The following is a 443,468-nucleotide window of genomic DNA, read 5'->3' on the forward strand; positions in this document are numbered from 1 at the left end:
CTTACATATAACATCATATCTAATGTTGACTTAATGGCCTTTTTAGTTTTTAATTCCAATTAGTTAACATAGTCTCTTTTTTAAAGATTTTATTTATTTATTTGACAGACAGAGATCACAAGTAGGCAGAGAGGCAGGCAGAGAGAGAGAAGGGGAAGCATGCTCCCTGCTGAGCAGAGAGCCCGATGTGGGGCTCGATCCCAGGACCCAGGGATCATGAGGAATGAGCCGGAAGTAGAGGTTTTAACCCACTGAGCCGCCCAGGTACCCCTAACATACAGTCTTATACTGGTTTCAGGTATACAATATAGAGATTCAACAATTCTGACATCACGTGATGCTCATCACAAGTGTATTCTTTAATCCCCATCACCTGTTTAATCCCCCAAGCCTCCTATAATTAAGATTCTGTTTCTTGGTTTGTCTCTCCCTCCATCTCTCTTTTTTCCCCTTTGCTCATTTGTTTCCTTTCTTTTTTCACATGGGAGTGCAATCATATGGTATTTGCCTTTCTCTTAGTTCGCATAGCATTATATTCTCTAGCTCCATCCATGTTGTTGAAAATGGCAGGATTTCATTCTTTTTTATAGCTGAGTAATTTTATATATATCTATCTATATATATATATCTTCTTTATTTATCTATCTGTGGACACCTGGGCTGCTTCCATATCTTGGCTATTGTAAATATTGCTGCTATAAACATAGGGCTGTATGTATCTCTTAGAATTAACATTTTTGTATCCTTTACAATGTAAAGGATACATTTTGTATCCTTTAGTTAAATACCTAGCAGGGTAATTGCTACTGTAGTTGTACTTTTAACATTTTGAGAAACCTCCATACCTTTTCTCAGAGTGGCTTCACCAGTTTGCATTCCCACCAACAGCACAAGAGGTTTTGCCTTTCTCCACATCCTTGCCAACACCTGTTGTTTCTTGTGTCGTTGATTTTAGCCATTCTGACAGGTGTAGGTTATAGGTTTGCTTGTAGTTTTGATTTGCATTTCCCTGATGGTAAGTGATGATGAACATCTTTTCATGTATCTGTTGGCCATCTGGATGCCTTCTGCCCATTTTGAATTGGATTATTCGGTTTTTGGATGTTGACTTACATAAGTTCTTTATAGATTTTGGATACTAACCCTTTATCAGATATGTCATTTGCAAATATCTTCTTCTTCTCCCATTCAGTAGGTTGTCTTTTAGTTTTGTTGTTTCCTTTGCTGCGCAGAAGCTTTTTATGTTGCTGCAGTCCTAATAGTTTATTTTTGCTTTTATTTCCCTTGTCTCAGGACACATGTCTAGAAAGAAGTTGTTATGGCTGATGTCAAAGAGGTTATTGCCTGTGTTCTCTTCTGAGATTTATATGGTATCAGGTCTCACATTTAGATCTTTAGTCCATTTTTAATTTGTTTTTGTGTAGGTATAAGAAAGTGGTCCAGTTTATTTCTTTTGCATGTTGCTGTACAGTTTTCCCAACACCATTTGTTGAAAATACTATCTTTTTTCCATTGGATATTTTTTTTCCTGATTTGTTGAAGATTAATTGCCCATATAGTTGTGGGTTTGCTTCTGGATTTTTAAATTCTGTTCCGTTGACCCATTTGTCTATTTTTGTGTCAGTACCATACTGTTTTGATTAATATAGCTTTGTAATATAACTCGAGGTATGGAATTGTGACACTTTTAGCTTTGCTTTTCTTTCTCAGAATTGTTTGGCCATTCAGAGTCTTTTGCGGTCCCATGTAAATTTGAGGATTGTTTATTTCAGTTCTGTGAAAAATGCTCTTGGTATTTTGATAGTGATTGCATTAAATCTATGGATTGCTTTAGGTAGTATGGACATTTTAACAATATTTGTGTTATCTTCAATTTCTTTCATCAATGTTTTATACTTTTTGGAATACAAGTCTTTCACTTCCTTGGTTAAGTTTATTTCTGGGTATTTTATTATTTCTCATGCAATTATAAATGGAATTGCTTTCTTAATTTCTCTTTCTGTTGCCTCATTATTAGTGTATAGAAATACAATGGATTCTCATACAATGATTTTGTATTCTGTAACCTTAACTGAATTCATTCATCAGTTCTAGCAGTTTTTTGGTGGAAAAAAACTGTTTAGGGTTTCCTATACAAAGTATCATGTCATCTGCATATAGTAAAAGTTTTACTTTTCCTTATCGATTTTGGTGCCTTTTTAATTTTTTGTCTTGTCTGATTATTGCAGCTAGGACTTCCAGTATTGTGTTAAATAAAAATGGCAAGAGTGGACAACCTTGTATTATTCCTGATGTTAGAGGAAAATCTGTCAGTTTTTCATCATTGAATATGATGTTAGCTGTGGGTTTCTCATATATGACATTTATTACTTTAAAGTATGTTACTTGTTACTTCTAAACCCACTTTGTTGGGAGTTTTTATCATAGATGGTTGTTGAATTTTGTCAATTTTTTTCATCTATTAGATGATCATATTTTTTAAAGATTTTATTTATTTGTCTGATTGACAGAGATCACAAGTAGGCAGAGAGGCAGGCAGAGAGAGGAGGAAGCAGGCTACCTGCTGAGCAGAGAGCCCGATGCGGGGCTTGATCCCAGGACCCTGAGATCATGACCTAAGCCGAAGGCAGAGGCTTTAACCCACTGAGCCACCCAGGCACCCCTGGATGATCATATTTTTCTATCTTTCATCTTGTTAATATGATGTATCATGCTGATTGATTGCCTTCCTCATACAAAACCGACTTGAACCTGGTCAGGTGTTTTTGAATTCAGTTTGCAAATAATTTTTGAGGCTTTTTTCACCTATGTTCATGAAGGATATTGTCCAGTAGTTTTCTTTTTTTGTTCTCTTTCTTTCTTCTTTCTTTCTTTTCTTAAAAGTGTCTTTGTTTTGTTTTGGCATTGAGGTAAAGCTGGCCTTGTGAAATGAATTTGGAAGTTTTACTTCCTACTCTCTTTTCTGGAATAACTGAGAAGAGTGAGTATTTAGCCTTATTTCAATATTTGACAGAATTTACCTGTGAAGCCATTTGGTCCTGGATTTTTGTTTATTGAGAGCTTTCTGATTATTGATTCAATTGTATTACTAGTAATTGGTATGTTCAAGTTTTCTATTTCTTCTTCATTTAGTTGGAGTTTGATTCAGTGTTCAGAGCTGAGAGGTATTAAAATATAAGAATTTTCAGGACAGTGAATCAGTGACTAGTAGGGATGGCATCTGAAGGTGCCTTTAAAAAATGAAAATACGGGAAGATGAAAAAGAATTTAAAAATGACATGGGTTTCATTTCTGGGTAATAGAAGTGAATAGTCACCAATCTATAATACTTGGACAAAATGCTTGAGCAGCTGTTCAAGAGTTCCAAAAAGACAACATCAACAGGTTGTTTAGGGAAAACACAAGAATTCAAAGTATCATTAAAATTTCAGGGAGTTTCTCTATTATTTTCTCCTCTATGGTGTACCTGGATTGGTTTGTATGCAACTCAGAGGGAAATACAGATATGGTACAGACAGAAGAAACCAGGAGAACTTTTTTTTTTCTGGCTAGAAGAGTGGGAAACAGAGAACTCCTAAAGCTCTTAAAGAGGGAGAGGAAATCTTGGAATTTTTTTTACTCTCCTTTTCTTTGCTCTCTTGATCCTCATGCCCCAGGGCAATCCTACAGCAAAAGAGGTGCCAAGCTACAACTCCAAAAGTGCAGGGAGAAATTCCTCTTTTATTTTTTAAAAAGATCTGTTTATTTATTTGACAGAGAGAGAGAAAAGAGAGTGAAAGAGTAAGCACACACACACATGAGCAGTGGGGAGGGGCTGATGGAGAGGCAGAGACAGAATCTTCAGCCAATTCACTGCCACTCAGTGCTGAGCATGACACTGAGATCATGACCTGAGCCAAAATCAAGAGTTGTACGCTCAATGGATTGAGCTACCCAGGCACCCCCCTTTTTAAACTCTCTCTCTGTTCTATGTTACTTCTGGTGTGAAGTGACACAGTCACAGAAGTAGGTAATTTCTATCAGGAGGACAGAAAAGGAGAGCCTCAAGAAGCCAGAAAATACTAGGAAGATTGCAAAGAAATTAGTTCTTGAAAAGGTTCATAAAGCTGTTTATGAACTTTTCAGATCACCTCCAACTTTCAAATGCTTAGATTTGATCATAATTAGCCTACCAAAGACTTTGAGAATTTTGCTCCCTGTTAGACCTCTGTCCAAGTCCCAGACTAACCACTAGGTAGTACATGTGTGAAACAAATCCAAATAGCACTGCAAAAGTTTAGAAAACTGAACTGACAGTGGAACTATAGCCCGCAGAGGGCAGGTTGAAACTTGCTCCATGGATTTGATTGAGCAATTATAAACACATGCTCTCTGTGTTGTTTTCTAAATATCTTTTTCACTGAATCCTATGACATATTTGTTAAAACGGTATTTTCAAATTGCTCTTCTAATTCCATAATTTGGGCCATCTCTTGTCTAGGTATACTGACTGTTTACTTTTTTGATTATAAGCCAAATTCGTTTGATTCTTCATATACCCAGTATCTTAAAGTAGTATGTTAGATATTTACATAAAATATAAGTAGAGATAGAAATAAAAATATTTTCACAAAAAGGCATGGCTCTTCTCCTGTCAAGACATAGTATGAGGGGCTGAATCAATCCAATCTGAATTTAGCTGAAACTGTTACTTTTGAGAGCAAGATAAGGATACAGAATATTTAAGAAACTTTATCAAGGAAGTTGACCTAACTAACATTTATAGAGTACACCACTACACAATGCAGATTATACTTATTTTCAAGTGTATATTGACCATTCACCAATATTGACAACATGCTAGGTGTAGAATATACTTAATATATATTTAAAAGGATTTAAGGAATATAGTGTTCATTTTCAGATAATAATGGAATTAAATTAGAAGTCCATAATAGGGGCGCCTGGGTGGCTCAGTGGGTTAAGCCGCTGCCTTCGGCTCAGGTCATGATCTCAGGGTCCTGGGATCGAGTCCCGCATCAGGCTCTCTGCTCAGCAGGGAGCCTGCTTCCTCCTCTCTCTCTCTCTGCCTGCCTCTCTGCCTACTTGTGATCTCTCTCTGTCAAATAAATAAATACAATCTTTAAAAAAAAAAAAAAAGAAGTCCATAATAGACTTTTTGGGGGGAAGAGCAAGATGGCAGAGGAGTAGGAGACCTAACTATCATCAGGTCCCAGGAGTTCAGCTAGATAGTTATCAAACCATTCTGAACACCTACAAACTCAATAGGAGATAGAGGAGAAGAAAAGCAGCGATTCTAGGAAGAGAAAAGCGGCCCCTTTCCAGATGGTAGGACACACAGAGAAGTGAATCCAAGGCAACATACAGGAAGATAGATTGTGGGGGAGGGGCTGGCTCCCAGCAAGTGGTAGAGCAATGGAGCACAAAATAAGAACTTTTAGAAGTAAGCTGTACTGAGGGATGGCCACTCCAGAGGCCAAGTGGGGGGTGGAGCCCTCTCAGTGACAAAATACTAAAAGGGTAGCAACAACACAAGAAAAATATACAATAAGTAAATCAGAAGAGACCCAAAACCAAGGGGAGAACATAGAGGGGGAGAAAAAAAGAAAAGGAAAAATATATATATATATACACATATATTTGGTTGGTGAATAGAACAGAGAACAGAGAATACCAACATACTTGATTTTGGTGTATTTTGTTCTATTAGAAGAAACTACCTCCCAGAATTTTAAAAAAAGAAAAACTTATATATAAACAAAAATAATGATAAATACAATGAAGAGATAGAATATGACTGTAATGATGAAAATTAAAATAGATAAGAAGTTGGTTGAAGAAAAGGGAAAAACAGAGGTAGTATTTTGTTCTCTCATTCATCTATTCTTATCTGGATAAATGACAATCAGAAAAACTTACCACAAAAACAAAGAAACAAACAAAAAACAAGAGGCAGTACTGAAGGCCAGGGACCTAATCAATATGGACATTAATAATATGTCAGAACTAGAGTTTAGAAAGATGATTATCTAGGTGCTAGCTGGGCTTGAAAAGAGCATGGAAGATACTAGAGAAATAAAATCCCTTTCTGGGGAAATAAAAGAACTGAAATCTAAATAGGTTGAAATAAAAAAAGCTATTAATGATGTACAATAAAAAAATAGAGGCTCTTACTGCTAGGATAAATAAGGCAGAAGAGAGAATGAGTGATATAGAAGACCAAATGATGGAGAATAAAGAAGCTGAGCAAAAGAGAAACAAACAACTACTGGACCATAAAGGGAGAATTCCAGAGATAAGTGATACCATAAGACAAAACAATAATAGAATAATTGGGATCCCAGAAGAAGAAGAAACGGAGAGAGGGGCAGAAGTTATATTGGAGAAAGTATAGCAGAGAATTTCCCTAATTTGGCAAAGGGAATAAACATAAAAATCCACGAGGTAAAGAGACCTCGTAAATCAATAAAAAGAGGTCCACACCGTGTCATCTAATAGTAAAACGTACAAGTCTCAGTGACAAAAAGAAAGTCCTGAAAGCAGCTTTGAACAAGAGGTCTGTAAAATACAATGGTGGAAATATTAGATAGGCAGCAGACCTATCCACAGAGACCCAGCAGGCCAGAAAGGGCTGGCATGATAGACTCAGAGCACTAAATGAGTAAAATATGCAGCCAAGAATACTATATCTAGCTAGGCTTTCATTGAAAATAGAAGGAGAGATAAAAAGCTTCCAGGATAAAGATAAACTCACAGAACTTGCAAACACCAAACCAGCCCTACAGGAAATATTGAAAGGGGTCCTCTAAGCAAAGAGGGATCCTGAAAGGAACTGACCAGAAAGGAAGAGAGACAATATTCAGTAACAGTCACCTTACAGGCAATAATACAATGGCACTAAATTCATATCTTCCAATAGTTACCCTGAATGTAAATGGGCTAAATGCCTGAATCAAGAGACATAGTGTACCATAATAGATAAAAAAAAACAAGACCCATTGATATGCTATCTACAAGAAACCGATTTTAGACCTAAAGACACCTCCAGATTTAAAGTGAGGGCAGAGGAAAACAATTTACCATGCTAATGGACATCAGAAGAAAGCTGGGGTGGCAATCCTTATATCAGATAAATTAGATTTTGAGCCAAAGACTATAATAAGATATGTGGAAGGACACTATATTATACTTAAAGGGTGTGTCCAACAAGAAGATCTAACAATTTTAAATATCTATGCCCCTAATATGGGAGCAACCAATTATATAAACCAATCAATTATATAAACCAATCAATAACAACATCAAAGAAATACATCAACAATATTACAATAATAATAGGGGACTTACACCCCCCTGACTGAAAAGGACAGATCATCTAAGCAAAAGATCAACAAGGAAATAAAGGCTTTAAATGACACACTGGATCAGATGGACATCACAGATATATTCAGAACATTCCATCCTAAAGTAACAGAATATACATTCTTCTCTAGTGCACATGGAACATTCTCCAGAATAGATCACATCCTGGGTCACAAATCAGGTCTCAACTGGTATGAAAAGATTGGGATAATTTCCTGCATATTTTCAGACCACTATGCTTAGAAGCTAGACCTCAATCACAAGAGGAAAGTTGGAAAGAACTCAAATACATGGAGGCTAAGAGCATTCTACTAAAGAATGAATAGGTCAACCAAGAAATTAAAGAAGAATTGAAAAAAAATCATGGAAGCAAATGAAAATGAAAACACAATTGTTTAAAATCTTTGGGACACAGGAAAGGCAGTCCTGAGAAGAAAGTATATAGCAATACAAGCCTTTCTCAAGAAACAAGGGAAATCTCAAGTACAGAACCTAACCCTACACCTAAAGGAGCTGGATAAAGAACAACAAAGAAAGCCTAAACCCAACAGAAAAGATAAATAATAAAAATCAGATCAGAAATCAATGAAATAGAAACCAAAAGAAGACTAGAACTGATCAATGAAACTAGGAGCTGGTTCTTTGAAAGAATTAATAAGATGGATAAACCCCTGGACAGACTTCTCAAAAAAAAAACGAGAAAGGATCCAAATAAATAAAATCATGAATGAAAGAGGAGAGATTACAACCAACACCAAAGAAATACAAACAATTACAAGAACATATTATGAGCAAGTATACACCAGCAAATTCGACAATCTGGAAGAAAGAGATGCATTCTTAGAGACATATAAACTACCAAAACTGAACCAGGAAGAAATAGAAAACCTGATCAGACCCATAACCAGCGAGGAGATTGAAGCACTCATCAAAGATCTAAAAAAAAAAAAAAAGCAAGAGCCCAGGGCCAGACGGCTTCCCAGGGGAATTCTACCAAACACTTAAAGAATTAATACCTATTCTCCTCAAACTGTTCCAAAAAATACAAGTGGAAGGAAAACTTTCCAAACTCATTTTATGAGGCCAGCATTACCTTGATCCCAACATCAAAGACAGACCCCATAAAAAAGGAGAATTACAGACCAATATCCTTGATGAACACAAATACAAAAAAATCTTACCAAAATACTAGCCTATAGGATCCAACAGTACATTAAATGGATTATTCAGCATGAGCAAGTGGGATTTATTCCTGAGCTGCAAGTTTGGCTCAACATCCACAAATCAATCAATGTGATACAATGCATTAATAAAAGAAATAACAAGAACCATATGGTACTCTCAATAGACACTGAAAAAGCATTTGAAAAAGCATCCTTTTTGGATCAAAACTCTTCAAAGTGTAGGGATAGGGGGTATATAATTCAATATCATAATGCCATCTATGTAAACCCACAGTGAATATCATTCTCAATGGGGAAAAACTGAGAGCTTATCCCTTAAGGTCAGGAACATGACAGGTCTGTCCACTATCACCACTGTTATTCAACAAAGTACTAGAAGTCCTAGCCTCAGCAATCAGACAACAGAAAGAAATAAAAGGCATCTGAATTGGCAAAGAAGTTAATCTCTCACTCTTTGCAGATGATATGATACTTTATGTGGAAAACTCAAAAGATTACACTCCAAAACTGCTAGAACTCATACAGGAATTCAGTAAAGTGTCAGGATATAAAATTAATGCAGACATCAGCTGCATTTCTATTCACCAACAGCAAAACAGAAGAATGATAAATAAAGGAGTCAATTCCATTTACAGTTGCATCCCAAACCATAAGATACCAAGGAATAAACCTAACCAAAGACGGAAAGAATCTGTATTCAGAAAAGTATGACGTACTCATGAAAGAAATTGAGGAAGACACAAAGAAATGGAAAAACGTCCCATGCTCCTGGATTGGAAGAACAAATATTGTGAAAATGTCTATGCTACCTAGAGCAATCTATACATTTAATGCAATCCCTTTCCAAATACCATCAATTGCTTTTCAAAGAAATGGAACAAATAATTCTAAAATTTATATGCACCAGAAAAAAACCCAAATAGCCAGAAGAATGTTGAAAAAGAAAACCACAGTTGGTGGCATCACAATTCCAGACTTCAAGCTCTATTACAAAGATGTAATCATCAAAATAGTATGGTACTGGCACAAAAACAGACACATAGGCATTGGAACAGAATAGAGAGCTCAGAAATGGACTCTTCAACTCAATCAACTCTATGGTGAACTGCTCTTTGACAAAGCAGGAAAGGATGTCCAATGGAAAACAGACAGTCTCTTCAACAAATGGTGTTGGGAAAATTGGACAACCACATGCAGAAGAATGAAACTGGACCATTTCTTTATACCACACAGAAAAATTGACTCCAAATGGATGAAAGACCTCAGTGTGAGACAAGAATCCATCAAAATCCTTGAGGAGCACACAGGTAGCAACCTCTTTGACCTCAGCCACAGCAACTTCTTCCTAGAAACTTCACCAAAGGCAAGGGAAGTAAGGGTAAAAATGAACTCTTGGAACTTCATCAAGATGAAAAGCTTTTTCACAGCAAAGGAAACGGCCAAAAAAACCAAAAGACAACCTACAGAATGGGAGAAGATATTCACAAATGACATATCAGACAAAGGGCTAGTATCCAAAATCTATAAAGAGCTTATCAAATCCAACACCCAAAGAACAAATAATCCAACCAAGAAATGGGCAGAAGACATGAACAGTCAGAATGGCTAAAAATAACCAGTTGGAGAATGATAGATGTTGGTGAGGATGTGGAGAAAGTGGAATCCGCCTTCACTGTTGATGGGGATGCAAGCTGGTGCAGCCACTCTTTAAAACAATATAGAGGTTCCTCAAAAAGTTGAAAATAGAACTACCCTATGACCCAGAAATCACACTACTGGGTATTTACTGTAAAGATACAAATGTAGGGATCCGAAGGGGCATGTGCACCCGTTTATAGCAGCCATGTCCACAATAGCCAAACTATGGAAAGAACCTAGATGTCCATCAACAGATGAGTGGATAAAGGCATATGCTAAGTGAAATAGGTCAATCAGAGAAAGACAATTATCATATGATCTCTCTGATATGAGGAATTTGAGAGGAAGGGAGGGGGTCGTGGTGGTTAGGGAGGGAGAAAAAATGAAACAAAATGGCATCGGGAGGGAGACAAGATAAGAGATATTAAGATAAGAGACTCTTAATCTCAGGAAATAAACTGAGGGTTGTTGGGGGTGGAGGGGAAGGGATAAGGTAGCTGGGTGATGGACATTGGGGAGGGTATGTGCTATGGTGAGTGCTGTGAATTGTGTAAGACTGATGATTCACAGACCTGTACCCTTGGGGCAAATAATACATTATACGTTAACAAAAAATGTAAAAAAAAATCAATAATGAAAAGATATCTATATAATTTCCAAATATTAAGAAATTTAGTAACATACATTGAAATAACAAAGGGTCAAGGAAGAAATCCCAAGGGAAATAAAATATTTCACACTAAATGATAATGAAAAAAAAAAGTCAGAATCTGATGTCACTGTACTAGCTCCTAGAGGAAAAAGTATAGCTATCATGCATATACTGGAAAGGGAAAAATGTTTAAATCAAAGAACTAGGCTACCACCATAAGAAGGTGAAAAAAAGAACAAATAAGTAGAATGAAAATTTGAGGTAGAAATACTTAAAATGTAAAGAAACATTCCAAAAAATCAAAAAACTCATAGAAGTAGAGAAAGTTGTCCTCATCAAACTATTTCTTACATATCACAGCAGCCACCATGATGGTCTGATATTTGATCATTTTTAGTTATTTCATCCCAGGAGATTCCATATTGCGCCATGGGCCTACCAGTCAGGTCCTGAAACTTAAGTATTTTCAGAGGATAGCCTAGCCATACAGAATTGTCTAATAAGAACAACTCAAAAAATTTTCCAGAATTGGGCTCTACCTGCAGTAGAGAAGGAAGTAATTCCTGCAAAAAAACATTAGAGTAACATGCATGGAATTTTTCTCCATGTTTTCTTTTTCTGAACTCTTCCTATTGATGGCTCTAGCAGTCACCCATTCACCTCCTTTCGTGGGAGATTAAACCCCACCTCCTCAAAACCCAAACATCAGGCTAGTTTTATAAAACTCCTATGAAACTAGTAACCCTCTAATTGGCTGACCAGTGTCTGATTTTACTGATTTAATCAGATCATCCCCTTGTCACTTCCTGAAGAAGAATGTCCTTGTGCTTTCTGCATAAAATCCCAAACTCTCAAAAAAATAATTCCAAGCTTTCAGGCCACTAACAGCTTCCTGCCAAATGCTGATCTATCCAAACTACTATCATTCAGGGTGCTTATTTTTCAGTGTTCTCTGAAGAACAGGTGATTGTCACTCCAAATTAAACATTCTCACCTCCACTTGCTTGTATTTCTTCAACCTTTAGATCCAGTTTATATTTATTATCCTCCAAAAAGCCTTCTTTGAACACGTAAATCCATCAGATAAGTTGCCCTCTTCATGTGCTCCCACTACACCTTGTTCCACTAAAACAATATCTGAGTTTAAGTAGGCTAGTTAACTTCTCAATGTCTCATTTTTGTAGATTCCATGGGAATTTCTATATAGATAATAATGTCATCTGTTACATGATTTATATTTACCTTTCTAATATTTATGCATTTTACCTCCTTTTATTGCTCATTATATGGGTAGGACCTAGAATACAAAAGAGAATAGAGAGGATATTTCTGCTTTATCCTAATTTTACTGGAAAGATGTTCAAGTTTTCAACATGTTAGGTTTGATATTAGTTGCAGGTTTTTCATAAATAACCTTTATTGGGTGAAGAATATTTTCTTATATTTCTAATTTGCTGAGAGTTTTTGTTATGAATGGCTATTAGATATTGTCAAATATTTAATGTGTATCAATTGAGATAATCATATGGTTTTCACTTTTAGTTTCTTAATATGGTGAATTATATTATTTATCTAATCTTAAACCAACCTTGGAATTCTGGGATAAACCACACCTAGTCATGAGTAATTTCCTTTTTATATATTTCTGGATAGGACTTACTAATATTTGTTAATGATTTTGGTATCAATATTCTTGGTGTATATTGATCAGTACTTTTTTTGGTAATGTTTTTGGTATTAGATTAGTGCTAATCTCAAAAAATCAGTTAGGGAGGATTATTCCTAGAAAAAAAATTCATGTAGAATTTTATTTCTTCCTTAATGTTTGATAGAAATCAGCAGCAAAGGCATCGGGTTTGTTTTCTTTCTGTGAAACTTACTGTTAATTACATTTTCCTTAGATATACGGCTTTTCAGATTATTTATTGAGGAATTTTTTGATGGTACATGTCTTTCAAAAAATTCTATTTCATCTAAGTTCTTTAATTCATTGATATAAAGTTGTTAATAACAATCCCTTATTATCTTTCTAATATCACTATTCTATATAGTGATGTCCAATTCTTCATTCCCATTATTGGTAATTTGTGTCTTCCTCTTTTTCGTTATCAGTCTGTTTAGATGTTTATCAATTTTAGTGACAATTAGAATAACCTCTGCTTAGCATTAAAGGATTTCTCTCAATGTCTCAGTTTTTAAACTGTGAAATGGGAATGAAAACAATATGACATCATAGTTTTGTAAGGAGTATAAAATGAGAAAATCCATTTAAAGCATTTAGCTCCTGACACCTATGTAGCATTTAATAAATATTATTTAATATTATTAGAATGTATAGGTTACTGTTTTTTAAATTTTTACTTATTTTTAAAATTTATTTTAAGCATTCCAGAATTCATTGTTTATGCACCACACTAGAGCTCCATGCAACACCTGCCCTCCATAATACCCAAAACCAAGCTCACCCAACCTCTCTCCCCTGCCCCTCCAAAACCCTCAGATTGTTTTTCAGAGTCCACAGTCTCTCATGGTTTGTCTTCCCCTCCAATTTCCGCCAACTCCCTTCTCCTCTCCAGCTCCCCATGTTCTCCGCGTTATTTTTGTTTTTTAATATGTTATTTATTTATTTGAGAGAAAGAGACAGTGAGAGAGAGCATGAGAGGCGAGAAGGTCAGAGGGAGAAGCAGAGTCCCTGTGGAGATGGGAGCCCCATGTGGGACTTCATCCTGGGACTCCAGGATTGTGACCTGAGCTGAAGGCAGTTGCTTAACCAACTGAGCCACCCAGGCACCCCTCTGTGTTATTTCTTGAGCTCGACAAATAAGTGAAACCATATGATAATTGACTCTCTCTGCTTGACTTATTTAACTCAGCATAATCTCTTCCAGTCCTGTCCATATTGATCAAAAAGTTGGGTATTCATCCTTTCTGATGGAGGCATGATACTCCATAGTATATATGGACTATATCTTCCTTATCCATTCGACCATTGAATGGCATCTTGGTTCTTTCCACAGTTTGGTGACCGTGGCCACTGCTGATATAAACATTGAGTTACAGATGGCCCTTCTTTTCATGACATCTGTATCTTTGGGGCAAATATCCAGTAGTGCAATTGCAGGGTCATAGGGAACCTCTATTTTTAATTTCTTAAGGAATTTCCACACCGTTTTCCACATTGGCTGCACCAACTTGCATTCCTACCAACAGTGTAAGAGGGTTCCCCTTTCTATACATCCTCTCCAGCACACATTGTTTCCTGTCTTGCTAATTTTGGCCATTCTAACTGGTGTAAAGTGGTATCTCAATGTGGTTTTAATTTAAATCTCCCTGATGGCTAGTGATGATGAACATTTTTTCATGTCTGATAGCCATTTGTATGTCTTCATTGGAGAAGTGTCTATTCATGGCTTCTGCCCATTTTTTGACATGATTATCTGTTTTTTGAGTGTTGAGTTTGAGAAGTTCTTTATACATCCTGGATATCAGCCCTTTGTCTGTATTGTCATTTGCAAATATCTTCTCCCATTCCGTGGCTTGCCTCTTTGTTTTCTTGACTGTGTCCTTTGCTGTGCAGAAGCTTTTGATCTTGAAGAAGTCCCAAAAATGCATTTTCGCTTTGGTTTCCTTTGCTTTGGAGACATATCTTGAAAGAAGCTGATGTGGCCGATGTTGAAGAGGTTCCTGCCTATGTTCTCCTCTAGGACTCTAATGGATTCCTGCCTCATGTTGAGGTCTTTTATCCATTGTGAGTTTATCTTTGTGTATGGTGTAAGAGAATGGTCAAGTTCCATTCTTCCACACATAGCAGTCCAATTTTCCCAGCACCATTTATTGAAGAGACTGTCTTTTTTCTACTGTATTTTTTCCTGCTTTGTTGAAGATTATTTGACCATAGATTTGAGGGCCCATATCTGGGGTCTGTACTCTGTATCACTGGTCTATGTGTCTGTTTTTATGCCAGTACCATGCTGTCTTGGTGATCACAGCTTTGAAGTAAAGCTTGAAATCAGGCAATGTGATGCCCCCAGTTTTATTTTTGTTTTTCAACATTTCCTTAGCAATTCAGGGTCTCTTCTGATTCCATACAAATTTAGGATTGTTTGCTCCAGCTCTTTGAAAAATGCTGGTGGAATTTCGACCAGCATGGCACTGAAAGTATAGCTTGCTCTAGGCAGTATAAACATTTTAACAATATTTATTCTTCTGATTCATGAGCATGGAATGGTCTTCCTTCTTTTTGTGTCTTTTTCAATTTCTTTCATGAGTGTTCTGTAGTTCTTGAGTACAGATCCTTTACCTCTTTGGTTAGGTTTATTCCCAGGTATCTTATGGTTCTGGGTGCTATAGTAAATGGAATCAATTCTCTAATTTCCCTTTCTGTATTTTCATTGTTAGTGTATAAGAAAGCAACTGATTTCTGTACATTAATTTTGTATTCTGCCAAATTACTAAATTGCTGAATGAGTTCTAGTAGTTGGGGGTGGAGTCTTTTGGGTTGTCCATATAAAGTATTATGTCATCTGAGAAGAGAGTGAGAGTTTGACTTCTTCTGGGCCTATTTGGATATCTTTTATTTCTCTTTGTTGTCTGATTGCTGTTGCTAGGACTTCTAATACTATGTTGAACAAGAGTGGTGAGAGTGGGCATCCTTGTCGTGTTCCCGATCTCAAAGGGAAGGCTGTCAGCTTTTTCCTATTGAGGATGATATTCACTGTGGGTGTTCAATAGATAGATTTTATGAAGTTGAGGAATGTTCCCTCTATCCCTGTACTTTGAAGTGTTTTAATCAGGAACAGATGCTGGATTTTGTCAAATGCTTTTTCTGCATCCATTGAGAGGACCATGTGGTTCTTCTCTCTTCTCTTATTGATTTGTTCTATCATATTGATTAATTTGTGAATGTTGAACCACCCTTGCAACCCAGGGATAAATCCCACCTGGTCATGGTGGATAATCTTTTTAATGTACTGTTGCACTGTTGGATCATATTAGCTAGGATACTGTTGAGAATCTTAGCATCCATATTCATGAGGGATATTGTTCTGAAATTCTCCTTTTCGTGGGGTCTTTGCCTGGTTTGGGGATCAGGGTAATGCTGGCTTCATAAATAGAGTCTGGAAATTTTCCTTCTGCTTCAGTTTCTTGAAACAGCTTCAGGAGGATAGGCATTATTTCATCTTTGAATGTTTGGTAGAATTCCCCAGGGAATCCGTCAGGTCCTGGGCTCTTGTTTTGGGGGAGGTTTTTGATCACCACTTCAATCTCGTTACTAGACATCGGTGTATTCAGATGGCCAATTTCTTCATGATTCAGTTTTGGAAGTTTATAGTTTTCCAGGAATACATCCATTTCATCTAGGTTGCTTAGCTTAATGGCATATAACTGTTGATAATAATTTCTGATGATTGTTTCTATTTCCTTAGTGCTAGTTGTGATCTCTCCCTTTTCATTTATAATTTTATTAATTTGGGTCTTCTTTCTTTTACTTTGGATTAGTTTGGTCAATGATTTATTGATCTTATTGATTCTTTCAAAAAACCAGCTTCCAGTTTCATTGATGTGTTCTACTGTGTCTCTAGTTTCTATCTCATTGATCTCTCCTCTAATCTTGATTATTTCCCTTCTTGTGTGTGGAGTTGGTTTGATTTGTTGTTGATTCTACAGTTCTTTAGGTGTAGCGACAGATGGTGTATTCTGGATTTTCAACTTTTTTGAGGGAGGCTTAGATGGCTATGTATTTCCCTCATAGGACCATCTTTGCTGTATGCCATAGGTTTTGGACGGAAGTGTCTTCCTTCTCATTGGCTTCCATGAATTAAGTTCTTCTTTGATTTCATGGTTGATCCAAGCATTCTTAAGCAAGGTGGTCTTTAGCTTCCAGGTGTTTGAATTTCTTCCAAACGTTTCCTTGTGGTTGAGCTCCAGTTTCAAAGCATTGTGATCTGAGAATATGCAGGGAATAATCTCAATCTTTTGGTATCAGTTGATCCCTGATTTGTGACCCAGTATGTGGTCTATTCTGGAGAAGGTTCCATGTGCACTCGAGAAGAATGAGTATTCTGTTGTTTTAGGGTGGAATGTTCTGTATATATCTATGAGGTCCATCTGGTCCAATGTGTCATTCAAAGCTCTTGTTTCTTTATTGATTTTCTGCTTCGATGATCTATTTCTGAGAGAGGCGTGTTAAGATCTCCTACTATTAATGTATTCATATCAATATGACTCTTTATCTTGATTAACAGTTCTCTTATGTAATTGGCTGCTCCCATATTGGGGGCATGCATATTTACAACTGTTAGATCTTCTTGGTGGACAGACCATTTAAGAATGATGTAGTGTCCTTCTGTATCTCTGACTACAGTCTTTAGTTTAAAAGCTAATTTATCTGATATTAGAATCACTATGCCAGCCTTCTTTTGAGGCCCACTGCCATGAAAGATGCTTCTTCATCCCTTCACTTTCAGGCTGGATATATTCTTAGGTTCAACATGGGTCTCTTGTAGACAACATATGAATGGGTCCTGTTGTTTTATCCAATCTGCAACCCAGTGTCATTTTATGGGTGCATTTAGGCCATTAACATTGGGAGTGTTTATTGAGAGATACGTTTTTATTGACATTGTGTTACCTGTGAAGTCTTTGTTTCTATAGATTGCCTCCATAAATTTCAGTTCAAGGATATTCTTAGGATTTTTCCTCTTTTATAGAACTCCCCATTAATATTTCTTGTAGTGCCGTCTTGGTGGTCACATAATGTTTTAAAACTTGTCAGCCTTGGAAGCTCTTTATCTCTCCATCCATTTTGAATGTCAGTCTTGCTGGGTAAAGTATTCTTGGCTTCATGTTCTTCTCATTAAGTGCCCTGAATATATCTTGCCAGCCCTTTCTTGCTTGCCAGCTTTCTATAGACAGGTCTGACATTATGATGGGCTCAGTAGGTAAGGAATCTCTTCCCCCTAACTGCTCTCAAGAGCTTCTGTCTAAAATTATGATTCATCATTTTCACAATCAGGTGTCTGGAGGTCTTCCTAGATTCTATGATCTTGGGGGGATATCCTTTTGTCTCTAGGACACAAACGCTGGTTCCATTTGCCAGATTGGGAAAATTTTCATGGAGAATTTGTTCAGCTATATACTCTAGTCTTCTTTCTTTCACCTGCCCCTCAGGGATTCCAATAATTCTGATGTTGGAATGCTTCATGGCATCATTTATTTCCCTAATTCTGTTTTCATGGCTTCTAAGCTATTTGTTCCAGGCTTCCTTCTGATCCTTTTTCTCTATCAGTTTTTCCTCTAGATCACCAATTCTTTCTTCTGCCTCAGTTATCCTAGCCGTTAGAGAATTTAGATTAGATTGGAACTCATTGAGAGCATTGTTAACATCATCCCTAGTGGCTTCCACTTCTGCCCTAATGAATTCCATTTTGTCAAAAAGGCTTCCTCCAACCTAGCCATTGCCTGGATAACTGTTAGCCTAAATTCCCTTTCTGACATACTGTTTATGTTCATATCCAATAGCTCTGATGGAGAGGGCACAGTTTCTGGATTTTTCCTCTGTTGGGCATTCATCCTCCTAGTCATTTTGGTGAGAGATGGCTGAGGTGATGTGTAGCTGAATTTATCATCCGTGGTGCAGGCAAGGTGCACTCTGGAATGCTTCTGAGCAACTGGGAGTCCCCCCCCCCAAATGAAAGAAAAAAGAAAAGAAAGAGAGAGGGAGAGAGAGGGGAAAAAGAATAAAAAAAGAAAAATAAAAAAGAAGACCCATCCCAAATGGGCCCCAAAGGTAAGATTTAAAAAGTATACAAACAAAAGTGACCAAGGCCTGGCTTCTTTGCTTCACTCTCTGTGGCTCACCGTCAGTGGTGGCCATACTGCTTTTGTGGTCTTAAGCCCCTGTCCCTAACCGCCTGATTCCACCAATTTCCCCTTAAGATCTTTTGCTCTTTTGGGGTACTTTCAACCAGACTTCAGGTTAATGCTGGTCCCCAATCATAGGGCACTCTTGTATTGGGGTATTACTTTCCAATGTGTCACTTCTGGTGGCTCCCTCCCCCTTTTGTTTATCTTCCCATATCATTCCGATGTTCCCACTCTACTTTACCTGTCCACTCGTATCTTCTGCCCCCATAGAAATCCAGATATGTATAATTCTAATCTCAGGCTGATTTCATGGGTGATCACAGTTCTTTGGTAGATAATCAGCTCACTTTAGGGGACTGGTTGAAACAGTGCCTCCTACTCTGCCACCTTGTCTCCCCCTAGGTTACTGTGTGTTAAAAATACTTTTGACTCTCCCTCTCCACAAGTTAATGTCCGTAAAATGATAAATTGTCTTATATTTAATGATAGTATCTAACATAAAACTTTGTAGAATTAATGAATAAAACATATAAATAAGTAATTAATATAGCCCTCTTTTGTAGACCACCCTATATTCTCACACTCTGTGCATCAGTCTTCCCAAACCACTGAATATGCAACAATAGTCCCTGCTCTTAGTGTCTACTCCAGCTTTCCTCCTCATAGTATCTGCAACATATGAGATGATTTTCCCCAGCTTTCCCTAGAGTTTATTGTCTGGGCACAACATGTTCATAATAGGACCCAGAGCGCAAACAATCTAGGGGTCTGGAGTCTTGAGAGGAATGGGTGATGGGTGCAGGTGGTGATCCAATAAATAACTAAACCCACTGAGTCTAGAATGAAGGAGCAAGCCTCAAGAAGAAAAAAATTACCTAATTTATACTCCTTAGGAACCTTGCCTCAGAAGTTCTAGCCTACATAAAAGGAATTGTGCTGTGGACACATACTAGGAAGTTTATAGACAGTGGGGAAATTTGAAAAGGGTGAGAGAAGTGATCAGAAAAAAAACAGAGAACATTGAACTCCTTTAAAATCCTTTAATTCCCTTATAAACACTTAAAGTTAGAGGAGCTACGATGGCAGTATAGGAGGAGAACCCTAAGCCCCTAAGCTCTTCTTGTTCCTCAAGCACAACTAAATAAATATTAAGTCACCCTGAACACCCCAGAAATCAACTGGAAAACTGACAGAACAAACTCCACTACTAAAGGGAGAGAAGGAGCCACATCGAAGAAGAAGGAAGGACAGAGAGTGTTTGGGGTAGAAACAGATCACAGGTCCTGTGGAGGGAAGGGAGTCATGGTGGCAGAGAAATGCACTAGAGAGAGAAGCACATAAGGGAATGTACAAGGAGAAACAAAGCCATTGGCTGGTAAAATGAGAGGGGCTGATTTTCCTGAGTTCTTGCAACCAGTAGGGCTTAATAATAGAGTTTTAAAGGTTAGTAGGCTTGGCTGGGATAGAGCCTTGAGTGCACTGCCCTGCTCCTGGAAAGAAGGCAAGCAAATAAGCCAGGGGCAGAAAGCATGGAAACAGCTTTCTGAAAAACCCCTGGGGCACAGAGGGACAAGATTGGTCACTTTTCTGGGAGTGCATCCCTGAGAGGTAGCTTTCACAGAGACACAGCTCCAGGGACAAAGGACCTGGCTGGCAACATTACCCTCCCCCAACCCTCAGCATAAATGCAGAGTCACTTGCAGAAAGCTGCTCAGCCACCCCCAAATGGCTGCCTAATTACACCAAGTCCCACATGTCTGTCCTCTGGCAGACTGCACTTCTAGGTCAAACCTGCCTAAGTCTCAGCATGGTGAGAACCTCCCCGAAGAGACCAGCACAGGCCCCTGGAATACCAACTCCCTAAAGCCTGGAGTTTTAAAAGCTACTAGTCATGGCTGGGATAGGACCTGGAGGGCACTGCACTGCTCCTGGAAAGGAAGCAGGAAAACAATGCAGACGGAGACAGTGTGGAAACACCAATCTGAAAAATGCTTGGGAAACACAGGGGGGAGATTATTCCATCTTCTCAGAGTGCCTTACTGAAAGCAGCATGCAAGGAGACCACTCTCTGGGGACAAAGGAGGTGGCTGGTGCCATTTCACTTCCCTGTCCATCTGCATAAACACAGAATAACCTGCAGTAAACAGCACACACCAACACTACCTGCCTAACCAGCTCAAAAAGGTTCAGCACCCTTGCACTCTGGTAGTACTGCCTTTCTTGGTCAAGTGTGCCTCAGGCCCAGCTTGAGGATCCCAGCCCCTAGATAAGCCCAGCAGAAATCCATGCCCACACCACATAAACTGAGGGCTACAGTTCTAGTGGAAATAGTATCGAGTCTCATTTGACAAGCAGGCAGGAGAACACCTAGTTAAAAACTCACCACATCTGGCCAACCATCAAACACTGAATGGGTTAACCAGAAAATGTAAAAGAAGAAACAAAAAATACATGGAAGCAAACTAAAATGAAAACACAATAGTCTAAAACCTTTGGAACCAGTAAATGCAGTCCTAAGAAGGAAGTATATAGCAATATAGGCCTTCCTCAAGAAGCAAGAAAAGTGTCAAACACATAACCTAACCTACACCTAAAGGAGCTGGAAAAAGAGAAGCAAATAAAGCCTAAACCAGCAGAAGAAGGGAAACAGTTACATTTAGAGCAGAAAAAAATGACATAGAAAAAAAAAACCCGTAGAACAGATCAATGAAACTAGGAGCTGGTTCTTTGAATTAATAAAATTGTTAAGCCCCTAGCCAGACTTAGCCAATAGAGAAAAGAAAGGACCAAATAAATAAAATCAACATGAACGAGGAGAGATCACAACCAACACTATAGAAAGACAAACAGGGACGCCTGGGTGGCGCAGTTGGTTGGACGACTGCCTTCGGCTCAGGGCGTGATCCTGGAGTCCCGGGATCGAGTCCCACATCAGGCTCCCAGCTCCATGGGGAGTCTGCTTCGCTCTCTGACCTTCTCCTCGCTCATGCTCTCTCTCACTGTCTCTCTCAAATAAATAAATAAAATCTTTAAAAAAAAAAAAAGAAAGACAAACAATTATAAGGTAATATTATGAGCAAATATATGCCAATAAATTAGGCAATCTGGAAGAAATGGATGCATTCCTAGAAACATATAAACTACCAAAACTGAAATGGGAAGAAATAGAAAATTTGAATAAACCCATAACCAGCAAAGAAACTGAATCAGTAATCAAAAATCTCCCAGCAGGGGCATCCGGGTGGTTCAGTCAGTTAAACACCTGATTTTGGCTCCCATGTTGGGCTCAATCTCTCTAATAAATAAAATCCTTAAAAAAAATCTCCCCAAAAACAATAATCCAGGGTCAGATGGCTTCCCAGGGGAATTTTACAAAACTTTTAGAAAAGAATTCATATCTACTTTTCTCAAGCTGTTCCAAAAAAAAAATGTAAATGCAAGGAAATCTTCCAAGCTCATTCTATGAGGCCAGCATTACCTTGATTCCAAACAAGTAAGACCCCACTAAATATCAGAATTATAGACCAATATCCCTGATGAACATGGATGTAAAAATTCTCACTAAGATACTAGCTAATTGACTCCAACAGTAAATTAAAAGGGTTATTTACCATATCAAGTGGGATTTATTCCTGGGCTGCAGGTGTGGTTCAATATGCAAAATCAATCAATGTGATACACCACATTAAGAAGAGAAGGATAAAAAAAAACATAATCCTCTCAACTGTTGCAGCAAAAGCATTTGACAAAATACAGCAACACTTCTTGTTAAAAACCCTTGAGAAAGTAGAGAGACAAGGAACATACTTCAATCATAAAGGCCATATATAAACGACCCACAGCTAATATCAACCTCAATCAGAAAAACTGAGAGCTTTTCCCCTAAGGTTAGGAACATGACAGGAATGTCCTCTCTCACCACTGTTGTTAAACAGTACTGGAAGTCCTAACTTCAGCAATCAGACAACAAAAAGAAACAAAAGGCATCCAAATTGGCAAGGAAGAAGTCAAACTCACTCTTTGCAAACAAAATTCTCCTCTGTGTAGAAAACCTGAAAGTCTCCACCAAAAAAATTGCTGGAACTGATCCATGAATTCAGCAAAATCATGGAATATAAAATCAATGTACAGAAATCTGTTGCATTTCTATACAACAATAGTGAAGCAGCAGAAAGAGACATTTACAATTGTACCAAAACGTATAAGATACCTAGGAGTAAACCTAACCAAAGAGGTAGAAGATCTGCACTCCGAAAACTATATAACACTTACAAAAGAAACTGAAGAGGACACAAAGAAATGGAAAAACATTCCATGCTCATGGGTTAGGAGAACACAACATTGTTAAAATGTCTATGCTACCCAAAGCAATCTACACATTAATAAAATTCCCATCAAAATACCATCAGGATTTTTCACGGAGCTAGAACAAACAATTCTTAAAAGTTTGTATGGACCACAGAAGACCCCTAACAGCCAAAGTAATCCTGAAAAAGGAAAGCAAAGCTGAAGGCATCACGATTCTGGACTTCAAGTTATATTACAAAGATGTAGTAATCAAGACAGTATGGTACTGGCACAAAAACAGGCACATAGACCAATGGAACAGAATAGAAAACCCAGAAATGGACCCACAGCTATGTTTTTGACAAAACAGGAAAGAATATCCAATGGAAAAGAGACAGTTTCTTCAATAAACAGTGCTCAGTAAAGTGGCCAGCAATATGCAGAAGAATGAAACTGGACCAGTTTCTTCCATCATACACAAAAATAAATTCAAAATGGATGAAAGACCAAATTGTTAGATAGGAAACCATCAAAATCCCAGAGGAGAACACAGGCAGTAACCTCTTTAACCTTGGCTGCAGCAACTACTTATTAAATACATCTTTGGAGGCAAGAGAAACACAAGCAAAAATAAACCACTGGGACCTTATCAAGATAAAAAGGTTTTGCACAGTGAAGGAAACAATCAACAAAACTAAAAGGCAACTGATGGAATAGGAAAAGGTATTTGCTAATGACATATCAGATAAAGGAATAGTATCTAGAATCTATAAAGAATTCATGAAAACCAACACCCCTAAAATAAATAATCCTGTTAAGAAATGGGTAGAAGACTGAACAGACATTTCTCCAAAGAAGATAATACAAATGGCTAACAGACACATGAAAAACTGCTCAATATCACTCAGCATCAGGAAAATATAAATCAAAATTGCAGTGAGATACCACCTCACACCAGTCAGAATGGCTAAAATTAACAAGTCAGGAAACAACAGATGTTGGCAAGGATCTGGGGAAAGGGCAACACTTTTGCACTGTTGGTAGGAATGCAAACTGGTGCAGCCACACTGGAAAACAGTATGGAGGTTCCTCAAGAAGCTAAAAATACACAATGGAATACTATGCAGCCATCAAAAGAAATGAAATCTTGCCATTTGCGACATGGATGGAACTAGAGCGTATCATGCTTAGCGAAATAAGTCAAGCGGAGAAAGACAACTATCATATGATCTCCCTGATATGAGGAAGTGGTGATGCAACATGGGGGGTTAAGGGGGTAGGAGAAGAATAAATGAAACAAGATGGGATTGGGAGGGAGTCAAGCCATAAGTGACTCTTAATCTCACAAAACAAACTGAGGGTTGCTGGGCGGAGGGGGGTTGGGAGAGGGGGGTGGAGTTATGGACATTGGGGAGGGTATGTGCTATGGTGAGTGATGTGAAGTGTGTAAACCTGGCAATTCACAGACCTATACCCCTGGGGATAAAAATATATGTTTATAAAAAAATTAAAAATTAAAAAAGAAGAAGAAGCTAAAAATAGAAGTATCCTACAACCTAGCAATTGCACTACTGGGTATTTATCTAAAGATACAAAAATGCTGATTAGAAGGGCCACATTCACCCTAATGTTTATAGCAGCACTGTTATAAAGAGCGAAATTGTGGAAAGAGGCCAAATGTCCATTGACTGAGAAATGGATAAAGATGATTCGGTATAGAGAGCTACAATGGAATATTACTCAGCCATGAAAAAAAATGAAATCTTGCCATTTGTAACAACCTGGATGGAGCTAGAGTGTATTATGCTAAATCAAAAGAAAGGCAAATATTATATGATTTTACTCATATGTGAAATTTAAGAAATGCACAAATGAACATAGGGAAAGGGGAGGAAAAATAAAGATAAAAACAGAGAGGGAGACAAACCATAAGTGACTCTTAACTATAGAGAACAAACTGAGGGTTGCCAGAGATGAGGTGGGTGGTGGATGGGTTAAATGGTGATGGGCAGCAAAAAGGGCACTTGTGATGAGTACTGGGTGTTGTTATATGTAAGTGATGAATCACTAAATTCTACTCCTGTAATCAGTACTACACTATATGTTAACTAACTTGAATTTTTAAAATAATTTGTCATTCTACTATCAAGTAACCCCCTAAAAACTTCAGTAAGCATAAAAAAACTTTAGTAAGCATAAAATCACATAGAGGGCTTATTATTTAATGTATATTTTTATGTTTAAATCATGCACCTCAAAACTCTTCTAGCCTCTATCCATTTCCCAGTTCCAAAACCACTACCACATTTTTAGGTACTTGTTACAGCAGCACCCCACTTCTCAGTACCAGTTTTTGTCTTAATCAGTTCAGGTTACAGCAATAAAAATATCATAGAATAGGTTAAACAAACCTTTCTCACAGTTCTGTAGACTGGGAAATATAAGATCAAGGCAACATTAGATCTGTTTTTTGGTGAGGGTACTCTTCTGGTGTGCTAATGGCTATCTTCTCATATTCTCCCACCTCAGAGAAAGCAGAGGGAGACAGCAAGGTCTCTAGTATCCATTCTTATAAGGGCATTAATTCATTCACGAGGGTTCTATCCTTATGACCTAATTACCTTTCAAAGGCCCTACCTCTTTTTTTAAAAAAAGATATTATTTATTTATTTGACAGAGAGAGAGAGATCACAAGTAGGCAGAGAGGCAGAGAGAGGGGGGAAGCAGGCTCCTTGTTGAGCAGAAAGCCCGATGTGGGGCTCGATTCCAGGACTCTGAGACCATGACCTGAGCTGAATGAAGGTGGAGCCTTAACCCACTGAGCCACCCAGGCACCCCAAGTCCCTACCTCTTAATGATTAGGATTTAAACCTATGAACAGTGGGGCAGAGGGAGGGGGACACAAAATTCAGTCAGTAACATTAAATTCCCAATTGCAGAATAAAATACATGATGAAGTGACCTTTGTTTAAAATATTTGTTTGTATCTTGATCATGATGCCAATAGATGCCTTAAGCAATAGCAAGCCCACTTCTGACTGCGCATGGTAGGCACTTCATTTGCTCACATGGTCACTGGCTTTCTCAGGTTCCAGACACCTTCCCTCATTGTGAAGAGCAGAGAGAGTATTGTCTAACAATATATAAGTCCTCACTAGAATTCCTGGAGAAGGTTTCTGGAATAGGTCTAAAGGTATAGTAGGGAAGAAAGTGGCCCATGGGAACAAATCTTGGAACAATGGGAAGGTGGTTTTTACCACTTTCTCCCCATTCTACTGACCCTCATTCTCTTTCTCCTTCTCCTCCACCAGTTTCTTCTTCTGTAAGACAAACTTCCTTTTCATCAGTCACTGAGGCTGGATGCCATCTATCACACTCACTCCACTCCTATCCAATATCGTTGTATAATACTGAAATAAAGTTCTCAGACACCAGTCTGAGCGGCGGTGCAGGGCTGCCTCTGTAAGGTAGAGCAGCAGTAGCTGAATCCTGCACATAGCTCTTATTTTGTTTTGTTTTTATCAGAAAAGCAAGGACAGATGTCTCCAAGCGTGGGAAAGGAGTACAAAGGAATGGGAAATATCTTGAAGCAGGCTTGCATATTCCCCTACATGTAGGCACACAGGGAGGCAGTCATGGGATAAAGGAAGGGCAGGATGTTTGGTCTGGCAGTCTCCAGATGCAGAAAGGGGAGACTGAGTGTTACATTCTTTTATAGCTCCTCACGTATGCCCTGTCCCTGGGGATCATGGGATCCTGCTCCTACAGGCCCATTGGGTTTAACAGTCTGAGAGCAGGAATGCTGGTGACGTTTTGACTGCTTCCATAGTTACTCCTTGGGGCTTATAATATTTTTTCTAAAGAATAATTCCACATCCAATTCTAGATTTTTAACCTCTGGAAGGCAACCCACGCTGTCCATCCTTTATTCACATGGCTCCTCTCCTGGTGTAATCCCTTATGTGTGTCAGTTAGATTGCCAGGTGAGACAAATGACCCACACATCACCAATTTCTCTTCTCTTAATTCATCTGCAAGATTTTATCACTCCTGGAATTATCTGTCTAGTGTACAAATATGAACTCTCTCTTATTCCACTGTTCCAAATCTCAATCGTTCATTTAAGAATTATTTATTAATGTCTATTGTGAGCCAGGCATTCTTCTGGGAAGTTGAGAAAATTGTTTTGTTTATCTTCTCCAACATAAACTTAAAGCCCTTTAATAAAACAGTTCAGAACCATCAAGGTCTGGCTTTTGCTTGCTTTCTAGGCCAAACACATCCCTACCACATATGTTCCAGGTACAGCTGATTCTTGAATCTAACCCACAAAAAGACCTTACAGATTCTTCGATTACTTACTAATTTCCTTCCATTATTTCACCATTCAAGATAATGTTCATCATTCAACACCACCTTGAAGCAAGCTTGAAATTTTTTATCTCCCTCCACCCCATCCCACCATTTTATCACTGAAGTTAATAATTTCATTATAGCACAGATCACTCACTGGCTTTCTATATATTAAGATCATCTGCACATATATGGGCTTTACTTTTTTTTTTATGTAGTATTCCAAGATTCATTGTTTATGTACAACACCCAGTGCTCCATGCAATTCATGTCCTTCTTAATACCCATCACTAGGCTCATCCATCCGCCCACTCCCCTCCCCTCTAAAACCTTCAGTTTGTTTCTCAGAGTTCACAGTCTCTCATGGTTTGTCTCCTCCTCCGATTTCCCCTAACTCATATTTCCTTTCCTTCTCCAAATGTCCTCCATGTTATTCCTTATGTTCCACAAGTAAGTGAAATCATATGATAATTGACTTTCTCTGCTTGACTTATTTCACTCAGCATAATATCCCCTGGAGGGTAGCAACAGTGGCCCCCCTTTTTTTCATTTTTTTCAAATTTCTTTTCAGCGTAACAGTATTCATTGTTTTTTCACCACACCCAGTGCTCGATGCAATACGTGCCCTCCTTAATACCCACCCCCTGGCTCCCCCAACCTCCCACCCCCCGCCCCTTCAAAACCCTAAGATTGTTTTTCAGAGTCCATAGTCTTTCATGGTTCACCTCCCCTTCCAATTTCCCTCAACTCCCTTCTCCTCTCCACCTCCCCATGTCCTCCATGTTATTTGTTGTGCTCCACAAATAAGTGAAACCATATGATAATTGGCTCTCTCTGCTTGACTTATTTCACTCAGCATAATCTCTTCCAGTCCCGTCCATGTTGCTACAAAAGTTGTACTCATCCTTTCTGATGGAGGCATAATACTCCATAGCATATATGGACCACATCTTCCTTATCCATTCGTCCTTTGAAGGGCATCTTGGTTCTTTCCACAGTTTGGTGACCATGGCCATTGCTGCTATGAACACTGGGGTACAGATGGCCCTTCTTTTCACTACATCTGTATCTTTGGGGTAAATTCCCAGTAGTGCAATTGCAGGGTCATAGGGAAGCTCTATTTTTAATTTCCTGAGGAATCTCCACACTGTTCTCCAAAGTGGCTGCACCGACTTGCATTCCCACCAACCGTGGAAGAGGGTTCCCCTTTCTCCACATCCACTCCAACACACGTTGTTTCCTGTCTTGCTAATTTTGGCCATTCTAACTGGTGTAAGGTGGTATCTCAATGTGGTTTTAATTCAAATCTCCCTGATGGCTAGTGATGATGAACATTTTTTCATGTGTCTGATAGCCATTTGTATATCTTCATTGGAGAAGTGTCTGTTCATATCTTCTGCCCATTTTTTTTAAAGATTTTATTTATTTGTCAGAGAGACAGAGGGAGAGAGAGTGAGCACAGGCAGACAGAATGGCAGGCAGAGACAGAGGAAGAAGCAGGCTCCCCGCTCAGCAAGGAGCCCAATGTGGGACTCAATCCCAGGATGCTGGGATCATGACCTGAGCTGAAGGCAGCCGCTTAACCAACTGAGCCACCCAGGCGTCCCCTGCCCATTTTTTGATATGATTATCTGTTTTGTGTGTGTTGAGTTTGAGAAGTTCTTTATAGATCCTGGATATCAACCTTTTGTCTGTACTGTCATTTGCAAATATCTTCTCCCATTCCATGGGTTGCTTCTGTCAACAAAACAAAGAGGGAACCCCCCCTTTTCTTAAAAGATTTACTGATTTATTTTAGAGAGAGAGAGAGAGAGCGAGCATGAGTGGGGGAGGGGGCAGAAGGACAGGGAGAGTGAGAGAGAAGCAGACTCCCCACTCAGTGTGGAGACCAATACAGGACTCGAAATCATGACCCTGAGATCATGAACTGGATGCTTAACCAACTGAGCCACCCAGGCAACCCACAACAGTGCCTTTTTTACCCATGCATTCCCTACAGTACAAAGGATACTGCCTTGCACAAAATAAGGACTCAAAACATGTTCAGGGACAAAATGGTTAGAAATGGGAAAACAAGATCTGAGAGTCCAGTAGTCCTTCTAAGTTGTGCATGTTATACATTATACTAGGTATTGGGGTTTAAAGTAGTGTAGTGCCAGAGGCAGGGAAAAAGGAGACAATAATCTTTCTTTCACCAGTGTCCTGAAATCCTCAGCCTTTTTTCCAGATCTGGTTATGGAGCTGAAAGTCCACAGGCTGTTTGCTTGAGCAGATTCAAACTACTCCTGGTTTATCCAGTCCCTAGTAAATAAAGGTCCCATGATGATTCTTCATCCTTTCAAATCTGAATGAAAAAGGAGAATGAACAAAAACAGAGGGGATGAGGGCATTGTGGTTGTTTTGGTTTTTTGTTTTGTTTTATTTTCTGATTACAAACACGCTCACAATGCAGTCCCCTTATTTAGCTAATTTCAAGGTTTACCTTGGGTTAAGAACAAGATTTCTTCTAGCCCTGGGAATAGAGTTAAAATGTGTACCTGGGAAATAAAGTCCTATGTTACCTATTTCATGATGGAGAACTGTGGTCATTTCCTAATTAGTGGTAGTGGTGGGATATTAAAAAGCCACTGAGGATCAGGATATCTAGCATCCTGAATGATGGGGGTTAAAAAGCCAGGGCAGAATGGTCCCTTAGCACCTTTCTTATTTCCATCCCCCTACAAAGGGCACAGCCATGTTGCCATGGGATTTCAAGAGGAACATACCAGTGCCTACTTTTCTTCATGCTCATATTATAAATTACCCAAGAGATTAACAGGGTGCATTGATTTCTGTTAGTGAAGGTTTTCCCTTTGATGGAAGGATGGCAAAGAACAAATATGATAAACTGGGAGGAGGCAAATCCAGAAGAAGGACAGATTACCTCAACAGCTTCTGACCTGGTCTATTCAAAATTTGAAGTTCAAGACAGATTCAATACATTTGTGTGGTAATAGGCCAAGTCCATGTGAATGAGTTTCTCAAGCATGAAAACAAAGAAACAAAAGCCACTTTTTCTCACTGAATCTGTTATTCACTCCAATTATTTTGTGTTAAATACAGACAATGTGGAAAGAGATAGGGTGGTTAAAAAACACCATCTTAAATAAAAGCACCCAGATTCTCTAGGCTTTTTAGTATTACCTATCAGGGAATAAAAAGTCCTAGGCAAACTTTCTGGAAATACTAAAGTAAGAAGAGAATTCACCTTGTCTCAAATAGAAATTTGTAGTTACAGAAAGGGTTTTTTCCCACTCTCTTTCCTTCACTAACTTTATTGTGCACATATCTTATTTCATCCATTATAAAATGTACATTTCCCCCCAGAGTTTAACATCTATTAAATCAGGACGAGTCTTGGGATACCTGGGTAGATCAGTCGGTTAATTGTCTGACTCTTGATTTTGGCTCAGGTCATGATCTCAGTGTCGTTAGACCAAATTCTGCATTGGGCTCCTCACTCAGCAGGGTGTCTGCTTGAGATTCTCTCTCTCCATCTCCTACCCCTCCCCCAATTCTCTTTCTCTCTCTCTCAAATAAATAAATAAGTCTTTAAATCAGGATGAGTCTTATGTTTAATGGTAAGATACAGTTCAATTGGCAAAGTTTTTAATTTCCTGTTATTCCATGAAGGAAGGGTGTAATTGATAGCATCTTAGACAGGGTGGTAAATGCTATGTTGAGTAACTCCTATAGATTCTAAAGACCATATATTAGATATTTCATCTCTAAATAATGATCCATCCTTTTGGTTCCTACCAGCATTATCTAGACCACACTTTGTCCTCTCCCATATGTAGTCTTAAAATAACTTTCTGTCTGGTTCCCAGCTCTAACTTCTATCTTCAATAATGCCTACAAGAAAATCTATCTATAGAAAGGTTATCCTAGTCTCCAAGCATGTCTCTGTACAGAAACATTACCACGATACATTGTTCTAAGAACTTTATATATGTGAACTCATGTAATCTTAATAAATTACCATTTATCCTCAATTTTAAAGATGATAAAACTGAGGCTTTGAGAAGTTAAGTAGCATTCCCAAGATGGTATAGCTGCTAAGTGGTAGAGCTTGGATTAAAACCCAGGGAGTCCTGCTCCAAAGCTTGTTTCTCTAATGATTCAAGACTCAAACTCAAAACATTTAAAACTGAAATCATTTACCCCTATATTCAAATCATGCTCAGTTATCACCTTGGCCTAGAGGCCTCCCCAGATATCATAGGTTAGAATTAACTCCTCTCTTCCCTCCTCTCTCATTGAGCCATCTCTGCTCATTAGAGACCTTATCACGAGGCCTCTGCTCATCAACCCTCCTCTCTTCCTCTTTCTTCCTTTTCCTTTATTGTAAACCCTAAAAGATATCTCTGTATCTTTTCAGAGAAATATTGGGAGCTGCAAACAAATGTGTTCATGGATTTGAAGGCATCTTAAATGATTTTGGGTAACCTAGAGTTCATCTGATTCTACCTCTTAATAAAGATGAGAAAAGTAGAGATCAGACACATTAAGTAATGGTCCCCAAGCCATTCAGATACTTAATTATAAAGCCATAGCTCCGGGTCTAGAAGAATCTTTTCACAACTCTTGTTGTAGAATCATTTCTAATCTACATGTCATTCCAGATTATACCGATGATAGTGTTACAAGATTGACAGGACTCCAGTTCAGGAAAGAAAGAGAAAAGGAAATAGCGAAAACAGAAACAAAGGAAGTGGGAAGAGCAATCTCACTTGCTACTCCCCAGTACCTTAGAATTTGTGACCTCTTTAGGAAATTTCTAGGCAGGGCCAGAAGCTAGTGGCCTTCTGAGAAACAAGACCATAAAATCTGTGCTTGAGCATGTGCAACCTACAACAAACATAATGACATTATTACAACTAGTCATTTACTCTAATTGTACTGTGCCAAAATAATTGGTGACTGAGAGTAAAAGGTCATAGCAGACTTGCCCCATTAGACCCTTTTCATTTACAGTTTCAGTTTGGTTCTGTGATGCACAGGCCATGGCTGTCTGCCATTCCTGTCTCCTTGAGGCTGGTTGCAATAGCGTCAAGTCTCCCCCAACAAGGTGTAATAGAGGACTATGTACTTAACTGATAGTTCATGGAGGGGAGTAAAATCTTATGATTGAGAATTATGGTCATCCCTTGGAGGGAAAAGAATTGTCCTAGGGACTAATTTTGTAATAGGGGTGGTGCTTTGCATAGCCAGATTTGAATACTGACTTGGCATATTTTTCTGATTTTACATCTTCATAGGGCTTCAGCAGGAAGGAAGCAACCCTCTGTAAGATGGCAAGTTGGGGGAGTGCATGAATTCAGTAGTTTCTGCCCACAACTACCCAAAACAAATGACCTTCAAAATTTCTTAAGGTGTTTTTCTTAGTCCATGGTCTCATAGATATGGTAGAACTTGAGGAAGTTTCTTAAGAATAGATAATAGTATTTTATATTTTATATTTACATGAATTGTTCTCCCAAGGGGAAAAAAAAGACACCATGTTCACATCCTTCACAGCTTCTCTCAATAAGCAGATTTTAACAATGTATTTCTACTGAGAGTACATTTGGCTACTATATCAATTTTGATTAAAAAAAAAGGAAAAACTGAATAATGTGATCTTTGTAATTAGTCCTAACATATCATTTTAATCCCTGGTCAAGTAAGCTTCACAATTCCTTCATACGAATGATAGCACAATGCAGCCATGTAAAACAATAAGGCCAATGTTGCCTAATACATACAGGCTTGGAAAACCAGACCTAAAGAAATTTTCAGTCATGGTTAACATGCGGCCCAGCGCGGGCGTCCACCTGTCTAGTCTGTCTGTCCATCCGTACCACAAAGGAACAAACAACAGAAAGTAGCAGGAAAGAGACCCAGTTAAGTGCAGCTCTGTGAGTCCACCAGTTCTTTCAGTCATGGTTAACATGCGGCCCAGCGCGCTATAGAAATTTTCTAGAAATCTGGGGCACCTGGGTGGCTCAGTAGGTTAAGCCTCTGCCTTCAGCTCAGGTCATGATCTTAGGGTCCTGGGATCGAGCCCCACATCAGGCTCTCTGCTCAGCCGGGAGCCTGCTTCCTTCTCTCTCTCTCTCTCTCTCTCTCTGCCTGCCTCTCTGCCTACTTGTGATCTCTTTGTCAAATAAATAAATAAAATCTTTTAAAAAAAAGAAATTTTCTCAAAATCTTTCTGCAGCAAGGAATATAGTGGACACTTCAGATACAAATTAAAGAAATAGGAGGGTATTTTTCTCTCTGCCTGTTTTTATATTGTCTTTCTCTCTCTGTCCTCTTTTTTGCTCAGAATAAAGACTCTTCCTCCCCAACAGACACATGCACATATAGACACACACAGACATACCCACACTTCAACTAAATTCTGGAGAACCTATCTCTATTGGCATCTCTAAAAGCTGATACCTTTTATCTATTTACACTAAGCCTTCCCTAGTTCTTTTTTATCCTGTTTTGTTAACTTCCTTTCTGGTTCCTGCATCTAGTTTCTTCCTCTAAATGTTCCCAGATGTCTTTATTTAAAAGACAGATTTAATCTTGGAGCGCCTGGGTGGCTCAGTCAGTTAAGCATCTGCCTTCATCTCAGGTCATGATCCCAGGGTCCTGGGATTGAGCCCCACATTGGGCTCCTGCTTAGCAAGGAGCCTGCTTTTCTCTCCCGCTCCCCGTGCTTGTGTTCTCTCTCTCTCTCTCTGCCAAATAAATAAATCGAATCTTTAAAAAATAAATAAAATATAGATTTAATCTTAGTATTTCCCTACACAAAAATCTCCACTCAGGATGTTCCATCCTTTATACCAGGAGTTGGCAAATGTTTTTTCTAAAGGGCCAGATAGCAGATATTTTAGGTTTTATAAGCCATATAATCTCTATTGTAATGATTCAACTCTGTTGTAATATAAAAGCAGTTATAGACAAAACATAAATGAATGGGCATGGCTAGGTTTCAATAAAATTTTACCTATGAAAGCAGATAATAGCTATATTTGACCTGCTGGCTGTGGTTTGTTTGACCCACTACTAACATGCACAGCCTCCTTTTAGCAAAATTTGTTCCCTCCTCCTGGCTCCCTGATAGCTGCCTGTGCTTAAGATAAGACTTCCCTACTCTACATGCTTGTGAACTGACTCAGAATGCAGGCCTATTCAATTTATTCCAGTAGTCCCTCAGCCCAACCTACTTTCTGCCTTAAAACACAGAGTTGCCTATCAAGGTAAACTAGGAGGAAGACTCACCAAGAGTCACCAAATACCTACAATATTTACATCAAAATATCTACAATAGAGACAAGGAAATGAACTACCAGGAAGAGTTTTTCTACCAAGTGACTGTGAGGGAACTGATTATAAGGCAGTAATATTTTATGATAGAAAAAGGGAAGAAAAATAACAATAATAGTTTTCTCAGAAAGCAGAAATGATTAGAGGGAAGCTGTCAAGGCAGAAAAAGCAACCAAAGAGGTTTTCTCTTTCTGTTCACCTGCTTTTAAGGATCTCTGGCATAGTATAACATTCAAGAACTTGGGCCTTACATCAGGCTGCCTACATTTCAAATACTGGCTCAATCACTTACTTTCTGTGTGAATTATAAGCAGGTCTGGGCCATATTTTTTACATGCTGAAACAGAGAATGATAATTGTACAATCTCTGAGTTTTCGACAGGATCGAACTGACAGTGTATACAAACCACTTAAAATAGGGCCTAGCGCCTGGTAAGTAGTCAGTTAGTGTTAACGACTACTATTATGGGAGTATGGGGACAGAGCCAGCATTCACAGATCTGTCAGATAGTAATGAGTTTGCAGACTTTGGAGTGGCTAGTTCTGCCTCAGTGACTGTGCCCCAGAACTTCTGTTTGGACACAAGATAGTTCTGTCCACCAAAAAGATCCAAAGGTCTGCTGCTCTGAAATGTTATGGAATTAAACTTTTAGCCACAACACAGGAATAAAAGGGTTTTTTCAAATAAAGAACTCAGTAACAAAACATTTTCTTCTGTCAGTCAGATTAGTGGATAATTCCTACTGATTTTATCATGTCCCAAACCAAGCTTTTTTTGTTCTTACTCTCTTTGTTCCCCATTTAGGCATTTATCTTTCAGCTAGAATATCTCCTGCTTTCTGTTTCACTGTTTCCAAACTATCCTCTACTCTTTTCAGGGTGATCTTTGTACAAATCAGATTCTAATACATTTTTCATTGCCAAAACTAAAAATTTTCATTCCTCTTTACTCCTTGATGAATAAATCCCAAATTACTCTGTTGAGCATTCATGGCCCTTTACTTTTGGCTCCATGCTACTATATTTTAAGTGAATTAGGTCCATACTTCATTAACTCTGCAAGGTTGTATTTTTATATTGAATTCAGTTTAAATTTATTTTAAAATTAAAATAAAGCAAAAATTATTTTTTGATGTACAGATCAATGAATTTTAACACAGGTGTAGATTCACATAACCATTACCATAATCATAATGAAGGATAGTCAGTCAAAAAAAACTCCCTCATGCTAATATTTCCTATTCACACATTACTGCCACTCTTTATCCCTGGGAACCACTAATCTATTTTCTTGAAACTTTACTTTTGTCTTTTCAAGAACAATGCATAAATAGAATCATACTTTAGATGAAATTTGGAGATTAGATTTTTTAAACTTAGCATAACGTCTTTGAAAATCATCCAGTTTGTATATATTAGTAATTTATTCCTGTTTGTTGCTGAGTTGTATTCTGTGGTGTGAATATACCGTAGTTTATTTAATCATTCACCTATAGAAGGGCATCTAGGTTCTTTTTAGCTCTTATGAGTAAAGCCACATGAATACTGGTGTACAGTTTTTGTGTGGGTGGACAGGAGTTTGTTTCTCTGAGATAAATGCTCAATAATGCAATTGCTGTATCATGTGGTAATTATGTGTTTGACTTTTTAAGAAACTTCCAACTTGTCAAGGAGAAGGAAACTGAAGGCAGTCAAGGGCCAGCTCTGCCGCTGCCCCCACCCCCCCGCCCCGCCAAAATGAGACAAGCTGACTCCACAGGAGAAATAGTGAGGATGCTGTATGAGGTGCTGGCAATGGTATAGATAAGAAGGTAACAAAAAAAGTTCATAGCTTTTTTTTCTCAAGTTCATCTATAGTATAAGAAACAGAATAGTGGACCTCCTTCATTGCCCTTCTCCATAAGCTGACTGCCAAGGCAAGAAATCTTGCAACCCCAGAAAGTGTGATTTCACCTTGATTATTAGTATCGGGGGGTGTGGCCTGAAAAACTGCAAAAAAAGAGATATTAAGTTCTTCACCTTGTAAAGTTAGGACTGTAGAAAAATATAGACCCTTAGAAGCAAATACCTCCCTTCTGACCCTCCTCCCCTTCCATAGGCTATCAAACTACTTTACCTGACTCCATTCCTCCAGGACTGATAGAGTTTCATGGGAACACAACTGTGAAAAATTGTTCTAGATAGTGGGTTTTCAGGGTCTATGATACATTTAAATCATTCTGCAATGATAATTTGAGCTACTTCCAATGATAAATGTTGGAAGAATGGGGTTTATGTGGATAAAGTGCCAGAGTAGGGCAGCAGTAGAGTATAATGATTAAGAGTATGAGTGATGGGGCACCTGGGTGGCTCAGTGGGTTAAGCTGCTGCCTTCGGCTCAGGTCATGGTCTCAGGGTCCTGGGATCGAGTCCCGCATCGGGCTCTCTGCTCAGCAGGGAGCCTGCTTCCCTTCCTCTCTCTCTGCCTGCCTCTCTGCCTACTTGTGATCTCTCTCTGTCAAATAAATAAATAAAATCTTTAAAAAAAAAAGAGTATGAGTGATGACAGAAAATGGCTCATATACATATGTACAAAGAACTCTTAAAAATTGGTAAAAAAAAGTAGTAATAGAAAAAGAGATATGATGTGGTTATCAGAGGTGGAGGGTGATGGGGAATCAGAGGAAGGTGGACAGAAGATACAGATTTCCAGTTATAAGATAAATAAGTACTCAGAATATACTGTACAACTTGATGACTACAGTTAATACTAAATGCTATAAGATAGATAGGAAAGTTGTTAAAATTACAGTAAATCCCAAGAGTTCTCATCACAAGGTTGAATTATATTATATCTGTATGAGATTATGGATGTTAGCTGAACCTATTGTGATAATCATTTCACAATATATGTAAATCAAACCTTAATGTTGAATAACTTAAACCTATACAGTGAATTATACCAATTATTTCTCATTAAAACTGGAAAAAAATATTGAGTGAACAAAGACCATCCTCCCCAAAAGACCAAAACCCATGAGAAACAATGGGGGAAATATGTGGATAAATAATTCACATAAGGGATATAAAATTAGTCTTTAAGCATATGAACAATGATCACTCACTCAAAATTAGAGAAATACTAAGGAAAAATATAAGGATATCATTTCTCACAAACCAGACTGACAAGAATATGATAATGCATTCTGCAGGTGAGACTCTGAGGGAATAGGCACTCTTACACATTGATGGAAGGAAGACAAACTGCTACAACTCTTCTGGTGGTAAATCTAACGATTCTAACAATTCTATTTTTAAGACTTATTTTTATTTTTATTTTTTATAAACATATAACGTATTTTTATCCCCAGGGGTACAAATCTGTGAATCCCCAGGTTTACACACTTCACAGCATTCACCATAGTGCATACCCTCCCCAATGTCCATAACCCCACCCCCTTCTCTCATCCCCCCTCCCCCCAGCAGCCCTCAGTTTGTTTTGTGAGATTAAGAGTCACTTATGGTTTGTCTCCCTCCCAATCCAATCTTGTTTCATTTATTCTTCTCCTACCCACTTAACCCCCCAATGTTGTATCTCCATTTCCTCATATCAGGGAGATCATATGATAGTTGTCTTTCTCCAATTGACTTATTTCGCTAAGCAGGATACCCTCTAGTTCCATCCATGTTGTTGCAAATGGCAAGATTTCATTTCTTTTGATGGCTGCATAGTATTCCATTGTGTATATATACCACTTCTTCTTTATCCATTCATCTGTTGATGGACATCTAGGTTCTTTCCATAGTATGGCTATTGTAGACATTGCTGCTATAAACATTGGGTGCACGTGCCCCCTCGGATCACTACGTTTGTATCTTTAGGGTAAATACCCAGTAGTGAAATTGCTGGGTCATAGGGCAGTTCTATTTTCAACATTTTGAGGAACCTCCATGCTGTTTTCCAGAGTGGTTGCACCAGCTTGCATTCTCACCAACAGTGTAGGAGGGTTCTCCTTTCTCCACATCCTCGCCAGCATCTGTCATTTCCTGACTTGTTGATTTTAGCCATTCTGACTGGTGTGAGGTGATATCTCATTGTGGGGTTTTTTTTTCATTGTGGTTTTGATTTGTATTTCCCTGATGCCGAGTGATATGGAGCACTTTTTCATGTGTCTGTTGGCCATCTGGATGTCTTCTTTGCAGAAATGTCTGTTCATGTCCTCTGCCCATTTCTTGATTGGATTATTTGTTCTTTGGGTGTTGAGTTTGTTAAGTTCTTTATAGATTTTGGACACTAGTCCTTTATCTGATATGTCGTTTGCAAATATCTTCTCCCATTCTGTCAGTTGTCTTTTGGTTTTGTTAACTGTTTCCTTTGCTGTGCAAAAGCTTTTGATTTTGATGAAATCCCAAAAGTTCATTTTTGCCCTTGCTTCCCTTGCCTTTGGCAATGTTCCTAGGAAGATGTTGCTGCGGCTGAGGTCGAAGAGGTTGCTGCCTGTGTTCTCCTCAAGGATTTTGATGGATTCCTTTCTCACATTGAGGTCCTTCATCCATTTTGAGTCCATTTTGGTATGTGGTATAAGGAAATGGTCCAATTTCATTTTTCTGCATGTGGCTGTCCAATTTTCCCAACACCATTTATTGAAGAGGCTGTCTTTTTTCCATTGGACATTCTTTCCTGCTTTGTTGAAGATTAGTTGACCATAGAGTTGAGGGTCTATTTCTGGGCTCTCTATTCTGTTCCATTGATCTATGTGTCTGTTTTTGTGCCAGTACCATGCTGTCTTGATGATGACAGTTTGTAATAGAGCTGGAAGTCCGGAATGGTGATGCCACCAACTTTGGCTTTCTTTTTCAATATCCCTTTGCCTATTCGAGGTCTATTCTGGTTCCATATAAATTTTAGGATTATTTGTTCCATTTCTTTGAAAAAGATGGATGGTACTTTGATAGGAATTGCATTAAATATGTAGATTGCTTTAGGTAGCATAGACATTTTCACAATATTCTTCCAATCCAGGAGCATGGAACATTTTTCCATTTCTTTGTTTCTTCCTCAATTTCTTTCATGAGTACTTTATAGTTTTCTGAGTATAGATTCTTTTCCTCTTTGGTTACGTTTATTTCTAGGTGCCTTATAGTTTTGGGTGCAATTGTAAATGGGATAGACTCCTTAATTTCTCTTTCTTCTGTCTTGTTGTTGGTGTAGAGAAATGCAGCTGATTTCTGAGCATTGATTTTATATCCTGACACTTTACTGAATTCCTGTACAAGTTCTAGCTGTTTGGGAGTGAAGTCTTTTGGGTTTTCAACATATAGTATCATATCGTCTGCGAAGAGTGATAGTTTGACTTCTTCTTTGCCAATTTGGATGCCTTTAATTTTTTTTTGTTGTCTGATTGCTGAGGCTAGGACGTCTAGTACTATGTTGAATAGCAGTGGTGATAATGGACATCCCTGCCGTGTTCCTGTCTTAGCGGAAAAGCTTTCAGTTTTTCTCCATTGAGAATATTTGCGGTGGGTTTTTCATAGATGGCTTTGATGATATGGAGGTATGTGCCCTCTATCCCTACACTTTGAAGAGTTTTGATCAGGAAGGGATGCTGTACTTTGTCAAATGCTTTTTTGGGATCTATTGAAAGTATCATATGGTTCTTGTTCTTTCTTTTATTAATGTGTTGTATCACATTGATTGATTTCCGGATGTTGAACCAATCTTGCAGCCCTGGAATAAATCCCACTTGGTTGTGGTGAATAATCCTCTTAATGTACTATTGAATCCTATTGGCTAGTATTTTGGTGAGAATTTTTGCATCTGTGTTCATCAAGGATATTGGTCTGTAGTTCTCTTTTTTGATGGGATCCTTTGTCTGGTTTTGGGATCAAGGTGATCCTGGCCTCATAAAATGAGTTTGGAAGTTTTCCTTCCATTTCTATTTTTGGAACAGTTTCAGGAGAATAGGAATTAGTTCTTTTTTAAATGTTTGGTAGAATTCCCCAGGAAGCCGTCTGGCCCAGGGCTTTTGTTTGTTTGGAGATTTTTGATGACTGTTTCGATCTCCTTACTGGTTGTGGGTCTGTTCAGGCTTTCTATTTATTCCTGGTTAAGTTGTGGTAGTTTATATGTCTCTAGGAATGCATCCATTTCTTCTAGATTGTCAAATTTGTTGGCGTAGAGTTGCTCATAGTATGTTCTTATAATTGTATTACTTTGGTGTTAGTTGTGATCTCTCCTCTTTCATTCATGATTTTATTTATTTGGGTCCTTTCTCTTTTCTTTTTGATAAGTCTGGCCAAGGGTTTATGAATTTTATTAATTCTTTCAAAGAACCAGCTCCTAGTTTTGTTGATTTGCTCTATTGTTTTTTTGGTTTCTATTTCATTGATTTCTGCTCTGATCTTTATGATTTCTCTTCTCCTGTTGGGTTTAGGGTTTCTTTCTTGTTCTTTCTCCAGCTCCTTTAGGTGTAGGGTTAGGTTGTGTACTTGAGACCTGTCTTGTTTCTTGAGAAAGGCTTGTACTGCTATATATTTTCCTCTCAGGACTGCTTTGCTGTGTCCCACAGATTTTGTTCAGATTTTGTTCAGATTGTGCTTTCATTATCATTTGTTTCCATGAATTTTTTAATTCTTCTTTAATTTCCTGGTTGACCCATTCATTCTTTAAAAGGATGCTGTTTAATCTCCATGTATTTGGGTACTTTCCAAATTTCCTCTTGTGATTGAGTTCTAGCTTCACAGCACTGTGGTCTGAAAATAAGCAGGGAATGATCCCAATCTTTTGATACCAGTTGAGACCTGATTTAGGACCGAGGATGTGATCTATTCTGGAGAATGTTCCATGTGCACCAGAGAAGAATGTGTATTCTGTTGCTTTAGGATGAAATGTTCTGAATATATCTGTGATGTCCATCTGGTCCAGTGAGTCATTTAAGGCCTTTATTTCCTTGTTGATCTTTTGCTTGGATGATCTGTCCATGTCAGTGAGAGGACTGCTAAAGTCCCCTATTATTATTGTATTAATGCTGATGTGTTCCTTTGGTTTTGTTATTAACTGGTCTATATAGTTGGCTGCTCCCACGTTAGGGGAATAGATATTTAAAATTGTTAGGTCTTTTTGTTGGACAGACCCTTTGAGTATGATATAGTGCCCTTCCGCATCTCTTATTATAGTCCTTGGCTTAAAATCTAATTGATCTGATATAAAGATTGCCACCCCTGCTTTCTTCTGTTGTCCATTAGCATGGTAAATTGATTTCCACCCCATCACGTTAAATGTGGAGGTGTCTTTGTGTCTAAAATGAGTTTCTTGTAAGCAACATATAGATGGGATTTTTTTTCCATTTTGATACCCTGTGTTTTTTGATTGGGACATTTAGCTAATTAACATTCAGGGTATCTATTGAGAGAGATGAATTTAGTGCCATTGTATTTCCTGTAAGGTGACTGTTACTGTATATTGCCTCTGTTCCTTATTGATCTTCTACTTGTAGGCTCTCTCTTTGTTTAGAGGACTCCTTTCAATATTTCTTGTAGAGCTGGTTTGGTGTTTGCAAATTCTTTCAGTTTTTGTGTGTCCTGGAAGCTTTTTATCTCTCCTCCTATTTTCAATGATAGACTAGCTGGATATAGTATTCTTGTCTGCATGTTTTTCCATTTAGTGCTCTGAATATATCATGCCAGCTCTTTCTGGCCTGCCAGGTCTCTGTGGATAAGTCTGCTGCCAATCTAATATTTTTACCATTGTATGTTACAGACTTCTATTCCCGGGCTGCTTTCAGGATTTTCTCTTTGTCGCTAAGATTTGTAAATTTAATATTAGGTGACAGGGTGTGGACCTCTTCTTGTTGATTTTGAGGGGGGTACTCTGAACCTCCTGGATTTTGATGCTTGTTCCCTTTGCCATATTGGGGAAATTCTCTCCAATAATTCTCTGCAATATACCTTCTGCTCCCCTCTGTCTTTCTTCTTCTTCTGGAATCCGAATTATTCTAATGTTGTTTCGTCTTATTGTGTCACTTATCTCTCGAATCTCCCCTCGTGGTCCAGTAGCTGTTTGTCCCTCTTTTGCTCAGCTTCTTTATTCTCTGTCATTTGTTCTTCTATATCACTAATTTTTTTCTTCTGCCTCATTTATCCTAGCAGTGAGAGCCTCCATTTTTGATTGCACCGCATTAATAGCTTTTTAAATTTCAACTTGGTTAAATTTTAGTCTTTTATTTCTCCAGAAAGGGCTTTTATCTCTCTGGAGAGGGTTTCTCTAATATCTTCCATGCCTTTTTTGAGCCTGGCTAGAACCTTGAGACTCGTCAAACTGAACTCCAGATCTGACATATTACTAATGTCTGTATTGATTAGGTCCCTAGCCTTCAGTACTGCTCTTGTTCTTTTTGTGGTGAATTTTTCTGCTTTGTCATTTTGTCCAGATAAGAGTATAAGAAGGAGCATGTAAAATACTAAAAGGGTGGCAAAGACCCCAGGAAAATACGCTTTATCCAAATCAGAAGAGACCCCAAATCATGGGGGAAGAAAGGGGATAAAAAGAGGTTCAAAAAAAAAAAGAAGAAACAATTAAAAAAAGAAAACGAATAAAGAAAAAAATATAAAAAAGAAATATATATATATATATATATATATATATATTAGATAAACTAGTTAAAGACCGTTAAAAAAGAAAAGGGTAAAACTTAAAAAAAATTGAGCAGCAGCAGAAAAAAATTGAAAAAAATATTAAATTAACTGTAAGACTAAAGAAGCATGGGGTGAAAGCCATGAGTTCTGTACTTTGCTTTCTTCTCCTCTGGAATTCCGCTGCTCTCCTTGGTATTGAACCAGAACTCCTTGGTAGGTGAACTTGGTCCTGGCTGGATTTCCTGTTGATCTTCTCGGGGAGGGGCCTGTTGTAGTGACTCTCAAGTGTCTTTGCCCCAGGCGGAATCGCACCTCCCTTACCAGGGGCTGGGCTGACTAATCCGCTCGGCTTTGCTTTAGGGAGCTTTTGTTCCCTGAGCGCTTTCCGTAGAGTTCCGGAGGACAGGAATACAAATGGCGGCCTCCCGGTCTCCATCCCGGAGGAGCCAAGAGCTCGGGGCCCCACTCCTCAGTGCGCCCTCAGAGAACAGCGCCCAGTAACTCCCGTCTGCCTGACCTCCGGCCGCGCTCCAAGCTCACCGAGCCCGCGACCGGTTCAAGGTAACCCCAAGCTGAGAGCTCACTCCTCGGTTCTGTCTCTGTAGTTGGCTTCCCCATTCTAATACCTGCAAGCACTGTGACACTCAGACACCCCTGATTCTTCTGTGACCCTGCAGGACCTGGGGCCACGATGACCCTGAGTGGGCTTCACCCGGGATTAGCATGTGGAGCTATGTCCCTCAGCGGAAAAGACTTTTAAACGTCCTGATTTAGGGGGTGCCTGGATGGCTCAGTGGGTTAAGGCCTCTGCCTTCGGCTCAGGTCATGATCCCAGGGTCCTGGGATCGAGCCCCACGTGGGGCTCTCTGCTCTGCGGGGAGCCTGCTAACTCCTCTCTCTCTCTCTCTCTGCCTGCCTCTCTGCCTACTTGTGATCTCTGTCTGTCAAATAAATAAATAAAAAAAATCATTAAAAAAAAAAGTCCTGATTTAGGGGGAGGAGTCAAGATGGTGGAGAAGTAGCAGGCTGAGACTACTTCAGCTAGCAGGAGTGCGGTTTCACCAACCAAGGAGTGCGGATTCAATACCAAGGAGAGCAGCACAATTCCAGAGGCGGAGAAAGCAAAGCACGGAACTCATGGCTTTCTCCCTGTGATTTTTTTAGTCTTGCAGTTAATTTAATTTTTTTCTTTTTCATTTTTTTTTCTTTTCTTCTGCTAAATTTTTTTTAACTTTCACACTTTTCTTTTTTAACGTTTTTTTTAACAAGTTTAATATATATATTTTTTCTTTTTTTAACCTTTCTTTATTCGTTTTCTTTTTAAAATTCTTTTCTTTTTTTCTTTCTTTTAGAACCTCTTTTTATCCCCTTCCCCCCCCCTCACGATTTGGGATATCTTCTGATTTGGTTAAAGCATATTTTCCTGGGGTTGTGGCCACCCTTTTAGTATTTTACTTGCTCCTTCATACACTCTTATCTGACAAAATGACAAGGCGGAAAAATTCACCACAAAAAAAAGAACAAGAGGCAGTACCGAAGGCTAGGGACCTAATCAATACAGACATTGGTAATATGTCAGATCTAGAGTTCAGAATGACAATTCTCAAGGTACTAGCTTGGCACGAAAAAGGCATGGAAGATATTAGAGAAACCCTCTCGGGATATATAAAAGCCCTTTCTGGAGAAATAAAAGAACTAAAATCTAACCAAGTTGAAATCAAAAAAGCTATTAATGAGGTGCAATAAAAAATGGAGGCTCTCACTGCTAGGATAAATGAAGCAGAATAAAGAATTAGCGATATAGAAGACCAAATGACAGAGAATAAAGAAGCTAATCAAAAGAGGAACAAACAGCTACTGGACCACGAGGGGAGATTCGAGAGATAAGTGACACCATAAGACAAAACAACATTAGAATAATTGGGATTCCAGAAGAAGAAGAAAGAGAGAGGGGAGCAGAAGGTATACTGGAGAGAATTATTGGGGAGAATTTCCCCTATATGGCAAAGGGAACGAGCATCAAAATTCAGGAGGTTCAGAGAACGCCCCTCAAAATCATAAGAATAGGCCCACACCCCGTCACCTAATAGTAAAATTTACAAGCCTTAGTGACAAAGAGAAAATCCTGAAAGCATCCCGGAAAAAGAAGTCTGTAACATACAATGGTAAAAATATTAGATTGGCAGCTGACTTATCCACAGAGACCTGGCAGGCCAGAAAGAGCTGGCATGATATATTCAGAGCACTAAATGAGAAAAACATGCAGCCAAGAATACTATATCCAGCTAGTCTATCATTGAAAATAGGAGGAGAGATAAAAAGCTTCCAGGATACAGTAACAGTCACCTTACAGGCAATACAATGGCACTAAAATCATATCTCTCAATAGTTACCCTGAATGTTAATGGGCTAAATGCCCCAATCAAAAGACACAGGGTATCAGAATGGATAAAAAAACAAAACCCATCTATATGTTGCCTCCAAGAAACTCATTTTAAACCTGAAGACACCTCCAAACTTAAAGTGAGGGGGTGGAAAAGAATTTACCATGCTAATGGACATCAGAAAAAAGCAGGAGTGGCAATCCTTATATCAGATCAATTAGATTTTAAGCCAAAGACTATAATAAGAGATGAGGAAGGACACTATATCATACTCAAAGGGTCTGTCCAACAAGAAGATCTAACAATTTTAAATATCTACGCCCCCAACGTGGGCGCAGCCAACTATATAAACCAATTAATAACAAAATCAAAGAAACACATCAACAATCATACAATAATAGTAGGGGACTTTAACACTCCCCTCACTGAAATGGACAGATCATCCAAGCAAAAGATCAACAGGGAAATAAAGGCCTTAAATGATACACTGGATGAGATGGACATCACAGATATATTCAGAACATTTCATCCCAAAGCAAAAGAATACACATTCTTCTCTAGTGCACATGGAACATTCTCCAGAATAGATCACATCCTCAGTCCTAAATCAGGACTCAACCGGTATCAAAAGATTGGGATCATTCCCTGCATATTTTCAGACCACAATGCTCTGAAGCTAGAACTCAACCACAAGAAGAAGTTTGGAAAGAACACAAATACATGGAGACTAAACAGCATCCTTCTAAAGAATGAATGGGTCAACCGGGAAATTAAAGAAGAATTGAAAAAAATCATGGAAACAAATGATAATGAAAATACAACGGTTCAAAATCTTTGGGACACAACAAAGGCAGTCCTGAGAGGAAAATATATAGCGGTACAAGCTTTTCTCAAGAAACAAGAAAGGTCTCAGGTACACAAGCTAACCCTACACCTAAAGGAGCTGGAGAAAGAACAAGAAAGAAACCCTAAGCCCAGAAGGAGAAGAGAAATCATAAAGATCAGAGCAGAAATCAATGAAATAGAAACCAAAAAAACAATAGAACAAATCAACCAAACTAGGAGCTGGTTCTTTGAAAGAATTAATAAAATTCATAAACCCTTGGGCAGACTTATCAAAAAGAAAAGAGAAAGGACCCAAATAAATAAAATCATGAATGAAAGAGGAGAGATCACAACTAACACCAAAGAAATACAAACTATTATAAGAACATACTATGAGCAACTCTACGCCAACAAATTTGACAATCTGGAAGAAATGGATGCATTCCTAGAACATATAAACTACCAAAATTCAACCAGGAAGAAATAGAAAGCCTGAACAGACCCATAACCAGTAAGGAGATTGAAACAGTCATTAAAAATCTCCAAACAAACAAAAGCCCAGGGCCAGATGGCTTCCCGGGGGAATTCTACCAAACATTTAAAGAAGAACTAATTCCTATTCTCCGGAAACTGTTCCAAAAAAAAGAAATGGAAGGAAAACTTCCAAACTCATTTTATGAGGCCAGCATCACCTTGATCCCAAAACCAGACAAGGATCCCATCCAAAAAGAGAGCTATAGACCAATATCCTTGATGAACACAGATGCAAAAATTCTCACCAAAATACTAGCCAATAGGATTCAACAGTACATTAAAAGGATTATTCACCACGACCAAGTGGGATTTATCCCAGGGCTGCAAGGTTGGTTCAACATCCGCAAATCAGTCAATGTGATACAACACATCAATAAAAGAAAGAACAAGAACCATATGATACTCTCAATAGATGCTGAAAAAGCATTTGACAAAGTACAGCATCCCTTCCTGATCAAAACCCTTCAAAGTGTAGGGATAGAGGGCACATACCTCAATATCATCAAAGCCATCTATGAAAAACCCACTGCAAATATCATTCTAAATGGAGAAAAACTGAAAGCTTTTCTACTAAGGTCAGGAACATGGCAGGGATGTCCATTATCACCACTGCTATTCAACATAGTACTAGAAGTCCTAGCCTCAGCCATCAGACAACAAAAGGAAATTAAAGGCATCCAAATCGGCAAAGAAGAAGTCAAATTATCACTCTTCGCAGATGATATGATACTCTATGTGGAAAACCCAAAAGACTCCACTCCAAAACTGCTAGAACTTGTACAGGAATTCAGTAAAGTGTCAGGATATAAAATCAATGCACAGAAATCAGTTGCATTTCTCTACACCAACAAGAAGACAGAAGAAAGAGAAATTAAGGAGTCAATCCCATTTACAATTGCACCCCAAACCATAAGATACCTAGGAATAAACCTAACCAAAGAGGCACAGAATCTATACTCAGAAAACTATAAAGTACTCATGAAAGAAAATGAGGAAGACACAAAGAAATGGAAAAATGTTCCATGCTCCTGTATTGGAAGAATAAATATTGTGAAAATGTCTATGCTACTTAAAGCAATCTACACATTTAATGCAATTCCTATCAAAGTACCATCCATCTTATTCAAAGAAATGGAACAAATAATTTTAAAATTTATATGGAACCAGAAAAGACCTCGAATAGGCAAAGGGATATTGAAAAAGAAAGCCAAAGTTGGTGGCATCACAATTCCGCACTTCAAGCTCTATTACAAAGCTGTCATCATCAAGACAGCATGGTATTGGCACAAAAACAGACACATAGATCAATGGAACAGAATAGAGAGCCCAGAAATAGACCCTCAACTCTATGGTCAACTAATCTTCGACAAAGCAGGAAAGAATGTCCAATGGAAAAAAGACAGCCTCTTCAATAAATGGTGTTGGGAAAATTGGACAGCCACGTGCAGAAAAATGAAATTGGACCACTTCCCTACACCACACACAAAAATAGATTCTAAATGGATTAAGGACCTCAATGTGAGAAAGGAATCCATCAAAATCCTTGAGGAGAACACAGGCAGCAACCTCTTCGACCTCAGCCGCAGCAACATCTTCCTAGGAACATCGCCAAAGGCAAGGGAAGCAAGGGCAAAAATGAACTTTTGGGATTTCATCAAAATCAAAAGCTTTTGCACAGCAAAGGAAACAGTTAACAAAACCAAAAGACAACTGACAGAATGGGAGAAGATATTTGCAAACGACATATCAGATAAAGGACTAGTGTCCAAAATCTATAAAGAACTTAACAAACTCAACACCCAAAGAACAAATAATCCAATCAAGAAATGGGCAGAGGACATGAACAGACATTTCTGCAAAGAAGACATCCAGATGGCCAACAGACACATGAAAAAGTGCTCCATATCACTCGGCATCAGGGAAATACAAATCAAAACCACAATGAAAAAAAAACCCCACAATGAGATATCACCTCACACCAGTCAGAATGGCTAAAATCAACAAGTCAGGAAATGACAGATGCTGGCGAGGATGTGGAGAAAGGAGAACCCTCCTACACTGTTGGTGAGAATGCAAGCTGGTGCAACCACTCTGGAAAACAGCATGGAGGTTCCTCAAAATGTTGAAAATAGAACTGCCCTATGACCCAGCAATTGCACTACTGGGAATTTACCCGAAAGATACAAACGTAGTGATCCAAAGGGGCACGTGCACCCAAATGTTTATAGCAGCAATGTCCACAATAGCCAAACTATGGAAAGAACCTAGATGTCCATCAACAGATGAATGGATAAAGAAGAAGTGGTATATATACACAATGGAATACTATGCAGCCATCAAAAAATGAAATCTTGCCATTTGCGACAACATGGATGGAACTAGAGCGTATCATGGTTAGCGAAGTAAGTCAAGCGGAGAAAGACAACTGTCAGATGATCTCCCTGATATGAGCAAGTGGTGATGCAACATGGGGGCTTAAGTGGGTAGGAGAAGAATAAATGAAACAAGATTGGATTGGGAGGGAGACAAGCCATAAGTGACTCTTAATCTCACAAAACAAACTGAGGGTTGCTGGGGGGAGGGGGGTTGGGAGAAGGGGGGTGGAGTTATTGAAATTAGGGAGGGTATGTGCTTTGGTGTTGCTGTGAAGCGTGTAAACCTGGCGATTCACAGACCTGTACCCCTGGGTGCCGATTCCAGTCGGCGACTAGAGAAGAATTAGGCACAAACAAGTCAGCTGCAAAAGACTGGGAGCACGGGACAACAGTCGAAAAGGACTGCTGCCACAAGCAACTCCAGTATCTCACTTTTATTCGATAGAAAACAATAGCCAACAGAAGGACTGATGAAGGTCAAACGTTAGTCACGTCTTGCAGGCAAGCAAGGAGGAGGGTAAGGTTTATAGTTAACCAAGCACATTCAAAGGACTCACCTAACTAACCACGAGCACTTCAGGGAAGAGAAAGGAGCGTCAACGAAAAAAGGGAAGCAGGCGGTTTTCGTTCCACGCTGAGCTGACCTGGCGTTCCCAGGTGCTCGGCTTCCCTGAAGTAGGCGGCGTTCATCCCTGGGCGGGCCAGGCTTTCCCGGCTGCCCGGCTTCGGTGAAGGGGCGGCATTCCGCCCTGAGCGAGCCGGGCATCCCCAGCTGCCCAGCTTCTGTGAAGGGGCGGCGTTCCGCCCTGAGCGAGCCGGCATCCCCAGCTGCCCAGCTTCACAGTCGTACATCATCCTTCTCCCCAAAGACCTGTTGTCAGTATCAGTATTTTTTTTAAAGATTTTATTTATTTATTTGACAGAGAGAAATCACAAGTAGATGGAGAGGCAGGCAGAGAGAGAGAGGGAAGCAGGCTCCCCGTTGAGCAGAGAGCCCGATGCGGGACTCGATCCCAGGACTCTGAGATCATGACCTGAGCCGGAGGCAGCGGCTCCACCCACTGAGCCACCCAGGAGCCCCTCAGTATCAGTATTTTTTAAGGCCATGTCTAAATGTGCTTGGCAACTAGTAAAATCCTCCAGGGGTTACAGTTTAAGTAACAAATTGTTCCGAGGGGCAGCAGCACCTGGGGATAAAAATATATGTTTATATAAAAAAAAAAAGTCCTGATTTAGTGCTCTGTTGCTCCGCCACTTGCCGGGAGCCAGCCCCTCCCCCCACAGTCTATCTTCCCGTCCCTTTGGATTCACTTCTCCACCAGTCCTACCTTTCAGAATGTGGTTGATTTTCTGTTTCTAGAATTGCTGTTCTTCTTCTCTTCGATCTCCCGTCGGATTTGTAGGTGTTTGCAATCTTTAGATAAGCTATCTAGCTGATCTCCTGCTAGCTGAAGTAGTCTCACCCTGCTACTTCTCTGCCATCTTGACTCCTCCCCCTCCAGTCTAACAATTCTATGTATGTATTTATTTTAAAAATATCACAGCTTGGGGAGCCTGGGTGGCTCAGTTGGCTGAGTGTCTGCCTTTGGTTCAGGTTGTGATTTCAGGGTCCTAGGATCGAGCCCTGCGTCAGGCTCTCTCCTCAGTAGGGAGTCTGCCTCTTTCTCTCAAATAAATCTTTAAGAATATAAAAATAAACTAAAAATTACAGCTTTATTGAGGTATAATTCATATTCCATATAATTTACCTACTTAAAATGTACGAATCAGTTTTTTTGTTGTTGTTGTTGGTTTTTAGTAAAGTCACAATGTTGAACGACCATACTACAATCAATTTTGGAAAATTTTCACCACCCCAAATAGAAATAACATACACATTAACAGTCACTCCTCATTTCCCCTCATAGCACTCCCCACCTCTAGCCCTACACCATCACTAATATCTAATTATTGTTTGTAGATAGCAAAGAGGTATATATGGGGATAGAAGATTGAACATTTACAGAAATCATGGGAAGAATACTGAACTTGCCTAGGTTGTGAAATTCAGGATTCAAGATACATTTACCTAAATTTCCAAGGAAAAGGTAATTCTGAGAGATACCTCTATTAAAAGTGAACAACACTATTGATTTACACCAAGTATAGCCCTACCACCGCTAAGTTAAACCTGCTTTCAAAGTCCTGAAGGAGCAGTTTTTGAACTACGTTGAGTCAAGGTATTCACATGATTTCAGGAAAAATTTCACAAGTTCTGTACTGAGAAACCCTCCAGATAATCAAGGAAATTTGGCAGTTCCTACAGTTTCTGGATATTATTGATAGTTTCTCCATCATCATTGCATAATGATTACTTTACTAAATGACTTATTCAGGAAAGGAAAAAGTTATACAGAACAGCCACATTTCAGGAGATAAACTATTTCTTCCATAATATTGGCTAAAGAGATCCATCCATTTACCCTGGCAAACTCCTCCTCTCCCTCTAATTCTCAAAAAAAGGCTGGTCGTGGACAAAGGCAGCTACCCAATATAAGAAAAAAGACATGGATACACTACCTTATAGGATCCCAAAATTTCATGGAAGTCTAATCTAATCATCACAATTCAGAACAGTAGATACCAGAAAAACTGTCTATGCCAATGAAGGTAGACTCTCTTTTACAAAGATTTTAACTTATCCTTTTCCTATGACCCTAGAGTCAAAACAGCCTTGAATATCAGAGAGGTGGAGGAGGACTCCTGTCCTGCAAGATTATCTGGCTTGGGATTATTCTGGTATCAATGTCAGTTGGAACACAGTAGATGGGTACTGTGCAGAAAAGAGTTAATGTAGGAGATCTGAGATTGATATTCTTAGAAAAAGTCTACTTACCAGGTTGGCCTTTGGCTGGCATCTGATAACTTGGTTTTTGAAGTATTTCCAGTCAATAATTAACTGATTAGGGTTGCTCATGGTGCCTAGACTATTTGTGCAAGCAATGTGGTTTAAGCCTAAACATCTTCTTTCCTTTTTGGAGGCTGGAGTTTTGGTATGTGCTAAAAAGAGAGTGCTTATGTGACTAGATTCCAATAAAAATCTTGGGCACTGAGTCTCTAATGGTTGTTTATAGTAGACAATATTTCACATATGTTGTTGCAGTTTTGTTGAGGAGTGAAGAGTGCAACTCTGTGTGACTCCTCATAGGCAGAAAAGAGCATAAGGAAGCCCACACAAGGATTCATCCAGATTCCACCTGTGTCTCTTTCTTTTATGGTTTGTGTATCCTTACTGCATCACTGTAATAAATCTTAACCACAAATAAAACTATATACTGAGTCCTGTGAGCTTTTCTACCAAACTGCCAAACCTGGAGATAGTTTTGAGGATCTCTGACATATAAAACTTATTCATCTAGCCACTCACAGGTAACACCGATGGTCAAAAAGAGTGGTCTAAGTCTTGGGGAAGTGGCCTCTACTTCAGGTATGTGGTTCTTCCATACTACCCTAAAGGGCCATGGTAACCCATTTAAAACTCTATGTCTAGTAAGTTAATAATTCATTTATGCAACAAATACTTATTGAGTACTTATTGTATGCCAGGTACTACAGTCTCAGACGGAGGACAGGCCTGGAAGGGCCTAATTATTACTATATCCTATGCTGACCAACAGATTCTTCATGTAATACTATTTTATTGGACTTCAACATGGATTTTTCTCCTTCCTGAAATTTTTAAAAATTATTTCTTTATTCATTTATTTATTTGAGAGAGAAAGTGAGCAAGCGAGCACAGGGTGGTAAATCAGTAAGCATGATTTATACAAGTTCTGGAAATGCATCCACACTGTTACACTTCCTCCAACAATATGACTAATTCTACTCTGCTACACTCATTTTCTTTATAATAATTCACTACATTGTTCACCCAAACACCTATCCACAACTGTGGTTTTCACCCCCACACCTTCCCAATGTCATTAAGCAAATACCACAACCCTGGCAGTCCGCTTAGTATCAGAAAAGGTAAAGGCCACTCAAGAAGATCTATGAGACAGAATGCTGAATAGCTCCAGGAGAAATATAAAAGTGTGACATGTTGTCTTCTTGTCTTTCAGACACATCAGCATCACCCCAGCCCTATAATTAATAACTGTAGCTATTGAAGACCATGCTAGCCTTTTAATTTCCAATTGCTTTCCACCCAAACAGTTTTAATATCTCTTTCCTCACTCCCTGCTAGGTCTAGCACATCAGAGCCATCCCATGCCTCTCCACCTGCTTGGGAAACTCCATATGGGAACCAAAATGCATGGTAAAACAAGAACTAGACTCCCACTGTTAGTAATAAGCCCCAGTACTTGGTACAATTGGATGGGTATCAGCTAGAAGAGCAGTTTTAGGAGCTTTCTTGTCAACATAAAACATTCCACAAGGGTGCCTGGACAGCTCAGTCAGTTAAGTGTCTGACTCTTGATTTTGGCTCATGTCATGATCTCAGGGTGGTAAGATCAAGCCCCATATTAAGCTCCACACTCAGCATGGAGTCTGCTTGAGATCTCCCTCTGCCCGCTCCCAACTGCTCATGTTCTAAATACATACGTGAACTCTAGAATATGTCATAATTTTCCCTCAGGCAAACCTGGGAACAATGTGCCCAAGCCCAGGAAAAAGTAATATCTATTCTGCCATTGTTTGTTTATTCTGACTGATACACCGAAGTATCACACCTCAACCAACTCATAAAACCAAGCTACAAACACTAACAGGTGTTCTATCAATCACCTTAGTCTTCCCTGACTACTTCTCAAAACACACTGTAATTTTGACATTCTTTTTCTCTACCCCATTCACCCATTCACCCCACTCCCTGCTGCCATTGATCCCAACTCATTTGTATTTGTTCCTGCTCTCACCGTTTAATGTCTTTGGCTCTGGGTATCTGGTTCTGTGTTTTGGCTTCAAATTCCTGCCTCTAGCACTCTTTGATTTGAAATAACCTCCAGTCAATTTGCCCTCCTTCTTAGTCCTCATCCTTTATACATTGTTTTTAGCTTGATTTGTCTTCTGGTTTGGGCATCCCAAGATGGTAGTGGGCATCCCTCCTATCACTGGGCCCCGTGAAACCCAATAAAACCCAATCTCCACTTATTTCCATATAGAGGCTGGATGTGATTTGGATCTTCTAGTTTTTATGTCTGTAGTTAGACTCTGGTATTTGAACTTTGTCTTTCTCCTAGACCAGTAGATGGCACATATCATACACAGAGTAAAAATTTCAGACCAATAAATTTTAGGTCATATAATCTCTGTCACAACTATTCAATCATGCTATTATTGTGCAAAAGTACCAGAAACTATAGGTTAAAAAATGGACATGAATGTGTTCCAATAACAATTTATTTTTAAACAGTCAATAGATTGTCTCTCTGGCTCTTGACCTCCCATGTTACTCTGGATATTATCTATCCCTATCATAAGCCTTCTGCCCCAGGCTATTTGACTGATGCCTAGGCTACCATATGAGAGGAAGATTTATACAAAATTTATCATGTCTAGAAATTAAAGTTATCTTCCCCCACCAAAGCTGTTCTCCCCAGACCCCTAGCATGGTTACTCACAAACACTGTTCATTCAGTCATTGAACTTAGAAATGTGGTAGCTTTGACCTATCCCCTTTCTCACTTGCCAATTTGTCAATAAGTTCTGTTGAGTTTTTCCTCCAAAACACTCTTATATTTGCCCACTCTACTTCCTCCACACTTCCTCTTTGACCCCTCTTGATTTAGTCCACTGTTATATATTACAGCAAGACCAGATTACTTGCAATATACTGTGATGTTTCACAAATCCAGTACCTATTCCTTTTTTCCTAGAATCCCCTCCACTTTAACTCCCACCTTTTATATTCTTGGTGAACTTTTATTCAATATTCAAAATGTAGCTCAGACTTTCCCTAATACATGTAACCACTGCCTCTTCAAGTTTACTTGTTTAAATAGCACAACTGATCTAAGAGATATATTCCAAAAGCCAAAATTCTTGAATAATGGAAAATTTAGATTAAGATGGTAGAATAAGAGGTTCTCCACACATATCCCTTTAAAGTGACAATAATTTGATAGCAATCCACACACAGGAGTGCCTTTGAGACAAATTTGACATCCAGGTAAAAGATGCAAAATCCCAGTAGAGTCCAACACTAAGAAGGGTCATTTTGAGAAGGCAGTCATATGCCCACAGGGCAGGTTTGCCAACTGTGGTCTTGGATACAGAAATAGAAACAAACCTATCCCCCTGGGGACTCAGCTACAGCCCCATTTGGCCTTGGCCCTATCTTCAGCACCATCTGCCAAGGGAACCAGGAAAAGATATGCCCACCAATGCCTTAGGTAACAGGCTTACCAACATTGGTCCAACTCTCAACATTGAAGATGCCTTGTGGTTAAGTACCATCCTCTCTCAGCAATGGTCTGAGAGCAATCCTGTCCACTGAGGGATCTGGCATGAGGCACACCCATCCATAATCCCACAAACAGGTCTAAAGGCTTTGGACCTGGCTGTGGACATAGAAGCAGCACTGTGACTTGGTTCCAGTCCTCAGGTACAGTCCAGAGCCATTCCTGCCCATCCAAGGAACTTCCCAGTAACCTGGTAGGAACCCTCTACAATTTCAGCAGGAGTTACATCTATCCATATACCTGATAACAGGCCTACCAGCTGCAAGCCCTGAAAAAGAATGTTATCCTAGCACCAGTCCTACTGAATGAGGTCCTGGAGGCAGTCCTACCAGCCCAGGTAGTAGGCAGGATTCACAGATGCCTAAGCCACTGGTAACAGAACCACCAACCAGTACCCATGATGAAGCCAGCATCAGTCACATGACTCACATCAATGCTACTCAACTGAAGTCCCGGATGCAATACTGTCAGTGCAGGGACCCAACAGGAAAAGGTCTAATCTTCCAAAATCAGTCTGTAAAGACTGTAAAAGAGGTTTGGTCCTTTAAGTGCACAGATACCAAACAAGGCTGCAAGAATAACGAAGAATCAAGCAAATATGATACCACCCGAGGGAAGTAATAAATCTCTAGAAACTGATCCCAAAGAAATGCATTTCTATAAATTGACTGATAAGGAATTCAAAATAATCATCTTAAAAAAGTCAAACGAGATGCAAGAGAAACAGATAACTAAACAAAATCAGAAATAACTGCATGAAAATGAGAATTTTAATAAATAAATAGAAACAATTAAAAATGAACCTAAAGCTAATCAATAGAAGATCAAAACTGAAAAATTCAGTATAATGCTTCAGCAGCAGACTCAATCATGCAGAAGTAAGAAACAGCAAACTTGAAGACAGGTCATTTGAAATTAGTAATTAATGGAACAACAACAACAAAAAAGAACGCAAAAGAGTGAAGAAGGCCCACAGGGCCTATATGACAATACAAGGATACAAAGGTTATATGCATTATAAAAATCAAAGAAGGAGAAAAGAAAGAGAAAGGGGCAAAAAAGCTTATTTAAAGAAATAATGGCTGAATGCTTCCCAAATTTGGGGATGGATATGGATATCCACATTCATGTAGCTCAAATATCCCCAAATAAGATCAAACCAAAGATTATCCCAAGACACATTATAAACAAATTATAAAAAGTCTAAGACACAAAACTTTGAAGTAGCAAGAGAAAAGCAACTTGTCACATAAAAGGGAACCCCCCATAAGTCTACCAGCAGAGCTCACAGCAGAAACCTTACAGGATGGGGATGCCTCACTTGGTTAAATGTCTGCCTTAGGCTCAGATCATGATCTCAAGGTCCTGGGATTCAATCCAACTTTAGGCTCTTTGCTCAGCAGGCAGCCTGCTTTGCCCTCTGCCACTCCCCCTGCTTGTGCACTCTCTCTCTCTGACAAACAAACAAATACACAAATAAATAAAATATCTTAAGGGAAAAAAAAAGAAACCTTATAGTACAGGAAGGAGTGGAATGGCATGTTCAAAGTACTCAAGGTAAAAGGTGCCAATCAGAAATACTATATCCAGAAAAGCTATTTCTCAGAAGTGGAGAGATAAAGACATTCTCAGACAATTTAGAGCTGAGGAAGAACATCACTACTAGACCAGCCTTACAACAAATGTTAAAGGGAGTGTTTCAAGTTGAAATGAAAGAAAGCTAAGAAACAACATGAAAACATATGGAATCATAAAGTAAAAGTAAATATATAGTCAAATTCAAAACACTCTAATAATGTAATAGTGGTATGTAAATCACTGAACTCTAGAAAAATGTCAAAAAACAAAAGTATTAAAAATTTACCATGGGGCACCTGGTTGGCTCAACTGGTTAGGCACCCTACTCTTGATATCAGCTCAGGTCAAGATTTCAGGGTTGTGAGATCAAGCCCCATGTGGGACTTGGTGCTTGGTGGGGAGTCTGCTGGAGATTCTCTCTCTCTTCCCCCAACTCATGTTCTCCTCTTTCTCTAAAATAAATAAATAAATCTTTAAAAAATAACTATAGCTACAATAATTGTTAATGGATGCCCAATATAAAAAGATGTGAAGGTTGATATCAATAGTATAAAATGTGGGAGAGGAATAAAAGTATTAAGTTCCTTCAAGTGGCTGAAGTTCTTATTAGTTTAAAACAGAAGTGCTATAATTATGTTTTATGTAAGCATCATGGTAACCACAAAATAACCTCTAGTACATACACAAATGATAAAGAAAATTAAAGCATATTACTAGAAAAAATAAAAAAGAAGACAGCAAGAGCAAAGGAGCACAGAAACTTAAAAGTACAGTCAGAAAACAATGAACAAATTTGCAATAGTAAGTTCTTATCTATTAATAATTACTTTAAGTACAAATGGATTAAATTCCTCAATCCAAAGACACAGAGTGGCTAAATGCATTTTTAAAAGTTCTAATAATATGCTGTCACCAAGAGATTTACATTAGCTTTAGGGGTATAAGAAAAAGCAGGGATGGGGCTCGAGATTCCTAACCCAGAAACTCACAGAAAAAAAAAAAATCACAACAATCCAGTTCTCTAGCCCAGCTTGCAGGTGTTGCTGGACGTCAGGAAGCCAGAAGCCACCGGCTCCAAGCAACCCCCATGGCTAAGGCTACAACCAATTCTGCTCCTGCAAAAACTAGACCAGAGCAGCCTGAGCAACAGTGGACCCCAGCAACTGACCTTTCATCGACTTTTTCCCTGATTATAACGTGAAAAATCATGCCCAGCAGTAGAGATTTAACATGCTAATTAGACATGCAATAGATAATAAAACATGATCTTTAAGTGTGCAGTGTTGATAAGTCCCTCCCTGCAGAGTGAGTCTTAGAAAATATATTTTAAGCCCCAAGGAGTGACTGTGGAAGCAGTCAAAGGTCACCAGAGTTCCCACTCTAGGGCTGTTGAACTCAATGGCCGGTAGGAGCAGGATTCCAAGATCCCCAGGGGCATGGCATAAGTGTGAAGCCATGAAAGAATGTGACCCTCAGTCTCCCCTTTCTGCACCTGGTGATTGCCAGCCTAAACACCCCGCCCCTCCCTTATCCCATGACTGCCTCCCTTGCGTGCCTACACAGTAGGGGAAAATGCAAGTCTGCTTCAAGATATTTGCCATCCCTTTGTACTCCTTTCCCATGCTTGGAGGCATCTGTCCTTGCTTTTCTGATAAAAACAAAACAAAATAAAAGCTATGTGCAGGATTCAGCTGCTGCTACTCCCTTGCAGAGGCAGCCCTGCATTGCCATTCAGATTGGTGTCTGAGAATTTTATTTCAGTGTGTAACGACATCTGTCTCTACATGCTTAAACATCACCTTCTTCCCTGCCTAAGCCTCTTTAAAACCTTTCCTACCAGCCAGCCTGAGAACAATTTCCTTTGTGCTTTCTCCCTTGTGCTCAAGCATAAGCCCCAATACCTTTGTCTGAAACTCTCTTTAAGCATCTTGTCAATTTGTATTGCTTGGAGAGCCCAAGGGCCCAGTTCAGTAACAGGCACATGTTGGTTGAAAGTGAAGGGATGAAAAAAGTTATTCCATGCAAACAGTAACCAAAACAGAGCAGAAGTAACTGTACTTAGCAGGCAAAATGGGCTTTCACTCAAAATATGTCACAATAACCAAAGATCACTAGACAGTGATAAAGGAGTCAGTTCATCAAAGGATATAGCAATGTAACTATAAATGCTTTCCATAGTGGAGCACTTGAATATGTAAAAGATATATTAACAGAACTGAAGGGAAAATTAGACAGCAGTTCAATGACAGTACAGGACTTTATTACTTCACCTCAGGGACCTAAAACAAACTAAGACCAAGTTAGCAAAAGGAAGGAAATAATGAAGATTAGAACAGCAAAAATTACTAGAAACTGAATAAACAATAGAAAAGCAATTTCTATTATTAGCAAAACTAATAATTGAGCTTTTGAAAAGATAAGCAAGCTTGACAAATTTTTAGTTATACTAAAAAAGGAGAGACTTAAATAAACAAACTTATAAATGAAAGAGGAGACATAGCAACTGATACCAAGAAATAAAAAGGATCATGACAGATTACTATGAGCAGTTATACACCAACACATTGGATAACCTAGAAGAAATGGATAAATTTCTAGAAATACACACCCAACTAAGACAGAATCATGAAGAAATAGAGAATCTCAACCAGTAAAGAGTAAGGATTTTTGAATCAGTAATCTAAATCTGTCAACAAAGAAAAGTCCAGGGCCAGGTGGCTTCACTGGTAGATTCTAACAAACATTTAAAAAGTACTATGCCAATTGTTTTCAAACTTTTCTCCAAAAATTGAATAGAAGGGAACACCTCCAACTCATTTTACAAGGCCAGCATTACCCTGAATCAAGGCCAAAGGAGGACACTAAAAGAAAAGAGAACTACAGGGTAATATCTCCGATGAACATGGATGCAAAAGTCCTCAGCAAAATACTAGCAAACCAAATTTAACAGCATATAAAAAGGATCATATACTATAACCAAGTAAGATTTATTCCTGGGATGCAAGGATGGTTCAATGTATACAACTAATAAATGTGATATACTGCAGTAATGGAATGGCAAATAAAAATCATATGGCCATCTCAATAGATGTAGAATATACATTTGAAAAAATTCAACATCTTTTCATGATAAAAACTTCTAACAAATAAGGTATAACAAAAATTCCTTCAACATAATAAAGACTGTTTATGATAAGCCCACACTTAACATCATAGTCAATGGTGAAAATCTAAAAGCTTCTTTAAGAAACAAGACAAAGATGCCCACTTTCACCACTTCTATGCAAAACCGTGCTTAAAGTCCTAGCCAGATCAACTATGCAAGAAACGGAAATAAAAGGCATCCAAATCATAAAGGAAAAAGTAAAATTGTTGTTGTTTGCAGATTACATGGTTTTACATAGAGAAAACTCTAGAGATTCCACCAAAAACCTGTTAGAAGAAATAAATGAATTTAGTAAAGTTGCGGGATACAAAATCAACATACAAAAATCAGTTGCATCTCTATATGCTAATAATAAACTATCTGAAAGGGAAGTTGGGACAATCGTCTCAATTATAATAGCATCAAAAAGAAAATTAGTTAGAAATAAATTTAACAGCAGAAATGAAAAATCTATACACTAAAAACTATAGGACATTGGTGAAAGAAATTGGCCAAGACACAAATAAATGGTAAGGTATTTGGTGGTCATGAATTGGGAGAATTACTATTGTTAAAATGTCCATATTACTTAGAGTGATCTATAGATTAAATGCAATCTCTATCAAAATTCAAGTGGTATTTTTCATAAAAATAGAAAATTTTTAAAAATCATATGAAACCATAAAAGACTGAATAGTCAAAGGAATCTGGGTTAAGAAAAAACTGGAAGCATCACACTGCCAGCTTTCAAAGTCTATTACAAAGTTCTTTTAATCGAAACAGAATGGTACTGGCATAAAAACAGATACATAGGTCAATGGAACAGAATAGAGTCCAGAAATAAACTCATACATATGCATCTACTAATATTTGACAAAGGTGCTAAGAATACATAATGGGGAAAGGATAGTCCCTTTAATAAATGGCACTAGGAAACCCGGATATCCACATGCAAAAGAATAAATTTGGAACCTATCTTGCAACATACACAAAAATCAACTCAAAATGGAATAAAGGCTTAAATGTATAATCTTAAACTATAAAACTTAGAGAAGAAAACATAGGGAAAATGTTCCTAGACACTGATCTTAGCAATGATTTTTCTGGATAGGACACAAAAATCAAATATAACAAAAGCAAAAATAAACATGTGGAATTTTATCAACTAAAAACTCCTCCACAGCAAAGGAAACAATCAACAAAATAAAGCAGCAACCCACAGAATGGGAGGAAAAATACTTGCAAATCAGTATCGAGGTTCCCCTTGATAAGGGACTAGGCTTCCTTGAAAAGGAACTTACCCAATTATTCAATAGCACAAAATAACCAAAAAATGTAGAAAGGATCTTAATAGTCATTTTTCCAAGGAGGACATACAAATGGCCAAGAAGTATATGAAAAGGTGCTAAGCATCAGGGAAAGCAATCATCAAGGAAATATAAATTAAAACCACAGTGACATATCACCTCACAGACATTATAATAGCTAATATCAAAAAGAAAAGATAACAAGTGTTTCATTTATCTATCCATCAAGCAACAAAGATTTTGATACTATTTATGAGATTATTACTCTTTTGTTACTCTTTGTTCTTGTTTTATTTTTTAGATTCCACGTGTATGTGAAATCATGTTATTTGTCTGAATGTCTAACATTCCAATATTGTAATAATTTTATATGGTTACAAATGGTAACTGCACTTATCATCATAAGAACTTCATATTTAAGTAATTATCAAATCAATATGTTGTATATGCAAAACTAATATAATATTATATGTCTATAATTATATTAATTGAATATATAAAAATATATTCAATTTCAAAGTATGTTTTTAATTTAAAAAAGATAAATGTTGGCAAGGGTGTGGAGAAAAGGGAACACTTGTCCACTGCTGGTGGGAATGTAAATTGGTAGAGCCATTATGGAAAACAGTACTGAGGTTCCTCAAAAAATTAATGATAGAACAACTATGTGACCCAGCAATCATACTTCTGAGTATATATCCAAAAGAAAAGAAACTTGTATCTCAAAGAGATATCTAAGCTCATATGTTCATTGCTGCCTTACTGACAGTCTTCAATATATGGAAACTACCTACTGTTTGTTAATGGATGAATGGATACAAAAATATAATGGAATATTTTTCAACCATGGAAAAAAAGAAATACTGTCACTTGCAACAACATGGATGTACTTGTAGGACATTATGCTAAGTGAAATAAGCCAGGCACAGAAAACATACTATATGATCTCACTTATATGTGGAACAAAAAAGGTAAATTCATAGTAGCAGAGAGTAGAAGGTAGTTGCTGTGGCTGGGGTCCGGGGGAAGGAATAAGGAAATGCTGGTGAAAGGGTACAAACATAGTGTCATATGATGAATAAGATATGGAGATCTAATGTACAATATGACTATAAATTAGTAATATTGTATACTTGAAATTTACTATGAGTGTAGAACTTAAGTGTTTTTACTATATACACAGATACACACAATGGTAAGTACAATGACATACCTCATACCTGGAAGAATGGCAATCATCAAGAAGATAAGAGACAAGTGTTGGAAGAATGTGAAGAAAAGGAAATATTTATGCACTGTTGGTAGGACTATAAATTGGTTCAGCCACTAAGGAGAATACTATGGAGGTTCTTAAAAAAAATTATAACCTACCATACACTCCAGAAATCCCCCTTTTGGATATATATGCAAAGGAAATCAAAGGGGTTACCAAAAAGACATACACACTTCCCAAGTTTATTGCAGCATTCATAATAGTCAAGATAGGAAAACAACCTAAGTGCCTGTCAATAGATACATGGATAAATAAGTAAATAAGACTGGATTTTATAAATATATATACATATATGCGTGGGTGTGAATATATATATGTGTGTGTGTGTGTGTGTGTGTGTGTGTATGTGTGTGAAATACTGTTCAGCCATGAGAAAAAAGAAGTTCTGCCAATTTTAACAACATGGATAGATCTTGAGGATATTATGCTAAGTGAGACAAATCACACAGAAAGACAAATACTATGTAATATCTCTCATATGTGAAATCTAAAAGAACTGAAATCATAAAAGCAGAAAGTAAAATGGTAGTTACCAGAGACTGGGAGTGGGGAATGAGAGAGATGTTTAAGGGTACATACTTGCAACTAATAGATAAATAAGTTTCTAAAAACCCAATACACAACACAGAGATTATAGAGGACAAAACTATATTGTAAATACTAAACTTACTAAAAGAATAGATCATAAATGTTCCCATCACTAAAGAATGATAATTATATGATAAGATAGAGGTATTAGCAATGGCAATCAAGCTGCAATAGGAATGTATCAAATCAATATGTTATATACCTTAGGGGTAGAGGAAGATGGTGGTGGAGCAGGAAGACATTAGGCTTGCCTCGTTCTACAAAAACAACTAGGTAACTATCAAATCATCCTAAATACTCCAGAAATCAACCTGAAGGCTGAAAGAACAAATTATACAACTAAAGAGAGAGTAGAGGTCACATCAAAGAAGGTGGTTTAGGAAGTGCAGAGACATGCTTTAGGGGAGAAATGGAAAATCAGTGCTGTGGAGGGGAGGGAGATCTGGTTGCAGAGAAGGGCAAGAGAGAGGAGCCTACAGGAGAATGCATAAGGAGAGCATCTCCCCAAAGCCCTATCTTGGAAAACAAAAAAGGCTGAATTTCATTAGTTCTTACAAGCGGCAGGGCTTAAAGTCTGGAGTTTTAAAGGTCAACAGATTTGGCTAGGGTAGAGCCCTGAGGGAACAGCCCTGCTCCCAGAGAAAAGGCAAACAAACACGTGGGGGCATACAATACAGAAACAGTAATTTGAGGAACCCGTGCTACAAACCAGGGATAGGGGGTGGAGGCAGAGGTGGGGGTAGGGGGTGGGGGTAGAGTGGGGAGGTTGGGGGTTGGGGGAAGACTATTCTCTCCTCTAGGAGTGCTTCACTGGGAGGTGGCTTTCACAGAGATTCCTCTCTGAGAAGAAAGGAACTGGCTGGTATCATTTCCCTCCTCAGCCCCTCAGCATAAACACAGATGCATAGGCAGGAAGCAACCCAGCACCATCACTGGCTGCCCAACTTGCTTACACCAAGACCTGCCCTGCTGAGCTCTGGCTGGACTGCCCTTCTCAGTCATCTTTGCCTCAGTCCCAAAGAGAGAGACATTTCCTTTGGAAGACAGCACACACCCCTGACCCCACAACATATCCCAACCAGAGAGTTCTGCAGGGCCTCAGTTCTCATGGAAATGGTGTCAGGTCTCATTTCACAAGCAGACCAGAGCACACCTAGTTAAAACTCTTCACAGTCAGTCCAGGGACCAAACACTACACACAGCAGGCAAGGACAGACTCCATGGACGACTGGCCTGAAGGATAGAGCAGACAAAACACAATAGCAGAGTGCAAACAGCACATACCAGAGACACTCCCTGAAACATGAAGCCCTGGACACTACATGACCTCTTCTTCATAAGGCCATTACTTTCAGGAGCAGGAGACATAACTGGCTTTTCTAACACAGAGAAGAAGGCAGAGACTTAGACAAAATGTCAAGACAGAGGAATTTATCTCAAATGAAAGAACAAGATAAGGCCATGACCAGAGATGTAACCAAAATAGATATAAGTAACATACCTGACGGAGAACTTAAAGCAACAGTCATAATGATACTCACTGGCCTCAGAAAAAAAATATAAGATATCAGTGAGACCCTTCCCACAGAAATAAAAGTTAAAAAAGACTCGGTCGGAGATGAAGAATGTGATAAACAAGATTGGAAATAGGCTTGATGCAATGAACAGCAGGCTAGAAGAAGCTGGGGAATGAATTAGTGACCTAGAAAACAAAAGAGTGGAAAATAATGAAGCTGAACAGAAGAGAGAAAGAAGAATTATGTAACATGAGACTAGACTTAGGGAACTCAGTGACTCCATCAGATGTAATAACAATTATAGGAGTCCCAGAAGAAGAAGAGAGAGAAGGGGGGCAGAAAATTTATTTGAAGAAAGAAGACTTGAATATTTCCCTAATCTGGGGAAGGGAACAGACATCCATATCCAGGAGGAACAGAGAACTCCCATCAAAATCAACAATAGCAGGCCAACATCAAGACATATTATAGTTACATTTTCAAAATACAGTGATAAAGAAAACATCTTAAAAGCAGCAAGACATAAGAACTCCTTAATTTATAAGAGAAGACCCATAAGGCTAGCTGGAGATTTCTCAATAGAAACTTGGCAAACCAGATGGCAGTGGGATGATAAATTCAAAGTGCCAAATGGAAAAAATCTGCAGCCAACAATACTCTATCCACCAAGGTTGTTATTCAGAATAAATGAGAGATAAGGAGTTTCCCAAACAAGAAAAAACTATAGGAGTTTGTGACCACTAAAGCAGTCCAGAAAAAGATATTAAAGGGGACTCTCTGAGGGCAAAGGAGAGACCCAACAACAACAAAGACAAGAAAGGATCAAAGAAAATCTCCAGAAACAATTACAAAACAAGTAATGAAATGAAAATAAATATATATCTATCAATAATTACTTCGAATGTAAGTGGACCATGCACTCCAATCAAAAAACATAGGGTTGGTATCTGGGTGGTGTAGTTGGCTGAGTGTCGAACTCATGGTTTCAGCTTGGGTCATAATCTTGGGGTCCTAAGATCGAGCTCTGCATTGGGCTCCATGCACAGTGCAGAGTCTCCTTGGAATTGTCTCTCCCTTATCCCTCTGCTCCTCCCCGTTGGTCTCTCTCTCTCTCTCTCAAATAAATGAATAAATCTTTAAAACAAATATATATAGGGTGTCAGAATGGATAAAAAACAAGATCCACCCACATGCTAACTACAAAAGACTCACTGTTGACCTAAAGATATCTGCAGAACGAAAGTGAGGGGGATGGAGAAACATTTATCATTCAGAAGAATTTCAAAAGAAAGCCAGAAGCAGTATTATATTGGACAAACTAGACTGTAAAACAAAGACTGCAAAAAGAGACAAAAAGGGCACTATATACTCATAAATGGAAAATCCAAGAAAATGATATAACAATTATAAATATGCACCCCATATGGGAGTGCCCAAATATATAAAATAATTAATAACAAACATAAAGGAACTCATTGAAAATAATACAATAATAGTAGGGGAATATAACACCCCATGTATGTTAATAGATAGATCAACTACACAGAAAATGAAAAAGAAAAAAAAATGGCTTTCAATGACATCCTGGACGAGATGGACTTAATAGATATATTCAGAATACTCCAAACTAAAATAGAAAAATACACATTCTTTCAAGTGCACATGGAAATTTCTGAATAATAGATCACATGTTTGTCAAATGGTTTTGATACATCCATTGAAATAATCATATGGTTATTGTCCTTTCTATTATTAGTGTGGTATATCATGTTTATTGATTTGCAAATATTGAACCACCCTTGTATCCCAGGAATAAATCTCACTTGATTGTGGTGAATGATTTTTTTAAAAAGCTATTGTTCTTTTAAAGGCCATCTGTGAAAAATCCACAGCTAATATCATACTCAATGGAGAACAACTGAGAGCTTTTCCTCTACAGTCAGGAAGAAGACAGGGATGTCCACTCTCAACACAGTTATTTAACAGTACTGAAAGTCCTAGCCACAGCAATCAGATAACAGAATGCAACAAAAGACATCCAAATCTGCAAGGAAGAAGTCAAACTTCCACTATTTGCAAATGATTGATTTGATACTCTATATTGAAAACACAAAGGACTCCACCAATAAACTGGTAGAACTGATACACAAATTCAGTAAAGTCACAGGGTACAAAATCAATGTACAGAAATATGTTGCAGTTTTCTATAGCAATAATGGAGCAGCAGTGAGAGTAAATAATGAATCAATCCCATTTACAATTACACCAAAAACAGTAAGATACCTAGGATTAAACCTAACCAAGAGGTAAGACACCTGTACTCTGAAAACTAGAAAACTCTGATGAAAGAAATTGAAGATGTCACAAAGAAATGGAAAGGTATTCCATGCTCATGGATCAGAAGAACAAGTATCTTAGAATGTCTATACTACCCAAAGCAATCTACATGTTTAATGCAATCCTTACCAAAATACCACTAGCATTTTTCACAGAAATAGAAAAAACCGTCCTAAAATTTGTATGGACCCAGAAAAGACTCAGAATAGACAAAGCAACCTTGAAAAAAAAAAGCAAAGCTGGAGGCTTCACAATTCCAAACTTGAAGTTATATTACAAAGCTGTACTAATCAAAACAGCATTGTACTGGCACAAAAGCAGACACATAAAAGAACAGAATAGAAAACCTAGAAATGAACCCACAATTATACGGTCAGCTAATTTTTGACAAAGCAGGAAAGAATATCCACTGGATAAAGCACAGTCTCTTTTCAACAAAGGGTGCTCAGAAAACCAGACAGCAACATGTAGAAGAATGAAACTGGACCACTCTTTCTTATACCATACAGAAAAATAAATTCAAAATGCATTAAAGATCTAAATGTAAGACCAGAAACCATAAAACCCTACAGGAGAACATAGGCAGTAACTTCTTTAACATTGGTTGTAGAAACTTCTTTCTAGATATGTCTCCTGAGGGAAAGGAAACAAAAGCAAAAATAAACTGTTGGGACTTTATCGAAATAAAAAGTTTCTGCACAGCAAAGGAAATAATCAACAAAACTAAAAGGCAACCTACGGGAATGGGAGAAGATATTTGTGATGGCGTATGTGATAAATGGTTAGTAACTCAAATATATAAAGAACTTACGTATAACCCCAAAAATAAATTATCCAATTAAAAATGGGCAGAAGACATAGAAATTTTTCCAAAGAAGACAGCCAGATGACCAACAGACACATGAAAAGATGTTCAACATCCCTGATTATAAGGGAAATGGAAATCAAAACTACACTGAGCTATCACCTCACACCTGTCAGAATGGCTAAAATCAACAGCACAAGAACAACAGGACAACACTGAAAGGGAAACCCTCTTGTGATGTTGGTGGGAATGCAAACTGGTGCAGCCACTCTGGAAAACAGTAGGGAGGTTCCTCAAAAAGTTGAAAATAGAACTACCCTAAGATCCAGCAGTTACACTACTAGGTGTTTACCCAAAGAATACAATACTAAGTGAAAGGGAGACATGCACCCTAACGTTTTTAGCAGCATTATCCATAATAGCTAAATTACAGAAACAGCACAAGTGTCCATCAACTGATGAATGGATAAAGAAGATTGTATATATAAATATAAATATATATATATATACCACATACACATATAATGAAGTATTATTCAGCTATTAAAAAATGAAATCTTGCCATTTGCAATGACATGTATGGAACCAGAATATCATGCAAAGGGAAATAAGTCCATCAGAAAATGTCAGACACCCTATGGTTTCACTCATATGTAGAATTTAAGAAACAAAACAAATGAGCAAAGGAAAAAAAAAGAGAGAGAAACAGAGAGACAAACTACAAAACAGACTCTTAACTACAGAAAACAAACTGATTGTTACCAAAATGGAGTTGGGTGGGTGGAATGGTTAAATAGGTGATGGGGATTAAGGAGTGTGCTTGTTATGATGAGCACCTAGGTTGTATGGAACTGTTGAATCACTACATTGTACACCTGAAACTAATATTACACTATATGTTAAGTAATTGGAATGTAAATAAAACTTCAAAAAATGGGGGCGCCTGGGTGGCTCAGTGGGTTAAGCCGCTGCCTTCAGCTCAGGTCATGATCTCGAGGTCCTGGGATCGAGTCCCGCATCGGGCTCTCTGCTCAGCAGGGAGCCTGCTTCCCTCTCTCTCTCTCTCTCTGCCTGCCTCTCTGTCTACTTGTGATCTCTCTCTGTCAAATAAATAAATTAAAAAAAAATTTAAAAAAAAAACTTCAAAAAATGTACACCTTACATTTACACAATGTTTTATGTAAAATAAATCTCAATAAAAATATTTATCAAAAAAGGGTACCTGTTACTGGCATAAAAACAGATACATAGATGAGTGGAACAGAGTAGAGAGCCCAGATATGGACCTTCAACTCTATGATCAAACAATCTTCGACAAAGCAGGAAAACACATACAGTGGAAAAAAGACAATCTCTTCAATAAATGGTGTTGGGAAAATTGGACAGCTATATGTAGAAGAAAGAAACTCGACCATTCTCTTACACCGTACACAAAGATAAACTCAAAATGGATAAAAGACCTCAACGTGAGACAGGAATCCATCAGAATCCTAGAGGAGAACATAGGCAGGAACCTCTTCAATATCAGCCACAGCAACTTCTTTCAAGATATGTCTCCAAAGGCAAAGGAAACAAAAGCGAAAATGCATTTTTTGGGACTTCTTCAAGATCAAAAGCTTCTGCACAGCAAAGCAAACAGTCAACAAAACAAAGAGGCAACCCACGGAATAGGAGAAGATATTTGCAAATGACAGTACAGAGAAAAGGCTGATATCCAGGCTCTATAAAGAACTTCTCAAACTCAACACACACAAAACAGATAATCATGTCAAAAAATGGGCAGAAGCCATGAACAGACACTTCTCCAATGAAGACATACAAATGGCTATCAGACATATGACAAAATCTTCATCATCACTAGCCATCAGGGAGATTTAAATTAAAACCACATTGAGATACCACCTTACACCAGTTATAATGGTCAAAATTAGCAAGACAGGAAACAACGTGTGTTGGAGTGGATGTGGAGAAAGGGGAACCCTCTTCCACTGTTGGTGTGAATGCAAGTTGGTGCAGCCTCTTTGGAGAACAGTGTGGAGATTCCTCAAGAAATTAAAAATAGCCTTCCCTATGACCCTGCAATTGCACTCCTGGGTATTTACCCCAAAGATACAGATGTAGTGAAAAGAAGGGCCATCTGTACCCCAATGTTTATAGCAGCAATGGCCATGGTCACCAAACTGTGGAAAGAACCAAGATGCCCTTCAACAGATGAATGGATAAGGAAGATGTGGTCCATATACACTATGGAATATTATGCCTCCATCAGAAAGGATGAATACCCAACTTTTGTAGCAACATGGATGGGACTGGAAGAGATTATGCTGAGTGAAATAAGTCAAGCAGAGAGAGTCAATTATCATATGGCTTCACTTATTTGTGGAGCATAAGAAATAACATGGAGGACATGGGGAGCTGGAGAGGAGAAGGGAGTTGAGGGAAATTGGAAGGGGAGATGAACCATGAGAGACTATGGACTCTGAAAAACAATCTGAGGGTTTTGAAGGGGGGGGCGCTGGGAGGTTGGGGGAGCCAGGTGGTGGGTATTAAGGAGGGCAGGTATTGCATGGAGCACTGGGTGTGGTGCATAAACAATGAATTCTGTTACACTGAAAAGAAATTAAATAAAAAAAATTTTTAAATGGTACCTATGAGATAACAGATGCATTGATTAGCTTGATTGTCATAATCATTTCATAGTCTATATACCTACCAAATGATCACATTATACACCATAAATATATGCAATTTTTATTTGTCAACTATACCTCAATAATGATGGAAAATAATATTTAAATATTTATGTCTGAACCTTAGGAATCAAATAATCAATTGACTTATTAAGATAAATACTGCAACCGAAATGAGTCTGTGTTTCACTACATCATTAATTTAGTAGTATCAACCATGAACTTGTCTGAAAAGAAACAAGAAAGCTCTTATTGCTTCAGGAAATTACAGCATATATAACCATAAAGAATAGAGCAAAACCCTGTTGAAATCCTTGTTCCCACTACAGAATGTGAATAAGGCATGGTCTCAGCAAAATCACAAATTTCTCCATGTCATAGACCTTTAGAAATCATTCAACAATGAGTTTCAAATCCATAAGTGTCAAAATCTTACTATACTTCCATTATTATGCTTATGTCATTGAACACCTATTCCTCTGAAGAGAAGATGAGCTTCATGGGAACAGGTCTCCTGTTTATTCATTCTTTTTATACCAGAGTTGACCTACACAAAGCAACCATCCCAAAACATTTGTTGAATTAAATTGCTTGCTAACTGGGCTTCCAGGCCGTCCTCCTCTCCCAAATCCTGCCAGTTCTTTCACAAAAATACATCTCCGCTAATGTCATTCCATTGTCCAAACCTTTAATGGCTGTTCATAGTAACCTGCTTTATAGGATTACGTTCACACACCCTGGCAGGGCGTATAAGGACCCTCACACTGTTCCCTCAGCCTATAGTCCCAGTCTCACTCCAGCCTCTCATCTTCACACACTCTCTCCAGCTATATTAGTTGTTCCTTGGACACTTGGATTTTTATGACTCTATGCTTTTGCAAACGTTGCTTCCTCTATCTGAAAGATCCTTCCCCTCTCGTCTGCCTAGCAAACATTTGCTATTAAAGCTGTTTAAATATTACTACCTTTGCATCTTTCCCTGACCCCTCACAGAATTCAAGTTCCCTTCGTTCGTTTTTCCATACCAGTAGGTTTATTTGCTCTGAAAATGGACGAAGCTAAACTCAGGGGTAAGGGAGGAGGAGAAGGAAGGAGAGAGCGTCCTGTGAACTGACTTACCTAAGCAGTGATTGCGGCACTACGCGTTAAGCACATTGTTCAAGCGGCAGTGGGAGGATGGGGTTGGTTAACCTTTCAGTCTTGAGAGGCTATGGCTGGCATCTTTAGTACAGCGGGTACGTATGCTCCCGCCTTTGTGTTGAGGGGGGAAACAGAGAGACCAAAAACAAAACAAACAAACAAACAAAAACAACAACAACAAAACCCAACAACAACAACAACAAAACCAGAAAGAGATCAGAAAGGAGATGGGGGGTGGGGGGACGCAGTGCAGTAAAAGCGGATGGGCGGACCCAAATTTCTTGCGCTTCACCGTTTTGCAGAGGTCTAGCTCTGCCTGTAGCGCGGTCCAAGGGTGTGGAAGAGGAGGAAAGGGGAGGGGCTGCATTCCCTCCTAGCGTGCCCAACCTCGACTGCCTGGCGGATCACCTTCCGCTCCAACAAGGCCAGTTCCTCCTCGCCAAGACTCACGCCCATCGTGCCAGGCAGGGCGCGCTCTGCCCCGCAGCCTTACAGGTGGTATCTGCTCCTTGAGACGGTTCCCGCCAGGCTAGGCAGTGGAGCGCCGCACAGCGTGCCTTCCTGCCTCCCAGCTCCCTGCCGGGCAGTTCAGACTCAGCGCTGGCAGGCCTGCTCGGTCGATCTTCGATCCAAAGATGAGGCGGAGCTGGAAGATGGCTCTGTCCGGGGGGCTACGGTGCTGCCGCCGAGTACTTTCATGGGTGCCAGTGCTCGTTATTGTCCTCGTTGTGCTTTGGTCCTACTACGCCTACGTCTTTGAACTCTGCCTAGGTAAGTGGAGCTGGGCACCTACGGTGGGGAAATTATGCTCCAGCATAATTGTCTGTTGTACCCTTCACACTGGCGTCTCCCTCCCCGTGTTCTTTGCCCTCACGCAGCAGGGCTTTTTTTTTTTTTTTTTTTTGAGGGGAGGGGATTGTTTGTTCTTAGCTCTCGGGAGAACTCCTCGTCTTCAGCCTTGACCTCTCACAGTATTTCTTCACAGTCTTCCCACGAGTGTCCTAGCATGTTGCCATCGCTTCCCACTGAGGGTTTTTTCCCTTATTCCCTGGTCATACCCACAAGAATCTCCTGGCACTTTCCACTAGAGCCCCCTTTTCTCATACAGGACAACCACTTGTGCCTGGTGTTCTCGTTCTGGGGGCTCCCACCCTACAGAAGTGAGAAAAAACACCCTGTATCGTTAAACTGCTTGCACTATGAATCCCACCAAAGTATCCAACTAGGAGCCCCACATTTTCGCATTCCTTCCTAGTAAGGAAGCCCAAAACATTTCCTGTACTCTCTTACTAGCACTCTTTTTTCCAACACTGGAATTCATCCTTTTTCCATGATCCTCTCACACTGGCTGAAGTGCTTCACAGCTTCTCCCACTTAAGACCCCACAGTATGCCTTGTTTTATCCCACTGGGTCTCTCCTTTTCACAAAATGAAAATGGCCCTTTTATTCTCTTTCCCTGAGGGTTTTACCATTTTGTCATCTTCTCCAGTGGAATGAGAGTCCTACAATACATCTTGTCCTGTCCTCTCACATTAAAGCCCCTGATTTTTTCAGAATAAAAGGGGTTCCTTTTAGTCTTCTGCTCTCCTGTTTTGAGGAGCATTCACTCTTTTCCATTAGGGTCCTCACATTATTTTCTCACATCTCATACTAGGCACCCTGCTTTTATCACCATATAGTCACGCCTGTCCACTCTTTTCTCATATTAGTGTCCTCTTTACTCTCCCATAAGACTTTCCACAACATCTCATACAGTCCCCCAAGGGCCACTACTTTTCTAATGATACTCCCTCCCTTGTTATCTTTCTTGAAAACTACTCCCCACCTCCTGCAGTTCTCTTTTATTGTTAGCCCCATATTTTGCCATCATCTTTCTCTAAATTATTATTATTATTTTATCTTATTTCCCTCTAGGGTTGTCTTTCCCCTGTCTTCTCAAACTAGGAAAACACCACCCTTTTCTACTGGAATTTCTAATATATCCTTCCCAGTCCATGGGAGCCTCATGTCTTGTCCTGTTTTATTAGACCATCCCTTTTATAAATCTAGAATCTCCTCTTGTACCCTGTCCTGTCACATTATAGAGCGTTCCATCCCCCTATCTAGAAAATGGTTTCCACATCATATCTTGTGCTTTCAAACTTAGAATTCCACAGTATTTCCTGACACTTAACCACAACATCCTATCCTGTATATTCCCCTGTTGTATCACCCCAGTCACCTATCCTTATCACTAAAGGTTTTATGGTGTTCTTACAAATTCACAATGGAGTTTTTTTTAAAAGATTTTATTTATTTATTTGAGAGAGAATGAGTGAGAGAGAACATGAGAGAGCAGAAGGTCAGAGGGAGAAGCAGACTCCCCAAGATGCTGGGAGCCCGATGCGGGACTCGATCCTGGAAGTCCAGGATCATGACCTGAGCCTAAGGCAGCTGCTCAACCAACTGAGCCACCCAGGTGCCCTGGAGTTTTTATATTATATCCTGTCTCCTCACAGAGGACCTTCTCTTTTGCTCAAGTGAGATCTCCCCTTGCCTCTATCCTCTCCCACTGAAGAATTTCCATCTCTTCTCAAAGGAGATTCACTAATAGTTATTGTCAATTCAGTGTAAGAAATACAACTTCTAACTTCACAACTTGTGTCCTGCAATGATCCCCATTCATTCAGTATGAAGTTCCAACATATTTCTGGTTCCCTCACACTAGGAATCTTATTTGTCCCATTTGTCATCTATGCACTGTCAAGTCCTTCCACAATATCTTTATTTCTTTATACTAGGCTCTTAACATCTTAAAAATTATGATTAGGGTGTTGTTTTATCCAACCCCAGGACCTGACCCTTCTTACAACTTCCTTCTCTTACATATTTGACAAAATAATAGTTTACTCCAGGTAGGTGGAGATTAAGTAGGGAGCCAGGAAATAACTGTGTTTCCCAGTATAAAAATTTCTTCTAGGGGCACCTGGGTGGCTCAGTGGGTTGGGCCACTGCCTTCAGCTCAGGTCATGATCTCGGGGTCCTGGGATCGAGTGCCGCATCGGGCTCTCTGCTCGGCGAAGAGCCTGCTTCCCTCTCTCTCTCTCTCTGCCTGCCTCTCCGTCTACTTGTGATTTCTCTCTGTCAAATAAATAAATAAAATCTTTAAAAAAAATTTCTTCTAACTGTGCATGGGAGTTTGAATTTTCTATCTCTCCTTCTTAGATTTATTACTGAAAATGTACTGAGGGGCACCTGGGTGGCTCAGTGGGTTAAAGCCTCTGCCTTTGGCTCAGGTCATGATCCCAGGGTCCTGGGATTGAGTCCTGGGATCGAGCCCTGCATTGGGCTCTCTGCTCGGCAGGGAGCCTGCTTCCTCTTCTCTCTCTCTGCCTACCTCTCTGCCTACTTGTGATTTCTGTCTGTCAAATAAATAAATAAAATCTTTTAAAAAAAGAAAGAAAATGTACTGAGATGTTAAAAAATAAATTCAATTAGTTGCCTTTATAGATGCAAATTTAGGCTTTTTTCTTTTTATCTCAAAGTTTATTTCAAACTTTACCTCAACAATAAACCTCAGCTTTATTGTTGAGTATTAAGTGGGCTATGCAATGATTGGGAAGTTTTACTGTTTTCAGACTTCACCACTTAGCTTGTTTGAATGATTGACTACTGGGGTAAAATTTCAGCTCCAGTATTATACTTTCTCTTTGCTTCTTAGGATCAGTGCCATCTTGTAAACACTGCTAAGCATATTTTAAAGTTTTGCAGTACTGACTTACATGAGCTTAGCCAAGCATTCATTTTAAAAATTAATAATAGTAATGGCTGACAATTACATAGTGCTTAATCTGTTCTAGACAATGTAAATACTGTAGCTATCTTAATTCTGTCTATATTAAATTACTTAGTCCTGACAATAACCATACAAAGTAGGTACCTTTATTGTCCCCATTTTATAGATGTGCAAACTCAGGCAAATATCAACCTGGAATTAGTGAAAATAGTTAAAGGAAGCTTAGAGCTTTTAAATTTTGCTTTATTTAACATATTTGCAGATCAGTTGTTATATGCCAGGTGCTGTTTTAAATGGTGCCTGTGCACGTACACCCGCCCATGCCTCCCCCTCCCCCCCACCCGCCGACACACACAAACTCAATTCTCATAACGACCTTCTAAGGTACATTCCCATTTTAAAGACAAGAAAACTAAGGTACAGACAGATGAAAAAGGTTGCCTAGGGTCATAGAGCTAGTAAATGGCCCAACTTGGGTGGCAACCCAGGCAATATGGTTCCATAGTCCATGCTTTAACCACTATAGTTTCCTAACTCTCTGCCTTCTCTTAACAAATAGAGAAGGCAGGGTGCCTGGGTGGCTCAGTGGGTTAAGCCTCTGTCTTTGGCTCAGGTAATGGTCTCAGGGTCCTCGGATTGAGCCCCAAATCGGGCTCTCTGCTCAGTGGGGAGCCTGCTTCCCCCCTCCCCCTACCTACTTGTGCTCTCCCTCTCTGTGTCAAATAAATAAATAAAATCTTAAAAAAAAAACAAATACAGAAGGCAAAACTTGCGACTAATGGGCCAAATGTCGCCTGCAGATGTATTTTATTTGGTCTGCACAGTGTTTTCTTAACATTTTGCATCAGTTACCATTATTTAAAAACCAGGAGAGTAAGGTAGCCTTCACTTCAAATTCTGGCCCCACCTTCATTTTCTGTCATCTTCATTTTACAATTTTCTGAAACCTTGGTTTCAGAGAGGTTAAATCAAATCTTCCTAAGTCACTTGTTTAAGAAATAGTGGGGAATTGGGTGTCAAGGCTGTTTTTTAAAATCAAAACAACAGAACCAAATTAACAGTTTAAATTTCAATATGACTCAAAAAGTAATATTAAGGACCTTCTTTCTAGAAATAGAACCTGATGTCTTTATCTGTAATTTCAGGTTAGAACTCAAGCCAAAAGTGGTATTTTTGTCTTTTAAAGTTTGAATTCTGCCACTTACTAACTAGGAGATCTGCAGCAATTTGCCTACTCTTTCTCAACCAAGGTTGCCTCACATGGTTCCTTCCTTATATGGTTGTTCATTTATACCACAAGTATTTCCTTAGCATCTACTATATGCCATTTAGAGCATTGTTGTGAGAGTTAAAGAATATGATGCATCTGTATATCTTCTTTGAACAATGTCTGATAATGTCTTTTGCCCATTTTTAAACATTTTTTATTTAAATTCAATTAATTAACATAACATATATTATTGGTTTCAGAGTTACAGACTCATCAGTCTTATATAATACCCAGTGCTCATTACATCACATGTCCTCCTTAATTTCCATCACCCAGTTACCCCATCTGTGCATCCCCTATCCCTTCAGCAATGCTTTTGTTTCCTATCCTTAAGAGTCTCCTATGATTTGTCTCCCTCTCTGGTTTTGTCTTCTTTTATTTTTTATTTTTTTCTATCTTCCCCTATGATCCCATTTTGTTTCTTAAAGTCCACATACCAGAGAGATCATATGATAATTGTCTTTCTCTGACTGACTTCTTTTGCTTAGCATAATACCCTCTAGTTCTATCCATGTCATTGCAAATAGCAAGATTCCATTCTTTTTGATGGCTGCCTAATATTCCATTGCATGTATGTATATATGTATATATATACACATATATAAGTGTGTGTGTGTGTGTGTATGTATACATATGTATGCATACACACACACACACACACACACACACCACATCTACTTTATCCATTCATCTGTCAGTGGACATCTGGGCTCTTTCCTATTTGGCTATTATGGACAATGATGCTATAAACATTGGGGTGCAAATGCCCCTTGGGATCAGTATATTTGTATCTTTGGACTAAATAACCAGTAGTGCAATTGCTGGGTCATAGGGTAGCTCTATTTTAAACTTCTTGAGGAACCTCTGTACTCTTTTCCAAAGTGGCTGCTCCAACTTGCATTCCTACCAACAGTGTAGGAAGCTTCCCTTTTTTCACATCCTTACCAACATCTGTCATTTCCTGACTTTTTAAAAATTTTAGCCTTTCTGACTGGTGTGAGGTGACGTCTCATTGTGGTTTTGATTTGTATTTCCCTGATGCCAAGGGATATTGAGCATTTTTTCATGTGTCTGTTAGCCATTTGTATGTCTTCTTGGGAGAAATGTCTGTTCATGTCTTCAGCCCATTTCTTGACTGGATTATTTGTTCTTTGGTTGTTGAGTTTGATGTTTGTTATAGATTTTGGGTACTAGTCCTTGATCTGATATGTCACTTGCAAATATTTTGTCCCATTCTGTTGGTTGTCTTTTGGTTTTGTTGACTGTTTCCTTTGCTGTGTGAAAGCTTTTGATTTTTGAAGTCCCGAAGTTCATTTTTGTCTTTTCGTTCCCTTGCCTTTGGAGACATGTCTAGCAAGAAGCTGCTGCTGCAGAGGTTGAAGAGGTTGCTGCCTGTGCTCTCCTCTAGGATTTTGATGGATTGCTGTCTCACATTTAGGACATTCATCCATGTTGAGTCTATTTTTATGTGTGGTGGAAGGAAATGGTCCAGTTTCATTCTTCTGCATGTGGCTGTCCAATTTTCCCCAACACTGTTTGTTGAAGAGACTGTCTTTTTTCCTCAGTTATTCTCTCCTGCTTTGTCAAAGATTAATTGAACATAGGGTTGAGGGTCCATATCTGGATTCTTTCATTCATCTATGTCTGTTTTTGTGCTAGTATTATACTGTCTTGATGATTACAGCTTTGTAAATACAACCTGAAGTCTGGAATTGTGATGCTTCAAATTTTGATTTTCTTTTTCGACATTCTTCTAGCTATTTGGGGTCTTTTCTATTTCTGTACAACTTTTAAGATTGTTTTTTTCCAGGTCTGTGAAAAATGCTGACGGTATTTTCCATCATTCCATCCATTGGAATCATTCCATTTCATCCATTGAATGGATGATTTGTTTTGGGTCGTATAGACATTTTAACATTATTCTTCCAATCCAGGAGCATGGAATGTTTTTCTATTTCTTTGTGACTTCCTCAATTTCTTTCATAATTATTCCATAGTTTTCAGAGTACAGATCATTTACCTTTTCAGTTATGTTTATTCCTAGATATCTAAGGGGTTTTGGTGCAATTGTAAATGGGATCAATTCCTTGATTTCTCTTTCTTCTGCCTTATTGTCATTATATAGAAATGCAACTGACTTCTGTGCATTGGTTTTATGCCTTACCAATTTGTGGAATTTCTGTATCAGTTCTAGAAATTTTTGGGTGGAGTCTTCTTGGTTTTCTGCATAGAGCATCATGTAGTCTGGGAAGAGAGAAGGTTTGGCTTCTTCTTTGCCAATTTAGATGCCTTTAATTTCTTTTTGTTATATGATTGCTAAGGCTAGGCCTTCCAGTACTGTGTTGAACAGCAGTGGTGAGAGTGAACATCCTTGTCATATTCCTGACCTTAAGACAAAATTTTCAGTTTTTCCCCATTGAGGATGATATTCACAGTGGGTTTTCCATATATGGTTTTTATGATATTGAGTTATGCTCCTTCAATCCGTACACTACAGAGGGTTTTTTTTTTTTTATCAAGAAAGGATTCTGTATTTTGTCAAATGTTTTTTCTGCATCTATTGAGAGGATTATAATGGTCTTGTCCTTTCTTTTGTTAATGTGGTGTATCACACTTACGGATTTGTGAATAGTGAACCACCTCTGCAGCCCAGGAGTAGATCCTATTTGGTGGTGGTGAGTAATCCTTTTAGTGTACTATTGGATCCTGTTAGCTAGTATCTTTGTAAGAATTTTTACATCCATGTTCATCAGGGATATTGCTTGTAAATCTCCTTTTTGCTGGGGTCCTTTTTTGGTTTGGGGATCAAGGTAATGCTTCTCTTATAGAAATTTTCCTTTTTTTCTTTTTTTTGAAACAGCTTCAGAAGAAAAGGTATTAATTCTTCTTTAAATGTTTTGTAGAATTCCCCTGGGAGGCCATCTGGCCCTGGACTCTTGTTTATTGGGTGATTTTTGATTACTGTTTCAATTTCTTTTTTTTAAAAGATTTTATTTATTTATTTGACAGAGAGAAAGATCACAAGTAGGCAGAGAGGCAGAGAGGCCGGGTGGGGGGGGAGCAGTCTCCCTGCTGAGCAGAGAGCCCAATGTAGGACTTGATCCCAGGACCCTGAGATCATTACCTGAGCAGAAGGCAGAGGCTTAACCCACTGAGCCACCCAGGCGCCCCCTACTGTTTTAATTTCATAGCTGATTAGGAGTCTGTTCAGGTTTTCTATATCTTTCTGTTTAAGTTTTGATAATTTATATGTTTGTAGGAATGCGTCCATTTTTTCCAGATTGCCTAATTTGTTGTCATATAATTGCTCATAATATTCTCTTACAGTTGTATTTCTTCAGTGTTGGTTGTGATTTCTCCTCTTGATTTTATTCATTTGGGTCCTTTCACTTTTCTTTTTGATAAATTTGGCTAAGGGTTTATCTATCTTATTAATTTGAAAGAACTAGCTCCTAGTTTCTTTGATCTGTTCTTTTTTTTTCTTTCTGTATCATTGATTTCTGCTCTAATCTTTGTTATTTCTCTTTTCCACCTGGATTTTGGCTTTATTTGCTGTTCTTTTTCCAGCTCCTTTTTGTATAAGTTTATGTTGTATATTTGAGACTTTTCTTGTTTTTTGAGAAGGGCCTTTATAGCTATTTATTTCCTGCTTAGGACCACCTTTGCTGTATCCCAAAGGTTCTGAACTATCTTGTTTTCATTTTCATTTGTATACATGTATTTTTTTAATTGTTCTTATATCCCTGGTTGACCCATTCATTCTTTACTAGCATGCTCCTTAACCTCCATGTGGTTTTGTTCTTTCCAATTTTTCTCATGTGATTAAGTTCAAGTTTTAAAGCACTGTGGTCTGAAAATATGCATGGTATGATCTCAGTCTTTTTGTACCAGTTGACATCTGATTTGTGATCTATTCTGTAGGATATTTCATGTGCACTGGAAAAGAATATGTATTCTGTTGTTTTAGGATGAAATGCTCTGACTATATCTGTAAAGTCTATCTGGTCCAGTGTGTCATTTAAAGCCCTTGTTTCCCTGTTGATCTTCTGCTTAGATAATTTGTCCATTGCTGTGAGTGGGGTGTTAAAATCCACTACTAGGATTGTATTATTATCAAAGTATTTTTTAAAATTTTGTTATTAATTGGTTTATACAGTTGGTTGCTCCCTAGTTAGGGACATAACTATTTAAAATTCTTAGATCTTGTTGGATAGACCCTTTTATTATGATATAGTGTCTTTCTTAATTCCCTATTTCAGTCTTTGGTTTGAAATCTAGTTTGTCTGATATAAGTATGGCTACTCTAGCTTTCTTTTGATGTCCATTTGAATAATAAATTGTTCTCTACCCCATTACTTTCAATCTGAAAGTGTCTTTGGTTATAAAAATGAGTCTCTTATACAATGCATTTCGATGGGTCTTGTTTTTCAATCCAATCTGATACCCTCTGTTTTTTGATTAGAGCTTTTTGTCCATATTCATTCATAGTAATTATTGAAAGATATGAATTTACTGTCATTTTATGACCTGTAAAGCTGTTTCTGTAGATTGTATCTGTTCCTTTCTGGTCTTTGTTACTTTTGGACTCTCTCTCTGCTCAAAGGATCTCCTCTAATATTTCTTACAGGGCTGGTTTAGTGTTCACAAATTCCTTTAGTTTTGTTTTTCCCAGAAACTATCTCTCCTATTCTGAATGACAGGCTTGCTGGATAAAGTATTCTTGGCTGCATAGTTTTCCCACTTAGCCAGTCCTTCCTGGCCTGGCAGGTCTCTTTGGACAGGTTTGCTTCCAGCTTTATCTTTTTACCCTTGTCGGTTAAGGATTTTTTTCCAGAGCTGCTTTCAGGATTTTCTCTTTACTTCTGAAATATTCAAGTTTCACTATTGTATGTCAAGGTGTTGACCTATTTTTATTGATTTTTGAGGGGGGTTCAGTATGCCTCCTGGACTTGAATGCCTGTTTCCTTCCCCAGATTAGGGAAGTTCTCAGTTATCCCTTCTGCCCCCCTTCATCTTCTGGGACCCTTATTATTTGAATATTATTTTGCTTTATGGTATCTCGATTTCTCTCATTCTCCCTTCATGTTCTAATAGCTGTGTTTCTCTCTTTTCTCAGCTTCCTTGTTTTATATATCCCTGACTTCTATATCCCTGACTCTGTCTTCTGTCTCATTTATACTAGCTGTTAGAGCCTCCATTTTTTACTGCACCTCAGGAATTGCATTTTTAATTTCAACCTGATTAGATTTTATTTCTACAGTGAGGGATTTTCTACTGTCTTCTGTGCTTTTTTCCATCCCAGCTAGTGTCTTTATAATTTTTGTTCTGATTTCTAGTTCTGATGTCTTACTTATAACCATATTGAGTAAATTTCCAGAAGTGAGTACTTCTACCTGTTCTTTCTTTTGGGTTGAGTTTCTCCATCTCATCATTATGTCCAGAAATGAATAAAAGAAAGAGAGAAAAAAAGCAAAATTAATAACAACACCAGAAAAATACAAACAAAACTAACCAGAAGAAAATGGAACCAGATCAAAATAATAAAAAAGCCAAAAAAGAAGTAAAGCAAAACAAGACAAACTAGATCCTGGGGGATTTTGGTTTGTTTGATAAAGGAAACTAGACCTCAAAGTAGAAAAGAGAGAAAAACCTATATATACAAAAACACAGTAAAATACAATGAAGGAAACCAAAAATTTTATATATATATACATATAATGTTAAGATAAACATGAAAAAAGAATTTAAAAAATAAGAAAATAGCTGGAAAAATAAAACTAAAAGACATAAGATAATAGTAATAATAGTATATATAGTAATAATAATAGTGTATATGTATATATGCTAAATATATATAAGAATAATAGTATAGTAATAAAAGTAATAAAAGTAATAAAAAATGAATGCTATATTCTGTTTCCCCCAGGTACTGAAGGATTGCCATTCTCTGTGATCAGTAAACTTCATGCCAGTGAATTGTTCCTACTGTTCTTGTAGGGGGAGGGACCTGTTACACTGATTCTTAGACGTACATGCCCAGGTAGAATTGCGTTCCCCTTGCCAGAGGGTGGGCTTGGTGTAAGGGGCTGCAGATTGTACTATGCGGTGCTGTTTTCCTCCCTGAGGGCTTTCAGCACCAAAGGGGGAGATTAAAATGGCAGCACCCAGACCTCTAGCCCTGGAGCTTAAATATTGCTACCTGACTCTTCAGTGAGCCCTCACAGATAAGCAGTCAATCTCTCTTATCTCCCTGGTTTCTGCTTGAACTCTGTGTTCACCCAGCCTGTGACTGGGCATTTTTATCTCAGGCACATGTCACAGTTTCTAGTCTTCGAACTTTATGGACTCCTGTGGTGTGAACCCACACCATTCCTCCTGGGGGAGGAAGGGGAGTCTCACTGCACTTCTGCCTTTTGCTGGGCCTCTGCCTGGAGAATAGCTTCTTGACCTTGTAGCAGTTTGCAGCTTATGGCAACACTGAGCAGAAAGATGGTGCCTAGACCCTCCATTTTCAACTGGTTTCCCCACTCTGAAGCCTGGAAACTGCCACATTCAGTCACCCCTGTTCTTGTGATCCCAGGGATCATGATACCATACTGTCCCACCTGAGATTCTGCCCTGCTTCACCAGCTGCTCACCTTTAAGCCATGGATGCTCCACACTGTAGCAGACTTCTAAAAGTTCTGATTTTGCACTCCACTGCTCAAATACTTTGTAGTGGTTTCTTTAAGCTAGCTCCTGCCCCTCTTCCCTATCTTCAGATGTATCACCCCAGATTCATAGCTCCAGACCTCCTACCTTCCAAAAAGTGGTCACTTTTCTATTTGTAGAATTACAAAAATTCTGTTCTCAGATACCTGATTTATTTTACATTTGTTCAGAATGATTTAGTAACTACCTAGCTGAATTACAGGGACCAGGTGAAATTAAGTTTCCTTATTCCTCTGCCATCTTAACTCCTGGGATCTCAATTCAGAATCTTTTTAAAAATTTCCTTTTCTGATTTTTCTTTGCTATTGCACAGAAATAAAACTATGTACTCTTGATCTTATATTCTGTAATTTCACTGAATTTGCTTATTAGCTCTAAGAGGTTTTTCAGTTGTTCCTTAGAATTATTTATACAGTAGGATCACATCATCTACAAATAGAAATAATTTCATTCCTTCTTTCCAATTTGTTTTTTTTTTCTTTTTCTTGGTCTTATTGCACTGCCTAAAACTTGAAGTACAACATGAACAGAAGTGGTAAAAACAGGTATCCTTTCCTTGTTTCTTATCTGAAGCAAAAACTTTTTAGTCTTTTTTCATTGAGTATACTGTTAGCTGTGTGTTTTTCATAAATGCCCTTTATCAAGTTAAGAAACTTCACTTCTATTCCTAATTTCATTTTTCAAAAACAAATTTATTTCTAGTATAGTTAACATGAAATGTTATATTAGTTTCAGGTATACAATATAGCAATTCAATAATTCTGTACATTACTCCATGCTCATCATCACACTTGCACTCCTTAATCCCCATCACCTATTTCACCCATTTCTCCTCCCAGCCTACCATCTGGTAACCATCAGTTTGTTATCTTTAGTTAAGAGTCAAGTTTCTTGGTTTCTCTCTCTCTCTTTTTCCAGTGCTTGCTAGCTCTGTTTCTTACATTCTACCTATGAATGAAATCATAAGGTATTTGTTGTCTATCTCTTACTTGTTTTGCTTAGCATTATATTCTCTACCTCTGTCCATTTTGTTGCAAATGGCAATATTTAATTCTTATTTATGGCTGAATAATATTCCATTGAACAAATATATACCATATCTTTAGCTATTCGACTATTGATGAACACTTAGGCTGCTTCCATAGTTTGGCTATTTTAAATAATGCTGCAATAAACATAGGAATGCATGTATCTTTTTGGATTAGTGTTTTTGCATTTTTGCTGGCAATATCCAGTAGTGTGCTTACTGGATCACAGCGTAGTTCTATTTTAAACTTTTTGAAGAACTTCCATACTAGATTAAAGGCCTAAATGTTTTTGTTTCATTGCCTTTGGAGACATGTCTTAAAAGGACTTCAACATAAAAAGCTTCATTACACCAAAGTAAACAGTCAACAAAACTAAGAGGCAGCCCATGGAATGGGAGAGGATATTTGCAAATGACATTACAAAGGGCTGATATCCAAGATCTATAAAGAACTTCTCAAACTCAATACTCAAAAAACTAATAACCCAGTAAAAAAAATGGATAGAAGACATGAACAGACATTTCTCCAAAAAAGACATACAAATAGCTAACAGACACATGAAAAAATGATCAACATACTAGCCATCAGGGAGATTCAAATCAAAACCACGAGATACCACCTTACACAGAATGGCCAAAATTAACAAAACAGGAAATAATTAATATTGGTGAAGATATGGAGAAAGGGGAACCCTCTTACACTGTTTGTGGGAATGCAAGCTGGTGTAGCCAATCTGGAAAACAGCATGGAGTTTCCTCAAGATGTTAAATAAAGCTACCCTATAACCCAGCAATTGCACTACTAGGTATTTACCCCAAAGATACAGATGTAGTGAAAAGAAGGGCCATATGCACCCCAATGTTCACAGTAGCAATGTCCACAATAGCCAAATTGCAGAAGGAGCCAAGATGCCCTTCAACAGACTAATGGGTAAAGAAGATGTGGTCCATATCTACAATGGAATATTACTCAACCTTCAGAAAGGATGAATACCCACCATTTGTATCAACATGGATGGAACTGGAGTGGATTATACTAAGTGAAATAAGTCAAGCAGAGAGAGCCAATTATCATATGTGGAACATAAGGAATAGCATGGAGGACATTAGGAGAAGGAAGGGGAAAATGAAGTGGGGGGAATCAGAGAGGGAGATGAACCATGAGAGACTATGGATGCTGGGAAACAAACTGAGTCTTTTAGAGGGGGGGTAGGGGGATGGGTTAGCCCAGTGATGGGTATTAAGGAGTGCATGTATTGCATGGAGCACTGGGTGTTATACGCAAACAATGAATCATGGAACACTATATGAAAAACTAATGATGTACTACAGTGACTAACATAACACAATGAAAGAAAATAAGAGAAAAAGAAAAGCCTAAATGTGAGGCCTGAAGCCATAAAAATCCTAGAAGAGAACACAACCAATAATTTCTCTGACATCAACCATGGCAACATTTTTTTAGATCTGTCTCCTGAGGCAATAGAAATAAAAGCAAAATTATGCTATGGGACTATGTCAAAATAAAAAGCTTCTGTACAGCAAAGAAAACAACCAACAAAACTAAAAGGCAACCTACTAAATGGGAGAAGATATTTTCAAATGACATATCTGATAAAAGATTAGTATCCAAAACATATAAAGAACTGATACAACTCAACACCCACTAAACAATCCATTTAAAAAACGGGCAGAAGACATGAGGAGACATTTCTCCAAAGAAGACATCCACATGGCCAACAGACACCTGAAAAATGGTCAACATGACTCATCATTAGGGAAATGCAAATCAAAACCACAATGAGATATTACCCCACACCTGTCAGAATAGCTAAAATCAAAAACAGAAGAAACAACAAGCATTGCCAAGGATGTGGAGAAAAAGAAAACCTCGTTCATTATTCCTAGTTTCTTGACTATTTTTTATCCATAAAAGTATGTGGTATCTTGTCAAATACTTTTCTAGCATCAATGGAGATGATTGTATTTTTTTCCTTTATTCTCTTAATGTAGGGTATTACATGATTGATTTTCATATGTTGAAGTAGACTTACATTTCTTGGATACATCTCACTTGACCATGATGTATAGTCCTCTAATAAGCCGCTGAATTTGGTTTGCTGGTAATTTTTCAGTAGTGTTACATCTGTATATTCATGAGATGTTTGTAAGTTGTTTCCTTTTCTTGTGATATCTTTATCCACCACAGGTATAAGGGTAATGCTGGCATTATAGAGTAAGCTAGGAAGTGTTCTGTCTCTGATTTTTTTTTAACAGTTTGAGAAGGATGGATGTTTATTCTTCTTTAAGTATTTGGACAATTTACCACTGAATCTATCTGGTCTTAGATTTTTTTTTTTGGTTGGGAGGTTTTTGATTATTGATTCAATCTTTTTACTTTTTGTGTCTGCTCAGATTTTCTTTCTTCTTAACTCAGTTTTGGTAGTTTCTGTGTTTTCAGGAATTTGTCCATTTCATTTAGGTTACCCAATTTGTTCATGCATAATTGATCCTATTCTATTATAACCCTTTCTATTTATGTAACTTCTCTATTACTATCTCCACTGTATTTCTGATATTAGTAACTCGAGTCCTCTCTCCCAACCTGGCTAGTTGAAGGTTTGTCAATTCTGTTGATTTTTTTCAAGGTCCCAACTTTCAGTTTCATTGATTCTATTGTTTTTGAGTTCTCTATTTTGTTTTTCTCAAGTCTTCATTATATCCTTCCTTCTGCTAGCTTTGAATTTAGTTTTCTCTTCTTTTTTAGTTCCTTAAGGTATAAAGTAAGATGATTGATTTTATATTTTTGCTCTTTAATAATGTAGGCATTTAAAGCCATAAATTTGGGGCACCTACCTGGCTCATTCGGTTGAGCATCTGCCTTTGGTACAGATCATGACCCAGGGTACTGGGACTGAGCCTTGCATCAGGCTCCTGCTCAGCGGAGGTCTGCTTCTCCCTCTCCCTCTGTGCTCTCTCTCTCTCATGTAAATAAATAAAATCTTTAGAAAAAAAATAAAGCCATAAATTTACCTCTTGAGTACAGCTTTTACTGTATATCCTGTTAGATTTGGTATGTTGTGTTAATATAGTCATTCATCTCAAAGTATTTTCTTTGTCACTTGTCATTTATTCCTTGATCCATTGCTTAATAGTATATTTTTTAGCAAAACATATGCTTGTTGAGTCACAATGTATGCCTGCAACTGATAAAACATTGTGTCAACCATACTCAAATAAAAAAAATTAAGAATACATGAAGTAAATATAGCAAAATATGAAGACCTTCATATGCTGATTAGATATAGATTTTAAAATGAGCTTATTGTTTAATTTCCCCATATTTTAAATTTTATAGTTTTTACTATTATTCATTTCCAGTTTAATTCCATTGTGTCATAAAAGAAACTGTATCATTTCAATCTTTTAAAATTTATTGAGATTTGTTTTGTATTCTATTATATGGTTTAAAATGGAAAATGTTCCATGTACATTTGAGAAGAATGTGTATTTTTCTGTTGTTGGGTTCAGTGTTTTCAGGTATCTGTTAGACTGATTGGTTTATAATGTTGTTCAAGTCCTCTATTTTCTTACTGATCCTCTCTCTAGTTTTTCTTTAGTCTCAAGGTAAAATTTTAATACAATCTGCTGTTCCCTTAAATTATGTTACATGTTACATTCCTCATCCCAATCACCTATTTATCCCATCCCCTCCCACTTCACTTCTGGTAACCTTTAGTTTCTTCTCTATAGTTAAGAGGCTGTTTCTTGGTTTGTCTCTATATTTTATTCCCCTTTGCTCTTTTGTTTTGTTTTTTAAATTCCACATATGTGTGAAATCATATGGTATTTCTCTTTCTCTGACAAATTTATTTTGCTTACTGTAATACTCTGTAGTGCCATCCATGTTGTTGCAAATGTCACAATTTCATTCCTTTTTATGGCTGAATACTATTGCATTATGTATATTTACACACCACATCTTCTTTATCCATTCATAAGTTGCTGGACAATTGGGCTTTTTCTATAATTTTCCTATTCTAGATAATGCTGCTGTAAACATCAGTGTGCCTATATCCCTTAGAATTAGTATTTTGTATTTTGGGTGTAAACACCTAATGGTGTAACTGTTGGATCTTTGTGTAGTACTATTTTAAATTTTTGAGGAACCTCCTTCTGTTTCCCAGAGTGGGTGCACCAGTTTGCATTTCTACCAGCAGTGCAAGAGGGTTCCCGTTTCTCCACATCCTTGCAATACCTGTTGTTCCTTGTGTTGTTGCTTCTAGCCATTCTGACAGGTGTGACATACACCATTGTTATTTTAATTTTAATTTTCCTGAAAATATATTAGTGATGTAAAGCATCTTTTCATGTGTTTGTTGGCCATCTGGATGTCTTCTTTGGAAAAATTTCCTGAAAAATTTCCTGAAAAAATATTAGTGATGTAAAGCATCTTTTCATGTGTTTGTTGGCCATCTGGATGTCTTCTTTGGAAAAATTTCTGTTCATATTCTTTGCCCATTTTCTAATTGGATTATTTATTTTTCAGTGTTGGATTTTTTATACATTTTTATATATGTTGGATACTTTTTATTACAAATGTCATTTGCAAATATCTTCTCCCCTTCCACAGATTGCCTTTTAGTTTTGTGGATTGTTGCCTTCACTATGCAGAAGCTTTTTATTTTGAAGTCCTAATAGTTTATTTTTACTTTTTTTTCCCCTTGCCTTGATTTTAGTCATTCTGAAATGTGTGAAATGGTATCTCATTGTAGTTTTGATTTGCATTTTCCTGATGATGAGTGATATTGAGCATCTTTTCATGGGGCTGTTGGTCATCTCTATGTCTTCTTTGGAAAAATGTCTATTCATGTTTTCTGCACATTTTTAAATCAGATTATTTGGTTTTTGGGTGCTGAATTTCCTGAGTTCTTTATATATTTTGGATATTAACCCTTTATCAGATATGTCGTTAGCAAATATTTTCTCTCATTCCATAGGTTGCCTTTTAATTTTGCTGATTATTTCCTTCATGATGTAGAAGCTTTTTATCTTAATTAAGTCCTGGTAGTTTATTTTTGCTTTTGTTTTCCTTGCCCCAGGAGACATATCTCGAAAGGAATTGCCATGGCCGATATTGAAGACATTACTGCTTGTGTCCCTTTCTAGGATTTTGACGATTTCAGTTTTTTCATTTAGATCTTTAATGAATTTTTAAAAGATTTATTTATATTAGAGAGAAAGAGAGAGCAGGGAGGGGGCAGAGAGAGAGAGAGGGAGAGAGAGAGTCTTAAGCAGACTCCACCTTGAACATGGAACCCAACATGGGGCTCAGTTTCTGACCCTGAGATCATAACAAGAGTCAGATGCTTAACCAACTGAGCCACTCAGGTGCCCTAATCTTTAATGCATTTTGAATTTCTTTTCGTAAATGGTGGGAGAAAGTTGTCCAGTTTCATTCTTTTGTATGTTGCTGTCCAGTTTTCTCAGCACTATTTGTTGAAGGGACTTTTTCCCATTGGATATCTTTTGCTGCTTGGTCATAGATTAACTGGCCATGGATATGTAGGTTCATTTCTGGTATTTTTATTCTGTTCCATTGATCTATGTGTCTGTTTTTTGTGCCAATGCCATACTGTTTTGATCACTACAGCCTTGTAATAGAACTTGAAGTCCAGAATTGTTATACCTCCAGCTTTGATTTCCTTTGTCAGGGTTGCTTTGGTTATTCAGGATCTTTTGTGGTTCTCTACAAATTTTGAGATTATTTTCTGTACATCTGTGATAAATATCTTTGGTATTTTAATAGGGATTGCATTGAATGTGTTGATTGCTCTGGGTAGTATAGCCATTTTAACAATATTTGTTCTTCTAATCCATGAGCATGGACTGTCTTTCCATTTCTTTATGTCATCTTCAATTTCTTTCATTATTGTTTTCTAGTTTTCAGAGTACAGGTATTTTACTTCCTTGGACAAGTTTATTCCTAGGTATTTTATGGTTTTTTGGTAGAATTTTAAATGGTATTGATTCTTTGATTTTTCTTTCTGCCCCTTCATTACTACTGTATAGAAATGAAACAGATTTCTGTATGTTGATTTGGTATTCAATTTTGCTGAATTTGTGTATCAGTTCTAGCAATTTTCTTGTGGAATGTTTTGGGTTTTCTATATAGAGTGTTATGTCATCTGAAAATAGTGAAAGTTTCACTGTTTCCTTGCTGATTTAGATACCTTTTATTTATTTTTGTTGTCTGATTGCTGTGGCTATGACTTCCACTACTCTGTTAAACAATAGTGGTGAGAATTGACATCCCTGTTTTCTTCCTGACTATAGAGGAAATGCTCTAAGGTGTTCCTCATCGAGCATATTAGCTGTGGGTTTTTCATATATGGCCATTCTTTCTTTTTTTTTTAAAGATTTTATTTATTTATTTGACAGACAGAGATCACAAGCAGGCAGTGAGGCAGGCAGAGAGAGAGGGGGAAGCAGGCTCCCCGCTGAGCAAAGAGCCCGATGCGGGGCTTGATCCCAGGATGCTGGGATCATGACCCGAGCCGAAGGCAGAGGCTTAACCCACTGAGCCACCCAGGTGCCCCAATATATGGCCTTTTTATGTTAAAATATCTTTCCACTAAACCTACTTTGTTGAGTATTTTTATCATGAATGGATGTTGTACTTTGTCAGATGCTTTTTCTGCATCTATTGAAATGATCTTATGGTTCTTATCCTTTCTTTTATTAATGTGGTGTATCATGTTGATTGATATGTAAATATTGAACCACCCTTGCAGCCCAGAAATAAATCCCACTTGATCATGTTGAATGACTGTTTAATGTACCTTTGGATTTGATTTGCTAGTATTTTGCTGAGAGATTTTGTATACATGTTCATAGGCAATATTGGCCTATAGTCATATATTATATATAATATTGGCCTTTAGTGGAATCCTTATCTGGTTTTGGTATCAGGGTAATGTTGGCCTCATGGAATGAGTTTGGAAGTATTCCTTCCTTTTCTATTTCTTGGAATAGTTTTTGAAGAATATATATTACATCTTCTTTAAACGTTTGTTAGAATTCCCCTTGGAAACCATCTGGCCCTGGAGTTTTGTTTGTGGGAATTTTTTTGATTTCTGTTTCTTTGCTAGTTATCAGTCATTCAAGTTTTCTGTTTCCTGCTGTTTCAGATTTAGCAGTTTATATATTTCTAGGAATTTATCCATTCCTTCCAGGTTGTCTAATTTGTTAGCATATGGTTTTTCATAATATTTACTTATAACAGTTTGTATTTCTGTGATGTGGGTTGTTCTTTCTCTTCTCTCATTTGTAATTTTATTCATTTGGGTCCTTTCTCTTTTTTTGATAAATCTGACTAGAGGCTTATTAATTGTATTAGCTTTTTTCAAAGAACCAGGTCTTGATTTCGTTGATTTTTTTTTTTAGTTTCTGTATCATTTATTTCTGCTCTAATCTTTACTATGTCCTTCCTTCTGCTAGATTTAAGCTTCATTTTTTGCTCTTTCTACCTCCTATAGGTGAGATGTTAAGTTGTTGATTTCAGGTTTTTCTTGCTTCTTGATTTAGGCCTGTATTGCCATATACTTCCCTCTTAGGACCACTTTTTTACATCCCAGATGTTTTGATTGTTGTGTACTCATTTTCATTTGTTTCCACAAACTCTTTAATTCCTTAGTTGATTTCCCGGTTGACCCATTGTTTAGTAGCATGTTGTGTTGCCTCCATGTGTTTGTGATATTTCCATAGTTTTTCTTGTGATTGACTTCTAGTTTCATAGTACTGTGGTTAGAAAAGATTCATAGTATGATTTCAATCTTTGTATTAGCTGCTGCCTTATTTGTAACCCAATACATGATTTATATGGGAGAATATCCCATAGAGTCTTTAAAAGAATGTGTGTTTTACTGTTTGAGGATAGAATATTGTGAATATATCTGTTAAGACCATTTGGTTTAAAGCCATTGTTTCCTTGTTGATCTTCTGTTTAAATGATCTTTCTATTAATATATGTGGGTTGTTAAAGTCCCCTACTCTAATTGTATTACTGTCAGTAAGTTTCTTTATGTTTGTTATTAATTGTTTTGTATATTCAGGTGCTTCCATGTTGGGTGCATAAATATTTATCATGGTTTGATATTCTTGTTGGAGCGTCCCCTTTATTATGACATCATCCCCTTTTTGTTTGCCACTAGATGAAACACAGGACCTTATCTTTTTTTATTTATATTGTTATATTTGAGCTATATTGTTCTGGATGTTTTAGATATTGTAATAAGCCAAGAAAAAGAAATAAGAGACTTGCATATTGGGAAGGATAAAAACTCATTATTTGTTATTGCTCTATCTGCCATCTTGGAAAAATCTAAGAAAATCAACTAGAAAACTATGAAACTAAATAAACTTAATAAAGTGACCTGGTTTCAAAATATCTAGATGAAATAAAAAAATATATATATATGTATTGACATACATAAATGGAAACACAGGATTTTCTTATTCCCATTACAAAGGCAGATCTTTGTAGGATAAGCAAAGATATTCTTATGGTGGGGAGGAGGCCCCTACTTGCCTGCAGTTGAGATTCTGCAGAACCATGAAGTCCAAGTCCCCAGTCAGGAACATTTTTGAGATGTAGCAGTCTGTATTTACTGGCTTTTACTGCTTCCCCTTGCCACTCTTGGGGACTTTGGTCCATAGCTCTTTGACATGCTCTGCCACCATGTTGCAGTGCCTGTCACTGGCTTTCACATGGCCCAGGAGCTTCTTACTGTTATTCCAATTCATGATCACATGAAGAGTGTTGTTCTTCACTACTGCATTAGCACAGAGAGTGGATCCATGCTTACTTCTTCCTCCTGCCACTCCTGCAGTGCCTCCATGGTCATCTCAGTTTTGGACTTTTTGAGGAGGCTCATGGTAGTAGAGGCTGTGCCCCCAGATTAGTGCTGTCCCTCCATGTTTCTTCTATTTCTCTCTTCTGTATCTCGTGTTATGGTCTTTCTTTAAAGTCTAGTTTTTCCAAAACAAATATTGCCACTTCCACTTTCTTTTGACGTCCATATGCATAATAAATATATTTCCATCCCCTCATTTTCAATCTGCAGGCGAGTAAATGAGTCTATTATAGGCAGCATATAGCTAGGTCTTGTATTTTATTCATTCTGACACCCTATATATTTTTAAAAAGATTTACTTATTTATTTGTGAGAGAGACTGGTAGGGGGGAGGAGAAAAGGGAGAGGGGAGAGAGAATCCCAAGCAGACTCTGTACTGAGCATGGAGCCCGATGCAGGGCTCAATCTCATGACCCCAAGATTATGACCCAAGCTGAAACCATGAGTTGGACACTCAACCAACTATACCACCCAGGTACCAACCCTATGTTTTTTGATTGGAGTGTTTGGTTCACTTACATTCATAGTAATTATTGATAGATACATATTTATTTCCATTTCATTACTTCTTTTTTAATTGTTTCTTGTCTTTGTTGCTGTTGGTCTCTCCTTTGCCCTGAGAGAGTCCCCTTTAATATCTTCTGCTGGACTGCTTTAGTGGTCACAAACTCCTTTAGTTTTTGCTTGTCTGGGAAACTCCTTATCTCTCATTTATTCTGAGTAACAGCCTTGGTGGATAGAGTATTGTTGGCTGCAAATTTTTTCCATTTGGCACTTTGAATTATCATCCCACTCCCATCTGGTTTGCCAAGTTTCTGTTGAGAAATCTCCAGCTAGCCTTATGGGTCTTCCCTTTAAGTTAAGGAGTTCTTATGTCTTGCTGCTTTTTTTTTAAAAAAAAGATTTTATTTATTTATTTGACAGAGCTCACAAGTAGGCAGAGAGGCAGGCAGAGAGAGAGGAGGAAGCAGGCTCCCTGTGAAGCAGAGAGCCCGATGTGGGGCTCGATCCCAGGACCCTGGGACCATGACCTGAGCTGAAGGCAGAGGCTTAACCCACTGAACCACCCAGGCGCCCCTGTCTTGCTGCTTTTAAGATGTTTTCTTTATAACTGTATTTTGAAAATGTAATTATAATATGTCTTGATGTTGGCCTGCTATTGTTGATTTTGATGGGCGTTCTCTGTGCTTCCTGGATGTGGACATCTGTTCCCTTCATCAGATTAAGGAAGTTTTCAACTCTTCTTTCTTCAAGTAAATTTTCTTTTTTGTTCATAGGATAAGACAAGCCTAGGGTCCGCTTACCCGCTGCCATCTTCCCTCTCTCCTCCATCCTTTGTATCAATTTTTAATTTAAAGTTTTTTTTGTCTGATATTAATATAGCTACCATAGATCTTTTTTAGTTTTTATTTACATGGATGTGTTTGAAAAGCTGTCTTCTAAATTGTACCATTTTGCATTCCCACCAGCAATGGGGGAGATTTCCAGTTCCCCCGCATCCTTATCTGCATATGACTTGTCAGTATTTTAGAGTTTTGTCTTTCTAATATATGTGTAGTGATGGCCTATTTTACTTCACTGTTATTTAGCTACTTTTTATTTTTATTTTTATCTTATCATTTTTTAAAATTTCTTTTCAGGATAACAGTATTCATTGTTTTTGCACCACACCCAGTGCTCCATGCAATACATGTCCTTCCCAATACCCAACACCTGGTTCCCCCAACCTCCCACCCACCGCCCCTTCAAAACCCTCAGGTTGTTTTTCAGAGTCCATAGTCTTCCATGGTTCATCTCCCCTTCCAATTTCCCTCAACTCGCTTCTCCTCTCCATCTCCCCATGTCCTCTATGTTATTTCTTATGCTCCACAAATAAGTGAAACCATATGATAATTGACTCTCTCTTCTTGACATATTTCACTCAGCATAATCTCTTCCAGTCCCGTCCATGTTGCTACAAAAGTTGGGTATTCATCCTTTCTGATGGAGGCATAATACTCCATAGTGTAAATGGACCACATCTTCCTTATCCATTCATCCGTTGAAGGGCATCTTGGTTCTTTCCACAGTTTGGCGACCATGGCCATTGCTGCTATAAACACTGGGGTACAGACGGCCCTTCTTCTCACTACATCTGTATCCTTGGGGTAAATATCCAGTAGTGCAATTGCAGGGTCATAGGGAATCTCTATTTTTAGAGATTATCCACACCGTTATCCAAATTGGCTGCACCAACTTCCATTCCCACCAACAGTGGAAGAGGGTTACCCTTTCTCCACATCCTCTCTAACACATGTTGTTTCCTGTCTTGCTAATTTTGGCCATTCTAACTGGTGTAAGGTGGTATCTCAATGTAGTTTTAATTTGAATCTCCCTAATGGCTAGTGATGATGAACATTTTTTCATGTGTCTGATAGCCATTTGTATGTCTTTATTGGAGAACTGTCTGTTCATGTCTTCTGCCCCTTTTTTTATATGATTGTCTGTTTTGTGTGTGTTGAGTTTGAGAAGTTCTTTATAGATCCTGGATATCAAACTTTTGTCTGTACTGTCATTTGCAAATATCTTCTCCCATTCCGTGGGTTGCCTCTTTGTTTTGTTGACTCTTTCCTTTGCTGTGAAGAAGGGTTTGATCTTGATAAAGTCCCAAAAGTTCATTTTCACTTTTGTTTCCTTTGCCTTTGGAGACATATCTTGAAAGAAGTTGCTGTGGCTGATACTGAAGAGGTTACTGCCTAAGTTCTCCTCTAGGATTATGATGGATTCCTGTCTCACATTGAGAAATCTTTTATCCTTTGTGAGTTTATCGTTGGGTATGGTGTAAGAGAATGATTGAGTTTTATTCTTCTACATATAGCTGTCCAATTTTCCCAGCACCATTTACTGAAGAGACTTTTTTCCACTGTATATTTTTTCCTGCTTTGTGGAAGATTATTTGCCCATAGAGTTGAGGGTCCATATCTGGACTCTCTAATCTGTTCCACTGTTCTATGTGTCTGTTTTTATGCCAGTCCCATGCTGTCTTGGTGATCACAGCTTTGTAGTAAAGCTTGAAATCAGGTAACATGTTGCCGCCAGTTTTATTTTTGTTTTTGAACATTTCCTTAGCGATTTGGGGTCCCTTCTGATTCCGTACAAATTTTAGGATTATTTGCTCCAGCTCTTTGAAAAATACCGGTGGAATTTTGATTGGAATGGCATTCAAAGTATAGATTGCTCTAGGCAGTATAGACATTTTAACAATGTTTATTCTTCCGATCCAAGAGCATGGAATGGTCTTCCATCTTTCTGTGTCTTCTTCAATTTCTTTCATGAGTGTTCTGTAGTTCCTTGAGTCCAGATCCTTTACCTCTTTGGTTAGGTTTATTCCCAGGTATCTTATGGTTCTTGGTGCTATAGTAAATGGAATCGATTCTCTAAGTTCCCTTTCTGTATTTTCATTGTTAGTGTATTAGAAAGTCACTGATTTCTGTACATTGACTTTGTATCCTGCACGTTACTGAATTGCTATGAGTTCTGGTAGTTTGGGGGTGGAGTCTTATGGGTTTTCCATATAAAGAATCATGTCATCTGCGAAGAGAGAGAGTTTGACTCCTTCCTTGCCAATTTGGATACCTTTTATTTCTCTATGTTGTCTGCTGTTGCTAGGACTTCTCATACTATGTTGAACAAGAGTGGTGAGAGTGGGCATCCTTGTTGTGTTCCTGATCTCACTGGGAAGGCTGCAAGCTTTTTCCCATTGAGGATGATATTTGCTGTGGGTCTTTCATAGATAGATTTTATGAAGTTCAGGAATGTTCCCTCTATCCCTATACTTTGAAGCATTTTAATCAGGAACGGATGCTGGATTTTGTCAAATGCTTTTTCTGGATCCATTGAGAGGACCATGTGGTTCTTCTCTCTTCTCTTACTGATTTATTCTATCACATTGATGGATTTGTGAATGCTAAAACATCCTTGTAACCTAGGGATGAATCTCACCTGCTCATAGTGGATAATCTTTTAATGTGTTGTTGGATCCTGTTGGCTAGGATCTTGTTGAGAATCTTAGCATCCATATTCATCAGGGATATTGGTCTGAAATTCTCCTTTTTGGTAGGGTCTTTGCTTGGTTTGGGGATCAGGGTAATGCTGGCTTCATAGAAAGAGTCAGGAAGTTTTCCTTCTGCTTCAATTTTTTAAAACATCTTCAGTAGAATAGGTGTTATTTCTTCTTTGAAAGTTTGGTAGAATTCCCCAGGGAATCCATCAGGTCCTGGGCTCTTGTTTGGATTTATCTTTTAAATCACATACTAAATAGAAGAACTATAAACCAAAAACACAATCCTAATAGCTTTTATATTTATATACGTAGTTTCCTTTACCAGTGTTCTTGGTTTCTTTTAATGGTTTCAGTTACAGTTAGTGCCCATTCATTTCTTCCTGCAGAACACTGTCATTTCTTAAAGGACTCTTCTACCAGTGATGAATTCAATGATTTTTTATCTGTGAATGTCTTATTTTATCCTTCACTTTTTGAAGGATTGTGTTTTATGTTATCAGAATCTTGACAGATATTTTTCTTTCTATATGTTATTTCTTTTAATTTTTAGTTTTTTAATAAACATATAATGTATTATTAGCCCCAGAGGTACAGGTCTGTGAATTGCCAGGTTTACACACTTCACAGCACTCACAATAGCACATACCCTCCCTAATGTCCATAACCCCACCCCCCTCTCTCGTGCCCCCTCCCCCTGGCAACCCTCAGTTTGTTTTGTGAGATTAAGAGTCTCTTATGGTTTGTCTCCCTCCCGATCTCATCTTGTTTCATTTATTCTTTTCTTACCCCCCAAACCCCCTACATTGCATCTCCACTTCCTCATATCAAGGAGATCATATGATAGTTGTCTTTCTCCAATCGACATATTTTGCTAAGCATAATACCCTCTAGTTCCATCCACGTCATCGCAAATGGCAGGATTTAGTTTCTTTTGATGGCTTCATAGTATTCCATTGTATATATATATATACCATATCTTCTTTATCCATTCTGTCCATCTGTTGATGGACATCTAGGTTCTTTCCATAGTTTGGCTATTTTGGACATTGCTGCTATAAATATTTGGGTGCACGTGCCCCTTCGTATCACTATGTTTTTATCTTTAGGTTAAATACCCAGTAGTGAAATTGCTGGGTCATAGGGTAGCTCTCTTTTCAACTTTTTGAGGGACCTCCATGCTGTTTTCCAGAGTGGCTGCACTAGCTTGCATTCCCACCAATGGTGTAGGAGGGTTCCCCTTTCTCTGCATTCTACCAGCATCTGTCATTTCCTGACTTGTAAATTTTAGCCATTCTGACTGGTGTGAGGTGGTATCTCATTGTGGTTTTGATTTGTATTTCCCTGATGCCGAGTGATGTGGAGCCCTTTTTCATGTGTCTGTTAGCCATCTGGATGTCTTCTTTGCAGAAATGTCTGTTCATGTCCTCTGCCCATTTCTTGATTGGATTATTTGTTCTTTGGGTATTGATTTTGATAACTTCTTTATAGATTTTGGATACTAGCCCTTTATCTGATATGTCATTTGCAAATATCTTCTCCCATTCTGTCAGTTGTCTTTTGGTTGTGTTAACTGTTTCCTTGCTGTGCAACAGTTTTCATCTTGATGAAATCCCAATAGTTCATTTTTGCCCATTCTTCCCTAGCCTTTGGCAATGTTCCTAGGAAGGAGTTCCTGCAGCTGAGGTCGAAGAGGTTGCTGCCTGTGTTCTCCTCAAGGATTTTGATGGATTCCTTTCTCACATTGAGGTCGTTCATCCATTTTGAGTCTATTTTGGTGTGTGATGTAAGGAAATGTTCCAATTTCATTTTTCTGCGTGTAACTGTCCAATTTTCCCAACACCATTTGTTGAAGATGCTGTTTTTTTTTCCACTGGACATGCATTTCTCCTTTTTGAAGATTAGTTGACCATAGAGTTGAGTGTCTATTTCTGGGCTCTCTATTCTGTTCCAGTGATCTATGTGTCTGTTTTTGTGCCAGTATCATACTGTCTTGATGATGACAGCATTGTAATAGAGCTTGAAGTCTGGAATTGTGATGTCACCAACTTTGGCTTTTTTTTTTTCAATATTCCTTTGGCTATTCGAGGTCTTTTCAGGTTCCATATAAATTTTAGGATTATTTGTCCCATTTCCTTGAAATAAATGGATGGGATTTTTATAGGGGTTGTGTTAAATGTGTAGATTGCTTTAGGTAGCATAGACATTTTCACAATATTTGTTCTTCTAATCCAGTAGCAGGGAACACTTTTTCATTTCTTTGTGTCTTCCTCAATTTCTTTCATGAGTACTTTATGGTTTTCTGAGTATAGATTCTTTGCCTCTTTGATTAGGTTTATTCCTAGGTATCTTATGATTTTCGGTGCAATTGTAAATGGGATTGACTCCTTAATTTCTCCTTCTTCTGTCTTGTTGGTGAAAAGAAATGCAACTGATTTCTGAGCATTCATTTTATATCCTGACACTTTACTGAATTCCTATACAAGTTTTAGCAGTTTTGGAGTGGAGTCTTTTGGGTTTTCCACATATAGGATCATATCATCTGCAAAGAGTGATAGTTTGACTTCTTCTTTGCCGATTTGGATGCCTTTAATTTCTTTTTGTCTGATTGCTGCGGCTAGGACTTCTAGTACTATGTTGAATAGCAGTGGTGATAATGGACATCCCTGCCATGTTCCCAACCTTAGCGGAAAAGCTTTCAGTTTTTCTCCATTGAGAATGATATTTGTGGTGGGTTTTTCATAGATGGCTTTGATGATATTGAGGTAGGTGCCCTCTATTTCTACACTTTGAAGAGTTTTGATCAGGAAGGGATGCTGCACTTTGTCAAATGCTTTTTCAGGATCTATTGAAAGTATATGGTTCTTGTTTTTTCTTTTATTAATGTATTGTATCACATTGATTGATTTCCGGATGTTGAACCAATCTTGCAGCCCTGGAATAAATCCCTCTTGGTCATGGTGAATAATCCTTTTAATGTACTGTTGGATTCTATTGGCTTGTATTTTGGTGAGAATTTTCGCATTTGTGTTCATCAAGGATATTGGTCTGTAATTCTCTTTTTTGATAGGATCCTTGTCTCATTTTGGGATCAGGGTGATTATGGCCTCATAAAATGAGTTTGGAAGTTTTCCTTCCATTTCTGTTTTTTGGAACAGTTTCAGGAAAATAGGAATTAATTCTTTAAATGTTTGGTTGAATTCCTGTGGGATGCTGTCTGCCCCTGGGCTTTTGTTTGTTTGGAGATTTTTGATGACTGTTTCCATCTCCTTACTGGTTATGGATCTGTTCAGGTTTTCTATTTCTTCCTGGTTCAGTTGTGGTAGTTTATATGTCTCTAGGAATGCATCCATTTCTTCCAGATTCTCAAATTTGTTTGTGCAGAGTTGCTCATAGTATGTTCTTATAATTGTTTGTATTTCTTTGGTGTTAGTTGTGATCTCTCCTCTTTCATTCATGATTTTATTTATTTGGGTCTTTTCTCCTTTCTTTTCAATAAATCTTGGCAGGGGTTTATCAGTCTTACTAATTCTTTCAAAGAACCAGCTTTTAGTTTTGTTGATTTGTTCTTTTGTTTGTTTGTTTCTATTTCATTGATTTCTGCTCTGATCTTTATGCTTTCTCTTCTCCTGCTGGGTTTAGACTTGATTTGCTGTTCTTTCTCCATCTCCTTTAGGTGTAGGGTTAGGTTGTGTACTTGAGACCATTCTTGTTTCTTGAGAAAAGCTGGTACTGCTATATATTTTCCTCTCAGGACTGCCTTTGTTGTGTCCCAAAGATTTTGAACCATTGTGTTTTTATTATCATTTGTTTCCATGAATTTTTTCAATTCTTCTTTAATTTCCTGGTTGACCTATTCATTCTTTTGAAGGACGATGTTTAGTCTCCATGTATTTGTCTTCTTTCCAAATTTCCCCTTGTGATTGAGTTCTAGCTTCAGAGCATTGTTGTCTGAAAATATGCAGGGAATGATCCCAATCTTTTGCTACCAGTTGAGACCTGATTTATGACCCAGGATGTGATCTATTCTGGAGAATGTTCCTTGTGCACTAGAGAAGATTGCATATTCTGTTGCTTTGGGATGGAATGTTCTGAATATATCTGCGATGTCCATCTGGTCCAGTGTGTCATTTAAGGCCTTTATTTCCTTGTTGATTTTTTGCTTGGATGATCTATTCATTTCAATCTAGGGAGTGTTAAAGTCCCCTACTATTATTGTATTATTGTCAGTGTTTCTTTGATTTTGTTATTAATTGGTTTATATTGTTGGCTGCTCCCATGTTAGGGGCATAAAGATTTAAAATTGTTAGATCCTCTTGTTGGACAGACCCTTTGATTATGATATAGTGTCCTTCCTCATCTCTTATTGTCTTTGGCTTAAAATCTAATTGATCTGATATAAGGATTGCCACCCCAGCTTTCTTCTGATGTCCATTAGCATGGTAAATTGTTTTCCACCTCCTCACTTTAAATCTGGAGGTTTCTTCGGGTCTAAAATGAGTTTCTTGTAGACAGCATATTGATGGGTTTTATTTTTTTATCCATACTAATACTTTGTGTCTTTTGATTGGGGCATTTAGCCCATTTACATTCAGGGTAACTATTGAGAGATAGGAATTTATTGCCATTGTATTGCCTGTAAGGTGACTATTCCTGTATATTGTCTGTTCTTTTCTGATCTAGTACTTTTAGGGTCCCTGTTTGCTTAGAGGACCCCTTTCAATATTTCCTGTAGAGCTGGTTTTGTGTTTGAAAATTCAGTTTTTGTTTGTCCTGGAAGCTTTTTATCTCTCCTTCTATTTTGAATGAAAGCCTAGCTGGATATAGTATTCTTGGCTGCATATTTTTCTCCTTTAGTGCTCTGAATATATCATGCCAGCCCTTTGTGGCCTGCCAGGTCTCTGTGGATAGGTCCACCTCCAATCTAATGTTTTTACCCTTGTATGTTACAGACTTCTTTTCCCAGGCTGCTTTCAGGATTTTCTCTTTGTCACTAAGACTTGTAAATTTCATTATTATGTGATGAGGTGTGGACCTCTTTTTATTGATTTTGAAGGGCGTTCTTAGCATCTCCTGAATTTTGATGTTTGTTCCCTTTGCCATATTAGGGAAATTCTCTACAATAATTTTCTCCAATATACCTTCTGCTCCCCTCTGTCTTCTTCTTCAGGAATCCCAATTATTCTAATATTGTTTTGTCTTATGGTGTCACTTATTTCTTGAATTCTCCCCTTGTGGTCCAGTAGTTGTTTGTCTCTCTTTTGCTCAGCTTCTTTATTCTCCAGCCTTTGGTCTTCTATATCACTAATTCTTTCTTCTGCCTCATTTATCCTAGCAGTAAGAGCCTCCATTTTTTATTGCACTGCATTAATAGCTTTTTTAATTTCAACTTGGTTAGATTTTAGTTCTTTTATTTCTCCAGAAAGGGCTTTTAGCTCTTTGGAGAGGGTTTCTCTCATATCTTCCATACCCTTTTTGAGCCCAGCTAGAACCTTGAGAATTGTCATTCTGAACTCTAGATCTGACATTTTACCAATGTCAATATTAAGTATGTAGCCTTTGGTACTGCCTCTTGTTCTTTTTTTTTTTTTTTTTTGAGGTGAATTTTCCTGCCTTGTCATTTTGTCTAGATAAGAATATATGAAGGAGCAAATAAAATACTAAAAGGGTGGCAAGGACCCCAGGAAAATGTGCTTTAACCAAATCAGGAGAGACCCCAAATCATTGTGGCGGGGGGAGAAAGGGGATAAAAAGAAGTTCAGAAAAAAATCAACTAAAAAAGAAAACAAGTAAAGAAAAAATATAAAAATTATTATATATATTTTATATATATTATATTTAAAAAAAACATATATCTATATGTGTGTGTGTTAGACTAGTAACTAGAAAAGGGTCATCCACTTAATTTTGGGTGTATTTTGGTCTCTTAGAAGAAACTATCTTCCAAAATTTTAAAGAATAGAAGACATATATAAGGGTAAACACAATGAAGGGATGAAATATGCCTATAAAGATGTAAAAATTTTTTTTTAATTTTTAAAAATGAGTTTATAAATTAAGTTTGTTGGGAGAATAAAGAAGAGGAAGTGGAGAGAATTTTCTCCAGCTGGAGACTAGAACAAGTCCAGAACTAGATTTAGGGTATATTTTGATCTATTAGAAGAAGTTGTACCCCAAATTTTTTAGAAGTAAAAACCCTATGGGTATACAAAATATAAAGTTAGATACAATGAAGGATAAAATATAAGAATTAAGTTTCAAAAAAGATTTTTTAATGAAAGGTATTGTTAAGATAAACTAGTTAAAAAACATTAAAGGAGGAAAGGGTAAACGTTAAAAAAATTAGCAGAAGAAAAGAAATAAAATTAAAAAAATTTTATTGCAAGACTGAAGAAAATTTACTGCAAGACTAAAGAATCATGGGGAGAGAGCCATGAATTCCATGCTTTGCTTTCTCCTCCTCTGGAATTCTGCTGTTCTCCTTGGTAAGTCAGCTTGGTCTTTGCTGGATTTCTTGTTGATCGTTTTGGGGAAGGGCTTGTTGTTTTGATTCTCAAGTGTCTTTGTCCGAAGTGGAATTACACCGCCCCTACCAGGGGCCAGGTTATGTAATCCGCTCGGGTTCGCTTTCGGGAGCTTTTGTTCCCTGAATGCTTTCCGTAGAGTTCCAGAGGACAGCAATGAATATGGAGGCCTCCCAATCTGCGGCCCCAAGGAGCTGAGAGCTCAGGGCCCCACTACTCAATGCGCCTTCAGAGAAAAGCGCTCAATCACTCCCATCTCTCTGGCCTCTGGCTGCGCTTGGAGAAAAAAGCTCAATCACTCCTATCTCACTGCCTCTGACCACACTCCGAGCTCACCCAGCCTGTTACCAAGCACCTTGTCTCTGGCATACAGCTCTGGCTGGAGACTCCAAACCCCACAGATCCCTGAGCTCTTCCAGGGAGTGTATCCCCAGGTCTTGTGGGGACCCCACTCAAAGAGCAGTGGCCTGCGCCACAGATTACGGTTCAAGGTAACCCCGAGTTTATAACTCACTCCTTGGCTCTGTCTCTGTAGCTGGCTTCCCTGCTCTAATACCTGCAAGCGCTGCGACACTCAGACACACCCGATCCTTCTGTGACTCCACGGGACCTGGGGCCACGCTGACCCCGCATGGGTTTCACCCCGGTTTAGCCTCTGGAGCGATGTCCCTCAGTGGAGCATACTTTTAAAAGTCCTGATTCTGTGCTGTGTTGTTCTGCTGCTTACCAGGAGCTGGCCCCTCCCACTGTGGTCTATCTTCCTGTCACATTGGATTCACTTCTCTGCCAGTCCTACCTTTCAGAAAGTGGTAGATTTTCTGTTTCTAGAGTTGCTGCTCTTCTTCTCTTCAAACTCTTGTATTTGTAGGTGTTCACAATGGTTTGATAAGCTCTCTGGTTGGTCTCCTGCTACCTGATGTAGTCTCAGCCTGCTACTTCTCCACCATCTTGACTCTTCCCCCTCTTTCAATACTTTAAAGATGGCATCTCACTCCCTTCTGGCCTCCGTTGTTTCCAAGGAGAAATCAGATGTTAATCTTATTCTTACATGTGGAGTTGCTTATTTTTTCTTGATTTTAAAGATTTTATTTATTTGACAGAGAGATCACAACTCTGTTGTTGTGAGGCAGAGAGGCAGGCAGAGAGAGAGGGGGAAGCAGGCTTCCTGCTGACCGGAGAGCCCGATGTGGGGCTCAATCCCAGGACCCTGAGACCATGACCTGAGACGAAGGCAGAGTCTTTAATCCACTGAGCCACCCAGGCGCCCCCATTTTTTTCCTGCTTTTAAGATGTTTCGTTTGTCTTTGGTTTGTCAGTTTGATTATAATGTGTCTTATTGTGGATATCCTTTAGTTTATGCTATGTGTAGTTTATTGAGCTTCCTGGATGTTTATATTCATGTCTTTTAACAAATTTGTGGAGTTTTCAGTCATCATTTCTTCAAAAATTCTTTGTTCTCCCTTCTTCTGCTCTCTTTCTGAACTCCTATTGTGCATGTGATATTATATTTGTTAGTGCACTACAAGTCTAATGGGCTTTGTTCATTTTTCTGTCACTTTCTCAATTTGCTCTTCAGACTGGATAATTTAAGTCAACCTGTCTTCATATTCACCAATTCCTTCTTTTGCCTGCGGAGATGTGCTGTTGGATTCCTCTAGTAAATTTTTCATTTCATGATTTTCCTTTTCATCTCCAGATTATCTATTCGGTTCCTTTCTCTGTTTTTTAATCTCTTCATTTATATATCCTATTTTCATTCTTCTGATCTTTTTAATTTTTTATATGCTGCCACCTCCTGACAGCACATGGGAGAAGAATAAGGTACAAACAAGTCAGCTGCAAGAGAATGGGAACAAGGAGTGACAGTAGAAAAGACTGTCACCCCGAACAACTCCTCAGTCTCATATTTATTAGAAAGTAAGTAACAACCAACAAACAAGCCATAGTAGATTACACACTGACCATGAGTCTTGTAGATACATTAGAAGAAAGGCAAAATATGCCTGTCACCTAGTACATGACCTATAGTGGACAAGCCCAAACTAAAGGATTGTCTGACTAACTGCTGATGCTTTCAGGGCAAGGGGAGATAATGGAAAAATGAAGCAGGCAGCATTCCAGCCTGAGCAAGCCGGGTATCCCCAGCTGGTTGACTTCAAGGATGCATATTGTTCTCTCCCCCAGAGGCCTGTTGCCAGTGCATGTTTTTCTTAAGGCTATACCTAAGCATCTTGGTAACTAGTATAATTTCTCATAGGTTATATTTTAAGCAGTACATTATTCTGAGGGACAGTTATAATACACAGTTTCTTTTAGCCCTTTGAGCATCTTTAAGACAGTGCATTTAAAGTCTTTGTCTAGTAAGTTATTGGCTGGGCTTCCTGGACAGTTTCTATTAATTTTTTCCCATTAATAAGCTATACTGTTTTGTTTCTTTGTATGCCCTGTAATTTTTTAAAAGATTTTATTTATTTACTTGACAGTGAGAGACACAGCAAGAGAGGGAGCAGAAGCAGGGGGAGTGGGAGAAGGATAAGCAGGCTTCCTGCCAAGCAGGGAGCCCAAGAAGGGCTCGATCCCAGGACCCTGGGATCATGACCTGAGCCAAAGGCAGACACTTAATGACTGAGCCACCCAGGCCCCCCTGCCCTGTAATTTTTTGTTGTTGAAAAACATACATTTAGAATATTATAAAGTAGAACTCTAGAAATTAGATTCTCTACCTCTTTATGGTTTGTTTTTGCTACCTGTTGTAAGTTGGTTTTGTTTGCTTCTTTAGTGATTTTTCTAGATTAAAGAATGTATTCTTTGTTAAATGTGGTTTCTAAAGTCTTTGTTTCTTAACCTTGTCATAAGTTAGTTGATAAAGGCTTCATGAGTGTCTGGAGTCAGAAATAGAAAAGAAGAAAAGTATACTTTCCCAGCCTTTGCAGATTAGCTCTCTTTCTACTCCTTCCATCCAGTTTACAACTCTACTTTAGTCTTTCCCTACTTTTTAAATGCCTGAGGGCCAGTTAGAAGTGAAAGCTTAAGGTCTTCTCTGGCCTTTTCTGAGCATGCATTCCACCCTGCATGTGTGTACCCTTCTTAATTTTATGGTACACAGTGTAGCTTTTAAATACTTATTCTCCTACCTGTTTTGTTGATCTCTTCATTCCCACGCTCTTTATTCTGTTAATTGCCTGTCTCAAGTGTTGTCTTTTGCCCCAGGCTGCTGCACTGAATACTTGTGCCTATAAATGCTTTCAACAAAGGCCACCCAAGAAGGTGCCTCAGACCTGGGAATACTCTGAGTCATATATACAGGGAAGCCTTTGTTTTGGTCTTTGAAGGAGCTTTAAGACCATCAAGACTCACAACCACAATTCTTTGATAATAAGGTCTGTATCGCTACTTCTGGCATGTGTAAAACCATACCAGGCTATTCTCACAGCCCCTTCTGATCTTGGATGTGGAGAATAGTAAGAGAAAATTTAAAATGCCACAGCATTCCCTTACCCAAAAGCAACAACTCCTTTCTTTACTAACTGTACCCTCTTGATTGTTGTACATTTTTTATTAAATTACAGAATTCTATAAAAATTTATTCTAACAGTCTTTGCCACTTCATTTATAACTTCTTGATGAAAGACAAAACCCTGGGATTCCCTACTCTACCATTTTTGGTGACCAACAGTGACCATTTTGAGATCTAAAAAGATCCAGAAAATAATTCTTCTCAGAATTAGAAATCCTTCAAAAAGATTCAAAAGAAATGAAAAAATAAGGCAAATAAGGCAAAAAACCGAGAAGGAATATTTCTTGGAAACCAAGTATCTGAATAAGTAAAAGTTACCCATGTAAGCCTGTGTGAATGCCTATGTCAATAATGGTATTCTCGGGCACCTGGGTGGCTCAGTGGGTTAAGCCGCTGCCTTCGGCTCAGGTCATGATCTCAGAGTCCTGGGATCGAGTCCCGCATCGGGCTCTCTGCTCTGCAGGGAGCCTGCTTCCCTCTCTCTCTCTCTGCCTGCCTCTCTGCCTACTTGTGATTTCTCTCTGTCAGATAAATAAATAAAATCTTTAAAAAAAAATAATGGTATTCTCATATCTAAAATAGTTTTTTGTAAGTCTCCCACATGCAAAACAGTTAAATGTATCACACCTGACTACTAAGATAACAAACTAAACATCTAAAAATAACTCCAGTAGTTCTTATACCTAGCTGATAATCAGAATCACCTACTGAGTTTTTAAAGTACAAACTCCTGTAATTTCACCCAGAGATTTGTTATATGAAGAGGACCCTATAATCTATATTTTTATTAGTTCCCTACGTGGATATTGAAATTATCCATATTTGAAGATAGCTGCCTAAACAAGTAAAAGAATGGCTGGTATGAGTAACTTTTAGAGAGGAGTAAATGAAATCTGGTGTGACTAGTTTGCTCTCAACAAGCAGAACATAATGAGAAATATATCTAGGTTCTACATTTAAAATTTTTTTTCTCTGTATACAGTCTAAGAAACATGAAATGGAAAAAGAAGGTATCAAATATATTCACTTTGACATTGAATACATTATTTTAAAACCATAATATGAAACTTTGGGATTGCTATAATAAACAATATTTTTAAATAAGACTTTTTTTTTATCCTGAACTATTCTAAAACCTAGCCTTACTGAAAGGGTTATCTTTCTCAGAAAAATAATAAAGAGCTGACAATAATTAAGTACTTATTATATACCAGACACCTAAGTACTTTACACATATTTTGTCATTTAATTCCTATAACAACCTTATAGTGTATATAATTTTATCCTCATTTTACAGGTGAGGAAACTGAGGCCCAGAGAGAGTAAATAATTTGTTTAGGGCCACAGAACAAGTAAGTGGCAGAGCCACATTATTAGTACATGCCAAAGTAAATGTAATACATCACTGCAATAAACTCACCTCTCAAATGAGTCATTAATTAAAAGAGAACTTCATATTGTGAGTGAACATTCATCTCAATAGACTCAATTTTCAACCTTCCCACTTTTCTTTTACAAGTCCTTTTGAGCTTTACTATCTACTTTGGAAGCTTCTAGCCACATGTGGCTATTAAACACTTGAAAATGGCCTCTGAATTGAGATATGCTGAAGCATAATTTATACAGCAGCTTTCAAAAGTTTCATACAAAAATAAGAATGTAAAATGTTAATAATTTTATGTATATAACATGTTGAAATGATGTTTTTGATATATTGGACTAAATAAAATATTGAAGTTAATTTCACTTGGTATTTTTTCAATGTTTGAAATGTTCTTGTTAGAACAATAAACTACATGGCTTGTATTGTATTTTTATTGGCCAGCACCATTGTGGAATTTCTTCCATGTCCTTCCTGCTATGTTTGCTGACCACCTACATCTAGCCTCAAGTTAGGATTACTCTAACATTCCCATTTTGGGAACCCTACAATATGCATCTGCTGAAAGGAAGTTATGAGGTATGCTTTTTTTTTTTTTAACATTAATTATCTGTGATGAAATGTCCTTACATGTACTCCACATTTCCATATCTTTTCTCCATACCTAGTTGCAAAGAACAGTAATTAGGTGAAAGGAAAAAGGAGAAACAGTACAAAAATTTATTTGACAATAATTCCAAGTACTTCCCAGTAGTGAGCTAAAATTTGAAGGAAAAAAGCAGGTATATAATTACACATATCACCACATCACTATACAGTCATGTATGGTAACTTACCCATAGAATGACTAAGTGTACACTTATCCAAGAGATTCATGACGAAAGATTAATTTTGTAAAATTTTATAATGACTTTTGTAACATTTTTATTTTATTATTTTTAAACAGCTTTATTAAAGTATAGATTACATGCCTTAAAACCCACCCATTGCAGGTATGTAGTTCAGTGATTTTCATAAATGTATAGTGTCGTACAACCATCAGCTGGTATAGTTATAAAACATTTCTATCACCCCCCCAAACTTTCTTCATGCCCATTTGCAGTACCTCACTTTTTCAGCTCTAGGCAACTACTGATCTGCTTTCTCTTTCTTTTTTTTTTTAATTTTTAAAATTTTTAATAAACATATAATGTACTATTAGCCCCAGGGGTACAGGTCTGTGAATTGCCAGGTTTACACACTTCACAGCACTCACCATAGTACATACCCTCCCCAATGTCCATAACCCCACCCCCCTCTCCCGACCCCCCTCCCCCCGGCCACCCTCAGTTTGTCTTGTGAGATTAAGAGTCTCTTATGGTTTGTCTCCCTCTCAATCCCATCTTGTTTCATTTATTCTTTTCCTACCCCCCAAACCCCCTACGTTGCATCTCCACTTCCTCATATCAGAGAGATCATATGATAATTGTCTTTCTCTGATTGACCTATTTCACTAAGCATAATACCCTCTAGTTCCATCCACATCGTCGCAAATAGCAAGATTTCATTGCTTTCTCTTTCTAAAACTTACCTTTTCTAGGCAGTTGTACAAATGGAATTATACAATATATACAGTCTTCTTTATCTGGCTTCTTCACTGTACATAATATTTTTGAGCTTCATCCATGTTATAACATTCTATTAGAGTTCTTCAAAGAAACAACACCAATAAAATATGTATAACGATATAGAAAGGGATTTATTACAAGGGTTTAGGCTTATATGATTACTAAGGTTAAGTCCCATGATCTACCTTCTGAAAGCTGGAGGCCCGGGAAAGCCAGTGGTGTAATTTCAGTACAAAGCTGAAGGCCTGAGAACCAGAGGAACCAATGGTGTAAGTTTTAGTCCAAGTCCAAAGGCCTGAGAACCAGGAATACCAATGTCTGATTACAAAAGAAGATAGAGGTTTGAGGTCATTCAGACAACAAATTTGCCTTACTTCTACATTTTTGTTCTATTCAGGTCCTCAAAAGATTGGATGATGCTCATGCCAAATTGGTGAGGGTAATCTTTACTGTCTGCTGCTTTAAATGCTAATCTATTCCAGAAATACCTTCACCGACACAACCAGAAATAATGTTTTATCAGCTATCTGGGCATCCCTTAGCCTAGTCAAGTTGACACATAAAATTAAACATCACAAGCAATAATAGTTTCATTTTAAATATGACTGACATATTATTAATCTCTTCCTTTAATAGTGAAAAAGGCAATATTACAAAGATCACTAGAGGAAAGGCAGAACTTCCAAGATAAGTGCCCAGTGTTTTATAATAACATCCCTTATTTTTTCTTCAGAAGTATGTAAGTTCCAACAGGGAATTTTGCAAGAAAATATTTTTTCCCTTAGATTTATTGAATCCTTACAGATTCCAGGAATATAAGGAACTTTAAAAGTCAAGTCCACTGTCTAACTAATGTGTAAATGTCCTCTACTACATTTCGAAGTGTGTGTAATGGGAAACTCAGTCCTTTCCAATGCTGCCAATCCATCATTGTCAGTCATCACTGTCATCATCATCATCATCATCATCATCAGAATCATGATTTTTTTTCTTATATTGAGCTAAAATGTGTTGACCTGTAGCTTTTAACCATTGATTCTATTTCTGGCCACTGTTCTTGATTGTATGAACTAGTCCCACTTGCACCATGACAGACATAAAATTACTTAAAGATAGCTGCTCTCCACCTGGAAACTTCACTGGTTTCCACTCATTTTTCTGTATACACATTGTCTCGTTCCAACATCTTCAAAGTGCTGAATGATTGCCTTCCCTCACCCACAAGTACTATAGCAAGTGGTCAAGCAAATGGTAGTTAGGGCCTTCACTTTTTGCTTACCAGTGATTGTTCAGCCATAGAGATAGAAAGCGATATACCAAATAGCAGTTTGTCAACCACTCTTTAAGATTGGTCTGCAAGCAGCTCTGCTCTCCCCCACTCCATTTTAAGGATATGTTATTTACCCAGTTCAGAGCCTACTCAGCTGATTCAGTCATGCAACATGTATGTGCGAAATCATGCATCCTAGGTTGACCCACAAAGGCTTCTTGTTTCCATTTCCATTTGCATTGTCAAAGTAGAGCATATGCTTCTTTTAATCATTCTTAACCAGGATTTTTTTAAACTGGAAAGGGAAAAAAAGTTAGTATCCATCTCTAGGCAGGTATATTATAAAAAAGAGGACATTACCTGGTCATATTTTTGCACTAAAAGAAAAGAACAGTTTTTTAAAATAACATATGATGTATTATTTGATTCAGGGGTACAGGTCTGGGATTCATCAGTCTACACAATTCACAGCACTCACCATAGCACATACCCTCTCTAATGTCCATCACCCAGACACCCCATTCCTCCCATCCCCCTTCCCTCCAGCAACCCTCGGTTTGTTTCCTAAGATTAAGAGTTTCTTATGGTTTGTATCCCTCTCTGGTTTCTTCTTGTTTCATTTTTCCCTCCCTTCCCCTATGATCCTCTGTCTTGTTTCTCAAATTCCACATATCAGTGAGATCATATGATAATTGTCTTTCTCTGATTGACTTATTTTGCTTCGCATAATAGCCTGTAGTTCCAACCACATTGCAAATGGCAAGATTTCAAATTTTTGATGGCTGCATAACATTCCATTGTGTATATATACCACATCTTCTTTATCCATTCATGTGCTGATGGATCTCTAGGCTCTTTCCATAGTGTGGCTGTTGTAGACATTGCTGCTATAAACATTAGTGTGCAGGTGCCCCTTCAGATTACTACATTTGTATTTTTAGGGTAAATACCCAGTAGTGCAAAATTGCTGGGTCGTAGGGTAGCTCTATTTTCAGTTTTTTGAGGAACGTTCATACTGTTTTCCAGAGTGGCTACACCACCTTGCATTCATACCAACAGTGTAGGAGGGTTCCCCTTTCTCCGCATCCTCACCAACACTTGTCATTTCCTGACTTGTTAATTTTAGCCATTCTGAGTGGTGTGAGGTGGTATCTCACTGTGGTTTTGATTTGCCTTTCCCTGATGCTGAGTGATGTTGAGCACTTTTTCACATGTCTGTTGGCCATTTGGTGTCTTCTTTGCAGAAATGTCTGTTTATATCTTCTGCCCATTTCTTGATTGGACGGTTTTTTCCTTGGATGTTGAGTTTGATAAGATCTTTATAGATTTTGGATACTAGCCCTTTATCTGATATGTCATTTGAAAATATCTTCTCCCATTCTGTCAGTTGTCTTTTGGTTTTGTTGACTGTTTCCTTTGCTGTGCAAAAGCTTTTGATCCTGATGAAATCCCAAGAGTTCATTTTTATCCTTGCTTCTCTTGCCTTTGGTGGTTTCTAAGAAAAAGTTGTTGCAGCTGAAGTTAAAGAGGTTTTTGCCTGTGTTCTCCTCAAGGATTTTGATGGATTCCTGTCTCACACTGAGGTCTTTCATCCCCAAATAGAATAGTTTTAACAAAGTTCATTCAAATGATTATTAAAAGGATAAATTTTTTTTCCAATTTATTTATTTTCAGAAAAACAGTATTCATTATTTTTACACCACACCCAGTGCTCCATGCAAGCTGTGCCCTTTATAATACCCACCACCTGGTACCCCAACCTCCCACCCCCCCGCCACTGCAAACCCCTCAGATTGTTTTTCAGAGTCCATAGTCTCTCATGGTTCATCTCCCCTTCCACTTTACCCAAAAGCATATACCCTCCCCAATGTCCATAACCCTACCCCCCTTCTCCCCACCACCCTCCCCCCAGCAACCCACAGTTTGTTTCGTGAGATTAAGAGGCACTTATGGTTTGTCTCCCTCCCTATCCCATCTTGTTTCATGGATTCTTCTCCTACCCACTTAAGCCCCCATGTTGCATCACCACTCCCTCATATCAGGGAGATCATATGATAGTTGTCTTTCTCCACTTGACTTATTTCACTAAGCATGATACGCTCTAGTTCCATCCATGTTGTCGCAAATGGCAAGATTTCGTTTCTTTTGATGGCTGCATAGTATTCCATTGTGTATATATACCACATATTCTTTATCCATTCATCTGTTGATGGACATCTAGGTTCTTTCCATAGTTTGGCTATTGTGGACATTGCTGCTATAAACATTTGGGTGCACGTGCCCCTTTGGATCACCTCGTTTGTATCTTTAGGGTAAATATCCAGTAGTGCAATTGCTGGGTCATAGGGCAGTTCTATTTTCAACATTTTGAGGAACCTCCATGCTGTTTCCAGAGTGGTTGCACCAGCTTCCATTCCCACCAACAGTGTAGGAGGGTTCCCCTTTCTCCGCATCCTCGCCAGCATCTGTCATTTCCTGACTTGTTGATTTTAGCCATTCTGACTGGTGTGAGGTGATATCTCATTGTGGTTTTGATTTGTATTTCCCTGATGCCGAGTGATATGGAGCACTTTTTCATGTGTCCGTTGGCCATCTGGATGTCTTCTTTGCAGAAATGTCTGTTCATGTCCTCTGCCCATTTCTTGATTGGATTATTTGTTCTTTGGGTGTTGAGTTTGTTAAGTTCTTTATAGATTTTGGACACTAGTCCTTTATCTGATATGTCGTTTGCAAATATCTTCTCCCATTCTGTCAGTTGTCTTTTGGTTTTGTTAACTGTTTCCTTTGCTGTGCAAAAGCTTTTGATTTTGATGAAATCCCAAAAGTTCATTTTTGCCCTTGCTTCCCTTGCCTTTGGCAATGTTCCTAGGAAGATGTTGCTGCGGCTGAGGTCGAAGAGGTTGCTGCCTGTGTTCTCCTCAAGGATTTTGATGGATTCCTTTCTCACATTGAGGTCCTTCATACATTTTGAATCTATTTTTGTGTGTGGTGTAAGGAAATGGTCCAATTTCATTTTTCTGCACGTGGCTGTCCAATTTTCCCAACACCATTTATTGAAGAGGCTGTCTTTTTTCCATTGGACATTCTTTCCTGCTTTGTCGAAGATTAGTTGACCATAGAGTTGAGGGTCTATTTCTGGGCTCTCTATTCTGTTCCATTGGTCTATGTGTCTGTTTTTGTGCCAGTACCATGCTGTCTTGATGATGACAGCTTTGTAATAAAGCTTGAAGTCCGGAATTGTGATGCCACCAACTTTGGCTTTGTTTTTCAATATCCCTTTGGCTATTCGAGGTCTTTTCTGGTTCCATATAAATTTTAAAATTATTTGTTCCATTTCTTTGAAAAAGATGGATGGTACTTTGATAGGAATTGCATTAAATGTGTAGATTGCTTTAGGTAGCATAGACATTTTCACAATATTTATTCTTCCAATCCAGGAGCATGGAACATTTTTCCATTTCTTTGTGTCTTCCTCAATTTCTTTCATGAGTACTTTATAGTTTTCTGAGTATAGATTCTGTGCCTCTTTGGTTAGGTTTATTCCTAGGTATCTTATGGTTTGGGGTGCAATTGTAAATGGGATTGACTCCTTAATTTCTCTTTCTTCTGTCTTGTTGTTGGTGTAGAGAAATGCAACTGATTTCTGTGCATTGATTTTATATCCTGACACTTTACTGAATTCCTATACAAGTTCTAGCAGTTTTGGAGTGGAGTCTTTTGGGTTTTCCACATAGAGTATCATATCATCTGCGAAGAGTGATAATTTGACTTCTTCTTTGCCGATTTGGATGCCTTTAATTTCCTTTTGTTGTCTGATGGCTGAGGCTAGGACTTCTAGTACTATGTTGAATAGCAGTGGTGATAATGGACATCCCTGCCATGTTCCTGACCTTAGTAGAAAAGCTTTCAGTTTTTCTCCATTTAGAATGATATTTGCAGTGGGTTTTTCATAGATGGCTTTGATGATATTGAGGTATGTGCCCTCTGTCCCTACACTTTGAAGGGTTTTGATCAGGAAGGGATGCTGTACTTTGTCAAATGCTTTTTCAGCATCTATTGAGAGTATCATATGGTTCTTGTTCTGTCTTTTATTCATGTGTTGTATCACATTGACTGATTTGCGGATGTTGAACCAACCTTGCAGCCCTGGGATAAATCCCACTTGGTCGTGGTGAATAATCCTTTTAATGTACTGTTGAATCCTATTGGCTAGTATTTTGGTGAGAATTTTTGCATCTGTGTTCATCAAGGATATTGGTCTATAGCTCTCTTTTTGGATGGGATCCTTGTCTGGTTTTGGGATCAAGGTGATGCTGGCCTCATAAAATGAGTTTGGAAGTTTTCCTTCCATTTCTTTTTTTTGGAACAGTCTCCGGAGAATAGGAATTAGTTCTTCTTTAAATGTTTGGTAGAATTCCCCCGGGAAGCCATCTGGCCCTGGGATTTTGTTTGTTTGGAGATTTTTAATGACTGTTTCAATCTCCTTACTGGTTATGGGTCTGTTCAGGCTTTCTATTTCTTCCTGGTTGAATTTTGGTAGTTTATATGTTCTAGGAATGCATCCATTTCTTCCAGATTGTCAAATTTGTTGGCGTAGAGTTGCTCATAGTATGTTCTTATAATAGTTTGTATTTCTTTGGTGTTAGTTGTGATCTCTCCTCTTTCATTCATGATTTTATTTATTTGGGTCCTTTCTCTTTTCTTTTTGATAAGTCTGCCCAAGGGTTTATGAATTTTATTAATTCTTTCAAAGAACCAGCTCCTAGTTTGGTTGATTTGTTCTATTGTTTTTTTGGTTTCTATTTCATTGATTTCTGCTCTGATCGTTATGATTTCTCTTCTCCTGCTGGGCTTAGGGTTTCTTTCTTGTTCTTTCTCCAGCTCCTTTAGGTGTAGGGTTAGCTTGTGTACCTGAGACCTTTCTTGTTTCTTGAGAAAAGCTTGTACCGCTATATATTTTCCTCTCAGGACTGCCTTTGTTGTGTCCCAAAGATTCTGAACCGTTGTATTTTCATTATCATTTGTTTCCATGATTTTTTTCAATTCTTCTTTAATATCCCCGTTGACCCATTCATTCTTTAGAAGGATGCTGTTTAGTCTCCATGTATTTGTGTTCTTTCCAAACTTCTTCTTGTGGTTGAGTTCTAGCTTCAGAGCATTGTGGTCTGAAAATATGCAGGGAATGATCCCAATCTTTTGATACCGGTTGAGTCCTGATTTAGGACCGAGGATGTGATCTATTCTGGAGAATGTTCCATGTGCACTAGAGAAGAATGTGTATTCTTTTGCTTTGGGATGAAATGTTCTGAATATATCTGTGATGTCCATCTCATCCAGTGTATCATTTAAGGCCTTTATTTCCCTGTTGATCTTTTGCTTGGATGATCTGTCCATTTCAGTGAGGGGAGTGTTAAAGTCCCCTACTATTATTGTATTATTGTTGATGTGTTTCTTTGATTTTGTTATTAATTGGTTTATATAGTTGGCTGCGCCCACATTGGTGGCGTAGATATTTAAAATTGTTAGATCTTCTTGTTGGACAGACCCTTTGAGTATGATATAGTGTCCTTCCTCATCTCTTATTATAGTCTTTGGCTTAAAATCTAATTGATCTGATATAAGGATTGCCACTCCTGCTTTTTTCTGATGTCCATTAGCATGGTAAATTCTTTTCCACCCCCTCACTTTAAGTCTGGAGGTGTCTTCGGGTTTAAAATGAGTTTCTTGGAGGCAACATATAGATGGGTTTTGTTTTTTTATCCATTCTGATACCCTGTGTCTTTTGATTGGGGCATTTAGCCCATTAACATTCAGGGTAACTATTGAGAGATATGATTTTAGTGCCATTGTATTGCCTGTAAGGTGACTGTTACTGTATATTGTCTCTGTTCCTTACTGATCTACCACTTGTAGGCTCTCTCTTTGCTTAGAGAACCCCTTTCAGTATTTCCTGTAGAGCTGGTTTGGTGTTTGCAAATTCTTTCAGTTTTTCTTTGTCCTGGAAGCTTTTAATCTCTCCTTCTATTTTCAATGATAGCCTAGCTGTATACAGTATTCTTGGTGCATGTTTTTCTCATTTAGTGCTCTGAAAATGTCATGCCAGCTCTTTCTGGCCTGCCAGGTCTCTGTGGATAAGTCAGCTGCCAATCTAATACTTTTACCATTTTATGTTACAGACTTCTTTTCCCGGGCTGCTTTCAGGATTTTCTCTTTGTCACTAAGGCTTGTAAATTTTACTATTAGGTGACGGGCTGTGGGCCTATTCTTATTGATTTTGAGGGGCGTTCTCTGAACCTCCTGAATTTTGATGCTCGTTCCCTTTGCCATATGGGGAAATTCTCCCCAATAATTCTCTCCAGTATACCTTCTGCTCCCCTCTCTCTTTCTTCTTCTTCTGGAATCCCAATTATTCTAATGTTGTTTCGTCTTATGGTGTCACTTATCTCTCGAATTCTCCCCTCGTGGTCCAGTAGCTGTTTGTGCCTCTTTTGCTCAGCTTCTTTATTCTCTGTCATTTGGTCTTCTATATCGCTAATTCTTTCTTCTGCCTCATTTATCCTAGCAGTGAGAGCCTCCATTTTTGATTGAACTTCATTAATAGCTTTTTTGATTTCAACTTGGTTAGATTTTAGTTCTTTTATTTCTCCAGAAAGGGCTTTTATATCTCTGGAGAGGGTTTCTCTAATATCTTCCATGCCTTTTTCAAGCCCGGCTATAACCTTGAGAATTGTCATTTTGAACTCTAGATCTGACATATTACCAATGTCTGTATTGATTAGGTCCCTAGCCTTCGGTACTGCCTCTTGTTCTTTTTTTTGTTGTGAATTTTTCTGCCTTGTCATTTTGTCCATCTAAGAGCATATGAAGGAGCAAGTAAAATACTAAAAGGGTGGCAACAATCCCAGGAAAATATGCTTTAACCAAATTAGAAGAGATCCCAAATCATGAGGGGGGATTTCTCCCCCCTCACGATTGGGTGAGGGATCTCCTCTGATTGGGATCTCCCAATCTCTTCTGATTGGGATCTCCCAATCTCTTCTGATTGGGATCTCCCTATCTCTTCTGATTGGGATCTCTTCTGATTTGGGGATAAAAATAGGTTCATAAAGAAAGAAAGAAAAAAAAGAAAAAAAGAATTAAAAAAAGAGATTGAATTAAAAATTCAATCAAGAATTTAAAAATGAATTAAGGAAAAAAAGATTGAAGAGATTAGGATCTCTTCTGATTTGGGGATAAAAAGAGGTTCAAAAAGAAAGATAGAAAAAAAAGAAAAAAAAAGAATTAAAAAAAAGAAAATGAATAAACAAAAGTATAAAAAAGAAAAATATATATATTAGATAATCTAGTTAAAAAACGTTAAAAAAGAAAAGGGTAAAAGTTATAAAAAATTTTAGCAGAAGAAGAGAAAAAAAATGAAAAAGAAAAAAAATTAAATTAACTGCAAGACTAAAAAATCACAGGCAGAAAGCCATGAGTTCCGTGGTTTGTTTTCTCCTCCTCCGGAAATCTGCTCCTCTCTCCTTGGTATTGAAACTGCACTCCTTGGTAGGTGAACTTGGTCTTGCCTGGATTTCTTGTTGATCTTCTGGGAGAGGGGCCTGGTGTAGTGATTCTCAAGTGTCTTTGCCCCAGGCAGAATTACACCGCCCTTACCAGGGGCCGGGCTGAGTGATCTGCTCGGCTTTGCTTTCATGAGCTTTTGTTCCCTGAGCGCTTTCCGTAGAGTTCCAGAGGACGGGAATACAAATGGCGGCCTCCTGGTCTCCGGCCCGGAGGAGCCGAGAGCCCGGGGCCCCGCTCCCGTGTGCGCCCTCAGCGAACAGCTCCTAGTAACTCCCGTCTGCCTAACCTCCGGCCGCGCTCCGAGCTCACCGAGCTTGCGACCGGTTCAAGGCAACTCCGAGCTGCGAGCTTACTGTCGGCTCTGTCTCTGCAGCCGGCTTTCCTGTTCCAATATCCGCAAGCTCTGCGACACTCAGACACCCCCGATCCTTCTGTGACCCTGCGGGACCTGAGGTCACGCCGACCCCGTGTGGGCTTCGCCCCGGTTTAGCCTCCGGAGCGATGTCCCTCAGCGGAACAGACTTTTAAAAGTCCTGATTTTGTGCTTCGTTGCTCCGCCGCTTGCCGGGAGCCGGCCCCTCCCCCCGGGGTCTATCTTCCCGTCGCTTTGGATTCACTTCTCCGCCAGTCCTACCTTTCAGAAAGTGGTTGTTTTTCTGTTTCTAGAATTGCTGTTCTTCTTCTCTTCGATCTGCCGATGGATTTGCAGGTGTTTGCAATCTTTAGATAAGCTCTCTAGCTGATCTCCTGCTAGCTGAGGTAGTCTCAGCCTGCTACTTCTCCGCCATCTTGACTCCTCCTCCCAAAAGGATAAATTTTTAAGACTCAACAAAAGTAGACCTGGAAATGAAGAGAAACAGGAAGTATAACTGATGAATGACTTGAGGAAATAGCCCCTAGAATAGAATAGAATAGCCCCTATCACTCTGTGTTTGGATTTTCCCCCCATTTTTCTGACCATAAGTATTTATCTTTGTGTATGAAAACCATTTGTTTTTTTAATTTAAATTTTTTTTTCCTCTTCTAAAGAGAGTGCACATGCAAGTGGTGGGGGAGGGGCAGAGAAAGAGAGAGAGAGAGAATCCCAAGCAGGCTCTACACCCAGTGCAGAGCTCAGTTCAGGGCAGGATTCCAGGATGCTAAGATCATGACCTGATCCAAAATCAAGAGTCAGATGCTTAACCAAGTGATCCACCCCAGCTCCCCTGAAAACCATCTTAACTGAATAATTTCTCAAGATTGGAAGCCATGCCTTATAGTTTCACTTTGCCTTAACCCTTAGTATAAATGCTCACAGATGTTGGTGATTAAAGAAAAGCCTTACTTTGCTCAAATGACATTCTGAGCAAAAATTATGTATATATCACATAAGGCAGTGAAGAATGTTTGGAGAAGGTATAGATACAGTTCATTCAAAAAGCCTTGGGGGCTGGAATTTAGTCCCATCTCTACCATTAATTTGCTCTGTGACCTTGGACAAATTATTTGATTCAACTCTAGTCCTTTTTTTCTGAGCTGAAAGATGAGACAGATAAGCCAGGTAGTTGCTTCCAGCTTCTGCTTCCAGTTTCTTCCAGTTCTGATACTCTACAAAAATCACAGTTCCAATATAATAAGAAGTGTTAATATTTATTTTATCCTTGCCTTGCACTAGGTAGTATGTTAAACAGCAGTTACATGCATTAACTCATTGGAATCTCAAGTAACCTTGTAAGGTAGGTAATATTAGGGAAGTTAAGAAACCTGCCTAAGGTCACAAAATAGTGCAACTGGGTTTTTAACCCAGGCAGTTTGACCTCAGAGCTGGCATGCAACCTCCACACTAAATTAACTCTAAATATATAAGAGAAGTTTGGTATTTAAAGATGTTCTCCAGTGACTACTTTGAGAAAATGAGTGGTCATCTCCTAATTGATTGGCTTTTAAGCTCTTACATAGGTCAAGATTTTCCCATAGGTAGAATTTTTAAAAATCTGGTTATAGCTGTACTCATTGAATGAGTACAAATTCTTAATTAACTCAAATTTAAGATGAAGAAAGATAGCAAAGGATGGAATTTAATCATGCTTGCCTTCCCTCATCTTCGCAGTCTGGTTGTTTTCCTAAAGTGTTATTCCACTGAATACATAGCTCAAAAATGATTCTATGGAAAGATGGACTAGAAAAATGATGTTTGGGGGCACCTGGGTGGTGCAGTGGTTAAGCATTTGACTCGGTTTTGGCTCAGGTCGTGATCTCAGGATTGTGAGATCAAGCCCTTCATCAGGCTCCATGCTTAGCATGGAGTCTGCTTAATACTCTCTCTTTCCCTCTGCCCTTTCCCATTCTCTCTCTCTCTCTCTCAAATAAATAAATATATCTTAAAAAAGGAAAAGAAAAATTGTTTTTAAATATCACTAATTTTGACCTTTCTCTTTTCTTTTCACAGTGACTGTATTGAGCCCAGCAGAAAAAGGTAAGATAATGTTGTAAATTATATTTGTCAGAGTTGTATCCCTCTTTCTTTCTAAAAGTGAATTACATAAAAGCCTATAAATTGAGCAACTTTCCCAGAAATATTGAACTGAGTGGAAAGTTTAGGTTAACATTTTTTCAGGAGGCATACCTTGAGCTTACCCAGAGATAAAGCAGAACATATTTTCAGTGACCCCTTTCGCTATAGGACAGGAAATTGGAAGTTACCAGTATTTATGATAGAGAAAGACATAGGCAACCATGTTGTTGGCCATAGTGACCCTAGGCTCCTGCTTCATCACTGTTGTCCTAGGTACCTTGCTTTCCTGAGCAATTCATTCCTTCTTAAAGTTGTGGGAAAAGGGTCCCACAAGGAAATCTAAAAGGATAAGTCCTTCACCATCACAGTTGCAATAAATTTACTTATTCTCCATTCTTCACCCCTATCTGTCTTAATCTGCAATTTATACTACCACTGTGAAGAGACTGAGGAATTTTCCATTAAGAAATGTGTGAACTAAGCATGAGTCTTAACAAACATAGTCTCATGTTCTTTTTTCAGGCATAACCATAAGTATTTATATAGCCACTTTTAATTCTCACTTCATGAGATTAACTTGTAATTCAGTAATTACATAATGTTTATATTATGCATTTTTGTTTTTTTATCTTAATGACGTATACTTAACATAGAGTATTATATTAATTTCAGATGTACAATATAGTGATTCACAATTCTATACATTACTCAGTGCTCATCATAAGTGTACCGATTATTCGCCATCACCTCTTTCACCATCCCCCAAACTAACTGCCCTCTGGTAACCACTAGTTTGTTCTCTATAGTTAAGAGTCTGGGGTGTTTTTTTTCTGTTTTTTTTTTTTTTTCAAAGATTTCATCCACTTATCTGACAGAGAGTCAGAGATCACAAGTAGGCAGAGAGGCAGAGACAGAGAGAGGAGGGAAACAGGTTCCACACTGAACAGAGAGCCTGATGTGGGGCTCAATCCCAGGACCCCGAGATCATGACCCGAGCTGAAGGCAGAGGCTTAACCCACTGAGCCACTCAGGCGCCCCAAGAGTCTGTTTTTTGGTTTGTCTCTCTTCATCTTTTTTTTTTCTGTGCTTGTTTTGTTTTTGTTTCTTTCTTGTTTTGTTTCTTAAATTCCATATAAATGAAATCATATGGTATTTGTCCTTTTCTGACCAACTTACTTCACTTAGCATTATACTCTCTACCTCCATCTGTTTTGTTACAAATTTCAAGATTTAATTTTCTGGAGCTGAGTAATATTTGATTGTATATATTCACCACATCTTCTTCATCCATCAAGGTACACTTGGGCTGCTTCTACTTTTTCCTATTTTGAATAATGCTGCAATAAATATATGGGTGCTTGTATCCCTTTCAACTACTGTTTTGTATTTTTGAAGTAAGAACATAGTTGTGTAATTACTGTATCATAGAGTAGTTCTATTTTAATTTTTTGAGGAATCCCCATAATATTTTCCATAATATTGACTGTACCAGTTTGCATTCTCACCAACAATGCAAGAGGGCTCCCCTTTCTCCATACCCTCACCAACACTTGTTGTTTCTTGTGATTTTGGTTTTAGCCATTCTGCAGATGTGAGGTGATACTTCATTGTGTTTTTGATTTGCATTTCCCTGATGATAAGTGGTGATGAGCATCTTTTCATGTGTCTTTGGACCATCTGGATGTCTTCGTTGGAAAAATGTCTGTGAATGACTTCTGCCCATTTCTTTTTTTTTTTTTAAGATTTTATTTATTTATTTGACAGAGAGAGATCACAAGTAGGCAGAGAGGCAGGCAGAGAGAGGAGGAAGCAGGCTCCCCGCTGAGCAGAGAGCCCGATGCGGGACTCGATCCCAGGACCCTGAGATCACGACCCGAGGCGAAGGCAGCAGCTCAACCCACTGAGCCACCCAGGCACCCATTTCTTAATTAGATCATTTGTTTTTGGGGTGTTGAGCTGTATAAGTTCTTTATGTTTTGAATTCGAGCCCTTTATCTGATATGTCATTTGCAAGTATCTTCTCCCATTCTGTCGGTTGTCTTTTGGTTTTGTCAACTGTTTTCTTTGGTATGCAAAAGGTTTTTTTCTCGATGAAGTCCCATTAGTTCATTTTCGCCTTTGTTTCCCTTGCCTTTGGAGACATGTCTAGCAAGAATTTGCAGCGGCTAAAGTGGAAGAGGTTTCTGCCTGTGTTTTCCTCTAGGATCTTGATGGATTTCTGTCTCACATTGAGGTCTTTCATCCACTTCGAATTTATCTTTGTGTATGGTGTGAGAGAATGGTCGAGTTTCATTCTTCTGCATGTGGCTGTCCAGTTTCCCCAACACCATTTGTTGAAGAGTCTTTTTTCCATTAGATATTCTTTCCTGCTTTGTTGAAGATTAGTTGACCATGAGTTGAGGGTCCATTTTTGGATTCTTTATTCTCTACCATTGATCTATGTATCTGTTTTTGTGCCAGTACCATACTCTCTTGATGATTACAGCTTTGTAATAGAGCTTGAAGTCCAGAATTGTGATGCCACCAGCTTTGGTTTTCTTTTTCAACGTTCCTTAGGCTATTCAGGGTCTTTTGTGGTTCCATACAAATTTTAGGATAGTTTGTTCTAGCACTGTTAAAAATGCTGGTGGTATTTTGGTAGGGATTGCATTGAATGTGTAGATGGTTTAGGGTACTATAGACATTTTAATAATATTTGTTCTTCCAATCCATAAGTGTGGAATGTCTTTCCATTTATTTCTGTCCTCTTAAATTTCTTTCATCAGTGTCTTCTAATTTCCAGAGTACAGTTCTTTTACCTCTTTGGTTAGGTTTATTCCTAGTTATCTTCTTATTTTGGTTGCAGTTGTAAATAGAATTGTTTTCTCAATTTCTCTTTCTGCTGCTTCATTATTGCTATACAGAGATGCAACAGGTTTCTCTATGTTGATTTTGTATCCTGGAACTTTACTGAATTCATATATCAGTTCTAGCAGTTTTTTGGTGGAATCTTCGGGTTTTCTATATAACACTTCATATCATCTGCAAAGAGTGAAAGTTTTACTTCTTCCTTGCCAGTTTGAGTACAATTCTTTTCATTGATTTCTGTGGCTAGGCCTTCCATTACTATGTTAAATAACAGTGGTGAGAGTGGACATCCTTGTCTTCTTCCTTACTGTAGAGAAAAAGTTGTCAGCTTTTCCCCACTGAGGATAATATTAGTTGTGGGTTTTTCACATATAGTCTTTATGATGTTGAGGGATGTTTTCTCTTAACTTACTTTGTTGAGTGTTTTTATCATGAATGGATGTTGTACTTTTTCAAATGCATTACCCTGTTACTAAAGCCAGATAAGGACTCCACTAAAAAAGAGAACTAGAGGGCGCCTGGGTGGCTCAGTGGGTTAAGCTGCTGCCTTCGGCTCAGGTCATGATCTCAGGGTTCTGGGATCGAGTCCCGCTTCGGGCTCTCTGCTCAGCAGGGAGCCTGCTTCCTCCTCTCTCTCTCTGTGCCTGCCTCTATGCCTACTTGTGATCTCTCTCTGTCAAATAAATAAATAAATAAAATCTTAAAAAAAAAAAGAGAGAACTAGAAGCCAATTCTCCTGATGTACACGGATGCAGAATTCCTTAGTAAGGGGTGCCTTGATGGCTCAGTCACTAAGTGTCTGCCTTCAGCTCAGGCTATGATCTCAGAGTCCTGGGATCGAGCCCAGCAACAGGCTCCCTGCTCAGTGGGAAACCTGCTTCTCCCTCTCCAACTCCCCCTGCTTGTGTTCCCCCTCTCACTGTCTCTCTCTCTGTCAAAATAAATAGATAAAATCTTTTTTAAAAAAGAATTCCTCAGTAAAATACTACCAAACCAAATCCAACAATATATTTAGAAATCATTCCTCATGGTCAAGTGGGATTTATTCCTTGGTTACAAGTGTGGTTCTTCATGTGCAAGTCAGTGTGTTATACCACATTAATAATAGAGTAAGAACCATATAATCATTTCAATAGATGCAGATAAAGCATTTGACAAATAAGCCTTCATGGTATTAATCATTTAACAGAGGAATTGGCTATAGAGGCAACAGAGTAGAGTGGTGGGAAGACAGTAGAACACGGTAGTTAAAAGTATGGGTTCTGGAGCTATCCTCACTAAATTCTGGTCCTGGTACCACTACTTCTTAGTAAATTATTCAACCTTTTTGTGTCTATTTTATCATTTCTGGAATAGAAATACTAATACAACCTATTTCATAGAGTTGCTATGAAAATTTAATGTGTTCATACATGCAAAACACTTAGAACAGTGGTAAGTAAAGCCATACTATGGCCTAACAAATATTTGCTACTATTATTGTAGCCTTAGAGCAAGTCTTAAGTTGTCTCTTTTTCTCACGTATGGTTCCTCAGGTCAGAGATCACTTTATGTATGTGCATAAACATAATATAAACATAATTTTCCACAATACACTTTGAAGACAAGTTGAGCTGGGGCTTTACTTATGCTCTATCATAATAAGAATAATGACAATTATCTTATTATTGGAAACTATCACTTATTGTGTTGGTTGGGTACCCTACTAAGTTTTATATGTACATTAAGTCCTTCAATATTTACATAAATGCAGTGATACAGGCACTCTTGTATCCATTTTATTGTGAAGGAAACTGAAGTTTAGAAAGGTTAACTAAATTATCCCAGGTCATCTACCTAGTAAGTGGGAGAATTTACACCCATACCTGTCTGACTTCAAAGTTTGTACTCTTAAGTAAACCTGCACTGGTCTTTTACTTTTCAATCTACAGCTTCCTTATTTGCTTAGCTGAGATCCTTAATGAGAAACCTGATGCTCAATTGCTGTTTAATCTAGTATCCAAAGTTCTGTATCTTCATTTTATGTATATTACCAATGAACTCAATCACACCAGTGTGGAGTGTCATTTGTAAGCTCGACTCTGTTCAGAGCCTTCCTAGTAGCATCAGTCCAGTTACCAGGATTTAAATTCTTTAGATTATGTTACCACAGTGTATGATTTCTTCTTCTCTTATCGACTATTTGACAAATCCCCATTCCTCTCTGGTAACCATCAGTTTGTTCTCTATAGTTAAGACACTGTTTCTTGGTTTTTCTCTCTTTTTTCTTTTTCAATATTCTTTCCTGCTTTGTTAAACATTAATTACCCATATAATTTTGGGTTTAATTCTGGGCTTTCTATTCTGTTCTATTGATCTATGTGTCTATTTTTGTGCCAGTATCATACTGATTACTACAGCTTTATAATATAATTGAAGTCTGGAATTGTGATACCTCCAGTTTTGTTTTTCAAGATTACTTTGTGTATTCAGGATCTTTTGTGGTCATAATGTACGATTGTTTATTTGTTTCAAGTTTTTATTTAAATTCCAGTTAGTTAATATACAGTGTAATATTAGTTTCAGATGTAGAATTTAGTGATTCATCACTTACATACAACAACCAGGGCTCATCTCAACAAGTGCTGCCCTTAATGCCCATCACCTGTTTAATCCAACCCCCCTGCCCACCTCCCTTCCAGCAACCCTCAATTTGTTCTCTATAGTTAAGTCTCTTTTATGTTTTGCCTCTCTCTTTTTCCCCTATGTTCATCAGTTTCGTTTCTTAAATTCCACATATGAGTGAAATCATATGGTATTTATCTTTCTCCGAATGACTTATTTCACTTTGCATAATGCACTCTAACTCCATCCACATCATTGCAAATAGCAAGATTTCATTCCTTTTTATGTCTGAGTAATATTCCACTGTAGATAACTACCACAGCTTCTTTATCCATTTGGACCACTTTCTTACACCACATACAAAATAAATTTAAAATGGGTAAAAGACCTAAAAGTAAAACAGGAAACCATCAAAATTCTGGAGAACACAGACAACAACTTTTTTTTTTCAATTTATTTATTTTCAGAAAAACAGTATTCATTATTTTTTCACCACACCCAGTGCTCCATGCAATCTGTGCCCTCTATAATATCCACCACCTAGTACTCCAACCTCCCACCCTCCCGCCACTTCAAACCCCTCAGATTGTTTTTCAATAGTCTCTCGTGATTCACCTCCCCTTCCAGTTTACCCAACTCCCTTCTCCTCTCTAACACCCCTGACAACAACCTTTTTGACATCATCCATAGCATCTTCTTTCTAGATACATCTTCAGAGGCAAGGGAAACAAAAGCAAAAATGAACTATTGGAACTTCATCAAGATAAAAAGCTTCTGCACAGTGAAGGAAACAATCAACAAAACTAAAAGGCAACCATTAGAATGGGAGAAGATATTTGCAAATGACATACCTGATAAAGGTATGTCAATAGCTGATAAAGGTATTGGAATGGGAGAAGATCCTTGCAAATGATATACCTGAGTATGAGTATCCAAAATCTATAACGATCTTATCAAACTCAACACCCAAAGAACAAATAATCCATTTAAGAAATGGGCAGAAGTCATGAATAGACATTTTTCCAAAAAAGACATATAGATGGCCAATGGACACATGAAAAGTTGCTCAATATCACTCATCATCAAGGAAATACAATGTATGATTTTTAAGCTCCTTCCTGACATTAGAATTCTGATTCCAAGCACTTTTTTCCTGATAGCTCTCATATTTATCAATATAATAAAGAATTAGATTTTGCTTCTTTATTCTGCAGTGGGGCATAATGGGACAAAGCACAGAATTTAGGCACAGAAGATCTGAATTGGATTTACAGCTCTATCATTTACTAGCCCTGTGATTTTTAGTAAGTAACTCAACTTCTCTGAACCTCAATTTCTATAAAAGGAGATGAGTTTAGTAACATGTTACAGATTTATTGTAAGTTAGCAAGCATGAAATTATATGGGAATTGAAGTATACAATAGTAAACTGCTTTGTAAATGTTAAGTATGAACAGTATCAGTTATAACATTTTTATGTGAGGGCTCTCAAAGACAGTGGGATAAATAAGCTGAAATTAGATTTGATTGTAACCAGAAGAGAGAAAGTTAGACTTATAAGGAACTTCTTAAGACTAGAGTTGGTTACTAGGAGATGCCATAAAATTTATTCAGAAAGTATTAGACATCCAAGTATCTGGCATGAATTGGTAAACCTTGCCTAGAACCTGACCAATAGGCCTAATTAATATCTGTGTCCCTTATAACATGAGGAATTTGTGTCTTGTTTCAATTTACACTGCACTATTAAAGTAGTGTAGGAACTGCCAGTGGGAATATTATTTGGCATCAGCAAAGAAAATATTATTGGCAAATAAATGAAGACTTCAAATCACATAACCTTTTATTCAGTCTCCACAGCTTAAGAAAGCCATAATCAAACATACTGCAAAAGTTTTTCCATTTCTTGTCTGCTTAATGGTTCTTTTACTTATTTGAAGAGCTCTCTCCAAATTTATAACCACCCAAAACCTAGATACTTTATTTAAAAATATGGTCCTTTGCAATAAAGAAGATGTGAGATACACACACACACACACACACACACACACACGCAGTGGAATCAAAAAGTGGAATCAGCCATCAAAAAGAATGAAGTTTTGCCATGTGCAATGATGTGGGTGGAACTAGAAGGTATTATGCTAAGTGAAATTGGTCAGTCAGAGAAAGACAAATACCATATGATTTCATTCATATCTGAAATTTAAGACAAAAGCAGATGAATATAGGGGAAGGGAAAGAAAAATAAAATAAGATGAATACTGAGAGGAGGCAAACCAAAAGAGATGCTAAACTCTAGGAAACACACAGGGTTGCTTCAGGGAGGTGGTTGGAGAGATGGGATAATTGGGTGATGGGCATTAAGGAGGGTACATGATATAATGAGCACTGAGTGTTATATGCAATGAGCGAATCACTAAATTCTACCTCTAAAACTAATAATTTGAGAGAGATAGCTTGAGTGGAGTGGGATGGGCAGAGCAAGAAGGAGAGGGAGAAACAGAATTCCCACTGAGCAGGGAGCCCAATGCCAGGCTCAATCCCAGGACTGGACTTGATCCCAGGAACCTGAGATCATGACCTTGCTGAAGTCAAATTTTAACTGACTGAGCCACCCCTGTGCTGCAATATAATATTCTTTTAGAAGTAGGTTAGCCTCTAAAGAGAGCTTCATTTGGTTCCCCAAATCCACATTATATAGTAATTTTACAGTAATAAGTATAAAATAGTCTATTATTAAGAACACCGAGATAAGTGCTCAAAACCTAACTGAAGATTTCCTGTGCCGTATGAATGGATTTATTTATTTATTTATTTGACAGAGAGAGATCACAAGTAGGCAGAGAGGCAGGCACAGAGAGGGGGGGGGGAAGGAAGCAGGCTCCCTGCTGAGCAGAGAGCCCAATATGGGGCTCAATCCCAGGAACCTGGGATCATGACCTGAGCCGAAGACAGAGGCTTTAACCTGCTGAAGCACCCAGGCACCCCTATGCTCTGGATTTTTAATTGGAAACATAAATCATTCTTATATTAACTTGCTAGGGCTGCAATAACAAAGTACCACAAACTGAATTCTTAAAACAAAGAAATTTACTTTCTCACAGTTTTTGAGGTGAGAGGTCCAACATTAAGATACTATCATGGTTAGTTTCTCCTGAGGCTCTTCTTTTTGGTTTGTAGATGGCCATCTTTCTGTGTCCTTACATGGTCTTCATTCTCTGTGTCCTAATATCCTTTTTATAAGGACACCAGTCATAATGATTAGGGCTCACCCTAGGGACCTCATTTTAAATTAAGTTCTTCTTTTAAAAATCCCTATCTCCAAATACAGTCACAGTCTGAGGTATTGGGGGTTAGGAGTTCAACATGTAAATCTTGGGGGAACACAATTCAGCCCACAGAAGTTCAATATTTAGGAATGACATCTTTTTCTAAAAAGGTAAATAGCTACAACTCTTTTTAACTTGAAAAGGGAAACCAGAGAATTTAGTATGAAACTAGTATGCAAATGAATTCTCAAAGGACGAGTGAAACTTTTACTTAAAATGATTAATGGCCCTTTTTGATGATAAGCAACTATGGTCAATATGTTATTCTTTTTTTGTGTGTGTGGTTTTTTTTTTCCCAATTTATTTATTTTCAGAAAAACAGTATTCATTATTTTTTCACCACACCCAGTGCTCCATGCAAGCTGTGCCCTCTATAATACCCACCACCTGGTACCCCAACCTCCCACCCCCCCCGCCACTTCAAACCCCTCAGACTGTTTTTCAGAGTCCATAGTCTCTCATGGTTCACCTCCCCTTCCAATTTACCCAAATTCCCTACTCCTCTCTAACGCCCCTTGTCCTCCATGCTATTGGTTCAATATGTTATTCTTGATTATATTTGGGTTTTTCTGACATATTGTGCGTGATGTCATTCCTAAATTCATCTCCTATCCTCACCTATCCTTGAACCCTATTAAACTGCTAACATCAGGTGCATCCCAGATCCTCATATCAAGATCTTCAAAATACAGATACTATGATGCTGAATAAGATCATCTATGTAAAACAGTCTTATGAAAGCAAAATTATTATTATGGACTTTGTTTCTAATGATCTATAGAAAAAGATATGTACTCATGTCTTAAAAAAGAATTTGTGAATCCTGTGTAGCAAGGATTATACAATATATAATATTCAGGACTGTGGTTCAGATTATCTAGGCTTTAGTTCCTTCTGTTCACTGGATTCAGCATGACTAGGTCAACATATGCTACTTCTTTTGATCTCGGTTGCTCTACTTACAAAATATGAATGCATGGCTTTTGACAATATATTTTTAAAGGTAGTAGTAGGAATTATAGTCCTAAAATATATTATACTTCTTAGAAGAAAGACCTTTAAGTCCTTTCCAATGTTAATAACAATAATAATATCTACTACTATTTATTTTGTACTTATCATAGTGCCAGGTACTATGCCAAGAGACTTACATACATCATCTTATTTAGTGCTCTACACACCGTGTAGAACAGGTACTTTTATGACAATTTTATAGATGTAGAAAGTGAAACTTAGTGACATTAAGTTCCCAAATGAAATATATATATTAAGTGGCAAAGTCAAGATTTGATCCTGGGTACATCTGACACCAAAGTCTGTGCCTATTTGCTACTGTTACAATGTTCTTAGAGCATTAGAGATTGGAATTTATTAGGAATTGTATTAATTCTCCAAGTTTGTCATGACAAGTTACCACAAACTGGGTGTCTTTAAGAACAGAAATTTATTCTCTCATAGCTCTGGAGACTAGACGTCCAAAATTAAGGTTTAGTCAAGTTCATATTCCTTCTGAAGTTTTCAGGGGAGACTCTTTCCTTGCCTCGTCCTAGCTTCTGGTGATTCTTGGCAATACTTTGTGTTTTTTGGTTTGTGGCAACATAGCTCTTTTCTTGTTCTGTCTTTGCATGACCAGCTTCTCTATGTTTGTATTTGTATCTAAATTTCCCTTTTCTTATAAGAACACCTGTCATAGGGCCTACCCTAATGCAGTATGATCTCATCTTGACTTGATTACTTTTGTAAGGACCATCCTGAGAAAGAAGAACAAAGCTTGAAGTATCACAATTCCAGATTTCAAGTACTCCAGTATTTAAGATGAACTACACAGCTATAGTAATCCAAATAGTATGGTACTGGTACAAAAGTAGACACAATGGAGCAAAAATAGATCAGTGGAACTGAAGAGACACCAGAAACAAACCCACAATTATATGATCAATTAATCTATGATGAAGAAGACAAGAACATACAATGAGGAAAAGACAGTCTGTTTATTAACTGGTTCTGGGAACACTGGACAGCTATATGCAAAAGAATGAAACTGGACTACTTTTTTATACCATAAACAAAAATAAACTCAAATTGGATTAAAGACCTAACTGTGATACCTGAAAGCATAAAATTCCTAGAAGAGAACACAGGCAGTCATTTCTCTGGCATCAATTATAACAACATGTGTCTAGGTATGTCTCCTGGGGTAAGGGAAACAACAGTAAAAGTATACTATTGGGACTACATCAAAATAAAAAAGCTTTTGCATACTGAAGGAAACCATCAACAAAACAAAAAGCAACCTACTAAATGGGAGAAGTTATTTTCAAATGATGTATATGAGAAGAGGTTAATGTCTAAAATATATAAAGTACTTAAACATCACAACACCAAAAAAATGTCTTTTTTGGAAAGGCAATCCAAATAAAAAATGGACAGAAAACCTGAATGGACATTTTTCCAAAGAAAACATACAGATGACCTACAGACATATGAAAAGATGCTCAACATCACTCATCAACAGGGAACTGCAAATCAAAACTGTAAGGCATCACCTTATATCTGTCAGGATAGCTAAAATCAAAACCACAGAAGTAACAAGTGTTGGTGAGGATATGGAGAAAAAAGAACACACAAGAACTGCTGTTGGGAGTGTAAATTTATTATAGCCACTGTGGAAAACAGTATGGAGGTTAAAAAAAAATAGAAATACCATGTGAGCCAATAATTTTACTAATAGGTATTTACGCAAAGAAAATGAAAACACTAATTTGAAGATATATGGACCCATATGTTTACTGCAGATTTACTTACAGTAAACAAGATATGGAAGCAATCTAAGTGTCTTTCAATTTACAAATGGATAACAAAAAATAGTGTGTATATATACAGCGGAAAATAATGCAGCCATGAAGGAAAGTATTGGGTCCCCCAATAATAGGTCCATGGTTAAAGGAGTGAGACTGATACAAAGCAAAGATCAAGCAAAGCTTTATTTCATGCCAAGCATCGAGAATCAAACCAACCGTCAAACAGACCAGTTGGGGATGTGCCTTTCAGAGAGGGTGATGACCCCTCCCTGCCTTACAGACTAACTTTTATAGAGCAAAGGCCATGTGGTTGGGCTTGGCCACACATAGGTGGCCAATGAGATTGTAACACACAGAGAAAGCTGCACAGTCATACTTGGTCCCACATGGGTGGCCAATTGAATTATAATTCACCCCATAGTAGCTATTTGAACTAGCCTATCACCTTGGTCAGAATTGGCGCCCAAAAGGCGTGGCCCACACTCCTTGGTAGCTAGGGAGACAGTATGTGCTCTTTACTGATTGGATGTCTCCACCTGACCTGACTCATCCCTGCATTGGGACTGTTATCTCCACCTGACCTGACCCACCCTTGTATTTGGGCTTTGTTACCTGGGACTGGTTTCCCGGACTTGCTTTTAAGTAAGTTCCCCTGCGGGGGGCCAGGGTCCATTTAAGTTTTACCGCATAAACAACAAAATGACTGTTCAACCGGGGAGGGGGGCTGCTCTGGCTGAATAGGCCTTTACAAAAGAATGAGATATTGCTATTTGTAACCACATGGATGGACCCACAGAGTATTATGCTAAGTGAAATAAGTCGGACTTTGAAAGACAAATACCATATGATTTTACTCATATGTGGAGTCTAAATAACAAATCAAATGAATAAACAAAAAAAGAATCAGACATATAAATACAGAGAACAAAATGATGGTTTCCAGAGGGAAGGGGGTTCAAGGACAGGCAAAATGGGTGAAGGAGAATGGGAGATACAGGCTTTCAGTTAAGGAATGAATAAGTCACAGGAATAAAAGGTGCAGCATAGAGAATACAGTAAACGATATTGTAATAACATTGTATGGGGACAGATGGTAGCTACACTTCTGATGAGCATAACATGATATATAGAGAAGTTGAATCACTATGTTGTATATCTGAAACTAATGTGTGTCAACTATACTCAAATGAAAAAAAAAAAACTAAAAACTAAAAATCCAGTGATGTCTATTGTAACTTGGTAAAAACTTTAAAAAGTAATTTTGCTCCTTCACATTTTGACAAGTCTCTTTTGATATAGCTACATCTAAATGTACATTTCAAAGCTATTACTCCCCTGATTTTATCCTTCCAAAGTGGCCTGAGCTAGAACTTACATGCTCCTTTGTACTTCCCAATATGACTCCTGCAACACCCTCTTGCAACAGTTTACGCCTTAGTGGGGGCATATATGGAACTGAAATGATGAGATCTATATGTGTGAGGAAATATCAGAATGCAGCCAATGCTGTTTCAGAGTCATGATTTTGTTTCCTGCCATTGCTGCATACCGCTTGGCACTGGTTTCTATCATACAGACTAGAATCCCCAACACATTTAAATATGACTATCAGAAAAATGAAAATGTTAGGCTGGGAAGGCAGAATAAATAGCTACCTATTATGCTAAATGTTAGAAAACCTAAAATGAAAAGATAGCAAAGGAAGAGGCCCATTTTTGTTTGTTTGTTTAGAGGTTGTTGGTCAATATTTTTATTTTTACCAGTTAACAGATAAAGGGACTGGGGACTAAAAGATAACTAAGGTTAGAGAATTATAATACATTCTATTTCAGAGGTGCCTGAGTAGCTCAGTCGGTTAAGCATCTGACTCTTTTTTTTTTCCAATTTATTTATTTTCAGAAAAACAGTATTCATTATTTTTTCACCACACCCAGTGCTCCATGCAAGCCGTGCCCTCTATAATACCCACCACCTGGTACCCCAACCTCCCACCCCCCCGCCACTTCAAACCCCTTAGACTGTTTTTCAGAGTCCATAGTCTCTCATGGTTCACCTCCCCTTCCAATTTACCCAAATTCCCTACTCCTCTCTAACGCCCCTTGTCCTCCATGCTATTTGTTATGCTCCACAAATAAGTGAAACCATATGATAATTGACTCTCTCTGCTTGACTTATTTCACTCAGCATAATCTCTTCCAGTCCCGTCCATGTTGCTACAAAAGTTGGGTATTCATCCTTTCTGATGGAGGCATAATACTCCATAGTGTATATGGACCACATCTTCCTTATCCATTCATCCGTTGAAGGGCATCTTGGTTCTTTCCATAGTTAAGCATCTGACTCTTGATTTCAGCTCACGTCATGATCTCAGTGTTGTGGGACTGAACCCAGTATTGGGCTTCACACTCAATGTGGAGTATCCTTGAGAGTCTTCCTTTCCCTCTGCCCTCCTCACTCCCCTCCACTTGTGCACTCTCTCTCTCTAAAATAAATAAAGTTTTTTGAAGTGGCGGGGGGGTGGGAGGTTGGGGTACCAGGTGGTGGGTATTATAGAGGGCGCCTGGGTGGCTCGGTGGGTTGGGCCGCTGCCTTCGGCTCAGGTCATGATCTCAGGGTCCTGGGATCGAGTCCCACATCGGGCTCTCTGCTCAGCAGGGAGCCTGCTTCCTCCTCTCTCTCTGCCTGCCTGCCTGTCTGCCAACTTATGATCTCTCTCTGTCAAATAAATAAATAAAATCTTTCAAAAAAAAGAAAAAAAGAGGGCACGGCTTGCATGGAGCACTGGGTGTGGTGAAAAAATAATGAATAATGTTTTTCTGAAAATAAATAAATTGTAGGAAAAAAAAAAGAAAAAAAGAAAAATAAATAAATAAAAATACCATTTCAAATCCACTTATATGCCAGCTACTGCTATAATGTACCTTAGGGGTATTGATTCATTTACTTCTCATCACAGCCCTATGAAGGATTATCATGGGCTCATTTATGGATGAAAAAACAGTATAGACTGTATTCATTTTCTAGGGCTATCATAACAAATTATGACAAACATGGTGGCATAAAACAACCAAAATTTATTCTGAAATGGTTCTAGAGGGCAGAAGTGGGAAAATATATCTATGAGCCATGCTCCTTCCAGAGGCTTAAGGGAAGATACAAAATCTTATCTCTTCCAGCTCCCAATGACTGCCTTTGTTCCTTGGCTTGTTAGCTACATAACATCACCCCAGAAAAAAGACTCATTTTTAGATCTGTTTGGGGTTTTTTTCTGGTCATGTTTATTGAGATATAATTTACATACAATAAGAATCATTCTTATAAATATACAGGCTGATGAGTTTTGACAAATATATACAGTGATGTAAACACCACCACCATTGAGATAAAGAATATTTACATTATCCTCAAAATATCCCGCTTCCCCATTTATAAGCTGTCATCACTTTTCACCTTGGCAACCAATTACCTGTTTTCTCTTTACATAGTTTTTTTTAAATAAATATGTTATTTTTTATAAACATATATTTTTATCCCCAGGGTTACAGGTCTGTGTATCGCCAGGTTTACATACTTCACAGCACTCACCAAAGCACATACCCTCCCCAATGTCCATGACCCCACCCCCCTTCTCCTACCCCCCCCTCCCCCCAGCAACCCTCAGTTTGTTTTGTGAGATTAAGAGTCACTTATGGTTTGACTCCCTCCCAATCCAATCTTGTTTCATTTATTCTTCTCCTACACACTTAAGCCCCCATGTTGCATCACCACTTCCTCACATCAGGGAGATCATATGATAGTTGTCCTTCTCTGCTTAACTTATTCCGCTAAGCATGATACGCTCTAGTTCCATCCATGTTGTCGCAAATGGCAAGATTTCATTTCTTTTGATGGCTGCATAGTATTCCATTGTGTATATATACCACATCTTCTTGATCCATTCATCTGTTGATGGACATCTAGGTTCTTTCCATAGTTTGGCTATTGTGGACATTGCTGCTATAAACATTTGGGTGCACGTGCCCCTTTGGATCACCTCGTTTGTATCTTTAGGGTAAATATCCAGTAGTGCAATTGCTGGGTCATAGGGCAGTTCTATTTTCAACATTTTGAGGAACCTCCATGCTGTTTTCCAGAGGGGTTGCACCAGCTTGCATTCCCACCAACAGTGTAGGAGGGTTCCCCTTTCTCTGCATCCTCGCCAGCATCTGTCATTTCTTGACTTGTTAATTTTAGCCATTCTGACTGGTGTGAGGTGATATCTCATTGTGGTTTTGATTTGTATTTCCCTGATGCCGAGTGATATGGAGCACTTTTTCATGTGTCCGTTGGCCATCTGGATGTCTTCTTTGCAGAAATGTCTGTTCATGTCTTCTGCCCATTTCTTGATTGGATTATTTGTTCTTTGGGTGTTGAGTTTGTTAAGTTCTTTATAGATTTTGGACCCTAGTCCCTTATCTGATATGTCATTTGCAAATATCTTCTCCCATTTTGTCAGTTGTCTTTTGATTTTGTTAACTGTTTCCTTTGCTGTGCAAAAGCTTTTGATCTTGATGAAATCCCAATAGTTCATTTTTGCCCTTGCTTCCCTTGCCTTTGGTGATGTTCCTAGGAAGATGTTGCTGCGGCTGAGGTCGAAGAGGTTGCTGCCTGTGTTCTCCTCAAGGATTTTGATGGATTCCTTTCTCACATTGAGGTCCTTCATCCATTTTGAGTCTATTTTCATGTGTGGTGTAAGGAAATGGTCTAATTTCATTTTTCTGCATGTGGTTGTCTAATTTTCCCAACACTATTTATTGAAGAGGCTGTCTTTTTTCCATTGGACATTCTTTCCTGCTTTGTCGAAGATTAGTTGACCATAGAGTTGAGGGTCTATTTCTGGGCTCTCTATTCTGTTCCAGTGATCTATGTGTCTGTTTTTGTGCCAATACCATGCTGTCTTGATGATGATGGCTTTGTAATAGAGCTTGAAGTCCGGAATGGTGATGCCACCAACTTTGGCTTTCTGTTTCAATATTCCTTTGGCTATTCGAGGTCTTTTCTGGTTCCATATAAATTTTAGAATTATTTGTTCCATTTCTTTGAAAAAGATGGATGGTACTTTGATAGGAATTGCATTAAATGTGTAGATTACTTTAGGTAGCATAGACATTTTAACAATATTTATTCTTCCAATCCAGGAGCATGGAACATTTTTCCATTTCTTTGTTTCTTCTTCAATTTCTTTCATGAGTACTTTATAGTTTTCTGAGTATAGATTCTTAGCCTCTTTAGTTAGGTTTATTCCTAGGTATCTTATGGTTTGGGGTGCAATTGTAAATGGGATTGACTCCTTAATTTCTCTTTCTTCTGTGTTGTTGTTGGTGTAGAGAAATGCAGCTGATTTCTGTGCATTGATTTTATATCCTGACACTTTACTGAATTCCTGTACAAGTTCTAGCAGTTTTGGAGTGGAGTCTTTTGGGTTTTCCACATACAGGATCATATCATCTGCGAAGAGTGAAAGTTTGACTTTTTTTGCCGATTTGGATGCCTTTAATTTCCTTTTGTTGTCTGATTGCTGAGGCTAGGACTTCTAGTACTATGTTGAATAGCAGTGGTGATAATGGACATCCCTGCCGTGTTCCTGACCTTAGCGTAAAAGCTTTCAGTTTTTCTCCATTGAGAATGATATTTGTGGTGGGTTTTTCATAGATGGCTTTGATGATATTGAGGTATGTGCCCTCTATCCCTACACTTTGAAGAGTTTTGATCAGGAAGGGATGCTGTACTTTGTCAAATGCTTTTTCAGCATCTATTGAGAGTATCATATGGTTCTTGTTCTGTCTTTTATTCATGTGTTGTATCACATTGACTGACTTGCGGATGTTGAACCAACCTTGCAGCCCTGGGATAAATCCCACTTGGTCGTGGTGAATAATCCTTTTAATGTACTGTTGAATCCTATTGGCTAGTATTTTGGTGAGAATTTTCGCATCTGTGTTCATCAAGGATATTTGTCTGTAGCTCTCTTTTTTGATGGGATCCTTGTCTGGTTTTGGGACCAAGGTTATGTTGGCCTCATAAAATGAGTTTGGAAGTTTTCCTTCCATTTCTATTTTTTGGAACAGTTTCAGGAGAATAGGAATTAGTTCTTCTTTAAATGTTTGGTAGAATTCCCCCGGGAAGCCATCTGGCCCTGGGCGTTTGTTTGTTTGGAGATTTTTAATGACTGTTTCAATCTCCTTACTGGTTATGGGTCTGTTCAGGCTTTCTATTTCTTCCTGGTTCAGTTGTGGTAGTTTATATGTTTCTAGGAATGCATCCATTTCTTCCAGATTGTCAAATTTGTTGGCGTAGAGTTGCTCATAGTATGTTCTTATAATAGTTTGTATTTCTTTGGTGTTAGTTGTGATCTCTCCTCTTTCATTCATGATTTTATTTATTTGGGTCCTTTCTCTTTTCTTTTTGATAAGTCTGGCCAGGGGTTTATCAATTTTATTAATTCTTTCAAAGAACCAGCTCCTAGTTTTGTTGATTTGCTCTATTGTTTTTTTGGTTTCTATTTCATTGGTTTCTGCTCTGATCTTTATGATTTCTCTTCTCCTGCTGGGCTTAGGGTTTCTTTCTTGTTCTTTCTCCAACTCCTTTAGGTGTAGGGTTAGGTTGTGTACCTGAGACCTTTCTTGTTTCTTGAGAAAGGCTTGTACCACTATATATTTTCCTCTCAGGACTGCTTTTGTTGTGTCCCACAGATTTTGAACCGTTGTATTTTCATTATCTTTTGTTTCCATGATTTTTTTCAGTTCTTCTTTAATTTCCCGGTTGACCTGTACATTCTTTAGAAGGATGCTGTTTAGTCTCCATGTATTTGGGTTCTTTCCAAACTTCCTCTTGTGGTTGAGTTCTAGCTTCAGAGCATTGTGGTCTGAAAATATGCAGGGAATGATCCCAATCTTTTGATACCGGTTGAGTCCTGATTTAGGACCGAGGATGTGATCTATTATGGAGAATGTTCCATGTGCACTAGAGAAGAATGTATATTCTGTTGCTTTGGGATGAAATGTTCTGAATATATCTGTGGTGTCCATCTGGTCCAGTGTGTCGTTTAAGGCCTTTATTTCCTTGTTGATCTTTTGCTTGGATGATCTGTCCATTTCAGTGAGGGGAGTGTTAAACTCCCCTACTATTACTATATTATTGTTGATGTGTTTCTTTGATTTTGTTAATAATTGTTTTATATAATTGGCTGCTCCCACGTTGGGGGCATAGATATTTAAAATTGTTAGATCTTCTTGTTGTACAGACCCTTTGAGTATGATATAGTGTCCTTCCTCATCTCTTATTATAGTCTTTGGCTTAAAATCTAATTGATCTGATATAAGGATTGCCACTCCTGCTTTTTTCTGATGTCCATTAGCATGGTAAATTGTTTTCCACCCCCTCACTTTAAATCTGGAGGTGTCTTCGGGCTTAAAATGAGTTTCTTGAACCCCAGAGGAGTCAAGATGGTGGTGAAGTAGCAGGCTGAGACTACTTCAGCTAGCAGGAGATTAGCTAGATAGCTTATCTAAAGATTGCAAACACCTGGAAATCCATCGGCAGATAGAAGAAGAACAGCAATTCTAGAAACAGAATAACAACCACTTTCTGTAAGGTAGGACTGGTGGAGAAATGAATCCAAAGCAACGGGAAGATAGACCCCAGGGGGAGGGGCCGGCTCCCGGCAAGCGGCAGAGCAATGGAGCACAAAATCGGGACTTTTAAAAGTCTGTTCCGCCGAGGGACATCGCTCCAGAGGCTAAACCGGGGCGAAGCCCACGCGGGGTCGGCGTGGCCTCAGGTCTCTCAGGGTCACAGAAGGATCGGGGGTGTCTGAGTGTTGCAGAGCTTGCGGATATTGGAATGGGAAAGCCGGCTACAGAGACAGAGCCAACAGTAAGCTCGCAGCTTGGTGTTGCCTTGAACCAGTCGCAGGCTCGGTGAGCTCGGAGCGCGTCCAGAGGTTAGGCAGACGGAAGTTACTAGGAGCTGTTTGCTGAGGGCGCACTGGGGAGCGGGGCCCCGGGCTCTCAGCTCCTCCGGGCCGGAGACCAGGAGGCCGCCATTTGTATTCCTGTCCTCCGGAACTCTACGGAAAGGGCTCAGGGAACAAAAGCTCCTGAAAGCAAAGCCGAGCGGATCACTCAGCCCAGCCCCTGGTAAGGGCGGTGCAATTCCGCCGGGGCCAAAGACTTGAGAATCACTACAACAGGCCCCTCCCCCAGAAGATCAACAAGATATCCAGGCAAGACCAAGTTCACCTACCAAGGAATGCAGTTTCAATACCAACGAAAGCAGCAGAATTCCAGAGGAGGAGAAAACAAACCATGGAACTCATGGCTTTCTCCCTGTGATTTTTTAGTCTTGCAGTTAATTTAATTTTTTTCTTTTTCATTTTTTTTCTCTTCTTCTGCTAAAATTTTTTTGAACTTTTACCCTTTCTTTTTTTAACGTTTTTAAACTAGTTTATCTAATATATATATATATTTCCTTTTTTATACTTTTCTTTATTCATTTTCTTTTTTTTTAATTCTTTTTTTTCTTTCTTTATTTTTGAACCTCTTTTTATCCCCAAATCAGAAGAGATCCCAATCTCTTCAATCTCTTTTTTAAATTCTTTTTTAAATTCTTGATTGAATTTTTAATTCAATCTCTTTTTTAAATTCTTTTTTTTTCTTTTTTTTCTTTCTTTCTTTTTGAACCTCATTTTACCCCCAACTCAGAAGAGATCCCAATCAGAAGATATTGGGAGATCCCAATCAGAGGAGATCCCAAGCAGAGGAGATCCCTCACCCAATCGTGATTTGGGATCTCTTCTGATTTGGTTAAAGCATATTTTCCTGGGATTGTTGCCACCCTTTTAGTATTTTACTTGCTCCTTCCTATACTCTTAGCTGGACAAAATGACAAGGCGGAAAAATTCACAATAAAATGAGTTTCTTGGAGGCAACATATAGATGGGTTTTGTTTTTTTATCCATTCTGATACCCTGTGTCTTTTTATTGGGACATTTAGCCCATTAACATTCACGGTAACTATTTAGAGATATGAATTTAGTGCCATTGTATTGCCTGTAAGGTGACTGTTACTGTATATTGTCTCTGTTCCTTTCTGATCTACCACTTGTAGGCTCTCTCTTTGCTTAGAGGACCCCTTTCAATATTTCCTGTAGAGCTGGTTTGGTGTTTGCAAATTCTTTCAGTTTTTGTTTGTCCTGGAAGCTTTTAATCTCTCCTTCTATTTTCAATGATAGCCTAGCTGTATACAGTATTCTTGGCTGCATGTTTTTCTCATTTAGTGCTCTTAAAATATCATGCCAGCTCTTTCTGGTCTGCCAGGTCTCTGTGGAGGTCAGCTGCCAATCTAATATTTTTACCATTGTATGTTACAGACTTCTTTTCCCGGGCTGCTTTTAGGATTTTCTCTTTGTCTCTAAGACTTGTAAATTTTACTATTAGGTGACGGGGTGTGGGCCTATTCTTATTGATTTTGAGGGTCATTCTCTGAACCTCCTGAATTTTGATGCTTGTTCCCTTTGCCATATTGGGTAAATTCTCCCCAATAATTCTCCCCAGTATACCTTCTGCTCCCCTCTCTCTTTCTTCTTCTTCTGGAATTCCAATTTTCTAATGTTGTTTCGTCTTATGGTGTCACTTATCTCTCGAATTCTCCCCTCATGGTCCAGTAGCTGTTTGTCCCTCTTTTGCTCAGTTTCTTTATTCTCTGTCATTTGGTCTTCTATATCGCTAATTCTTTCTTCTGCCTCATTTATCCTAGCAGTGAGAGCCTCCATTTTTGATTGCACCTCATTAATAGCTTTTTTGATTTCAACTTGGTTAGATTTTAGTTCTTTTATTTCTCCAGAAAGGGCTTTTATATCTCCCGAGAGGGTTTCTCTAATATCTTCCATGCCTTTTTCGAGCCCGGCTAGAACCTTGAGAATTGTCATTCTGAATTCTAGAGCTGACATATTACCAATGTATGTATTGATTAGGTCCCTAGCCTTCGGTACTGCCTCTTGTTTTTTTTTTTTTTTTTTTTTTTTTTTTTTTTTTGTGTGTTGAATTTTTCCGTCTTGTCATTTTGTCCAGATCAGAGTATATGAAGGAGAAAGTAAAATACTAAAAGGGTGGCCACAACCCCAGGAAAATATGCTTTAACCAAATCAGAAGAGATCCCAAATCGTGAGGGGGGAGAAAGGGGATAAAAAGAGGTTCAAAAAGAAAGAAAGAAAAAAAAAATTAAAAAACGAAAATGAATAAAGAAAAGTATGAAAAAGAAAAAATATATATATTAGATAAACTAGTTAAAAAACGTTAAAAAGGAAGAGGGTTAAAGTTTAAAAACATTTTAGCAAAAGAAGAGAAAAAAAATGAAAAAGAAAAAAATTACTTTAACTGCAAGACTAAAAAATCACAGGGAGAAAGCCATGAGTTCCGTGCTTTGCTTTCTCCTCCTCTGGAATTCTGCTGCTCTCCTTGGTATTGAAACTGCACTCCTTGGTAGGTGAACTTGGTCTTGGCTCGATTTCTTGTTGATCTTCTGGGGAGGGGCGTGGTGTAGTGATTCTCAAGTGTCTTTGCCCCAGGCGGAATTGCACCGCCCTTACCAGGGGCCGGGCTGAGTAATCGCTTGGGTTTGCTTTCAGGAGCTTTTGTTCCCTGAGCGCTTTCCGTAGAGTTCCAGAGGACGGGAATACAAATGGCGGCCTCCTGGTCTCCGGCCCAGAGGAGCTGAGAGCCCGGTGCCCGACTCCTCAGTGCGCCCTCAGAGAACAGCACCCAGTAACTCCCGTCTGCCTGACCTCCGGCCGAGCTCTGAGCTCACCGAGCCTGTGACCGGTTCAAGGTACCCCGGAGCTGTGAGCTTACTGTCGGCTCTGTCTCTGTAGCCGGCTTTCCCGCTCCAATACCCACAAGCTCTGCAACACTCAGACACCCCCTATCCTTCTGTGACCTTGTGGGACCTGAGGCCACGCTCATCCCGCGTGGGCTTCGCCCCGGTTTAGCCTCTGGAGCAATGTCCTTCAGCGGAACAGACTTTTAAAATCCCGATTTTGTGCTTCGTTGCTCCACCGCTTGCCGGGAGCCGGCCCCTCCCCCCCGGGGTCTATCTTCCCGTCACTTTGGATTCACTTCTCCGCCAGTCCTACCTTTCAGAAAGTGGATGTTTTTCTGTTTCTAGAATTGCTGTTCTTCTTCTCTTCGATCTGCTGATGGATTTGCAGGTGTTTGCACTCTTTATATAAGCTATCTAGCTGATCTCCTGCTAGCTGAAGTAGTCTCAGCTTGCTACTTCTCTGCCATTTTGACTCCTCCCCCTCTCTCTATATAGTTTTACCTTTCTTAGAATCTCCTGTAAATTGAATCATAACCCTTTGTATCTGGCTTCTTTCACTTAGTAATGTGCATTTAAGGTTCATCCATGTCAGTGCATATATGAGTGGTTTCTTTTTATTTTTACTGCTGAGTATTATTCTATATTATAGATGTACCTCAGTTTGCTTATTTATTCACAAGTAAATGAACATTTGCGTTTTTTTTCCAGTTTGGGGCTATTATGAATCAAGCTGATAAGAATATCAATGTACAGGCCTTCACAGAAATGTATATTTTTATTTCTCTTTAGTGAATACCTGAGAGTGGATTGCTAGGTTGTATAGTAATTGTATGTTTAACTTTCTAAGAAACTGTTAAACTGTTTTGCAAAGTAGTTCTACTATTTTGCGTCTCCATCAGTGATAAATGAGAGTTCTAGTCATTCTACATCCTCACTGTCACTTAATGCTGTCAGGGATTTTAAAACATTTTATTGTGCATAATGTGGTATCTCCTTGTGGTTTTACTTTGCAATTATGTAACGATTAAAAATAAGCACCTTTTCATGTGCTCGTTTGCCATCTTTCTATCTTTTTTTTTATAAAGTATCTCAGTCTTTTACTTATTTTTTATTGAGTATTTTGTCTTATTGAGTTTTAAGAGATCATTAAATGTATAGATACCAGTCTGGTTTTAAGCAAATATGATTTCTTTCCTGGGACCAAAGTTAGGAACAATGGGAGAGAATTACCAGGAGGCATATTTCTGCTTAGTATGAGGAAGATGTGCCTAAAATCTAACAATAGCATGGACTGCCCTAAGAGTTAAGTTTCCCATTACTTCAGGTATTCAAACAAAAGCTGGATGAACAATTGTTAGCAACAGTGCAAAGCAGATTTATACATTTATACATCATGAAGACTGTTGATCTAAATGGTGTCTAAGGACTTTTCCAAATGTAAAATTTTATATTAAAATAAACCAAGCCAACATTATGTTAATGAGGTACAGAATTTATTGGTTGCATCTAAAAAAAGGAAATACACTCTGAGGGAACCAAGCTAGGATTGTGATAACCCCAGCCACTTTCCAAGCCAGTGAAAAATTGGCTTACAAATCCCTAGCTACTATGTGGAAAGTAGAGATTTTCTGTTCTGCTTTGGTGTTGACTGTGAGTATCCCTGACAACATGGAGGCATTGGGCTATATTTAATCCAAATGATACATACAGAATGGTGGCATTCCAACTATCAATTTTAAACCGGGAAAGTAGCCAAAGGTTATTCCCTAAGTGATGTTGCCTTGTATACTTATTTATTTCCACAATCAATGAACCAATGAAGCGTTAAGTAAACATTATCAAAAAGAACACTGGAAACAAACCACTTTCCTCTTTTTGAACAAAGCCATTGTGTGTCTTCCTCTGAAGTCTGTGTACTTTTTACTACCATATCTCAGAACACAAACCACTAAGACTTAAGAGGAAGGAAAGAGAGGAAGAAAACTGATGTCAACTAAGTCCTAAGAGTATATGAGATCCTTTTACATTTAAGTCAATTAGTTCTCTAAACTTTGTCAGGCAAATTGATAAGGTTGTTTGTGTCTGTGTGTGTATCCATATATCATGAGATCAGCAAAGTTAACCAGCTTCTCAGGAACACATACTTATTAAGTGGCAGATCTAGAATTCAAACCCAAATAATCTGAATCCAAATCCATTGTAATTTTGCGTGGCATTTCAGGGCTCAAAACAGACCAAAGAGTGAGGCCTCTTCAGCATAGAAAAACAGAAGGGCTATAGTCAAAGTTTATAAATTCACATAGCCTATGTGTTTTGTTAGCTTTGTGTTGTTTACCAAATTCCAATATGCTGGGACTAGAAAGCTCTTTGAAACTGAAGAAAATATTGAGTTCAAGACAATTAAAATGAAGCCCTGCTTTACACAGGGGCTAGAAAACGTATGAAACTCATTACCTCCCAGAATTGGTATAGACTGAATATAACCAGCTTCATAAAAGGTTTATATAAATTGATAGATCGTAGAGACCAAATGGATAATTAAGGGAATACAGGATATTTGAGAGATAACCCTAACTTTTGAAATTGATATCAATAAGGAAAATCATGCTCTTTTAAAATGTGATGCCATATATTGGCACTAGAATTTGATGCTACCATCAAACAGACTCCTAAGGAGTAGCTGACTAAACCTTGAAAGCCACTCTTTGGGTGCCTGGGTGGCTCAGTAAGTTGAGTGTGCATCTGGCTCGGGTCATGATCTCAGGGTTGTTGGATCGAGCCCTGTGGCTGCACTCAGCATTAAATCTGCTTAGGATTCTATCTCTCCTCACACTGTCTTTTCCTCTCACTCTATTCTCTTTCTCTCTCAAATAAATAAAATCTTTTAAAAAACAACTTGAGAAAATCTTGTATTCTCCTGGGGCAGAGGGTAGCTAAATAATGGGAACAACTCCTGGACAATTTTTGTGTTCTCATGAATTATCCTTAGCTCTTTGGCTACAATATATGGGCCACCAACCCCATTCTCTCCAAATAATCCTTCGAATAGCTTGGAGAGAAGGTACAACTCTTTGTTCAAGTTTTTAAGGCAGTGAAAGGAAGTTAAGGCAGTGAACTCAAATATTAGAATCAAAACCTCATTGATAGGTGTCTACTACTCAGAGAGAGAGATGACTGTCTCACTGACAAATTTCCCCTGGTAATAATCTGGGAATTTCTATCTTGGGCCAAAAATGGGGATTTTAGTGAGGATTCTTTTAATTGCTAAAGCTATAGCTGCTGTTCCTATCTCTGGGGAATTCTACCAAACCTTCCAAGAAGAAATAACACCTATTCTCCTGAAGCTGTTTCAAAAAATTGAAGCAGAAGGAAAACTTCCAGACTCTTTCTACGAAGCCAGCATTACCCTGATCCCCAAACCAGGCAAGGACCATACCAAAAAGGAGAATTTCAGACCAATATCACTGATGAATATGGATGCTAAGATTCTCAACAAGATCCTAACCAACAGGATCCAAGAGCACATTAAAAAGATTATCCACCATGATCAGGTGGGATTCATCCCTGGGCTACAAGGATGGTTCAACATTCGCAAATCAATCAATGTGATACAACAAATTAATATGAGAAGAGAGAAGAACCACATGGTCCTCTCAATTGATGCAGAAAAAGCATTTGACAAAATCCAGCATCCGTTCCTGATTAAAACGCTTCAAAGTATAGGGATAGAGGGAACATTCCTGAACCTCATCAAATCTATCTATGAAAGACCCACAGCAAATATCATCCTCAATGGGAAAAAGCCTGCAGCCTTCCCATTGAGATCAGGAACATGACAAGGATGCCCACTCTCACCACTCTTGTTCAACATAGTATTAGAAGTCCTAGCAACAGCAATCAGACAACAGAGAGAAATAAAAGGTATCCAAATTGGTAATGAAGAAGTCAAACTCTCTCTCTTCGCAGATGACATGATTCTTTATATGGAAAACCCAAAAGACTCCACCCCCAAACTACTAGAACTCATACAGGAATTCAGCAGTGTGGCAGGATACAAAGTCAATGTGCAGAAATCAGTGGCTTTCTTATACACTAACAATGAAAATACAGAAAGGGAAATTAGAGAATCGATTCCATTTACTATAGCACCAAGAACCATAAGATACCTGGGAATAAACCTAACTAAAGAGGTAAAGGATCTATACTTGAGGAACTATAGAACACTCATGAAAGAAATTGAAGAAGACACAAAAAGATGGAAGACCATTCCATGCTCTTGGATTGGAAGAATAAACATTGTTAAAATGTCTATACTGCCTAGAGCAATCTATACTTTTAATGCCATTCCGATCAAAATTCCACCGGCATTCTTCAAAGAGCTGGAGCAAATAATCCTAAAATTTGTATGGAATCAGAAGAGACCCCGAATCGCTAAGGAAATGTTGAAAAACAAAAATAAAGCTGGCGGCATCACCTTACCTGATTTCAAGCTTTATTACAAAGCTGTGATCACCAAGACAGCATGGTACTGGCATAAAAACAGACACATAGACCAGTGGAACAGAGTAGAGAGCCCTGATATGGACCCTCAACTCTATGGTCAATTAATCTTCGACAAAACAGGAAAAAATATACAGTGGAAAAAAGACAGTCTCTTCAATAAATGGTGCTGGGAAAACTGGACAGCTATATGTAGAAGAATGAAACTCGACCATTCTCTTACACTGTACACAAAGATCAACTCAAAATGGATAAAAGACCTCAACGTGAGACAGGAATCCATCAGAATCCTAGAGGAGAACATAGGCAGTAATCTCTTTGATATCAGCCACAGCAACTTCTTTCAAGATACGTCTCCAAAGGCAAAGGAAACAAAAGCGAAAATAAACTTCTGGGACTTCATTCAAAATCAAAAGCTTCTGCACAGCAAAGGAAACAGTCAACAAAACAAAGAGGCAACCCACGGAATGGGAGAAGATATTTGCAAATGACAGTACAGACAAAAGGTTGATATCCAGGATCTATAATGAACTCCTCAAACTCAACCCACACGAAACAGACAAACACATCAAAAAATGGGCAGAAGATATGAACAGACACTTCTCCAATCAAGAAATACAAATGGCTATCAGACACATGAAAAAATGCTCATCATCATTAGCCCTCAGGGAGATTCAAATTAAAACCACATTGAGATATCACCTTACACCAGTTAGAATGGCCAAAATTAACAAAACAGGAAACAACATGTGTTGGAGAAGATGTGGAGAAAGGGGAACCCTCTTCCACTGTTGGTGGGAATGCAAGTTGGTGCAGCCTCTTTGGAGAACAGTGTGGAGATTCCTCAAGAAATTAAAAATAGAGCTTCCCTATGACCCTGCAATTGCACTCCTGGGTATTTACCCCAAAGATACAGATGTCGTGAAAAGAAGGGCCATCTGTACCCCAATGTTTATAGCAGCAATGGCCACAGTCGCCAAACTATGGAAAGAACCAAGATGCCCTTCAACGGATGAATGGATAAGGAAGATGTGGTCCATATACACTATGGAGTATTATGCCTCCATCAGAAAGGATGAATATCCAACTTTTGTAGCAACATGGATGGGACTGGAAGAGATTATGCTGAGTGAAATAAGTCAAGCAGAGAGAGTCAATTATCATATGGTTTCACTCATTTGTGGAGCATAACCAATAGCATGGAGGACAAGGGGCGTTAGAGAGGAGTAGGGAATTTGGGTAAATTGGAAGGGGAGGTGAACCATGAGAGACTATGGACTCTGAAAAACAGTCTGAGGGGTTTGAAGTGGCGGGGGGGGTGGGAGGTTGGGGTACCAGGTGGTGGGTATTATAGAGGGCACAGCTTGCATGGAGCACTGGGTGTGGTGAAAAAATAATGAATACTGTTTTTCTGAAAATAAATAAATTGGGGAAAAAAAAAAGGAATGATGGTATGTAGTTGAAAGGTATAGCCTCCTCCCCATTACCCAACTCTACCAACTCAAATGCTTTTCGTCATCAAATGTTATAAAAGATATTATAGAAAATGTCTTTTTAAATAAAACAGTTTTCAACAATAGCTTTTAAGAAAAGAGGTATGTTGGATAATTGCCACATTAACAACACATTTATTTAACACATAACAACACATTAATAACACATTTATAACACATAATAACACATTTTTATAACAACACATTAATAACACATTTTATTATTTGACACATTATTTGTCTAAATATATACAGTAAAATACCATTATTTTCCTCTTTTCCCCATTTTGGTGCTCATCTTGCTGCATTTACAGCAGCTTATCTGCTCTTATTCACACAAGAAAGTGTTTGCATGTGCATACACACACACAAAATCACTCATTTTTCATTAGTCCCTGGGAGCAACAAATAGAAAGGCATCCTGCTGGCAAAAGATGTTGCTAATAACAACTTTATGATACTTCCACCATGTGGTTTCAGATTCCATCATTTTTATCAAGATGTTTAGGAATTATTATTTCAAGAAAAAAGTTCAAGTAGCTTTGTCATTTCAGAAGCTGCTTCCATAATGGAATATTCACAGTGCAACACAGTGACTAAATTCAGAAAAACTGTATGCTTAAGGATTTTTCTTTGACAATTGGTCATGTTCCTTATGGCTGATTTCTTCTTCTGAAAACATTTGCACATGTGGAAGGGGGAAAAAAACACTTGAAAGGTTTTGACTTTCATGTGGTAATCACAGCTCCAGCTGCTTCCAATGCCCCATGACTATGATCACTACCAGATAAGCAAAAGACTCTACCCTGCCTGTTTGCTTTAGAAAAAGATGTTTTCCTGTTTCATTCCAATGTCAATGACTAGTGGCAATTCAGGAATACTGTTCACAGGCCCTTTGATTTTTCTAGTGATCTGGAATCTCACTAGAGCATCACACTTAAAAGTCATTGTCCCAACAGTTTATAAGAATAATTATAGTTACAAAATAATTAATTATAAAGAAATAAGTCTCTCACTTTTTAAAAAGATTTTATTTATTGATTTATTTAAGAGAAAGAGAGAGCAAGCACGAGCAGAGAGGAGAGGCAGAGGGAAAGAAAAATGGAGAAGCAGACTCTCTGCTGAGCATAGATTCCGATGTGGGACTTGATCCCAGGACACCATGATTATGACCTGAGCTGAAGGCAGACACTTAAACAACCGAGCCACCCAGGGGTCCCTAAAGCTCTAGGCTTTAAGCCCTGCTAGTTGCATGAACTCACGAAACCCAGCCCCTCTCATTTTCCAAGCCAATGGCTTTGGGGAAACCTTTTGTATCCCCCTATGTGCTTGTCTCTCATTGTCTCTCTCTCTCTCTCTCTTCTGTCCTCTCTCTCTCCCTCTCTCTCGTTCTCCATGACCACATCTCCCTTCCCTGCATAGCGTCCACAATCCATTTTCCCCTAAACTATATCTCCACACTTACTACCTCCTTTGATGTGGCCTCTTCTCTCGTTATAGTTCTCTAGTTCTACCAGTCTTCTGGTCTTTTTCTGAGCTATTTATGATGATTTGATTGTTATTTACCTGTGTTCATGAGTTGAAATGAGCTTAGGGTCCTCCTACTCCACCACCATCTCTCCTCTTCCCTATTAAGAGGAAAATTCTTCTAGTTTGTGGGCTCATACATATGGAACTTCGATATCTTCACTCTGGTGTGACCTGAAACCACAAGGGAGATGACAAAGTGTAACAGACCCTTGTAGGTACCTTAATTGAACCTGTGAAATAAGTGTTGGTGCAGGTAATGTCTGAGGTCCCTTCTAACCACAGTCTTGCTCACTCTACCACCCCAACACTGATCACAGGACTTAGGGAGCCACAACCCAGTGAGTGGCCATGTGGAACCTTCTGGTGCCTAGCCACAGAACAGGTGTGGGAAAGTGCATGGGTGGGGCAGCAGCAGGAATTATCAGTGGATAGGTGGCTGGGAGTTTGGTGGGTTCATTGTGAGCAGGATCCCTATGCTCCCCTCATGTGAGTGCTCTCCTTGAGTTCTGCCCTGCAATCCCCAGGCATGCCTGTCCTGAATATCACCTGAGTGGCCCTGTGGAACCTTATGGTTCTCCTACACCAGAAAAAAAAAAACTTTTCTTTTTTTTTAATGGTAGTTTGACCTCATCTGCCAAAAGACCTATGTTTGGTCCTAGCAATCCCACTTTAAGGAATTGACCCTATAGATTTAGTATATGTGCCACAGACATATATACAAAATTTTTTATTACAGCATTGTTTGTAGTAGCAAGAGAAGAAGAAAAAACTAAATATTCATCAGAAACACTTCAGTTAAATTATGGCACATTGATGCAATGAAAACCCATGCAACATTTTTAAAGAGTGAGAAAGCTTATTCTTTGCAGGTTATATTAAATAGAATGATCTACAACTTATAGAAGGTGAAAAAGAAATTGGTACAAAACTATATATAGAATACTATTTCTGTGGGTAAAAACCACACCGTTTCAGTGTTTTTATATGTGTAAAATCCTAAAGGGTACAGCATGAAGTCATGAAACTAACATTTGTTGTTTTCAGGAAGGAAACTTGGTGGCTGAGGGACAGAGATGGAAGGGAAACTTTTCACTGTGTACTGTTTTATGCCTTCAAATTTTGAGTGTTGTGAATGTATTACCTTTCAAAAGAAATACAATGAAAACACTTTTAAATATTACAAAAATTCCATGTTTATATTGTGTTCATATATTCATATAAATACATAAAAATCAGAAGATCTGTAATGATACGCAGCAAACAGCAAATGGGTATTAATACCCTAGGAGGGGAGGTGGGAGGCTAGATGTCTGTGTGTGGTGGATCTTACTTTTTACTTTATTGCTTGAATTTGAAAATGAGATTTCATTTACACCAGTGCAGCACATAAAAAAGGACTTGCAACATAAGACTAGGAGCACTGGGCCAAGAGAGTACAGTTTTCTCAATTCAGCCATATATGCATAAGGCACTCAGCACTATTAACTTCGTCTTGAGTCATCAATCCCTTGAGTCTTTCTGATTGATTGAGGTAATAATACCTTGCCACACGAGAACTCACAGTGAAACAGCAACATGACTATCAGTTTATAATGCCCTCTGTGGAGAATAGTGAATTTTTTTGATATCAGAAGAGCTATCCAAGAGGCAAAGAATATGAAAGACAAGCAATGGAAGCAACTTTTACAACTATTGCAGATACAACTCCCATTTCAAAAGTATATGATCTGAAGACGTTGTCATGTTCTATTGGTTTAACAAAGTTGAAAGTGACTGCTTTGTACATAATGACCTTGACAATGTTGATGCTGTAAGTTAAAGTTCACTGTCATCTTTATATTAAGTTTAATAGTGTTTCTTATGTAAAATTAGGACTCGCAGATTATTACCCTACCAACCTTTATCCTGGGATGTGACTCTAACCAGATGCAGTTATGCAGTCATATGGAACCTTGCTTTCTAGTGCTAGAAAAGATGTCTCTAATTACTGGATTCAGTAAATATGAATCCAGATTGCTTGCAAAAAAAATGAATATGTAGTCTTTGAGGATACTGAAAAGAACTTGTGATTTATAGTTAGTAATCCTGTGTTTAAGACCTGGATACATTGTATGGTAGCTGTATCACTTTGGATCATTAACTATTTCTAATAGTTAACCAACTGTCCTTACCCTTTTACCTGTCATACAAAGTTATTGAAACAATAAAATGAGATAGTATTATGAAATCATTTTGTAAACTCTGTAGTGTTGTGCAAATACTATCATTGTCATCTTTTAGCACATACAATGACAGATAATGATAAGTGGCTATAGTAGCTTCCCTCACATTGTCATAAAGAACATTTTCCATTTAGTTTTAGGATCACATGGTAACTTTTAAAACATACAACTTCCAGAAGGTCTCACTTAAAATTTGGCACTGTAACTTATTTCTGTCACTTCATGGGGAAAAGTAAAAATTAACATTTTATAATAATCATAGAAAATACCTGGTAATAAAACATAACAGAAATTTGTTGTTTAGTTTTACATCTTTTTGAACTGCTAGAAATAGACAAAAAAGATAATATAAACACTGATTTTTTTCTTTTAAATTTCAGTTATCTACCTCATATTCTACCATGCCATCTTTGTGTTCTTTACCTGGACCTACTGGAAGTCTATATTTACACTCCCACAACAGCCAAATCAGAAGGTAAGAATCCTGGTTACTTCCCAAAGGCTAAAGAGACAGGAAAGCAGAAATACAAACAAACAAACAAAAAACAAACAAACAAAAACCCCAAAGAACAGAAGATGAGAAAAGAAACAAATAGCCTTCATTTAAGGAGAAGAGATTCAAGGTAATTTTTAAAAAGTCCTCTTAATGATAAAGGCAAATTAAGGGTAGGCAAATTAAGGAATATAGTGTAATCCCAGGGGAGAGAGTTGGAAGAACCTGACAGGCAACAGATCCAGAGAAAGGCTTCCTGCAGAAAGATATAGAAGGATAATCTATCGTAAAATCACTGGCCATAGATATATTGAAAACTAAGAAACCATTATTTGAATTAGATATAATTGTTTTTTAAAATTTTTATTTCAATTCAATTAAGTTAACATATGTTATTAGCTTCAGGAGTAAAATTTAGTGGTTCATTAATAGCTTATATCAGATCGGACAAGATGGCGGGGTACTAGGAAGAGGCATCTTTTCAGCTGGTACCCCAAAGTGACTGATTACCTACCAACGAACTCCGATCACCCATGAAATCAGCCTGAGATCAGAATTATACACGTCTGGATCTCTACAGGGGCAGAAGATGCCAGTGAGCGGGTAAAGCAGAATGGGAACAGCGGACTGATATTGGAAGATAAACAAAAGGGGGAGGGAGCCACCAGAGGTGACCGGTGCAAAAGTAATACCCCGATACGAGCGAGAGTGCCCTGCGTCTGGGGACCAGCATTAACTTGGAGACTGGTTGAAAGCACTCCAAAAGAGCAAAGGATCGCGGGGGCAAATTGTGGGAATCGGGGCGGCTAGGGACAGGGGCTTAAGTCCCCGGCACGGCCTCCCCGGCGCGGAGGCAGAGAGAGTGAAGCGGTGAAACCGCTCCTGGTCCCTAAGCCGCCAGCGCGCCCCAGAGCGTGGGGGGTTCCGGCTCCTGTGAGGGGATGGGAGCCGTGCCTGTCTGCAGAACGCTCACTAGCCCTACCACAAAGCTTGAGATGCGCGCGCACGTCCCTCCAGCTCTCCTGGGTTTCTAAGGCCTGGGGGCGCTTCTTGACCCGCGCTATTGTTTCAAAGTCTAAGCCGCGCACGCGCGAAACTCTTCCCCGGACAGAGGCGCGCAAAAGCCCAGCCTGCGGCTTACGGACCAGCGCCCCGTTCTCAGTGCCCCAGACGCGCGCCCGACCCACAGCCGCCTCTGAAAAGAGGTGCGCGCAAGCCGGGCACTCCCTGCCCGGGCCGGCGGCAAAATCTCAGTGTGCGATCGCTGCTTGGAACCTCTCTGGCGGTCAGGAGCTCCCAGACAGCCGCCACTGCCTTGGCTTTGGGGACGAGCAAAAGATACTGCGCCCCCAGGGTCTGAAACTTAGAACCTGCACTGCCAGCGTCCAAGGGGGAATTTATTCAGCTTCTGCACCCAGACTGAGGCTTCTCTCTGAGACGGAGATCAGGAAGTGTTCCAGGGTGCACCTTGACTGCACCAGAGTTGATACATCCAGCTACATCTGTTCAGTCTTCTCCCACCAAAATGACTAGGAGGAGGAATGCCCAACAGAAGAAAAATACAGAGGATGGACCTTCTGCAACAGAGCTAACGGCTATCAACATAGACAATATGTCGGAAAGAAAATTCAGGCTAACAATTATCCAGGCAATAGCTAGGTTGGAGAAAGCCATGGATGACCAAACAATTGATTAGGGCCAAACTGAAAGCGACCAGACAGGATGTTCACAATGTTAGGGCGGAGCTTAAAGCTACCAGGGAGGAGGTCCACAATGCTCTCAATGAGTTCCAATCCAATCTAAACTCTCTCAAAGCTAGGGTAACTGAGACAGAAGATAGAATTAGTGATCTGGAAGACAAACAGATAGAGAGAAAGGATCAGGAGGAAGCCTGGAACAAACAGCTTAGATCCCACGAAAGCAGAATTAGGGAAATAAATGATGCCATGAAGCGTTCCAACGTCAGAATTATTGGAATTCCTGAAGGGGAGGAGAAAGAAAGAAGTCTAGAAGATATCGTGGAACAAGTCCTTCATGAAAATTTTCCGAATCTCGCGAATGAAACCAGCGTTCATGTACTAGAGGCTGAACGGTCTCCACCCAAGATTATACACTCCAAAAAAACATCACGACACCTGATAGTCAAATTGAGAAATTATAATTGTAGGTATAATCTCTTGAAAGCCGCCAGGGCAAAGAGGCTCCTTACTTACAGAGGGAAGCCCATCAGAATAACGTCAGACCTGTCCACAGAGACCTGGCAAGCCAGAAGAGGCTGGCAAGATATATTCAGGGCAATAAATGAGAAGAACATGCAGCCAAGAATACTTTATCCAGCAAGACTGACATTCAAAATGGATGGAGAGATAAAGAGTTTCCAAGACCGGCAAGGCTTAAAAGACTATGCAACCACCAAGCCGATACTGCAGGAAATATTAAGGGGGGTTCTATAAAAGAGGAAAAATCCCAAGAATAGCATTGAACAGAAATATACAGACAGTCTACAGAAAGAAAGACTTCAAAGGTAACTCGATGTCAATAAAAACACATCTATCAATAATCACTCTCAATGTGAATGGCCTAAATGCACCCATAAAACGGCACAGGGTTGCAGAATGGATAAAACGACAGGACCCATCCATATGCTGTCTACAAGAGACCCATTTTGAACCTAAAGATACACACAGACTGAAAGTGAAGGGGTGGAGAAGCATCTTTCATGCCAATGGGGCTCAAAAGAAGGCTGGGGTAGCGATTCTCATATCAGATAAATTAGACTTCAAACTAAAGACTGTAGTCAGAGATACAGAAGGACACTACATAATCCTTAAAGGGACTATCCACCAAGATGATCTAACAATTGTAAATATCTATGCTCCCAATATGGGAGCAGCCAATTACTTAAGAATACTGTTAATCAAGATAAAGAGTCATATTGATATGAATACACTAATCGTAGGAGATCTTAACACGCCTCTTTCAGAATTAGACAGATCATCGAAGCAGAAAATCAATAAAGAATCAAGAGCATTGAATGACACATTGGACCAGATGGACCTCATAGATATATACAGAACATACCACCCTAAAACAGCAGAATACTCATTCTTCTCAAGTGCACACGGAACCTTCTCCAGAATAGACCACATACTGGGTCACAAATCAGGACTCAACCGATACCAAAAGACTGAGATTATTCCCTGCATATTCTCAGATCACAATGCTTTGAAACTGGAGCTCAATCACAAGGAAAAGTTCCGAAGGAACTCAAACACCTGGAAGCTAAAGACCACCTTGCTTAAGAATGCTTCGATCAACCAGGAGATCAAAGAAGAACTGAAACAATTCATGGAAACCAATGAGAATGAAGATACTTCTGTCCAAAACCTATGGGATACAGCAAAGGCTGTCCTAAGGGGAAAATATATAGCCATCCAAGCCTTGCTCAAAAAAATTGAAAAATCCAGAACACACCAGCTGTCTCTACACCTTAAAGAACTGGAGGATCAACAACAAATCAAACCAACTCCATACATAAGAAGGGAAATCATCAAGATTAGAGCTGAGATCAATGAGGGAGAAACCAGAGATACAGTAGAACGTATCAATGAAACTAGAAGCTGGTTTTTTGAAAGAATCAATAAGATCGATAAGCCACTGGCTACACTAATCCAAAAGAAAAGAGAGAAATCCCAAATTCATAAAATTATGAATGAAAAGGGAGAGATCACAACTAACGCCAAGGAAGTAGAAACAATCATCAGAAGTTATTACGAACAGTTATATGCCAATAAGCTTAGCAACCTAGATGAAATGGATGCATTCCTGGAAAAATATAAACTACCAAAATTGAACCAGGAAGAAATCGACAACCTGAATAGACCGATATCTAATAACGAGATTGAAGCAGTGATCAAAAATCTCCCAAAAAACAAGAGCCCAGGACCTGACGGATTCCCTGGGGAATTCTACCAAACCTTCCAAGAAGAAATAACACCTATTCTCCTGAAGCTGTTTCAAAAAATTGAAGCAGAAGGAAAACTTCCAGATTCTTTCTATGAAGCCAGCATAACCTGATCCCCAAACCAGGCAAGGACCATACCAAAAAGGAGAATTTCAGACCAATATCACTGATGAATATGGATGCTAAGATTCTCAACAAGATCCTAGCCAACAGGATCCAACAACACATTAAAAAGATTATCCACCTTAATCAGGTGGGATTCATCCCTGGGCTACAAGGATGGTTCAACATTCGCAAATCAATCAATGTGATACAACAAATTAATATGAGAAGAGAGAAGAACCACATGGTCCTCTCAATTGATGCAGAAAAAGCATTTGACAAAATCCAGCATCCGTTCCTGATTAAAACGCTTCAAAGTATAGGGATAGAGGGAACATTCCTGAACCTCATCAAATCTATCTATGAAAGACCCACAGCAAATATCATCCTCAATGGGAAAAAGCCTGCAGCCTTCCCATTGAGATCAGGAACAAGACAAGGATGCCCACTTTCACCACTCTTGTTCAACATAGTATTAGAAGTCTTAGCAACAGCAATCAGACAACAGAGAGAAATAAAAGGTATCCAAATTGGTAATGAAGAAGTCAAACTCTCTCTCTTCGCAGATGACATGATTCTTTATATGGAAAACCCAAAAGACTCCACCCCCAAACTACTAGAACTCATACAGCAATTCAGCAACGTGGCAGGATACAAAGTCAATGTGCAGAAATCAGTGGCTTTCTTATACACTAACAATGAAAATACAGAAAGGGCAATTAGAGAATCGATTCCATTTACTATAGCACCAAGAACCATAAGATACCTAGGAATAAACCTAACTAAAGAGGTAAAGAATCTATACTTGAGGAACTACAGAACACTCATGAAAGAAATTGAAGAAGACACAAAAAGATGGAAGACCATTCCATGCTCTTGGATCGGAAGAATAAACATTGTTAAAATGTCTATACTGCCTAGAGCAATCTATACTTTTAATGCCATTCCGATCAAAATTCCACCGGCATTCTTCAAAGAGCTGGAGCAAATAATCCTAAAATTTGTATGGAATCAGAAGAGACCCCGAATCGCTGAGGAAATGTTGAAAAACAAAAATAAAGCTGGCGGCATCACCTTACCTGATTTCAAGCTTTATTACAAAGCTGTGATCACCAAGACAGCATGGTACTGGCATAAAAACAGACACATAGACCAGTGGAACAGAGTAGAGAGCCCTGATATGGACCCTCAACTCTATGGTCAATTAATCTTCGACAAAACAGGAAAAAATATACAGTGGAAAAAAGACAGTCTCTTCAATAAATGGTGCTGGGAAAACTGGACAGCTATATGTAGAAGAATGAAACTCGACCATTCTCTTACACTGTACACAAAGATCAACTCAAAATGGATAAAAGACCTCAACGTGAGACAGGAATCCATCAGAATCTTAGAGGAGAACATAGGCAGTAATCTCTTTGATATCAGCCACAGCAACTTCTTTCAAGATACGTCTCCAAAGGCAAAGGAAACAAAAGCGAAAATAAACTTCTGGGACTTCATCAAAATCAAAAGCTTCTGCACAGCAAAGGAAACAGTCAACAAAACAAAGAGGCAACCCACGGAATGGGAGAAGATATTTGCAAATGACAGTACAGACAAAAGGTTGATATCCAGGATCTATAATGAACTCCTCAAACTCAACCCACACGAAACAGACAAACACATCAAAAAATGGGCAGAAGATATGAACAGACACTTCTCCAATCAAGAAATACAAATGGCTATCAGATACATGAAAAAATGCTCATCATCATTAGCCCTCAGGGAGATTCAAATTAAAACCACATTGAGATATCACCTTACACCAGTTAGAATGGCCAAAATTAACAAAACAGGAAACAACATGTATTGGAGAGGATGTGGAGAAAGGGGAACCCTCTTCCACTGTTGGTGGGAATGCAAGTTGGTGCAGCCTCTTTGGAGAACAGTGTGGAGATTCCTCAAGAAATTAAAAATAGAGCTTCCCTACGACCCTGCAATTGCACTCCTGGGTATTTACCCCAAAGACACAGATGTCGTGAAAAGAAGGGCCATCTGTACCCCAATGTTTATAGCAGCAATGGCCACAGTCGCCAAACTATGGAAAGAACCAAGATGCCCTTCAACGGATGAATGGATAAGGAAGATGTGGTCCATATACACTATGGAGTATTATGCCTCCATCAGAAAGGACGAATATCCAACTTTTGTAGCAACATGGACGGGACTGGAAGAGATTATGCTGAGTGAAATCAGTCAAGCAGAGAGAGTCAATTATCATATGGTTTCACTCATTTGTGGAGCATAACCAATAGCATGGAGGACAAGGGGCGTTAGGTATAGGGAATTTGGGTAAATTGGAAGGGGAGGTGAACCATGAGAGACTATGGACTCTGAAAAACAGTTTGAGGGGTTTGAAGTGGCGGGTGGGTGGGAGGTTGGGGTACCAGGTGGTGGGTATTATAGAGGGCACAGCTTGCATGGAGCACTGGGTGTGGTGAAAAAATAATGAATACTGATTTTCTGAAAATAAATAAATTGGGAAAAAAATAACAATAAAAATTTTAAAAATAAAAAAAATTAAAAAAAAGTTTAAAAAAAATAGCTTATATCACCCAGTGCTCATTACATTAAGTGCCTTCCTTAAGGCCCATCACCCATCCACCTCCCCTCCAATAATCCTCAGTTCATTTCCTATAGTTAAGAGACTCTTATGGTATGTTTCCCTTTCTATTTTTGTCTTATTTTCCCGTCCCTTTCCCTATTTTCATCAGTTTTGTTTCTTAAATTACACATGGTGTGAAATCACTTGGTATTTGTCTTTCTCTGACTTATTTTGCTTAGCATAATACTCTCTAGTTCCATCCTCATCATTGCAAATGGTAAGATTTCATTTTTTAGGATGCCTGAGTAATATTCCTGTGTGTGTGTATGTGTGTGTGTGTACACCACATCATCTTTATCCATTCATCTATTAATGGACATCTGAGTTCTTTCCATATTTTGGCTATTGGGGTTATTGCTGCTACAAACATTGGGTTGCATGTGCCCCTTAAAATCAATATTTTTGTATCACTTGGAATAATACCTAGCAGTACAATTTCTGGGTAGTAGGGTAGTTCTATTTTTAACTTTCTGAGGAACCTCCATACTGTTTTCCAGAGTAGCTGCGCCATTGTGCATTCCTCCATTAGTATAAGAAAGTTCCCCTTTCTCTGCATCATTACCAATATATGTTGTTTCTTCTGTTGTTAATTTTAGCCATTCTGACCAGTGTGAGGTGATATCTCATTGTGGTTTTGATTAGTATTTCCCTAATGCTGAATGATGTTCAAAATTTTTTCACGATAGCCATTTGCATATATTCTTTGGAGAAATGTCTGTTCATATCTTCTCCCCATTTCTTGACAGATTATTTGTTTATGGATGTTGAGTTTGATAATTTCTTTATAGATCTCAGATACTAACCCTTTATCTGAGATGTGATTTTTGAACATCTTCTCCCATTCTGTCCATTGTCTTGGTTTTGTTGATTGTTTCCTTTACTGTGCAAAAGCTTTTTATCTTGATGAAATCCCAATAGTTCACTTTTGCTTTTGTTTTCGTTGTCTTTGGAGATCTGCCTAGCAAAAAGTTGCTGTGTCCAATGTCAAAGAAGTTGCTAACTGTGTTCTCTAGGATTTTGATGTATTCCCTGTGTCACATGTAGGTTTTTCATCCATTTTGAGTTTATTTTTGTGTATGCTATAAGAAAGTGGTCAAGTTTCATTCTTCTGAATGTGGCTCTCCAATATTCCCAGCACCATTTGTTGAAGAAACTGTCTTTTTTCCAATGGATATTCTTTCCTGCTTTACCAACATTAATTGACCATAGAGTTGAAGATCCATTTCTGGGTTCTCCATTCTGTTCCATTGATCTATATGTTTGTTTTTATGCCCATACCATACTGTCTTGATGATTACAGCTTTGTAATAGAGCTAGAAGTCTGGAATTCTGAGGTCACCAGCTTTGGTTTTCTTTTTCAACATTGCTTTAGCTAATTAGGGTCTTTTCTGGTTCCATACAAATATTAAGATTGTTTGTCCCGGCTGGGACAAAATGCTGGCAGTATTTTGGTAGGGAATGCACTGGATGTGCAGATTGCTTTGTGGAGCATACACATTTTAACAATATTTATCTTTCCAATCCATGAGCATGGAATGTTTTTCCTTTTGTGTTTTTGTGTGTTTTCCTGAACTTCTTTCCTAAGTATTCTATAAATTTCAGAGTACAGATCTTTTATCTATTTGATTAGGTTAATTCCTAGGTATGCAATGGGTTTTGGTGCAGTTGTAAATGGGATCGATTCCTTGATTTCTCCGTCTGCTGTCTCATTGTTAGTGTATAGAAATGCAACAGACTTCTGTGGGTTGATTTTATATCTTGCAACTTTACTGAATTTCTGTATCAATTTTAGTAATTTGGGGGTAGTCTTTAGGGTTCTCTAGATAGATTATCATGTCGTCTGTGAAGAGTAAAAGTTTGACTTAATTCTTTGCCAGTTTGGATGCCTTCTATTTCTTTTTATTGTCTGATTGGTGAGGCTAGGACTTCCTGTACTATGTTGGACAACAGTGGTGAGAGTGGATATCCCTGTCATATTCCTGAACCTAGGGGGAAAGCTCTGTTTTTCCCATTGAGGATAATATACACTGTGGGTCTTTCGTATATACCTTTATGATGTTGAGGTCTGTTCCCTCCATCTCTACATTTTGGAGACTTTATCAAGACAGGATGCTGTATTTTGTCAAATGATTTTTCTGCATCTATTGAAAGGATCATATGGGGTTCTTGTCCTTTCTTTTATTAATATGTTGTATCACTATGATTGATTTGTGGATGTTGAACCACCCCTGAAACCCAGGAATAAATTCCACTGGGTTGCAGTAAATAATCCTTTTAATGTATTGTTGGATCCGAATAGCTAGTATCTTAGTGAGAATTTTTGCATCCATGCTCATCAGGGATATTGCCCTGTAATTCTCCTTTTTGGTGGGGTCTTAGTCTGGTTTGGGGATCAGGGTAATGCTGGCCTCATAGAATGAGTTTGGAAGTTTTCTTTTTATTTCCCTTTTTTGGAAAAGTTTCAGATGAATAGGTATTCTTTTTTCAATTTTTGGTGGAATTCCCTTGGGAGGCCATCTGGTCCTAGACTCTTGTTTCTTGGGAGATTTTTGATGATTGATTCAATTCCTTTCCTGGTTATAGATCTGTACAGGTTTTCTATTTCTTCCTGTTTCAGTTTTGGTAGTTTATATGTTTCTAGGAGTGCATCCATACTTTCCAGGTTGTCTAATTTGTTGGCATATAATTGCTTATAATATGCTCTTATAACTGTATTTCTTCAGTATTGGTTGTGATCTTTCCTCTTTCATTCATGATTTCATTTATTTGGGTCCTTCTTCTTTTCTATTTGATAAATCTGGCTAGGGGTTTATCAATATTATTAATTCTTTGAAAGAACAAGATCCTGATTTTGTTGATGTGTTCTACTGTTTTTTAATTTCTATATCTTAGATTTCTGCTCTAATCTTTAATATTTTTCTTATGCTGGTTTTAGGCTTTATTTGTTTTTCTTTTTCCAACTCCTTTAGGTGTAAGGTTAGGTTGTATATGTGAGACTTTTCGTATTTCTTGAGAAAGGCCTGTATTGCTATATACTTCCTTCTTAGGACCACCTTGGCTGCATCCCAAAGGTTCTGAACTGTCATGTTTTCATTTTCTTTTGCTTCCATGTATTTTTAAATTGTTCTTTAATTTCCTGGTTGACTCATTCATTCTTTAGTAGGATGTTCATTAACATCCATGTATTTGTGGGGCACCTGGGTGGCTCAGTGGGTTAAAGCCCCTGCCTTCGGCTCAGGTCATGATCCCAGGGTCCTGGGATCGAGCCCCGCATCGGGCTCTCTGCTCAGCAGGGAGTCTTCTTCCTCCTCCCTCTCTCTCTGCCTGCCTCTCTGCCTACTTGTGATCTCTGTCTGTCAAATAAAATAAATAAAATCTTTAAAAAAAATCCATGTATTTGTGCTCTTTCAAAATTTCTTCTTGTGGTTGACTTCAAGTTTCATAGCATTATGGTCCGAAAATATGCAGGCTATGAGCTCAGTTTTTTTTCTACCAGTTGAGGCTTGATTTGTGGCCCAATATGTCATCTGATCTGGATAATGTTCCATGTACTCAAGAAAAATTTTTGTCCTCCTGCTTAAGGATGAAATCCTCTGAATATATCTATGAAGTCTACCTGTTTCAGTGTGTCATTCAAAGCCCTTATTTCCTTGTTGATCTGCTTAGATGATCTGTCCATTGCTGTGAGTGGAGTGTTAATGTTCCCTACTATTTTTGTATTATTATCAATGTGTTTCTTTGATTTTGTTATTAATTGGTTTATATACTTGTCAGCTCCCAAGTTGGGGACATAAATATTTACACTTTTTAGATCTTCTTGTTGGATAGACTGTTTATTATAATATAGTGTCCTTCTTCATCTCTTACTGCAGTCTTTTGTTTAAAATCAGTTTGTGTGATATAAGGATGGCTACTCCAGCTTTCTTTTGATGTCCATTAGAATGATAAAATTTTCTCCACACCCTCACTTTCAATCTGGAGGTGACTTTGGGTCTAAAGTGAGTCTCTTATTGATGGGTCTTCTTTATTTTATCCATTCTGATACCCTGTTTCTTTTGATTGGAGCTTTGGGGCCATTTACATTTAGAATAATTATTGAAAGATATGAATACAGTTCCATTGTATTAGCTATAAAGTCACTGTCCCTGTAGAATGTCTCTGTTCCTATCTGGGCTCTTTCTGTGCTCAAAGGATCCCCTTTAATATTTCTTGCAGCATTGATTTGGTGTTCACAAATTCCTTTAGTTTTGGGGAGTGCCTGGGTGACTCAGTTGGTTAAGTATCTACCTTTGCTTCTGGTCATGGTCCCATGGTCCTGCGTTTGAGCCCTGGTCAGGCTTCCTGCTCAACGGGGAGTCTGCTTTTCCTTCTCCCTATGCCCCTCCCCACACATGCTCACTCGTTCTCTCTCTCTCTCTCTCTCGCTCTCTCTTACTCTCTCTTTAGTAAATAAAATCTTTAAAAAATATAAAATCCTTTGGTTTTTGATTTTTCTGGAAACTCTTCATCTCCCCTTTTATTCTGAATGACATTCTTCCTGGATAAAGTATTTTTGGCTGCATATTTTTTCCCATTTAGCACACTGAATATGTCATGCCAGTCCTTTCTGGCCTGCCAGCTCTCTGTGGACAGGTCTGCTGCCAGCCTTTTGTGTCTACCTTTGTGTGTGAAGGACCTCTTTCCCCAAGCTGCTGTCAGAATATTCTCTTTGTAGTTTATAAGCTTCACTATAATATGTTGAAGTGTTGACCTATTTTGTTGATTTTGAGGGGGTTCTCTGTGCTCCCTGGACTTGAATGCCTGTTTCCTTTCACAGATTAGGAAAATCTCAGCTATAATTTGTTCTAATAAACCTTCTGCACCTTTCTACCACTCCTCATCTTTTAACATTCCTATAATATGGATATTATTTCACTTTGTTGATTCATTGAATTCCCTTAGTCTACCTTCATGATTTAATGGTTTTCTTTCCCTTTTCTTTGCAACTTCCTTATTTTCCATCATTTTGTCTTCTACATCACTGACTTCCTCTTCTGCTTTTTTCATTCTCATTTGTATGGTGTCCACTTTGGACTGTAATTTGGTAATAGCATTTTTAAATTTCAGCCTGACTAGATTTTAGTTTTTTTATCTCTATAGTAAGGGATTCTCTAGTATTTTCTATGCTTTTATCAAGCCAAGCTAGTATCTTTAAAATTATTTTTAATTCTATTCAGACATCTTTCTTATATCAGTATTCATCCCTGGCAGTGAGTACTGCCTCCTATTCTTTCTTTTGGTGTGAATTTCTTCATTGTGCCATTTTGTCCAGGAAAGAAAAGAAGAAAGACATAGAAAACAGCAAAAACTTAGAATTAGATCCTGAATGTGTTTTGGTCCACTTGTTGAAAGAAACTAGACCCCAAAGTCAGAAAGAAAAACATATATACATATATATATATTTTTCTTTCTTTCATATATATATATATATATATATAAATACAATGAAAGGAAACAAAAAATAATATATCTAAGCTACATATAAAATTTTTAATTATAAAAGATTTAAAAAGTATTTAAAAAATAAATAATGGAAAAAATAATACTAAAAGACTAAAGAATGAAAATGCAAAGAATGCTGTATACTGTTTACCCCAGGAGATAAAGCTTTCCAGCCCTCTATAAACAGTAATTTTGCACCACCTGGGTGGCTCAGTGGGTTGGACCTTTGCCTTCAGCTTGGGTCGTGATCTCCGGGTCCTGGGTTCCTGGGATCAAGTCCCATGTCGGGCTCTCTGCTCGGTAGGGAGCCTGCTTCCCTTTCTCTCTCTCTGCCTGCCTCTCTGCCTGCTTGTGATCTCTGTCTGTCAAATTAAACAAAAATCTTAACAGGAATTTTGGTGAGAGTTAGTTGTTTGTTCTGCTCTTCTGGAGGAGGGGCCTGTTCCACTGATTCTCAGGTTGACTTACCCTAGTGGAAAAGCACTTGCCATCCTAAGAGAAGCAGGATTTAGTGTAAGCAGCTCTAGACTCAACTAGGTGGTGCTGTTTTGCTCCCTGAAGGCTCTCAGAACTCGTGGGTGGATTGAATACTGGCTATGCCCTACCTTCTAGCCCCCAAGCTGAAAATTCTTGCCCTCCACTCTTCAGTAAGCCCTCACAGAACAGCACTCTTCTCTCCCCAGTTTCCATCAGAACTGTGTTCACCTGGCCTGTGAGTAAGCGTTTTTATCTCAGTCACATGACTGAGTTTCAAAACTCAAAATTTATGGCCTCTTGCAGCTTGGACCACTGCTTTTCCTCCTGGGGGAGGGGGAACTGTCTCACCACGCTTCAGCATTTTGCTCATCCCTTCCCAGGAAAGGGGTCACATGACCATCTAGCAGTTTGCAGTTTATGACAACACAGAGCACAAAGGTGGCACCCACACTCCCTCTTCACAAAAGGCTTCCCTGCTGCCAGTTAGGCATCACTGATTCTTCTTATAAACCCAGGGATCCTCCAACCATGCTGTCACACCTGGGATTCTGCCCAACTTCTCCACCTGAACACCTTTAAGCCAGTCATATCCCCCTCTGTAGGAGATTTCTAAAAGTTATGATTTTTCACTCTACTGATTTTTTATGTTCAATTAGCTAACATATAATACATCATTTGTTTTTGATGTAGTGTTCAATGATTCCTTAGTTGCATATAACACCCAGTGTTCATCAACATAGGTGCCCTCCTTAATACCTGTCACCCAGTTACTCCATCCCCCTACCACCCTCCCTTCTGTAACCCTCAGTTTGGTTCCCAGAGTCCAGAGTCTCGCATGGTTTGTCTCCCCTTATTTTTTCCCCATTCACTTTTCCCTCCCTTCTGCTAAGGTCCTCCATGCTATTCCTTATGTTCCACATATGAGTGAAACCATATGATAATTAACTTTCTCTGCTTGACTTATTTCACTTAGCATAATCCCCTCCAGTTCCATCCAAGTCGATGCAAATGGTGGGTATTCATCCTTTCTGATCAGTGAGAAATATAGAATATTATGTCACCTGCAAATACTCAAAGTTTTACTTTATCCTTACCAGTGTGGATGTCTTTTATTTCTTTTTGTTGTCTGATTGCTATAGTTAGGACTTTCAGTAATGTGTTGAATAAAAGTGGTGAGAGTGGATGTCCTTGTCTTTTCCCGGTCTTAGGGGAAAGCTTTTAGTTTTTCCCCACTATAATATTAACTATGGGTTTGTCATACATGGCCTTTATTATATTGTGGTATGTTCCCTGTAAACCTACTTTCTTGACTATTTTAGTCATGAAAGGATGTTGTTCTCTGTCAAATGCTTTTTCTGCATTGAAGTGATCATATGTTTTTTATCTTTTCTCATATTAATGTGATGTATCATATTGATCGATTTGCAAATATTGAACCACCTTTTTATTCTGGGAATAAATCCCACTTGATCACAGTGAATGATTTTACTAAAATATTATTGTATTTAATTTTGTTATAATTTGTTGAGAATTTTTGAATCTCTTTTCATTGGAGACAGTGACCTGTAGTTCTCCCTTTTTGTAGTGTCTTTATCTGGTTTTGGTATCAGGGTAATGCAGGCCTCATAAAATGAATTTTCAAGTTTTCTTTCCTCTCCTTTTTTTGGGATAATTTGAGAAGAATACATAGTAACCCTTTAAATGTTTGGTAAATTTCACCTGTTAAGCCATCTGGTCCTGGATTTTTATTTGTTGGGAGTATTTTGATTAGTGATTGACTTTTGTTGCTGCTAAATGGTCTGTTCAAATTTTCTCTCTACCTGATTCAATTTTTGGAGGTTTATATTTGTAGAAATTGATCTATTTCTTCGAGGTAATCCAGTTTGATGGCATATAATTTTTCATGAGATTCTTTTATAATCCACTGTATTTCTGTGGTGTCAGTAGTTATTTTTCCTTTTTCATACATGATTTTGGTTGTTTTTTTTTTTTTTACTTCTCCCTCTTTCATCAATCTGGCTAAAGTTTTATCAATTTTGTGTATCTTTTCAAAGAACCAGCACCTTTCATTGATCTGTTCTATTTTTTTTAGTACTTCCTTCATTTAATTCTCAAATCTTCATTATTTCCTTCCTTCTGTAGGTTTTGAGTTTTGTTTATTTCTCTTTTTCTAGTTCCTTTAGATGAAACATTTGGTTTGAGATTTTTCTTGCTTCTTGAGGTAGGACTGTATTGCTATGAACTTCCCTCTTAGCACCACTTTTGCTGTGTCCCAAAGGTTTTGCATGATTCTGTTTTCATTTTGATTTTTCTCCATGTATTTGTTTTTATTTTCTCTTCGATATCTTGGTTGTCCCATTCATTGTTTAGTAGCATGTTATTCAACCTCCATGTATTTCTAGACTTTCTAATTTTTTTTCTTGTTGATTTTTCATTTTATAGCATTTTGGTCAGAAAAGATGAGTGGTATTACTTTGACCTTTTTTAATTTGTTGAGACTTGTTTTGTGGCTTAATATGTGATCTGTTCTGGATGTTCCATATGCATTTGAAAAGAATGTGTATTCTGCTGTATTAGGATGGATTATTCTGAACATCTTTTGAATCTATCTAGTCCAATGTGTCATTCAAAGCCAATGTTTTCTTGTTGATTTTCTGTTTGGATGATCTGCCCATCTATGTCAGTTGGATGTTAAAGACCCCTACTATTATTATCTATTACTTCCTTTATGTTTGTTATTAGCTACTTTAAGTATTGAATGCTCCCACGTTGGGTGTATAAACAATTGTTATGTCTTCTTTTTTAATTCTCCCCTTAATGATTAATGTTCTTCTTTGTCTCTTTTTTTTAATTTTTTTTATTTATTTACTTGATAGACAGAGAGAGATCACAAGTAGGCAGAGAGGCAGGCAGAGAGAGAGGGGGAAGCAGGCTCCCTGTTGAGCAGAGAGCCCGATGTGGGCCTCGATCCCAGGATCCCGAGATCATGACCTGAGCCGAAGGCAGAGGCTTAAACCACTGAGCCACCCAGGCGCCCCTTCTTTGTCTCTTATTACAGTCTTTATTTTAAAGTCTGTTTTGTCTGATATAAGTATTGCTACCCTGACTTTCTTTTCACATCCATTTGTATGTTAAATACTTCTCCATCCCCTCAATTTCTATCTGCATGTGTCTTTAGGTCTGAGATCAGCCTTTCACAGGCAGCATATAGCTGGGTCTTCTTTTTTGTCCATTTTGTCACCCTATATCTTTAGATTATTTATTCTATTTACATTCAAAGTAATTATTGATAAGTATGTATTTGTTGCCATTTTGTTACTTGTTTTATCATTGTTTTTGTAGTTTTTCTTCATTCCTTTCTTCCCTTGCTCTCTTCTCTCAATATTAGTTGGCTTTCTTTAGTGATTATACCTGGATTCCTTTCTCTGTATTTTTTGCGTACCTATTGCTGGTTTTTGAATTTTGGTTAACATTTGGATTGTATATAAGATCTTCTGTATATGGCAATCTATACTAAGTTGATATTTGGTAGAATTTGAACCCATTCTTAACTTCTCTCCTCCATACCTTTTAAGTATATGGTGTCATACCTTACATCCTTTTATTTTGTGAGTCCCTTTACTGATTTTTACGTATACTTACTTTTACTGCTTTTGTGTTTCCTACTTTCCTTACTCTAGCTTATGGTCTTTCCTTTCCACTTAAAGATTCACCTTTAACAACTCATGTAGGACTGGTTTAGTGTTCATGAATTCTTTTTGCTTTTATTTGTCTGGGAAGCTCTCTCTTTCTATTCTGAATGACAGCCTTGCTGGATAGAGTATTCTTGGCTGAAGATTTTTCCCATTCAGCACTTTGAATATATCATGCTACTCCCATCTGGCTTGCAAGTTTCTGGTGAAAAATCAGCTGACTGCCTTATGGGGGTTTGTTTCCCTTTTATGTAACTCTCTTTTCTCTTGATGATTTTAAACTTCTATCACTACTTTTAGCCATCTTAGTTACTATGTTTCTTGGTGTGGACCCCCTTGGGTTGATTTTATTGTGGATCTCTCTCTGCCTCCTGAATCTGAATTTCTGTTTTCTTCTCCAGATTCAAGAAATTATACGCTATTATTACCTCAAATAAATTTTCTGCCTCTTTTCTCTCTCTTCTTCTGGGATCTGTATAAATCAAATGTTATTACACTTCATAGCACCACTGAGTTCCCTATATCTTCTCTTATTTTGCACATTCTTTCATCTCACCTACTCAGCTTGATTACTTTGCGTCACTTTCTCCTCCAGGTCACTGATTCATTCTTTTTTTTTTCTTTAAGATTTTTTTTTGATTTATTTTACAGCAAGAGAGAGAAAGATCACAAGTAGGCAGAGAGGCAGGCAGAGAGAGAGAGGGGAGGAAGCAGGCTCCCTGCAGATCAGAGAGCCCAATGCAGGGCTCGAACCCAAGACCCTGGGATCATGACCTGAACACTGATTCATTCTTCTTGCCTCATCTAGTCTGCTATATAGTCCACCTAATGTATTTTTAATTTCATGTTCTTCATCTCTAATTGGTTCTTTTATGTCTATTTTTTAAAATATATTTCATAAGGGTCTCACTGATGTCTTCCGCTGTTCTCAAGTCCAGTGAGTACCTTTATAATCATTTCTTTAAACTCTCTATCAGGCATATGACTTATCTGTGTTTCACTTTGGTCTCTTACTATAATTTTATTCTGTCATTTCATTTGGGACATATTCATCTGTATCTTCATTTTGTCTTACTCTCTGTGTCTGTTTCTATGTGTTAAGAAAGACAGCTATGTCTCCTGCACTTGAAAGTAATGACCGTATGCAGAAAATGTCCTGTAGTGCCCTACTGTACTGTATCCCCTGTTCAGAATCTGGCACTTCAGGGATGTCTCCAATATGTAATTTATACACCCTGTTGTAGTGTATAAATCAGCTGTTGTGGCTGAGCCATTTTATCCCTCAGCCCAGTCATCCCCAGTGGCTCTCTTTGCCTGTTATAGGCAGTGTTTTCTCCCTGTAGTGTATTTGGGCAGTCTGGGGACACCCTGGGCTTGGTTAAGTCAGATCAGGCATTTGCCAGAGATGTAGTAGCAAGTAACCACAAGGTGCTGTCCTCATGTTTTTCCCTGAGAAGCTTTCATTTGTGGGCAAAGCCTGAAGTCAGACCAGTTGTCTGCCTCCAGCCCTCTGCTGGGGTCTCAGTCTGAGTGGTTTGTGTGATTATCTTTCCCTCTCTCCAACGCCGAAGTCACTTTGGTGTGGTGCTATCCACTATAGGGGTTGGTTGCATACTCCCAGACCTGAGACACCACTGTGTATGGACTCTGGCTGACAGCATATTGGAGAGTATGCATCCACTGAAGCATAGTGTGGGGGGGTGGTTGGTAGGGTGATGGTGCTAGCAAGCTTTGTGTGCCCCCCTGGTCTTCTGTGTGAGGGGCCCTGCAGTGATGGACTGAGATGGGCTGTCTGGAGCAGTGAATTGGTAGCAGCACTGCATAGGAGCTCAAGGCGGCATTGCTAGCAATTTAGAGTCCAACTCTAGGGCTGGGGAGGGAAATGGCATCTTGGTAGATGGACTTTCCTGGATTTGTTTCCCTATTAGTTCTCTCCCTCCAGGCCTTGCTCTGAGATTAGTAAATAACTCCTTCCCATATGCCCCAGGTACCTTTCAGACTGCTGCTTCTATGCTATATCTCCACAGGCTGTTTATTGTGCTGTTCTTTTAAGAGTGGGGACTCAGTTTCTTCTTGCCCACCAGCTCTCCCAAAGCTGAGCCTGCTGATACTTTAAAATTTCAGGTTTTAAGTTCTGCAAGTTATAAGAGCTCATGAAATTCGGCCCCTCTGGTTTTTAAATGCAAATGTTATAGGAGTTTGTGTTCCCTATGCAGACTTCCTAGTGTGGGAGGTTGTTTCTCACCCCTTTTCAGGCTCACACTGTCCTGTCCTGCAAACAGTCCCAGGAGTCTCTTTAGTTCCTGACCATGTCTCCACCCTTCCTACCCTCTTTGACATGGCTTTTTCCTGCATTTAGTTGTGGAGTTTATTCCACCAGTCTTCAGGTCATTTTCCAGGTTATTTACACTGATATGACTGTTACCTAGTTGTATTTGTGGGAAGAGCTGAGCCTAGGGTCCTCCTACTCTGCCATTTTCTCTGGAAGTCCCCTTATCAACTGTTTTATGCTGTCTACAAACAACTTATTTTACAACCAAAAGTAAATGGGACAAATGTGAAAGGATGGAAAAAGTTATTCTAAGCAGATAGTAATTAAAAGAGATGAAGGGTAGGTATACTAATATCACATGAAATGAGGTTTTAAGCCAAAAAATGTTACAAGATACAAGAAAGAAAAAGACCATATTAGTGATGTCAGAAAGATGCAGAGAAGAAAAGACCAGCTTTTGTCCCCTCACAAGCCAGATGGCTTCACTTGGTGAATTCTACCAAACATTTGAAGAATTAATATCAGTCGTTCTCCAGTTCTTCCAAAATACTGGAGAAAGCAGTACACTTCAAAACTCAATTTTACAAGGATGGCATTAATCATGATACCAAAGCCAGACAAGGCCATTACAAGAAAAGAAAAATACAGGCCAATATCCTTGGTGAACAAAGATGCAAAATCCTTAACAAAATACTAGCAAACCAAATTAAACAGCATATTAAAAAAGATCATTCACCATGGCTAAGTGGGATTTATACTTAGGATACAGGGATGGTTTAACATATGCAAATCAATATATATGATATACCATATTTATAAAATGAAGAATAAAAGTCATATGATTATCTCAATAGATGGAGAAAAACCATTTGACAAATTTCAACATCATTTCATGATTAAAAAAAGAACTCTTAACAAATTAGGTGTAGAACAAATGTACTTCAACATTATAAGACCATATATGACAAACCCACAACTAATGTCATATTCAGTCATGAAAATCTGAAAGCTTTTTCTCTAAGATCAGGAACAAGGACAAGAATGCCCATTCTCACCACTTCTATTCAACATAGTACTGGAAGTGCTAGCTAGAGCATTTAGGAAAGGGAAAGAAATAAAGGCATACAAATCAGAAAGGAAGAAGTTTTCTGTTTGTAGATGACATGATTTTACATATGGAAACCCTAAAAAGCCCACCAAAAAATAACTTTTAGAACTAATAAATAAATTCAGTAATGCTACAGGGTAAAAAAATGAAAAACAAAAATCAGTTGAATTTCTATACCATAAAGACAAACTATCCAAAAAAGAAGTTAAGAAAACAATTGCATTATAGTAGCATCAAAAAGAATACATATTTAGGAATAAATTTTACCAAAGAGTTGCAGGAACTGTACAAGAAAAACTATAAAATAATGATGAAAGAAATTGAAGAAGACACAAATAAATGGAAAAATTTTCTATGTTCATGAATTGGAAGAACTAATATTGTTAAAATGTCCATACACCTACAGCTATCTACAGATTCAGTGTAATACCTCTCAAGATTCCAATGGCATTTTTTTAACAGAAATATAAAAAACAATCCTAGAATTCACTTGGAATCACAAGAGAACCTAAATAATTAAAGCAAGTTTGAACAAGGAAAAAAAAGCTGGATGCATTACCTTTCCTGATTTCAAATTATTTTATAAATTTATAGCAATCAAAACAATACTGTACTGGTATAAAATGAGACACAAAAACTAGAACAGATTCAAGAGTTCAAAATAAACCCATGCATATGCATTCAATAGATCTTTAACAAAGTTACCAAGGATACACAATGGGAAAATGATAATCTCTTTAATAAATGTGCTGGGGAAATTGGATATTCACATGCAAAGGAAAGAAGTTAGATCTTTATCTCAAAAGATTCATTTTAAATGAATTAATGACTTGAACAAAAGACCTGAAACCATAATAATCCTAAAAAAAAAAAAAAAAGTAAGAAAAGCGGGGCACCTGGGTGGTTCAGTCAGTTAAGCGACTGCCTTCAGCTCAGGTCAGGATCCCAGGGTCCTGGGATCGAGTCCCACATCAGGCTCCTCCTGCTCTGTGGGAAGCCTGCTTCTCCCTCTTTCTGCCTGCTGCAACTCCCCATCTTGTGCTCTCTCTGTGTCAAATAAATAAATAAAATATTTTTAAAAAGAAAGGAAAAACAGAGGAAAACTCTTTACCATTGGTCTTGGCATAATTTTTTTGATTTGACGCCAAAACTGGACATAACAAAGGCAAAAATAAGCAAGTGGGACTACATCAAACTAAAAAGTTTCTGCATAGTAAAGGAAACAGTCAGTACAATTATAAGACAATCTATGGAATGGGAGGAAATATTTCCAAATTACCTGATAAGCAGTTATTATATAAAGTTATTATTATATATATGTAACTCATATAACTGAATAACAATAGTAATATACAAAACAAAAAGGACATACAAATGGCACACAAATACTTGAAAACATGTTCAACCTCACTAATTGTCAGAAAAATATGACTCAAAACCACAATGAGATATTACCTCACAACTGTTAGGATGGCTGTTATCAAAAAGTCAAGGCATAGGGGTGCCTGGGTGGCTCAGTGGGTTAAAGCCTCTGCCTTCAGCTCAGGTCATGATCCCAGGGTCCTGGGATCAAGCCCCACATCAGGCTCCCTGCTCAGCAGGGAGCCTACTTCCCCCTCTCTGTCTGCCTCTCTGCCTACTTGTGACTTCTGTCTGTCAAATAAATAAAATCTTAAAAAGAAGTCAAGGCATAAACAAGTGTTGGTGAGGATATGGAAGGAAGGGAAGCCTTGTTCATAGTTGGTGGGAATGTAAATTGCTACCACCATTATGGAAAACAGTGTCGAGATTCCTCAGAAATTAGCAGTAGAACTACCATATGATCAAGCAGCCCCACTTCTGGTGTATAACCAAAGGAAATGAGAACAGATTACTGAAGAGACATATGCACTCCCACTATTTGTAGTCATAAAGATATAGAAACAACCTATGTGTTCATCAGTGCATGAGTAGATAGAGAAAATAAGGAATGTATGTATAATTGAATATTATTCAGTCTTTCAAAATAAAGAAATCCTGCCATTTGCAACAACATGGATGTACCTAGAAGACGTTATGCTAATGAGATGAGCCAGACACAGACAAGTACTGCATTATCTCTCTTATATGTTGAATCTTAAAAAAAAAAAAGGCACATTCGTAGTTATAGAACAGAATGGTGGTTATCAGGAACTGGGAAGTAGGAGTTAGGGGACGTGTTGGCAAAAATGTACAAAATTTCAGCTATAAAATGAATAAATTGTGCAGACCTAATGTATAGCATGGTGTCTATGGTTAATAAAAAATGTATTAATAATGTATTATGTAATTAAAATACTAAGAGAATAATCTCAAATGTTGTACCACAACAAAACAGTAACTATGTGAGGTGGCAGATATGTTAATTAGCTTGACGTGGTAAACATTTCATGATTTATATGTTTATCAAAGCATCACATTACATATCTTAAATATATCCAATTTTTAACTGCCAGTCATACCTCAATAAAGCTGAAAAAATGAATAAAATAAAATATTTAACCCACAAGAAAAGAGAGATGGACATTAGATATTGATAAGATTGTCAATTCATCAAGAACATTCTGTGGTTATAAACATAGAGTCCCCCAAAATGTAGGAAGTAAAAACTGGCAGCACTGAAGGAAAAAATACACAGTCCTACAATAATTGGAGATTTCAATAACCCATTTTCAGTAATGGATAGAACACCTAGACAGAAGATCAATACAGAAATGAAGGATTTCATAACACTGTAAACAAACTAGATGTAATACACATGAACAGAACACTCCACCCAAAAATAAAAGAGTATAAGTTCTTCTCATGAGCATGCAGGACATCCTGTAATATAGATCATATGTTAGTGATGAAGTTCTAGAACCTAAGTGAGGTTCGGTGGGCTGAGGTCTGGAGCCGATGACCAAGAAAGAATTCTTGAGACATCTTTGGTGTAAAATGGTGGTTTATTAAAGCACAGGGACAGGACCAATGGGCAGGAAGAGCTGCTGCCCTGGGTTGTGAGGGATGGCAGGTTATATACCTTGCGATTGGGGGAAGGTGAGAAGGGAGGTTTCAATGGAGTTTTCATATGTTAAAGAGGGCCTACAGGGTGCCAGGAGGAGGCCTTGCCCTTGTGGCTTGATCAATGTCTTCTTTAGGCCAGCCATTAACATCAAGATAGTTGGGAGATTCTTGGTGGGGTGTTATGATCCTGCTATCATTTACATTTCCTTCTACCTCAGCCTCCTCAAGTTTCGTTTATGGTGGGGAGGGAGACATTAGGGCTTGAGGAACTGAGAGTTATTTGCCTCTGGAAATTTGTGCTATTGATAAGGTAACCTCCCTGTTTGTAGATCTCCAGGACATTTGTAGAGCAAGGGAGATTCCTGTCTTGCAGGATTGTGATCTCTGCAAGTTAACTATTTCTTTATCGTCTATGGCAGTCAGGGGCTCCTGAGGAATGCTACACATATTATGGAGGGGAGCGGGTGGAGAGGGGGGTGCAAGGCGCCAGCTTTTGCTTTGTCTTCAGCCAGCCTCCTGCTCCCTCATTAGGATGCAAAACAAGTCTCAATAGATTTAAAAGACTGTAATCATAAAAAAGATTTTCTCCAACTTCAGTGGAATGAAACTAGAAGTCGATAACCAGAGGAAAACTATAAATTCACAAATTTGGGAAATTGAACAACACTCTTAAACAACTAATGAATTGGAGAAACTGGCAAGATGGCGGAGAAGTAGCAGGCTGAGACTACTTCAGCTAGCAGGAGATCACCTAGATAGTTTATCTAAAGATTGCGAAAACCTACAAATCCAACGGGAGATTGAAGAGAAGAAGAACAGCAATTCTAGAAACAGAAAATAAACCACTTTCTGAAAGGTAGGACTGGCAGAGAAGTGAATCCAAAGCGACGGGAAGATAGACCCCGGGGAGAGGGGCCAGCTCCCGGCAAGCGGTAGAGCAACAGAGCACAAAATCGGGACTTTTAGTTAAAAGTCTGTTCTGCTGAGGGACATCATTCCAGAGGCTAAACAGAGATGAAGCCCATGCCGAGTCATCGTGGCCTCAGGTCCTGCAGGGTCACAGAAGGACCGGGAGTGTCTGAGTGTCGCAGAGCTTGCAGGTATTAGAATTAGAACAGGAAAGCCGGCTACAGAGACAGAGCCAAGGAGTGAGCTCCCAGCTCGGGGTTATCTTGAACGGACGCAGTCTTGGTGAGCTCGGAGCGTGGCTGGAGGCCAGGGAGACAGGAGTGATTGGGCGCTGTTCTCTGAGGGCGCACTAAGGAGTGGGGCCCCGGGCTCTTGATTCCTCTGGGCCGGAAACCAGGAGGCCACCATTTTAATTCCCGTCCTCCGGAACTCTACGGAAAGTGCTCAGGGAACAAAGTTCCCGAAAGCAAACCCAAGCGGATTACTCAGCCCGGCCTTTGGTAAGGGCGGTGCAATTCCGCCTGAGGCAAAGACACTTGAGAATCACTACAACAGGCCCCTCCCCCAGAAGATCAACAAGAAATCCAGCCAGGACCAAGTTGACCTACCAAGGAGTGCAGTTTCAATACCAAGGAGAGCAGCGGAATTCCAGAGGAGAAAGCAAAGCACGGAACTCATGGCTTTCTCCCCATGATTCTTTAGTCTTGCAGTTAATTTAATTTTTTTTTCTTTTTCAATTTTTTTCTCTTATTCTGCTAAATTTTTTTAACTTTTGCCCTTTTCTTTTTTTAACATTTTTTAACTAGTTTATCTAATATATATAATTTTTTTCTTTTTTATACTATTTTTTATTCGTTTTCTCTTTTAAATTGTTTCTTTGTTTTTTTTTTTTATTTCTGAACGTCTTTTTATCCCCTTTCTCCCCCCTCACGATTTGGGATCTCTTCTGATTTGGTCAAAGCATATTTTCCTGGGGTTGTTGCCACCCTTTTAGTATTTTACTTTCTCCTTCATATACTCTTATCTGGACAAAATGACAAGGCGGAAAAACTCACCACAAAAAAAAAAAAAAAGAACAAGAGGCAGTCCTGAAGGCTAGGGACCTAATCAATACAGACATTGGTAATATGTCAGATCTAGAGTTCGGAATGATGATTCTCAAGGTTCTGGCCAGGCTCGAAAAAGGCATGGATGATATTAGAGAAACTCTCTCAGGAGATATAAAAGCCCTTTCCGGAGAAATAAAAGAACTAAAATCTAACCAAGTTGAAATCAAAAAACCTATTAATGAGGTGCAATCAAAAATGGAGGGTCTGACTGCTCGGATAAATGAGGCAGAAGAAAGAATTAGTAACATAGAAGACCAAATGACAGAGAATAAAGAAACTGAGCAAAAGAGGGACAAACAGCTACTGGACCATGAGAGGAGAATTGGAGAGGTAAATGACACCGTAAGACAAAAGAACATTAGAATAATTGGGATTCCAGAAGAAGAAGAAAGACAGAAGGGAGCAGAAGGTATATTGGAGAGAATTATTGGAGAGAATTTCCCCAATATGGCAAAGGGAACAAGAATCAAAATCCAAGAGGTGCAGAGAACCCCCCTCAAAATCAATAAGAATAGGCCCACACCCCGTCACCTAATAGTAAAATTTACAAGTCTTAGTGACAAAGAGAAAAATCCTGAAAGCAGCCTGGGACAAGAAGTCTGTAACATAAAATGGTAAAAATATTACATTGGCAGCAGACTTATCCACAGAGACCTGGCAGGCCAGAAAGAGCTGGCATGATATATTCAGAGCACTAAATGAGAAAAATATGCAGCCAACAATGCTATATCCACCTAGGCTATCATTGAAAATAGGAGGAGAGATAAAAAGCTTCTAGGACAAACAAAAACTGAAAGAATTTGCAAACATCAAACCAGCTCTACAGGAAATATTGAAAGGAGTCCTCTAAGCAAAGAGAGAGCCTAAAAGTAGTAGATCAGAAAGGAACAGAGACAATATATAGTAACAGTCACCTTACAGGCAATACAATGGCACTAAATTCATCTCTCTCAATAGTTACCCTGAATGTTAGTTGGCTAAATGCCCCAATCAAAAGACACAGGGTATCAGAATGGATAAAAAAAACAAAACCCATCTATATGTTGCCTCCAAGAAACTCATTTTAAGCCCGAAAACACCTCCAGATTTAAAGTGAGGGGGTGGAAAACAATTTACCATGCTAATGGACATCAAAAGAAAGCAGGAGTGGCAATCCTTATATCAGATCAATTATATTTTAAGCCAAAGACTAAAATAAGAGATGAGGAAGGACACTATATCATACTCAGAGGGTCTGTCCAACAAGAAGACCTAACAATTTTAAATATCTATTCCCCCAACGTGGGAGCAGCCAACTGCATCAACCAATTAATAAAAAAATCAAAGAAACACGTTGACAATAATACAAAAATAGTAGGGGACTTTAACACTCCCCTCACTGATATGGACAGATCATCCAAGCAAAAGATCAACAAGGAAATAAAGGCTTAAATGACACACTGGACCAGATGGACATCACATATATATTCAGAACATTTCATCCTAAAGCAACAGAATACACATTCTTCTCTAGTGCACATGGAACATTCTCCAGAATAGATCACATTCTGGGTCCTAAATCAGGTCTCACAGGTATCAAAAGATTGGGATCATTCCCTGCATATTTTCAGACCACAATGCTCTGAAGCTAGAACTCAATCACAAGAGGAAATTTGGAAAGAACACAAATACATGGAGAATAAACAGCATCCTTTTTTTTTTTAAAGATTATATTTTATTTATTTGACAGAGAGAAATCACAAGTAGACAGAGAGGCAGGCAGAGAGAGAGAGAGGGAAGCAGGCTCCCTGCTGAGCAGAGAGCCCGATGCGGGACTCGATCCCAGGACCCTGAGATCATGACCTGAGCCGAAGGCAGCGGCTTAACCCACTGAGCCACCCAGGCGCCCCAAACAGCATCCTTCTAAAGAATGAATGGGTCACCAGGAAATTAAAGAAGATTTGAAAAAATTCATGGAAAGAAATGATAATGAAAACACAACAGTTCAAAATCTGTGGCACACAGCAAAGGCTGTCCTGAGAGGAAAATATATACTGGTGCAAGACTTTCTCAAGAAACAAGACAGGTCTCAAGTACACAACCTAACCCTACACCTAAAGGAGATGGAGAACGAACAAGAAAGAAACCCTAAAAGAGCAGAAGATAAAACATAAAGATCAGAGCAGAAATGAATGAAATAGGAACCAAAAAATCAATAGAACAAATCAATGAAACTATGGTTCTTTGAGAGAATTAATAAGATTGATAAACCCCTGGCCAGACTTATCAAAAAGAAAAGAGAAAGGACCCAAATAAATAAAATCATGAATGAAAGAGGAGAGATCACAACTAACACCAAAGAAATACAGACAATTCTAAGAACATACTATGAGCAACTTTACGCCAACAAATTTGACAGTCTGGAAGAAATGGATGCATTCCTAGAGACATATAAACTACCACAACTGAACTAGGAAGAAATAGAATGCCTAAATAGTCCCGTAACCAGTAAGGAGATCGAAACAGTCATCAAAAAATCTCCAAACAAACAAAAGCCCAGGGCCAGACGGCTTCCCAGGAGAATTCTACGAAACATTTAAAGAAGAACTAATTCCTATTCTCCTGAAACTGTTTGAAAAAATAGAAATGGAAGGACAATTTCCAAACTCATTTTATGAGGCCAACATCACCTTGATCCCAAAACCAGACAAGGATCCCATCAAAAAATAGAACTACAGACCAATATCCTTGATGAATACAGATGCAAAAATTCTCACCAAAATACTAGCCAATAGGATTCAACAGTACATTAAAAGGATTATTCACCACAACCAAGTGGATTTATTCAAGGGCTGCAAGTTTGGTTCAACATCCGCAAATCAATCAATGTGATATAGCACATCAATAAAAGAAAGAACAAGAACCATATGATATTCTCAATAGATGCTGAAAAAGCATTTGACAAAGTACAGCATCCCTTCCTGATCAAAACTCTTCAAAGTGTAGGGATAGAGGGCACATATCTCAATATCATCAAAGCCATCTATGAAAAACCCACCGCAAATATCATTCTCAATGGAGAAAAACTGAAAACTTTTCCGCCAAGGTCAGGAACACGGCAGGGATGTCCATTATCACCACTGATATTCAACATAGTACTAGAAGTCCTAGCCTCAGCCATCAGACAACAAAAGGAAATTAAAGGTATTCAAATCAGCAAAGAAGTCAAACTAACACTCTTTGCAGATGATATGATACTATATGTGGAAAACCCAAAAGACTCCACTCCAAAACTGCTAGAACTTGTACAGGAATTCAGTAAAGTGTCAGGATATAAAATGAATGCTCAGAAATCAGTTGCATTTCTTTTCACCAACAAGACAGAAGAAAGAGAAATTAAGGAGTCAATCCCATTTACAATTGCACCGAAAATCACAAGATACCTAGGAACAAACCTAATCAAAGAGGCAAAGAGTCTATACTCAGAAAACCATAAAGTACTCATGAGAGAAATTGAGGAAGACACAAAGAAATGGAAAAATGTTCCATGCTCCTGGATTGGAAGAACATATATTGTGAAAATGTCTATTCTTCCTAAAGCAATCTACATATTTAATGCAACCCTTATCAAAATCCCACCCATTTTTTCAAAGAAATGGAAAAATAATCCTAAAATTTATATGGAACCAGAAAAGACCTCAAATATCCAAAGGAATATTGAAACAGAAAGCCAAAGTTGGTGGCATCACAATTCTGGACTTCAAGCTCTATTATAAAGCTGTCATCATCAAGACAGCATGGTATTGGCACAAAAACAGACACATAGATCAATGGAACAGAATAGAGAGCCCAGAAATAGACCCTCAACTCTATGGTCAACTAATCTTCGACAAAGCAGGAAAGAATGTCCAGTGGAAAAAAGACAGCCTCTTCAATAAACAGTGTTGGGAAGTTGGACAGCCACATGCAGAAAAATGAAATTGGGCCATTTCCTTACACCACACATGAAAATAGACTCAAAATGGATGAAGGACCTCAATGTGAGAAAGGAATCCATCAAAATCCTTGAGGAGAACAAAGGCAGCAACCTCTTTGACCTTAGCCACAGCAACATCTTCCTAGGAACATCACCAAAGGCAACAGAAGTAAGGGCAAAATGAACTATTGGGATTTTATCAAGATCAAAAGCTTTTGTACAGCAAAGGAAACAGTTAACAAAACCAAAAGACAACTGACAGAATGGGAGAAGGTATTTGCAAATGACAGATCAGATAAAGGGATAGTGTCCAAAATCTATAAAGAACTTAGCAAACTCAACACCCAAAGAACAAATAATCCAATCAAGAAATGGGCAGAAGACATGAACAGACATTTCTGCAAAGAAGGCATCCAGATGGCCAACAGACACATGAAAAAGTGCTCCATATCACTCGGCATCAGGGAAATACAAATCAAAACCACAATGAGATATCACCTCACACCAGTCAGAATGGCTAAAATTAACAAGTCAGGAAATGACAGATGCTGGCGAGGATGCGGAGAAAGGGGGAACCCTCCTACACTGTTGGTGAGAATGCAAGCTGGTGCAACCACTCTGGAAAACAGCATGTTGTTTCCATAAAATGTTGAAAATATAACTACCGTTATATTTTACTAACTTATATTTTACATAACTACCGTATGTATGTATATTTACATAACATATTTAAATTTACATAACATATAACTATGTATATTTACATAACATAACATTATATTTTACATAACTACCGTATGACCCAGCAATTGCACTACTGGGTATTTACCCTAAGGATACAATTGTAGTTATCCAAAGGGGCATGTGCACCTGAATGTTTATAGCAACAATGTCGACAATAGCCAAACTATGGAAAGAACCTAGATGTCCATCAACAGATGAATGGATAAAGAAGAAGTGGTATATATACACAATGGAATACTATGCAGCCATCAAAAGAAATGAAATCTTGCCATTGTGGCAACATAGATGGAACTAGAGGGTATCGTGCTTAGCGAAATAAGTCAATTGGAGAAAGACAACTATAATATGATCTCCCTGATATGAGGAAGTGGAGATGCAAAAAGGGGGATTTAAGGGGGTAGAAGAATAAATGAAACAAGATGGGATTGGGAGGGAGACAAACCCTAAGTGACTCTTAATCTCACAAAACAAACTGAGGGTTGCTGGGGGGAGGGGGTTTGGGAGAAGGGGGATGGGGTTATGGACATTGGGGAGGGTATGTGCTATGGTGAGTGCTGTGCAGTGTGTAAACCTGGTGATTCACAGACCTGTACTCCTGGGGATAAAAATATATTACATGTTTATAAAAAATTAAAAATTAAAAATAACAAATAATGAATTAAATGAAAAATCACAAGAGAAATTTGAAAAATCAAAAATAAACATAAATAAATATAAATATAAATTAAAATAAACATTAATAAAAGTAGACATAAAATGAAAAAGAACATACCAAAAATTTTAGGATGCAATAAAACAGTATTTGGAAGAGAATTTATAGTTATAAACACCTACAAAAGGAATAATATGTCTATTCAATATTCCTTACACCCTAAAGAATGAGAAAATGAAGAGCACTCTATCCCCAAAGTTAGCAGCAGTAAATAGGGATTATTATGGCAGAGATAAAACCCAATAAGGAATAGGAAACATTAGAAATAATCAATAAGACCAAAATTGTGACTTTGAAAAGATCAACAAAATAAAGAAACTTTTAGCTAGACTGAACAAAGACAGAGAGAGAGGACACAAAGTACTAATATCAGAAATGAAAGTGGAACATTACTACAGACCTTATAGAAACAGAAAGAATTATAATAGAAGCATTGTGTGCCAACAAATCAGAAACCTAAATGAAATGGAAAAATTCCTAGAAATACAGAAACTATCAAAACTGACTCAAGAAGAAATTTTAAAAATTTTGAATATACCCAAAATAAGAAAAGAGATTTACTATTCAAAAACCAGTCAAAAAAGAAAATCTCAGGACAAGATGGCTTCACAGGTAAATTCAATCAGAAGAATAATTAACATGAGTCCTTCTCAAAATCTTCTGAGAGAGATAGAGAGAAGTGAGGAACACATTCTCTAACCAGTGCAAGTAGGCAAGAAAATAAGGCATTGAAATTAGGTAGAAAAAAGTAAAATTACCTCTGTTCACACACAGTATGATCTTATATGTGGAAGACCTTAAAGATCCTCCCCCAAAATCTGTTGCATTTTATAGTATCATGAAAAAGAATAAAATACTTAGGAATAAACTTCATCAAGGAAGTGAAAATCTCAGTACACTGAAAACTAAAATCTTTTGCTAAAAACAATTAGATACAAATAAATGGAAAGACAGCTCACGTTCATGGATTGAGAAAATTAATGTTAAGAATGTTATCACTACCCAAGGTAGTCTACAGATTTGTTGCACTCTCTATCAAATTCCCAATATTTTTTGCATAAGTAGAAAATTCCATCTTAAAATTCATATGAAATCTTAAGGGACCCCAAATAGCTAAAATAATCTTGAAAAAGAACAAAGTCCTAGGTCTCATTCATTTCTAAACTTACTACAGAGTTACAGTAATCAAAACAGTGTGCTACAGACACAATGGAATGTGTCTATGGAATGGAAGTAAGAGCCTACTAATAAATCCTCACATATATGTAACCATATATAACCTCACATATATCGTCAGGTGATTTTTGAATAGGGTAATAAGACCGTTCAATGGAGAAAAGATGGTCTTTTCAACAAATGGTATTGGGAAAATTGGACATGCATATGCAAAATAATGAAGTTGGACCCTTACACCATATACAAAAATTAGCTCAAATGGAAAGCTACAGAACCTTTAGGGAAAAAAATACTGAGGCTGGTACCTGGGTTGCTCAGTTGGTTAAGCATCTGCCTTTGGTTTAGGTCATGATCTCAGGGTCCTGGAATTGAGCCCAGCACTGGGCTCCCTGCTCAGCGGGGAGTCTCCTTCTCCCTCTCCTTCTTCTCCTCCACTCCCCAATTCATGATGTCCTGCACATGTGCTCTCTCTGTCTCTCAAATAAATAAATAATCTTTAGGAAAAACCATAAGCAAAAAGTTTCATAACATTGGATTCTGGCAATGATTTCTTAGACATGACATCAAAAGCAGAGGAAACAAATCAAAAGCTTCTGCACAGCAAAGGAAACAGTCAAAAAAACAAAGAGGCAACCCACGGAATGGGAGAAGATATTTGCAAATGACAGTACAGACAAAAGGTTGATATCCAGGATCTATAATGAACTCCTCAAACTCAATCCACACGAAACAGACAAACACATCAAAAAATGGGCAGAAGATATGAACAGACACTTCTCCAATCAAGACATACAAATGGCTATCAGACACATGAAAAAATGCTCATCATCATTAGCCCTCAGGGAGATTCAAATTAAAACCACATTGAGATATCACCTTACACCAGTTAGAATGGCCAAAATTAACAAAACAGGAAACAACATGTGTTGGAGAGGATGTAGAGAAAGGGGAACCCTCTTCCACTGTTGGTGGGAATGCAAGTTGGTGCAGCCTCTTTGGAGAACAGTGTGGAGATTCCTCAAGAAATTAAAAATAGAGCTTCCCTACGACCCTGCAATTGCACTCCTGGGTATTTACCCCAAAGACACAGATGTCATGAAAAGAAGGGCCATCTGTACCCCAATATTTATAGCAGCAATGGCCACAGTCGCCAAACTATGGAAAGAACCAAGATGCCCTTCAACGGATGAATGGATAAGGAAGATGTGGTCCATATACACTATGGAGTATTATGCCTCCATCAGAAAGGATGAATACCCAACTTTTGTAACAATATGGACGGGACTGGAAGAGATTATGCTGAGTGAAATAAGTCAAGCAGAGAGAGTCAATTATCATATGGTTTCACTTATTTGTGGAGCATAACAAATAGCATGGAGGACAAGGGGTGTTAGAGAGGAGTAGGGAATTTGGGTAAATTGGAAGGGGAGGTGAACCATGAGAGACTATGGACTCTGAAAAACAATCTGAGGGGTTTGAAGTGGCGGGGGGGTGGGAGGTTGGGGTACCAGGTGGTGGGTATTGTAGAGGGCACGGCTTGCATGGAGCACTGGGTGTGGTGAAAGAATAATGAATACTGTTTTTCTGAAAATAAATAAATTGGGGAAAAAAAAGCAGAGGAAACAAAATTAAAGGTAAACTGGACTACATTAAAATTTAAACTTCTGAGCATCAAACTACAACCAACAAAGTGAAATGGCAACCTATGGAATGGGAGAAAATGTTCATAAATTAAATATTCAATAAATGTCAAGTATCAAGTATCCAGAATATATAAAGATTCTTACAACTGAACAACAAAAAGACAAATAACCCAACTACTAAATGGGAAAATGACTTAACTAGATATTTCTCTAAAGACTATATGTGAATGACCAACAAGCTCATGAAAAGATGATTGACATCATTAGTCAATAGAGAAATGTAAATCAAGACTACAGTGAGATGCCACTTCACACCCACTAAGAAGTCCAAAATATAGATACATATGTACATACATACAGAAAAGAGAGAGAGAGGAAGGAAGGAAGGAAAAGAATAAGTGTTAATATGGATGTGGGAAATGGAATCCTCATATATTGCTACTGGGAATGTAAAATGGTACAGCTGCTGTGGAATATAGTTTTTCAGTTTCTCATAAAGTTAAACATAAAATTATCTTGTGACCCAAGAATTCTATTCCTAGGTATATACTCAAATTAAAAGCAAGTGTTCAAAAGTTATACACCATTGTTCATAGAGCACTAGCCACTATAGTCAAAAGATGGAAATGGAATATCCATCAACAGATGAAATGGGTAAACCATGGGTGTTATGTCCATTAAGGAATATTATCCAGGTATAACAAGGAGTGCATTACTGATACATGCCACAGCATGGATGAAAACTTTCTGATATGAGGGAGTGGTGATGCAACATGGGGGCTTAAGTGGGTAGGAGAAGAATCCATGAAACAAGATGGGATAGGGAGGGAGACAAACCATAAGTGACTCTTAATCTCACGAAACAAACTGTGGGTTGCTGGGGGGAGGGGGGTTGGGAGAAGGGGGGAAGGTTATGGACATTGGGGAGGGTATGTGCTTTTGGGTAAATTGGAAGGGGAGATGAACCATGAGAGACTATGGACTCTGAAAAACAGTCTGAGGGGTTTGAAGTGGCGGGGGGGTGGGAGGTTGGGGGTACCAGGTGGTGGGTATTATAGAGGGCACAGCTTGCATGGAGCACTGGGTGTGGTGAAAAAATAATGAATACTGTTTTTCTGAAAATAAATAAATTGGAAGAAAAAAAATTTTTTAAGATTCCTGAATAGGAAGGAATAGACTGACCCATAGGAAAAAAATCTACACTATGAAATGTGCATTTTAAAATTAAATCTTATCTTATGTGAATTTTAGCTCAATAGAAATAATTGTCCCCTCCACCCTATTAGAAAGCTCGTAGGCCAATAGAAAGGCTGAATGGTTGGGAATTTTGTAGAATTTTGGTAAGATTTAGATAAGAATTGCAAATGTCTAACACTTAAGACCACGTTTTCAGCATTTTTAATTGGTAAAAAGAAAAGGTGAGTCTTTGGGTCCAATTTGATAGCCATGATATTCATTTCTCGAATACCAAATACATCCCAATCTATCATCAGTTGCCCACCTAAAATGTGTTTACTGTTTCATTGCATTCTAAACCTCAAAAAAGCTTAGTTAGTGCCAGAAAGAGGGCCTCCAAACATGACATCTTATTCCAATCCAGAGCTTTCTTGTTGAATAACCACAAGGTTTTCATCACATACTACCAGTAACAACTCTGCCTCTGCCTTTCAGGCAGGTGCAGTATGCCACACAAAAGTTATTTCCCAGGACAGCCCCCAAATTAAAGGACTGTCCAAAGTGCTACTTTTAATTATCAAAATTAAATAGAATTGTTTAAAACTTTATACTAAAAACTAGAAAAGCTAAAATTTAAAATGATAGTATCAAATATTTTTAAATGATTTAAGAAATTGAACTTGTAAAGGAAACTTTTAGTTACTTATTAGCCAGTACTTTTAAACTAATACCTACATAAGTAGGTATTATCTCCTCTGTTTTACAGATGAAGAATCTTGGGCTGAAAGTATCTGATTTTCCAAAGTGATTTCTTCACTATTAAATGGAAGAGATGAGGTTTAAACCCCCAAAATCTGATCACAGATCCTTCTCCTTTTCACCTTTGCTTACCTTTTGGCCCAGGGAAAAGAAAGCTTTCAAGTCTGTTAATTTTGGAAAATTGTTGACATATCTTTTGCAAGATTAGCCAAGTCTGATGCCAACATTGGCAAGAAGCTTAATATTAGACTAAAAATTTCTGAAATAGTAAGAATACCCAAACTTCTACTTATTTGCAAGATTAGAATATAGTGTCACAAGCAGTCTCATCCAGCTTCTCTAAGAGTGTAACCTAGGAAAAATACAACTTAATAACATTCATAGTTAATCATCAACAGGGTCCTGGCAGCAAGCTATCATACATCTGTACGTAACATTATAATGGTATAATGGAGTGGAAAGGGCACAAGTCTTGGAATCAGGTGAACTGGGTTTACCTTAGTTTTGCTACATACTAGTTAGTATAACCATAAGACAAAGTACTTGCTAAGTTTATTTATAAAACAATACTACCTTATCACATGGACTTATGAAGATAGAGATAAAAGCCAGATAAAATAATTAAGATAATTATGCTGAGAAAGTTATAAACCAAATCTATACCTACACTTCAACTGTAGATAACAAATATCTTCATCTAAATTGTTGTTGTTTTTAACGTTTTCTTTGAACCTTGGAAAATAAAGTCTCACCTCTCACTTCTGCTTCTAGTTCCACTTGTCCTATTCAGACAAGGAACGCTATGAAAATGAAGAGAGACCTGAGGTCCAGAAGCAGATGCTCATCGATATGGCCAAAAAGCTACCGGTTTACACAAGAACTGGGAGTGGAGGTCAGTTCATCTAAAGTCACCTACAGAAGGGTCAAGTCACATTTTGAGATTGGCAAAGACCTCAAAAAGGCTAAATCATATATATCCACAGGCTCTTCTGTATGGCCTGTAGCACTGGAGTCTATGACTAACATTTTGCTATGTTACTTTATCATATATCTGGCCACAAATCCATCCCTCATCCCTCATTCATCAAGCCATCTTATTTTTTCATACATTTCAAACTAAGTAGCAGATATCAAATACACATCTACCTAAATATTTTATCATTCTTTTTTGAGTGAAATTTGCATACAAAAACACAAATCTTAAGTTTGCCATTCAGTGTTTTGACAAGTGTACACATCTGTGTAACCGAAACCTCTATAAATAGTACCACATCCCCAGAAAGTTCTCTCATGCTCCTTCCCAGTACGTCCCACCAACCACCACCAAGGCAACCACTATTCTGATAGTTTTCCATCATAGATTACTTTTACCAGCTCTAGAATTTTATATAAATGTAATCATATAGTATGTACTGTTGTGTCTGGCTTCTTTTATTTAATATAATATTTTGAGATTCATTCACATTGCTGTGTACTTTATTCCTTTTATTGCTGAGTAGTATTTCATTGAATGAATATATTATATTTTACCCATCCACCAGTTGATGCACATTTGGTGTTTTCAGTGCTTAGCTATCATGAGTAAATCTGCTATGAATATTCTTGTGCAAGTATTTGTGCAGAGATGTGTCATCTTTCTAGGGTAAATGTCCACTATGGAGTCTTAACTCTTAGTTTTCATTTGTATGATATAAGTACTATTCTAGTACTAGTGGAACCAGTTTTACACCATTCAAAATTTGAAAATCAAACCTCTTTTGACAAGTCATACCAATGTTTCTAATAAGGAAGATTGCATTTCAAGGCTTTGGGCATTATACTGTTAGAAATTTATGTTCATCTGTTTATCATTCATTTATTCAGTAATCATTTATTAAGATCCTATTTGGTGATTTGGAAAATTTTAGTATGGTCTGGGTAATAGATATTAAGGACTTATTATTCATTGTGTTAGAGCATTGATGGTATGGTGGTCATGATTTTTTAAAATCTTCATGCATACTGAAGTATGGTGAAAAGTAGACAGGAAATTATTTGTATAATTTCTCACAGTAGTAAACAGAGTAATGTGACATAACAGAGATTGGCTACAAACTAAAGGTATATGGGACGAATTGGACCTGAGATAAATTTTGTTTGATCTCTAATGTATCTTTAAACCTTCATATTTGTTACTTATTTTTAACAATTAGAATATTTCCACATGAAAGTCCTTATTTCTGGCTTCTCCTTGAAAACTCAGACTCTCTGGCAACATTCAGTCTACATTTTCACATGGCAAAAATTAGCTAAAGCTGAGTAGTAGCCACACTCTTTAAATAAGGCATACATTCTCAGGTTCCCTCAGTCTCCAACTGGCTGCGTCACTCACTACTCACTATTCTCTGGACCCTTGAATCATTTGTTTGCAGCCCTATGATATAGAGATGGCTTCTCTTAGGAAACATCCTTTGGTTTGAGACCTGAATAATAAAAACCAGCAGGAAGTAAAGACCAGAGGGATTAGCATCCCAGGCAGAAGGTACTGTAGATACAAAAGGCCCTTAGATGGGAACAAGCTTGCAGTGTTAGAAGAGTGGGCAGGCAGCCATGTGACTGGAGTATAGCAGGTGGAGAGTGATACTAGTTAAAACTGAAGAGGCAAGCAAAGGCCAGATGATGCAGGTCATGGTAAGGAGTTCGGATTTTATTCTGATGGTGTTGGAAGTCCACTGAAGGGTTTAGGTAAAAAGTGATATAATCTGATTTACATTTTAACAGATAATCTGGCTATTCTGCAAAGAATATATTATGGGGAGCAAGAATGAAAGCAGGGTAAATACTTAGGCATCTATTACAGTCACCTAAATGAGAGATAATTATGGCTTAAACTGGGTAATGGCATTACTATATCTTTAAAAAACATGCTGAATGAATTAAACATGCATGCCCCTCTCCCTTTTTCATTGCCTCAATTATAAGCATACTTTTGTCATCCCCCATTGCTAGACATAAACATAAACTGCTGAATTAGCAGTCCATTATGCTAAATCAATTATATGTGCTTAATGTATACTTCAGTTGTAATTATTATAGCTCAAATTATTCATGATTTTAGTTGTTTCACTTAATAATAATTACATTAAACGTAGTTATACTTCATTGATGAACAGAGAGAAAATGGGATGAAAAAAATGCCTTTAATTAAGGGAAAGAAAGAAAGAAAGGAGAGAAGGAAAGACGAGGGAGGGAGAATATATATATATATATATATATATATATATATATATAATATATATATTTTACTATCAGACTTAGAGTGAAGAGAACCCTGAATGAACTAAGGGGTTAGAAAAATTATAGTAGTCACAGTCCTGCCACTCACTTGCTGTGTGATCTGGTGTAAGTCACTTGATATGTCTCAAGTCTTTACTTCCTTCATCTGTGAAATGGTCAATTGAATTAATTGTTTTTATATAGGAAAGTTTGAGTAAATAGAATCTAAATGATTTTCCCAAGATCATTCAAGCAGTTGATGCATTGTTTGTTTTATAATACCAAATCTTATTATCAGATATCCAGATACGAAAACTTTTCCCTTTACCTTCATCACCCAAAAGGGTGCCTTCAAGATTGATTTAACAGGGGAAAGAAATACGTACACAATTCTCTTCTGTGATTTGCCTTTTTCTTGGTAACTTGAGATGAGCTTGACTACCTGTAATCAATGTATAACAAGCCATCCAAATAGGCTACTGAGATATATGGTGTCATAGTAAGTCCTAACCAATGCTAACCACCTTATTTTTCGTATAGCTGTTAGATTCTGTGACCGGTGCCATTTGATCAAGCCAGATCGCTGCCACCACTGCTCTGTCTGTGCCATGTAAGTGACATCCACATTTCCTCTGGGCTGAGCTTAGACAGCAAAGTGACTGATCCTAACATGTGACCATGCCTAGATAAGAGCGTCCTTTCAATCATAATGAATACATGCCACACATCCTCTTGGAATGATGATGATTCAAACTATTCTAAAGATAGGAAGGAGATATAAAACCCCATTTTTTTTTTAATTTTAATTTTTTTAAATTTCTTTTCAGTGTTCCAGAATTCATTGTTTATGCACCATACCCAGTGCTCCATGCAATATGTGCCCTTCATAATACCCATCACCAGGCTCAACCAACCTCCCACCCCCATGCCCCTCCAGAACCCTCAGATTGATTTTCAGAGTCCACAGTCTCTCATGGCTTGTCTCGCCCTCCAGCTTCTCCCAATTCCCTTCTGCTCTAGATCTCCCCATGTCCTCCGTGTTATTCCTTATGCTCCACAAATAAGCAAAACCATATGATAATTGACTCTCTCTGCTTGACTTATTTCATTCGGCATAATCTCTTCCAGTCCCATCCATATTTATCAAAAAGTTGGTCAAAAAGCTGATGGAGGCATAATACTCCATAGTATATATGGACCACATCTTCCTTATCCATTCATCTGTTGAAGGGCATCTTGGTTCTTTCCACAGTTTGGCGACTGTGGCCATTGCCGCTATGAACATTGGGGTACAGATGGCCCTTCTTTTCACTACATCTGTATCTTTGGGGTAAATACCCAGTAGTGCAATTGCAGGGTCATAGGGAAGCTCTATTTTTAATTTCCTAAGGAATCTGCACAGTGTTCTCCAAATTGGCTGCAGCAACTTGCATTCCCACCAACAGTCTAAGAGGGTTCCCCTTTCTCTACATCCTCTCCAACACACGTTGATTACTGTCTTGTTAATTTTGGCCATTCTAACTGGTGTAAGGTGGTATCTCAATGTGGTTTTGATTTGAATCTCCCTGATGGCTAGTGAACATTTTTTCATGTTTTTGTTAGCCATTTGTATGTCCTCATTGGAGAAGTGTCTGTTCATGTCTTCGGCCCATTTTTTGACATGATTATATGTTTTTTGAGTGTAGAGTTTGAGGAGTTCTTTATAGATCATGGAAATCAGCCCTTTGTCTGTATTGTCATTTGAGAATATTTTCTCCCATTCGGTGGGTTGTCTCATTATTTAGTTGACTGTTTCCTTTGCTGTGCAGAAGCTTTTTAGATGACATGATACTTTATATGGAAAACCCAAAAGACTCCACCCCCAAACTACTAGAACTCCTTCAGCAATTCAGTAACGTGGCAGGATACAAAATCAATGTGTGGAAGTCAGTTGCTTTCTTATACACTAACAACGAAAATACAGAAAGGGAAATTGGGGAATTGATTCCATTTACTATAGCACCAAGAACCATAAGATACCTGGGAATAAACCTAACCAAAGAGGTAAAAGATCTATACTTCAGGAACTATAGAACGCTCATGAAAGAAATTGAAGAAGACACAAAAATATGGAGGACCATTCCATGCTCATGGATCAGAAGAATAAACATTGTTAAAATGTCTATACTGCCTAGAACAATCTATATTTTCAATGCCATTCCAATCAAAATTCCACCGGCATTTTTTTTTTAAAGATTTTATTTTATTTATTTGAGAGAGAGAGACAGTGAGAGAGAGAATGAGCGAGGAGAAGGTCAGAGAGCGAAGCAGACTCCCCATGGAGCTGGGAGCCTGATGTGGGACTCGATCCCGGGACTCCAGGATCACGCCCTGAGCCGGAGGCAGTCGTCCAACCAACTGCGCCACCCAGGCGTCCCTCCACCGGCATTTTTCAAAGAGCTGGAGCAAACAATCCTAAAATTTATATGGAATCAGAAGAGACCCCAAATTGCTAAAACCCCATTTAAAAAATAAATGTTCAGGGTGCCTTGATAGTTCTGTCGGTTGAGCATCTGACTTTTTATTTCGGCTCAGGTCATTATCTCAGAGTCCTGGGATGGAGCCCCATATCAGGTTCCACACTCAACGAGGTGTCTGCTTCTCTCCTTCTCTCTCTACCCATCCCCTCGCTCACATTCTCTTTGTAAAAGAAATATATCTTTTAAAAAATTTATTTTTTAAATTTCTTTTCAGTGTTCCAGAATTCATTGTTTATGTACCAACCCAGTGCTCCATGCAGTACGTGCCCTCCATAATACCCACCACCAGGCTCACCCAACCTCCCACCCTCTACCCGTCCAAAACCCTCAGATTGATTTTCAGAGACCACAGTCTCTCATGGTTCGTCTTCCCCCTCCAGTTTCCCCCAACTCCCTTCTCCTCTCCAGCTCCCCATGTCCTCCATGTTATTCCTTACACTCCACAAATAAGCAAAACTGTATGATAATTGACTCTCTGCTTGACTTATTTTTTTTAAAAAAAATTTAAAATGGGGCACCTGGGTGCCTCAGTCAGTTACTCATCTGCCTTTAGCTTAGATCATAATCCTGGGGTCCTAGGATCAAGCCCGGCATCAGACTCCCTACTCATTGGAGAGCCTGCTTCTCTCTCTACCTCTGCTGCCTGCCCTGTTTATGGTCTCTCTCTCTTAATGCTCTCTCTTAAATAAATAAGTAAAATATTTAAAAATAAATAAATAAGTAAAAATTTTAAAAATAAAAAAATAACAATAAATGGGGTGCCTGGTGGCTCAGTGGGTTAAAGCCTCTGCCTTCCACTCAGGTCATGATCCCAGGGTCCTGGGATCAAACCCCCCATCAGGCTCTGTCAGCAGGGAGCCTGCTTCTCCCTCTCTGTCTGCCTACCTCTCTGCCTACTTGTGATCTCTGTCAAATAAGTAAATAAATAAAATCTTTAAAAACAAATAAAATAATCAATAAAAATTTTTTAAAAAAATAAATAACAATAAAGTGTTCTATTTCAGAACAGTTTTAGATTTATAAAGTTATTGTGATGATAGTTCTTATGTGTCCTACATCCAGTTCCCCTGTTATCAAACTCTTACATTAATATGATACATTTGTTACAAATAATGAACCAACACCAGTACATTATTTTTTTGAAGTCTGTGCTCTGGTTAGAATTCCTGTTTTTCTCTAGTGTTCTTTTTATTTTCTAAGATCCCATTCAGGATACCACATTACATTTAGTTGCCATGTCTTCTCAGGCTCTTTTAGCACTTTCAGTTTCTCAGGCTTTACTTGTTTTTGATAACCATGACAGTTTTTAAGATTTGAGGATTAATGATGGGGTATTTTGTAGACTATCCCTCAGTTGGGATTTGTCCAATATTTTTCTCATGATTAGACTTGGATACTGCATTTTGGATAGGAAGAGCATAGAGGTAAATTGCCATTATCATTGTATTCTATCAAGGGCACATATTATGAACATGACTTATCACTGTAATATTAATCTTGATCATCTGGCTGAGGTAGTGTTTGTCAGATTTCTCTAATGTAAATTTACTCTTCCTCTGCTGCTTCCTTTACCCTTTAGAAAGAAGTCACTATGTATAGCCCAAATGAAAGGAATGGGAAATTATGCTCCCCCTCCTTGAAGTCAGAATATCTACACAAGTTTTTAAAATTCTTCTGCATGAGAAATTTGTCTCTTCTCCCTTATTTGTTAGTTTGTTTGTTTACTATTCATATAATTATATAGGCATGGATAATCACTTTATATTTTGGGTTATACCTCAGTACCACTTTATTTTTTTTTTAAGATTTTATTTATTTATTTGAGAGAGAGTCAGTGAGAGAGAGCATGAACGAGGAGAAGGTCAGAGAGAGAAGCAGGCTCCCCGTGGAGCTGGGAGCCCGATGCGGGACTCGGTCCTGGGACTCCAGGATCATGACCTGAGCCGAAGGCAGTCGTCCAACCAACTGAGCCACCCAGGAGTCCCACCACTTTATTTTGGTACTCAAATTATTTTAGCTTTGTAAAGTCACATCTTTATGTTAATATAATATTCATGTCCTTCTTGGGTATATGTTCCACTCATATTTCTCTTATTAATGATTGAAAGAAATCTGTCAAAATATCAGAAATAGCCAAAGTAAAACAATCACCAGAGTAGTAATTGGTAATTTTTAAATTTTTTAAAGATTCTATTTATTTATTTGAGAGAGAGAGAACACAAGCAGGGGAGTGGCAGAGGGAAGGAGAGAAGCAGGTTCCTGGCTGAGCAGGGAGCCTGAAGTGGGGCTTGATCCCAGGTTCCCAGGATCATGACCTGACCCAAAGGCAGACAATGAACTGAGCCACCCAGGGACTCCTAATTAGCAAAATTTTATTGTGTACACACCAGAAAGACAGTTTGCAAAACAGGAGCACTCAAACCAAAACAAAAAAATGAGGCTTGATATTGTTATAAAACAGCTTATATAGTGAGAAAATTATTATGAGAATATACAATTATTCTTTTTTTTTCTCTCATGTGTTCTTTTTTTTCCCAATTTATTTATTTTCAGAAAAACAGTATTCATTATTTTTTCACCACACCCAGTGCTCCATGCAAGCTGTGCCCTCTATAATACCCACCACCTGGTACCCCAACCTCCCACCCCCCAGCCACTTCAAACCCCTCAGACTGTTTGAGAATATACAATTATTCTTTACAATGATTAGTTAGAATAGTCAGAATTTTCTTAAATGACAGAGAATTGGTCAGTGGTTACTTTATGTCAACTTTAGAAAACAGATTAAGTTTTACTAAAAATTTCCAGAGACATAAGCAAGAAATGACCCAGGTCCAGTCAGTCTAATAAAATAAGCCAAATTAAGCTTTATTTGTATGACTAAACTGGTTTTGTCAGCTTGGGAAATTTTCAAGGGTGGTCTCCATTGGTCTTTTATTTTAACAGACTGTAGCCCTATGTTTTTTTTTCTATACTTTTCTTAATCTGCATATTGAGCAAAATGAGGGGAGATATCTTAGACTTCCCGGCATGTAACTTGCGGCCAGCATAATCCTGTAAAGTGTTGTGATTGGCTCATACTAGAAATAACTGAGAACAAAATAATTTTGTGGTAGCTTATAGTGGAAATCTAGGAATGAGTGTACCAGTACCATGTAATTATACTGGTGAGACAAGTTCAATTATGAGGCGTTACTTCATTTCCATAGCTCTACTTATCACATGTATTTTGTTTCTTTTGTAGGTGTGTATTAAAAATGGATCATCACTGCCCTTGGTATGTCCCTTTGATTCATTTCTTTACTCTGAAAGGGTCAAAGTTGCTCAAAATGCCTACTCTCCTAAGCATAGTTTTAACATGTTTGTTTCTCTAACCATAAATCACTGGGTCTTGTATGTACATGGGGGACAGGGGAGGCATAACATTTTAAAGCAAAAATAAGTAATACCACCGAAGGTATGGTAGTGAATTCCTAGGCTCACAAAACTAATGGTCTTTTGTCTGTTGGCTTTAGTAGTTGAGTATAGTAATGAAATCAAGTACAAACAGTTCTCTTCTTTGACATTATACAATTCATTCTGTTTTTAGTTATCTTGATGTTTGAAATATTCTAGATTATTAACTTCAGCAATTCTTCTCCAAATTTTGAATGTCTGACTTAGAGAACAAATCTGAAACCATCTAACTACAGAGAATATGTCATTCTATACTAAGTATAGCTGTTAAGATTGCAATATGTTTTCAACATCCAAAATTCAGGTTTTCTTGGGTGGATCAGGAACTAGTCCAGAACTATTAAGTAGGCCAGGTGTCTCTACACCTGTAAATGAAAAGAAAAACAAATGAGACATGAACTTGTTTTTCCAGTCTGTTTCTATTAAGGGACTTCTGTTTCTGTTGAGTTTCTACACAGCACATAATGACGCAGCAGGAGTAACGTACTTCCATTGCTGTGTTCACTTATGTATCCATGTGTTCTCAATCAATGGATCCTGATTTCAAATTACTTTTTCTTTTTTTTTAGGGTTAATAATTGCATTGGATTTTCCAACTACAAATTCTTTCTTCAGTTCTTAGCTTATTCTGTTCTCTACTGCCTGTACATTGCTACAACAGTCTTCAACTATTTCATCAAATATTGGAGAGTAAGTTAAATAAACCTGAAAGATCACCCCCAAAACACACACCTACTCCAATCTGTGATGTTTTCCAACTTTTCTTTTTACATTTTGAAATAGCTAAGGTAACCAGAAAGGAAGGCACAAAACAAGTTTCCCCATGTTGAATATTCTGAGATTTAGGAGTTAGTTATTTAAGTATTCTGCTAAAACAAATTTGTCATACATGAGAATCTTGTTAAGGTCTTTAGGAACCTAACCCCTTGACTCTTAGTGATTCTTTACAATGTACTTACCTAGTCAAGTTTAAAAAATTCACTTCTTCCCAATTATAGATTTTTAAAATGTTGAAACTAATTTTGAATCTCTAGTTTTCTAAGAAAAAGGATACAAAAATATTCCCTCATTGTCAGAAAAGACTTTCTTACTTCCTGTTTAAAGGAGAGTTGCAAAATTCCTACTGGACAGAAAGATTCATTGACTCATCTTCACACATGACCAAACTGAAATGGGAAGTCTTATTTGAAATTTGTATGACAAACACTGGGTTGGGAATTAGGAAAACTGAGTTCTAATACTGGCTCTGTTACCTGCTTCACTGGCTCATCGCCAAGATCAAATGAAATATGATTTTGATTTTAATTATTATAGTGAAATCTAAAAGAGAATTTCACATTTCTTCTACAAAATTTCAATCATATCCCATCTATTTCCAAAAGAATTGAAGGCAGATTTTTACTTTACGTATGTGTGTTGGGTCTGGCAGCAATATAGTGATTTTTTAAAAATTTCATGCCAATGGACTCCAGAGGTTATCCCCTCCCCACAATTCCAGTACAGTAGTTAAAATATCATAACCTTCTATGATGGAGGTTGTCCAAACTGAACCTAAATAGCAAAAGACGGATGTAGGCAGAGCTATTAGTTATTACTGTGGGAATTGTACAGGAGCCCATATATTAGGAATATCTCACATCAAGTGAAGAGATAAAGCAGCAAGGAAAGAATGTGAATCCTGTGACCAGATTAAAGATTATAATAAACTGGAGAACAATGGAAAAAGACAGGCAGTGAGAACCTAAATACCTGAGAATAGTTAAATTATTAATTAGTGCTTTGATCCTGACTAGTATAGAAAATACAGGATAAAAAATTATAGTGAGTTAGAGAGGAGAAGGGAGTTGGGGGAAATTGGAAGGGGAGGTGAACCATGAGAGACTATGGACTCTGAAAAACAATCTGAGGGGTTTGAAGCAGTGGGGGATGGGAGGTTGGGGGATCCAGGTGGTGGGTATTAGAGAGGGCACAGATTGCATGGAGCACTGGGTGTGGTGCAAAAACAATGAATACTGTTATGCTGAAAATAAATAAATAAATAAATAAATTTTCATGAATTCATCCACAGAAAAAAAATTATAGTGATATGTGCTTTCCATTTTCCCAACTTTCTTAATCAATTCAGATATTTAATGACTTTAAGAATCAGGAATTATGGGGTACGTGGGTGGCTCAGTCTGTTAAGCATTGGCTTCAGCTCAGGTCATGATCCCAGGGTCCTGGAATCAAGCCCTACATCAGGCTCCTTGCTCAGCTGGAAGCCTGCTTCCCCCTCAGCCCCTTCCCCTGCTCATGCTCACTCTTTCTCTCTCTCTGACAAATAAATAAAATCTTTTTTTTAATTCTTCAAGATATAAAAGTATAAGCAGAAATGAAATTTTCTCATAAATTTTCCCCAAATACAAAATATTTCATTATCTTGGCATATCTTCTTTGGCTCCTTTTCACATCACAGGATCTCTTATCTATTGTTCAGGTTTTCATGAGCTGTTTGACATCCCATTCACACTGAGCTACTACCCTGAATGTAAAGAAAATCTACCGTATCCAGTTCAGCAGGGAAAGTGTCAACCTTGGTCTTCACTACAGTCCTTACTTGGTCTTCACAGTAGGGTAGTGTTTAAGAACTCATAACAGAGTAAACAATGTTGCATTTTACACATTTTGCCTTGGTCCTCCAAACCAGTCAGTTGTCAAATACCACAGTGCCAGCCTTCCAGGTGATGTATGTTTTTTTTTTCACTCTTGAAATATAATATTTGGATGTGAATTAATTACCAAAAATATGCCAGTATTCACAAGCACAAGATGAACATGGGCTTGTCCTTTTCCTATTCCTTCATTTTTCTCTACAGTAGATTAGACCATGCCTGACAAATGGGACATAAGAGAAACTGTCTTGGCTTGCTCTCATAATGAAAAGGGTATTGACAATTCAGAAAAATGCTTCTTTGCAGTCTCTCCATTCAGAAAGCACTTTGAGGTGGTTTAGAGAAGGCTTTCTCAGTTTAAATTGAGTCTCACCTTAAAATAAAAAGAAAACACTTCCATGTATTCTAAAAACCATGTATCAAGGTGACTAGTGGTTCTCCTAAGAACAACAACCTCTATTTGTAGGATACTTTACCATTTTCAAAGCACTTTCATATCTATTGTCTCATCTTCTTCTTACCACAACTTTATAAAGTACATAAAACAGGAATTGTTAGTCTCATTTAAAAATGATAAAACTGAGGCTCATAGTAGTTAGTGACTTGCTCAGGATCACCCAGCTTTAAGTTTCAAATTCAGGACTGGAAGCTATCTGACCCTAAGCCCAGAGATCTTAAACACTATACCATATCTGCCTGCCCTTTATGGTCCTGCTATGGAGAAGCTATAGCTCCTTTGGAATAAAGAATTTAGAACACAATCATCGGCCATTTTTTCCTCTATATATTATCTTGAAGAGTAGCTACTTTGATAGGAAATTGATCTTTTGCCTTATGAAAAAAGTAGTAATATACACCTTCCACACGGGGCCATGAATCTCCACATAGAGACTGTGAATTATTTTAGAACCAAGATAGTAGTATTATTCTACCAGTATTCCCCTGAACTGTTTCTAGTGGTTGTTGCTTTGAGTAATTTAGCTTAGTTATCTCCTGGGAAGGTAATTTTGAACATAGGGCCATCAACCTCTTCCAACAATAAAAGGGGGGAGACTTTATCAAGAGATACCCTTTAGCAGACAAAAGACTGTAAGAGTAATTACTATAAAAGTAATTAGGGAAGGGAAAGAATTCCAGCTTAGCTACCCAAGGTCTGAACTGAGTTTCTATCAGCCCCTCTTGCCTAGACATTTCCTATTACCCATTCAACCTGAAAGACAAGAAGTAAAGTAAATGTAAGCTGTAAAAGCTTTAACAAACATACTCAAAAAGTAGAGATTATGAAAGCAAAAACCCCAGCTAGGCAAAAACCACTACAAAATTGTACATTAATTTTTTCTATAAACTCAAAAAAAACCCCAAGCCAATCAAATTCAGTTTGGGTGCTTAGGCCAAGATTTTGTGGAGGGATCATTTCAGGAAGGAGCTTCAGATGAAGTTTTCTGAAGGTTGAAGTCCTTGAGATGACTGTGTCCTGGGTGCTCTGTCCCTATGCAAATTTTACCCAGAATACTTGTCAACTGAAAACATCTGACTAACTGACTTCCCCTAATCTTCATCCTTCAAACATATATACTGTGAAATATCCCCCAAATTTCCTTACATCAAAATGATTAAAAATCTTCTCTAAGAAAAAGAAATCTGTGCTATCTGAATTTTCCAAGTGTTTCCAAGTCTTAATTTTTTCCTTCCAAACTGAAGTAGAACCAGATCCTAATGTTAACACCCACTTCAATCAAGAATCACCTTTAACTTTACTGCTCAAAGCATATGGAAATTCTTTAATGCAATTCATCATGCCAAAACAATGATCAGCACAGGAAAGAGGGGAATAAAAAACTTCTCTGAACTACTTACTCCAAAACTGAAAATGTTTTCTAAAGTTCTCTTCAGAAGATAAAATGTTGTGGTGAAAAAATAATGAATCCTGTTTTTCTGAAAATAAATAAATTGGAAAAAAAAGGAAAAAAAAGAAAAAGAAACAAAACAGAGGATCATAGGAGAAGGGAGGGAAATATAAAATAAGTTGAAATTAGAGAGGAAGACAACCCATACAAGACTCTTAACTATAGAAAACAACTGAGCATTGCTGGAAGGGGTAGGGGGGTGGTGTTGTAACTTGGTGATAGGCATTAAAGAGGGCACATGATATAATAAATACTGGGAATTACATGCAACTGATAAAGTACTGAACTCTACATCTGAAACTAATGATGTACTATATGTTAGCTAATTAAATTTAAATAAAATAAGTAAAAAATACAAAATAATAAGAAGAAATAAGAACCCAAGATTTCAAGATTTTAAGATTCTCCTATAAAGTTGAGAGCAACCTATTGTGTAAATACATTTTCAGCTCTGCAAAACAGAATGTTGTTTTATGAAAGTAATATGGCAATGACTCTAATGACCTGAAGGCAAATAAAATAATTTAGAGTTATTTGAGTTAATCCAGCAAACACTAAAAGGGTGGTTTTGTTCATTTTTATTGAAAATAACTACATGAGGATATATTCTTGCATTTATACTTCGTAAGATGACAGTTCATACAGATAAAAATTAAAATGAGATTTTTCATTAAAAAAAATGTTATACAGTATGCATGCTGGTTTATGGCTGCATGTAAAAGAAGAAAGCTGGTACTACATGGAAAATAAGATGTCCCAAATAACTATAAAAATGTTTAGCTACCTACTTTTACAATTGCCTGTCAAATCCTGCTTGATTTTACTGTTTAAAGAGCTGTCTCACCGGTTGTGATATACCAACACATTCTACTTCAGCTATAAAAAACAACCACACAAAATTTTCAGTAGCTTTAAAGTCAGATTATAGCTTATAGGTAGAGCATTTTGAAATTGTACCTATGTGTTTTAACTTCCTATTGTATTATTGTGCTGTTTTCAATATACATATATCCAAGGAAATATGACATATAAAGTATTTCAGAATAACCCATTTTGAGACAAGAGGATGAACCATATAACCTCAAAATCACCTCTGCCCAGTGACTCATAATTTGCAAACTAAATGGAGTACAAGCTTTAAGAAGTTGCATACCAGTTATGGCCTGAATATACCCTTTTTATACTACTATTTTCTAATTTTTGCAGTATATACTGTGTTTTACACTGAACTTAATCAAGGATCCAATTTCGGCTTTGTAGGCTGAAAGTATAACCATAATGAGGTATGGTCATCAACAGAAAGAACTTTTATAATAAAATCTATTTTTTAATTATAGCTAGACATTTTATACATATGAGAAAGTGCTAACATATAGAAAAACTAGCCAAGCCGTATCACTTTAATTCTTTGTTTTTATTTTTGTTTATTATTTCTGTTCTAGGGGGAATTGCCCAGTGTTCGCTCAAAGTTCCATGTTCTTTTCCTCCTCTTTGTGGCCTGCATGTTTTTTGTCAGCCTTGTGATTCTCTTTGGTTACCATTGTTGGCTTGTCAGCAGAAACAAAACCACCTTAGGTAAGACTGGTTATTAAGATGAGGGAAGAAACACACTAATGTATATAATAGTGACCTACAAATTATTCCTAAGGAAGAGAAAAAGTCCCACTGAAGCATTTTATTTATAGTAACATTCCTTTGCTTCCAAACTGAGACAGATGTAAACATGTTTAACCAAACTGGAGAGCCATAATGAATAAACAAAGCATTATTAAATGAAACCTCACACAAAACCAAAATGGATCATTGCTCTTTAGAATTCACATTGGGTAATAACTCCCCAAATTTACGGCTTGAAAAATTTCTGAAAGGTGTTCACATGAGGAAGTGGAGGAAAAATCAGTACAGAAGGGAACATCAGAAGAGAGAGGTGAAGGTTAATAAAGATAAAAGAATCTAAATTATTGAGGGCATCCAAAGATAGAGTGCTGAGAAAGAATCTAAGCCAAAAAATCACGATATCTACAGTCATCAAGGAGGTTTGGAGGACTGGGAATATGATAAATACACTGAATAAGCAAGTTTCTAGAAAATGAGTACAAGAGGTGAACATTTTTTTGGTTACTCTATACTCCAGGCTGTTATTTGGAGAATTATATTTCTGATGGATTCCAATGCAACAACTTTATTTCATGTATAGTGAAACAAATATTTATATTGTATACAAATAAATGCAGTAGGAGTGAGGAGAAAGTGTTGAATGTTTAGCTAAGATAGATTGAGCAAAGTTTAGTACAAAAGCCAGTATACATTTGAAACTCATTCACTAATAATGCTAACAGCTAAGAAAATATTTACATTCCTTTTCTAAACCAGACATTTGTAGCACTTAGTTGCTAGGTGGTAGATGAACACATTTGGCTTAGACATAACTGCAAAGTAGAGAAGTACTAAAGACTCCACGATAACAGAATCTGAAAACAAAGAACAAATGGGAGAAGGCTAGATGCAGCCTGTCCAACAGTGAAAGTGTTTTTTGCTTAATGGGATAAATATGTGTCTAGAAATAAGGGGCACTAACATGGTCTAATTCCTCAGTCTTTGAGTTGATTATAGTTCACCTGTTGACATTTTTACTGGAATAAAACTCAATTTCTTACATTGCACATTTTAGTGTGATGTTTCAAAACAAAATCAATGTTATTACCAACTCTTCATGCTTCTTTACTTTAGCCCCAGCTTTAAAAATGGAGACCATTGGGCAGCTGTTTCCACTTAGATTCAAATAAATACTGTTCAGATTGTCCTTTCACTCCTTAAATGCAGCCACACAAAATATATAGTTACCCCATGGCTCCTTATAATAATTTCTACCATTATGTATTTCCTCTGCCTTTTAAAAAAACAGAGTATCAATTCTTTGCATTTAATAACAAAATTACTTTGTATTAAGTAATTAAACTGGTTGTTACTAAGTAATTTAGCAATAACTAAGAATAAGAGGCCCATGCTACCACAACAAAAAGATATTGTAACATCAAATCACATTCATGGAGAACTGCAAAATCATGTTAGTCCTGAAATTTGTTCCTTTATTGCTTTCTTCCTCTTTTCTTCAACTCCCCTATCCTGCCCTAGAGGCCTTCTGTACTCCAGTGTTTACAAGTGGCCCAGAGAAAAATGGGTTCAACCTTGGCTTCATCAAAAATATCCAGCAGGTGTTTGGCGATAACAAGAAGTTCTGGTTAATACCTATTGGGTCCAGGTAGGTAATTATTACCACTGAAGTTGTTGCTGGACCATGCCTTGAAGTAGGAAATTCAGTTTTAATTGTAGTTTGCAACAAATGACGGTCCAGTAAAAACTCTTTCCCCCAAGTTATTATTTCTAGGTTAATAAAGAGAAATCAGGAGGTGAGGGTATGATAAATGGACATTCTTATGCTTTGTGGCAGTGTAAACTGGTAGTATTCTTTATAAATGGATTTAGTAGTATGTATCAAAAATCATAAGAATCCACATATCCATTGTCCAGTAATTCCACTTCTAAAAATCTATCCTAAAGACAAACTAGGCATAAAAATGTTCATCACAACAATATTTCCAGCCAATAATTAGGAAACATCCAACCTAAATATTAAACAATATGATATATATATATATATATATCCCCATTGACTAGAATATTATGTAGTCTTAAGTAATAGTTATTAAGACTATGTCACAATAAAGGGAAATGATCACTCTATTTTAAATGAAAAATGTAGAATTCAAATGGTATGTACTCTGTAATTAAAAATATATACAAAGATATGTACAAGTATATACAGAAGAAAACAACAGAGGGGAGATATACCCCCAAAATGCTCTAAGTAGATAAGTGGTACCAGTTGGTACTTCACAGGCTCATTTATTTAAGGTCTATGGTATATCCTACTATCCTGGCTATAAAGTACAAGACAAAACTGTGTTGGTGGGCAATGTTGATTAATAACAGTTACCAGCAATTATTTGCACCCCACTAACACATACACACACAAATATACGCACACTATCACTACATCAAAGATCTAAAATGGTGTTCTGTGAAATAAAAAAAACAAAAACAAAAAGCCCATTCACTTATAATCAGTATACTTACATCCTCTGTAGACAACTTTCAATAAAATCTGTCAACTTCCAGTTAACCACAATTATGAATAGAAGTAAAGGCATAAGAAATAGAAAATGAGTAATCCAAGCTTAAACATCATCATTTTAAATTAAGTTTTGTAGTGAATAAATTTTCTTCACATTAAGGAATAAAGAGATTTAAAATTCAAAAAAAAAAAAAAAGAAAATGAGTAATCCAAAAGTCACTCATATATAAATTTGCAGTGGATTCAGGTATATATACTCAAATGTTCAAACTGTAGCCCACTCTAGCCAGAACTAACATAGTTCCCTCCAATGCATCCCATCTGTTGGTGGACGGAGTAATTAACCAAGGAGGTAGCCCTAGATTACCACAGATATCCATGAAGTGGATCCCACTTGAGGGTAATTGTGCCCCAAATCTGCATACCTAGAGATGCTTCACTCTGGCTGTTTCCCATAGTTCCTATTAACCTTTCTGCCATAACAAGCCAAATAATGGGGCATTCAGACATTAATATCTATCACCAATTCATAGCAACTTATCTCCAATATATCAATGATTCTGAATCTGCTAATATTTGTTGAAAACTTAGAACCAAAACAATAAGATAGTTTGATATAAATTCAGGTGATCATCATTAAATTATAATTATGAAGCCTGCAGTGTGTGCATATTGCCATAACTGGACATTGTGGGAAACAAGTTAAACAGCTGTTTACAAACCAAAACAGTTAACACTGGTGCAGAAAAACAAGATATAGAAATTGAAAGCAATACAGCAACTAAATGATGCTATTGTAAAACCGTATTCCACCATGGCTTTAATGAATAAACTAAATGGTTCAAATCTTCCTAAGAACCCCCTTCTATTTGTAAGAGATTTATTACATTCATAAAAAGCCGTGTCAGCTGCAGGAGCTCATTGCCTTTCTTTCCCCAACAGCCCTGGTGATGGACACTCCTTCCCTATGAGGTCTGTGAATGAGTCACAAAACCCACTGCTAGCAAATGAAGAGCCCTGGGAAGACAACGAGGATGAAACCCGAGGTAAGGAGGCTCAGAAGGAAGTGTTTTCTCCACCTAGCAAAGCAAGCACCAATATGGACCATGTTAATGCAACCAAAGTAGTGTAATGAGAATATAGTATCCAGAAAGATTATATAAGCCTGTCAACCTTATAAGTGCCCATTAGATAGAAAAGAGCAAGTATAGCCAGATTTGTGTAGCATATACAGGTGGCTTAGGTTGGAAGATGGCAGCTTGAAGGTCTCTTAACAGTTTTGTGATACCTTGATTTATAACCAGTCAGATGTCAGGAAACATAATAAAGAGTGCTGTGTATATTTATAAACAATCCTGCCAGTTGGTTACTCATGGTGCTTTGCTTGAGTTCATTTAATCAGTGGACAGCAGCTCACCTTTCTCTGCCCTTATTTACATTGGTTAAATTTTCTACATTTTATTCAAGATTTTATTTATTTATTTGAGAGAGAGAGTGACAAGAGAACATGAGCAGAGGGAGAGGGAGAAGCAAACTCCCCTGCTGAGCAGGGAATCTGATATGGGGCTCAATCCTAGGACACTGGGATCATGACTTGAACCAAAGGCAGACACTTAACCAACTGAGCCACACAGGGCCCCCTAAATTTTCTTTAAAATCATTTGCATTCTCTCTTAGAATGGTTTAAATACACACACACAAAAAAATATATATATATACATATATATATAAATATATATATGGTATATGTAGGCAAGCCTACATAGGCATGTAGTCTACTTTTCTAAAAGGCAGAGTGGCAAAGGAAAAATGAGAAAGTAGAGCTTTGTCCTTCCACCTTTCTCCCACTAGACTTTTGGATCATAATGAGATGTGTGTGTGTGTGTGTGTGTGTGTAAAGCTAAAAGTTAAGTTCTCATGTCATATACCCATCACCTGTTCTTTGTCTCCACGTGATGTTATGCTTACAACTGTGCCTCCAGCATGTGTTTATATTGCTAATATCAGGCACCAGTGTATAATTTTTAGCAGCTGATCCCAATAATAAAACAGCTGACAAAAATTTTGAGTGAGAAATTGTAGTACTTGTCAAAAACTGTACCTGGGGTGAATGCAGCTGATGAGAAAACAGAAAAGCATTGAGGTGAGGAACAGAGATGGGAAACATGCCTTTATAAGTGTTAACCCTGTTAAATTATCTAGGTCCAGGGTTTCTGTCTTAAAGTCCAGTTTTAAAATAAGGCAGCTTATTAGAGCTGAGGAAGATAAATCATTCCAAACTTCATAGTTAAAAAGGGAAAGACTTCTTGCCCAGCCACCTGGGAACCTCCTGTATTGACTCCTGCTGACCTTTTATAGAAAAACTGACTATTTAGACCGACCTTCCTTCAACTATCATTCTTTCCATTTTTCTCTTTCAAGTTTTTATTTAAATTCCAATTAGTTAATATACAATGTAATATTAATTTCAGGTATAAAATTTAGTTATTCAACAATAAATAAGGCACAGTGTGCTACCACAACATGTGCCCTTCTTAATCCCTATCAACTATTTAACCCATCCCCCAAACACCTCCTCTCTGATAACCATATTTGTTCTCTACAGTGAAGAGTTGGCTTCTTGGTTTTTCCTCTCATTTTTCCCCCATGTTTGTTTGGTTTCTTAAATTCTGCATGAATCAAGTCATATAGTATTTGTCTTTCTCTGACTGACTTATTTCACTTAACATAGTACTATCTAGCTCTATCCATGTCCTTGGAAATGGCAAGATTTCATTACTTTATATGGCTGAATAGTATTCCATTTTATATACATGCTACATCTTCTTTATCCAGTCATCAGCCAGTGGGCACTGGGGCTCTTTCCATAATTTGGCTCTTGTGGATAATGCTGCTATAAACATCAGGATGCATTTATCCCTTCAAATTAGTATTTTTACATCCTTTGGGTAAATACCAAGTAGTATAATTACTGGACTATAGGTAGTTCTATTTTTAACTTTTTGAGGAACTGTTTTCCAGAGTGGCTGCACCAGTTCGCATTCTCATGAACAATGTAAGAGGGTTCCATTCTCTGCACCCTCACCAACACCTGTTGTTTCTGGTGTTGTTCATTTTGGCCATTCTGACAGGTTTGAAGTAATATCTCACTGTAGTTTTGATCTGTATTTCCTTGATAATGAGTGATATTAAGCATCTTTTCCTGTGTCTGTCTTCTTTGGAAAAATGTCTGTTCCTGTGTTCTGCCCATATCTTAAATGGATTATTTGTTTTTTGGGTGTTGAGTTTTATAAGTGTGTTATGTGTTTTAGATACTAACCCTTTATAAGATAGGTCATTTGCAAATATCTTCTCCATTCCATATGGTGCCTTTTAGTTTTGTGGATTGTTCCTTTCGATGTGAAGAAGTTTTTGGTTTTGGTTTTTGGGGTTTTTTATTTTCGTTTTTTTTGTTTGTTTGTTTTGTTTTGGTTTGATTTTTTTTTTCATGAAGTCCCAATAGCTTATTTTTACTTTTGTTTCCCTTCCCTCAGGAGGCATATCTAGAAAGAAGTTGCTTCACCTGATGTCAAAGAGGTTACTGCCTGTGTTCTCCTCTAGGATTGTAATGGCTTCCCATCTCACATTGAGGTCTTTCATCCATTCTGAATTTAGTTTTGTGTATGGTGTAAGAAAGTGGTCCAGTTTCAGTCTTCTGCATGTGGCTGTCCTATTTTCCCAATACTCTTTGTTGAACAGACTGTCTTTTTCCATTGGATATTCTTTCCTACTTTGTCAAACATGAGTTGACCATATAGTTGTAGGTTCATTTCTAGGTTTTCTATTCTGTTCCATGGATCTATGTGTCTATTTTTTTGTGCCAGTAATATACTATTTTGATCACTACACATTTGTAATATAACTTGAAGTCCTGAATTGTGATGCCTCTAGGTTTGCTTTTCTTTTTCAAGACTGTCTTGGCTATTCTGGGTCTTTTATAATTCTGTATAAATTGTATGATTTTTTATTGTAGCTCTGTGAAAAACACTGGTGTTATTTTCAAAGGGATTGCATTAAATGTGTAGATTGCTTTGGGTACTATAGACATTTTAAAATATTTGTTCTTCTGATCCATGATCATGGAATGTCTTTCTATTTCTTTGTGTCATCTTCAATTTCTTTCATCAGGGTTTTATAGTTTTCAGAGTACAGGTCTTTATGTCTTTGGGTAGTTTTATTCCTAGTTATCTTACGGGTTTTGGTGCAATTATAAATGGTATCGATTCCTTGATTTCCCATTCTGTTGCTTCATTATTGGTGTATGGAAATGCAACAGATTTCTGTACATTGAGTCTGTGTCTTGTGACTTTATGGAATTCATGTATCAGTCCTAGCAATTTTTTGGTGGAGTCTTTTGGGTTTTCTATACAGAGTATCATTTCATCTGCAGAGAGTGGAAGTTTTACTTCTTCCTTGCTGATATCAGTGCATTTTAATTCTTTTTGTATTCGGATTGCTGTGGACAGGACTTCCAGAAGTATCTTGAATAACAGTGGTAAGAGTGGACAACTGTGTGTTGTTTGTGAATATGAAGAAAAAATTCTCAATTTTCCCCAGTTGGGGATAATATTAGCTGTGGGTTTTTTATATATGGCATTTATTACATTGATGTATATTCCCTCTACACCTATTTTATTGAGAGCTTTATCATGAATGGATATTATGCTTTGTGAAATGATTTTTCCATGTCTATTGAAATGATCATATGGTTCTTATCCTTTTTTTAAATTACTGTGGTGTATCATGTTGATTGGTTTTCTAGTAATGAATCAGCCTTGCAGCCCAGGAATAAATCTCACTTGATTTTGGTGAATGATTCTCTTAATTACTGTTGAATCTGATTTCCTTGTATTTTATTGAGAATTTTTGCATCCACGTTCATCAGGGATATTGGCCTGTAGTTCTATTTTTTGATGGAGTCTTTTCTGATTTTGGTATCAGGATAATGTTGGGCTCCTAGAATGAATTTGAAAACTTCCTTCCAGTTTTTTTTTTTGAGTAGTTGGAGAAGAATAGGTACTAACTCTTCTTTAAATGTTTGGTGAATTCCCCTGAGAAGCCATCTGACTCTGGAGTTTTGTTTGTGGGGAATTTTTTTTTTTATCTTTTTTTTCCAATTTATTTATTTTCAGAAAAACAGTATTCATTATTTTTTCACCACAACCCAGTGCTCCATGCAAGCTGTGCCCTCTATAATACTGCCTGATATCTTTTTTTTTTCCCAATTTATTTATTTTCAGAAAAACAGTATTCATTATTTTTTCACCACACCCAGTGCTCCATGCAAGCTGTGCCCTCTATAATACCCACCACCTGGTACCCCAACCTCCCACCCCCCCGCCACTTCAAACCCCTCAGACTGTTTTTCAGAGTCCATAGTCTCTCATGGTTCACCTCCCCTTCCAATTTACCCAAATTCCCTACTACTCTCTAACGCCCCTTGTCCTCCATGCTATTGGTTATGCTCCACAAATGAGTGAAACCATATGATAATTGACTCTCTCTGCTTGACTGATTTCACTCAGCATAATCTCTTCCAGTCCCGTCCATGTTGCTACAAAAGTTGGATATTCGTCCTTTCTGATGGAGGCATAATACTCCATAGTGTATATGGACCACATCTGTGGGGAATTTTTTTAAATGCTGACTCAATTTATTTGCTGGTTATTAGTCTGTCAAGTTTTCTATTCCTTCCTGTTTCACTTTTGGTAGTTTATATGTTCCCAGGAATTTATCCATTTCTTCCAGGTTGTCCAAACTGTTAGCATATAGTTTTTTATAATTCTCTTATAATTGTATTTCTGTGGTATTTGTTGTTATTTCTCCTGTCTCATTTGTGCTTATATTTACTTGGGTCCTTTCTCTTCTTTTTGCTAAGTCTGGTTAGGGGTTAATCAATTTTATTGACTGTTTCAAAAAATCAACTCCTGGTTTCATTGATTTCTTCTTTTGTGGTCTTTTTTAGTTTCTATGTCATTTATTCTGCTCTAATCTTTATTTTCCCTTCTTCTGCCTGCTTTAGGCTTCCTTTGTTGTTTTTTTACTAGCTTCTTTATGTATAAGTTTAGTTTGTTGCTTTGAAATTTTTCTTCCTTCTTGAGGTAGCCCTATATTGCTATATACTTCCCTCTTAGGACCACTTCTGTGGCATCCCAAAGGTTTCTGACTGTCATGTTTTCATTTTCACTGGTTTCCAGGTAATTTTTTAAAAATTCAATTAGCCAATGTATAGTACCTGATTAGTTTTGACAGAATGTTCAGTGATTCATTCTTTGCATATAACACCTAGTGCTCATTACATCATGTGCCCTCCTTATTTGTAATCACCGAATTACCCCATCCTTCCACCCAGCTTCCCTTCCACAACCCTGTTTATTTCCCAGAATCAAGAGTAGACTCTTTCCCATGTAATTTTTTATTTCCTCTTAGATTTCCTGGTTTATCTATTCATTGTTTGGTAGCATACTGTTTAACCTCCATGTATTTGTGGTGTTTCCAAATTTTTTTCTTGTGGTTGACTTCAAGTTTCATAGTGTTATAGTTAGAAAAGATGCATGGTATGATGTCAATCTTTTTTAATTTGTTGAGGCCTAATTTGTGATCTTTTCTGGAGAATGTCCCATGTGCATTTTAAAGATTTGTTTATTTATTTGAGAGAGAGAGATTGAATGCAGTGGGGAGGGGCAGAAGGACAGTAGAGAATCTCAAGCAGGCTCCCTGCTATGTACAGAGCCTGATTCAGGACTTGATCTCACAACCTTGAGATAATTACTGACCCGAAACTAAGAGTTGGACACTTAACTAACTGAGCTACCCAGGTGTTCCTGTCCCAAGTGAACTTTAAAAGAATGTGTGTTCTGCTGCTTTAGAATGGAATGTTGTGAATATATCTGTTGAGTCCATCTGATCCAGTGTGTCATTCAAAACCATTGTTTCTTTATTGATTTTCTGCTTAAATGACTCATCCGTTGCTGTAAGTCCATTGCTGTAAACTTCCCATTGCTATAAGTTGCTGAGAGAACAATTAGTTCCTTCATGTTTATTATTTACATTTTTATACATCTGAGTGCTCCCATGCTGGGTGTATAAATATATAGAATTGTTATATATTCTTGTTGAACTATCCCCTTTATTATGATGTAGTGTACTTCTTCATCTCTAGTTACAGTGTGTTTTAAAGTCTAGCTTGTTTGATGTAAGTATTGTTATTCTGGCTTCTTTAACATCCATTTCAAGACAAATGTTTCTCCATCTCCTCACTTTCAATCTGCAGGTGTCTTCAAATCTAAAATGAGTCTCTGATAGGCAGTGTATAGATGGGTCTTATTTTTTTATCCATTCTGACACCCTAGCTTTTGACTGGAGCATTTAGTCCATTTACATTCACAGTAAGTATTGACAGATATGTATATAGTGTCATTTATTACTTGTTTTGACATTGTTTCTGGAGATTTTCTCTGTTCCTTTCTTGTCTTTGTCACTTTTGGTCTTTTCTTTCCACTCAAGGAGTCCCCTTTAATATTTCTCACAGGACTGGTTTAGTGATCACAAACTCCTTTAATTTTTCTTTGTTTGGCACACTCTTCCCGCTTTTATTCTGAATGATAGGCTTGCTGGATAGAGTATTCCTGGTTGCAGGTTTTTGCCATTCAGCACATATATATCATGCCACTTTCTTCTGGCTTGCTGCATTTCTATTGAGAAATCTTCAGCTAGCTAGTCTTCTTTTGTAGGTTAGGGACTTTTGTCTTGCTGCTTTTAAGATTTTTTGTTCTTCATCACTATATTTTGCAACTTTAATTACAGTATGTGTTGGTGATGGTCTGCTTTTTTTGATCTTGATGGAAGTTCTCTGTGCTTCCTGGATCTCAATATCTGTTTCCTTCCCCAAATCGGGGAAGTTTACAGCTATTATTTGCTCAAATAATTTTTTTGCCCCCTTTTCTCTCTCTTCTTCTGGAACTCCTATAATATGAATGTTATTACATTTGGTGGAGTCACTTATTTTTCATTATTGTATCTTTTATACCACTTATTCATTCCTCTGCGTCTTTATTCCTTGTGTTCATTGCATCAAATCTGTTTCTAATCTTAGTTATATCATTCTTCATTTCTGACTGTCTTTTAACTCTTTCATCTCTACCTTAAGGGCCACCCTGAAGTCTTCCATTCTTTTCTCAAGCCCAGTGTGTATCCTTATGATTATTGCTTTAAATTTTCCATCAGGCATGTTACACTGTTGGGAGCCTCATGCCTAGAAGGGGTTAACCCAATAGAGCAACAGTTCTTGGGAACCTCTTCAACCAAGGAAGTTCACAGGTGGCGAGCTAGAGTGCCACCGTTTTTCCCTGGTGATTGTTATGAGAACATTGTAAGGTTTGGCATGTTGCCATTGCAGCTGCTGTCTCAAGACTAAGTTAATAAGGCTCCCGTGTTTTGTGAATATTGAGTTATGGCCTAGGTGTCCAAACCACGAAGGTCAAGGCTGTCTGATATCTCTGCATGGCCAGCTACTCTCAGGCCAAAATAGAAACTAGCACCAGATGTACAGGAGGTGATTCCATTACTATGTGGTATAAATCAGAACTCTGCAAAATAAACTTTGGCACTATGGGACATCCTCCTTGGTGCTCCTCCTGCCCCCATCTCTTTGCTCTTAATTTCTTTTCACCATCCTTTTACCCTCATGTTCCTGGTCGGTTTGTCGCGCCGGCCGCGACATTACATGTATCTGTACTCCTTAGATCTCTGTTCATGACTTTATCTTGTTCTTTATTTTAGGATGAATTCCTCCAACTTTACATTTTGTCTAAGCCTCCACCTTCTTCTCTGTGTTAGACAAGTTATCGTTCTTGCTCCTGAGTAATAGTTTTATGAGGAAGAGGTCATGTAGTGTCCAGAGCCTGACACCTCAGGCAGTGTCTGGTGTATACTGGGTGCACTCTGCTGTTGTGTTTTGGCTGTTATATTCTTCAATCCAGTTATGTGCACAGGCTCTTGCCTGTAGTTGACAGTGTTTGGTCATTGACCAGAATGTGGTGAGTTCTAAGTAGGTGTGCTCTGGTCTGCTTGTGAAATAAGACCTGATACTATTTCCACTAGAATGGAAGCCCTACAGAACTCTCTTGTTGGAAGACATACTGTGGGCTAGGACTTCCACTGGTGTTCTGGGGAAGGGGTCCTCTGTGCTGGGACTAAGGCTAACTTTACCACGTAGGGCAGTAGTGCCAGAGCACAGGGTGTGGGACTTGGAATAAGCAGGTTAGGTAGCTAATGTTGGACTTGTGCTGTTTGCCATAGGTGGCTTTGTGTTTATGCTAAGGGAGAGGGAAGGGAAATGGCACCCATAGGCTCCTTTGTCCCTGGATAAGTATATCTGTGAATCTACCATCTCAACAATGCACTCCAAGAAGACCAAACAGTATCCCCCGTGTGCCTCAGGCATTCTTCAGATCACTATTTCCATGCCATCTGCCCCACAGGTTGTATGTCTGCCTTCTCCTCAGGAGCAGGGCAGTGCCCTCAAGGCTCTATCCATCCAAGCCTGCCAACCTTTATTTTTTTTTTATTATGTTCAATTATCCAGCATATAATGCATCATTAGTTTTTAAAAATTTTTTAATTTCTTTTCAATGTTCCAAAATTCACTGTTTATGCACCACACCCAGTGTTCCATGCAATATGTGCCCTCCCTAATACCCACCACCAGGCTCACCCAAACTCCCACTCCGTGCCCCTCCAAACCCCTCAGATTGATTTTCAGAGTCCATAGTCTCTCATGGTTCATCTTCCCCTCCAATTTCCCCCAACTCCCTTTTCCTCTCCATCTCCCCATGTCATCCATGTTATTCCTTATGCTCCACAAATAAGCAAAACCGTATGACAATTGACTCTCTGCTTGACTTATTTCACTCAGCATAAACTCTTCCAGTCCTGCCCATGTTGATACAGAAGTTGGGTATTCATCCTTTCTGATGGAGGCATAATACTCCATTGTATGTATGGACCATATCTTCTTTATCCATTTGTCCATTAAAGGTCATCTTGGTTCTTTCCACAGTTTGGCAACTATGGCCATTGCTGCTATGAACATTGGGGTCCAGATGGCCCTTCTTTTCACTGCATCTGTATCTTTGGGGTAAATACCCAGTAATGAAATTGCAGGATCATAGGGAAGCTCTATTTTTAATTTCTTAAGGAATCTCCACACTGTTCTCCAAACTGGCTGCACCAACTTGCATTCCCACCAACAGTGGAAGAGGGTTCCCCTTTCTCCACATCCTTTCCAACACATTAGTTTTTGATGTAGTGTTCAACAATACTTTAGTTGCTTATAACACCCAGTGCTCATTACCACACATGCTCTCCTTAATACCTGTCACCTGGTTACCCCTTCCTCCTACCCCCCTCCCTTCTGTAACCCTCAGTTTGGTTTCCAGAGTACAGAGTCTCTCATGGTTTATCTCCTTCTCTGATTTCTTCCCATTCTGTTTTCCCGACCTTCCCCTGTGGTCCTCAGCACTATTCCTTATGTTCCAGATATGAGTGAAACCACATGATAATTGTCCTTTTCTGCTTGACTTATTTCACTTAACATAATCCCTTCCAGTTCCATCCATGTCTATGCAAATGGTGGGTATTCATCCTTTCCTGATGGCTGAGTAATACTCCATTGTATGTACGAACCACAACTTTTTTTTAAAGGCAAAGGAAGCCAGTTCTTTTTTTTTTTTCCGTTTCAATTTATTTATTTATTTATTTGACAGAGAGAGAGAGAGAAACAGAGAGGGAACACAAGCAGGTGAAGTGGGAGAGGGAAAAGAAGGCTTCCTGCCAAGCAGGGAGCTCCATGAAGGGCTCAATCCCAGGACCCTGGGATCATGACCCGAGCTGGAGGCAGATGCTTAACAACTGAGCCACCCAGACACCTATTTTTTTTAAAGATTTTATTAAACCACAACTTCTTTATCCATTCATCTGTTGAAGGGCATCTCAGCTCCTTCCACAATTTGGCTATTGTGGACATTGCTACTATGAACATTGGGGTGCATGTGCCCCTTCTTTTCCCTACATCTGTATCTTTGGGGTAAATAAATACCTAGTAGCACAGTTTTTGGGTTATAGGATAGCTCTATTTTTAACATGTTGAGGAACCTCTATATGGTTTTCCAGAGTAGCTGTACCAGCTTACATTCCCACCAGCAGTGTAGGAGGGTTCCCCTTTGTCTACATCCCTGTTTTTCCTTGTCTTACTAATTTTTGCCATTCTAACTGGTGTAGGGTGGTATTTCATTGTGGTTTTGACTTGAATTTCCCTGATGGCTTGTGATGTTGAACATTTTTTCATGTGTCTGCTAGCCATTTGTATGTCTTCTTTGAAGAAGTATCTGTTAATGTCTTCTGCCCATTTTTTGACTAGGTTATTTGTTTTTTGGAGTGTTAAGTTTGAGTTCTTTATAGATCTTGGACCCCAGCCCTTTATCTGTAATGTCATTTGCAAATATCTTCTCCCATTCAGTGGAGTGCCTCTTAGTGTTGTTGACTGTTTCTTTTGCTGTGCAGAAGCTTTTGATCTTGATGAAGTCCCAGAAGTTCATTTTTGCTTTTGTTTCCCTTGTCTTTTATAGACATGTCTTGAAAGAAGTCACTGTGGCCAGTGTTGAAGAGGTTACTGCCTATGTTCTTCTCTAGGATTTCAATGGATTCCTGTTACACATTGGAGTCTTTTATACACTTTGAGTTTATCTTTGTATATGGTGTAAGAGAATGGTCCAGTTTCATTCTTCTGCATGTGACTGTCCAGTTTTCCCAGCACCATTTATTGAAGAGGCTGTCTTTTTTTCCACTGGATATTCTTTCCTGATTTGTCAAAGATCAATTGACTATAAGGTTGAGGGTCCATTTCTGGGGTCTCTATTCTGTTCCAATGATCTATGTGTCTGTTTTTATGCCAATACCATGCTGTCTTGATGATAACAGCTTTGTAATATGGCTTAAGTCTGGCATTAAGATGCCCCAGCTTTGGTTTTCTTTTTCAACATTTCCTTGGCGATTCGGGTTCTTTTCTTATTCCATACAAATTTTAGTATTGTTCCAGTTCTGTGAAAAATGTCAATGGTATTTTGATTGGGATTGCATTGAAATTTTAGATTGTTCTGGGCAGCATAGTCATTTTCACAATATTTTGTCTTCCAATCCAAGAGCATGGAATATTTTTCCACCTCTTAGTGTCTTCCTCAATTTATTTCATAAGTGTTCCATAGTTTCTAGAGTATAGATCCTTTACCTCTTTGATTAGGTTTATTCCTGGGTATCTTAGGGTTTTGGGTACTATTGTAAATGGAACCAATTCCTTAATTTCTCTTTCTTCAGTCACATCGTTAGTGTATAGAAATGCAGCTGATTTCTGTGCATTGATTTTTGTATCCTGCCATGTTGCTGAATTGCTTTATGAGTTCCAATAATTTGGGGGTGGAGTTTTTTGGGTTCTTCACATAAAAGATCATGTCGTCTGCAAAGAGAGAGAGTTTAACTTCTTTGCCAATTTGAGTCCAGGGCCAGAAGGTTTCCTGGGGAAACCTTTTTTTTTTTTTAAGATTTCATTTATTCATTTTTGTGAGAGAGAGAGTGCACATGAGTGTAGGGGAGGGACAGGGGGAGAAGCAGACTCCCCACCAAGCAGGGAGCCCAATGTGGGACTTGATCCCAGGAAGCTGGGATCATGAAACCAAAAGAGCCACCTAGGTGCCTGCATGCCCATCTTTAAAACGCCAATCTTATGGCCTGCTGATTGCAAGAACTCAGGAAAATCAGCCCCTCTCATTTTCCCAGACAGTAGCATTGAGGAAGTCTCCTTCTGCGTTTCCCTGTGTGCTCCTCTCTCTCTCCTTTTTCCATGACCACTGCTCCCTCCCCTCCAAAGCAACCATGATCCATTTTTTCCCCAAACCACATCTCTGCACCTCCTACCTTCTTCAATGTGGCTTCTTCTCTTCCTCTAGTAGTGCAGTTTGTTCCATCAGTCTTCAGGTTCATGTGTAGGGTATTCAGAATGATTTCATAGCTGTCCAGCTATGTTCCAGGGATGAGACAAGCCGAAGGTCCTCCTACTATGCCACTGTCTTAACTCCAGCTATCACTCTTTCTGAGCAGACTTTTAGTTACAGCAGTTAGAAGTGATAAGAATTTTAGTTTTGTTTAAAAAAACAAGTTCTAATAAAAATTAGAGACATATAGGTTGTTATTAACCGGTTTGAAGTATTTCCACAATGGTAAAATCTATTCACATTTTTGTCTTATATTGGTAAGCAAAACACTTTAATTACAAATGTAACACTACATTATAAAAAGGGTTTTATTTTAAGTCAAACACCTTCATTGTCACCTCACTGCCTACTAAATAAAATAAGATCCTTAGGGCAAATTATCTAAGCCAGATTTTCCTCCTTAACATTATCTCCCATCTTTAAGGGCCTTGAGTTGCCCTCTTTTAGCACCTCCATCTCCTCTTGGGATTTTTCTCCATCAGTTCTCACAGTGATCATCCCACCTGGCCACCAAGAATAGTCTTCCTCCATCAAAGGTATGGCAGTAGCAGATTCTATTCAAAAAGAACATTACTGAAACCTAAGGAAAATATAAAATGGAAATAAAATAGGCAAGTTTCTGAAATTGAAGTTTTTGCATTAACAGATCCAGTAAGTAAAAATGAGGTTTCACTGATAACTAACTGTATTTTAGCCCCAGGTCAGCTGGTAAACATTATAGATGTTTATTACTATTACTTAATTCTTTCTCCAGAACTTGCAAGTAGCATGTCGTACTGTTTTCCTGGATAAACTAAATTCTCAGACACAAATTTCCATACATTCTATAAACACCAATAATGTTATCCTATATAACATTCAGAATATCACCAATTCCTTGGATTTGAGCAATTAAGAATTCTTCTATCTGTTGGGCGCCTGGGTGGCTCAGTGGGTTCCACCTCTGCCTTCAGCTCAAGTCATGATCTCCGGGTTCTGAGATCAAGTCTCACATTGGGCTCTCTGCTCAGCAGGGAGCCTGCTTCCCCTCTCTCTCTGTCTCTCTGCCTACTTGTGATCTCTCTCTCTCTCTCTGTCAAGTAAATAAATAAAATCTTGAAAAAAGTCTTCCATCTGTCGATATATGGAAAAGCACGAATTATATTTTATAAGGTAATTATTAGTTCCAGTGAAGAAATGCTCACAAACAAGTGATATCAGCCATCTTTTATATAAAATTTTCAGGTATCTGTAAATTTTCCATGGCCTCTCTTCATTTATAAACATCATTAGAGAATACCAATTCATAATCATGTGTCTTCCCTAGTTGTTCCTTTCTCTTCAATATGCAGTTTTTCTTAACTGGTATGCCTCATCTCTGTGTTCATTTTGCTTCCTTCCAAAAAGTCTACAGCCTAGTGATATAGTTCTGGTCTGCCTAGAGATAGGATAGAGGAGTACAGGAATGACTACTTCCCAGTAGCTGGCCCAGGACCTCTCAAGAGTAGAATAATAATAATAATTATTATTATTATTATTAAAGTATAATTGACATACAATATTATATAAGTTTCAGGTGTGCAAAATATTAATTTGACAATTCAATGTAATACTCAGTTGCTTTCCACATGTGGTCCATATACACTGTGGAGTATTACGCCTCCATCAGAAAGGATGAATACCCAACTTTTGTAGCAACATGGACGGGACTGGAAGAGATTATGCTGAGTGAAATAAGTCAAGCAGAGAGGTCAATTATCATATGGTTTCACTTATTTGTGGAGCATAACAAATAGCATGGAGGACATGGGGAGTTAGAGAGGAGAAGGGAGTTGGGGGAAATTGGAAGGGGAGGTAAATCATGAGAGACTATGGACTCTGAAAAACAATCTGAAGAGTTTGAAGTGGCGGGGGGGGTGGGAGGTTGGGGTACCAGGTGGTGGGTATTATAGAGGGCACAGATTGCATGGAGCACTGGGTGTGGTGAAAAAATAATGAATACTGTTATGCTGAAAATAAATAAATAAATAAATAAGATAAAATAAAATAAATAGTCACCATAGCACATTATTACAATATTATTGACTATATTCCTTATGATGTAATTTTTATCTTCATGAATTATTTATTTTATAATTGAAAGCCTGTACCTCTTAATCTCTTTTACCTCTTTTGTTCATTCCTCCACCCACCACCCTCTGGCAACCACCAGTTTACTCTCTGTATTTAAGAGTCTGAGTTTTTGTTTTGTTTATTTTGTTTTTTAGATTCCATCAAGTAAGGAAAATCATATGGTATTTGTCTTTCTCTGTCTCATTTATTTCACTTAGCATAATACCCTGTAGGTCTATCCATGTTGTCACAAATAGCAACATCTTATCATTTTGTGGCTGAGTAATATTTGTGTGTGTGTGTGTGTGTGTGTATATATATATACATACCACATCTTCTGTATTCATTCATTTATCAGTGGACACTTAGGTTGCTTCCATATCTTGGCTATTGTAAATAATGTTGCAATAAACATAGTGGTGTATATATCTTTTCAAATAATTGTCTTTGGTTTTCTTTGATAAATATCCAGTAGTGGAATTACTAGATCATGTGATATTTCTATTTTAAAATTTTTGAGAAACCTCCATAATGTTTTCTACAGTGGTTGTGTCAATTTATATTCTCAACAACAGTGCGTGAGGGTTCCCTTTTCTCCATATCCTTGACAGACTTGTTATTTTTTGTCTTTTTGATGGTAGCCATTCTAACAGATTTAAAGTGGTATCTCATTGTGTTTCTTATTGAGCATAATTTCATGCAATTGTTGGCCATTTGTATATCTTCTTTGCAAAAATACCTATTCAGGTCCTATACCCATTTTTCTTTTTTTTTTTTTAATCAGATTGTGGGATTTTTCTGCTATTCAACTCTATACTTTTTAAATATATTTTTAATATTAAGCCCTTATTAGATATATCATTTCCAAATATTTACTCTCATTTAGTAGGTTGCCTTTTTGTTTTGTTGCTAGTTTCCTTTGCTATGCAAAAATATTTTATTTTGGTATAGTCCAAGTACTTTATTTTTACTTTTGTTTACCTTGCCTGAGGAGAGATATTAAACATATTGCTAAGGCTGAAGTCCAAAAAAAATCACTGTCTTAATTTTCTTTTAGGAGTTTTGTAATTGCGGGCCTCACATTTAGGACTTCAGTCTATTTTTTTAATTTTTGTATATGGTGTAAGAAAATGGTCCAGCTTCATTCGTATGTAACTGTCTAGTTATCCCAGTACCATTAATTGAAGAGATTGTCTTTTATCCATTGCATATTCTTGTCTCCTTTGTCATAGATTAATCATATGTGTATGAATTTATTTCTAAGGTCTCTATTCTGTTCAACTGGTCTGTGTGTCTGTTTTTGTCCAGTACCATACTGTTTTGATTACTACAACTTTGTAGCTTATCTTGAAATCTGAAGTGGTAATACCACAAGTTTTGTTCTTTCTCAAGATTGCTTTGACTATTCAAGGCTCTTTGTGGTTCAATACAGATTTTAGGATTATTTGTTCTGGTTCTAGTTTTATTATATGTTGATAGGCATTCCATTGAATCTATAGATTGCTTTGAATAGTATGGACATTTTAACAATATTAATTCTTCCAATCCATGAGCATTGTATATCTTTCCATTTGTTTATGTTATCTTCAGTTTCTTTCACCAATGTCTTATAGTTTTCAGAATATACAACTTTTACCTCCTTGGTTAAATTTATTCCTACATATTGTATTCTTTTTGATGCCATTTTAAATGGGATTATTTTCTTGTTTTCTCTTTCTGCTACTTTGTTATTAGTGTATAGAAATGTAACAGATTTCTGTATATTAATTTTGTATCCTGCAACCTTACTGAATTCATTTTTCAGCTCTAATATTTTTTTGGTGGAGTCTTTACAAATTTCTATATGAAGTAGAGTGACCATTTAATTACTTCCTTACCAATTTGGGTACCTTTTTTTTAAAAAAAAGTTTTTACTTCTTTATTTGTCAGAGAGAGAGAAGAAGAGTACAAGCGGGGAGAATGGCAGGTAGTGAGAGAAGCAGGCTCCCTGCTGAGCAAGGAGCCCAGTTTGGGACTCAATCCCAGGACCCTAGGATCACAACTTGAGCCAAAGACAGACACTTAAACAACTGAGCCACCCAGGTGCACCTGGATGCCTTTTATTTAATTCTGTTATCTGATTACTGCAGATAGGGATTCCCATACTATGCTGAATGTAAGTGGTAAGAGTGGATATCCTTGTGTTGTTCCTGATCTTAGAGGAGACATTTTTAGTCTTTCACCATTGAGTATGCTGTTAGTTGTGGGTTTTGCATATGCAGCCTGTATGTTGAGGGGTGTTTCCTCTAAACTCACTTTGTTGAGAGATTGTAATCATGAAAGGATGTTGTATTTTGTCAAATGTTTTCATTCCTATTGAAATGATCTTATGCTTTTTAATCTTCCTCTTGCTTGATTTGCAAATACTGAGCCACCCTTACACTCTGGAATAAATCCCACTTGATCATAGTGAATGATCTTTTAATGTATTATTGAATTCAATTTGCTAATATTTTGTTGAGGATTTTGCATCTATGTTCATCAGAACTATTGGTATGTAGTTTTCTTTCATTTCTCTCTCTCTCTCTTTCTGTCTCTCTCATAGTGTCTTTGGTTTTGGTATCAAGCTTACATTGACCTCATAGAATATATATGGAAGCTTTCTTTCCTTTTCCATTTCTTGAAATAATTTGAGGAGAATAGGTATTAACTCTTCCTTAAATGTTTGGTAGAATTCACTTGTGAAGCCATCCAGTCCTGGACTTTAATTGGTTGGGAATTTTTGGACTACTGATTCAATTTCATTACTAGTAACTGGTCTTTTCAGATTTTCTATTTTTTTTTTCTTATTCCGTTTTAGAAGATTGGCTATTTCTAGTAATTTATCAAATTTCTTCTAGTTGTCTAATTTTTTTGCATATAATTTTTCATAATATTCTCATATAATTGTTTGTATTCTATGGTGTTGATTGTTATTATTCCTCCTTCATTTCAGATTTTATTTATTTGAGTCCACTCTATTTTTTCTTAATTAGTCTGGCTAAGGGTTTATCAATTTTGTTTTTCTTTTCAAAGAACTAGTTCTTGGTTTCATTGATCTCTTTTTATTGCTTATAGTCTCTATTTTTTCTTTTTATTTTCTGGTTCTTTAGGTGTATAATTAGGCTGTTTATTTGAGATTTTTCTTGTTTTTTTGAAAGAAGAGTGTATCGCTATCATCTTCCCTCCTAGAACTGCTTTGTGTCCCAAGGATTTTGAGTCATTGTGTTTTCATTTGTCTCCATGTATTCTTTGATTTCGTTGTTGTTGTTGATAATTGGTTGTGTAGTAGCACATTTCTTAGCCCTTGTGTGGCTTTGTTCTTTCTAGTTTTTTTTTTCTTGTATTTGATTTCTAGTTTCATCGTTTGGTTTGAAAAAGATGACTTACATGATTTCAGTCTTCTTGAATTTATTGAGAACTGTTCTGTGGCCTAACAAGTGATTTACCTTGGAGAATGTTTCATGTATACTTTAAAAGAATTTGCATTCTGCTGTTTTTAGATTGAATGTTCTGAAAATATCAGGCCCATCTGGTCTAATGTGTAATTCAAAGCCATTTCTTTGCTGATTTTCTGTCTGGATGATATATCCAGTCATGTAAGTTGGTAGCTAAAGTCCCCTATTATTGTATTACTGTCAGTTTCTCCCTTATCTTTATTAATATTTTTAATGTGGTGCTTCTAGTTGGGTATATAAATATTATTTAATTATTATATTGTCTTATTGGATTGATCCTTTTATCATTATGTAGTGCCCTTCTTTTTATTTTTCTTTTTTTTTTTTACTTTAGTGGAGTTGACACACAGTGTTACATTAGTTTCAAATGTACAACTTAACAATTTGTCACGTTTATGCATTGTACTGTGTTCACCACAAGTGTAGCTATCATCTGTCCGGTTACATCACTATTACAGTATCATTACTATATTCTTTATGCTGTGCTTTTTTAAAAAATTAGCATATAATGTATTATTTGCTTCAGGGTCATCAGTCTTACACATTTCACAGCACTCACCATAGCACATACCCTCTCCAGTGTCCATAACCCAGTTACCTTATCCCTCCCCCACCACCCGCCAGCAACCCTCAGTTTGTTTCCTGAGATTAAGAGTCTCTTATGGTTTGCCTCCCTCTCCAGTCCCATCTTGTTTTATTTTTCCCTCCCTTCCCCCCATAACCCCCCACCCTGCCTCTCAAATTCCTCATATCAGAGAGATCATATAATTGTCTTTCTCTAATTGACTTATTTTGCTTACATGCTGTGCCTTTTATTACCATGACTTATTCATTCCATAACTGGAAGTCTTTGTCTGCCTCTCCCTTTCACGCATTTTTCCCATCCCCTCATGTTGCCCCACCAACAACAACCATCAGTTTCTTTGTATTTTTAAGTCTGATTTTGTTTTGTGTTTGCTTATTTAGTTTTTTAAAGACTCCACTTAGGAACAGAATCATGTGGTATTTGTCCTGCTCAGTCTGACTTATACCACTTAGCACAGTACCCTCTAGGTTCTTCCATGTTTTCTCAAATGGTATAATCTCATCCTTTTTATGGTTGTATAATAATCCATTGTGTATACATACCTTTTATTATCTATCTTTCTATTGATGGACATGAAGGTTACTTCCATATTTTGGCTACTTTAAAGAATGCTGCAATAAACATGAAGTTCATATATCTTTTTGAATTTGTATTTTCATTTTAGGGGGGTAAATACCCAGTAGTGTAATTATTAGATCATATGATATTTCATATCTGTTTTCCATAGTGGCTATACCAGTTTACCACCAATTGTGAATGAGGGTTCCTTGCTCTCCACATCCACACCAACACTAGCCATTCTAAGTAGTGTGAGGTGATACCTCATTGTGCTTTTGATTTACATTTCCCTGGTGATTGGTGATATTGAATATATTTTCATGTGTCTGAGGCCTTCTGTATGTCTTCTTTGGAAAATGTCTATGCAAGTCTTCTGTCCTTTTTTAAATTATTATTTTATTATGTCATATTAGTCACCATATAGTGTGTCATTAGTTTTTGATGTACTGTTCCATGATTCATTGTTTATGTGTAACACCCAGTGCTCCATGCAGTACATGCCCTCCTTAAAACCCATCACTAGGCCAACCTGTCTCCCCCTTCTCCCCTCTAAAACCCTCAATTTGTTTCTCAGAGTTCGCAGTCTCTCATGGTTTGTCTCCCTCTCCGATTCCTCCCTCCTTCATTTTTCCCTCCTTTGTCTTAATGTTCTCCATGCTATTCCTTATGTTACACAAGTAAGTGAAACCATATGATAATTGGCTTTCTCTGCTTGACTTATTTCACTCAGCATAATCTCCTCCAGACCCATCCATGTTGAAACAAAAGCTAGGTATTCATCATTTTTGATGGCTGACTAATATTCCATTGTATATATGTATATATGTATATATATATGGACCACATCTTCTTTATGTATATATGGACCACATCTTCTTTATCTATTCATCTGTTTAAGGGGATCTCAGCTCTTTCCACAGTTTAGCTATTGTGAACATTGCTGTTATGATCATTGGGGTGTGTATGGTCCTTCTTTTCACTATACCTGTATCGTTGGGGTAAATACCCAGTAGTGCAATTGCCGAGTCATAGGGTAGCTCTATTTTTAATTTTTTGAGGAGTCTCCACAAAGTGGCTACACCAACTTGCATTCCCACCAGCAGTGTAAGAGGATTCCCCTTTCTCCACATCCCTCTAACATTTGTTGTTTCTTGCCTTGCCAATTTTTGCCATTCTAAGTGGTGTAAAGTGGTATCTCAGTATGGTTTTGATTTGAATTTCCCAGATGGCTGATGATGATGAACATTTTCATATGTCTGTTAGCCATCTGTATATATTTTTTGGAGAAGTGTCTGCCCATGTCTTCTGCCCATTTTTTAACTTGACCATTTGTTTTTTTGGGTGTTGAATTTGAGAAGTTCTTTATAGATCTTGGTTATCAACCCTTTGTCTGTAGCGTCATTTGCAAATATCTTCTCCCATTCCATTGGTTGTCTCTTTGTTTTGTTGACTGTTTCCTTTGCTGTGCAGAAGCTTTTGATCTTGATGGAGTCCCAAAAGTTCATTTTCACTTTTGTTTCCTTTGCTTTTGGAGACGTGTCTTGAAAGCAGTTGCTGTGGCTGACGTCAAAGAGGTTACTGCCTGTGTTCTCCTCTAGGACTCTAAAGGATTCCTGTCTCACATTGAGCTCTTTCATCCATTTTGAGTTTATCTTTGTGTATGGTGTAAGAGCTTGGTCGAGTTTCATTCTTTGGTATATAGTTGTACAATTTTCCTAGCACCATGTATTGAAGAGACTGTCTTTTTTCCACTGGTTATTTTTTCCTGCTTTGTCGAAGATTATTTGGCCATAGAGTTGTGGGTCCATATCTGGGCTCTCTAGTCTGTTCCACTGATCTGTGTGTCTGTTTTTGTGCCAACACCACACTGTCTTGGTAAACACAGCTTTGTAATAAAGCTTGAAATCAGGCATTGAGATGCCCCAGCTTTGTTTTTCTTTTTCAACATTTCCTTCACAATTCAGAGTATTTCCTGGTTCCATACAAATTTTAGGATTGTTTGTTTTAGCATTTTTGAAAAATGTCATTGGTATTTTGATTGGGATGGCATTGAAATATGGATTGCTCTGGGCAGCATAGACATTTTAACAATGTTTATTCTTCCAATCCATGAGCATGGAATGCTTTTCGATCTTTTTGTGTCTTCTTTAATTTCTTTCATGAGTGTTTTCTAGTTCCTAGAATATAGACCCTTTACTTATTTGGTTAGGTCTATTCCGAGGCATCTTATGGTTTTTGGTGCTATTGCAAATGGAACTGATAGTCTCTAATTTCTCTTTGTACAGTTTCATTGTTAGTGTATAACAAAGCAACTGATTCTGTGTATTGATTTTGTATCCTGCCACATTACTGAATTGCTGTTTGAGTTCTAGTAATTTGGAGATGGAGACTTCTGGGTTTTCCAGCTAGAGTATCATGTCATCTGTGAAGAACAAGAGTTTGACTTCTTCTTGGCCAATTTGAATACTATTTATTTCTTTTTGTTGTCTGATTGCTGTTGCTAGGACTTCTTTTACTGTGTTGAACAATAGTGGTGAGAGTGGTCATCTTTGTCATGTTCCTGATCTGCATGGGAAGGCTCTCAGCTTTTCCCCATTGAGAATGATATTCACTGTGGGTTTTTCATAAATGCATTTTATGAAGTTGAGGAATGTTCCCTCTATCCCTATACTCTGAGGAGTTTTAATCAGGAAAGATGCTGTATTTTGTCAAATGATTTTTCTGCATCCATTGAGAGGACCATGTGATTCTTGTCTCTACTCTTATTCATGTGTTCTATCACAGTGATTGATTTGCAAATGTTGAATGACCCTGGCATCCCAGGGATAAATCTCACCTGGTCGTGATGGATAATTCCTTTAATGTACTGTTGAATCCTATAAGCTAGGTTCTTGTTGAGAATTTTGGCATCTTTATTCATCAGGGGTATTGGTCTGACAGTCTCCTTTTTGATGGGGTATTTGTCTGGTGTTGTGATCAAGGTAATGGTGGCCTCATAGAAAGAGTCTGGAAGTTTTCCTTCTGTTTCTATTTTTTGAAACAGCTTCAGAGGAATAGACATTATTTCTTCTTTGAACATTTGGTAGAATTCCTCAGGGAATCCATCGGCCCTGGAATCCTTTTTTGGAAGATTTTTGATCACTGCTTCAATCTCGTAACTGGTTATTGGTCTATTCAGGTTGTCAATTTCTTCTAGTTTCAGTGTTGATAGTTTATAGGTTTCCAGGAATACATCCATTTCTTCCAGGTTGCTTAATTTATTGTCATATAGCTATTGATAATAATTTCTGGTCATTGTATTTATTTCCTTGGTGTTAGTTGTGATCTCTCCCCTTTCATTCATAATTTTATTAATTTGGGTCCTTTCTCTTGTTTTGGAGAAGTCTAGCCAGCAGTTTATTGATTTTATTGATTCTTTCAAAGAACCACCTTCCAGTGTAATTGATGTGTTCTACTATATCTCTGGTTTTTAATTCACTGATCTCCACTCTAATCTTAATTATTTCCTTCTCGTGCATTGCTTAGGTGTAATTTGTTGTTGATTTTCAAGATCCTTAAGGTGTAAAGAGAGATTGTATATTTAGGATTTTTCTATTTTTTTGAGTGAGGCTTGGTTGGCTATGTATTTTCCCCTTAGGACTGACTTTGCCATATGCTATAGGTTTTAGATTGATGTGTCTTTATTCTCATTGGTTTCCATTAATTGATTAAGTTCTTCTTTGATTTCCTGACTGACCCAAACATTCTTGAACAGGATGGTCTTTAGCTTCCCAGTGTTTGAATTTCTTCCAAACTTTTTCTTGTGATTGAATTCCAGTTTCACAGCATTGTGGTCTGAGAATATGCAGGGAATAATCTCAGTCTTTCGGTATCAGTGGAGTCCTGATTTGTGATCCAGTATGTGGTCTATTCTGGAGAAAGTTCCATACTCACTGTAGAAGAATGAGTATTCTGTTGTTTTAGGGTGGAATCCTCTGTATTTATCTATGAGGTTCATCCTGTCCAGTGTGTCATTCAGAGCTCTTGTTTCTTCGTTGATTTTCTGCTTTGTTGATCTGTCTGTTGCTGAGAGTGGAGTGTTAAGGTCTCCTACAATTAATGTATTCTTATCAATATGTTTCTTTATTTTGGTTAATAGTTGGCTTATATAGTTGGCTGCTCCATGTTGAGGGCATAGATTTGTGCAATTGTTAGATCTTCTCATTGGTAGACCTTTTACAAATGATATAGTGCCCTCTTCTATATCTCTAACTACAGTCTTCAGCTTAAAATCTAATTTGTCTGATATGAGAATTGCTACCCCAGCTTTCTTTTGAGGTCCATTGGCATGAAATATAGTTCTCCATCCCTTCAATTTCAGTCTGGATGTACCTTTCGGTTAAAAATGAGTCTCTTGTAGACAGCATATGGTCCTATCTTTTTATCCAAGCTGCAACCCTGTGCCATTTTATGGGAGCATTTAGGCCATTCTATTGAGCGTGATTATTGACAGATAAGATTTTATTGACATCATGTTGCCTGTGAAGTCCTTGTTTCTCTGGATTGTCTCTGTACATCTCTGTTCTCTATCACTTCTTGGGGTCTTTAGCCTTTTATGGAACCCCCCCCCTTAATATTTCTTGCAGGGCTGGCTTAGTGGCCTCATATTCTTTCAGTCTGTGCTGGTCCTGGATGCTTCTTATCTCTCCATCTATTCTGAATGACAGCCTTGCCAGTTAAAGAATTCTTGGCTGCATATTCTTCTCATTTAATACCCTGAGTACATCTTGACAGCCCTTTCTGGCTTGCCAGGTGTCTGTGAACAGGTCTGATGTTATTCTGATGTTCCTCCCTCAGTATGTAAGGAATTTCTTTCCCCAAACTGCCCATAAAATGGTTTCGTTGTTCTAAGATTTGCGAGTTTTACTATTACATGCCTGGTGGTTTATCTGCCCTCATTGATCTTGGGGGGGTGTCCTCTCTGCCCTAGGACAGGATTACTTATTTCATTCCCCAAATTAGGGAAGTTTTCGGCTACAGTTTGGTCAAATATATCTTCTACTCCTCTCTCTCTCCACCCACTCAGGGATCCCAATAATTCTGACGCTGGAACATTTTATGGCATCATTTATTTCTCTAAGTCTGTTTTCATGAATTTTAAGATGTTTGTTCCATGCCTCTTCCTGCTCCTTCTTTTCTATCAGTTTGTCTTCAAGATCACAAATTTGTTCTTCTGCCTCATTTACTCTATTAGGATATCTAGATTGGATTATATCTCATTGATAGCATTTTTAGGTTCTGCCTGATCTGTTCTCACTTCTGCCCCTAACGAATTTATGTTGACATTAATAGTTTTCTCCAGCCTGTTGTCTTCATATCTGCTTCCCCAAAGTCTATTTCCGACATCTTCCTTAGATCTATATCCATTAGATCTTCTGAAGAAGCCATTGTCTCTGGGTTTTTTCTTTTTTGGGAATTAATCCTCCTTGTCATTCTGTTGAGTTGTGCTTGAGAGGATATACAGCCAGAAATATCAACCACTATCTAGGCAAGGTGCACCCTGGAATGTTTTGGAGTGATTGGAAGTCACCACCAAAAAGGAAAGATAAAATAGCCAAAATGAGCCCCAAGAGTAAGATTTATAAAGTATAAAAACAAAAACAAACAAAAAGATTGACAAAAGAAAAAGGAAATAAATAAATAAGTAAAATAAAAAGGGGGGTGTTGATGGGAAGGTGGTTGTAAACCCTCAGTGTCGGTGAGGAAGGGTATTTCAGTTCTTCCTGGGTGTATCTTGTTATCTTTGTTAGAAAACTCAACTTTCTAGAGATACAGGGAGATTAAAACTGAGATATATATATATATATATAACTGAATAGGGAAAAAAAGAGTTCATTGAAACTTATACCTATTTATATAAAAAAGAAAAAGGTATATGTATGAAAAAGTTCAAGTTAAAAAGTTACTATAGGGATGCCTGGGTGGCTCAGTTGGTTAAGCTGGTGCCTTCGGCTCAGGTCATGATCCCAGGGTCCTGGGATTGAGTCCCACATTGGGCTCCTTGCTCAGCAGGGAGCCTGCTTCTCTCTCTGCCTCTGCCTGCTGCTGCAGGCGCTTGTGTTCTCCCTCTCTCTCTGACAAATAAATAAATAAAATCTTTTTTTTTTAAGTTACTATGGCATATGTTGTATTAAACATCTAGTTGAGATGGAAAGTAGGTTAAAAAAAGAACAAAAATCATGAGAAAAAACTTTAAAGAGAGAGAGAGAGAAAAGTTGTATCCAAGAAATATACAGGCTGTAAAGCAATACCAGGAGCTTAATATACTGTTTTCCCCTGGCGTTGGAGTTTTATAGTTCTATGGGGACCCTGTGGTTATTATCCTCTTGTTCTTTCAGTTGTCTTCTGTTGGAGGGGCCAACCACGTTGTTTTTCAGTCAGTCCTGCTTGGGCGGCATTGCCCTGCCCCCTATCAAGGGGTCAGGCTCTGTGGAAACTGGTTTTTCAGGCTTTGTTCTCTAGAGGCTTTTGTTTTCTGGTGGTTTTTATGGCCTTTTCCAAGGATCAGAGCAAACTGTCTGCACCCAGTCCTTGCTTCAGAGAGAATCCACAGTCTGCTTTTCTCTGTATCCTCCAGAACACACAGTCTCCCCCTCTGCAAGTCTGTACTGCAGCTTCCCACAGGCGGTACACACCCCCAGCAACCATCTCAGTGGTCACTTGAAGCCCCTGCTTGTCTCTGTACCCCCATGCCACCAAAACCACAAGCAATGCTTATCCAGGGGAGCCCGGTCCCGTGGGCTGCTGTTCCCAGGACCGATGACTCAAGACTGCACCAGATCCTCTCAGCCACAGTGGAGGTGGGTGGTGGCTGCAGTGGTGGCAGCAACCACCAGCCCCAGTGACCACTGAGTTGAGTCAGCAAGAGGTCCTTTCATCTTTACATCTATACATGGCAAAGTGATTACCACCAAAAGCCTAGTTATCACCCTTCATACAGTTTACCCTCTTCACCTATTTCACTCACCTTCCAAACACCTTTCCCTCTAGTAACCATCAATCTGTTCTCTATATTTATGAGTTTATTTTTGTGTTGTTTTGTTTTGCTAGATTCCACATATGAATGAAACCATGTGGTATTTTCCTTTGTCTGTATGACTTACTTCACTTAACATAATGCCCTTAAGGCCCATCCATGTCACAAATGGCAAAATTTCATTTTAATGGGTAAATAGTATTATACTCTGTGTGTGTGTGTGTGTCTATGTGTGTATGTGTGTCTCTGTGTGTGTGTGTGTGTATCACATTCTTTTTATCCATTCATCTATCAATGGCCCCTTAAGTAGTTTTCATATTTTGTTTGTTTGCTTTGTTTTTTAAGTAATCTCTGCACCCAGTGTGGGGCTTGAACATACAACCCTGGGATCAAGTGTCCCATGCACTACCAACTGAAACAGCCAGGCACACCATCCATCCTCTGTCTATTGCAAATAATGCTGCATTGAACATAGGGGAAACATATATCTTTTTTGACTACTTTTTAAAAAATATTTCTCAGATAAATATCCAGAAGTGGAGTAGCTGGATCATGTGGTAGAACTATTCTTAATTTTCTGACGAATCTCCATTCTGTTTTCCACAGTGGCTATACCAATTTATGTTCTCACCAATAGTATACAAGAGTTCCCTTTTCTCCACATCATCTCCAGCACTTGTTATTTTTTGTTGTTTTGATAATATCCATTCTAAGAAGTGTGAGGTAATAGATGTGTCATCGTGGTTTTGATTTGTATTTCCCTAATAATGTTGGACATGTTTTCATGTGCCTGTTAGCCACCTGTATGTCTTCTTTGGAAAAAATGTCTATTCAAGTCCTCTGTCCATTTTTTATCAGTTTGGTTTTTTTATTGTTGAGTTGTATAGATTCTTTATGTATTCTGGATATTAACCCCTAATCAGATATATGATTGCAAATACCTTCTTCCATTCAGTTGGTTGCCTTTTTTTTTTTTTTGATGTTGATTCTTTAGCTGTGCAGAAGCTTTTTAGTTCTATGTAGTCCCACTTATTTTTGCCTTTGTTTGCCTTGTCCTTGGCATCAATCTGCAAACACATCAATGAGACTGATGTAAAAGACCTTGCCACCTATGTTTTCTTCTACAGATTTAATGTTTTCAGTTATTAAATTCCTTTTGAGTTATCTTTTGTGTATGGTGTAAGATAGTGGTCTAATTTCATTTCTTTGCCTGTGGCTGTCTGGTTTTCCCAGCACCACTTACTGAGGAGACTATTCTCTCTCCATTGTGTGTACTTGGCTCCTTTGTCATAAATTAATTATCCATATATGTGTGGGTATAGACTCACAATTGTCTCCCATGGATCTGTGTGTCTGTTTTTATGCCAGTACCATAATGTTTTGGTTACCATAGCTTTGTAGTGTAGTTTTTAATGAGGGAGCATGATACCTCCACCTTTGTTCTTTCTCAAGATTGCCTTGGTTATTCAGGATCTTTTGTAATTTCACAAAAATTTTTAAATTATTTTTTCTATTTCTATGGAAAATGAAGTTGGAATTCTGACAGGGATTGCATTGAATCTGTAGATTGCTTTATATAATATGGACATTTTAATAATATTAATTTTTGGAATCTATGAGCATGGAATATCTTCCCACTTTTTGTGTGTCTTGAATTTCTTTTATCAGTGTCTTAATAGTTTTCAGTATACAGCCTTTTGCCTCCTTGGTTAAATTTATTTCTAGGTATTTTATTATTTATGATGCAATTATAAATGGGATTGTTTTATTTATTTCTCTTTCTGATACTTAATTAGCATGTAGATATACCACACATTTCTGCATATTGATTTTGTATCTTGCAAATTTACAGAATTTGTTTACTATTTCTAACATTCTTTGGTGGACACTTTAGGGTTTTCTATATATAATATCATGTCATCTGCAAATAAGGATATTGATACTTCTTCCTTTACAATTTGGATTCCTTTTATTTTTTTTCCTTACCTTATTGTTGTGGCTAAGCTTTCCAATACTATATTGACTGAAAGTGGTGAGACTAAACATCTTTGAATTACACCTGATCTTAGAGTGAAAGCTGTCATTTTTTTCACCATTAAGCATGATATAGCTATGGGTTTTTCATATATGACTTTTATGGTGTTGAGATATGTTCCCTCCAAACCCACTTAGTTGAGAGTTGTTATACATGGATGTTGAATATTGTCAGATGCTTTTTCTGCATCTACCGAGATGATCAGAGGATTTTCATCTTTCATTTTTATAATGTGGTATATCATGTTGATTTGTGGATGTTGAAACATCCTTACATCCCTGAAATAAATCCCCTTTATTTATGCCATATGATCTTTTTGATGTATTGTTGAATTCAGTTTGTTAAAATTTTCTTGAGGATTTTTGCATCCATGTTCATTAGGGATATTGGCCCATAATTTTTTATCATTGTTATGTTCTTATCTGGTTTTGATATTGGAGTAATGCTGGCCTTTTAAGTGAGTTTGGAGCATTCCCTCCTTTTCTATTCTTCAGAAGAGTTTGAGGATAGGCATTATGTTTTCTTTGAATGTTTCATAGAACTCACCAGTGAAGTTTTCCAGTCCTGAACTGTTATTTGTTAGGTTTTTGATTACCTATTCAGTTGGCTTCACAGTAATTGTTCTATTCAGATTTTCTATTTCTTTATGATTCACTTTTTGAAGATAGCATTTGTAAGGAATTTATCTGTTTCTTCTAAGTTGTTCAGTTTGGTGGTGTATAGTTGTTCATACTAGTTTCTTAAGATCCTTCCTACATCTTGTGGTAGCAGTTATGACTTTTCCTCTTTTATGTTTTTCTTAGAGAATCTAGCTAAAAATTTGTCATGTTTGTTTCTTTTCAGAGAAACAGCTCTTAGATTCATTGATCTGTTGTATAGCTTTTTAGTCTCTATTTGTGCTTTAATCTTTGTTACTCATTCCTTCTACTAACTTAAGGCTTAATTTGTTCTTTTTCTAGTTCTTTAGGTGTAAAGTTAGGTTGTTTGAGACTTTTCTTGTTTCTTGAGGTAAGCTTGTATTTCTTTGAAATTCCTTCTTAGAAATGCTTTTGCTTTTCTTTTTGAAAGTCTTGTGAGAGGTATATCAATTTTATTAATTTTTTCAAAGAACCGGTTCCTAGTTTCAGCAATCGGTTCTATTGTTTTTTAGTTTCTATATTACTTATTTCTGCTCTAATCTTTATTATTTGTTTCCTTCTTCTGGCTTCTTCATTTGTTGTTCTTTTTCTACCTCCTTTAGGTATAAAGTTAGGTTGTTGATTTGAAATTGTTTTCTTGCTTCTCTAGATAGGTCTGTATTGCTATGTACTTCCCTCTGTGGACCACTTTTGCTGAATCCCAAAAGTTTTGGACTGTCATGTTTTCATTTTCATTTGTTTCCATGTATTATTATTTCTTCTTTGATTTCTTGGTTGACACATTTGTTGTTTAGTAGCATGTAGTTTAACCTCTATGTATTTGTGGTCTTTCCATATCTTTTTTTGTGGTTGACTTCTACTTTCATAATATTGTGGTCAGTAAAGGTGCATGGTATGATTTAAATCTTTTTATATTTGTTGAGGCCTGTTTTGTGACCTAATATGTGATCTATTCTGGAGAATGTGCCATGTGCACTCGAAGGTAGTGTGTATGCTGCTCCTTTAGGATGGAATGATCTGAATATATGTTAAGTCCATCTGGTCCAGTGAGTCATTCAAAGCCATTGTTTTCTTGTTTATTTTCTGTATAGATGATCTGTGCATTGATGTATGTGGCGTGTTTAAGTCCCTACTATAATTGTATTGTTATCAGTGAATTTCTTTATGTTTGCTATTAACTGTTTCACACAGTTGGGTGTATAAGTGTGTACAATGTTTAGATCTTCTTGTTAGATTTTCCCCCTTTTTTATGATATCGTGCCCTTCTTCATCTCTTATTGCAGTCTTTGTTTTAAAATCTAGTTTGTCTTATCATCTGCGAAGAGTGATAATTTGACTTCTTCTTTGCCGATTTGGATGCCTTTAATTTCCTTTTGTTGTCTGATGGCTGAGGCTAGGACTTCTAGTACTATGTTGAATAGCAGTGGTGATAATGGATATCCCTGCCGTGTTCCTGATCTTAGTGGAAAAGCATTCAGTTTTTCTCCATTGAGAATGATATTTGCGGTGGGTTTTTCATAGATGGCTTTGATGATATTGAGGTATGTGCCCTCTATCCCTACACTTTGAAGAGTTTTGATCAGGAAGGGATGCTGTACTTTGTCAAATGCTTTTTCAGCATCTATTGAGAGTATCATATGGTTCTTGTTCTTTCTTTTATTGATGTGTTGTATCACATTGACTGATTTGCGGATGTTGAACCAACCTTGCACCCCGGGGATAAATCCCACTTGGTCGTGGTGAATAATCCTTTTAATGTACTGTTGAATCCTATTGGCTAGTATTTTGGTGAGAATTTTTGCATCTGTGTTCATCAAGGATATTGGTCTATAGCTCTCTTTTTTGATGGGATCCTTGTCTGGTTTTGGGATCAAGGTGATGCTGGCCTCATAAAATGAGTTTGGGAGTTTCCCTTCCATTTCTATTTTTTGGAACAGCTTCAGGAGAATAGGAATTAGTTCTTCTTTAAATGTTTGGTAGAATTCCCCCGGGAAGCCATCTGGCCCTGGGCTTTTGTTTGTTTGGAGATTTTTAATGACTGTTTCAATCTCCTTACTGGTTATGGGTCTGTTCAGGCTTTCTATTTCTTCCTGGTTGAATTTTGGTAGTTTATATGTTCTAGGAATGCATCCATTTCTTCCAGATTGTCAAATTTGTTGGCGTAGAGTTGCTCATAGTATGTTCTTATAATAGTTTGTATTTCTTTGGTGTTAGTTGTGATCTCTCCTCTTTCATTCATGATTTTATTTATTTGGGTCCTTTCTCTTTTCTTTTTGATAAGTCTGGCCAAGGGTTTATGAATTTCATTAATTCTTTCAAAGAACCAGCTCCTAGTTTGGTTGATTTGTTCTATTGTTTTTTTGGTTTCTATTTCATTGATTTCTGCTCTGATCTTTATGATTTCTCTTCTCCTGCTGGGCTTAGGGTTTCTTTCTTGTTCTTTCTCCAGCTCCTTTAGGTGTAGGGTTAGGTTGTGTACCTGAGACCTTTCTTGTTTCTTGAGAAAAGCTTGTACCGCTATATATTTTCCTCTCAGGACTGCCTTTGTTGTGTCCCACAGATTTTGAACCGTTGTATTTTCATTATCATTTGTTTCCATGATTTTTTTCAATTCTTCTTTAATTTCCCGGTTGACCCATTCATTCTTTAGAAGGATGCTGTTTAGTCTCCATGTATTTGTGTTCTTTCCAAACTTCTTCTTGTGGTTGAATTCTAGCTTCAGAGCATTGTGGTCTGAAAATATGCAGGGAATGATCCCAATCTTTTGATACCGGTTGAGTCCTGATTTAGGACCGAGGATGTGATCTATTCTGGAGAATGTTCCATGTGCACTAGAGAAGAATATGTATTCTGTTGCTTTGGGATGAAATGTTCTGAATATATCTGTGATATCCATCTCATCCAGTGTATCATTTAAGGCCTTTATTTCCCTGTTGATCTTTTGCTTGGATGATCTGTCCATTTCAGTGAGGGGAGTGTTAAAGTCCCCTACTATTATTGTATTATTGTTGATGTGTTTCTTTGATTTTGTTATTAATTGGTTTATATAGTTTGCTGCGCCCACGTTGGGGGCATAGATATTTAAAATTGTTAGATCTTCTTGTTGGACAGACCCTTTGAGTATGATATAGTGTCCTTCCTCATCTCTTATTATAGTCTTTGGCTTAAAATCTAATTGATCTGATATAAGGATTGCCACTCCTGCTTTTTTCTGATGTCCATTAGCATGGTAAATTCTTTTCCACCCCCTCACTTTAAGTCTGGAGGTGTCTTTGGGTTTAAAATGAGTTTCTTGGAGGCAACATATAGATGGGTTTTGTTTTTTTATCCATTCTGATACCCTGTGTCTTTTGATTGGGGCATTTAGCCCATTAACATTCAGGGTAACTATTGAGAGATATGATTTTAGTGCCATTGCATTGCCTGTAAGGTGACTGTTACTGTATATTGTCTCTGTTCCTTACTGATCTACCACTTGTAGGCTCTCTCTTTGCTTAGAGGCCCCTTTCAGTATTTCCTGTAGAGCTGGTTACCCAAAAGACTCTACTCCAAAACTGCTAGAACTTGTACAGGAATTCAGTAAAGTGTCAGGATATAAAATCAATGCACAGAAATCAGTTGCATTTCTCTACACCAACAACAAGACAGAAGAAAGAGAAATTAAGGAGTCAATCCCATTTACAATTGCACCCCAAACCATAAGATACCTAGGAATAAACCTAACCAAAGAGGCTAAGAATCTATACTCAGAAAACTATAAAGTACTCATGAAAGAAATTGAGGAAGACACAAAGAAATGGAAAAATGTTCCATGCTCCTGTATTGGAAGAATAAATATTGTGAAAATGTCTATGCTACCTAAAGCAATCTACACATTTAATGCAATTCCTATCAAAGTACCATCCATCTTTTTTAAAGAAATGGAACAAATAATCTTAAAATTTATATGGAACCAGAAAAGACCTCGAATAGCCAAAGGGATATTGAAAAACAAAGCCAAAGTTGGTGGCATCACAATTCCGGACTTCAAGCTTTATTACAAAGCTGTCATCATCAAGACAGCATGGTACTGGCACAAAAACAGACACATAGACCAAGGGAACAGAATAGAGAGCCTAGAAATAGACCCTCAACTCTATGGTCAACTAATCTTCGACAAAGCAGGAAAGAATGTCCAATGGAAAAAAGACAGCCTCTTCAATAAATGGTGTTGGGAAAATTGGACAGCCACGTGCAGAAAAATGAAATTGGACCATTTCCTTACACCACACACAAAAATAGATTGAAGATGGATTAAGGACCTCAGTGTGAGAAAGGAATCCATCAAAATCCTTGAGGAGAACACAGGCAGCAACCTCTTCGAACTCAGCCACAGCAACATCTTCCTAGGAACATCGCCAAAGGCAAGGGAAGCAAAGGCAAAAATGAACTTTTGGGATTTCATCAAAGTCAAAAGCTTTTGCACAGTAAAGGAAACAGTTAACAAAACCAAAAGACAACTGACAGAATGGGAGAAGATATTTGCAAACGACATATCAGATAAAGGACTAGTGTCCAAAATCTATAAAGAACTTAACAAACTCAACACCCAAAGAACAAATAATCCAATCAAGAAATGGGCAGAGGACATGAACAGAGGTTTCTGCAAAGAAGACATCCAGATGGCCAACGGACACATGAAAAAGTGCTCCATATCACTCGGCATCAGGGAAATACAAATCAAAACCACAATGAGATATCACCTCACACCAGTCAGAATGGCTAAAATCAACAAATCAGGAAATGACAGATGCTGGCGAGGATGCGGAGAAAGGGGAACCCTCCTACACTGTTGGTGGGAATGCAAGCTGGTGCAACCACTCTGGAAAACAGCATGGAGGTTCCTCAAAATGTTGAAAATAGAACTGCCCTATGACCCAGCAATTGCACTACTGGGAATTTACCGTAAAGATACAAACATAGTGATCCAAAGGGGCACGTGCACCCGAATGTTTATAGCAGCAATGTCCACAATAGCCCAACTATGGAAAGAACCTAGATGTCCATCAACAGATGAATGGATCAAGAAGATGTGGTATATATGCACAATGGAATACTATGCAGCCATCAAAAGAAACGAAATCTTGCCATTTGCGACAACATGGATGGAACTAGAGCGTATCATGCTTAGCGAAATAAGTCAAGCGGAGAAAGACAACTATCATATGATCTCCCTGATGTGAGGAAGTGGTGATGCAACATGGGGGCTTAAGTGGGTAGGAGAAGAATCCATGAAACAAGATGGGATAGGGAGGGAGACAAACCATAAGTGACTCTTAATCTCACGAAACAAACTGTGGGTTGCTGGGGGGAGAGGGGTTGGGAGAAGGGGGGTAGGGTTATGGACATTGGGGAGGGTATATGCTTTTGGGTAAAGTGGAAGGGGAGATGAACCATGAGAGACTATGGACTCTGAAAAACAATCTGAGGGGTTTGAAGTGGCGGGGGGGTGGGAGGTTGGGGTACCAGGTGGTGGGCATTATAGAGGGCACAGCTTGCATGGAGCACTGGGTGTGGTGAAAAAATAATGAATACTGTTTTTCTGAAAATAAATAAATTGGAAAAAAAAATCTAGTTTGTCTATGCTAAGCAAAATAAGTCAATCAGAGAAAGACAAATACCATATGATTTCCTTCATATGTGAAACTTAAAAAGCAAAACAGATGAATATAAGAGAAGGGAAGGAAAAATAAAATAAGACAAAATCAGAGAGGGGAACAAACCATAAGATACTCTTAACTATAGGAAACAAACTGAAGGTTGCTGGAGGGGAGATAGGTGGGGTGATGGGGTAACCGGCTGTTGGGTATTAAGAAGGGCACTTGATGGAATGAGTATGGGGTGTATAGGCAACTGGTTCATTCACTAAATTCTACCTCTGAAACTAATAATATACTATATGTTCATTAAATCGAATTTAAATTTAAAAAAATTTTAAAAATCAGTTTTGTCTGATGTAAATATTGCTACTCCACCTTTCGTTTGCAATCCATTTGTATGATAAATATTTTTCTCCACCCCCTCCCTTTCAATCTACAGGTGTCTTTACGTCTAAAATGAGTCTTTTGTAGGCAGCATGTAGATGGATCTTGTGGGGGTTTTTTAAGCCATTCTGACACCCTATCTTTTGATGGAAGCACTTAGTCCATTTACATTCAGAGTAAATACTGATAGATATGTATTTAGTGCCATTTTATTACTTGTTTTGCCATTGGTTCTGGAGATTTTCTCTGATCCTCTCTTGTCTTTGACACTTCATCTTCTTTTTCACTCGAAGAGTCCCCTTTAATATTCTTGCAGGATAGTTTAGTCATGAACTCCTTTAGTTTTTCTTTCTCTGGGACACTCTTTACTTCTCCTTCTATTCTGAATGATAGACTTGTTGGATAGACTATTCTTGGCTGCAGATTTTTCCCATTCATCTCATTGAATATATCATGCCACTTCCTTCTGGCTTTCTGAGTTACTTTTGAGAAATCTCCAGCTAGCTTATGAATCTTCCTTTGTAAGTTAAGGACTTCTTTTAACTTACTGCTTTTAAGATTTTTTTCTTTGCCACTGGATTTTGCAATTTTAATTATGAAATGTCTTGGGCTTGGCCTTCTTTTTTGACTTTGATGGGAGCTGTCTTTTCCTCCTGGATCTAGATGTCTGTTTCCTTCCCCAGATTAGGGAAGTTTTCAGCTATTATTTTTCAAGTAGTTTTTCTGCCCCCTTTTGTTTCTCTTCTTCTTCTAAGACTCCTATAATATGAATTTTATGTTTAATGGAGTCACTGAGTTCCCTAAGCCTATTCTCGTGTATAAGTTCTTCTTTCTCTTTTTTGTTCAGCTTCATCATTTTCTATTACTTTTTCTTCTGTATCACTAATTCATTCCTCTGCTTCTTGCAACCTGCTGTTCATTGCATCAAACATATTTCCAATCTTATTTATTGTATTCTTTATTTCTGATTCTTTTTAAATTCTTTTATCTTTGTGGTAAGGGTCTCCCTGATATCTTCCATTCTTTTCTCAAACCCAGCAGGTATCCTTATGAACATTGCTTGAAATTCTCCATCAGGCATGTTACTTATATCTGTTTCACTTATACCTCTGGCCATGACCTTATCTTGTTCTTTCATTTGGGAAGAATCCCTCTGTCATAGCATTTTGTCTGTCTCTACTTTCATTTGTATGTTAGAAAAACCGGTTGTGTCTCCCACTCCTGAGAGTAATGACTTTATGAAGAAGAGGCCATGTGGTGTCCAGGGCCAGGTGCCTCATGGAACACTTCTGCTGTGTGCTGTGTATGTTCTGCTGTTGTGTTTTGGCTGCTCTTTCCTTCACGCCAGTTGTCTACAGAGACTGTCCTTGCCTGCAGTGGGCAGTGTTTGATCCTTGGCCAGAATGTAGTGAGTTTGTTTTTTTAAAGATTTTGTTTATTTATTTGACAGAGGGAGAGATCACAAGCAAGCAGAGGGTGGGGGGAAGCAGGCTCCCCAGTGAGCAGAGAGCCCACTGTGGGGCTTGATCCCAGGACCCCAGGATCGCGACCCAAGCTGAAGGCAGAGGCTTTAACCCACTGAGCCACCCAGGTGTCCCGAATGTAGTGAGTTTTAAGTAAATGTGCTCTGGTCTGCTTGTTGAATACTGATACTGAAACCTGATACTACTTCATCCAGAACTAAAGCCCTGCAGAACTCTCTCTTGGGAGACATGGTTTGGGCAGGGATTTCTGCTGGTCTTCAAGGGAAGGGCCCACCACACTGAGGCAGACTTGACTGAAAAGGACAGTCTCACCTGAGTGCAAGGGTACGGGACTTGGTGTAAGCAAGTTAGGCAGCCTGTGTCATCGCTGCACTGCTTCCTGCAGTGGTTCTGTGTTTATACTGAGGGACAAGGCAGAGAAATGGGGCCAAGTATCTCCCTTGTCCCTGGAGAAGCATCCTTGTGAACACTCCCTGGTAAGGGAAGCACTCTGAGAACAATATTCTCCCCTCCTATGTCCAGTGTTTTTCAGATCCTCTTTCTGTACTTTCTGCTTCTGGGTTTTTTTTGCCTGCCTTCTCTCCAGGAACAACGTGGTGCCTCAGGGCTCTATCCTACCCAAACCTGCTGACCTTCAAAACTCTAGGCTTTGGGACCCACTAATTGCAAGAACTCACATGAAAATCAGCCACTTTCATTTTCCCAGCCCATAGCTTTGGAGAAATGTTCTCTTTCTGTGTTCCCCTGTGTGCTCTACTCTCTCTCTCTCTTTCTCTCTCACCTTTCTCTGTAACCACATATCCCTCCCCTCTGCAACACCCAAGATCCATTTCTCCTCTTAACCAAAACTCTACACTTCATCCTGTCCTCATTGTGACTTCTACATTGAGTTGTGGAGTTTGTTCTGTCAGTCTTTAGGGTGATTCCTATGGTATTTTTTTTCAAAGATTTTATTTACTTATTTGACAAAGAGAGAGACAGCAAGAGAGGGAATACAAGCAGGGGGAGTGGGTGAGAGAGAAGCAGGCTTCCTGCTTGAGCAGGGAGCCCAACCAGGAACCTAGGATCATGACCTGAGCCAAAGGCAGAAGCTGAACTGCTGAGCCACCCAGTTTCCCTATTTCTGTGATATTTAAAATGATTTGATTATTATCTAGCTGTGTTTGAGGAATGATACGAGCCTAGGTTCTACCTACTCCACTGCGATCTTCCACCCAACTCCCTATTCTAATAATTTTAATAGAGTATATCCCAAAAGGGATATTTTGTCAAGAAAAATCTCTATGATACAAAAACAAAAATTTCCTTTAATTTGTTAATTCAACCTTCTGATACCCAGAGATTAGAAAAATTAGTCTTATCAAATACTGGATGCTTATCCAGAAATACATTGAATTAGACTCTAGCATATTTTGTGTTTTATATAGAGCCCAATTTCCTACTGTTTTGTTTGGATAAACCTTTTTTGTTTGAAACCATTAGTAACTGTTCAAGTTAGAAAAGATTTCTGATTCATTTTCAATCTTGTAGTTTATGTTGCCATAATAAAAAACCTATTAGGAAGAACAGAATAAATAAGCTAGTATTTGTTGAGAACATATTTAGGTTATGACATTAGAATCATAAGAGGCATTATGCATTATTATCTGTGAACTCAAGGGTTTTGCATTTATCTGGGGAGATAAGATACATATATATGAAAAGTTGCCTAACGAAACTTAAAATAAGATATGTTATTGACCAAATAAATAGAACCATGAAGTTTATGCTGTGGTAATTCAGAGGAGAGAGTGACTCCTGTGGCTAGTCAGGAAATGCTTTACAGAATAGGTAGGATTTGGGCCTTAAAGATTAGATAGAATTTGAATTGGTAGCAAGGAATAAAAATACAGTAAGTACAAGGAAAGTCACGGTTTACAATGCATGGGACCACAAGCTAAGTGAGAGGGACTTAAAGAAAGTATCTTACCTCCAGCAAAGAGTTTAAATGGTGGGTGAGTGGATAGAAACTCCTTGAAGTCAGAGACCTAGTCACCTTGATATCAGTATTCTCTGCATACCTTTCAAAATAGTGTTGCATATAGAAGATGATTGTTAGATTAAGTCAGCAAGTAAATTGGTATCAGATCAGGTAATCCTTCGATACAAGACTAAAAACTTTATTATGTGGATGATGAGGAACTACTGATGGTTTTTGTGCAGGTTTTTGTGCATGATGTGAGAAAAATGTTGTTTTAGGAAGATGATGAAGTGATACTCCTATCGAAGCACACTTCCATCCTATGTCAAAGATTGCTCTAATTTCTGGACCTCCTGAAAGAATTGGTAAGAGCCCTTCTCTTCATGAGAACTCAAACCCTCCAAGTACATCCTGTATATAAGAGCTCTGATTCTGAGACAAAGGACCTTTCACATCAAGAACTGTGTTGTTAAGAAACATCTATGGGTGACTTTCTGTGCAATCATCTGCCAGTCAGAGATAGCCATTGTATCTTGCTTGAAGGAAAAAAAATACCTTATCACATAGCTCTTTGGGCCTAACCAGACCTCTGTGATCATGCATGAGTAACTTTAAGACACTACCATAGTACTTAGACAAGGCCCTAAGTTAAATTCACATTTTCTACCTCAAAGAATATACTCCTTCAGGGTACCAAATTGTCCTTATTTATTCCCATGCAGAGTGGCAATAGGTAAGGCCGACCATGAAAGAGTCCATAATCTCAGTCAATTCTTTACCAGCTTTCTTTTTTTTCCCAATTTATTTATTTTCAGAAAAACAGTATTCATTATTTTTTCACCACACCCAGTGCTCCATGCAATCCGTGCCCTCTATAATACCCACCACCTAATACCCCAACCTCCCACCCCCCTGCCACTTTAAACCCCTCAGATTGTTTTTCAGAGTCCATAGTCTCTCATGGTTCACCTCCCCTTCCAATTTCCCCCAACTCCCTTCTCCTCCCTAACACCCCTTGTTTTCCATGCTATTTGTTATGCTCCACAAATAAGTGAAACCATATGGTAAATGACTCTCTCTGCTTGACTTATTTCACTCAGCATAATCTCTTCCAGTCCCGTCCATGTTGCTACAAAAGTTGGGTATTCATCCTTTCTGATGGAGGCATAATACTCCATAGTGTATATGGACCACATCTCCCTTATCCATTCATCCGTTGAAGGGCATCTTGGTTCTTTCCATAGTTTGGCGACCGTGGCCATTGCTGCTATAAACATTGGGGTACAGATGGCCCTTCTTTTCACTACATCTGTATCTTTGGGGTAAATACCCAGGAGTGTAATTGCAGGGTCATAGGGAAGCTCTATTTTTAATTTCTTGAGGAATCTCCACACTGTTCTCCAGAGAGGCTGCACCAACTTGCATTCCCACCAACAGTGGAAGAGGGTTCCCCTTTCTCCACATCCTCTCCAATACATGTTGTTTCCTGTTTTGTTAATTTTGGCCATTCTAACTGGTGTAAGGTGATATCTCAATGTGGTTTTAATTTGAGTCTCCCTGAGGGCTAATGATGATAAACATTTTTTCATGTGTCTGATAGCCATTTGTATGTCTTGATTGGAGAAGTGTCTGTTCATATCTTCTGCCCATTTTTTTATATGTTTGCCTGTTTCATGTGTGTTGAGTTTGAGGAGTTCATTATAGATCCTGGATATCAACCTTTTGTCTGTACTGTCATTTGCAAATATCTTCTCCCATTCCGTGGGTTGCCTCTTTGTTTTGTTGACTGTTTCCTTTGCTGTGCAGAAGCTTTTGATTCTGATGAAGTCCCAGAAGTTTATTTTCGCTTTTGTTTCCTTTGCCTTTGGTGACATATCTTGAAAGAAGTTGATGTGGCTGATATCGAAGAGATTACTGCCTATGTTCTCCTCTAGGATTCTGATGGATTCCTGTCTCACATTGGGGTCTTTTATCCATTTTGAGTTGATCTTTGTGTACGGTGTAAGAGAATGGTCGAGTTTCATTCTTCTACATATAGCTGTCCAGTTTTCCCAGCACCATTTATTGAAGAGACTGTCTTTTTTCCACTGTATATTTTTTCCTGTTTTGTCGAAGATTAATTGACCATAGAGTTGAGGGTCCATATTTGGGCTCTCTACTCTGTTCCACTGGTCTATGTGTCTGTTTTTATGCCAGTACCATGCTGTCTTGGTGATCACAGCTTTGTAATAAAGCTTGAAATCAGGTAACGTGATGCCGCCAGCTTTATTTTTGTTTTTCAACATTTCCTTAGCGATTCGGGGTCTCTTCTGATTCCATACAAATTTTAGGATTATTTGCTCCAGCTCTTTGAAGAATGCCGCTTTACCAGCTTTCTATATAGGAATTCAAGATATACAGGCCTATACTAACATTTTACCAACCTGGTCTTCCAGTAAGTTATACTTATGAATACACATTTGGGATGATTATTTGAGTGTCTCTATTCTATAAGGCTATTTTCTATCATTCAGAATACATACAGTGGTTAGTGCCATTCTGGGGGAGAATGTCTGGTTGGTTGACCAAGAATATTTAGGTAAAGGACAGGGGAAAAGAGAGACACTAACATTTGTTAAATTTATTTGAGAGGATAAACACAAAAATGAAAAATTGCTTAACAAAACACAATGCAGGATATAATGTTGACCAAATGAGTAGAATTGTAAAGTTCTATAGAAATTCAAAGAAGAGTGATTCTTGTAAGGCTGGACTGGTCAGAAAAGGCTTTACAGGGGAGGTAGAATTTGGACCTTAAAATTAGGTAGAATTTGGTTTGATGGCAAGGGATGAAGAGGCAGAAAATATGTGTAAGTCACAAGTAATGAGTGAGACCCCAAGCTAAGTGATGAAGATAGTAACCTGGATTCAACAGAATTTGGATGACGAGGGACTGGATGGGAATTCCTTGATGTCAGAAACACTGTCACCTTTATTTTATTATTCTCTGAAGCCCTAACAAAATAAGGCTGCATGTAGATAACTGCTTGATTCTAAGGGTACAACTAACATTTGTTGAATGGCTATTTTATGCAGAGTGATTTATAGGCATTGTCACATTTAAGAGTCATAAACATTTTGTGAGTTGTAAATATTAAATAACCCCATTTTATAGACGAGGAAACTCAAGTGTAGAGAAGCCCAAAGTCACATAGCTAATAAGTGACAGAATCTGCCTCCAAAGTTCAAACCCTTAACCACCGTACCACCCAGGGTCTCTCCTTTGCTATTTACTTTTAATTTTTATAGACTTCTTTAAGGTCCATTAAAAAATTATCTCAGTTCCTATGCCTCTTTCATTAGAAAGAGAATGATGAAAAAACATGGATAAAGCTCTGGTGTGGGGCGCCTGGGTGGCTCAGTGGGCTAAGCCGCTGCCTTCGGCTCAGGTCATGATCTCAGGGTCCTGGGATCGAGTCCCACATTGGGCTACCTGCTCAGCAGGGAGCCTGCTTCCTCCTCTCTCTCTGCCTGCCTCTCTGCCTATTTGTGATCTCTCTCTGTCAAATAAATAAATAAATAATATTTTTTAAAAAAAGCCCCTGGTGTGGAAATCATTTCCCAGCTTTGCCACTAGATTCAATGCATGAGTTTTGGAAAGTCCCTTCTCTTCTCTGGACCTCAATTTCAATTGCATGATCTCCAAGCTATCCTCAGTTCTAAGGTGTGATGTTCTGTGATCCCATCTGATATTGAGGAGTCAAAATAATAACCACAACCATATACCTATCACCAAATAGCTCTTTTTCTTTTTTTTTTTGGAAGAAATATATCTAAGCAACCACTATAAATTCACATTATAAATATGCCTCCCTTATTCTGGAACAAAATTTCTTTGATCAAGTATTCTCCTAAGGATACCCAGTCATTACCTCTTATCACATCCACCTAGCATTCTGACCACCAGGCTATAAAACTATTCTCACACTTATCATTTGCCTTGAGAATAGAAATTCTAGGTCTTATTCCTGAAAGTATCAAACATAACACACTAGGTTAGGGAGGGGACTACGCTTTAGGTAGTTAGGCATTTTCCAAGTGATTTGTTTCTTATGTTTCTAGTTAAAAAGGATGTGGCCACACCCACAGCTCCTGAAAAATTTACCTTATGTAATAATATCATGGATGTTCATTTTACTGATTTACTTGAAGTATCCAAGCCTCAGCTCTGAATTGGCATATTTTCCTGAAATATTGAAGGTCTCCAATCAATCAGTTCAATTCAGAAAACATTTCATGAAGTTATACTCAGACAAGGTATTATAGAAGGATACAAAGATAAATAATAGGTGAGCTTTGCCCCCATGGAATTTGCAATTATAAGGAAGGAAGGATAGGAAAAGTGCACAAGTTTAATGAGCACATTGCCATAAAAGTGATGATAGCAACTGCATACCTTATGTCGGCTTAGCCTCATGCTAAGTACTGTGTGGTACACATGGTAAATATGTGATTGTTGGTGATGATTAAACACTGAGTATATTAATAAAGGGAAAAGTATATGATCTATAGTGGTGAACGTTTTGAGGAAGAGACGGGACTTAAGTGAGATGTTATTTGGATAAGTAACATCTGGATAGATGATAGAAATAAGCAAACATTCTAGGTAAGAAGTATGACATGAATGTGGCTAGATCACTGAGGAGAATATTCATTTCTAAATACATTGTGGGTTGTGGAAAGTAAGATATGGACAGATGGTAGAGGGCTTTGTAGACTTTAAACAATAAGAAATCACTATTAACTTTTGGTCTTGAGTGATATTGATATAATAAAAGATACAGTTTTTAAAGAATACTTAGTTACTAGTACACAGGATGAATTAAAATTTAGAGAGACAAAAACCAGAAAGAGTAATAGATAGTTAGCCATATGTCACAATGGCTTCATGAGTGATGGTTAACACTAGAAATGAAGAGGAAGGATCAAAGCCAGGAGGCACTGTAATTAATTAGAAATAGTCCCAGTGACAAGAAACATCTGGGAGTAATTCATATAGAGATAGCAGTTAAACCTATTAGAGGTGGAGGAGATCATCAAGGGAGAAAGTAAGTCTAGGGAAAGGAGATAAATGTGAAATTTGGAATCACCTAAGGAATGTTGAGATGCATACATAAGGACAAGGAAATGAATGGAAAAGGAGAACTTAAGAGTGTAAAGGTCAGATCCTTAGAGGATACTCATAATTTAGGTGAGAGTGTCATTAAAATACTGTGAAGGAGAGAGTATTGCCCTATTTTACAGATAATAAAGCTGAGGCTAAAGAGATAAAATGACTTATATGAGGCCACGAAACAGTTGCAACTCAACAGAAGTTCTTCCAGATTCCACATTGTGTCCATTTCTCCACACTTCCCTATCTCTGAAAACCAATGACTAAGAAAGAAGTGTGCACATACTGTTCTGGTATCCAGGGTTTATATAGAAATATAGGATTTTAAAGGAAAGGAGGAGATCTAGAATGAGACAGGAAGAGAATGAATGCTGAGCATACACTAATACTGAAATTACATCATTCTTGGTATAAGTAGACATCTATTGAATAAATGATGAAATCACTATAACAACAGGCATCAAGAGCAGGTGGGAGTGGGGAAAGCAGTATAGGTGCAGATAGTAGAAAGCAAATTAACTTCCTAATTCTTCATTTGTCTTCTATTACGCAAAGCATGATTTTTTGAAGTTATCTGTATTTTTTCAACTTAGTCCTCACCACATGATGACTGCCTTTCCTGCTTTAGCTTGATCTCTACCAGGAGTGGTACTTTGAAGTTGATAATCCAGTTTTTCAGCTCAGGCTTCAATGTCTACAAGCCCGATCAAATAAGCGCTGAGAGGAAGCATTCTGTGCCAAATAAGAATGTGGACTGCAATGGTAAAAAGCTAAAGAAATGCATTTAGCAGAATACTAAATTTCTGAAAAGATACATTGCCAAACCATAACTACCAAATTCTGAGACATCCAGCCTTAGCAAGGAACAGAAAGGCAAATAGCACATTACAGTTCAGAATTTTCTTTCACACTATCAATAACCTTCTTGGTGGGAGTGTATAGGTGAGATAAGTTACATGCTTAAGCACTTACTGTCTCTTTTTCTCTTTGAGATGTTAGACAAACATGAGTTATTTTCTGTATGTCCTTCACTGAAGAGCTGGGTAAATACAGCTTCTTTCTGTTTGGACTTAAGGGCAAGACCAACCTCCTTCTGAGATTCCAGAAAAGAGAGAATATTGTGCCCACCATAGAGCCATGATCTGGAATCTGTCTGGTTAACACAGTGGCATGAAAATTTTCCAGCCTCTTGTGGCAAGGGTAATCCATCCTGACTGACATCTGTACTCTGGGATCTAGACCTCACAGTTATGGAAGTATTCTGAATGGCACAATAATTTCATAAAGAATATACTAACCAAAAACTGTAAGGGACAACTGCTGCCAACTTTTTACTTATTTAGTTATTAAGTTTTTTATTACATTCTAATGAAGATACAGTGTAATATTAGCTTCAGGAATATGATATAGTGATTCAACAATTCTGTATATCATCCTGTGCTCATAACAAGAGTACTCCTTAGTCCCCACCACCTATTTAACCCATTCTCCCACCCACCTGCTTTCTGGTAACCATTAGTTTCTTCTCTTACTTAAGCACCTACTTCTTGGTTTGTCTCTCTCTCTCTCTCTCTCTCTCTCTCTTTCTTTTTCTCATTTGTTTTCTTTCTTAAATTCCACATATGAGTGAAATCATATGATATTTCTCTTTCTCTGACAAACTTATTTCACTTACCATGATACTGGTCTAGCTCCATCCATGCCATTGCAAATGGCAAGATTTAATTCTTTTTTATGGCTGAGTAATATTCCATTGTACACGCACGCGCACACACGCGCGCGCGCGCACGCACACACACACACACACACACACACTTCACATCTTCTTTCTCCGTTCATCTATTAATGAACCCTTGGGCTGTTTCCACTATTTCCATAATTTAGCTATTGTAGATTATGCTGCCATAAACATTGGGGTGCATGTATCCCCTTGAATTCCTATTTTTTGTATTCTTTGAGAAAATACCTAGGAATGCAGTTGCTGGATGGTAGGATATTTCTACTTTTAACTTTTTGAGGAACCTGCATATTCCTTTCCACAGTGGTTGCAGCAGTTTGCATTCCTACCTGTGGTGCAGGAGGGTTCCCCTTTCCCACCTCCACACCTTTGCCAACACTAGCTGTTTCTCATGTTGCTAATTTTAGCCTTTATGACAGGTGTGAGGTGATATCTTATTGTAGTTTTGATTTTCATTTTCTGGATGATCAGTGAAACAAAAAAGATCTACTCAAGCCTTCGGCCCATTTTTAACTGGATTCCTTGTTTCTGGTGTTATATTTTATAAGTTCATTATATATTTTGGATACTAATCCTTTATCTGACAGTGATTTTGCAAATACCTTCTCCCATTCCATAGGTTGCCTTTTAGTTTTGTTGGTTGTTGCCTTCATTGTGCAGAAGCTTATTTTGAGAAGTCCCAATAGTTTTGCTTGTTTGTTTGTTTTCATTTGTTTCCCTTGCCTCAGGAGACATACCAGAAAGAATTTGATACAGCTAATGTCAAAGAGGTTACTTCCTGTATTCTTTTCTAGGATTTTTACAGTTTCAGCACTCACCTTTAGGTCTTTAATCCATTTTTAATTTATTTTTATTTTTGGTGTAAAAAAGTGGTCCAATTTCATTCTTTTGTATCTCTCTGTCCAGTTTTCCCAACATCATTTGTTAAAGGTGCTGTCTTTTTTTCCATTGGATAATCTTCCATGCTTTGTCAAAGATTAATTTACCATATAGTTGTTGGCTCATTTCTGGGTTTTCTCTTCTTTTCCATTGATCTGTGTCTATATTTCTGTGCCAGTGCCATAGTGTCTGGATCACTACAGCTTTGTAATGTAACTTGAAGTGCAGAATTGTGATGCCTCCAACTTTGCTTTTCTTTTTAGATTTTTTTGGCTCTTCAGAGTCTTTCGTGGTTCCATACAAATTTTATGATTGTTTGTTCTAGCTCTATAAAAAATGCTGGTAGTGTTTTGATAAGAATTGCATTAAATGCATAGATTGCTTTGGGTTGTATGGACATTTTAAGAATGTTTTTCTTCCAATCCAAGAGCATGGGATGTCTTTCTATTTCTTTGGGTCATCTTCAATTTCTTTCATCGGTATTTTCTAGTTTTCAGAGTGCAGGTCTTTCACCTCTTTGGTTAGGTTTATTCCTAGGTATCTTATGGGTTTGGGTAAAGTTATAAATGGGATTGATTCCTTGGTTTCTCTTTCTGCTGATTCATTATTGTGTATGGGAATGCAATATATTTCTGTATATTGATTTTGTATCCTGTGTTTTGTGTATCAGTTCTAGTCGGTTTTTTTATTTTTTGGGGGGGGGTAGAGTCTTTAAAGTTTTCTATACAAATTATATCATCTGTAAATAGTGAACATTTTACTACTTCCTTGCTGATATGGATGCCTTTTATTTCTTTCTGTTGTCTGATAGCTGTGGCTTGGACTTCGAATATTATGTTAAATTACAGTAGTGAGAATAGACATCCCTGTCTTGTTCCCCTCCATAGAAGTAAAGCTCTCAGTTTTTCCCCATTGAGTATGATGTTAACTTTGGGTTTTTCATGTATGGCCTTTATTATGTTGAGGTATGTTTCCTCTAAACCTACTTTGTTGAGGCTTGTTATCATGGATGGATGTTAAACTTTGTTAAATGAATTTTTATGCATCTATTCAAATGATCATATGATTCTTATCATTTCATTTATTGTGGTGCATCATACTGATTGATTTGTGAATATTGAACCATCCTCGCAACCCATAAATAAATCCAAATTGATCATTGTGAATTATTCTTTTAAATTATTGTTGGATTTGGTTTGCTAGTATTTTATTGACAATTTTTGCCTCCATGTTCATCAAGGATATTGGCCTGTATTTTTCTTTTTCAGTGGTATCTCCCTCTGGTTTTGATGTCGGGGTAATGCTGGTCTCATAGAATGAGTTTGGAAGTTTTCCTCCCATTTCCATTTTTTTTTAATAGTTTGAGAAGAATAAGTACTAACCATTCTTCAAATGTTTTGTCGAATTCCTCTGGGAAGCCATCTGGTCCTCAACTTTTGTTATTTGGGAGATTTTTTTTATTACTCATTCAGTTTCTTTGCTGGTTATTTGTGTGTTCAAGTTTTCTATTTCTTCCTGTTACAGTTTTGGTAGTTTATATGTTTCTAGGAATTTATCCTCCTCTTCCAGATTGCCCAGTTTGTTGGCATTATTTTTTTCATAAAATTCTCATAATTGTTTGGATTTCTGTGGTGTTGGTTGTTTCTTATCATCTCACATTTGTGATTTTATTTATTTGGGTCCTTTCTCTTTTATTTTGGTAAGTCTAGAAAGACGGTTGTCAATTTTATTAATGTTTTCAAAGAACTACCTTCTGGTTTCATTGATCTGGTCTATTATTTTCTTAGTTTCTATATCACTCATTAGTGATCTAATCTTTATTATTTCCTCCTTCTACTGGATTTAGGCTTCGTTTGTTGTTCTTTTTCTAGCTCCTTTATGTGTAAGGTTAGGTTGTGATTGGATATTTTTCTCACTTCTTGAATTAGGCCTTTATTGGTATACACATCCCTCTTGTGATCGCTTGTGATTGCCTCCCAAAGGTTTTGGACAGTCGGGTTTTCATTTTCATTTCTTTCCATGTATTTTTAGATTTCCTCTTTAATTTCCTTATTGGCCCATTCATTGTTTAGTAGCATATTGTTTAACCTCCATGTATTTGTGGTCTTTCCAAATTTTTTCTTGTGGTTGACTTCTACTTTCATAGCATTGTGGTCAGTAAGGTTGCATGTAACCACTTCAATCTCGTAGTATTTCTTGAGGCCAGATTTGTGATCTAGTATGTTGTCTATTCTGTTGGGCCCATGTACACTTGAAAAAATGTGTATGCTGCTGTTTTATGATGGAATGTTATATATATATATATCTGCTGAGCCCATCTGGTCTAGTGTGTCATTCAAAACCATGTTTCCTGGTTTATTTTCTGTATAGATGATCTATCCATTGATATAAGTGGAGTATTAAAGTCCCCTAATGTTTGTATTTTTATCATTTATTTTCTTTATGTTTGATATTAAGTGTTTTATGCATTTTGGTACTCCCATGTTGGGTGTATAAATACATCCAATTTTTGGATCTTTGTGTTGGATTGTCCCCTTTATGATTGCATAGGGCCCTTCTTCATCTTTTATTTTACAGTTTTTCTTTTAAAGTCTAGTTTGTCTCGTGTCACCTGGGTGGCTCAGTCAGTTAATCATCTGACTCTTGATTTCAGCACAGGTCATGATTCAGAGTCCTAAGTTCAAGCTCCACATCAGGCTCCTCGCTCAGTGGGGAGTCTGCTTGAGATTTTCTCTCTCCTTCTCCCTCTGCCCTTCCCAACCCGCCCTGCACTCATGCTCTCTATAAAATAAACAAATACTGAAAAAAATAAAGTCTAGTTTGTATGATGTAAGTACTTTTCTTGGGGCACCGGGGTGGCGCAGTTGGTTAAGCATCTGATTTTTGATTTTGGCTCAGGTCATGATCTCAGAGCCATATGTTTGGGCCTCGTGTCAAGCTCCATGCTCAGTGAAGAGTCTACTTGAGATATTTTACCTCTGTCCCTACCCCCCGTCTCTCTAAAATAAATAAATAAATCTTTTAAAAATCTGTTTCTTTCCAGCTTTCTTTTGACATCCATTTGTGACATAAATTTTTCTTCGTCTCCTGACTTTCAATCTTCTTGTGTCTTTAGGTCTAAAATGAGTCTCTTATAGCCAACAAATAGATAAGTCTTGTTTTTTTTTCATCCATCTGACACCCTATGTCTTTTTTTTAAACTTTTTTTTAAATTTATTTTTTATTTATTTTCAGCATAACAGTATTCATTATTTTTGCACCACACCCAGTGCTCCATGCAATCCGTGCCCTCTATAATACCCACCACCTGGTACCTCGACCTCCCCCCCAACCCCTTCAAAACTCTCAGATTGTTTTTCAGAGTCCATAGCCTCTCATGGTTCACCTCCCCTTCCAATTTACCCCAACTCCCTTCTCCTCTCTAGCTCTTCATGTCCTCCATGCTATTTGTTATACTCCACAAATAAGTGAAACCATATGATAATTGACTCTCTCTGCTTGACTTATTTCACTCAGCATAATCTCTTCCAGTCCCGTCCATGTTGCTACAAAAGTTGGGTATTCATCCTTTCTGATGGAGGCATAATACTCCATAGTGTATATGGACCACATCTTCCTTATCCATTCGTCCATTGAAGGGCATCTTGGTTCTTTCCACAGTTTGGCGACTGTAGCCATTGCTGCTATAAACATTGGGGTACAGATGGCCCTTCTTTTCACTACATCTGTATCTTTGGGGTAAATACCCAGGAGTGTAATTGCAGGGTCATAGGGAATTTCTATTTTTAATTTCTTGAGGAATCTCCACACTGTTCTCCAAAGAGGCTGCACCAACTTGCATTCCCACCAAAAGTGGAAGAGGGTTCCACTTTTTCCACATCCCCTCCAACACATGTTTCCTGTCTTGCTAATTTTGGCCATTCTAACTGGTGTAAGGTGATGTCTCAATGTGGTTTTAATTTGAATCTCCCTGATGGCTAGTGATGATGAACATTTTTTCATGTGTCTGATAGCCATTTGTATGTCTTCGTTGGAGAAGTGTCTGTTCATATCTTCTGCCCATTTTTTGATATGATTGTCTGTTTTGTGTGTGTTGAGTTTGAGGAGTTCTTTATAGATCTTGGATATCAACCTTTTGTCTGTACTGTCATTTGCAAATATCTTCTCCCATTCCGTGGGTTGCCTCTTTGTTTTGTTGACTGTTTCCTTTGCTGTGCAGAAGCTTTTGATTTTGATGAAGTCCCAAAAGTTGACCCAGAGCAAATATCATCCTCAATGGGAAAAAGCCTGCAGACTTCCCATTGAGATCAGGAACATGACAAGGATGCCCACTCTCACCACTCTTGTTCAACATAGTATTAGAAGTCCTAGCAACAGCAATCAGACAACAAAGAGAAATAAAAGGTATCCAAATTGGTAATGAAGAAGTCAAACTCTCTCTCTTCGCAGATGACATGATTCTTTATATGGAAAACCCAAAAGACTCCACCCCCAAACTACTAGAACTCATACAACAATTCAGCAACGTGGCAGGATACAAAGTCAATGTACAGAAATCAGGCATTCTTTTACACTAATAATGAAAATACAGAAAGGGAAATTAGAGAATCGATTCCATTTACTAGAGCACCAAGAACCATAAGATACCCGGGAATAAACCTAACCAAAGAGGTAAAAGATCTGTACTCAAGAAACTACAGAACACTCATGAAAGAAATTGAAGAAGACACAAAAGATGGAAGACCATTCCATGCTCTTGGATCGGAAGAATAAACATTGTTAAAATGACTATACTGCCTAGAGCAATCTATACCTTTAATGCTATTCCGATCAAAATTCCACCAGTATTCTTCAAAGAGCTGGAGCAAATAATCCTAAAATTTGTATGGAATCAGAAGAGACCCCAAATCGCTAAGGAAATGTTCAAAAACAAAAATAAAGCTGGGGGCATCACGTTACCTGATTTCAAGCTTTGCTACAAATCTGTGATCACCAGGACAGCATGGTACTGGCATAAAAACAGACACAGAGACCAGTGGAACAGAGTAGAGAGCCCAGATATAGACCCTCAACTCTATGGGCAAATAATCTTCGACAAAACAGGAAAAAATATACAGTGGAAAAAAGACAGTCTCTTCAATAAATGGTGCTGAGAAAACTGGGCAGCTATATGTAGAAGAATGAAACTGGACCATTCTCTTACATCATACACAAAGATCAACTCAAAATGGATAAAAGACCTCAATGTGAGACAGGAATTCATCAGAATCCTAGAGGAGAACATAGGCAGTAATCTCTTCAATATTAGCCACAGCAACTTCTTTCAAGATACGTCTCCAAAGGCAAAGGAAACTTCTTTCAAGATATGTCACCCTATGTCTTTTGATTGGAGTGTTTAGTGCATTTACATTCAGAGTAATTATTGATAGATATATATTTAATACCAGTTTATTACTTGTTTTATCATAGTGTCTAGAGATTTTCTCTGATCCTTGTTTTTTTTTTTTAAAGATTTATTTACTTATTTTAGAGAGAGCATGGAGGGGAGGGACAGTGGGAGAGTCTTAAGCAGACTCTGTGCTGAGCATGGAGCCCAACACAGGGTTCCATCTCACAACCCTGAGATCATGACCTGAGCCATAACAAGAGTCAGATGCTCAACTGACTGTGCCACCTAGACACCCCGCCTTTCTTATCTTTATCATTTTTGGCTTTTTCCTTTCCACTCAAAGAGTCCCTGTTAATATTTCTTGTGGGACGGGTTTGGGGTCATGAACTTTTTTAGTGTTGTTGTTTTTTTTCCTGGGGAACTCCTTATCTCTTCTGTTCTGAATGATAGCCTTCCTGGATAGAGTATACTTGGCTGCCAGTTTCTCCCATTCAGTACTTTTAATGTATCATGCCACTTTCTTGTCACTTGCCAAGTTTCTGTTGAGACATCCCCAGCTAGCCTTATGGTTTTTCCCTTATAAGTTAAGGAATTCTTTTGTCTTGTTGATTTAAGATTTTTATCTTTATCCCTATATTTTGCAAATTTAATTATGAAATGAAAAGTGTTAGCATGCTTTTGTTGATTTTGATGGGAATTTTCTTAGCCTCCTGGATCTGGATATCTCATTCCTTACCCACGTTAGAGACATTTTCAGCTATTATTTCTTCAAATAAATTTTCTGCCCCCTTTTCTCTCTCTTCTTTAGGACTCCTATAAAAAGAATGTTGTTGTGTTTGATGACGTCATGAGTCCCCTAAGTCTATTCTTGTGTTGCATAATTCTTCTTTCCCTCTTTTGTTCACCTTCATTACTTTTCATTCTTTTGTCTTCTAGGTCACTGGTTCATTCCTCTTCTTCTTGCAGTCTATTGTTCATTACATCAAGCCTGTTTCCAATCTTATTTATTGTATTTTTCCTTTCTGATTGATTGTTTTTTTTAACACTTTTCTCTGTGGTAAGTATTCCCTAATGTCTTCCATTCTTTTCTCAAGCCCAGTGAGTATTCATATAAATAATTCTTGCTTCAAATTTTCCATCAGGCATGTTGCTTATATCTGCTGTATTTACATCTCTAGCTGGCCTTATCTTATTCTTTCATTTAGGATAAATTCCTCCATGTTTGTGTTTTGTCTAAGTCTCTACCTTCATCTTTGTGTTGGAAAAGCCAGTTATGTTTTCTTTTCCTGAATGTAATGGCCTTATGACAATGGAGTCATGCAGTACCCAGGGCCTGGGCCTTCAGGGAGTCTCTGATGTGTGCTTCATATACTCTGCTGTTGTGTTTAGGCTTCTCTATCCTTCAGGCCAGTCATCTGCAGAGGCTCTGCTTACCTCCAGTGGGCAGTTTTTGATTCCTGTCCTGAATGAGGTGAGTTTTAAATAGGTATGCTCTGGTCTTCTTGTGAAATGAGATCTGAAACCACCTCCACCAGAACTGAGGCCCTGCAGAACTCTGTGGTTGGGAGATATGGTCTGGCTAGGGGTTTGTGCTGATCTTTTTGGGGAGGGGCTCGCTGCCCTGGGACTGAGGCAAGTGTGACTGAGAAGGGCAGTCCTACCAGTATGCAAGGGTATGGGGCTTGTTGGCACTTCTGTGTTTACCCCAGGGGGCTCTGTATTTATGCTGATGGACAGGGTAGAAAAATGATACAAGCCAGCTCCTTTGTCCTAGATAGGCACCTCTGTGGATGCTGGCACTCAGTGTGGTGCTCTGGGAAGAGCAAATAATCTCTCCTCTGTATGCCTCAGGTATTCTTCAGATCATTGTTTCCACACCCTCTGCCCCTGCATTGTTTGCTTGCCTTCTCTCCAGGAACAGCAAAGTACACCCCAGGCTCTTTCTCAGCCAGGCTTGCTGACTTTTAAAATTTGAGGCTTTAAGCTCTGCTCTTTGCAAGAACTCATGAAATTCAGCCCCTCCTCTTTTCCAAGCCAGTGGCTTTGGGGAAACATTCTTATGCATTCCCCTGGGTTCCTTTCTCTCCCTTCCCCTTATCGATGACCATGACTCCCTCCCCTCTGCAGTACCTGTGATCTGTTTCTCCCCCATACCATGTCTCCCCACTTCCTACCTTTTTCAGTGTTACATCTTCTCTTTCTTTAGTTGTTGAGTTTTTTCTGTCAGTCTTCAGTTCTACTTCTGGGGTACTTTGAATGATTTGATAGTTATTTCATTGTGTTCATGGAATAAGACATGCCTAGGGTCCCCCTATTCCACCGCCACTTTCCTTCCCCCCGTCAACTTTTTTTTTTAAATCTCAAACTGCCAAGTATATTATTATGTAAAGAGTATAAAGAAAGTGATTATCTGTACATTAAGCTAGCTGATGCAGAGTATACTTTACTCACCTGAAATGCTCAGATAGGAGACAAAAACATTTATACCATAAATGATGTTGCTTGTTAATTCCAAAGCCTCTTACTTTCTAGATGCCTCATTCCTTTTTGAAACACAACACCAAAGTACTTTAATAGCTATTCCAGTAACATCCAATTGAAAAACATGAGATAAGGCAATTTTGTGAGTAGCAAGACCCAAGCATCCCATTAAAGCCAGATGATGTTGAGTTGTTATCACAGCTATCTAAGTCTAATACCTGCCGGTATTATAGATCAGATGCTTATAAATAAAATAATCTTGTTTTATACTACATCAACCTGACTGCTCTTAGAATGTGAATATCTCAACTGGTTACAAATGCTTTGGTATAGCATACCAGTCTTTAGAGATCTCCAGATATCTGCTGTCTACAGGGATTGAACCAAAAGGAAATATACCAGTGAATGAATATCCACCAATATAAAAGAAAGGGTTATTTGATCACCTTCACTTTTCAACCTTACAGGTTATCCAGAAGCTTCATCATCTCTCACCGTGGAAACAGAAACATAGTGGTTTACACATTTCCTGCATCTCTCAGGTCAGTATTTTGAGGAAGGTACCTAGAGTGTTACCTGGACTGCTAAGAGACAGGCTTGGAAGCAGACTCGAAAAGAAGTAAGTTTTTACTCTGGTGAACAAGTTGTTAATTTCCTCACCCTCATATTATTAACATAAGTAGAAATTCTATATATAATTTATAAACTTGACTAATAGCCCTTATACTGTGTTTCCCTTTCTATAGACCTTACATAGAATTCATGTGCATAACACTCCATCTCCCCAAAATTTTTAAATACCCATTTATTTATAACTTAAAATTAACAAATGTTAACATATTTTTAAATTTTGCATCAAGTTTTTGTAGGTAAAAAAGAAATTATTGCCTTAATTTTTAAACAAAAAGCACTGATTCTAAATACTTCCTTCAAAACGAAAAAACAAACTAGTAGAAACATTTGCAAAACATATAATACGCAAAATTTAATATCCTTAATTTACAAAGATACTGCAAATCAGAAAGGAAAAAAACAGAACCATTAGAAAATGGGCAATAAAAAATGAAAGTTTAGATGAAGAATAAACATGAAAATTGTTCAACTTCATTAGAAAGAACGCAAATTAAAATAGCCCAAAATATCAATTTTTATCTACTAAAGCAACCAATTTTTATAAATTATAGTACTTAGTATTGATAAAAACATGTTGAAACAGGTATCTTCTATACTGCTGATATAAGTTTAAATTCATACATCATTTTTATGGTAATTTAATAACATTTATAAAAACCACAAAACAGTCATACAATTTTATTTGGTAACCAAATTTTAGGAAAGTATTTTAACGAAATAATCCGAGATCTACAAAACTATGAATTATCAATTTATCATAATACCAGAAAAATAGAAACAAAACCAAATATCTAACAATAGAGGAATGGTGAAGTAAATTATTCCATTATTATGATGAAATAGTTTGCACTATTAAAACTAACTATTTTGGGGGCGCCTGGGTGGCTCTGTGGGTTGAAGCCTCTGCCTTCGGCCTGGGTCATGATCCCAGAGTTCTGGGATCGAGCCCCGCATCGGGCTTTCTGCTCGGCGAGAAGCCTGCTTCCTCCTTTCTCTCTCTGCCTGCCTCTCTGCCTACTTGTGATTTCTGTCTGTCAAATAAATGAATAAAATCTTTTAAAAAAAACTATTTTGAAGAACAATTAATAGTTACATTAAAAAGCTATATAATGCAGTTTAATTTTAAAATTACATTTTTATCAGCTTTATTGTGCTATAATTCACAATACCATATAATTTGATGACTTAAAATGTACAATTCACTGCTTTTTAGGGTAGTCACAGAGTTGTGCAACCATCATTGCAATTAATTTAGAACATTTAGAAACTCCATACTCTTAAGCACTCATTCTTCCATTCTTCCATTCCCACTACTTGATAACTACTACTCTACCTTTCTGTCTCTATAGACCTATTTTGGGCATCCCACATAATTCATGACCCCATGATCATGATATATATATGGCCTTTGAGGAGAAAATATTTGTGAATCAAATATCTGATAAGAGACTTGTATGCAGAATATATAAAGAAATTTTACAATTCTATAATAAAAAGAAAAGCCAATTTTTAAAAAATGACAAAGGATCTGAATAGACATTTTTCCATGTGTAAATGATCAATAAGCACATGAAAAATGTTTAACACTATTAGCCATTAGAGGAATTCAAATCAAAAGTGCAAGATACCACTTAATATCCACTAGGATCCAAAAGACAGATAATAACAAGTGTTGACAATGATCTGGAAAAATCAGAAACCTCATACATTACTGATTGGAGTATTAAATGGTTAATTCCCTTTAGAAAAGTTTCACAGTCTTTCAAAATGTTAAGCATAGAAATACCATATGATCCAGAAATTCTAGTCCTTATATATAATGAAGAGAAATGAAAACATATGTCCACACAAAACTTCCACATGAATGTTCACAGCAGCTTTATTTATAGTGGCCAAAATGTGGAAACAACCCTAACATGAATCTTCTGATAAATAGATAAATAACATGTGGTATATCCATACAATGGAATACTATTTGGCAACCAAAACAATACATGTTACAACATTGATAAACCTAGCTTTGACTGGAGAGAGCCTTCAACTTCTCTCTTACCAATATATTTTTGAAGTATAAAGTACAGTGTTCTATTACAGTATGGTTCAATTGTATACATTACTCAGTGCTCATCAAGATAAGTTGTACTCCTTCAATCCCATTTACAATTGCACCCAAAACCATAAGATACCTAGGAATAAACCTAACCAAAGAGGCAAATAATATAAACTCAGAAAACTATAAAGTACTCATGAAAGAAATTGAGGAAGACACAAAGAAATGGAAAAATGTTCTATGCTCATGGATTGGAGAAACGAATATTATGAAAATGTCTATGCTATCTAAAGCAATCTACACATTTAATGCAATCCCTATGAAAGTCCCATCCTTTTTTTTTTTCAAAGAAATGGAACAAATAATCCTAAAATTTATATGGAACCAGAGTAAACCTCAAATAGCCAGAGGAATATTGAAAAAGAAAGCCAAAGTTGGTGGCATCACGATTCCAGACTTCAAGCTCTATTACAAAGCTGTCATCATCAAGACAGTATGGTACCGGTAAAAAAACAGACACATGGATCTATGGAACAGAATAGAGAGACCAGAAATGGACCCTCAACTCTATGGTCAACTAATCTTCAACAAAACAGGCAAGAATGTTCAATGGAAAAAAGACAAGTCTCTTCAACAAAGGTGTTGGGGAAATTGGACAGCCACATGCAGAAAAATGAAACTGGACCATTTCCTTATACCACACATGAAAATAGACTCAAAATGGATGAAGGACCTCAATGTGAGAAAGGAATCCATCAAAATCCTTGAGGAGAACACAGGCAGCAACCTCTTCGACCTCAGCCACAGCAACTTCTTCCTAGGAACATCACCAAAGGCAAGGGAAGCAAGGGCAAAAATGAACTCTTAGGACTTCATCAAGATCAAAAGGTTTTGCACAGCAAAGGAAACAGTCAAGAAAACCAAAAGACAACTGACAGAATGGGACAAGATATTTGCAAATGACATATCAGATAAAGGGCTAGTATCCAAAATCAGTAAAGAGCTTATCAAACTCAACACCCAAAGAACAAATAATCCAATCAAGAAATGGGCAGAGAACATGAACAGATATTTCTGCAAAGAAGACATCCAGATGCCAACAGATATGTGAAAAAGTGCTCCACATCACCCAGCGTCAGGGAAATACAAATCAAAACCACAAAGAGATACCACCTCACACCAGTCAGAATGGCTAAAATTTACAAGTCAGGAAATGACAGATGCTGGCGAGGATGTGGAGAAAGGGGACCCTTTTGTACTATTGATGGGAATGCAAGTTGGTGCAGCCTCTTTGGAGAACAGTGTGGAGATTCCTCAAGAAATTAAAAATAGCCTTCCCTATGACCCAGCAATTGCAGTACTGGGTATTTACCATAAAGATGCAAACATAGTGATCTGAAGGAGCACGTGCACCTGAATGTTTATAGCAGCAATGTCCACAATAGCCAAACTATGGAAAGAACCTAGATGTCCATCAACAGATGAATGGATAAAGAAGAGGTGGTATATATATATATATGTATATATATATACACACACACATACACACACACACAATGGAATACTATGCAGCCATCAAAAGAAATAAAATCTTGCCATTTGCGACGACATGGATGGAGCTAGAGGGTATCATGCTTAGTGAAATAAGTCAATCGGAGAAAGACAACTATCATGATCTCCCTAATATAAGGAAGTGGAGATGAAATGTGGGGGTGTTGAGGATAGGAAAAGAATAAAGGAAACAAGATGGGATCGGGAGGGAGACAAACCATAAGAGACTCTTAATCTCACAAAACAAACTGAGGGTTGCCGGGGGAGGGGGTGGGAGAGGGTGGTGGTGGTGTTATGGACATTGGGGAGGGTATGTGCTATGGTGAGTGCTGTGAAGTGTGTAAACCTGGTAATTCATAGACCTGTACCCCTGGGGCTATTATTTATAACTTATATGTTAATAAAAATTAATAAAAAAATAAAATAAAATAATAGAGTCTTCTTCTTAAAAACAAACAAACAAACAAACAAAAAGATAAGTTGTACTCTTGTGCTCTTTATGTATTTCACCACTCCCCCCAGCCTTCCCTCTGGCAACCTCTTGTTTGTTCTCTGTATTTAAGAGTCTGTGTTTTTTGTTCATCATTTTCTTTGTTCATTTGTTTGTTTCTTAAATTCCATATATGAGTGAAATCATATGGTATTTATCTTTCTCTTATTTCACTTAGCACCATACCTTGTAGGTCTATCCATGTTGCTGCAAGTGGCATTTCTTGCCAATATTTATATTGCCCTAACTCTGTTGCCTCAGCCAGAAAAAGAAATCCAGATTCAATCTATCTGCCTTCCCCACTCCTATACTCAGGCTGCTGAGAATTACTACAAAAATAACAGAACTGATTATAAATACCGATTTCAACTTCACAAAAAAACACAACTGAGTTTACATGTTTGTGATCTCCAGCCTAAACTGGCTTGAAAAATCTTCACTACTTACTTACTTACCAGTAGTTCTTTCCTCTATTAATCACAACTTCATACAGTTTCTCATATCACTCTTATCCATTATACTAAAAGTCCTAACATGAAGTAGCACTAGAAAAAGATATAAAGGCACTCTAGAAAAGAAAAAACTATCCTGATTTGCAGATGACTTGATTGTCTACATAGATAATTCAAAGAATCTATGAAAACTCTTAGAACTAATAAGTGAGTTTAGTTAGTTCACAGCAAATAAGATCAACACACCAAGCATCTATTGTGTTTCTATACACTAGTAATGTGCAATTGGGAAATGAAAATTAAAAGACACAGTACCACCTACAATAACTCCAGCAATTAAATAGCTAGATATAAATCTAACAAATCATATATAAGATCTGCATGCTGAAACTTTCAGAACACTGATGAAAAAGACTGAAGAAGTCCTAAATGAAGAAAGAAATATACTATGTTCATGAGTCAGAAGAATCAGTATAGTTAAGATTTTAGTGTTCCCCAAATTGGTAGACAGATTTAATGCAATCCCAATTAAAACTGTAGCAGGATTTTTGTAGATATAGACAATCTGATTCTAAAATTTATATGGAAAAGTGAGGGAACTAAAATTGCCAAAAACGTTCGGAAGATGAAAACCAAAGACAGAACACAAAATCTATCCAATTTTAAGACATACTATAATTCCACAGTAGTCAAGACATTGACTTTGTGGTATTGGCAAAAGGATAGACGCATAAACCCAATGGAACAGAATAAAAAGTAAAATACAGAAATAGACCCACAGAAGGATGGTCTGTTGGTTTTTGCACAACGATGTAATTCACTGGAGAAAATATAGTCTTTTCAACAAATGGTGCTAGAACAACTGGACATCACTACAACATGTACATTTCACAACATAAAAAACTTAATTCAAAATGGGTCATATAACAAAATGTAAAATGTAAGACTATAAAATGCTTAGATGTAGGAGAAACATTTGTCACTTTGACTTAGGTTGTCACTTTGACTTAAGTTCTTAGATATGACATCAAAAGTAAAATACACAGAAGGAAAAATTTACAGTTTAGACTTGAACAAAATTTAAAATGTTTTTTCAAAAGAACGCTGTTAAGAAAATAAAAAGACAAGCCACTGACAGGGAGAAAATACTTGCAAAACATGTATCCGCTAAAGGACTTGTATCCAGACTATATGTAAAGTCCTGTAAAAGCTCAAAAATAAGAAAACAAACACAATAAAAATATTGGCAAAAGGTTTGAATGGACACCTCACCAGAAAAAGTGGAAATAAGCACAAAAAAGGATGCAAAACATCACTAGCTTAGGAGAATGCAAATCAGAACTGCAAGAAGAATTCTTTACACTCATACTAGAATGGGTTTGTTTGCTTATTTATTTATTTATTTATTTATTTATTTATGTTAGTCACCATACGTACATCATTAGTTTTTGATGTAGTGTTTCATGATTCATTGTTCATATATAACATCCAGTGCTCCATACAGTCCGTGCCTCCTTAACACCTGCCACCAGGCTCACTCATCCCGCCACCCCCCTCCCTTCTAAAACTCTCCATTTCTTTCCTGACATCCATAGCATCTCATGGTTTGTCTCTCACTCTGATTTCTACTCCTTAATTTTTCCCTTCTCTTAATGTCCTCTATGCTATTCCTTTTGTTCCACAAATAAGTGGAACCATATGATAATTGACTTTGTCTCTTTGACTTATTTCACTTAGCATAATCTTTTCCAGTTCCATCCAAGATGATGCAAAAGTTGGGTATTCATCCTTTCTGATGGCTGAGTAATATTCCATTGTACATGTGGACCACATCTTCTTTATCCATTTGTCTGTTGAAGGGCATCTTGGCTCTTTCCACATTTTGGCTATTGTGGACATTGCTTCTATGAACAGCAAGGCAAGAAACAACAAATGTTGGAGAAGTTGTGGAGAAAGAGGAATCCTCTCACACTGTTGGTGGGAATGCAAATTGGTGCAGCCACTTTGGAAAATGGTGTGGATGTTCCTCAAAAAACTTAAAAATAGAGCCACACTATGACCCAGAATGGGTAAATTTTAAAAAAATAGTGATAATTCCAAGTGTTGACAAGGATGCAGAATAATAGGAATTCTACATTTCTGGTGGGAATGAACAATAGCACAGGTACTCTGGAAAACAGTTTGGCAGTTTGTTATAAAGTTTATTATAAAGTTAAATATATATTTACTATATCACCCAGTAATTGCATCTTGAATATTTCCCCTATATTGAAATATTGAAATATAATATGAATAATGAAAACCAGTGTTCATACAAAATTAGTATATGAAAATAATAGCTGTATTCTATCTGAGATAGTGGTTACAAGATTAAATGCCAAGTGTAAAAGTTCATAGTACACATATATACACACTATAACATATTATATATACACATACACACTCACGCCACACACACACACACACACACACACACACACACACACAGAGTGAGAGAGATAACTTACTGAATATGTTTCTCCAACCCAGGACTCTTTCCTCAACTTCAGACCTGAATCACCAAGTGCCTTTCAACTTCACCCATCCTAAACCTTTTTCCTATTTTGTTCCCACTCCTTCATCTCCCACCCACATCCAGTTAATCACCAAGGTGTGTTGACTGTGTTTCCTAAATATCTCTGGAAGCTGTGAACTTTTTTTTATACCGATGACCATGATCCCAGATCATGTGTCCCCTGTATTGCTGTAGTAGCCTCTTAACTGGTTTCCCTGCCTCCAGTCTTACCCCTTGTCCAATCCATTCTCCATATCACAACTAGAATGATGTTAAAAACTCAAATCTGTATAGTGACTTTCATTAGCCTCAGCATAGTCTGAACTCCTTAACACAGTTTACAGGCCCTTTCATGATCTGGCCCTTGTTCATGTCTCCAGGTTCATCTCCCATAATTCTCAACTCCAAAGCTTCCTCTCCACTAGTTTTATCCCTACATCCTATGCTTGAACCACACTCTACTGCTTTCAATCCCTAAAACACACCCCTGCTCTTTTCCATGATTGGGATGCTTTCTTAGCAGCCTCCCACCTCCTCCATTCCACTGTCCTTCATCTGGTTGTATAATATTTATTTTCCAGGTTTAAGCTTCCACATCATTTACTCAGGGTACATCACTGACTAACCTACATAGCTGAGCTCTATGTCCATTCTGGACATAGTGTTATGTCTCATAATAACATGAGCACACTTTTATTCTGTTATAATAATTTATTTACATGTCTAGACTGAAAAGATTGTAAGCGCTTTGAGGGCAGGGACTATGTATTCTTTACATTTTAGTGCCAGTCCCTAAGACAACACCTGGCATATGCTAAGTATTCAATAAATATTTGTTGAATGAATGACGAGAAGGAGGGAGAATGATAAACAGTCTCTGAAATTATAGGTCATTATTTTTCTTTATTATTCTCTATATTTTTCAGTTATTCTATGATGAATATGAATTGCTTTTATAATAAATGCACTAGAGTTAATTTTAAAGGTACATTAAACATAACAAGAAAAAACAATGAAGAAATGAAAATCACCTATAACTCCACCACCTAAGGATAACTTATGTTAATATTTTGTTGTATCCCTTCCAGTATTTTCTTTGAATATATTTTTTAAACATTAAGATCATATTGTGTTCAGTTTCGAATTCTGCATTTTCATGAATGCCAATAGTAATTTCTTATTAAATTAAGGCACCGCTGCTAATTTAATCAGTTTCCTACTTTCCAACATTAAGATTTTATCCAATTTTTTACTATTATGAATAAAGTCATCAATAATGTCATTGGATATTAATCTTTTTTCTCACTTATTATCATTTTCATAAGATAGAATCCTAGAAGCAGTTACTGGTATGAACTTAATTTCAAAGACTCTTAAAATATATAGCTGAATTGTTTTCCAAAAAGCTTATACTAATAAGAGTTACTTCACCTACTTCAGTGCCTATGATATGCCAGATTTGTTTCAGGTTGATTTTACTGTGCTTATTTTACAGATGAAGAAACTAAGGTCCATTGATGTTATTTGTCCAGAGTCACAGAGATAACAAGTAGCAAAGCTAGGATTCAAATTCAGAATTACCCACTTTCAAAGATCATGTTATTTTCTTGTGAATTTCAAACAATAAATATTTTGTGCTATCAATTATATATTTACTTGAGAAAATGTGGAAAATACAAGTACAATGTAAAGAAAATAAAAATAAATTACCCAACTTTTGTAGCAACATGGACGGGACTGGAAGAGATTATGCTGAGTGAAATAAGTCAAGCAGAGAGAGCCAATTATCATATGGTTTCACTTATTTGTGGAGCATAACAAATAGCATGGAGGACAAGGGGCGTTAGAGAGGAGAAGGGAATTTGGGTAAATTGGAAGGGGAGGTGAACCATGAGAGACTATGGACTCTGAAAAACAATCTGAGGGGTTTGAAGTGGCGGGGGGGTGGGAAGTTGGGGTACAGGGTGGTGGGTATTATAGAGGGCACGGCTTGCATGGAGCACTGGGTGTGGTGAAAAAATAATGAATAATGTTTTTCTGAAAATAAATAAATTGAAAATAATATAAAATAAAATAAAATAACCTGTGAACCAACCACTTTAAACAATTTAGTATATTTCCTCAGGTTTTTGTTCCAGATCCAATTTCTGGGTTAAAAATAATTATAACATTGTATTTACAATTTTTCATCCTGCTCTTTTCACTTAGCATTTTTCAATGTTAACTGAATAAACATAATTTTAATGGTTGCATATTATTGTCAATGGATGTTACTGTGTGGGTATTTACAGTTGTTCAGCTCACCTGTGAATTTCTTTTTTTCATTCCCAGGACCCTCCATCTCCCATGAGGCTTACAGAATTCAATGTTGGGAACCATTTTAATCTTCAAAATAAGTCACCATGGTGAATTGAAAGCTTCACAATTCACAAGCATTCCATCAAATACTTGCTGTGCAGATAAATGTTGCAGGACTTTACAAGTTATTTAATTTACTAACTGAACTCATCAATCTGGTAGCAATTAATTCAAGCCAGTCTTCCTCTCTTTCTTCATTTTACCTCCCCAATCTGTAAAAACCTACAGGTAACATATATACCTTTCCAGAGGCTCTTTGTGTTCCTCTTCACAGGTAAAGAGGAATTCAAAAGACTTCCATGTAGTTCCTAACTTCCCTGAAAGACTGTTAATTATATTTATAGGGTCTTTGTGGTATCAAGGGAAATCAGACTGTTTGCTGCTTGTGTGCCTGTGCATTTATAAGCATGCATATGTGCAGCATATTTACACAAAATTCTGCTGTGGTGTTGTGAAAATCAAGGTTTAAAAAAATCCAAGGTTTCTATTCAGTCCTACTTTTTTCCCTAAATAGCAATTTAAATATTTGCTGGGCTGCGAACACCATCCCTATATCAGGTATCTAAAAGCCAAGAGGCATAATCAACACACAATAATCAAGGTCCTCAAACTGGAAATTGAACAACAATGCAAAACCTGTTCTCTGTCATAAATGTGTGATGTTCCTGAAAGCACCACAGCTAATAGGGAAGATCAGATCAGATTTCAACTTTATTAAACATAAGTATTGGTGTTTTAAAGACTTTTAATGTCAGGCTGTAGTAAAATTCTGTAGTTACTTTTATTATTTTCTCTGCTACTTAGCTTTATTTTTGCCTATATGAATTGTTCTTAGGATGAAAGAACAACTATAACCCTAAGTTATGCACCATAGATTTTGTTAAGGAGCTTAAGGGTAATTTTCAGGTTTAATTACAATACTATTCATAGGGTAAAGTTTCAAAGTTGAAATTAGCCTAAGGATTAACACTTGAGATCTATGTTTTCATAGCAGGGGTTAGTGTAGAGATAATGATAACCTAATAGTAATATGCCAATACTTTCTTTTTTTTTTTTAGCTTTAGTGGTAGTTGAACCATTAAGACAGTTTACATTCATTTCCCCATTTATTTATAATCAGCCTTTCTTTTAGTCCTAGTGCCTGAATCAACGAGAATGAACACTAATGCTGAGTCTTTATAATATATAACAATAATACCTAAGAGCATTAATGGTTTTCATTTATCAGCCATTGTTCTAGTGCCCAGCTGCCAGCAATAGAAGTCCCAGCTCTTTCAGAAATTAGTGAGAGTGAGAGGTATCTCACAGATATCAAGAATTGAACTCTTAGGACATTAGGTTTACTAAGGAATCCCCACTAAAACCTTTTTGAGTAAAAGAAAATTTGCCTACCAGAAACTATTTGGTGTTCAGGTCCCAGTGGAGCTGAGAAAGTGAACAATTCAGCTATTTAAAGAAACAAAAAATTTGTTCACTTGGATCCTCTAGGTGATTTGGGGCCAGGTAAGACTTTTAGCATAAATTAAATGCATTGTGCCAGCATTTCATTTGAGAGAATACTAGACATGACAAAATCTATTAGGGTCAGAGACTATTTCTCAAGCTCAGATGCTAAGAAGCAATGTAGAAGACTATACACACCAGGTTTCACAAATGAAATCATGTATGTTCAGGTGGGAAGATTTTTTTCTCCTTCCTCTCTCTCTCTCCAAAACACTGTCTGGTTTAGGTTTTCCTTGAAAGCTTATTTAGTCATTCACATGGTCTTATGATGGACAAACCTTGCGTTTTATTCATATAGTAATACACCTTTCTCTAAAGTTAGAGCTATTACTTAACTCTACAGCCAGTGGGCCTCAAAGAAATCCTTCCCTTTCCCATCTATACTTTTCTGCGAAGGGTTTAGGCAGGGTAGCTTCTAACTATGATTCAAAGTCAGGAAGGAATCAATAACTTTGTTGATGTCTAGAATGTATCAGCACTTGGCACTGATACAAATCAGGTTATAAAAGACTTGGTCAAGAAACTACAGGGAAGCACTGGAAGGGTAAAGCTCAGGAGAACTATAATGCAAAGCTGATTGTTTAATGTCTTACAGATTTACATCATCTTCAGAAGGCCAAATAATTCAGTTTTATGTGGGGGTTGGGGGTTGGAGAAAGAAACCTTATTCCTATCTCAGCACCTTTATTTCACTAGTTTATAGACTCTGATAATACCCCTATCCATACATAATTCAGTATTGACTACTGTACATACGCTTCCCCCCAACTGACTGACTATTGATTGACAGAGAGGCTCATTCAATAATTAGTGTATTCTGACCTGGCTCCATTGCCTGTATTCCTTGGGGCCCTGTCAAATAACCTCTGTGGGATCTCATTCCCCAACTTTTGGTACCCATACTCACCTTTTGCAAAATAAGACACTCATTGTTAGGATCCTACAACTGAAAGGTGCTATGTAACTCCCTAGTGCTCTTATAAGTCTTTCATTGAAGGACTGGAATGAAAACTTGAACCATAACAGTATTTCTAAACAAACCAGTATGCTCCATTTTTTCTTCCATGCTCTCATTGCTGACTTGTTCTTTCAGAGTTTAGGTTACTTTAAGTTCTTCAATTCATTCCAACAATGTTCTTGAAATAGAAATCATTTTCTGTATAGTACATCTGGAAAAGGTGAGGGCAAAAAAATAACGAGGTGACTTCCAAAAGCACATAGCTGTCTGGAGCAGACCTCAGTTATCATGTCCAGTGCGCTGTTAGGCTGACTTGGCTTCCCAGTACTAGAATTATTGGGGAACAACTTAGAACATTGAGATCACTTTGGGCGGATCACATTTCAGAAAAGCTCCACTTTGTCCAAAATCTAAAAGTATGCAATTAAGCAACTGTTATTTTCTATGTGATATAAATGTTACATGTCTTCCCCACTCTGGTCCCATGTAGCACATGTATTTCACACTATGTGACATCAGCCAGTGCCATTCTCTCCTCTAGTACCCATAGAGCCCAATCTCAGGGCTGTCTTTGCCAGGGAAAATAATGTGCTTCCCTATGTTTATGCCAAATTGCACAAAGTGTTGTCATTGAGGTTAATGGAGATTAAGCACAATTCCAAGCAGGTATGTTTTAAGAACATTGAATGTACATTATTGTGACATGCACCTGAAATTTAACATGGCCCCAATTCATAGGAATGTAACAGTCATGCAAATCCTATCCCTTTTACCTCTCATCACACGTATGTTTCTACATACAAGTATGCATACACATGTACACCACACACTGCCCCCAAAACAGGCTGCTCGGTCATCAGGAGCAAATACTTAAAAGGAATGATTCTTTGTCCTCTCCTTTTAGAAAAAAAGTCCAACACCCACTACAAATGAAGAACACTCCATTTGTTCATTCTAAAACCTCTACTCCCAGAGTAGCTATGGTACTTGGTGCAAAAGACAAAATTGTTAGACCCTTTCACAAGTCCTACATTCTTAGAAAATTCATGCATTCCATCCAATCAGTAGGAAATGACTTATGAGGTATGGTACATCTGCATTTCATTAACTTTAATTGTTAATGAATTAATTACCATATTAAGTATGAATTGTACCATATTAATGAATTGTACCAATTAATGAATTGTACCATATTAATTAATTGTACCAATTAATGAATTGTACCATATTAAGTTGTAGTCTTTTGAATGCAGGGGTTATGTAATATAATGAAGAGATGGATCCTAATAGCATGCAATCAACAGCTGTTTGTTTCCCCAGAAGGGCTAGAGCTGTGTCCTGCACAGTGTTTGAAACTATTAAATTTGTTCTTTGTAGTAGGCTGGTATGTGGCCATCAGCAGAATGAGTTAAACTGGACAATGAATGCAATATATCAGGGAGCAGATTTTTAGTAGGGAATGGAATTAAAGATGGCAAAAAAAAAAAAAGCCAATAAGGTAAGGCGCATTCAAAGAATGATTGCTGTCACCCTGCTGGCTAAATCAGCAAAGAGACACAGAAGGAAAGCTGGCACTTAGTCTTGGTAATATATTAAATGTATTGGAGAGCCAGAAAATGAAAGGTACGTGGGCCCTCTGCAGTTAAGCTGAACTTGCCAATTTGCTGTAACTTTTTTTCCCACCAATCTGCTCAAATTATTGTATATGGTATTCTTAAAATCATGTGTCTTGCTATAGAAACACCCACAAATACTAGTAAGCTTTATCTTCCTATGTCCTTTATTAAAAGAATATGCATAAAATTGTTGTTTCTTTTGTATATTATAGTTTTGTTAAACAATGTTGGCAAAGCTTAAAATTTCAGACCACTTTAATGGAAGTTTCTATACATCTGCTTTCACAGGATTTTGGTAGAGTTTATTTACTTCCAGGTTGATTGGTATGTGTGTTATGTGGACTCTTCTGTAACATACCTAACTAAACAGCCCCCATCCCTGTGCTCGGTAATTCTTATGTTCCTACATGGATATGAGTTGGGAACTTAGCAGCACTGGCTTTTAGGTAGAAAGCAGACTAGTCTAAATGGTACTTGATCATATTTGGTCTCTGCTCAGCCTCACATCTTTTGCTCTTTTGTTGTGGTAAGTAAAAAGAAAAAGAAAGAACTTATGTGACTAAGGGTGATGTGAAATCTGGTTTATTTTTTTCCTTACACTGAAGACTATGTTTATTATTCTCCAGATGCTTGTCACCTGAAAAAAGAACACAATGGTCTTGAAAAAAGAACACAGTGGCACACTTTCTTCTAAATTATAAATTACCCTCAGAGAAATAGTTGAAGAGACCCTCATTAAGTAAGTCCCAAGTAAAGTTTCCCTCAATAGATGTACCATCTGCACAAAAATATCTTTTCAGACAAAATGAAGAAAGAGCCTCCCAGTTAGCCAGAAAGAAGGCATAAGTCATTGAAAAATGCAAAGTATTGAAAGCTGAAGTTTGGAACAGTCATTGCTGATCTCAACTAAATAATAATGGAGAACATGAATTACTTGAGAGAAGCCCAGCCCATAGAGGTCAGGACTAACACAAAACTAGAAAAAAGTCTTTTAATCCAATTACAATATAAAGTAAGTTATAAATGTAATTATAAAATAGTACCTTATCTTAGGTAAAGACCTCAAACATCTCAGCTGAAAATCCCATTTCATTTATTCTAAGGCATCAGCTACAAACAGCTTATATTTGCATCACACACAGTGTAAAAAAATTCAAATACTGCAAACAAAAGACAATTTCTTTCTAGATTAAAAAAGGAGGAATAAAGGAGGAGACCTTATAAGATTCCTATACAAGAATCTTATTTGAGGGGGGGACAAGATGGCGGGGTACTAGGAAGAGGCGTCTTTTCAGCTGGTACCCCAAAGTGAGCTGATTACCTACCAAAGAACTCTGATCACCCATGAAATCAGCCTGAGATCAGAATTATACACGTCTGGATCTCTACAGGGGCAGAAGACGCCAGTGAGCAGGTAAAGCGGAATGGGAACAGCGGACTGATATCGGAAGATAAACAAAAGGGGGAGGGAGCCACCAGAGGCGACCGGTGCAAAAGTAATACCCCGATACGAGCGAGAGTGCCCTGCGTCTGGGGACCAGCATTAACTCGGAGACTGGTTGAAAGCACTCCAAAAGAGCAAAGGATCGCGGGGGCAAACTGTGGGAATCGGGGCGGCTAGGGACAGGGGCTTGAGTCCCCGGTCCCAGACGGCCTCCCCGGCGCGGAGGCAGAGAGAGTGCGGCGGAGAAACCGGCTCCTGGTCCCTAAGCCGCCAGCGTGCCCCAGAGCGCGGGGTTCCGGCTCCTGTGAGGGGATGGGAGCCGGTCTGCAGAACGCGCGCTAGCCCTACCACAAAGCTTGAGATGCGCGTGCACGTCGCTCCAGCTCTCCTGGGTTTCTAAGGCCCTGGGGCGCTTCTTGACCCGGGCCATTGTTTCAAAGTCTAAGCCTCGCGCCCCGCGAAACTCTTCCCCGGACAGAGGCGCGCAAAAGCCCAGCCTGCGGCTTACGGACCAGCGCCCCGTTCTCAGTGCCCCAGACGTGCGCCCGACCCACAGCCGCCTCTGAAAAGAGGTGCGCGCAAGCCGGGCACTCCCAGCCCCGGCCAGCGGCAAAATCTCAGTGTGCGATCGCTGCTTGGAACCTCTCTGGCGGTCAGGAGCTCCCAGACAGCCACCACTGCCTTGGCTTTGGGGACGAGCAAAAGATCCTGCGCCCCCAGGGTCTTTAACTTGGAACCTGCACTGCCAGCATCCAAGGGGGAATTTATTCAGCTTCTGCACCCAGACTGAGGCTTCTGAGACGGAGATCAGGAAGTGTTCCAGGGTGCACCTTGACTGCACCAGAGTTGATACATCCAGCTACATCTGTTCAGTCTTCTCCCACCAAAATGACTAGGAGGAGGAATGCCCAACAGAAGAAAAATACAGAGGATGGACCTTCCGCAACAGAGCTAACGGCTATCAACATAGACAATATGTCGGAAAGAGAATTCAGGCTAACAATTATCCAGGCAATAGCTAGGTTGGAGAAAGCCATGGATGACCAAACAGAATTGATTAGAGCCGAACTGAAAGCGACCAGACAGGATGTTCACAATGTTAGGGCGGAGCTTAAAGCTACCAGGGAGGAGGTCCACAATGCTCTCAATGAGTTCCAATCCAATCTAAACTCTCTCAAAGCTAGGGTAACTGAGACAGAAGATAGAATTAGTGATCTGGAAGACAAACAGATAGAGAGAAAGGATCAGGAGGAAGCCTGGAACAAACAGCTTAGATCCCACGAAAGCAGAATTAGGGAAATAAGTGATGCCATGAAGCGTTCCAACGTCAGAATTATTGGAATTCCTGAAGGGGAGGAGAAAGAAAGAAGTCTAGAAGATGTCGTGGAACAAGTCCTTCATGAAAACTTTCCGAATCTCGCGAATGAAACCAGCGTTCATGTACTAGAGGCTGAACGGTCTCCACCCAAGATTATACACTCCAAAAAAACATCACGACACCTGATAGTCAAATTGAGAAATTATAATTGTAGGTATAATCTCTTGAAAGCTGCCAGGGCAAAGAGGCTCCTTACTTACAGAGGGAAGCCCATCAGAATAACGTCAGACCTGTCCACAGAGACCTGGCAAGCCAGAAGAGGCTGGCAAGATATATTCAGGGCACTAAATGAGAAGAACATGCAGCCAAGAATACTTTATCCAGCAAGACTGACATTCAAAATGGATGGAGAGATAAAGAGTTTCCAAGACCGGCAAGACTTAAAAGACTATGCAACCACCAAGCCGATACTGCAGGAAATATTAAGGGGGGTTCTATAAAAGAGGAAAAATCCCAAGAATAGCATTGAACAGAAATATAGAGACAGTCTACAGAAAGAAAGACTTCAAAGGTAACTCGATGTCAATAAAAACGTATCTATCAATAATCACTCTCAATGTGAATGGCCTCAATGCACCCATAAAACGGCACAGGGTTGCAGATTGGATAAAACGACAGGACCCATCCATATGCTGTCTACAAGAGACCCATTTTGAACCTAAAGATACACGCAGACTGAAAGTGAAGGGGTGGAGAAGCATCTTTCATGCCAATGGGACTCAAAAGAAGGCTGGGGTAGCGATTCTCATATCAGATAAATTAGACTTCAAACTAAAGACTGTAGTCAGAGATACAGAAGGACACTACATAATCCTTAAAGGGACTATCCACCAAGATGATCTAACAATTGTAAATATCTATGCTCCCAATATGGGAGCAGCCAATTACTTAAGAAAACTGTTAATCAAGATAAAGAGTCATATTGATATGAATACACTAATCGTAGGTGATCTTAACACGCCTCTTTCAGAATTAGACAGATCATCGAAGCAGAAAATCAATAAAGAAACAAGAGCATTGAACGACACATTGGACCAGATGGACCTCATAGATATATACAGAACATTCCACCCTAAAACAGCAGAATACTCATTCTTCTCAAGTGCACACGGAACCTTCTCCAGAATAGACCACATACTGGGTCACAAATCAGGACTCAGCCGATACCAAAAGACTGAGATTATTCCCTGCATATTCTCAGATCACAATGCTTTGAAACTGGAGCTCAATCACAAGGAAAAGTTCCGAAGGAACTCAAACACCTGGAAGCTAAAGACCACCTTGCTTAAGAATGCTTGGATCAACCAGGAGATCAAAGAAGAACTGAAACAATTCATGGAAACCAATGAGAATGAAGACACTTCGGTCCAAAACCTATGGGATACAGCAAAGGCGGTCCTAAGGGGAAAATATATAGCCATCCAAGCCTTGCTCAAAAAAATTGAAAAATCCAGAACACACCAGCTGTCTCTACACCTTAAAGAACTGGAGGATCAACAACAAATCAAACCAACTCCACACATAAGAAGGGAAATCATCAAGATTAGAGCTGAGATCAATGAGGGAGAAACCAGAGATACAGTAGAACGTATCAATGAAACTAGAAGCTGGTTTTTTGAAAGAATCAATAAGATCGATAAGCCACTGGCTGCACTAATCCAAAAGAAAAGAGAGAAATCCCAAATTCATAAAATTATGAATGAAAGGGGAGAGATCACAACTAACACCAAGGAAGTAGAAACAATCATCAGAAGTTACTACGAACAGTTATATGCCAATAAGCTTAGCAACCTTGATGAAATGGATGCATTCCTGGAAAAATATAAACTACCAAAATTGAACCAGGAAGAAATCGACAACCTGAATAGACCGATATCTAATAACGAGATTGAAGCAGTGATCAAAAATCTCCCAAAAAACAAGAGCCCAGGACCTGACGGATTCCCTGGGGAATTCTACCAAACCTTCCAAGAAGAAATAACACCTATTCTCCTGAAGCTGTTTCAAAAAATTGAAGCAGAAGGAAAGCTTCCAGACTCTTTCTATGAAGCCAGCATTACCCTGATCCCCAAACCAGGCAAGGACCATACCAAAAAGGAGAATTTCAGACCAATATCACTGATGAATATGGATGCTAAGATTCTCAACAAGATCCTAGCCAACAGGATCCAACAACACATTAAAAAGATTATCCACCATGATCAGGTGGGATTCATCCCTGGGCTACAAGGATGGTTCAACATTCGTAAATCAATCAATGTGATACAACAAATTAATAGGAGAAGAGAGAAGAACCACATGGTCCTCTCAATTGATGCAGAAAAAGCATTTGACAAAATCCAACATCCGTTCCTGATTAAAACGCTTCAAAGTATAGGGATAGAGGGAACATTCCTGAACCTCATCAAATCTATCTATGAAAGACCCACAGCAAATATCATCCTCAATGGGAAAAAGCTTGCAGCCTTCCCGTTGAGATCAGGAACAAGACAAGGATGCCCACTTTCACCACTCTTGTTCAACATAGTATTAGAAGTCCTAGCAACAGCAATCAGACAACAGAGAGAAATAAAAGGTATCCAAATTGGTAATGAAGAAGTCAAACTCTCTCTCTTCGCAGATGACATGATTCTTTATATGGAAAACCCAAAAGACTCCACCCCCAAACTACTAGAACTCATACAGCAATTCAGCAGCGTGGCAGGATACAAAGTCAATGTGCAGAAATCAGTGGCTTTCTTATACACTAACAAGGAAAATACAGAAAGGGAAATTAGAGAATCAATTCCATTTACTATAGCACCAAGAACCATAAGATACCTGGGAATAAACCTAACTAAAGAGGTAAAGGATCTATACTTGAGGAACTATAGAACACTCATGAAAGAAATTGAAGAAGACACAAAAAGATGGAAGACCATTCCATGCTCTTGGATCGGAAGAATAAACATCGTTAAAATGTCTATACTGCCTAGAGCAATCTATACTTTTAATGCCATTCCGATCAAAATTCCACCGGCATTCTTCAAAGAGCTGGAGCAAATAATCCAAAAATTTGTATGGAATCAGAAGAGACCCCGAATCGCTAAGGAAACATTGAAAAACAAAAATAAAGCTGGCGGCATCACCTTACCTGATTTCAAGCTTTATTACAAAGCTGTGATCACCAAGACAGCATGGTACTGGCATAAAAACAGACACATAGACCAGTGGAACAGAGTAGAGAGCCCTGATATGGACCCTCAACTCTATGGTCAATTAATCTTCGACAAAACAGGAAAAAATATACAGTGGAAAAAAGACAGTCTCTTCAATAAATGGTGCTGGGAAAACTGGACAGCTATATGTAGAAGAATGAAACTCGACCATTCTCTTACACCGTACACAAAGATCAACTCAAAATGGATAAAAGACCTCAACGTGAGACAGGAATCTATCAGAATCTTAGAGGAGAACATAGGCAGTAATCTCTTCGATATCAGCCACAGCAACTTCTTTCAAGATACGTCTCCAAAGGCAAAGGAAACAAAAGCGAAAATAGACTTCTGGGACTTCATCAAAATCAAAAGCTTCTGCACAGCAAAGGAAACAGTCAAAAAAACAAAGAGGCAACCCACGGAATGGGAGAAGATATTTGCAAATGACAGTACAGACAAAAGGTTGATATCCAGGATCTATAATGAACTCCTCAAACTCAACCCACACGAAACAGACAAACACATCAAAAAATGGGCAGAAGATATGAACAGACACTTCTCCAATCAAGAAATACAAATGGCTATCAGACACATGAAAAAATGCTCATCATCATTAGCCCTCAGGGAGATTCAAATTAAAACCACATTGAGATATCACCTTACACCAGTTAGAATGGCCAAAATTAACAAAACAGGAAACAACATGTGTTGGAGAGGATGTGGAGAAAGGGGAACCCTCTTACACTGTTGGTGGGAATGCAAGTTGGTGCAGCCTCTTTGGAGAACAGTGTGGCGATTCCTCAAGAAATTAAAAATAGAGCTTCCCTACGACCCTGCAATTGCACTCCTGGGTATTTACCCCAAAGATACAGATGTCGTGAAAAGAAGGGCCATCTGTACCCCAATGTTTATAGCAGCAATGGCCACAGTCGCCAAACTATGGAAAGAACCAAGATGCCCTTCAACGGATGAATGGATAAGGAAGATGTGGTCCATATACACTATGGAGTATTATGCCTCCATCAGAAAGGACGAATATCCAACTTTTGTAGCAACATGGACGGGACTGGAAGAGATTATGCTGAGTGAAATCAGTCAAGCAGAGAGAGTCAATTATCATATGGTTTCACTCATTTGTGGAGCATAACCAATAGCATGGAGGACAAGGGGCGTTAGAGAGTAGTAGGGAATTTGGGTAAATTGGAAGGGGAGGTGAACCATGAGAGACTATGGACTCTGAAAAACAGTCTGAGGGGTTTGAAGTGGCGGGGGGGTGGGAGGTTGGGGTACCAGGTGGTGGGTATTATAGAGGGCACAGCTTGCATGGAGCACTGGGTGTGGTGAAAAAATAATGAATACTGTTTTTCTGAAAATAAATAAATTGGGAAAAAAAAATAAAAAAATAAAAAAATAAAAAAAAAAAGAATCTTATTTGAATAGAGGTTACTAAGAAAAAGGCATAGATGAATAAAGAAATTTTATTGATACAAGGAAATGTATAAACATATTGACAGAAATGTGTTTGTACAGAAATGTGTAAACATATTGATACGCATTTTCTTAATGTTATAAACAAACTTCAAATTTTCTCTCCATATGCAGGAACATTAAAAACTAATCAATTTCACTTTGAATATTAGAATATTCATTCTCACACAGTAGTTTAATATTTCAGTATTTAGACCTCCAGCTTTATGGGATGGAGAAGTTATGACAGTAAAAAGTACAGTTTAAGCAAATTTTTAAAAAGTCTTTGTATATGTTTATGATTTGGAAAGAAATTTTACTCTAACCTTAACTGAAGTATTCAATCAATTTTGCAAACTAGGGTAGTATTAGACCCAGATCCTGACAGTGCTGACAAATTCTAAAATAAACCTGGTTGTGGCATAGAAGAATTTCAATAAAAATAAAATGCAAGACATACAAATGGCTATCAGACACATGAAAAAATGTTCATCATCACTAGCCATCAGGGAGATTCAAATTAAAACCACATTGAGATACCACCTTACACCAGTTAGAATGGCCAAAATTAGCAAGACAGGAAACAACGTGTGTTGGAAAGGATGTGGAGAAAGGGGAACCCTTTTCCACTGTTGGTGGGAATGCAAGTTGGTGCAGCCTCTTTGGAGAACAGTGTGGAGATTCCTCAAGAAATTAAAAATAGCCTTCCCTATGACCCTGCAATTGCACTACTGGGTATTTACCCCAAAGATACAGATATAGTAAAAAGAAGGGCCATCTGTACCCCAATGTTTATAGCAGCAATGGCCACGGTTGCCAAACTGTGGAAAGAACCAAGATGCCCTTCAATGGACGAATGGATAAGGAAGATGTGGTCCATATACACTATGGAGTATTATGCCTCCATCAGAAAGGATGAATACCCAACTTTTGTAGCAACATGGACAGGACTGGAAGAGATCATGCTGCCAATCTAACAGCCAAAGTCATCAGAAACAATTTAGCCTTCATATGGCTGTTTTCAAAGAATGTGGACCATACAATCCTAGTTGAAAATTAACCCACTGCATTTTTATGAAATCTTTCTATTGTACCCAATCTAGCTTTTAAAACCACTTCTTCATGATAATAATTCTTACTGCCATGAGATATCATCTCTGTTTTTAAATTATTTTTAGTATAGTTGACATATAATGTTAATTTTAGGTGTTCAATGAAGTGATTCAACTTCTCCATATGTTGTGCTCTGCTCATGACAAGTGTAGCTACTGACTGTTACTGTACAAGACTATTACAATGTCATTGACTATATTTTCTATATCTGTGTCTTTTATGCCCATGACTTATTCATTCCATAACTAGAAGCGTATATCTCTCTCTCCCCTTTACCAATTTTGGATAACCCCATCCCACTTCACTCTGGCAACCATCAGTTTGTTCTCTATATTTATAGGTCTGATTCTGCTTTTTGTCTGTTTGTTCCTCATTTGTTTTTTTATATTCCACATATGAGTGAAATCATATGGTATTTGTCCTTCTTAGTCTGAATTATTTCATGTAGCATAATAAGTGCTAGGTCCATCCATGTTGTCACAAATGGAAAAATCTCAGCTTTTTATGGCTAAGTAATATTCCATTACGTATATCCATTCCTTCTTCATCTATCATTGGATGTGTAGATTGTTTCCATATCCTGGCTATTGTAAATGTTCCTTCAGTAAACAAGGGTACATATGTATTTCTAAATTAGTGATCTAATTAATTGTCTTTGGGTTAAAAACCAATTAATGAGGGCGCCTGGGTGGCTCAGTTGGTTAAGTGACTGCCTTCAGCTCAGGTCACAATCCTGGAGTCCTGGAATCAAGTCCCACATCAGGATCCCTGCTCGGCAGGGAGTCTGCTTCTCCCGCTGACCATGCTTTTTCCTCTCCACTCATGCTCTTTTTCTCTCTCTCATTCTCTCTCTCTCTCAAATAAATAAATAAATCTTTTTAAAAAGCCAATTAGTGAAATTATTGGATCAACATAGTATTTCTATTTTTAATTTTTTGAGGAAGGGCCATACTGTTTTCTACAGTGGCTTTAGCAATTTACATTTCCATCAGTAGTGCATGAGGGTTCCTTTTCTTCCACATCCTTGTCAACACTTGTTGTTTCTTGTGGTTTTTTTTAAATTATTTTACCCATTCTGACAGGTGTGAGGTGATATTTCATTGTGGTTTTGATTTTCATTTCCCTGATGATTAGTAAAGTTGAGCATCTTTTCATGTGTCGGTTGGCCATCTGTATGTCTGTTTTGGAAGAATGTTCAGGTCCTCAGCACATTTTTCAACTGGATTGTTTGTTTATTTGTGTGTTGGCCTATATACATTCTATATATATATTGGACATAAACCCCTTATCAGATACATAGGGATTTGCAAATATCTTCTCCCATTCATTAGGTGGCTTTTTGTTTTGTTGATGGTTTCCTTCACTGTGGAAAAGCTTTTTATTTTAATGTAGCTCCAAAATTTTAGTTTTGCTTTTATATCCTTTGTCTTAGGATACATATCTAGAAAAATGATGCTGTAGCCAATGTCAGAGAAATTACTGTCTATGGTTCTCTTGGGAGTTTTATGGTATCAGGTCTCACATTGAGGTCTTTAATCCATTTTGAGTTTATTTTTATGTGTAATGTTAGATAGTAGTCCAGTTTATTCTTTTGTATGTAGCTGTCCAGTTTTCCCAACATCATTTATTGAAGACTGTTTTTCTCTATTGTGTATTTTTGCCTCCTTTGTCATAGATTAATTGAACATAAAATCATTGGTTTATTTCTGATTCTGTTCTATTCCATGGATCTATGTGTCTGTTTTTGTGCCAGTACCGTACTGTTTTGATTACTGCAGTATATCTTGAAATCCAGAATTGTTATACCTACAGCTTTGTTCTTTTTTCCTCAAAATTGCTTTGACTAGTCAGGATCTTTTGTGGTTCCATACAAGTTTGGGGATTATTTGTTCTAGTTCTGCGAAAAATGTTGGTATTCTGATAAGAATTGCACTGAATCTATAGATTTCTTTGGGAAATATGGAAGTTTTAACAATATATGTTTTCCTGATATTTAAGCATGGAATATCTTTCCATTTGCTTGTGCCATCTTTAATTTTTTTCATCCATGTTTTATAGTTTTCAGAGTATAGGCTATTCACCTCCTTGGTTAAGTTTATTCCTAAATATTTTATTCTTTTTGGTGCAATTGTAAATTAAATTGTTTTCTTCACTTCTCTGCTGCTTTATTTTTACTGCATAGAAACACTACTGATTTCTGGGTATTGATATTGTATCCTGAAATTATACTGAATTCATATATTACTTCTCATGGTTTTCTGGTGGATTATTTTGGTTTTTCTATGTATAGTATCAGGTCATCTGCAAATAGTGACAGCTTGAATTCTTCCTTACCAGTATGGACACTTATTTCTTTTTCTTGTCTGATTGCTGTGGCTAGGACTTCCAATATTATATTGAATAAAAGTGGCTTGTTTTCTTGATTTCAGAGAAAAAGTCTGTCTTTCATAATCAAGTATGTTAGCTATGGGTTTTTCATATATTTATTGTGTTGTGGTATACTTCTTCCAAACCCACTTTGTTGGGAGTTTTTATCATGAACAGATGTTGAATTTGTCAAATGCTTTGGGGACATCAATTGAGATGATCATATGACTTTATCCATTGTATTTTTGTGGTGTATCACATTGATTGGTTTGCAAATATTGAACCATCCTTGCATCCCTGGAATTAATACTACTTGACTTTGGTGAATGATCCTTTATTGTTGAGTGCAATTTGATATTTTGTTGAGGATTGTTGCATCTGTGTTTATCAGGGATACTTGCCTGTAGTCTTATTTATTGTGCTGTCATTATCTGGTTTTGGTATGAGAGTAATGCTGGCCCTATAAAATGTATTTGGAAGCTTTTCTTCCTGTTCTATTTTTTTCTTAAATAGTTTGAGGAGAATAATTAGTAACTCTTTAAATGTTTGGTAGAATTTATTTGTGACCCCATCTGATCCTGGACTTTTATTTTTTGGTAGTGTTTTGACTACTGATTCAATTTTATTACTAGTAATTGGTCTGTTAGCTTTTCTATTTATTCCTGATTCACTTTTGGAAGATTATATGTTTACAGGAATTTATTCTTTTTTTTTCTAGTTTGTCCAGTTTGTTGCCCTGTAGTTTTTCATAGTATTACCTGACAATCTTTTGTATTTCTGTGATGTTAGTTGTTTTTATTTCTGAATTTATTTACTTGACTCCTTTCTCTTTTTTCTTGATGAGTCTGGGTAAGGATTAATTTTGTTTATCTTTACAAAAAACCAGCTCTTGATTTCAATGATACTTTTCTATTGTTCTTTTAGTCTCTGTGGCATTTATTTCTCCTCCAACCTTTTTTATTTCCTTATTTTGATTCACCTTGGGCTTTGTTTGTTCTTCTTTTTCTAGCCCCTTTAGGTGTAAGGTTAGATTGTTTATTTGTTTTTTTGTTTGTTTGTTTCATGAGGTAGGTCTATACTGCTTTATATTTCCCTCTTAGAGCTCCTTTCATGGCATCCTAAAAATATTAGTCCATTTTGTTTACATTTTTGTCTTTATGTGTTTTTAATTTTTTTAATTTAAATTCAATTTAGTTAATATACAGTGTATTATTAGTTTCAGGGGGGTAAAACTTAGTGATTAATCAGTTGTGTATAACACCCAGTGCTCATTCCATCAAGTGCCCTCCTTTTTGCCCATCACTCAGTTACCCCACCACCCACTCATCTCCTCTCCTGCAACTGACACTTTATTTCCTATAGTTAAAAGTCTCTTATGGTTTTTCTTTCTCTCTTTTTATCTTATTTATTTTTCTTTCCCTTCCCCTATGTTCATATGATTTGTTTCTTAAATTCCACATTTTGATTTCTTCTTTGATTTCTTTATTGATCCATTTGTTGTTTAGTTACCATGTACTTTAGCCTCCACATATTTATGTTTTGTCCAGTTGTTTTTTTCTTGTGATTTATTTCTAGTTTCATACTGCTGTGGCAATAAAAGATTCATGGTATAATTTTAACCTTAAATTTTTTTAGTCTGTTTTGTGGCCAAACATGTTATCTCTGCTTTCTTATTGATTTTTTGCCTGGATAATTTATCTATCCATCTATCTATCATTTATCTATCTATTGATGTAAGTGGAGTATTAATTTCCCCTTCTATTTATTGCATTTCTCTCTTTATGTCCATTAATGTTTACTTTATGTATTTAGGTGCCTCTATGTTGGGTGCATAGATATTTACAATTGTTATATCCTTTTGTTGGATTGATCTCTTTATCACTATGTAATACCTTTCTTTTTCGCTTAGTCCTGTCTTTATTTTAAACTCTGTTTCCTCTGATATAATTATTGTTACCCTACCCTTTCTTTTCTCTTCTATTTCCTTGTTAAATGTTTTTTTTTTCACTCCTTCACTTTCAATCTGTAAGTGTCTTTAGGTCAAGGTATGTTTCTACCGTCTTTATCTGTAACATTTGACATTTTAACTATTATGTGTCATGGTATGGCCCTCCTTGGTTCATCTTGTTTGGAACTCTGTGATTCTTGAACCTGGGTATATATTTCCCTCCCTGGCTTAGAGACATTTTCACCTATTGTTTTTTCAAAGAAGTTTTCTGCCCCATTCTCTCTTCTTATCCTGGGACTCCTATAATGTGAATGTTTGTTTCCTTGATATTATCCAAAATGGCCCTTAACCTATCCTCATTTTAAAAAAATATTTTATCTTTTTGTTGTAAACTACTCTGTCTTGCAAACCACTGATACATTCTTCTGCATCCAGTCATCTGTTGATTCCCTCTAGTGTATTTCATTATTTCATTTATTGTGTTCAGCTCTGGTTCTTTTTCATATTTCTCTATTTTTATCAAAGGTCTCACAGAGTTCTTCCACTCTTCTTACAACCAGGTGTGCATCATTAAGATCATTAAGATCTAAAGACTATTCTTTATCAGACATATTACTTATCTCCATTTCAATTAGTTTTTTTTCCTTAAGTTTTATCTTTTTCTTTGTTTTGGAGCATATTCCTCTAATTCCCCATTTTAGTTCACTTTGTTTCTATGGATTATGTGAAATAGGCACTTCACCTAACTTGAAGGAATGGTCTTGTGTATGGACGTTTCCCATGGAGACTGCATGTGTTTGATGAATTTTGCTGGCTGGCTGAAACTGTAGCTCACATGGCCTGGTGTTCTAGAGATCGCCACACAGTTGGCATCTGGCCAAATAACTAAAGCAAATGTTGGTACAGGCCAGGGGGTCCTAGGGATCTAAGTGCTGAAGGCACCCTAGCAGGACAGGTGAAGCTAAAATGGGTGCAGTCCAGGGGATCATGGGTCACTCTGTGCAATGGGCACCCAGTCAGGCCAACTACGGCTGAAGTGGATTTTGGTCAGGTTGTCTCAGGTTTCTTTACCTGGCATGAAAGCAAAAGGTGAAATGGGTGCAATCTCTGGTGCCTCAGGGTTCTCTGCATAGGAAAGGGAGATCCCTAGGGTCTCTGTTCAGTGGGTGCCCTGGCAGTGAAGCTGCAAATAAAGTAGGTACAAGCAAGCTTGTTCCAAGACCCTTAACTAAAAGGGAAATTTAGCAGGATAGCTGAAGCTGAACTGGGTGTAAACCAGGGTTTCCAGGACTCCCACATATAGGATGCTCTAAAGGGGCAACAGGACCTGAGGTGTGACACAGGTCAGAAGGTCTTGGGGTACTCTGTAGTGGGCACCCTAAAATGACAGCCAAAGCTAAAGGGGGCATGGACCACTGTGATCTCTGGGCTTGCCATGTGAAATGTGCCGTGGCAGGACATATGAATCTGAATTGATTCCATACTGTGTTCTTTTGGGGCTCTCCACACTGTGGGTAACATGGCAATATAGCTGAAAGTGAACTGGATACATGCTGGGTGTCTCAGGGTGCTCAGCTATATGGGGTGCCTTGACTGCATTACTGGTGCTAAGCCTGATATGGGCAAGTGTGTTCTGGGTTGCTCATGCAGGCTGGCTACATCCTTGTTTATTTCATGTTTAGAAGATATCACCATTTATTTAATTAGCATATCTTTAGGTCTAAAGTGAGTCTCTCATAGATGGGTCATTTCTCTATCCATTCTGACACCCTATGTATTTTGGTTGGCGAGTTTAGGGCATTTACATTCAGAATAATTATTGATAGATACGTACTCAATGACATTTCCTACTTGTTTTGCTGTTATTTCTCAAGATATTCTCTGATCATTTCTTATCTTTATCGCTTTTTTACTTTCTTTTCCACTCAAAGAGTCCCCCTTAATATTTTTTGCAAGGCTGGCCTAGTGGTCACGATGTCCTTTAATTTTTGTTTGTCTGGGAAACTCTTTATCTGTCCTTCTATTCTGAATGATAGTCTTGTTGGATAGGGCATTATTGGCTGCAGATTTTCCTTCTTCAGCACTTTGAATATACCATGCCACTCTCTTCTGTCTTGCCTACTTTCTTTTGGAAATCTCCAGGTATCCTGGGTCTTCCCTTATAAGCTGAGGACTTATTTTTTCTTGCTACTTTTAAGATTTTTTTTTCTTTATCAGTATATTTTGCAAATTTAATAACAGTATATGCCAGTATTGTCCTGTTTGTGTTGATTTTGATGGGAGTTCTCAGTTCCTCCTGAATCTGGATGTCTGTTTCCTTTCCCAGATTAAGGAAGTTTTCAGCTTTTAGTTCCCCAAATATTTTCTATCCCAATTTCTTTCTCTTCTTCTGACTTGATAATATAAATGTTATTACATTTGATGGAGTCAGTGAGTTCCCTAAGTGTATTCTCATGTAGCATAAGTCTTCTTTCTCTCTTTCATTCAGCTTCATTATTTCCCATTATTTTGTCTTCTATATCACTAATTCCTCTTCTTCACCCTACTGTTCACTGTAGGTGTACTGTTTCCAACCTCATTTATTACATTCTTCATTTCTGATTGATTCTTTTTTAACTCCTTTATCTCTGCAATAAGAGTCTCATTGATGTCTTCCATTTTTTCGAGCCCAGTGAGTAGCCTTGTGATTTTTCCTTGAAATTCCCCATCAGGCATGTTACTTATATCTGTTTCACTTAGATCTCTGGCTGTGGCCTTATCTTGTTCTCTCATTTGGGATGAATTCCTTCATCTTGGGATTTTATCTAAGTCTCTACCTTCTTCTGTGTGTTACAAAAGCCAATTATGTCTCCTTCTCCTGAAAGTAATAACTTCATGAAGAAGAGGCCATGTAGTGTCTAGGGCCTGACACTGTAAGAAGTGTCTCTAACGTATGCTGGATGCACTCTGCTGTTGTGTTTTGGCTGCTCTCTCCTTCAGGCCAGTCATCTGCAGAGACTCTCCTTGCTGTCAGTTGGCAATGTTTGGTACTTAACCAGACTATGGTGAGCTTTAACTAGGTGTGATATTTAACTAGGTTTTAACTAGGTCTGCTTGCTAAGTGAGATCTGATGCTACTTCCACCAGAACTGAGGCCCCGCAGAAATTGCTGGTCTGGAGATATGGTGTGAAAGAGGGTTTCTGTTGGTCTTCTTGGGAAGGGGTCCATAGCACTGGGACTGGGGCAAGCTTGACTGAGAAGGGCAGTCCCCCCAGAGTGCAGGGATATGGAAGTTGGTGTAAGCAAGCTAGACAGCCAGTTTCAGCACTGCAGTGCTTCCCACAGGTGGCCCTAAGTTTATGCTAAGGGCCAGGGGAGGAAAATGGTGCCAGCCAACTCTTTTGTCCCTGTAGAGGCATCTCTGTGAAAGCTGCCTCTCAAGGAATCACTCCAAGAAGAGTGAATAATCTCACCCTTGTATCCCAACTGCTTTTCAGGTCACTGTTTCCATGCTGTCTGCTTCTGGGTTATTTACTTGCCTTATTCCCAGCAGGACAATACCCTCAGTGTTCTATTTCAATGTGGCCCACTGACCTTTTAAATTCCATGCTTTAAGCCCTGTTGTTTGGCAGAACTCTTGAAATTCAATCCCTATTGTTTTCCTTGCCAATGGCTTTCAAAAATGTTCTCCTGTGTATCCCCATGTGCTCTACTCTCTCATTCTTTGCAACCATGATTCCCTCCCTTCTACAGCACTCATGATCCATTTCTCCTCAAAACCACATATCCATATTTCCTTTTTTGATGTGGGTTTTCTTCCTTTAGTTGCAGAATTTGTTGTGTCTGTCTTTGGGTTGATTACTGGAGTATTTAGAATGATTTGATAGTTATCTAGTTATCTAGTTGTTTTCATGGGAGGAGACAAGCCCAAGGTCCTCCTGCTCTGCCACCATTTCTCCAGCCCCTCTCAGCTAGATCCAAAGCAGATTTCATTCAAGAGTTTCTTGAACACTCTGCACTGGGCATTGTTTAGCAAGCCATCTGAGGACAAATTGGTATGGGCCTGATGAGGTCTGGGATGTTTTGGTAGAAAGGCTGGAGCTGTAGTGAGTGGTAACCAGACAAATCCCACTGTGCACCACACTGTGGCCACCTTAGACAATAGATGGGACTGCTGCAGGCTAGGTGCCTAAGACGGAGGGGGCAGTCAAGTTAGGACGTCCAGACTGCATTGGTCTGTGCTTTCAAGGTGGAGGAGGAGTGTTGACTTTGTCTGGCATCCCCTCCCACCCAGAAAGAGTTCAGGCAGTTCCCTAGCTGTTTATTTCTAGGTATGGCTCATTTATATACTAGTTGTTCTTTTAAACCACAGCTTTGTTCCTGTGCCCCAGTGTATCTAGGGCTAAAGTGGGCTAGGATCTGAGGCTTGATGAAATGGCAAGCCAGCTATTGTATCTGGACCCTGCTCTGCTTTGTGCTTTCAAGGTAGAAGAGGACCATAAACTGTTGCTCTCTCCAGTCCCTCTGACCCAGAGACACATCCAGCAGTTCCTCTGCCATTTGACCAATTTCTAGGGCTGGCTCCTTTTTTAAAAAATCAGTTAATTAATATATAGTGTATTATTAGTTTCTGAGGTAGAGTTCAGTGAGTCATCAGTTGCATATAATATCCTGTGAAATCTTACCATTTGCAATGACATGGATGGAACTAGAGGGTATTGTGCTAAGCAAAATAAGTCAATCCAGGCCAGCTCTTTTATAAACCAGATGCTCTTTCAAACTGCCTTTTTTTTTTCTCTTCCCCAAGGCAGATGAATCTGTTCCCAAACCTTTAATACTATCTTTCCCAACTACAACTCAGTGTCAGGTGTGGAAGTTCCCGTTGTTACCATGTATTTGTCTCTCTTACTGTTCCACTTTCCTGATCTCTCTTTTGTCATGCATAAGCTGTTCCATCAGTCCTTATTTCTTTATCAGAAGGAAATTCAATATAAGTAAGTGTAATTTTGTATATTCCATGGAGGAGGTGAATTCAGGTCTTCCTACAGTACCACCTTGGACTGGAACTGTATCAATATTTTTTAAAGGTCACTGAACAGGGGCGCCTGGGTGGCTCAGTGGTTAAGCCACTGCCTTTGGCTCAGGTCATGATCTCAGGGTCCTGGGATCAAGCCCCGAATCGGGCTCTCTGCTCGGCAGGGAGCCTGTTTCCCCTGCTCTCTCTGCCTGCCTCTCTGCCTACTTGTCATCTCTCTCTCTGTTAAATAAATAAAATTTTAAAAAATCTTTTAAAAAATAAAGGTCACTAAACAAATGGACTGATAGTGCCTTCAAAGAAAAAAAAAACCATGGTGTTATAGACTGAACTGTTCCACTTCCAAATTCATAGTTTGAAATCCTAATGGTATTTGAAAATAGGCTTATAAGGTGAAATGGGGGCATAAGGGTGGCTATCTAATTTAATAGCACTGCTGTCCTATGGAGATGAATAGATACCAGACATGCATGTGCCTAGAGGAAAGGCCATGTGAGGGTTCAGAAGGAAGTCTTTAAGCCAGGAAGAGAGGTATCACCAGTAACCAACACTTCCAGCACCCTATTCTTGGACTTCCTTCTTTCAGAATTGTGAGAAAGCAAATTTCTGTTATTCAAGCCACCCAGTCTGTGAAATATTGTTATGGCTGCCTGAGAAGACTACTATACCTGAGAAGGGGGAGAATCTCACTTTCAGACTTGCCATATTATAATATTCTAATGTACATCTTTTCTTAAGATTTTATATATTTATCTATTGTCCATCTTTAAAGGAATATCACAAACTATATAAAATGCCAGAAAACTGTGGCCCAAAGGAAAAAATAAAATGACAGAAACAGACACTGAAAAATTTGCCTTTGGTGATGTGTCTAGGAAGAAGTTGCTGCAGTTGTGGTCGAAGAGGTTGCTGCCTGTGTTCTCCTTAAGGATTTTGATGGATTCCTGTCTCACATTGAGGTCTTTCATCCATTTTGAGTCTATTTTTGTGTGTGGTGTATGGAAATGGTCCAGTTTCATTCTTCTGCATGTAGTTTTCCCAACACCACTTATTGAAGAGACTGTCTTTTTTCCATTGGATATTCTTTCCTGGTTTGTTGAAGATTAGTTGACCATAGAGTTGAGACTCCATTTCTGAGTTCTCTATTCAGTTGATCTATGTGTGCCAGTACCATACTGTCTTGATGATTGCAGCTTTGTAATAAAGCATGAAGTCTGGAATTGTGATGCCACCAACTTTGGCTATCTTTTCAACATCCCTCTTGCTATTCATAGTCTTTTATGGTTCTATACAAATTTTAGGATTACTTGTTCCATTTCTTTGAAAAAATTGATAGTATTTTGACAGAGATTGCATTGAATGTGTAGATTGCTCTAGGTAGCATAGACATTTTCACAATATTTGTTTTTCCATTTCTTTGTATCTTCCTCAATTTTGTTTATGAGTATTCCACAGTTTTCTGAATACAGATCCTTTGCCTCTTTGGTTAGGTTTATTCCTAGCTATCTTATGGTTTTGGGTGCAATTATGAGTGAGATCGACTCCTTAATATCTCTTTCTTCTGTCTTATTGTTGGTGTATAGAAATGCAACTGATTTCTTTGCATTGATTTTATATCCTGCCACTTTACTGGATTCCTGTTTGAGTTCTAGCCGCTTTGGGGTGGAGTCTATATGTGGGTTTTCCACATAAATTATTATCATCTGCAAAGAGAGTTTGACTTCTTCTTTGCAGATTTGGATGCCTTTTATTTCTTTTTGTTGTCTGATTGCTGAGGCTAGGACTTCTAGTACTATGTTGAACAGCAGTGGTGATAGTGGCCATCCCTACCATGTTCCTTACCTTAGGGGAAAAGCTCTCAGTTTTCCACCATTGAAAATGATATTCACTGTGGGTTTTTCATAGATGACTTTGATGATATTGGGTATCATCTATGTACCTTCTATCCCTACACTGTGAAGAGGTTTAATCAAGAAAGGATGCTATACTTTGTCAAATACTTTTTCTGAATCTATTCAGAGTGTCATATAGTTTTTGTTCTTTATTTTATTAACGTAATATATCACATTGATTGATTTGCGGATGTTGACCCAAACTTGCAGCCCAGGAATAAATCCCACTTGGTTGTTGTGAATAATCCTTTTAATGTACTGTTGGATCCTATTGACTAGTATTTTGGTGAGAATTTTTACATCCTCGTTCATCAGGGATATTGGTCTGTAATACTCTGTTATGGTGGGGTCTTATTCTAGTTTTGGGATCAAGGTAATGCTGGCCTCATAGAATGAATCTGGAAGTTTTCCTTCCATTTCTAATTTTTGGAACAGTTTCAGGAGAATAGGTATTAATTCTTCTTTAAATGCTTGGTAGAATTCCCCTGGGAAGCCATCTGGCCCTGGGCCCTTGTTTGGTGGGAGATTTTTGATTACTGTTTCAATTTCCTTGCTGGTTTTGTGTCTTGTTTAGGTTTTCTATTTCTTTCTGGTTCAGTTTTGGTTGTTCATACATCTCTTAGAATGTATCTGTTTCTTCCACGTTATCTAATTTGTTGGCATATAGTTGCTCATAATATGTTCTTTTAATTGTTTGTATTTCTTTGGTGTTGGTTGTGATCTCTCCTCTTTCGTTCATGATTTTATTTATTTGGGTCCTTTCTCTTTTCTTTTTGATAAGTTTGGCCAGGGATTTATCAATCTTATTCATTCTTTCTAAGAACCAGCTCCTAGTTCCGTTGATCTGTTCTACTGTTCTTTTGGTTTCTATTTCATTGATTTCTGTTCTGATCTTTATTATTTCTCTTCTCCTGCTGGGCTTAGGCTTTATTTCCCCTTCTTTCTCCAGCTCCTTTAGGTATAGGTTTAGGTTGTGTATTTGAGACCTTTCTTGTTTCTTGAGAAAGGCTTGTATTGTTATATTCTTTCCTCTCAGGACTGCCTTTGCTATATCCCAAAGACTTTGAAGAGTTGTGTTTTCATTTTCAGTTGTTTTCATGAATTTTTAAAATTCTTCTTTAATTTCCTGGTTGACCCATTCATTCTTTAGTAGGATGTTCCATAGCTCCCATGTATTTGAGTTCTTTCCAACTTTCCTTTTGTGATTGAGTTCGAGTTTCAAAGCATTGTGGTCATCTATTTAAAACCCACACAGCTCAGTCAATGGGAAAAACTGAGAGCTCTTTCTCTATGGTCAGGAACAAAACAGGGATGTCCACTCTCACCAGTTATTTATCATAGTATATGAAGTACCAGCCACAGAAATCAGACAACAACAACAACAAAAAAATAAAGGGCATCTGAATTGGCAACAAAGATGTAAAATTTCACTATTTTTAGATGAGATGATACTCTATATAGAAAACCAGAAGATTCCACCAAAAAAAAAAAAAACTGGTGGAAATAAGGAGGACCCTAGGTTTGATTCATCTCTTGAAAATAGATACATAAATATCAAATCATTTTGAATACCCAAGAGATCAATATGAAGACTGACAGAGCAAACTGCACAACCAGAGGGAGAGAGGTGGACACATCATAGAAGTTAGGAGGTACAGAGATTGATTTGGGAGAGAAAAGGATCACAGGTGCTGTGGAGGTGAGGAAGCCCTGCTCATGGGGAGAGGCATTGGATGGGGGCGCATACAGGGGATTGCACAAGGAAAACACTTACCCCAAAGCCACTGACTGGGAAAACCAGAGGACCTGATTTTCATGAGTTTATACAAACAGCAGGGCCCAATGATGAGTTTTAGTAGTCCACGGCATGGCCAGTGGGTATTGCAGTGCTCCGGTGGAGAAGGAGGGCTGATAGCCCAGTAGCAGAGGGCATGATCCAAAAATCCCGTGGGATGCACTGGGAGAGACAGTTCCTCCTTTCTGGACCACATCTGCAAAAGGTGGCATTGTATCTCTGGGGACAAAAGGTTCTGTGGGTTCCATTACACTGCTTTGCCACTCAACATACGTGCAGAGACATCTGCTTAGGGTGGCTAACCTGGAAACAGCTCTTTGCTACACTTTACTTCAAAATTCCCACCCCTGCACTTTGGTGTGACTGCCCTTCTATGACAAACCTGCATCATTCGGAGCATAACAAGACCATACCCCAGAGTAGGAGTGCCAGTCCCCACTATACCAGGTCGCTAATGTTTGTTGTTTTAAAACTCAGCCAGCTTGCCTGGAATAGAACACAGGTGCACTGTGCTGCCAGGTGAGCAGACATCCCAGACACAAAGAGAGTGAAGGCAGGGATATGAGGGATGCCTGGGACACACAAGAGGAGAATTTTGTTGTTCTAATAAGGCTACCCAGAGTGCAATGGATGAAATCTCCCATCTCTAGGACAAGGGAGGGCTAAAGCCATTTCCCTACCCTCCCCCTCAGGATAAACTAACTTTAGTAAGCAGCAGAGCACCAACAGTGGTGACCTATAATGTTTACACCAAGCCCTGACCCTTCACCACCCAGACCTCGGCAGTTGTATCTCGGAACCAGAACAGCAGGCCCCTCCCCAAGAAGACCAATACAACCCCACCCCACCCCACAGACACCCTGTCTAATGACCATAGTTCTGCAAAGCTTCATATCTAACAGAAATAGCACTGGGTCTCTTGTAACAAGCAGACCAGAGCACACCTAGTTAAAACTCACCATGCTCTGGCCATAGTCCAAACACTGCTCACTGCAGGCAAGGAGAAACTCTGCAGAGCACTGACCTGAGGTAAAGAGCAACCAAAATATAGCAGCAGAGCGCACACAGCATACAACAGAGATACTTCCTGAAGCAAAAGTCCCTAGCAGTATATGACCTCTTCTTTCTAAAGCCATTAATCTCAGGAGCGGGAGCCATAATAGGATTTTCTAACAAACAAAAGAATAGAGAGACCTAGACAAAATGCCATGATGGAGGCATTCATTCTAAAAGAAAGAACAAGAAAAGGTCAGAGCAAGGAATCTACTCAAAACAGATATAAGTAATATGCTGGATCCAGAATTTAAAGCAACAGTCATAAGGATGTTGGCTGGGCTTGAGGAAAGGATAGAAGGAAGGAGTCACAGTCATAAGGATGTTGGCTGGGCTTGAGGAAAGGATAAAAGGAAGGAGTCCCTTACTGCAGATATAAAAAACCTAAGATCTAGTCAGGACAAAATAAAAATCCAATAACCAAGATACAAAACTGACTGGAGGTAATGACCACAAGGATGGAAGAAGAAGATGAAAGAATATGTGATAAAGAAGATAAAATTATGGAAAATAGTGAAGATGAAGAGGTAAGAAATATTGGATCACAAATGTAGACTTAGTGAGCTCAGTGACTCTGTAAAGCAAAATAACACTAGTACCAAAAGAGTCCCAGAAGAAGAAAGGGGAAAAGTGGCAGAAGGTTTATTTAAGCAAATTATAGCTGAAAACGTCCCCTAATCTGGGGGAAAAAACAGACAACCAATCTAGGAGGTAGTGTGAACTCCCACCAAAATCAACAAAAGCTAGACACCACCAAAAGATATCATAATTAAATTTGCAAAATATAGAGTAAACAAAAATCCTAACTGCATAAAGGCAAAAAAAAAAAAAAAGTCTTCAACTTAAAGGGAAGACAAATAAGCTTAGTAACAGGCCTCTCCATAGAAACTTGGCAGGCCATGGGCGCCTCAGTGGGTTAAGCCTCTGCCTTCAGCTCCGGTCGTGATCTCAGGGTCCTGGGATCGAGTCCCGCATTGGACTCCCTGTTCAGCAGGGAGCCTGCTTCCTCCTCTCTCTCTACCTGCCTCTCTGCCTGCTTGTGATCTCTCTCTCTCTCTCTCTCTCTCTCAGTCTCTCTCTCTCTCTCTCTGTCAAATACATTTTAAAAAATTCTAAAAAAAAAAAAGAAAAGAAAAGAAAGAAACTTGGCAGGCCAGAAGGGGGTAGAATAATATATTTGATGTGTTGAATGGGAAAAACATGCAGCCAAGAATACTCTATCCAGCGAGGATGTCATTCAGAATAGAAGGAGAGATAAAGAGTTTCTCAGAAAAACAAACACCAAAGTAGTTCATGACCACTAAACCATCCCTGAAAGAAAAATTTTGAAGGGGACTCTGAGTGGGAAAGAGAAATCAACAGCTAAAAGGACTAGAAAGGAACAGAGAAAAACTCCAGAAACAATAACAAAACAAGTAATAAAATGGCACTAAATTCATAACTGTCGATAATTTCTCTGAATGTAAATGGACTAAATGTTCCAATCAAAAGACATAGGGTGTGAGAAGGAATAAAAAAAACAAACAAACAAGATCCATGTAAATGCTACCTATAACAGAAGAGAGAAAAATCAAGAAACTGATCCCATTTATAATTACAAACCATAAGATACCTATGTATAAACCTAACCAAAGAGGTAAAAGATCTGTACTCTGAAAACTACAGAATACTTAGAAAGAAATGGAGGAAGTCACCAAAAAAAAAAAAAGGTAAAACATTCCATGCTTATAGATTGGCAGAATAAATATTGTTAAAATGTCTATGGTACCTAGAGCAATCTACACATTCAATGCAATTCCTATCCAAATACCATCACCTTTTTTCACAGAACTGGAACAAATAATCCTAAAATTTGTATGGAACAAGAAAAGACTCTAAATAGCCAGAGGAATGTGAAAAAAGGAAACCAAAGCTGGTTGATCACAATTCCAGACTTCAAGTTGTATTACAAGGCTGTAATTATTAAGACAATAGGGTACTGGCACAAAAACAAACACATAGATCAATGGAACAGAATAGAGACCCCAGAAATGAACCCACAACTCCATGGTCGACTAATCTTTGACAAAGAAGGAAAGAATACCCAATAGAAAAAAGACAGTCTCTTCAACAAATGGTGTTTGGAAAATTGGATAGCTACATGTAGAGGAATGAACATGGGCCATTTCCTTACACCAAACACACACACACACACACACACACACACACACACCACAAAATGAATGAAAGACCTAAATGTGAGACAGGAATCTATCAAAATCCTAGAGAACACAGGAAGCAACCTCTTTCACCTCAGCCTCAGCAACTTCTTGCTAGACATGTACTCAAAGAGAAGGGAAACAAAAGCAAAATGAACTCTTGGGACTTAATCAAGATCAAAAACTTTTGCCCAGCAAATGAAACAGTTGAAAAAATCAAAAGACACCCAACAGAATGGGAGAAGATACTTACCAATAAATGACATATCAGATAAAGGGCTAGTATTCCAAATCTAAAAGGAACTTACCAAACTCAATACCCAAAGGACAAAGGATCTAATCAAGAAATAGGCAGAAGACTTGAATAGACATTTCTCCAAAGAAGACACAAATGGCCAATAGACACATGAGAAAATGCTCCACATAACTCAGCATCAAGGAAATACAAATCAAAACCACAATGAGAAAACACACACACACACACACACACACACACACACACAGTCAGAATGGTTAGAATTAACAGGTCAGGAAATGACAGATACTGATGAGGATGTGAGAAAGGGGAACCTTCCTACACTGTTGGTGTGAATGCAAGCTTGTACACCCGCTCTGGAAAACAGTATGGAGGTTCCATAAGAAGTTCAAACAGAACTACTCTATGACTCAACAATTGCACTACTAGATGTTTATCCAAAGGATACAAACATAATGATTTGAAGGGGCACATGCACCCCAATGTTTATAGCAGCAGTGTCCACAATAGCCAAACTATGGAAAGAGCCCAGATGTCCATTGACATAGATGAATAGATGAATAGATAAAGAAGAGGTGGTGTATATACCAATGGAATATTATTCAGCCATTAAAAAGAAGAAATCTTGTCATTTGCAATGATGTGGATGGAACTAGAGGGTACTGTGCTAAGGGAAATAAGTCAGTCAGAGAAAGACAAATGCCATATGATTTCACTCATATGTGGAATTGAAGAAACAAAACAGATAAACATAGAGGAAGAGAAGGAAAAATAAAATAAGATGAAACCAGAGAGGTAGACAAACCGTAAGATACTCTTAACTATAGTAAACAAATTGAGGGTTTCTGGAGGGGAAGTGGTTGGGAGAGTGGGCATTAGGAGGGTACTTGATATAACGACCACTCAGTGTGGTCATTATATTAAGTGTTATATGCAACTGAAGAATCACTTAACTCCACCTCTGAAAGTATTAACTCACTATATGTTAATTTATTGATTTTAAATTTAAAAAAATTAAAAAATAAATGCTTCCTAGAAGAGACTCATTTTAGACCTAAAGAACACCTGTAGACTGAAAGTGAGGGGATAGAGAAATATTTACTACACAAATAGCAGTCAAAAGAAAGCCAGCATAGCAATACTTCAATCAGACAAACTAGATTTTAAACCAAAGACTATAACAAGAGATGAGGAAGGGCACTGTATCATGATAAAGGGGGGGGGGTCTATCCAACAAGAAGATCTAACAATTGTCAATATTTATGTACCCCAAATGGGAGCAGCCAAATATATAAAACACTTAATATCAAACATAAGGGAATGCATTGATAATAATACAATAATATTAGGGAACTTTAACACCCCACTTACATCAATGGACAGATCATCTAAGCAGAAAATCAACAAGGAAACAATGGCTTTGAATGACACACTGGACTAGATGGACTTAATAGATATATTCACAACATTATATCCTAAAGCAACAGAAACACATAACTTGTTAAATGCACATGGGACATTCTCCAGAAAAGATCACATATTAGGCCTCAAATCAGGCCCCAACAAGTACCAAAAGATCAAGATCATATCATGCATATTTTCTAACCAGAACACTATGAAAATTGAAATCAACCTCAAGAAAAAATTTGGAAAGACTATAAATACATGGAAGTTGAAGAACATACAACTAAAGAATAAATGGGTCAACCAAGAAATCAAAGAAGAATTTAAAAACATATATCACAACAAATAAAAATAAAAATATATATCACAACAAATAAAAAAATAGGGACACCTGGGTGGCTCAGTGGGTTAAGCCTCTGACTTCAGCTCAGGTCATGATCTCAGGGTCCTGGGATCGAGCCCTGCATTGGGCTCTCTGCTCAGCAGGGAGCCTGCTTCCCCCAACCCTGTCTGCCTCTCTACCTATTTGTGATCTCTGTCTCTCTGTCAAATAAATAAATAAAATCATTAAAAAAAAGAAAACATGACAGTCCAAAACCCTTCAGATGCGGCAAAAGCAGACCTAAAAGGGAAGTATATAGCAATACAGGTCTACCTCCAGAAGAAAGCAAAATCTGAAATAAGCAACCTAACCTTACACCCAAAGGAGATAGAAAAAGAACAATAAATGAAGCCTAAAGCCACCAGAAGAAGGGAATTAATAAAGATTATAGCAGAAATAATTGATATAGAAATAAAGGAACAAAAATACAGTAGAACAGATCAATGAAACCAAGAGTTGGTTCCTCAAGATAATTAATGAAACTGATAAATCCTATAGCCAGAGTTATCAAAAAAAGAAAAATGAAAAGACCCAAATAAATAAACTCACAAATGAGACAGGAGAAATCACAACCAACACTACAGATTGTTCAATAGTTGCATACAAATGTGATATATCAAATTAATAAAAGAAAGGATAAAAAATATATGACACATTTGACAAAGTATAACATCCATTCATGATAAAAACCAACAACAAAGTAGGTTTAGAGGAAACATCAATATAATAAAGGCCATATATGAAACACCCACAGCTAACATCCTACTCAATGGTGAAAAACTGAAAGCTTCCCCCCTAAGGTCAGGAACAAGACAAGGATGTCCACTCTCACCATGTTTATTCAACATAGTATTGGAAGTCCCAGCCCCAGCAATCATACAAGAAAAATAAATAAAAGGCATCCAAATTAGCAAGGAAGAAGTCAAACTTGCACTATTTGCAGATGCCATGATACTCTATACAAAAAACCCAAAAGACCCCACCAAAAAATTGCTAGAACTGATACACAATTTCAGTAAAGTCACAGGATACAAAATCAACATAGAGAAATCTGTTGTACTTCCTATACACCAAGAATGAAGCACAACAGAAAGGGAAATCAAGGAATCAATCCCATTTGCAATTGCGCCAAAAACCATGACACCTAGGAATAAACCTAACCAAAGAGGTAAAAGATCTGTTATCTGAAAACTAGAAAACACTGCTGAAAGAAACTGAAGAGGACACAAAGAAACTGAAAGACATTCCATGATCATGGATTGGAAGAACAAATATTGTTAAAAATCTCTACACTACTCAAAGCAATCTACACATTTAATGCAATCTCTGTCAAAATACCAACGTCATTTTTTACAGAGCTACAACAAACAATCCTAAATGTTCTATGGAATCTCAAGAGGCCCTGAATAGTCAAAGCAATCTTCAAAAGAAATGTAAATCTAGAGACATCACAGTTCCAGACTTCAAATTCTATTACAAAGGTGATCAAAATAATCAAAATGATCAAAACAGTTTGGTACTGGCACAGAAATAGACACATAGAGCAATAGAACAGAACAGAAAACCAAGATATGAACCCAATCTTTGACAAAGCAGGAAAGAATACCTATTGGGAAAAATAATGTCCCTTCAGCAACTAGTGGTCTTTGATTTATAGTCACTATTAGTTTTGTATAAAATGTCTTCCATATATAGCAGTCTATATTAAGTTGATGGTCCCTGAAGTTTGAACCCGTTTTTACTTCTTCCTCCCCATACACATTTTAGGCATATGGTGTCATATTTTATATTTTTATTTTGTGAATACTTTGATTTTTTTCTAGAAATATTTATTTTTACTGCTTTTTTGTTTCATACTTTTCATACTGCCACTTTGGGTCTTTCCTTTCCACTCAGAGTATTCCCTTTAATATTTCTTTTAGGGCTGGTTTAGTGGTCATGGAATCTTTTAGCTTTTGTTTGGGCAACTCTATTTCTCCTTTTGTTCTCAATGATAGTCTTGCTGGATAGAGATTCTTAACTGCAGATTTTTCCCTTTCAGAACTCTGATTGTAACATGTCACTCTCTTCTGGCTTGCAAATTTCTCCTGAAAAATCTGCTTAAAACCTTATTATGGAGTTTCCCTTGTGTGTAGTTGTCTTCTTTTCTCTTGCTGATTTAAAAATTTTTTCTTTATCACTACTTTTTTTGCCATCGTAATTACTATGTGTCTTGGTGTGGACCCCCTTTCATTGGTTTTGTTGAGGGGTCTCTGTGCTTTCTGGATCTGGATATGTTTCCTTCACTAGATTAGGGATGTTGTTGGCTATTATATCTTCAAATAAATTTTCTTCCCCCTTTTTTCTCTCTTCCCCCTCTGGGATCTCCATAATGCAAATGTTATTATACTGGATGCAGTCACCACATTCTCTAAGTCTATTCTCATTTTGCATAATTCATTTTTCTTCCATTTGTTCAGCTTTATTACTTTGCATTACTCTGGATTCTAGTTCATCAATTTATTCTGATTCTTCCAGCCTGCTATTTATTCTACCAACTGTATTTTTAATTTCATTTATTCTTTTCTTCATCTCTGATTGGTTCTTTATGTTTTCTACCTCCTTCTTAAGGTCTCACTGATTTCCTTCACTCTTTTCTCAAATGCAGTGACTATCCCTATGATCATAACTTTAAATTCTCTATCAGGCATTTTACTTATATCTTTTTCACTTAGGTGTTTTGCTATGGTTTTGTCCTGTCCTTTCATTTGTGATATATTCTTCAGTCTCTTCATTTTGCCTAACTCTCTATTTGTGTTCGGGAAGTCAACTATGTCTCTTGCTCTTGAAAGTAGTGGGCCAGACATACACCTTTTTAAATTTTTTTTTCAGTGTTCCAAGATTCATTGTTTATGCACCACACCCAGTGCTCCATGCAATATGTGCCCTCCTTAGTACCCACCACCAGGCTCACCTAACCCCATACCCCCCTCCCTTCCAAAACCCTAATATGGAGGACACTAGGAGAAGGAAAGGAAAAGTGAACTGGGGGAAATTAGAGGGTGAGATGAACCTGAGAGACTGTGGGCTCTGCCAGACATACACTTTTAACTAGGTAGCACTGGTCCTCCTCCAGCAGGAGGCAGGGCTCCACAAAGCTTGCAGAGGTGACAGGGGCACTCCATAAAGTGTGCACATTTGGACAGGGGCACATTTTCACAAGCATGGGCATTGGTCCCGTCCCACAGGGGACGTGCAGCCACCCTGTAGGCCCGAGCCAGCCTGGGCTGCTTGGCAAAGTATGCGCAGGCAAAGGATGTACTTTTTTTTATTGTCTATTTTTTTTACTATTAGTTTCAGAGGTAGAATTTAGTGATTCATCAGTTGCATATAACACCCAGCACTCATTACATCAAGTAATCAAGTGCCGTCCATAATGCCCATCATCTGATTATCCCTTCCCTCCACTTCCTCCCCTCCAGCAACCCTCAGTTTGTTTCCTAGAGTTCAGTGTCTCTTATGGTTTGCCTCTTTCTTTTTTTTTTTTTAAAGATTTTATTTATTTATTTGACAGAGAGAAATCACAAGTAGATGGAGAGGCAGGCAGAGAGAGAGAGAGGGAAGCAGGCTCCCTGCTGAGCAGAGAGCCCGATGCGGGACTCGATCCCAGGACCCCGAGATCACGACCTGAGCCGAAGGCAGCGGCCCAACCCACTGAGCCACCCAGGTGCCCCTCTTTCTCAATTTTCATTTTATTTTATTTTTCTTTCCTTTCAAGGGGGGGCACTTTTAACAAGGTGTGCTCCTTCTCCACAGGAGTTCAGGAGAAACAGTGTTTTTAAAGTTTGCATGGGTCTTCTTAGGGAGGGTATCCAAAGCACTGGGACTGAGACAGGTCTAGCTGAAGGGGACAGAGCATAATGTAAGTGAGTTACGTAATAAGTTCTGGTGCACTGATTCCTGCAGGTGACTGTGTGTTTATAGTGTCAGGCTGGGGGGAGAAATGACATCTGCCAGTTCCTTTGTTCCTGGTGAAGTCCCTGAGCAAACTCTGAGATTAGTAACCAACTCGCCCTCCTATAAGCCCCAGGGTACCTTTCAAACTGCTGCTTCCAAGCTGTATTTCCACAGGCTGTTTGCTGTGCTATATCTTTTTTTTTAATTTTTTTTTATTTTCAGCGTAACAAAATAATTTATTATTTTTGCACCACACCCAGTGCTCCATGCAATCCATGCCCTCTATAATACCCACCACCTGGTACCCCAACCCCCCACCCCCCACCCCCCACCCCTTCAAAACCCTCAGATTGTTTTTCAGAGTCCATAGTCTCTCATGGTTCACCTCCCCTTCCAATTTCCCCCAACTCCTTTCTGTGCTGTATCTTTAGTGGCAAGGGCTCAGTTTCCTAGAATCCTCTAGACTGTCTCACAAGCAAGCCCACTAATTTTTTAAAATTTCAGGCTTTAAGTCCCACTAGTTGTTAAGCACCATGAAATTTGACCCCTCTGATTTTCAAAGTCAAATGTTATGGGAACTTCTCTTCCTTTTGTAGCCTCCTCTCTGTACTAGTCTGTTTCTCACCCTTCTCCATGCCCACAGCTACCTCCTTGGTCATGACACATGGTCAGACACATGGGGTTTAGGTTCCCACCAAGTCCTCATCTTTCCTACCCTCTTTGATGTGGCCTCTTCTCTACATTTAGTTGTGCAGTTTGTTGGGCCAGTCTTTGGGGTACTTTTCTGGGTTGTTTGCTCTGATGCAAATATCATCTAGCTGTATCCATGGGATGACATGAGTTCAGGGACCTCCCACTCTGCCATTTTCCCTGGAAGTCCAATCAAAATAGACTTAAAACATTTTAAGAGCGATGAACATGTATACATTTTATAATTATACTCAAAGATGAAATTCTAAAATTGTTGCCCATAAGATCAGAACCAAAACGAAGATGTCTGCTTTCAGCACTTTTTTCAGTATTATAATGGAATTTCTAGCCACAGCAATTAGGCAAAAAAGGAATAAAATTCATTCAAATTGGAAAAGAACTATAACTATCTCTATATGCATATAGCATGATCTTATATGTAGAAAATCCTGGAGAAGACACACACACACACACACACACACACACACACATACACCATTTTAGAGCTAATAAACAAGTTCTGCAAAGTTACAGGATATAAGATCAACACAGAAAATCACTCTAATACCCATATTTTAGCAATGAATAATCTGAAAGGAAATTAATAAGACAACTTCATTTACAATAGTATCAAAATGAATAAAATACTTAGGAATAAATTTAATGAAGGAGGTACAAGACTTGTACACAAAAATCTACAAAACATTGCTGGAAGAAATTAAATACAAATAAATGGAACGACATCTCATGTTAATGGGTTGGAAAAGAATATTATTAAGATGTTAATATTACTCAAAGTGACCTGTGGATTCAGTGCAATTCCTATAAAAATCCCAGTGGCCCATTTTACAGAAATGGAAAAGTTTTTCCTAAAATACATAAGGAATTGTAAGGGACTCCAAGTAGCCAAAACAATCCCAATAAAGCACAAAGTAGAAGAATTTACATTCCCTGATATCAAAATTTACTGCAAAGCTACAGTACTCAAAACTAGCCTAACGATAAACATATACAATAAAACAGAATCGAGAGTCCATAAATATACTTTTATATTTATGGTCAATGGATTCTTGACAAGGGTACCAAGACAATTCAATGGGAAATAAAGTCTTTTTTATAAATGGTACTGGGACAACTGGATAACCACATGCAAAAGAATAAAGTTGAACTGTTTCCTTACACCAAACATGAAAATAAGCTGAAAATGGATTACATATTATATGATTACATTTATGTCAAATATTCAGAACAGGTAAATCTATTGAAACAGAAGATAAATTAGTGGTTTCAGGGACTAGAGGGAGGTAAAATGGAGCGTGACTACTAATGAATACAGGTTTTGTTACTGGATTAATAAAAATATTCTTGAATTAGATAGTGGTGGTCGGTCAATTTTGTGAACGTATTAAAAATGACAAATATTGGGGCGCCTGGGTGGCTCAGTGGGTTAAAGTCTCTGCCTTCTGCTCAGGTCATGATCCCAGGGTCCTGGGATTGAGCCCCACATCGGGCTCTCTTCTCAGCAGGGAGCCTGCTTCCTCCTCTCTCTGCCTGCCTCTCTGCCTACTTGTGATCTCTCTCTGTCAAATAAATAAATAAAATCTTTTAAAGAAATGACAAATATTTTAAAGGGTTACTTATACTGTATGTGAATTATGACGTTTAAAAATGATGAAAGACAAAAGCATGGAAACTTTACATACTTCAAAGAATGTGTGCTCACATTCGACATGAAGGCAACAAAAGAACGGTCCCCACTGAATGGTCTCCTCTATTTTTGTAGGGAAGTATGTGTATGGAGGATACTGTAAAGCTATTTAATCCCTTCACACATCATCTGAACAGTTTTTCCTGCTTGATGAAGTGGTTTTCAGACCAGGACTACAACAGTGCCTGTCAGATACAGGGATGATTCCCAAGCAAGAAACTAATTATACCTTTAAATCTTTATGCCAGAATTTCTAAGGGCCTTTTGGGATGGATTATACTTTCACTCTATCTTGCAAAGTTGGAATTGACAATGACTGCAGCTGTATTGCCTAGTGGCTTAGAGAGCCTACTAGTTATCTATCTGTGTAACCCTTTTCTATACAAATGGGAATGGACTGAAAGGAAATCACTTGCTAGACTCTCACTACTGTTGCCAGCAATCTGAACGAGCACTATCATTGAATCTTAACACTTCTTCTAAAGATGGAAAACCAATGACATGTACAAAGAAGGAAAAATATTAGCTGAAGGTGAAAGAGTGAATAAATGGCTTATGCAACAAAGGACATCCCATATTACACTGTTTCCTCAAGGGGCTCAAAAGAAGAGAAAAATTGTCTCATCATAATCATACCAGATATCCAAGAGGGTAATAGTGTATATTTGCCCTGACCACCCCCACTTTTGGATTTTGACAAGGTTGAATGGAAGCTTGCAAAGCTGAGTGGTTTTAGTTCTCTGAGAGACATTCTGGTCATATGCTATAATGAACAGGATCAGCTGTTGATGGCTGAATAAAACTTCAATAATGTGGGGCGCCTGGGTGGCTCAGTGGGTTAAGCCTCTGCCTTTGGCTCAGGTCATGATCCCAGGGGCCTGGGATCGAGTCCCATATTGGGCTCTCTACTCAGCAGGGAGTCTGCTTCTCCTCATCTCTCTCTGTCTGTCTCTCTGCCTACTTGTGATCTCTCTGTCAGATAAATAAATAAAATCTTTAAAAAAAAAAAAACCTTCAATAATGTGCCAGTACATTTTGCTTCCTAAATGTCAGGTTATACCTACTATAAAGGATATAAGACACTTCCAGGAATTAAGAAGACACTTCCAGGAATTACTATGCTGAACCATCAAACCACACAACTCCTGGCAGACTGATCACTGTAAAACTATAAACTTTGATCACCAAATAGTTAGAAGGGTTCTGGGTTTATTATGGTCAGAATATAGCAGCTACATGCCTATGACGCCTAAGTATGCTATGGATAAATACTTAACACCTTTGTTTTAGTGGGTATAGAGCATTAAATAAAAGCTAGTTTCTGATAGGAATAGAGTAGTAGGCATTATATGGTGGGCTTAAATGCCCACGGGAAATGGCCCCATTTTGAGACAAGGAAGGCTAGGAGAGGCCTTCATGGCATACTGACAGTTAATAACATCTAGGTGTGACTACGCATATAACCTTAGTATGTGGGACCCAACATTTTAGGGAACAAAACATGTATTCTTTTTTTAAAAAGATTTATTTATTTGTATGATGGGGGGACAGAGAGAGAGAGAGAGAGAGAGAGAGAGAGCATACAACAGCACATGGGTGCAGGGTGGGGGACAAAGGGAGAGGGAGAAACTCAAGCAGACTCTGCACTGGGCCTGGATATACCAATGAATTTTAACACTTTAGTCTCTCAATAACTGAAAGAACAAACACACAGAAATATCTGTAAAGAAAGAGAAATCTTTAACAACACTATCAGCTAACTTAACCTAATTGCCATGTCTATAGAACACTAAACAACAGTAGGATACACATACTTTTCAAGCACACAGGGAAGATTTACCAAAAGAGACTATATCCTGGGCCATAAAACAAATCTTAATAAAATTTTAAAGGATTCAAATCATATGAAGCATATTCTCTGAATTAAATTAGAAATCAACAATAAAAAAGAATCTAGAAAATACTATAAATTTAGAAATTAAATAACACACTTCTAAATAACCCTAGATCAAAGGAAAAATCAAAACAGAAATGAGAAAGTGTTTTGCCCAAAATGAAAATGAAAACACAATATATCAAAATTTATAGGGTACAGCTCAATCAGTATTTCTAAGAAAATGTATATCATGAAATTCTTATATTACAAAAGAAGTACCCGATATCAAAGTGTGGCCACCAGACCAGCAACACCGCATTACTTGGGAACTTAGAAACTCGGTCCCCAGGCCCTACTCCCGACCTACCAAACCAGAAATTCAGTGGTGAGGTCCAGGTGATGCTGATGCACATTCAACTTTTGAGAAACACTGTCGTACACTGTTTGAGTATCATTTTTATGGTGTTAGGGTTTCTTTCTTCAGTAAGGAATCTACACAGTTTAAACTGCTTTGAAATTCATCTCATTAAAAAAATCTTGTTTTGAATAGTCTGTTAATTTCATATCATTTAGAAAATTTCCCAGGCCCTGAGCTGTACAAGTGATTAACCCTACAAATAATGCCTCACTTGGTAAAAACATCTAAATATCAGAAGCCATAGTTACAATTTTTCTTAAAATCTGAAGGGGGTTAAAGGAAAGACATTAGTGGGGAATATGATCCCATTGAATAATTGCTACTGCTTATAGCAGGATTTTCCTCCATGTGGGAAACGAGTGTTGTCAAATCCTAATCACATTCAGTGATGAAAAGAAACAAGACACATTATTTTTTTAAGATTTTTTTTAAAAATTATTATTTATTTATTTTCAGAAAAACAGTATTCATTATTTTTTCACCACACCCAGTGCTCCATGCAAGCCGTGCCCTCTATAATACCCACCACCTGGTACCCCAACCTCCCACCCCCCCGCCACTTCAAACCCCTCAGATTGTTTTTCAGAGTCCATAGTCTCTTATGGTTCACCTCCCCTTCCAATTTACCCAAATTCCCTACTCCTCTCTAATGCCCCTTGTCCTCCATGCTATTTGTTATGCTCCACAAATAAGTGAAACCATATAATTGACTCTCTCTGCTTGACTTATTTCACTCAGCATAATCTCTTCCAGTCCCGTCCATATTGCTACAAAAGTTGGGTATTCATCCTTTCTGATGGAGGCATAATACTCCATAGTGTATATGGACCACATCTTCCTTATCCATTCATCCGTTGAAGGGCATCTTGGTTCTTTCCATAGTTTGGCGACTGTGGTCATTGCTGCTATAAACATTGGGGTACAGATGGCCCTTCTTTTCATGACATCTGTGTCTTTGGGGTAAATACCCAGGAGTGCAATTGCAGGGTCATAGGGAAGCTCTATTTTTAATTTCTTGAGGAATCTCCACACTGTTCTCCAAAGAGGCTGCACCAACTTGCATTCCCACCAACAGTGTAAGAGGGTTCCCCTTTCTCTACATCCTCTCCAACACATGTTGTTTCCTGTTTTGTTAATTTTGGCCATTCTAACTGGTGTAAGGTGATATCTCAATGTGGTTTTAATTTGAATCTCCCTGAGGGCTAATGATGATGAGCATTTTTTCATGTGTCTGATAGCCATTTGTATGTCTTGATTGGAGAAGTGTCTGTTCATATCTTCTGCCCATTTTTTGATGTGTTTGTCTGTTTCATGTGGGTTGAGTTTGAGGAGTTCATTATAGATCCTGGATATCAACCTTTTGTCTGTACTGTCATTTGCAAATATCTTCTCCCATTCCGTGGGTTGCTAACTAAAGAGGTAAAGGATCTGTACTTGAGGAACTACAGAACACTCATGAAAGAAATTGAAGAAGACACAAATAGATGGAAGACCATTCCATGCTCTTGGATCGGAAGAATAAACATTGTTAAAATGTCTATACTGCCTAGAGCAATCTATACTTTTAATGCCATTCCGATCAAAATTCCACCGGCATTCTTCAAAGAGCTGGAGCAAATAATCCTAAAATTTGTATGGAATCAGAAGAGACCCCGAATCGCTAAGGAAATGTTGAAAAACAAAAATAAAGCTGGCGTCATCACCTTACCTGATTTCAAGCTTTATTACAAAGCTGTGATCACCAAGACAGCATGGTACTGGCATAAAAACAGACACATAGACCAGTGGAACAGAGTAGAGAGCCCAGATATGGACCCTCAACTCTATGGTCAATTAATCTTCGACAAAACAGGAAAAAATATACAGTGGAAAAAAGACAGTCTCTTCAATAAATGGTGCTGGGAAAACTGGACAGCTATATGTAGAAGAATGAAACTCGACCATTCTCTTACACCGTACACAAAGATCAACTCAAAATGGATAAAAGACCTCAACGTGAGACAGGAATCCATCAGAATCTTAGAGGAGAACATAGGCAGAAATCTCTTTGTATCAGCCACAGCAACTTCTTTCAAGATACGTCTCCAAAGGCAAAGGAAACAAAAGCGAAAATAAACTTCTGGGACTTCATCAAAATCAAAAGCTTCTGCACAGCAAAGGAAAGAGTCAAAAAAACAAAGATTTTTTTTTTTTTGAGAGAGAAAGCCAGAGACAGAGCATGAATGGAGAAGGAGAGGGAAAAGAATGGCAGAGGAAGTGGGAGATGCAGACTCCCCACTGAGCAGGGAGCCCATTGTGGAGCTCAATCCCAAGACCCTGGGATCATGACCTGAGCCAAAGAAAGACGCTTAAACAAGTAAACCATCTAGGTGCTGTGAAACAAGACAAATTAAATTTAAACGGCTGATAATATAAAAATAATTTGCTTGCAATATGGTTTTAAACATGCACTTCAATATGAACTTGTCTGATGTTCTAGACTGTTACTTCAAAATACTGAAACCCTAACAGAAGTACTAATGCAGAATCACTGACTCCTATAGTGATAGATACCACCTTTCCAACTAATTCAATGCATCAGTCCAAGCCAAATCTGGTCTCTATCTGAAATTTCTGCTCACATTTTCCCTAGGACACTGAGTTAAAGATTTGGGCTTTACTGGGCTTCAGTTACAGCTTCTACTAATCAAGAATAAACAAATTCCAAATTGTATCAAAATACTTAACTGATAGGTAATAAATGATAATAAGAACATGAAAGCAACATTTCCGTGGAAGAACTGTAATATGGATAATCTATCAATTAATCTCAGTGTTCATAATTATGACAGTTTTCAAAAATAAAGGGAGAGAGGTTAGAGCTAAGATTGTGGCATACTAGGAGGACCCAAGGTTCATCTTGTCCCTCAAACACAACTATATAACTAACAAATCATTTTAAATGCCCCAGACATCAATCTGAAGACTTACAGAACAAATTGCACAACTAAAGGGAGAGAAGAAACCACATCGAAGAAGACAGGAAGTATGGAGATTTGGTTGAGGGAAGAAACAGATCAAAGATACAGGTTAGAAGCTGTGGCTGTGGAGAAAGATGAGAGAGGAGCACACAGTGGAATGCACAAGGAGAAATCCCCAAAGCCACTCACCGGGAAAACAAGAAGGGCTGATTTTCATGAGTTCTTGCAACCAGGAAGGCTTAAAGACTAACATTTTGAAGGTCAGCAGGCAGGGCTGGGATAGAGCCCTAAGGGCACTGCCTACTCCTGGAGATAAGGTAGGCTAAAAACCTAGGGGCACATGGCATGGAAATAATGAAATGAAGAACTCTTGGGGCACATGGTGGGGGTGGGGGGAAGATTATTTGACTTTTCTTGGAGTGCGTCCCTTACAGGCAGAGTTCAGGGAGATGTCTCTCTTAGTGACAAATGAGTTGGCCAGAGTCACTTCTGTCCCTAGCTCCTCAGCATAAACACAGAGACACCTGTATAAAGCAACAATGGTAGCAACTTGCTTATACCATGTCCCAAACCCCTGTGCTCCAGCAGTACTGCCTTTCTTGGTGAAGCCTGTCTCAGTCTAGGGTGACAGGCCCCCTTCCTCAGGAGACCAGCAGAAAACCCTGCAACACCAGATCTCCTGACCAGAGAGGTCTTCAGCTCTAGTGGAAGCAGTAGCAGGTCTCATTTCACAAGCAGACCAGAGCACACCTAGTTAAAACTCACCACAGTTTGGCCAAGGACTAAACACTGTCCACTACAGGCAAGGAGAGCCTTTGTAGATGACTAGCCTGAAGGATAGAGCAGCCAAAACAAAAGAGCTACTCCCAGAAGTGCCACGCTCTCGACACTCTATGACCTCTTCTACATAAAGCCATTCCTCTCAGGAACAGGAAACGTAATTGGCTCTTTTAACACATGGAAGTTAGAGACAGAGACAAGATGCCAAGGAAGTGGGATTCATTCCAAATGAAAGAACAAGATAAGGTCACAGACAGAGATCTATGCAGAACAGATACAAGTACCATGCCTGATGGAAAATTTCAAGCAACAATCATAAGGATATTTGCTAGGCTTGAGAAAAGACTGGACCTAATCTTACACCTAAAGGAACTACAAAAAGAACAAAAAACAAAGCCTAAAGCCAGTAGAAGGAGGGATAGTAATAAAGATTAAAATGGAAAGAAATGATACAGAAAATAAAAAACAACAGAACAGATCAATGTAACCAGGAGTTGTTTCTTAAAAAAACATAAAAAAATTGATAACCCCCTGGGCAGACTTACCAAAAATCAAAGTGAAAGGAGCCAAACTAATAAAATCACAAGTAAGAGAGGAGATATCACAACTCATACCACAAAAATCCAAACAATTCTAACAGACTATGATGAAAAAATAAATGGCAAAAAGTTGGACCACCTGGAAGACATAAATTCCTAGAAACATAAACTACCATAACTGAAACAGGAACAAATAGAAAGCTTGAAAAGACGAATAACAAGCAATCAAAAAATTCCCAACAAACAAAAGTCCAGGGCCAGATGATTTCCCAGGGGGAATTCTATAAAGAAGTGTTAATACCTATTCTTCTCAAACAATTTTAAAAAACAGAATTGGAAGGAAAACTTCCAAATTCATTCCATCGGGCCAGCATTACCCTGATACCAAAACCAGATAAAGACTCCACTAAAAAAGAGAATTACAGGCCAATGTCCCCAGTGAACAAGGGTACAAAAATTTTCAATAAAATACTAGGAAATTGAAGAGCACCTGGGTGGCTTGGTCAGTTAAGCAGTTACCTTCAGCTCAGGTCATGATCTTGGGGTCCTGCAACTGAGGCCATGTAGGGCTCCCCGCTCAGCAGCTAGTCTGCTTCTCCCTCTTCCTCGGCCCCTCCCTCCTGCTTGTGCTTACTCTCTCTCACATAAAATCTTTTAGAAAAAACACTAGGAAATCAAACCCAACTGTACATTAAATGAATCATTCACCATGATCAAGTGGAGTTTATTCCTGGGTTGCAAGGGTGGTTCAAAAATCCCAAATCAATCAAGATGATATACCACTCTAATAAAAGAAAGGACAAGAATGATATGATCCTTTGAGTAGATTCAGGAAAATCACTTGACAAAGTACAGTGACCATTTTTTGAGAAAAACCCTCAACAAAGTAGGGACTGAGGGAACGTACCTCAACATCATAAAGACTATTTACAAAAAAAACCCAGAGCTAATATCCTCCTCAGTGGGGAAAAACTGATAGCTTTTCCTCTATGGTCAGAAACAAGACAGGGATATCCATAAGATAGTACTGGAAGTTTCAGCCTCAGCAAACAGACAAGAAAAGGAAATAAAAGGCATCCAGATCAGCAAAGAAGAATTCAAATTTGCACTATTGCACACGACACGATACCCTATATAGAAAATCCAAAAGACTCCACAAAAAATTGCTAGAATTAATACATGAATTCAGTCAAGTCTCAGGATCCAAAATCAACATATAGAAATCTGTTGCATTTCTATACACTAATAATGAACCAGCAGAAAGAGAAACCAAGGAATCAATCCCATTTACAACTGCAGCAAAAACCACAAGATACCTAGGAATAAACCTAACCAAAGAGGCAAAATCTGTGCTGTGAGAAGTATAAAACACTGATGAAAGAAATTGAAGATGCCACAAAGAAATGAAAAGACATTCCATGCTCATGGATTGGAAGAACAAATATTGTTGAAATGTCTATACCACCCAAAGCAATCTATACATTTAATGCAATCCCTATCAAAATGATATCAGCATTTTTCACAGAGCTAGAACAACCAATCCTAAAATTTGTATGAAACCAGAAAAGGCCCAAATAGGCAAAGCAACCTTGAAAACGAAAAGCAAGGCTCATAGCATCATAATTTCAGACTTCAAGCTGCATTACAAACTTGTATTCATCAAGACAATATGGTACCAGCATAGAAACAGGCACACACACACACACACACATATACACATATATTTGGTCATAAAAATAATGAAATCTTGCCATTGAAATATGGGTGGAGCTACAGAGTGTTATGCTAAGCGAAAAAGTCAGAGAAAGACAAATACCATATGATTTCACTCATATGTGGAATTTAAGAAACGAGACAAATGATCATAGGGGGAAACAAAACGAGGTAAACTGGGAAACAGACTCTTAACTATAGAGAACAAACTGATGGTTACGAGAGGGGACATGGGGTGAGGGATGGGTTAAATAGGTGATGGGGATAAAGGACGGCACTTGTGATAAGCATTGGGTGTTGTATGTAAGTGTTGAATCCCTAAATTCTATACCTGAAACTAATATTACACTGTATGTTAAGTAATATAAAGTGAATTTAAATAAAAACTTAAAAACTAAAAACAAAGGGAAAATATAAGGAAGTCCTTCTAGCATTCTTAGGCTTTACATTCCCCTGTACACCAGCTTTTCCTTCCTCTCCCCTAATCATTGCTGACGTCCATCAGCTTTGGTTCTAAGATAGTGCCTGCTGTTCTTTCTGGATTTTCTGGAGCAGAGGCCCAAAACAGCTGCCTATGGGGCTGTGAGAGTATAACTATTCAAGTCATCAGCCAGAACCACTGTTAACATGTTTAATATCAATGCAAAATGAGATCAGGATTTTACAAGTTTCAGAACACATTGATTCTACAGTGGTTTATCTTCAGAGGCCTAAATATGAACACATACAAATCTTAAGGATTTAAAAAATATCATGGTATTTTTAACTTTCATACATCTACAGGTGACAAGTTTGTGAAAGAACTCCTTTCCAAACTGACTGAAATACGCAAATTAAAAATGCAGCAATTTAATATACTGATTCACCATGAAACTTAGCAAGAAACTGTTCTTTCCCCCATACCTCAGAAAGACCACCACAAATTCCTTTTTAGGGCATCAATGGCATTAACAGTACTCCCCCATCAGCATCCAGACAGACCTGGTTCAATCCATCTGTGTAAATTAATGTTACAGTTCTGTGGTTGGAAATGCTCACCATCTTCTTCACTGAATTATACTTGGCAAGGCACCTACCAACAATGTACACGATGGGAAGTAAGCCATAAAGAACATAATGGCTTGACTAAAGAACTAACCATATACTCTGGGTCTGCTAATTGAGTGAGGATATTAACAGAAATGTAAAATTTTAGGAGGCATTCTTTCTTCGCCCTCTCCAAGTTACCAGCACATATGGTACTGGGAAGTAAAGAGTAGAAGAAGGTGATGACAGCCATATACACAAACTCTCCCTAAAAATGAAAGCAAACTAAAGAAAATGCAAACTATAGCGGGCCAAAGACCAGACTCGCATTTGGGTTTTATTTGTGGCGGCAAACACCACCAAACTGTAAGGTTCAAAAATCAGGAAACAGGTTTGGGGTACCTGGGTGCCTCAGTCAGTTAAGCATCCAACTCTTTTTTAATTTTTTTTAAAAGATTTTATTTATTTATTTGACACAGAGAGATCACAAGTAGGCAGAGAGGCAGGCAGAGAAAGAGGAAGGGAAGCAGGCTTCCTGCTGAGCAGAGAGCCCGATGCGGGGCTCGATCCCAGGACCCTGAGATCATGACCTGAGCCAAAGGCAGCGGCTTAACCCACTGAGCCACCCAGGTGCCCCAAGCATCCAACTCTTGATCGCAGCACAGGTCTTGATTTCTGGGTCGTGAGGTCAAGCCCCACACTAGGCTCCATGCTGGGTGTGGAGCCTACTTAAAAAAAATATTAGGTAACAGTTTCAATGCACTAAGGGATCATCAACTTGCATAAGAGTATTATTAAAATATTTTCTAAGAGTTGTGTGTGCTTCCCTGTCGAATTTAGTGCCAACAGTTAAATAATCAAATAAATTAAATAAACCTCAAATATTTCCTTTTTACTATACTCTTTTCCAAAAATTACAAAACACAATTTTCTCTACCATTCCTCAAGTGAATTAGTAAACAAGTAGAAACTCAAAACATGGACTGTAATATTACACAAGGTAATTAATTTTCCTTTAGCAACTCAGTCTGTCCCAAAGTATTTCTGTCCAAAATGTGTTGGTGCGACAGGATGAACTTCAGTAGTTAAAATTGTGATCTCTGGAAACTCCTGAATGATTGATTTGGCACCTTTAAAAAATAAAAGGAGAGTGTCTGTAATGGAATGACTTTTTGCTAATATTAGCTGGAATTCAGGAATTTTAGTCATTAGTTATAATATAGACAGCAGACAAAAAGCAATGACCTTTTAATACCTAGTCAGACTTGATTAATCTCTTAGTTTATGTGTCTAATACCTGAAAAGTTAGACAATCATCACACACCTCCACTAGCTCACTAATAAACTCTTAGAATCAAACTGTTTCATATCCAGGATTTTAAAAATACATTCAGTTATAGGAACTTTCTCCCTGAAAAGTCTTTGTTTTGTTTCATTTTAAAGGCAGAGGAATAGAGCGAATACAATCTTTTCCAGAAACAGGATAGTATATTAAGATAATGGCTTCTCAACCAGAACACTGTGAAACAAGGGTAAAAACATCTTTGGTATGTCAGAGTGAGCTAGCTTTCAGAAGTTAAGACTCTAGCTTTGGGGGTTGCAGGGAAACCGATGAGCTAAGATGCTTGCCAAACTAAAAAACCATAGCAATGTAGCCACAAAATAAGATTTTTTTCATCTACCATGTCAAAGAATAGTATACCATTCTAATGTATGCTCTTAGAATTAATACTTACTATTGGGCAGGAAGCCCAATAATTATTTGGTTATCTCAAAGTTTACAGTGCCACCTCTGCTGTATATAAATAGATGACCAAGGAAATTGCCCTTTGTCTCCATCAACACTTGAACTACAGGTGAATTTTTATTATGAAATGACAAAATAAGCAATGGCCTGCAGAAAGCAGCCCTCCCAACTGCATACACTGTAGCCCCTTCAAGGTTGGCTGAGACTCGAAGCCTTCGGAAATGAGGAAACACCCTAACTAGAAGCCACATATTTCTCTTTTTTTTCAATTAAGAAACAAATACAAATTCACTGTCAAACACTTGGAAAATACAAAAAAAGCTTAAAAAAATAAAATTAATTGCTTAGAGTCCCCAAATCCTATGATAACCACCATTAATATAGTATGTATTTTATGAAAATTGAAATAGTACTGTGTATCTGTCTAGCCTCTCAGGCTAAGGAAAGACTCATCAGGAAAGACTCATGTTAAATCCAAGTCTGATTTTGGTAGTCATAAGAGTCATAACTTGCATAAGTCATCTCTAAACTTGGTGGTAGCATTTAATGTTATTCTAATGCTGTTATTTTTTGACATACTTTCTTAAATTTACATATAGCTTTTTCGATGTTATTAAACATTTTTCAAAAACATGATTTAAAAGTTATGTAATGAGGGGAGGAGTCAAGATGGCGGAGAAGTAGCAGGCTGAGACTACCTCAGCTAGCCGGGATCAGCTAGAGAGCTTATCTAAAGATTGCAAACACCTGCAAATCCATCGGCAGATCGAAGAGAAGAAGAACAGCAATTCTAGAAACAGAAAAACAACCACTTTCTGAAAGGTAGGACTGGCGGAGAAGTGAATCCAAAGCGACGGGAAGATAGACCCCGGGGGGAGGGGTCGGCTCCCGGCAAGCGGCGGAGCAACGGAGCACAAAATCAGGACTTTAAAAGACTGTTCCGCTGAGGGACATCGCTCCGGAGGCTAAACCGGGGCGAAGCCCACGCGGGTTCAGCGTGACCTCAGGTCCCGTGGGGTCACAGAAGGATCGGGGGTGTCTGAGTGTCGCAGAGCTTGAGGATATTGGAACGGGAAAGCCGGCTGCAGAGACAGAGCCGACAGTAAGCTCGCAGCTCGGAGTTGCCTTGAACCGGTCGCAAGCTCGGTGAGCTCGGAGCACGGCCGGAGGTTGGGCAGACGCGAGTTACTAGGAGCTGTACCCTGAGGACGCACTGGGGAGCGGGGCCCCGGGCTCTCGGCTCCTCCAGGCCGGAGACCAGGAGGCCGCCATTTGTATTCCCGTCCTCCGGGACTCTACGGAAAGCGCTCAGGGAACAAAAGCTCCTGAAAGCAAAGCCGAGCAGATCACTCAGCCCGGCCCCTGGTAAGGGCGGTGTAATTCCGCCTGGGGCAAAGACACTTGAGAATCACTACAACAGGCCCCTCCCCCAGAAGATCAACAAGAAATCCAGGCAAGACCAAGTTCACCTACCAAGGAGTGCAGTTTCAATACCAAGGAGAGAGGAGCAGATTTCCGGAGGAGGAGAAAACAAACCATGGAACTCATGGCTTTCTGCCTGTGACTTTTTAGTCTTGCAGTTAATTTAATTTTTTTCTTTTTCATTTTTTTTTCTCTTCTTCTGCTAAAATTTTTTATAACTTTTACCCTTTTCTTTTTAACGTTTTTTAACTAGATTATCTAATATAAATATATTTTTCTTTTTTATACTTTAATTTATTCATTTTCTTTTTTTTTAATTCTTTTTTTTTCTTTCTTTATTTTTGAACCTCTTTTTATCCCCAAATCAGAAGAGATCCTAATCTCTTCAATCTTTTTTTTTCTTAATTCTTTTTTAAATTCTTGATTGAATTTTTAAATCAATCTCTTTTTTTTAATTCTTTTTTTCTTTTATTTCTTTCTTTCTTTTTGAACCTCTTTTTATCCCCAAATCAGAAGAGATCCCAATCAGAAGAGATAGGGAGATCCCAATCAAAGGAGATCCCAATCAGAGGAGATCCCTCACCCAATCGTGAGGGGGGAGAAATCCCCCCTCACGATTTGGGATCTCTTCTGATTTGGTTAAAGCATATTTTCCTGGGATTGTTGCCACCCTTTTAGTATTTTACTTGCTCCTTCATATACTCTTAGCTGGACAAAATGACAAGACGGAAAAATTCACAACAAAAAAAAGAACAAGAGGCAGTACCGAAGGCTAGGGACCTAATCAATACAGACATTGGTAATATGTCAGATCTAGAGTTCAAAATGACAATTCTCAAGGTTATAGCTGGGCTTGAAAAAGGCATGGAAGATATTAGAGAAACCCTCTCCAGAGATATAAAAGCTCTTTCTGGAGAAATAAAAGAACTAAAATCTAACCAAGTTGAAATCAAAAAAGCTATTAATGAAGTTCAATCAAAAATGGAGGCTCTCACTGCTAGGATAAATGAGGCAGAAGAAAGAATTAGCGATATAGAAGACCAAATGACAGAGAATAAAGAAGCTGAGCAAAAGAGGGACAAACAGCTACTGGACCATGAGGGGAGAATTCGAGAGATAAGTGACACCATAAGACGAAACAACATTAGAATAATTGGGATTCCAGAAGAAGAAGAAAGAGAGAGGGGAGCAGAAGGTATACTGGAGAGAATTATTGGGGAGAATTTCCCCAATATGGCAAAGGGAACGAGCATCAAAATTCAGGAGGTTCAGAGAACTCCCCTCAAAATCAATAAAAATAGGCCCACACCCCGTCACCTAATAGTAAAATTTACAAGCCTCAGTGACAAAGAGCAAATCCTGAAAGCAGCCCGGGAAAAGAAGTCTGTAACATACAATGGTAAAAGTATTAGATTGGCAGCTGACTTATCCACAGAGACCTGGCAGGCCAGAAAGAGCTGGCATGATATTTTCAGAGCACTAAACGAGAAAAACATGCAGCCAAGAATACTATATCCAGCTAGGCTATCATTGAAAATAGAAGGAGAGATTAAAAGCTTCCAGGACAAACAAAAACTGAAGGAATTTGCAAACACCAAACCAGCTCTACAGGAAATACTGAAAGGGGCCTCTAAGCAAAGAGAGAGCCTACAAGTGGTAGATCAGAAAGGAACAGAGACAATATACAGTAACAGTCACCTTACAGGCATTACAATGGCACTAAAATCATATCTCTCAATAGTTACCCTGAATGTTAATGGGCTAAATGCCCCAATCAAAAGACACAGGGTATCAGAATGGATAAAAAAACAAAACCCATCTATATGTTGCCTCCAAGAAACTCATTTTAAACCCGAAGACACCTCCAGACTTAAAGTGAGGGGGTGGAAAAGAATTTACCATGCTAATGGACATCAGAAAAAAGCAGGAGTGGCAATCCTTATATCAGATCAATTAGATTTTAAGCCAAAGACTATAATAAGAGATGAGGAAGGACACTATATCATACTCAAAGGGTCTGTCCAACAAGAAGATCTAACAATTTTAAATATCTATGCCCCCAACGTGGGCGCAGCCAACTATATAAACCAATTAATAACAAAATCAAAGAAACACATCAACAATAATACAATAATAGTAGGGGACTTTAACACTCCCCTCACTGAAATGGACAGATCATCCAAGCAAAAGATCAACAGGGAAATAAAAGCCTTAAATGATACACTAGATGAGATGGACATCACAGATATATTCAGAACATTTCATCCCAAAGCAACAGAATACACATTCTTCTCTAGTGCACATGGAACATTCTCCAAAATAGATCACATCCTCGGTCCTAAATCAGGACTCAACTGGTATCAAAAGATTGGGATCATTCCCTGCATATTTTCAGACCACAATGCTCTGAAGCTAGAGCTCAACCACAAGAGGAAGTTTGGAAAGAACACAAATACATGGAGACTAAACAGCATCCTTCTAAAGAATGAATGGGTCAACCGGGAAATTAAAGAAGAATTGAAAAAAATCATGGAAACAAATGATAATGAAAACACAACAGTTCAAAATCTGTGGGACACAACAAAGGCAGTCCTGAGAGGAAAATATATAGCGGTACAAGCTTTTCTCAAGAAACAAGAAAGGTCTCAGGTACACAACCTAACCCTACACCTAAAGGAGCTGGAGAAAGAACAAGAAAGAAACCCTAAGCCCAGCAGGAGAAGAGAAATCATAAAGATCAGAGCAGAAATCAATGAAATAGAAACCAAAAAAACAATAGAACAAATCAACCAAACTAGGAGCTGGTTCTTTGAAAGAATTAATAAAATTCATAAACCCTTGGCCAGACTTATCAAAAAGAAAAGAGAAAGGACCCAAATAAATAAAATCATGAATGAAAGAGGAGAGATCACAACTAATACCAAAGAAATACAAACTATTATAAGAACATACTATGAGCAACTCTACGCCAACAAATTTGACAATCTGGAAGAAATGGATGCATTCCTAGAAACATATAAACTACCAAAATTGAACCAGGAAGAAATAGAAAGCCTGAACAGACCCATAACCAGTAAGGATATTGAAACAGTCATTAAAAATCTCCAAACAAACAAAAGCCCAGGGCCAGATGGCTTCCCGGGGGAATTCTACCAAACATTTAAAGAAGAACTAATTCCTATTCTCCTGAAACTGTTCCAAAAAATAGAAATGGAAGGAAAACTCCCAAACTCATTTTATGAGGCCAGCATCACCTTGATCCCAAAACCAGACAAGGATCCCATCAAAAAAGAGAGCTATAGACCAATATCCTTGATGAACACAGATGCAAAAATTCTCACCAAAATACTAGCCAATAGGATTCAACAGTACATTAAAAGGATTATTCACCACGACCAAGTGGGATTTATCCCAGGGCTGCAAGGTTGGTTCAACATCCGCAAATCAGTCAATGTGATACAACACATCAATAAAAGAAAGAACAAGAACCATATGATACTCTCAATAGATGCTGAAAAAGCATTTGACAAAGTACAGCACCCCTTCCTGATCAAAACCCTTCAAAGTGTAGGGATAGAGGGCACATACCTCAATATCATCAAAGCCATCTATGAAAAACCCACTGCAAATATCATTCTCAATGGAGAAAAACTGAAAGCTTTTCCACTAAGGTCAGGAACACGGCAGGGATGTCCATTATCACCACTGCTATTCAACATAGTACTAGAAGTCCTAGCCTCAGCAATCAGACAACAGAAGGAAATTAAAGGCATCCAAATCGGCAAAGAAGAAGTCAAATTATCACTCTTTGCAGATGATATGATACTCTATGTGGAAAACCCAAAAGACTCCACTCCAAAACTGCTAGAACTTATACAGGAATTCAGTAAAGTGTCAGGATATAAAATCAATGCACAGAAATCAGTTGCATTTCTCTACACCAACAACAAGACAGAAGAAAGAGAAATTAAGGAGTCAATCCCATTTACAATTGCACCCCAAACCATAAGATACCTAGGAATAAACCTAACCAAAGAGGCTAAGAATCTATACTCAGAAAACTATAAAGTACTCATGAAAGAAATTGAGGAAGACACAAAGAAATGGAAAAATGTTCCATGCTCCTGGATTGGAAGAATAAATATTGTGAAAATGTCTATGCTACCTAAAACAATCTACACATTTAATGCAATTCCTATCAAAGTACCATCCATCTTTTTCAAAGAAATGGAACAAATAATTTTAAAATTTATATGGAACCAGAAAAGACCTCGAATAGCCAAAGGGATATTGACAAACAAAGCCAAAGTTGGTGGCATCACAATTCCGGACTTCAAGCTCTATTACAAAGCTGTCATCATCAAGACAGCATGGTACTGGCACAAAAACAGACACATAGACCAATGGAACAGAATAGAGAGCCCAGAAATAGACCCTCAACTCTATGGTCAACTAATCTTCGACAAAGCAGGAAAGAATGTCCAATGGAAAAAAGACAGCCTCTTCAATAAATGGTGTTGGGAAAATTGGACAGCCACGTGCAGAAAAATGAAATTGGACCATTTCCTTACACCACACACAAAAATAGATTCAAAATGGATTAAGGACCTCAATGTGAGAAAGGAATCCATCAAAATCCTTGAGTAGAACACAGGCAGCAACCTCTTCGACCTCAGCCGCAGCAACATCTTCCTAGGAACATCGCCAAAGGCAAGGGAAGCAAAGGCAAAAATGAACTTTTGGGATTTCATCAAAATCCAAAGCTTTTGCACAGCAAAGGAAACAGTTAACAAAACCAAAAGACAACTGACAGAATGGGAGAAGATATTTGCAAACGACATATCAGATAAAGGACTAGTGTCCAAAATCTATAAGGAACTTAGCAAACTCAACACCCAAAGAACAAATAATCCAATCAAGAAATGGGCAGAGGACATGAACAGACGTTTCTGCAAAGAAGACATCCAGATGGCCAACAGACACATGAAAAAGTGCTCCATATCACTCGGCATCAGGGAAATACAAATCAAAACCACAATGAGATATCACCTCACAGCAGTCAGAATGGCTAAAATCAACAAGTCAGGAAATGACAGATGCTGGCGAGGATGCGGAGAAAGGGGAACCCTCCTACACTGTTGGTGGGAATGCAAGCTGGTGCAACCACTCTGGAAAACAGCATGGAGGTTCCTCAAAATGTTGAAAATAGAACTGCCCTATGATCCAGCAATTGCACTACTGGGAATTTACCCTGAAGATACAAACGTAGTGATCCAAAGGGGCACGTGCACCCGAATGTTTATAGCAGCAATGTCCACAATAGCCAAACTATGGAAAGAACCTAGATGTCCATCAACAGATGAATGGATCAAGAAGATGTGGTATATATACACAATGGAATACTATGCAGCCATCAAAAGAAATGAAATCTTGCCATTTGCGACAACATGGATGGAACTAGAGCGTATCATGCTTAGCGAAATAAGTCAAGCGGAGAAAGACAAATATCATATGATCTCCCTGATATGAGGAAGTGGTGATGCAACATGGGGGCTTAAGTGGGTAGGAGAAGAATCCATGAAACAAGATGGGATAGGGAGGGAGACAAACCATAAGTGACTCTTAATCTCACGAAACAAACTGTGGGTTGCTGGGGGGACGGGGGTTGGGAGAAGGGGGGTAGGGTTATGGACATTGGGAAGGATATGTGCTTTTGGGTAAATTGGAAGGAGAGATGAACCATGAGAGACTATGGACTCTGAAAAACAATCTGAGGGGTTGAAGTGGCGGGGGGGTGGGTGGTTGGGGTACCAGGTGGTGGGTATTATGGAGGGCACGGCTTGCATGGAGCACTGGGTGTGGTGAAAAAAAAATGAATACTGTTTTTCTGAAAATAAATAAATTGGAAGAAAAAAAAATAAAAGTTATGTAATATTACATCCTTGGAATATATATTTATTTAATCATTTCTTTATTATAAGCCATTTACATACTTTCAAGTTTTTTCTTACACTAAAAATAACTCTGCAGTGACTATCCTAAGGGCTAAATTTCTACATGCACATATGATTATTTTCTTAGGATACTTTTCACAATTATCCTAGATTATATGGCAAAAAACTAGGGCCTTAGCTTCCAAAGGAAATGGAGAACACACAGTTCTACCCTTTATGCCCTCTGAGCAGAAGCAGAACTTAGAAAACTTCTGCTCTTTGCTTCATGCTGCAAAGTTTATGCAGCAAGACCAGAGGGCTAACGAACCTCAAGTTCCTTGCTGTTTGGGAGCAGTTCTCAGGCTCAAGTGAGAAGTCAGGAGAAACAGGGACACTTCAGCCGTGTGCAGGCTCTACCCAAACAGGGATACCAGGAAAACAATTACAATCCCCTTCAAAGGGGTTAGTTCATACTTTCCCATTTGAATTTGAACATAAAGTATATAAAAATACTTTATCACCAAGCTGAGAGATGATAAACAAAAGTTATAAACTACCAAAATTCGATTTAGATTTAAGGGGAAAGTAGAAATCAACTTTTCTTCACAATGAGAGTCTGGACAGATACATACCTACCCAACCCATGACTATCTGGAGCCCCAGACATGCTGAACTCACCATGAGGAGTAGAGAACAGACTGAGTAGGATGATAACACTGGGTTGAACTCCATGTTCTATAAGAACCTTTACAGCTTCAATTACAGTATTTCCAGTGCCTGAAATCAAATGACAACCAAATGCATTAGCAACTTGAACATTTATCTCAAAACGTCTTTGAAGTTTCTTTGAAGTAGAGGCAGTTTGGTAATCCAACATAAGGCACTAGGCAAAGCTTCATTTGAAGGTACCTGTTCTTTATCAATGACGTCCTCTTTTTTTTTTAAAGATTTTATTTATCTCTTTATTTATTTCCAAGAGAGAGAGAAAGAGAGAGAGAGAGAGGAGTGTGATGCTGAGCTTGATCTCAAGACCCTGAGATCGTGACCTGCACCGAAACCAAGAGTTGGACGCTTAAGAGACTGAGCTACCCAGGCACCCCATCCATAATGTTATTTTCAATAATGGACATGACACACATACTTTTCAGTTTTCAAATGCACAACAAACCCTAAATTCATTCAGTATTTGAGATATCAAATCTGACACTCAACCTCCACCACCAACCCTGGGAGACAATACCGTGTGTGATCTGAATAAGCTTATAAATCAGAATAGGAGAAAAAATATTACTTTCAGAAAGGATAAATCCTTGAGAAATTCATTGCTACATTAATTGGGCTACAGAAGGGACATATTTCAATATATTTTTTGTGTCTGTATACTTTGCCTCATTAGATCCTTTGCTTCAGTGTTTTCACTCATTTTAAAACAAAAGCTCTTTGGAGCTACTAAAGTTTATTTAGACAATGTATATGCTCTTATTACACAATAAAAATACTGCCCAGGGAAACTCCAAATGCAACTGAGAAAAACACATTTAGAAATGGTTTTGCCTTTATATAAGGGTACCTAAATGGCAGTCACTAAGTTGAACTGATTTAAACCCTAAGCAAAGTATACAAATTAAACTCCAGCCACTCACTGAGAATTGGATACATCAGAAGGACTTTTCTCCGGTAAATGTCTGGGGGGAACTTGGCATAATACACTTTGGCTCTTTGTGTCTCTTCATCACTCTGAATCAGGATCTTTCCAATTCGTATGGATCGACAACAGTCTCGTAAACCTTGTTCCATTGCTTCACCTTGAAGAAGGAAAATTTCAAAAAAAAGGGGGGGGGAGATAGAATTAAAGTCCAAAAACAGACCAAAGCAGAGTGTGTGACTATTATTAATACAAGAAGGACATTGTCAAGATGGGAGCAATTCTTCTTAAGCTAAGAGCTTTTATTTCTGATATGCTCTTATTTTATACTTAGTGCAGGTCAATTAAACTAGATTAAGTCCTGGTCAATGAAAGTAGGATAAACTAGTTTTATTGCTCACTTTCAAGTTTTACGGATGTCACACTTCCATGAATACAAAAAATACAGTGTTTTGTTAGGCTGCTCCCTGAGCTTTTCCAATTATCAGGACCATTTTATTCCTATTACTTTAAGGAAGGCTTTAAACCACTTCAACCTGTTATTTTCATCTGAAAAAACAATACAGAAGATTTATGGAGGAATTGGGTTACAGATCAAGGTGACATTAGGAGATATCACTGCAGCCCAGCAATGAGTTCAATGGCAGAAGTTTGCCAGCAAACAGTGAAAAAAGTATACCGTTCCCTCCCTTCCCCCCAAGAACCATAACCAACACTACTACTAACCTCTTGGTTTCTGAACAGCTATTTTTTAGTCTAAATTCCTTTCAGGAAGTGCTTGCCAAAAGTGAATCATTCTCATACCACCTTCCAGATTTTAGGTTATATCAGAATTCTATCTGTACTGTTACTTAATATTATTCTTTAACTATTTTCATTTACACCTATTTTAAGAGGAAAGTGTCTATCCCTGGTGTAAACTTAAAACATAGTTTCTAATCTATATGAAAATCATTCAACGGGGCGCCTGGGTGGCTCAGTGGGTTAAACCGCTGCCTTCGGCTCAGGTCATGATCTCAGGGTCCTGGGATCGAGTCCCACATCGGGCTCTCTGCTCAGCAGGGAGCCTGCTTCCTCCTCTCTCTCTCTGCCTGCCTCTCTGCCTACTTGTAATCTCTCTCTGTCAAATAAATAAATAAAATCTTTAAAAAAAAAAAAAAGAAAATCATTCAATAACAAATAATGTTAAAAAATAACCCTTGTCTCTGCACTACCCCAAGGTAATCTGCCATATTTTAGGGGTTTGAGGATGCTGCTGCCTTTAGGGCAGGTACTAGACTAAAATAGAAGAAAAAAATGCCTTAAAAACCCATCTCCATTGTCTTCACCAGTTTTAAAATGTTAAATAACATTGTCCTGAAAATTCTTTCATTGCTTAAAAGCAACATTCTTTAAAAAAAGGGAACTTACAGCTCCTATTCTACTTGACATATTCAATTGTTCACAAACAGAAATTCACAGCCAGAGTAAAGGCAATGCTTACATGTGGAAAAAAAAATCCATCTGTCTCCAGTGCAAGCAAGCGAGGCTTCCACTGAACCTTGGATCTTGTGCAAAAGTTTAGTTAGTTAGCTACCAAATGGAAGTAATCATCCCCATGGAAAAAGTAGACATACTAATTACAGGCATGTGATTTTGTTGCACAAAGGTTGGTTTAAAAGAGTAATCAGTTGGACTCAAATACAAATATAACATTTATAATACCAGCAACTGGAAATACCTAGAGTTAATAACAGATAAGTGTTTTTGCTATATGGCCACATACACTGTGGAGGCCAAGAAAAACAAGGCTGTACCCACCTCGAGTCTAGCCCTGACATAAGTACAGCCATCTTGGCAAAGCAAAAGCTGGCACCTTGCTCCCCCTCTCCACCCGCTCCCCTCCCCTTGGTAGTATGTGTGACATTCCTCAGCCACCCCTGGCTGCCCTAAAAGAAAAACAAATAGTTAACTTGCAAAGATCACAATTCTTCAAGACAGGAGTCTCCCTCGGTTTACAAATGTCCTAGTGATTCACAACAAAGAAACTATCTTCTCAATAGCCCAATTTCAAGAGACAAATAACTCAGTTCCTTAAGCCCTAATGTCGCCCTCCCCACCATAAAACTGAAGGAGGCTGAGGCAGAAGGAAATGTAAATAAAGTTAAATTTCTTCTAAACCTAAATCTCACTAACAAGGACACTTGATGGGAGAAATGTGAAACTTTATCTCTAGACCTCCAAGATAGTGTCAGCAATCATTCCCCAGCATATGACCCACTGATAGACATCTAAAGGGTCTCACGAGAAGATTTTTATTACTGGTAATGAATAACCTTTTCCCCAGACAACAGCTAGCCCATCAAGGTCCTGGAGACCTTGCTTCCAAAATTCCTTAGAGACTTACATCATCCATAACCCCCTTTTGTCTTCACCCACTGCTGAGTCTACCTCTACTCTGCCTTTTAAAAACCCTGACTGTAATCTGGCTCAGGGTCCAAGTCCCTACTCTGCTGTGTCGGGTATACTTGGGCCCAAGCTTAAGCTTGCTGAATAAACCCTCGTGTGATTGCATCAGTGCTTGGCTCCTTGGTGGTCTCTCAGACACAAAAACTCGGGCATAACAACACATCAAATATAAAACTAAACACACTGAATAAGTCATTCAGGCCATCTCCGGATCAGGTAGGACTGTTCCCTACAAAAGAAATTTAAAAAAAAAAATTTCTCCAGTCAGGTATTCAAAGTTCCACAGGTCCAAATTTGTGCCATATTCCATCAGTCTTCAAGCTGCCCTGTTCTCCTCAAGATAGTACCATCTCATCCTCCTATCCTACCCTGAATTTCTCTGAAAGAAGGCTTGCCCGTGGGGATAGGCCACATAGAGTAGATGCTCTGCAGTTAAAATTAGTCAAACTCAGCAACATGTAGGCCATGATCCAAGGCACTGTGAGGATATACAACATAGGTGGTGAGATTTAAGTCAAGTCAGGCTGCAATTATGACAGACAAGCCCACCTCTCTCCTGGAAAACGACTGTTTTTATGCATGCAAAGAAACAAGAATCACATATATGCAAACCTACCGCTTCTCATTATGCTGACCCCACAATTTCCCTTCTCAAATTTCACTCCTTCATACTTGTACCCTGTTGGGGAATAAAATCAAAGAATTTATCTCTCATTACTGGAAGTATCCACTTATTTTTAAAGTGCCTGTAGTTTAAAGCCAATGGGTACAAAGCAACCCTTGTCTAGACATTCTGTATAACCTCTTAGGTTCCCTCTGAAAGTAATGAGAAGGCATGATTTTTCAATTATTTCTTAATTCTTCATAAAAAACCTGTGGAGATAATTGGGAGACACAGGCTTCGTTGAGTAGGAACAGGACATATGATGACATGATATTCACACACACATTCCTCAAATTGAATTCAGAGAGGAATCACTCCTCTCTGAACACTATAAACATCATCAATTCAAACTGGGAGCTCACTGTGATGCACAGGAGAGAGCCTCCTCATTCCACCCCTTTTATGAGCTCCTATTCTGCCTTTAAAAGCAGGAGACAAAGGCTGAGATTGTTACCAAGACTTGCTCAACCATTGGTGCCATCCTGAATTGGATCAATTATGATGCAACAAGCTCAGCCCCTAATTTTCATAAAGTCAACCACTGAATAGAACAGCTTCCATTATTTACTAGAGAACAAAATCAGAATTTTAAATCCCTGAAATAGGGATCTTCAGCTGTGTTCTATTAAAGTAAAACAAAGTACTCTCTCCAGATGTCATCATTTTTAGTTTCCTTTGTCTTTTTTACTTCTCATTCTTTTACTTGGAATCTCAATGCCAAACCAACCTACCCCTTTATTAACACCAGCAGCTTCCCCACAGAGGTGAAGATAAGCTGCTAGCCATTCTTAACTCTTGTCCCAATGGGCTGTCATAAAGGCAACACCTGCATGCTAAAGAATATTTATTAACCTTTAACTTGAATTGACAAGCAAGCCATTAACAAAAAGTCACCCATATAAATTTCTTTACTAAACATCTCTGAGTTTATTAAGTTGTTTAAAAGAACAGCTCCACCTAGACTCCTCATTTTGGATACTGATTTACTCAGATCGCTTTTTTTTCCCCATTTCCCCCTAACTTCCAGAACTTTCAAGACAAGAATCTGAGAGTAACAACCCTTGTTACCTGTTGGAGTGGTCACCATGCATTCTTTATATGGCAGCTGATTCAATCCCTCTTCCACAACCAGTCTGATCTAAAGAGTCAAAAGAAGAAGTTGAGAACCTGCTAAGTCTAGTGTTAGCTGTTAGCTTTAGGAGCTGAGCACTAGGCACAAAGTCAGTAACACAACAGGCAAGGGTTTAGCTTATGGAAGTAGGTAGGGGGCCCCCTAACACAGGTTAGATGCAGAAACAGATCCAAATGCTAGGCTGCTTGCTGGTAAGTATCGAACCTCCGGTAGGCACATGATTGCCACCAAAAGGCTCAAGTATGCCTTCTGATACGAATTCACTTAGGCCAGCCGATATTACAAGAGATGCAGAACTACAAGTGACAAGAGTCATCCTTAGATGCAACAGACTTCCTTTTTGAATTTTTAAAAAATTTAACTATGTTCTGTTAGTCACCATTCAGTACACCATTAGTTTTGTTTTGTTTTGTTTTGTTTTTTTCCAATTTATTTATTTTCAGAAAAACAGTATTCATTATTTTTTCACCACACCCAGTGCTCCATGCAAGCTATGCCCTCTATAATACCCACCACCTGGTATACCCCAACCTCCCACCCCCCCGCCACTTCAAACCCCTCAGATTGTTTTTCAGAGTCCATAGTCTCTCATGGTTCATCTCCCCTTCCAATTTACCCAAAAGCACATACCCTCCCCAATGTCCATAACCCTACTCCCCTTCTCCCAACCCCCCTCCCCCCAGCAACCCACAGTTTGTTTCATGAGATTAAGAGTCACTTATGGTTTGTCTCCCTCCCTATCCCATCTTGTTTCATGGATTCTTCTCCTACCCACTTAAGCCCCCATGTTGCATCACCACTTCCTCATATCAGGGAGACACCATTAGTTTTTGATGTAGTGTGCCATGATTCATCATTTGCATATAACACCCAGTGCTCCTTGCAATTCGTGCCTTCCTTAATACCCATCACCAGGCTCACCCATCCCCCCACCCCTCTGCCCTCTAAAACCCTCAGTTTGTTTCCTGGAGTCTATACCCTCTTGTGGTTCATCTCCCCCTCTGACTCTCCTGCCCTTCATTTTTTTTCCTTCCTTCTCCTAATGTCCTCCATGCTATTCCTTATGTTCCTTCTGGTAACTCTGAAAATAGTGCCCACTGGGAACTTCTCTGCCTTGTTTAGTACTTTGAAATTAAGTTGGATTCTTTTTAACAAAGGCTTGCCATAATGCAAATAAAACCTGAAACTTCTCAGGAGGAAATAAATGAATGGATGGGGCTGGATCAATTTCCTGAGCTTGAAGTAGGAGCCAGTAGAATGCCCTGGGGATTCTCGGCTTAAAAATAAGGGCTTCTAATGATCTTATTGTGTGGTACAGAGGAAAGAATACATCAGAGCTACTAGGAATAGCCTCCAAAACCCAAATATGATACTCCTATGAGCACCCAGAGCCCACCACAATTAAGATAGTGTCTGCAATGCACATTTTCTCTAATCAATACTTCATTATTGATTAAGAATTAGGAACAGCAGGGAGAAACACCATGTTCTATCACTACAACACAACACCCTGCTGCCATTAAAATGATCAATGCTAAATGGGCCAGCACTTTGTCAGCCTGAAACACCAGGAACCTGATGAATACTGTATATGTATGCACACTCATCTCTAGCCACCACCTTCTGTGGAGGTGAATGTTTCTCAGGTGCGAGCTGAAGGGAAGAAAAGGAACCTTTTCTTTGGATAGCTGAGATCTCTTAGTAACACTTTTTTTTAAAGATTTGTATATTTCTTAGAGAGAGAGAGAGAGTTTGGGGGAGGGAGTGGACAGAGGACAGTCTCAAGCAGACTCCCCGCTGAGCGTGGAGCTTGAGATAGGACTTGATCTCATGGGCATGAGATCACGATCTGAGCCAAAATCAAGAGTCAGGCACTTAATGGACACCTGAGCCACCCAGGCACCCCTCCCAGGAACACTCTCCTAAAGTGTCTTGCCTCCTGCCAGTCTCCTGCAACTCTGGAACAGAAATTAGTATGTCCAAGCCTTATGGGAGAACATAAAACCAGCAAAAGGATGACTAAATATAACGAACTCAAGATCTGAGTGCCAGGGAAGCCAATCCTGACAAATCCAGGATAGAATCAATGTCAACTATAATGGGACCCTTGTGCTAGGACAGTGTACAAGAAATCCTCAATACCGGAAACCTAAATAGCTCCAGTCCCTACCACAACCACAAAAGACCCTCCACACACTCTCCTGGTATCAGAACCTTCAAAGCCAGAGAGGTCCAAATTACCATTGCCTCGTGTCAATTGTCATGGGTCCTCATTACATGATTTGATTAAGATATAACACCTGCCCTTTCAAGTATTTTACAATAACCATGAACTTAACTCCTTCCTTCCACAGACAAAAGGCAAAGAAAGCAAAAGAAAGAGGAACCATTTTTTACTAATGAACACCAACATTTGTTTTCTCCACAGCAGCCAATGACAGAAGTTCCTTCCTTCTTGAACCCCTTCCTTTGGTTTGATTAAAGCATAAAGACAGAATGACCTAACTATAACTCCAGAAGTGCCAACTACACTGACCTTGATGCAGTCCAAGTGTTATTACTGCCTCTGGAAGCTCAAATGATTGTAAATAGAAGTGGCCTCTGAACTAGGAATACTTAAGGCCACAAGCCCAAAAGGAGCTGCCTATACTCCTTAGGAATTAATATTTCCTGAGGGAAAATCAAAATGGAAAGTTTCATGCCTTCCCCCCCAACATTCCCTTTAATAATCTATCTTCTATTCTTTGATTACACCTCTAAGGTTAAGAAGCCACTTTTTTCTTTCCCAAACTAAATACTGACAACAGCATTTCAAATGTAAACTCCATGAAATCAGGGACAATGTCTGTATTCTGGACTGCTGTATCTCCTCCCTCTGTAACACAGCCCAGCCAAGGGCCTGACTGGAGTTCAGTATATATTTCATCAATGATGAATAATGAATAGCAACAGGAGAAAATGTATCAACCTTATTCCAAGCCCTGAACACACTTAGATGTAAACACAAAAAGGAAATGCAGTGCTTTACCTGAAAACAACCCAAATCGGCCTGAGACCCTCTCAGACCTCATCAGCTAAACTGAACTGGGCTTATCAGAAAGGATGAACACTGACATTGACATGCATGGAACTGGAGGGTATTATGCTGATTGAAATCAGTCAAGCAGAGAAAGACAATTATCATGTGCTTTCACTCTTTTGTGTGGAATATTAAGAAACAGCACAGAGGATCATAAGGAAATGGAGGCAAAACTGAATGGGAAGTCATCAGAGAGGGAGACAAACCATTAGAGACTCTTAACCAGAGGAAACAAACTGAGGGTTGCTGGAGGAGAGGTGGGAGGGATGGGGTAACTGGGCGATGGGCATTAAGGAGGGCACATGATGGGATGAGCACTGGGTGTTATATGCAACTAATGAATTACTGAACTCTACATTTGAAACTAATCGTGTATTATATGTTGGCTAATTGAATTTAAATTAAAAAAATTTTGATTCAAAAAACTTTTCCTTCACAAATTTAAAATAAATTAATTAATTAACTGAATTGGGCTTGGCCAATCCTTAACAGGAAGTCCCTGAGGGAAGCATACACAGTCCAACTTAGCATTCCACATGTGAGAATAGTACAGAAAAGGCAAAATAAATGTCCCCCCGAGGTAAGTTACAAGAGGGGATATTAGTGTTTCTCTATTAAATGAATTATCACAAGGGTAACTACTAGATCTCCTTACATCTTTGGTTTTCTTTTAATGTACTTTCACTGCCCAAAGATGACATATTTAAGGGTTGCCAAGATCTACTTGAGAGGTAGAAGTACTTCAGAATAAACTCAGAATGAGTTCATGGGCAACGCTTTTGAGGTGAAAGAGACTGAGGCACAGCTTTAATGAAGGGGTAGAATCAATACTTCAGAAGCCTGCCAGGATGATGACTACTTGGCATGATCTCTCTAACCCCCCAGAATTCTCTAGAACAAAAAAGTCACTTGGCCTACTGTGATTATATCACTAGGAACAATGAAACAAAAATGGAAAGTCTCCACCTACCAGACGATCCGCAGAAAACATGAAGTCCCCTCTACTGGCTGTCCTAGAAAGAAAGTAGTATAAATTTTAGTCCAGATTAGAGCTTTAAGGGAAAATATTACTTAACACATATAGTAACAATGCTATTAAGACCTATCACATACTAAAGGCCTAAAAGATAACATGTACAAACTATCACTGAAGCAAGATATTTTTCACTAGAATACAGGAACTTAAATGGAATGACATCCTACTTAATGCTGTCTATAATGCACTCTGTACTTAATGCTGTCTATAAAGCACCTTAAAATTTCAATAGAGGCAGAACACCTGGGTGGCTCAGTTGGTTAAGCATCAGCCTTCGGCTCAGGTCATGAACCTGGAGTCCTAGGATTGAGGCCCCCATCAGGCTCCCTGCTTGGCGGGGAACATGATTCTCCCCCTCCCTCTGCTCCCCCGCTCCTGTGCACATATGCAAGCTCTCTTTCTCTCTTTCTCTCAAATAAATAAATAAAATCTTAAAAAAGAACCTACTAGAAGAATTCTCTAGTGTGCTGGAAGATATCCTCCCCTGGGAAAATTACAACTTCAATTTCCACAGCAGAAATTGCCATGTGATCACTCTCTCCTACTTCTTTTTATTCCAAATAAACTTGATAGCTCCCCGCCTTTTATTGACAAAAACCATTTTTAACAACTACACTCGTGCACACATGCACTAGGTGTACAAAGATTTACTTATAAAGCTTTTCTTAAAAGGTCTGAAAATTACATCAGGTGCCTAATATTATAAATATATTACTTCCATCTTTCCCACAGGTCACTATCCTTTAAAAACTTCCTTGGTGCCAAGTATTAAGCATATTTGGTGCATTATCTGATCTATTCCTCACACAACCTTAAGAGGTAGATTCCACTGTAAGGGCCTACTTAGCCAGAGCGACTCCATCTTGGTTAAATAGCCATTTTGTTGTTTATGCAGTAAACTTAGATTGACCTTGCCCCCCCCCACAGAGGAATTTACTTAGAAAAAGTCTGGGAAACCAGTAAAATATGGCCGACCAGCCCCTGATAACAGAGCCCATATACCAGGACGTGTCAGGTCAGGGGAGATAACAGAGCCCAGAATGCAAGGATGAGTCAAGCCAGGTGGAGACATCCAATCAGTAAAGCACCTCCCTAACCACCAATGAATGTGGGCCCCGCAACTGGGCACCTTTTGGGTGCCAATTCTGACCAGAGTGATAGGCTAGTTCAAATAGCTACTATAGGGTGAATTATAATTCAACTCACCACCTGTGTGTGGCCAGGCTCAAAAACCACATGGCCTTTGATCTAAAAAAGTTAGTCTGTGAGGCTGGGAGGGGTCACCTTCTGTGTAAGAGGCAGCCCCGACTGGTCGGTTTGATTCTTGGTGCTGGCACAAAATAAAGCTTTACTTGACCCTCGCTTTGTATCAGTCTCACTCCTTTGATCACAGACCCCAATGGGGGCTTGTCCGGGATTAAACGACAAGAACTGAGCCAGCATCAGAGTTTCTGGGAAAAGTCTCTGGAGGCAAGATCTCAATATTTTATTCTGTGAGATCCAGTCTGTCTGTCTGTCTGGTTGCGGAGCTCCAGGGTATGGCCCACCGGGGAGAAGCTGGACGCAGCATTGTTCCCCAGGGCTGGAGTGGATGTAGGGATGGCCCAGCCCTCTTCTGGTAGATTGCCAGGGGTTTGAGTCCCCCTAGGCATTCAGGGTACCTAGAAAATCCCCACCAGCGGGTGTTTGTAGGGGACCGAGAAGATCCCCACCAGCTGCTGGGTCTGTGGTTGTCTTTGTCCTGTCTTTTTGTTGTCTGTTGTGTTGTTCGTTTGTAGGGGACAGAGAAAATCCCCACCAGCGAGTGTTTACAGGGGACTGAGAAAATCCCCACCGGCGGCAGGTTCTAGGTAAGGGCTGCTGGGTCTGCAGTTGTATTTGTCTTGTCTTTTTGTTGTCTGTTATGTTGTTTGCTGTGCTTGAAACGGGGCAAGCAGAGAGTAAGGGCACTCTGATTTTCATCTCTCCGTTCCTCCTAATAGGTGTGGGGCTTCTCCCTCACTCATTTCATGTGTTAATGGCTATAACTGGAGCCAACTGTGGTTAATCTAACTCAAGACAGAGACTTTAAGGAATATTCCCAAGTAGCTGCCGAAACTCCCTTTGTTTTGGGCAAATTCCTTGCCTTCTGTGGCCCGACATGGACTGCTTAGCCCCTCCCCCTTGCTAGTGGGAAGGCATGGCATCTGTTCCTCTGTTGGAGCTGATGAGCACTAAAACTGGGAACCTTTTCTCTGCCTTCTAGCGGCACTTCATTCTTCTGTTCTTTACTGTCAGGAAACAAGAAGAGCACCCCCTGGACCTAACACCCCCCGACTCCGGAACTTCCCACCTAGGTCTCAGGTAAACATTCGAAGTGGAGTGGGTCCAGGTGGAATGTAAATCGGTATCTGAACTAAGTTAAGTTTGTTGGTTTAATTAAGATAAACATGTCTTTGAAGTTACAGCAGTAAATGTGAAACTTCAAAGTTTACCTAAGGTCAAATAAGCTCGTGTTATCTGTGTTAAAATCTGTTAATATCTATTAGCAAAAAGATGACTGAACTGATGGTTAATTGTCTCAAAGTTTTAATGGGTAATTGTTAAAGTAGCTTTCAAAGTCTTTGGTAACCTGAAACTTTAAAGTTTTGACTGGATGACAAATGGAATTACAATACGAACATCTAGGTCTTAACCAAGTAGGATAAAATGTTAAAGCATTAATTACTGGAACTAGGTTTTTGCTTTTAACTTCCTACTGCAAAGAAATTAAGAGTATTTAAATCTGTTGGTAAACATGTTTTGTGCTTAACTGATTGATAAATTTGCCATCTAAAGAATTCTGTTGTAACTGTTCACAATTGGTTAATACTTAACCATCACTAGAGACTAAAGAGTTTCTAAGAGTACAAAATTCTAATAAGTGTAACTAAGACTGATGGAAATAAGGGAAGCAACTCTGTATGTAGCAAAGTAGGAGATATATAAGAAAGAGATAAGGAATGGGAATACATTTTTGTTAAAAGTAAGAGAAGGGAATTTTGTCCTAAATGAAATGGTTGTTTGGAAGAAAATGACTTGGGACAAAATAGGAATGCAAAGGAAAGTTGTAGAAGTTTTGTGAAGGGAAATCTTTGGAATGGAATTTTAGGTATGGTCAGGACGGACTAAGAAAAAAAAAAAAGAAAGAAAGAAAAAGACCAGATGCCTGATCCTGTTTTAATAAGAAAAGAAAGAAAAACAGCCCCCAAGGTGATTTAGCACTCTCTTGAGGTGCCTCCAGATATATTATCCTTCTACATGAAAGGGCCATTTGGCCTTGAGAGACTGGGAAAGCGCCCCAGCCTTGAGAGACTGCGAAAACACCACGTTACCATCTCCCATTGCCTGTGACCACAGAAACTCACTCCTAACCCTGTCGGGTACTCAGTCTTAGGGAACGATCCCACTGAGCCCACCAGCGTTAATAAAGCTGTGTTCTCCCATCTCTCCATGTGCCGTTTGGGTTTCCTCAGTCCCCTCGGATTTTCTGCAACATTTGGTTCCCTGACCAGGAATCCCAACTGCGCTGGCCCATTGTGCCACTGGTGTGGGGCAGGAAACGGGCCACAGAGGGCAAATGGAGTACCTGCTCTAGGGTTTAGGCTCGCCCCACTGATTTCAGCAGACCCAAGGCTGGGCTCTCCTGGACACTGTCTGAGCCAGACCCATTCGTAAAGAATGGAAGGAAAGACTGATCACCTCCCATTAGCCAAGGATACCCAGAGGGGGGTGTCCAACCTGTATGAATCTGAAAAGTGCCTGACTGTGTGAATCTCTCTGTACAGCTCCACTGCTTCGGCTACGGAGTCTGAATGGGCTGCACTCTGAGTCTCTTGAGGCATCATATAGCATAACAGTCATCTATTCCACGGAGTAGCCTGGTCCGGGGCTTATACGGACAGACCTTAGCTAAGATGCTCCTAAGTTCCCGTAAGGGAGAGAGCAGGACAGAATCTGAAAGATCCCCCTCCCTTTGTCTGCCACATCATTCATGATGGGAGGGAAACCCAGTACACCCACTATCTTAAGACTGCATGCTTAAGAATAAAAAAAAGGAAAGACACTGGTATAGAAAAGCTGGTTTTCTCTCTGTTTGAAAGGGCAAAGTTTTCTTAGGTTAATTGATCTGTTAAAAAATGTAAATGGTTTTCTCTTTGCCTGCCCAGAATATTCAGTTTCTATGTTTTGTTTTATCAGGTGTTTAACATCCGTAATTATATTTAGGCATGTGCTTTAAAACTTTCTAAGGTTTTAGCAATTGTTGACAAGATGTAAATTGTAAATGAGACCTCTTTGACTCATAAGGCTTTTCCTTGGTATACTAAGTTACTCAATAAGTACTGGTAAACCAATAATAAACCTTGGGTTACATTTGGGTAAATGCTGTAACTACTCTAGAGGTTCTATACATTTCCTAAAGTTTTAATGTTTTGATAGGGTCATCACTTGATAATTAATTTAACCATATCTATTCTGAGTTCTTGTCATTTGTAATTGTTTTAATTCTCTTGTAAAATGAATTCCACCTTAAAGGAAATTCACATGGGAGACTTTCAGGACATATACAGGTCTTTGATATGTTGAAATCCTGGAACTGAATTGGGTAAGAACTTCCAGAAGTAAAAGCTGCATTCAGACTAAACCAGAATTAGCAACATGGGACTAGATGAACTGAAAGTTTGTAACGTTGTATCTCTTAATGTTTTGGCTTATTTTAAACATTACTTATTCTGTAATGTTCACTCTTCCAGACTAGGGAAACTTTTTCTTATCTATAACTTACAGAGATGTAAAAGTATTCATTTGTAAACAAATCAAGGCATTTAACTTTTCTCTCTATCCAAATCCTCTGAAACTCAAAAGGTCTCAGCAAGTATTCTTTCTTCTATGGCAATCAGTCATTTGCATAAGTTCAATAAGAATCTGTTCTCCTTGTAACAGGACACCACTGGAAACACTGGTTATTTTACCAAGGCTTGGACTGTAATGTCATATTTGAAAAAGACTCAGATATGACCAGACAGCTTAAAGGAACTACGGTTGACTTTATAAAACGTGGAGCTGTAAAGCCCTTTGGAACTGTTGGCCTGATACCTTGCTTACAGATTTCCCAGCAGCCTCACCAGATGAGTAAAGCATGTCACTTACTGGCAGGTGCAGGAACCTCAAGATACTTTGGGGACCTCAGGAAGAGGAATTCGCCCAAATCAACAGGTATTGCAGGCATGTCTGATGGCACGTACATGGCTTGGCTTCTGGCCTGGAGAGGCTACTAAAAGTTCAACCTAGAAATTCCTTATAAGAAGTTCCAGCAAAGCAGATTCTAAAAGATCTATATGAACACTCACTGTTCTTGCTGAGCTTATGTAAATAATTAGGCCAAGTTTGTTAAAACTGGACTTGTTTTTCAAATGAATTAGTCCTGATTTGGCTATCTCTGGAAATGAGGGTTATTTTAGAGAAAAAAATTATGCTTTGATAACACACCTTTATGGATGTTAAATTCTAGATTTGATTGTTTTTAAGTGTGTTTACCTACGCTAGACAACTTGAGGTAAACTTCAGAGACGTTGCACGATAGCTCGTTTAGACGATCCTGCCTTTGCCAGTCAGTCAGCCCCAGATATAAGGTGAGAACTTCAGAAAATTGAAGGATTTGAAGGGAAGAATCTGACTGAGTTAGTGGGAATAGCAGAAATAGCCACTGAGGACTATGAGTCATGCTTGCGGGGGATGAGAGCTCTCTTACAGACTCTGCAGGAAAAGGGTATCGGGTGTCAGCAAAGAAAGCACAGCTTTGTCAGAGCCACGCCACTTATTTCAGCTTTGATCTCCACGAGGGAGTGCGTTCACTGTCTGAGTCTAGGAAACAGGTGATCACCCAATACCCCTGCCCCACCACGCCCCAACAAGTGAAGGAGTTTTTTGGGACGGTGGGCCACTACAGGCTGTGGATACCGCGGTTCGTGGAGATGGCCTGACCTCTCTACGAACTAAGGGAGGATTCGCTATGGTAGAGTGGACAGCTGAGGAAGAAGGAGCATTTTGGGAATTACAAGCAGCCTTACTGAGTGCCCCAGCATGGGCCATCCCAGATGTTACCAAGCCCTTCCACTTGTATGTGGATGAAAAGGCAGGGGTGGCCAAAGGAGTTTTGACTCAGACTCTGGGGCCTTGGCAAAGGCCAGTAGCCTATCTTAGCAAGAAACTAGATCCAGTATCGGCTGCATTCCCCCCTCGCCTCTGCATTAATTGCTACCACGGCCCTCCTGGTCAAGAATGCAAGTAAACTGACTTTGAGTCAAAATCTCATCTTGACCACCACTCACGCTATCGAGGGCCTTCTCCAGACTCCACCAGACTGATGGGTGACAAATGCCTGAGTGATGGGGTATCAGGTCCTCCTCCTCAATGAACCAAAAGTGACTTTCTTGCCCCCAGCAGTGCTAAATCCAGCCATGTTGCTGCCAGAGGAGCTGGCTGACCCACCCACATGACAGCGGGGAGGTTCTAACCCAGGTCACAGGAATAAGGTCAGATCTTAGAGACCCTCACCTCCCGGATACGGAGATGACTCTGGTCACAGACGGGAGTAGCTACATGGTTGATGGAAAGAGGTACGCGGGGGCTGCAGTGGTTTCTCCTGAGCAGGAACTCTGGACGGTGGCCCTGCCACACGGAACCTCAGCACACACACACACACACACACACACACACAAACGGAGCTGATTGCACTCACCAAGGCACTGCAGATGGCCAACTGCAAGGGTAAGACCGCCAACATCTATATGGACGGTAGGCTGGGTAGAGGCTTTTTCTGCCAAACATGAGATGGCAGGAGTGGCAGCCAAAAAGCTACTAGAGGTTTGGGTTACCTCTCACATCAGGTCAGACATCAGCCCTGCATTTGTGAGTTCAGTCTCACAGGCATTAGCCAAGGCCGCAGGCACTAACTGAAAACTACATTGTGCCTACCAGCCCCAGAGCTCTGGGCAAGTAGAAAGAATGAACCAGACTCTTAAAGAGACCTTGACAAAGCTAATTCTGGAGACCTGCAGTGGATGGGTGGATCTCCTTCCTTTCACCCTCCTTAGGGCACGATGTACACCCTACTTATACAAGGTGACCCCATTTGAAATAATGTTCGGGAGACCCCCCACCCCGCTCTGCCCTTGGCTACAAGACTTTGCCCTAGCAGAAAAGACTGATTAGTCTGTACTCCAGTCACTGCAGGCATTACAGTCTATCTAGCCCACGGAGGGATCCCACAGTGAGACAGAGACAGAGTTGGAACCACATCCCTACCAACCTGGGAACTTGGCTTGGATACACCACCACCAAGCGGGAAACTTGGAGCCTCACTAGAAGGGACCGTCTACTGTCATCCTGACCACCCCCACGGCAGTAAAAGTAGAAGGCATCAGGGCCCAGATTCACACGGGTCACACCAAATGAGCAGAGGACAAGGACACTCCCCAAAGATGGAAGCTACTGCCAATGGACCCTGCTGACCGTGGACTAAAGCTAAGACTCAAAAGACTATGAGTTCATTGCTGCTCCTATTGTTACCTGTTTGTGTAAGAGCTTCTGAGTCACCTCATAAGACAGAAAAGTATAGATTGGAAATTAGATGAACAGAATTTGGAGAAGTGGAAAAGGTTCTACAAAGCGGTAAATGGCTAACTCATCAGCCGACTGTGCATTTAATATAACCTTATGCTAATTGGTACCCATTAACCCCTGTTTAGATGCCTTACAGTTTTACATGTGCCCTAACACTGGGCCTCCCCAATGCAGAGGGGGGAGGGCCTAGGGGCCCACCAGAGTACTATTGTGCACAATAGGGATGCTACAGAAGTTTGTTCAACTGGTCCCTGTGGATAACTTCCCTAATATCAGCAATTGCAGGCCCCCTGGTTTTATGATTACTAATGTTACTTTTTGGCCCCTGCATTATAAATACCCTAATGTCATTTGTACAAAAGAAAATTGGAGCAATAAAAATGTTAGTCTTACAAGCTCAATATAACCCCTTACAACAGGAGAACATAGAACTGGCTAAAAAAGTCAAGGATTTGACTAATCTCCAAAGAAAAGGGGGGAATGTAAGGGCCTACTTAACCAGAGCGACTCCATCTCAGTTAAATAGCCATTTTGTTGTTTATGCAGTAAACTTAGATTGACCCTGCCCCCCCCAGAGGAATTTACTTAGAAACAAGTCTGGGAAACCAGTAAAATATGGCCAACCAGCCCATGATAACAGAGCCCATATACCAGGACGTGTCAGGTCAGGGTGGGGATAACAGAGCCTAGAATGCAAGGATGACTCGAGCCAGGTGGAGACACCCAATCAGTAAAGCACCTTCCTAACCACCAAAGAATGTGGGCCCCGCCTTTGGGGGGCCAACACTGACCAGAGTAATAGGCTAGTTCAAATAGCTACTATAGGGTGAATTGTAATTCAGTTGGCCACTTGTGTGTGGCCAGGCTCAACCACATGGTCTTTGCTCTATAAAAGTTAGTCTGTGAGGCTGGGAGGGGTTGCCCTCTCTGTAAGAGGCAGCCCTAACCGGTTGGTTTGATTCTCGGTGCTGGCGCAAAATAAAGCTTTGCTTCACCTTCGCTTTGTATCAGTCTCACTCCTTTGATCATGGACCCATCACCATTACTACTAATTTAGTGATGAAAACAGTGAGGCTTACAGAGGTCAAGTACTTCAAGGTACCTCCCGGGCTGAAGCTTTCCAATTCCAAGTCCCTGAGTGAAGCCATTATTTATTTTGCTCTAATAAGGGTATATTTTCTAAAGGGACAGTTTTGAAATGTATTTTAACTTTTCCTGCAAATCAGACTGGCATGCACACAATGAAATAGAGTTTGGTAGGCAAATAAAAAACATCATTAAAATGCTCCTTCTGAAGAGGGAGAAGCTACCATTATTGTATGGCTTGTAAAAAAAGTTAACAATATAAGAACATACCCTTTTAAAAAATTATTACATCAAGACCTCTGATCCATAACTTAAAACAATTGATTTGAAATAAAATCCCAGTAGCACTGATTTAGGTGTCATTTAAGAAACAAGGCCCAAGGAGGGAGTTAAGATGGCACAGTAGTAGGGGGACCCCAGGCTTACCTTGTCTCTAAATCACAGCTAGATAAATATAAAAACTTTCTGAACACCCAACAGATCAATCTGAATGGTGAGAGAACAAACTGGAGAACTAGAGAGAAAAGATGCCACTTCACAGAGGTAGGACATGCTATGTGAATAAAAGAATTGTGGGTGCTGCAGAGGGGAGGGAGCCTTAATCTCAGAGAGAGGGAAGAGAGATAGAGAAACAGAAGGCAGCACACAGGGAACTGCACCAGATAGACAGACTTACCCAACACCATTCACTGGGAAAACTACCGTGGCTGATTATTGCAAGTGTTTACAAGCACTGGAGCCCAAAATCTGAAGTTTTAGAAGTCTGGGCCACTGCTGGGTGGAGATGGGCGGGCAGAGTGGTGCTCCTGTGGGGAAGGAGGGCAGAGGCCCAGGAAAGGACAGTGTGCTCTGAGAATCCCCTGGATTGCACAGGGAGAAACAGTTCCCCTTCTCGTAGGGCATTTGGGGGAGGTAGAACAGCCTCTCAGAGGACAAAAAAGCTTGTGGATGCCAGTGTGAGACCCCATTTATTAGCACAGGAATGGAGACACCTGCTGAGGGCAACAAACCTTGGTGCCAGCTTTTTGCTGTGCTTTACCTTAAACTCCAGCCACTGTGTGACAGTGCTAATGGGCATGATCAGCAGTGTGCAGAGATCCTCCCTCAGAGGATCACCATGGCTCCACATGCACCAGGTCCCTAAAAATCAGAGTTTGTAGTTTTGAAATCCAGCCATGTGCCTGAGATAAAACACAGGAATTCTGTACCGTTTGGCAGGCAGACAGCTTGGAGGCAGGGATCTGAGAGAGGCCACAAGAGGGGTGAATATTTACTTTTCTGTGAGGGCTTCCTAAGTGGTGGACAGGAGCTCTCTGCTCTGGGGACAAGAGAGCAGAACAATGCCACTGCCCACCCCCACATCAGCATTGCCCTACTTCGGTGAGCAATACAGTGCCACCTACTGGAGGCTAGAGCTGCTTGCAACAAGCACCCTCTTCCTACCCCTCCCAACACCCTGCAGGTGCATCTCTACTGGGGCAAATCCCCCTGAGAATCAGTGCATCAAGCCCCTCCCCCAGAAGACCAGCACAAATCCCTCACATGCATCATGTCTAGTGATCATAGAGTGCTGCAAACCTTCAACTCTAGAGGAAATAGGATCTAGTTTCAGCTTTTTTTTTTTTTAACCTGTTTTTAATAGAGCCATTACTCTCAGGAGCAGGAATAGAACAGGCTTCCCTAACAACCATACACACATAAAAATGTGACCCAGAATAAATGACAAGATGGAGGAACTCACCCCAAAAGACAGAACAGGAAGAAGTCACAGCTAGGGATTTATACAGATACAAGGAAGATGTCTGAACCAGAATTTAAATCAACAATTATAAAGATACTAGCTGGGCCTGAGGAAAAGCACAGAAGACATGAGAGAAACCTTTACTATAGAGGTAAAAGAAATACAACCTAGTAAGGCCAAAATTAAAAATGCTAGAACATGAATGGCTGCCATGACAATGAGGATGGACAAAGCAGAGGAATAAATCAGTAACACAGAAGATGAAAGTGTGGAAAATAATGAAACTGAAAAGAAGAGGGAAAGAAAAGTATTGGATCACAAATGTAAACTTAGGAAACTCAGCAATTCCATGAAGCATATTTCTATCATAGGAGTCCCAGAAGAAGAGAAAGAACAAGGAGGTTTATTTAAACAAATTAGAGCTGAAAACTATCTTAATCTGGGGACAGAAACAAACACTGAAATCCCAAAATCACAGAGAACTCCCATTAAATGTAAAAAAAGCTGACGATCATCAAGACATATCATAGCCAAATTCACAAAATACAGAGACAAGGAAAGAATCATGAAGGCAGCAAGGTAAAAAAAAAAGTCCTTAACCTACAGTGGAAGACAACAGGTTCCCAACAGATAACTCCATAAACTCTTGGCTGGCCCGAAGAAATGGCATGATATGTTTACTATGTTGCCTGGGGAAAATATGCAGCCAAGAATATTTCAAGGCTTGAATTCAAAATAGAAAGAGAGATAAAGGCTGTCATTCAGAATAGAAAGAGAGGTAAAAAGTTTCCCAGACAAAACTAAAGGAGTTCATGACCACTAAACCAGTCCTGCAAGATATATACAAGGGGCCTCTTTAGATGGGGGAAAAGAAGACCAAAGGTGACAAAGACTAGGAAGGAAGAGAGAACATCATCAGAAACACCAACTTTAAGATAATACAATGGTACTGAATTTGTATCTATCAATAATTATTCTGAATTTAAATGGACTAAATAACTATGAAGGAAAGGATAAAAAAAGACCCATCTATATGCTGCCTATAATACTCATTTTATTTTTTTTACTACCATTATTAAGACATATTTGTTTTTCAAAGTTTTATTTAAACTCAGGAAAATTCAGGGGTTCATCACTTACATTACAACATCCAGTGCTCATCGTAACAAATGCCTCCTTAATACCCATCCCCATCAAGCCCATCCCCTACCCAGCTTTCTCCACCAACCCTCAGTTTGTTTGCTATCATTAAGAGTTACAAGAGACTCATTTTAGACCTAAAGACACCTGCAGATTTCAAGTGAGTGGATGGAGAACAATAAAAAGTCAGACTAGCCATACTTCTATCAGAAAAACTATATTTTAAACCAATGACTATACCAAGAGATAAAGGGCACTATATCATAATTAAGGGGTCTATCCATCAAAAAGATGTAACAGTTGTAAATATTTATGCCCCCAACTTGGAAGCATCCAAATATATAAATCAATTAATAACAAATATAAAGAAACTCATTGATAATAATACAATAATAGTAGGGGACTTTAATACCACACTTATAGCAATGGATAGACCATCTGAACAGAAAATCAAGAAGGAAACAATGACTTTAAACGATATACTAGACTAGATGGACTTAACAGACATACTCAGAACACTTTATCCTAAAGAGCAGAATACACATTCTTTTCAAGTGCACATGGCACATTCTCCAGAATAGATTACATAATGGATCACAAATCAGGCCTCAACAAGTACAAAAAGATTTAGATCATACCATGTGTATTTTCAGACCACAACACTATGAAACTTGAGGTCAACCATGAGAAAAAATTTGGAAAGACTGCAAATACATGGAGGTTAAAGAACAGCCAACTAAAGAATGAATGGGTTAACCAGAAAATTAAAGATAAAAAAGAAAAAAGATACATGGAATCAATGAAAATAAAAACACCAGTCCAAAACCTTTGGGAGGTAGTGAAGGTAGTAGAGGTCCTAAGATGGAAGTAAATACACATAATATACATAAATATACATAATATACATAAATAAATATATTGCAATAGCAATACAGGCCTACCTCAAGAAGCAAGAAAAGTCTCAAATACACAACCTAACAGTACACCTAAAGGAGCTAGGAAAGGAACAGCAAATAAAGGCTAAAGCTGGAAGAAGGGAAATAAGAAGAGATTAGAGCAGAAAGAAATAATATAGAAATCAAAAAACTAAAAAAGTTCAATGAAACTAAGAGCTGCTTCTTCGGAAGAAAAAAACTGATAAACCCCTAGCCATACTTATCAAAAAGAAAAGAGAAAGAACCCAAATAAATAAAAGCATGAATGAAAGTGGAAAGATCACAACCAACACCACAGAAAGAAAGAATTGTAGGAGAATATTATGAAAAGTTATATGCCAACAAAATGGGCAATCTGGAAAAAATGGATAAATTCCTAGAAACATACAAATGACCAAAACTGAAACAGAAAGAAATAGAAAATCTGAACAGACCTATAACCAGTTAAGAAATTGAATCCGTAAACTAAAATCTCCTAACAAACAAAACTCCAGGGCCAGATGGCTTCCTAAGGGAATTCTACCAGACATTTCAATAAGAATTGATACCTAGGGGCGCCTGGGTGGCTCAGTGGGTTAAGCCGCTGCCTTCGGCTCAGGTTGTGATCTCAGGGTCCTGGGATCGAGTCCCGCGTCGGGCTCTCTGCTCGGCAGGGAGCCTGCTTCCCTCTCTCTCTCTGCCTGCCTCTCCATCTACTTGTGATCTCTCTCTGTCAAATGGATAAGTGAAATCTTTAAAAAAAAAAAAAAAAAAAGAATTGATACCTATTCTTCTCAAACTGTTCCAAAAAACAGAAATGGAAGAAAACTTCCAAACTATTTCTAAGAAGCCAGCGTTACCTTGATTACAAAACCAGACAAAGACCCTGCTAAAAAGGAGAATTACTAGGCCACTATCCCTGGTGAACATGGTTGTAAAAATTCTCAATAAAATACTATTGAATCAAATTCAACAATACATTAGAAGAATTATTCACCGTTATCAACTGGGATTTATTTCCAGTTGCAGGGGTGGTTCAATATTCACAAATAAATCAATGTGATACACCACAATAATAAAAGAAAGGATAAAGACCATATGATCCTCTCATTCGATGCAGAAAAAGCATTTAACAAAATACAGCATCCATTCTTGATTTTTAAAAAAACCCTCAACAAGGAGGAATAGAGGTAACATACCTCAACATCATAAAGATCATATAAGAAAGATCCACAACTAATATAATCTTGAATGGGGAAAAACTGAGAGCTTTTCCTCTATGGTTAAGAACAAGACAGGGAAGTCCACTCTCACCATTACTTTTTTTTTAAGATTTTATTTCTTTATTTGACACACAGATCACAAGAAGGCAGAGAGACAGGCAGAGATAGAGGGGAAAGCAGGATCCCCACTGAGCAGAAAGCCTGATGCAGGGCTTGATCCCAGGACCCTGAGATCATGACCTGAGCCGAAGACAGAGGCTTAACTCAATGAGCCACCCAGGCGCCCCTCCCCATTATTATTTAACATACTACTGGAATCAGCAATCATACAACAATCTTAGGATCAGCAATCATACAACACAAAGAAATAAAAGACATCCAAATTGGCAAAGAAGAAGTCAAACTTTATTTGTAGACAACATGATACCATGTAGAAAACCAGAAGGCTCCACCAAAAAAATCGCTAGAGCTAATACATGAATTCAGCAAAGTTGCAAGATATAAAATTAGTGGATAGAAATCTGTTGCATTTCTATACACCAATAATGAAGCAACAGAAAAAGAAATCAAGGAATCCATCCCATTTACAAGTACACCAAAAACTACAAGATACTTGGGAATAAACCTAACCAAAGGGACAAAAGACCCACTCTCCGAAAACTATAGAACATTTATGAAAGAAACTGAAGAGGACACAAGGAAATGGGAAAAAATTCCAATGCCACGGATTGGAAGAACAAACATTATTAACATGTCTATACTATCCAAAGCAACCTACACATTTTATGCAATCCCTATCAAAACACCACCAGCATTTTTCACAGAGCTAGAACAAACAATCCTAAAACTTGTATGGAACTACAAAAGACCCTGAATAGTGAAAGCAATTTTGAAGAAGAAAAGCAAAGCTGGAGCCATCATGATTCCAGACTTTAAGCTATATTGCAAAGCTGTAGCTATTAAGACAGTATGGTACTGGCACAAAACAGACACATAAAACAAAAGAACAGAATAGAAAACCCATTAATGGACCCACAACTATATGGCCAACTAATCTTCAACAAAGCAGGAAAGAATATCCAATGGAAAAAAGACAATCTCTTCAACATATGGTTTTGGGAAAACTGAAGAGCAACATGCAGAAAAATGAACCTGGACCACTTTCTTACACCATACACAAAAATGAATTCAAAATTGATGAAAGACCTAAATGTGAGATAGGAAACCTGTCTCCTCCTTGAGGAGACCACAGGCAATAACTCTTTGACCTTGGTCATAGCAACCTCCTATTAAAGAGGTCTCTGGAGGCAAAAGAAACAAAAGCAAAATTGAACTCTTGGAACTTCATAAAGATAAAAAGCTTCTGCAAAGCATAGGAAACAATCAACAAAAATAAAGGAGCCTATGAAGGAAGACAACATATCTGCAAATGACATATCTGATAAAGGGTTAGTACCCCAAATCAATAAAGAATTTATAAAACTCAGCACTGAAAACACAAACAATCCACTTTAAAAAAGGGAAGAAGACATGAATAGACATTTTTCCAAAGAAGATATCCAGATGGCCAACAGACACATGAAAAGATGCTCAACATCACTCATCATCAGGAAAATACAAATCAAAACCATGATGAGATACCACCTCACACCTGTCAGAATGGCTAAGTCAACAGCTTCACATCCTGGCAAGGATGTGGAGAAAGGGGAACCAACCCTCTTACACTGTTGGTGGGAATGCAAGATGGTGCAGCTACTCTGGAAAAGAAAAACAGTATGGAGTTTTCTCAAAAAGTTAAAAATAGAACTACCTTAGGACCTAGCAACTGCACTCTTAGGTATTTCCCCAAAGGGTTCCAAAGTACAGATTTGAAGGGGTACATGCACCTGGATGTTTACAGCAGCAATATCCACAACAGTCAAACTATGGAAAGAGCCCAAATGCCCAACGACCAATGAATGTATAAAGAAGTGGTATATACATACAATGGAATATTACTCAGTCATGAAAAGAATGAAATTTTGCCATTTGCCACAAGGTTGTAGAGCTAGAGCATATTACGCTAGGCGAAATAAGTGAGAGAAAGACAAATACCATAGGATTTCACTCACATGTGGAACTTAAGAAGCAAAAAAATTGAACAAATGTGAAGGGGGAAAAAAAGCAAAAAAGAGAGAGAGAAAGAAACCATAAGAGACTCTTAAGGATAGATAACAAGCTGAGGGTTAATGGAGGAGGTGGGTGGGTTATGGGCTAGATGGGTGGTGGGTATTAAGGAGGACACTTGTTATGATGAGCACTGTGTTTTTTAAGTAAGCAATGAATCTCTAAATTCTACCCCTGAAACCGATTTTATACCATATGTTAATTAACTAGAATTTAAATAACAATCAATTAATTTTTTAAAATTTTTAAAGGATTATTTTCAACATTTGGGATGGGAGAAGTTAGGGTTAACACAGGGTTGCCAGATTTAGCAAATAAAAATACAAGACACCCAGTTAAATGTGTATTTCAGAAGTATGTCCCATTCAATGTTTAAGATATATGAAAAAAAGTTCATTGTTTATCTGAATTCAAATTTAACTTGGTGTCCTCTATTTTACCTCGTAACCTAAGAAAAAAGAACTAAATAGGCTTAAATCCACTTCTATTATGTTTTTGTTTGTTTTTGATTTTGAATTTTTTAAAGCAACAGGTAAAAGGGAAATAGAACATAAAAGCTTTCTGGCAGGTTTAAACCAAAGGAATATTTTATTTAGAGTTATGGTTTAGTTAAAGCTCTGAAAACATAAACTCTATTTCCAGAGCTATTTTGTTATAATGTGATCACTAAAATAAAGAATAACTCCAAGGTCTTTCATGGTATGCAGATGTTTTATAAATGATACTCTGGCTCCTCCCTTCACCCTAAGAAAAACAACCCCCCAGTGAAGTCCTTGGAGCAAAACTAATCTGATGTGAAAAACTGAAAAAAAAAATATATGGCTTTTACTACCTGCCAGGTAGAAGTCATCAAGGCCACAATCCCTAGCACCTTAAAAGCTATTAAAATAGTGTCAATATTTACTTGCACCTCAAAGCAGAGTTTAACATAAGTGTTCAAAGTCAGGAAAAGAAGAGAAGCTATCATTTTCCCTTAGAACTCAGGCTTCATTCAGAAGGTTATTTTCTTGGGGCACCTGGGTGGCTCAGTGGGTTAAACTGCTGCCTTCGGCTCAGGTCATGATCTCAGGGTCCTGGGATCGAGTCCTGCATCGGGCTCTCTGCTCAGCAGGGAGCCTGCTTCCCTCTCTCTCTCTCTCTGTCTACTGTGATCTCTCTCTGTCAAATAAATAAATAAAACCTTTAAAAAAAAAGAAGGTTATTTTCTTATAATGATTGAATATCAATTCCCATATGTGTCTGGTACTGTGCCATGCCAGATTTTCTTTATGTCTCCCTGGAGTATAGACTAGTTGGTGAGACATTACTAGGATATGACCAATAAATCTTTTAACCAGGGTATGCATAGTTTAAAGAGGTGATTCCCCCTTCCTGGACTAAAAGCCAGTTAGAAAATTCACAGGTGAGTGCCTGAGTGGCTCAACCAGTTAAGCGACTGCCTTCACCTCTGCTCAGGTCATGATCCCAGAGTCCTGGGGATCAGAGTCCATGGGGAGTCTGCTTCTCCCTCTGACCTTCTCCCCTCTCATGCTCTCTCTCTCTCTAATAAATAAAGAAAATCCTTTTAAAAAAGAAAGAAAGAAAATTCACATGTAGGGGCTCCTGGGTGGCACAGCCTGTATCAGGCTCCCTGCTCGGAGGGGAGCCTGCTTCTCCCTCTCCAGCCTGCTGCTCCCCCTGCTTGTGGTCTCTCTCCCTCTCTGTCTGTCAAATAAATAAATAAAATCTTTTTAAAAAAATTTTTAAAATTTTTAAATTTAAAAAAATATATTTTTAAAGATTTTATTTATTTATTTGACAGACAGAGATCACAAGCAGGCAGAGAGGCAGGCAGAGAGGCAAGCAGGTGGGGAGGAAGCATACTTCACGCTGAGCAGAGAACCCGATGTGGGGCTCCATCCCAGGACCCTGAGATCATGACCTGAGCCAAAGGCAGAGGCTTAACCACTGAACCACCGAGGTGCCCCAAATAAAATCTTTTAAAAAAATTGACATGTAAAACCAAAACCATGTCCATGTTGTAAACAACTTGCAGGTCACAGTTTTTTTCTGTGGTGAATACTTTGGTTTTGTACAAGTAGGGAAAATAACCAAGATTCCTCCATTCTCAGGGTATTGCCAGGCCAGGCACTCTAGGCTGGTTTGGTTTGGTGTGGAATCCCTAGCTCAGCCTATATCCCTAATCCAAAGCCAGGCAAATCACCATGCTGGGGGAGAACGGTCATTCTCCCAAAAGCAGTGGGCACAATCACCTGTGGTGTTTGTTAAGCTACAGGTGCTCAGGTTTCACCCAAGACTACCCAGGTTTCACCCAAGACTACGCTAAGGGTACCAAAAATTTTATTTGGGGAAAAAAAAGACTCCCCAGGAAATTCAGATGCACAGTCTCAGTAAAGAACATCACATTACCTAGCCAGATGACTCAAATCACATTAGGCTGCATTCACATTAGGGCTAAACAGGATGTTCATCCCTCCTGAGGTTGTCTCCCCTCCAGGTGACTAAAAAAATAAACTCACAAGGCTGATCTGGTTCATCTTTAGTGTTATTTCATGGAGTAAAATACTCTGAGAATGCTCCATTTTCATCCCAGTTGTCTGCTGAGGCCATGGCAAAGCCCTTCCAAGTACAAGGTAACACTCAACAGCTCATGAAATAGCTTTAACCTTTCAGGAGACAAAAGAAAAAAATGAGAGAGGGAAGATGATCTTTAAATGCATTGCCTTAGACAGGAGCTCATGAACTATGGTCAAGGTAAAAGTACATTACACTCAGATTTTGCTGGTTTAGTATATAAAGGAGGCAGGAAGAGAAGGATGTTATTGCTGTTGCAAAAACTGAAAATGAAGGGTAAGTTCTCTTCCCAAGTTCACCAGTTACCCATATGTAACTCAGTAAATAATTTGCTCTCTCAATGTTTAGATGACCGCACTCTCTGAGAGAAAACCATTTACTTGAAATTCAATAAGACAGCCAACATATTATATTACAAATACTGCACATTTAAAAAAAAAAGACATTTTAGATCAGTACAATGTATTCTCAATCTTGCCTGCTTTATCTTTTTACAACATGCAGCGCCCTGTGGCTCAACGTCCATTTCTCCAGGGCCAAGTCCATTCAGAAACCAATCCCTTCAACAGCTAGATAGAAAGGACAGGATCAGTAAAGGAATAACAAGTACTCCAATTGCTTCTATTATCAGACAGCTCCACAGTGCACATACATGATGTCACAGCAAAACAGAGAAGAGCATAAGCTCCGAGGAAGACAGGATATGATAACTGATGGCAACTTTAATGGCTTAACCTATGTAACTATAGCTTCTCTTACCACAGGCACCTTATGCCAGCCCCCTAGAGGGGATGAGACAGATCTTGTGTGAGGGGAATGGCAATTTTTTAAGATAAAGGAACAGAGGCCTCTGTTAACAGATTTGATTAACAAAAACAAAACTAGGGGCACCTGGGTGGCTCAGTGAATCAAAGCTTCTGCCTTGGGCTCAGGTCATGATCCCAGGGTTTGGGAATGAGCCCCTCATCCAGCATTCTGCTCAGCGAGACCTTGCTTCTCCTCTCTCTGTCTGCCTGCCTCTCTGCCTACTTGTCTGTCAAATAAATAAATAAAATCTTCAAAACAAACAAACAAACAAAACTAAAACACTGTCTCCAGCCTAAATAACTAAACATCAATTAGTTAAAAAGAATTTTAGTGAGTCTCTCTATATTGTATCATAGCAGGATAAAAATTACCCAGGATCTCTCAATTTTGCTTTTTAAAATAAGAACGAGAGGGGCGCGTGGGTGGCTCGTTCTGTTAAGCGTTTGCTTTCAGCTCAGGTCATGATCCGGGGATCCTGGGATCGAGCCCCACATCAAGCTCCCTGCTCATCGAGCTTTGCTCAGGGGAGCCTGCTTCTCCTTCTCTCTCTCCCTCTGCCCCTCCTCCTGCTTGTGATCAATGTCAAATAAATAAATAAATGAAATCTTTTAAAATTAGGAAAAAAAAGAATGTAAGTTCTATATATAGTTAAATTCCTTTTACTGTCTCCTGGCCCTTATGTACGCAATTCGAACCATGCATAAATCGAAACACGAAGGCTGGCACAGCTCTTCACAGTTTACAACAAATGTTCAGACAGTATCTTGTTTTAGCATCCCAGGAGTTCCATGAGATATTACCCCATCCTCGTTTAACAAATGATAAAGCTGAAGCACAGAGATGCTAAACATCCTGCCTAAGATCACTCTGGATCCTGCTGTCTCTTTCCAAGCTCACACACACAAAAAAAATTCATTTACACTGAGGTTTTTCTGAACAATGCAGTAAAATCAAGTATTGATGCTGTCATATATGAATGCTGAACCTCATGTCCTCTCCAAATCTTACAGCAATGGTTTACCCTTACAATGTCATGAATACCCCTTCATGAAAGGTAATGAAAGCTAAGGAATCCCCACCCCATTAAAAAAGGCACATATGCAGATGTTCATAGTAACATTATTCATAATGGCCAAAGAGTGGAAACCACCCAAAAATCCATCATTTGAGGACAGATATACCAAAATGTGGTATATCAATACAGTGGAATACCACTCAGCTAAAAAAGGAATGGTGTACTGATGCAATGTGGTTGACACTTGAAAACATTATGCTAAATCAAAGAATCTAGTCACACAGAAGACCATATGTTATATGACTCCATCTATAAGAAATGTCCAGAATAGGCAACTTAACAGAGATAGAAAGTATATTTGTGCTTGTCTAAATTAGTGGTTGGGTGAGTTGAGCAGAAATGGGGAGTGACTACTGCTGTGTACAGGATTTCTTGCTGAGGTAATGAAGATAGTGTAAAATTGACTGTGGTGATGGTTGCACAGCCATGAATACGTAAAAGCCACTCAATTGTGCACTTTAAATGATGTATTATATGGTATGCAAATTATATCTCAATAAAGATGCTATTTAAAAATCATTAAAATACATATAGTGAGTAATATTTCCCAAATAATTTCTGATGGTTAACCAAGACCCTGAAACCCATCTACAGGTACACTGGTGTCCAAGACTCAGGGTCAATAACTCCTGATCTACAGAAATAAGAATCATCCTATTTTCTTTGTTCTACATTTGAGTATTATTTCAGCTTCCCCTACCACAACTATCAGACCTATGCCTCCTACTTTTTAAGATCACTATTTCCACCTATTAGATCACATGACCACAGTATTTTTCAATATTGATTCATTACATCTAATAGGTGAAACAAGACTGATACACAAATAACAACATACAAAACAGAAGGTGAATCTTGCATTTGAAAAGCCAGGGAAGATCAGCAAGGAAGAATGATTAGAGGAAAGCTTCTTGAGAGGTGGACATTTAATGCTCGGTTTAAGCTTGAAGAATAGGTAGGAGATGAACATGCAGAGAAGGAGTAAGGAGAATTTCAGAGGACAGCAGAATCAGAGATGTTGCCGAATAGTTCCTAGGAACCATGAAGAGAGGACTTACTACTGTCAAGCTCAGGATCCTGGACTTTAATCGATAGGCTCTAAGAAGCCAAGGAAGGCTGCTGAGTAGGATAGTTATCTAATCAAAACTGTATATTAAGACTGTTCAGTAATATCTGGGAGTATGTGGAAGGCAGAAAAAACCTGAAAGCAAGGAAACAAATAGGGAGCCTATTAACAATAGTATGAAGAAAAAGAAAAAGTACGAGGAAACGAAGAAAAAAATAGTACAAAGAAAAAGTTACGGTATGATTTAGAGAATGATGTCTTGACCCAGAAGCTATTTTAAAAGATTAAGGCACCCACGGAAAAAACGAGTGCTTTGATACTGCAGTAGCTACTCATTTAAGGTGCTGCCATCGGTGCATGGGTGGTTCAGTGGTAGAATTCTCAGCTGCCATTTAAGGTGCTGCCAATATACAAACCAGCTGTAGTTCATCATGGTACGTACTCCCCTTGAAAAACTCCATCTACAACATGAGTTTTGAGATCTCCTCAAGACAGAATTTTAACATTGCATTTTTGGCTATTCGTGAGATTCTGTGTGGCTGTTTGTGGGATTAGGAGGGGGCGCCAAAGATTCCTTTAGGTTCCCTTTGCTCCATTAACTCCACAGGAAACATTTGAGGTTCTGTAACTTTACAAAAATGAATCCTGATGAGTTGGATGATAAGCTTCCACGTGACCAACAAAACACAAACTCCAAGACTAAAAGACCTTAGGCAAAATTACATATTTGCAGTAGCAAACAGTAAACGGTCAGAGAACTCGTTGACCGCAACATAATTCCCTTGAAATTGCATTATTTCTATTTGTGCGCCCGAGGTGATTTGTGGCAGGGCATAAGCTTCGGCAGCAACCATTTCTGGGTTATAGACCAGCACAGGACACACAGCGTGGTTGAGTTTACACCCAGGAACCGCTGAGGATTAGTATTCCCTCGGAAGGGGCTAAGAAGGAGCCAGGAGCTACTTCAAAGTATCCCTCCTTTCACAGGGTGATGTTAAACCCAGGGACTAGGAAAGACAGGGTTGGAGGCCTGAGTCACGTGACACCCTGCCCTGCCCTATCCCCACAAACTAGTTTCCCAGAGCCCAAGACATTACCCCTTAGCCCTTTTACTTCCAGTCCCGGGCCCCTCCTCCCCCCGCCTTGAAACACCCTCCACGTCCCCTATCCCTTTAGATCTCTGCTCACTTGTCCCGGATGATGGTCTGCAGCTCCCGGATCTGATCATTCATAGGCAGCAGTTTAAGCTGCGACCCGATCTGCTGGGAGAATTCGCGGTCCCCAAGGAGGGATTCGCTGGTTGGTGCGTCAGAGTTGCCACTGCCACCGCTGCTCTCTGGGTTGAGGCTGGCCTCGTCGCAGGCCGGACGATCCAGCTCGGTTGGTATGCTGGAATGAGCATACCCTGCGAGGAGAGTCGGCATGGTCTTGGAGGCGCTGTTTCCCACGGGCTGGTCTGACATCAGGTCGCCGGGTCGCAGCGGCTCAGAGCTGGGGTAGAGACAGAGTTTGCTTTCTGGTTGTGACAAGGCCTGGAGTCCGAACACCGTTAAGTCCACAGCCATACACCAGGCCCCGGGCTGTACCTGCAGCTACTGACCCCTAAGGCTAAAGGAGAGCGAGGAGAAGAGACGGATGCTCATCCGCTCTCTTGTTTGTCCCGGACGTTTCTAAACTCTTAACCTGGGTTGCCCCCTCTCACCCAACCACCCCCTTCCCGGCCTCCGTAAGTTCCCCTGGGCGCGTTACGTCCCTGCCCCTCCCACACCGGACGTACAGCCTGCCTAGACGCTATTGGCTCCTCTCCCTGTTACTCTCAGGCGAACTGCCTGTAACCCTTTGATCACCGGGCTGCGTGGGTTCCCATACCTTAACCAGGCAGCCGGGACGAAGCCAGGGGTGCTTGGTTCCAGGGTCTTCCAGGAGCCCTTGGAGGTTCTGCATGCAAAACTTTGGGGGCGTGGTAGAGCCAGAAAAATCTGGGAGTGGAGAGTGATAAAATGATTACATACAAAAGGCCCACTGGTTTTAGACTTTGTGTGTTGGCCGAGAGATTATACTTCAAAAAACGGCATCTTCACTTAGCTTGTCTGTGTAACCAAAAGGAAAAGTAAAAAGCGAAAAACTGCCGAAGAGCCCGCCTTCTACTAGACTGTTCTACAAACTGCAGCTTCCCGAGTGTACTTGACCACTAGAGTTTTCCTTATCTTTATTCCTTGGGATCTACATTGAACTGTTACTATGGGGTTTCCGATAGCATATCAGATCCACGACCACTTTGTTTATTGTAAGTACGTGGAAAGACACTTTTTTGAATCTTTTGGGAAAGAAGGTCCAGGCAGCACTACTTCTCAACACCAGTGTGTATTAGAACAACTGGAGAGCTTGTTAAAAATGCAGGTTCTCATGGCCTGCCTTTGAGATTCTGATCCAGTAGATCTGAGAAAGGATCAAAGAATCCTTGTTTTTAACAAGCAACCCAGCAATTATGATCTTTTTTTTAAAAGAGCACACTGGGGGCTCCTGGTTGGCTCAGTGGGTTAAAGCCTCTGCCTTCAGGCTCAGGTTGTGATCCCAGCGTCCTGGGATCGAGCCCCACATCGGGCTCTCTGCTCAGCGGAGAGCCTGCTTTCTCCTCTCTGCGTGCCTCTCTGCCTACTTGTGATCTCTGTCTGTTAAATAAATAAAATCTTTTATAAAAAAGCACGCTGTAAGAAAGTAATTTACAGGCTTCCTTTTTAAAGAGCTATAATGTGAAAGTCAGACACCTGCTAATTCTGCTAAAGAAAACTATTGAGCGACATTTAACAAGTCCCTTTCCCTTTCTGGACTTGCCTCTCCCCATCTGTAAATGAGATGCATTAACTATTTGCCTCCTAAATGTTCTTCCAATTTTGACATTCTGTAATTCTATTTTGCCTCCCAAAAAACCAATTCTTAAAATTCCCTTTTCCACAGGGTCATTTAAGCTGCTTAGGAAAGATCAGACTAACATTAGTAACAGATAACAAGACTATTCAGGCCTTTCTTTGGTGGGACTTGAGCTTTGATCTGGCACTATGTTTCCAATTTTTGTTTATTGTTTTGGTATTCATATTAATGGTATTTTTATCCCTTTGTTTCACTCCTATTTTCTCTGCTTTGTCCCTGACTCTCTAGATCAGTACACTATTAGCTATAATTATAGAGAGTTTAAATTTGATTGGATGAAAGGCATTGCAGCCTAAAATTGTAATCCAGTCACTTTTGAAAGCTTATGTATTTGTCCACCTAGCACTGCATATAGTTCAAAGGGCCTCTGGGTTTAAAGACAAATCTGGCAGGGCACCTGGGTGGCTCAGAGGATTAAATCCTCTGCCCTTGGCTCGGGTCATGATCCCAGGGTCCCGGGATCAAGCCCTGCATCCAGGTCTCTGTTCAGCAGGGAGCCTGCTTCCTCCTCTCTCTCTGCCTGCTTCTCTGCCTACTTGTGATCTCTGTCTGTCAAATAAATAAATAAAATCTTTAAAAAAAAAGACAAATCTGGCTACTTTGCCAATGGATGCTCTAAAGGAAAACACTGCAGTACAGTATTGTTTCACTATCAGTAATTTAAATGAACTAATGAATCTAAAATGGTATCGTGAGATATTCCAGGACTAAAACTGTACTGTAGTCATTTTTGTCTAGTTTCTTATCAGGCAAATGGCTTGTTCTCAAGGCCACAGAATATGAGTTAAGACAGTACAACTGCTAGTGTGTCTTCTGTTTTCACTCTTATAGGAAATATCCATACATACACTTACCTATGTTAACCAGTAATCATTAGAAAATCTATGTATGTAATTATTTAAGAAGCTATTAAAGCACAATTCACTAATGAGTAGATAATGACACCTAAAGTTTGGTACTTTGTAATTTACAAAACACTTCTATACACTCTCTCACTAAATTTTCCAAAAAAAAATGCTGGAGGTTTACCAAGCCCCATTTAGAGATCTTATCTGTGCGATTCTTTATCTTCAAGTGACTTGTCCAAAGTCACAATCCAAAAAGTAGCAGACCAAGACAGAAACCCCAGTCTTTTGACTTCAGATGCAACCTTCTTCACACATACTGAAAGAACCATGAAATCATTCGATTAACAAATACTAGCTGAGCCCTTAACTATTTGCCAGGAATGTTGCTATGTGCTGGAACAGATAAAAAGAAAAATGAGTGACGATCTTGAAATTCTCCATGGTGGTAGAGGTCAGGGATAGTATGGATCTTTGAAAACCAAAGGACAAAATTAAGCAGCATGGAAACCTAAACCAAAAATGCTAATAACAGAATTAACAAATTTGAATTTAGCTCTCTTGCTCACTTTTTTTATGAAGGCATGAAGCCAGATAAAGCAAAAGCTGGAAAATTCTCCTGTAGTATTTGAGATGACTGTAAACTTCATTTTAGGTTGTGAGCTCTAAATTTGATATATCCTGAAAAATTATGGGAAGCAACAAACCAATTGCTTGTGTCAATAGAAATCCTTTACGTACATCTACATAGTACTTTTAGAAAGCACTTTATATAGAAGTTATCTCATTCAACATTGTGGAGTAGTGAGGCTCAGTATTACAATTTCTGTTTTACAGGTGAGAAAATTAAGACTTAGGAACCTAATTTAGAGTTACATCATGAGTAGTAGAGTTGGGAGAAGGCAAAAGAGAATTCATATTAATATAATCTCTATTTTCTATGCAGTATGTTTTAGTTAACCTCATTTAAATCTTTCAATAACCTTAGATGGAAGGCTGTATTTGTTATCTATTTGTTATCTGATATTTACTGATAACAAAACAAATGTAATGAGATTAATTTGACACTGTCACACAGGTAGAAAGTGCAGGAGCAGAGATTTTTTTTTTAAGATTTTATTTATTTGTCGGAGAAAGAGAGAGAGCGAGAGTACGCACAAGCCAGGGGAGCGGCAGGCAGAGGAAGACGCAGGCTCTTTGCTGAGCAAGGAGCCTGATGCAGTACTCGAGCCCAGGATCCTGGTACCGTGACCTGAGCCGAAGGCAGACACTCAAATGACTGAGCCACCTGGGTGCCCCAGGAGCAGAGATTTGAACGAAAAGTCAATTTGACTGTTCCTATAACCCAGGTCCTCAAATTTGTCCAAGTTATCTTCCTCTACTATAGACCAAGCTTTATGTTTGTACTAGATAGTATCTCACCTGAAATACCAGATTAAACTTATGAACCAAAAACTGTACTATATGACTGAGCTGGGGGATCCTGATATAATTATGTTAATACATAGTTCTCAGATGAACTCTTTGACAATCCTTTGTGCCCTAAGCTCCAAGAATTCTTTAATTCAATTGACTTTGGTCATGCTTAAGCTATTGCATTATTTTACTTTTTTAAAAAGATTTTATTTATTTGACAGAGATATAGAGAGAGCACAGGTAGGCAGAATGGCAGGCAGAGGGGAGAGGGAGAAGCAGACTCCCGGCTGAGCCGGGAGCCCCATACAGGGTTTGATCCCCAGACACTGAGATCATGACCTGAGCCAAAGGCAACTGCTTAACTAACTGAGCCATCCAGCTGCCCTTGCATTGTTATTTTAAATGTCTTATGAACAAAAATTTTAATTAAAAGATTAGCCAGTGTTCTGAACAAATACTGTGGTTTTTTTCTCTCCAAATAGCTACAACTTTTAGATGTATGCCTTGGTTATATGGCTTCCAATAATCTCAAAATCTCTATTTGGATTATCTTTTTTTTGCCATTTACTCCTCCTCCTTTCAAAATTTTTGAATCACTTTTGGGTGCCTGGGTGGCTCAGTGGGTTAAGCCGCTGCCTTCGGCTCGGGTCGTGATCTCAGGGTCTTGGGATCGAGTCCCACATCAGGCTCTCTGCTCAGCAGGGAGCCTGCTTCCCTCTCTCTCTCTCTCTCTGCCTGCCTCTCTGTCTACTTGTGATCTCTGTCTGTCAAATAAACAAATAAAATCTTTAAAACAAAAAAAAAATTTTTTGGAATCACTTTTAAAATACATATTTACCTGATGATTCACAGACCTGTACCCCTGGGGCAAATAATACATTATATGTTAATAAAATAATTTTAAAAAGAGTACTTAGTACTCTAATTTGGAATTATAAGAAAGTACATATTTACAGCCTTTTGCAGTTAGTTTACTTGTAAGTACAAAGACCCTCCTGTGGAGCTTAAACAATTTCTGGTAAGGTGTATGGGGCAGGGCAGGCAGATCTTTTATAAAGAATTATTCCCTGTTCTAAGAAAGAAAATACCTTTTATAAGAGGTATAAAATAGAACTTGTTAATATGATGTATTAATAACTGAGGTGTCTTGTTTTTTTAAGGTTTTTTTTTTTGAGAGAGAGAGGAGAGGGAGCATGAGCAAGTGGTGGGGGTCTGCAGGGGAGGAGAAGCAGATTCCTGCCTGACCAGGGAGCCTGAAGTGAGGCTCCATCCCAGTTCCCTGGGATCATGATCTGAACCAAAGGCAGATGCTTCACCGACTGAGCAATCTAGGCACCTCCTGAGGTGTCTTTTTTTGTGTTTTATTGATTTTTTATATTGTATACTTTGAAATGTTTCTATTTTTCTTTTGTGTAAATTCTAAAGGTATTTTTTTCTAGTTACCTTGGGACTTATATAACACATTTTCTAACAGTATAGTTTAAATTGATAACAACTTTAATTTTAATCACATATAAAAATTCTACACTTTAACTTCTCCTGCCCCACTTTAAGTTATTGTCACAACTTACATTTATTCCTATTACATATCATTAAACATGTTTTACTTATAGTTATTTATAATAATTTTCTTTTTTTAAGTGAGATCTATGCCCAGTGTGGGGTTGAACTCATGATCCTGAGATCAAGAGTCACATGCTCTACTGACTGAGCCAGCCCGGCACTTCTATAATAATTTTCTTTTAACTTTTATATTTGAATTTAAATTTATTTACTCACCACCATTATACTAATGCAGTGTTCTTTCATTTGTCTATATATTTACCTTTACCAATGAGTTCCATATTTTTTTACTAGTGTTGAGTAGCTGCTTAGTGTCCCTTTGTTTCAACTTGAAGAACTCCCTTCAGCATTTCTTAAAAAGCAGGTCTAGTGTTGATTAAGTCCCTCAGATTTTGTTTGTACGGTCTTTATCTCTCTTTCATTTTTTCCCTTCCAAGTTTGTATTTAAATTCCAGTTATTAACATACAGTGTAATACTAGTTTCAAGTGTCAGATTCAGTGATGCATCATTTACATACAACACCCATTGCTCATCACAAGTGCCCTCCTGAATAGCCATCACATTTAACACATCCCCCCACCCATCTCCCCTCTGGAAACATTCAGTTTGTTTCCTAGAGCTAATGTGTTCCTCTCTCTATTTCCCCCCATGTGTATCTGTTTTGTTTCTTAACTTCCACATAGGAGTGAAATCCTGTTATTGGTCTTACTTTGACTGACTGATTCTGCTTAGCAGAATATTCTCTAGATCTATCCACATTGTTACAAATGACAAGATTTCATTCTTTTTTGTGGCTGAGTAATAGTCCATTGAATATATATACCACTCCTTCTTTATCCGTTCATTAGGCCATGGACACTGGGACTCCTTCCATAATTTCCCTGTTGTTGATGCTGCTGCTATAAACATAAGGGTGCATGTATCCCTTCAAATCAGTACTTCTGTGTCCTTCGGGTAAAATACATAGGAGTGCAACTGCTGGATCTTAGGGAGGCTACATATTTAAGTTTTTGAGGAACCCCCATGCTGTTTTCCAGAGTGACTGCACCAGTCTACATTCCCATCAACAGTGTAAGAAAGTTCCCCTTTCTCTGCATCCTTGCCAACGTCTGTTGTTTCCTGACTTGTCAGTTTTAGCCGTTTTGACAGGTGTGAGGTGATTCCTCATTGTAGTCCTGATTTGTATTTCCCTGGTGATGAGTGATGTTGTGCATCTTTTCATGTGTCCATTGGCTATCTGGATGTCATCTTCAGAAACATGTCTATTCATGTCTTCTACCCATTTTTTAAAAACTGGATTATTTGGGTTTGGGGTGTTGAGTTTTATAAGTTCTTTTTTTAAGATTTTATTTATTTATTTGACAGAGAGAGATCACAAGTAGGCAGAGAGGCGGGCAGAGAGAGAAGAGGAAGCAGGCTCCCTGCTGAGCAGAGAGCCCGATGTGGGGCTGGATCCCAGGACCCTGGGATCATGACCTGAGCCAAAGGCAGCGGCTTAACCCACTGAGCCACCCAGGTGCCCCAGAGTTTTATAAGTTCTTTATATATTTTGGATGCTAACCCTTTATCAGATATGTCATTGCAAATATCTTCTCCCATTCCACTGGTTGTCTTTTAGTTTTGTTGATTGTTTCCTTCACTGTGCAAAAGTTTTTTATCTTGATGAAGTCCCAATACTTTATTTCTGTTTTTATTTCCCTTGCCTCAGGAATGTTGGTAATGAGAAGGTGCAACAGCTGATGTCAAAGTGGTTCTCCTCTATATTTTGATTATTTCCATCTCACATTTATATCTTTCATCCATTTTGAATTGATTTTTGTGTATGGTGTGAGAAAGTGGTCTGGTTTCAGACTTCTGCATGTTGTTCCCCAGTTTTCCCAAAACCATTATGTGAAGAGATAGTCTTTTACCCCTGAATATTCTTTCCTGCTTTGTTGAAGATTAGTTGACAATATAGTTGTGGATCCATTGCTGGGTTTTATATTCTCTTCCATTGACCTATATATCTATTACTGTGACAGTATCATACTGTTTGGATCATTACAGCTTTGTAATAAAACTTTAAGTCTGAAATCATGATGGCTCCAGCTTTGCTTTTCTTCTTCAAAATTGCTTTGGCTATTTAGGGTTTTTCGTGGTTCCATACAAATTTTAAGATTGTTTGTGCTAGCTCTATGAAAAATGCTGTTGGTATTTTGATAGCAATTGCATTGAATACCATTAGTAAGTAGTATAGACATTTTAACAATGTTTATTTTTTCCAACCCATGAACATGGAATATCTTTCCATTACTTTGTGTCATCTTCAGTTTATTTCATCAGTGTTTTCTAGTTTCAAGAGTACAGATCTTTTGCCTCTTTGGTTAAGTTTATTCCTAGATAACTTACGGTTTTTGCTTCAGTTGTAAATGGGGTAGATTCCTTGATTTCTTTTTCTGCTGCTTCTTTATTGGTATATAGAAATACAACAGATTTCTGCATGTTGATTTTGTATCCTATGACTTGACTGAATTTGTGTATCAGTTCTAGCAATTTTTTGGTGGAGTCTCTTGGGTTTTCTACATAGCGTATCATGTTATCTGCAAACAGTGAAAATTTCACTTCTTTCTTGCCAATTTAGATGCCTTCTATTTCATTTTGTTGTCTGTTTGCTGAGGCTAGGATTTCCAGTACTATGTTAAAATAACAAAGGTCAGAGTGATCATCCCTGTCTTATTCCTGACCATAGAGGAAAAACTCTGTTTTTCCCCATTGAGGATGATATTAGCTGTGGTTTTTTTGTATGTGACCTTTATGATGTTGAGGTATGTTTCTTCTATTCCTAAATGGTGGAGGGTTTTTATCATAAATGGATGTTGTACTTTATCAAATATTATTTCCAAATTGATTGAAAGGATCATATGGTTCTTATCCTTTCTTTTATTAATGTGGTATATCACATTCATTGATATGTGAATATTGAATCGTCCTTGCAATTCAGGAATAAATCCCTCCTGATCATGGTGAAAGATTCTATTAATGGACTGTTGCGTTCAATTTGCTAGTATTTTATTGAGAATTTTGTATCCACGTTCATCAGGGATATTGATCTGTAGTTCTCTTTCTTAGTGAAGTCTTGTCTGGTTTTGGAATCAGGGTAATGCTGGCCTTGTAGAATGAGTTTGGAAGTTTTCCTTCCATTTCTATTTTTTTGGAATACTTTAAGAAGAATAGGTATTATCTCTTTTTAAATGTTTGGTAGAATTCCCCTGGGAAGCCATCTTGCCCTGGACTTTGGTTTGTTAGGAGACATTTGATTACTGATTCAATTTCTTTGGTGCTTATGGGTCTGTTCAAGTTTTCTATTTCTTCTTGTTTCAGTTTTGGTAGTTTATATGTTTCTAGGAGTTATTTCATTTCTTTTAGATTCCCCTATTTGTTCACATATGATTTTTCATAATATTCTCTTATATTGTTTGTATTTCCATATTGTTGCTTATGATTTTTTCCTCTCTCATTTGTGATTTGATGATTATTTAGGTCATTTCTCTTTTCTTTTTGATAAGTCTGGCCAAGAATTTATCAATGCTACTAATTTTTTTAAGAACCAGCTCATGATTTCATTGATCTATTCTATTGGGGGTTTTTTTGTTTATATCATTTATTTCTAGTCCAATCTTTCTTATTTCCCTTCTTCTGATGGCTTTGGACTTCTTTTATTGTTCTTTGTCTCTCTCCTTTAGGCTTAAGTTTACATTTCTTCTTTGAGATTTTTCTTGCTTCTTGAGGTAGGCCTGAATTTGTGGTCTTTCTACATTTTTTCTTGTGGTTGACTTCAAGCTTCCTAGATTTGTGGTTGGAAAAGATGCATGGTATGATCTCAATCTTTTTATATTTGTTGATGCCTGATTTGTGACCTCGTATGGGACCTATTCTGGAGAATGTCCCATGTGCACTTGAGAGGAACATGTATTCTGCTCCTTTAGGATGAATTATTCTGAATATATCTGTTAAGTCCATCTGGTCCAGTTGTCATGCAAAGCCATTGTTTCCTTGTTGATTTTCTGCTTAGATGATCTGTCCATTGCTGTAAGTGGGGTGTTAAAGTCCCTTACTATTATTGTATTATTATCAATAATATGTTTGTTAGTATGTGTTCCTTTATGTTTGTTATTAAGTGTTACTAAGGATGCTCCCCTTTGGGGTGCATAAACATTAACAATTATTAGATCTTCTTATTGGATGGACCCCTTTACTATGATATACTGCCCTTCTTCATCTCTTGTTATAGTCTTTGGATTAAAATCTAGTTTGTGTGATAGAAGTATTGCTACTCTGGCTTTCTTTTGACTTCCATACACATGGTAAACTTTTCTCCATCCCCTCACTTTTAATCTGCAGGTGTCATTAGGTCTAAAATGAGTCCTTGTAGGCAGCAGATAGATGGATCTCATTTTTATCCATTCTGACACCTTATGTCTTTTGATTGAAGCATTCAGTCCATTTGCATTCAGAGTAATCTCTGTTACAGATGAATTTAGTGCCATTATATTACTTGTTTTGTCATTGTTTCTGGAGATTTTCTGGTTCCTTTCTAGTCTTTGTGTTCCTTCTAGTCTTTAGTACATTCTAGTCTTCTAGTCTTTCCTTTCTAGTTCCTTTCTAGTCTTTCTAGTCTAGCTCCTTTTCTAGTCCTTTCTAGACTAGACTTAGTCTCTAGTCTAGTTCTTTTCTAGTTCCTTTCTAGTCTAGTCTAGTATAGTCTTTTGGTCTTTCCCACTCAAAAAGTTCCCTTTGATATTTCTTTCAGGGCTAGTTGAGCGGTCACAAACTCCTTTAGTGTTTGTCTGGAAAACTCTTTATCTCTCCTTCTATTCTGAATGACAGCCTTGTTGGATAGAGTATTCTTGACTGCATATTTTTCCCATTCAGTACATTGAATATATCATGCCACTCTCTTCTGGCCTGCCAGGTTTTTGTGGAGAGATCTGCTGCTAATCATGTTCATCTTCCATTGTAAGTTAGGGACTTCGTTTGTCTTGCTGCTTTTAGGATTTTTTTTTCTTTATCTCTACATATTGCAAATTTAACTGCAATACCTCTTGGGTGTTGGCCTGCTTTTGTTGATTTTGATGGGATTTCTCTGTGCCTCCTGGATTTGGAAGTCTGTTTCCTCCCCAAAATTGGGGAATTTCTCAGTTATAATTTCCTCAAATAAAGCTTTTCTCCCTTTTCTCTCTTCTTCTTCTCCTTATGGGATTCCTATGATAAGAATCTTACTGTGTTTCATGAGTCACTCTGTTCCCTAAGCCTACTTTCCAGATTCAACATTTTTCTTCCCCTCCTCCTTTCAGTTTCATCATTTTCCATAATTGCATCTTCTGTATCACTTATTAATTCCCCTGTTTCTTCCATCTTTGAGGTCATTACATCCAGTCAGTTTTTATCTTACTCATTGTATTTTTTTCATTTTTGGCCTGATGGTTATAAGCTTTTTCATCTCTGTAGTAAGGGTATCCCTGATGTCTTCAATCTTTTTCTCAAGCACAACTAGTATCCTTAAGATTGTTGCTTTAAGTTCTGGCTTAAGCGTATTACCTGTATCTGTTTCCATTAGATCCTTGGCCCTGACGGTTTTTTGTTCTTTCTGATCAATTCCTCCATCTTGACATTTGGTTTAAGTCTCTGTCTTCTCTGTGTTAGGAAAACCTGTATGTTTCCTGCTCCTGAGAGTTGTCTGTCTGAAGCAGTGCAGTGCACTTTGGGCTTTATCTCACCCAGCAAGCTGTTTTAAAACTCACAACTTTAGGGACCTAGTAAGTCAGGTACCTATGCTGGTCTTCTGGGTAGGGTTTTGCCATACTGGAACTGATACAGGTTTGACCCAGAGGGCAGTCTTACTAGATTGCAGGACCATGGGATTTGAAGCAAAGCACACTAAAGAGCCAGTATTCATTTTACCCAGCCTCAGCAGGTGTCTCTTCACCTATGCTGATGTGTGAGGAGGGAAATGGCACCCTCCAGCACTTTCCTCCCTGGAGGGGCAATGCCACCACACTCAGATGTACTCCAAAAAGAGAACAGTCTCTCCCAACAATATGTCATAAGCAAATATCACACCACACCCTCTGCCCTCTCCCCCATCCCCCAGCTATCCTGGGATACCCTCTCCAGGAATACTGTAGTGCCCTCTAGGCTCTATACCAACCATGCTGTAGACTTGTAAAACTCGAGTCTTTGAGCTCTGCTGTTTGTAAAAACTCATGACAATCAGACCTTTCACTTTTCCCAGTCAACGGCTTTGGGAAGAAGTTCTTGTGTGATCTTCTCTCTCTCCAAATACAAGCTGTATTTTAAAAAGGAATTCTCAAAACTCAATGACAAGAAAATAAACAACCCAACTAAGAGTGGTACAAGACTTTAGACACTTCACAGAAAAGGATGTATTGATTGCAAATAATCATATAACAGATTCAACATCATTAGTTATGAGGGAAATGCAAATTAATGCCATAATGATATACTCTAATACAATTATTAAAATCATATAAAAATATACATATTTGTGATACAAATATATGACAATACCAAATATATACAAATATATGACTATACCACATGCTGGCAAGAATGCAGAACAACTGGATCTTTCATATATTACTGCTTCAGAATGTAAAATTATGCAGCAATTCTGAAAAAATCAGTTTGAAAAGGCAGGTTTGCTAACATATATACAAACTATTGCTATGTACACATATGCCCTAAAGAAATGCATGCCTGTGTTTTCATAAAAATTTCTACCCATATACCTATTATAGCTCTACTTATAATTGCCCCCAAGACTGGACCAAAAATATCCTTAAATTGGTTAATGAATAAACAAACAGTGGTATACCCATTCATTGGAATACTATTTAGCAATAAAAAGGAGTACCCTATTATCTTATATAACAATTTGGTTGAATCTGCAAGGCATTTTTACAGAAAAATGGCATTTTTTACAGAAAAATTGGTTTGGAAAATATTTCCTAACCAATTTTATGATGCCAGCATTACCCTGATGCCAAAACCAGACACAGTGAAAAGAAACAAAAACACCAAACCTTAAAGACTGATGTCCCTCATGAATATAGATGCAAAAAGATCTTTTTTTAAATTTTTTCAATTTATTTATTTTCAGAAATACAGTATTCATTATTTTTTCACCACACCCAGTGCTCCATGCAAGCTGTGCCCTCTATAATACCCACCACCTGGTACCCCAACCTCCCACCCCACCGCCACTTCAAACCCCTCAGACTGTTTTTCAGAGTCCATAGTCTCTCATGGTTCACCTCCCCTTCCAATTTACCCAAATTCCCTACTCCTCTCTAATGCCCCTTGTCCTCCATGCTATTTGTTATGCTCCACAAATAAGTGAAACCATATGATAATTGACTCTCTCTGCTTGACTTATTTCACTCAGCATAATCTCTTCCAGTCCCGTCCATGTTGCTACAAAAGTTGGGTATTCATCCTTTCTGATGGAGGCATAATACTCCATAGTGTATATGGACCACATCTTCCTTATCCATTCATCCGTTGAAGGGCATCTTGGTTCTTTCCATAGTTTGGCGACCATGGCCATTGCTGCTATAAACATTGGGGTACAGATGGCCCTTCTTTTCACTACATCTGTATCTTTGGGGTAAATCCCAGGAGTGCAATTGCAGGGTCATAGGGAAGCTCTATTTTTAATTTCTTGAGGAATCTCCACACTGTTCTCCAAAGAGGCTGCACCAACTTGCATTCCCACCAACAGTGGAAGAGGGTTCCCATTTCTCCACATCCTCTCCAACACATGTTGTTTCCTGTTTTGTTAATTTTGGCCATTATAACTGGAAGACCTTTTTTTTGATGCAAAAAGATCTTTAGCAAAAGGTTAGCAAATCAAATCCAGCTGTATATAAAATAAATAATACAGCATGACTAAGGAAGGTCTTTTTCTAGGAATTCAAGGATGCTTCAATATTTCAAAATCAATCAATGTAATTCATCATATTAAGATCTTACAGAAGAATTATGTAATATTATAATTTAATGTAGAAAAAACATTTGGCCAAATCCAATACTCATTTAAGATAAAAATTCCCCACTCCAGGAATAGAAGGTAACCTCCTCAACCCAATTAAGGGAATCTGTAAAGAGCCTACATCTAACATTATATTTAGTGGTGAAAAACTGATTATTTTCCCCCAATATTAAATAGAAAACAAGTGTGTTTTCTCTCATCTCTTCCATCTAGTGCAGGAATGGAATTCCTACTCTGTGCATTAAGGCTAAAATAAAGGAAATTTAAAACATACAAATTTCAAAGGAGGAAATACAACTGCACTCATTGGCATATGACATGCTTTTCTTTTTAGAAAATCTCGAAGAATCTACTGGGGAAAAAAACCTCCTAGAACTAGTAAGTGAGCATAGCAAAGTTGCAAAACATATGGTCAATGTACAAAAATCAATAATATTTCCACATACTTGCAATGAACAATTGTAACCTGAAATTTAAAACACCATAGTATTTATAATAGCTTCATTAACAAATTAAATATTAAGCATAAGTCTAACAGAGACCCAAATAAGAGATTAATGATATTAGTTTTTTATTACAGGATGGAAAGCTGAATAGAACAGTATCCCATCTATTACAGAATTTGCAATTTAGTAGGGGACAAATATATGTTTTCAAATAGGTACTGGGTAGTTTTTGACTAATGTCACAAGTAAGGTATTATCAAGGGTTTGTATGAACTTTGAAGAGGAAGAGATTGTACCAAAATAGATTAGGAACCAGAAATTTCATTGCACCTGGAAGGATGGGCAGGATTCAGGTAGATGGAGGGGCAGAAATTGTGATAGGAAGAAGGAATGTTATAAATTCAGTACATAAATGGGAAAATTCACATTTTATGTGGGGAATAGTAAGTAGGTCTTACAGAAGCATGAAGTTCTAGTAAGGAGTTCTAAAATATAAACTAGAAAGATAGCTTTGGGGAGGTTTAATGTGCTTCAAATATCAGCTGGTACAATTTGGATTGCATTCAGTTTAGAATAGAGAACCGGGCGCCTGGGTAGCTCAGTGGGTTAAGCTGCTGCCTTCAGCTCGGGTCATGATCTCAGGGTCCTGGGATCGAGTCCCACGTCGGGCTCTCTATTCAGCGGGGAGCCTGCTACCCTCTCTCTCTCTCTCTGCCTGCCTCTCCATCTACCTGCGATTTCTCTCTGTCAAATAAATAAATAAAAAATCTTAAAAAAAAATAGAATAGAGAACCAATCAAAGACAGCATGTGTTTATAATTGTACTCTTACCAAAGTAACAGGAAATAATGTAAATACGCTAAGAGGAAATTCTAGGCTTGCATGGGTAGTAGGCATTTGTAGAAGAGTTGCCTAGATAAAGAGGTTTATAGTGTAGTTGTTACAGTGTCTGTCTCTGTGGAAATAGGAGTTGGGGACTCAGCTTGCCAGGGTATTAATACACTACATTTAGAAATTATAAACCCAGAGATAAGCATTTAACTGATGAAAAACCAGAGGGCAAAGCTGGGTGAAGCAGGCATGGAGAGAGAAACACACTGAAGCAAATTTGGAGAGTTAATTTGATCTAAGAAACAGAGCGGTAGATAGGTGAACAAATGGGTAAAACAGTCATGAATTGGAGCAGAAGGGGAGCAGTGGTCAGGCAAGATAAGCTTGCCTGAGAGCCAAAAAATCTTTTATAACTGAATTCCAGTGTACGTGGACATACTCATATCCTGTCACTCACCCCAAAACATTACACATTTCAGAGATAGAAATCTGTTCAACATCCCCTAATCTCATCATTCATTTCAGGCCTTCATGCATTTGCACATGCATTTTCCAGCTTCCCTTAATGTTTGTCCCTCCTTCAGCCATCGTTTTCATCCCTTTTCCACCTGGCATACACTCCTCCTTTAAAGCCTAGTTCAAATGTCAAATCCTTGGTGAAGGTTTGGGCACAGTTAGAGGCCCCCTTCCTTGTTCAAATCTCTGCTAAAGCATGTTGCATTGTAGCTATATTCTTCCTCTCATTAAACCTTGACCTCTTTATGAACTGAGATTCTATCTTATCTATTCTGTATCCATAGTACTTGATATAATGCCTGGAACATAGTATGTAGGAAATTGAATTAATTAATCAATTAACTAGTTCATTTTTAAGAAACCATGGGCTCTAATCTGCCTTATTTGAAAGGGGTCTTACTCTAGTCATTGATATTAACTCTCACTATGGATGTTCCCCTGGCAGTGGAGTATGTTATACTCTGTAATCACATTGACTATGAATCATATTGGTTGGTGAAAAATACCAGTGTCTCCAATTTATCAGTTGTAGGGATCAGATAAGAAATATTTATTTCTTTACTTTGTTGCTCTGGTGAACTCTCAGAAAGTTTAGTTGAAAAATCAGTGGTGGGTTTACTTGTAGAAAAACAGTAACTCTGAACTGGTGTACATAGTTATGGGCATTGAGTTCCCAGGGCTTCATTTTAGTTCTGTAACTGTTCCATACCACAAGGTCCTTGAGATAACTATGTTGACGTAGGAATTCCAAATGATCCAAACCACGAATAACTTCTTTCTTTAATCAGAGATATGGGTGACTACAGTGGTAATGATTACCACAGATGCTGAGCTTGGCAGGATAATTCCCTGAAGTCTACATGGAGGTTGTGGCATGAGTCTTAGGGGCCAGGAAATATTCAGGATAAAAGTGATATTGCAAGGAATGGTATCTTCTGCATTGCAGAGGAAAGATTTGTTTTTTATATAAAACCATACATTGGAAAAGATACTCATTTTTGAAGGTTTTTGAGTAATACTTAGGGACTAGTTTAGATATAAATTTTAATGTATTCTGTCTGACCATCTGAGAACAATCTACTAAGGTTAAATTTCACCTAGAGGGGAAGAAATAGAGATTTTCAAAATAGAATTAGTAGATGGTGACCTTGGCCTATAAGGACCTGATTCCAAAGCCAGTGGAGAGTTTGAGAGACATTTTTGAAAGCTATTAGTGGTGTCTTATAAACTTTTGGTTAAGGTATCGAGCACCACAAAAAAAGGAGTCTTATTACAAAATAGAGTTCTCAATAAAGCCCTAGATATTATGGCATAAGAGGTTGAAGTTTAACCAAAGAGTTTTTGAAAGGCCTTTCTGCCTTCTAGTTGATTCCTTTACCAAAGAGTCCATTTCATTTGCCTCTAAATGGATTCCATATTAATTATATTGGAAAAGCTGAAGCCAGGGTTTCATGGCATAGACATGGAATGTAGATTTGTTTCCTGAGGGTGAAATATAAGAAGTGCAGAGGTATGACTTCAGTATTGTATTAGGTCAAGTGCAGAAACAGAAAATGTGTCTACATATGCAAGAGTCTTTGTTATATAAGGAAGATAATCTTATGTTCTTACGTTCTTACATTAGTCTTATATTCAACAGTTCTTTGTTGCAGCCCTAAGTTTATGAAATAACTTATTCCAAAGCATAAAAATTATAAAAAATAAATATGAAGATTCAGGTCTTCATTATTTCTGCTGAGAAGTTAGCTCTTAATCTTATTGGGAGTTTCCCTATAAGTGACAGGTGGTTTTCCTCTTGCTGATTTCAAGATTTTCTCTTTGTCTTTAATTTTTTTTTCTCCCAATTTATTTATTTTCAGAAAAACAGTATTCATTATTTTTTCACCACACCCAGTGCTCCATGCAAGCTGTGCCCTCTATAATACCCACCACCTGGTACCCCAACCTCCCACCCCACCGCCACTTCAAACCCCTCAGACTGTTTTTCAGAGTCCATAGTCTCTCATGGTTCACCTCCCCTTCCAATTTACCCAAATTCCCTACTACTCTCTAACGCCCCTTGTCCTCCATGCTATTGGTTATGCTCCACAAATGAGTGAAACCATATGATAATTGACTCTCTCTGCTTGACTGATTTCACTCAGCATAATCTCTTCCAGTCCTGTCCATGTTGCTACAAAAGTTGGATATTCGTCCTTTCTGATGGAGGCATAATACTCCATAGTGTATATGGACCACATCTTCCTTATCCATTCATCCGCTGAAGGGCATCTTGGTTCTTTCCATAGTTTGGCGACTGTGGCCATTGCTGCTATAAACATTGGGGTACAGATGGCCCTTCTTTTCACGACATCTGTATCTTTGGGGTAAATACCCAGGAGTGCAATTGCAGGTCTTTAATTTTTAGCATTTTTACTATGATATATCTGTTTGTGGGTCTTGTTCAATTTCTCCTACTTAGAATTTGTTGAGTTTTCTGGATGTGTGGATTATTGTTTTTTTTTCTTTTTAGTAAATTTGAATTTTCAGCCATTCTTTAAATATTTTTCCTTCTGTCTCTCCTCTCCTTGCATTCTCATTATGTGTATATCGGTGTGCTTAATGGTGTCCCATGCTACTCTGAGGTTCTGTTCCTTTTTCTTCTTTTTTTCTCTTTCTGTTGCTCAGCATGCACAGTCTCTATCAACATCTCTTCAAGTTCATTAATTCCTTTTTTCTTCTAGTTTGAATGGACTGTTGAACCTTTATAATGATTGTAAATTTTCAGTTATTGCACTTTAAACCTCGGAATTTTTATTTGGTTCTTTTAAGAAATTTTCTTTTTTAAAAGACCTGAACCAGAGGCAGACACTTAACTGACTGAGCCACCCAGGTGTCCCAGAAATTTTCTCTTTATTGACATTCTCTGTTTGATGGAACACAATCACCATATTCTTCTTTATTTCATCAAATTTTAGTTCAGATCAGGCAACCTTACTCATCTTTACGTATCTGCTACCTAGCACAGACCCTGAAACTTAATGAGGATGTAATAGCTTGCAATAAATTTGTGTTGAGCAAATAAAAAACAATTAGTTCGTTTCTGTGCATATGTTTATAATGGCTATTTCTAGCTCTTATCTGTTTAATCTAATATCTGGTCACTCTCACAGGCAGCTTTTGTTGCCCTTTATCCCCTCTAATGTTTAGGTCATATTTTCCTGAGTTTTTTTCCTTTCTTTTTTTTGTGCATGCCTTATAACTTTTTTTTGTTAGAAAATGGACATTTTAGATAATATATTATAGCAACTCTGGGTACTGTTACCCCTTCCCTGACTTATTGCTGTTATTTCCTTATTTCCTTGTTTAGATACTGGCTGAGTTGTTTTTAGTGAAGTATGATTCCTCCTCCAGACTCCACAGTGTTAAGTCTCTGATTGTGCTCCTTAAGAGAACACAGCTTTGGGTACGTCACAGTCATCTTAGGATAACAGTAGTTCCAGTAGAGTTCTCTGCCACTTATTCCCTGACCACAACCAGCTGTTAAGCTTCTATTGTTTACAACAATGCCTGGGGCATCAATTCTACCACAAACTAATTTAATCAAATTGTGGCTTTTTTAAAGGAACAGTTTCTGAGGTCAGAGTTTGATTTTTTTTTTTCTTAAACCCAGGAGAGCTCCTTCAAGCTGTTTTATTCCCCACTTCTCTCCAGCATACTTGCCAGCCTATATTCTATACTGTATATTCATCAGATCCACACATTTCCTCCCAAATCCCCTTACTACAATCTCTGCTTTTTTGGAGAGCATTCTTAGGTTTAAAAATCTGTATGCTCTGTTGCAAATGAAGTCAATTCCTTTGGGAAAAGACTGAGAACTGTTTTACAGCCTGCTTCTGCTCCTCTCTGCCCAACACAAACTCTCTGAGCTGTGGCTGTGAAGCCAGTAGTGAGGACAATGTGGAGATTCTCTGAGTGACACACTCACTCGAGGAGCTGATGCTCAGTGGAGGGGTGTCAGTAGTCTGACAGTAGTCAGCTTACCTCTCTTGATGTCAGAGGAAGAGCTGTCAGAGCTCCAGAACTCTGTGCCATACCCATGCCCAAGGTAGAGCTTCTATTTAATGGGACGCCTGGGTGGCTCAGTTGGTTAAGCGGCTGCCTTTGGCTCAGGTCATGATCCCAGCGTCCTGGGATCGAGTCCCGCATCGGGCTCCTTGCTTGGCAGGGAGCCTGCTTCTCCCTCTGCCTCTGCCTGCCACTCTGTCTGCCTGTGCTTGCTCTCGCTTCTCTCTCTATGACAAATAAATAAATAAAATCTTTTTAAAAAAATGACGGATATTATACAGAAGGGACTCCCTACCTCTTGACTATGGTTGTCTAAGACTTGGCCCTAACAATTGGTAGGTGGGGGAAGGATGGGAAATCCTACTTCTGAGGAAAATGCCTTTCAGTTAGGAACTGGGGTGAGAGGGAGTCATGTATTCTCAGCTGCAGCAGTGTGGAATGAAGTGCCCAGTTTGCTGAGCTGGGAAGTGGAGAGAGAAAAAGCCGTCCTGATTCACACCACAAACTCTTGCCTTTGTTTCTTAATTTTGAAGATTTTCTTGGTTAGACATTTATTTGCTGTTTGCTCTTAGGAACATTTACAGAGGCTTAAACATTTTTTAAAATAATTTTTACTGCAGAGCAGGTTAGCAGAGCAGCTCACACTGGCATGCCACAAGTAAATTTTTCAGAGTTTGGACTAAACCTCTTCCTTTCTTTTTCTGTCTATATCCACTCCCTTGATTTCATGCAGTCTCATGGCTTTAAATATCAACTATACATTGATAACTCTCAAATTTACATCTCCTGCAATAGCCTTTTCCTCTAAATTTGTTTCATATATCCAACTTCCTAGCTAATATCTCCACTTGGATATCTAATAAGCATCTCAAACTTAACATGTCCAAAATTGAACTATTGATGTGTGTCTCATCCTAAAACCTGCTTTTTCACAGCCTTCACTGTCTTAATAAATACAAATTCTAATCTCCCTGTTGCTCTAGTCAGAAATCTTGGAGTCATTCTTTTTTTTTTCTTAAAGATTTTTATTTATTTATTTATTTGGCAGAGATCACAAGTAGGCAAAGAGGCAGGTGGCAGGGGAGGGGGCAGCAGGTTCCCTGCTGAGCAGAAAGCCTGAAGTGGGGCTTGATCCCAGGACCCTGGGATCATGACCTGAGCCAAAGGCAGAGGCTTAACCCACTGAACCACCCAGGTGCCCCTCTTGGAGTCATTCTTGACTTCTTTCTTTCTCAATCCACATCCAATCTACTGGCTAATATCATAGGCTTTATTCCTTTTTATTTTTATTAACATATAATGTATTTATTTGCTTCAGGGGTAAAGGTCTGTGATTCATCAGTCTTATACAATTTACAGCCCTCACCATAGCACATACCCTCCCCAATGTCCATCACCAAGCCACCCCATACCTCCCACCCCCCTCCACTCCAGCAATGCTTAGTATCCTGAGATTAAGAGTCTCTTATGGTTTGTTGCCCTCTTTGGTTTTATCTTCTTTCATTTTTTCCCTCTCTTCCCCTATGATTCTCTGGGGTTTTTTTTTCTCTAAAATTTCACCTATCAGTGAGATCATATGATAATTTTCTTTCTCTGATTGACTTATTTCACTTAAGATAATACCCTCTAGTTCCATTCATTTCATTGCAAATGGCAAGATTTCATTTTTTGATAGCTGTGTAATATTCCACTGTGTGTGTGTGTGTGTGGCCTCTTTATCCATTCATCTGTCAATGGACTTCTGCGCTCTTTCCGTAGTGTATTGTAGACATTGCTGCTATAAACATTGGGGTGCATGTGCCCCTTTGGATCATTATGTTAGTATCTTTGAGGTAAAAACCTAGTAGTGCAATTTCTGGGTCATAGGGTAGCTTTACTTTCAATTTTTTTAGGGACTTCTAAACTGTTTTCCAGAGTGGCTGTGCCAGCTTGCATTCCCACCAACAGTGGAGGAAGTTTCTCCTTTCTCTGTCTCCTCACCAATATCTGTCATTTGCTGCATTGTTGATTTTAGCCATTCTGACTGGTGTGAGGTGGTATCTCACTGTGGTTTTAATTTGTATTTCCCTGATGCCAAGTGATGTGGAGTACTTTTCATGTGTCTGTTGGCCATTTTATATGTGTTCTTTGGAGAAATGTCTGTTCATGTCTTCTGCCCATTTCTTGATTGCCCTTTGGGTGTTCAGTTTGATAAGTTCTTTATAGATTTTGGATACTAGCCCTTTATCTGGTATGTCATTTGCAAATATCTTCTCCCATTCTGTCAGTTGTCTTTTGGCTTTGTTGACTGTTTCCTTTCCTGTGAAAAATCTTTTGATCTGGATGAAGTCCCAAGAGTTCATTTTTGCCCTTGCTTCCCTTGCCTTTGGTGATATCTTAGGAAGAAGTTGCTGCAGCTGAGGTTGAAGAGGTAGCTGTTTGTGTTCTCCTCTAGGATTTTGATGGATTCCTGTCTCACATTGAGGTCTTTCATCCATTTTGAGTCTATTTTTGTGTGTTGTGTAAGGAAGTGGTCCAGTTTCATTCTTCTACATGTGGCTGTCCAAATTTCCCAACACCATTTGTTGAAGACACTGTCTTTTTTCCACTGGACATTCTTTCCTACTTTGTTGAAGATTATTTGACCATGGAGTTGAGGGTCCACTGCCGGGCTCTGTATTCTGTTCCATTGATCTATATGTCTGTTATTGTGCCAGTACCATACTGTCTTGATGATTGCAGCTTTGTAATAGAGCTTGAAGTCCAAAATTGTGATGCCACCAGCTTTGGTTTTCTTTTTTAACATTCCTCTGGAATTTTGGGGCCTTTTCTGGTTCCATACAAATTTTAGGATTATTTGTTCCATTTCTGTGGAAAAAGCTGCCATTTTGATAGGGATTGTATTAAATGTGTAGATTGCTTTAGGTAGCATAGACATTTTCACAATATTTGTTCTGCCAATCCATGAGCATGGAACATTTTTACATTTCACTGTGTCTTCCTCAATTTCTTTCATGAGTATTTTACAGTTTTCTGAGTGCAGATTCTTTGCCTGTTTGGTTAGATTTGTTCCTAAGTATCTTATGGCTTTGGGTGCAATTGTAAATGGGATCAACTCCTTAATTTCTCTTTCTTCTTTTTGTTGGTGTATAGAAATGCAACTGATTTCTGTGCATTGCTTTTATATCCTTTCACTTTACTGAATTCCTTTATGAGTTCTAGCAGTTTTGGGGTAGAGTCTTTTGGGTTTTCCACATAAGTATCATATCATCTGCATAGGCTTTATTCATAACATATTTCATGATTTGCCCTCTTCTCAAACACTCCAGCCATGTCCAAGCTACTATTTATCTCTTCCCTGGATTGTTGCAGTACCTTCCTAATTGGTCTCCTTTAATCTAGACTTCATATGGTTCTTCTCTTTTCTATCTCCTAACATGCCAGAGTGATCCTGTTAAAACTTAAATCATCACATCACTTCTCTGCTTAAAACCATCTGATACCTTCTCAACTCAGAGAAAAAGTTTATGCTCTTACAATGGCCAAAAAGGCTCCATAAGATCTGCATATCCCATTCTCAGTTTACTCTGACCTCATCTGAGATTACTGCTGCCCCTCACTCTGCTCTATACTTACTCTCCTCTTTAACACACCGACTTCACTTGCACCTTGGAATCTTTGCACTTGTTATTCCCTCTGCCAGGAACACTTCTCTTAGTTATTTACATAGATTCCTTCCTTTTCAACTTCAAGTCTTTGTTCTTAAAACTCAGGAGGGCTTTCATGGGACACCTGGATGGCTCAGTCACTTAAGCATCTGCCTTCAACTCAGGTCATGATCTCAGGGTTCTGGGATTGAGTCCCACATCTGGCTCCTTGCTCAGCGGGGAGCCTGCTTCTCTCTCTGCCTGCCACTCCTCCTGCTTGTACTCTCTCTCTCTCTCTGACAAATAAATAAACATCTTTTAAAAATTGCTGTCATTACTCCTTGTCCCCCTTCCCTGCTTGCCACCATCCAACATAATGTATATTTCAATTATTTATTTTATATATTGTCTGTCTCCCTGCTAATGGGTTGTAACGCTCATGAAAACAGGAATATTTTTGTTTACCACCCAACACATAAGAATAGTGTCTGACACAAAATTTATTCTAAATAAATATTTGTTGAATGAATGAACAGATTTCAATGGAGAGAGGGAGTATAAGGGAACTTTCTTGGATGGGAAAATGAGATATAAGAAGTGAAGTCATGAGACCTTATTTGCCTCACAAATTGATCACAAACCATCTTTGGGTATTACTGTATGTTGAATGCTTGGATTTTCCCATAATTCATATGTTAAAGTCTTAATCCCCAATGTGGTGGTATTAGGAGGTGGGGCCTTTGGGAGATAATTGTCATGAGAGTGGAGCCCTTATAAATGGGATTAGTGCCCTTACACGAAGAAACATGAGAGAGATGATATCTCCTATCTCTGCCATGTGAGGACACAGTAAGAAGGAAGACATCTTCAAACCAAGAAGACGGCTCTTACCAGAACCCACCCATGCCAGCACTTTGATATTGGACTTTCAGCCTCTAGAACAGCAGGAAATAAATTTATGGTCTTTAAACCAACCAGTCTGTGGATCTTGTTATAGCAGCCCAAACTAACTAGGGAAGACATGAATGTGAGCTCAGATGTGCTTCAGTGCCCACCCAGTACTACTTCTCTTCCACCCATAATCCAGTCAAGTCATTAGGTGTTTGATCTGTACATCATGACTTGGACCATGGCATTGCTTCTCAATGGCCATGGGCCCAGTACCCTCTCACAAGACCTAGACACACTGGTGGATTTACCATCCTTTCCATTTTCTGCTAACTATTGTAGTCACATGACTTTGAACACACAGACACACAGTGTCTGTTTCTATGTATATAGTTAAGGGGAAAATGATGAGAGTGTTGAGGGTGGTGTTTGAAATATAACTATTGTAGTCCTGGAGTCAGAGCCATAGTTCAGCCCCAGTCATTACTTTGCTCAGAACTTCAGTATCCCACTCAAGGATCTTCCACAGATATGCCATTGTGAAAATAACTTATTAATATAATGAGATTTGCAAGGGACTCTGAAGCCCTATTTCCATATTTAATAAATGAAGAATCTGGGCCCCAGAAAGGGGAAGAAACTTGCCCAACTTCCTATAAATAAAAAATAAGAGAAACTAAAATCCTTTCCTCTTGCCTCCTTGTCTGATGTTCTTTTAAGCAGTAGGTGTTAAATTCCTTTTTTTTTTTTTTTTGGTTTTGGCCAAACTTTTTATTTAGTATTCTGTACTTGCTTAACACACACTTAAATGGTCTTATTGGGGGGAGGGGAAAGGGGAGGTTCTTGTAGATTCCCAAGGAAATGTCAGAAAGGCAAAATATGGCCAGCATTATCCATTTGGTTTTTTGGGTTTAGTGGGTGAATAGCACTTTCCTTACATAAGCATCTGATCTCAGGTTTTTCATACTGAGAACATTGAGATTTCAGTTTGAAGACCCTCTGAAATCCTATGAGTAGCATACCCTGACCACCCTCTAACAGATAGCTTGTTTGTACAGGCAGAAGGATTCACCTCTCCATTTTAGATGGCTAGATGTTTGTGGAAGGTCTTAGAATTGCTTTGCCTCACTTACTGGGAAAAATCAGATATAGGAAGTGGCCTTTAGGGACACTTTTAACTTGAAAAATTACAACAGTAGTACACAAGTCAAGTCTTAACACATTTAACATTTGCTTATTGAAAGCAATGTCATAAAGTCAAATAAGATTAAACAGGTCTTACTTTTTTTCCCTCACAAGAACATAAAAATTATGGAAGGAGAACTTAAACAGGACATTTAAAAAAAGGTAACACAATTTTTCCTTTTAGTAGTCCTTGGGTAGTTATGACAGAAAAGGTTCCACTTTTTTGTTTGTTTCTTTAAACAGGGATTTTGGTCCAAAGTTTTGTTTGTTTTTAATATCTGCTTCTGCCTCCCCCTCTATCAGATTGGCTTCCTCCACGGCCACCACCTCTTGGTGCTCCGTGGCTTGAACTGCTGTAGGAATCACGTGGAGGAGGGTACCCCCTTTCCATAGAAGGGGGAAGCCCTCTTTCTTGTCTGCCAAACCGATCACGACCACTTGAGTAGAGATCACTTCGGCTGCTTGAGTAACTGTCTCGACTTCCACCATATCCGTCACGTGAGCTGCTGTAATCATCATAGCGACTGCTTCCACCATAAGATGGCGGGGGCCCTCGTGTAGGTGGAGCACTACGTGAGTTACCCTAACTCTCATATGAATCTCTGTAGGAGCCTCCACTTGGATGATCTGAATAGTCACGATCACGACCATAACCATCTCTATCACTATAGCCTCTTGACAGGTAGTCATCACGTGAACTGGAATGACCATAATCACGGTAAGTATAATCTCTCGGCAGTGGTGCATAATCTCTTGTATCACGAGAACTTGGGTAATCTCCGCTTGAATAGCTCTCTTTAGTGGAGTATCCATCATCTCTCGGGGACAAATAAACATCTCTACGAGAGGGCAGGGGTTCCCTTCGAGGTGGGCCTCCATAACTATCTCTTCCACGTGACACAGGAGCTCTTCCTCCCATTCCACTGCTGCTGCGAACTGGTCCTGAAGGGGGAGATCTTTTAGGAGGAGGACCACCACTTCGCGGTGGTGGTCCTCTTTTTACTGGAAGTGGTCCCCTGGAAGAACTCATGTTAAAATCCATGGAATAGCCACCATCATCCATGTGCCCTCCACGTGAGGGAGGTCCCCTGGTTCCTCCACTTCCTCCTCTTCTGCCTCTAAGACCTCTTGGAGGGCCTCTGCTTCTTGGAGGTGGCGGTGGTCCACGTCTACCACTTTCAAATGATGGTTTAGTGGCTTGTTCTACTTTGATGGCTTTTCCATCTAAAGACTTTCCATTCATGTCTCTGGCTGCATCCTTAGCATCTGCTGGGCTCTCAAAGGTGACAAAAGCAAATCCTCTTGATTTGTTGGTTTCACGATCTTTCATCAATAGAACTTCCACTATTCGTCCATATTTGCCAAATACTGCTTCAAGGGCTTTTTCATTTGTTTCTGTATTGAGGCCACCAATGAAAAGCTTTCCTGGGCGATCTGCTTCAACCATTTTTCCCCCCTGGTGAGAGCCGGAGGGGTGACAACGGTTCCAAGCTCCTACGAGCTCGCCGGCAGGGGCTTCGTAGCAGCTCAGCACGAGGGAGTGCCGCTGGATCCTAGAACGGAAGAGGGAAGCCCTGTTAAATTCCTTCTTATGGGATTCTCCAGTTGCATAGAACTTTAACAGTCAACAGAAGCATGGTAACAGAAGCTGAATGCAATGCATACATCCTACCAGGGTGTTTTATCTCAGCAATAATTAATGGATATGTCAGGACTTTTGAAAGCAGATGCATATTAATTTATAGACTTCTAACTTCCTTTTAATTAATCAGAGTCAGAACACATTTAATTAATATTGTCAATCTAATTCACTGATAACCAGGTTTGATATTGCAATTTGCAAGGTAGGAGTTTAATCAGCTACGGCATTGCTTCTTTCCTTTTAATTTTTATTTTTAATTTTTGACAGTTTGAAGTATCAAGTTCACATGGACACTTTGATAGTGGGGTTATTTGGAATTATATTTCTTTCTGTCATAGGTTAGATGCCTTTGTAAACAAGCTCCAAAGTCGATATTTGTGTACAAGAAGTTTAACAGGGAGTGCACTTGAGAATAACATTTGAGAAGGAATAAAGGAAGTAGGATTGTAGAGGAAGAAATTACAATAGAAGACTCAGCCAACTTCTTGAGGAATTCTGAGGTTGGGAGGTCTTTCAGAGATGTTTCAAAGTAAAGCAAGAGGGCTGAATCTTCGTACCCTCACAGGGAGTTATCAATAGATGCAGGCTTTGGAGAGGAGAAGTGGGATGTGTGGTATTGAGTTGGGCAGATCCCTTTGCACAGGACATTTACTGGAGAGGGAATAAGTTGTGAGGCTGGACAGGCAACATTCTATGCAGCTGCAGGAATGAGTAGTTTGGTTCTTCATGGGGGGTAGGGGTGGAACACCACAGTATTATTTACTACATTTTCCTTCCTTTAGATTTGGTACTCTCCCACTCCCCCATATTATCACCTCCAAACGGTTTCTTTCATTCATTCCTTGTCTAACTCTTTGCACCACTAACTCTTTAGCAGGGTTGGGCAGAATTGAACTCTTTCTCTTTGGTTCTGAAATATGGCTTTGGTTCATTACTTAAGATCTGCAGGTAGGGGGTTCCCTGGGTGGCTCAATCAGTTGAATCTGTCTCTGCTCAGGTCATGACCCCAAGATCCTGGGATTGAGCCCCACATTAGCTCCCTGCTCAGCAGGGAGTCTGCTTCTCCTTCTCTCTCTGCTCTTCCCCCCAGCTTGTCCTCTCTCTCTCTCTCTCTCTCTCTCTCTCTCTCTCTCCCTCTTTCTCAAATAAATAAGTAATTTAAAGAAAAAGATCTGCAGGGAGGAAGAAGTGAGAGAGACTGACTAGCAGCCAGAAGCCAGGAACCATAATACCCCTGTTCTTTTTAAAAATTTTATTTTGACTCGAACACTTAACATAAAATCTATCCTTTTAAAAAAATTAAGTGTATAATAAATTATTATTGACTATGGGCACAGTGTTATACAACAGATCTCTGATGCATAGTCCTCTTACTTAACTCAAAATTGATGCCTGTTGATTAATATTTTCCAATTTCCCCTTGAATCTCGGTCCACAGTAACTACCATTCCCATTTTTTATTTTATGAATTTGACTACCTCATACAAGTGGAATTACACAGTATTTGTCTTTCTGTGTCTGGCTTATTTCATTTAGCATAATGTCCTCAAGTTGTGTCCATATTTTCACATATTGCAGAATTTCCTTCTTTTTTTAAAAGCTGAATAACACTTCAGAGTGTGTGTGTGTGTGTGTGTGTGTGTAATCACACTTTCTTTATCCATTCATTTCATCCATCAATAGACACAGGTTGTTTCCATATCTTGGCTACTATAACTAATACTACAATGAACATGGGAGTGTTATCAATTTGGGATCCTGATTTTAATTATTTTAGATATATACCCAGGGTGGGGAAGCTGAATTATATAGTAGTTCTATTTTGAATTTATTCAGGAACATCCATACTGTTTTCCATAGTGGCTATACCATTATTCATTCCCACCAAGAGTGTGCAAGAGTTCCACTTTCTCCACATCCTCATCAACACTTTTTTTTTCTTTTTGTTTATAATAGCCATACTGGCAAGTGAGAGATTACTGCTTGTGGTTTTGATTTGCATTTCCTGATGATTAGTGCCAATGATTACTTTTTCATGCACCTGCTGGCCATTTATAGTCTTTTCTTTTAAGTACAAACCAATTTTTATTGATCAGTTATACCTCAATGAAGCTGAAAAAATGCAGATTCTGATTGGATAGGTTTTACAGTTGGCCCAGAGTTCTGCATTTCTGAGAAGTGCCCATGTCCTCTCAATGGAGCTGGCTGGCCAACTCTGCCTTGAGCAGCAAGCTTCTAAGTGGCCTTCCTGTGTCTAATTTATCCTCTTCCAACACATCCTTCATGTTGCATTTGGATTAATTTCTCTGAAGTTGAATTTTATGAAATGTGACCCTAGAGTTTTCTCTAGAAACCAGATCCTGTTTCAGACCTGATTAGTCATAACTTCTTACAGTGACAACCCCAAATCTGCCTTTTTTCAATTTAATTTTATTTTTTTCAGTGTTCCAAAAGTCATTGTTTGTGCACCACACCCAGTGCTCCATGCAATACGTGCCCTCCACAATACCCACCACCAGGCTCACCCAACCCACCACTCCCTCCCTCAAAAACCTTCAGTTTGTCTCTGAGAGTCCACAATCTCTCATGGTTCATTTCCTCCTCCAGTTTTCCCCAATTCACTTCTCCTCTCCATCTCCCAATGTCTTCCATGCTATTCCTTATGCTCCACAAGTAAGTGAAACCATATGACAATTGACTCTCTATGCTTGACTTATTACACTCAGCATAATCTCTTCCAGTCCCGTCCATGTAATACAAAAGTTGGGTATTCATCCTTTCTGACAGAGGCATAATACTCTATTGTATATATGGGCCATATATTCTTTATCCATTCATCTGTTGAAGGGCCTCTTGGTTCTTTCCACAGTTTGGCGACTGTGGCCATTGCTGCTATGAACATTGGGGTACAGATGGCCCTTCTTTTCACTACATCTGTATCTTTGGGATAAATATCCAGTAGTGCAATTGCAGGGTCATAAGGTAGCTCTATTTTTAATTTCTTAAGGAATCTCCACACTGTTTTCCAAAGTGGCTGCACCAACTTGCATTGCCACCAACAGTGTAAGAAGGTTCCCCTTTCTCCACATACTCTCCAACATTTGTTGTTTACTGTCTTACTGATTTTGGCTGTTCTATTTGTAGTCTTTTTTGGAGAAATATCTATTTAAGTTCATTGCCCATTTTTAAATTGTGTTACAGTTTTTGTTGTTGTTACTGAGTTGTAGTAACTCCTTACATATTTTGGAGATTGAGTCCTTATCAGCTATATGGTTCATAAATGTTTTCTTCCATTCCATAGATTGCCTTCATTCTGCTGATTGTTTCCTTTGTTGTTCAGAAGCTTTTTAATTTGATGTAGCCTGAAATATTTTTTGCTTTTGTTGCCTGTGATTTTGGTGTCATATCCATGAAATAACTGCCAAAACCAATGTCATGAAGATTTTCCTCTATTTTTCCTTCCGAGAGTTTTACAGCTTTTAATCCATTTTGAGCTGACTTTTTTTTTTAAGATTTTATTTATTTACTTGACAGACAGAGATCACAAGTAGGCAGAGTGGCAGGCAGAGAGAGAGAGGAGAGGAAGCAGGCTCCCTGCTGAGCAGAGAGCCCGATGCAGGGCTGGATCCCAGGACCATGGGATCATGACCTAAGCTGAAGGCAGAGGCTTAACCCACTGAGACATCCTGATGCCCCTTTGAGCTGACTTTTATGCATGATGTAAGATAAGTGCCCAATTTCACTCTGCTACATGTAGATATCTAGTTTTCCCAATAGCATTTGTCAAAGAGACCACCCCATGGTGTATTCTTTGCATCCTTGACAAATATTTGCAGACATATAAGTGTGAGTTTATTTCTGTGTAGTTAACATACAGTGCAATATTGGTTTCTGGAGCAGAATTCAGTGATTTGTGACTTACAGGCAACACTCAGTGCCCATCATAAATGCCGTCCTTAATACCTACCACCCATCTAGCCCATCCCCCACCCACCTCTCTCCATCAACCCTCAATTTGTTCTATATCATCAAAAGTGTCTTATTCCTTGTTTCTCTCTCTCCTTTTTTTCTTTCCCTCATTTTCATAGGTTCATCTGTTTTGTTTCTTAAATTCCACATGAGCGAGATCATATGGTACTTGTCTTTCTCTGACTAACTTATTTCATTTAGCATAATACACTGTAGCCCCATCCACATCATTCCAAAAGGAAAGATTTCATTTTTTTGGTGGCTGAGTAATATTCCATTGTATGTATATACCACAACTTTTTTATCTATTCACCACTCCATGAACATTGGGACTCTCTCCATAGTTTGGCTATTGTTGATAATGCTGCTATAAACATTGGAATGTATGTATCCATTTGAATCTGTATTTTTGTGTCCTTTGGGTAAATACCTGGGAGTGCAACTGCTGCATTCTAGGGTAGTTCTATTTTTAAATTTTTGAGGAACCTCCATACTGTTCTCCAGAGTGGCTGCACTACTTTGCATTCTTGCCAACAGCACAAGAGCTTTCCCATTTCTCTGCATCCTCACCGACACCCGTTTTTTTCCGTTATTATTTTTAGCCATTCTGACAGGTATGAGGTGGTATCTTATTGTAGATTTGATTTGTATTTCCCTGATGATGAGTGACGTTAAACATCTTTTCATGTGTCTATTAGCTATCTGGATATCTTCTTTGGAAAAATATCTATGCATGTCTTCTGCCCATTTTTTAACTGGATTATTTGTGTTTTGATCGTGGAGTTTTGTAAGTTCTTTACAGATTTTGGTTACTAACATTTTATCAGATATGTCATTTGCCAATATGTTCTCTCCCTCCATAGGCTGCCTTTTAGTTTTGTTGATTGCTTCCTTTTCTGTGTGGAAGATTTTTTTCTTGATGTAGCCCCAACAGTTCATTTTTGCTTTTGTTTCCCTTGCCTGTGGTGACATGTCTAGTAAGAAGTTGTTATGGCCGAGGTAAAAGGTTTCTGCCTGTGTTCTCCTCTAGGAATTTGACGGTTTCATGTCTCACATTTTGATCTTTCATCCATTTTGAATTTGTTTTTGTGTATGGTACAAGAAAATGGTCCAATTTCATTCTACATGTGGCTGTCCAGTTGTCCCAACACCATTATTTGAAGAGATTGTCTTTTTTCCATTGGATAGTCTTTCCTGCTTTGTCAAATATTAGCTGACCATATAGTTGTGGTTCCAATTCTGCATTGTCTATTCTGTTTCATTGATTTGTGTGTATATTTTTCTGCCCATACCATACTATCTTGATGACTACAGCTTTGTGCTATAGCTTGAAATATGCAGTCATGATGCCTCCATTTTTTTCTTTTTTAGAATTTCTTTGGCTATTTAGGGTTTTTGTGGTTTTATACAAATTTTGGAATTGTTCTAGCTTTGTGAAAAATGCTCGTGGTATTTTGATAGAGATTGCATTAAATGTGTTGATCTATGAGTCTGTATTTGTGCCAGTACCATACTGTTTTGATTACTGCAGCTTTGTGGTATATCTTGATAATCTGGGATTGTGATATTTCCAGCTTTGTTTTTCTTTCTCAAGATTGCTTTGGCTATTCAGGGTCTTATACTAAAATATGAATTTTAGGATTACTTGTCCTAGTTCTGTGAAAAAATGTTTTTGGTATTTTTGATAGGAATTTCATTGAATCTGTATATTGCTTTAGATAGTGTGGACAGTTTAACAATATTAAATCTTCCAATTCATTAGCATGGAATAACTTTCCATTTGTTTGTGTCATCTTCAATTTTTTTCAATCAGTATTTTATGGTTTTCAGAGAACCAGTGTTTCACCTCCATGGTTAAGTTTATTCCTAGATATTTTATTCTCTTTGGTGCAGTTGTAAATGGGGTTACTGTCTTAATTTCTCTTTCTGCTACTTAATTATTAGTGTATAGCAATGCAATAGATTTTTGTACATTAGTTTTGTATTCTGTGACTTTACTGTATCCATTTATTAGTTCTAGTAATTTTAGGATGGAGTCTTTCAGGTTTTCTATATACAGTATCACATTATCTGTAGATAGGACAGTTTTACTTATTCCTTACCAATCTGGATGCCTTTTATTTCCTTTTTTGTCAGAATGTTTTGCTTGGATTTGCTTGGATTTGTTTTGCAATATCATGTTTAATGAAAATGGTGTGAGTGGACATTCTTATTTCACTCCTGATCTTAAGGGAAAAGCTCTCAGTTTTTCACCATTGAGTATAATATTAGCTGTGAGTTTTTCATATATGACTTTTATCATGTTGTGGTATTTTCCCTTTAAACCTACTTTGTTGAGAGGTTTATTATGAATAGATGTTGTATTTTGTCAAATGCCTTTTCTGTATCCTTGGAGATATCCACTTTATAAGTATCGGTATGGCTAAAATAAAAAGGACAAGAAAATAACAAGTCTTGATATGGATGTAGAAACAAAGGAAAAAACTCTTGAGCATTCTTGGTGGGAATGCAAACTGGTACAGCCAGTGTGAAAAACAATATAGAGGTTCCTCCAAAAATTAAATTAGTAGAATTACTGCATGATTTATTAATTCCACCACTGAGTATTTACCCAAGGAAAATGAAAACAGTAATTTGAAAAGTTATATGCACCCTTATGTTGATTGCAACATCATTTACAATAGCCAAATTTTGAAAGCACCCCATGTGTCCATCCATAGATAAATGGATAAAGAAGATGTTGTACACACACACACACACACACACACACAGAGGAATATTACTCAGCCATAAAAAGAATAAAATCTTGCCATTTGCAATAGCAGGGATAGATTTAGAGAGTAAAATGTTAAGTGAAATAAGTCAGTCAGAGAAAGACAAATACCATGATTTCACTCATATGTGGAATTTAAGAAACAGAAAAATAAACATGAAAGAAAGAGAAAATAAAGGACAGACTCACCTACAGAGAACAATCTGATAGTCACAAGAGGGGAGGTGGATGAGGAGATGGGTGAAATAGGTTTATCATGATGAGCAGTGAGTAATGTATAGAATTGTTGAGTCACTGTATTGTACACCTAAAACTAAGACAACACTGTATGTTATCTATATTGGAACAGAAAAATTTAACCCCAAACTAAGAGTTAAACACAGAAATGATGTTCTTGGTTGGCTTATCTTCCCCCTTTTCTCTTTCTCTCCAAACTGGCCTCTATATGAAGTTCTTCAATATCTACAACATATGCCACACACTCAAACACTTAATGATTTTTACTCAATGTGTTCAAAAACAATTTGTTGAGCACCTACTATTTTGCTGGGTTTATTACCATTGTTACAGCCTACACAATGTCACAGCATAAGAAGATTTTAGATATGACCAAGTCTAACTTATTCCTTTTGCAGGTTTTGCATGTTGTGTCCCCTGTGTGCTCTATGTGCTTGTTTTTCTCAATTCTTACTCTTTTTAAAATCCATGTTTACTACAATGGGAGAGAATAAGTATAAATGGCTTTAATTAAGTCACATTTATAGAAGGGGGGACAAGACGGCGGGGGAGTAGGAGGAGGTGCCTTTTCAGCTGGTACCCCAAAGTGAGCTGATTACCTACCAAAAAACTCCATTTACCCATGAAATCAGCCTGAGATCAGAATCATACATGTCTGGATCTCTACAGGGGCAGGAGACGCCAGTGGGCAGGTAAAGCGGAATGGGAACAGCGGACTGATATCAGAAGATAAACAAAAAAAGCAGAGAGAGTCAATTATCATATGGTTTCACTTATTTGTGGAGCATAACAATTAGCATGGAGGACAAGGGGTGTTAGAGAGGAGAAGGGAGTTGGGGTAAATTGGAAGGGGAGGTGAACCACGAGAGACTACGGACTCTGAAAAACAATCTGAGGGGTTTGAAGTGGCGGGGGCGGGTGGGAGGTTGGGGTACCGGGTGGTGGGTATTGTAGAGGGCACGGATTGCATGGAGCACTGGGTGTGGTGAAAAAATAATGAATACTGTTTTTCTGAAAATAAATAAATTGAAACAAAAAACAAAAAACAAAAGAAAAGAAGATAAACAAAAGGGGGAGGGAGCCACCAGAGGCGACTGGTTGTAAACTAATACTCCAGTACGAGCGAGAGTGCCCTGCGTCTGGGGACCAGCATTAACTTGGAGACTGGTTGAAAGCACTCCAAAAGAGCAAAGGATCTCAGGGGGCAATTGTGGGAATCCGGGCGGCTAGGGACAGGGGCTTAAGTCCCCGGTCCCTGGACACCTTCCCGGGCGCTGAGGCAGAGAGAGTGCGGAGGAGAAACCAGGTCTTGGTCCCTAAGCTGCCAGTGCGCCTGAGAATGTGTGGGTTCTGGCTCCTGTGAGGGGATGGGAGCCACGCAGGTCGGCAGAACTCGTGAGCCCTACTACAAAGCCTGAGATAACGTGCGCACGTCCCTCATGCACCCCTGAGAGAGTTACAAAGACCCCGCCGGTGCTCTTTGACCCGCGCCATTGTTTCCAAAGCCTAAGCCACGCGCCCCAAACTCTCCCCTGACGGAGGTGCGCAAAGGCCCAGCCTGGTGCTCTCGGAACTGCGCCCCGTTCTCAGTGCCTGAGACGCATGCGCGGCCCATAGCCACCCATGAAAGAGGCACGCGCAAGCCGGGCACTCTTAGACCCAGCAAGACCAGGCACTCCCAGCCCAGGCCAGCGGCAAAATCTCAGTGTGCAATTGCTGCTTGGAACCTCTCTGGCGGTCTGGAGCTCCCAGACAGCCGCCACTGCCATGGCTTTGGGTACAAGCAAAAGATCCTGCGTCCCCAAGGTCTGCAACTTGGAACCTGCTCTGCCAGCGGCCAAGGGGGAATTTATTCAGCTTCTGCACCCAGACTGAGGCTTCTCTCTGAGAGGGAGATCAGGGTGTGGTTTGTATTCCTCTAAAACTACAAAAACCATCAAAGGCGGTCAAGGTGAGAGAAAAAAAAGTGAACAAACATAAAAACCGCCAGAGAACAAAAGCCTGAAAAAAACCAGTTTCCTCAGAGCCCACCCCTTTGAGGGGGGCGGGAGGACTTAACTCAGGAAACTTCATTGACTGACAACCCACGTGGCAGGCCCCTCTCCCAGAAAACAAACCAAGAAAGAAAAAAAAAAAAAAAGAGGAAAAAAAAAAAAGGACTACAAGAGAACAACCACTACTTCATAGGAAAACTTTTACTGTTCACTCGTTCCCACTATTCTGGTTTTTTTTTTTTTTTTACACATAAGTAATTCTGTTAACCCATTTACCATCACAGCGAGCTGTACAGTACATCAAATTCCATAATACCCTTCTAACCTGAACTTTTTGATACATACACCTATGTTTTTCTTTTGCATTTTTATTTTTTGAATTCCTTTTTTTAAATTTTAGTTAGTTTAGTCTAGTTTATTCCTTTTTATTTTTATCCTCTAATATTCATATAGAGTTAAACTTCAAAGTAATCCCCTTTCCCCAATCAATACTATCCCTATAGGTAAACCAATTTTTAATCCCCTTTATCTTAGGAAAGTTGAGTCCATTAACAAAGATATCAAGATACATCCAGGAAGAATCAAAACAAACTTCCTCGCACACACTGAGAATTTATAAGAACTCTCCCATCTTCTTCTTCCACCAGTGTTTCTGTGTTTTTGTGATTGTCCTGATGATGAAGTTCTAGAACTTAGGTGAGGTTCAGTGGGCTGAGGTCCAGAGCCGATGACCAAGAAAGAATTCTTGAGACATCTTTGGTGCAAAATGGTGGTTTATTAAAGCACGGGGACAGGACCCATGGGCAGGCGGAGATGCGGCTGCACCGAGTTGTGAGGGTAGGCGTGTTATATACCTTGTGGTTGGGGGGAGGTGGTGAAGGGATGGGAGATTTCGACAGAGCTCTCACGTGCTAAAGTGGGCCTACAAGGTGCCGGGGGGAGTCCTTGCCCTTATGGCTTGATCAATGTTGTTTTTAGGTCAGGCATTAACATTAAGATAGTTGGGAGATTCTTAGTGGGGCATTATGACCCTGCTGTCATTCACATTCCCTTCTACCTCAGTCTCCTCCAGTTTATGGTGGGGAAGGGGACATCAGGGCTTCAGGACATGGGAGTTATTTGCCTCTGGAAATTTGTGCTATTGATAAGGTAACCTCCCTGTTTAGATCTCTAGGATACCTGTAGAGCAAGGGAGATTCCTGTTCTGCAGGATTGGGATCCCTGCAAGTTAACTATTTATCGTTTTATGGCAGTCAGGGGTGCCTGAGGAATGCTACACATATGAAGGGGAGCAGGTGAAGAGGGGGTGCAAGGCACCAGCTTCTACTCTGTCCTCAGCCAGCCTCCTGCTCCCTCATCACTGATAGCATATAAATCTTACACTTGAGGTTCTTTTTGATGAGGTTCTTCCTTTATTTGCACATATATATTTTTTTCTCTTGTCATATACTTGTATCAGTCTTCTTCTCTCTTTTTGTTTGTCTACTTCATAAATCTTACCTTGGGGCCCATCTGGGCTGAACCTTCTTTTTCATCTTCCCTTTCTTCCCTGTCTCGCTCTCTCCCTCTTTTTTCTTTCTTTTCTTACTTTTTTTTCTTTTTCTTTTTCTTCTCTTTTGTCTCTCGTTTGGGTGGGAATCCTGATTGCTCAGAAGTGTTCCAGGATGCACCTTGACTGCACCACAGTTGATACATCCAGCTACATCTGTTCAGTCATCTCCCACCAAAATGACTAGGAGGAGGAATGCCCAAAAGAAGAAAAATGCAGAGGATGGACCTTCTGCAACAGAGCTAATGGCTATCAACATAGACAATATGTTGGAAAGAGAATTCAGACTAACAATTATCCAGGCAATAGCTAGGTTGGAGAAAGCCATGGATGACCAAACAGAATTGATTAGGGCCAAACTGAAAGTGACCAGAGAGGATGTTCACAATGTTAGGGCGGAGCTTAAAGCTACCAGGGAGGAGGTTCACAATGCTCTCAATGAGTTCCAATCTAATCTAAACTCTCTCAAAGTTAGGGTAACTGAGACAGAAGATAGAATTAGTGATCTGGAAGACAAACAGATAGAAAGGATCAGGAGGAAGACTGGAACAAACAGCTTAGAAACCATGAAAACAGAATCAGGGAAATAAATGATGCCCTGAAGCGTTCCAACATCAGAATTATTGGAATCCCTGAAGGGGAGGAGAAAGAAAGAAGTCTAGAAGATATCGTGGAACAAGTCCTTCATGAAAATTTTCCAAATCTCTCGAATGGAACCAGCGTTCATGTACTAGAGGCTGAACGGTCTCCACCCAAGATTATACATTCCAAAAAAACATCACGACACCTGATAGTCAAATTGAGGAATTATAATTGTGGGTATAATCTCTTGAAATCCGCCAGGGCAAAGAGGCTCCTTACTTACAGAGGTAAGCCCATCAGAATAACGTCAGACCTGTCCACAGAGACCTGGCAAGCCAGAAAAGGCTGGCAAGATATATTCAGGGCACTAAATGAGAAGAACATGCAGCCAAGAATACTTTATCCAGCAAGACTGACATTCAAAATGGATGGAGAGATAAAGAGTTTCCAAGACCAGCAAGGCTTAAAAGACTATGCAACCACCAAGCCGACACTGCAGGAAATATTAAGGGGGTTCTATAAAAGAGGAAAAATCCTAAGAATAGCATTGAACAGAAATATAGAGACTGTCTACAGAAAGAAAGACTTCAAAGGTAACTCGATGTCAATAAAAACGTATCTATCAATAATCACTCTCAATGTGAATGGCCTAAATGCGCCCATAAAATGGCACAGGGTTGCAGATTGGATAAAACAACAGGACCCATCCATATGATGTCTACAAGAGACCCATTTTGAACCTAAAGATACATGCAGACTGAAAGTGAATGGATGGAGAAGCATCTTTCATGCCAATGGGCCTCAAAAGAAGGCTGGGGTAATGATTCTCATATCAGATAAATAGACTTCAAACTAAAGACTGTAGTCAGAGATACAGAAGGACACTACATAATCCTTAAAGGGACTATCCACCAAGATGATCTAACAATTGTAAATATCTATGCTCCCAATATGGGAGCAGCCAATTACTTAAGAAAACTGTTAATCAAGATAAAGAGTCATATTCATATAAATACACTAATCGTAGGAGATCTTAACACGAGTCTCTCAGAAATAGAGAGATCATCGGAGCAGAAAATCAATAAAGAAACAGAGCATTGAATGACACATTGGACCAGATGGACCTCATAGATATATACAGAACATTCCACCCTAAAACAACAGAATACTCGTTCTTCTCAAGTGCACATGGAACCTTCTCCAGAATAGACCACATACTGGGTCACAAATCAGGACTCAACCGATACCAAAAGACTGAGATTATTCCCTGCATATTCTCAGATCACAATGCTTTGAAACTGGAGCTCAATCACAAGGAAAAGTTCTGAAGGAACTCGAACACCTGGAAGCTCAAGACCACCTTGCTTAAGAATGCTTGGATCAACCAGGAGATCAAAGAGGAACTGAAACAATTCATGGAAACCAATGAGAATGAAGACACTTCGGTCCAAAACCTATGGGATACAGCAAAGGCGGTCCTAAGGGGAAAATACATAGCCATCCAAGCATCCCTCAAAAAACTAGAAAAATCCAGAATACACCAGCTGTCTCTACACCTTAAGGAACTGGAGAATCAACAACAAATCAATCCAACTCGACACATAAGAAGGGAAATCATCAAGATTAGAGCTGAGATCAATGAGGTAGAAAACAGAGATAGAGTAGAACGTATCAATGAAACTAGAAGATGGTTTTTTGAAAGACTCAATAAGATCGATAAACCATTGGCCACACTAATCCAAAAGAAAGGAGAGAAAGCCCAAATTCATAAAATTATGAATGAAAAGGGAGAGATCACAACTAACACCAAGGAAGTAGAAACAATCATCAGAAGTTATTATCAACAGTTATATGCCAATAAGCTTAGCAACCTAGATGAAATGGATGCATTCCTGGAAAACTATAAACTCCCAAAATTGAACTTGGAAGAAATCGACAACCTGAATAGACTGATATCTAATAACGAGATTGAAGCAGAGATCAAAAACCTCCCAAAAAACAAGAGCCCAGGACCTGAAGGATTCCCGGGGGAATTCTATCAAACTTTCAAAGAAGAAATAACACCTATTCTCCTGAAGCTGTTTCAAAAAATCGAAGCAGAAGAATTAGTTTTCTGTTGTTTTAGGAATTTCCAGACTCTTTCTATGAAGCCAGCATTACCCTGATCCCCAAACCAGGCAAAGACCCTACCAAAAAGGAGAATTTTAGACCAATATCACTGATGAATATGGATGCTAAGATTCTCAACAAGTTCCTAGCCAAGAGGATCCAACAGCACATGAAAAAGCTTATCCACTCAGCATAATCTCTTCCAGTCCCGTCCATGTTGCTACAAAAGTTGGGTATTCATCCTTTCTGATGGAGGCATAATACTCCATAGTGTATATGGACCACATCTTCCTTATCCATTTGTCCGTTGAAGGGCATCTTGGTTCTTTCCATAGTTTGGCGACTGTGGCCATTGCTGCTATAAACATTGGGGTACAGATGGCCCTTCTTTTCATGACATCTGTGTCTTTGGGGTAAATACCCAGGAGTGCAATTGCAGGGTCATAGGGAAGCTCTATTTTTAATTTCTTGAGGAATGAAATAAGTCAAGCAGAGAGAGTCAATTATCATATGGTTTCACTTATTTGTGGAGCATAACAAATAGCATGGAGGACAAGGGCATTAGAGAGGAGTAAGGAATTTGGGTAAATTGGAAGGGGAGGTGAACCATGAGAGACTATGGACTCTGAAAAACAATCTGAGGGGTTTGAAGTGGCGGGGGTGTGGAGGGTTGGGGTACTAGGTGGTGGGTATTATAGAGGGCACGGCTTGCATGGAGCACTGGGTGTGGTGAAAAAATAATGAATAATGTTTTTCTGAAAATAAATAAATGGAAAAAAAATTAAAAAAAAAAAAGATTATCCACCGGGGCACCTGGGTGGCTCAGTGAGTTAAAGCCTCTGCCTTCGGCTCGGATCATGATCCCAGGGTCCTGGGATCGAGCCCCGCATCAGGCTCTCTGCTCAGCAGGGAGCCTGCTTCCTCCTCCCTCTCTCTCTCTGCCTGCCTCTCTGCCTACTTGTGATCTCTATCTGTCAAATAAAATAAATAAAATCTTAAAAAAAAAAGATTATCCACCATGATCAGGTGGGATTCATCCCTGGGCTACAAGGATGGTTCACCATTCGCAAATCAATCAAAGTGATACAACAAATTAATATGAGAAGAGAGAAGAATCACATGGTCCTCTCAATTGATGCAGAAAAAGCATTTGACAAAATCCAGCATCCGTTCCTGATTAAAGCGCTTCAAAGTATAGGGATGGAGGGAACATTCCTGAACCTCATCAAATCTATCTATGAAAGACCCACAGCAAATATCATCCTCAATGGGAAAAAGCTTGCAGCCTTCCCATTGAGATCAGGAACAAGACAAGGATGCCCACTTTCACCACGCTTGTTCAATATAGTATTAGAAGTCCTAGCAACAGCAATCAGACAACAAAGAGAAATAAAAGGTATCCAAATTGGTAATGAAGAAGTCAAACTCTCTCTCTTTGCGGATGACCTGATTCTTTATATGGAAAACCCCAAAGACTCCACCCCCAAACTACTAGAACTCATTCAGCAATTCAGCAACGTGGCAGGATACAAAGTCAATGTGCAGAAATCAGTGGCTTTCTTATACACTAACAATGAAAATACAGAAAGGGAAATTAGAGAATCGATTCCATTTACTATAGCACCAAGAACCATAAGATACCTGGGAATAAACCTAACCAAAGAGGTAAAGGATCTGTACTTGAGGAACTACAGAACACTCATGAAAGAATCTGAAGACACAAAAAGATGGAAGACCATTCCATGCTCTTGGATCGGAAGAATAAACATTGTTAAAATGTCTATACTGCCTAGAGCAATCTATACTTTTAATGCCATTCCGATCAAAATTCCACCGGTATTCTACAAAGAGCTGGAGCAAATAATCCAAAAATTTGTATGGAATCAGAAGAGACCCTGAATCGCTAAGGAAATGTTGAAACACAAAAATAAAGCTGGGGGCATCACGTTACCTGATTTCAAGCTTTATTACAAAGCTGTGATCACCAAGACAGCATGGTTCTGACATAAAAACAGACACATAGACCAGTGGAACAGAGTAGAGAGCCCAGATATGGACCCTCAACTCTACGGTCAAATAATCTTCGACAAAACAGGAAAAAATATACAGTGGAAAGAAGACAGTCTCTTCAATAAATGGTGCTGGGAAAACTGGACAGCTATAAGTGGAAGAATGAAACTTGACCATTCTCTTACACCGTACACAAAGATCAACTCAAAATGGATAAAAGACCTCAACATGAGACAGGAATCCATCAGAATCCTAGAGGAGAACATAGGCAGTAATCTTTTCGATACCAGCCACAGCAACTTCTTTCAAGATACGTCTCCAAAGGCAAAGGAAACAAAAGCGAAAATAAACTTCTGGGACTTCATCAAAATCTAAAGCTTCTGCACAGCAAAGGAAACAGTCAAAAAAACAAAGAGGCAACCCACGGAATGGGAGAAAATATTTGCAAATGACAGTACAGACAAAAGGTTGATATCCCTGATCTATAATGAACTCCTCAAACTCAACACACATGAAACAGGCAAACATATCAAAAAATGGGCAGAAGATATAAACAGACACTTCTCCAATGAAGACACACAAATGGCTATCAGACTCATGAAAAAATGTTCATCATCACTAGCCCTCAGGGAGATTCAAATTAAAACCACATTGAGATATCACCTTACACCAGTTAGAATGGCCAAAATTAACAAAACAGGAAACAACATGTGTTGGAGAGGATGTGGAGAAAGGGGAACCCTCTTACACTGTTGGTGGGAATGCAAGTTGGTGCAGCCTCTTTGGAGAACAGTGTGGAGATTCCTCAAGAAATTAAAAATAGAGCTTCCCTATGACCCTGCAATTGCACTACAGGGTATTTACCCCAAAGACACAGATGTCCTGAAAAGAAGGGCCATCTGTACCCCAATGTTTATAGCACAATGGCCATGGTCGCCAAACTATGGAAAGAACCAAGATGCCCTTCAACGGATGAATGGATAAGGAAGATGTGGTCCATATACACTATGGAGTATTATGCCTCCATCAGAAAGGATGAATACCCAACTTTTGTAGCAACATGGACGGGACTGGAAGAGATTACGCCGAGTGAAATAAGTCAAGCAGAGAGAGTCAATTATCATGTGATTTCACTTATTTGTGGAGCATAACAAATAGCATGGAGGAGAAGGGGTCTTAGAGAGGAGAAGGGAGTTGGGTTAAATTGGAAGGGGAGGTGAATCATGAGAGACTATGGACTCTGAAAAACAACTGAGGGGTTTGTAGTGGCGGGGGGGGTGGGAGGTTGGGGTACCAGGTGGTGGGTATTATAGAGGGCACAGATTGCATGGAGCACTGGGTGTGGTGAAAAAATAATGAATACTGTTTCTATGAAAATAAATAAATTAATTTAATTTTAAAAATCATAGTTATGGTATTTAATTATATTATAATTAAATATATTCTTAAATATATATTATAATTATATATATTATATATTAAATATATTACATATAAATATATAATATATAATTTATATATATTTATATATAAATTAAATATAACATTTAACTATATTTATATATTTCTTACACCCCACTTTATGCTTTTGGTATTATTGATCTTTAAAAATTAAATGAGCTTTGGTAATGGATCTATCTTTTACTGCTCTATTAAGACCAAATACTCCTGTCATAACATTCTTGATTTTCCTTTTATGAAATTGTTATCTTTAATTAAAACTGTTTTAAACATTTAAAATAATATATATTAGATTACGGATTAAAAAGAAAAAAGATTTTAAAGAAATGATTAGAGGAACTGAGCACAGAGATAGAAAGCCATTTATACAACATTTCATAGCAAGTTAGAAGCAGTCTCCTGACGCTTGACTCAATGTTAATCACACAGTTTGTGATGGTTCTTCTGATTCTTTTTATACGGTCCATTAGTTAACCTAAGAATCGTTTTTTAAAGTATTTTCTTTTTTTTAGATTTTATTTATTTATTTGACAGATAGAGATCACAAGTAGGCAGAGAGGCAGGCAGAGAGAGAGAGAGGAGGAAGCAGGATCCCTGCTGAGCAGAGAGCCAGATGCGGGGCTCGATCCCAGGACCCTGGGATCATGACCTGGGCCGAAGCCAGGTGTTTTAACCCACTGAGCCACCCAGGCACCCCTGTTTTCTTAAAACAGCGCTGGTTTTCCTTTTTTTTAGTTCCAGCAAAGTATTTATTACTTTTATAGCCTTCATTTTTTATAATTTCTTTTCAGTGTTCCAGAATTCATTGTTTATGCACCACACCCAGTGCTTCATGCAATACGTGCCCTCCATAATACCCACCACTGGGCTCCCCCAACCTCCCACCCTCCACCCCTCCAAAACCCTCAGACTGATTTTCAGAATCCACAGTCTCTCATGGTTCATCTCCCCTCCAATTTTCCCCAACTCGCTTCTCCTCTCCAACTCCCCATGTCCTCCATGTTATTCCTTATGCTCCACAAATAAGTGAAACCATATGATAATTGACTCTCTCTGCTTGACTTATTTCACTCAGCATAATCTCTTCCTGTTCCATCCATGTTGATACAAAAGTTGGGTATTCATCCTTTCTTCTGGAGGTATAATATTCCATTGTCTATATGGACCATATCTTCTTTATCCATTTGTCTGCTGAAGGACATCTTGGCTCTTTCCACAGTTTGGAGACTGTGGCCATAGTTGCTATGAACACTCGGGTACAGATGGCCCTTCTTTTCACTACATCTGTATTTTTGGGGTAAATACCCAGTAGTGCAATTGCGGGGTCATAGGGAAGCTCTGCCCATTTTTAGACATGATCATCTATTTTATGTATGTTGAGTTTGAGAAATTCTTTATAGATCCTGGATATCAGCCTTTTGTCTGTACTGTCATTTGCAAATATCTTCTCCCGTTCCATGGGTTGCTTCTTTGTTTTGTTGACTGTTCCCTTTGCTGTGCAGAAGCTTTTGATCTTGATGAAGTCCCAAAAGTTTATTTTTGCTTTGCCTTTGGAAACATATCTTGAAAGAACTTGCTGTGGCTGATATCGAAGAGGTTACTGCCTATGTTCTCCTCTAAGATTCTGATGGATTCCTGCCTCACATTGAGGTCTTTTATGCATTTCGAGTTTATCTTTTTATATGGTGTAAGAGAATGGTCAAGTTTCATTCTTCTACATATAGCTGTCTGATTTTCCCAGTACCATTTACTGAAGAGACTGTTTTTTTCCACTGTATAGTCTTTCCTGCTTTGTGAAGATTATTTGACCAAAAAGTTGAGGGTCCATATCTGGGCTCTCTCCTCCATTCCACTGGTCTATGTGTCTGTTTTTATGCCAGTACCATGCTGTCTTGGTGATCACAGTGTTAGGTCCATAATCAAAGGAGCGAGACTGATACAAAGCGAAAGTCAAGCAGAGCTTTATTTCACGACAAGCGTCAAGAATCAAACCGACCGTTTGGGGCCGATTCTTACAGAGAGGGTGCCCCTCCCTGCCTTACAGACTAACTTTTATAGAACAAAGGCCATTTGGTTGAGCCTGGCCACACACAGGTGGCCAATGAGATTGTAACACACAGAGAAAGCTGCACAGTCATGCTAGGTCACACACGGATGGCCAGTTGAATTACAATTCACCCCTAAGCAGCTACTTGAACTAGCCTATCACCTTGGTCAAATTGATGCCCAAAAGGCGGGGCCCACACTCCTTGGTAGTTAGGGAGACAGTATGCACGCCCCACTGATTGGATGTCTCCACCTGACCCGCCCTTGTATTTGGGCTTTGTTACCTGGGACTGGTTTCCCGGACTTGCTTTTAAGTAAGTCCCCTGCAGGGTGGTCAGGGTCATTTTAAATTTTACTGCATAAACAAAAAAATCACTGTTTAACCAGATGGAATTTCTCCTGCAAAATAGGCCCTTACAACAGCTTTGTGGTAAAGCTTAAAATCCGGCAACATGATGCTGCCAGTTTTGTTTTTCTTTTTCAACATTTCCTTAGCAATTCAGGGTTCCTTCTGATTCCATACAAATTTTAGGATTGTTTGCTCCAGCTCTTTGAAAAATGCCGGTGGAATTTTGATCAGAATGGCCTTGAAAGTATAGATTGCTCTAGGCAGTGTAAACATTTTAACAATATTTATTCTTCTGATCCATGAGCATGGGATGGTCTTCCATCTTTTTGTGTCTTCTTCAGTTTCTTTCATGAGTGTTCTGTAGTTCATTGAGTATAGATCCTTTACCTCTTTGGTTAGGTTTATTCCCAGGTATCATATGGTTCTTGTTGCTATAGTAAATGGAATCGATTCTCTAATTTTCCTTTCTGTATTTTCTTTTTTTTTAATATTTTATTTATTTATTTGACAGAGAGAGATCACAAGTAGGCAGAGAGGCAGGCAGAGAGAGAGAGGAGGAAGTAGGCTCCCCGCTGAGCAGAGAGCCCGATGCGGGACTCCATCTCAGGACCCTGAGATCATGACCTGAGCCGAAGGCAGCAGCTTAACCCACTGAGCCACCCAGGAGCCCCTGTATTTTCATTGTTAGTGTATAAGAAAGCAACTTATTTCTGTACATTGATTTTGTATCCTGCCACATTACTGAATTGCTGTATGAGTTCTAGTAGTTGAGGGTGGAGTCTTTTGGGTTTTCCATATAAAGTAACATGTCATCTGCAAAGAGAGAGAGTTTGACTTCTTCATTGTCAATTTGAATACCTTTTACTTCTCTTTGTTGTCTGATTGCTGTTGCTATAACCTAAGAATCTTTGTGAGAAGAGTAAATGAACCTATACTTAGGCTCTAACAGCAGGCTGGCTGCCCATGGCAATGTACTGCTGATGGTAAGATTTTGACAGATGGTTTTCTCAATTCCTTTCCAAACTCCAGCTAGATAATAAACGAATCATGTCTTTCTCACTACACTGATAGGATTTCTGCTCTTTCCACTGGCCTCCCTGTGCTCAGTCTAGGTTTATTAGGGGAAAGAAAAAGGAACACTTAGAGATTCGGGCCTGGGACTTGGTCTCTTAACTTGTTTCTGGGTCAGAGGGAAATAGAACACATTCTGGTTAAGAAGAGCTCTTTGATATACAGGTTTCATCATAAACAAACCATATCCTGAGGCCTGCAGTTGTGAGAAAAGGCAAGGAAGGACAAACTCGGGTCAGTTTCAAGGCACCAAATTCAATTTAATTCAATTCAAAACAGTCTCTTCAATATTCTAGGCACTGTGATACTTCCTTGGATACAACAATCAATAAAGACATTGTTTCTGTCTTAAAGAAACTTACAGCCTGGTAAAGTTCACTGCCATGAACACAAATTTGTATGATGCAAGTAAATTTGAAATAGTGCTATTAAAAAAAATCCTAGGTAGTGTTCTGTGCCAATAGAAAAGGAAAAACAGTTACTTTCTAGTGAGGCCCACAGGATAAGCTTAATAAAAATCATTATATTTGAGTTAAACTCTGAAGGTTAGGAATTTAATGAGTAGAATACAAGTGCAAAAGCAGAGAACAAAGGCCAGAACGTGTGAAAGGTACTGAATTAGTTCCCAACAATAATTACAGAATTGGAGGATGAGTAGAGGAATCTTACGGAAGATGAATCAGAAGGCCAGATTGTGTAAAACTTGAAAAGTCATGTTGAGTGTTTGGACTTAAATACAGAGGCATATTTTTGAGAAAAGAATGATGTGACTCAAACTGTTTAAAAAGGGTAATTCTGACAGCAATGTAGAGCTTATAGCAAAAGGTAATCCTATAAACTGGAGAGGCTATTACAGTAGTTCATATGAGAGATGGTAATGATCTTCACTAGGATGATGGCAAAGGAGATGGAAGAAATAAGCTAGATCAAAAAGATACTCTGGGGGTGCCTGGGTGGCTCAGTTGGTTAAGTTGCTAACTCATGATTTCAGCCCAGGTCATGATCTCATGGGTTGTGAAATTGATCCCCACAGGGAGCTCTGCACTCAGTGGGGAGTCGGCTTGAAATTCTCTCCCTCTACCCCTAACCCAGCCACTCTAGCTTTCTCTCTCTCTCTTTCTCTCTCTAGCTCTCTTTCTCTAAAACTAATAAAAGTCTTAAAAAAAAAGACACTCCAGAAGTGGAATAGATGGAATAAGCAAATTACTTTAGTGTTGCTGGTGAGGAAGATGAAGGAACCAAGGAATTTCATTTGTATGACTAGAGTGATGGTTATTTAGAGTAGGAAATAAAGAGATGATAAGTAAATAAAGTAGGAAATGAGGAGAAGCAGGTTTGAGAGGTGGGAAGATAATACAAATTTTGAATTTGAGGTACCTATGGTATATGCAGGTGAAAATTATTTGGTTAGCTGATAGATATATCAGCTAAGAGAAGAGAAAAATACCCTGGAATTCAAGATCTGATAATCACTGAAACATGACAGCTGAAGTCATTTTATGACATCAGCCACAAAAAGGATAAAATGAGAAAAAGAAGAGAACCAAGAGTGCGATCTTCAGGAATTCCCTAATTGTCCAAAATTAGGATCTGTTATCCTTCTAATATATGCAGAAATATATGTAAATTAATATGACAGAAGACCGAATTTGGGAATTTTTACTTTTTCCTTTCCACAGTTCTTTACTCCCTAAACATTTTGCCACAAGCATTACTTACCCTAAAGAGGAAAAACAGAAAGAAAAAAATAATTAAAGAAATACACTATACAATTTTTCAAAAGAAAAAATTCCATATCACCATCAATATAACAAAGCTATTTTTATTTCTCAATGCTTCTTTTCAGTCTCTATTCATATATTTATAAAAACACATGTACATAGCTGTATTTGAAGTTTGTGTACTACTTTTCCCCTCTATTAAAATTCAGTTTTCCATTTCGTTTTATTTCTTTAAAGCTTTATTTAAATTCCAGTTAGTTAACATACAGTGTTATATTAGTTTCAGGTATACAATACAGTGATTCTACAATTCCATACATCACTCTGTGTTCATCACTTCAAGTGCACTCCTTAATCACTATCACCTATTTATTGTTTTAAGGATTTCATTTATTTATTTAATTTATTTATTTGACAGAGAGAGAGGACATACACAAGCAGGCAGAGGGAAAGGGAGAAATAGGCTCTCCACTGAGTAGGGTGCCTAACATGGGACTCAATCACAGGACCCTGGGATCATGACTTGAACCACAGGCAGATGCCCAACCAACTGAGCCATGCAGGTGCCCCCCCTTTAAAAGACATATCTCCTACTTAACCCATCCCCTCACCCATCTTCCTTCTAGTAACCATAAGTTGTTCTCTTAGTTAAGAGTCTATATTTTTGCTTTGCCTCTTTTTTTCCCTTTGTACATTTGTTTTTTAAATTCCACATATGAATGAAATTATATGGTATTCATCTTCCTATGACTGATTAATTTTGCTTAACATTATAATCTTCAGCTCCATGCCATTGCAAAAGGCAAGATTTCATTCTTTTTTAATGGCTGAATAATATTCTATCATATGTATGATGGAATATTTTATATCTATTTCAAAATTCCATATTATTTATACATATACATATACACATATTTACACATATTTATTCATATGTATATATACATATATAATATTTATATATACGTATATAATATTTATATATTATATATTATGATTATATGATTATATATTATATATAAAATTATATAATTATACATAATTATATGTGAAAATATATGAATAGAGACTGAAAAGAAACATTATATATATAATTATATAATTTTATATATAATACATATATTCATATAATTTTATAATATATAATTATAGAATTTTATATTTATGATATATAATACATATATAATTATATAAATTTACATTTGTATTTTTATATTTATAATATAAATTTATTATTTTAAATTTATAATATATAATATAGATATAATTATATAATTTCATATTCATAATATATAATATAATATACATTTATTATATATTATATATTATATATAATTTATGATATATTATATAATATATAAATTTTATATTATAATATATGTTATAAATATATATTATATATAATATATAAATATTATATATGTACATATATATAATGTTTATTTTTTTTTTCTTATACCACTTTTTCATCCATTCACCAATTGATGGATGTGTGGGCTGCTTTGAATTAGCATTTTTGTATTCCTTGGGTAAATACCTAATAGTGTGATTGCTGGATCATTTAACGTTTTGAGGAACCTCTATACTGTTTTCCACAGTGGCTGCATGAGTTTGCATTTTCACCAACAGTGCAAAAGGGATCCTTTTTCTCCACAACCTTGCCAACACCTGTTGTTTCTTGCGTTGTTGATTTTAGCCATTCTGACAGGTATGAGATGATATCTTATTATTGTTTTGATTTGCATTTTCCTGATGGTAAGTGATGATGAGCATCTTTTCATTTGCATGTTGGCCATCTGTATATCTTCTTTGGAGAAATGTCTGTTCATATCTTCTGTCCATTTTTTAATTGGATTATTCATTTTTTGGTTGAGTTTTATAATTTCTTTACATATTTTGGATGTTAATCCTTTATTATATGTGCCATTTGCAAGTATCTTCTCCCATTCCATAGGTTTGCTTTTTTAAATCGTAATCTTATTAATAATCTGTCTCCAGAATCACACTATAGAATGATTTATTTCATGAACTTGCCATGATACGTATTTTCTCATTTTTATATGTACTATATTTATTATTTAAAAAACAGAAAACAATCTTAAAGAACTATTACACTTTTAATAATAGACTAATAAAAAATGGACCAATCAGCTGTTTCCATTTTTTAAAATTTTTCTCCACATAAATATACTGTATCTATTGTTTTTTTTCTTCCAATTTATTTATTTTCAGAAAAACAGTATTCATTATTTTTTCACCACACCCAGTGCTCCTTGCAAGCCATGCCCTCTATAATACCCACCACCTGGTACCCCAACCTCCCACCCCCCCGCCACTTCAAACCCCTCAGATTGTTTTTCAGAGTCCATAGTCTCTCATGGTTCATCTCCCCTTCCAATTTACCCAAAAGCACATACCCTCCCCAATGTCCATAACCCTACACCCCTTCTACCAACTCCCCTCCCCCCAGCAACCCACAGTTTGTTTCGTGAGATTAAGAGTCACTTATGGTTTGTCTCCCTCCCTATCCCATCTTGTTTCATGGATTCTTCTCCTACCCACTTAAGCCCCCATGTTGCATCACCACTTCCTCATATCAGGGAGATCATATGATATTTGTCTTTCTCCGCTTGACTTATTTCGCTAAGCATGATACGCTCTAGTTCCATCCATGTTGTCGCAAATGGCAAGATTTCGTTTATTTTCATGGCTGCATAGTATTCCATTGTGCATATATACCACATCTTCTTGATCCATTCATCTGTTGATGGACATCTAGGTTCTTTCCATAGTTTGGCTATTGTGGACATTGCTGCTATAAACATTCGGGTGCACGTGCCCCTTTGGATCACTACGTTTGTATCTTTAGGGTAAATTCCCAGTAGTGCAATTGCTGGGTCATAGGGCAGTTCTATTTTCAACATTTTGAGGAACCTCCATGCTGTTTTCCAGAGTGGTTGCACCAGCTTGCATTCCCACCAACAGTGTAGGAGGGTTCCCCTTTCTCCGCATCCTCGCCAGCATCTGTCATTTCCTGACTTGTTGATTTTAGCCATTCTGACTGCTGTGAGGTGATATCTCATTGTGGTTTTGATTTGTATTTCCCTGATGCCAAGTGATATGGAGCACTTTTTCATGTGTCCGTTGGCCATCTGGATGTCTTCTTTGCAGAAACGTCTGTTCATGTCCTCTGCCCATTTCTTGATTGGATTATTTGTTCTTTGGGTGTTGAGTTTGTTAAGTTCTTTATAGATTTTGGACACTAGTCCTTTATCTGATATGTCGTTTGCAAATATCTTCTCCCATTCTGTCAGTTGTCTTTTGGTTTTGTTAACTGTTTCCTTTGCTGTGCAAAAGCTTTTGATTTTGATGAAATCCCAAAAGTTCATTTTTGCCTTTGCTTCCCTTGCCTTTGGTGATGTTCCTAGGAAGATGTTGCTGCAGCTGAGGTCGAAGAGGTTGCTGCCTGTGTTCTCCTCAAGGATTTTGATGGATTCCTTTCTCACATTGAGGTCCTTAATCCATCTTCAATCTATTTTTGTGTGTGGTGTAAGGAAATGGTCCAATTTCATTTTTCTGCACGTGGCTGTCCAATTTTCCCAACACCATTTATTGAAGAGGCTGTCTTTTTTCCATTGGACATTCTTTCCTGCTTTGTCGAAGATTAGTTGACCATAGAGTTGAGGGTCTATTTCTGGACTCTCTATTCTGTTCCCTTGGTCTATGTGTCTGTTTTTGTGCCAGTACCATGCTGTCTTGATGATGACAGCTTTGTAATAAAGCTTGAAGTCCGGAATTGTGATGCCACCAACTTTGGCTTTGTTTTTCAATATCCCTTTGGCTATTCGAGGTCTTTTCTGGTTCCATATAAATTTTAAAATTATTTGTTCCATTTCTTTGAAAAAGACGGATGGTACTTTGATAGGAATTGCATTAAATGTGTAGATTGCTTTAGGTAGCATAGACATTTTCACAATATTTATTCTTCCAATCCAGGAGCATGGAACATTTTTCCATTTCTTTGTGTCTTCCTCAATTTCTTTCATGAGTACTTTATAGTTTTCTGAGTATAGATTCTTAGCCTCTTTGGCTGTATCTATTATTTTTTAATTTAGCCTTTCACTTTAGTATTATATTCCAAGCCTTTTAAGATGTCATTGACATGTCTGTGAACCTTTACCTTTGTGATTTCATCTGCTACTTCAAACCTTGGAGAAGTATAATCTCTGCAGATTCTTTTTCTTTTCAATCAAATAAAATGTCTCTTCCAGTTTCTGATCTCGTATGATCCTTGACCTTTGCTTATAAACATTGCTTGTTGTAAATAAACATCAAGGCAGATCTTACTTTTAAGCCTGGAGCCCATGTTTATCTCCTACATATAAAAGGATCAGATGAGGGGCGATAATATTTAACTCATGAGAGAATATTATAGAAATTAAAACCGAATTAGCTTTTTGGGTGAGAAATTTGAAGAATTTTATATAAAAGTCTTGAAATAGATGAAAAGAAAGATAGGATTGAGAAACTGTTCTCCATTTCTGTTTAGGGTGAAAAGAAATGTATTAGAGAATTTAGGTTTGGAAATATAAAATTGATATCCAGCTATCAGAATAAAGATAGTACTATTTTTTCAAATATTTTATTTACTTATTTGAAAGAGAGAAAGAGAAAGAGAGGACAAGCAGGGTGAGAGGGAGCAGAAGAAAGAGAATTCCAAGCAGACTCTGAGCCCAGTGCAGAGCCCAATGCAGGGCTCAATACTATGACCATGAGATGATGACCCAAGTAAAAACCAAGAGTCAGAAGCTTAACTGACCGAGCCACCTGGGTGCCCCAAGAGTACTATTATAAAAAGACTGAAAAAAATTATTAATTTGATCTTGACTTAATAGCAAAGTTACAGACTACATAATAATGGTTAAAATGTGGATACTATTTTGCAGCCTACAAAACAATTCCTCCTAATTATTTCATTTGATTCTCACAGCAAGCTTGTGAAGTAGGCATTATATGCACTGAAAGGTAAGGAGACTGAGAATGAGATACTGAATTTCAAAGAAGTTAACAAATACTACAGTTTGATTTTTTTTCCTAAAGAAGGCATCTATCACAGGTTTATTGGTCCATTACTTCAAGTTAATTGAGGAAAAGAAACTTTTTAAATTTACAAGCTAATAGTTTATCAAGCAATACAAATTCTTTTGTTTACCTCAAAATGTCATATTAATTTCATAGTAAACAATGAACAGAATTTTTTATACACAGATATATGAAAAAAAGGTACAAAAACCTAGTGGCAGCATCAAAATCGCAACATTTTTTTTTTCTTTTTACTATCTCTGGATTCCATAACAAAGAAAAAAAAAGGTGACATTCTTTTTAAAGTTTGGTACTTCATAAAACTGAGACTTTGACCTGAAAATAAATCACTTAGTCTACACACATTCTTGAGCACATTTTTTTCTCCACAGCTTTTGATTTGTCTTAATGGCAGCATGGAGAGAAGAGAACACACTTACACAGAGAACTTTATTAATATCTCAGGGTTTTTTCAGGGTTGTTTTTTTCTGTTAAAAATTTAAATGTAGAGGCTTCCTAAGATGGCGGGGTACTAGGAAGAGGCGTCTTTTCAGCTGGTACCCCAAAGTGAGCTGATTACCTACCAAAGAACTCCGATCACCCATGAAATCAGCCTGAGATCAGAATTATACATGTCTGGATCTCTACAGGGGCAGAAGATGCCAGTGAGCAGGTAAAGTGGAATGGGAACAGCGGACTGATATCGGAAGATAAAAAAAAGGGGGAGGGAGCCACCAGTGGCGACCGGTGGGAGAGTAATACCCCAATACGAGCGAGAGTGTCCTGCGTCTGGGGACCAGCATTAACTTGGAGACTGGTTGAAAGCACTCCAAAAGAGCAAAGGATTGCGGGGAGAAATTGTGGGAATCGGGGCGGCTAGGGACAGGGGCTTAAGTCCCCGGTCCCAGACGGCCTCCCCGGCGCGGAGGCACAGAGAGTGCGGCGGAGAAACCAGCTCCTGGTCCCTAAGCCGCCAGCGCGCCCCAGAGCCCTTGGGTTCCGGCTCCTGTGAGGGGATGGGAGCTGCACCGGTCTGCAGAACGCGCGATAGCCCTACCACAAAGCTTGAGATGCGCGCGCACGTCCATTGAGCTCTCCTGGGTTACTAAGGCCCGGGGGCGCTTCTTGACCTAGCCGCGCGCGCGCGTGCGCGCGCATGCGCGCGCAAAACTCTTCCCCAGACAGAGGCGCGCAAAAGCTCAGCCTGCGGCTTACGGACCAGCGCCCCGTTCTCAGTGCCCCAGACGCGCGCCCGACCCACAGCCGCCTCTGAAAAGAGGTGCGCGCAAGCCGGGCACTCCCAGCCCGGGCCGGCGGCAAAATCTCAGTGTGCGATCGCTGCTTGGAACCTCTCTGGCGGTCAGGAGCTCCCAGACAGCCGCCACTGCCTTGGCTTTGGGGACGAGCAAAAGATCCTGCGCCCACAGGGTCTGCAACTTAGAACCTGCACTGACAGCGTCCAAAGGGGGAATTTATTCAGCTTCTGCACCCAGACTGAGGCTTCTCTCTGAGACGGAGATAGTAAGTGTTCCAGGGTGCACCTTGACTGCACCAGAGTTGATACATCCAGCTACATCTGTTCAGTCTTCTCCCACCAAAATGACTAGGAGGAGGAATGCCCAACAGAAGAAAAATACAGAGGATGGACCTTCTGCAACAGAGCTAACGGCTATCAACATAGACAATATGTTGGGAAGAGAATTCAGGCTAACAATTATCCAGGCAATAGCTAGGTTGGAGAAAGCCATGGATGACCAAACAGAATTGATTAGGGCCAAACTGAAAGCGACCAGACAGGATGTTCACAATGTTAGGGCAGAGCTTAAAGCTACCAGGGAGGAGGTCCACAATGCTCTCAATGAGTTCCAATCCAATCTAAACTCTCTCAAAGCTAGGGTAACTGAGACAGAAGATAGAATTAGTGATCTGGAAGACAAACAGATAGAGAGAAAGGACCAGGAGGAACCCTGGAAAAAACAGCTTAGAAACCATGAAAACAGAATCAGGGAAATAAATGATGCCCTGAAGCATTCCAACATCAGAATTATTGGAATCCCTGAAGGGGAGGAGAAAGAAAGAAGTCTAGAAGATATAGTGGAACAAGTCCTTCATGAAAATTTTCCAAATCTCCGAATGAAACCAGTGTTCATGTACTAGAGGCTGAACGGTCTCCACCCAAGATTATACATTCCAAAAAAACATCACGACACCTGATAGTCAAATTGAGGAATTATAGTTGTAGGTATAATCTCTTGAAAGCCGCCAGGGCAAAGAGGCTCCTTACTTACAGAGGGAAGCCCATCAGAATAATGTCAGACCTGTCCACAGAGACCTGGAAAGCCAGAAAAGGCTGGCAAGATATATTCAGGGCACTAAATGAGAAGAACATGCAGCCAAGAATACTTTATCCAGCAAGACTGACATTCAAAATGGATGAAGAGATAAAGAGTTTTCAAGACCAGCAAGGCTTAAAAAACTATGCAACCACCAAGCCGACACTGCAGGAAATATTAAGGGGGTTCTATAAAAGAGGAAAAATCCCAAGAATAGCATTGAACAGAAATATAGAGACAGTCTACAGAAAGAAAGACTTCAAAGGTAACTCGATGTCAATAAAAACGTATCTATCAATAATCACTCTCAATGTGAATGGCCTAAATGCACCCATAAAACAGCACAGGGTTTCAGATTGGATAAAAGGACAGGACCCAACCAAATGTTGTCTACAAGAGACCCATTTTGAACCTAAAGGTACATGCAGACTGAAAGTGAAGGGATGTAGAAGCATCTTTCATGCCAGTGGGCCTCAAAAGAAGGCTGGGGTAGCGATTCTCATATCAGATAAATGGGACTTCAAACTAAAGACTGTAGTCAGAGATACAGAAGGACACTACATAATCCTTAAAGGGACTATCCACCAAGATGATCTAACAATTGTAAATATCTATGCTCCCAATATGGGAGCAGCCAATTACTTAAGAAAACTGTTAATCAAGATAAAGAGTCATATTGATATGAATACACTAATCGTAGGAGATCTTAACACGCCTCTTTCAGAATTAGACAGATCATCGAAGCAGAAAATCAATAAAGAAACAAGAGCATTGAATGACACATTGGACCAGATGGACCTCATAGATATATACAGAACATTCCACCCTAAAACAGCAGAATACTCATTCTTCTCAAGTGCACACGGAACCTTCTCCAGAATAGACCACATACTGGGTCACAAATCAGGACTCAACCGATACCAAAAGACTGAGATTATTCCCTGCATATTCTCAGATCACAATGCTTTGAAACTGGAGCTCAATCACAAGGAAAAGTTCCGAAGGAACTCAAACACCTGGAAGCTAAAGACCACCTTGCTTAAGAATGCTTGGATCAACCAGGAGATCAAAGAAGAACTGAAACAATTCATGGAAACCAATGAGAATGAAGACACTTCTGTCCAAAACCCATGGGATACAGCAAAGGCGGTCCTAAGGGGAAAATATATAGCCATCCAAGCCTTGCTCAAAAAAATTGAAAAATCCAGAACACACCAGCTGTCTCTACACCTTAAAGAACTGGAGGATCAACAACAAATCAAACCAACTCCACACATAAGAAGGGAAATCATCAAGATTAGAGCTGAGATCAATGAGGGAGAAACCAGAGATACAGTAGAACGTATCAATGAAACAAGAAGCTGGTTTTTTGAAAGAATCAATAAGATCGATAAGCCACTGGCTACACTAATCCAAAAGAAAAGAGAGAAATCCCAAATTCATAAAATTATGAATGAAAAGGGAGAGATCACAACTAATGCCAAGGAAGTAGAAACAATCATCAGAAGTTATTACGAACAGTTATATGCCAATAAGCTTAGCAACCTAGATGAAATGCATGCATTCCTGGAAAAATATAAACTACCAACATTGAACCAGGAAGAAATCGACTACCTGAATAGACCGATATCTAATAACGAGATTGAATCAGTGATCAAAAACCTCCCAAAAAACAAGAGCCCAGGACCTGACGGATTCCCTGGGGAATTCTACCAAACCTTCCAAGAAGAAATAACACCTATTCTCCTGAAGCTGTTTCAAAAATTTGAAGCAGAAGGAAAACTTCCAGACTCTTTCTATGAAGCCAGCATTACCCTGATCCCCAAACCAGGCAAAGACCCTACCAAAAAGGAGAATTTCAGACCAATATCACTGATGAATATGGATGCTAAGATTCTCAACAAGATCCTACCCAACAGGATCCAACAGCACATTAAAAAGATTATCCACCAGGATCAGGTGGGATTCATCCCTGGGCTACAAGGATGGTTCAACATTCGCAAATCAATCAATGTGATACAACAAATTAATATGAGAAGAGAGAAGAACCATATGGTCCTCTCAATTGATGCAGAAAAAGCATTTGACAAAATCCAACATCCGTTCCTGATTAAAAAGCTCCAAAGTATAGGGATAGAGGGAACATTCCTGAACCTCATCAAATCTATCTATGAAAGACCCACAGCAAATATCATCCTCAATGGGAAAAAGCTTGCAGCCTTCCCATTGAGATCAGGAACAAGACAAGGATGCCCACTTTCACCACTCTTGTTCAACATAGTACTAGAAGTCCTAGCAACAACAATCAGATAACAGAGAGAAATAAAAGGTATCCAAATTGGTAATAGAGAAGTCAAACTCTATCTCTTCGCAGATGACAGGATTCTTTATATGGAAAACCCAAAAGACTCCACCCCCAAACTACTAGAACTCATTCAGCAATTCAGCAACGTGGCAGGATACAAAGTCAATGTGCAGAAATCAGTGGCTTTCTTATACACTAACAATGAAAATACAGAAAGGGAAATTAGAGAATCGATTCCATTTACTATAGCACCAAGAACCATAAGATACCTGGGAATAAACCTAACCAAAGAGGTAAAGGATCTGTACTTGAGGAACTATAGAACACTCATGAAAGAAATTGAAGAAGACACAAAAAGATGGAAGACCATTCCATACTCTTGGATCGGAAGAATAAACATTGTTAAAATGTCTATACTGCCTAGAGCAATCTATACTTTTAATGCCATTCCGAACAAAATTCCACCGGCATTCTTCAAATAGCTGGAGCAAATAATCCTAAAATTTGTATGGAATCAGAAGAGACCCCGAATCGCTAAGGATAAGTTGAAAAACAAAAATAAAACTGGGGGCATCACATTACCTGATTTCAAGCTTTACTACAAAGCTGTTACCACCAAGACAGCATGGTACTGGCATAAAAACAGACACATAGACCAGTGGAACAGAGTAGAGAGCCCTGATATGGACCCTCAACTCTATGGTCAATTAATCTTTGACAAAACAGGAAAAAATATACAGTGGAAAAAAGACAGTCTCCTCAATAAATGGTGCTGGGAAAACTGGACAGCTATATGTAGAAGAATGAACCTCCACCATTCTCTTACACCGTACACAAAGATCAACTCAAAATGGATAAAAGACCTCAACGTGAGACAGGAATCCATCAGAATCTTAGAGGACAACATAGGCAGAAATCTCTTTGATATCAGCCACAGCAACTTCTTTCAAGATACGTCTCCAAAGGCAAAGGAAACAAAAGCGAAAATAAACTTCTGGGACTTCATCAAAATCAAAAGCTTCTGCACAGCAAAGGAAACAGTCAACAAAACAAAGAGGCAACCCACGGAATGGGAGAAGATATTTGCAAATGACAGTACAGACAAAAGGTTGATATCCAGGATCTATAATTAACTCCTCAAACTCAACCCACACGAAACAGACAAACACATCAAAAAATGGGCAGAAGATATGAACAGACACTTCTCCAATCAAGAAATACAAATGGCTATCAGACACATGAAAAAATGTTCATCATCATTAGCCCTCAATGAGATTCAAATTAAAACCACATTGAGATATCACCTTACACCAGTTAGAATGGCCAAAATTAACAAAACAGGAAACAACATGTGTTGGAGAGGATGTGGAGAAAGGGGAACCCTCTTCCACAGTTGGTGGGAATGCAAGTTGGTGCAGCCTCTTTGGAGAACAGTGTGGAGATTCCTCAAGAAATTAAAAATAGAGCTTCCCTACGACCCTGCAATTGCACTCCTGGGTATTTACCCCAAAGATACAGATGTCGTGAAAAGAAGGGCCATCTGTACCCCAATGTTCATAGCAGCAATGGCCACAGTCGCCAAACTATGGAAAGAACCAAGATGCCCTTCAACGGATGAATGGATAAGGAAGATGTGGTCCATATACACCATGGAGTATGATGCCTCCATCAGAAATGATGAATACCCAACTTTTGTAGCAACATGGACGGGACTAGAAGAGATTATGCTGAGTGAAAGAAGTCAAGCAGAGAGAGTCAATTATCATATGGTTTCACTTATTTGTGGAGCATAACAAATAGCATGGAGGACAAGGGGCATTAGAGAGGAGTAGGGAATTTGGGTAAATTGGAAGGGGAGGTGAACCATGAGAGACTATGGACTCTGAAAAACAGTCTGAGGGGTTTGAAGTGGGGGGGGTGGGAGGTTGGGGTACCAGGTGGTGGGTATTATAGAGGGCACGGCTTGCATGGAGCACTGGGTGTGGTGAAAAAATAATGAATACTGTTTTTCTGAAAATAAATAAATTGGAAAAAAAATATAAAAAAATATTGGCTTTCTGTGGGCCCAGAAAAATAGAAAGACTAGTAGGAATCCACTCAGTCTCTACTACACCACTGTTGTCAGAGGTAATCCATTCTTCATCCTGCCAAGTGTGTTCAGTCGGGGTATGAGTGTTTAAATCAATCTTGATTTTAGACTTGTGCCCAGCTCCTTTTCTAGCTGTGTGACCTGAACGGATCACTTAACTTCTCTGAGTGTCAGTTCCAGTTGTAATGAAGATAATGATGTCCATGCAGAGCCATGTGAGCAAAATAAAGGCCTCATTAAAAATACTCAAGATAGGTTTGGGGATAGGAAAAGAATAAATGAAACAAGATGGGATCAGGAGGGAGACAAACCATAAGAGACTCACAAAACAAACTGAGGGCTGGCGGGGGGAGGGGGTAGGGAGAGGGTGGTGGGGTTATGGATATTGGAGAGGGTATGTGCTATGGTGAGTGCTGTGAAGTGTGTAAACTCAGCGATTCACAGACCTGTACCCCTGGGGCTAATAATACATTATATGTTTAAAAAATATATATGTATATATATATACATATATATAACTTAAAAAATAATAAAAATACTCTGTTCTAAAAAAGTTTAAATGTAAAGAATGATTTCTAAACATAAGAAATACAGTCCATGTGTCTGATAGCCATTTGTATGTCTTGATTGGAGAAGTGTCTGTTCATATCTTCTGCCCATTTTTTGATGTGTTTGCCTGTTTCGTGTGTGTTGAGTTTGAGGAGTTCATTATAGATCCTGGATATCAACCTTTTGTCTGTACTGTCATTTGCAAATATCTTCTCCCATTCCGTGGGTTACCTCTTTGTTTTTTTGACTGTTTCCTTTGCTGTGCAGAAGCTTTTGATTTTGATGAAGTCCCAAAAGTTTATTTTTGCTTTTGTTTCCTTTGCCTTTGGAGACATATCTTGAAAGAAGTTGCTGTGGCTGATATCAAAGAGATTACTGCCTATGTTCTCCTCTAGGATTCTGATGGATTCCTGTCTCACGCTGAGGTCTTTTATCCATTTTGAGTTGATCTTTGTGTACGGTGTAAGAGAATGGTCGAGTTTCATTCTTCTACTTATAGCTGTCCAGTTTTCCCAGCACCATTTATTGAAGAGACTGTCTTCTTTACACTGCATATTTTTTCCTGTTTTGTCAAAGATTATTTGACCATAGAGTTGAGGGTCCATATCTGGGCTCTCTATTCTGTTCCACTGGTCTATGTGTCTGTTTTTATGCCAGTACCATGCTGTCTTGGTGATCACAGCTTTGTAATAAAGCTTGAAATCAGGTAACGTGATGCCCTCAGCTTTATTTTTGTTTTTCAACATATCCTTAGCGATTCAGGGTCTCTTCTGATTCCATAAAATTTTTTGGATTATTTGCTCCAGCTCTTTGAAGAATACTGGTGGAATTTTGATCAGAATGGCATTAAAAGTATAGATTGCTCTAGGCAGTATAGACATTTTAACAATGTTTATTTTTCCGATCCAAGAGCATGGAATGGTCCTCCATCATTTTGTGTCTTCTTCACTTTCTTTCATGAGTGTTCTATAGTTCCTCAAGTACAGATCCTTTACCTCTTCGGTTACGTTTATTCCCAGGTGTCTTATGGTTCTTGGTGCTATAGTAAATGGAATCAATTCTCTAATTTGCCTTTCTCATCACTAGCCCTCAGGGAGATTCAAATTAAAACCACATTGAGATATCACCTTACACCAGTTAGAATGGCCAAAATTAACAAAACAGGAAACAACATGTGTTGGAGAGGATGTGGAGAAAGGGGAACCCTCTTCCACTGTTGGTGGGAATGCAAGTTGTGCAGCCTCTTTGGAGAACAGTGTGGAGATTTCTCAAGAAATTAAAAATAGAGCTTCCCTATGACCCTGCAATTGCACTCCTGGGTATTTGCCCCAAAGATACAAATGTCGTGAAAAGAAGGGCCATCTGTACCCCAATGTTTATAGCAGCAATGGCCATGGTCGCCAAACTGTGGAAAGAACCAAGATGCCCTTCAACGGACAAATGGATAAGGAAGATGTGGTCCATATACACTATGGAGTATGATGCCTCCATCAGAAAAGATGAATACCCAACTTTTGTAGCAACATGGACGGGACTGGAAGAGATCATGCTGAGTGAAATAAGTCAAGCAGAGAGAGTCAACTATCATATGGTTTCAGTTATTTGTGGAGCATAACAAATATCATGGAGGACAAGGGGTGTTAGAGAGGAGAAGGGTGTTGGGGTAAATTGGAAGGGGAGGTGAACCATGAGAGACTATGGACTCTGAAAAACAATCTGAGGGGTTTGGATTGGGGGATGTGGGAGGTTGGGGTACCAGGTGGTGGGTATTATAGAGGGCACGGCTTGCATGGAGCACTGGGTGTGGTGAAAAAATAATGAATACTGTTTTTCTGAAAATAAATAATTAATTTAAAAAAAGAAATACAGTCCATCCTTTGGCCATGACCTAAGCAAAAATTTTTAATCTCTTTTTCAACAGTTAAAATACAAGTTAGAAAATTTGTTGGCAGTTTATTTTATTGGACAATAACAGATATATATAGCATCTCTTGATGCATTCCCAACACACAGACATCAAGGGATCAGGCACACAGAAGTACAATGAACAGGATGTCTACTGACAGGACCAAAACCTCAGGAGTGTCCCAGTGAACAGTGCTGACTGTGAAGAGCTGCCGATTTGTTGTATTTGAGTCATATAGAAACCTACCGTGTAGTTAGTACTTGAAAATCAACAAACCCAGACTTTAAAAGCCACAGACTATTGAAAGCCTAACTCTATCTTTTGAGAATTATCAACACCTATTACTATGCCTTATTCTTCAATGAGTGTGTTTTAAATTCTGGATAGAAAGAGTTTTTAGAATAATAATTGGTTGTTCAGCTTAATACTAGAGGTCTAATAGTTCATCCTCAGCCTTCTTAAAGAAACAAAAAAGTGAGGTTCATAATTAGGGCTGCCTTTTGGGAGGAGAAATCTAAGTGTTGCTATTGCCAAATGATATTTTTGACAATGTGAGGAAACACAGGGACCACTAAACCATTTTTGTTTGTTTTAAGGTGTGAAAAATTAACTTTGTTCCTTTTGGCACACTCTTGATTGTAGAGGATATATGGTGTCAGCATCAACAAATCACAGAGATACAAGGAAATCTAGATTATGACAATAACAATGGTTTACCCTGATTCTGCAGAACCGCTTTTTAAAAGATATCTGGGGAGCCAGCAGGTAGGGGTGGAGGGCTCAGAGCAGCACGTTTCAGATAGAAATTCTCCACAGGTTGAAATGCCAAAAACCTAAAACCTATTGTGCTGCCTCCCATATTTTATTACATTTTAGCAGAGCTCTCCCTATTAAATCCAGTGACTGAGTATTACACATGCACCTCCCCTGGTTGTGCTGCCCCCTCACCAGATGATCCCAGGCTCCCCGTGGCCCAGGTCAGAGCCGGTAAGATCTGTCAACACCCCTGTTCCACAGGTTATTCATAGACTTAGACCAGCCCTACAGTCACATTGGTACTGGAAGGACAAAAGGGGAATGGCTTTTTCCCCAGTGTGGTAACAGGGAGGGGAAAGTAGGTTGCAAGCAAAATGTGAATCAGTGTGATAAAAGACACCTGTCAGCAGGGCCTTCATGGAACAGTTTGATCTTTTAATGGCTTTATGGAGATACAATTCACAGACCATAAAAATAACCTATTTAAGGTATACAATTCAATACTATTTTGTTTTTGCTTATTTTTTTTATTCAACATGTGTTTACTTTTTATTTATTTTTATTTTTCCCAGTGTTCTCAGATTCACTGTTTATGCATTTTAGTTTATTTATAGAGTTGTGCAGTCATAATCAATTTTAGAATAGTTTATCACCTCAGTAAGGAAACCCTGTTCCCATTAGCATCCACTCCACCATTTACCCCTAAACTTCCCAGTTCTATGCAAAATCTGCATTCCTTCTTTCTAAATGTCCTTATTCTGGGCATTTGACATAAATAGAACCATATAACGTATGTTGTTTGGGATTTTTTTTCACTTAGCATAACGTTTTCAAGGCCCAAACATATTGTGTTATGTATCAATACTTCATATATTTTTATAGACAAATAATATTCTATTGTATGGATATGAATATTTTGTTTATTCTATCATCAGTTCATGGACATATGACACTCATGGACTATTTTGGCTACTTTGGCTATTAGAAATAGATTAAAATCTAATAAATGCTGTAAATGCTGATATGGACATTCATGTACATGATTTTGTGTGACACATGTCTTCATTCACAACTTGGTCTTCAATCTATTTTTTTTAATCAGAGGCAAGTTTCTAAGATGATTCTCAAGATTACTACCCCATATTTTACATGCCGTATATAATCACTTCCCTTTGAGTGTGAGCAGAATTTGTGAATATAATGGTATATCACTCTCTTGATTTAGGTAGGTTTTATGACAAAGGTGAGGGAAACTGCAAATGTATTAAGGTCCTTAATAAATTGACTTTAAATTAATCAAAAGGGAGATTATTCCGAGTGAGCCTCACGTAACCAAGCAAACCCTTTATAAGAGGATCCAGGCTTTTCCTAAAAGAAAGATTCAAAGTAAAAGGATAACCAAGGTTACAAACACTGCAAGAAATATTAAAGGGAGGAGAAAGACGAAAAGTGACGAAGACTAGAAAGGAACACAGAAAATCTCCAGAAACAATGACAAAACAAGTAATAAAATGGCACTAAATTCATCTGTAACAGGGATTATTCTGAATGCAAATGGACTGAATGCTTCAATCAAAAGACATAAGGTGCCAGAATGGATAAAAACAAGATCCATCTATCTGCTGCCTACAAGAGACTCATTTTAGACCTAATGACACCTGCAGATTAAAAGTGAGGGGATGGAGAAAAGTTTACCATGCGTATGGAAGTCAAAAGAAAGCCAGAGTAGGAATACTTCTATCACACAAACTAGATTTTAATCCAAAGACTGTAACAAGAGATGAAGAAGGGCACTCTATCATAGTAAAGGGGTCCATCCAATAAGAAGATCTAAAAATTATTAATGTTTATGCACCCCAAAGGGGAGCATCCTTAGTAACACTTAATAACAAACATAAAGGAACACATACTAACAAACATATTATTGATAATAATATAATAATAGTAAGGGATTTTAACACCCCACTTACAGCAATGGACAGATCATCTAAGCAGAAAATCAACAAGGAAACAATGGCTTTGCATGACAACTGGACCAGATGGACTTAACAGATATATTCAGAATATTTCATCCTAAGGAGCAGAATACACGTTCCTCTCAAGTGCACATGGGACATTATCCAGAATAGGTCCCATACTAGGTGACAACTCATGCCTTAACAAGTACAACAAGACTGAGATTATACCATGCATCTTTTCCAGCTACAATGGCACAAAACTTGAAGTTGACCACAAGAAAAAATCTGGAAAGACTACAAATACGTGGAGGTTAAACAACGTACTACTACACAATGAGTGGGTCAACCAGGAAATCAAAGAGGAAATTTTAAAAAATACATGGGGACAGATGACAATGAAAACACGATGACCCAAAACTTTTGGGATACAGTAAAAGCAGTCCCAGGATGAAAGTATATAGCAAAACAGGCCTACCTCAAGAAGCAAGAATAAAGCTGGCGGCATCACCTTACCTGATTTCAAGCTTTATTACAAAGCTGTGATCACCAAGACAGCATGGTACTGGCATAAAAACAGACACATAGACCAGTGGAACAGAGTAGAGAGCCCAGATATGGACCCTCAACTCTATGGTCAATTAATCTTCGACAAAACAGGAAAAAATATACAGTGGAAAAAAGACAGTCTCTTCAATAAATGGTGCTGGGAAAACTGGACAGCTATATGTAGAAGAATGAAACTCGACCATTCTCTTACACCGTACACAAAGATCAACTCAAAATGGATAAAAGACCTCAACGTGAGACAGGAATCTATCAGAATCTTAGAGGAGAACATAGGCAGTAATCTCTTTGATATCAGCCACAGCAACTTCTTTCAAGATATGTCTCCGATGGCAAAGGAAACAAAAGCGAAAATAAACTTCTGGGACTTCATCAAAATCAAAAGCTTCTGCACAGCAAAGGAAACAGTCAAAAAAACAAAGAGGCAACCCACGGAATGGGAGAAGATATTTGCAAATGACAGTACAGACAAAAGGTTGATATCCAGGATCTATAATGAACTCCTCAAACTCAACCCACATGAAACAAGACAAACACATCAAAAAATGGGCAGAAGATATGAGCAGACACTTCTCCAATCAAGAAATACAAATGGCTATCAGACACATGAAAAAATGTTCATCATCATTAGCCCTCAGGGAGATTCAAATTAAAACCACATTGAGATATCACCTTACACCAGTTAGAATGGCCAAAATTAACAAAACAGGAAACAACATGTGTTGGAGAGGATGTGGAGAAAGAGGAACCCTCTTACACTGTTGGTGGGAATGCAAGTTGGTGCAGCCTCTTTGGAGAACAGTGTGGAGATTCCTCAAGAAATTAAAAATAGAGCTTCCCTACGACCCTGCAATTGCACTCCTGGGTATTTACCCCAAAGATACAGATGTCGTGAAAAGAAGGGCCATCTGTACCCCAATGTTTATAGCAGCAATGGCCACAGTCGCCAAACTATGGAAAGAACCAAGATGCCCTTCAACGGATGAATGGATAAGGAAGATGTGGTCCATATACACTATGGAGTATTATGCCTCCATCAGAAAGGACGAATACCCAACTTTTGTAGCAATATGGACGGGACTGGAAGAGATTATGCTGAGTGAAATCAGTCAAGCAGAGAGAGTCAATTATCATATGGTTTCACTCATTTGTGGAGCATAACCAATAGCATGGAGGACAAGGGGCATTAGAGAGGAGTAGGGAATTTGGGTAAATTGGAAGGGGAGGTGAACCATGAGAGACTATGGACTCTGAAAAACAGTCTGAGGGGTTTGAAGTGGGGGGGGTGGGAGGTTGGGGTACCAGGTGGTGGGTATTATAGAGGGCACAGCTTGCATGGAGCACTGGGTGTGGTGAAAAAATAATGAATACTGTTTTTCTGAAAATAAATAAATTGGGAAAAAAAAAGAAGCAAGAAAAGTCTCAAATAAAAAAACCTAACCTTACTCCAAAAGGAGTAAGCAAAATAACAATAAATGAAACCTAAATCCAGCAAAGGAAGGGAAAATAATAAAGATTAGAGCAGAAATAAATGATACAGAAAGAAAAAAGAAATAAATAAATAAAGAAAGAACAAAACCCAACAGAACAAATCAAAGACCAGGTGGTAGTTCTTTGAAAACATTAATAATGTTGGTAAACCTCTAGCAAGATTTGTCAAAAAGAAAAATGACCCAAATAAATAAAATCAGAAATGAAGCAGCTCACAACCACACCACAGAAATATAAACAAGTACAAGAGAATATTATGAAAAATTATATGCCAACAAACTGGGCAATCTGGAAGAAATGGATAAATTCCTAGAAAATATAAACTACCAAAACTGCAACAGAAAGGAATAGAAAACTTGGACCAACCCATAATCTGCAAAAACAAATGAATCCGGAATCAAACAAATCTCCATAAAAGTCCTTGGCCAGATGGCTTCCCAGGGGAATTCTACCATACATTTACAGAACAGTTAATACCTATTCTTGAACTATTCCAAGAAATAGAAAAGGAAGGGAAACTTCCAGACTCATTCAATGAGGCCCACATTACCCTGATTCCAAAACCAGACAATGACTCCACTAAAACAACAACAACAACAAACTATAGGCCAATATCCCTGAAGAACATGGTTGCAAAAATTCTCAATAAAATACTAGTGAATCGGGCATGTGGCTGGCTCAGTGGGTTAAAGCCTCTGCCTTCAGCTCAGGTCATGATCTCAGGGTCCTGGGATTGAGCCCCGCATTGGGCTCCCCGCTCAGTGGGGAGCCTGCTTCCTCCTCCCTTTCTCTGCCTGCCTCTCTGCCTACTTGTGATCTCTGTCAAATAAATAAAATCTTAAAAAAAATACTAGCGAATCAAGTTCAACAATACATTAAAAGAATCATTCACGAAGATCAAGTGGAATTTATTCCTTGGCTGCAGGGTTGGTTAACGTGTATTAATAAAAGAAAAGAACCACATTATTCTTCCAATAGATGCAGAAAACGCATTTGACAATGTACAACACTATTTCGTGACAAAAGCACTCTACAAAGTAGGGTTATGGGGACATACCTCAATATCATGAAGGCCAAATACAAAAGACCCACAGCTAATACCATCCTCAATGGGGAAACAACTGAGAGCTTCTCCTCTATAGTCAGGAATAAGAGAGAGATGTCCACTCTCACCACTTTTATTTAACATAGTGCTCAAAGTCCTAGTCTCAGCCATTGGACAACAGAAGGAAATAAGAAACATCCAGATCTGGAAAGAAGATGTCAAGCTCTCACTATTTGCAGATGACATCATACTTTATGTAGAAAACCTGAAAGACTCCACCCAAAAATTACTAGAACTGATATATGAGTTCAGTAGTCACAGAATACAAAATCAATGTAGAGAAATCTGTTGCATTTCTCTACACCAGTAATGAATCAGCAGAAAGAGAAATCAAGGAATTGATCCTATTTACAATTGCAGCAAAACCAACAAGATACCTGGAAATAAACCTAACCAAAGAGATAAAAGATCTGTATTCTGAAAACTAGAAAACACTGATGAAGTAAATTGAAGATGACACAAAGGAAGGGAAAAACATTACATGCTCATGGATTGGAAGAACAAATAGTGTTAAAATGTCTATAGTACTGAAAGTCATCTACGCATTCAATGCAATCCCTTTCAAAGTACCACCAGCATTTTTCACAGAGCTAGAACAAACAGTTCTAAAATTTGTATGGAACTACAAAAGACCCCGAATAGCCAAAGCAATCTTGAAAAAGAAAAGCAGAGCTAGAGGCATCACAATTCCAGACTTCAAGTTATATTACAGAGCTGTAGTCATCAAGACAATTAGAATGGCACAAAAACAAACACGTGGGCAAATAGAACAGAATAGAAAACCCAGAAATGGACCCATAATTATATGGTCAACTAATTTTCACCAAACCAACAACAATATCCAATGGTTAAAGACAGTCTCCTCAACTAATAGTGTTGGAAAAACTGGAGAGCAATAGCAAAAAAATGAAACTGGATCACTTTGTTATACCATACACAAAAATAAATCAAAAGGGATGAAAGACCTAAATTTGAGACAGGAAACCATCAAAATCCTAGAGGAGAACACAGGCAGTAACCTCTTTGACATTGACTATAGCAACTTCTTAGTAGTTATGTCTTCTGAGGCAAGGGAAACAAAAGCAAAAATAAACTATTGGAACTTTATAAAAATAAAAATCTTTTCTGCATAGAGAAGGAAACAATCAACAAAACTTAATGACAACATCTGGAATGTGAAAAGATATTTGCAAATGATATAGCTGATAAAAGGTTAGTATCCAAAATACATAAAGATACTATAAAACTCAACACTCAGGAAACAAATAATCCAGTTGCAAAATGGGGAGAAGACATGAATAGACATTTTTCCAAAAAAGACATCCAGATGGCTAACAGACACATGAGAAGATGCTCAACATCACTCATCATCAGGGAAATAGAGATCAAAACTAAATGAGATATTACTTCACACCAATTAGAATGGCTTAATTTAACAACACAGGGCATAACAGGTGTTGGCAAGGATGTGGAGAATGGGGATCTCTTTTATACGGTTGGTGAGAAAGCAAACTGGTGCAGCCACTATGGAGAACATTATAGAGATTCTTCAAAAGGTTAAATATAGAACTACCCTGTGATCAAGCAATTGCATTCCTAGGTGTTTACACAAAGGATACAAAAATACTGATGTGAAGAGAAACAGGCATCCTGATGTTTATGGCAACATTATCAACTATAGCCAAAGTATGGAATGAGCCCCAATATCCATTGACTGATGAATGGATGAAGAAGATGTAGTTTATATACACAATGGAATATAACTGAGCCATCAAAAGAATGAAATCTTGCCACTTGAAATGTGGTTGAAGCTAGAGAGTAAAATGCTAAGTGAAATCGGAGTAAGACAAACACCATATAATTTCACCCATGTGTGCAATTTTAGAAATATAAAAAATGAACATAAGGAAAAAGATAGAAGCAAAGCACAAAACAGACTGAAGTATAAAGAGAAATCTGTATTGCTTGGAGGGATATGAGCATGGGGATGGGTTCAATAGGTGATGGGTATGGAAGAGGGCAGTGGTGATGAGCACTGGGTGTCGTATGTAAGTGATGAATCACTAAATTCTACACCTGATACTAATACTACACTGTATGTTAACTAACTGAATTTAAATAAAAATTTTGGGGAAAATAATCCTTTACATGAGTTAAAAAATTTAAACTATCAGAAAACTATAATTAAAACACTACATTATATAGTAATAAGGAGCATGAACTTTTGGATCAGACGCTCTGGATTTGGATACAAGCTCTACCACTTCCAAGCTGTGTATCCTTGAGCAATCCCTAAGCTTCCTTTCCCTCATTTGAAAAGTAAGTGTTATATTACAGCCTGCTCTGTATGGGCTTTAAAGAGTACAGAATTAGATGATATGAGTTAAAGCACCCAGTTCAGTGCTTAGAAAAAAATGCTCTATAAATATTCCCCTCAAAAGAAGGGGGGAAGTGATAAGTGTAACTTTATTATTTCAAATACTTATTTTATACTGTATTCTTTTGAAATCCTAATAGTGATAAATGTGGATATGTGTGAGTGTGTGTATACATATATATAAACTATAAAACTGTAAAACATATTATTGATCATTTTTTATTTGAATGCAAATGCAGGAGCATCTTTTCATGTATCTGTTAGCCATCTGGATGTCTTCTTTGGAAAAATGTCTATTCATGTCTTCTGCACATTTTGCAACTGGGTTATTTGCTTTTTGTGTGTTGAGTTTAATATTTTCAATTATATTGGTGAGAATGCAAACTGGCACTGTCACTGTGGAGAACATTATGGAGGTTCCTCCAAAAGTTAAATATAGCACTACCCTATAATCCAGCAATTTTTACTTGAAAAAATCATCATATATACATACATACTCCAAATACATAGACAAGTGGGATAAAAATTACAACAACAACAAATTGAAACACCCTCCCTGCCCAGTTTTGAGATTGCGTAGTCAAGTTTGAAGTCCAACAAAGAAACTCTCTAGGGTCCTAAACAAAGAGGAAACTCAAAGCCAGAAAAGTAAATAGCATTGAAGCCACATGACCCATAGAAGAATCAGATATAGATGTAAGACAAAATCTGGGGTATATTTTTAAAAGATTTTATTTGTTTATCTGAGAAAGAGAGAGAGCAAGAGAGCAAGCGAGCAAGCAAGGGCAATGGCAGAGAAGTAGGGAGAAGGACAAGCAGGCTCACTGCTGAGCATGGAGCCCAACACAGGGCTTGATCCCACAACCCTGAGATCATGACCTGATTTGAAATCAAGAGTTGGAGGTTTAAATGGCTGTGCCATCCAGGTACCCCCTTTTCTTTTCTTTTTAAAATTAAGATATAAAGTAAAATAATCATTTTGGTGTATAGTTCTTCAAGTTTCAATACATGCATATAGTAGTTGTAGTCAAGCCCTTCCTCCATCTCCATTTGGATGAAGTTTTAATACCCTGCTGAAATGGGTGGTAAGTTACATACCCAGTTTTTGTAGTAAGCTGGAATTGGGCTTCCTGATATAAGAAATACTCCAAGAACTCTGACTGTTGGCCTACAAATGTGTACTTATAAACAGGAAACCCATCCTCAGCTGTGGGGTCTCCATGAAAGAAATACACTGGAAAACAAAAGCTAAAAAACAAAGACTCGTCCCAAACTGGAAAATTCTACAGGGATGCTACAGAAGCGAACACGAACTGTTCCACAGTGACACCTCTACAACCTAGCATATATGCAGAACTCATGGGGAAGACAACTCTCTCTAAAAAAGAGATCATAACAAAAAATGACAAAGAAGGAATCTCACTACCATAACCAAAACCAAATAAAACAACCCAGAATATGTAAAAACAGGAAAATTTTGTCCCAAAGGAAATCTAATTGAATAATATATCGACTTAGAACTTGACAATCACTTGAAGTATTATACAGAAATTAGAATGAAATAAAAATATTTTCAGGCATCCTAAGTCTCAAAGTTTACTACACATTGAACTTCAGTAAAGGGACCACAAAGGATGCATTCTAACAAGGCTGAATTGAAACCAGTTAAAGAGTGTGATGTAATTAAGCACTGTTGAGCAAAGAAATCAGTAAATAATGTTGAAAAATTCAAGAACATACTGACTGTGAAAAATATCATGACAATAATTAGTTTGAACAAGTTTATAGAATTCAATTCTAAACTACTACAACATGGAAGATAGAAAGGGAAAGTTGAGAGCTCTAACATTCTTGTCATTTTTGGGAAGAAGGCTAGACATGTTAACTTTATACTGTTAGAAAAATGTATAGTAACATATATCTTTAAAATTGTGTGATGTTGAGCGCCTGGGGGCCTCAGTGGGTTAAGCATCTGCCTTCGGCTCAGGTCATGATCTCAGGGTCCTGGGATTGAGCCCTGCATCAGGCTCTCTGCTCAGCAGGGAGCCTGCTTCCCTGCTCTCTCTGCCTACTTATGATCTCTCTATCAAATAAATAAAAACTTTTTAAAAAATTGTGTAATCTCTGAACAAATATAAATAACAACTATAACTTCCAAACTGGTAGGGGGAAAAGCTCAATCAGTTTATCTGAAGGAAGAAAAGAAGGTAAAAAGTAGTAAACAAAAACGATAGCAAAATAAAATACAAAATAATATAATAGAAAGAATCCCAAATTAGTGATAATTAATATATAAATGTAAATTAACCATAAATGTCTATTAAAGGAGACTCTTAGATTGGATATAAAAACAAAATCTAGGTATATGCTGCTTACAGAAGACAAACCAAAACAGAATCATACAAAAAGCTAATAATAATGGGGTAAAAAAAAGATACACTAGGCAAAATATGGCAATATTAATATCAAACAAAAGAGAATTCATGGTGAAAATCATTAATATAAATAAAAAGGAAATGACTTAATCTTTTATCAGCCAGCAATAAAGTGTAACAATTATGAACTTGTATGCATCTCATAATCGCAGCTTGATTATAAAGCAATAGTTGAGCAAATTATAAAAAGAGATTGACTTTCTTAATGGGACATTTTAACACAGATGTAACAAAGCACATGAATAAGCAGTACAGGTTTAGAAAAATTGACAATTTAAAAATTTTTATCTTCTTTTTTTTTCAATTTATTTATTTTCAGAAAAATAATATTCATTATTTTTTCACCACACCCAGTGCTCCATGCAAGCTGTGCCCTCTATAATACCCACCACCTGGTACACCAACCTCCCACCCCCCACCACATCAAACCCCTCAGATTGTTTTTCAGAGTCCATAGTCTCCAATGGTTCACCTCCCCTTCCAATTTACCCAAATTCCCTACTCCTCTCTAATGCCCCTTGTCCTCCATGCTATTTGTTATGCTCCACAAATAAGTGAAACCATATGATAATTGACTCTCTCTGCTTGACTGATTTCACTCAGCATAATCTCTTCTAGTCCCGTCCATGTTGCTACAAAAGTTGGGTATTCATCATTTCTGATGGAGGCATAATACTCCATAGTGTATATGGACCACATCTTCCTTATCCATTCGTCCATTGAAGGGCATCTTGGTTCTTTCCATAGTTTGGCGATCGTGGCCATTGCTGCTATAAACATTGGGGTACAGATGGCCCTTCTTTTCACAACATCTGTATCTTTGGGGCAAATACCCAGGAGTGCAATTGCAGGGTCATAGGGAATTTCTATTTTTAATTTCTTGAGGAATCTCCACACTGTTCTCCAAAGAGGCTGCACCAACTTGCATTCCCACCAACTGTGGAAGAGGGTTCCCCTTTCTCCACATCCTCTCCAACACATGTTGTTTCCTGTTTTGTTAATTTTGGCCATTCTAACTGGTGTAAGGTGATATCTTAATGTGGTTTTAATTTTAATCTCCCTGAGGCCTAATAATGATGAACATTTTTTCATGTGTCTGATAGCCATTTGTATGTCTTGATTGGAGAAGTGTCTGTTCATATCTTCTGCCATTTTTTGATGTGTTTGCCTGTTTTGTGTGTGTTGAGTTTGAGGAGTTCATTATAGATCCTGGATATCAACCTTTTGTCTGTACTGTCATTTTCAAATATCTTCTCCCATTCCGTGGGTTGCCTCTTTGTTTTTCTGACTGTTTCCTTTGCTGTGCAGAAGCTTTTGATTTTGATGAAGTCTCAGAAGTTTATTTTCGCTTTTGTTTCCTTTGCCTTTGGAGACATATCTTGAAAGAAGTTGCTGTGGCTGATATCAAAGAGATTTTTGCCTATGTTCTCCTCTAGGATTCTGATGGATTCCTTTCTCACATTGAGGTCCTTTATCCATTTTGAGTTTATCTTTGTGTACGGTGTAAGAGAATAGTCGAGTTTCATTCTTCTACATATAGCTGTCCAGTTTTCCCAGCACCATTTGTTGAAGAGATTGTCTTTTTTCCACTGTATATTTTTTCCTGTTTTGTCAAAAGTTAATTGACCATAGAGTTGAGGGTCCATATCTGGGCTCTCTACTCTGTTCCACTGTTCTATGTGTCTGTTTTTATGCCAGTACCATGCTGTCTTGGTAATCACAGCTTTGTAATAAAGCTTGAAATCAGGCAATGTGATGCCGCCAGCTTTATTTTTGTTTTCAACATTTCCTTAGCGATTCAGGGTCTCTTCTGATTCCATACAAATTTTAGGATTATTTGCTCCAGCTATTTGAAGAATGCCGGTGGAATTTTGTTCGGAATGGCATTAAAAGTATAGATTGCTCTAGGCAGTATAGACATTTTAACAATGTTTATTCTTCCGATCCAAGAGCATGGAATGGTCTTCCATCTTTTTGTGTCTTCAATTTCTTTCATGAGTGTTCTGTAGTTCCTCAAGTACAGATCCTTTACCTCTTTGGTTAGGTTTATTCCCAGGTATCTTATGGTTCTTGGTGCTATAGTAAATGGAATCGATTCTCTAATTTCCCTTTCTGTATTTTCATTGTTAGTGTATAAGAAAGCCACTGATTTCTGCACATTGACTTTGTATTCTGCCACATTGCTGAATTGCTGTATGAGTTCTAGTAGTTTGGGGGTGGAGTCTTTGGGGTTTTCCATATAAAGAATCCTGTCATCTGCGAAGAGAGAGATTATGACTTCTTCATTACCAATTTGGATACCTTTTATTTCTCTCTGTTATCTGATTGCTGTTGCTAGGACTTCTAGTACTATGTTGAACAAGAGTGGTGAAAGTGGGCATCCTTGTCTTGTTCCTGATCTCAATGGGAAGGCTGCAAGCTTTTTCCCATTGAGGATGATATTTGCTGTGGGTCTTTCATAGATAGATTTGATGAGGTTCAGGAATGTTCCCTCTATCCCTATACTTTGGAGCTTTTTAATCAGGAACGGATGTTGGATTTTGTCAAATGCTTTTTCTGCATCAATTGAGAGGACCATGTGGTTCTTCTCTCTTCTCATATTAATTTGTTGTATCACATTGATTGATTTGCGAATGTTGAACCATCCTTGTAGCCCAGGGATGAATCCCACCTGATCCTGGTGGATAATCTTTTTAATGTGCTGTTGGATCCTGTTGGGTAGGATCTTGTTGAGAATCTTAGCATCCATATTCATCAGTGATATTGGTCTGAAATTCTCCTTTTTGGTAGGGTCCTTGCCTGGTTTGGGGATCAGGGTAATGCTGGCTTCATAGAAAGAGTCTGGAAGTTTTCCTTCTGCTTCAAATTTTTGAAACAGCTTCAGGAGAATAGGTGTTATTTCTTCTTGGAAGGTTTGGTAGAATTCCCCAGGGAATCCGTCAGGTCCTGGGCTCTTGTTTTTTGGGAGGTTTTTGATCACTGATTCAATCTCGTTATTAGATATCGGTCTATTCAGGTAGTCGATTTCTTCCTGGTTCAATGTTGGTAGTTTATATTTTTCCAGGAATGCATGCATTTCATCTAGGTTGCTAAGCTTATTGGCATATAACTGTTCGTAATAACTTCTGATGATTGTTTCTACTTCCTTGGCGTTAGTTGTGATCTCTCCCTTTTCATTCATAATTTTATGAATTTGGGATTTCTCTCTTTTCTTTTGGATTAGTGTAGCCAGTGGCTTATCGATCTTATTGATTCTTTCAAAAAACCAGCTTCTTGTTTCATTGATACGTTCTACTGTATCTCTGGTTTCTCCCTCATTGATCTCAGCTCTAATCTTGATGATTTCCCTTCTTATGTGTGGAGTTGGTTTGATTTGTTGTTGATCCTCCAGTTCTTTAAGGTGTAGAGACAGCTGGTGTGTTCTGGATTTTTCAATTTTTTTGAGCAAGGCTTGGATGGCTATATATTTTCCCCTTAGGACCGCCTTTGCTGTATCCCATAGGTTTTGGACAGAAGTGTCTTCATTCTCATTGGTTTCCATGAATTGTTTCAGTTCTTCTTTGATCTCCTGGTTGATCCAAGCATTCTTAAGCAAGGTGGTCTTTAGCTTCCAGGTGTTTGAGTTCCTTCGGAACTTTTCCTTGTGATTGAGCTCCAGTTTCAAAGCATTGTGATCTGAGAATATGAAGGGAATAATCTCAGTCTTTTGGTATCGGTTGAGTCCTGATTTGTGACCCAGTATGTGGTCTATTCTGGAGAAGGCTCCGTGTGCACTTGAGAAGAATGAGTATTCTGCTGTTTTAGGGTGGAATGTTCTGTATATATCTATGAGGTCCATCTGGTCCAATGTGTCATTCAATGCTCTTGTTTCTTTATTGATTTTCTGCTTCGATGATCTGTCTAATTCTGAAAGAGGCGTGTTAAGATCTCCTACGATTAGTGTATTCATATCAATATGACTCTTTATCTTGATTAACAGTTTTCTTAAGTAATTGGCTGCTCCCATATTGGGAGCATAGATATTTACAATTGTTAGATCATCTTGGTGGATAGTCCCTTTAAGGATTATGTAGTGTCCTTCTGTATCTCTGACTACAGTCTTTAGTTTGAAGTCCCATTTATCTGATATGAGAATCGCTACCCCAGCCTTCTTTTGAGGCCCACTGGCATGAAAGATGCTTCTACATCCCTTCACTTTCAGTCTGCATGTACCTTTAGGTTCAAAATGGGTCTCTTGTAGACAACATTTGGTTGGGTCCTGTCCTTTTATCCAATCTGAAACCCTGTGCTGTTTTATGGGTGCATTTAGGCCATTCACATTGAGAGTGATTATTGATAGATACGTTTTTATTGACATCGAGTTACCTTTGAAGTCTTTCTTTCTGTAGACTGTCTCTATATTTCTGTTCAATGCTATTCTTGGGATTTTTCCTCTTTTATAGAACCCCCTTAATATTTCCTGCAGTGTCGGCTTGGTGGTTGCATAGTTTTTTAAGCCTTGCTGGTCTTGAAAACTCTTTATCTCTTCATCCATTTTGAATGTCAGTCTTGCTGGATAAAGTATTCTTGGCTGCATGTTCTTCTCATTTAGTGCCCTGAATATATCTTGCCAGCCTTTTCTGGCTTTCCAGGTCTCTGTGGACAGGTCTGACATTATTCTGATGGGCTTCCCTCTGTAAGTAAGGAGCCTCTTTGCCCTGGCGGCTTTCAAGAGATTATACCTACAACTATAATTCCTCAATTTGACTATCAGGTGTCGTGATGTTTTTTTGGAATGTATACTCTTGGGTGGAGACCATTCAGCCTCTAGTACATGAACACTGGTTTCATTCGGAGATTTGGAAAATTTTCATGAAGGACTTGTTCCACTATATCTTCTAGACTTCTTTCTTTCTCCTCCCCTTCAGGGATTCCAATAATTCTGATGTTGGAATGCTTCAGGGCATCATTTATTTCCCTGATTCTGTTTTCATGGTTTCTAAGCTGTTTTTTCCAGGGTTCCTCCTGGTCCTTTCTCTCTATCTGTTTGTCTTCCAGATCACTAATTCTATCTTCTGTCTCAGTTACCCTAGCTTTGAGAGAGTTTAGATTAGATTGGAACTCATTGAGAGCATTGTGAATCTCCTCCCTGGTAGCTTTAAGCTCCGCCCTAACATTGTGAACATCCTGTCTGGTCTCTTTCAGTTCGGCCCTAATCAATTCTGTTTGGTCACCCATAGCTTTCTCCAACCTAGCTATTGCCTGGATAATTGTTAGTGAATTCTCTTTCCGACATATTGTCTATGTTGATAGCCGTTAGCTCTGTTGCAGAAGGTTCATCCTCTGTATTTTTCTTCTGTTGGGCATTCCTCCTCCTAGTCATTTTGGTGGGAGATGACTGAACAGATGTAGGTGTATGTATCAACTCTGGTGCAGTCAAGGTGCACCCTGGAACACTTCTGAGCAATCAGGATTCCCCACCCAAATGAGAGACAAAAGAAAAGAAAAAGAAAGGAAATGAAGAAAAAGAAAAAGAAAAAAGAGAGAGAGAGAGAGGCAGGAAAGAAAGGGAAGATGAAAAAGAAGGTTCAGCCCAGATGGGCCCCAAGGTAAGATTTATGAAGTAGACAAACATAAAGAGATAAAAAGACTGATACAAGTATATGGAAAGAGAAAAAAATATATATATATGCAATTAGGAAAGAACCTCATCAAAAAGAACCACGAGTGTAAAATTTATATGCTATCAGGACAAACACAAGAAACACATAAACACTGGTGGAAGAAGATGGGAGAGTTCTTATAAATTCTCAGTGTGTGCGAGGAAGGTTGTTTTGATTCTTCCTGGATGTATCTTGATATCTTTGCTAAAGGACTCAACTTTCCTAAGATAAAGGGGATTAAAAATTGGTTTACCTATAGGGGTAGTATTGATTGGGGAAAGGGGATTACTTTGAAGTTAACTCTATATGAATATTAGAGGATAAAAATAAAAAGGAATATACTAGACTAAACTAAACTAAAATTTTAAAAAAAGGAATTCAAAAAATAAAAATGCAAAAGAAAAACATAGGTGTATATATCAAAAAGTTCAAGTTAGAAAGGTATTATGGAATTTGATGTACTGTACAGCTCGCTGTGATGGTAAATAGGTTAAAAAAATTACCTATGTGTAAAAAAACAAAAAAAAAATATGAACCGGAATAGTGGAAATGAGTGAACAATACAAGTTTTCCTATGAAGTAATGGTGGTTCTCTTGTAGTCCTTTTTTTTTTTTCTTTCTTGGTTTGTTTTCTGGGAGAGGGGCCTGCCACATGGGTTGTCAGTCAATGATGTTTCCTGAGTGTAGTCCTCCCGCCCCCCTCAAGGGGGTGGGCTCTGAGGAAACTGGTTTTTTTCAGGCTTTTGCTCTCTGGCGGTTTTTATGCTTGTTCACTTTTTTTCCTCTCACCTTGACCGCCTTTGATGGTTTTTGTAGTATTAGAAGAAATCAAACCATACCCTTATCTCCCTCTCAGAGAGAAGCCTCAGTCTTGGTGCAGAAGCTGAATAAATTCTCCCTTGGCCGCTGGCAGAGCAGGTTCCAAGTTGCAGACCCTAGGGGTGCAGGATCTTTTGCTCGTACCCAAAGCCAAGGCAGTGGCGGCTGTCTGGGAGCTCCCGACTGCCAGAGAGCTTCCAAGCAGCAGTCACACACTGAGATTTTGCCGCTGGCCCGGGCTGGGAGTGGCGGGCTTGCGCGCACCTCTTTTCAGAGGGGACTGTGGGTCGGGCGTGCGTCTCGGGCACTGAGAACGGGGCGCTGGTCCCTAAGCCCCAGGCTGGGCTTTTGGGCGCCTCTGTCAGGGGAAGAGTTTCCGGCGCGCGGCTTAGGCTTTGAAACAATGGCGCGGGTCAAAGAGTGCCGGCCGGGCCTTTGTAACTCAGGGGAGCATGAGGGATGTGCGCGCGCATCTCAAGCTTTGTGGTAGGGCTAGCGCGTGTTCTGCAGACCGGCGCGGCTCCCATCCCCTCACAGGAGCCAGAACCCACCCATTCTGGGGCGCGCTGGCGGCTTAGGGATCAAGAGCGGTTTCTCCACCGCACTCTCTCTGCCTCAGCGCCAGGGAGGCTGTCTGGGACCGGGGACTTAAACCCCTGTCCCTAGCCGCCCTGATTCCCACAATTTCCCCCTGCCATCCTTTGCTCTTTTGGAGTGCTTTCAACCAGTCTCCAAGTTAATGCTGGTCCCCAGACGCAGGGCACTCTCGCTTGTATTGGGGTATTACTTTCCCACCGGTCTCCTCTAGTGGCTCCCTCCACCTTTTGTTTATCTTCCGGTATCAGTCCGCCGTTCCCATGCCGCTTTACCTACCCACTGGCGTCTTCTGCCCCTGTAGAGATCCAGACGTGTATAATTCTGATCTCAGGCTGATTTCATGGGTGATCGGAGTACTTTGGTAGGTAATCAGCTCACTTTGGGGTACAGGCTGAAAAGGCGCCTCCTCCTAGTTCCCTGCCATCTTGTCCCCCCCCCCAAATTTTTATCTTCTCTACAGGATACTAATTATTTTTGTTGACTTCCTACTTAACAACCTTATATAAATCTCTTGTTTTAATTAGCTTATATAAGGATCTTCTTCTCTGGAAAATGATATAACCTATAATTTACTACTATTTTCTCTCTTTCGATCCTTGTGTATTTTGCTTCTATTTCTTATCTTCTTGCATTGACCATTACCACCCAATACAAAGTCAAATAGTAGTTGTGTAAGTGGGCATTTTGACATATTCCCATCTTTAAGGAGAACACTATAAATGTGTCCACATTAAGTAAAATGTTTGAAATAGATTTTTGTATGGTGGCAAATTGTTTTTATCGGTTTAGAGAAGATCCTTTCTATTCCTAGTTAACTGAGAGTTTCTTTTTCAAGATTTTTATTTACTTACAATTTATTTAAGATTTTATTTATTTATTTGAGAGAATGAGCAAGAAAATGAGCAAGGGAGCAAAAGTACGGTTAACTGCAGAGGGAGTGGGAGAATGCAGGCTCCCTGCTCAGCGGGAGGGAATGACATGGAATGTCATGTCATTCAGCCACAAAAAGAATGAAATCTTGTCATTTGCAACAACATGGTTAGAGCTAGAGTGTATAAAACTGAGTGAAGGAAGTCAGTCATAAAAGCCAAATACCATATGATGTCATTCATATGGAATTTAAGAAACAAATGAGCAAAGGGAAAAAAATGAGAGAGACCAATCGAGAAACACTCTTTAACTATACAGAACAGATGGTTACTTGAGGAGAGGTAGGTGGGGGCGTGGGTGAAATAGGTAATGGGGATTAAAGAGTACACTTATTATGATGAGCACTGAGTAATGTATAGAATTGTTGAATCACTATATTGTATACCTGAAGCTAATGTAACACTGTATATTCATTATACTGGAATTAAAACAAAATCTTAAAAAATAGAGCCTCTAATACTTAGGACACAAGGAAAAGCTTATATAAATACGTAACTTTAAAGCAATTAATTAAAATTGCCCTAGAATTAACTAGGAACTGGGTTATAAGAAGTGTTTAATGAGATAGAAACACATGAGTGGTGATCAAGAAAGTGAAGAGGCAAAATAGTGACTCCATAACTAGTAGCCTATGGTGAATCTAGAAGGAAAAAAGGTTTGTCAGACATTGTGGGAGATCTAAGACCAGTTTCTGCCATTTTTCCTTAAATTCTAAAGGAAAGTCACTGAAATATATGATATCCTGTGTGGGGCAGAGTGAACTCAAGAAACACATTAAGAGGCTTTAATTAAAATTGAATTTGAGGGTTGCCCTGGGTGGCTCAGTTGGTTAAGCATCCGACTCCTGATTTCAGCTCAGGTCATGATCTCAGTGTCATGAGATCAACTCTTGCGTTGGGCTCTGTGTGGAGTCTGCTTGAGTTTCTCTCTACTTCTCCTT

The 443,468-nt window shown here is 38.4% G+C and overlaps 3 protein-coding genes and 1 pseudogene across 5 annotated transcripts; 1 reads left to right on the forward strand and 3 right to left on the reverse strand.

Moving 5' to 3' along the window:
* Positions 1 to 72,603: 72,603 nt before the first annotated feature.
* On the forward strand, positions 72,604 to 274,256 carry ZDHHC15 (zinc finger DHHC-type palmitoyltransferase 15). Its single transcript, XM_044235924.1, has 12 exons — positions 72,604 to 73,008; positions 122,266 to 122,292; positions 154,895 to 154,989; positions 190,729 to 190,849; positions 193,753 to 193,822; positions 198,976 to 199,008; positions 199,757 to 199,877; positions 205,188 to 205,320; positions 206,881 to 207,007; positions 208,823 to 208,926; positions 262,938 to 263,012; positions 272,532 to 274,256. Exons 1-11 carry the CDS (start codon positions 72,873 to 72,875, stop codon positions 262,982 to 262,984), a joined length of 1,014 nt encoding a protein of 337 aa, XP_044091859.1. The 5' UTR covers positions 72,604 to 72,872; the 3' UTR covers positions 262,985 to 263,012; positions 272,532 to 274,256.
* LOC122897488 lies at positions 93,584 to 93,957 on the reverse strand (annotated as a pseudogene).
* Positions 274,257 to 274,327: 71 nt separating the features above from the next.
* On the reverse strand, positions 274,328 to 361,460 carry UPRT (uracil phosphoribosyltransferase homolog). 3 transcript variants are annotated; one of them, XM_044235926.1, is made up of 7 exons: positions 360,921 to 361,460; positions 338,231 to 338,273; positions 334,118 to 334,187; positions 333,002 to 333,064; positions 329,936 to 330,097; positions 328,971 to 329,069; positions 274,328 to 275,230 (listed from the first exon to the last, which is right to left on the reverse strand). In XM_044235926.1, exons 1-7 carry the CDS (start codon positions 361,295 to 361,297, stop codon positions 275,211 to 275,213), a joined length of 834 nt encoding a protein of 277 aa, XP_044091861.1. In that variant the 5' UTR covers positions 361,298 to 361,460; the 3' UTR covers positions 274,328 to 275,210. The 3 variants fall into 3 exon arrangements, with proteins under 3 accessions (XP_044091861.1, XP_044091862.1, XP_044091860.1); XM_044235927.1 differs by lacking the exon at positions 274,328 to 275,230 and adding an exon at positions 309,722 to 309,750; XM_044235925.1 differs by lacking the exon at positions 274,328 to 275,230 and adding an exon at positions 319,634 to 320,320.
* A 24,639-nt stretch (positions 361,461 to 386,099) lies between these two features.
* On the reverse strand, positions 386,100 to 387,625 carry LOC122896277 (RNA-binding motif protein, X chromosome-like). The gene is given in 1 exon segment (XM_044234300.1): positions 386,100 to 387,625. A coding segment is annotated over 1 exon segment (1,176 nt). The 5' UTR covers positions 387,525 to 387,625; the 3' UTR covers positions 386,100 to 386,348.
* Between the last annotated feature and the right edge of the window lie 55,843 nt (positions 387,626 to 443,468).

This window comes from Neovison vison, chromosome X, assembly GCF_020171115.1.
Source record: "Neovison vison isolate M4711 chromosome X, ASM_NN_V1, whole genome shotgun sequence".
NCBI classification, from domain to species: Eukaryota; Metazoa; Chordata; class Mammalia; order Carnivora; family Mustelidae; genus Neogale; species Neogale vison.

What these genes read in the sequence shown, in the direction of transcription:
- UPRT (XM_044235925.1), bottom strand. Translation starts at nt 361,297, where the DNA reads ATGGCTGTGGACTTAACGGTGTTCGGACTCCAGGCCTTGTCACAACCA. An exon ending in CATGGTGACCACTCCAACAG is followed by an intron (nt 333,065 to 334,117) that starts GTAACAAGGGTT and finishes ATTCCCCAACAG; the next exon opens with GGTACAAGTATGAAGGAGTG. An exon ending in TCTGATGTATCCAATTCTCA is followed by an intron (nt 329,070 to 329,935) that starts GTGAGTGGCTGG and finishes ATTTGATTTCAG; the next exon opens with GCACTGGAAATACTGTAATT.
- ZDHHC15 (XM_044235924.1), top strand. Translation starts at nt 72,873, where the DNA reads ATGAGGCGGAGCTGGAAGATGGCTCTGTCCGGGGGGCTACGGTGCTGC. An exon ending in CGTCTTTGAACTCTGCCTAG is followed by an intron (nt 73,009 to 122,265) that starts GTAAGTGGAGCT and finishes TTCTTTTCACAG; the next exon opens with TGACTGTATTGAGCCCAGCA. An exon ending in CACAACAGCCAAATCAGAAG is followed by an intron (nt 154,990 to 190,728) that starts GTAAGAATCCTG and finishes TTCTGCTTCTAG; the next exon opens with TTCCACTTGTCCTATTCAGA.